Source organism: Schistocerca gregaria, chromosome 2 (assembly GCF_023897955.1).
Source record: "Schistocerca gregaria isolate iqSchGreg1 chromosome 2, iqSchGreg1.2, whole genome shotgun sequence".
In the NCBI taxonomy this organism is placed as follows: domain Eukaryota; kingdom Metazoa; phylum Arthropoda; class Insecta; order Orthoptera; family Acrididae; genus Schistocerca; species Schistocerca gregaria.
In genome coordinates this window covers 927,058,730-927,635,445 of record NC_064921.1, presented here as the reverse complement: position 1 = coordinate 927,635,445, position 576,716 = coordinate 927,058,730, and the positions used below count along the sequence as shown (strand labels likewise).

Sequence of the window (576,716 nt, the reverse complement as noted above, 5' to 3'; positions counted from 1 at the left end):
GAGAGTAGGAAAAGAGAGAGAAGGAAACATAGTAGGTGAATATGGATTGGGGGTAAGAAATGAAAGAGGAAGCCGTCTGGTAGAATTTTGTACAGAGCATAACTTAATCATAGCTAACACCTGGTTCAAGAATCATAAAAGAAGGTTGTACACATGGAAGAACCTGGAAATAATAGAAGGTATCAGATAGATTATATAATGGTAAGACAGAGATTTAGGAACCAGGTATTAAATTGTAAGACATTTGCAGGGGCAGATGTGGACTCTGACCACAATCTATTGCTTATGAACTGTACATTAAAACTGAAGAAACTGCAAAAAGGTGGGAATTTAAGGAGATGGGATCTGGACAAACTGATTAAACCAGAGGTTGTACAGAGTTTCAGGGAGAGCATAAGGGAACAATTGTCACAAATGGGGGGAAAGAAATACAGTAAGAGAAGAATGGGTAGCTCTGAGTGATGAAGTAGTGAAGGCAGCAGAGGATCAAGTAGGTAAAAAGATGAGGGCTAGTAGAAATGCTTGGGTAACACAAGAAATATTGAATTTAATTGATGAAAGGAGAAAATATAAAAATGCAGTAAATATAGCAGGCAAAAAGGCATACAAACGTTTCAAAAATCAGATCGACAGGAAGTGCAAAATGGCTAAGCAGGGATGACTAGAGGACAAATGTAAGGATTTAGAGGCTTATCTCATTAGGTGTAAGATAGATACTGCCTACAGGAAAGTTAAAGAGACCTTGGAGAAAAGAGAACCACTTGTATGAATATCAAGAGCTCAAATGGAAATCCAGCTCTAAGCAAAGAAGGGAAAGCAGAAAGGTGGAAGGAGTGTATAGAGGGTCTATACAAGGGCGACGTACTTGAGGACAATATTCTGGAAATGGAAGAGAATGTAGATGAAGACGAAATGGGAGATACAATACTGTGTGAAGAGTTTGACAGAGCACTGAAAGACCTAAGTTGGAACAATACCCCGGGAGTAGACAACATTGCATTAGAACTACTGACGACCTTGGGAGAACCAGTCCTGACAAAACTCTACCATCTGGTGAGCAAGATGCATGAGACAGGCGAAATATTCTCAGACTTCAAGAAGAATATAATAATTCCAATTCCAAAGAAAGCAGGTGTTAACAGATGTGAAAATTACCGAACTATCAGTTTAATTTATCACGGCTGGAAAATACTAACGCGAAGTCTTTACAGACGAATGGAAAAACTGGTAGAAGCCGACCTCGGGGAAGATCAGTTTGGATTCCGTAGAAATGTTGGAACACGTGAGGCAATACTGACCCTACGACTTATCTTAGAAGAAAGATTAAGAAAAGGCAAACCTACGTTTCTAGCATTTGTAGACTTAGAGAAAGCTTTTGACAATGTTGACTGGAATACTCTCTTTCAAATTATGAAGGTGGCAGGAGTAAAATACAGAGAGCGAAAGGCTATTTACAATTTGTACAGAAACCAGATGGCAGTTATAAGAGTCGAGGGGCATGAAAGGGAAGCAGTGGTTGGGAAGGGAGTGAGACAGGGCTGTAGCCTATCTGCTATGTTATTCAATCTGTATGTTGAGCAAGCAGTAAAGGAAACAAAAGAAAAATTCGGAGTAGGTATTAAAATCCATGGAGAAGAAATAAGAACTTTGAGGTTCGCCGATGACATAGTAATTCTGTCAGAGACAGCAAAGGACTTGGAAGAGCAGTTGAACGGAATGAACAGTGTCTTGAAAGTAGGATATAAGATGAACATCAACAAAAGCAAAACGAGGATAATGGAATGAAGTCAGGTGATGCTGAGGGACTTAGATAGGAAATGAGACGTTTAAAGTAGTAAAGGAGTTTTGCTATTTGGGGAGCAAAATAACTGATGATGGTCAAAGTAGCATGGCAAGGAAAGCATTTCTGAAGAAGATAAATTTGTTAACATTGAGTGTAGATTGAAGTGTCAGGAAGTCGTTTCTGAAAGTATTTGTGTGGAGTGTAGTCATGTATGGATGTGAAACATGAACGATAACTAGTTTGGACAAGAAGAGATTAGAAGCTTTCGAAATGTGGTGCTACAGAAGAATGCTGAAGATTAGATGGGTAGGTCACATAACTAATGAGGAGGTATTGAATAGGATTGGAGAGAAGAGAAGTTTGTGGCGCAACTTGACTAGAAGAAGGGATTGGTTGGTAGGAGATGTTCTGAGGCAGCAAAGGATCACAAATTTAGCATTGGAGGGCAGTGTGGAGGGTAAAAATCGTAGAGGGAAACCAAGAGATGAATACACTAAGCAGATTCAGAAGGGTGTAGGTTGCAGCAAGTACTGGGAGATAAAGAAGCTTGCACAGGGTATAGTAGCACGGAGAGCTGCATCAAACAAATCTCAGGACTGAAGACCACCACCACAACAACAACGACAACAACAACAACAGTACTCCACATTATCTTTTTTTTTTCTTTTGCCCAGTATTACTCCTTCTTTTCTCTCTGTTTTCATAGATTCCTGTCTTCGCATTCCCTCTAAACCTTGCCTTTATTTTCAATTAATATCTGATTCTGCATTGAGGCAATTGGTATTCCACAATTCAGTCAGCATCTTTTAAACAGGAGCATATTCACCTTTTTTGCTCTGACAGGAGTATTTTTCCACTGGTTCCCTTCTTTTCCCTGCTACAGCAGACCAGAATCAACTATTCAGTTCAGTTACAGTAATTAAATAGTTTAAATTGACCCCCAAAGACTCCTTTAATACAGTATCTAAATCCATTAATGCACATATGCACTAAGATATACTCACTGCTCAAGTATTGATGACAGTTTCTTTGTTTAGTCCTGAGAAGAGTTTTAACTCATAGTTTCAGTATCAGTACTACACCTCTTCTTCAGTGTCCATTGGTGTCCTCTCATTCGCCACTGCATGTGAGTCCTTCCTGTCATTTTAAACAGTGTTCCTGTTCACTTGCTGGCAGCAGTTTGATTATTGTCTTAACTATTTCCAGATGCAGTATACCCTGTAGAGTGTACATAAGCAGCAGTACTTATTCCAACAAATGATGTGCAATTTACTTTTATATTCTCTCAAATTGAACTCCATGCTGAGGAATTTCATTACATTGGGTTGTTTTCATAATTATGAAAATATTGGAAAATGTACCCAACATATTGAAAAAATTATGGTCAGTACCCTAGAGTATAAATCTGGCAATTTTTGCGGGTGGCAAAAATCTGTGTAATGTTATTTAAAAACATTACACAGTTCTTAATGTAAACAATTGATGTAACAACTTGATGTCCTGATATCAGGAGATGAAAACTATGAAACAATGACAGAAATATCTGTCTTGATGTTTGTTAGTGGCAATTCTGTTACTAATATGCGTACTTCACTTGACAGAGGTATTTGTGAATGGCTCAAAATAATAACCATGCAGCGACACAACCCAATGTTCCTTAGGCAGACACTGGTAGACCAGACCATCATGGTGTGTGTGGGAGGGAGGGGGGGGGGGGGACACTCACATACATGAACTTTTTTTTAATTAACAGCAAACTTCTTTTTCATGTTGGTACAGTGAATTTCTGATGGAAAATAATGTAGGCAGTATTTTTAGTCTTTCTGTATGTCAGTTCAAACTGTAAGTGTTTAGTCATCACTTCTAGTTAAGATACTGCACAAATAACAAATTGCAACAGAGTTAATAATTTGAAAAAGTTAATGAATTTCCACCATAAGTAAGAACAAATTTACTCTTTTATTGTAAATATGTAATTAGTTATTACAATTTTTTTCTTGTTCGTATGGCTTACCCTCTAAATAGGTGAGAAACAAGGAAGAGCTCTATATAAAATGTCCAAACCTGTAAAATTTGTTTCACTGATATATCCCCACCCCCCATTCAAAGATAGATTTATTACCCATTACTGATTTTGAAGGATCTTCACTGTGATTTTGTATTTTTTAAACAAGTACAGCTGTTGCCTATTCATGTTACCCATCTGACATCAGAAAAATGTTTTTATTGGTTCCTGGAATTGCTGCTAGAATATATCATTGTCTGTTCACATCCGTTTCTATAGAAGAAAATGGAAGGAAATATGACTGCATCAATATATGCTCTTACAGCTCATCTTCTACATTTAAGGGGTCTTATTGGACTTCCAAAATAAGTCTTTGATGTGCATGTTATGCGACAGTCAAGCAGCACAAGTAGGATCAGTAAGAAACCACAGAAACATACAGACACATAAGGAAAATTAAATGATGCATTTATACACCAGCTGGGTAAACTGTAACTTTAAGACTCCCCCTTCCCCCCTCACGACCACCACTTCCTCAACACCCCAGTCCCATCCCCTCCCCTCCTTCCTCCTCCTCCTCCACCACCACCACCACCACCACCACCACCACCACCACCACCACCACCACCACCAACAACAACAACAACAACAACAACACTGCTGAAGTCCACAAATAGCAAATTTACTTTATTGTAGCAATAGGTTGTAATATTCATGTGGAATGTCCAGAATGAAATGGTCTTTATGAAGTTAGGTCACTACGTACAAAATCGAAGAGGGCATTAAGTACATTGAAGCCGAGCTGGTAATCCTCCTTTTATACATGACAGCTGCTCAATGTTACTTCTATTCTATTTGCTGCGAAATATAAAATCTCTCCATTTGTGTGAATAAACTTGTTCCTCTTGTGACTATTCACAGTTGTGATGATGATTGTCGACATTAAGGGTATGATCTAGTCCTCCTCAAAGTGCATTTCAGAAAATATGTTACAGATATTTGAACCCTCTTTCATTATCTTTAGACATCTTCTGTCTGAGTGTATTCTGTTTACTGAAATAAATAAATTGGGATGGAAAGATAACAAATTAAAAATTTGCATTCTTTGTCAGCATAAGAAATGACTCTTCTCATTAAGCCATGTAAAACAAATTGTCATAATACATGTATATCTTTGTTTTCCAGGTTTCTGAAGGAAATGAATTATGCAGAAACGAATTATCATTGCTTTGTTGGATGAAGTACTGGATTCTCACAGGCATGTCACACTATCTGCAACCAAAAAATGTATGGTAAAACAAAGGTTTTGCACTCAGGTTGCCCGTAACAGCAAAGCAAGTGGGAACATTTGACAAGACAGTTTGAAGTGCACCGAATTTTTTTTTTTTTTTTTTTTTTTTTTTTTTTGCAGTGTAAACTAATATCTTAGTTTATTTATTCCCTATTTTTGCTATATGTGAAAGCTGTGTGAGAGAGACAGTGTTTTACAAATATGCAACTGAGTACATTTTTAATAATATGAAAACAAGTGAAATAATAAGTAAAATTTGATGGGATGAGATTTGGCTTGTACAAGAGATGTCGACTTTACTAAGCAAAGTAATGTGAAAATTTAGATTTTGAATGAGTTTCATTTACTGTGCATTTGATAATCTCAACAAAACAGTTGTGGAAAAGTACGAATTGAAGGGGCAAGTAGGCAAATCGTGACTCGACCACTGTTTAATGAATCTATCTGCATGAACAGCAAAATGGGAATATTTACAGTCAAAGAATATTATGTTATTAAGAAATATACATTGAAAAAACATTGTCTTCAGAAAGGAGAGTAAATTGATGATCAGGTGAATGTTAGACATAACAACCAAATTACAATAAGCAGTGGACATAAATTGTGAGAAGCATACCTGACAGTAGTTGTAATAAATTTATATTTGATGTGTTAAACTAATTGATTTGGGGAACAGCTGATGCAGCAGTAAATATACTATATTACTTGGTTATTCGTAGCTGTTTCAGTGGGTTTTTAAATGCAGAATCAGAAAGGGATTCAGTAAGTACTTCCATGTTTATAGGTGTACAAAAATCCTGTTATAATATTTGATAAGTTTCAGTGTATATGATTTGAAAAGTTTGTGTCTGGTTTCCTATCTCATATACTTCGTAACTTTACAATTAATTCTTCTTCCTGTTTACCTACTTACACTGTTTTGCATATGGTTTCCCTCATACATTCAAAGAGATTTTTAATTTTCTGTATTTCGTCCTTTCATTTATATTAGTCCTTCCACAGTGTGTGTATGTGTGTGTGTGTGTGTGTGTGTGTGTTTGCTAAATATGATTGATGACTGTTATATCTATTGAGAAGAAAAAGTTCTAGATGCTCCTATAGCACTTAAAAACACAGTATTCTTGGTAGTTATTACTAAGAAATAAGCAAATCTATATGTGCCTCTGAAAACTGCTACCTCCTACCCTTTATTTTAGAAATCACTCACTATCATGCTGGTTTACTGTATATTGAGTTTCATCCAATACTTCCATAATTTCTTGCATGGAAAAAAATTATAATATATTGATCAACATCAAATGTGAGATATTGAGTTACCCACTATGTTAGCACAAATAAGTCACACAGACTGAGCTCAAAAGTCACTTAATTTCATTTTTAAAGCATTTCATGCAGTTCAGGTAATTAAGCCACAGAAAATCTCATTTATCTGTCCCTAGTAAACATGTATACTTTACTATTCTTCACATGATATTTTATCGGTTCCTTTAGAAGTTTGTCTTACTTTGTTTCACATTACTGAGATGACTTTTGTTAGTACTTTAACAAAATTAATAGGCAAATTCAGTGGTTTTCCCTAATGATTGTTGAGGAGACAACATGTCCCAATATTGTTACAGCAATAATATGTTAGCATGGCTCTTTGAAAGATACTCAATTTTAGCAGTCGTACATATGGATATGTAAGTCTTCAACAAAGGTATAACCAGTGGTGGCCAATGATCATGTGCTAATGAGCTGCAGCACACTGTAAACATCACACTAAAAGTACACCATTTCTCTTCAAATGTGTACTGGTACGCGAACAAAATAGACAAAAACATGTTTTATAGCACTCCCTCAGTGGTAACTAGAAACCAATGTCAAGAGCTGAAATGATGGTCAGTCATGCTACTGTCAACTCACAGAAGGGATACAGCTGTCTATTTTTGACTGTGCATGCTCTGATGTGACATCATTCCTGCTGGCACTTTGGGTGCTATGTCGCTCACAGCAGTGGGTCAGTATTTGTCTTTGAAAGTATGGGTAGAATATTGTGCAAGCAACATGGTGAATCTCTAGATGATCAGCTGAAGAGGCACTTTTCCTGTATATCTTTTAAGGAGAAAGTGAGAGTTAAAGAATTGGTAGACCTGCTCCAAATTCAGATCTAATAAGGGGAGGGCATGGGACAGGGCTCAAACTATGAAATCAGCAGGCAGATAATCGTTTTAAGTTCCTAGAACATTTCACCCAAGTGAATCTTAAGAGAAGGTAAAACATACTGTGAATATTTACAAGTAGAGTATGAAGTATTTTTGAGTGACACATGCGTTATTGGCATGGCGCAATGGTCAAGTGCACCGACTCGCGATTCCTCAGCTCGGGTTTAGTTCTTACTGCTACTGCTATTTTTTTTTTCATTTTTTTTCATTCATCACAATCTTAAATTATTAATTATAAAATTTAAGTGTATGTAAACAATTTTATGTATGTAAAATTAACGTATTCAATGTAAGTCATGGTTACTACCTTTGTAAGTAAAAAGGCTATAGGTGGCAGCAGAAAAAGCAGGTTGGATCTGCAGGGGTGATGCTCGCATAATTTTTTTGCTTTCCACGTTTGTTATCTGGGAAAGTGATGTGCGGGGTTCAGGGGGAATAAAACATCCAGGACATGCATTAATAAAAAAACCATAGCAAAAGTCATAAACTTCTAAACAAAATAATTGATATTAGTACATTAGAGACAGTTAATACAATAACAGTATTAAGCTGCACATTTACTGTACTCTTGTAGTGTTGTAGCGTATCAGTAAAATTATGCATGAGCTGCCACTGGGTGAAACAGTACAAATTATCAGATGACATTACCACTTTATTTGCAGATGAAATAAACAGTTTATGGGTTCGAAAAGTGTCTGACTGTACTACATTTCCAATGTACAATGCTCTTCATATCCTGGTTTTCATAAAACATGTCTAGACACTGACTGTCCATCTTTATCATTTTAAAAAAATATACATATTAATGCATTGTTGCCACAGCCATTCTCAGAATCACATTTAAATCTCAGTTCACATATACACTTGTACCATGACTAGTCAGTTGATCAAGATGGACAATTATATTCACTAATAATAACAATCACAGACTCATAAACGACTGTTTTATAGACAAAATGTTTTATTATTATTATTATTATTATTTATTTTATCTCATGATGTGCAGCTATACTGCTGCTTCAATTTACTGTACTCTTTTGTGTATTTTTTTATCATTTCAATGATTATGAATTATGTTTATAAACATATTCCCCATTTTCGTTCAATCCAAAGATTTGCATAGACCATGACATGTGCGCAACTGTTGTATGTAATAACACTGCAGGGAACTGCATGTGGAATTAGCTTATGGCTTTCTTGTTTATTTTATTATTTAATTTTTCTACTATTTTACTGATATCATGGGAAGTTATCTAAAAAAGGAATTATTGTCTAAATTTGAAGATTTGTATTGAATGACCATGGCACAACATAGGCATGAATCGCACTGTTTTTCCTGTCAGCCAAAATATTTTGCTGTTACAACCTGATTAAAATTGTTTACAATAGTACTATAGTCACAACCATATAATGAATTATATTATAAATAATCTGCAGAGATATATAAAGTGCTGATATACCGTATCTTCTGTGTGCAGCATGCATATGACTTTCCTTATTGAGGAGGAACAAGAAGAGTTCACATAGTGCTTCTATGTAGCAGTTAAATCTTTGATTCAGTTGCACAAATTGTTACAGTTTATCCTGATGTACTTGACAAAAATAGTTAAATATTGAAAAATGGAACAAATAAAGAAAAACTAATTCCACTTTTAAGAGGATGTAATGGGAATCAATTCTAGATATTTGAATTTGAATGCCATGATTATTATGGCATATTTTCATTGTTTCCAAATGTAGCATATATGTTAGTCACAAGTAAATGAATATGACTCATTAATGGTAGTTTTAATCTCTGTCAGATCGCATTTGCATTAGTTTCTCTCATAGTGCTAGTTCCGCTAAGAATTGCAAGTAGATTGTCGAAGTAAGTGGAGTAGAGGGAACATTCATTAAAATGTTCATATGATTACACATTCTGTTATGTTAATGTCTTCATGAAGGAGATCTCTCAGGGATTTGAAATAGTGAACATAATACATTAACACTGCAGCCTGCATCTTACAAATAAGCAATTCCAACTGAAGTGCTAGTGTACTCACATTGCTCATTACGGGACCTACTTCTAAATTAATATTTTAATGCAAGTAGGGGTACTGTGTGTCCATTAGTAGAAAAGGAGCTACTTTGAGAAAGATCATTATCCTTTTATAGGAGACTACTACAGTACAATGCAGACTGCAGATCTCTTCCAGTCAAATATCTGGATTTGATTCCAATCAAGTATTATAAATTGAGCGCTTAACTTGCAGAGAGCAATTGTGTTAAACGTCTAATAGTGATTTTCTAATTAATAGTCCTTTTAAAGTAGCAAAACTTGTTCATTTAATGAGCCTGGAGTCCATGAAGAGTTCTCGTGTGAATACATGTTGTTAAAGCAGTCTCATCCATATTATGTTTCCAGATTTTCAGGTTGTGCTGTATTTAAAAAGAAGTGTTATGTATTGAATATTTATGTATGTATTTATTAAAGAGCAGGTGGCCTGTGTATGACAATCTGAATGAGATAACCATGTAACTTTTTAAATACATTATTTGTTATGGAGTGGAGCTGGAATGCAGTATGTGACTTTCAAGACACGATTTAAAAAAATGTGCATTTCTTTTTTGGCCTGTTCCAGCTGTGTATCAGTTGTAATTCCTAATGAAACCTTTTATAGAAAAGGCAGATAACTTTAATCTGCTTCATAATTTGTGATTCATTTATACTTCATTAGCCATGGACTATTTTTGTGATATAAAACTTTATTGACTGAAATATATGAATCACAAAATATTTTTTGGAATATTCTTTCTTGTAATGAAAAATACAAGAAATCTAGACAAACATTCTTCTCTTTCATTCCTGCCATTTAATATGTTATGTTAAACCATTTCTGTACCAGTGCATTTTACATATCATTGTGAAATCCTGCAAAATATATATATATATATATATATATATATATATATATATATATATATATATATATATATATATATATATAAGTATAAGGAAAAGGGGGGGGGGGGGCGCGCGCGAGAGGCTTCTTTCTTCTGCTGTTGAAAGTTCATTCAGAGTAGCTGCTGGCCTTTAGAATGGAAGGTACCAAAACATTTATCAAGTAACAATGTGTAACAGAGACTGAAATGTCAATCCATTTATTGTGAAATCTTGTAATACAGGACAACAAAACATTGCTTTGGTGGATTGGTATTTGCTGGGAGGACTGTTTTATACCAAAGAATCTGATTGCCCAGTCTTGGATTGTGCATTCTTGGCAATGTGGCTGTTGTTTTTCCATTCATGCCCTGAGAAACCAGGGATTAGAGATGATTACCAGCTTGCAGAAAGCTTGTCATTCATTGCAAAACAGCGTAAGGGAACTGTGGCTGCAATGCTCATATTGAGTCATACAACAGTGCACCCCCACACCCACCTCTTCGCCAACTCCCAGAAAATTTGCAGAACGTTCTTTACTGCAGATATATGTACACACAAACTGAGAAGTTGAAGGTCTTGGTAGTTGCCTGTTTGAAGATGTGCCATGTGTGACCCCTGTACGTTGTGGCTAGGTTTTGCATGTGGCAAGTGTGTGGATACAGTACCTGAGTAGTCTGTTGTAGACATGTGTAGTAAATATGGCAGTACATTGAGAGTGAACCTTTTTTGAATGTGGAGCGGTCTTGGTGCAAAATAAGAGTGTCACAGCATATCAAAGATTACAGAAGAATTTAGGCTTCCCCGCGTGAAAATGGCCACAAAGGATATCACATGTATTGCAGTAATGTCTGTGTCAACTCTGCAGTGCCTTAAGACCAGTTGACAGTATGCTGCAAGTCAAAGTGCCACCAATTTCAACGTGTAGAAACACAAACATTACTAATTGCACCATATGCATCACTTAGGCCTCAACAGCTGATGACTGAAGGTTACATCCATGACTTCCGTGATTTTTGGCAGTTTGATATACATTAGAAAAAATGAGGAAATGCATATAGTGTCTCTGTATGCACACTGTCATTGAGAATAAGGCATTGCTGTAAATATTGTAGAAGATTTTCATTTGAATTGTGGTCAAATGTACTGCCACAATATTTTGGTGATGAATTTCTGATTTATAGTTATCTAGGATAAAGTTAAAAATTCATTATAAGCACACTGTTTTGTGATACAATATTAGCAAGTATTACTTCTTGTGTGTTGTTGCATTCCACATCAACATGCATGCTCATACCATGCATATGCATTCTGGAATTTGTTATCTTATACCTCCATTGATGAGACAGTGGAAACTCCATGTAGATTGCTTCTTACCATAAAGACGACATGCTAGTTCCCAGCAGGCACAATTAAGACATGCATAAGCTTTAGGCGACAGGCTTTATTAGAAATAGAGAAACACGCACTATTCATTCACACAATCAAGCACACCTCATGCAAACATAACTGCCAATTCTAGCAGCCCAGGCCAGAACAATTATCATGTGGGACAGAAGGGAGAGAGGAGCATTGTCTGGTGGATGTGCAGGGAATTGAATGCCAGCATGCATCAGGAGGTTGTGGGCCGTGAAGTGGGGAAAACAGAACTAAAAAGCAGTGGAGTGGGGAAGGGAAGGTGATTGGCAGAGGGTGGCAAATGTAGAAAGTGGGAGAAGAGACTGGGGGAGGAGGTGGATGACAGGGGGGTGGAAACTGTGGGGTGGGGACAGAAAGTTAGCAGGTTGAGGCCAGGATAACAATGGGAGTGGAGACTGTGTTGTAAGGATAACTCCCATATTAGAAATTCAGAAAAGCTAGTGGTGGAGGGGAGGATCCAGATGACTCAAGCAGTGAAACAGCTGTTGAAATCAAGCATGTTATGTTCAGATGCATGTTGTGCCACAGGGTAGTCTGCTTTGCTCTTGGCCACAGTTTGGAGGTGGCTGTTCATCCCTGTGGACAGCTGGTTGGTAGTCATACCAATATAAAAAGCGGTGTAGTGATTGAAAAAATGGTACAAATGGCTCTGAGCACTATGGGACTTAACATCTGAGGCCATCAGTCCCCTAGAACTTAGAACTACTTAAACCTAACTAACCTAAGGACATCACACAAATCCATGCCCGAGGCAGGATTTGGACCTGTGACTGTAGCGGTCGCACGGCTCCAGACTGTAGTGCCTAGAACTGCTCGGCCACACTGGCCAGTGCAGTGATTGCAGCAGAGCTGGCTGCTTTCACAGGTGGCCCACACACTGCTGGGGTAGGATGAACCTGTGACAGGACTGGAATACGAAGTGCTGGAAGGGTGGATTGGGCAGATCTTGCAAGTGGATCTTCCACAGGAACATAAGCCTTGTGGCAAGTGGTTGGAATTGGCGCAGGGATGATCCAGGATGTTGTCAAGGTCCAGGGATGATCCAGGATGTTGTCAAGGTCGGATGGATAGGTAATCAAAGCCACAGTTGTTCCAGTCCAGGGTGGTACTGGGTAATGAAGGGGGCAATCCGTTGTGGCTGGTTCTTGAGAGTGGTGGTAGGATTGGTGGTGTGAGGGGGAATCACAGGGGAGATCTGTTTGCAGACTAAGTCAGGGGGATGGTGCATGTCTGTGAAGGCCTCAGTGAGACCCTCAGCTTACTGGGCAGGGGAGTCCTTGTTGCTGCAGGTGGCCAGGCTGTAGGCTGTATGGGAGGGATATTTTGGTCTGAAAGGGGTGACAGCTGTTGAAATGCAGGTGTTGTTGGTGGGTTTAATGTGGACAGAGGTGCAGATGGAGACATCAGAGATGAGGTGGTCAATGTCTAGGAAGGTGGCATGCCGGGTTGAGGAGGACCAGGGTAAGCGAATGGGACAGAAGGTGCTGAAGTTGTGAAGGAATGAAGATAGGGTGTCTAAGCCCAGAATCCAGGTCATGAAGATATCATCAGTGAATCTGAATCAGACTAGAGTTTGGCATTTTGGGAGTCTTGGAAGGTCTTCTCTAAATGGCCCATAAACATGTTGGCATAGGAGGGTGCCATGCGGGTACCTCCACCCAAGTCTAAAGAAAAATTCAATGTTTTACTAAATCTCATATGCAGTAACATATTATGTAATACACCAACAACAAAATAATAGCAATCCCTATTTTTCATTGCATACTTTTTCGAATTTCACAAAGTGTCACTCTTATGCTCAAATATCACATTAACTGTGACCATTAACTAAATGATGGACAATTCATGATGAAGCTGACATATAAAGCTATTAATAACACAGAAATGATTTTTTTTTACCAAATACTTTCTGTAAAATCAATTGAGGAAGGCTATAGGGTGTGTGCCTCAATTCTGTCTTAACAGCCACCTGAAAGTGAGCAGTGTTGGCCCACCCTTGCAAACAAATGAATGAATTTGCCCAGCACTTTGGATGAAAATTGGTCACTGCACATTGTCCGCCATATCCTGCGTGGACTCAAATACAGGGATTAAAAAAAAAATTGTTTGCACACCATGAAGGAGTTGTGCAACATAAATAAAAGTTGGTAGACATGTTTCTACATCTGAAAGATGATGTCTATTTAAATTTCATGCCTTTCACATAAGTGTGGTGCTAGTAGCACCCCTATGAGGATGCAAATCAGGTTTGCTTTAAATATGCACTGTAACAGTGGTGAGCATTATTTACTTGAAAGTGACAAAGACACCATTATAAACACCTCACACGAGAAGCTGAAAGTTCTTTCTGCGATACTGCAGAAGATTTGTCGAGAATGTGCGGCTGCAAAAGACCAGGCTTCAGACAGTCATGCAGCACTTCTGAAAAGGAAGACAATTGTGTCTGATGGACAGCACTGCCACATTGTACTGCATCTGCAGCAGCAATTTGAACAGCATTTGGCACCACAGTGACACAATAAACTGTTGCATATCAGTTACTTCAAGGACAGCTCTGAGTCGGATGCCTTGCAGTTCCACTGACCCAAAATCACCACCATTTGCAACTTAAGTGGTGTTGAATGAAAGTTCAGTGGAGGACAGTGTGGAGGTCTGTTCCATTTTCTGATGAAAGGTGGTTCTGCCTCAGTGCCAGCGATGGTTGTGTGTTGGGTAGTAGGAGGCCATTTGAAGGCTTGCAGCCAAACTGTCTGTGTGCTCTAGACGTACACCAGGAGTTATGGTCTGAAATGTGATTTTGCATGACAGCAGGAGCACTGTCATGGTTATCCCACACAGCCTGCATCAGCTTGACGATTCAATATTTTGTGCTGCCATTCATGAACAGCATTCCAGAGTGTGTTTTCCAACAGGATAACATTCACTCGCATACTACTGTTCATGTTGCCTTGGCCTGCTTGATCACCAGATTTGTCTCCAGTCGAGCTCATAGGTGACATCATCAGACAACAACGCCAGTGTCATCCACAAACGGCATTAACAACTCTGTATTGACCAACCAAGTGCAAAAGGCATGGAACTACATCACACGAACTGACATATGGCACCTGTACAACACAATGCAGGCACATTTGTATGCTTGCATTCAACATTCTGATAGTTAAACCCATTATTAATGTAGCAGCATTTCACATTTGCAGTGGCTTATATCACGCTTACATTAACGTATTTTCAAAATTTCATTCTTTATATTAATTGTTTATTTTTTATGTTGTGATTTTTTTTTCATCAGTGTAGTTGAAAACATTGAAACCAAGTGTGATTAAATGTAAAGGTGTAGGAATAGGGAGACGGCACATGGTAAACCAAATGTAATAATAGGCTTAAATTATGTTACAGTTAAAGGGAAATTTGTAACATAGCAATACCTGTGTTGTTTTTTTGTGGTCTTCTGTCTGAAGACTCGCTATATGCAGCTGTACATGCTACTATATCATGTACAAGCATCTGCTGCAACACACAACAATAGTATGAAAAGGAGAGATTACTAAATGTTGTAAAATGCTGATACAAGTTATTTACAGAAAAGCTGGTAGAAGCTGGCCTCAGGGATGACGACTTTGGTTTCTGGAGAAATAAAGGAATATGTGAGACAATACTGACCCTATGAATTACCATAGAAGATAGGTTAAAGAAAGGCAGACCTATGATTATAACACTTGTAGAGTCACAGAAGGCTTTTGACAATGTTGACTGGAATACTCTGTGAAATTGTGATGGTAGCAGGGATAAAATATGGGGAGCAAAAGGCTATTTATGTCTTGTAAAGAAGCCAGATGGCAGTTACAAGAATCAGGGGACATGAAAGGGAAACAATGATTGAGAAGAGAGTGAGACAGGGTTGCCCCATTTGTCAATGAAAATGCTTAATTCCAGTATCCAGTAAGGGCACAATCAGAGAGAGATTTGAAGGTGCATGGATTTCTCTAATCTGTCAACAACTAGGCTTCTGCTATATGGTTACACATATAGCAATTTTTTGTACCACTTTATATATTATTCTTTAAGAAAACATTTTTGCTTTACCTGCAAAATTTAAGAAAATGGAGTTAAAAGGTTTTTATTGGCTACCATCGATATAAGATGAATGTCAAGAAAGGAAAACAGGCTGATGGAGTGTAGCTGAATTAAATCGAGTGACACTGAGGGAACTAGATTAGGCAATATAGCACTAAAAGTAGTAGACAAGTTTTGCTATTTTGTCTGCAAAATAACTGATACTGGCAAATGCAGACTGACTATTGCAAGGAAAGCATTTCTGGAAAAGAAGAGTTTGATTGTAAGGTATCAGGCAAATCCAACACCTTCCATGAAAACCCTGACATGATAAGCAAATCCAGTAGTATGTCACATAGCTACAAATAAATTGGGACATTAAATTAACCAAAGTAATATGAGTAACAAGTGAGCAAATGGAATACCACAGACTAACACAAGAATTCCTAAATGCATGTTATACCTTCCCACCGTGAGACAAACACAGTTCCGAAGGGAGAAACGAGAACAGAAGCCAAGAGCAGGACCGTGTTAAGTTAGAAGGCCCTACGATAAGGGATGGACACTCACGTTTCCAGCTAACCGTTAGGACCACCCCCCAGCCCATGTTAAAAGCTAGAGCACTCCAGAAGAACAGTATAGATCTTACAATAACATTAAAAGGACCACACCAGCTGCAAGTTTTAGCGTGAGACTTTTTCGGGTCTCTGTTACGTTGCAAACTTTAAAAACATTGCCCCACCACAAAAAGTATAACGTTTCTCTTTGGATAGACAGAATTTTTGTAGGCGGAGCTTAAGGTTAACATTGAGACCCAGACTGGTTAGATAAAAACAAAGCCAGATAGTTTTTTTAAACCAACTTCGGTAAATTGTAGTAAGGAGAAGTTAGGAGAGAGTTGCTTCCGAGACGGCAAGGTGAGCGGAGCTGTGCTGCCCGCCATCCCCTGACGAACACCGACAAGGTAATGAACGCATGCGATGCCGCATAACACCACATAAAGCTTCACTCAGAACTGCAGAAATCACATCTGTTACACCCCCTTTTTGCGTAATACTAGTGTCGATCGTCAATTAAAGCTCATGGTGTTCACGTTTGCCACTTGAAGTAAAAAGCTGTTATTGAGAAGCCACATCAGCCACTGTAATTTACGACAAGTTAGATAAGTAATTAAAGATAATTGAGGGTCACTGTAAACCATTTTGATAGTTTGCGCTTTTGTGAAACTTAATTTAAACCTAGATTATATATGTGATATGGCATAGGTCATCCTTCGATCCATTGTAGAACTTGTAAACCCATTCAGGGAACATTCGTTCACATTTTTGTTGAACACAGTTGGATTTTACCATCCTGTATTAAAACATTTCCTTTTATAAACGATGTTTTGTGAGTAGAATAAAATTTCCAATGGTAAACTTGACTGCTTTTTCGACATTATTTTACCAGCTAACTAAAAATAGGAAAGCCTTGAACCCCTTCTACTAAATTTAGTTAGTATTAAGAATCTTTTACAGGGAGTGACGCTAAAATCATTATGTAGTTGGTTATATCATCACTAGTCTCACTGAACTCTTCTGAATTCTACATGTCATGTGTGATCTGGCGTCTCCTTACCAGCAACAGGTCCCAGGTTCAAACTAGTCAATTCCCTAAAAAACACACTCAGAGTGTCGTTGCGCGAAAGTGGTAGGGAGACACGATATAGAACAGACAGTCACCACGCAGAATGTTAGATGATAAATGTTAGGATATCTTTTCTAAAGGTATGTCTCGATTTTAGACTTGGAGGGATGGGAAATGGGGCTGATAAGGAATTCATACAAGGATTGAATGGAAGCTTTAAGCTTTTGAAATGTGATGCTGTAAAAGAATGCATAAGATTAGATAGGCAACTAATGAGGTGTTACAGTACTGAATTAGAGAGATCAGAAATTTATGGCAAAAGTTGATAAGATAAGAGATCACTTGACAGGTCACATTCTGAGGTATTAAGGAACTTACATGTGGTTATTTATATATTGCAGAAATGGAAAGTTCACAATGGAATAACAACAATATTATATAAAGGATAGATTACTACTTACCACATAGAGGAGATGCTGAGTCACACAGATACAATGAAAAGACTACTAAATATTTAAGTTTTTGGCCAAAAAGCATATCACATTTTACATATTAAAAGACACACTTTTTTCTTAAAAACATTGCCTCCAAAATTCATGTGTGTCTTATACTTGAAATTAATACAAAAATGTCCAGTGTTTAATATTCCCACCAGTCATAAAAATGGCCAAATATTCAATGCCGTGGGATACCTATCTCTATATGGCAACACTGGCAGCAGCAGTGCACTGATGAGACAAACATGAGTTGTGGGGATTCACAAGCTTTGCTAACACTGTCTCCCTCCCACCCCGCCATCAAAAACCCAGATCACTCTGTAGCCTATGATGGATCATTGCAGTCTACGATGCCAGTGAACTTGAACTGAAAGTGATTTGTATTGTCAGTAACAATACAATATATCCTCCCCGGGGGGCTCACAACTCTTTGGCAGGTTCGTGCCTGTCTACCACGGAGCTGCAGCCTTTGCACCCTCTTTTTCCTTCTGTGCAGCATGTCTGTCCCCTTGTTATTCTTTTTCCTCTCCCTTGGGGAACATGTCTGGGACTATTTTGGAAAAGTGTTTTGCATTTTCAATAGCCAAAATCAGAACAGTCTCTCCACTTTTTTCGTTCCTATCCTTTGTTCCCCTTCTCCTATCCTTCCTCTGCTTCAGTGCTTGGGGTCCCTCTATTTCTTCTTTCACACTGTGCGGTCCTGAAGACCAGCTCACACGTCTGATGCATAAGAGGTGACTGGGTAATATGCAGTTCTCAGCCCCGCATCGACAGTTAGAGTTCGCATGTACCCCTGGTATAGGCCAGGCCCAGGGAGGAGTGACTACTTGAGCTGATACCTTACCAAACTGGCACTTGTCAGATGTTCCAGAGGTGTGAACAACCACCTAAGGCAGGTGTGCCCCCTTCTGGAGGGGGAGGGGGAGGGGGGGGGGGCTGGCTCCAGTTGGGAGGAGCGCACCATTGGAGATGCTGGCAATCGTGGGGGATTTACTCGCAATGAGCCAGTCATCATCTTTACAGCCAACATCTACTAAATGTAAACGATTCAGAGACCCTCCTTGCTGTACCACAGTTACTTGTGATTTCACGTACCGATGACGCTCATTCCTTTACTAAGGTAAATCCATTTATTATTCAGAGAGGTGTTGATGCAATTGTTGGCCCTGTGGAATCCTGTTCTCATTTACACAGTGGCACTTTGCTTTTTGAGACTATTTCTGATTCTCAAGCACAACAACTGCTTGCAGCTTTGCTCCTCCATGGCTATACTGTTTGTGTCGAGGCCCATCGAACACTGGATTCTTCCTGTAGTGTTATTTACACTAGGCTGCTTGATGGTCTGATTGAGGCAGAAATCCATTGCAGTCCATCGGGTGAGGAAAAAAGGAGATGTATCCTTAGCGCCCACACTATTCCGTCGAAGATCAAAGCAGGGTATGAAGTTATCACATTCTGACATACATTCTGATCGTACATTCTGAACCCAATGTGCTGATACCAGTGTCATTGTTACAAACACACTAATGTCCTGTCGAAGCCCAGCCAAATGTGTAACTTGTGGTAGGAGTGCTCGCAAGGGCAATTGTCCACCTCCTACTCCCCACCGTATCAACTGCAATAGTGACCATGCCACCTTTTCCTGAGATTTTTCCATGTATCTCGATGAGTGGGATGTGCAGGAGATCCAGGTGAAGGGAAAAGTGCCTTACTCTGTTGCTTACAGGTTGCTGCGTAGTTGGAAACCCTGTATTCTACCATCCGGCACTTACAGTACTGTTCTTGCTACATCTTGCTCCAAGAAGAACATGGCCACGCAGCCATGAGACCTCAAATTTAGCACCGTGGTTGTGAAATCCTTAGTGTCATGGTAGCATCCCCGTCTCCTCCTCCAGCTGTGTATCAGGCCACCAAACTTTCGCTTCATGAGGCAAAGTCACTTGATATACAACCAGCAGGCCAGAAAGGACAGAAGGAATACTCCCATGAAGACTTCTATGTCCCTCCAGCCAACAAACACCTGAGTCTTCCTCTGCCAACCAGAAAGGCTCCAAAAAGTCAAACAATGTGAAATGATCTTCTCCTTCACCAAATGGGAGATCCTCTTTGACGGAGTTGCCATGTGATACCCTTGCCTGGCCAACCTCTGTGTTACCAGTGCAGACCAACAATCATTCTTCTGCCTTGAACTCCACAGACTGACAGAAGGAGAAGGAGCAGGATCATCCAGCCTCTGCACCCTGTAGCAGTGAGTTTTTGAAGGCTGGCACTCAGCAGCCACTGGGGTGACACCCATTCATTTTTTCCCACCTCCCCTTTTGTCATCGTGATTCTCCTCCAAAGGAACATTTGTGGACTTCGATCCAACAAAGAGGACGTAAGGCTGCTCTTGGAATCGCAGTGTCCACTTGCTCTCTGCCTCCAGGAAACAAAACTACATCCTTACGACTGCTTTGAGCTCTCACATTTCTTCCCAGTCCAATTTGACCTCCTCTGCTGAAGACGGCATTCCATTTCGTGGCCAAGTCATGCTGCTCATCTGGGATTATGTTCATAATCAACCCACCTCCGTGACTACCTAGTGTCAAGCTGTTGCTGTCTGCATTTTCATTCCTCACTGGACCATTTCCCTTTGTACTGTTTACATCCCTCTGTTATTTGATGTCATCAGGCAGACTTCCTCCAGCTTATTGAGCAGCTCGCTCACCCCTTTTTGCTGCTTGGTGACTTTAATGCACACCATCTCCTTTGGGGCTCTACCAGAACCTGTCAGAGGGGTGACCTCTTTGCTGACCTTTTCAGTCAACTAAACCTCATGTACCTTAATATAGGAGCACCCCTGTTCCTTTCAGACTCCACTCACACCTATTCCCATTTGGACCTCTCCTTCGGCACAGCCCAGCTTGCCCATTGTCTTGAGTGGTCCATTCTTTCTGACACATACTCGAGCGACCATTTCCCATGTGCTCTCCAATTGCTGACTCCTACCCCCCCTCTGTGCATACACAAATGGCAGCCTTCTAAGGCCAACTGGAGGCTTTCTCCTCCATGACGACCTTCAACAAACATCATTGCCCCAGCTGTGATGACTAGGTTGAATATCTTATATTCGTTAACCTTACTACCGCAGAACTTTCCTTTCCTTACGCTTTCTTCTTTAGCACACTGTGTCCCAGTCCCTTGGTGGACTGAGGCATGCCGTGATGCAATTCATGCACCGAGACGCACTGTCTGCATTTTTAACCATCATCCTACAATGGCAAACTGCATTCATTACAAACAGTTGCATGCACAGTGTTGTCACTTTCTTTGGGATAGCAGTAAAGCTAGGTGGATTTTCTTTACTATTTCACTTACCAGTTCAACTCCCTCTTCTGTCAAGTGAGCAAGCCTCCCATGGATTTCTGGGGCCAAGGTCCATTCCCCAGTTTGTGGCCTGACAAGTAAAGATGATGTTATAGTGGACCCTACTGCTATCTCAGACACCTTGGCCTGCTATTTTGCGGAGATTTCAAGCTCCACCCACTATCACCCAGCCTTCCTCTGTGGGAAACGAGTGGAAGTGGCTTGGGTAATACCTTTCTCTTCTCAGAATCATGAGTGCTACAATGCTGCCTTTACTATGAGGTAGCTAGATCATGCTCTCACTTCATCCTGATCATCCACCCAGATCCAGATGGTGTTCACATTGATGTTGCAGAACCTTTCTCTTTCTGGCAAACACTTTCTCCTTCATGTGTATAATTGCATCTGAGCAGAGGGTATGTTTTCCAGATACTGGTGCAAAGCCACTGCCAAATCCATACCCAAGCTTGGTGAGGACAAAGACCTTCCTTCTAGTTATCGCCCGTTTCTCTCACCAACTGTATTTGCAACTGTGTTTGATGGAATGCACGATTCATGCCCAGCTGGTATGGTGGCTCGAATCTTGCAACTCCCTAACCACTGCACAGTGTGGATTTCAAGTGTGCTGTTGACCATCTCGTCACTTTGCCAACTCACGTCATGAATGGCTTTTTGCGGAAATACCGGACTGTGGCTGTGTGTTTCGATTTGAGAAAGCCTACGACTTCTGCTGGAGGACTGCTATCCACCATACTCTCTACACATGGGAGTCCTGGTCATCTCCAGCTCACTTCTTGTTGACGATTGTGCAGTCTATTACAGTTCTCCATGGACATCTTCAGCGATGTCTTGACCGTCTGTGATCATGGAGCACTGACAGTGGCTATTGTTTTTCCACTGGCAAAAACCGTTTGTGTGAATTTGTGGCAGCACAATTAGTTTCTTCCACTGGCTTTATACATTGTGGACCTGTTGCTTTTCTGTTTATTGAAACTACAAAATTCCTGGCGCTCATGTTCGATAGGAAACTTTCTGGGTCCTCCCATGTCTTACTTGACTGCCTGCTACATGTGGTTCCTCAGTGTCCTATTTGTCCTCAGCAGTACTTCCCGGGGAGCAAATCGGACCACCTTCCTCAATCTGAATCAGTCCCTTGTCCGTTCGGAACTAGAGTGTGGGTGTTTCATTTATCCTTCTGCACATCTCTCTTTCTGACAGCATCTCAATACTATTCACCATCATTGTATCTGTCTGGCCACTGGCATGTTTACCGTTAGCCCAGTTGAGTGTCTGTATGCCAAAGCTGCCAAACTACTGCTGTCATACTGCCAAGACTTTCTCCTCAGCAGAAGCTTTTGGGAGATCTAAGTAGCTGATTATCCAGAGAAGAGGATCGGCTACACACATCATGTAAGTCAACTGATGAGAGTGAAATATGAATTGTGAATACAATCCAGTTTTGCACCGCTTCTCGTGTTATCAGAATGTTAGAACTCACTAGAGCACTCCTGAAACACATGACAACTTGTGCAGTTTCCATAATGCTCATACCGAGCTTCTGGGCCATCACACTCTGCCCTTAGTGAACTTCAAACAGATCATGTGCCTTCCCCATTATACATACAGGCAGCACACTGACTGATACTACATGCAATGTGCTTGTGTGTGACTAGCAGTCATTCCTCACTAGGTGATGGTGCTATCGCCTGGACAGATTTATATCGATTGTAGGTCAGTGGTCACAATGTTTGGGTGATTAGTGTTCATATCCATCAATAGACGAAATGACTCATAAAATTTAAATTAACAGTTTATTTGCCAATGACAGTTCATCCGCACGCTACTGCTGGGGTGGCTGCTTGCGCTATGTAAAGTCTGCAAAACGTTTTAATGGTTGAAAGTGGAGGTTAGTTTTGATATAGCTTGCTGTGTCCATTGGCCTGGTATTCATAATATGAAGAGCGCAACTGAATGTATTGTAATGCAATAAGTGGGATTAACTCATATTTGATGATAAATAGTAATATTATTAATACTGCCAGACTCCATGATGGGGAGATGATACCACTGCACTGTAGCTGTCACTAAAAGAAGAAATAGATACAGCAAATTTTTGCCACTTGAAGATCTTTAGCTGTAATGAAAAGCATGTAACTCTAAGTGTGTAACATATACGAGGGTGGTCTGATAAGTATGGTAAATTTCCATGAAAGAACAGAACATTTTTGTTGCACCTTCATGGTTGGTAAGCTTGATTATACCAAGAATTGTATAAAGAACCTCAACAATGGGCAGTGTACATTTCATTGTTGACAGCTATCTGAATTGGTCAGTGTGTTGGCTGGAGCTTAAAATGGAAAAAACTGAGTGTTGTACTGTTACTAAACATTTTCATTTGAAGGGAATCAAAATAGAACTGAATGAAGTTCACATGGGCTGTGCACAGTCATGGAAGACAAGCTACTCATGAATTAATGAATTTAAATGTGATCGGACATGCATAGAAGATAAAGCATACTTCAGCCGTACAGTGGAGGTCACCACAAAGGAAACTATTGATGAAATCCATGATTTGGTATCGGAAGATTGCCGGATAAAAATTCGTGAAATTGGCAAGACTGTAGGCATCCCAGCTGACCAGGTGCACAATATCCTTCATGAAAAATTGGCTGTGAAGAAGCTATGTTCAAGATGCATGCTGTGATTGCTCACAGTTGACTAAAAGTGCTAGCAGCAGAACATTTCAGCACAATGTCTGTGATGTTTAATCACAATCTGCAAGACTTTTTGTACCAATTTGTGACTGTTCGTAAAAGCTGGATCCATCAATATGCACCCAAGTCAAAACGGCAGTCAGAACAATGGACAAAGGCTAGTGAAAGTGCATTAAAGAAAGCAAAGGCCATTTTGCAGCTGGTAAGGTGATGAGTACTGCTTTTTGGGATCCCAAGGAATACTTATCAAAGTTCACTTGGAAAAAGGTAGAACCATAAATGCACCATATTATATTCATAAAATAGAAAGAAACATTCCACATGGGAAAAATATATTAAAAACAAAGATTCCATGACTTACCAAACGGGACGGCACTGGTAGATAGGCGCAATAAAAAAAAACACACAAACACACACACAAAATTTCAAGCTTTCGCAACCAACAGTTGCTTCGTCAGGAAAGAGGAAAGGAGAGGGATGGAGATATGGGTGTGTGTATGCGAGTGTGTACCTGTCCTTTTTTCCCCCTAGGGATTGGAATGACTCCTTACCTTCTCCCTTAAAATCCACATCCTTTCATCTTTCCCTCTCCTCCCCTCTTTCCTGACAAAGCAACGGTTGCTTGTGAAAGCTTGAAATTTTGTGTGTGTGTTTGTGTGTGTGTGTTTTTTCCCCCCCCTATCTACCAGCGCTTTTCCATTTGGTAAGTCTTGGAACCATTGAAACTTGTATTGGATGAATAAAGATTGGTTTGACATGCAAAAAAAAAGCACTCTTTATTCTGCTCATACTCAGATTAAATTATATTTTAAATATTCCTTAAAAATTTGCTAATATTTCAGTTTGTTGTTATTATGTTAATAAAAAATTGTTATTATTATTTCGGTGAAATTGCCTATGTGTGATGAAATATTGTTACAGTTGATAAAACAGTAAAAACAATCTAACAAGGCCATTCAAATTCTAAGCCACTTATGATCGATATCTCACAAACACATTAAAACACAACTAAATGCGTCTTGATAATTATTCATGAAAATAATATAGTTTTAGCCATCACTCCATTTTTCAGATTTCTGGATCAAAATATAGTGGTAATGAAAGTCATCGTCCTTTAGTCATAGTACAGTCAAGGTCCTAATTGCACACAATACCTTAAAATGACTGCCAAATTTGTCATTAAACTGCCTGGTCAAGGTCTTCAGCAATGCTAGAAGAAAAATTAGTAAATAATCTGCACAGGTAACACCTGGAAAACAATGATATAAATTTCAAATTTACTGCATAATGACAGCGGACTGCAGCTCCTCAGCAATACTGTCTCCTGTGTGCTGCAGAGGATGCTATAATTCTGAAAACTAGGATTATTTGACATAGGTTTAACACTTCTACAAATAAAACCCAACTCACACTTTAATTTATTATCTACTTAATAACAGCTCAGTAAATTACATTACAGCCCTCGTTAAGCAGCATACTTAACAACACTTTGGAAGAACGCCTGAGAGAGAGAGAGAGAGAGAGACAGAAAGTAAGTGAGCGAGCGAGCGGGAGTGTGAGCATGCCACATACATAAATCATTTGCAGACTGCAGATGAACACTTATTAATGATATCATTTATTTTTCAAGTCCATCATTATTGTCTTTTGTTTTTTAAACTATTATTTTCGTAATTGTTTGCATGAAAAACTGTTGGTATTCCATGAGTGTAACTTACTACAGTACACTTGTCATTATTCCACTTGTGGCCATAATTTTGGTTCAGTTTTCATGTTATCAATTTATATTCATGTCAATATTGGTTATGTTTGTTTAACATCTTACAAAAATTTGCATTATGGTTATTGCTGCTTGATGACACGTTCATTGCAGCTGGTAGTCATACTAACATAAATAGCTGAGTAGAATTTGCAAAAGAGGTAGTATATGACATAGCTGCTTTCACAGTTGGGCCGGCCTCTGATCAGGTGGGATAAGCCTATGACAGGACTGGAGTAGGAGGTTCTGGGTGGGTGAATGGGGCAGATCTTGCACCTTAGTCTGCCATGGGGATATGATCCCTGTGGCAACAGTTTCGGAGTGGGAGAGGTATAGGTATGGACTAGGATATTGTGTAGGTTGGTAGGGTGACTGAACACCGCTGTAGTAGGGGTGAGAAGGAGCTTGGGTGGTATGTCCCTTATGTCAGGGCAGGATGAGAGATAATCAAAGCCCTGGCAGGGGTTGAAGTTCATTGTTCCAGTCCAGTGTAATATTTGGTGAAAAAGGGGGGGGGGGCTCATTTCTCCTTTGTAGCTGATTCTCGGGGGTGGTGGGAGGGCCATGAGTGTGTGAGGAGATGGCATGGGAAATCTGTTTGAAGATTAGCTTAGGAGGATACTGCTTGTCTGTGAACACCTTTTGTCTCTTATGTATACAGCAAACCACTATGAGTCTGTTTATCATGCCTGCAAGACTCTGTGCAGGAAAAGTTCTTGGTATAGTGGTTCTGACTGCACTGTGTTGAGTCTGGCAAATGCTGTTCTAGTCTTATGGCAGCAAGAATGAATATAGGTGACATTAAGATTTTGTTTCTGTACATTTAGGGCCTGCGTGTTCACTTAGGAGATACTTCTCCATGATTTAAATGAATATTGCAGCAACATTAATCATATAAATGTTTCATGTTGATAATATCATCATCTATAAAAAGTCTGTAATTGTAAGAGTATTACCCCTAACCTTAGGATTTAACATACTTTAGGTTAAGAGCATGAGTTGGGTATTGTATGATAAATGTTCTTAGGATCCATTCTATGGTTTTCTGGAAGTAAGTCTTATGTTTCATTTAGACAATGACATTTGAGCTCTAAACACGTAAATTTGTCATGAGTGTAGTGTTGCATAAGAAAGTAGTTCTGTGAATGACTGATTCATTTGCAGTTCTGTGCAGTGTTTGATGGAAGTATCTTCAGGCATTTATGGCTTGCCCAGTCTTAGTCATTTCAGCTACTTTTCATCACTGATAACTGACCTGACCTATTCAGCAGTATGACAGTTGTGTAATGACAATATTTCTCAATTTTTGCTTGTGAAGAAACAGATGAAGATTTTGCTTTTATCTATTTCGTTGCCTGTCTCATCAAAAAGGGCGTATGCACTAAATTTCAGACCGCTGACAACTTTCGCCTGGTACTACAATCTCATAATACCACATTGGTTATGTTATTTCAGGCTTTATTGCTCCCCTTTTAGTAGCCATGCATATTTCAATTAATATGTTTCTAACTGTGAATTTAAGCTTTGCTTTGTACCAATGTTCAGCAAGTGTTGTTTCTTACAAAGCTTCTTTATATTGTTTTGTATACCATGGGGGGTCTCTAGCATGTTTAAGCATTCTGCTGGTGCAGTCCCTGTCTGAATTTCAGTTTATCAATATCAGCTTTCACGAGTTCATTTACTTAGGATGGAACAAGTGTTTATGAAAAAAATTTGTTACTACCATTGGCTTCCCTGTAATGTGTGACTTCATTTGACTGTGATACAAGCTGTCTTAAGCTGGAAAGTGAGCATTAAATTGATATCATGTTCTATGGAAGCTAAAAATACTGACAAATGAAGATGAGTTGGCATCTGATTGTGGAACTATGTGCACACATAAAAACTATAGCTGCCAATCTGAGTCTGTTGATACATCACTGGATTAGTGGAATCTGTATCCTCTTTAACTAGCCTGTAGGAGGTGTAACCTGCAAGCTCCCCAAGGTACTATTTTGGATGAGCAAACCAATTGTATGCTCACTGAGTTCGTAATAATAGCAATTTTCAGTGATTGGGCAAGCATACAACCTCCAGTAATTCTAGTTGGTTATGTGTAAGGGTTGGTTGAGTGCCTTTTGGCCAAAATAACATTCACAAAGATTTAGAATCAGATTGATAAATTTAAAAATAAAATGAGGCACTGAATCATGAAGGATTATGATGTAGCCAAATGCACACATTTAAATTCATCTTCTAAATTTATTACAAGTAAAAGAACAAGAAAAAAGTTCAAGAAGTTGCTCATATAATTCTAAATGGATTTACCACAATTGTGTAAATAAACTGATCAACAGAGCAAAACAAAAAGTAGAGCGATATGTGGAAGTTACAAACACTAACTTATCTCTCAGTTTGAGGAACATAAATCACAGTTCTAATTATTTACAGTGTTTACGAAACTTCCACAAAAAGCTCACTGAAGGATTGAGGTAATAGAGTCACTGCTATCTGTTCAACTTCTCACTTGCATAATACTATACTGTCCCATGCAGTCACATAGATACTGCACTAAATCTGTAATATGACTCTGCTGAATAACTTTCTACATCTACATGTACATGATTACTCTGCAATTCACATTTAAGTGCTTGGCAGAGGGTTCATCGAACCAAAATCATACTATCTCCCTACCATTCCACTCCCGAAGAGCGAGCGGGAAAAACGAACACCTAAGCCTTTCTGTTCGAGCTCTGATTTCTCTTATTTTATTTTGATGATCATTCCTACATATGTAGGTTGGGCTCAACAAAATATTTTCGCATTCGGAAGAGAAAGTTGGTGACTGAAATTTCGTAAATAGATCTCGCCGTGACGAAAAACGTCTTTGCTATAATAACTTCCATCCCAACTCGCGTATCATATCTGCCACACTCTCTCCCCTATTACGTGATAATACAAAACGAGCTGCCCTTTTTTGCACCCTCTCGATGTCCTCCGTCAATCCCACCTGGTAAGGATCCCACACCGCGCAGCAATATTCTAACAGAGGACGAACGAGTGTAGTGTAAGCTGTCTCTTTAGTGGACTTGTTGCATCTTCTAAGTGTCCTGCCAATGAAACGCAACCTTTGGCTCACCTTCCCCTCAATATTATCTATGTGGCCTTTCCAACTGAAGTTGTTCGTAATTTTTACACCCAGGTACTTAGTTGAATTGACAGCCTTGAGAATTGTACTATTTATCGAGTAATCGAATTCCAACGGATTTCTTTTGGAACTCATGTGGATCATCTCACACTTTTCGTTATTTAGCGTCAACTGCCACCTGCCACACCATACAGCAATCTTTTCTAAATCGCTTTTCAACTGATACTGGTCTTTGTAAGACCTTACTAGACGGAAAATTACAGCATCATCTGCGAAGAACCTAAGAGAACTACTCAGATTGTCACCCAGGTCATTTATATAGATCAGGAACAGCAGAGGTCCCAGGACGCTTCCCTGGGAAACACCTGATATCACTTCAGTTTTACTCTATGATTTGCCGTCTATTACTATGAACTGCGACCTTCCTGACAGGAAATCACGAATCCAGTCGCACAACTGAGGCGATACCCCATAGCCCCGCAGCTTGATTAGAAGTCACTCGCGAGGAACGGTGTCAAAAGCTTTCCAGAAATCTAGAAATACGGAATCAACTTGAGATCCCCTGTCGATAGCGACCATTACTTCGTGCAAATAAGGAGCTAGCTGCGTTGCACAAGAACGATGTTTTCTGAAACCATGCTGATTACGTATCAATAGATCGTTCCCTTCGAGGTGATTCATAATGTTTGAAAACAGTATATGCTCCAAAACCCTACTGCAGACCTACGTCAATGATATAGGTCTGTAGTTCTATGGATTACTTCTACTATCCTTCTTAAACACTGGTGTGACCTGCGCAATTTTTTAATCTGTAGGTACAGATCTATCCGTGAGCGAGCGGTTGTATATGTTTGCTACGTAGGGAGCTATTATATCAGCGTAATCTAATAGGAACCTAATCGGTATACAATCTGGACCTGAAAACTTGCCCGTATCAAGCAATTTGAGTTGCTTCGCAACGCCTAAGTTATCTACTTCTAAGAAACTCATGCTGGCAGCTGTTCGTGTTTCAAATTCTGGAATATTCCATTCGTCTTCCCTGGCGAAGGAATTTCGGAAACTGCGTTCAATAACTCAACTTTAGCGGCACAGTCGTCGGTAACAGTACCATTGGCACTGCGCAGCGAAGGTATTGACTGCGTCTTGCCTCTTGTGTACTTTACATACGACCAGCATTTCTTCGGATTTTCTACAAAATTTCGGGACAATGTTTCGTTGTGGAACCTATTAAAGACATATCGCATTGAAGTCCGTGCCAAATTTCGCGCATCTGTAAATTTTAGCCAATCTTCGGGATTTCGCGTTCTTCTGAACTTTGCATGCTTTTTCCTTGCCTCTGCAACAGCGTTGGGACCTGTTTTATGTACCATGGGGGATCAGTTCCATCTCTTACCAATTTATGAAGTATGAACCTCTCAATTGCTGTTGCTACTATATCTTCGAATTTGAGCCACATCTCGTCTACATTTGCATAGTCAGTTCGGAAGGAATGGAGATTGTCTCTTAGGAAGGCTTCTAGGGTCACTTTATCCGCTTTTTTAAATAAAATTATTTTGCGTTTGTTTCTTGTGGATTTGGAAGTAACGGTATTGAGCCTAGCTACGACGAAATTGTGATCACGTATCCCTGTATCAGTCATGATGGACTCCATTAGGTCTGTCACGTGGTGATGAGAACCACACCATCGAAGAGCAGCATTTCACATATGGAGATAGAAACCCTCAGTAACTTATGAGCGGATGTGGATATGGTAGTACTCAAAGCAGACAAAGGATCTCACCAAACGAGTGATGAGAAAATAGCAGAAGTATCTAGAATTTCTCTACTAAAGTAGCTCTTAAAGGTCCATAAAGGTGTGCCTCTACATCACGTTGCAAGTAACATTGGAGCCGCCTATGATTTGGCAAAGTACTTGGCATCGTTACTCAAAACCACTGTAAGCAAGAATCCACATAGTATGAGCAATCCTATTGATTCTACACTCCTGGAAATTGAAATAAGAACACCGTGAATTCATTGTCCCAGGAAGGGGAAACTTTATTGACACATTCCTGGGGTCAGATACATCACATGATCGCACTGACAGAACCACAGGCACATAGACACAGGCAACAGAGCATGCACAATGACGGCACTAGTACAGTGTATATCCACCTTTCGCAGCAATGCAGGCTGCCATTCTCCCATGGAGACGATCGTAGAGATGCTGGATGTAGTCCTGTGGAACGGCTTGCCATGCCATTTCCACCTGGCGCCTCAGTTGGACCAGCGTTCGTGCTGGACATGCAGACCGCGTGAGACGACGCTTCATCCAGTCCCAAACATGCTCAATGGGGGACAGATCCGGAGATCTTGCTGGCCAGGGTAGTTGACTTACACCTTCTAGAGCACGTTGGGTGGCACGGGATACATGCGGACGTGCATTGTCCTGTTGGAACAGCAAGTTCCCTTGCCGGTCTAGGAATGGTAGAATGATGGGTTCGATGGCGGTTTGGATGTACCGTGTACTATTCAGTGTCCCCTCGACGATCACCAGAGGTGTACGGCCAGTATAGGAGATCGCTCCCCACACCATGATGCCGGGTGTTGGCCCTGTGTGCCTTGGTCGTATGCAGTCCTGATTGTGGCGCTCACCTGCACGGCGCCAAACACGCATACGACCATAATTGGCACCAAGGCAGAAGCGACTGTCATCGCTGAAGACGACACGTCTCCATTCGTCCCTCCATTCACGCCTGTCACGACACCACTGGAGGCGGGCTGCACGATGTTGGGGCGTGAGCGGAAGACGGCCTAACGGTGTGCGGGACCGTAGCCCAGCTTCATGGAGACGGTTGCGAATGGTCCTCGCCGATACCCCAGGAGCAACAGTGTCCCTAATTTGCTGGGAAGTGGCGGTGTGGTCCCCTACGGCACTGCGTAGGATCCTACGGTCTTGGCGTGCATCCGTGCGTCGCTGCGGTCCGGTCCCAGGTCGACGGGCACGTGCACCTTCCGCCGACCACTGGCGACAACATCGATGTACTGTGGAGACCTCACGCCCCACGTGTTGAGCAATTCGGCGGTACGTCCACCCGGCCTCCCGCATGCCCACTATACGCCCTCGCTCAAAGTCCGTCAACTGCACATACGGTGCACGTCCACGCTGTCGCGGCATGCTACCAGTGTTAAAGACTGCGATGGAGCTCCGTATGGCACGGCAAACTGGCTGACACTGACGGCGGCGGTGCACAAATGCTGCGCAGCTAGCGCCATTCGACGGCCAACACCGCGGTTCCTGGTGTGTCCGCTGTGCCGTGCGTGTGATCATTGCTTGTACAGCCCTCTCGCAGTGTCCGGAGCAAGTATGGTGGGTCTGACACACCGGTGTCAATGTGTTCTTTTTTCCATTTCCAGGAGTGTATTTCATCTTTCCTAAACTGTGGATGGGAAAAAGTTTTTGATGAGATTCATGTTGCTTTGCTTATGAGAGTCGAGTTGATTTGAATTTATAAGAATGGTAGTATATTTTTACAATTTTATTACTAGGTCTCTGTTTGATTAGATACAAAAAATAGTTATGTACTTGTAGTTAATGGAAAGAGAATGTTGTGAACAAAGCAGTATACTGAATTATTTAAATAATTGGTTAGTCAATTTTTGATGAGGGCGATATAGTCAAATGTAAGCAGTGTTAAGGAAATGTGAGTGAGGCTCAAGCGCTAATGCCTGGTGGTACTTAATTTTCCGTTGCACATGAAACCACTAGTGGAAGCAAGACAGAAGGACATCATAGTAAATCAAGACCTGAAGGAACTTCTATCACTTGCAGAAATCTACAATATCACTCCCATTGTGACCTAATTTTAACACATTTTTATCTGTAAATCCATTATTGTGGATGTTAACTATGTTTTCTAAACCACTAGAGTGAAACTGCTACAAATTTGATTTTTCGTTTAAACAACGATATCTTAAAATTTGTAATACAGCTCTAGAAAGATTAGTTTGCATATAAACGACAAACTGCTAATAAAATGAAACTATGTCATTTCTTATTATTTTACCATGAGATTTTTAATATCAGAGAAATGTATTTTTATTGCAATTCTATCGATACTCAATGTTTCGTTATGACATGAAGTTAACATCGTTAAGAATATTTTCAGTATCTTGAATGACGTGAAAACTTTAGCATCAGCTATTACTCTCAAAAATCCTCAAAGGAATTGACACGCTTGATAAACACCTACTAAATGAAAGTTGAATTGTACGAGGGTCACTCTAAAAGAAATGCACAGTATTTTTGTAAAAATACAGTTTTCATTCTGCATGTGTGAAAGTTTTACAGTGTGTAGATACATCCTTCCCGCTTGTTTTCAAACTTAGTTCAACCTGTTCCCGTGAGTGGTGGCGTCACAGCATGTCTTCAAGATGGCTGCTATATTTCACGTTCGTTGGAAACAACGTGCTGTCATAGAATTCCTATGCTGTGAAAACGAGACAGTGGGAAACATCCACAGGAGGTTGAAAAAGGTGTATGGGGATACTGCTGTCGATCGCAGTACAGTTAGTCAGTGGGCAAGCAGGTTACGTGATGAAAGCGGGCACTGCAATATTGAGGATTGGCGCGCAGCGGCAGGCCTCGTACTGCACACACCCCAGACAGTGTGCAGAGAGTTAACTAATTGGTGACTGCTGACAGACGCATTACAGTGAATGGATTGTTACGCTACGTTGGGATTGGGGAAGGAAGTGTTTGCAGATTACTGAAAGTGTTGGCGTTAAAAATGGTTTGTGCCAGATGGGATTCCAGGATGTTGACAGTGGCTCACAAAGAAACAAGAAAAACGATATGCAGCTCACTTTTGGAACAGTACGAGAATGGTGGAGATGAATTTCTTGGAAGAATTGTGACAGGCGATGAAACTTGGCTTCATCATATTTTAACCGGAGACGAAGAGGCAATCAATGGAGTGGCATCACGCAAATTCACCCAAGGAAAAAAAAAATTCAAAACCACACCTTCTGCTGGAAAAGTTATTACTACGGTGTTTTTCGATTCCGAAGGATTCTGGTCATGCGGTAGCGTTCTCGCTTCCCCTCGCCCGGGTTCCCGTGTTTGACTCCCGGTGGGGTCAGGGATTTTCTCTGCCTCGTGATGACTGGGTGTTGTGTGATGGCCTTAGGTTAGTTAGGGTTACGTAGTTCTAAGTTCTAGGGGACTGATGACCATAGCTGTTAAGTCCCATAGTGCTCAGAGCCATTTGAGCCTAAGGATTCTTGCTTGTGGACATCATGTCAAGTGGAACAACCTTAAATTCTGATGTATATGTGACGACACTGAAGAAACTTCAAGCCCGACTGAGTCGGGTTCGACCACATCGGTAAAAGCAGCATTTTTTGCTGTTGCTGTTGCAAGACAATGCACGGCCACATGTCAGTCTAAAAACCATGGAAACTATCACAAAACTCGGGTGGACAACACTGAAACACCCGCCTTACAGTCCTGACCTGGCTCCATGTGACTATCATCTCTTTGGGAAACTGGAAGACTCCCTTCATGGAACAAGGTTTGAAGATGATGACTCCCTTGTGTATGCTGCCAAACAGTGGTTCCAACAGGTTGGTTCAGAATTTTACTGTGCGGGTATACAAGCACTGATTCCAAGATGGCGTAAGGCAGTTGAGAGAGATGGAAATTAGGTGCAGAAATGAAAATATTGTTCTTAATGGATGTATCTACACACTGTAAAACTTTCAAACATGTAGAATGAAAGATGGACTTTTAAAAAAATAGTGTGCATTTCTTTTGGAGTGACCCACATAATATGAAATCGGGACTACTAGAACGTTCTGGAAGCATTGCGAATAATTAACATGGTCTACAGTATCACTGCTTGGCGCCTTTTTTGAGTCAGAATTCGTCTTGTTGCTGAAGAGGTTATCATGTAAAGCTCCTCAGAGACCTAGATTCCGACAAAGGCAATGAAGCTGTTCTTGGGTCTTTATCCTCCTGAATCCTGGTATCCCCTATGGGAGGCATAACACACAGCATTATTTGAAATTCATCCTATTCTTGAAAGTGTGCGGAATCGTTGCAGATTGAACCCTAGGCCCAATAACGTTTCTGTTGATGAACAGCTGATTCCATTTTGGGGTCACAGTCCAGCAAGACAAGTCATAAAATCTAAACCTAGCCCTTGTGGACTAAAGAATTTTTTACTGGCTGTAAATGTTGGCCTTTCTTTAGATTCCTTCTTTTTCCAAGGGAAAGGCGATCTTATAGTGACTGACACTCAATCTGAAAATTTGGATGTAGGTGGAAAAGCCGTCATAAAACTGACAGCCACTCTTCCTCCTGGAGTGACCATATACACACCAGAGTCGCTTTTAGACAAATTGCACAGTGAATCTGAGTGTCAAGCTAATGAACATTATAGAACTCCAGAATTCCAAAAGCTTCCAAATTATCATTGGACAAGGATATGAAGAAAAATGGTAGGGGATCCATTGATCAGTCAGTGAGAAGTAATGGCCAAATTTGGGTAGCAAAGTGGTTCGACAATCGCCCTGTTATCTTCATGTCCAGTAGAGAAAGAGTAAATTCAGTTGATAAATGTCGCCGCTGGTGCAGGAAAGAAAAAAAAGTACATTCAAGTGGATCGTCCCGCAATTGCAAACACCTACAATTCAAATATTGGAGGTGTTGACTTCCTCGACAGACTGATCAGCTATTATAGAATGAGTACCAGGACTAAGAAGTGGACTGTAAGAGTGATTATGCACTTCATAGATTTCGTTATTTGTGCTTCATGGGTAGAATACAAATGTGATCAAGCTGTCTTGGATAGATTGAAGAATGATGTTCTAGACAGCCTCGACTTCAGAAGAAAGTATGAGGAATATCTATGGCATTTACGTGAACCTGAAGTGTTATATGGTGATGATTCGAAAATCTAGCACCAAAGCGTTTAAAATCTAAAGTTCATTATGCTCCTGATGCCCTTCGAACCAAAAATGTTCTACATCTACCAGAATTTCCTCAACAGGTTACCAAAAATCGCTGTCGATTTCCAGGGTATTCAGCAAATCAGGCACACATAAGACGTTCCATCTGCAATGCTTTCCTCTGCCTGCAAGATAACATGCAACTTCTTCAAGCTTTATCGTGAGCTGTAAGGACTAAATAAATTAAATTTGTCATCAGAAATAAATGATTATGGTAGACCTGCTGTACTCCGAATTTTTTTCTTATCTACTTTTCTTTCGTTCAGTAGATACACCTAGGTACTATTTTGTAACAATAAAATGAATTTTTGTAGTAATTTAAATTAATAATCCATCGATAGAACTAAAAATAATGTTATTAACCAAATATGGTTTGTGGGACTTCATTACACATTGAGATCTAACGTTCTCTCTCGGGGACATCCCTCTGTAGGACTAGGAGCAATGAATGATTTTTTAAACATTTTTCTCGTGTTTCTAGTACTGCTAATAAACAAATTATGGAAGAAAATATTAAAGTTTAAATAAAAATTTTCTCAGGACTGAGGAGGTTATGTTCATCTGATTTCGTGTTTTCTTGTAATATGAAACTATGAGCTAGTTGACATATAAACTTGTATTAATGTGATAGGTGTAGGTTTCGCGTCTATCTTGGCCACGATGATTTCTTCACTTTTCTGTTCATAGCGACTTACCTGCAATCTTATTTTCTGATTCATTATTAGGCCTGCTACTGCATGGCTCCTATTTGACTTCGATTTACCTCTGGAATATTTTACCCATAAGGATGCGATCATCATTAAGCCATGCAGCAGTGCTATATGCCCTCAGGAAAAAAACAATGGCTGTAGTTTCCCCTTGCTTTCAGTCACTCTCTGGATCAGCACCACATGGCCATGCTGGCTAATGTTACGATGCCAGATCAGTCAATCATTCAGACGCTTGTCCCCTGCAGTTACTGAAAAGGCTGTTGATGCTTTTCAGAAATGAGAGGTTTGACCAGTCCCCCCATGGATACATCTCCATTGTGGTTACATCTAAAGTACTGCTGTCTACACTGCCTGACAAAAAAATGTGAAGCACTCTGAAGGAAAGGAGGAAACGAAATGAAACTTCACAGTTTGACACGGTATGTGTGGTTCTTCAGTAATACAAAATCGAACCAAATTTACAAAGAACTGGATGCATGAGCCGACTTATTACAGAGTTGCACCCTCTGTGGCCTGTATGCATGTTCTGATTCAGTTGGAATGTAATGATAAAGCTGTTATATGCTCTTCTGAGTTAAAGTGGCCCATAATTGTTATAACCGGCCTTTGATATCCTGGATAGTGACAATGGAGTGGAGTTGACGTCCAAGACGGTCCTTCACTTGTTTTATCCAGGAAATAACTGGGGATCTTGCTGGCGGAAATACCTCATCACCACGCAGACAGTTCATAGACACTCATTAAATGCGTGCTCGAGTGTTATCCCGTTGAGTAATTGTGCCGCCATACTGTCAGCATTGATCTGAAGTCACACACACGTCATGACGCTAGGAGTAACACTGCTGTGACTTTCCAAAACGCTGGAAGAATGAGACTTCTCCTCAGGTCCCCGCGACACTCGCCTTCGTGGTCATCCAGGGTTGTGCAGAACCATGTTCCATTGCTGAACACAGTGCGACACCATTCATCAACAGCTAATGCTTCCCAATCATGGCGCAACTCCAAACTCAGCTGTTTTTGTTGTGGTATTAACGGCAGCCACACGTGGGTCAGTAATACCCTGGTCTCACTGTTGCTGTCCTCATACCAATGGTGTTAGATAATCTTGCAGAGAGGCCGTTACTTGTTCTTGGATTGCAGGTGCAGATTTGAAGTTTATGAAGTGGTTGGTGCACAATATGGCAGTGACCCCTGTGGCTGCAGATGTGGTCTACCAGAACCTGGTCGACGAGTACGCCTGTGCTCACGTTCCCATGCAGTCCAACATCGTGCCACGGTTACACCCGAATGGCCCCCAAGTTTGGATTTTGGACGATTCTACCAGCTGGCGAAATGGAGATCCACACAACGAGGGTCCTTTCAAATTCTGTTAGGTGCTGATAATCCCGTCTCTCAAGAATATTCATTATCTCTATGTACTTTACAGTGATCACTCAACTTAACACTGTTCACGCATCTTATATACACTACCAGGCCTGATAACAACACAAAACACGAACAACAATAATGCGCTAAGGTGGGTAGTTTACCTGCCACAGAGAACTCCAGTGGTTTACATGTCCACTGATTCTGTGTGTGGATACGAAGTTGGATTGACAACTGTCTGTTTCTTCTGGGTGCTGCACTTCTTTTTGCCAGGCAGTGTATATCATCGAGGCATGAAATATCTCGGATAGATCCATGGCTTATTGAGGGAGGAGGGAGATAAACCTACTTCTGAGATCTTAATTAAATATTGAGAAAGTTCTAAGTATGATATATCTTTGAAAATATTAACAACGAAAAATATTAATTATATTATATCACCTAGTCAACAAATTCCAACTCCGTATCCTAGATTAATTTACAGAGAGAAAGAGGGAGAAAAAAAAGAAATGTTGAGGTTTGCTGATGATATCGTTATTCTGTCAGATGCGAGACATGTCTCGTGAGACCAGCTGAACAGAATGGACAGTGGGTTGGAAGAGATTACACGAACAAGATTAACATTAACAAAAGTAATAGAACGATAATGGAGCACAGTACAGTTGAATCAGGTATAGCAGAGTGATTTACATTAGGAAAAAGACGCAATAAGTAGAAAAGGGAGTTTTGGTGTTTGGATGGCATTATTGCTGAGTATGGCTGAAGTGGGGATAATGTGGAGTGCAGACAGGTAATGGCAAGAAAAGGGTACGTGGAAAAAAGAAACATTTTAGCATCCTATACAAATTTAAGTATTTGGAATCACTCCAGAATGTACACTGCGCAACAGAATTAAATATCCAGGTTTTCGAAACCCTGTAATTGTCTCCCATTGCGACGTATAAGTCTCAAATTTGGCTTAAAGGTGCGTCCAACATAGGAAATCCTTTGATTCCGTTTGCCTGCCTGCACACGCCTAGGACTGCTTTACAGATTTCCTCTGTAGAGGTACATTTTTTTAAATATTCAATGTAGGTGAGTGGGTCCCACCGAGAGTGTTGTCGAACTGGATTATCTTAGAGGAATCCTTTGCCATTTTCTTTACTGACGTTTCAGTGTCGCAACCTCCGTTATGACGTCAGTGGAGTGAACTAAACAAGAGAGCTGAAAAGGCGTAAGCATCCTTTGCTGCTTAGGATCACGTTCAAATTTCTTGGAACGGTTTTCAACGGCCTCTAGTTGTTCCAACCTACAAACGAGAGCAAAAACTGCGCTTGCGCTGCACTCGGAAACCACAATGTCCATAGAGAGGGGTTGAAACTTCCGGGAGTGTCAGTAACGTCAAAGAATGTCGAGAACGTCGACCTGTTACTTATAGCACTGAAAACTATCGTTTTGGTGACACCTTCCGTTTCTGACCTCCATAGCACAGGTGTCAAAAGGAGGGGTGAAATGTGAGAAAGAGGAGCGAAAAGAGGAGAGGGGTGTGATGACCTTTACATCGTGTGTCACGTCCACGGTGGCGATAAGTGGGCGGTGATGAAATTTCGTGACAACTTTAAACTACCTTCCACGTCATATGCACCTCTGAGCCCTGATCTTTTGTTTTCGCATGTATCGACACCTCGCTGTTGAAAACATCGTCGAGACTGAGGGTGACGTCGCAGGGCGTCACACTTTTGCACTATTGCAAAGGAAGTTTGTAGCCACTTTCCAGACAAATTTTCAAACTTATACGTCGCAACGGGAGGCAATTACAGGGTTTCGAAAAAGCGGCCTTTTAATTCTGTTGCACAGTGTATTTGTTGAAGTGTAACCTTATAGTAAGTGAAACATTAGTAGCTAATAGAAGCCTTTGAATTGTAGTGCTAGAGAAGATTGTTGGAGATTGGATCTGTAGATAGGAAAAGTAATGAAGAGGTAGTGCATCGAATTGGGGAGAAAGGAAAATTACGAAATTTATGGCACTAATCGACCACGGTAAGCAGTATCACTGAATATAGGTTGCACTAGTAATGCAGAGATGAAGAGACTTGCACAAAACAGACTAGCTTCGAGGGCTGCATCAGACCTGTCTTGAGACTGAAGAACACAGTAGCAAGTACGATTTTCAGTATTTTCGAAATCATTGTTAACCACAAACTAATGAACCAAAATTATGAAATTATGGATCACAGATTTTTAAAATATTCACTTTCTAACTTCTTAGAAGTATATCAGTAAAGTTTTTTAAAAAAATATTTCTGTTATCGTACAAAAAATTCTGAACAATGACCGTTGAGCTGCGTGTTAAACGAATAATGCACTCGGCAGGCGCAGGAAAACTCCGTAGCAGTGTGTCTGAAGTTCGCAATTACTTCCCCGTAGTACCTGTGCTTTAGTGTTCTGCGTCTGAAAAGTGTCGGTCTTAAATATAAAGTTACTGAAAGAGGGAGATTTGTACGTAGTGCACTGCTTTTGTAAATATAATTGAACGTTATCACTTTATGGGAACCGCCTCCAGTTCTTGGAGTACCGAATTCTTTGACATGGTTTTGGCAGACAGAGCACCTAATTTAGTCAGAGCTGTAATGAAACGGGACATTGTCGGCAATTACTGTGACTAGGAGGAGATAACTCTAGAGAGATATCTGATAGAAGTAACAGCAAGATATCTGTATTATGGTGGTTTTCCGAATACTCTGACACTTTTTACTTACGTTCCGCAATGTTATTCACTCAAAAGTTTTATTGCTAGTTTGATATTGAATGCATAAATAATACGTTTTTCACAATTTCTTATTTGTACTCTACTGAAAAACTAAAATTTACATTAAAATTAAGTGACACGAATACTCCAATGAACTAATAATTGTCATTTATATGCCTAGGATTGATCAATATCTTGTATTTAAAGTTATATATTATTTGAAAATTTGCTTTACATGGAGTTTAGATAGAATGATTTGGAAAAATTAGAACATATCACATTATTTCCATCAGGTTTATTGATAATAGAATAATTACAACATGTTACTATTAGTAATACGATGTAATTGAAGTTCCACTATTTTTATAAACAACTTGGGAGAAACAAGACGCACTTGAATTAATGATATTAGCTGCCACTGTGCATTGATTTAAATCAATGAGGAAAGCAGAAAACTTGTGCCAGACTGTGATTCGAACTCAAGGTCTCCTGCGTTTTTTTTCTTCCCTCCTACACATAATGAAGCAGTGCTGTCTGCAGAACACAGCGCTCGATTTGCGGAAGTTGAGGGAGCTACCAGGCCTGAGCAGCACTACAAAGAACGAGGATGAGATCGTCTGCATAAGCAGTGCAGCTGAATACGTGGCCACTAAGAGATGTCCCAGACAGGCGTTGATGTAGAATGCAGAGCAATGGTTTCATGGTGAAAGCATACAACAGTTCAGAGGGTTCGAGTTGGCAGCCTCGACATATTTAATGACAAGGATACACATTACGACGTCGACGGTGGTATCAGGATATCCCATATTGCGGTGCATCCTTTTCAGGTAGTTGTGACCGACCCGATTCAGTGCCTGACTGAAGTGAAGAGCGACCAAACGTCCAGCAACAAGCGTGAGTGAGAGCGATTATATCCGTAAAGCGACAGAGAGAAGTGCGGATGTTATTGGCTCTTTCCAAAAAGGTTTATTCAAGGGAAGCCACGTACCGGGCTGTCCGTTTAAGCCATACAGCGAACATCTAGATAAAGATCTTTGTGTCGCTGTTGATCAAAGTGTAGAAGCAGTAATCGCATATCTGTGATGTATCCCAACGTTTGTGGATGGGAATGAAGAGACTATCATGGAAACCATCTGGTATCTGGAAGAGAGGCGATATAAGGTCCAAAGAAATTTCCACTCACACCGGCGCCTTTAGGGGATGATGTATCCGATAAAACTCTAGTGAGGGTCAGTCAGGGTTTGGCGACTTACTCGTAGAACCCGCCTGGAAGCATCATGGACTTCATCCCAGGACGTCTGCAAGCAGATCCATCATGTTACCCCCAGGAACCAAGCCAAAGGAGACTCGGGAGATCGCCATAATGCCGGCAGGTTTGGTGGCGTTGTGCGGAGTACAACATAACGTAATGTGCATGGTGGGCAGACCCTACACCGCTGGGTATCTAAGCGCCACCCATCGTCAGTCGTAAGGATGGTGGCGCCGTTCTGTTATCATGTGGTACAGAGACAGACACTCCTGCACTAACCCGTCATCTGTGCGTGCTCTGACCAGAGCTCCTTCGAGGCCATGTGGAGAGGTGGCAATGAGCTTTGCCTCGGCACGATTCACCACTTCCAGATGCTCTGGCGAATATTGCCTGACAGCACATTCCAAATCCTGGGTTCATTGCCACCATGCCAGAACCTCCCTTCTGTAATGAATCAAGGCCTTGTGGGGGGCCGGCTTTGAGTAGAGAACTCATCATGATAGGGGAGACTGATATGCATCACAGCGTCAATGACAAGCTGTTCACATAGTCTTGATGAGCTGCCGGCAGTCGAGTGAAGTAAGATGGATTGTGTTCAGTTTCCACGATCCCTGGCTGTGCCACACTTCTATGCGGCAGAGATTGATGGCACAGATATGTATGTCACGGTCATAGAACGGGGCAAACTTCAGCAGCCTGCACCCCACCAACTATATTGCGGGAGTCATAAACACGATCGCGACTGAAAGAAAGACTAGTGAAATGCATAAACCTCGGGCGGTCATCACGTACATGCTCCCAAGAGTCCACAAGGTTGAGGTGTTGGGCAAGTGCCACTACTGACATGCACGGAGAGTGACATGGCAGTTGATCTTTGGGAGTCTAACTGGAGTTTAAGTCACCTCCTGTGATTAAAGCATCATGCTTATCCAGAAAGAACGGCGTGAATGCCTCAGAGAAAAAAGTGGAACGCTCGCAGTGGCGACCCAAACCAGGTGGCACATTGACGTTGGATGATCCTGAAGCCACTAATCGTGAGAGTCATACCTCTGGCATCAGAGAGACAGAGAACTTTATCAGTGAGGATATCGTCACGTACGAGGATCGCCACCCCACTTCCGGTAACGGAAGCATCGAGACATCTACTGTAAAGCCATGGGGAGCACAAAAGGTTGCAACATGCACCTCCTGAAGGAGAGCGACGTCCACGTCCACAGCATACAGCATTTCATGGAGTAATGGCACTTTATGGCGTGACATTGGCTGTGGCTATGCGATAGGTTTGTTAAGTTGCCATCGGCAGGAGGATAGGCGATGCATACTAGGCAGGAGTGATGACCATGCAGCATCCGAACATTGTGGTCATCACACCTGCACCGACTACCCTATTACATTTCCTGTCAGGCTCAAATTCTCAGCGTATTCACACAGTACTGCAGGATCATAAACAGAGTCTGTCCTTTCAGAATTTCTAAAAGTACAAACACCATTTATATAACTTGGGAGGAAGTTGACATCAACACTACCCAAGTCAAAATTATTACCTACCTGTTTTTGTTATTTACATTAAAATTGTCTCAGTGTAACAAGAAAAATGATAACTTATGTGGATTGAATAAATCTTATATGTATGCACGAAAGGCAATTACGTACATAATTGAAATGTTGTAAAGCACCCAAATACTCAGGAACATTTATTGTGAACCCTCATCATATGTAATTTTTTCAGGGCAGTTCCTCTCTGGACTTCGTGAAGACAAGACTCTTAGATCATTATCGCGAACGACCATCGCGTCTTTTCACATGGAAATAAGCTAATCAGCCATAAAATCGGAACAAGATTTAGAGCAGTATCTACGAAATTTATAACTAGAAACTTAAAAAGTGCCAGAACTGTTTATAACCTCATTCTACAATGTCCAATATATAAAATATAATAGTGTAAACACAGAACGAAATTTTCACTCTGCAGCGGAGTGTGCGATGATCTGAAACTCCCTGGGAGATTAAAACTGTGAGCGGACCGAGACTCGAGGTCGGGGCCTTTGCCTTTCGCCGGCAAGTGCTCTACCATCTGAGTTACCCAAGTACGACTCACAACCCGTCTCCACAGCCTTAATTCTCCCAGTACCTCGTCTCCTACCTTTCAAACTTCACAGAAGCTGAAACTTCCTGGCAGTTTAAAACTGTGTGCCGGACCGAGACTCGAACTTGGGACCTTTGCCTTTCGCGGGCAAGTGCTCTACCGACTGAGCTAGCCAAGCACGTCTCACGTCCCGTCCTCACAGCTTTACTTCTGCCAGTACCTCGTCTCGTACCTTCAAAACTTTACAGAAGCTCTCCTGCGAACCTTGCAGAACTAGCACTCCTGAATGAAAGGATATTGAGGAGACACGGCTTAGCCACAGCCTGGGGGATGTTTCTAGGTTGAACGAGGTACTGGTAGAAGTAAAGCCGTGAGGACGGGACGTGAGTCGTGCTTGGGTAGCTCAGTCGGTAGAGCACTTGCCCGCGAAAGGCAAAGGTCCCGACTTCGAGTCTCGGTCCGGCACACAGTTTTAATCTTCCAGGAAGTTTCATATCAGCGCACACTCCGCTGTACAGTGAAAATTTCATTCTATTCACACTCCTGCAGACATTGCAGAACTAACAACCTAATGTGTCAGGAAATTTCATAGCAGCGCACACTCCGCTGCAGAGTGAAAATTTCATTCTGGAAACAGGAGTGATTGTTCTGCAAGATCTGCAGGAGAGCTTCTGTGAAGTTTGGAAGGTACGAGACGAGGTACTGGCGGAATTAAAGCTGTGATGATGGGCCGTGGGTCGTGCTTGGGTAGCTCAGATGGTATAACACTTGCCCGCGAAAGGCAAAGGTCCCGAGTTCGAGTCTCTGTCTGGCAAATAATTTTAATCTGCCACGAAGTTTCATTTTAAACACAGTACGTACATATTTCAAGCGACTGACTGTACCTTTCCAATAATAAATGGAAATGCGTATTTCACGAAAAATTCGTTTCATTCAGTTGCAATTAAACGGTTTTGAGGTGATAATAACTGACATGATATTCTATAAAGACTGTAATGGTAGTTGATCGCTCTGTTCATTATCTGACGAAAAATGTCACTCATTGAACAAAATGAGGGATTAACTGAAGCGTGGTAATGTGCAACGCTCAAAGTGCTTTTTTTTCTCAGTAATCGCGTCATCATTGCCGTTGTGTTCTCGATACTTCGGTGTATGACCCTTTCTTCAAGTGACAAATCATAGAAAAGCTTTTCAAACATTCATTACTCGATGGCACGAAGTTAAAGTGCTAAACAGTGCTTCCCTGTGGAGCTCTAAGTGCCATGCGTCAAGGTCTTCTCAGTTCGGTTGATGCAGAACAGTTTGTATGGAGAGCAAAATGCATGTAATAAATCATTGTTTGTATCGATAAAACGTCTTTGTAAATGAAGAAAGGTTTTCCAATTTAAAGAAACTTAGAACAGTAAGCAAGGCCTTTCTCCAGCAAGACTGATACAAGATTTATATGTGCGGTGTCTTTTTTTCCGAAATGTCTGATAGAACAGACTCCACATATATAAACACAAGCGCCTTGATGGTAATTAATGATCATTCAGTGCGGATGCACTCTTCATTCAACATCTTATGGGAATCAAAAGAGAAGCTGCGAGCAGTGAGGGTAATGGACAAGGGACGAAACGTACGCATTGTGCTACAATTTGGGAATTTGGGCTGGACGGGAGGCGTGTTCGGATAGGCGAAGTGGTTTAAGCGACCGCGCGCATAAAGCGAGAAATTCAGTTTCGAATCCTGGTCCAGCACAAATTTTCACTTGTCGACACTGAATTTATTTCACTGTCGGACTGCGGCTAATGTTAGAATATCAGTTTCGAGATTACACAAGACTGTCCAGTCAGCTAAAGCTATGAACCCATTCCATGTCATTCCAGTGCGTACTGCTGACTAATTTTAAAGATGCTGCTGAAACACTGTTGTCAATGCAAGCGTGTAAGGTCTCCATATGCAGTACTATCAAAGAGTCTCATTTTCATCCATCTCAAATAGCAATCAAAAGTTTTTGCTCTGAAACAGGGGAATGGAATATTGTCAATGTACTCAAAAGAGGAAAGGCCATAGTTGATGTGTGGGTTGTCGGTCTCCATCTGAAGGACCAGTCATGTTTATCAGTTTCAAAACAGGAAGACCTGTCGGCGATGTTGCCATTTCTTCCTCAACAGCACCGGGAACTCTACAATAAACTTCGCAACATTTGAGCCAAAGAATGGAATTGTGTAAGAAATAGATATCAATACTGAGAGATTTGTTTCGTTAATTTAATTTTTTGTTCTCTCGTAAAAAATTTAAAAGAATAGTTAAAAAATCGCTGCTGCATTTATGAACTTGTACTATCACAAATAAAACGTAGTGACTCAGTATTAATGGTACTTGAAAGAAAAAATTCTTGTGTGTAATTAGAGGCAGTAACTTCCCTGGTCTGACATCTAGAGCATTGTGAATCAGGTATTTACTTTCTAAAAATGGTTCAAATGGCTCTAAGCACTATGAGACTTAACATCTGAGGTCGTCAGTCCCCTAGACTTAGAACTACTTAAACCTAATAAACCTAAGGACATCACAAGACATCCATGCCCGAGATAGGATTCGAACCTGCGACCGTAGCAGCAGCGCGGTTCCGAAATGAAGCGCCTATAACCGCTCGGCCACAGCGGCCGGCTATTTACTTTCTAATTTGTCTCGATATTTTGTGCAGTGGTGAGGTGGTATCAGAACACCTTATCAATTTTTGGATACCAATAAGTTATGTGAAAAAGGAGATGCATTGTTTTTTTGCTTCTCCTGATAAATGTGGGATCTGACACTTAGAAAGTTTGATATTTCCAGTCTTAAACTGTTGTGATGTTTAAATAACACTGCTGACTCTAATTATTAGAATGATAATACTTGCGTTTTTATTGCCCAGCTGACATAACAAATATTCTCTGCTCTCAGTTTGTGATACGCATCCAATCACTCATCAACATTACAAGAGAAAGCAGATAATTAAAGACTGTGAGGTAGAATACATAGAAAGCAATACATTTTACGATAGGCATATTACCTTTTACGATCATTAACAAGCTGAGAAAAAAGAATGACTAGATAAAAGTCATCTTCTTCGAAATTACAATTTTCAGTATTAGAGCAGATAATGAAGGCTGTAACCACGATATCAAAAGTTCACAGGTGTATTATTTTTTATTCATAGGTGATATATTCGAATTTTTAGCGAGTTGGTGTACATCCTTTTAGCGAGTTGGTGTACATCCTTGCTGTGTAGCAACTGCACCTGGCAATAAAGAGCAGTTCAACTGGACTCTGCCACGTGCCACTCAGGAAAATACATCTATCTTTACAAAGTTGTGGTTGCATTAGCGCCCTTAATGCATTTGTCAGAATTTGAGGAATGGGAAATGCTAGCAATGTAATGAACACACACACACACACACACACACACACACATATATATATATATATATATATATATATATATATATATATATATATATATATATATAAAGCTGCTTTCACTTGACAGTGGAAATGAATATAATCAACACATTATCGTTAAATCTCTACATAACGTATGTTCGCACTATCTCTCACGGAGACTGGTTTAGTAAATCATGCATGAAGCGAAAGAAATGAATTTTTGTGAAATAGACAACGTTAAGATTATCTGAATTTTGTGATAAGGAATAGAATATGACGATAATTTAAAAACAAAGTCTGAAGAATTTCTCAGAATAAAATTCAATCGTCAATTGAAACATATTGTTATTACGCATTAGAGATCGAGACAAATTAATTCGTCATCTTCAGAAGCCTACAAAGTTAGTAATATTATAAATCTTTAGATCATTGCTATACATTAATGTGAATTATAAGAAGTATATTACAGAAACCTACTTAGTATTGGTTTAGCAGCTGGCAGTATCTTCTTCATAGAAACATAATGCCATGATATGTCCAGAAACTTACATATTATATCTGATTTTTATAAACATAGACTGACAATTTACAGTAACCGAATTTCGTCTATGTATGTGTCAGGCTGTTGTGCTAACAGCAATGATCATATATAAAAGCGTTATAATATATCCAAGTTATGTAAAGAAGTTTTATATAATAAATTAAAAAATAGCAAATAGTAGTAATAAGTAAACGAATATGTTAATTTTCAAATTTTATAAAAGATGATATGAAATTAAAATAGTTGGTTTTTTAATGTAAATTGATCATTAACAAATCTTCTAAATTTAGGTGGGAATGTTTATATCTGTCAAATTCTTCTAAAAGGTTTATTTTCCGACCGTTGTCAACTATATGAAAAAAGGTATTGGCACCCGCTAAATCAGTACTAAGTACACTTCAGACATTGCTATTCATAAATGTACAGCAATGGTCTAAGGATTTATAATATCCCAAACTTTGCAGGCTTCTCAATGTGACTAATGTTTGGCAACTGGTAAGGTGTAATTAAAATATATAAACAACTGATGACTGATTTTTGTTCTGAAAAATGTGTACTACAGTTGCTGAAAATTATAGCTTTGAATAAAATAATTACTCTACTATGTGAAGAATTTCATTTGTGGAAACAACTTATCACGTACAAACTTAGAATTTGTACGTGATAAGTTGCTACAGGTGAATGCTAATTGTTGTAACTGCCATTTATGTTCAAGGCATACTTCATTTGCATTCATGTACTATAGGATTATATGAAAAAGCAAACAAGTAAACAGGGAGAGGTAGGTTACTTTTTATTTTGAGTGCATTTGACACTTACCAAAGCGCTCTAAAACACGATGAGAACAGAACTGCCATAAACAATGAAACCTGAGAGTCTACACAGTAGTCAGAGTTCCTCGACGGCCTTTAATCCACTCTTAAAGCGCGCCTGCCCCTCCCGGGAAGACCCTCAAAGTTCGCGTGCATTGCCCCTGCTTGCTATAAACACACTGGCCAGCCCCAGAGGCTGCATATCGTGTCCGTGTCCAGCACTGTGTAGGGTGCGCAGCCGTTACTTTATACTTTACAGCTATTAGAATCAGAATTATTACAGTCTTCTTGAATCTGTATCTCGCCTTTCTTATATATCTTGGACACGGGGTGGAACAGTTTTGTCGTAGCTGGCTCTTTCAAGGATCTCAACAATCCTGTGGGAGTATTGTCTACTCGAGAGCACTTCTGTCCTCTGAAATCTTTCAGGGCTCCCTCAAATTCTTTTCGCAGTCTCCTATCTCATCATCATTTACTTTGTCTTCTCTTTCTGTAATATTGTATTATAGGTTTATTTCCCTCCTTCCATTTTCCACCTTATGGTTACCTTCTTTGTTTCGTATCTTCTTGCTATCTGAGATCTTTATATTTATACAGCTATTTCTCTTTTCTGCAAAAGTCACTTTAATTTTGACAAAACAGCATTTTTCCTCCCCCTAAGCATGCATACCTCTACAGCCTTACATTTCTCCTTTAGCCATGCCTGCACACATATTTTTCATACTCTTGTGCTCACATGTTTAAGCGATATAATTTTTTATGTTCGTTTTACTGTATTGAAAAAGCGCGAGGCTAATAAAATATGGGAAAAGAACATCTAAAAATTTGTAACATTCAGTTTGTAATGTATGTCTTGTGTATTTATGCAGATAGTCGAGTAGCTTGTACAGCGTGTTCGGGAGGTGGCGGCCAGGATCATTTGTCAGCCCAGACAGAACCGCAGAGCACTGGAGACAGAGACCATCGAGCACCAGCTGGCCGCAAGAAGAACGAACGAAGGCTATATGTTGCTCATTGATAATGGTGGCGCCGTACCTTTGTCATCGAAATTGTTCAGCTATGGTTTTATGCCTGGCGAAAGGCAGTCACTACCGAGGAGCAGTGAGAGACACTTAAGAGAAACTAATTTGTTTGTAGATGGTCGGAAGGACCGGATGTTTTGTTGCTGGTTGTTCGCTAAATTGAGCTGATTCGACTAGCTATCGATATTAATTAATCGGACAGTTGTATCGATTTATTGGGACTGTAGGAAAATTCGCAGTTTTAGAAGTATGCCTGAAAGTGCCTGTATTTCGGCGAGAGATTGCAGCATCAGGTATAGGGCTCCATATCAAAGACTGAAAATAATTTAATTTTATTACACGTTCGATTTATTTTGAAGAATTATCGCAGTGACCCATTCTTCAATTAGCTGAGTGTAGGTTTAGGTTTTGTACTTGTAACTCGGTTTCTTGAGGATTATCAATCGTGAATCGAAGAAGTATTATTTGATTTCAGCTTTCAGACCGAAGCAATTTGAATCGAGGTTCTGGTAATGAATGGTGTATTTGGATCACACCTATAAAGTAGGTGTTGTGATTAATTGCAAAAGTTGAAGAAGGCGTTCTCTGAGGCATAGAGTAACGACAGTGAACGTATTGGATGGATTTGGTATCTGAGGTGATACAAGAGTAGGATTTGATGGATACTGAATTATTTTATTGTCGAGCAGAGTTATCGATTTTTGTAGAGTTTTGAAGAATGTTACCGGATCACCCAGACAGGTGTTTTTCTTTTTTTAACATTAAGTTTACCCCACTCGCAGTTACGATTTTTTATTTCGTTTAAAAGTCAAAATCTAGTCCCGGCGTTCTCATTTAGCCCAAAGTTACTAAATAATTGATATTTGAAGTAAATCATTCGTTATGGCAGAAACTAGCGAGATCTTAGACTGTGGAATATTAATAAGAAAAAAATAGCTATCCAGTGAAAGAGTTTTCAGTGACAAATGAACGCAAGGTAGGAAATCCAAAGTACTTACAAGTTAATTTTTTTTTTATTCAAGATCATTTAATTCCTAAAATCATAATAAAATAATTAGGACTATTGTTTGTGTTTAAAAGTATGTAAGCGTGAGTTATCTATTTAAAAGTGCAGAAAATATGATGGATTAGTTTATTGTTGTTGTTGTCTTCAGTCCTGAGACTGGTTTGATGCAGCTCTCCATGCTACTCTATCCTGTGCAAGTTGCTTCATCTCCCAGTACCTACTGCAACCTACATCCTTCTGAATCTGCTTAGTGTACTCATCTCTCGGTCTCCCTCTACAATTTTTACCCTCCACGCTGCCCTCCAATGCTAAATTTGTGATCCCTTGATGCCTCAAAACATGTCCTACCAGCCGATCCCTTCTTCTAGTCAAGTTGTGCCACAAACTTCTCTTCTCCCCAATCCTATTCAATATCTCCTCATTAGTTACGTGCTCTATCCACCTTATCTTCAGTATTCTTCTGTAGCACCACATTTCGAAAGCTTCTATTCTCTTCTTGTCCAAACTAGTTATCGTCCATGTTTCACTTCCATTCATGGCTACACTCCAAACAAATACTTTCAGAAACGACTTCCTGATACATAAATCTATATTCGATGTTAACAAATTTCTCTTCTTCAGAAACGCTTTCCTTGCCATTGCCAGTCTACATTTTATATCCTCTCTACTTCGACCATCATCAGTTATTTTACTTCCTAAATAGCACAACTCCTTTACTACTTTAAGTGTCTCATTTCCTAGTCTAATTCCCTCAGCATCACCCGATTTAATTTGACTACATTCCATTATCCTCGTTTTGCTTTTGTTAATGTTCATCTTATATCCTCCTTTCAAGACACTGTCCATTCCGTTCAACTGCTCTTCCAAGTCCTTTGCCGTCTCTGACAGAATTACAATGTCATCGGCGAACCTCAAAGTTTTTACTTCGTCTCCATGAATTTTAATACCTACTCCAAATTTTTCTTTAGTTTCCTTTACTGCTTGCTCAATATACAGATTGAATAACATCGGGGAGAGGCTACAACCCTGTCTCACTCCTTTCCCAACCACTGCTTCCCTTTCATGCCCCTCGACTCTTATGACTGCCATCTGGTTTCTGTACAAATTATAAATAGCCTTTCGCTCCCTGTATTTTACCCCTGCCACCTTTAGAATTTGAAAAAGAGTATTCCAGTCAACATTGTCAAAAGCTTTCTCTAAGTCTACAAATGCTAGAAACGTAGGTTTGCCTTTTCTTAATCTTTCTTCTAAGATAAGTCGTAAGGTCAGTATTGCCTCACGTGTTCCAACATTTCGACAGAATCCAAACTGATCCTCCCCGAGGTCTGCATCTACCAGTTTTTCCATTCGTCTGTAAAGAATTCGCGTTAGTATTTTGCAGCCGTGCCTTATTAAACTGATGGTTCGGTAATTTTCACATCTGTCAGCACCTGCTTTCTTTGGGATTGGAATTATTATATTCTTCTTGAAGTCTGAGGGTATTTCGCCTGTCTGGTACATCTTGCTCACCAGCTGGTAGAGTTTTGTCATGACTGGCTCTCCCAAGGCCGTCAGTAGTTCTAATGGAATGTTGTCTACTCCGGGGGCCTTGTTTTGACGCAGGTCTTTCAGTGCTCTGTCAAACTCTTCACGCAGTATCGTATCTCCCATTTCGTCTTCATCTACATCCTCTTCCATTTCCATAATATTGTCCTCAAGTACATCGCCCTTGTATAAACCTTCTATATACTCCTTCCACCTTTCTGCCTTCCCTTCTTTGCTTAGAACTGGGTTGCCATCTGAGCTCTTGATATTCATACACGTGGTTCTCCTTTCTCCAAAGGTCTCTTTAATTTTCCTGTAGGCAGTATCTATCTTACCCCTTGTGAGATAAGCTTCTACATCCTTACATTTATCCTCTAGCCATCCCTATTTAGCCATTTTGCACTTCCTGTCGATCTCATTTTTAAGACGTTTGTATTCCTTTTTGCCTGCTTCATTTACTGCATTTTTATACTTTCTCCTTTCATCAATTAAATTCAATATTTCTTCTGTTACCCAAGGATTTCTAGCAGCTCTCGTCTTTGTACCTACTTTATCCTCTGCTGCCTTCACTACTACATCCCTCAGAGCTACCCATTCTTCTTCTACTGTATTTCTTTCCCCTATTCCTGTCAATTGTTCCCTTATGCTCTCCCTGAAACTCTGTACAACCTCTGGTTCTTTCAGTTTATCCAGGTCCCATCTCCTTAAGTTCCCACCTTTTTGCAGTTTCTTCAGTTTTAATCTACAGGTCATAACCAATAGATTGTGGTCAGAGTCCACATCTGCCCCTGGAAATGTCTTACAACTTAAAACCTGGTTCCTAAATCTCTGTCTTACCATTATATAATCTATCTGATACCTTTTAGTATCTCCAGGGTTCTTCCACGTATACAACCTTCTTTCATGATTCTTAAACCAAGTGTTAGCTATGATTAAGTTGTGCTCTGTGCAAAATTCTACTAGGCGGCTTCCTCTTTCATTTCTTAGTCCCAATCCATATTCACCTATTATGTTTCCTTCTCTCCCTTTTCCTACACTCGAATTCCAGTCACCCATTACTATTAAATTTTCGTCTCCCTTCACTATCTGAATAATTTCTTTTATTTCATCGTACATTTCTTCAATTTCTTCATCATCTGCAGAGCTAGTTGGCATATAAACTTGTACTACTGTAGTAGGTGTGGGCTTCGTATCTATCTTGGCCACAATAATGCGTTCACTATGCTGTTTGTAGTAGCTTACCCGCATTCCTATTTTCCTATTCATTATTAAACCTACTCCTGCATTACCCCTATTTGATTTTGTGTTTATAACCCTGTAGTCACCTGACCAGAAGTCTTGTTCCTCCTGCCACCGCACTTCACTAATTCCCACTATATCTAACTTTAACCTATCCATTTCCCTTTTTAAATTTTCTAACCTACCTGCCCGATTAAGGGATCTGACATTCCACGCTCCGATCAGTAGAACGCCAGTTTTCTTTCTCCTGATAACGACATCCTCCTGAGTAGTCCCCGCCCGGAGACCCGAATGGGGGACTATTTTACCTCCGGAATATTTTACCCAAGAGGATGTCATCATCATTTAATCATACAGTGAAGCTGCATGTCCTCGGGAAAAATGACGGCTGTAGTTTCCCCTTGCTTTCAGCCGTTCGCAGTACCAGCACAGCAAGGCCGTTTTGGTTAATGTTGCAAGGCCAGATCAGTCAATTATCCAGACTGTTGCCCCTGCAACTACTGAAAAGGCTGCTGCCCCTCTTCAGGAACCACACGTTTGTCTGGCCTCTCAACAGATACCCCTCTGTTGTGGTTGCACCTTACGGCCATCTGTATCGCTGAGGCACACAAGCCTCCCCACCAACGGCAAGGTCCATGGTTCATGGGGGGAGGGGATTAGTTTATATTTATTCTAAAGTTGAATGTTTACGATCTTAGTTTCGTAGCATAAAGACAGAGACGTTGTTTATATTATTGACGATCGTTGCCGTAGAAATACAATAGATCGATGACTGTATCTGTCAAAATTCACACATTCGAAAAATATTTTGAATTTTTGGTGATGGTAGTAACCGTAAGTAAGAAGGTAGCAAAATATATCAATCTTTACTTTGGTTTTACTAAAACCTAAATAGGGAAGTTAGTGCATTTAAGGTCTGTGACATCTTAAGGAGTGGTCTCACGTGTGCATTGGTAGTAGTGATTCTTGGCTACTCTAAAAGGCTACGAGAAAGTGAATTATATTATTTCTACTATAGGAACAGTTCTAGAGTGCTACCTGTTATATGTGTGCTTAGACAAAATAATTCCTGATTAATTTCGATCAGTTTATGGTATTTTATCTTTGGTATTACTGGACAGTATACGATACGCAATTGCATTTTTCCATTAGCGTGTTGACGTCGTTATAGGAGGAACTGCCTGGTAAAAGACCTATTGACTAGAACACAGTAGTAATAATAATGATAAAAATAATAATAATACATAATGGAAACGTATTTAAAAACTATATCGAAAGCAATCTACGTAGATAGCTGCCGTTTGTGTGCTCAATTGCAATTCCCCTGAACCCGAACTGTGTAGCGAGAGTTGCACCACAGCGTTCCTTGACATTAAAAATCATAATTCTTAAGACTATTTAATTTTTTTTCTCAATTTCGTCTCTTATTGGAGCCGGGTTGTGTGTGTCAGTAACAGAGGTAGTTACGTGAAGTTATAGGCGGCAATTCGTGCACAGTGCATCCTGCCAGTCTCATTTTTAGGCTATTATATTCCCTTTTGTCTGTTTCATTTGCTGTTTTTTTATATTTTCCCCTTTCATCAACTAAATTCGACATCTCGTGCGTTATACAAGGATTTCTACATGCCCTTGTCTTTTTACCTATTTGGGCCTCTGCTTTCTTAACTACTTCATCTCACAAAACTACCTATTCGCCTTCAGTTGTACTTATTTCCCCTGTTTCATTCAATCGTTTCCTAAAAATCCCTTTGAAGCCCTCAGTGAACTTTGGTTCTTTCAGCTTATTTATTCTGCAGTTTCCTCAGTTTTAATCTGCAGTTCATAACGAATTAACTGTGGTCGGAGTTGACATCGGCACTATTACTTACATAAAAACGATGGTCCTTAGCTCCAAGTTTTTAGTTGGGGGATAATACTCACGGCCGAGTTTTGTACAAACACATCGAACAGTTGTTATACGGTTTTGGTGCTATCGTATGTGATTATCGAACAAAACAACTTCAGTCTAAGCCCTGTCTGAAAATGCTTGTACTGTTCGCGTCCGGGTTCCTTGACTTTCGCTTTAGCTTCGTATGGCTTCTCCGTCTGGGGCCCCCGAAAGCTGCGGTCACAAAACGTCCACGTTACTAAACTTAATGTGGATCTGTGAGACGTCCATTTGCTTAGGGTGGAACTCACCTAATCTTACGTTGCTGAACTCTCTGTATTACTTTAGGTATACACATACAATAAAATTCCAGTAATCGAACATGGCAAGATCAGAGGAGACGGAAATTTTCTTTCTGTGTTTATTCATATAGTTTTAATTAATATTGATTATATTGTCTGAAGTATGGAAATTTTATACATGTTTGTCTGCCTAGTGAAATTAATATCAATGTATACACGGAGGAATAGCGTGATAGAGACACCTGAAAGTCAGTAGTAGATAGCGGAACGCCTGATGACGTTTGTTGGACTGTTTAATAATTCGATGGACGAGATAGGCACAAAAAGTTGCAGTAAAGGACACTAATAATTAATTATTGGTGTGTGATGTAGTTTGAGGTGGATGAAGAAAGCTGTACAGCGTTGCACGAGAGAAGGGTTATGACGTACATGAGATGTTTAATGAAATGTTGAGCGAGAGGTACATAAAAGCTAAAAATTAATCATTTGTTTGGAATCAAGACTGCTGTTAGAAGGATAACTTTTAAAAAGAACTGCTTATGCGAGTAGACAGGAGTTTGATGAAAATATGGAAACAATGAGAAAAATGCGTTCTTCAACGTACGATAAAAGCAGATTCTAGCCAAACGTGCTAGTGGCGCTGATGTATTTGACCACGAATGGCACCTGTGCAGTTGAAAGTGTCAGTCATGATCTGAACAGTGTTCTATGTAGTTGTGTGTGGATTATGTTGGGGCTAAGCGAATTCGGCCGTGGGCAAATAGTTGGTAGTCAAATGGATAGAGCTTCCATAACCAAAATAGTTGAAGTGTTTGGTATTTTAAGAGGTGCCGTATTAAAGATTTATACTTCGTACTGGGAAAGCGGAAAAACGTCGTCCACAAAGTCGCAACAGGGACTTAATTGTATGTTGAGTGATCGTGACAGTCAGTCATTGAAAGGGGTTGTGAAGAAAATATAAAACAGCCGGAGAAGACACAGCAGAACTGAATATCGCAGTCACGAACCCCGTCAGCACCTAATCAGCACGAAGGGAGATCCAGAAGCTGGGACTGCAGGTTGGGTCGAGCTGGAATTCCAAAAACACACGTCTGTGACGCAAATACCTGTAATAGAAAAACCTGGTGCCGAAGACATTATAAACCTGGAACATGCAGCAATGGAAGGAAGACATTTGGTCGGATAAGTTTCACATTGCTTACAACTTCTGGCCGATTTTACGTCTGGCGAACACCATCCCAAGCCTATGATGCAGATTGATCGCTGTCAATAAAAGTTTCTCAACAAGTCACATTATTGCTAAAGATTACGTCACCATTTTGCTGATCCGGTCCATCCTACGATATAATACTTATTTCACAATGGTTATAATAATAATGTGGTATGGCTAGGACCTCCCGTCGGGTAGACCGTTCACCGAGTCCAAGTCTTTCAATCTGACGCCACTTCGGCGACTTGCGTGTCGATGGGGATGAGATGATGATGATTAGGACAACACAACACCCAGTCCCTGAGCGGAGAAAATCTCCGACCCAGCCGGGAATCAAACCCGGGCACTTAGGATTTACATCCTGTCACGCCGACCACTCAGCTACCGGGGACGGACTTCTCAGTCGTAATGCTGTGTTTCAAGACGATAGGGCCCCCGTTCACAGAGCTCGAATCGTGCAGGGCTGGTTTTATGAGCACGAAGATGAACTGTCGCATCTCCCCTGTCCTGCACAGTCATCAGATATCAATGTTACTGGGCCTTTGTGATCTACTTTGGAGTGAATGCACCATCTCCCTTATCTTTATCTGGTGTTAGCACTATTTTGCAGGAAGATTCCTTTGAATATCACCCAGGTCTTATTTTTATCCATTCTGAGAGGACTGGAAGCTATTTTGAATGCCAGTGGTTTTCCTATTACGTATTTTGCACTGTAATGTGTTAAGTTATTGTTGTTTCCAAATTTTTGTCCACCCCTCGCACATTCGCTGTGTTAGTCTTAAACAAGGAAGAACATTGTTTAAAAGTCCATTTACATAAACAGTGTTGTGGAAGAAAAACATGTGTTAGAAATTAAAGTGTAAGGGCATAGAACGCAAATTTAGCGTGTTTCGTAATCAATAAACGATCACTCGTTTGTTCGAATAAAAACTAAGCGAATGTCCTACACAAACGAGACCAGTGTATGTTTGAGTTAAATATCTACCTAACTGAACACCCTACCATAAACTGTACAACGATGATTTAATTTCCAGAAACTCCCAAATTACAGCGACAGTCACTCCTTTATCTGCCATATATAATCTTGGTGATAATGACTGAGGACGAGTTGCCTTATTGGACACTACAGAGACAGCGCAACCAGAGACTGCAACATCAGTCACCATATTTACACGTCACGAAGTATGCACAGCTAACTTGCATCCCAGAAAATGAATCAAAAATAAACTGAGATACGTGCATATTCAGAGTGTATCAAGTTCGCATCCTCCGATTCCGACCAAGTTTTTCGGGAATTTTTCCTTAGTTGACAGTCAGTTAAAGTGGGAAGAACATCTTAAAATACTTAGTAACAGAATCGCTACAGCATGGTATGCTCTTAGAATTTTGAGTGCCGTGTGTGATACTACAAGTGTCAGATCTGTATATTTTTCTTATATCCACTCTGTTATTACATATGGAATAATATTTTGGGGAGTCAACAGTAAAAGTATTCAAATAGTTTTCAAATTACAGAAAAGAGCAATTCGTATAATAACCAAGAGTGGCAGTAGGGCTCACTGCCTTGAAAATTTCCAAAAGCTGGAAATCCTAACTGTCCCCTGTGAATACATACTTCTTGCACCTTTCTGTTTTCCCTGCTTTGCTTAGAACTGGTTTTCCATCTGAGCTCTTGATATTCATATAAGTGGTTCTCTTTTCTCCAAAGGTCTCTTTAATTTTCCTGTAGGCAGTATCTATCTTACCCCTAGTGATATGTGCCGCTACATCCTTATATTTGTTCTCTAGCCATCCCTGCTTAGCCATTCTGCACTTCCTGTCGATCTCATTTTTGAGACGTTTGTATTTTTTTGCCTGCTGCATTTACTGCATTTTTATATTTTCTCCTTTCATCAATCAAATTCAATATTTCTTCTGTTACCCAAGCATTTCTACTAGACCTTGTTTTTGTACCTACTTGATCCTCTGCTGCCTTCACTATTTCATCTCTCAAAGCTACCCATTCTTCTTCTACTGTATTTATTTCCCCCGTTCTTGTCAATTGTTTCCTAATGCTCTCCCTGAAACTCTGTACCACCTATGGTTCTTTCAGTTTGTACAGGTCCCATCTCCTCAATTTCCCACCTTTTTGCAATTTTTCAGTTTTAATCGACAGTTTATAACCAATAGATTGTGGTCAGAGTCCACATCTGCCCCTGGAAATGTCTTACAATTTAAAACCTGGTTCCTGGATCTCTGTCTTACAGTTATACACTCCTGGAAATTGAAATAAGAACACCATGAATTCATTGTCCCAGGAAGGGGAAACTTTATTGACACATTCCTGGGGTCAGACACATCACATGATCACACTGACAGAACCACAGGCACATAGACACAGGCAACAGAGCATGCACAATGTCGGCACTAGTACAGTGTATATCCACCTTTCGCAGCAATGCAGGCTGCTATTCTCCCATGGAGACGATCGTAGAGATGCTGGATGTAGTCCTGTGGAACGGCTTGCCATGCCATTTCCACCTGGCGCCTCAGTTGGACCAGCGTTCGTGCTGGACGTGCAGACCGCGTGAGACGACGCTTCATCCAGTCCCAAACATGCTCAATGGGGGACAGATCCGGAGATCTTGCTGGCCAGGGTAGTTGACTTACACCTTCTAGAGCACGTTGGGTGGCACGGGATACATGCGGACGTGCATTGTCCTGTTGGAACAGCAAGTTCCCTTGCCGGTCTAGGAATGGTAGAACGATGGGTTCGATGACGGTTTGGATGTACCGTGCACTATTCAGTGCCCCTTCGACGATCACCAGAGGTGTACGGCCAGTGTAGGAGATCGCTCCCCACACCATGATGGCGGGTGTTGGCCCTGTGTGCCTCGGTCGTATGCAGTCCTGATTGTGGCGCTCACCTGCACGGCGCCAAACACGCATACGACCATCATTGGCACCAAGGCAGAAGCGACTCTCATCGCTGAAGACGACACGTCTCCATTCGTCCCTCCATTCACGCCTGTCGCGACACCACTGAGGGCGGGCTGCACGATGTTGGGGCGTGAGAGGAAGTCGGCCTAACGGTGTGCGGGACCGTAGCCCAGCTTCATGGAGACGGTTGCGAATGGTCCTCGCCGATACCCCAGGAGCAACAGTGTCCCTAATTTGCTGGGAAGTGGCGGTGCGGTCCCCTACGGCACTGCGTAGGATCCTACGGTTTTGGCGTGCATCCGTGCGTCGCTGCGATCCGGTCCCAGGTCGACGGGCACGTGCACCTTCTGCCGACCACTGGCGACAACATCGATGTACTGTGGAGACCTCACGCCCCACGTGTTGAGCAATTCGGCGGTACGTCCACCCAGCCTCCCGCATGCCCACTATACGCCCTCGCTCAAAGTCCGTCAACTGCACATACGGTTCACGTCCACGCTGTCGCGGCATGCTACCAGTGTTAAAGACTGCGATGGAGCTCCGTATGCCACGACAAACTGGCTGACACTGACGGCGGCGGTGCACAAATGCTGCGCAGCTAGCGCCATTCGACGGCCAACACCGCGGTTCCTGGTGTGTCCGCTGTGCCGTGCGTGTGATCATTGCTTGTACAGCCCTCTCGCAGTGTCCGGAGCCAGTATGGAGGGTCTGACACACCGGTGTCAATGTGTTCTTTTTTCCATTTCCAGGAGTGTATTTTTCCAACGAATACCCGTTTATCATCAGCATTTCTTCTTGTTGTAGCAATTTTAATGGCCAGTAGTGTACATGTTCACCTAAATGGTACCTGTAACAGTAATTCTCGACACTGATGTGCAGTATACTGCCATGTCTGCCAGTCTGTTTAACTGAATCTGTGAGCAATGGAAAGGACTGACACTTCTTGTGAGCATATACAATATTGTGGGAACAGTTAGCCCCAGATACAACGCTGTGAAAATCCAGACTCTACTGCAGATTAAATTAGGAGAAATGATGTTTCCACACCTATTTCTCGTCATGGAAGCTACGCCAACGTGATGCATCACATGAATTGATTTTCTGAGCGAGAGAGATTCAGTGCTCAATTTCTCTGCTGGAAAATTACATGTTAAAGTCATCACGTCACTGTGTATTTGATTACTGCAGTGACGCATTGTGGTAAATTTTGCCAGGTAGTTGAGATACGTTGGAGAGATAGCAGATTCTAGCCAACAGATTTAGAACAAGTATTGAAACTCAACGATAACGATTTTGAGGAACGTCCTGGTATTATCTGTGAATATGAATGCAAACTCGATGAATATCCTCATGAAACTTACTGCCACGGTTTCTGCAGTATTCCCAGGGCCACGTCACCAGTTACAAACTTCCAGCTGCTGTATATACCCTATATACCAATGTATATAATAAACAGAGCTGTTTTTATGTCCATTACCTGGGGACCACATAGTAAGTATTTCACTTTACGTTACTTGTAAGGTGGTATATTCTATGCGATGTGTCAACTTCAGTGAGAGTATTGTAGTTACATTTTAACGAAGATAAATATTGTGCAATGTAATGCATAATACTGCACTCTTTGATTAATTCGACAATTTAGGATGAGTTGATAGTTGCTTTTTTTTTTTTTTTTTTTTTTTTTTTTTTTTTTTTTTTTTTTTTTGAGCACGTTAGTTGATTCGATGAAATGTGCATACACATTCTCTCTTATATTTCGAATATCACTTTATTGTACTTCGGTATGTTTGTATTCTAACAGATGCCACTGACCCTCTACAAAGATTGTAACATATTGATGGAAGGAAAATTACATGTTTTCTTGCTAATCCAGGTCACATGTGAGTTGTATGTCTATATCAGACGGCTGTAATGGGGCATTAGCAACTTATTGTGACTATATTGTATATTCGTACAAAGGTGCACATATACTGTTATAGTTTTATTGACTTCGGGATTGTTCCTTATTTCTTTACTCAGTTTCATATGTCATTACTGACAAGTAGGTGCTGCAGTTTCTCAGTTTCCGATATTTGGTGGAGAATCATGGACGGAACTGTGGCACGAAGTTAATCTGAGTCATTTAAAAGACGCCGTGTGCACGCCTTAATCACGTTTATGCATATAACTTGAGTGCTGTAACCTTTTTCTCTCGAGCACCGTATTGTGTCTGCAAATCCATGTCGTATAGTCTCGAAATTCAAACACTACGTTTGCATTTACACGTTACAATGTGCATAGCATTAGTTGCAAGAGACACTGCTTTTCTGTTTTTCCGATCGAATTTTACTCACTACCAATTTCGAAAGCTACATATGACAGCGCAAAGACGGAAAAATACAACGTATGTGGAAACCAACAGCGTTTTAAATACTTAAAAACAATACGATTCATAGAATCTTGAACTTTCTCTGGAAAGCTGTGCAAAAGCATTTATTAAATACACAGCACTGGGTCCACAATGCGTCTGCTTGCAGCACCAACTGTGAATAAATTTTTTCTCACATTAGGCTTATTTCTGACGTTGAATTTGCTACGGAAAACAATAGGCAAAATTCACTCCGTATGGAGTTTTCAGTCCTGTGGTAATGAATAAGGTTTTTATGCAAATTAAATTTGATGCGTAACAGGCAAGTACAATTAATTTATGGAAACGTTCCTCTATAAATTCAAACTACGTTAGACAATAACTACACACTGAATTTATTATTTGTGGGAATAGGATACGAAAAACCACTAGTAATAATGACGGGACTCAATGTAAAGACACTGAAACAATATCAGAAAAAATTCATGGTGTAACTACAAAGCTGTTAGAGAACTAATAAATGACTTGTTTACAATGAACACACAATAAAATTTCGATGTGAATAGTTATTTATTTCAACATACTGATAGCTCAAACTTGTTCCCACTATGTGTGAAACTAAATTCTGTAATCAAATTTCACAAAACCACATAGATTTCAATTGTAAGCTTAATTATGTACAATTTAAACAATATTCAGAAAATTGTTGAATTGCTGGATATTAAATAAGCACCAGCTGCGGGAGCTGTATTATCTTACGCGCCTTGAATCACTTTTGTCGGCAGTAAAACCATATAAGTTTTGTCTGTGGTGTGTTGCAACAAAAGTGTTTTAAGAGTAATTTTTGCATTTCGACTAGGTTTTTTGTTTGTGAAAGAGCTGGTTAAGTTTAAACCTCTAGATTTGAATGACGATTGAGGGATGTACTGATCATCAAACACTATGAAGAGAGACATAAATTGAGACGATTTCTTACGATAGATTCAGTTGTGACTGAGCAATGCACTTTTCTACTGTCTCTCAATTACGGTTGGACGAAAGAGTAGTCTTAAAAGTCGGATGTTGAAACCTCGACGAGATTTTCGGAGAAAAATGATGTTGCTGAAAAACAGGAAAGCTGAACCTGACTCTGAACTAGAAAATGTATTTAAACTCATTACTCGATTTCTGTAGAGACTGGAGTAGTTATTCCACGAGGAGAAGACATGCCAAGACGAAGTTAAGGAAACTAATGGATTCACGAAGGCAGAAGGAGGAGTTATTGCAGGAGAATAAGAATAAGAAGAAGAAGAAGAAGAAGAAGAGGAGGAGGAGGAGGAAGGTGGATACGATGTGGAAGATCGTGGTGGTGGTGGTGCTGCTGCTGCTGGTGATGGTGGTGTTAGCGGCGATGATGATTTTTGTATCACGTTGTGGGTGATGCATTCTACAACAAAAGAGATGTTCCCAGGCAACCAAGAACAATATAACTATATTACTGATCCAGAGAATACACAGTAACATAAGTTTCTGAGTAGCAGCTGAACAGCTTCTCAATGAATGCAACTCAAAGATCGTCCTGATCTGATGTGAAACTGGACAACTCGATAACAACGCTTGAATATATAGTTGAGTACACAATCTGTCACAGTAAGGAAACACAGCTGTAGACACAGTTCGTATCTGCCACACTATCAATGTTTTGTTCCGAGTGACATGCGCGGCACTCTGGCAAACAGAACTCGTTGGACGTCGACGACGAACACGCATTCTGGAACTGCAACTCGCACATTGACAGACTGACTGGCGAGTTGATGGGCGGCTTATTATAATGCTTTCCTACTTACTGGGAAGTCGTACTTATACCATGTGGCTCGTAGAGGCCAGCTAGTGCGAACGGATGCAGCACTAAACCCGGCAGATGAATTGCCACCAGATATCGTAGTGACTGCCGTAGGTGTGATATCTGTGATTCAGTTTAATGTGCCTTGGCAGGGCAGCAACCTGCGGCTCTCTGCTGTGTCGTTGGTGACTGAATCGTAAGCTTCCAACCATGGATACGACATTCCTTTATTCCTACAGCGGAGATTGCGAAACCATCTCACTGTGAAGTTTGCAGCTGTAACGTTGGCGACAGCCGAAGTTGCAGCACCTCTCTGCCCTACAGTGGAGATGGCAAAGCCATCACACTGGGTCCCACAGCTGTGACGTACGTGTCAGCTGCAGAGGTGAAGCCATTCTGGAGAAGAAAGTGACTTCTGGAGGAAGGGGAAATCCAGACTTGGGACAGAGGTGAGGGTGTGAGTGGTGTCCAGAAGGATGCTAGGACAAGGGCCTGGCAGGTCTGTGGCTTGGGGGTTGCAAGACGTGCCTTGAAGCATTGATGCAGGCTGGCCAAGAGGACAGTGGAAGGGCCCCAGCAGCTGACTGGAAACAGATGTTTGAACCAGTGGTGGTCACTCGATGTGAGGATTCTGATGGGGATGGTCAGTCAGTAATGGCTGGAAAGGACATGACAGCAGCTGGAGCCAGATGCAACAGTGTTAGCAAGATGTCCTGGGATGTCGTTGGACACCATGTTGGGGCTAGGAGGAGGCCATAGCACTGATTCACCCATAGTAGGAAGACTGGAGACAGCTCGGAGCTTGCAGGAGAATGTGTCTCAAGAAGTGATGGGTAAGGATCAATGAGAGCAGAAAAGAGATGAGCGATGTGACCATTGGCTGGAGAAAGGGAGTCAGCAGAGTAGTTGGGTGCCGATGGTACAGGAAGTACAGGGGAGCATCTGATGGATAGGGATAACGACTGGGATGGCTGCAGAGGGGCCAGCTGAGAAGGGCTGGGTGCAGAGGGGGCAGATGCACTAAAGCTGATGGCGCTGAAGTCAGTGGTGCTGGAGCTGGTGGCACTGGAGTTTGGTACTGGAGCTGTGATGCTGCAACTGGTGGCAAGAGCTGGCAGCTCAGGAGCAGGCAGCACCAGAGCAGGACGAGTAGGAGCAGGAGAAACAGGCGCAGAAGGCGCTGTAGTTAGAGGCACCAGAATAAGAAGTGCCAGAGAATGAGTGAGTGGGAGAACCCATGGTGCACAGACCTATGGGGCCTGTGGTGCAAGTAGTGGCGGGGCCCATAGCACAGGGCGCTGTGGCGCCCATGGCACAGGTGCCAGCAGGACCTGTGCAAGAGGAGCTGGCAGAGTCCATGGCAGAGGAGCTGTTAGTGCCCATGACACAGGAACATGTGGAGGCTGAGGTGCAGCTGCTGGCAGAGTGTAAGGTACAGGATTCAGTGGCTCTGGAGCAGAATACACCAGAGGAGTGACCAGCATAGGATGAGCTAGAGGCGCCACTGCAGGAGGTGCTGGGGCAGGAGCACCAGGTTAGGATCAGAGGAGCTATTAATGGAGGCGAGTGTGCTAGAGGCAGATGACAGGAGGTTGACAGGCTGGAGGTGGCGAGGAGAGAAATGTCAGGAAGAGCAGAAACATGAAGGGAGTGATCCAGAGCAGGAAGAAGGCGGACCATGAATCCAATGTGTTGTCGAACTCTAGAGTGAGTGAAAGCACAGGAGGCTCTGGAGCAGAATACACCAGAGGAGTGACCAGCATAGGATGAGCTAGAGGTGCCACTGCAGGAGGTGCTGGGGCAGGAGCACCAGGTTAGGATCAGAGGAGCTATTGATGGAGGCGAGTGTGCTAGAGGCAGATGACAGGAGGTTGACAGGCTGGAGGTGGCGAGGAGAGAAACGTCAGGAAGAGCAGAAACATGAAGGGAGTGATCCAGGGCAGGAAGAAGGCGGACCATGAATCCAATGTGTTGTCGAACTCTAGAGTGGGTGAAGGCAGAGTAGCTGATTCCTGGGCAAGCGTTGAGTTGAGTTGGGCAAGTCGCCATAAAAGTAGCTTGGTGGTTTGCAGTATGTGCTGAGCGTGATGCAGAAGCTGTGCTGTCCTGTCAGTTGCACGTTGGGGTAGATCGCCAAACAACCCAAGTCAATGGTGCAAAATCTGACCCCATAACCGGACAAGCTGAAAGAGCGATAATTCTGGTGAGGAAGTATGTGTGGCAAAGGGGTAAATGGGATCAATGAGCTGGGCCTGACAGGATCTCTGTTACCCAACGATGGGGCGGGAATGTCCAAAAACTGCAGCGTAAATGCGAAGTACAGAAAGTCGCAGTAACAAAAAAATGGTTCAAATGGCTCTGAGCACTATGGGGCTTAACATCTGTGGTCATCAGTCCCCTAGAACTTAGAACTACGTAAACCTAACTAACCTAAGGACATCACACACTTCCACGCCCGAGGCAGGATTCGAACCTGCGACCGTAGCAGTCTCGAGGTTCCGGACTGAGCGCCTGAACCGCTAGACTACAGCGGCCGGCTCGCAGTAACAGAGCACTAAAAGGCATAAAGGCACGAAACAAGGAAGGACCACCTATAATTTGGAAACAACATACAGAAAAACTGCATAATGAAAAGCAGTGGCACAAAAAAAGCAAATAAGCCAAAGTAAACAGCCAACAACGACTGGTAGAAGTCTGAATGCAGGGCAGAATCACGGAAACACCGTGTAGATGGCATACAGGCGAAAAGAGGCGGGTTATCTGTTTTTTTCTTTTTTTCTTTTGTGTTCTGATCTGCTGAGAAACTGGACTGCTCTACAACAGTTCTTGAACGTATAGTTGAGTACACTGTCAGTCACAGTACGGAGACACTGTCATAGGCATAGTTAGTTCCTGCTACACTTTAGGATTTTTTTGTTCCAACTGGCATGCACTGCACTCTGTTGAGCAGAACTCGTTGGGCGTCGATGTCGAACTCGCAAACTGGAAGCCGCGCACTTGTAGACTGATTGGCGAGCTGATGGTGGCATCTTATAAAGCCAGCCGGTATACTGCGACGTAATGATGTGTAACAGTAAGGTCTTTGAAGGTCAAGGAAGGTCAAAAAGGTAGCATGAACGTCCATTCACAGAAGGTGTTCGAAGTGATGACCATTGGTATCAATACAGTACTGCAATCTTCTTATCATGAATTGAGTAGTATTCCTTATCACTTCGCACTTGTCGAAGCACATGCTCTGACAGTTCTCTCTCGTATGTCGTGCAAATAGTAAATATTCGCCGAATACGTGGTATCCATCAAACGTGCCATTGACACGTAAATACCATTCGACGGTTTCGCGATAAAACACTAATAGGAACGGTAAGACTAGTACCCTCGAATCAAGCGAATGTGAACGATGTATTCCTTCGAAGAACAAGTCGATATGCTTCTCATTCACGGAGAACGCCAACGAAATTCAGTGAGAGCTAAACTTATACGCTGAAAGACATCCTCAACGTACTCACCCTACACGTCGCACATTCAAATATGTGTATGATAAATTGAGAACAACTGGATCTTTGACGCTTCGGAATCATATCCGGCAAAGGAAAGTTACTAACGTGGAAACGAAATTGGCGCTCTTGCCACTGTGTTTCGAGATCCTTTTGTTAGTTCGCGTCAAACCCCAACGGAATCTGGCATGAGCCAGAGTAGTGTTGTTCGTGTTCTGCATCGCCATAAATGTCATCCTTACCAAATCAGTCTCCACCAAAAATTAACTGGTACAGATTGTATGTCTCGCACTGAATTCTGCCGAAGGGCTCAACTTCAGATTCAGTGGGATGACACATTTATTAATTTTATTTTATTTACTGACGAGGCTGCATTCATGAACCATGTAAATATTAATATGCATAACATGCATTATTGGGCAACTGAAAATCCATGTTACTGCGGCAAGCAGACCTTTTGACCATCCTTGACCTTCTAAGACCTTACTGTTACACATCACTGGAGTTGTCTCGATAGCCGCTATTAGAAAATAAGTACCAAAGTATAGCACCCCATTTAGAAATGCAATGTTGACCTTCATATCGCTGTCGGGACCCCACCTAGCAACAAAAATCCAACGTCGTCCCATGCAGAATTTGTCCCACAAATTTTTCAGCTACTATCATACTTTCGGAGTTATTCCTAAGTGGCAATTGTTAGTGACTCACCCTGTATACAGTTACGTCTTCTTCAAACAATCCGCTCTGACCAAGTCTACTGAGCGTGAAATTATTGGTTTGCTTATTTATCTGCTTATCAATGAGATCAGTTTTCAGGCACACAGGATTCTTTTCAATTTCATGTAAGTTATGTGGCCTTGAGCTCAGCAGCACATTTAGGTTGTCATTTCACGTTCCCAAGTTTGTATTTAAGATAACAGACACTCAAGTAAAGGCTACTGACTTACACTGTGTCACTCCTGTACACATAATGCAAACAGAAAATTACGAACTTCTAGATGAGCACTGCATAGGGAAATAGAAGATCTGAAATATCATCTCCAGAAAAGACCATTGAACTTTTACGCAGAACCTTCAATGCAAAAACTGTCAAGAAATTTCGACGACGAGCTGCTACTCCTCTATATGTGCTGACAAAAGACCACAAACAGAGAATCTCCTCATATCCATTGTGAGCAACATAACGGGAGCTGCAACATAAGGGATGACCAAACACCTGACTGCTCTCCTGAATCCAATAGTGCGAAATGCCAACATCACATCCGGAAATCGATTTATTTTGTAGATCTACAACAATTTCGTCTCAGTGTTAGTGACCCGCAGGTAAGTTTTTATGTAGTGTCCCTCTTCACCAGTGTACACTACTGGACTCCAAGGAACTGATAAGAAAGAAATTCAAGACCACCCTCACGAGACTCTTCGAGACTTCCTGGCAGATTAAAACTGTGTGCCCGACCGAAAATCGAACTCGGGACCTTTGCCTTTGGCGGGCAAGTGCTCTACCAATTTTTTTTAAATATATTTTTTTTTGTCTGACCTCACTTTGTTCGTAATTGTTCGTTGTGTAACTTCGGGGCGGACGTCTCGTGACACCTGTTAAGCTTCGTCGTTGATCCGTTCACTCAGTTTTTTTATCACAGAGTGTAGCTAACCCTCTGACCGAACACGCTGAGCTACCGCGCCGGCTACTGAGCTACCCAAGCACAACTCACGACCCGTGCCCACAGCCTTACTTCCGTCAGTACTTCGTCTCCTACTTTCCAAACAATTGACAAGTTGTTCGAATAAAATATTGGTAACTTCTTAAAAGTAACTGAGCTGCTATTTAATTGAACAATGTAATTCGCGAGAATTTTATGCTCCGTATAATAGGCCTTTAGCCTTTGAGATTTCAATTGGGACATGTATACGACGCCTTGCTAAGCATGTATGAAAACCAAGAAACTGATAATTTAATGAGACGAGGCGTCGTTTTCATTAAATTTAATTAAAGATTTAAAGTTTTGTGTTCATGACTTATTTGGCATAAAATACTAAATTCCATTAATCCAATTAGCAAGCTGAAGCAAACAGGAGCTTTTGATCTAGCCTTTGCACTTGATTTTTTACACAACTGTAAAATATTGACTGCGAATCTTCTATCGGATTAGTTCTTCGATGAAACTATTACTGATCCAAAAGAACTTACTACCTAAATTGATGTGGAGGCTAATTTTGTATTAACAAAAACACGATACTGCGTTCGAAAATAGAAAGAAACTTCTCATACGGAGCATGAGATGCATCCATCAAAGATCCAAAAGAACAATATAAAATACATTTTTTATGTTACAATCCATCAAACACTAAATGCTCTGGATGCTAGATTTGAACAGCTTAGTAATAACAGTACCTGTTTTCAGTTGTTATGTATTATATACGATTTAAATACCACCTCCAAAGAAATGCTACTAAAACATTGTAAGAACGTAGACTGTATTTTCACTGTTGGTGATTCTATCGACATAAATGGGGTAGAATTAGCAGGGAAATACAGCAGTATCTGCGATTTTTTTGCGAGAAAGAAAGCTTATACAATGTACTGACCTTAATTCAACTTTAAATTTTGCAACAAATCTTACTATTGATTTAAGAATATGTAATACCGGTAACTGTGGCCAGGCGGCGAAATTAGTTTCTCGAAGTTAAAACTAATTAAGAGCGATTTACGTTCCTCTAATACACTAAATCGTTTTCATGGTGTGGGTATTTTGGCAGTTGAGCGTGAAACTGCTGTGAAATTTAAAAGATGTAATAAGGGATTTTGTAGACCTGAATATAAGAAAAAAAGTATTTTGCGATTTTAGCGCCAATTCTAATGTTGAGCGTGAAACTGCTGTGAGATTTAAAAGATGTTATAAGGGATTTTGTAGATCTGAATGTAAGAAAAAAAGTATTTTGCGATTTTAGCGTCAATTCTAATGGCCCGGGTTAGATTCCCGGCTGGGTCGGAGATTTTCTCCGCTCAGGGACTGGGTGTTGTGTTGTCCGAATCATCATCATTTCATCCTCATCGACGCGCAATTCACCGAAGTGGCGTCAAATCGAAAGACTTGCACCCGGCGAACGGTCTACCCGACGAGAGGCCCTAGTCACACGACATTTGCATTTACAGCGTACTCATCTTACCTTAATTTTCAAAATAACGGCAAAAAGTAAAAAAAAACTCTGATTAACAGTTTGTGGCTAGGCACAGTTATTTCTTAATTTCTGCTTTTTTTCACTGCTTGATTATCAATGTTATATGATTATTTCTAGATACAAGCGTTTATTAAAATTTAAATAAAATGAGTTGATTTTTACTGAAAATAAAAGATACGTACATTTATTTGAATATACTGGATGTCTCTCCAAAGAGCCGTCAGGCGCATTTTCTCTGGTTCAAAATAGCTCTGAGCACTATGGGACATCTGAGGTCATCAGCCCCTAGAACTTAGAACTACTTAAACCTAACTAATCTAAGGACATTACACACATCCATGCCCGATGCAGTATCCGAACCTGCGACCGCAGTGGTCACGCGGTTCCAAACTGAAGCGCCTGGAACCGCTCGGCCACTCCGGCATGTCTGGGTAAAACGAAACTGAAAAGGTGTCTTGCATAAGGCGGAATTCCTCATTCTAACTTTACTCATTGTCGAATGTCACCAGATTGCAGCTGCAATTGTAATATTTAACTGTAATTACAATGATAAATATGGGGCTATTTTGTTAGGATGACTCTGTCCGCCATCCTGATACACTGTTTAGGTAGCCAGTGACTGGAACCAGATTGACATTTCCTGTTTAAGGCTGTCGCAAGTGGGGGCTACAAAAAAGTTCCAGCTGGCCATCTAGTCGGTTCTTGCCAAATGCTGACAAGTCTCGGCGGTGGCGCCCTCTGGATAGCTGAATACTGATTTAATACTCTGTATGCATCGAGCTGCCTCTATGTTTGCGTGTCTTGAATGTATTCTCCAATTTTTACAAGGAAATTTGAAAAGATTCAATATCTGTCATTGACAAGTATTGCCGCTGGACGTATTAATAACATCCAAATTCCTACCACTCATTAGTAGCCTTAAGGGCGGTGAAAGGTTGTATGAGGAAATTATGTCTTGTCATAAGGAGGATGTAGACATTGATATTTCAACACGATATTCGTCCCAGAGCTACAGCTACCAGAAGGAGGTATTTTGGATACTTCGCTGATTGTCAAATGCCACCAAATTGGGGCTGCAGTAGTAATGTTTAATTGTAATTACAGCAATAAATATGGACTAGTTTGTTAGGATGACTCTGCACGCCATCTGGATACACAGTTTAGGTAGCTGGTGACCAGAACAAGTTGCCATTTTCAGCTTAAGGCTGTTGTGAGAAGGGGGGTACAAAAAAAGTTCCAGCTGGCCAGATAGTCGGTTCTTGCCCACAGCTGTGGGGCCAAGTCTCGGTGGTGGCACCCTCTGAACAGCTGAACTGTGAACTAATACTCTGTATGCGTCAGGCTGCCTCCGTGATTGTGTGTGTTGTATGTATTCTCCAATTTTCATGTGGATATTTGAGAAGATTCAATATCTATCACTGACAAGTACTGGCGCTGGAGGTCATTCTGGACACCCTCCATGACCAGGTAATTCTCTTCAGCAAGTCGAGTCCGGCTGCAGACCAGGTGCGATCACTGAGACATGCCTTCCATACTGCAAAAGTGGTCGCAGCGGCAGTTTTCTCCGGCCTTTGAGCACTGGTGCTGTCAGTGTACGAGGGGATGGGCATGCTGCGTGTAGATTTCTGGGAGGTGATTGGACTGTACGTACGAGCGATCTCAGGCATCTAGCCGTGACGAAACTACTAGGATAGAGGTTTAGTACTTCTCAGTACACTGCAGTGCACTCTGTAGTGCAGTGGTATTTGTTGTTGTTACTATCCTATCACGCGGTAGACCCTTTCCCCATCCTTCTTCATCGGCCGGCCGGTGTAGCCGAGCGGTTCTAGGCGATTCAGTCTGGAACCGCGCGACCGCTACCGTCGCAGGTTCGAATCCTGCTCAGGCATGGATGTGTGTGATGTCCTTAGGTTAGTTAGGTTTAAGTAGTTCCAAGTTATAGGGGATTGATGACCTCCGATGTTAAGTCCCATAGTGCTCAGAATCATTTGAACTTTCTTCATCTTGGTGTAGGTGAATTCTATAGTCCTTTATAAAAAACACCAGATCTGTAGTGGTCGAGAATTCCGCAACCGTAAGGGTTTAAATCCACACCGAAATATCAAACTACAACTATCATATTATACAGCACTTCTCCCAATCACAACACCAAATTACTGATTGGCCAATTTATTGCTTCCAATAGTGGTGCTGCGAGCATACACACCAATCCAACCCTTCAGAGATATTTTAAGTACATGGCATGCAATGAGCTGAAATTTGAAGTTCTCAGCAACATCCAACGTTGTGGACTTCCTGACAAACTATGTGTCCCAGTATCCAGGAATAGAAGGCAAGGGGAAAAGAAATCCAGATGGATTTGGAAATCGGGCAGTTGCGGGATCGAATTCCACCAAATATGCCAGTTCTAGTATCCATCATTAGGATGCAAGGAAAAACTGTCCACACACAAAGGGTATCGATTTAATTAATTAGTAAATCAATCCGACAGACTGAGAGAACATTTCCAAGATATCCACTTTTGGTGATTTACCAGGTATCCACTGCTTTGTTCAGAACAAAAGAGGGGTTAGTGTGCGTACGACAGATGTTCACTGGGAAGTATCCATTAGGGAGAGTGTGTTTGTGTATATGTGTGTGTGTGTGTGTGTGTGTGTGTGTGTGTGTGAGAGAGAGAGAGAGAGAGAGAGAGACAGAGAGAGAAGATAGAGAGAGTGAGCGTATGTGTGTCGACAGGAATTTCTCAGGTATCAATATCAAAGAGTTGCTGCCACCTGTTTCAAGGCTCGCAAGATCAAAGGAGGCTGACTTCGCGCCAATGGCCAGTGGTATTTAGTATCATGATCTGTGATTAGGACACTGGGTGGTTTTTGATCTCTGTGGTTGCGCCCAGACGGCAGACACACGCGCAGGAGACCCCAAACGGCAGCTACTACACCGCACGTAATTCCATTCCTCAGTGCTTACAGTTATCATGGGAAGTGGGGGTGGGGGTGTAGACGTGAGCTCTACTCAAGTGGGAGGAGCCATTTTCCTGCAGACTGATTAAATACAGATTCTTCATCAATATATTATTGACACTGATTTGAATTTCGCGTTGTGAGATCCTTTATCTCCAGCACAGAATGAGGTTTTTGTCCCACCAGTTTTTTCTGGTAGAGAGGGTGAGGAAGGGAGCGAGAGATAGGGTGAGTCGTCCTCTGCTAGTGGCATCGTGCACTAGCTTAATTGAACCCTGCATGCCAAGGTGAAGACTTACACGAAAATTTACGAATAAACAACTTCAAATTGCAGCAGTGTAATTGCGCAATTAGGACATGTAGTTGCTGGCTGTGAGCTTTTCCCACCAAATAAAGAGATTAAATACTTGAAAATGGAATTTTATAAAAGAACAGTATGTCCTGGGATACCAGTTCGATTTTATACAGAGTACGCGAAGGAACTTGACCCCCTTCTTGCAGTGGTGTACCGTAGGTCTCTAGAAGAGCGTAGCGTTCCAAAGGATTGGAAAAGGGCACAGGTCATCCCCGTTTTCAAGAAGGGACGTCGAACAGATGTGCAGAACTATAGACCTATATCTCTAACGTCGATCAGTTGTAGAATTTTGGAACACGTGTAATGTTCGAGCATAATGACTTTTCTGGAGAATAGAAATCTACTCTGTAGGAATCAGCATGGGTTTCGAAAAAGACGTTCGTACGAAGCCCAGCTTACGCTATTTGTCCACGAGACTCATAGACACGGGTTCCGAGGTAGATGCCGTGTTTCTTGACTCTCGCAAAGCGTTCGATACAGTTCCCCACAGTAGTTTAATGAACAAAGTAAGAGCATATGGACTATCAGACCAATTGTGTGATTGGATTGAAGAGTTCCTAGATAACAGAAGGCAGAATGTCATTCTCAATGGAGAGAAGTCTTCCGAAGTAAGAATGAGTGATTTTTTCAGGTGTGCCGCAGGGGAGTGTCGTAGGAGCGTTGCTATTCACAATATACATAAATGACCTTGTGGATGACATCGGAAGTTCACTTAGGCTTTTTGCGAATGATGCTGTGGTATATCGAAAAGTTGTAACAATGGATAATTGTACTGAAATGCAGGAGGATCTGCAGCGAATTGACGCATGGTGCAGGGAATGGCAATTGAATCTCAATGTAGACAAGTGTAATGTGCTGCGAATACATAGAAAGAAAGATCCTTTATCATTTAGCTACAATATAGCAGGTCAGCAACTGGAAGCAGTTAATACCATAAATTATCAGGAAGTAGGCACTAGGAGTGATTTAAAATGGAATGATCATATAAAGTTGATCGTCGGTAAAGCAGATGCCAGACTAAGATTCATTGAAAGAATCCTGAGGAAATGCAGTCCGAAAACAAAGAAAGTAAGTTACAGTACGCTTGTTCGCCCACTGCTTGAGTACTGCTCAGCAGTGTGGGATCCGTACCAGATAGGGTTGATAAAAGAGATAGAGAAGATCCAACGGAGAGCAGCGCGCTTCGTTGCAGGATCATTTAGTAATCGCGAAAGCGTTACGGAGATGATAGATAAACTCCAGTGGAAGACTCTGCAGGAGAGACGCTCAGTAGTTCGGTACGGGCTTTTGTTGAAGTTTCGAGAACATACCTTCACCGAGGAGTCAAGCCGTATATTGCTGCCTCCTACGTATATCTCGCGAAGAGACCATGAGGATAAAATCAGAGAGATTAGAGCCCACACAGAGGCATACCGACAATTCTTTCCACGAACAATACGAGACTAGAATAGAAGGGAGAACCGATAGAGGTACTCAAGGTACCCTCCGCCACACACCGTCTGGTGGCTTGCGGAGTTCAGATGTAGATGTAGATGTAATTGACACTGACTTCAATTTTGTATCATGAGATCCTTCGTATCCAGCGCAGACTGAGTCCTTTTCCTAGCAGTTGTTTTCTTGGTGGGGAGGGGGCTGTGGATTTACCAGAGGGGGTGGGCTTAATTAATTTATCGATTTAATTAATAAGTCAAGTGATTTGATTTCAAAAGTGTACTTGTATCAGCGAGGGGATTCCCAGTGAGGTGTGGGAGGAGGAGTGGGAGGGGTGTGGGGGATTTCTCAGAAGGATGGATTATCCCCAGGGAGTCATAAATCAATTAACGTAACAACAACTTAAGGGGGGGAGGGTGTCATACATTTAAAGTGAGTAATGACAGTAATATTAAACAGTTATTTTCTTCCGTGTTGAGCAGTATTTTATTTCATTACTGTTTCAAGTCAGATACTGTACTTCCTCTTACGTTACTTTCTTGATGTACTTCAGTATCGAATGTCAGTTAAATAGTTTTCACTGAGGACATCATTAGTTTCTTTTGACATTTTATTAGTTTCATATTCATTATTTTTAATTCAGCATTTCCTCAAGATACTGTTCACATACGCAACACGGGACCAACCAACAGCCAGTTTTTCTCAGCGGTTGAATGTGATATCTAAAGTACATGTTACACGAGTGGAAAGCTTTTGAAAAAAAGGAATATTCAGTATTTCACATACAGATAAATTACCTAGAAAGTTTACGATATAAATATTCCTTCAGAGTACCTGAGTATCTGTTTACATTAAATTATTCTACTACATAGATTGCATCATTAATTTTTAGATTACATCTAATTCTCGGTGTTGTACCTTAACGACTGTCGTCATACACGATTCATTGCTGCTGAATATTGATCTGCTCAGTTTGCCCTTGCATATAATTACGCATAGTAAAGCGTGAGGTACACCGTAAAAGAAATAAGAACCTGCTCTGCAAGCTTTCTAATCCTAATGGCTATCCATCACATCTGACACGTTACTTGCTTTTGCCAATCGAGAAAGCTCGCACGACGGAACCATGTGGCTCCAGAACACTTGACCCGTTGCAAATTGTTAGAATAAAATGACTGACTTCGATGTACACCTATATATGTACTATACTGAAGCATGTAGATGCGTACACCATTACTGTAAAAGTTTAATTGCATTTTGCTGAATTGTTCAGGAACACCTCCGCCGACATGTACTCTAACATACGCTTTGACTCTAGAGGTATCAACTTATTTGTTTAATGAAACGTTTGTGAATAGTAATACATTCTTTTGTCAGCGGAGCTGCTTACGCATCCTCTTAAATAACTATAGGTTATTGTTTGCGGGTAATGTGTTGTGCCTGCTTCAGAGCCGTTTTGAAGTCTCGCAAGACTAGCGCTCTAGCGAACTGAGGATCCCCTATTCAGCAATGTGTACTCCTACTTTTTTAAACTTATTATTTACTTGCAATGAAAATGTAAGGGTAATGTCTAATAAAATTTTACTTTACTGTTTTATATACAATGAAATTGAGCAAGTGATCTGATTGTTCCCGTTTTCAATTGATGAGAAGAGTAAGCAAACTACTGTTTCAAGTTCTTAACGTAACTCGAATTAACGGCAAATGGTGCTGAGAGATGCCCAGCCTAAATTCAAGCTCCGACCTTTGTAGACTCTCTTCATTGATTACAGATCACTCTAAAAAGTAAATACTTTGTGTTATAAATATCTCTGGGCAAAACAAAATTTCGCGACATATCATAAGACCGTGCTACACGTAGCGAAATATCGGTTCGCGTCTGACTCGGAACCCAACTGCTTCATTCCGCTGAGAAGAACGGGCACACTGGCGTATCGTAGTGAGTTCAACTTGAATGGGTATGCACGCAAACTTAAAAGAAATGCACTCAAAATGATAAATGCGCTGTAAAGGTACACTGGCTGAACTAATAGCTAGTGACAGAAACGTAAGCATACCAGTACATATAATTTAAATTTTGACAGAACAGAATCCCCTCATTTAATCTTCCTACATTTAATGACCTTGTTCATGCAAAAATGTAACAAGATTTAATTGAGCTTTTGAATGGAAGTGAAATCTGGCGAATAACTTTAAAGAAAGGAGGAAGGAACCCGGTTCCTCATTAATAAAAGGGGTACATATCTGTCGTACGCAAGTTTTGGACTAAATTAAAAAAAATATAAGATTTGACTGTTTCCACAATGTACCGAACAGTGCTCTCACTTTGTACTAGAAAAATCATTAACACTCATCAATAAAAGCACACAAGTTCCGGCAATGGCTCTGGAATACTGCACTATGACTATTTTTAGGTGTAAACAAACTTTATTCAGCACGAAACAACCGAATTTACAGTTTTCCCGCTGTGTACACGCTATATCAAGCTTTGGTTGAGTGTTGGACATTAATGGACGAATTATTTAAAAGCTTTTGTGACGAAGTTAGGTCAAGTGGTAACTAACAATGACAAACGGCAAATTAATTCAACAAATCGAGAGTTAACGACTGTACGAGTCGTAAGTGCAAATACTTATTCGTGAAAAGTAAACAGCTGTAAACACTTAAAATGTTACGAGAAAGACACTTACCTGTGAGAAACGGCGAGTTGTCCCATGTCGGCGGCACACATTCACAGTATTGCGGTCTAATATGTGCCAGCATAGTTTTTGTATTAAGCGGCGATCTGGTGAAGCTTCCATTAATGCTCTAGGGCTGAGCCTCCCCAAATCTGATCTGATCTGATCACGTATCCTCGTAAATGTTTTCAAATATTTAACGGTTGCACTTCGCATATCCACCCGCCAGTGTAATGTATTACTCCTCTAGCTTTGCAACCAATAGCAGCTCGGAATTCTGTGTTTGTCATGAGCATGCGCAATAAGATCGTTTCTTTCACATGGCGGACTGGGGTTCTACACTGTGGGCATACTTTTTTGTTTCTACTTCTCGCCAGCAGGTGGATACAGGCCTAAATGAAATGACAAGTCATTCAGCAGTTCCCTAAAAGATAGCGTTACTTCACATCGTCTAGCACGGGCAGAATGAGAAACCATTCACTCTTAATTTTAAATATTTATTTAAAACACAAACAAGAAGAGATTCATAATTCATAGAAAGTAAATGTGAAAGCATCATTGGATGTTCTTTCAAAATGATAGGGAGTAGCCTATGTATTTTCATTATTCCTCAGATTAAAATTTAGAAACCTGACTTATTTGAAACGTTGATAGTCCCATAGCGTGTCTGTTCGTTTTCATGTCAATAGCACTACATGTGATTATGAGGAAACCTGGAACATGAATTTTGTAGTTAAATGTAGTAACCGGTGGTAATGGTTAACTGATTAGTGAAGTATATTTCTGTGTACTCTGTCACGTGAGAGGTACCATTGTTAAATTGTCTTGTCATTGTGCTGTCGAACGGAAAACCGAATATTTAGATCATTATCTTGTAACGCATGGTATTGCTGATTACTTCAAACTATCATGGACATATTTATTTCGTCACAAGATCCACTGAATTTTTTAACTGAAAATCATGCGTTCTTCTTTTGTTTTTCCTTGGAACATAAACTCCTGGTGAAAGGACGAAAGCCGACGCCAGGTCTATGTGTTAAACATCGTATGGAAAATTTGTAAGACGTTTCCAAAAACAATGGTATAATTCAAAACCGTGGTTAAGTGGCAGAGTTCTAAGCAACAAACTTTTTTTTACCGTGAACTATTGGGTGCGGGTAATAACGGTTTTTAATTATTTAAATAGCGAGTAGGCGAAGGGAGTCTTGAAAATATCCTTTCGAAAGATAAAATGCATGAATGTTCTATTTCGCATGTCACAGCCGCTGTTAAATACAATCAGCTACAATTGACCGTGCTCTTTCAGAAGCATCGCGCCTGGAAGCTCTGAAATACACTCCTGGAAATTGAAATAAGAACACCGTGAATTCATTGTCCCAGGAAGGGGAAACTTTATTGACACATTCCTGGGGTCAGATACATCACTTGATCACACTGACAGAACTACAGGCACATAGACACAGGCAACAGAGCATGCACAATGTCGGCACTAGTACAGTGTATATCCACCTTTCGCAGCAATGCAGGCTGCTATTCTCCCATGGAGACGATCGTAGAGATGCTGGATGTAGTCCTGTGGAACGGCTTGCCATGCCATTTCCACCTGGCGCCTCAGTTGGACCAGCGTTCGTGCTGCACGTGCAGACCACGTGAGACGACGCTTCATCCAGTCCCAAACATGCTCAATGGGGGACAGATCCGGAGATCTTGCTGGCCAGGGTAGTTGACTTACACCTTCTAGAGCACGTTGGGTGGCACGGGATACATGCGGACGTGCATTGTCCTGTTGGAACAGCAAGTTCCCTTGCCGGTCTAGGAATGGTAGAACGATGGGTTCGATGACGGTTTGGATGTACCGTGCACTATTCAGTGTCCCCTCGACGATCACCAGAGGTGTATGGCCAGTATAGGAGATCGCTCCCCACACCATGATGCCGGGTGTTGGCCCTGTGTGCCTTGGTCGTATGCAGTCCTGATTGTGGCGCTCACCTGCACGGCGCCAAACTCGCATACGACCATCATTGGCACCAAGGCAGAAGCGACTGTCATCGCTGAAGACGACACGTCTCCATTCGTCCCTCCATTCACGCCTGTCGCGACACCACTGGAGGCTGGCTGCACGATGTTGGGGCGTGAGCGGAAGACGGCCTAACGGTGTGCGGGACCGTAGCCCAGCTTCATGGAGACGGTTGCGAATGGTCCTCGCCGATACCCCAGGAGCAACACTGTCCCTAATTTGCTGGGAAGTGGCGGTGCGGTCCCCTACGGCACTGCGTAGGATCCTACGGTCTTGGCGTGCATCCGTGCGTCGCTGCGGTCCGGTCCCAGGTCGACGGGCACGTGCACCTTCCGCCGACCACTGGCGACAACATCGATGTACTGTAGAGACCTCACGCCCCACGTGTTGAGCAATTCGGCGGTACGTCCACCCGGCCTCCCGCATGCCCACTATACGCCCTCGCTCAAAGTCCGTCAACTGCACATACGGTTCACGTCCACGCTGTCGCGGCATGCTACCAGTGTTAAAGACTGCGATGGAGCTCCGTATGCCACGGCGAACTGGCTGACACTGACGGCGGCGGTGCACAAATGCTGCGCAGCTAGCGCCATTCGACGGCCAACACCGCGGTTCCTGGTGTGTCCGCTGTGCCGTGCGTGTGATCATTGCTTGTACAGCCCTCTCGCAGTGTCCGGAGCAAGTATGGTGGGTCTGACACACCGGTGTCAATGTGTTCTTTTTTCCATTTCCAGGAGTGTATAACGAGTGGGTTGATCAACACAGAAGTATACTGAAGAGACTTATTTCGATCATCTGCTTTTTAGCACGGCAAGAGTTAGCTCTTCGAGGTCATAAGGAAACTGAGGTGTCAGTAAATAAAGGAAATTATTTAGAACTTTTGAATTTACACTCAAATGAAGAACCATACATGGAAGATCATTTAGTATCCGATGGAGTATTTAAAGACACTTCCTCTGACACACAGAATGAATTAATAGCTTGTATAACGGATGTTGTTAAAGAACAAATTTCAAGTGAAGATAAAAATAGTCATCTTACATCAGTAAAGCCGGTGAAACAACGGATGTCTCAACTCGACATCAAATGAGTATAAGTTTTCATTTTGCAAATAACGAATTAGGAGAAATGCAAGAGAGATTCGTAGGGTTTTATGAGGTATCCAGAGACAGGAGTGCACAAGGCATAGCCACTGTTTTGTTGAAAGCGTTAAGCACTCGGAATATTGATAAAAACAAATTAGTATCGCAAATATACGACTGCAGTGTAATGGCAAAGGTAAAAAAAAGTGGTGTGCATTTTACTGTGGAACAAGCGTATCTTCATGCTCTCTTTATCAGCTGCTACGCACGTCACTTGAACCTAGTTCTTCGCTATGCTAGTAAAAAACTACGCAAGTAAAAATTTTGGGGCAAATCTATCAGGATTTCATCCATTTTTAGCCGTTCCAGTAAAAGAAGTGAAATGGGATTCAAACTACGAATCCTTGTGAAACAAGGCGGAATTTTCATTCACGCGTTGTACAAACCATTATTCTTCTCTATACAGACCTGAGAACAGCATTTAATGATGTGATAAAGAAGGAAGGGTGGGTTGACAATTCTTTACATCAAGCAATTTGGCTAAATAGTATATTGTGTGAACAAACGTTTCTTTCTATACTGCAGCTGTACAATTCCATTTTTCGGCATACAAGTATCTTGCCTAGCATCTTCCAAAGTAAAACTACGGACATAACACGCTGTAAGCTCGAAACTGATAACTGCATTAAGGCTCTTGAAGGACTAAGATGTGAGGAAATTATTCTGAAATGAATAGTGGAAGCTAAAAGCCTTATAAATTTAGCAGGAGTATCTGAAATTAATATTAACCAAACAGAAGAAAGTATTCAGACATTGAGAAGCGTAGCGTTTCAAATAATTGACACAGTAGTAGTAAACATAGAAACTACATTCCAGGACTTTCATGAAAGAGATTTTACAGAGCATGTAAATGTAACAAGTTCTGAGGCTATAGTAGGCCAAATAACTTCCCGATACATGAATCTGAAAAACTACTTAGAACATATCTTTTCTTTGACAGTGAAAAACTGAAAGGAGAAGTTATATTTATTTACAGAGAGGATAAACGTCTACAACCTGAGGTCCTCCTCAAATCCATTATAAACAATGGGTTAAAAAACGTGTTCTCTGAATGTATGAAATTACTGTCGTTGGTTCTTGCAATTCCAGCAACTACCGCGTCTTGCGAAAGAATTATGATTATATTAAAACGCATTAAAACGTGCCTTCGCAGCAAATGACAGACTGTCAAACTTGGCGATTTTGGCTATAGAGAGGGGAACTGTGAAATCTTAAACGAAACGACGGGATTTTATGTCTCGCATTATCAGTGTTTACAGCCAGAAAAAGTGCAAGAGGATAGAAATAATTTATAAAAAGATGTATCGGTGAGTTACTATGTGCTGTACTTTTATTAATGTGTAGCTGTTTAACATTTTTATGGCGTTTATTTATAACAATTACTGTAGTAGTTTCAGTTTAGTAGATATATGTAACGAAGTAACTTTTGCAGTGATTGCATTTTACAAGCTTTTATTTTCATTTTTATTCGTAATTCTCAGCCTATGCTACAAGAAATGCCGCACTTCGCCAGTTGTAAGTGATCGCTATTATGAAGATGACGAAAAAATGTCTATAGTATTTGTGCTTGGAGTACAGTTGCCAGTATGTGCTCAATATTGATGTCAATTACCTCGAAAAACCTGTTTTTCTAGAGACATTGCTTTCATGTTACCCCACAGTATATTAATTCACCATAAGAGACACATTGCGTTGCGCACTACTCCAATGCTGCAGCTTTTATAATACTAAGCGGAAATTAAATGCAGAACTAGCAAGATTTCAACACACTTAACCCTTTATTTTTACAGCCCACAATGCACCTAAAAACAATCTGTATGTCTGCAGTTACAAGTTCACCATCCAGACCCGTTCATCAGCAAACAACCAGCCCTTAAGTGCCGTCTTCTCGGTGTTATCAAAGAAACTCGCTTCTTGTCGATACATATCTAAGCTCTTACTCTCACAGAAAATTACCACAATTTTGTTAAACGTTTTCAATTTATACGTATAGAAATGATCTTGAGATTACGTTATAAATAGTGCCATCATCACAAAACGATTTGTGACTGTCCGACTGTTATTTGCTTAACGCCCTATGTCATACGGCGCGAGGGTATATCAACAAATGATTTTTAGGCGAACTCTGTTAACAATTTAAAGCAAAAATTCTGTGTTAATGATAGTGTGTTAAAAGTTCGCAACATGTAAATAAAACTATTGTGCCAATTTGTAACCTGTAAAATGTGGCTTCGTAAAATATAATAGTGACCAATGTATTGTTCTAACGAATTTACAATTTACAATCAGTTTCATGTCAATGATCTTTTATTTCTTGTGTAGCACAACCACGTGCGGCTAATCTTACAGAGTATAGCTATTACGTTGGTGATAAGTTCATAGCGTTTCTGTTTTGCATGTTGGTTTGTCAGTTGCTATTAGTTTATTTATCTACATCTACATCTACACGAGTACTCTGCAATTCACGTTTAAGTGCGTGGTAGAGGGTTCACCGAACCACCTTCACTATTCACTATTATTCCAATCTCGTACAGCACGTGGAATAAACGAACACCTATATCTTACCGTGTGAGCCCTGTTTTCCCTATTTTATTTGATCGTTTCTCCCTATGTAGGTCGACGTCAAAAAAATATTTTCGCATTCGGAGGAGAAAGTTGGTGACTGAAATTTCGTGAGAAGATCCGGCCTCAACCAAAACGCCTTTGTTTTGATGATGTCCACCCCAAATCCTGTATCATTTCAGTGACACTCTCTCCCCTATTTCGCGATAATACAAAATGTGCTGCCCTTCTTTGAACTTTCTCAATGTACTCCGTCAATCCGATCTGGTAAGGATCCCACACTGCGCAGCAGTATCCTAAAAGGGGACGGAGAAGCGTAGTTTAGGCAGTCTCTTCAGTAGATCTGTTACATTTTCTAAGTGCTCTGCCAATAAGACGCAGTGTTTGGTTAGCCTTCCACACAACATTTTCTATTGTGTTCCTTCCACTTTAAGTTGTTCGTAATAGTAATTCCTAGGTATTTAGTTGAATTTACGGCCTTTAGATTTGACTGATTTATCGTGTAACCGAAGTTTAACGGACTCCTTTTAGCAGTTACGTCGATGACCTCACACTGTTCGTTATTTAGGGTCAATTGCCAATTTTCGCACCAGACAGATATCTTTTCTAAATCGTTTTGCAATTTGTTTTGATCTTCAGATGACTTTACTACTCCAAAAACAACAGCATCGTCTGCAAACAACCCAAGACGTCTCCCAGTTCGTTTATATGCAAAAGGGTCTATAACACTAGCTTGGGGAACGCCAAAAATAACTTACGTTTCACTCGATGACTTTCCGTCAGTTACTACGAACTGTGGCCTCTGACACAAATCACAAATCCAGTCACATAACTGGGACGATATTCCACAAGCAAGAAATTTCACTACAAGCCGCTTGTGTGGTACAGTGTTAAAAGCCTTTCGGAAATCCAGAAATACGGAATCGATCTGAAATATCTTGTCAATAGCACTCAACTCTTCATGTGAATAAAGAGCTAGTTGTGTTTCACAGGAACGATCTTCTCTAAACTCATTTTGACTGTGTTTCAATAGACCGTTTTCTTCGATGTAATTCATGATGTTCGAACACAATATACGTTCCAAAATACTGCTGCATATAGACGTTAATGATATGGGTTTGTAATTTAGTGGATTAGTCCTACTAGCTTTCTTGAATATTGGTGTGACCTGTGCAACATTCCGGTCTTTGGATACCGATCCTTCGTCGAGCGAACGGTTGTATATGATTGTTGAGTATGGAGCTATTGCATCAGCATACTCTTAAATGTACTTAACTGGTATACAATCTGGACGGGAATACTTGCTTTTGTTAAGTGATTTAAGTTGCTTCACTATTCCGAGGATATCTACTTCTACGTTACTCATGCTGGCAGCTCTTCTTGATACGAATTCTGGAATATTTACTTCGTCTTGTTTGGTGAAGGAATTTCAGAAGGCTGTGTTTAGTAATTCAACTTAGGCAGCACTGTTCCCCGATAGTAATTCCATCGCTATCGGGGAGATAAGTCATTGATTGTGTCTTGCCGCTAGCATGCTTCACATACGACCAGGAGCTCTTTGGATTTTCTGCCAGGTTTCGAGACAAAGTTTCGTTGTGGAAACTGTTATACGCATGTCCCATTGAAGTCCGAGCTAAATTTCTAGCTTCTGGAAAAGATCGCCAATCTTGAAGATTTTGCGTCCGTTTAAATTTTGCATGTTTTTTTCGTTGAATCTGCAACAGTGTTCTTACCCGTTCTGTGTGCCAAGGAGGATCAGCTCCGTCATTTGTTAATTTATTTGGTATAAATTTCTCAGTTGCTCCCGATATTATTTCTTTGAATTCAAGCTACATCTGGTCTACACTTAAAATGTTAATTTGGAAAAACTGGAGATTATCTCTCAGAATTTTTATCTGCTTTTTTGAATAGGTATGCTTTTCGTTTATTTTTGGAGGATTTGGGGGTTACAATATTCATTCTCGCTACGACAACCCCATGTTCACTAATCCCTGTACCCGTTCTGTACTCGTTAGTAGCTCAGGATTAGTTGTTGCTAAGAGATCAAGTATGTTTTCACAACCGTTTAGTATTCGCGTGAGCTCATGAACTAAACGCTCCAAACAATTTTCAGAGAAAGCGTTTAGCCCAATTTCGGATGATGTACCTCCGGATTTATACATGTATTTTCGCCAACATATCGAGGGTAAGTGAAAGTCACCACCAACTATAACTGTTCGAGTCGAGTATGTATCTGAAATCCAACTCGTTTTCTTTGAATTTTTCAGCAACTGTTTCATCTGGATTGGGAGGTCGGTAAAAGGATCCAATTATTATATTATTCCGGATGCCAAGAATGACCTCTGCTCATACTAACCAAAGGAACTATCTATTTCAATTGACTGACCTGGTAAACTACTTCTGACAGCAACAAACGCGGCACCGCCAACTATGTTTAGCCCGTCTTTTTGGAACACTGTTAGGTTCCCCTTAAAAATTTCGGCTGAACTTATCCCCTGGTTTACCAGCTTTCAGTGCGTATAACGATTTGAGCATCAGTGCTTTCTATTAGGGCTTGGAGCTCTGGTACTTTCCCAACAAAGCAACGACAATTGTAAATGTCATACCGATGGTTCCTGTATCTACGTTCTTCCTGTGTTCGGCGTGCACCCTTTCTGACTGAAGCCCTTTTTGTGTTTTCCCGACGCCCTCTGACCTAAAAAACCGCCCAGTCCACGCCACACAGCCCCTGTTAGCCGTGTAACCGCCTCCTGCATGTAGTGGACTCCTGACATATTCAGCGGAACCCGAAACACAAGTCGAGGAATCTGCAGCCTACACGCTCCCAGGACCGTCTGAGCCTCTGATTCAGATTCTCCACTCGGTACTGTAACAAAGGTCCGCAATCGCCCCTTTCGACTGTGCTGCAGATGGTCAGCTCTGCTTTCATGTCTCAAGCAAGACTGTCAGCCTTTACCACTTCTGTTCGCCGCTCGAAATCCGAGAGAATCTCTTCCAATCCAAAGTAACACATATCATTGGTACCAACGAGAGCCACCGCCTGCTGTTGGCTGCACCCTGTGCTCCTCATGGCAGCTGGAAGAACCCATTACAGCCCAGAATGACTACAACCGGTATGTACATGAAGTGAACATGGCCTTTTTCCCCTTCTTGGCAGCCATGTCCCTAAGAGGCCCCATAACACGCCTACCATTGGAGCTACCAACTACCAATAATTCCATCCGTTGTGATTGTCCAGATCTTGCAGGCTGAGAGATTTCCTCTGAAAAAGAACAGGGGACAGCGTCTGGCTGAGCGACTGTGTCAGTTACAGACAGCACCTGGAACATATTTGTCTAACTGGGGAGGCCTTATGTGTGCCCCCCCCCCCCCCCCTGGGAAGTCTTTCACCACCTGCCACACCCCGAGGCGACCTCCCACTCGACCATGGGTGACGGGTGTGGGACCAACCGCAGTGCGCGAATAACTGGGTTGGCCACCAGTGAGGACCAGTCAGAGCACTCGGACGTGCTGGAGGTCCGTTGCATCCCCCGGCTCGCCTACAACAGTGGTGCCCATCTGCACCAGCTTCAAGCTGTATAACAGAAACCATCACAGCCTGGAGCTAGAGCGAAGTGTCACCAACTCGGCTCCGATCCGCACACAACAATCACAGTTGCTATCCATTACTAAAGACCGTAGAAAGCTACACTACCCAGAAGAACGGACTATTGGCATGTGCTGCGGGACTGTACTGTAAACACTGACGAAAACGCAAGAACTGTGTCTAACAAAATACTGTAGATTAATACGCAGAAATTCCAAAACCGAATTACCGAAGCATTCAGGTGAGATTAAATAATTCGCCCATGATTAGGAACTTGTAATACATCACATGATTCGTTTACTTTCCGGCACAAACGGAAACACAAGAACTGTGTCTATTGGATATTAAATTAACACACATAAACTCAAGAAATCGAACTATCAAAGCATACAGATGAAATTATACAATTTGCTCCTGGTTAGTAACTCGTAGAAGTCACAAAATCAGCCGGCCATTATGCCGGAGCGGTTCTAGGCGCTTCAGTCCGGAGCCGCGCTGCTGCTACGGTCGCGGGCTCGAATCCTGCCTCGGGCATGGATTTGTGTGCTGTCCTTAGGTTAGTTAGGTTTAAGTAGTTGTAAGTCTAGGGGACTGATGATCTCAGATGTTAAGTTCCATAGTGCTCAAAGACATTTGAACCATTTTGAACCTTATGCACCTGATGTTTCCCCCTCAGACTTCCACTTTTTCCGCTATCGAACAACCACAAGGAACTTCCTTTCCGGATGAAAATGCACTCGAACATGGCTCGCCGTGTTCTTCGTCTCAAAACCTCGTTATTTCTGTAGTCGCGGACTCGAAAAGTTACCCCAGCGTTGGAAGACAGTTGTAAATAGTGAAAGAGAATATATTACTGCCTAAAGTATCTATTACGTGTATCGTTAGTGTTTATTGAACTACTAACTTGTGCACCAACCTAATATTATTGTTTCAAAACAGTTAAGTGTTACTTTTAACCAGAAATATTGGACAATATGGCTGCGGTGCGTCTGGTAGCGCGGGACCATAGCACACTCGCATGCTACGTGCTCTGTGGATAGACAGCCTGGACATGCATCTCAGTGACTGGTGCGAGCGAAACCTCAGCTCAGCTCAGTTCTGGACGATCGGCTTGGATCAGTAATCAGGCTAATGACTGACGCAATAAGATCTGTTTAATTAGTAGATACAGTTTGTGGGACATCCAGTTGTTATGTTCAGTGAAGATTCAGATCAACGAACGACCTGCTGTGGACTGATGAGTTGACCCCCACGCTGCGAATTGGCAGCGAGAGCAAAGGGTAGGCAGTGTCGGAGCTCGCGACTAAATAGATGCCTGTCACGGAGTTGCCGTTGCGACGTTGTAGCGTAAAACGTCCCCTTTGTATGTAAAGAATTACAGTGCCGGAAAACCTCTTACGTTATTTGATTTTCAAGGATCTGAGCAAAACTGCACGTACTCAAACATTTCTCTCTTTACTCAGTCTGATCATCACTAAACTGACACAGAATATTTTTTAGCGCAACGCAATCTGACTTTCAATAATCCCTATAAAAGAATGGCCCTGACTAACAATAACCTATACCTTTCATGAATCACTTACCTCACAAAAATCTTCGTTACTCGAACTACTGCAATACAGCGAGCGCCCATACTGTCAGCTAAATAAAAGCTTCTAACTACTGATGACACTAACTACTGATAGGCATAGCAAATGAAAGATTTTGATAGAGGACAAACAATGTATTTACCTTAAATTTTGTGACATCCAGTTAAACAAATTTTCTTTTTCTAACGGATACACGTCCAGATCGTCCGTTCAAAACTCTGGCATCTCTCTCCCCACATCCACCACTGCTGGCGGCTCACCTCCAGCTGCCCAACGCTACGCGCTGTTCACATCAAACTAAACTACACGAGCGAATATTCCAACAATGAGTCCAACCAGCCACAGACTGCACACAGGGCACTCAGCGATTTTCATACAGAGCATTACGTGGTTTTACCAACATAAAAACCTAAACAGCCTACTTACAAGCATACCTTCCCTAAATGAGAACTAAGACAGTAACTTATATTTTCCCTTGGAGACCACTACAGGCGCGTGTGAAGACAGTTAACTTACACAGGATTATTATAGAAAGGCGCCCTTCATTTTCATCTCAACTGGCAAGGTAACTATGGACAGCGCTTTCAATTTTTTCTGTGTACGGCCGCCCAGATAATTTTGCTTCAACGCTTCTTGAATTCAAAGGCCATGATGTTTTCGAGACATTTGCGGCAAAGTATAAGAATTTGCAAACATGATTTCTGACGGTTACGAACACGGTTTGAAAAAGTTTCAATCTTAATAAGTGTTTTAGTTACATCATTCTTTTGCTCCTTTCTTATAGGGAATGCAATAGGTGTAAGTCATTAAATGATAATATGAACGCCGGCCAGAGTGGCCGAGCGGTTCTAGGCGCTACAATCTGGAACCGCGCGACCGCTACGGTCGCAGATTCAAATCTTGCCTCGGGCATGGATGTGTGTGATGTCCTTAGGTTAGTTAGGTTTAAGTAGTTCTAAATCTAGGGGACTGATGACCTCAGATGTGCTCAGAGCCATTTGAACCATTTGATAATCTGAATGCCGATCAAAATTGTTAGACATGTCTCCTTTCAGTCGAATGAGTTTGGATGAGTTTCTCACCAAATGTCATGAAAGTTATAGCGTTACTAATTACTGGAAGAAATTCCACACTTAAGTGTGCCGAAATACGTTTACTGACATACTACTGGATTACTCTGTTGTGTGTTCATAAGGGTATAACAACAAAAATGGTTCAAATGGATCTGAGAACTATGGGACTTAACATCTAAGGTCATCAGTCCCCTAGAAATTTATAACTACTAAAGTTAACTTACCCAAGGACATCACACACATCCATGCCCGGGGGCAGGATTCGAACCTGCGACCATAGCAGTCCCGCGGTTACAGACTGAAGCGCCTAGAACCGCTTGGCCACTGCGGCCGGGATATAACAACACGTCGGGACCCATGGTTCCTGCATAGAGTATAGGTAACAAGGAACACTGAGTGAGGCACCGTTCATTATGATCATCATCATGGTCAACATCATAGTCAACAGCTATTTGGCCTACAATTATTATTGGAAGCCTCCTCTAGATTTTTTCTTGGATTGTGGTCATAAGGAAATAAACATTGATGTTAGCCTTGTAGGTTTAATTAAGTCATCTATCCTCGAAGATAATTATTCCTACGAAAGAACTTTTTTTAAATATTGAAGCTCTTCCGAGTAGTTTTGTTGTAGTGCTGAACAATCACTATTTTTGTCGCAGCATACACAGAAACCGATGCTCTGTGCACTGTGATGGAAAGAGCAATCAGAGACATAGTACCTGCAGGTTAGAGTCCGAATAACTGAACATAGGCCAACCAAAACCAAATACCGTATAAAATCGCAGAGACTGTCTGATAAGATCCGTCCTCAATTACTTCGCCGACCATTATCTGCGTCACTGCTGAACTGCCGGCAGTGTACAGACCGTTATCTCACACTACCCTTTCCGGGCTAGCTCGCTGCCCGCACTTAGCGCCCGGTGTAAATTTCGAGAGTGTTAACTTCGCAAATGTGGTTGAGAACTGTTATAAAATATATATGATTTGCGAAAAACTCATACTTTACCGCGACAGTAAGTGCATGTGGTGTTATATCGTTAAAAAGTAGTGGAAAACAACGCAGAAATAAGGAAACACGTTGACGAAACTGCACGCTCACCTTCTACGCCGTTTTACGATCAAGGGTGTGTAACTCAGGAATTGAATTCAAAACACTGCTACTGCACAAAGCCAGCGACTAAAGGCATTCGGTTACTTAAATACAAGGTGAAACTTCTTAATTAAATTATTTTACTTAAACTGCTGAGCAAAACTGAATGCAAGTGAACCTACTTTCTCTTTACTTTTTCTTATCATGTCAACACTGACCCACAATATTTTAGCGCAACGCAATTTGACTGCTGATAAAAAGAGAGAACCTGACTTCAAATAATTAATTCAAAAGAACGGCCCTGACTAAAAAGGAATCCTAACAATAACCTATATATTTCATTAAGAACTTGCCTCACAAAAATCTTCATTACGCGAACTACAGCAATACAGCGACCGTCAATACTGCCAGCTAAATAAAAGATTCTAACTACTAGAGCCACTAACTACTAATAGGCATGTGGTTAGGAATGGAAAGATTTTGTTGAAAACCAAATAATGTATTTTTAACTTAATAATGTGACATCCAGTTCAGACACGAATATCAGTCGTCATTGACATCTAGTACAAATAATGAATGATATTCAAGACCTCTACCCCACATCAATGCTAACTACTCACATTTAACATCCATTACTGCTGGCTGTTCACCTCCAGCTGTCCAGCAGCACTTCCATCACTGCTGGCGACAAAGTTTTAACTGTCCAACACTACTGGCGATTAACTTCCAACAGTGAGTCCAACCAGCCACAGTCTCTTACAAAGAAAGCGCAGTCAGAGATCCAATGCAAAGCGCTACACAGCTCTGAGAACACAGAAGCAGCCCGCTAAGGAATTTACCTTCTAGTATGTGCAAAGGCGAATCTTAAGCGAAAAATATGGCTATATCGTCATTGCTACAAATATGATTTAGACATAAACTCGGAAAATTCCGTAGCAAAAACATCGTCCTGTCCATACTTCTGGACGAGGTACAAGTTCTGAGACGTAAATATGACGCATTGTCGGAGAAAAACGGATATAATGAATTGGAAACACTACACAAGGGTAATTTACAAAGTGTTTACCAGTATTGTTCACGCAATTTGAAACTGGTCAAAAAGAAAAATAACAGTACGGGAACGAGAAGAATGAGCGTTTTTGCTAAATACACAGCTGATACAAGAGGACAAACAGTCAGATACTTCACAATCGCGCTTAAAAAGCAATAGGACTCTCAAGAATGGCGCGACTAGGACAAACGAGGTAATGAAGTCGAAGTCTACCGGCCTCTAGCCACGGAGGTGGCTGTGCATCAGTCGTTAATGAGATATTATCCTCGGACTACAAAGCATTAGCAATAGTTAAACCAAATGCACATTTTAAAGATGTAGTGAAGGAAGCAGCTGAACTCATTGGTGACTTAACAATGAATGACTAAGTGATAGTTGTTGCAGGTGCTAATGACATTAACCAACGTAGAAGAAACTTCAGTGCTGCTGTTGAGGAACAAATCTCAATGATGAGCCACACACAGCTGTTACTATGTACAACATCATATCGATGTGACAAGCCATATTTGAACAAATCCATATTTGATCTCAATAACACTCTAATGGATGTTATGCATGATAACGTCCATACCAGTAGATATCAACTATTTTCTACAAAGATATGATCACCCAAAACGTGGGTTACTTCTCAATGGGAGAAAAAACTTAATCTGTGCAGAAGCCTTGCTGTTTCAGTTAAATGCAACATAGAAGGGAACAGATGTAATAAAAGTCGTTTCCAGTTCAGAAAACGTTGAAATTAAATCTGAGGCACAGTACTCAGATGATGGAATGCAGTGAGACTATTACGCAGTCCTCTAGTCCATCACAGCATTTCCAACAGATAGGGCTGTCTGCAAAAGCCAACGCACCACCTGCAAATGTTAACTAAGATACATCTTCATTCTCTGCTGAGAAGATGCAAAAGCAAGCAGCTGGCCTGCGCCTTGCATCATACAAGCTCCAGTACAGGTGTCCTCCAGTGCAAGAAAACTACCAAATAGAAGGAATGATTTTTTATGGTTAACTCTAGGGAGTCGTCTTCGTCACCAGCGCCAGGATCCAGCATCATCAAGTAGTTGGCAGCATGTTTGAGTAAGCCAGCTCCAAGTAAACGAAAAATTTGCAAGGGGTGATCACAAACAGATATACACTTCCAGAACAGTTAAGTCCCATCGTCATGTAACAATGAATCTTTTATATTCGTGCATATAAATATGATGTCTTTAAGAAATAAAATTGATGATTTGAGTAGTCTTTCCGGAATGAATAGAAATATCATATTATGTGTCAATGAACATTGGTTAAGTGAAGGTCATTTTCATTTGTATGTAATACCTGGCTTTGATGCAGTCACAGGGTTCTGTGGAAAAACTCAAGAACATGGTGGATCTTCAATACATATTAGCAGTGACCTAGATATGCAACATAGGTCTTTAATGTTGGTGACTACTGTATTGAAAGTGTACTTGAAGCATCTGCAGTGATACTTCCAATACTAAAACTCATAATAGTATCAGTATACCATACTCCAGATAATCACAGTGGATTATTTACACAGTTCATAGAAAAAAATAATCTTACACTGAAATTAAGCAAATACAGAAAATTAATCATTGTAGATATAAACATTGATAGAAGGCTAATGGCGTCAAAGCACCTTTATCTGCTGAAGATGTTAAGATCACATGATCTATATTGCGTTAATAACAATCGGACAAGGCATCATCCTGTCTTGATAATATCACCATCAATGTTGTAAAAGGTCTGCTGCATGCAATCACCTAGAATGACATTCTTCTTTAAAGTGAAAACGTTGAGAATACATTTGCAGTTTTTATCAGTGTACTTGCAGACAGTTTTAAGACCTATTGCCAAGAGTTTTGAAAAGAAATACAGCAACAGTTTGAAAACATGACTCTACACCATTCCTGCAGAGGCTTAGAATATTAGTTATGATTTACTAAGATAGACACGAAGCCCACACCTACTACAGTAGTACAAGTTTATATGCCAACTAGCTCTGCAGATGATGAAGAAATTGATGAAATGTATGATGAGATAAAAAAAATCATTCAGGTAGTGAAGGGGGACGAAAATTTAATAGTCATGGGTGACTGGAATTCGATAGTAGGAAAAGGGAGAGAAGGAAACATAGTGGGTGAATATGGGTTGGGACAAAGAAATGAAAGAGGAAGCTGCCAGGTACAATTTTGCACAGAGCATAACTTAATCATAGCTAACACTTGTTTCAATAACCATGAAAGAAGGTTGTATATATGGACGAAGCATGGAGATACTAGAAGATACCAGATAGATTATATAATGGGAAGTCAGAGATTTAGGAACCAGGTTTTAAACTGTAAGACATTTCCAGGGGCAGATGTAGACTCTGACCACAATCTGTTGGTTATGAACTGTAGATTAAAACCGAAGACACTGCAAAAAGGTGGGAATTTATGGAGATGGACCTGGATAAACTGAAAGAACCAGAGGTTGTACAGAGTTTCAGGGAGAGCATAAGGGAACAATGGACAGAAATGGGGGAAAGAAATACAGTAGAAGAAGAATGGGTAGCTTTGGGGGATGAAATAGTGAAGGCAGCAGAGGATCAAGTGGGTAAAAAGCCGAGGGCTAGTAGAAATACTTGGGTAACAGAAGAAATATTAAATTTGATTGATGAAAGAAGAAAATATAAAAATGCAGTAAATGAAGCAGGCAAAAAGGAATCAGAAGTCTCAAAAATGAGATCGACAAGAAGAGCAAAATAGCTAAGCAGGGCGGGCTAGAGAACAAATATAAGGATGTAGAGGCATATATCACTAGGGGTAAGATAGATACTGCCTACAGGAAAGGTAAAGAGTCCTTTGGAGAAAAGAAAACCACTTGTACGAATATCAAGAGCTCAGATGGAAACCCAATTCTAAACAAAGCAGGGAAAGTAGAAAGGTGGAAGGAGTATATATAGGATCTATACAAGGGCGATGTACTGGCGGATAATAGTATGGAAATGGAAGAGGAAGTAGATGAAGATGGAATGGGAGATATGATACTGCGTGAAGAGTTTCACAGAGCACTGAAAGACCTAAGTCGAAACAAGGCCCTGGGAGTAGACAACATTCCATTAGAACCACCGATAGCCTTGGGAGAGCTAGGCCTGACAAAACACTACCATCTGATGAGCAAGATGGCGAAATACCCAAAGACTTCAAGAAGGATATAATAATTCCACTCCCAAAGACAGAAGATGTTGCCAGATGTGAAAATTACCGAACTATCAGTTTAATAAGTCGAGGCTGCAAAATACTAACACGAATTCTTTGCAGACGAATGGAAAAACTGGTAGAAGCCAACCTCGGGGAAGATCAGTTTGGATTCCGTAGAAATGCTGGAACACGTGAGGCAATACTGACCCTACGACTTATCTTAGAACAAAGATTAAAGAAAGGCAAACATACGTTTCTAGCATTTGTAGACTTAGAGAAAGCTTTTGACAATGTTGACTGGAATACTCCCTTTCAAATTCTGAAGGTGGCAGCGGTAAAATACAGGGAGCGAAAGGCTATTTACAATTTGTACAGAAATCAGATGGCAGTTATAAGAGTCGAGGGACATGAAAGGGGAGCAGTGGTTGGGAAGGGGGCGAGACAGAGTTGTAGCCACTCTCAGATGTTATTCAATCTGTATATTGAGCAAGCACTAAAGGAAACAAGAGAAAAGTTTGGAGTAGGTATTAACATCCATGGAGAAGAAATAAAAACTTTGCGGTTCGCCGATGACATTGTAATTCTGTCAGAGACAGCAAAGGACTTTGAAGAGCGTTGAACGAAATGAACAGTGTCTTGAAAGGAGGATATAAGATGAACATCAACAAAAGCAAGACGAGGATAAAGGAATGTAGTCGAGTTAAGTCTGGTGATGCTGAGGGAATTAGATTAGGAAATGAGACACTTAAAGTAGTAAAGGAGTTTTGCTATTTGGGGAGCAAAATAACTGATGATGGTCGAAGTAGAGAGGATATAAAATGTAGACTGGCAATGGCTAAGAAAGCGTTTCTGAAAAAGAGAAATTTGTTAAAATTGAGTATAGATTTAAGTGTCAGGAACTCGTTTCTGAAAGTGTTTGTATGGAGTGTAGCCATATGTGGGAGTGAAACATGGACGATAAGTAGTTTGGAGTAGAAGAGAATAGAAGGTTTAGAAATGTGGTGCTACAGAAGAATGCTGAAGATTAGATGGGTAGATCACATAACTAATGAGGAGGTATTGAACAGAACTGGGGAGAAGAGGAGTTTGTGGCACAACTTGACTAGAAGAAGGGTCGGCTGGTAAGACATGATCTGAGGCATCAAGGGATCACCAATTTAGTAATGGAGGGCAGCGTGGAGGGTAAAAATCGCCAAGAGACCAAGAGATGAATACACTAAGCACATTCCGAAGGATGTAGGTTGCGGTAAGTACTGGGAAAAGAAGAAGCTTGCACTGGATAGGATAGCATGAAGAGCTGCATCAAACCAGTCTCAGGACTGAAGATCACAACCACAACAAGATAAATATAAAAACTCTGAGCAGATAAAGCTACCTACATTAAGTTAAAGAGTAAATACAGATCATAAATCAGGTCAGCAACATCTAAGGCAAATGACAGTTACATTAATAAGCCCCACAATAAATGTAAAGCTGCTTGGAATGTTCTAAAGACTTATCTGAGAAGAAGAAATAGTTATAAAGGCGATAACTATAATGCTGATATCATACGATATGAATTCAGTGTCTAGTTTGTTAATGCTTGTGACATAAGTTTCTATATTGCAACTGAGTCATATAATAAATACGAGCAGGACCTAAGGGAAGCTATCCCTTTCCTACAATATTCTGAACACATTTGTTCTACGTGTGAATGGAGAGAGGTTCAGTTAGGTAATATCATGAAATCAATCGCAAAATTAAGCAACTCAAAAGCAGAAGACATTTATGGTTTTTCTGATTTTATAATTAAAAGTAGAAGACATAATAGTGTACCTACTCTGGTTATTTCCCATCATGTTTAAAAATGACGGTGGGCACACCACTACATAAAAAAGGAGTTAAGTCATGTCCAAGTAACTATCGAGCAGTGTCTCTATACCCATTCTACCGAAAGCAGTTGAGGATTACACGCAATCCAAATCAAGAAGAAATCTATCTGCCAACAACATTATTAGTAATTCTCAATATGGATTCAGACCTTGCTTATTAACTGTGATATCAGTGGAAAATTTTATTTGTTTCACTTTGTTCGCATTCGAATGCAGACTTTCTGTAAATTCCATACTTGTAGACCTGGTGTAAAGATTTCGTCTCTGTTACCCACTGAATTCTATTAAAAAGTTCTGTCTCTGATGACATCTTATCTGAATGAGAAAAAAACAAATTATGCATTTCAACAAAAACAAATCAGACACTCTGAGTGTAACATGAAGTGTCCCTCGAGGTTCCGATCTTTGACCCTTGCTTTTCATAATTTATATAACTGATTTATCCAATATGATGTTACGTAAGTGCATACTACATGCAGACGACAGTAACTTTGTTACAGTTATGCGGCCTTGGACACATTCGAGCAGAATAATGCAGAACAACTCAGAATATCTAATACATGGTTCAGAGCAAATAAATTACAAATTAACCACTCTCAAAAAGTGAATACTTTTTTTAGCCTATGTAACAACAACTGCAGTGCCGTGAAGCTTCTTGGCATTCATCTTGGTGCAAAATTAACTTGGCAAACTCACACTAATTATGTATGCAAAAAGTTAATCATTGTCCCGTCTGCTAACTAAACTTAGGACTTGTGTGACGGACGAGCTACTACTGAACTCTTGTTGTTCCTATTTTCACTGGCACACCACGTATGCAAAGCCGCTACAGAGCAGTTCCTCTGCAGCAAAAAGAATTTTTTCTTTTTTTTGGCAGAACAAGGCCATCAGGTGCACTGCTGGAGTAAGAAACCATGTATAGTGTAGATTATACTTTAAAGAGCTCAAAATACAGACAACTGCATCACTGTTTATTCTGAGCTGCTTGGTGCATATTAAGGAAAACCGAGACAGCCATAAACTGGGAGAGTCTATACGCAGCCATGACACGCGTCAAATGTGGGTGACGGACATCCCAGTTACTACACTTAAAAAAATAGTTTTTTTACTCATTCATAGGGATACAATTATTTAATATGTTACCACCTAAAAAGCACAGTGTGTCACTGAAAGTCTTCAGAAGTATTACAAAAAGATGCCTTAAAAAACAGCCTTTTATGCGATAGAAGAATTTAAAACATGTAACAAAACTGATCTGGTGTATTAAAACTGCTGTATGGCATCACTAATATATTACTTGAGCTTTTCCAAAAATTTTTAATATGTATCATGCTTGTCACAGTTATGCTTGTTACAATGTTTTTTTTTTCTCGGCATGTGTATTCTGTTACACATACTGTTTCTTCTTTTCTCATTCTGCATTACGCATCTATATTTAATGATCCTAAATGTATCCAGTGTAAACCATATATATGATTCAGCATATTAAAAACGTTACTATGTACTTGTATAACATATGTAAAATGACGACGTCAGTTGTGTGGAAAATACCTAAAGATGGATCAATGCACAAATCAAATCTTATACCATAGTGATACTACTTTTTACGCGTGTTTCTGATTGTCACAAGAAAGGATAGCTGAAAAGAAGAGGGACGAGCATTGTATCTGTGAATGACTGATGGAACCGCCCGGAGCATGGGAGAACACGATTTCCTGCTAAGTGGATGTCGTGCACTACCCTCGGAGTGCACATCATTGGTCCCTGCCCGAGGGTTGACACCGCCGCTCGCCCATCCCACCCTCCCACCCCCGTAATCACCTCTCCCCCCTCCCTCCCCCGCCACACGCATCCTGTTTCAAAAAGCGATGGAGGGTGGCAAACTCGTTGTAGCTGGTAGTTGCCACTCGTTTCGGAGGTTGATACACAACATTTTCAGCTCATGAATGTTCAGCTCGATGTGTCATGGATATTTTTTATTCAACTGCTGAATTGCTGTCGACTATTGAAGTGCAGCAACTTGTTCAACCTGCGTGTTTCACAAGGAAGTGATTCAGTTTACGGGCTGTCCCATTTAATATTGCTCCGAGCTCTAGTGCACGCAGCGCGGCATAGCGGTAAGCGGCGCCACTTCAAATTCGACGACCAGCAGTTATCTGTTATTTGGTATTTATCATTTTGGAATGTTCTTGAAATATCTTGTGTTTGTAGTATTCGAACATTCTGGAACATTCGATGGTTGTGTAAACAGCTGCACTCTCCAGGATGTCAGTTCTTTTCTCGCCGTACGTTGGCGTTCGTAATAAACATGATTTCGGTGCTAAGTGTTGTATTTCGGATTGGGACTTGGGTGAGGTTGTGACGTGATAATATAGCCTCCCCTTGTGGTGCTCCTCATCTGCACTGCCTGTAGCTCCTTCATTCTTCGGCGACTTGCCTTCAGCCACTCAGGTTCTGCGACTTCAGTCATCGAAGGAACTGGCATGCTCCCGTAACTAGTTCTTGCAGGTCATTTCTGTAGGTAGACGAGTGTCACTTCAGTCCCTCTACTTTACAGGCTATTTTAGGCCTTAGAGGAGGATTGAAGTCAGATAGGGCGTAACACCGGGCGTACTTCGACCTCAGTGGTTATGCGACATTAAATTTCGTGTCCAAGAATTACGATGAGCCACAGTTTTCTGGAATACTTGTGCAGCCACCCAAGGGAAAAATAACTGTAAGTAGGGGAAAAATAAGATACGTCAGGTCTTAGACCTTAATATGTATCTGGTTTCTTCCTCCCTTGCGTATTTCGTCATTTTATATCTGTTCTTTTATTAAGAAGGGATGACATAATAGGAGGGCAATGACTTTTACCCAACGATCAGGTGAAAGGTTTAGTGGCTGAATATTAGATTTCGGAATTATTGATGACATAAAATTTAGCTCAGATGGGTTGATCAGTTATAAAAAGCATCTTTCTTATGCGACGGCGTAAGTGCGTGGGTCTAGCTGGAAGACCATTAATCTTATTTAGAAAATATTGGCATTCGTGCCATTGCCTGTTTAACAAAGGGATGTCGTGACAGTGTTATTTAAAACTGAAATTATCACAGAACAATTTGAAGGAATCGGACTTTGAAATCCCCGAAGTAAACGATGAGGCAGACGAGTTTCTTAGATATTTTGGTCCTGCAATTTGCATTAACAGCATTGACAATTCCTGATGGCCAAATGTATCTCTTTGTTATCGGCGTGTGGCGACACTCCCACGGACAATCTGAAGCTGTGATAAGAAACATGTATAATTATTTAATGTACTGACGATTAATGTTAATTGAATTATGAAAATAACTGACTCAATTAAATATCATTGCAACATTCAACTAGCAATTGGATCTACTAACTCCGGGACGCTCTATATTTTCCCCACCACTGACACCTATGCCGACAACGTTCCTACGCGTTGTAGTCGAATGTTCAAATGACGTCGCTGTGGAGTACTCTAACAAGGAACCACTTGGGTGCGAAGTCACGGGTTCAAACATTACTGCTGCGCATTTGAAAGTGTTGTGTTGTGAATTATGACAGGAAAACTGTTAGCTGCTAAGGACTATCTATGTGCATCAGGAGAGTGATAGAAAGTGAGTGTCCGGCAGGCGCAGGGACCAGCCTTCCATGGGATGTATGTATTACACTTCCAAAATGGGCATAGTCGACATTCAAGAAATGTCCAGAACAAATCATTAACTTGCACCATGAACATCGAATGAAAAATGGCGAGCCACAATGATCACAAAGTTTCGCACCATCAAGATCGAAGGCGAACTCCTTGGGAGTTGCAAACCGTGCGGGACGTTCCGGTAGGTATCGACTCTTACGGAATGTATACAGAATCATATCGGTGTAACGGGGTGATGAGAACTGATGGATTGTAATGGCATGCAACCGAATGTGTGACAATCTGTCGTGGAGCTTAATGTGGAACTGGCTATTCCGCAAGGCATAGCTACAGATAGTACGATAATATATTTTATAGGCACTGAAAAGGTAAACATTCAGAGGCTGAATTTGTCCAATGATTCCAAGTGGTATGAACGGCAATGTCACACACTTTTCAGAAGGGATAGCAGGCCGAAAGCAGTGCTCAGCCATAGTTGTAGTTCTCTTACGCCCTTTTCACAGCCTTGTTTACTTTGACGTAAAATATAATGCACACGTAGGGGACACAACAAATAGCTTTCCGTCCAATTTACCATCCCGATTAACATTCGGGATAACTGTATACGAAAGCGTTAAGTCATTGATGTTAGTTACTCTTGATACAACTCTTTTTGGTATTTCTAATTTCCAAGATTCCTTTCATATCAACACTATGGGCCATTAAAATTGTTACACCACGAAGATGACGTGCTACAGACGCGAAATTTAACCGCCAGGGAGAAGATACTGCGATATGCAAATGATTAGCTTTTCAAAGCATTCACACAAGGTTGGCGCCGGTGGCGACACCTGCAACGTGCTGACATGAGGAAAGTTTGCAACCGATTTCTCATACACAAACAGCAGTTGACCGGCGTTGCCTGGTGAAACGTTGTTGTGATATCTCGTGTAAGGAGGAGAAATGTGTACCATCACGTTTCCGACTTTTATAAAGGTCGGATTGTAGCCAGTCGCGATTGCGGTTTGTCGTATCGCGACATTGTTGCTCGCAGTGGTCGAGATCCAATGACTGTTAGCAGAATATGGAATCGGTGGGTTCAGGAGGGTAATACGGAACGCCGTTCTGGATCCCTACGGCCTCGTATCACTAGCAGTCGAGATGACAGGCATCTTCTCCGCATGGCTGTAACGGATCGTGCAGCCACGTCTCGATCCCTGAGTCAACAGATGGGGACGTTTGGCCGGCCGGTGCGGCCGAGCGGTTCTAGGCGTTCCAGTCTGGAACCGCGCGACCGCTACGGTCGCAGGTTCGAATCCTGCCTCGGGCATGGATGTGTGTGATGTCCTTAGGTTGGTTAGGTTTACGTAGTTCTAAGTTCTATTGGACTGATGACCTTAGATGTTAAGTCCCATAGTACTCAGAGCCATTTGAACCAACCTTTTTGGGGACATTTGCAAGACAACGACCATCTGCGCGAACAGTTCGACGACGTTTGCAGCAGCATGGACTATCAGCTTGGAGTCCATGGCTGTGGTTACCATTGACGCTGCATCACAGACAGGAGCGCCTGCGATGGTGTACTCAACGACGAACATGGGTGCACGAATGGCAAAACGTCATTTTTTCGGATGAATCCAGGTTTTGTTTACAGCATCATGCCAGACATTACTCATGATGAACTGTGGTATCGTGTTGAAGTTCCATGGGCAGCTGTACCTGTACACACCATCCAAGCTCTGTTTGACTCAATGCCCAGGCCTATCAAGTCCGTTATTACCGCCAGAGGTGGTTGTTCTGGGTACTGATGTCTCAGGATCTATGCACTCAGATTGCGTGAAAATGTAATCACATGTCAGTTCTAGTATAATATATTTGTCCAATGAATACCCATTTATCATCTGCATTTCTTCTTGGTGTAGCAATTGTAATGGCCAGTAGCGTATTTCCACTTTAAATCCCGACTGGTCAGAGTTGAAAACGAATTCCTTATTGAATGACTGGATAAACTTGATTACCTCATCTATTAATTTTTGAGCCGTTTCCGTAGTTTTCTGTGCGTCGTCAAGTTGAGGATTTGCTTGAAAATTCATCATTTTACTTCTTCCACTTCTGTAGCATTGTTTGAAGTTATGAAGTCATACACTACTTCCATTGAAATCACTTTAACCTATGTCGTGCGTAATTTGTCGTACGGTACATAACGTAGTAAACTGTATCGAGCACTCTTGAAACGTGCAAACACCAGCTTTTGTAGCATGTACGCCTTGTCTCTTTTGAATATCCATAGTTTTTTTTATGCACTACACTGACATATTGCTGCTGACTTATCAGAATTCTATTCATAATTGTTTTTTTACTATGACCTTCCATTTACGTAATTACACTTAGTATTCGCTTCTTGGACAACGATCGTCCTTTACTACGTTTTGCTTGAGACGAGATTTGTGGCTCCCTGTCCGACAAGGATGAAGAACTATGTGGCTCGACGCCTGTTTCAGTAGTAATTTCGCTTGTTAAGCACGTATTGCCACCATTGTGCTTCTCTGGTAGATTTTGTGCACAGACGAGCGTATACAACACCCCCACGCATTCCACTGGCTCATCTTGCAGAAACACTAATATTCCATCGGTCTCTTCTTTGTCACTCTGCGGAACTCCTTAGGTTCCTTTCTAATGAAATGTCAACTCCGGGAACTGTTGTTGTAGATATAATATAATTTTTGCCTTGTTTATCGTTACCATTGTTATGTTTTGTATCAGCGCCGCTAGCACTGTAACACTGTTGTGGGTTACTCGCTGACTACGTAGTTCAACTGCACTCCGTAGCCTCATGCTGTGATCAACACGTGATACCTACACCCCGGCCCCTGTTATAAATTAGCAGCCAATGTTGCCGTTGCATGGTAGGCAATTTGTGAGGCGTCGAAAGCCGTAAATATCATTGACCTTTTGCGACCTCGCACTCAAGGGTTTTCTCGTATGTACGCGTGCCACTACCAAACGGTGGAAGGAAGATTGGTTTCAACGTCGGTCGACATCGAGATAATTAGAGACGGAGCACAAGCTCGAGCCGATCATAATATGCTCTGCTGTTTTAATGACCATATAACTTACCCACGAAGCTATTAGGGCTTCCACCGTGTACTTTCTCTTTACTGTAATGTCGCCGCGCGTTTCCGATAACGGTCTCAGGAGGTTAAGTGCCAGAAAATCGTGATATGGTAGTACACTGTGTATACGACGTTACTTTCAGCTCAGATAGACAGGGGATACATAGAACGTCGAGAAAGAGATTGCCAGTTAAAAAGATCTATACAGTTCAAGTTAAGTATGTGTTGCAAAACTTATTTTTTGTGGGACCTTACGTATAGCAATGATCAGAAACTCAACGCAAGAAACACGGAAGTGTAATATATACACTACAATCTGTGAAAATTTCGACACGAAGAAGGAGACATAATAAGCTTACAAAGAAATTCCACAGATTAGGGCTGGGTCAGCTATGGCATGCAGAATGCGTCTGCACAAAAAAATTCAGTCTAGCACTCTTTCATTACACATCATTAAAATGAATGGGAGTGACCGAAGAGACGGATGAGAGTTATCAGTAACTAATATGTAGTTGCATAATCGACAGGTACCGCAAATTTGCTATGGAAAGGGATTACAATACCATGCAACAAGAATTTAAAGATTTAGTTATCGGTGACAGAACAAAAAATTACGACTATCGACAGCCAATTTTACGGGTTTCTTTGTTCCGTACATCAAAAAGCACTTTGTGCTGAATTTGCAGGCTTAGAGCAAGTGATGGAATTGATGGTAGGAACAGTAAATTTTCTGAAGTTACTCGCATTATTACCCTATCAGCTGCAATTTTTTTCGATGGAATTGAACTATGAATGCAGAGTACATTGGTTACGACAAGGGGTATGCCTGGAACTATTTTTCGATTGACAAGCCTCTGTTGGTGAATTTATGAAGGAAAATGAAAGCAGGAACGAAAATTAGAACATCTGAAAGGATAGCAGACCTCGAATTTGAAGCTGACTTGACTGCACATTTCTCACAGAAAGACGCTGTGAGGTGAGAAACAATTTATTTCTGAATTTATGGGAATTATTTAAAAAGAAATGACGTTGTGGAAGGCAAATCTGGCGAAAAGCATCGTCAATTTTCATAAGCTCACTGCCGTAAAAAGAAAAGGTGAATTCTGAAGAATTCATTGTGGCGTTGGAAGAATTACAACGATAGTTTTCTAAACGTTTTGTGGACACTGCGAATCTTACATGTGTTTTTAATCTATTCTCGAGACCGTTTGCCATTTGAACTGAAAGCACCTTGTAACCTCCCCACAAAATAATAATATAATACAAATAATACTCTCATTTAGCGTAACTACCCAACAGTGAAAATATAATACAATGTGACAAACCTATAACCTTTCAATAATTGACAGTCAATTTACCATGGTAAATTTTGGACGTCAGCAATGCTGCGTCATGGCCCTGATACATCATTCTGAAAAAGCTGAAAAATCTTACATTAATTAGGTCGCCGGATAACGCGTATATATCTGCTCCTATAAGAAATTTTTCCTGGCGCAGCTAAGTGCAATGCTGGCCGATAGATTTGTCTTATATAAAAGGGAAGAACAGATTTTTCTTTTCAATAATCGGGATGGCCAAGGATTGGAGAAATTATTGAATTGTTTAAATTGAGATTAATGTCAAAAGTTACTTTTTATGAGAAAGATTATTATTAACAGATTTTTTTAAAACATTTACATGGGACTTGATGTAACAATACTACATATGCGCGAGGCTGTTTTTACCTTATCCTACAACGCTCAGGCTCCGCCATCGCTGCACACGACCGGCCAGCCAACACGATACACCAGACACGACTGCTCGCTACCAACAACTTACTCCTACAGCTACACAGTTCCTACTGCAGTCAATACTGCTCTTTGGTCTCAGATTCTCTTCTAGCTTACATATCGCAGGCAGTGCGTGAGCAATACATCGAAATTACATCAGTTCGAGTGCGCTAGCAACAAGTTCTCTGATTATGGACATCTTACATAACCCTCCACTGGGGGGCAAAAATTTGGCAGCGATGGTGAGTCAATTGGACTTGCCATGAGCAACAAATCTTTCTATAATCTATTTAGTTACTGTGATTACAGTCACAGAGTATATACATCATTGATAAGTGCAGAACATATTAAGAAATTAAACAGAGTGCACATGCACTGAGTACAAAACATATTCAGAAATGACAAAGTATATACGCAATGAGAGCAAAATATATTAACAAAATAGAGTGCACACGCACTGAGTACAAAACATATTCAGAAATGACTAAGTATATATACAATGAGTACAAAATATATTAACAAAATAGAATGCACAAGCACGATAAAAGTTTTTATCTTTTTACAAGAATTTAAATGCACTGTATAAGCCTTTACTATTTTACAGGAACTAGGAAAGGAATGGGAAGGATTGCATCATGGTTGTAACACAGTAGGTTGCACGTTGCTGCACTGAAAGTCCATATCTTTCTACAGAATCACAACAACAAGTGAGACAATCTGAAGTTCTCTTCCCTGAAGTATTTATCAGTGTAGCCAAGACACTGAAATGTTGTATTAATATTCAATGTTATCATTTTTGTAGTACAATATGTACACCAAACAGTGGGACCATAATAACATCTCCATCGTTCAAGGTTGTGGTTAGCTTGATATGTCAGCACCATATTCTTGTAGAATCCATACTCTTACAGCAACGTAGAATTAGTGCAAAAACCAATATAGTGCTCCATGATCATGAGGATGGACAGCATAAACGGATATTGCAGTAATTAGGTCAGAAGGTGAAGGACACATGAAGTCTTATGCTAGTCATCATAGAATTACACTAGTGTATCAACCGGTATGAACAATTGAGTATTACAAAACACTATTCATAACTCATCTGACTGAATCATTGGCATTCATTGGCCAGTTACAAAGTATTCATATAGTGTTACCAATCATTATTCAGTGTTATTCACAAGTCAATCAGTGGCACTCATTGGCCAGTTACAAAGTATTCATATAGTGTTACATAACATTATTCAGTGTTATTGACAAGTCATCATTTAAAACAGGAGTTATTGAGTGTAGCATCAAGTTACTGGTGTTTATATACTATATCATGTAAGTGACATAAGACGTATTTAAAATGTAAGACATTGCAACTATTACTCAAGGTCGGTAGTCCAATAATACATAGACATAATGGAATCAATACACAGAAAATTTGCATTATCTTTAGGACTAAAAATATATCTTAACCTGGTAGCATTATTTAGTTGTATACTGGTAATAGTTGGGACTCGTAATATATATATATTTTTTTAGCAATGCATTGCACTGGGATCGATAATTAATTGCTGGGGCATGAAAATATTTGCTTTTGACTTATTGCTGGAAATAAGGATTATTAACGTCATTCGTCATGAGTCAGCTGTAGCAAGGTTATGAAACAAGTACAATATATGTGATCACAGTCATAAATGATAGACACAACTGGGTAAAACAATGCAAGTACTAGAACAGGTTAATAAGTAACTACTTATAGCATATTATATCACAAAAAGCTTCTCCTGCAAAAAAATACAAAAAAGATCATTGAGGTGAAAGAAGAAATGCATGTTATGCTGAAAAGTAGTGAACTTCGAATTAACAGGTAATGAAACGTGTACTTAATATGTATGTACTCTAGCTGTCTTTTCCAAAACATTCAGTCATTATACTATGCGACATAAGACATACTATCAAAAGGAACTGCAAGAAATAATTAATTAACTACATAGCATTTCTTAACTAACAGTAAATATATAAACTTCATCATTATCATCATCTGCAAAGAAAAACTTCATTATTCATATCACCATATTCTTCATATAACTATTCATCATCATATATTATCATCTGCAAAAAATAGACACTTCATTATGCATATTCATATTACCATTTACTTCATACTACTATTCATTATCATTCATTACTTCATATAGTACAGAGTTTCTTACTTCTAGCATATTTCATCACTAAAATTAACATGTGTAGTTCTGTCTGACAGCCTTCAATAATCACCTCGTATTCTGAAAGAAAAATAATTAGTCAAGACTGCTATCATACGATGTGTATAGTATATTCTGGTTAATGCTTGTTAATTCTGATCCATTTACTCTTCATGACAATATATTGCATTTTCTTTCCTTCATTTTGATGGTAAAATTTCCATTTCACAGTAAACCACTGTGGTTGTTTAATTCATTTTTTTCACACGGTATTGCTTTCTGAAAAATGATGAATATGGATTAATATCTTGCATTTAATTCATATACCCATTAAATAAAAACTTGTTTCTAGTAATATAATTAAGCATACAGCATAGCATGACAGAAAACGTATTAGGTCAAAAACATAGACAATTTTCAAGTGCAAAAAATGTACACACAGTATCATAATGTAGTAGCAAAAAATGTAGAATAGTCAAGATGTTGAGATATCATAATGCAAAATGTCAATGTCAACTGGTGTTTGTTACATCTTAAACACTTCATAGTGCATACAGAAAAAATTCTACTTTCGATAGGAAAACAATCATACATACACAAAATCGAAAATGTGCACGGTCTGATATATAACGACAAGAAAAGCGACCTGCTAACCTTACCTTGCCGGGCACTTGCCAAGAAAAAATATAATCATCATCAGTAAGTAGTCACATGAATATAATTGCATAAGTTGTCATATAAATAACAGGAAATGGCATTACATTGTGATAAACCGTAAAGTATGTTCATTCAATAAAGGGTTTAATATTGGAGACATGGTGATTGCCTTTGCTTTTTCTGGTTCTCAAAGTTCCAACATGTACCACATTGGGATGAGGAATGATGCGAATTCTGTATGGACCTGCGAATAGAAGTTCAAATTTACTGCATCTACTCTTTCCTCTGTTGGATAAATAGTGTGTGGGTACTAATATCTTCTGTACAATGTGAAAGTCACGGCGTGTACAAACCTGTTTTGGCTGTCGTCTCCGGCGCTCTGCGGCACGTTTGATGTTGTTGAGCGCAATCTCAATTATTTCATGGTGGCGTAGTCGACGAGATGTAGGAAAGGACACTAATTCTTTAATTTTGTTAGGTGGTTAAACATTTTTCAATATAACAGTCGGAGATAGCATAGTAGATTCATTTGGTATGGAGTTAATTACATCCTGGAATGAGAGTATGTGTGTATCCCGATCGATATGTCTTTTAAGGCTATATATTCTACACAGTTTACCAATTTCTTTCATCAGTCGTTCACAGGGGTTCGAAGAAGCGAGATACTTGGATATATAGCACGTAACATACGTGTCCATATCGCAGATCGAAATTGTGGTCCATTGTCGGAAATTACTTTCAATACATGCCCTACATGAAATAAAAAATGTTTTACAAATGCATCGGAAATAGATTTAGCAGTAGATTTGCGCAATGAATATATGAAGTCGTGTCTGATTTAGCTTTCTGACAGATTTTACATGACGCTAAAACTCGTCGAATACGTTTCTCCATGTTGGCAAAATAACAGTTCTGTATCAGTATAAGAAAACATTTTCTGGCTCCATAATGTGTGTAACTTAAATGAGTATACCAAATTAATTTGTTAACAAGTTCGTCAGGAATGCATAATAACCAGTTGTTGCCGTCAGGGTGAGAGCGGCGAAACAGAATGTTATTGCGTACCGTGTAATGGTTTCAAATGGTAACGTTATTCTTATCTTGCCAAAGGTGTTTAATTTCTTTCAATACGTTGTCCTTACTCTGCTATTGTGCTATGTCTCGTAATGACGATGAAATGAAGTTTTCAAATGCGACTTGTTGAATATACATGACGCTAGAATTTGCTTGGCAGAAGTTGGTTGTGATGTCTTGCTGATTGTTGCAGAGAGGACGGGATAGTGCGTCTGCTACAATATTTTGTGTACCCGGAATGTGAACAATTGTAAAATTAAATTCCTGTAAATACAGTTTCCATCTGCTTAATCTGTCATGTGTAAATTTAGCGGAAAGTAAAAACTGGATAGCTCTATGGTCTGTGTAAACGGTAGTATGTCTTCCATAAAGAAAATGCCTAAATCGGGTAAATGCCCATACAACACATAATGTTTCAAGTTCTGTAACAGAATAATTGCGTTCAGCAGGTGACAGAATCCGACTTGCAAAAGCGATGTTTTTAATTACTGTATTACCGTCTTCTTCAATTTCCTGAAAAATGTCTACGCCTAAAGCTGTGTTAGAACTGTCGGTGGCAATGGAAAAATTTCTAGTGAGATCTGGGTGTGATAAAAGTGGTGCATTCAACAAAGCTTGTTTCAGATTGACAAATTCAGACTGCGCTTGACTATCCCAGGACCAGATAGTGTTTTTACCCGCCAGTTGGCATAATCTAGGGGTGTCTAAAGCAGAGTAATGAATAAATTTACGGAAAAAGTTAATTAATCCCAGAAAGCTGCGTAATTGTTTCTTTGTCGTTGGAACAGTAATGTCACGTAAAGCTTGAAGTTTTTCCGGGTCAGGCGCAATGCCTTCTGCTGAAATTACATGTCCAAGAAATTTTATAGAAGTTTTGCCAAAGTGTGATTTGCTAAGATTAACTGTGAGTCCTTGTGCACGAAAAGTTTGCAACAGTTGTTTCAGAATCAGATTATGTTCAGACCAGTTAGCTTCTGCAATTAGGATGTCATCTACATACGTTGTGATTCGGTCTTTAAGTTCTGTCGGAAGTATAGTATTCAAACCGCGAATAAACGCTGCTGAAGAAATTGTTAAACCGAACGGTAATTTGCAAAACTGATAACAGTCACCAAAACAGAGAAATGCTGTGTACTTTCTGCAGTTCGGTTGGAGCTGAATTTGCCAAAATCCCGATTTCAAATCTACTGTGGAATAAACAGCAGTACCATGAAATTTCTGTAGAAGTTCTTCTAGTGTTTGTGGGCGATCTGTTTCATTAATAATAATGTCGTTGACATGACGCGAATCTAGTACGAGGCGAAGTGAGCCATCCTTTTTCTTAACAATATGGAGCGGGTTTATGTACGGACTAACTGCTGGTTCAATAATACCTTGGTCAAGCATAGTTTGCAATTCTTTCTTAACTTGTTCTCTGTGAATATACGGAATGGGATAATGTTTGGCTTTAAGTGTGTCGTGCTGTTTAACTTGAAATTCATACATGAAACCGGACATAGTACCAGGGATGTTGTCAAAAACTGGAGCTTGCTGTAAAAGAATCTTGCGTAGTTGCGTACGTTCGTCGTCTGTATTTGCACTGCTCTGTTCAACCTTATCCGAAATCATTTGTATAACGTCATAGTCGGCTTCGTCTGGTGTATTGTAGTTGTGAACATACGTATCTGTGAACAATGTGGAATGACAGTTTATGTTACGTGATACAGAAATGACCTCTGTCCGATTAATCGTTTGTTCTTCTGCAAATAAAGAGTGCTGAAATTCTAATGCCAGTTGTATATTTTCATCCTTTAACATTAAATAGGATTTTTGAAAGTCAATAATTGCGTCGTGTTGTACCAAAAAATTCGTACCTAAAATAACGTCCGTTGTCAATAAGGGAACAATCCAAAAATTTGAGTGGAACGTATGACCTGCAATACAAAATGATAAGTGTGTCTGTAATTTTACATCTATTCCTTTACCAGATACTGCTCCTTTTACTTTAGTTTTGCCTAATGCTAATGTAGGATAAGTATTCTCTTTGTTACAAGCGTTGAAAGTTTCATCATTTATAACTGACATAGGTGATCCAGAGTCGATTACTGCTGAAAATGTGGATGATCCAATCTTTACTTCAATGACAGGGTGGGAAATGGTTTTTTGAATAACTGGTTTTTCATGCAAAAGGGTGTCTCGGATGTCGTCAAAAGTACTAACATTTTTGTGAACAAGAGTCTGTGTATCAAAAGTATTGCTTACATCGCTGGAAGGTTCAATCTGTGCAGTATCTAGTCAAATTCTATCTGACATGCTGTTATTTGTGGGAGGATGCTGTGGCATTTCCACTATTTGAACTGTTCTGTTATTTCTCCCTGACGTATTACGTTCGGGATGATATATACAGTCTGTTGCATTCATGGCAATCTGTTGTTGCCGATGATTCTGCTGCTGGTAAGACCGACTGTTACGCTGAAAACTGTGCTCATTACTTTTACGTCTGTCATAATAATCGTTGCTATACGGCGCATTGCGATTTGAGTTGAAATGGTGTGTTCTCTGAACGTAGTGATTTCCTTGTTGCTGTGCGTTACTATTTGGTGGAGCCGACGCTATACGTGTAGGCGGCGAAACATTAAAGCTTGGTTGACCTTGCAGACTGCATTGTTGGTTAGGTATGCTAACCGGCTGCTTTTGATGCTGTTGCTGTGAAAACCATCTGTTGTTGCCAAAATGTGTCTGTGATTGCCGAAAATTTTGTACATACTGATGATTAACATTTCTGTCTTTCATTAAAATTACGCTGGTAGTTCTGGAGTGTCTAATGAAAATTGTCACTTTCGGTAAAACTTGTCATATCAGGTTTTCTTTACTCTTTCTTAATCCTAGATAGATCGATAGTTGAAGAGCTGTTTTGATAGATATAAAGGATAGTAAAAGAGAAGGCAGCAGTGCAGAAAACTAAAGACGAAATAGCACTACTTCGGCTCGGGGCCCTGTGCACGCTACGGCACATATTCATCGAAGTGTAATGAATCCCCTGAGGTCACGAGCTGCAAATAAATTTTAGTTTCTGTATTACAGGCAATGTCGGTGAGAATTCAAATGCAAATTGTTGTATCCAGGTCAATTCTAGTTTCTGCATTACACGCCAAGCTGATGAAAATACAAAAGCAAATTGTGGTATCCAATCCAAAAGATGTATTTGTGTTCTGTTATTTTTAAATATCTTAGATTTTTTACGGATAAAAATTGCTTATAATCAACGTTGTCGTGTCTGAATGTGTGAACTGGTTCAGCATTGTATGATAATCCGTTTGTCTGTGACTGTTCGGAATCTAAGTCACGTACTCTCTGTAAATTACCTAAATTATTCTGGCTGTGTGAGTGTGGCAAATGTTCGGAATGTGGCGTATGCTGTGTCGTGTTAGAGGCTGAAACATTTTCCATTTCTGTCACTTTAAAACGTTCGTCAATTTGGCTGTTCTGTTTTTCAAATTTCTCATCGACTTTCGCATCCGGAGTGCGTGAAAGTTCTGCTGACATTAATTTAAACTCGTCGCGTAAATGTGTTGCGTTTTCGGAACATTGTTTGCTAACCACACTAATTTCATCTCTAAGTGATTCTGTTGTGGCTGCATGTGTATTACTTAATTCTTGTGCAACGGATCTAATTTCTTCACTACTGTTCCTAGCACAACCATTAATTTCCTCACGTAATTGTTCTTTAATATCATGACTCTGCACGGTGACGTCTGAAATCTGTTCACTAAGTTGTTTGGTCTGTTCATTAAGGTTGTCGTGCTTTTCATTCGACTGTTTGAAACTTTCATTAAATTGTTTGCACGATTAAGTAAGTTGTTTATAGTTGTTGTCTAGTTTTTCATTCCACTGTTTGAAATTGTTGTCTAGTTTTTCATTAAGTTGTTTGTTCGATTCATTAAGTCGTTTGAAACTGACGTTTTGTTTTTCATTCGACTGTTTGGAATTGTTGTCAAGTTTTTCATTAAGTTGTTTGTTCGATTCATTAATTTGTTGTTTGAGATTTTCATTAAGTTGTAGCAGTAATGCCATAACTCGATCCATGCCAAAATTAGCTGCTGTATTCTCTGTGCTGTGTGATGGTGTATCTGAATATGTCACTTTTTGTATAACCATTTGGTCATTGTCTGATTCCCAAAAAGGTTTGCTAATTGGACGTGCTGTGTTGGTCACTACAGCGGAATCAAATAAATCTGACGTGCTTTGTATATATTGGTCACCTTCGTTAGAAACAATTATCTGTTCACTACGTAAATTTTGCAAATCAGGTGTTTCAAACTGGACAGCGTTCGTTGTAACGGAACGTGCCGCGTCATCAATTGTCGTTAAATTAACAGAGGACACAATTGAATTTGTTTGCTCATCATTAGCAACAAAATCATTACTAGTGATCGGCAGACACTGATTATCTGTAATTAGAGGATTATCACTATTACACTGAGTGTCGCTAGTACAATCGGTCAAATTATTCGGGTCAACTTTTTCACTCCTTGCACATCGCGATGCACTGTTAGCAGTTTTGCGAGGCATTTTCAGAACTCAAAGTTAAGCACAAAATCAAACAAAGACAAAGCAAAAATGGAACAAATACAGTTACAACAAAGAGCAATAAATTGCCGATGATCTGTGAAAGAAAAAGTGACAAATTAGTAAATGCGTTGCGCCAGATGCAAACTACTTTTAATATTAAGTAAATAAGAGCAGATATATAGCTGACCACTTCTCAGAAATTCACAAAAATACGATCCTGGCCGGTTGTTGCCAAGTGTAACCTCCCCACAGAATAATAATATAATATAAATAATACTCTCATTTAGCGTAACTACCCAACAGTGAAAATATAATACAATGTGACAAACCTATAACCTTTCAATAATTGACATTCAATTTACAATGGTATATTTTGGACGTCAGCAATGCTGCGTCATGGCCCTGATACATCATTCTGAATAAGCTGAAAAATCTTACCTTAATTAGGTTGCCGGATAACGCGTATATATCTGCTCCTATAAGAAATTTTTCCTGGCGCAGCTAAGTGCAATGCTGGCCGATAGATTTGTCTTATATAAAAGGGAAGAACTGATTTTTCTTTTCAATAATCGGGATGTCCAAGGATTGGAGAAATTATTGAATTGTTTAAATTGAGATTAATATCAAAAGTTACTTTTTATGAGAAAGATTATTATTAACAGATTTTTTTAAACATTTACATGGGACTTGATTAACAATACTACATATGCGCGAGGCTGCTTTTACCTTATCCTACAACGCTCAGGCTCCGCCATCGCTGCACACGACCGGCCCAGCCAACACGATACACCAGACACGACTGCTCGCTACCAACAACTTACTCCTACAGCTACACAGTTCCTACTGCAGTCAATACTGCTCTTTGGTCTCTGATTCTCTTCTAGCTTACATATCGCAGGCAGCGCGTGAGCAATACATCGAAATTACATCAGCTCGAGTGCGCTAGCAACAAGTTCTCTGATTATGGACCTCTTACAACCTATGCGCATGTGCAGATGTAGCCGATCGAACTGCACTGTAATGCCCGTTGAAAATACAAATGCTTTTACTGCATAAAGTTTTTCATATTGAGAAATGAGAAGGGCTATCTATATGTACTTTAAAGGTTTCTTAAAAAATGAGACTGCGTTCAAAACTATTTTTATTGACCCGTTCCGACAGGTACAAATCACATCTTCAAATCTTCAAAACGTTTTTTGGTTGTACATCATGTTCTATTGTACTTTCATTACTAATGCCATGTTAAGATGGTATGAGTAACATGGCTTGAGTAATGAACGCAAAATGGAACATGACGTCAACCAAAAAAGTTTTTGAAGATCTGAAGTAACAGTTGACCCTGTCAAAAGCGGCCAATAAAAGTAATTTTGAACTCGATCTTGAATATAAAAAATATCGTTAAAATTCTTTTACGTTAAAACTCCTCTACATTGTTTTCTATGGGAAGAGTTTCCACGTCTCCATAATAAGGTTGCAAACGTGATAAATATTTCGATCAACATATGTGCAAGAAGGGATTGTACGATTATGAAGCTTAATGAATCACGATTACCTGGCAGCCTGAGTGACAGAAATCTGTTTGTATTCCGACAATATGTATCAAATAAAACAATTGTTCTATCTTCAATGCACCAAAAATAACTAAATAGTACTGAAATTTTGTTTTGTTGTGATCTGTGTTGTTGAGAAATAGTAAACCCGAAACCAATATGCATGCAAGCGTTCGCAATTCCCCCTGATTAGCACTCCTCCAACTCAGAAAGCGTGACGTGATAGCGGGGGAAGTTTGCAGCCACGTGACAGAGCTCTGCCTGCAAGAGAGAGCGCTGCATGCATGCAGAATTCTTGTCTGTCCCTGGATTAAGGACACGTCACATACAAAAACAATTAGAATCACAGAACGTTAGATGCAGTTTAACCGTTTGAATTCAATACAGAGTGAAGCTGCCATGTGCCAGAATCAAAGACTCTAGACGTCATGGCACGGAATTAAAGAGGTGCTGGATATGCTGGTGTTGAATGCTCTGCCACATGCTTTGTAGGTACTTTCAAAAAGCATTGACAGTAGTCGCTGGAGGAACAGAACGAATAAGTTTGCTAGCAGACCATGCTCCAGATAAGTTCGATGTGCGACATTTCAGGCAAACGTGCAGAGCAGTGAATAGGTGTAACCCATCGTTCTTTGACGAAGGGTTGCACATTCCTCACCACATGTGGTCGGACTTTGCCCTGTTGAAATATGGCATATGGAGTTGCCTGCGGGAGGGCAGTACTCGGTCTCTAAAACCTCCGTTATGTAGTGGTTGCTGTTCAGATTGCCCTCCATAGGCGAGATCTCATGTTACACCCAATGGTGCCCCACAGGTTCACCCTCGGCTTTTGTCCACCATGCTCCAGCCTGTCCAAAATCGCTCACCACTTATGCCTCAATCACTGCAGGATAAGTTGAAGTAGGAATCGTCCGAAAACACTACATTTAGCCACTCAGCACACCTTAACGAAGTTCACGTGCTCATTGCAGTATGAAGCATTGGTGAACTCTGCCCAGTGGAAACTGACGCTATAGTACTCATGCCACCAGTTAAAGTTTCAGCAGACGGCGTCGAACCGTCGACTCAAGCATGACCACACTCATTGCAGTGCTCCATCTTTTAGCCAACGCTGTTTACGTAAGTGATCTGTCGGTTACGGCCATGTGGACAATATGTCGGTCATCCGGTGCGGTGGCCACATTGTTAGATCCAGTACCCGCTCGTCGCTGCGTACGACCGTCTTCTGTCCACTTGCTGTAGACACGCACCACTGTCTTAGCACCGTGCCCTCTACGAGCGGCAATGTCACGGTACGACAAACCTGTTTCCCGGAGTCCAGTTATCTAGCCCCGTCCGAACTCACTCACATGCCGGTATTGCGTTTCTGATGTTGACGAGGCATACTGGTGACTGAGTGCGCATTTACAAGTCTGCACGCACCGACTAGGCGTGGTGTAAGACTGATCTCTCCTGTCACACGCCACCTCTCTACAATTTTAGCCAATTCTCTTCTACACATCCCGACTATTCCTTGTCGGTGTTGCAGTTTTCACAAACAGTAGTACACATTCATGTGAAGCACGAGTGACTGGAGAGATTCAATAAAATTACAGTTAGCTGAAACGTTTCTGCGCTAGGTTGAGGCGAAAAGAAGCTGAATGTTCTTAAAGGAGATAAACAGAGGGCTTGGTGTGAAGACGTTATTAGATTTATGCATAAATTCGTAATTTTGTTCGTTATTGCAACAATGATTTACCAGAGCACTGATTTTTTTTCAATTTTAATTAAATAGTTGAAGTGTTTCGACTGTAAATGCGTCTTCAGGTGAAGCATACGAAGTCTCAAACGGAAAAGAGTCTTATTACGTTGAATTCTTTGTTTTAAGGTCGTTGGCCAGTTAGGGCAGCAGAATCTCCTTGAAACATTTTTGCCGTGTGTCGGAAGAATGCCACGAAACAGCGCGACGAGAGAATGTTTATGTTAATTCAACGAGACTGTTTTTGACTTGAGAGATTAATACGCCTAGAAAGTCAGTCGATGTAGCAAGGAAGTCTTTCTAAAGAGTTTAATTGGTGATGAGAGATATCAATCAGTCCATAAAAATGCGCCTGATGTACTGGAGATTTAAGTATCGCACAACATTTGCAGTGCACAGATGATCATAGAAAAATATGTTGTACGTTAGTGCACAGTTTAAGTAAAAGCCACACAAATCATCAGTGGTCTTGTCTAAATCTTTGTTTTCTCGTCATTAATTACTAATGTACAAAACGGTTTCTTCTGTACAAGATTTTTTCTGGTGACAAAAGTAATGCCATTATGTCAGCATAAGTAACGATCTGGTTAACCCCTAAGGTTGCACGAATGATTGACCCCATCCGCTGCAGATCAGTCCGTTGTCGGGTAGTGTACATAGGATGCAGTGTTTTATGGATGGCTTTCAAAAATGGAAACATGCGTTCGGACATCAACTATGAGCACTGCGTATAGCGTGAGAAGCTGGGGATAAACATCATTTCATCAAGTGCTAATATAAAGCGGTAATACATGACTGGCCAGTGCCAATATGATGGAAGCTGTTATACTGGAGCTTGATGTAATTCCTCATCTTCCATATTCTTCTGACATTTCTTCTCGAGGCTTTCAAAATATTCGTCAAGGATGTAGATTTGTTTCAAAATTAGCTTCACGACTACAAATCACTTGTATTTTCCACTGATGTAATCTTGATGTTGCCCTAAAATTGAGAGTCATAGTTAATGGAATTGAAAAGATTTTGGAGTCAGATTTCTATATTGTATTAATCTCAGATTAAATGGTTACTAACTTTATTATCAGTTCACCAATTTACACTTGACTTCCATAAGAGAGTCGTGGCCACTGTGGGCAATGTGGCTTCAGTTTATAAAAGTTTATTTACTAATAAATGATACTCGAAAACACTGTAGACCAGGGGTCCCATCCGACCAACGACAAGATTAAACCCAGCCAGCACTTGAACAAAAGTTTTTTAAAGTAACCCGCTGCCCTTCCCCCTCGTTTAAATCCTGAGAGAGACCGCTGGAAGAATTGCCTTCACTTTTTCATAAATATCAGAAATGGCACCAGGAGGCTCTGCCTGCAACTGACTGTGATTTCCCAGGTTTGTTGCTATTTAAAGTTTTCTTTCTTTCGAATACGTGTGAAGCATGTTCTCTGGAACTACAAAGAGAGGAGCGGATAGCGAGGTCCACGAGAAAGACAAGTCGTCGCACGTACGTGGTCACACCACGTGACACTGCAGGTCTTACGAGTTCCAGCCAGACGTCTCTAGAGGGTAGCGAGTAACTCTTTCAGACGAGTTTCATAATTCGTAATTGTACGTTTGATAGAATGGAAGCTCTCGATAACAGAATAGAAAATTAAGATTTTTAGCGGCTACCTTTTCACCGACTTATTGATTTCCCACGGGCTCTGCACGGCAAGTATGGGAGACAAACCGACTAGTGTGACATCACAAGTTTGTTGCGGAGCCCGTATTTCTCGTGGGCCCCAGTGGATAGTGGGCGTCATATCTTCAATAGAACGAGGGTCGTGAGACATTTCGTTATAACGAAAGACAAACGAACAAAAGTGCGTTATTTGTAGCGCAGTTATTGCTGTTCTTAAATAATACAGTTTTAGTCGCCATTACGAAATAAAGCATGGTGCACAGTTTGACAAACTCAAGGTCATGTTACAATCGATACATTGAAACTTGGACTTAAATTGTAACAAAATGTTTTTGGGGGAGGTATTCAGGAAAGTGAAGCCATTACGAAGGTAAATCTACGAACTGCGAATGAAATCGTCAAACAAGAGAAGCCATTCGCTGACGGTCACATAGAGAGGTCGCATATTACAGATGAACTGTTTCCTAATAAAAACGAACAATATAAAGCAGTTACTTTTTCAGACAATGCTGTGGCGCTTGGAGCTGAAGATGTTGCTTGTAATTTATCGGATCAGTTACAAGAAAAAGCATCTGAATTTGATTGGCACTCAATAGCGGCTGACGAATCTACAGACATCCCGGATACTGATTAAGTCCTGTTGTTTTCTTTTAACAAAGCTATCGACGTAAGTGAAGAACCAGGAGGTCTGAGTTTCTTGCATGATATAGCAACAGTGAGGATATTTTTCAAGGCTATAGTTAACGTTAGCTGAAAAGTATGTAACCTCCCCCTCACTTATGGTTGTGATGGCAATAGGTACGGCAAAGTCGGCGTAGCTCGCACATATACCTCTTAGCGGGATTCCCAGCCGGACAATAAATTGATATATGGATCACTTTGACCCCATTACTCTCCATGCCTTCATTTCACAACTTAGAAGTAAATTGTGCCCCATGGTCTGATAGAATCGCCTTGGGCTTACCAATATGAACAAAATAATCGTTCACAAGCTTGCTATAGACCGCTTTGGCTGTAGCTTTCCTAATCGGGTATAGTTTGATGAACTTGGAAAAAGCTTCTAGCACTACTAAAATGTCGGCAAAGTTTCCTGATGACTTGGGCAATGGTCCGTACAAGTCCACGCACAGTAATTCAGAGGTGTCGTTAGGCCTTATACTTTTCATAGGATCACGACTCGTACAGTTGGTAACCTTCACCTTCTGACATAAATCGCAAGTTTTCACTCTGTCAGTAACGCGTTTTAAAATTTGTTAAAATGCACCACTTCACTCAGCTTTTCCGTACATTTCTTTGGTCCACAGTGACCATACGCCAAATGGTAGTAGTCTATTATTTCCGTGACGTATTTGGTGGACCAGCATACCCGCCAAATATTACTAGCTTCACGCTTATGTATGTACAAGATATGATCGTATATTTTGTAATACTTCCTTAATTTCTCTGGACTCCTTTCGTCATATCGGGTTTTCACCATATTTAAACAACCATCCTCGTTCTGATGACGACGTAGATTCTTACAGATGTATTAATTTACGTCCTTCAGCTTCTTTAAAATAGTATAATTTGACCACTCCATCTGACTCATCTTTCAATACATCTTGATTAGACACGGGCAACCGCGACAGCGCATCCGCTACGTAATTGTCGGTCCCTTTTACGTAACAGATGTCATAGTTAAATTGCTGTAAATACAGCGACCACCTAGTCAGTCTTTCGTGAAGTAGTTTGCAATCCTTCAGATAAGTGAGCGCCTTATGGTCCGCATGAATCATCACCTTACGGTCCCATAGGTAACACTTGAACTTCTTGAATCCCCACACGATAGCGAGACACTCTTTCTCAGAAATCGTGTAGTTTCGCCCACTTTTTGATAAAGTTCGACTCGCGAACGCTATCGTCCGGTGTTCCTTATCCTCTCCTTTACCAACTTCTTGGAACAGTTCTACCCCCACCCCGTAATTCGACGAATCCGTTCTCAGATGGAAGGATAACGATAAATCAGGATGAAATAGTGTGTTAGATCTTAACAACTCGACTTTTAATCTCTCGAAAGCGGCCCGACACCCGTCAGTCCACACAAACGGAACATTTTTGCGTAAGAGGTTATTCAGATTTTCATCATTAAACACTTGTCCTTTTACAAATTTACGGTAAAATCCTGTGAGCCCTAGAAAACTTTTTAACTATTTCCTAGACTTGAGTGGATGACAATTCCTTATTGCCTCTAGTTTCTCTGGGTTCTTCGTAATACCAGCAATGGTAATTACATGCCCTAAAAATTTCAGTTCCTGCTTCACAAATTCGCATTTCTTTAGCTTTAGAGTCATTCCGCCACGGCGCAATGCTCTGAAAACGTCATCTAACAGGTCACAATGACATGCCAAGTGGCATTGGCCAACAATAGGTCGTCAACATATTCAGTTAATCTTGAACTCAAAGCCGGTCCTACCACTTTATCTAAGGCCCTTATGAATACAGACACAGAATTATTAAGTCCAAACGGCAGTACTCTATACTGATAACACCTACTGGCAAACAAGAAGGCGGTGTATGGCCTAGATTCTTCTTCGAGTTCTACACTCCTGGAAATGGAAAAAAGAACACATTGACACCGGTGTGTCAGACCCACCATACTTACTCCGGACACTGCGAGATGGCTGTACAAGCAATGATCACACGCACGGCACAGTGGACACACCAGGAACCGCGGTGTTGGCCGTCGAATGGCGCTAGCTGCGCAGCATTTGTGCACCGCCGCCGTCAGTGTCAGCCAGTTTGCCGTGGCATACGGAGCTCCATCACAGTCTTTAACACTGGTAGCATGCCGCGACAGCGTGGACGTGAACCGTATGTGCAGTTGACGGACTTTGAGCGAGAACGTATAGTGGGCATGCGGGTGGCCGGGTGGACGTACCGCCGAATTGCTCAACACGTGGGGCGTGAGGTCTCCACAGTACATCGATGTTGTCGCCAGTGGTCGGCGGAAGATGCACGTGCCCGTCGACCTGAAACCGGACCGCAGCGACGCACGGATGCACGCCAAGACCGTAGGATCCTACACAGTGCCGTAGGGGACCGCACCGCCACTTCCCAGCAAATTAGGGACACTGTTGCTCCTGGGGTATCGGCGAGGACCATTCGCAACCGTCTCCATGAAGCTGGGCTACGGTCCCGCACACCGTTAGGCCGTCTTCCGCTCACGCCCCAACATCGTGCAGCCCGCCTCCAGTGGTGTCGCGACAGGCGTGAATGGAGGGACGAATGGAGACGTGTCGTCTTCAGCGATGAGAGTCGCTTCTACCTTGGTGCCACTGATGGTCGTATGCGTGTTTGGCGCCGTGCAGGTGAGCACCACAATCAGGACTGCATACGACCGAGGCACACAGGGCCAACACCCGGCATCATGGTGTGGGGAGCGATATCCTACACTGGCCGTACACCTCTGGTGATCGTCGAGGGGACACTGAATAGTGCACGGTACATCCAAGCCGTCATCGAACCCATCGTTCTACCATTCCTAGACCGGCAAGGGAACTTGCTGTTTCAACAGGACAATGCACGTCCGCATGTATCCCATGCCACCCAACGTGCTCTAGAAGGTGTAAGTCAACTACCCTGGCCAGCAAGATCTCCGGATCTGTCCCCCATTGAGCATGTTTGGGACTGGATGAAGCGTCGTCTCACGCGGTCTGCACGTCCAGCACGAACGTTGGTCCAACTGAGGCGCCAGGTGGAAATGGCATTGCAAGCCGTTCCACAGGACTACATCCAGCATCTCTACGATCGTCTCCATGGGAGAATAGCAGCCTGCATTGCTGCGAAAGGTGGATATACACTGTACTAGTGCCGACATTGTGCATGCTCTGTTGCCTGTGTCTATGTGCCTGTGGTTCTGTCAGTGTGATCATGTGTTGTATCTGACGCCAGGAATGTGTCAATAAAGTTTCCCCTTCCTGGGACAATGAATTCACGGTGTTCTTATTTCAATTTCCAGGAGTGTATTTGCCAGTAACTAGCCGTTAGATCGAGGCTAGTCATGAACTTAACGTCATGAAAACGTTGCAAAATCTCCTCCATAGTCTCTGGTCTGTCTGTTTCCCGGTGAACGACCCTATTCAACATGCGTGCGTCAATTACAATACGCACACTCCTATCTCGTTTTGCTACAATGACCAAACCGTTATTGTATGGAGACGTACTTCTTTCAGTCACTCCCCATTCCATCATCTTATCTATCTCCCGTTGCACTGCTTCCTTTTTGGACAGCGGTATAGCATACGGTCTCACGAAGAATGGTTCGTGCGGAATTACATGCAACTTGCATTTATATCCTTCCACAAATCCCGGTTTGTCTGAAAACACACTCTTATTCCTCATTATCACTTCATACAGGCCCCGTCTTTGTTCGTGTGTTAAGTCTGACACACCGTCTACAATACTTTCCAATTCACTTTCTACACTATTGTCAATCCGAGATTCCTCACATTACAGTAGTTCAAATTCATAGCTACGTCAATACCATCCGGCCAGTCAACAATGTGTATAGGCTGGTATTGCCTCTGCACACCGTCTACTGCCTCGTCACAACTCACTACTATTGTTTTATGTTGTGACGTACATGTCAAAGTTTTGCTTTCGCAATTAATCACTGCACGGTACTTTAATGGCCAATCTAATCCGATAATTACTTCCGTAGTTAAGTCTGGCACGACGACGAACTCTTGTTCAAATTGTGCCCCACATATCTCGAAGTTGACAAAAATCTGTTTTGTGACCGTTTTACTGGCCTTCCCAGTAGCACCGATAATTTTCACTCCTGTTACTGGCATAACTATGATGCCAGGTCTGTCTTTCAGTAACTCAAATATATTCCCAGACACAGCACACAGTTCTGCACCGGTGTCAATCAACACGTTTAGTTGTAGGTCGTGCATATTAACAGTCACTACTATCTGTCTTCACTTGTCCTCGACTGTTTCTTTATTTTCCCACAGTAAATCCTCGTCTATACCCAGGTCATTCCAGAAAAAACCATCCGGCTTTGATCCTAAATCCGGCTTATCTGGCGGCTTTTTCAGCCTCTGTTCACATACAGTTGTAAGAGGTCCATAATTAAAGAATTTGTTGCTAGCGCACTCGAGCTGATGAAATTTCGATGTATTGCCCACGCGCTGCCTGCGATATGTAAGCTAGAAGAGAATCTGAGACCAAAGAGCAGTATTGACTGCAGTAGGAACTGTGTAGCTGTAGGAGTAAGTTGTTGGTAGCGAGCAGTCGTGTCTGGTGTATCGTGTTGGCTGGGCCGGTCGTGTGCAGCGATGGCGGAGCCTGAGCGTTGTAGGATAAGGTAAAAGCAGCCTCGCGCATATGTAGTATTGTTAATCAAGTCCCATGTAAATGTTTAAAAAATCTGTTAATAATAATCTTTCTCATAAAAAGTAACTTTTGACATTAATCTCAATTTAAACAATTCAATAATTTCTCCAATCCTTGGCCATCCCGATTATTGAAAAGAAAAATCAGTTCTTTCCTTTTCAATAAGTAAATCTATCGGCCAGCACTGCACTTAGCTGCGCCATGAAAATTTCTAATGGGAGCAGATATATAGTCGCATTCTGTCACCTGCTGAACGCAATTATTCTGTTACAGAACTTGAAACATTATGTGTTGTATGGGCATTTACCCGATTTGGGCATTTTCTTTATGGAAGACATACTACCGTTTACACAGACCACAGAGCTTTCCAGTTTTTACTTTCCGCTAAATTTACATAGGACAGATTAAGCAAATGGCAACTTTATTTACAGGAATTTAATTTTACAATTGTTCACATTCCCGGTACACATATTATTGTAGCAGACGCACTATCCCGTTCTCTCTGCAACAATCAGCAAGACATCGCAACCAACTTCTGCCAAGCAAATTCTAGCGTCATGTATATTCAACATGTCGCATTTGAAAATTTCATTTCGGCGTCATTACGAGACATAGCACAAGAGCAGAGTAAAGACAACGTATTGAAAGAAATTAAACACCTTTCGCAAGATAAGAATAACGCTACCATTAGAAACCATTACACGGTACGCAATAACATTCAGTTTCGCCGCTCTCACCCTGACAACAACAACTGGTTATTAAGTATTCCTGACGAGCTTGTTAACAAATTAATTTGGTATACTCATTTAAGTTACGCACATTATGGAGCGAGAAAATGTTTTCTTATACTGAGACAGAACTGTTATTTTGCTAACATGGAGAAACGTATTCGACGAGTTTTAGAGTCATGTAAAATCTGCCAGAAAGCTAAATCAGACACGACTTCATATATTCCTCCGTTACATCCCATTGCACCTGTTAAATTGAGACACATGGGCGGTGTAGACATATTTGGACCGATTCCCAGAACTAATAGAGGTTTTTGCTACATCTTTGTCGCTGTTGAACTCACTTCGAAATTTGTTACCTTCACTCCGTTGCGCAAAGCTAGTGCTAAATCTATTTCGAATGCATTTGTAAAACATTTTTTATTTCATGTAGGGCATGTATTGAAAGTAATTTCCGACAATGGACCACATTTTCGATGTGCGATATGGACACGTATGTTACGAGCTAGAAACATTTCTCCGATATATATATCCAAGTATCACGCTTCTTCGAACCCTTGTGAACGACTGATGAAAGAAACTGGTAAACTGTGTAGAATATACTGCCATAAAAGACATATTGATTGGGATACACACATACTCTCATTCCAGGATGCAATTAACTCCATACCAAATGAATCCACTATGCTATCTCCGACTGTTACATTGAAATATGTTGAACCACCTAACAAAATTAAAGAATTAGTATCCTTTCCTACATCTCGTCGACTACGCCACCATGAAATAATTGAAAATGCGCTCAACAACATCAAACGTGCCACAGAGCGCCGGAGAAGATAGCCATAACAGGTTTGTACACGCCGTGACTTTCACATTGGACAGAAGATATTAGTACGTACACACTATTTATCCAACAGAGGAAACAGTAGATGCAGTAAATTTGAACTTCTATACGCAGGTCCATACAGAATTCGCATCATTCCTCATCCCAATGTGGTACATGTTGAAACTTTGAGAACCAGAAAAAGCAAAGGCAATCACCATGTCTTCAATATTAAACCCTTTATTGAATGAACATACTTTATGATTTATCACATTGTTATGCCTTTTCCGGTTATTGATATGAACACTTACTGATGATTATCATCTTTTTTCCTGGCAAGTGCCCGGCAAGGTAAGGTTAGCAGGTCGCTTTTCTTGTCGTTATATATCAGACCGTGCACATTTTCGATTTTGTGTATGTATGATTGTTTTCCTATCGAAAGTAGAATTTTTGTCTGTATGCACTATGAAATGTTTAAGATGTAACAAACACCAGTTGACATTGACATTTTGCATTATGATATCTCAACATCTTGACTATTCTACATTTTTTGCTACTACATTATGATACTGTGTGTACATTTTTTGCACTTGAAAATTGTCTATGTTTTTGACCTAATACATTTTCTGTCATGCTATGCTGTATGCTTAATTATATTACTAGAAACAAGTTTTTATTTAATGAGTATATGAATTAAATGCAAGATATTAATCCATATTCATCATTTTTCAGAAAGCAATACCATGTGAAAGAAATGAATTAAACAACCACAGTGGTTTACTGTGAAATGGAAATTTTACCATCAAAATGAAGGAAAGAAAATGCAATATATTGTCATGAAGAGTAAATGGATCAGAATTAACAAGCATTAACCAGAATATACTATACACATCGTATGATAGCCGTCTTGACCGATTATTTTTCTTTCAGAATACAAGGCGATTGATGCAGACTGTCAGACAGAACTACAGATGTTGATTTTAGAGATGAAATATGCTAGAAGTAAGAAACTCTATACTATATGAAGTAATGAATATAATGAATAGTTGTATGAAGTAAATGCTAATATGAATATGAATAATGAGGTGTCTATTTTTTGCAGATGATAATAAATGATGATGAATAGTTATATGAAGAATATGGTGATATGAATAATGAAGTTTTTCTTTGCAGATGATGATAATGATGAAGTTTATATATTTACTGTTAGTTAAGAAATGCTATGTAGTTAATTAATTATTTCTTGCAGTTCCTTTTGATAGTATGTCTTATGTCGCATAGTATAATGACTGAATGTTTTGGAAAAGACAGCTAGAGTACATACATATTAAGTACACGTTTCATTACCTGTTAATTCGAAGTTCACTACTTTTCAGCATAACATGCATTTCTTCTTTCACCTCAATGATCTTTTTTGTATTTTTTTGCAGGAGAAGCTTTTTGTGACATAATATGCTATAAGTAGTTACTTATTAACCTGTTCTAGTACTTGCATTGTTTTACCCAGTTGTGTCTATCATTTATGACTGTGATCACATATATTGTACTTGTTTCATAACCTTGCTACAGCTGACTCATAACGAATGACGTTAATAATCCTTATTTCCAGCAATAAGTCAAAAGCAAATATTTTCATGCCCCAGCAATTAATTATCGATCCCAGTGCAATGCATTGCTAAAAAAATATATATATATTACGAGTCCCAACTATTACCAGTATACAACTAAATAATGCTACCAGGTTAAGATATATTTTTAGTCCTAAAGATAATGCAAATTTTCTGTGTATTGATTCCATTATGTCTATGTATTATTGGACTACCGACCTTGAGTAATAGTTCCAATGTCTTACATTTTAAATATGTCTTATGTCACTTACATGATATAGTATATAAACACCAGCAACTTGATACTACACTCAATAACTCCTGTTATAAATGATGACTTGTGAATAACACTGAATAATGTTTTGTAACTAGCCAATGAATGTCAGTAACACAATAGCTCCTGTTTTAAATGACGACTTGTGTATAACACTGAATAATGTTTTGTAACACTATATGAATACTTTGTAAGTGGCCAATGAGCACCAATACACTATATGAATACTTTGTAACTAGCCAATGAATGTCAATAATTCAATAGCTCCTGCTTTAAATGATGACTTGTAAATAACACTGAATAATGTTTTGTAACACTATATGAATACTTTGTAACTGGCCAATGAATGCCACTGATTCAGTCAGATGAGTTATGAATAGAGTTTCGTAATACTCAATTGTTCATACCGGTTGATACACTAGTGTAATTCTATGATGATTAGCATAAGACTTAATGTGTCCTTCACCTTCTGACCTAATTACTGCAATATCCGTTTATCCTGTCCATCCTCATGATCATGGAGCACTATATTGGTTTTCCACTAATTCTACGTTGCTGTAAGAGTATGGATTCTACAAGAATATGGTGTTGACATATCAAGCTAACCACAACCTTGAATGATGGAGATGTTATTATGGTCCCACTGTTTGGTGTGCAACCTACTGTGCTACAACCATGATGCAATCCTTCCCATTCCTTTCCTAGTTCCTGTAAAATAGTAAAGGCTTATACAGTGCTTTTAAATTCTTGTAAAAAGATAAAAACTTTTATCGTGCTTGTGCACTCTATTGTGTTAATATATTTTGTACTCATTGTGTATATACTTTGTCATTTCTAAATATGTTTTGTACTCAGTGCGTGTGCACTCTATTTTGTTAATATATTTTGTTCTCATTGCGTATATACTTTGTCAGTTCTGAATATGTTTTGTACTCAGTGCATGTGCACTCTATTTAATTTCTTAATATGTTCTGCACTTATCAATGATGTATATACTCTGTGACTGTAAACACAGTAACTAAATAGATTATAGAAAAATTTGTTGCTCATGCCAAGTCCAATTGAATCACCATCGCTGCCAAATTTTTGCCCCCCAGTGGAGGGTTATGTAAGAGGTCCATAATCAGAGAACTTGTTGCTAGCGCACTCGAGCTGATGTAATTTCGATGTATTGCACACGCGCTGCCTGCGATATGTAAGCTAGAAGAGAATCTGAGACCAAAGAGCAGTATTGACTGCAGTAGGAACTGTGTAGCTATAGGAGTAAGTTGTTGGTAGCGAGCAGTCGTGTCTGGTGTATCGTGTTGGCTGGGCCGGTCGTGTGCAGCGTTGGCGGAGCCTGAGCGTTGTAGGATAAGGTAAAAGCAGCCTCGCGCATATGTAGAATTGTTAATCAAGTCCCATGTAAATGTTTAAAAAATCTGTTAATAATAATCTTTCTCATAAAAAGTAACTTTTGACATTAATCTCAATTAAAACAATTCAATAATTTCCCCAATCCTTGGCCATCCCGATTATTGAAAAGAAAAATCATTTCTTCCCTTTTATATAAGACAAATCTATCGGCCAGCATTGCACTTAGCTGCGCCAGGAAAAATTTCTTATAGGAGCAGATATATACGCGTTCTCCGGCGACCTAATTAAGGTAAGATTTTTCAGCTTATTCAGAATGATGTATCAGGCCCATGACGCAGCATTGCTGACGCCCAAAATTTACCATGGTAAATTGACTGTCAATTATTGAAAGGTTATAGGTTTGTCACATTGTATTATATTTTCACTGTTGGGTAGTTACGCTAAATGAGAGTATTATTTATATTATATTATTATTCTGTGGGGAGGTTACAAGGTGCTTTCAGTTCAAATGGCAAATGGTCTCGAGAATAGATTAAAAACACATGTAAGATTCGCAGTGTCCACAAAACGTTTAGAAAACTATCGTTGTAATTCTTCCAACGCCACAATGAATTCTTCAGAATTCACCTTTTCTTTAACGGCAGTGAGGTTATGAAACTTGACGATGCTCTTCGCCAGAATTTGCCATCCACAACGTCATTTCTTTTTAAATAATTCCCATAAATTCAGGAATAAATTGTTTCTCACATCAAAGCGTCTTTCTGTGAGAAGTGTGCAGTCAAGTCAGCTTCAAATTCGAGGTCTGCTATCCTTTCAGATGTTCTAATTTTCGTTCCTGCTTTTATTTTCCTTCATAAATTCACCAACAGAGGCTTGTCAATCGAAAAATAGTTCCAGACATACCCCTTGTCGTAACCAATGTACTCTGCATTCATAGTTCAATTCCATCGAAAAAAGTTGCAGCTGGTAGGGTAATAATGCGAGTAACCAGAAAATTTACTGTTCCTACCATCACTTGCTCCAAGCCTGCAAATTCAGCACAAAGTGCTTTTTGATGTACGGAACAAAGAAACCCGTAAAATTGGCTGTCGATCGTCGTAATTTTTTGTTCTTTCACCGGTAACTAAATCTTTAAATTCTTGTTGCATGGTATTGTAATCCCTCTCCATAGCAAATTTGCGGTACCTGTCCATTATGCACCTACATATTAGTTACTGATAACTCTCATCCGTCTCTTCGGTCACTCCCATTCATTTTAATGATGTGTAATGAAAGAGTGCTAGACTGAATTTTTTTGTGCAGACGCATTCTGCATGCCGTAGCTGACCCAGCCCTAATCTGTGGAATTTCTTTGTAAGCTTATTATGTCTCCTTCTTCGTGTCGAAATTTTCGCAGATTGTAGTGTATACATTTCCGTGTTTCTTGCGTTGAGTTTCTGATCATTGCTATACGTAAGGTCCCACAAAAAATAAGTTTTGCAACACATACTTAACTTGCACTGTATAGATCTTTTTAACTGGCAATCTCTTTCTCGGCGTTCTATGTAGCGCCTGTCTAGCTGAGCTGAAAGTAACGTCGTATACACAGTGTACTACCATATCACGATTTTCTGGCACTTAACCTCCTGGGACCGTTATCGGAAACGCGCGGCGACATTATAGCAAAGAGAAAGTACACGGTGGAAGCCCTAATAGCTTCGTGGGTAAGTTATATGGTCATTAAAACAGCAGAGCATATTATGATCGGCTCGAGCTTGTGCTCCGTCTCTAATTATCTCGATGTCGACCGACGTTGAAACCAATCTTCCTTCCACCGTTTGGAAGTGGCACGCGTACATACGAGAAAACCCTTGAGTGCGAGGTCGCAAAAGGTCAATGATATTTACGGCTTTCGACGCCTCACAAATTGCCTACCATGCAACGGCAACATTGGCTGCTAATTTATAACAGGGGCCGGGGTGTAGGTATCACGTGTTGATCACAGCATGAGGCTACGGAGTGCAGTTGAACTACGTAGTCAGCGAGTAACCCACAACAGTGTTACAGTGCTAGCGGCGCTGATACAAAACATAACAATGGTAACGATAAACAAGGCAAAAATTATATTATATCTACAACAACAGTTCCCGGAGTTGACATTTCATTAGAAAGGAACCTAAGGAGTTCCGCAGAGTGACAAAGAAGAGACCGATGGAATATTAGTGTTTCTGCAAGATGAGCCAGTGGAATGCGTGGGGGTGTTGTATACGCTCGTCTGTGCACAAAATCTACCAGAGAAGCACAATGGTGGCAATACGTGCTTAACAAGCGAAATTACTACTGAAACAGGCGTCGAGCCACATAGTTCTTCATCCTTGTCGGACAGGGAGCCACAAATCTCGTCTCAAGCAAAACGTAGTAAAGGACGATCGTTGTCCAAGAAGCGAATACTAAGTGTAATTACGTAAATGGAAGGTCATAGTAAAAAAACAATTATGAATAGAATTCTGATAAGTCAGCAGCAATATGTCAGTGTAGTGCATAAAAAAAACTATGGATATTCAAAGGAGACAAGGCGTACATGCTACAAAAGCTGGTGTTTGCACGTTTCAAGAGTGCTCGATACAGTTTACTACGTTATGTACCTACATCAAATTACGCACGACATAGGTTACAGTGATTTCAATGGAAGTAGTGTATGACTTCATAACTTCAAACAATGCTACAGAAGTGGAAGAAGTAAAATGATGAATTTTCAAGCAAATCCTCAACTTGACGACGCACAGAAAACTACGGAAACGGCTCAAAAATTAATAGATGAGGTAATCAAGTTTATCCAGTCATTGAATAAGGAATTCGTTTTCAACTCTGACCAGTCGAGATTTAAAGTGGAAATACGCTACTGGCCATTACAATTGCTACACCAAGAAGAAATGCAGATGATAAATGGGTATTCATTGGACAAATATATTATACTAGAACTGACATGTGATTACATTTTCACGCAATCTGAGTGCATAGATCCTGAGAAAATAGTACCCAGAACAACCACCTCTGGCGGTAATAACGGACTTGATAGGCCTGGGCATTGAGTCAAACAGAGCTTGGATGGTGTGTACAGGTACAGCTGCCCATGGAGCTTCAACACGATACCACAGTTCATCAGGAGTAATGTGTGGCATGATGCTGTAAACAAAACCTGGATTCATCCGAAAAAATGACGTTTTGCCATTCGTGCACCCATGTTCGTCGTTGAGTACACCATCGCAGGCGCTCCTGTCTGTGATGCAGCGTCAATGGTAACCACAGCCATGGACTCAAAGCTGATAGTCCATGCTGCTGCAAACGTCGTCGAACTGTTCGCGCAGATGGTAGTTGTCTTGCAAATGTCCCCAAAAAGGTTGGTTCAAATGGCTCTGAGTACTATGGGACTTAACATCTAAGGTCATCAGTCCAATAGAACTTAGAACTACGTAAACCTAATCAACCTAAGGACATCACTCACATCCATGCCCGAGGCAGGATTCGAACCTGCGACCGTAGCGGTCGCGCGGTTCCAGACTGGAACGCCTAGAACCGCTCGGCCGCACAGGCCGGCCAAACGTCCCCATCTGTTGACTCAGGTATTGAGGCGTGGCTGCACGATCCGTTACAGCCATGCGGATAAGATGCCTGTCATCTCGACTGCTAGTGATACGAGGCCGTAGGGATCCAGAACGGCGTTCCGTATTACTCTCCTGAACCCACCGATTTCATATTCTGCTAACAGTCATTGGATCTCGACCACTGCGAGCAACAATGTCGCGATACGACAAACCGCAATCGCGACAGGCTACAATCCGACCTTTATCAAAGTCGGAAACGTGATGGTACACATTTCTCCTTCTTACACGAGATATCACAACAACGTTTCACCAGGCAACGCCGGTCAACTGCTGTTTGTGTATGAGAAATCGGTTGCAAACTTTCCTCATGTCAGCACGTTGCAGGTGTCGCCACCGGCGCCAACCTTGTGTGAATGCTTTGAAAAGCTAATCATTTGCATATCGCAGTATCTTCTCCCAGTCGGTTAAATTTCGCGTCTGTAGCACGTCATCTTCGTGGTGTAACAATTTTAATGGCCCATAGTGTTGATATGAAAGGAATCTTGGAAATTAGAAATACCAAAAAGAGTTGTATCAAGAGTAACTAACATCAATGACTTAACGCTTTCGTATACAGTTATGCCGAATGTTAATTGGGATGGTAAATTGGACGGAAAGCTATTTGTTGTGTCCCCTACGTGTGCATTATATTTTATGTCAAAGTAAACAAGGCTGTGAAAAGGGCGTAAGAGAACTACAACTATGGCTGAACACTGCTTTTGCCCTGCTATCCCTTCAGAAAAGTGTGTGACTTTGCCGATCATACCTCTTGGAATCATTGGACAAATTCAGCCTCTGAATGTTTACCTTTTCAGTGCCTATAAAATATATTATCGTACTATCTGTAGCTATGCCTTGCGGAATAGCCAGTTCCACATTAAGCTCCACGACAGATTGTCACACATTCGGTTGCATGCCATTACAATCCATCAGTTCTCATCACCCCGTTACACCGATATGATTCTGTATACATTCCGTAAGAGTCGATACCTACCGGAACGTCCCGCACGGTTTGCAACTCCCAAGGAGTTCGCCTTCGATCTTGATGGTGCGAAACTTTGTGATCATTGTGGCTCGCCATTTTTCATTCGATGTTCATGGTGCAAGTTAATGATTTGTTCTGGACATTTCTTGAATGTCGACTATGCCCATTTTGGAAGTGTAATACATACATCCCATGGAAGGCTGGTCCCTGCGCCTGCCGGACACTCACTTTCTATCACTCTCCTGATGCACATAGATAGTCCTTAGCAGCTAACAGTTTTCCTGTCATAATTCACAACACAACACTTTCAAATGCGCAGCAGTAATGTTTGAACCCGTGACTTCGCACCCAAGTGGTTCCTTGTTAGAGTACTCCACAGCGACGTCATTTGAACATTCGACTACAACGCGTAGGAACGTTGTCGGCATAGGTGTCAGTGGTGGGGAAAATATAGAGCGTCCCGGAGTTAGTAGATCCAATTGCTAGTTGAATGTTGCAATGATATTTAATTGAGTCAGTTATTTTCATAATTCAATTAACATTAATCGTCAGTACATTAAATAATTATACATGTTTCTTATAACAGCTTCAGATTGTCCGTGGGAGTGTCGCCACACGCCGATAACAAAGAGATACATTTGGCCATCAGGAATTGTCAATGCTGTTAACGCAAATTGCAGTACCAAAATATCTAAGAAACTCGTCTTCTTCAACGTTTACTTCGGGGATTTCAAAGTCCGATTCCTTCAAATTGTTCTGTGATAATTTCAGTTTTAAATAACACTGTCACGACATCCCTTTGTTAAACAGGCAATGGCACGAATGCCAATATTTTCTAAATAAGATTAATGGTCTTCCAGCTAGACCCACGCACTTACGCCGTCGCATAAGAAAGATGCTTTTTATAACTGATCAACCCATCTGAGCTAAATTTTATGTCATCAATAATTCCGAAATCTAATATTCAGCCACTAAACCTTTCACCTGATCGTTGGGTAAAAGTCATTGCCCTCCTATTATGTCATCCCTTCTTAATAAAAGAACAGATATAAAATGACGAAATACGCAAGGGAGGAAGAAACCAGATACATATTAAGGTCTAAGACCTGACGTATCTTATTTTTCCCCTACTTACAGTTATTTTTCCCTTGGGTGGCTGCACAAGTATTCCAGAAAACTGTGGCTCATCGTAATTCTTGGACATGAAATTTAATGTCGCATAACCACTGAGGTCGAAGTACGCCCGGTGTTACGCCCTATCCGACTTCAATCCTCCTCTAAGGCCTAAAATAGCCTGTAAAGTAGAGGGACTGAAGTGACACTCGTCTACCTACAGAAAGGACCTGCAAGAATTAGTTACGGGAGCATGCCAGTTCCTTCGATGACTGAAGTCGCAGAACCTAAGTGGCTGAAGGCAAGTCGCCGAAGAATGAAGGAGCTACAGGCAGTGCAGATGAGGAGCACCACAAGGGGAGGCTATATTATCACGTCACAACCTCACCCAAGTCCCAATCCGAAATACAACACTTAGCACCAAAATCATGTTTATTACGAACGCCAACGTACGGCGAGAAAAGAACTGACATCCTGGAGGGTGCAGCTGTTTACACAACCATCGAATATTCCAGAATGTACGAATACTACAAACACAAGATATTTCAAGAACATTCCAAAATGATAAATACCAAATAACAGATAACTGCTGGTCGTCGAATTTGAAGTGGCGCCGCTTACCGCTATGCCGCGCTGCGTGCACTAGAGCTCGGAGCAATATTAAATGGGACAGCCTGTAAACTGAATCAGTTCCTTGTGAAACACGCAGCTTGAACAAGTTGCTGCACTTCAATAGTCGACAGCAATTCAGCAGTTGAATAAAAAATATCCCTGACACATCGAGCTGAACATTCATGAGCTGAAAATGTTGTGTATCAACCTCCGAAACGAGTGGCAACTACCAGCTCCAACGAGTTTGCCACCCTCCATCGCTTTTGGAAACAGGATGCGTGTGGCGGGGGAGGGAGGGGGGAGGGGTGATTACGGGGGAGGGAGGGTGGGATGGGCGAGCGGCGGTGTCAACCCTCGGGCAGGGACCAATGATGTGCACTCCGAGGGTAGTGCACGACATCTACTTAGCAGGAAATCGTGTTCTCCCATGCTCCGGGCGGTTCCATCAGTCATTCACAGATACAATGCCCGTCCCTCTTCTTTTCAGCTATCCTTTCTTGTGCCGATCGGAAACACACGTAAAAAGTAGTATCACTATGGTATAAGATTTGATTTGTGCATTGATCCATCTTTAGGTATTTTCCACACAACTGACGTCGTCATTTTACATATGTTAACAGCTACATAGTAAGTTGTACGTTTTTAACATGCTGAATCATATATATGGTTTACACTGGATACATTTAGGATCATTAAATATAGATGCGTAATACAGAATGAGAAAAGGAGAAACAGTATGTGTAACAGAATACACATGCCGAGAAAAAAAACATTATAACAAACATAACTGTGACAAGCATGATACATATTAATTATTAAGTATAAATGCCTCACGAAAATAAAGCACAACAGTATGATACAATAACATTTTTGGAAAAGCTCAAGTAATATGTTAGTGATGCCATACAGCAGTTTTAATACATCAGATCAGTTTTGTTACATGTTTTAAATTCTTCTATCGCATAAAAGGCTTTTTTTAAGCCATCTTTTTGTAATACTTCTGAAGACTTTCAGTGACACACTGTGCTTTTTAGGTGGTAACATATTAAATAATTGTATCCCTATGAATGAGTAAAAAAACTATTTTTTTTAAGTGTAGTAACTGGGATGTCCGTCACCCATATTTGACGTGTGTCATGGTTGCGTATAGACTTTCCCAGTTTATGGCTGTCTCGGTTTTCCTTAATATGCACCAAGCAGCTCAGAATAAACAGTGATGCAGTTGTCTGTATTTTGAGCTCTTTAAAGTATAATCTACACTATACATGGTTTCTTACTCCAGCAGTGCACCTGATGGCCTTGTTCTGCCAAAAAAAAAAAGAAAAAAATTCTTTTTGCTGCAGAGGAACTGCTCTGTAGCGGCATTGCATACGTGGTGTGCCAGTGAAAATAGGAACAACAAGAGTTCAGTAGTAGCTCGTCCGTCACACAAGTTCTACGTTTAGTTAGCAGACGGGACAATGATTAACTTTTTGCATACATAATTAGTGTGAGTTTGCCAAGTTAATTTTGTACCAAGATGAATGCCATGAAGCTTCACGGCACTGCAGTTGTTGTTACATAGGCTGAAAAAGGTATTCACATTTTGAGAGTGGTTAATTTGTAATTTATTTGCTCTGAACCATGTATTAGATATTCTGAGTTGTTCTGCATTATTCTGCTCGAATGTGTCCAAGGCCGCATAACTGTTATAAAGTTACTGTCGTCTGCATGTAGTATGCACTTACGTAACATCATATTGGATAAATCATTTACATAAATTGTGAAAAGCAAGGATCAAAGATCGGAACCTCGAGGGACACTTCATGTTACACTCAGAGTGTCTGATTTGTTTTTGTTGAAATGCATAATTTGTTTTTTCTCTTTCAGATAAGATGTCATCAGAGACAGAACTTTTTAATAGAATTCAGTGGCTAACAGAGACGAAATCTTTACACCAGGTCTACAAGTATGGTATTTACAGAAAGTCTGCATTCGAATGCGAACAAAGTGAAACAAATAAAATTTTCCACTAATATCACAGTTAATAAGCAAGGTCTGAATCCATATTGAGAATTACTAATAATGTTGTTGGCAGATAGATTTCTTCTGGATTTGGATTGCGTGTAATCCTCAACTGCTTTCGGTAGAATGGGTATAAAGACACTGCTCGATAGTGGTGTGACCACCAACATTTTTAAACATGATGAGAAATAACCAGAGTAGGTAGACTATTATTTCTTCTACTTTTAATTATAAAATTAGATAAACCATAAATGTCTTCTGCTTTTGAGCTGCTTAATTTTGCGAATGATTTCATGATATTACCTAACTGAACCTCTCTCCATTCACACGTAGAACAAATGTGTTCAGAATATTGTAGGAAAGGGATAGCTTCCCTTAGGTCCTGATCGTATTTATTATATGACTCAGTTGCATTATAGAAACTTATGTCACACGCATTAACAAACTAGACACTGAATTCATATCGTATGATATCAGCATTATAGTTATCACCTTTATAACTATTGCTTCTTCTCAGATAAGTCTTTAGAACATTCCAAGCAGCTTTACATTTATTGTGGGGCTTATTAATGTAACTGTCATTTGCCTTAGATGTTGCTGACCTGATTTATGATCTGTATTTACTCTTTAACGTAATGTAGGTAGCTTTATCTGCTCAGAGTTTTTATATTTATTTTGTTGTGGTTGTGATCTTCAGTCCTGAGACTGGTTTGATGCAGCTCTTCATGCTATCCTATCCAGTGCATGCTTCTTCATTTCCCAGTACCTACCGCAACCTACATCCTATGGAATGTGCTTAGTGTATGCCCTCCTTTCAAGACACTGTCCATTTCGTTCAACGCTCTTCAAAGTCCTTTGCTGTCTCTGACAGAATTACAATGTCATCGGCGAACCGCAAAGTTTTTATCTCTTCTCCATGGATTTTAATACCTACTCCGAACTTTTCTTTTGTTTCCTTTAGTGCTTGCTCAATATACAGATCGAATGACATCGGGGAGAGGCTACAACCTGTCTCACTCCCTTCCCAACCACTGCTTCCCTTTCACGTCCCTCGACTCTTATAACTGCCATCTGATTTCTATACAAATTGTAAATAGCCTTTCGCTCCCTGTATTTTACCCCTGCCACCTTCAGAATTTGAAAGAGAGTATTCCAGTCAACACTGTCAAAAGCTTTCTCTAAGCCTACAAATGCTAGAAACGTATGTTTGCCTTTCTTTAGTCTTTGTTCTAAGATAAGTCGTAGGGGCAGTATTGCCTCACATGTTACAGCATTTCTACGGAATCCAAACTGATCTTCCCCGAGGTCGGCTTCTACTAGTTTTTCCATTCGTCTGTAAAGAACTCGCGTTAGTATTTAGCAGCTGTGACTTATTAAACTGATAGTTCGGTAATTTTCACATCTGTCAACACCTGCTTTCTTTGGGATTGGAATTATTATATTCTTCTTGAAGTCTGAGGGTACTGCGCCTGTCTCATACATCTTGCTCACCAGATGGTAGAGTTTTGTCAGGACTGGCTCTCCCGAGGCCGTCAGTAGTTCCAATGGAATGTTGTCTACTCCAGGGGCCTTGTTTCGACTCAGGTCTTTCAGTGCTATGTCAAACTCTTCACGCAGTATCATATCTCCCATTCCATCTTCATCTACTTCCTCTTCCATTTCCATACTATTATCCGCCAGTACATCGCCCTTGTATAGATCCTATATATACTCCTTGCACCTTTCTACTTTCCCTGCTTTGCTTAGAATTGGGTTTTCATCTGAGCTCTTGATATTCGTATAAGTGGTTTTCTTTTCTCCAAAGGACTCTTTAACTTTCCTGTAGGCAGTATCTATCTTACCCCTACTGATATATGCCTCTACATCCTTATATTTGTTCTCTAGCCATCCCTGCTTAGCTATTTTGCTCTTCCTGTCGATCTCATTTTTGAGACTTTTGTATTCCTTTTTGCCTGCTTCATTTACTGCATTTTTATATTTTCTCCTTTCATCAATCAAATTTAATATTTCTTCTGTTACCCAAGTATTTCTACTAGCCCTCGGCTTTTTACCCACTTGATCCTCTGCTGCCTTCACTATTTCATCCCCCAAAGCTACCCATTCTTCTTCTACTGTATTTCTTTCCCCCATTTCTGTCCATTGTTCCCTTATGCTCTCCCTGAAACTCTGTACAACCTCTGGTTCTTTCAGTTTATCCAGGTCCATCTCCATAAATTCCCACCTTTTTGCAGTTTCTTCTGTTTTAATCTACAGTTCATAACCAACAGATTGTGGTCAGAGTCTACATCTGCCCCTGGAAATGTCTTACAGTTTAAAACCTGGTTCCTAAAGCTCTGTCTTACCATTATATAATCTATCTGGTATCTTCTAGTATCTCCATGCTTCTTCCATATACACAATCTTCTTTCATGGTTATTGAAGCAAGTGTTAGCTATGATTAAGTTATGCTCTGTGTAAAATTGTTCCTGGTAGCTTTCTCTTTCATTTCTTAGTCCAAACCCATATTCACCCACTATGTTTCCTTCTCTCCTTTTCCTACTATCGAATTCCAGTCACCCATGACTATAAAATTTTCGTCCCCCTTCACTACCTGAATGATTTTTTTATCTCATCATACATTTCATCAATTTCTTCATCATCTGCAGAGCTAGTTGGCATATAAACTTTTTGCATACATAATTAGTGTGAGTTTGCCAAGTTAATTTTGTACCAAGATGAATGCCATGAAGCTTCACGGCACTGCAGTTGTTGTTACATAGGCTGAAAAAGGTATTCACATTTTGAGAGTGGTTAATTTGTAATTTATTTGCTCTGAACCATGTATTAGATATTCTGAGTTGTTCTGCATTATTCTGCTCGAATGTGTCCAAGGCCGCATAACTGTTATAAAGTTACTGTCGTCTGCATGTAGTATGCACTTACGTAACATCATATTGGATAAATCATTTACATAAATTGTGAAAAGCAAGGATCAAAGATCGGAACCTCGAGGGACACTTCATGTTACACTCAGAGTGTCTGATTTGTTTTTGTTGAAATGCATAATTTGTTTTTTCTCTTTCAGATAAGATGTCATCAGAGACAGAACTTTTTAATAGAATTCAGTGGCTAACAGAGACGAAATCTTTACACCAGGTCTACAAGTATGGTATTTACAGAAAGTCTGCATTCGAATGCGAACAAAGTGAAACAAATAAAATTTTCCACTAATATCACAGTTAATAAGCAAGGTCTGAATCCATATTGAGAATTACTAATAATGTTGTTGGCAGATAGATTTCTTCTGGATTTGGATTGCGTGTAATCCTCAACTGCTTTCGGTAGAATGGGTATAAAGACACTGCTCGATAGTGGTGTGACCACCAACATTTTTAAACATGATGAGAAATAACCAGAGTAGGTAGACTATTATTTCTTCTACTTTTAATTATAAAATTAGATAAACCATAAATGTCTTCTGCTTTTGAGCTGCTTAATTTTGCGAATGATTTCATGATATTACCTAACTGAACCTCTCTCCATTCACACGTAGAACAAATGTGTTCAGAATATTGTAGGAAAGGGATAGCTTCCCTTAGGTCCTGATCGTATTTATTATATGACTCAGTTGCATTATAGAAACTTATGTCACACGCATTAACAAACTAGACACTGAATTCATATCGTATGATATCAGCATTATAGTTATCACCTTTATAACTATTGCTTCTTCTCAGATAAGTCTTTAGAACATTCCAAGCAGCTTTACATTTATTGTGGGGCTTATTAATGTAACTGTCATTTGCCTTAGATGTTGCTGACCTGATTTATGATCTGTATTTACTCTTTAACGTAATGTAGGTAGCTTTATCTGCTCAGAGTTTTTATATTTATTTTGTTGTGGTTGTGATCTTCAGTCCTGAGACTGGTTTGATGCAGCTCTTCATGCTATCCTATCCAGTGCATGCTTCTTCATTTCCCAGTACCTACCGCAACCTACATCCTATGGAATGTGCTTAGTGTATGCCCTCCTTTCAAGACACTGTCCATTTCGTTCAACGCTCTTCAAAGTCCTTTGCTGTCTCTGACAGAATTACAATGTCATCGGCGAACCGCAAAGTTTTTATCTCTTCTCCATGGATTTTAATACCTACTCCGAACTTTTCTTTTGTTTCCTTTAGTGCTTGCTCAATATACAGATCGAATGACATCGGGGAGAGGCTACAACCTGTCTCACTCCCTTCCCAACCACTGCTTCCCTTTCACGTCCCTCGACTCTTATAACTGCCATCTGATTTCTATACAAATTGTAAATAGCCTTTCGCTCCCTGTATTTTACCCCTGCCACCTTCAGAATTTGAAAGAGAGTATTCCAGTCAACACTGTCAAAAGCTTTCTCTAAGCCTACAAATGCTAGAAACGTATGTTTGCCTTTCTTTAGTCTTTGTTCTAAGATAAGTCGTAGGGGCAGTATTGCCTCACATGTTACAGCATTTCTACGGAATCCAAACTGATCTTCCCCGAGGTCAGCTTCTACTAGTTTTTCCATTCGTCTGTAAAGAACTCGCGTTAGTATTTAGCAGCTGTGACTTATTAAACTGATAGTTCGGTAATTTTCACATCTGTCAACACCTGCTTTCTTTGGGATTGGAATTATTATATTCTTCTTGAAGTCTGAGGGTACTGCGCCTGTCTCATACATCTTGCTCACCAGATGGTAGAGTTTTGTCAGGACTGGCTCTCCCGAGGCCGTCAGTAGTTCCAATGGAATGTTGTCTACTCCAGGGGCCTTGTTTCGACTCAGGTCTTTCAGTGCTATGTCAAACTCTTCACGCAGTATCATATCTCCCATTCCATCTTCATCTACTTCCTCTTCCATTTCCATACTATTATCCGCCAGTACATCGCCCTTGTATAGATCCTATATATACTCCTTGCACCTTTCTACTTTCCCTGCTTTGCTTAGAATTGGGTTTTCATCTGAGCTCTTGATATTCGTATAAGTGGTTTTCTTTTCTCCAAAGGACTCTTTAACTTTCCTGTAGGCAGTATCTATCTTACCCCTACTGATATATGCCTCTACATCCTTATATTTGTTCTCTAGCCATCCCTGCTTAGCTATTTTGCTCTTCCTGTCGATCTCATTTTTGAGACTTTTGTATTCCTTTTTGCCTGCTTCATTTACTGCATTTTTATATTTTCTCCTTTCATCAATCAAATTTAATATTTCTTCTGTTACCCAAGTATTTCTACTAGCCCTCGGCTTTTTACCCACTTGATCCTCTGCTGCCTTCACTATTTCATCCCCCAAAGCTACCCATTCTTCTTCTACTGTATTTCTTTCCCCCATTTCTGTCCATTGTTCCCTTATGCTCTCCCTGAAACTCTGTACAACCTCTGGTTCTTTCAGTTTATCCAGGTCCATCTCCATAAATTCCCACCTTTTTGCAGTTTCTTCTGTTTTAATCTACAGTTCATAACCAACAGATTGTGGTCAGAGTCTACATCTGCCCCTGGAAATGTCTTACAGTTTAAAACCTGGTTCCTAAAGCTCTGTCTTACCATTATATAATCTATCTGGTATCTTCTAGTATCTCCATGCTTCTTCCATACACACAATCTTCTTTCATGGTTATTGAAGCAAGTGTTAGCTATGATTAAGTTATGCTCTGTGTAAAATTGTTCCTGGTAGCTTTCTCTTTCATTTCTTAGTCCAAACCCATATTCACCCACTATGTTTCCTTCTCTCCTTTTCCTACTATCGAATTCCAGTCACCCATGACTATTAAATTTTCGTCCCCCTTCACTACCTGAATGATTTTTTTATCTCATCATACATTTCATCAATTTCTTCATCATCTGCAGAGCTAGTTGGCATATAAACTTGTGCTACTGTTGTAGGTGTGGGCTTCGTGTCTATCTTAGTAAATCATAACTAATATTCTAAGCCTCTGCTGGAATGATGTAGAGTCAAGTTTTCAAACTGTTGCTGTATTTCTTTTCAAAACTCTTGCGCAATAGGTCTTAAAATTGTCTGCAAGTACACTGATAAAAACTGCAAATGTATTCTCAACGTTTTCACTTTAAAGAAGAATGTCATTCTAGGTGATCGGATGCAGCAGACCTTTTACAACATTGATGGTGATATTATCAAGATGCCTTGTCCGATTGTTATTAACGCAAGATAGATCATGTGATCTTAACATCTTCAGTAGATAAAGGTGCTTTGACGCCTTTAGCCTTCTATCAATGTTTATATCTACAGTGATTAATTTTCTGTATTTGCTTAATTTCACTGTAAGATTATTTTTTTCTAAGAACTGTGTAAATAATCCGCTGTGATTATCTGGTGTATGGTATACTGATACTATTATGAGTTTTAGTATTGGAAGTATCACTGCAGATGCTTCAAGCACACTTTCAATACAGTAATCACCAACATTAAAGACCTATATTGCATATCTAGGTCACTGCTAATATGTATTGAAGATCCACCATGTTCTTGAGTTTTTCCACAGAACCCTGTGACTGCATCAAAGCCAGGTATTACATAGAAATGCAAATGACCTTCACTTAACCATTGTTCATTGACACATAATATGATATTTCTATTCATTCCTGAAATACTACTCAAATCATCAATTTTATTTCTTAAAGACGTCATATTTATATGCACAAATATAAAAGATTCATTGTTACATGACGATGGGACTTAACTGTTCTGAAAGTGTATATCTGTTTGTGATCACCCCTTGTAAATTTTTGTTTTACTTGGAGCTGGCTTACTCAAACCTGCTGCCAGCTACTTGATGATGCTGGATCCTGGCGCTGGTGACTAAGACGACTCCCTAGAGTTAACCATAAAAAATCATTCCTTCTATTTGGTAGTTTTCTTGCACTGGAGGACACCTGTACTGGAGCTTGTATGATGCAAGGCGCAGCCCAGCTGCTTGCTTTTGCATCTTCTCAGCAGAGAATAAAGATGTATCTTACTTAACATTTGCAGGTGGTGCGTTGGCTTTTGCAGACAGTCTTATCTGTTGGAAATGCTGTGATGGACTAGAGGACTGCGTAATAGTCTCACTGCATTCCATCATCGAGGTACTGTGCCTCAGATTTAATTTCAACGTTTTCTGAACTGGAAACGACTTTTATTACATCTGTTCCCTTCTATGTGCATTTAACTGAAACAGCAAGGCTTCTGCACAGATTAAGTTTTTTCTCCCATTGAGAAGGGTTCGATAGCAGTCTTGACCAATTATTTTTCTTTCAGAATACAAGACGATTGATGCAGACTGTCAGACAGAACTACAGATGTTGATTTTAGTGATGAAATATGCTAGAAGTAAGAAACTCTATACTATATGAAGTAATGAATGATAATGAATAGTTGTATGATGTAAATGCTAATATGAATATGCATAATAAAGTGTCTATTTTTTGCAGATGATAATAAATGATGATGAATAGTTATTTGAAGAATATGCTAATATGAATAATGAAGTTTTTCTTTGCAGATGATGATAATGATGAAGTTTATATATTTATTGTTAGTTAAGAAATGCTATGTAGTTATTTAAGTATTTGTTGCAATTCCTTTTGACAGTATGTCTTATGTCGCATAGTATAATGACTGAATGTTTTGGAAAAGACAGCTAGAGTACATACATATTAAGTACACGTTTCATTACCTGTTAATTCGAAGTTCACTATTTTTCAGCATAATATGCATTTCCTCTTTCAGGTCAATAATCCCTTTTGTATTTTTTTCCAGGAGAAGCTTTTTGTGACATAATTAGCTATAAGTAGTTAGTTATTAAACCTGTTCTAGTACTTGCATTTTTTTACCCAGTTATGTCTATCATTTATGAATGTGATCACATATACTGTACTTATTTCATAACCTTGCTACAGCTGACTAATGACGAATGACGTTAATAATCCTTATTTCCAGCAATAAATCAAAAGCAAATATTTTCATGCCCCAGCAATTAATTATCGATCCCAGTTCAATGCATTGCTAGAAAAAAATAATTACGAGTCCCAACTATTACCAGAATACAACAAAATAATGCTACCTAGTTTAAGATATATTTTTAGTCCTAAAGATAATGCAAATTTTCTGTGTATTGATTCCATTATGTCTATGTATTATTGGACTACCGACCTTGAGTAATAGTTCCGATGTCTCACATTTTAAATATGTTTTATGTCACTTACATGATATCATATATAAACACCAGTAACTTGATGCTACACTCAATAGCTCCTGTTTTAAATGATGACTTGTGAATAACACTGAATAATGTTTTGTAACACTATATGAATATTTTGTAACTAGCCAATGAATTTCAATAATTCAGTAGCTCCTGTTTTAAACGATGACTTGTGAATAACACTGAATAATGTTTTGTAACACTATATGAATACTTTGTAACTGGCCAATGAATGCCACTGATTCAATCACATGAGTTATGAATAGTGTTTTGTAATACTCAATACTTGCTACATGTTTAGTAACTGGCCAATGAATGCCACTGATTCAATCAGATGAGTTATGAATAGTGTTTTGTAATACTCAGTACTTACTACATCTTTAGTAACTAGCCAATGAGTGCTAATAATTGTTCATATCAGTTGATACACTAGTGTAATTCTATGATGATTAGCATAAGACGTAATGTGTCCTTCACCTTCTGACCTAATTACCAGCAATTACTGCAATATCCGTTTATCCTGTCCATCCTCATGATCATGGAGCACTATATTGGTTTTTGCACTAATTCTACGTTGCTGTAAGAGTATGGATTCTACAAGAATATGGTGCTGACATATCAAGCTGTCCACCACCTTGAACGATGGAGATGTTATTATGGTCCTACTGTTTGGTGTACCTAATGTACTACCAAAATGATAACATTGAATATTAATACAACATTTCAGTGTCTTGGCTACACTGATAAATACTTCAGGGAAGAGAACTTCAGATTATCTCACTTGGTGTTGTCCTTCTGCAGAAAGATATGGACTTTCAGTGAAGCTACGTGCAACCTACTGTGTTACAACCATGATGCAATTCTTTCCCATTCCTTTCCTAGTTTTTTTAAAATGGTGAAGACTTATACACTGCATTTAAATTTTTCTTAACGCAAGAGACTTACGCAGTGCGTGTGCACTTTATTCAATTTCTTAATGTTTTCAGTTCATGTAAAAAAATGGTAAAGACTTATGCAGTACATTTAAATTCTTGTAAAATGATAAAGACATATACAGTGCGTGGGCACTTTATTTCATTTGTTAATGTGATAAGTTCATGTAAAAATGCTAAACACATATACAGTGCGTGTGCACTTTATGTCATTTGTTAATATATTTTGTACTCATTGCGTATATACTTTGTCATTTCTGAATATGTTTTGTACTCAGTGCGTGTACACTTTATTTAATTTCTTAATATGTTCTGCACTTATAAATGATGTATATACTCTGCGATTGTAGCCTTAGTAAACTAAATAGATTATAGAAAAAATTGTTGCTCATGCCAAGTCCAATTGACTCACCATCGCTGCCAAATTTTTGCCCCCCAGTGGAGGGTTATGTAAGAGGTCCATAATTAAAGAATTTGTTGCTAGCGCACTCGAGCTGATGAAATTTCGATGTATTGCCCACGCGCTGCCTGCGATATGTAAGCTAGAAGAGAATCTGAGACCAAAGAGCAGTATTGACTGCAGTAAGAACTGTGTGTGAGTAGGAGTAAGAAGTTGCTAGCGAGCAGTCGTGTCTGGTGTATCGTGTTGGCTGGGCCGGTCGTGTGCTGCGATAGCAGAGCCTGAGCGTTGTAGGATAAGGTAAAAGCAGTCTCGCGCATATGTAGTATTGTTACATCAAGTCCCATGTAAATGCTTTAAAAAAATCTGTTAATAATAATCTTTCTCATAAGAAGTTACTTTTGACATTCATCTCAATTTAAAGAATTCACTAATTTCTCCAATCCTTGGCCATCCCGATTATTGAAAAAAAAATCAGTTCTTTCCTTTTATATAAGCAAATCTATCGGCCAGCATTGCACTTAGCTGTGCCAGGAAAATTTCTTATAGGAGCAGATATATACGCGTTATCCGGCGATCTAATTAAGGTGAGATTTTTCAGTTTATTCAGAATGATGAATCAGGGCCATGACGCAGCATTGCTGACGTCCAAAATTTACCAGGTTAAATTGACTATCAATTATTGAAAGGTTATAAGTGACCCACATTTTTTTTATTGAGAGATTAGTCACGTTTTTATTATTGATAGGTTACGCAATTTATTTTGTGGGGAGGTTACACTGAATGTGAACGACATAATTATATTTTTTTACTGTTGAGAGGTTTGGGAATTTTTCTGTTTTGAGGTTACACTAAACGAGAATATTATTCATGTTATTTTATTTTGTGGGTAGGTTACACAGCGTTAATTTCAACACGTTTGTCCTGAGTCTTAGTCTGTAGCTTCGCCTCCAATACCGAAACCTTTTCCTGTAACTCGTCAACCAGTGAGTGTTGCTTTGCTATCAATTCAGTAATTTTCACCTTCATTGATTCCTTTTTGGTCAGATTGATCTCATCTGCCAATCTACCTGGAGGAATGTGCCCAGTAGTATCTGCAATTACTTCCTCTGGATCTGCGCAACCCACACTGCTACCGTCTAACCGTTTTAAGTCAGCTCTAACCTCATACACGCTGTAATCTACGTGCTTTTCTACCAATCGTGTCCGGCTATCTTGCTCGTGCTTCCCATTAACATAAACTATTTCTGGTAAAGTCTGCCGGTTAGGGCCGGAACTTTCTATCATTTCACAAACACTATCTTCCTGCGGGACGGGACGCGGCAAATCTTGCCCGCGCTCCCCATTAACACTTCTCCAGTACAGGCCCCTATAATCTCTTAGTTCGTCATATAAGCGACCGAACTGCCTTAACCAAACCTCATCCCTCTCTGCATCCCCTCGCTCGATAACGGACGTGTTATCCGACATCTGATCTTCTCTCAACAATTGCGAATCATTCTTAAACTCAATCTCCAATTCCAATGTGGGTGTTACAGCTGCCACTTTATAATCGATTTCCGGAACTGAATGTATTTTCTACTGCCGTGTCTACAGCTGATCTACTACTTGTGGGCGCACTCCTTTCTCTTAACACTGACACACTCTCCAACCGTTGAATATTCCACGCGGAATTTTCGTAACGACGACACCTGGGTTTTCTCCTGTTATTGGGCCTCCAAAACTTCTCCACGCCCGGTCGGCCCCTCACCTGCGCGGCTAATGGTTTCCCTGTCTCGTCCCAGCAGATCCGCTCCCCGGATGCTGCTGAGGCGGCTGATCACATCCTCTGGCGTTATTACTATTCTGCGAAGCCCGTATCACGCTAGTACGATACTGGTTTCCGTCATTTCTGTTATTATTTGCGTTGTACCGATTGTCATTACGGCCCGAACCACTATTGTTATTGCTGCCAAGATTGCGGTATGCATTATTCCCATAGTTATCGTTGTTGTGGTTGCTGTGGTACCCGTTGTTGTTACCACGGCCTCTACTACTGTCGCGATTATTGCGCCAATTGTCCTCGTCCTCAACTCTTTCCAGGAAATCATTGATTGTCTTGTAATTGCTTCTTACATAGCGTTTTGTATCATTTGGAAGCTTCTTGTAGAGTTCCCAGACTATTTCGGATTCCGTGCGGCGATTACGCAAATATTCCAACTAGCGGATCTAGCCCTCACAAAACTCCTTTCGCATCGAAAGGCCTCGATACGGCATATTCGCGCCAGACACTTTGTTGTTTTTGCTCTGACCAGTATTCAGCCAGAAAAAATTTTTTAAACTCGTCAAAAGTCAGGTTCGTAATGTTGAGGTTTAAGCCCCAACGCTTAGCATCACCAGCCAAGACGTCAACAACCGCATTGATTTTTCTCTCATTAGTCCATGATCTGGGTAAAACTCTTTCACAATTTTTAATGAAATCCGTCGCGTGTATACTGCCTATTTTTCAAGGGGTTGAACCGCTCCTCGTTCGTCAACAATTCCGAACTATGTGCACAGATTGGCACATAGCTCTGTTTTTCGTCAAGTTTCTTTTCTAATTTCGACACTCTCCTAATTACTTGGCAAGTGGTTGTCGCAAGCGTTACTACTTCCCTTTTTTTCTCTTCGCAGGTATTAGCCTGCTTCCTCAGTTTAGTATCTACTTCGGACACTAAAGCCTTTAAAGTTCCCACCTTCTGTTGATCCTCTTTTTCACTAATTGAATTTGTTCCGTCACCTTATTCTCGATGATCGGAGCTCCGTCACCTTATTCTCGATGATCGGAGCAACTGCTTCTCCTACACTTTCTCGATTCTGCTAATTTCGGAATCAAAACGAGTATTTATGCTCGCAATTTCCGCCTGAACGCCAATCATTTCCTGTTTAAGATTACCGACTTCGGTATTAATCACAACAATATCTTCTTTGATTTTATCAACTTTTGTGTTAACAACTCCAACATTGCTGTTGACAACATTAATAACTTTGTTCTGATTGTCTAGCTTCCTTTCAATTTTTTCAGACTGAGCTTCTTGCTTGGCAGACTGAGGTTCTTGCTTGGCAGCCTGAGCTTTAATTTCTGCCGACTGACTCTTGATTTCATTAATCAAAACATTCAATAAATCAGTTTAATTCTCGGAAACTACCGGTTTTACTTCCGTAGCTGGTTCCTCTATATATGTTCCCCCGTATTCGTCATCAAGAGGTACAGATTTGATTTTCGCTTCCGATTCCGAAACATTTTCTAAAGTTTGGAATTCCATTTCAGCTCTTTGTTGCGTTTCGGCGGTCGCTTCTTTCATGATAGCCGCCTGCCCCTGAACAATGGATTCCGCGGTGCGCGTTTCCCACTGTTCGATCGATTGTTCCGTATCCAAGTCTACCAAATTTTGGTAAATGTTGCCTTGACTCATTGTAATAATTTTCAATATAAATGCCAAATCTCAAATATAATTAGGATTACTCCCACTACTTATTCTCGCTGACTGAGATTTGCATAATACAAAATTCGTGTCCAGAACAACCTCAAATCTGAAGATTGTCCTGTCACCAGGTCGCCACGCGTAACCTCCCCCTCACTTATCGATCTTAATGACAGTGAGAAATTAAACCGCGTGTACCTAATGGAAATTTGGGAAAAGCAGTCGTCACGGAAGTTAATCTGTCGGTAAAGAGGGAGGAAAGGGTAACATCTAAATGAAAGGAAAAATGCAAATGAAATTGGTGGAAATTAGTTTTGACAAAGGGTAAAATTAGTAAAGAAAGTAAATGTGCGTCCGTTACGTTAACAATTAACTAGCGGTAATTAGATATTTGAGATTAGGGGACAATTACGGTCGCCACTCCCATGGACAATTACTATAGTAACTGAAAAAGAAAGATTATTGCACATATCATTAGCACTAGAAGCGTGGCAACTGAAGGTTGACACGTGTAGTGTGAAAACTGAAAGTTTGCCAGAAGTAATAAATTTCGCTACACTCTGACTTAATTTATCAAAAGAATTAATAAAACCGGAAAACTGAAAGTTAATTTAGTGAGCTTTGTTTCTGAAGCACTACGAAATTCAATAAAATAAGGTTAGTCTTGGGCTACCTCAACAATCTTTTCAAAAGGTGCTTGAATCTACGCAATTTAGAAATAAGAGATTTAACTTTGAACTTGAATTTAATGATTCTGAACAACTAACAATAGTAAAATTTTGTACGTACCAAGATGAGCTGTAGTCACAGGTAAGCTAAAATATTGTAACAAAACTCGCACTCATAATTTGTGCTTGTGTAATCTAAATATTGTAACCAGCTATGAATACTTTAACTGAACTTTGAAATTAAAGCAGTGAAATGGAATAATACGTATTACTGCAATGCTGGCGTTTGAATTTCAACGACACTCGGGTTCATTCCGGAATAGGAAGGGACCCTGCTTCGTAATGCAATTGGGACAATGAGCAGCAAATGTTCATGCTAAGTTGCTGTAATTATAGTTACGAAAATGGAACAGTTTGAATAGCTGAGGTCTGCCATACAGTTCTAAAACTTTACGTGCTTCCAGTCTTCCATGTTGGTTGATTGAAGGTTTGAAGCCGTCGATCGAGGAGGTGCCGACAGTCACTCATTGTCGGCCGTTGCTGTTGCAGAAGCTGGATGTTGGCGCGCCTTCTTCTCGGCACGGTCACCAGGCGATACGAGCTCTTGATGTGTGCCAGCTAATGCTTCCCGTCCGCGACACCGTGTCACAAAACTATCATAGCAAGTTGAGCGCAGTTACATGCTGCCCAACCCCGAAAGCGCGGCAACTCGCGGGAGTGTCACACAACACACCTGCTCCACTGCCCTACCCCAGCCAGACTCTGCCCGCGCTCTATGCGGCCGAGTTCACACTACCAAAGATCCTAAACACTTCGGTTCTCCACACGATCTATCGATGTATTCGTTCGATAGCATAGTTTTCACTAGGCCAGATCCAGCGCATAAATACAAATAATATTCACAAAACATACCAATTATACATCGACATAAATGCATATATGTACAAATAGTGAAACAATTACAATATACAAAGACACAGAAATGTTATATCTTCAGGTAACAAAATAAGGAAAAAACATTTGCAGTGTAATAGATGGAAATAGAAGGATATGCATTTCCGGCGTTACAGGTGGCAAACTCGCTGGAGTTGCCACTCCTTTCGGACGTTGATACAGCAAGATTTTCAGCTCATAAACGTTTAGCTCGAAATTTTTTGTTCAACTGCTGAATTGCAGCCGGTCGCGTTGGCCGTGCGCTTCTAGGCGCTGCAGTCCGGAACCGTGGGACCACTACGGTCGCAGATTCTAATCCTGCCTCGGACATGGATATGTGCGTGATGTCCTTAGGTTAGTTAGGTTTAAGTAGTCCTACGTTCTAGGGGACTGATGACTTAAGAAGTCCCATAGTGCGCATAGCCATTTGAACCATTTGCTGAATTGCCATCGACTATTGAAGTGCATCAGCTTATTCAATCTGCGTGTTTCGCAAGGAACTGATTCAGTTTACAGGCTGTCCCACTTAATATTGTTCCGAGCTCTGGTACATGCATCGGGGCATAGTGGTTAGTGGCGCCGCTCAAATTCGACGACCAGCAGTTATCTGTTATTTGGAATTTATCATTCTGGAATGTTCTTGAAATATCTTGTGTTTGTAGTATTTGTACATTCTGGAATATTCGATGGTTGTGTAAATAGCTGCACTCTCCAGGATGTCACTTCTTTTCTCGCCGTTCGTTGGCGTTCGTAATAAACATGATTTCGGTGCTGAGTGTTGTATTTCGGATTTGGACTTGGGTGTGGTTATGACGTGATAATATAGCCTCCTCTTGTGGTGCTCCTCATCTGCACTGCCTGTAGCTCCTTCAATCTTCGGCGACTTGCCTTCAGCCACTCAGGTTCTGTGACTTCAGTCATCGAAGGAACTGGCATGCTCCCGTAACTAATTCTTGCAGGTCATTTCTGTAGGTAGACGAGTGTCACTTCAGTCCCTCTACTTTACAGGTTATTTTAGGCCTTAGAGGAGGATTGAAGTCAGATAGGGCGTAACACCGGGCCTACTTCGACCTCAGTGGTTGTGCGACATTAAATTTCGTGTCCAAGAATTACGATGAGCCACAGTTTTCTGGAATACTTGTGCAGCCACCCAAGGGAAAAATAACTTTAAGTAGGGGAAAAATAAGATACGTCAGGTCTTAGAGCTTAATCTGTATCTGGTTTCTTCCTCCCCTGCGCATTTCGTCCTTTTATATCTGTTCTTTTATTAAGAAGGGATCACATAATAGGAGGGCAATGACTTTTACCCGACGATCAGGTGAAAGGTTTAGTGGCTGAATATTAAATTTCGGAATTATTGATGACATAAAATTTAGCTCAGATGGGTTGACCAGTTATAAAAAGTATCTTTCTTATGCGACGGCGTAAGTGCGTGGGTCTAGAAGGAAGACCATTAATCTTATTTAGAAAATATTGGCATTCGTGCCATTGCCTGTTTAACAAAAAGATGCCATGACAGTGTTACTTAAAACTGAAATTATCACAGAACAATTTGAAGGAATCGGACTTCGAAATCCCCGAAGTACTTGTTGAATAAGACGAGTTTCTTAGATATTTTGGTCCTGCAGTTTGCATTAACATCATTGATAATTTCTGATGGTCAAATGCATCTCTTTGTTATCGGCGTGTGGCGGCAGTCCCACAGACAATCTAAAGCTGTAATAAGAAACATGAATAATTATTTAATTTACTGATGACTAATGTTAACTGAATTACTAGAATAACTGACTGAATTAAATATCACTGCAACATTCAACTACCAACTGGATTTACTAACTCAGAGACGCTCTATATTTCGCCCAGCCCTGCAACCTATGCCGACCTAACGTTCCTACGCGCTGTAGTCGAATGTTCAAATGACGTCGCTCTGGGGTACGCTAACAAGGAACCCCTTGTGTGCGACGTCACAGATTCAATCATTACTACGGCGCATTTGAAAGCATTGTGTTGTGAATTACGAAAGGAAAAATGTTAGCTGCTAATGATTCACTGTGTGCATCAGGAGGCTGACAGAAAGAGAGTGTCCGGCAGGCGCAGAGATGAAAAAAAAATGTTCATATGTGAGTGAAATCTTATGGGACTTAACTGCTAAGGTCATCAGCCCCTAAGCTTACACACTACTTAACCTAAATTATCCTAAGGACAAACACACAGACCCATGCCCGAGGAAAGACTCGAACCACCGCCGGGACCAGCCGCACAGTCCACGATTGCAGCGCCTCAGACCGTTCGGCGCGCAGATGTCAACCTTCCATGGGACGTATGTATTAAACTTCACAAACTGGGCATCGTCGACATTCAAGAAATGTTCAAAACAAACCATTAACTTGCACCATGAACATCGAATGAAAAATGACGCACCACAGTGATCACGAAGTTTCGCACCAGCAATATCGAAGACGATCTCCTTACAAACCGTACAGGATGTTCAGCTAGGTATCGACTCTTAAGGAATGTATACAGAATCATATTGGTGTGACGGGATGATGAGAACTGATGGATTGTAACGGCATGCAGCCAAATGTGAAATAGTGTGTCGTGGAGCTTATCGTGGAACTGGCTCTTCTGCAAGGCATAGCTACAGATAGTGCGATAATACACTTTTATAGGCACTGAAAAAGTAAAAATTCAGAGGCTGAATCTGTTCAGTGGTTCCAAGTTGTGTGAACGGCAATGTCACACACCCTTCAGAAGGGATAGCAGGCCAAAAGCAGTGCTCAGCCATAGTTGTAGTTCTCGTACGCCCTTTTCAAGTCTTACTTACTGTGACGTAAAATATCATGCACACATAGGGGACACAATACATGACTTTCTATCCAATTTACCATCCAGACTAACAGTCGGCATAATTGTATACGAAAGCGTTAAGTCACTGATGTTAGTTTATCTTGATATAACTGTTTTTGGTATTTCTAATTTCCAAGATTCCTTTCATATGTATTTTCCTTCAAATCCCGGCTGGTCAGAGTTGAAAACGAATTCCTTATTGATCGACTGGATAACCTTGACTACTTCATATATTAATTTTCGAGCCAATTCCGCAGTTTTCTGTACATCGTCAAGTTGAGGCTTTGCTTGAAATTTCGTTATCTTACTTCTTCCAGTTCTGTAGCATTGTTTGAAGTTATGCAGTCATACACTGCTTCCACCGAAATCACTGTAACCTATGACGTGCGTAATGTAATGTACATAACTTAGAAAATCACTATCATGCACATCCTGTAAATTGTATGGAGCACCCTTGAAACGTGCAAACACCAGTTTTTGTAACTAGTACGCCTTGTCCTCCGTGAATATCCATAGTTTTCCTTAATCACTACACCGTCATATTGCTGCTGACTTATCAGAATTCTATTTTTTTTACTGTGACATTCCATTTACGTAATTACGCTTACTATTCGCTCCTTGGAAACGATTGTCCTTCGCTACGTTTTGCTTGAGACGAGATTTGTGGCTCCCTGTCAGACAAGGATGAAGAACTATGTGGCTCGACGCCTGTTTCAGTACTAATTTCGCCTGTTAAGCACTTATTGCCATCGTTGTGCTTCTCCGGTAAATTGTTTGCACAGTCGAGTGTATACAACACCACACATTACACTGCCTCATATTCCAGAAACACTAATATTTCATCTGTCACTTCTTTGTCACTCTGCGAAACTCCTTAGGTTCCTTTATAATGAAAAGTCAATTTCGGGGAACTGTTGTTGTACACTACTGGCCATTAAAAGTGCAACACCAAGAAGAAATGCAGGTGGTGAACGGGCATTCATTGGACAAATATATTATACTACAACTGACATGTGATTACATTCTCACCAATTTGGGTGCATAGATTCTGAGAACTCAGTACCCAGAACAACCACCTCTGGCAGTAATAACGGCCTTGATACGCCTGAGCAGTGAGTCAAACAGAGCTTGGATGGCGTGTACAGTTACAGCTGCCCATGCAGCTTCAACACGATACCAGAGTTCATCAAGAGTAGTGGCTGCCGTTTTGTGACGAGCTAGTTGCTCGGCCACCATTGACCAGAGTCTTCAGTTGGTGGGACATCAGCAGAATCTGGTGGCCAGGGCAACAGTCGAACATTTTCTATATCCAGAAAGGCCCGTACAGGACCTGCAACATGCGGTCGTGCATTATCCTGCTGAAATGTAGGGTTTCGCAGGGATCAAATGAATGGTAGAACCACGGATTGTAACACATCTGAAATGTGACGTCCACTGTTAAAAGTGCCATCAATGCGAACAAGAGGTGACCGAGACGTGTAACCAATGGCACCCCATACCATCACGCCGGGTGATACGCCAGTATAGCGATGGCGAATACACGCTTCTAAATGGTTCAAATGACTCTGAGCACTATGGGACTTAACATCTGAGGTTGGCAGTCCCCTAGAACTTAGAACTACTTAAACCTAACTAACCTAAGGACATCACACACATCCATGCCCGAGTCAGGATTCGAAGCTGCGACCGTAGAGCTTGCGCGGTTTCAGACTGAAGCTCCTAGAACCGCTCGACCACACCAGCCGGCAATACACGCTTCCATTATGCGTTCACCGCGATGTAGCCAAACGCGGATGCGACCATCATTATGCTGTAAACAGAACCTGGATTCATCGGGAAAAAATGACGTTTTGCCGTTCGTGCACCCAGGTTCGTCGTTGAGTACACCATTGCAGGAGCTCCTGTCTGTGTTGCAGCATCAAGGGTAACTGCAGCCATGGTCTCCGAACGGATAGTCCATGCTTCTGCAAACGTCGTCGAACTGTTCGTGTAGATGTTTGTTGTCTTGCAAACGTCCCCATTTCTTGATTCAGGGATTGAGACGTGGCTGGACGATCCGTTACAGCCGTGCGAATAACATGTCTGTCTTCTCGACTGCTAGTTGTACGAGGCCGTTGGGATCCAGCACGGCGTCCCATATTACCCTCCTGAACCCACCGATTCCATATTCTGCTGACAGTCATTGGATCTCGACCAACGCGAGCAGCAACGTCGCGATACTGTAAACCGCAGTCCCGTTAGGCTACAATCCGACCTTTATCAAAGCCGGAACCGTGATGGTACGGATTTCTCCTCCTTACACGAGGCATCACAACAACGTTTCACCAGGCAACGCCGGTCAACTGCTGTTTCTACATGAGAAATCGGTTGGAAACTTTCCTCATGTCAGCACGTTGTAGGTGTCGCCACCGCCGCTAACCTTGTGTGAATGCTCTGAAAAGCTAATCATTTGCATATCGCAGTATCTTCTCCATGTCGGTTAAATTTCGGGTCTGTAGCACGTCATCTTCGTGGTGTAGCAATTTTAATTGCCAGTCATGTACGTATAATACAATTTTTGCTTTGTTTACAGTTCCCATTGATCTGCTTTGTATCGGCGCCACTAGCATTGGAACACTGTTGTGGGATACTCGTTGACTACCCAATTCAAATGCGCTCCGTAGCCTCATGCTGTGATCAACACTTGATACCTCCAGTCCCGCACCCTGTTATACATTAGCAGCCAATGTTGCGGCTGCATGGTAGGCAAATTGTGAGGCGTCGAATGCCGTAAATATCACTGCCCTTTTGCGACCTCGCGCGCAAGGGGGTTTCTCGTAAGTACGCGTGCGACTTCCAAAGGATGGAAGGAAGTCTGGGTTCAACGTCCCGTCGACATCGAGGTAATTAGAGACGGAGCACAAGCTCGAATTGTGTCAAGGACGGGGAAGGAAATCGGACATGCCCTTTCGAAGGAACCATCCCGACATTTGCTTGGGGCGATTTATGGAAATTATGGAAAACCTAAATCTGGATGGCCGAACGCGTCGTCCTCCCGAATGCGAATCCAGTGTGCTTATGACTGCGCCACATCGCTCAGTTCCTGACGTCCAGTGCTGACAATCCTTCTTTCCGTAAATTGACAAAGCGTGCGTGGTCTTAGCTTGAAGTGATGCTTCTAGACATGTTGACAGGCTGACCAATGTGCAACAATGTATGCAAGCCGCGTTGTCCTGTTTACGATTGGAAACATTGAGAGGTTTCATGCCCTCTTTTGCATGTCTATTCTCATTTTCATCTATTTTATTAATGTTCTATGTCATTGCACCGGTAGTAACAGACCGAATAAGGTTATTATAGTGAGAGTATCTGTACTGAGAACTCAAAAAAAATACTTTTCACTTGATTCCTATACATGTTGGATTACTTCCCTGGGTGGCTTGTACGAAGCTAGCATCTGAGGACGCGGTACACGACATTTCCGGCTGGGGGCTGCACTTACCTGAATTCTGAGGGGTTCGTACAATAGGCTTAAGCACCTGGCGGCGGTACGTCTAACGTCGGTAAAGTTTCGCCTGTTGTATGCAGGGCGAAACGACCTGCGAGACGTCTGAGTGTCGCCGCAGTTTCTGTGTTTACCGTTCCAGCGCGTCCGGAAGGAAGATTCCTGGCACCGACTGACTGCATTGTCCTCTTGATTCTGAGAATACCTGTGGATCGTACAACGCTGGGTGCGACTGTCTGGCGCCGGATGGCCAGTGGTCTAGGCAGATTGTTTCGTAGCCGGTCAAACGGCAAGTTCAGTGCTCTCAGCTGAATTGCAGAGGCATGACTGGTCAACTTAAACTGAGGCTAGTTTACGTCATAAAGCCCTGCTCGAAATTGGAGGGAACGGTCGCTATTGGCGCGAATGATGTTCTGAGACAGTGTGGGGGAGTTTTAGAATCAGTACTGAATGCTGATTCGCGGTTTTCGAGGAGAGTTGGGAGTTGAGCAATGCTCGCTTCGCTCTTGCATCGCATCACAGATGGGATTCGGGATCTGATCTTCGTAGGAGTCGGACGGTTTTGCGACTTGGTCGCTCTTTTTCGGAAAGACAGCCTTCGAGGCCAGGAGTTGACACAGAGTTGCTGCTTGGCAGAAGTCGGCGCCTACATCATCAGAACGCTGCCCACTGACGACGTGCTGCAGATTTCAGTTCTGGTACAGTATTTTGCGGTTCCGGCATTGTAGGATCTTATCAATTTTATACTGAGCCCCTCAGCAGCACGCGCTCTCGCTTTGGTTCAAGTCCACCTTGCTTGTTTCTCCATGTGATCCCATTTGACTCTCATTACTAACTGCAATACTGCTATGTAGTCGGGAGATTAATATTTGATTCATTAGGACCTCCAGTCATTATCGTCAATCTATTGCATCACAGAGGGTAGGAGCCCCTTGTTCTCGAGCCAACTCTTATTCCCATAATATTTCAGTATACCTTATCCTTTAATCTACTGTTTGTGTCGATAATCATGTCCATTTATGTTCTGATGTATAATAAATCTCGTTGTAATATTTAATCCGCATATCATTTCGTAGGTATGTACAGAATCCCATTTCCTGATGTATATTATGATTAAGTTCTCTTTTCTTCTGAGTAGATTACGATTTTTATTAAATTATTGTGAGTGTGCACTCCTTATTTCACCAACTAGTAGGGTCCATCATTATTTCCTTCCGTTACCATTGTGCGAATAATTAATTATCTGGTAGATAAGGAGGGGGTCGAGTGCATGTCTAGTTCTCATGCAAAATTCGTCTGAATTAAAGAGGTACAAACTCTTCTCCACCCCGGCTCCTCGCAACATATTTTGGTATCCGAACCATTAGTCGACCACAATACTATTCCACCCGGAAGTGGGGGCGCTCCGGTCGACTCGTGTGTTTACCTGTGCGCTTGAAGCCGATCAGAATGTGCTCTACTGTTTTAATGACCACACAACTTGCCCACGAGGCTATTAGGGCTTCCACCGTGTACTTTCATTTTACCGTAATGTCGCCGCGCATTTCCGATAACGGTGCCGGGAGGCCAAGTGCCAGAAAATTGTGATATGGTAGTATACTGAGTATACGACGCTACTTTCAGCTCAGCTACACAGGCGCTACATAAAACGTCGAGAAAGAGATTGCCAGTTAAAAAGAACCATACAGTGCAAGTTAAGTATGTGCTGCAAAACTTCTTTTTTGTGGGACCTTACGTATAGCAATGTTCAGAAACTCAATTCAAAAAACGCTGAAATTTAACATATAAACTACAATCTGTGAAAATTTCGACACGAAGAAGGAGACATAATATGCTTACATAGAAATTCCACAGATTAGGGCTGGGTCAGCCATGGCATGCAAAATGCGTCTGCACAAAAAAATCCAGTCTAGCACTCTTTCATTACAAATCATTAAAAATGAATGGGAGTGACAGAAAAGAAGGATGAGAGTTATGAGTAACTAATATGTAGTTCCATAATCGACGGGTACCGCAAATTTGCTATGGAAAGGGATTACAATACCATGCAGAAAGAATTTAAAGATTTAGTTATTGTTTAAAGAGCAAAAAATTACGACGAGCGACACAGGATTTTACTGGTTGCATTCTTCCGGGCATCAAAAAGTACTTTGTGCTAAATTTGCAAGAATGGAGCACGTAATGAAGTTGGTGGTAGGAGCAGTAAGTTTTCTTAAGTTACTCCCATTATTACACTTTCACCTACAACATTTTTCGATGGAATTGAACTACGACTGCAAAGAACGTTGGTTACGACAAGGGGTATGTCTGAAACTATTTTTCGATTGACAAGCCTCTGTTGGTGAATTTATGAAGGAAAATGAAAGTAGGAACGAAAATTAGAACATCTGAAAGGATAGCAGACCTCGAATTTGAAGCTGACTTGACTGTGCGCTACCCTCACTCAGTAACACGCTGGAAGGTGAGAAACAATTTATTCCTGAATTTATGGGGATTCTTTAAAAAGTAATCGCGTTGTGGAAGGCAAATTCTGTCGAAAAATATCGTCAATTTTGCTAACCTCACGGAGAGTTAAAGGTGAATTCTGAAGAATTCATTGTGGCTTTGGAAGAATTACAAGGATAATTTTCTAAACTTTTTGTGGCCACTGCGAATCTTACATGTGTTTTTAATTTCTTCTCGAGGCCGTTTGCCGTTTGAATTGAAGGCACCCCCGTGCATGTGCAGATATAACCGATCGAACTGCACTGTAATGCCCGTTTAAAAGACAAATTCTTTTACTGCATTCAAAACTATTTGCATTGACCCGTGTCGACAGGTACAACTGTCATCTTCAAAACTTCAAACGGGTTTTTGGTTGTACATAATGTATCATTGTGCTTTCATTACTAATGCCATGTTAGGATGGCATGAGTAACATGGCTTGAGTAAAGAACGCACAATGGAACATGACGTGCAACCAAAAAAGTTTTTGAAGATCTGAACAGTCGTCCCTGTCGAAAGCGGCCAATAAAAGTAATTTTGAAGTCGATCTTGAATATAAAAAATTTCTTTAAAATTCTTTTACGTTAAAACTGCTCTACATTATTTTCTATGGGAAGAGTTTCCACGTCTCCATAATGAGGTTGCAAACGTGATAAATATTTCGATCAACATATGTACATGAAGGAATAGTACGATTATGAAGCTTAATGAATCACGATTACCTGGCAGCCTGAGTGACAGAAATCTTTTTGTATTCCGACAATATGTATCAGATAAAAAATTTATTACATCTTCAGTGCACGAAAACTAATTAAATATTGCTGAAATTTTGTTTTTTGTGATCTGTATTGTTGAGGAATATTAAACGCGAAACCAATATACATCCAAGCTGTTCGCAGTTCTCCCTGCTTCGCCCACCTCCTACTCAGAATGCGTGACGTGATTGTGGGGTGCAGCCATGTGACAGAGCTCTGCCTGCATGTGAGAGCACTGCATGCATGCAGAATTCTTGTCTGTCCCTAGATTAGGGACATGGCAGCACACAAATTATTAGAATTACAGACGTTACATGCAGTTTAACCGTTAGATTTCAATACAGAGTGAAGCTGCCATGTGCCATACTCAAAGACTCTAGACGTCATGGCATGGAATCAAAGAGGTGCTGGATATGTTGTTGTTGAATGCTCTGCCACGTGCTTTGCAGGTACTTTCAAAAAGCATCGACAGTGGTTGCTGGAGGTACAGAACGAACAAGTTTGGCAACAGACCATGTTCCAGATAAGTTCGATGTGCGGCATATCAGACAAACGTGCAGACCAGTGAAGAAGAGTAACCCATCGTACTTTGAAGAAGGCTTGCACATTCCTCACCACATGTGGTCGGACTTTGTCCTGCTGAAATATGGCATATGGAGTTGCCTGGGGGAGGGCAGTACTCGGTCTCTAAAACCTCCGTTATGTAGTCGTTGCTGTTCAGATTGCCCTCCATAGGCGAGATCGCATGTTACACCCAACGGTGCCCCATAGGTTCACCCTCGGCTTTTGACCACTATGCTCCAGCCTGTCCAGTATCGTTCACCACGTACGCCTCGATCACTGAAGGATAAGTTGGAGTAGGAATCGTCCGAAAACAGTACATTTAGCCACTCAGCACATCTTAACGAAGTTCGCCTGCTCATTGCAATATGAAGCATTGCTGGCCTCTGCCCAGTGGAATCTGACGCAATAGTACTCATGCCACCAGTTAAAGTTTCAGCAGACGGTGTCGAACCGTCGACTCAAGCATGACCACACTCATTGCAGTGCTCCATCGTTTAGCCAACGCTGTTACCGAAGTGATCTGTCGGTTACAGCCAAGTGGACAATATGTCGCTCATCCGGTGCGGTGGCCACATTGTTAGATCCAGCACTAGCTCGTCGCTGTGTACGACCGTCTTCTGTCCACTTGTTGCAGACACGCGCCACTGTCTTAGCAGCGTGTTCTCTACAAGCCGCAACGTCACGGTACGGCAAACCTGTTTCCCGGAGACCAGTTATCTAGCCCCGTTCGAACTCTTTCACATGCCGGTATTCCGCTTCTGACGTTGACGAGGCATACTGGTAACTGATTGCGCATTTACAAGTATGCAAGCACAGACTGGGCGTGGTGTAAGGCTGACCTGTCCCGTCGCAGAAAAGAGGGCGCAGCAGGGCCTCCGTGCAAGCCACCTCTATACAATTCTAGTCAATTCTCTTCGACTATTCTTTATCGGTGTTGCAGTTTTCACAAACAGTAGTGCACATTCATGTGAAGCACGAGTGTCTGGAGAGATTCGATAAAATTAACGTTAGCTGATACGTTTCTGTGCTCGGTTGAGACTAAAAGAAGCCGAATGTTATTAAAAGAGAGGGCTTGGTGTGAATTCGTTATTAGGTATATGCAGAAATTCGTAATTTTGTTCGTTACTGCAAAAAGATTTACTAGAGCACTGATTTTTTTTCAATTTTCATTAAGTAGTTGAAGTGTTTCGACTGAAAATACATCTTCAGGTGAAGAACACGAAGTCTCAAACGGAAAAGAGTCTATTACGATGAATTCTTTCTTTTAAGGTTGTTGGCCAGTTAAGGCAGCAGAATCGCCTTGAAACATTTTTGCCGTATATCAGAAGAATGTCATGAAAAAAAAATACGGGACGAGAGAATGTTTATGTTAATTCAAGGAGGCAGTTTTTGACTTTAGAGATTAATACGCCTAGAAAGACCGTCGATGTAGCAAGGAAGTCTTTCTCAATAATTTAATTGGTGATGAGAGATATCAATCAGTCCATAAAAATGCGCCTGATGTACTGGATATTTAAGTACCGCACAACATTTGCAGTGCACAGGTCATTACAGAAATATATGTTGCACGTTAGAGCGCAGTTTAAGTAAAAGCCACAGAAATCATCAGTGGTCTTGTCTAACTCTTTGTTTTCTCGTCATTAATTACTAATGGACAAAAAAGTTATTTCTGTTCAAGATTTTTTCTGGTGACAAAAGTAATGCCGTTATGTCAGCGTAAGTAACGAGCTGATTAACCTCTAAGGCTGCACGAATGATTGACCCCATCCGTTGTAGATCAATCCGTCGTCGGGTAGGGACATAAGGTGCAGTGCTTTATGGATGGCTTTCAAAAATGGAAACATCCGTTCGGACAGCAACTATGAGCATCTCGTATAACGTGACGCAGAGGCTGAGGAAAAACATCATTTCATCAAGGGCTGATATAAAGCAGTAATACATGACTGGCCAGTGCCAACATGATGGAAGCTGTTATACTGGAGCTTGATGTAATTCCTCATCTTCCATATTCTTCTGATATTTCTTCCCGAGGCTTGCACAATATTCGTCAAGGGTGCAGATTCATTTGAAAATTAGTTTCACGACTCCAAATCACTCGCTTTTTCCGCTGATGGGGATATTGTCCTAAAATCGAGAGTCATAGTTAATGGAATTGAATACATTTCGGACTCTCATTTCTAAATTGTATTAATCTCAGATTAAATGGTTACTAACATTATCATCAGTTCACCAATTAACTCTGGACTTCAATAAGAGAGTCGTGGCCACTGTAAGCAATGTGGCTTCAGTTTATAAAAGTTTATTTATTAATACATGATACACGAAAATGCTGTATACCAGGGGTTTCATCCGACCTACGACAAGATTAAACCCAGCCTCCACTTGAACGAAAGTTTTTTAAAGTAGTCCGCTGCCCTTCCCCCTCGTTTAACTCCTGAGAGAGGCCGTTAGAAGCATTGCCTTCACTTTTTCATAAATATCAGAAATGCCACGAGGAGGCTCTGCCTGCAGCTGGCTGTGATTTCCCTGGCGTGTTGCTATTTCAAGTTTTCTTTCTTTCGAATAAGTGTGCAGCATGTTCTTTGGAACTACAAAGAGAGAAGTGGATAGCGAGGGCCAAGAGAAAGACAGGTCGCCACACGTACGTCGTCACTCTACGTGACACTGCGGGTCTTACGAGTTCCAGGGAGACGTCTCTAGAGGGTAGCGAGTACCTCTTTCAGACAAGTTTCATAATTCCTAATTGAAAGTTTGAAAGCACGGAAGCTCTCGATAGCAGACTACAAAGTAAGATTTTTAGCGTGTACCCTTTCACCGTCTTATTGATTTCCCACTGGCTCTGTATGGTTCCGAGCGTCGGCAAGTATGGGAGACAGACCGACTAGTGTGACATCACAAGTTCGTTGCGGGACCCGTATTTCTTTTGGGTCCCAGTTTATAGTGAGTGTTACATCAGCAATACAACCAGGGTCTTTGACATTTCGTTATGAAGAAAGACAAACGAACGAAAGTGCATTATTTGTAATGTAGTTATTGCTGTTCTTAAATAATACATTTTTCGCCGCCATTACGAAATAAAGCATGGCGCACACTTTGACAAACTCAAGGTCAAGTTACAATCGAAACATTAAAATGTGGACTTAATTTGTAACAAAACGTTTTTAGGGGAATTATTCAGGAGAGTGAAGCCATTACGAAGGTAAATCTACGAATTACGAATGAAATCGTCTTACAAGGCAAGCCATTCGGTGACTAATAGAAACGAACAATATAAAGCGGTTACTATTTCAGAAAAAGCTGTGGCGCTTGGAGCTGAAGATATTGATTGCAATTTATCGGATCAGTTCCAAGAAAAAGCATCTGAATTTGCTTGGCGCTTAGTAGTGTCTGACGAATCTACAGACATCCCTAATACTGATTAAGTCCTGCTGTTTTCTTTTCAAAAAGGCTTCGACGTAAGTGAAGGACCAGCAGGTCTGAGTTTCTTGCATGATATAGCAACTCTGAGGATATTTTTCAAAGGGTATAACGTTAGCTGAAAAGTATACCCTTGTTTCGTTGACGACTGCAATCGGAATGTGAAGCCAGTAGTGTTACTAAACCTTTGACAGTTGATTACTCCGATAGTTGGCCGCTGTGAACATCGCATCAAAAACTGTTAGATGTTCATTGAGAAAATGAAACAGATTAGAGTTGGCCCAAACGATATTTTAGTCAGCCAGGACATAGTTGCGCTATTTACAAAAATTACTGTGGAGGACACATTGAAACTGTTGGCAGAGCATTGTCCTCCAGAAACGATAAAGTTGTTCAGACTCGTTATGACGAGTTATGACGAGTCCACAATGGTAAATTTTATGAAGTGACGGACAGAATGGCTATAGGTGCTACATTGTCTCCAGCAACGGCCAACTTTATTATGAAACATTTGAGGAACGTGCATTAAATTCGGCTCCCCTTCGTCCGTCTTCATTTTATCGTTATGTTGACGACACGTTAATGGGCGGGGCATACGGCATAGAAGCTCTTGAGTACTTCCGGGGACATATGAGCAGCATGCACACAAACATCCAGTTCACTGTCGAGACATAGAAATTGGGAAGACTGCCGTTTTTAGATGTTCTGGTATAACGAATGTCGGATGGACGTCTCGGCCACTCGGGAAGCCCACGGCAACAGATTTACGTTTTTTTTTCCAGTTCAGGAGATACTACATTAAATATGCTGGTACACAGAGCAAAAAACGTTTATGATGAAGAAAACTTATATTCCGAAATTAATCATCTGTTCCGAAAGAACGGCTATGGATTACGTGATATCAAGTCGGCGTTCTCCAAGAAAAGCAAACGTGAAAATGTTAAACATTCACGTGATGAGCCACCGGTTGCGTTCTTTCTTTTCTGCGGCGCTACATTCTGGGAAGACTAGGTATCAAATCTATTTTCCGACTTCCTAAGAATATAAAGTAGATGCCACTCCCTGTTACGGACAGTCTCGACTTCAGGATTCTTGGGATTTACAACATCCTGTGTGAGTGCGGAAGAAATTACATCGGTCCGCATTTTTCCGATCGCTGTGCAGAACATTAACGGCATATTAAAAATCGAGAAGTGCAGAAATATGCTGTTGATGACCATAGCCTCACAAACGGACATAAAATACTGACTGACGAAACAAAAGTTTTATCCTAGGCTCCCACATACTCGGACTCTATAATTAAAGAGGGTGCATAAATGAGAAAGTGTGAGAAAGCCTTCAATAGTGACGGCGGTTGCAATTTTAGCGTTGCACGGAGGGAGCTCCCGGTTCAGAGAAGAGCCACAGATATTCGTCACAATGTGTACGCTACGGCGAGAGCTGTGGCGCCACCAGTGCTGGGGCACTATCTGCGACAGCTTGGCGTAACTAACGACCAATTAGAAGCCGTCTTTGCGCTATACAAGGTTACAACCCCAGCCATTTTGGAAGTCAGTTGCTCCTGACAAAGACGATGGTGGAAATCGCAAAAAGCTCGAGATTTCATCCTGAATTGACGCGACAAGAAATCCGAGAAAGTTTTATTCAGTATTACTTGTGACCTTTACGCACATGTTACGGTTTTGGGACAGAAACTGATACTTTTTGAACAAGTCAGATAGAAAATTTTCTCATACTTCGCCAATTGCGTCATTGAAGAGCGATGAACGTGGCACAAGTTTGTTCCTATCTTGCATACAGTGCAATTTCTTTATGTGTTCTCTTCCAGCGCCTCAGAGTTAGATGCTCGTTCCAGATGAAGATCCAAGTTTTCCAGAACCTCTTTTCTTGTGAAGCAGATGTTCAGGCAGAATAGCAACTAGAAATCACTGACGTTAAAAATTATGACACCATGAAGGACAAGTTTCAAAAAAGAGATATTGTTCGTTTTGCTTTGTGAATTAGCAATTCACGGCACAGTATTATTCCTTCCCTGGCTAGCAGATGGCGCCAGTAAGCTCTTGTATTCTTGCTGCCATTGGATGTGCACATATCAGCCATTTTTGCAGACACAGCGCCATGCCGAGGTGAGGCGATATATGGCTGCGTGTCAGCAGAGGGCATTCTGCATTCTGCTGACCGGAACTGTAGTGGCAACTACTTGGTGCCAGCGTCTGGGGACCGTGGGCAGCGGCAGACAAGCCACGCTTGGCACACCGGCCAAGTTTGTTTGTGTATCGCCGTGGTTCGCCCACTGGGTGGCTCTTTGTACACTACTGGCCCTTAAAATTGCTACACCAAGAAGAAATGCAGATGATAAACGGGTATTCATTCGACAAATATATTATACTAGAACTGACATGTGATTACATTTTCACGCAATTTGGGTGCATAGATCCTGAGAAATCAGTACCCAGAACAACCACCTCTGGGCGTAATAACGACCTTGATACGCCTGGGCATTGAGTCAAACAGAGGTTGGATGGCGTGTACCGGTACAGCTGCCCATGCAGCTTCAACACGATACCACAGTTCATCAAGACTAGTGACTGGCGTATTGTGACGAGCCAGTTGCTCGGCCACCATTGACCAGACGTTTTCAGTTGGTGAGAGATGTGAAGAACGTGCTGGCCAGGACAGCAGTCGAACATTTTCTGTATCCAGAAAGGCCTGTACAGGACCTGCAACATTCGGTTGTGTATTATCCTGCTGAAGTGTAGGGTTTCGCAGGGATCGAATTAAGGGTAGAGCCACGGGTCGTAACACATCTGAAATGTAACGTCCACTGCTCAAAGTACCGTCAATGCGAACAAGAGGTGACCGAGACGAGTAACCAATGGCACCCCATTCCATCACGACTACTAGTGGTACGAGGCCGTTGGGATCCAACACGGCGTTCCGTATTACCCTCCTGAACCCACCGATTCCATAGTCTGCTAACAGTTATTGGATCTCGACCAACGCCATCAGCAATGTTGCGATACGATAAACCGCAATCACATTAGGCTACAATCTGACCTTTATCAAAGTTGGAAACGTGATGGTACGCATTTCTCCTTCTTACACGAGGCATCACAACAACGTTTCACCAGGCAACGCCGGTCAACTGCTGTTTGTGTATGAGAAATCGGTTGGAAACTTTCCTCATGTCAGCACGTTGTCTGTATCGCCACCGGCGCCAACCTTGTGTGAATGCTCTGAAAAGCTAATCATTTGCATATCACAGCATCTTCTTCCTGTCGGTTAAATTTCGCGTCTGTAGCACGTCATATTCGTGGTGTAGCAATTTTAATGGCCAGTAGTGTAGTTGGTGGATGGTACAGCCGCTGTTGCCATCGAACGGAGAGCCTCAGTGGAATGGAGTTTGGATGGTCTGTGAAGGAGAACATTACTAACACTAGCCTGGAATATAAGGACAGCCAAAACAGGATGGATGGGGGCAGAGCATAGAGGCAGCGGGGTTGGCGGACGACAGAGGCTGGTGGTACGCTGGGTAGAGGACTGTGGTTGGCTGCATGGATCAAGGAAACACACTGCAGTCGCGAGTGAAGAGTTGGTTGCCGTGGCCTGTTTTCCATTACGACACAGCTGAATGTGTTTGGTGTGACTAGCTCTCGTAGTGCTTATGACTGGGTCTGGGCTGTCCTATGTAAGTCAGCCGCTAATTAAGTTTTTGGAACACAATGAGTCCACTGTTGGACTAGTGTATTAAGTACAAAAAGTTCTGTTTGGTCGAAGTGTGTCTAGTGAGAATTCATTTGCATTGCTGTTAGATTTAATTGCTTTACTCTTCTTATCTTCTATGCACAACAGAGCGTACTTCGGTACTGTTGATTTTGTCCCTCTTGCATTGCCTGTGTAGTACTGAGTAAAGTGTCGGCTTTGACTGGATGAATTTTAGGGTTTGGGTCTGGGGTAAGATCTTGTAGTGCGCATTCTCATAGTCTCCTGCTACTGTTAATGTTATTTGTGTCTATTAATTCATGCCCCTTTTTTGCAATGCTGAATGAATTCAGAGGGGACGATTTATTCATACTCTGTTCTGTTGCATTAAGTTTTAGTGTGTTTTTATTGGTATATAAATACGCACCATTAAAATGAGTAAGTCAGATTCGTTTCCCAAACCCTCATATCTAGAATACAGTGCTCACAGTCATGAATTCGCCACATGCATTATACTGCAATCTAAGAACCAACCTCTGGAGAAGCGATGAAACGATTTGTGCATTTTGTCATTTGTGTATGTCCTTTCCATTACCCATACATCCTATTAATGATTATCAAGGAATGAATGCTCATGTGAGTATATTTCTAACCTTTCTGCAGGCAACCAAGGTTGACGCAAGTACACTATGTAATCAGAAGTATCCGGACACCCACAAAAACAAACGTTTTTTCATACTAGGTGCATTGTGCTGCCACCTACTACCAGGTACTCCATATCAGCGACCACAGTAGTATTAGACATCATCAGAGAGCAGAATGGGGCGCTCCGCACAACTCACGGACTTTGAATGTGGTCAGGTGATTGGGTGTCACTTGCGTCATACGTCTGCACGCGAGGTTTCCACACTCAAACATCCCTTCGTCCACTGTATCCGATGTGATAGTGAAGTGGAAACGTGAAGGGACACGTACAGCACATAAGCGTACATGCCGACATCGTCTGTTGGCTGACAGGGACCACCGACAGTTGAAGAGAGTCGCAATGTGTAATAGGCAGACATCTATCCAGACCATCAGACAGGATTTCCAAAATGCATCAGGATCCACTGCAGTTACTATGACAGTTAGGTGGGAGGTGAGAAAACTTGGATTTCATGGTCGAGCGGCTGCTGACAAGCCACACATCACGCTGGTAAATGCCAAACGACGCTTCGCTTGGTGGAAGGAGCGTAAACATTGGACGACTGAATAGTGGAGTGACGAATCACGGTACACAATGTGGCGATCCGATTGCAGGGCGTGGGTATGGAGAATGCCCGGAGAACGTCATCTGCCAGCGTGTGTAGTGCCAACATTGAAATTAGGAGACGGTGGTTTTACGGTGTGGTCGTGTTTTTCATGGAGGGGGCCTTCACCCCTTGTTGTTTCGCGTGGCACTATCACAGCACAGGCCTGCATTAATGTTTTAACCACATTGTGGTTTCCCTCTGTTGCAGAGCAATTCAGGGATGGTGATTGCATCTTTCAACACGATCGGACTCCTTTTCATAATGCACAACCTGTGGCGGAGTGGTTACGCCACAATAACATCTCTGTAACGGATTGCCCTGCACAGAAAGCTGAACTGAATCCTATAGAACAGTTTCTGGATGTTTTGGAAAGCCTATTTCGTGTCAGGCCTCACCGACCGACATCGATACCTCCCCTCAGTTCAGCACTCCGTGAATAATAGGCTGTCATTCCCCAAGAAACGTCCCAGCACCTGATTGAACGTATGCCTGCGAGAGTGGAACTGTCATCAAGGCTAAGGGTGGGCTAACACCCATATTGAATTGCAGCATTACCGATGGAGATTTCAAATGGTTCAAATGGCTCTGAGCACTATGGGACTTAACTTCTGAGGTCATCGGTCCCCTAGAACTAACAACTTCTTAAACCTAACTAACCTAAGGACATCACTCACATCCATGTCCGAGGCAGGATTCGAACCTGCGACCGTAGCGGTCGCAGCGGCTCCAGACTGTAGCGCCTAGGACCGTTCGGCCACTCCGGCCGGTACTAATGGAGAGCGCCACGGAGTTGTACGTCATTTTCATCCAGGTGTCCTGATACTTTTGATCACTAAGTGTAGGTAATAAAACTTGTCAACTTAACCTGTTGGGGGTGGGTGGGGAGGGGGGTTTGGGGGGGGGGGGGGAGGTACAGCAGAGAATGAAGCGTAGTGTGCAGTGTCAAAGACAAGCGCTAGGTCTAGGTGTCACTGACGTGCAGTCACACATAACGGGGTTCTCTCCCCTTCACCTGTTCAAAAGTGGAACTGTTTCGGCCACGTTCATTTTTCGCCACTCTTGCGGAGTTTTCGGTAAGTTAACACCCGTGCTCTCGACAGCAGCCCTGTCTAGCTGAGGAAGCGGGTATTTGAATATGACGGTGTAATTTGTAGAAGTACTTAATCGACTTTATTTCAGATCAGTTATGTTAAGGAAACGCTTTAGGACAACTATTTAATTCATTTGTTTAACTTCATGTATTGATTTGAACTTGTTAATGTTTGCTTTGTTCCTCATAAACTGCCACCACGTGTAAACTTTATCTCAAACGCAGTGTGATCTCCCTTTCCGCTAATTTGAGTATGTACATGGTCCAGTGACATTAAAGTGACCACCGTCTACATACGACGCCATCGTGCAATAACCCCTCACAGACGGCTGGTGGCAAACCAACAGTGAACGGTATATAAAGCGTGCCAGGGTGACGGGGAAACAGTGCAGTCGTTGTACTGTGGAAATGGAGTGATTTATTCTGACGTGCAAAAGAGCATGATCAAAGCTTTCTGGCCAAGAGTGGAAGGATTTTCGAAATGTCTAAGTTTGTAAATAGTCCGCTTGCTGCCATGTTTTTTTCTTTTTTTTAAAAAAAATCTTTATTTCAATAACATCTATAATAGTTATACAAATTAACCCACCAGCTTAGTGATTAGTGGGTCCTAATGTTAATACAATATTATATGTTATCAGCAGCTATTATTGTTAAATTACAATGCTACAATATTTATTTATGAGCTACAAAATTCAAATGGCTCTGAGCACTATGGGCCTTAACATATGAGTTTATCAGTCCCCTAGAGCTTAGAACTACTTAAACCTAACTAACCAAAGGACTTCACACACATCCATGCCCGAGGCAGGATTCGAACCTGCGACCGTAGCGGTCACGCGGTTCCATGCAGTAGCGCCTAGAATCGCTCGGCTACATAGGTTGGCTTTATGAGCTACAGACATAGTACATGTTAAAAGGCAGATTACAATTGTTAATCTATACGCTACTACCTAGCTGTTAATTTTCCTACTTACTTGTTAATTCCTAACTGCCTGCAGCGTTACAGCTTAGATATAAACCTACTTCGAGGCCCTGCTCATCGAGCTAATCCGGATGAGCGTGCCCTTGACACCGGGCAGGCCAAAATTGCTTGTCGCTGCAGATTCCTAATTAGTATCTACTTCTAATGCTACGAACTACTGTACTAAGCAACGTCAAATCCGGTGCTGTACCGATGCTGTACCCCGGTCCTCCTAGTCCTGCACATGGCGGATTCCAACTGAAAGTCGACCTGTCCACGCACAGGCGGTACAGGATTAGGGTTCTAGGACACGTTCAGTGGTTGTTTCTAGCCGCGAAAGTCCCTCAGGTACGCAGTCAGAACTTTTAGTGATACCTCATTTGCCAAGTTGTTCACAGTTTCGAAAGTCTCTTCGTGTCTTAATAGGTCGTATGTGTTATTGTTTGGAAGTTGTTGTCTTAATGAAGCTGCTACATCATCGCCATGGTTTAAAGTAAACCGTGCATGGGAAAATGGCGCTATCCGGAACTGGTGCCGAGGCGACTGTGAGGCATCACGGGCCATAGATGACAGGCGCGAACGACGGCTGTGGAGACGTGTACGGCCGAACAGACATGCAACTGTTGAGCAAGTGACTGGCCAGATGAACCGAGGGGATACAAAAAGTGTCTCATCAAGGGCCGTTCAGCGAACGTTGCTGTGTATGGGCCTCCGCAGCAGGCACCTGCTTCACGCAGCCACGCCGACTGCTGTTCATCGCCTACTAAGGCTCCAACTTGCATGCTGATACGGCAACTGGACAGCCACTAACTGGCGACATGTGATCTTGGCACATGACAGATGGCTGTTGCCGTGTATTTCGTGAAAAGTCTGACAACAAACACCCGTCGGAAGGATCCAGGTTGGAGAAGGGAGCCTTATGGTCTGGGAAGCGTCTTCTTGGCATTCCCTGGGTGAGCTTGTCATTATGTAAGGCACAATGGATTAACAGAAATATGCATCTATCCTCTGGGATCATGTATTGAAAGTAGGCTGTTTAGGTTTCAATGTTGGTAACGCCACGTAGCGCTCTGTATGAAAATCACTGACTGTGCTGTGTGCAGTTTGTGGCTGGTTTGCATTGTTGTTTGCTATTGTAGTGTTGGGCAACTGGATGTGAACAGCGCGTAGCGTTGCGCAGGTGGAGGATGTGGGGAGAGAAATGGTGGAGTTTTGAGAGCGGATGATCTGAACGTGTGTGCATCAGAGACAGTAAATTTGTAAGACTGGATGTCATGAACTGCTATATATAATATGACTTTTGAACACTATTGTGGTAAATACATTGTTTGTTCTTTATCAAAATCTTTCATTTGCTAAGTATGCCTATCAGTAGTTAGTGACTTAAGTAGTTAGAATCTTTTATTTAGCTGGCAGTATTGGCGCTCTCTGTATTGCAGTAGTTTGAGTAACGAATATTTTTGTCAGTGATTCATGAAATGTATAGGTTATTGTTAGTCATGGCCATTCTTTTGTAGGGATTTTTGAAAGTCAGACTGCGTTGCGCTAAAAATATTGTGTGTCAGTTTAGTGTTGATCAGAATAAGTAAAGAGAGTAATGTCTGAGTACGTTCAGTTTTGCTCAGCTGTTTGAAAAGCAAACAATGTAAGAGGTTTATCAGCGCAGTCATTCATAAATTTTTCTAAGGGGACGTTTCAGTATATCCATACATGCAGTTTGTTTTTCCTCGGCATGATGTCATATGGCAGCAGGAAAATGCGACTTGTCACACAGCTGTCAGTGTACGTGCGTGATTCAAAGAGCACCGGTATGAGTTTACTGAACTCGGCCACCAAAGCCCCGAGTTTGGAAGTTATTGAGAATCTGTGAGACCTCCTCGATAGGACTGTTTGCGCTATGGACTTTCAACCGAGAAATCTATCGCAGCTGGTGTGGTATTGGACTCCGCGTGGCTACACATACAGACAGACCACGCTGCGAAATGTGGTTATTCGGGCTTTTGGTAGGTGGTCCCATTAAGGTGACTGAACAGTGTATGACATCACAAACCGTGTGGCTCAGACTGCGTTAATTGCACCGTTATTTTAACCGTTGAACCATTGTGTCCACTGCCATTGCCTTTGTCCATTACATACCCATGTGTTAGTGATCTCTAGTCTTCAGTGAAAGTCGCTATGAACTGTGTAGAACATGAAATAACAAGCGCCGGCCAGGGTGGCCGAGCCGTTCTAGGCGCTACAGTCTGGCACCGCGCGACCGCTACGGTCGCAGATTCGAATCCTGCCTCGGCCATGGATAGGTTTGATGTCCTTAGGTAAGTTAGGTTTACGTAGTTCTAAGTTCTAGGGGACTGATGACCTTAGAAGTTAAGTCCCATAGTGCTCAGAGCCATTTGAACCATTTGAAATAACAAGAATAGTTAGTACCCACATAAAAGGGAAATGTTCTCTCATTAACCATTTTTCGATTTTCGGCCATAATTGTGCGACCGCGCGTCCCAATACCATTCATGCCCTCTGTTCATTATTTGCTTGCGTTAATGGGAGAAAATTGTAGAATGAGACCTTATCCGCTTCTTCACTGCACGGGAATTAAATGAATTTCATCACGTGATTGGTTACAATGATGTCTCGAAAACGAGGCCGATCCTTTCACAACAGAACCGGTTTCCTTTGAAACCCACTTTGAAATTGTGTTAAGAAACTCTCTATTTATTAAATGATTTCGAAGTGAAATAAAGTACTATTTTTCTAGATAGTTTACTCCAGTTTGTGTTTTGAGTTGCCCGTATTTTAGATGTATTTTGAAATGTTTATACTGGCAATGCTGTAACTGATTCGCATATGGTACAGCGGGGCTATTCCGCTCATTTCAGCTGTAAGGCCAATATGATACGACATGAAGCTTTTTAAAAATCTTCCAGCGTGATCCAATTACGATATATGGATTGTGACTACACTCCACTATATAAAAGTTCCAAATTACTTAAAACAAAATAAGTATTAAATGAATATCTAAAGATGGCAGAAATCACGGTATGTAAAAATAGTGGGACTATTCCACCCAGTCAAGAGGCTATTCCGCCCATTGTATTTCAGTGTCAAAATCAGAACATTTATCACATGTAACCATTTTTAGACCTTTTCGCACAAACACACACAAACACACACATACACACACACACACACACACACACACACACACACACACACACACACACACACAAACATACTTGGCGAAACCAAGTAGCACACAAACACACACATACACACACACACACACACACACACACACACACACACACACACACACACACACATACACAAACATACTTGGCGAAACCAAGTAGCACACTGCTGGCACTTTATCCAGAGAAACTGCCTACAACACTCCTTACTGCTTATTTCGTATCTTCCTTGGACAGTAAAGAACTTGGACTTTCCGCCTTTGTGTGTACTTACTGTCTGAAAAGAAACTAAGAAAATGTGTTCTTTAGAATTTCACAGTAAAATGTCAAGTAAATTAATAATCTGACGGAACGAAAATAACCCCACGTGTACGGTGCGAAATAGCCCCATGTACAAGCACGGTGTAACCCGTGTTCTTATTAAAGTAACACGAAAAATTTATAATTTCACGTTATTGTGCGTGGTACACCTTAATTTGTTAGGTAGTATTCTTTAACTATGGCAATAATCCATCACTGTTGGCTTAGCTCCAGAGTTTGTTCTTCTGTCTTGTTAATAATGCAACTGGAAACACCGTTACTACAGTCACATGCGGTGACAAAGAGACAGTGGTACACACTGAAGGCAGAACGCCCTTGACTCTTTGAGGAATAAGCGCATTATTGCAACATTTATTACTTAAGCCGGATTAGCCTCTTCAGCGTAATAGCCCCATTGTACCCAAAATTTTCACAATTCATGATCAAAGATTCCTTTCTCCCTTTTTTTCCCAAATGATGTTCATACTGCGTATTCAGATTCCTTCCTCCCACACAGCCCCCAAAATATCAGTGTAAAGGAAACGCACAGGTATCGTGGAAAACATTAAGACTCAAATTAAGAGCCGTACCATTAAGTAAATTGTAGTGCAACATCCTTACGTCGCCTCCCCTTGCATGCCTGCTTAGATTCGAGTTAACCATTGCGCAAAATCGTTAGTTGTCTCGTTTACTGGGCCATGATTATGTATATAAAAATCGTGAAGTAGATGGAAACGCATATTGCTCGCCAGTCTGTGCACAAATTTAAATTAAACACTCCATTTTAAGTGGTTCACTGCTTGAGGTCATGCTCTGACACGGCCGCAGCGCCCGAGAATGATATGTCGGCCGCACAGAGATCAGCACATCGATCTCTACGTGAGAATCCTATTATTGTAATCTTACCGGCGGCTAAAGGCCACGCAACTAGTTATCCTCTTCAAACAGATGTTCTTAAACAAGTTGAACCAGTTACTGGACGGCTCTGCCTATCGCCTTCTAATCAAAGATCCCACGCCCAGAATACAACGGAGAACTGTAGAGCTTTCAAGAACCGCATGATACCTTATGTTGTGACTAAAAGACTTCGTACTCGCGCACCTGTTCCCCCCAGACTATACGGACTGCCTAAGATTCATAACGATCCCGTGCCTCTTCGACTAATAGTTAGCAATACTGTGCCGCCAACATACATTGTGGCTAAACGTCTAGCACCGCAATTAAGCCCTTTACACGTTAAATCCAGACCGGTTAGCCGTGCTGTCTAACGCACGGCTTTCCGGATTGGGTAGGAGCGCCTGGTCCTCGCCACGATTCTGCCCGATGTCGAGGTCCGGTGAGCCAGCCAGTCAGTGGATGGTTTTTAGGAGATTTTCCATCTGCTTCCGAGAATGCGGGCTGGTTCTCCTTATTCCGCCTCAGCTACACTATGTCGGCGATTGCATCGCAAACAAGTTCTCCACGTACGCCTACACCGCCATTACTGTATCACGCAAACATAGGGGTTACACTTATTTGGTGTGAGACGTTCCCTGGGGGGTCCACCGGGGGCCAAACCGCACAGGAACCCTGAAAGAGAGGTTCGGTGTGGGGCGGCGGAGGGGTGAAGTGGACTGCGGTAGTCGTCGTGGGGTTGTGGACCACTGCGGCTGTAGCGGGGACGGAGCCTCTCCGTCCTTTGTAGGCCCACGGTTAACACACAATACAATACAATATATACAAGTCCTTTAGAGGGAAAATATGAGCATTGCATTCGCAACTCAAAGGATTTCGTCCGTCGGCTAAAGAACTAAGGCTTGCACCATCAAATCTTCTCGTTAGTTTCTACTATCACTCGAATGCCATTGCAGGAACCACTGTCACACATTCGCGAGAAACTGGATGGGGAATTTGTTGATTATTTCAAGCACGTGCTCACCTCGACCTACTCTTTATTCAGTGACCAATACTTTGAGCAGACTGACAGTGTCATAATGGGTAAACCCTTGTCGCCCATTGTCAAAATCTGAAGCATTTACCACAAGCAAACGTTTTTCGCCCTTTTTGCACACACACACACACACACACACACAAACACACACACACACACACACACACACACACACTTGATGAAACCAAGTAGCAAATTGATGGCTCTTTATCCAGAGAAACTGTTTACGACACTTCTTTCTGCTTACTGCTTATTTCATATCCACCCTTGGCCAACCTTTTTGTGGAATATTTCACAGTCAATCAACGAAGTTGAAACCTATGTGCTTTTGGCCATATGGCGATGATACCTTCGTCATCTGGCCCCAAGGTGCTTTATTGCTGTATTCATTTTTGTAACACCTCAATTCTCTTCATTCGAACTTCAAATTTACACTGTAGTTAGATAAAAACGGCGAACTACCCTCACTAGACGCGTTGGCCCGGAGGAAAGAGAACAGCACCTTGGGCCACGCAGCCTACCGTAAACCTACACAACGGATTTAATACTTACAAGGCAACAGCTGTCACCATCTTACATAACGAGGAGGCGTACTTAGGAAGTTTGTCCACAGAGCGCGAGCCATATTGGACTCAGACAGCTTATCTGATGAGTTACGCCACCTCCATACAGTTGTTTTAGAGAATGGATATTGTGAATTGGAGATTCGCCATACCTTATGCCCGGCGCGTGCTAGACGAAATTAGTAGCTGGAAGAAAGTGAAGAATAAAGAACAATGGTCGTTTTGCCAAACGTCGGCAATGTTTCTTGGAAAATAGGGAGATTATTGGAGAAACATTAAGTTAAAGGCGTCTTTAGTCCGTGAACGAAACTCAGAGCCCTTTTAGGCCCAGTGAAAGATGGCCCCGTGTCTATATGATTCTCTGTAGCTGCGGGACGTCATTTGTTGTACAAACTTGTCGCACAGTAAAGGATAAACGTGTCGAACATCGTTGACACACACGTCTGGAACAGAGCTTTGTCTCAGTGCAGGACACGGTATGGAATAGAATTTCTGTCGCCGACGTCTTCGTACTGGCACAGCATCATTAAAGACGCAGTGGAAATGCACACCTCGACTAATGTGCCTAACAGGGACATGGACACCAACTCAGCACGGTGAGGCGTCCAGCACTGGCTATGCTAAAGTCACAGCCACCACAGAGGAGAACTGGTGATCGTACACGGCGTGATGCTTCGGTGGCGACGCAGATATTCGATTGACAACGGCGAGGACGGGCACACGCCTGCGCGGACACGTATTTCGGCACCGGGGTGCCGGGTTGAAATGGGTCAAATAGCTCTGAGCACCCTCCAAGCCCACCTTGGTCAGCTCACCACTTGGTGTAACCAGTGGTTCCTCCGTCTCAACCCCTCCAAAACCCAGACAATCATCATAGGCCGCACCACCGGCTCCTTTCGTCTCCATGGTTTCTACCTCACCATTTATGGTTGTCCCATCCAGCTCACCCCCACCCTGATTCACTTGGCCTCATCCTCGACCGTCACCTCACCTGGACTCCTCGACTCCTGACCATCCAGCAGAAAACCCATTCCCACATCCGCCTCCTGAAACTCCTGTCTGGCCAGACATGGGGATTGCATCTTTCGACCATCCTTCACACCTACAAATCCCTCATCCATCCTATCCTCTGTTATGCCAGCGTTGCCTGTATATCTGCACCCACCCACTTTGACAAGGTCCTCCAAATCCTAGAATGCCCTGCACTCCACCTTCCTTTTGTATCAGCATTCCTATATGACCTCATCCCCTTCCCCCACCTACTCCTTTTCCTCCAATATCTTCACATCCTTTACACAGCCACAGGCTTGATCCCCCCACCCCCTGATTTCCTCCTTCCTCTCCACCCTCCGCCCGTTGCCGCACCTCTATTGTTGTGTCACTCCCTCTCTCTACCTCCACACCCTCCATCTCCTTCATCAGGGCAATTTTCGGCATCCTCTCTCTCACGGATGTTGAACTTCACCGTGACATCTATCCTTCCTTCCAACTGTAACCTGGCCTTGTTCCCCCCCTCCCCAAGACCCATTTTTCCTCTCCTCTCGTTCTCCTAGTGTGGATTTTTCTCCTTCCCTCCCTGAGTCCCTGCACTTCCTCCTCGATTGCTTCCCTCCCATGTCCTTTCCTCCCGAGCCCTCTTTGGTACGTCCCCGCCCGTCTCCCCCCCTTCTCCTCCCCTCCCCCTTCTTTCCTCTTCCCCCCTCTCCACCCCTCCTTCTTCCCTCCTCCCTCGTCTGTATGCCCCTGGCAGATCCTCTCTGTTTGCTCATCGTCATCAGTGTACTATGTCAGCATTGTGTATGGTGCTGTTCTTCTGTGCGTCAAGAGCTGTGGTTTTAATTGTGTGCTGGACTTGTACATAGTTTTGTTGTCAGTGATTGTTCTGTGCTACGCCGTCTGTCGATACTTTTATGATCCAATGTGTGGTTTTGTTTTGTGTCCACTAATTTTTTACGGTTTTTATCTCCATTTTACAGTCGCTCCCTTTTTTTCTCTTCCATGTGTTCCCCCTTTTTTATATAGATGTACACTATATTCTCTCCTTTATGTTATTTTAAATGTCTTCTATTGTATGATTAATGTCTTTCGGCTGAAGATCAGCGCATTTGCTGCTGTCAGCCCGCCCCAGATGGGGCACTGAACTACAAGGAAAAAAAGAGAAACATAACCTCCATAGTGTGTTTGCCTCATCTGAAGATATCGGTCAGCTGCGCCGAAGAATTATTGTGGAAACTTCACACGACTCCCGACGTCTCGCTCGTGAACAATTTTTAGAACTAACCCGCCGGTAAAGCCTCAAGCAACACAATTTGAGTCACGTCTCAACTTAATCTGTAGGATAGTTTCATTTAATCATTACACAGCTAATTCACATTTTACACATCTGTAAAAGTTTATGAAGCTACTATTACTGTCGGCCTAACTTGCTTGACCGAGTGTTCGTTTCCAACTGGCTAATCAATACAAAGATGCTTTCATTAAACCGAAAGTGGCAAAGGACACTAAAGTGTTTGTAAAATGGACTTTTAAAAATATAATTTATTAGAAGCAAACGCTATATTACAATAGATGTTACGTCCGGCGCTACGGATATAATTAGCGAGACGGTTAGTTATAGAATATGGAGCTAGGCTTCCTTCAGCAGGGCTGCTTCACTTCTAACGGCTCCAGTGCTGTGAAGGCGCTCACGTGGGGCAGCCCTTGTAAGCTCTTTCACGATTTCGCGAGTTTCGCGCTCCAGCCAGCGGTGGTTCTCCTTGGGGAATGTGGTAGGCCAGGTGCAGTCCTGGCGCAGCAGCCTTTCTGGGACCGGTTATAAACGGCGTGCGTCATTGAAGATAATTCGAGAACGCGCCCTGCTAGAGAAACTATAATTAAGTATTTGCATAAGCTATTGCTGTACATACATTACCCCAATGCAGGGTAGTCACTGACACTGAATGCGGTTTTTGGCTAAACCAGATGAGAATATGTACCCTGGAAGATTCGCTAGTAGGTTTTCAATAGAACTGTTCATGGTGGGAGGGACGCCGTATAGAATAGAGCCACTGTAAAGAAATCTTTAAAGAAACACAGACTTCTGCATTATACGTATGAAACAAACCATGGTGCTATAAACAGAGAGACGCTGAATGAAACATTTTGGCTGCAGAGAGAGCAATCTGGAAAGCTATCAGTGACTACCGTAGTAGAATATTGTAGAAAGATCTTTCACAAAGCCTAACGAAAATCAAGTTATGTGTAAACGCTGCTAGTGGCACCAAAATTAGTGTCCATTCACTCACGGACGGGAGAGGAACTGAAATTGAGGATAGCAAAGCAAAAGCAGGAATGCTTAACTCTGCTTTCAAATGTTCTCTTACAAAGGAAACCCGACGAGTATTGCCCTGATTTGTCATTTCATTGGAAACATGGATAAAATAAATATTAGTGTCAACAGCTGAAATCGAAACTGAACAAAGTCCCAGAGCCCAATGAAATCCCTATAAGATCCTAGTCGAATTTGGGACTGAGTTAACTCCTCTTCTAACTACAGTTTGCCGCAGACCCCTCAGACAAACCATGCCCAGTAGTTGGAGAAATCATAGGTCAAACCTGTTGTAAGTAGGCTCTTTAGGTTTTTATGTTGGTAACGCCACGTAGCGCTCTGTATGAAAATCACTGACTGTGCTGTGTGCAGTCTGTGGTTGGTTGGCATTGTTGGAATATTCGCCGTTGTAGTGTTGGGCAGTTGGATGAGAACGCGCGTAGCGTAGCGCAGTTGGAGGTGAGCAGCCAGCAGTGGTGGATGTGGAGAGAGAGATACCACAGTTTTGAGAACGGACGATCTGGGCGTGTGTCCGCCGGAAAAAGGAAATTTCTAAAGATGGATGTCATTAATTGATAGATATATATATGATGACTTTTGAACATTATTAAGGTAAATGCATTGCTCGTTCTCTATCAAAATCTTTCATTTGCTAACTATGCCTATCAGTAGTTAGTGTCTTCAGTAGTTAGAATCTTTTATTTAGTTGGCAGTATGGGGGCTCGCTGTGTTGCAGTAGTTCGAGTGACGAAGACTTCTGTGAGGTAAGTGATTCATGAAAGGTATAGGTTATTGTTAGTCAGGGCCACTCTTTTGTAGGGATTATTGAAAGTCAGATTGCGTGTCGCTAAAAAATACTGTGTGTCAGTTTAGTGATGATCAGAATAAGTAAAGAGAGAAATGTCTGAGTACGTTCAGTTTTGCTAAGCTGTCTGAAAAACAAATAACGTAAGAGGTTTACTAGCACAGTCATCCATAATTTTTCTAAGGGGACGTTTCACTCTCCACAAAAAGGCTAGCAGAAGTGGTTGGCAAAACTGCCGTCCAATATCTATGTCATCGATTTGTTGTACAATCTGACAACACATTCTAAGCTCAAACATACTGAGATCCCTTGGACAGAGTGCTCTTCTCCATGCCACGCAGCTTGGATTCCAAAAGCAACTACCGTATGAAACAACACCCGCGTTTTTCTCACATGACGTACTGAAAGCCATGGATGAAGGCAGTCAGCTAGCTCCAGCATTTGACTCAGTACCACATCTACTCTTATTATGAAAAGTACGATAGTATGGGTCGTCAAGCAAAATTTGTGACTGGATTGAGGATTTATTGATAGGGAGGACGTAGCAAGTAGCATCAGTCGATGTAGAAATAACTTCGGGGATGCCACAGGGAAGTGTGGTGGGATCCTTGGTGTTCATGTTGTACATTAATGACCTTGCAGACAAATTACTAGAAACCTCAGAATTTTCGCAGATGATGCACTTACGTATAATGAAGTATTGTCTGAAAGAAGCTTTACATTATTCAGCCAGACCTTGATAAGATGTTCAGGAATGTAAAATTTGTTCCCTTTACTATCCGTAAAACGTAGTATCCTATGACTATAATATCAGTGAGTCACAGCTGGAATCGGTCAATTCTTATACCTGGGTATAAGAAGTGGAACGATCACATAGGCTCATTCTTCGATACAGTAGGTGGCGCACTTCGATGTAGTCGTAGAATACTAGGGAAATGCAATCAGGCTACAAAGGAGGTTACTTACATATCACCCCTGCAGTCGATCGTACAATATTGCTCACATGTGTGAGACTAGTACCAGATAGAACTAACAGAGGACACTGAACGTATACAGAGAAGGACAGAACGAATGGTTACACGTTTGTTCTATCCGTGGAAGAATGTCACAGATGCGCTAAAGAAACTGAACTGTCAGACTTTTGAAGAAAGACGTGAAGTATCCCGAAAAAACCTACTGACAGAATTTCAAAAACTAAGTGCAAATAAAGCCTCTAGGAGAATGCTAAAAAACCCCTACTTACCGCTGCCATCCAGTTCTCAGTGGTTTGCAAAGTGTGAATGTAGATGTGTATGTAACGTCATCAGTTTTAGCCTGCAATAAGTGTGACATTCCACTTTCGTCGACAACGTAGGGTGCGTATTTGTTCGTATATAACTAGGCTTTCCACTCGAATGTATTCACTTTTTGCACATAAAGGTCTTCTAATGGCTGACATAAATTTAAAGTATGTAGGGAGGGGCACCTGTTAAACTCGACCGTGGCACGTAGTCTACTCTTGAATACCGCCACGAAACCTGTTTAAATCAAGAGGTGGGAGTAACATCAGGGATGAAGAAAATTATCCTTAGTTTGCGCTGTGTCACCTTATCATTCGAGCACTGAAGGTTTGAATTTCCATTCTTGGAAAGAAAAAATAGGGCAATTTCAACCTTATGCAAAACGCTATTCATTTGTTTTTGTTTTACACATATATTTTCAGCATTTTATGATCTGTTTTCAGTGTTCAAATGGTTCAAATTGCTCTGAGCACTATGAGACTCAACATCTGAGGTCATTAATCCCCTAGAACTTAGAACTAGTTAAACCTAACTAACCTGAGGACATCACACACATCCATGCCCGAGGCAGGATTCGAACCTGCGACTGTAGCGGTCTCGCGGTTCCAGACTGCAGCGTCTAGAACCGCACGGCCACTTCGGGCGGCGTTTTCAGTGTTCATTTTATCAATCTGCTTCCAATTAGGCTATCAGTTATCTCGTGCTGGCAGTGTAATAAATAACATCTTTTATGCAATGTACCATGGTTTCTGGTGCAGGCATTTTGTTTACCGTTGCATTAGATGTGTTACGGCAGTTTTTGTGTACACTATCGCTGTTTTAACTCATACATGCACATATAATTGTTGTTTCATCACGGTTATGATGTCACCTCGTGTATTACCTTAGTTATATCTGAAACTACGACGGCTGTTATATACGGCGGTGACGAAAGCCATGGGATAATGATACCCACATATACATATGGCGGAAGTGTCGTATAAACAAGGTATTGAAGAGCAGTGCATTGGCGGAGCTGTCATTTGTACTCAGGTGATTCATGAGAATAGGTTTCCGACGCGATTAAGACCACTCGACGGGAGTTTATTGACTTTGAACGCGGAATGGCATTTGGCGTTAGAAGCACGGGACATTCCATTTCGGAAATCGTTAGGGAATTCAATATTCCGAGATCTGCAGTGTCAAGTGTTTGCGAAATACCAAATTTCAGACGTTACTTCTCACCACAGATCATGCAGTGGCCGACGGCCTTCACTGAACGACCGAGAGAAGCTATGTTCGAATAGAGTTGTCAGTGCCAACAGACAAGCAACACCACGTGAAATAACCGCAAAAATCAATGTGTGACGTACGACGAATGTATCTGTTAGGATGGTGCGGTGAAATGTGACGTTAATTAGCTATGGCATCAGACGACCGACGCGAGTGCTTTTGCTAAAGGCACGAAATCGCCTGCAGTGCCTCTTATTGGCTCATTACCATATAGATGGACCCTAGACGGCTGGAAAATCGTGGCCTGGTGAGATGAGTCCCAATTTCAGTTGGTAAGAGTTGATGATAAGGTTCGAGTGTGGTGCACACCCTACGAAGCCATGGGTCCAAGATGTCAACAAGGCGCCGTGCAAGCTGGTGATGGCTCCATAACGGTGTGGGTCGTGCTTGCATCGAATGAACTGGATCCTCTGGTCCAACTGAACAGATCGCGGACTGGAAATGGTTACTTTCGGCTATTTGGAGACTTTTTGCAGGCATTCATAGACTTCATATACACAAACAATGATGGAGTTTCCACTGATAATAAAGCACCATCCCACTGGGCCACAATTGTTCGCGATTGTTTTGAAGAACATTCTGAGCAATTCGAGCGAATGTTTTGGTCCCAGACCGCCCAACAGGAAAACCATCGAACATTTATGGAACATAATCGAGAGGTCAGTTCGTGCATAAAATCCTGCTTCGACAACACATTAGCAATCATGGACTGGTTTAGAGGCAGCATGGCTCAATATTTCTGCAGGGGACTGACAGCGACTTGTTGAGTCTAGACCAGGTCAAATTCCAGAGCGGCGCCGGGAAAAAGGAGGTCCGACAAAAAATTAGGAGGTACCCCGTGACTTTTGTCAACTCAGTGAATGTTGTATATGCCGCAACTAGCACAGAACAACTGCCATTCGCGAAAGCGCGTGGTAAGTACGATTGCCGGTAAACCTCCACATTAGCTCGATTTGCTCTAATTGATTCGTTGTGGTCGTTTTGTTTTACGAGACATATGTGGTAGGAAGCAATATGTTGCCCTACTCTTCTTCGAATGTAAGTAATCGAAATTTCAACCATAAACATCTGTGTGATAGATAATGCTTCTCTTGTAACATCTGATTCATGTGTTTGTTAAGCGTCTCCGTAAGATTCTCGCTCTTGCTATACGATCCCGTGACGAACGTACAGTCATCGTTAGATCTTCTCTGCCACTTCTGGTAATACAAACTAGTAAGGCTCATAGACCGATGGGTAATATTCGAGAATAGGTCTTACAGGTTTGTTGTAAGCCACTACTTTCGTGGATGAATTACATTTCCTTGAGATTCCCCAGTGAATCTCAGCGGAGCTTCTGATTTTGCTACAGTTAGTTTTCTGTGATCATTCCACTCTGAGATGTATTTAAATGACCTAGTAGATATCTGCGACGTTGCAGTGCCTGCGTTGTTCTGAAATACGATGCAATGTTCCTTCGAACAAGTAGCATGTCCGATGGACCAGGCACTGCGGCGACTACAGCCGTTATGAAATACATGAAATGTATTTACAGTTACTAATACAGACAACATTCAGCTATGTAATGGAACGATGACAATGATAATTTGTGCTGTAACGAGACTCGAACCCGGATTTTCCGCTTACCGTGATCGGCCATCTTACTAATAGGCTAAGCGAGCACCCTAACTTCCATATGTCGTCAACCATGTGTCTAGGACCTGTACTCGTACATATACAGGGCGTTTATAAATGAATATCGGGGTTTTAACGCTTTGTAATATTTATTATATTAAACTTACAGTTATAAATGATATGTCAAATGGAAGAGCAGCTCAAACAGTTTTACCAAGAACCTTATAAATGTTCAATGTGAGCACCATTTGTCACACGGCACACAGTGTGTCTTGAGTGATTGTAGCAACAGATGCTTCAATCCGGTTTCTTCATTCAGTGAGGTCTGCTGGTAGCGGAGGCACGTACACACGATCCTTGATGACGCCTCAAAGGAAAGAATCGCATGGCGTCAGGTCGGTGAACGTGGAGGCCATGCAAATCAAGCCCTGTCATTGGGCCCCTTGCGGCCTATCCAGCGCTTGGGTACAGTTCGACTAATCGCGTAATTCGCTGTGTCAGTGAAATGGCGCACCGTCTTGCTGGAAAATGAAGTTCTCTGGCGCATCTTCTTCCAACTGAGGGAAGAGCCATTGCTCTAGTGTGTCAAGGTAAGAAGCGCCAGTTACAGTAGGTTCATCAAAAGAGAAAGGCTCACAAACATTGCTCTGGGATACGGCACAAGAAACAGTCACTTTAGGAGAATCTAGTTGCATTTGTACCACCTCGTGAGGGTTTTCTGACCCCCAGATGTGCACACTGTGAGTGTTAACATGTCCACTGAGGTGAAAGGTCGATTCATCACTGAAGACAACATGATCCAGAAAATCTTCATCGTCATGAAACAACATTTCGTTTGCGAAGTTGGCGCATAATCCATGGTGTGCTGGTCTTAGCGCCTGTAATAACTATAAACAGTAAGGACGTAGTTGTATGCGTTTTCTTAAAACTTTCCAAACAGTCGACACGTGAACTTGTAATTCACTACTAGCCTCTCGGACTGATTTCTTTGGGCTACGAGTGAACATCTCTTTTACTCGCTCAACAGCCTCTTCACTAACTCTTGGTCGTCCTGTGCTCTTTCCTTTACAAAGGCAGCCGGTATCTTCAAACTGATGATACCATATACGAATGTTATTATCTCTTGGAGGATCACAACCGAACTTCAGCTGGAACGCACTTTGCACAGTAACTACAGATTCGGTCTTTGCAAACTGCAAAACACAAAACGCTTTCTGTTCACTAGTCGCCATCTTCGCTTCTAGCGCTATCTAGCGGATTGCGGCGGAAACATTGCGCGTTGTGTATGCGCACTCGTGCCAAACACAACTGTTTTAGTTGCTCTTTCATATGAAAAATCATTTATAACTGTACGTTTAATGTGATACACATTATAAAGCCTTAAAACCACGATATTCATTTATAAGCACCCTGTATTATGTATATTCCCGTAGAGGGCAAACATTTTGATTGAAAGTTGCTTGGCCGTTGTTGACAGATAAATACACTGAGGTGACTAGTCATGGGATGCATCCTAATATCGTGTCGGACATTCTACTGCCCCATGTAGTGCACCAACTCGACGTGGCATGGAATTATCAACTCGTTGTAAATCCCCTGCAGAAATATTGCGCCATGCTCCCTCTATAGCCACTCATAACTGAGAACGTGTTGCCTATGCAGGATTTTGGGCATGATATGATCTCTCGATTATGTCCCAATTCGCTTGAATTCTCCAGAATGTTCTTCAAACGAATTACGAACAACTGTGGCCTGATGACATGGGACACCGCCACCCATAAAAATTCCATCATTATTTGGGAAACGAAGTCCATGAGTGGCTGCAAAATGTCTCCAAGTAGCCGAAAATAACTAGTTCCGGTCAGTGATCCATTCAGTTGGAATACAGAACGCAGTTCAAATGGTTCAAATGGCTTTAAGCACTATGGGACTCAACACCATAGGTCATCAGTCCCCTAGACTTAGAACTACTTAAACCTAACTAACCTAAGGACATCACACACACCCATGCCCGAGACAGGATTCGAACCTGCGACCGTAGCAGCAGCGCGGTTCTGGACTGAAGAGCCTAGAATTTCTCAGCCACAGCGGCCGGCTAGAACCGAGTTCATTCAGTGCAAACACGTCCCACAAAGGTACTCCAGTCGGTCGTCTGCCATAGCCAATTAACGCCACATTTCACCGCACTAGCCTAACGGATACGTTCGCCGTACGCCCCACATTTATTTCTGCGGTTATTTCACGCATTGTTGCTTGTGTGTTAGCACTGACAGCTCTACGCAAGCGCCGCTGCTCTCGATTGTCAAGTGGAGCCCGTCGGCCACTGCGTTGTCTGTGATGATAGGTAATGCCTGAAATTTGAGATTCGCGGTACACTTTTGGCACCGCGAATTTCGGAATATTGAATTCCCTAACGATTTCTGAAATAGAATGTTCCATGCGTTTAGCGCCAACTACCATTCCGCGATCATAGTCTGTAAATTCCCGCCGTGTGGCTTTAATCACTTCGCAAACCTGTTTACGTGAATCACCTGAGTACAAATGATATCCGCCGCCCATGCACTGCTCTTTTATATCTTGTGTAAACAATACTACCACCACCTGTATGTGTGCATTACGCTATCTCATGACTTTTCTCATCTCAGAGTTGGATATTACAGTGCCTGTGTTGTACTGAAATGCGATGCAACTTGCCTTCGGACATCTGTGCTCGCGACCTGTGCTACATCCAGGATGTCGTGCGACATGCTTAAATGTGATTCATTACCGGTTTTCACTTTTTCATTATCTCCTAAAGCACCACTGTCTTCTCTAGCTATTTCCAGTTCCTCACAGAGAGATGAAGCGCCACTTCGTACTTCGTCATTCGGATTTGTGTTACCAGTTTGGAAGGAACTGAGCTATATAGCCACCGTCTCTTGTGGTTGGTAGAAAACGTATTACTGTAAGACACTCCACTTTACCAGTTGGCTTTCACATTTTGTTTCGCCTCCTTTAGCAGTTGTTACGGTATTACAGCGCAGGTATTTAGGTGTGTACTAGGACTGCAGACATGTACCGGCAAACAAACAAAAAATTAATTACCTAAATTAGTTTTTTCGTATTGATAGTTGATCTACATCTACATGATTACTCTGTAATTCGGTAAATGCCTGTGAGAGGGTTCACCGTTACTTGGGTGAGGGTTCATCGAACCACCTTTAAGCTGCTTCTCTACCGATCCACTCTTGTACAGCGCAGAAGAAAAACAAATACTTAATTCTCTCCGTCCGATCTCTGATTTCTCTTATTTTATTATGGTGGTCATTTCTCCGTATGTAGATCGGCGCCAAAAGAACGTTTTCAAACTCTTAGGACAAAGTCGGTGATATAAATTTTGTGGGAAGATCGTCCTGCAAAGAAAATCGCCTTTGTTTTAATTAGTGCCACCCCAATTCGTGTTCCACATCCGTGACACTCTCTCCCCTATTTTGTCATAATAAGAAACGAGCTGCCCTTCTTTGAATTTTTTCAATGTCCTCCATCAACCCTATCTAACGCGGATCCAACAACGCACAGCAGTACTCCAGAAGAGGGCACACAAGCGTAGTGTAACCAATTTCTTTAGCAGACCTGTTGTATTTTTAGAGTGTTCTGCCAATAAATCGCAGCTTTTGATTTGCTTTCCCCAGAACATTATATTGTGATCGTTCCAATTTAAGTTGTTCCTGATTGTAATCGCAAAGTATCTAGTTCAGTTTACAGCCTTTAGATTTGTGTGATTTATTATGTGACTGAAATTTAGCGGGTTCTTTTTAGTACTGATATGGATAACTTCACACTTTTCATAATTTAGAGGCAATTTCCACTTTTTACGCCATACAGATATAAATCATTTTGCAATTCATTTTTGTCATCCGATCACTTTACATGATCGTAAATAACAGCATCATCTGCAAATAATCTAAGAGGACTGCTCGGATTATCTTCTAAATCGTTTATGTAGATCAGGAACAACAGAGGGCCTACAACGCTTCCTTGGGGAACGCCAGATAATAATTCTATTTTAGTCGATGACTTGCCGTTAGTTATTACGAACTGTGACCTTTCTGACTGTGACGTTTCTTCTTGAGAATAAAGAGCTAATTGTGTTACACAAGGACGATATTTTCTGAATCCGTGTTGGCTGTCAATAAATAGTTTTCTCCGAGGTGGTTCATAAGATTAGAGCACAGTATATCATACTGCTAATCGACTTTAGTGATATAGATCTGCAATTGAGTGGATTACTCCTATTCCCTTCCTTGAGTATTGGTGTGACTTGTGAAACTTTCCAGTCTCTGGATCTTTGAACGAGCGAGCGGTTGAGTCGCTAATTATGAAGCTATTGTATCAGCATCCTCTTAAAGGAAACCGAACGGTTTACAAGCTGGACAGGAGTCATGCCTTTAGTAAGTGTTTTAAGCCGCTTCATGCTGGACGTTGTTCTTGATTCGAATTCTGGTGTATTTATTTCGTCTTGTTTTGTGAAGGGATTTCTGTAAACTGTGCTTATTAGCTCTGCTATAGTGGCGCTTGTGAAATAACGCTTCTCGTGACCCTGTCGGAACAATTAATTATTTATTTCAAAGGAAAGATATATTTTGCGTTAACTGTAGCGATCATGTGACTCTGATTTTCTGAGTGTTAATGATGCATCGCAATTACTGCGATATTATCATTTTGCACCATGATTTCCTTTGGCGATGAGGATTCTAATTTCTAAACAGGACTAAACTTTGTAAACGATAACAAATTTTCGCCGTAAGTTGGCAAATTCCATTATGGTTTTTTTTGCAGAATATGTCTGCCATGAAACTTGTGAATGTACGAAACAATTTTTCTATGTAATAATGTGAAATATTGTAAAATAAAAACGGGTTTGTTTTTCACAAAATTATTTATTAGTTAGATTTTCAGAGTCTCAGATATTCTACGAGGGCTGTCCAGAAAGTAAGTTACGATCGGTCGCGAAATGGAAACGACTATGAAAATCCGATAAAGCTTTGAAAATATGTGTTGGGCAGTACCTCTAGTATGACTCTAGGTAGAATTATGTCGTTCTTTTCATTCCTGAGATCTTAGTGAGCGCGTAAAGATGTTATAGAAAATAGTGTCTCCCGCCAAGTACGAAGGCCTGGTGAGATTTTCCCCTGAAGCTATGCAACCAACATTACATAACTGTCGTGCGGTTTCTGCTTCAAGACAATTCTCAGCCTCAATCTGCAGGGGCAATGAAAATGTTCCTGTATCGTTTCAATTGGAAATGTTTGGTTACCCACAATACAGCCCGTAATTGTCTCCCACTGAGTATCATCTCTGCTCAGACGAATCGCTGGCTATGAAGACAACATTTTGGCACAGACAACGAGCTTTAGGCCAGCGTAGAGAATTGGAGGAAAGCACTGGCAGCTGCCTTCTATGATGAGGGTATTGGAAAGTTGGTACAACGCTACGACGAATGGCTGATTCAGAACGGCGACCACGTAGAGAAGTAGCTGAAAGGTGTAGCTAACTGTTGCAAATGAAACATTTTTGATTTTCACTGTGATTTTCATTTCGCGATGAATCGTAACTCAGTTTCTGGACAGCCTTAGTATATTCTATCGTTAGTCGACGCCACTTCTGGACACTAATAAGAAAAAGTATTTTTCTTATCAAAGTTTTACCCTGCTCTTTAAAAGGTAGCCGGTATACCAGCCAAAAAGGAATGACTGAATGACTTCTTCCAGAACTTCGCTACAGAAACTACAAAAGGTAAATTTCATGTTACTAAGTTAACATATGAAAGTTACTATTTACTGTGAATATAAGATGTCTCAGTTATAAAATATTCTCTTTATTGAACAAGATTTAACATTCTTTCAAGTAAAATATAAATAGTAAGTTATATTTTACGCTGCCATCACCAATATCACCATTGTTATCGCTCAGTTAAGATACTGATTGCACTTTGCTACTGGTGTTCTTTACATACGACCAGAATCTCTTTGGGTTTTCTGCCAGATTTAGAGGCAGAGTTTCGCTGTGGAAACTACACGGCTACACCTCATACAGTGGCGTAATACCTGCACGGAGTAGTGAGAGAAGCCCGGAATTCCACGCCAGCGCAGATTAGCGCCCTCAAGGTCCTTCTGCAGACTGGTGACAGAGGCGGCGACGTCCATTGAGTGTTGTGCGGCTCGAGACGTGGAGGGGCGGCAGGCGGTGGTTGGCGGCTGCGGCGGCGGCGGCGGCGGCGGCGGCAGAAGGAAGCCGCGTAGTCGACATGGAGGACGCCAGCAGACCGGCCGTGCCTGCCGGGTGAGTACCTTGCCACCGGCTCTCTGCGTGTGTCCCGAACATCCACTTCCGCTGCCGTCGGCACCTTCTGTAGGCAACCGAAGTGTCCTTATTTATCTGCAGCATTCCTAACAGCCCTCCGTGGCGTCCTTACGGTATAGCGTAATGGTGCAAGACGTAAACAAATCACATCTCACGGCGAGCCGCAACACCGTGTTTAGATTATAAACTTTATTTTCATTTTATTTCAAACAAATATCACAGGAGCATATAGCACTTGCGTAACGTCCATGTACGGGAATTGATGTCTACTACGATGTGATAAAAAACTAATTTCAACTATTATGTGAATGGAATAGGGAAGGAAATCGTCAATATTGGTAAGATGTAAAATCTCCCATCGACTCTACAGGGTTCTGCGGAATATTTATGTAGATGTAGAATAACTAAAACGACCGACAATGCTGGCGCGAGGGATCCTGTAGCAAATGTGATACACTCAATAAAAAATATCCTCAGGATGGAAATTAGAGGATGCTACTATCGCTCTAAGCTATTGAACATTTGTCCATAGAGTGTCTACTGAAACAAGATCGTCATCACGAATGCTTGCGCTGAGAAGACTTCATACTAAGATTGCCAATATTCTCGCCAATCAGTTTATTCATACCGTTGACCTATTTATGAAGGATATTATCCGCTCTATCTTGATCTACGAGAGCATGAGTGCTTGTCTAGTAATTGAGTAAATTGTAGTTATGTAACTACGGCTTGCACACTTATTTCTCCGTTGTAATGAAATACCTTATTAATGATCCATAACAATGGTTAATGTCTTCTGTTTCGCAGGTATTTTTGCGTGTGTGTGTGTTCGAGTTCGTTTACGCACGCGCGCGCTGTGTGTGTGTGTGAGTGTGTGTGTTGCTACCACAATATCAATGATCGTAATATAGATTTCCTGTTTTTTATGGCACATAAAAGAGGAAGTGGAGAGCAGCGACGAGAAGAGAGAGTTCATCTTGGATTCCGATGTGATCTCGATTCTGTTAACTATTCGTAATACGCATAAATACAATGCTGCTGTCTTGACTGATATACCTAAACAGTGTATTGCTTAAGTAGCATACCGTAAGCAGACTTTACAAAATAGCCTGGTACTGCTATCGAGAAAAAGGAGGTAAAGGCTTGCAGGCGATAAACGAGTATTTTTACTACTATTTTATCATTGATTTCAGCTGTGCAGCTCGCACCAGGACTATTCTCTGACTGATTTTTAAGTGAAATACAGTGCTGATACTTGCCCTTTTGCAAGGAGTCGAATGATCTATAATGGTGCACTGTCATCACATTCATACTATGCTCCACCTGGAGCAGAAGTACTTTCAAAAGATTGTCAGTCAATGCTGCTCCATAGACTCTCCACTCGTTCTTTGCTGGAAGCGTGAAACTTCGGCCTAGTTAGCTCTTCTGCAGGAAATTAGTCCCGTCGAAGACGGGACTAATTATTCACGACAAGAAGGAATTAAAGACATTAGCTGCCAGTGAGAACCTATTTATACTATGGGAGAAATCGTAAATTGGTGACGGATTCGAAGCTGCATCTTCTACGTACTAGGTAGATGCGCTGACCGCTGCACGATGCAGACACGGTGGTCACCTCAACCGCACGGAATATCCTAGGACGCCTTCCGTTACACCCAAATTCTCAACTCATACCACGCGCTAATGGTGTAGTGACCCTACTCATTGGCCTCGTTACTCGCTGTTACTCGCGGCATACCACCGATTCAAATAAGAGTTCGAGCTTGGTATCCATCTGCACTGAAGAGGTCATTGGCCTTCAACGCCTTAATTGTATATATGGTGTCTATTCTTTCAGACGTATCAAAAAGATCAAACATCGCGTATATATTGAATTATTGTTGTCGATATTCTGCGCCCCTCGTACAGTGTGTTTCAACAATTATTATACGTCTTTATTTCAACAATTCGAGTTTGACTTACACTGCATTTCATACTTCTTATGTGTAACATGTTGGCTCGCAGCTTTCGCCACATTCAAATTCCATTCCAGAAGATCATGGTATCTCATTAAGTTGCTTTCAGATGGCGTCGTGTTCGAGTTTTTGTGCAAATGTCTGCAATCACACACTTGTGGTCTACAGTTTACGGTCGCTCTTAGAGAAAATGAGAGTTCTATGTGAAAGATATAAGCACAAGATGCGATATATGCATAATTAATGGAGGCACGTTTGCTGCTGACAGATGTGAAGAACGGCTCATTATTAAAACATAGGACGTTAGTTTAAGTGCGGGCTGTGGCTCTGGAACAGTTACTACCGTTGATTTCGTCAGTAAAAAGAAGGTTATTAGGAAAGAGAAAAACTCCAGTACAACATGATTTGCCAGAAAAATAAGACAGTCATAAAGTATTGGCAGCTACACGTTGCCACTTTAGAAATTTCTTGCAACTCTTATATAAGAAACTACTTACGTCGTGAGTCAACCATTGAGCGACCTTTGCCCCTTATTGGACTCACATAATGTGCTTCCGAAGGTCGCATGTCAGGCGTGAGGCATCGTGCTGGCGTTTGGAATCAGGATTTTCCATAGATACTGCCTTTTTAATGGGACAGTCACAGGTATAGCATTTCTCATTGAACTGTATGGATGCGAACGTAGACGTAAGTCATGCTACGTTTTGCGCGGTTTCTCTCCCCTTTCTAAAGAAGACTGACGATTGCAAAGATGAAAGAACTGTCCTCTGATTATTGCAACAAATCTATCGATATTTTTGTGGTGTCATGGTTACATATGTTCGTGCTAAAAGGATAACAAATATATATATCGACGTGATGCCAGCAACAGGATATTTGTACAGTTATTGTCACCACAGAAGAGCTATGCAAAATGTGACTTGAGTAGATCAAGCAGGCAATGCAGCAGAAGTCCTAAGGCTTCTTTCATAGGTAGACACCAAAATCACGAAATGAAAGCGAGACATTATCAGAGACAAAAAGTCTGGATTGTAGCCAAGACAAGAATTAATATGTTGATTACGATATTAAAGTGTTAATACTAATTATATTATAGTCAAAAACATTAGTTCGGGGGAAAATATTTTACAACGGAGTGGGAGATGTTCACGAAGAGAATGACACTTTTTCGCTCTTAGACGCCGCTATGTTTCTCACAAGACCTTCAGTAAGTTGAGGCAAGTGTTTGAGATGCAAACTTCACGTAAGTTGTTCTTACAGTTTGTCGCTCCAGGTCATAATTATTGTTTGGTGATATCTGGATTAGTTATAAGTAACTTGCTGAAATGGTTTTAGTAACCTCAGTTTTTCCGTCTCTGAGAAATGGTTGTAGGTAAGGAGGAAACTCCTGCTCATCGCATTACACCTAAGATTTCCGGTTTGCTCTCATTTCCTTAGTGAAAAGCCTTGCGTCTAACATCCCCAGTTTTTCCTCGCCCTTTGTCTATTTATAACGATTCCGCAATCGACGAATTGCTGTTCACCACGTTGCATAGCCATAGCTTCTAGATTGTTGCAGTGCACTCGGGGAGCCGCCTGTTACGTAACAGCCGGACCTCCAGTCTAACGTTTGTTACGTAACGCTTCTCTCTCAGTTCATTAACGGTAACCTAACGCTAGTTTCTTTGTTAACAATATCTGAAATAAAGAACTCACATTGCAAAATTGTTGAATTATACTCGTGTTGTGAGAACTTAGCCTGTAGCCAGTCCCATTCATCGTAATACGACCAAGCCGCAGATGTGCAATCGGTTTTTCCTTGAACTCTACAAGCTTTATGAAAAGCTTTTCGGCATGGCTATGTTCTTCATACGCAGCGGGTTGCTTATACTAATCTCTCATAAAATACGTTATTTTATATAACAGGTCATTTCATTAAATATGCTTAATTAGCTTGCATAATCCGATACCTTCCACTTTATTTACAATACTAGTTGGCGATAATGTAATGCTAGAAAAAGGATAGGTTAGTGAAGGCTTCTTTAACCAATTACCATGTCAGTGAAGGTGAAAAGTTAGAGGTGTAAGGCTAAGTCTAAAAATAAAGCTCGTTTTTTACCCTTATTTGATGTAGTACTAAGACAGAGACGAAGATACCAGTGCAGTATAGAGAAACGTGGAGAACTCAATCAGGCCAGTCCAAAGAATGGCGATTAGCCTTTGTGAAACAAGAACTGTGCCTGCTTCCGACAACCAGTGTTAGTTACAAGTCTAACGGATGGGTTTCGTACATCTGCAGAAAGTTTTCTGAAACCTCCGTCACTGTTTGGCTGTGTGTCCCGTTGCAGTCAAACTTACCCATTTAAGTTTTGCAAAAATCTCTGACACACTTGGGTACCCGCTACAACGACCTCTTCCTATCGTAACCGAGCGACTCTCAATTTTCTTCGATGCCTGCGATCATGCGCACTTGATAAACATTCCAAACGCTGTAGCAGTTCTGGAAAATCGGTCACACTTGTGTCTTGTATGCGATTGCGACAAATCCATTCACCTTCTCTAGTACAGTTTTTGCTTATCATCCCGTTACACACTGCAACTTGCCCTGTCTCTAAATACACGAAAAAATCAAGATATGACGGAAATCGGTAGATGTGATGTACGGACAAGCAAACGGTTACAAACTCAGAAAAACTGGATGATTTATTCAAAATTGAGCAAGTGACAATAATGCAAAGTTTTAAACATGGCTCTTTGATTCAGTGACCGTTTATAAATTTTAAGCTGAAACAGAATGGGGCCTCGGTCACAATTTTTAGTCTTATTAACCAGGTTTCAACACTTCTAAGAGTGCTTCATCAGAATTTAAACGCAAGTGGCCTATAACATAATTACAAATTTATGGGAAAAGAAATATTTTTATATAATAGTGTAAGCACTGACACATGTCACGTATAACATAAATAACAGGCCACAGGGGCTTTAATCACAATTTTTTAAAATTTTGTGTCTACCCTTCTGACCTGTTATTTATTTTATACGTGACATGTAAGTACTGTCTCTGTCATGTATTGTTAGTCAGTACTTACACTTTTATATAAAAAAATTTCTTTTCCCAAAAATTTGTAATTATGTTATAGGCCACTTTCAACATTAAAAATTTGATGAAGGCTCTCTTAGAAGTGTTGAAACCTGGTTATTAAGACTAAAAACTGTGACCGAGGGCTCATTTTGTTTCAACTTCACAGTAATGCGTTGGTCCACCTCTGACCCTTATGCAAGCAGTTCGTCGACTTGGCATTGATTATTAGTGTTGTTGGAAGTCCTCTCGAGGGATATCGTGCCAGATTCTGTGCAACTGGCGCATTAGCTCCAAAACATCCTCAGTTGGGAGAGAGATGGGTTGTCGTGAAGGGCAACAAAACAGGTCGGAGAATATCCTCGACGTAGCGTTGTGGGATACCAACCTTATTGTCGCCCACCATATGGGCTGACAACCATGAGTGATGATCTTGAGTCCTGGCAGGACCGCTTTGGTTTCCACCCTTGCAGGACAGCAGTACGTCGACTATATTTTACGACACTTCATTTTGCTGCCCCTCATCGCAAGCCATCGTGGACTTACATTTCAGCAAGATAATGCCCGTCCACACACGGCGACAATTTCTACTGTTTGCCTTCGTGCTTCCCAAACCATACTTTGGCCAGAAAGGTTGCGGGAGAACACTGGTATCTTCATGAGATGGGCCCTACAAACATCTGAGGATTATGACGAACTAACTTGCCAGTTGCTCAAAATTGGACGCAATATACTTCAAGAGGTCATCAAACATGTCTGTCAATGAATGCCAAGCCGAATAACGGTTTGCATAATGATCAGAGGCGGACCAACGCATTATTCATTTGCTCAATTTATGTAGTACTTTCTCGTGAATACATTGTTCAGTTTTTCTGAAACTGTAATCATTTGTTTGTGTGTGCTCATACATCACATCTACTGATTTCCGTCCCATTCGGATAATTCCTTTGTAGTGCGTCGTTTTTATTTTGTGTTTTAAGAGTGAATTTTACCTTGTTCCAGTTGGCGCCCTCCTGATGTCCCGAAATAGTACTTCTTCATTCAGATATCGAACAGAGACTCTTACTTAGAAATCGCTGCCGTCAGCGTGTGTCCCTTGTACAAAACATAGAAATGCCTCGCACAGCGTCAGGTTGCAAGGTCGCTACTTCAGGTTGGGCTTACATTAGCGCTGTCAGGCGTCTGTGATTCTACTCAGCTTTGTCCTTGGCCCAATAACACAGCAGCTTAGCTGACTCATAACACAGAACATAATCTCCCAAATCTGATGATGAGGAGATAGGATACATTACGTGACAAATCGGATACTGTTTGGAGGAACTGTGGCTCGTATCTGGTTAGCACTTATACGATTAGCGGGTACTTTTCCGCGATGATTTAAATATTTGCTGTGACCCTCGAATTTTGTAGCTACACCACAATGAAAGTTTCAGTGGTGATCCTCCACTTTTTCTCTCTTACTTATAAGTACTGTAAAAAATACAAATAATTCAACGAGTGTTTTAAAATATCCAGGGCACAACAAGTCTGACATTGTCCTTATACTCTTCTCTTCCATATATATTTCATTAGGCTCATTAAGCTACGGTCATCTACGAACTTCTCCGCTTGATATTCTACCATCAACCTCCATCGATAGCATAATTGTTTTAACAAACAGACTACAGGTCTCGCTGTTACTACTCGCAAACAGTTGATTTATTTCAAAATTAATTTCTTAATGGTGATTATGTAATACATGGAATGTGATTTATCTATATGTGGAGTTTCTTGTTTATGAACTTCTCTATTCTATTTTTTTGGTGCGTGTATCCTGAACGACAGCTTCATGATGAAGTCGTATTTTGTTCGGTACATGCCTTACAACGCTTCCTTTTTCTGCGGTATACTATAATTTTAGAAACTTTTGTTTGTTTTGAACCTTATGATTGACAGCAGTAACAGCTGCAGCGACGAGTAAACCAGGTGACAGCTACTGTTTGAAAGTTGTTTGAGTACAAGTTGTAACTGGTTACCGTAAAACATGGCATAAATTCTTCACCATTAGTTGCAACACGAATGCTGTGACATTCTTTCATCAGTTTTTCACTGTAATGTTCAAGGAAAGTCCCCCTTTCTTACTTCGGTCACGCGTTTAACCGAATCATGTAATCACTACGATGAGCCACTTCGGTCACGCTTTAACCGAATCATGTAATCAGTACGATGAGTCGTTGGGAAGTGTAGCGTTGTGTTTGTGTTAATATGGTTAAGATGGAAATGAAAGGAAGGAGAAAGGGGAATCCCAGTTCCACTAGACAGTCGATTGTCTGGAACAACGCCAAGGTAGTCGCCGTAACGTCAACTGCGAACGAACGGATAACCAAATCAATGTTGCGTTCCTCACCTGCCAATGACAACGCTCTGTATTTCTTTATGTACCTTATCATTGCTTCCTGATTCGTCCATATTATTGCAACAGCGAGTAAATAATGTCGGTGATAATGAATAAAAGCCTACGTTCCACTTTATCATTTTCATCTGACGAATGTACAATGATCAGTGCTATATTACTATGCCGCCTATTATGATATTTTCATTTAATGATTCCATTTTTGCCAATTCATGCTTACGATACTATAAAGCGTGATTTCGTGGATCACATTGCAGGGTTTGGGTTTTTGGTGGAAGTAAAAGTAGCAGATTAGCAATGAAGCTCCGGCTGACAATGTTCTCCAGCAGATCGACCACCTGAGGATCTTTTGTTCCAAGCGTCGAGCTTCGTATTGTCTGCAGGTGTTTCGTAGCTTAGTAGGAAACTGATTTTCAAAACGAATAATGGGGAAGCCACGAGCAATGAAAGTCGGGGTAATCTGGAGAAACATAAATTCAGAAGTGAACATACACTACTGGCCATTAAAATTGCTACTCCACGAAGATGACGTGCTACAGATTTAACCGACAGGAAGAAGATGCTGTGATATATAAATGATTAGCTTTTAAGAGCATTCACACAAGGTTGGCGCCGGTGACAACTAAAACGTGCTGATATGAGGAACGTTTTCAACCGATTTTTCATACACAAACAGCAGTTGACCGGCGTTGCCTGGTGAAACGTTGTTGTGATGCCTCGTGTAACGAGGAGAAATGCGTACCATCACGTTTCCGTCTGTGATAAAGGTCGGATTGTAGCCTATCGCGATTGCGGTTTATCGTATCGCGACATTGCTGCTCGCGTTGGTCGGAATTCAATGACTGTTAGCAAAATATGGAATCGGTGGGTTCACGAGGGTACTACGGAACGCCGTGCTGGATACCAAGGGCCTCGTATCACTAGCAGTCGAGATGACAGGTATCTTATTCGCATGGCTGTAACGGATCGTGCAGCCACGTCTCGATCCCTGAGTCAACAGATGGGGACGTTTGCAAGACAACAACCATCTGCACTAACAGTTCGACGAAGTTTGCAGCAGCATGGACTATCAGCTCGGAGGTCATGGCTGCGGTTATCCTTGACGCTGCATCACAGACAGGAGCGCCTGCGATGGTGTACTCAACGACGAACCTGGGTGCGCGAATGGCAAAACGTCATTTTTTCGAATGAATCCAGGTTCTGTTTACAGCGTCATGATGGTCGCATCCGTGTTTGGCGACATCGCAGTGAACGCACATTGGAAGCATGTATTCGTCATCACCATACTAGCGTATCACCCAACGTGATGGTATGGGGTGACATTGGTTACACGTCTCGGTCACTCATTGTTCGCACTGACGGCACTTTGAACAGTGGACGTTACATTTCAGATGTGTTACGACCCGTGGTTCTACCCTTCATTCGATCCCTGCTAAACCCTACATTTCAGCAGGATAATGCACGATCGCATGTGACAGGTCCTGTACGGGACTTTCTCAATACAGAAAATGTTCGACTGCTGCCCTGGCCATAACATTCTCCAGATCTCTCACCAATTGAAAACGTCTGGTCATTGGTGGCAGAGCAACTGGCTCGTCACAATACGCCAGTCACTACTTGATGAACTGTGGTATTGTGTTGAAGCTGCATGGGCAGCTGTACCGGTACACGCCATCCAATCTCTCTTTGACTCAATGCCCAGGCGTATCAAGGCCGTTATTATGGCCAGAGGTGGTTGTTCTGGGTACTGATTTCTCAGGATTCAAGCACCGAAATTGCGTGAAAATGTAATCACATGTCAGTTCTAGCATAATATATTTGTCCAATGAATACCCGTCCATCATCTACATTTCTTCATGGTGTAGCAGTTTTAATGGCCAGTAGTGGATAAATTCAGAGGTAGCCCTGTCGAAAGTATTCACAAACTGTTACACACGAAATGTGGCCGCTGGGCGAGCATGCTTGCTGTAGGACAAGATGAAAGTACTAGTCCGCGGAGAGAGCACAGAAATGAAATAGCGGGTATCTCTAGAACCAGAGAAAGTAACCTTGGGTCATGCTAACAGCAGTAGGGGTCGGCCACAACAGCTTCCTGCGCTACCTGCCGGTCTGCAGCGCCAGTATCTTGCGGTACGGACGCACCACTAACGCAGTCGCAACCATTGTAACTGCGGACTGCTTCAGAAATATCACGAGTCGTTCCCGGACGACTAAACCTATGCAGTTCCCAGGGTATTGGGAAGCACTAGCCATTATATGGCGGTAACTGCCGTACACTGCATTTCGCGATATTGACTCCTCTGGAAACCGCAACGGAATGGGGCTGGAGAGCTGCTCTCCAGGTTATTTAAAGGCTCACTCGATGAACTACAGTGCACCCCCGCGGTACGCCAAAATGTCCTCGAAGCCATCCTAGCAGCGGTGAGAGGTGGAACCGTTCCTGCTCTTCTAGCCTCGTGGAGGTGAAGTCCCGCCCCTCACGTTGGGTGCCCTAAACTGGCGAGAATTCTCAGAAGGCGGGATAACCGTGAGTGCCTCCGCCAACGCGTGGCTCCGAAAACATTTTGAAATAACGGCCAGAACAGCAAGCTATATTTCGCCATATTGGGCGTTTCTATATTTATTAAACGGGGATTGCTAAATTATCCAGCCTCCTCTAACCGACGGTCCTGTATGTAGGCAATAACTCGTAGTATCTATGGACTCGGGAAAATTAATTTAGTGGTATTAATTAATTGATCAAATTTGATGAATTATTAATTAGTTATTCGAGTGCTCAAAGTTAGGTATTTTATATGGCTCTGTGATCAGTATGGAGGGAATAATATTATCTCCCTCTTTCTTTGTGGTGAGGACTGGTGTGGACTGATGCTGTGGCCTCGCCATGTGCTTGACAAGGTCACTGCGTTACAACTTCATCAGAATGTCGGGAGATGTCTGCGATAAGGCAACAACCGGTTCTCTTTCAGTTCCTGTTGAACTCACCTCGGGCTTTGACTCTCATGATCTCGACATCGATGAGTAGAGAATAACCTTGAACAAGATGCACAAGGAAAATATCAAAAGCAGGACGGAATTAGCGTTTGTCAAGGTAATGGATTAGATGCTCATACACACATCAGGCATCCATATTTTTGTCCACAACACGTCCCAGAAGTAAAGGGAAAATAGCTCCAACCCTTGCTTCCAAAATAGGCTTTCCGTGGTAGCAAAGCGAATGCAGGAGCAAGAAATCTCCATTCCCACCCCCACCCCCCCCCCCCCACTCTCCTCCCCCGGCCAATACAAGGTTAGGTACCTAAGAAAGGACGCTCAAAATATATTTGGAACGAGTTAACATATAATAAATAAACAAACACCGCCTGGATCACAACTTATTTTTTAGCGATAACCAGTTTTAATCTGCGTTGCAGATCATCTTCAGATCTGGCGGCGCAAAGTTCAGTTTGTCAATAGTTGTCCTGACAGCGAAACAACGCAACTGTTGACAAATTGCACTTTGGAGCACTAGACCTCAAGATGATTTGCAGCGAATACTGAAAGCGGTTGTCAGTAAATGAAAAGTTGTGATACAGTCGTGTCGGCGTTTGTTTATTAATTACTAGCTGACAAACCCGGCATTGCCCGGGAATTCATTTCGCCGATTTTCTATTAGAAACGAAAACAAAGAAATGAACCGTGTTTGTAGCCAAGTAACGAAAAAATGTCATTTACATATATTCGTGAAAATGCCGTTGAAATTATGAAACAGTTGAACAAGGGAATATGCATAATGTACAAATGTGCAAGTACAGTATCCAAATTAAGAAACATGATCCCGGGCTATTTCTGAACACTGGGCGCATCTGCTTCGCCTGTATACAACGGCCGGCCGGCATGGCCGAGCGGTTCTAGGCGCTACAGTCTGGAACGGCGCGACGGCTACGGTCGCAGGTTAGAAACCTCGGGCATGGATGTGTGTGATGTCCTTAGGTTAGTTAGGTTTAAGTAGTTCTAAGCTATAGGGTACTGATGACCTCAGATGTTAAGTCCCATAGTGCTCAGAGCCGTTTGAACCATTTGTGTAGAACGTGCTTTTGTAAGCGTCTCTATGGCGACGCCTCTTCGTAGCTTTATAGACGGCTGTCGTTTTCGAATACAGCCGTTTGCGCTTCGCAGTTGAAAGCTGTCAAAAGTGCTGTCAGAATTCAGGGATTTCCTTAAGTTGGCTCGACTGTAGTAGTATCTTAGAACAATTGTATTAAAACTTCATGAATGCGGAAATTTTTCACTTATCTTAGTGATTATGACGTCATATCTCTTGAACTGTGTGTCGTTCAATGATATGTTTGTATAGGTACATTCAGCAGAACGTGTGGATACTCTCAGAAAAATATGTGACTAATAGTTTCAGTATGATAGTTAGGTGGTTCTTACCCGCCCCTCCCCCCCCCCCCCCCCCCCCCCCCCACAGCCACTGTCAACTCACTGTCAACTGTGATAGTAAGGGATAAAAGTGCGGTTTTCGCTAAGGTATAATAACTGACAACGTTACGAGCTTTCGGACGCTGTAGGTAACGTTTGACTATTTTTAAGTGCGGAATTATGAGTCAATAGGATCATGTGCTTTTTCTGTAGCGTTGGAAAGAGTCTTCGAAGATGACTTACACTACATAACGTGGCAGTCATAATAACAAAAACGCTGACTGGAAATAAGTCATGTATTTTCTTACAGTTGGTACGGTTGGGTAGACATATGTCGTATCTCTTCTGACGGTGAATTTATTTGATCAAGTCTAGCGCCTCGCTTTATATTTGATCAAAGAAAGCGATTGTATTCTGTTTACTGCAAGCGGCTGGATGTATACACACACACATACACACACACACACACACCATGAAACCATTGTGTGTTGTATATATGGAGTGGAGAAGCAAAATGGAGTTCCATTCTCTTTCTTCAAAACGAATTAGAATAGTCTGTACTGACAGATTTATATAAGATGCCAAAACCAGGAAAGATATAAGGCGAGTTCATTGTCATCACAGATGTTTCTTTGTTGGGCTAGCCCAAAGGGACTTTTATCAGAATAAGTAGCAGCTAATGTCCAAGAACACAAAAATCGTACCTAGTTTTGAATGTTTTAAAATGAGTCTGAAACCTGTAAAGAAATTGCCGAAAATAATTACAATCGGCGTAAAGCATCAGACAGTACTTGCCAAACACGATATATTCAGTCAGTTCCTTTTGAAATAAGCCACGTCACTACTCATTTCTCGTTTCAAAGGATTTATGATGTGACTCGGCTACTGTGACTGTAAGCATTACATTGCACTCATATTTTATTATTATTTGTTAACATGGACAGGAGGGATGTTACTTTAATTACACTTCGAATTCGTGTTTAAAAAATTACTGCCTCGTTTAATTGCTGGTAACTATGGAACTAGCAGCATTTAAAATAGCATATTCTCAGTTAGTAAATAGCGGTCCTTTTGTTGCCACATGTTAGCCATTCTGAAGGAAGTATGACGAAATATTTTTTGTATATGGATTGAAGCAGCGTGTGAAAATTTGCACCAAGGCCGGGCCTACTGCTTACTAGGCAGGTGCGTTAGTCGCTAAGCCCCCTTGACACAGCGGTTCACGCAACTGCACGGATTACCCTGGCACGCTTCCCTCCTCGATCCAAATTCTCACTGCCGCCCCAGTCCACTTTAAATTCTTCCGGACGCGCGAATTTAAATTAGTAATCCGCGCTGTTGCGTGAACCGCTATGCCAAGGTGGCTTAGTGGCTAAGGCACCTAACAAGTGAGCTGGAGACCTGGGTTCGATTCCCGACCTAGGTACAAATTATCACTCGCCGCTTGAGTCTGTATACATAAAATCATCTCTGTATGAGATCAGTAAAGTCTCTGAAATTGTGTCATTTCATTTGTAGGACGAAGTATTTCGTGACAATATAATACACCATTTTACTCCACGTCAAAGTTCTTTGTCAAAGATATGTGATGAATATTTGATCAGATTTCTTTACCAAAGAAATTTTCCAGTGTAGTAAAGGCCTTTGGAGTGGTGCTATGACCGGGAAGCACGGGATGCTGATGAATGGCTTCGCATTCTGTTGAGCAATGAATCGCGGTTCTGCACTACCACGGATGACCACTGTCGGCGAGTATGGCGGCCACCTGGGAAGAGGTTCCGTTCTTCCAGTACTTTGGAGCGGCACGGCGATCCTGTTCCTGGCGTCATGGCGTGGGGGACCTTTGGGTGTGATTTCAGGGAACCACTGTTATTGACTGATGGAACAACAGTACGTCGCGAACATGATGTGACCTCACGTGGTACCTGTCAGGCGACAACATCGTGCTGCAATTTGTCAATAGAACAACGCTCATCCACACGTGTCACGGGCCTCTAAGAACTGCCTGTGCGTTGTTGAGGAACTCCCGTGGCCAGCAAGACTCCCGTATTTGTCCTTAATAGAACATGTGTGGGACGAGCTCGGACGTTATCTCTGATCCAGTGCCAGCATACATGGTATCAGGGACTAGTTACTATAGTTCTGGGCAGTCTTGCCTCAGGAGAGGATACAGCGGCTTTATGACACCCTTTCCAACCGAATCAGTCCGTGCATACGGGCCAGTGTGAGTGGAACGTTTTACTGAGAAGTGGGCTCACACAGCCAAGTTCTTTGTAAATTTGATTCGTATTTGTAATAATTGAGTTAACCTCATTCACCCTCTAAAGCAGTGAAGTTTCACTTGGTTTCGTCCTCCCCTTCTAGGTGCTTCACTTTTTTTGTCAGGAAGAGTAGTTTCACTTTAAAAAATACAACTAAGTCTGTCTCATAATTCGGCTGCTATAAGCGTGAACAGATACTTGCGTATATTCTGTGTAGGCAGTGTTGAACAACTTTCAGAAAGGTTTTTATTTTGACTATCCATTTTAGTCACACTTACACGATCCCCAGCCATAAAAAGTGTTTTTAACTGTGCATTGCACAATTGCAGTTACTTATAATTCGTGAAACGCCCGCTTTTGCAATAAAACCTGATATCACAAACATGTACAGTATTTCTGTCTTGCAATGTACATCTACATCTACATCTACATGACTACTCTGCAATTCACATTTAAGTGCTTGGCAGAGGGTTCATCGAACCACAATCATACTATCTCTCTACTATTCCACTCCCGAACAGCGAGCGGGAAAAACTAACACCTAAACCTTTCTGTTCGAGCTCTGATTTCTCTTATTTTATTTTGATGATCATTCCTACCTATGTAGGTTGGGCTCAACAAAATATTTTCGCATTCGGAAGAGAAAGTTGGTGACTGAAATTTCGTAAAAAGGTCTCGCCGCGACGAAAAACGTCTATGCTTTAATGACTTCCATCCCAACTCGTGTATCATATCTGCCACACTCTCTCCCCTATAACGTGATAATACAAAACGAGCTGTAGACGTTAACGCATCTGCGATAACCCTAGTCTCTGTCTACAGCTGTTGCTACTAGTTGGGTATATCAGAAAATTCGCAACATTGTTGGCTATAAGTTAACGAAAACCGCCCTTCGATGCACTTATTTCTTCTAGAAGTATTTCCTGTGGCGTGCATTAGCCCATTTGAGAATGCCTCGCCCTAATCATCTTTCGCTGGAAAATGGAAATTTATGGTAAGGTCTTACGGGACCAAACTGCTGAGGTCATCGGTCCCTACGCTTACACACTACTTAATCTAACTTAAACTAACATAAGCTAAGGACGACACACACACCCGTGCCCGAGGAATGATTCGAACCTCAGAGGGGGGAAGCCGCGCGGACCATGACAAGACGCCCTAGACCGCTCGGCTACCCCGCGAGGCACCTTTCTCTGGGCGCTGGTTGACTGTTCTAAACTGCTCCGCTATTCTGACTCCTGTGTCATTCACCTGCGAGACTGTCCACTTGTCAGTGGTTTCTAATTGGGTCCCCAAGGAATGGTACAGACGTATAGAGGTGAAGTAGTGAAATACAAACATAACATACACTCCTGGAAATGGAAAAAAGAACACATTGACACCGGTGTGTCAGACCCACCATACTTGCTCCGGACACTGCGAGAGGGCTGTACAAGCAATGATCACACGCACGGCACAGCGGACACACCAGGAACCGCGGTGTTGGCTGTCGAATGGCGCTAGCTGCGCAGCATTTGTGCACCGCCCCCGTCAGTGTCAGCCAGTTTGCCGTGGCATACGGAGCTCCATCGCAGTCTTTAACACTGGTAGCATGCCGCGACAGCGTGGACGTGAACCGTATGTGCAGTTGACGGACTTTGAGCGAGGGCGTATAGTGGGCATGCGGGAGGCCGGGTGGACGTACCGCCGAATTGCTCAACACGTGGGGCGTCGAGGGAACACTGAATAGTGCACGGTACATCCAAACCGTCATCGAACCCATCGTTCTACCATTCCTAGACCGGCAAGGGAACTTGCTGTTCCAACAGGACAATGCACGTCCGCATGTATCCCGTGCCACCCAACGTGCTCTAGAAGGTGTAAGTCAACTACCCTGGCCAGCAAGATCTCCGGATCTGTCCCCCATTGAGCATGTTTGGGACTAGATGAAGCGTCGTCTCACGCGGTCTGCACGTCCAGCACGAACGCTGGTCCAACCGAGGCACCAGGTGGAAATGGCATGGCAAGCCGTCCCACAGGACTACATCCAGCATCTCTACGATCGTCTCCATGGGAGAATAGCAGCCTGCATTGCTGCGAAAGGTGGATATACACTGTACTAGTGAGTGCCGATATTGTGCATGCTCTGTTGCCTGTGTCTATGTGCCTGTGGTTCTGTCAGTGTGATCATGTGATGTATCTGACCCCAGGAATGTGTCAATAAAGTTTCCCCTTCCTGGGACAATGAATTCACGGTGTTCTTATTTCAATTTCCAGGAGTGTATTATCCGAATACACGGGGACATAGCACTAGCAGGCCGTCGAGGAATGTACCATGTGCGCGGCTTCATTCTTGCACTACTCACTATGCAAGCCCGAGTGCTCTTAAATAAACAGCTGTGGACAAATTTCTTGGCCTCCAAGCTGATCATTCTCAGCAACAAAATGAACTTCTGTCTTCGAGGTTATGTCGAGTTCACGATTTAAGCAGAACCCTTTCCTATGTGGTGTTGTTGGCGCATATGAAGGAGTAATGTATTCGAATATATTCTACACTCTTCCCTAACAAAGTTTATTTGAGTCAATGACGACAAATTGTTTAGCGGTTGTACCAATTTCGACAGTCCAGTCATTATCAATGGGCCACAGGCTTTGCTTGGTAGGCTGCTCCGTCAAAACGTGATAGGAGTTGCGGCTCCTAGCAACTTTTGACGCAGCCATCGGCCAAGCAATATTTATGGACCATTGCGGTGGCGAACTGATGCCTGTATTGAAACAAATTTGTGCGTGTGTGTCTGAGTGAGGGTGGGAAAGGGGTTGACGGAGGGGGGAGGAGGGGGAGGGAGAGAGAGAGAGAGAGAGAGACAGGGAGAGGGAGAGAGAGAGAGAGAGAGAGAGAGAGAGAGAGAGAGAGAGAGAGAGGGAGAGGTAGAGAGAGAGAGGGAGAGAGACAGAGAGAGAGAGAGAGAGAGAGAGAGAGAGGGAGAGAGAGAGAAACAGCGAGGTAAGTTTGTTGGTGATAGAGCTGTGGCATGTGAAGCACGTGTGAACAGTAATTAAACTTAGATTTTATGCGTGAAAATCTGATTCAAAGTAAACAATTATGGACTCGTGTTAAAGTATGCTTTTCTTAGTTCTTATTTAAGGAATCTCATCCCTAAGCATTACACAATATTTTCGATATGTCCTGTATAGTACCGCATAAAGGCACTTAAAATTCAGTGGTTACGTGAATGTCTGAGTATGAAAACTAGTATTTGAGGAAATAAATCTGTGTGAAACTGATTAGAAGAACCGATAGAGTGACGCAAAACTGGTATACATAACGTGACACGGGAGACCGCGGAAAATTAGAAAACGACAGGACTTGGAAAGGTTACAGTAAGTAGCTGATCAAAGATTATTGCGAGCCTGAAAAGTGGCTGAGAGTCTCAAACCAATCAGAGGACTTTTGGACAGATTAAAGCTATTGCAGCAACTGAGCTCACCATTTGTGCGTACGTTTATACATTGGTGTGCAAAATTTCAGTACAAAATTAAATTTCGTATGACGTGTCACTGCCAACTAATATAGCCCAATGAAACTTGGGCCATACATACAAATATAGTACAGTACTGAAGGTTGACTCAAAGAATAAGACAAACAGAAATGACACTTTTGTTGACAAAAATTTCATTGAAGCCACCGCTGTTAAGCCAGCCGATGTGGCCGAGCGGTTTTAGGCGCTACAGTCTGGAAGCGCGCGACCGCTACGGTCGCAAGTTCGAATCCTGCCTCGGGCATGGATGTGTGTGATGTCCTTAGGTTAGTTAGGTTTAAGTAGTTCCAAGTTCTAAGGGACTGATGACCTCAGAAGTTAAGTCCCATAGTGCTCAGAGCCATTTTTGAACCACCGCTGTTAATGATTGTCTACTGGACATTTCAAAAGCCGAGACACTGATCTTAATAGGCTGTATAATCACCACGGACGGCAATGTATGTTCTGAAATGTGCTGCCATACTGGCCACAAGGTTGGGAAGGATTTGTTTTGGTAGGACAAGGATTTACAGCAAACGTGCTTCGCGAGCAGACGATGATTGCAGGCTTGCGAGCAGCGACCTCTGGAAATCGATCCTGGAGGAAATGCTTGTAGAAATCTAGGCTGTCTTTATATTGCCTGTCACATTACAGATCAATTACTTCAAGCTGCGGAACATGGCGGACTTTTCGATTCATTTTCGCAAACATCCCAACGTGAATGGCGTTCTGTCTGTAGGCACAGAAACTAATGAATTCCACTACAAATCTACATTTTCTATACTTTCTTTAACCCTGCTAAGGATGTTTCAAGCAGCTGTGTGTTTGCCAATCTACACTTTCATAGAGCGCTAAAGAATATGCAACAAACCCTTTAAAAATGCCGGCCGGAGTGGCCGAGCGGTTTTAGGCTCTACAATCTGGAGCCGCGTGACCGCTACGGTCGCAGGTTCGAATCCTGCCTCTGGCATGGATGTGTGTGATGTCCTTAGGTTAGTTAGATTTAAGTAGTTCTACGTTCTGGGGGACTGATGATCTCAGCAGTTAAGTCCCATAGTGCTCAGAGCCATTTGAACCATTTTTTTTCTTTACAAAGATTTTGTAAGCTAGCCCTGAACATCGTCTGCAGTAACCTGTGCGGGGTGTATGATTGTCATGTTTGGTTACGGCATCATGCGTAACCATTCTACCTAAAGTAGGGAAAAATGTTGATCTCAACTAACAAGAATTCTTTTTCTAAATAACGACCTTTGTAAGGGCATAAGGTCATCCGAACGGGACGCTCTTTTTTTTCCTTCTTCTTCTTCCTCTTTATATGGTCTCCTACACGGTTTGCCTTTACGTATACTTTAACGTGGTAAGACATGTGATGCCTTGGTAAACTGAAGGTGCTGCAGAAAGTCTCGCCAACGCATCCTATACATGCTGTATGGGAATGAAGTAGGGGAAACTGATAGGCCAGTCCATTCGCCGAATATCCGCTTGTTCTAATAGCTCCTCCACCTGGGCAGTTCGATGGAGTCGCGTACTGTCTTTCATAAAAATTAAGTCAGGGGTGAATGCATCCCTGAGTACAGGTACATGGATAGGGAGTACAATGTCACAATGGGAGTGACCGGTTAGTATACTATCTTCAAAGATCTTGAAGTCGGTACGCCCTATGCTTTATGCCTCCCCGCATCAAAGAGCTAGACCACCGAAACGATCATGTTTTACAGTGCTGGACATACCCTCATACGGCGAGAGGTGCGAACACATAACGCACCCAGAAAAATTGTCTAACATTTTCGCTTCGCTGATTGAGGTGTTAAGGCGTGGGAAGGCATAATATTGCATGGGCGTACTCTCCTCCGAATATCTGAACGCAGTGGACTCACCAGCCAACGTTACTGCGACAATGTAGGCTTACTCCTTTTCCGTGCGCGTTTTTTCAGGGGTGCATTCGGCAATGACTTCATTTTTATGGATCACAATGCTCGACCATATCGAACTGCGCAGGTAGAGGAGCTCTTGGAACGGGAGGATATTCAGTAAATGGACTGTCCTGCCTGTTCTCATGACTTAAATCCCGTGGAGCACGTGTACTTGCACTGGGGAGAGATATTGCCACTCACCCACATGCACCAACGACCATCCAGCAGTTGTCGACTTCGCAGGTGGAGATATGGAATGCTGCACCATGAGAACTCCTTACCCACCATGTGGCCAGCGCGAGATCACGTTGCAGACCACGCACTGTCGTCGGTGATGGTAACATACACTATTAAGAACCATGTGCCGCCTTTTATAATGTCCAGGTCGGCATCATGAATCGCGGTGACTTAATAAAGTAGGGGAAAGGTAATATATACGTCTAAAAACGAGATTGACAGGAAGTGCAAAATGGTTAAGCAGAAATGGTTAGAAGGCACATTAAAGGTTTAAAAGGATATATCACTAGGGCGAAGATACAGGGTGTTTCAAAAATGACCAGTATATTTGAAACGGCAATACAAACTAAACGAGGAGAGATTGAAATACACCGTTTGTTGCAATATGCTTGGGAAAACAGTACATTTTCAGGCAGACAAACTTTCGAAATTACAGTAGTACAATTGTCAACAACAGATGGCGCTGCGGTCTGGGAAACTCTATAGTACGATATTTTCCACATATCCACCATGCGTAGCAATAATATGGCATAGTCTCTGAATGAAATTACCCGAAACCTTTGACAACGTGTCTGGCGGAATGGCTTCACATGCAGATGAGATGTACTGCTTCAGCTGTTCAATTGTTTCTGGATTCTGGCGGTACACCTGGTGTTTCAAGTGTCCCCACAGAAAGAAGTCACAGGGGTTCATGTCTGGCGAATAGGGAGGCCAATCCACGCCGCCTCCTGTATGTTTCGGATAGCCCAAAGCAATCACAGGATCATCGAAATATTCATTCAGGAAATTAAAGACGTCGGGAGTGCGATGTGGCCAGGCACCATCTTGCATAAACCACGAGGTGTTCGCAGTGTCGTCTAAGGCAGTTTGTACCGCCTCAAATTCACGAAGAATGTCCAGATAGCGTGATGCAGTAATCGTTTCGGATCTGAAAAATGGGCCAATGATTCCTTTGGAAGAAATGGCGGCCCAGACCAGTACTTTTTGAGGATGCAGGGACGATGGGACTGCAACATGGGGCTTTTCGGTTCCCCATATGCGCCAGTTCTGTTTATTGACGAAGCCGTCCAGGTAAAAATAAGCTTCGTCAGTAAACCAAATGCTGCCCACATGCATATCGCCGTCATCAATCCTGTGCACTATATCGTTAGCGAATGTCTCTCGTGCAGCAATGGTAGCGGCGCTGATTGGTTGCCGCGTTTGAATTTTGTATGGATAGAGGTGTAAACTCTGGCGCATGAGACGATACGTGGACGTTGGCGTCATTTGGACCGCAGCTGCAACACGGGAACGGAAACCCGAGGCCGCTGTTGGATCACCTGCTGCACTAGCTGCGCGTTGCCCTCTGTGGTTGCCGTACGCGGTCGCCCTAACTTTCCAGCACGTTCGTCCGTCACGTTCCCAGTCCGTTGAAATTTTTCAAACAGATCCTTTATTGTATCGCTTTTCGGTCCTTTGGTTACATTAAACCACCGTTGAAAACTTCGTCTTGTTGCAACAACACTGTGTTCTAGGCGGTGGAATTCCAACACCAGAAAAACCTCTGTTCTAAGGAATAAAACATGTTGTCCACAGCACACTTGCACTTTGTGAACAACACACGCTTACAGCAGAAAGACGACGTACAGAATGGCGCACCCACAGACTGCGTTGTCTTCTATATCTTTCACATCACTTGCAGCGCCATCTGTTGTTGAAAATTGTAACTACTGTAATTTCGAAAGTTTGTCCGCCTGAAAATGTACTGTTGTCCCAAGCATATTGCAACAAACGGTGTATTTATATCGCTGCTCGTTTGGTTTTTATTGCCGTTTCAAATATACTGGTCATTTTTGAAACACCCTGTAGATATCACGTATAGGAAATTTAAAGAGTCATTTGAAGAAAAGACAAGCAGCTGGACGAATATCAAGAGCTAAGATGGAAAACCATTACTAAGCATAGAATGGAAAGCTGAAAGATGAAAGGAGTATATAGAGGGTCTATAGCAGGAATACGTACTTAAGGACAATCTTACAGGAATGGAAACGGACGTAGATGAAGATGAACACTGAAACAAGACTCCGTGAGTAGACAACATTCCGTCAGAACTGCTGATAGCCTTGGGAGAGCAGCCTTGAGAAAACTTTTCCATCTGGTGCGCAAGATGTATGAGACAGGCGAAATACCCTCAGAGTTCAAGAGAGTATAATATTTCCAATTCCAAAGAAAACAGACGGTGACAGGTGTGAATATTATCGAACCATTAGTTTAATAAATCATGGCTGTTAAATATTAACACGAATTCTTTAAAGAAGAGTGGAATAACTGGTAGAAGCCGACCTCGCGTAAAACTGGTTTGGATTCCGGAGCAATGTAGGAACATTTGAGGTAACACTGACCTACAACTTCTCATAGAAGATAGGTAAAGGACAGGCGAACCTACGTTTATAGCATTTGTAGACTTAGAGAAAGCTTTTGATAATGTTGACTGGAATAATTTCTTTGAAGTTCTGAGTGTAGGAGAGATAGAATACAGGGAGCGAAAGCCTACTTACAAGTTATACGGAAACGAGACGGCAGTTATAACAGTCGAATGGCATTAAAGGGATGCAGTAGTTGAGAATGGAATGAGACAGAGTTGTAGCCTATCCTCTACGTTATTCAGTCTGTACAATGAGCAAGCAATAAAGAAAAAAAGAAAAATTTGGAGTAGGAATTAAAGTCCAGGGAGAAGAAATAAAAACTTTGAGGTTTGCTGATGACGTCGTAATTGTGTCAGAGACAGTAAAGGACTTCGAAGAGCTGTTGAACGGAATGGACAGTGTCTTCAAAGGAATATAGAAGACGACAATCAACAAAAGCAAAACAAGGATAATGGAATGTAGTCGAATTAAAACAGCTGATGCTGAGGGAATTAGATTAGGAAACGAGCGAGACACTTAAAATAGTAGATGAGTTTTGACATTTGGGCAACAAAATAAATGATGATGGCCGAAGTAGAGAAGATATAACATGTCGACCAGCAATAGCAAGAAAAGGTTTCTGAAGAAGAGAAATTTATTAACGTAGGAAGCTTTTCCTGGAAGTATTTGTATGGAATGTAGTCATGTATGGAAGTGAAACATGGGCGATAAACAGTTTAGACAAAAGCTGAATAGATGATTTTGAAATGCAGTGCTACAGGAGAATGCTAAAAATTAGATGAATAGATCGCATAACTAATGAGTTAGTCCTGAATAGATTTGGGGAGCGAAGAAATTTGTGGAACAAAGTGTCTAGAACAAGGCATCGGTTGGTATGGCACGTTCTGAGACATCAAGGGTTCACGAATTTAATACTGGTGTGAAGTGTGGGGAATAAAAATCGTAGAGGGAGACCAAGAGAGGAACACAGTAAGCAGATTCAGGAGGACGTAGGTTGCGGTAGTTATTCGGAGATAAGGAGGCTTGCACAGGTTAGAGTAGCGTAGAGAGCTGCATCAAACCAGATTCCGGACTGAAGACCACAACAACGGCAACATTCCAGCCTCTGTCCTCCTCTACTATTGTTATTTTCTACAGTTCCCTGTATTTCCACGGAAGTTGTTTTGTGACGACATAAAACATGTGCTATCATCCTCTCCGTTCTTCGTGTCCCAATTTTCTTGAATTTCCTCGCCGATTCTGCGGAGAGCCTCATATTTTATAAGTCTGTCTAATTTTTAACGGAGGTTAGAGTCCTCCCTCGGGCATTGGTGTGTGTGTTTGTCCTTAGAATAATTTAGGTTAAGTAGTGTGCAAGCTTAGGGACTGATAACCTTAGTAGTTAAGTCCCATAAGATATCACACACATTTGAACATTTTTTTTTAAATTTTCAACGTCATTCTGTAGCACGACATATCAAACCCTTCTTTTCCGGTTTTTTCACAGTCCATGACCCACTCTCTTACAAAGCTGTGCTTCAAACGTCATTCTCCGAAATTTCTTCTTCAAATTAATGCCGTCATTTGATACTAGAAAATTCGTTTTGCGAGGAATGCCATCTTTGTCTGTGTTAGTCTGTTTCTTATATCCTCCTACCCTAGTGCTACTTTGCTTCCAAGACACGAGAATTCCTTCGCGTCGTCTACTTTGGAGTCCCCAATTCTAATAATAGATTTATAGCTAATCTCATTTCTGCTACTCCTCTTTACTTTCATCCTCTCAATCCATAGTCTTTTCGTTCAATTCAACGGTTCACGTAATTGTTCTTCACTTCCGCTGGGAGTAGTAAAGTCATTTGCGAAACTTATCACTGATTTTATTTCATCCTGAATTTTAATCCCACTCATGAACCGTCCTTTTATTTCCGTCATTAGTTCATCTATGTTATTAACCGTAGGGTGAAATACTATATTTGTATCCCTTACCTTCTAATTCTAGTATTTCGTTCTTGATCTTCCGTTCTTATCGTTCCCTCTCAGTTCTTATACTGTTGTGTATTTCCCGCCTTTCTCCACAGATTACAGAATTTTTTCTGAGAATTTTCAACATCTTGCAATAGACATTTGAAGCAATCGTTTGGACGTAGATAGACTGCTTGCAATCGTAGACTGACAAAACAGATTGGAAAACGCAACAGATTTACACACATATGCACCAGATCAATCCGGTGTACTCTGTACACCTATCAAATGCAACGTTCGGCCAGGCAACATTTGACTATGAATAAAGCACACATACCACTGCAGGTATCATTTGTATATACCTAGATCGTCAAAATACACTACACATTGAGCACCAACGTGCTTTTAAGTCATCCGAAGTAAGAATGATTTCAGGGGTGCAGCAGGGGAGTGTCGTAGGACCGTTGCTATTCACAGTGTACATAAATGACCTTGCGCATAACATCAGAAGTTCATTGAGGCATTTTGCAGATGAAGCTGTAGTATATCGAGAGGTTGTAACAATGGAAAATTGTACTGAAATGCAGAAGGATCCGCATCGAATTGACGCATGGTGCACGGAATGGCAATTGAATCTCAATGTAGACAAGTGTAATGTGCTGCGAATACATAGAAGGAAAGATCCTTCATCATTTAGCTGCAATATAGCAGGCCAGTTCCCTGGAAGCAGTTAATTCCATAAATTATCTGGGAGTACGCATTAGGAGTGATTTAAAATGGAATGACCATATAAAATTAATCGTCGATAAAGCAGATGCCAGACTGAGATTCATTGGAAGAATCCTAAGGAAATGCAGTCCGAAAACAAAGGAAGTAGGTTACAGTACACTTGTTTGCCCTCTACTTGAATACTGCTCACCGGTGTGGGATCCGTACCAGATAGGGTTGATAGCAGAGATAGAGAAGATCCTACGGAGAGCAGCGCGCTTCGTTACAAGATCATTTAGTAATCGCGAAAGCGTTACGGAGATGATACATAGACTCCAGTGGAAGACACTGCAAGAGAGGCGCTCAGTAGCTCTGTACGGGCTTTTGTTGAAGTTTCGAGAACATACCTTCACCGAGGAGTCAAGCAGTATATTGCTCCCTCCTACGTTTATCTATCGAAGAGACCATGAGGATAAAATCAGAGAGATTAGAGCCCACACAGAGGTATACTGACAATCTTTCTTTCCACGAACAATACGAGACTGGAATAGAAGGGAGAACCGATATAGGTACTCAAGGTACCCTACGCCACTCACCATCAGGTGGCTTGCGGAGTATAGATGTAGATGTAGATGTAGGCTCTTTCGTACTCGAAATCTCATATTGCCGTATCAGTACCTTTCTGTAATAATGATAGGATTGTGGACTGTTCCACAAGCGTACCAGGTGACCAGTGGCCACAGTCACACTACAGTCTAAACCCCAACTCATCCGTGTATATAGCACTGCCCCCCTGCCCCCCTCCCCCCTCCCCCCCCCCCCACGCCATTGTTTCTGGAACCACATACTGTGTGGGAGGCATCACATTTTTTTGAGGAGAATGAACGATGTCCGAGCAACGTGTGACGTAGAAACTGTCGTGAAATCTCTCTCTAGCACAGGTGCTCCCAATACTAGCTAAAGTTTTCTGTTCGAGGTGTAAATGATATACTGCTCAATTTTATCAATTTCACTTCCCTATAGGCGCCACTGACAATAATTTCTGTAACACTCATCTTTTCAAAGGTACCTGCTACTTCCACGGAGTCAGAGTTACAAGCCAAACCTCGATTGTTTGAAGAACTGAACTGCAATGTGTAAATCAGCTACAAACGTCTGATTACTTTATGGATGAGTTAACGTGGTAAATATTTGACTTGAGAACTGTAGAAAGGTTTGAAATTCTGCCTAAAGTTTGCTGGAAGTCGCTAAGTGCTTTCGCTATGAAACACTGCATGAATATAGTGCGGATAACGGGCTCTCCATTTGCAGCAAAAGCTAGTTTTTTATGGCTCTCAGACATATCTCCTGAAGTATGTGTCATATGATGATACCTCCTAATACTGAGTCGGACTTCCTTTTGCGCGGCGTAATGCGCCACCTCGGCGTGGCATGGACTCAAAAAGTCGTTGGAAGTCCCCTGCAGAAACTGAGCCATGCTGCCTCTGTGGACCTCCATAATTGCGAACGTGTTGCCGGTGCAAGGCTCTGTGCACGATTTGACTTCTCGATTATTCCTATAAATGTTCGATGGGATTCACGTCTGGCGATGTGGGTGGCCAAATCATTCGCTCGAATGGTCCAAAATGTTTTCCAAACCAATCGTGAACAATTGTGGCCTGGTGACATGGCGCATATTCATCCATAAAAATTCCATCGTTATTTGGAAACGTCAAGTCCATGAATGGCTGAAAATGGTCTCCAAGTAGCCGTACATAGCCGAGGACCAAGTAAACACAGCCTACACCATTATGGAGCCACCACCTGCTTGTAAACTGCTGAGATGACAACCTGGTCCACGTCTTCGTGAGGTCAGCGCCACACTCGAACCCCACTGTCAGCTCTTACCATCTGAAATTGGGACTCATCTGAGCAGGCCACGGCTTTCCAGTCGTCTGGGTTCCAACGGATATAGTCACGGGCACAGGAGACTCGCTGCTGGCTATCGTTGTGTTAGCAAAGACACTTGCGTCTGCTGTCTACTACCACAGCCCAATAACGCCAAGTAACGTTGCGCTGTCCTAATGGATACGTACGTCGTACGTCCCCCATTGATTTGTGCGGTTATTTCATGCAGTGTTGCTTGTCTGTTAGCACTGACAAGTGTACGCAAACGCCGCTGCTCTCGGCCGTTAAGTGAAGGCCGTCGGTCACTGCGTTGTCCGTAGTGAGAGGTAGTGCCTGATATCTGGTATTCTCGACACACTCTAGGCACTGTGGATTTCGTAATATTGAATTCCCTAACGATTTTCTAAATGGAACGTAATGTGCGTCTAGCTCCAACTACCATTGCACGTTGAATGTGTGTTAATTCCCGTCGTGGTGCCATAATCTTGCCGGAAACCTGTACACGTGAATCAATTGAATAAAAATGGCAGATCCACTACTGCACTGTCCTTTTATGTCTTGTGTACGTGATAATACAGCCATCTGTATATCCGCATATAACTACGCCATGAATCTTGTCAACTGAGTGTAATTGAATATACTTGAGGCGTCTAAGCCACACCTGTGCGACTCGTGTTTCTTACTCCAGAGTTTATAGCTTCTAAGTGAAAACAGACTCATTACAGGTTGCACAGGCTCATAAAAAAGCTTATGCTGCGCACACTGCGCCCATGAATGGAATGTGTAGTAAGTTTAATGTTCCACTTAAGACTATTTTTCTTTTACTTGCTTCATATCTGTAACATCTATTGCAATATGATTTAGTACCTTTTCGAAGTAATTTCCCAGTTCACTGATGGAGATATATTTTCCTTTCTTTTAGGCACTGTAAATGTTGCTTATTTTCTTCTGGAGTACTACTTTAATCTGATAAAATACAAGTGTGACTGAAATCGTCTGTTTTTAAAATGAAGAATGATAAATTACCTTTTGTTTTTCGTGCGTGTTTGATTAAATCACGAACTAATGAGACAATTGGTACTGTTTCTTTCAAACGTTTTCTTTATAGCATAATGAAGCAACTCTCAGAGCATCGCGAGGACTACTTACGACTGCTCCTCAGAAAACACAGCTAACTGTCCACATCGCTCTGCACCACTTCTCTGCCTAGTTACACTTCTCTGCCTAGTTACAACTGCTACACACATACACACACACACACACACACACACCACACACACCGCCCCTCTGTTTACAATCAACCACTTATAGTTTGTAACTCACTTGATTGCTGGCTGCTCACTTCTGAACCGAATGAAATTGGACGACTTCAGGCTGCCATACTTTGTGTGTCCACTTTCGCTAATAACAACAATAACAATAATAATAGTAATAATTATTATTATTATACTAACTGCACTGAGATAGGGAGCAGGGGTTGAGTGGAAGGATGCTGGGCGGCAAGTTTATCAACATATTTACTACAAACACAAACCAATTTCTTAAAACACAGAAAATGATGCAAGGCAATCTGAACAGTTACCCTCGGAATTAATTAATTTCCAACAACACAACTCCTAGTAGATATTATATAACTTTCAGAAATGACTGAAGGAAATTAGAGAAAAAAATATTTTTGAGAACAACATTAAGATAAAAAAAATTAATAAATGTTTAGCACAGATGTAATTCAGATCACAGATGTATAAAATCTACCTGCATGTTCCACATAACAAGTTTCAAAAACATACTGACAATAGCTAATAGGTCATTAACATCAGCCATCCACTATTACGTGACTGTTTGCAAATAATTAAAAGGAAGACCATGGTTCCAAGCAAGAGGAATAGCTTGATAACATTAAATTCAAAGTATGGTACAGTGGGAGTTGCAGAGGCAAGCGATTTCTGTTTCTTCACTTAAGTGTGGATAGCGTTAGACACTCTCAGTAAAGCCATTTATTGTACCCAGGTCACCTTAGATGGAGGAGCAATATAAACAACAGATACATGGAGCTATCCTGTAACATATGAGACACTAATTAACAGTTTCCATTTACGACACAAACAGAAACTGTAAATAGGCTTCAAAAGGGCGAACGTTGCGCATGAAGTACCTGATTCGAAAATAAATTTTAATTACAGGTGCTGCCAAACTTAGTCAAACAGCTCGAGTACCATTAGTTTAGTCACACACATTCACAGAAACATAATTTGAGTGAGATTAATTAAAGTATTCGTGAATGAAGATGTTTACATGCCACGATGGATAACCATGATGGCGAGTTAGAATAGCGACTGCGCGACACAACACAATCATGCACACGCTCACTATAATTTCTAACAGATCGAAGCGTATTAAGTTGAGAATAGCTGCCATCAAGTAGGTATTACGACGAGTTTGCTATGAATCTGGGACCAACGGATGCTATTTTACCAGATACGCCTGCACCCCGTTCTTCAAACTGGCCGACAGGAACCCAACCCGGCATCAGAGTGGACAAAGACTCCTTTCATATTCAAATGCCGAGAACAAGTCGGATTGCGTGCATCACGCAGAGATAACTTTTTCAACGAGCAATCTTCACGGCCCCAGCCGACACTCAATTCCACCGAACCCGCAGCGACAAAAACGCAACCATTAGCAAAGGACCAAGAATACTGTCGGCCACTACATCGCGGTGTGTACTCCAGTTGCTGTCATACACACCGATTAACCGCCCGTCACCTCGAGAGCGCCTCCTGGCTACGACAGCACTTAAATACTGCCCTAGAAGCTGTTGTGATCAGAGAAGCTAATAACGAGCGGGAACTATCGATATCAAAATGTGCCCGCACGGCATAATAATAATAAGAATAATACGGCGAAGACCTTACATCGATGTAGTAGCCGTTACATAGATATTGTGGGTTATCCTGTCAATTAGTTAGTTTAACTATTTTTAAATGAATAATGAAGCAGTTTATGGTCCATTGCGGGAACTATTTACAACTAGGGAAAGCATTTTCATAAGATATTTAAGCATATGTGACATATGCGTATCGATTTTATAATCGAAGATGCATGATACAAGGTATTTGTGTATTACGTGCCCTATGTGAGTAAAGTGTTGCTCTCACATTCACTTCATAAGCTATAACCTGCAAGATTTTGAGAGTCGTCTGATTTTACACCTGACTGATCTGACAAATACAGTTATGGCGATAGATTACTCCTCAGGGGCCGGTCCGTACTAATCACATTACGCAACGGACTTTAATGAAACGCGATCTTTTATGGTGTCCTGAGAATGGTATCCTGAGTGGGTGTCACTGAACTTTCTATTAATCGGACTTGTGGACATGATTCATTGGTTATGGAAGGAACATCATTCAGTAAAATATAACTTATTCCACCGTCGATATATTAAATCATGAACAGATTAAACATTCGTTGCTAACGGTTTCAATTGTAGTAGTATGTAGATGGTTACATTAATGGCAATAACTATTTGTCGGCGCTGTTCTGATATTGACTGGGGTGACGGTTTGGTTGTGACGACAGACCATGGCTTTTCCCGAGGCGTATTTTCGCCGTCATGGGAAACAAAAAGGGGGAAAAATATCCTTCTCTCCCGGCGTCGGATTGGCCATCCGCAACCTATGCGATTAAATCACACATGGTGGTGTTCTTGGTACACTTTCTAAACATGTTATCTGTGGGCGGAGACTATGCTTTTGCACACCTAGAGTAGCATGCTTTTGCATACCGAGAGTAGCGTTTCTGTGAAATCCCTCACACCACCAGGCAAATCAATGAATGATTTCTATGTTCAGTAATATCGCCAGAAATGTTTTTTAAGCCTGCTGAATTCCTTCAGTATTTATAAAGTGTTTTTAATTTACCTGTTTATAATGAAGCTAAAGTCTGAATTTTCTCCCTATTCTGTTCGTCTGTAATAAAACACAGTTCTTGATTTTTCATGCGATTTTATCGGTTTTTTTTCACCGCGCTTCGGAAAAACGTTTTACATCCCCTGTGATGGTATTTTATTCCTCACTGTCAACTTATCTTCCTATCCTAATGTTCTCCAAACACTGCATTTTCCCCAATTAAAAAAATAATAACACGAGGGTTATTTGGAAAGTAAGAAACGATCGGTCGCAAAATGGAAAATACAGTGAAAAATCTGTTGAAGCTTTTCACAGGTGCATTGGCCACTGTGCCCAGTACGCCCATCGATAGTATCTTGTCGCTCTTTTCAGTTCTGAACTCACGGTGAGAACGTAAAGACGGCTATAAATTAGCGTCTCCTGCCAAGTATGAGGGCCTGGAGAAAGATTTCGCCTGTAGCTATGCGATCCACATAACGCAACAGTCATGTGGTTCGTTCTACACAATACTCGGTCGCACTCTGCAGGGGCAGTGAAGATGCTTCTGCAGCATTTTCGCTGGGAAGTGTTTGATCACCCACAATACAGCCCATAATCGGCTACCCCTATGGCTCATCTCTGCTCAAATGAACCGCTGGCTATGAAGACAATATGTTGACACAGACAACGAGCTGCAGTCCAGAGTAGAAAAATGTCGAAAAGCACTGGCGGCTGACTTCTATAACGAGGGAATTGAAAGGTTGGCACAACACTACGACAGATGTCTAAGTCTGAGAGGCGACTTTGTAGAGAAGTAGCTGGAAGGTGTAGCTAATCGTTGCAAATCGTATCATATCCGTGAGATTACCTCCCCTATTTCACGGTAATAAAAAGACAGCTACATACCTCTAAAATTTTTCGATGTTCTCCGTCAATCCTATATTGTGAGGATCCCTTATTGCGCTGCAATACATCAGAAGAAAACGGACAGTCGTAGTGAATGCAGCCTCTAGTGGTCTTCTCACGTTTATTAAGTGTTCTGCCTCTAAAACACAGTCTTTGGTTCGCCATCCCCATAAAGCTTTCTGTGTGATGGTTCTAGTTTAAAGTCGTAATTATAATCTATAGGTATTAAGTTGAGACGAAAACCTTTAAATGTGTGTGACTGGTCGTGTAATCGGACTTTAACGGATTGTTTTGATAATGATTTGGAGGATCAAAAACTGCCACTTCGCACAACGTTCAGAAATTCTGTCTATATCATTTTACAACTAGTTTTCATCGAGACGCCATAGTTTGCACAATTGTTATCATTCGTTCACTTCCGACAATTGGAAAGCAAATAAGGAAATTTTACGATATTGCAGTACCTGTTGTTCAGGACAGTGCAGTGTTCGTCTGGACATGCGTGCATGCCAGAAGAAACAGATTATGGTTGTCCATATTCGGAACTGTGAATACATTTCATGGAGGGAAATTTTACTTAGTGGAAAGTGTACATGACTAAATTTGTAGTGAGTTGGGGGTATAAAGAATGCGGAATTTAGCAGTCAGAGCTGCTACCTTTGGCAGCAACAATGCTTCTAACCCGATTGGGCATCGATTAGAACTGACATTGGATGACAGATACGGATATGTCATTCCATCTTGCTTCATATCTGTGCCAAAGTTTACCAATCGTAATGGCTCGCGAGTGGTGGAGAGTAAGCCTCCAGCAAGAGGTTTCGACTGGGTGAGACATCTGGAGACGTGGTGACTTGGCAACAGTCTAACACCCTCTTTATTGACGTAGGAGAGGAAAGCTCGGGCAGTACACGGTACTATGATATGTTGTTGAAAGCTAACGTCACAGAGTCCTCGAAGACTTGGCGCAACCACTGACATCGTGCTCTCAAAACCAGCCCTGAATGATGTCAGCTGTGTGATTAGGGGCCCTGTTGTCTTGGAACACAGCATCACCAGTGGGGAACAAACATTGTACCATGCGATGGACCTCATCTGTCAAAATGGTCATATAATCCTTGGCACTAATGTGACCCATGGAATACTATTATGTGGCTGCCCAAATAGTCTCCAAACCCCCGCTATGTTTCACTCTTGTGACGTAAACTTGGTCATAAGCTGGAAACAGTGTGACACAAGGTTCATCCGACTCATGACACTCTTCCCATACTCCAAAGGCCGGGTTTTATGGTGTCGGCGCCGCGTTTCCCTGTAACACGCATTTTCTTGACTGGTGAGTGGTTTTGGAATTCCAGCTCGCCTTTCAGCTCCCTGCTTAAGGAGCTCCCTCTGTGTTATTTTGGTGCTGATAAAGTTCGCGAGACTTTTGCAGCTGTTGTCACAACCTTCTTCAATGACCGTCCTTAACGATCACTCAACACACACTAGTGTCCGCTTTCTTCCATGAAACGACAAACGCTTGAGGTACCTTGGTTTTCCAAGCATTCACTATACGAACACGAACAATTTGCCTACGTTCGAACTTCCTTAGCTCTAACATAATGCACTCAAGGCCCCGGGAGTAGACAACATTCCATTAGAACTACTGACGGCCATGGGAGAGCCAGTCCTGACAAAACTCTACGATCTGGTGAGCAAGATGTATGAGACAGGCGAAATACCCTCAGACTTCAAGAAGAATATAATAATTCCAATCCCAAAGAAAGCAGGTGTTAACAGATGTGAAAATTACCGAACTATCAGTTTAATATATCACGGCTGCAAAATACTAACGCGAAGTCTTTACAGACGAATGGAAAAATTAGTAGAAGCCGACCTTGGGGAAGATCAGTTTGGGTTCCGTAGAAATGTTGGAACACGTGAGGCAATACTGACCTTACGACTTATGTTAGAAGAAAGATTAAGAAAAGGCAAACCTACATTTCTAGCATTTGTAGACTTGGAGAAAGCTTTTAACAATGTTGACTGGAATACTCTCTTTCAAATTCTGAAGGTGGCAGGGGTAAAATACAGGGAGTGAAAGGCTATTTACAATTTTTACAGTAAGCAGATGGCAGTCATAAGAGTCGAGAGGCATGAAAGGGAATCAGTGGTTGGGAAAGGAGTGAGAGAGGGTTGTAGCCTCTCCCCGATGTTATTCAATCTGTATATTGAGCAAGCAGTGAAGGAAACGAAAGAAAATTTCGGAGTAGGTATTAAAATCCATGGAGAAGAAATAAAAACTTTGAGGTTCGCCGATGACATTGTAATTCTGTCAGAGACACCAAAGGACTTGGAAGAGCAGTTGAACGGAATGGATAGTGTCTTGAAGGGATATAAGATGAACGTCAACAAAAGCAAAACCAGGATAAAGGAATGTAGTCGAATAAAGTGGTGCAGAGGAAATTAATTAGGAAATGAGACACTTGAAGTAGAAGATGAGTTTTGCCATTTGTGGAGCAAAATAACTGATGATGGTCGAAGTAGAGAGGATATAAAATGTAGACTGGCTATGGGAAGGAAAGCGTTTCTGAAGAAGAGAAATTTGTTAACATCGAGTATAGATTTAAATGTCAGGAAGTCGTTTCTGTAAGTGTTTATATGGATTGTAGCCATGTATGGAAGTGAAACGTGGACGGTAAATAGTTTAGACAAGAAGAGAATAGAAGCTTTCGAAATGTGGTGCTACAGAAGAATGCTGAAGATTAGATGGGTAGATCACATAACTAATGAGGAGGTGTTGAATAGGATTGGCGAGAAGAGAAGTTTGTGGCACAACTTGACCAGAAGAAGGCATCGGTTGGTAGGACATGTTCTGAGGCATCAAGGGATCACCAATTTAGTATTGGAGGGCAGCGTGGAGGGTAAAACTCGTAGAGGGAGACTAAGAGATGAATACACTAAGCACATTCCGAAGGATGTAGGTTGCAGTAGGTACTGGGAGATGAAGAAGCTTGCGCAGGATAGAGTAGCGTGGAGTGCTGCATCAAACCAGTCTTAGGACTGAAGACCACAACAAGAACAACAACAATACCAGAAGCGTGGGAAAGTGAAAATAATCTAGAGAGTAATACTGAAATTGTAATCAGATTCTTGGACAAATCCAATGACTCTCCCACGGACCAGACCAGACCAGATCTGAGCGATCACGGGAGTGTTTAGGAAGAAAGTGTTTGTGAAGTAAATGGAATTTCCCCTTTCCCTATTTCGATTTTAATTTTGGCTGTGTTTCGAATTTTTGGCTCAATGGTGTGTACTGCATTAGTACAATAAATCCTATTTCATTATTAAGGACTACTCCTCGGAGCAAGTACACTACTGGCCATTTAAATTGCTACAACACGAAGATGACGTGCTACAGACGCGAAATTTAACCGACAGGAAGAAAATATTGTGATTTGCAAATGATTAGCTTTTCAGAGCATTCGCACAAGGTTGGCGCCGGTGGCGACACCTACAACGTGCTGACATCAGGAAAGTTTCCAACCGATTTCTCATACACAAGCAGCTGTTGACTGGCGTTACCTGGTGAAACGTTGTTGTGATGCCTCGTGTAAGGAGGAGAAATGCGTACCATCTCGTTTCCGACTTTGATAAAGGTCGGATTGTAGCCTATCGCGATTGCGGTTTATCGTATCGCGACATTGCTGCTCCAGTTGGTCGAGATCCAATGACTGTTAGCAAAATATGGAATCGGTGGGTTCACGAGGGTAACGCGGAACGCCGTGCTGGATCCCAACGGCCTCGTGTCACTAGCAGTCGAGATGACAGGCATCTTATCCGCATGGCTGTAACGGATCGTACAGCCACATCTCGATCCTTGAGTTAACAGATAGGGGCGTTTGCGAGACAACAACCATCTGCACGAACAGTTCGACGACGTTTGCAGCAGCATAGACTATCAGCTCTGAGACCACGGCTGCGGTTACCCTTGACGCTGCATCACAGACAGGAGCGCCTGCGATGGTGTACTCAACGACGAACCTGGGTGCACGAATGGCAAATCGTCGTTTTTTCGGATGAATCCAGGTTCTGTTTACAGCATCATGATTGTGGCATCCGTGTTTGGCGACATCGCGGTAAACGGACATTGGAAGCTTGCATTCGTCATCGGCATACTGGCGTATCACCCTGCGTGATGGTATGGGGTGCCATTGGTTACACGTCCTGGTCACGTCTTGTTCGCATTGACGGCACTTTGAACAGTGAACGTTACATTTTATATGTGTTACGACCCGTGGCTCTACCCTTGATTCGACCCCTGTGAAACCCTACTTTTCAGCAGGATAAAGCACGACCGTATGTTGCAGGTTCTGTACGGGCCTTTCTGGATACAGAAAATGTTCGACTGCTGCCCTGGCCAGCACATTCTCCAGATCTCTCACGAATTGAAAACGTCTGGTCAATGGTGGGCTAACAACTGGCTCGTGACAATACGCCAGCTGTACCTGTGCACGTCATCCGAGCTCTGTTTGTCTCAATGCCCACGCGTATCAAGAGGTGGTTGTTTTGTGTACTGATTTCTCAGGATCTATGCAACCAAATTGTGTGAAAATGTAATCAAATGTCAGTTCTAGTATAATATATTTGTCCAATGAATACCTGTTTATCCTCTGCATTTCTTCTTGGTGTAGCAATTTTAATGGCCAGTAGAGTATAACGTTCTACTTGCACACTATAGCGATTGGGAAGTACTCAAGCAGATTATGTTATTTGAATGATATTAGTTGTTGTATTTATATGAACAATTCATACCCATTTTAACACCCTTCCGTATCAAATACCACTGAACGTGATTCACTCTGATAATTGTAAAAGACAGTGGGTTTCCTGTTGCTTTTGTTGAGATATGTATACAAACAACAGAAACATGGTATCATTTCCTATAGAGGAGTACGTTTTTTAGCGAGTCGGATATTATGATAATGTAAAACGAAGTCAAATCGCACTTCAAAAGGCGGCATGAGAAGCTAGTCGAGTAACGAACCGCACAGCTGTTGCTGCTACAGCCATACTGTGCCTACACGCACCACCGAACCAGCAACATCGACCCCATTCACGCTCAACTGTGCTTCGCTGTCAGTCACTTTATTATTCTAATCCGGGTCTACACAGATCACTTTTCTGCCGACAAGTGACACTTGTAACGCACTGAGGACATTGCGCAGGTCTCATTTGTGCCAAAACAGAACAGCACAGCTCGCATCTCGCACGTTGGCTAATATCTGCATTTATGAACACTCGTGCATCTCCCAGGGCTTTTCGGTGTTTGTGTCCACCGCTGTTCGTCCCGTATAACCCCAGCAGACGGAGTGCGAGGTCGCAGCACACGTACCGCTGGCGAGCTCTCGATAGACGGCCGAGCGAAGCTAGTTAAGTAACTTGACCGTAATTAAATTGTCGTCACGAAGGACTGGGAAGCAGTTGGGCCGGACGGCAGCGGGCAGCGGCGAGAGTTGTGACAGCAGGGACGAGGAGGAACTGTCGTGCAGAGGTAATCCTGTGGCCGGTGTCAGGTGTCTGGTAATCCCTGCGGCCCCACGCGTCCTCTCTCCGTTCTCCGCTCTCCGTCGCTGCTGCCTGTCCGCCACGTGCGCACGTGGCCCACGGCAGCGACCGCCCACGCCAGCTCCTTTGTTCTGGCCATCCGCGGCTCGGCGCGCACGTAACGGCCCTCTGTTCCACAGCGCCGAGGACTTTGGACCATACCGGACGCGAAGGCGCGGCGAGGAGCAAAGTCCTCGTTCATGCCTGCCGCATTCTACAGGAGCTACACACAGTAGCGTGATCACCTGACTTTCGGAGCTTGCTTTCTTCTGACTTATTTGTTTCTAAGCCCCCCCCCCCCCCGCAAGATGTATGAGACAGAGACAGGCGAAATACCCTCAGACTTCAAGAAGAATATAATAATTCCAATCCCAAAGAAAGCAGGTGTTGACAGATGTGAAAATTACCGAACTAACAGTTGAATAAGTCAAGCTGCAAAATACTAACGCGAATTCTTTACAGACGAATGGAAAAACTGGTAAAATCCGACCTCGGGGAAGATCAGTTTGGATTCCGTAGAAATGTTGGAATACGTGAGGCAATACTGACCCTACGACATATCTTAGAAAATAGATTAAGGAAAGCAAACCTACGTTTCTAGCATTTGTAGACTTAGAGAAAGCTTTTGACAATGTTGACTGGAATACTCTCTTTCAAATTCTAAAGGTGGCAGGGGTAAATTACAGGAAGCGAAAGGCTATTTACAAGTTGCACGAAAACCAGATGACAGTTATAAGAGTCCAGGTGTATGAAAGGGAAGCAGCGGTTGGGTATGGAGTGAGACAGGGTTGTAGCCTCTCCCCGATGCTATTCCTCCTGTATTTTGAGCAAGCAGTGAAGGAAACAAAAAAAAAAGTTCGGAATAGGTATTAAAATCCACGGAGAAGAAATAAAAACTTTGAGGTTCGCCGATGACATTGTAATTCTGTCAGAGACAGCAAAGGACTTGGAAGAGCAGTGTCTTGAAAGGAGGATATAAGATGAACATCAACAAAAGCAAAACGAGGATAATGGAATGTAGTAGAATAAAGTCGCGTGATTCTGAGGGAATTAGATAAGGAAATGAGGCACTTAAAGTAGCAAAGGAGTCTTGCTAATTGGGGAGCAAAATAACTGATGATGGTCGAAGTAGAGGTGATATAAAATGTAGACTTGCAATGGCAAGGACAGCGTTTTTGAAGAAGAGAAATTTGTTAACATCGAGTATAGATTTAAGTGTCAGGAAGTCGTTTCTGAAAGTATTTGTATGCATTGTAGCCCTACAGTGAAAGAGAAATATGGACGATAAATAGTTAGGACAAGAACAGAATAGAAGCATTCGAAATGTGGTGCTACAGAAATTGCTGAAGATTAGACGGATAGATCAGAAAACTAATGAGGAGGTATTGAATAGAATTGGGGAGAAGAGGAGTTTGTGACAAAACTTGACAAGAAGAAGGGACCGGTTGGTAAGACATGTTCTGTCAAGGGATCAAAAATTTAGCAATGGAGGGCAGTGTGGAGGGCAAAAATCGTAGAGGGAGACCAAGAAATGAATTCACTAAGCACATTCGGAAGGATGTAGGTTGCAGTAAGTACTGGGAGACCAAGAAGCTTGCACAGGATAGATTAGCATGGAGAGCTGCATCAAACCACTCTCACGACTGAAGACTACAATAACAACATCAAGCCCCCATACACCTTTCCGTTGTATTATAACCGAAAAGTTGAAAAACTAATAATTTTTACCACCTACATATCTGCCAATGTATTTTGGTGTTACAAGGAACCCCTTGAGAGCGAAGTCACAAAATACCAATGATATTTACGGCATTCGATTCCCCACATGTTGTCTACCACATACTTAAAATTTTTTATTTTTATTTTACAGGTCTGTCTTGATCACATAAACTTTTATATTTTACTGTTACCGGTTTCGGCTACTGCCATCTTCAGATCTGTTACAAAGAAAAACAATGTGTAACCAACTAAGTCCAGTTTACTGACGCTAAATCAATAAACGACCTGGTGCTACATAACAAAGATAAAAAGTGTTTACATGATTAACAGCCATGTATACCAGACATACATACCATAAAATATTCTGATGTACGAGGGTCACTCCACAAGAAAAGCACACTATTTTTTTTAAACCCATCTTTTATTCCAAATGTTTGAAAGTTTTACAGTGTGTAGATACATCCTTTAGGAACAATATTTTCATTTCTCTACGTAACTTCCACCCCTCTCAACTGCCTTACGCCATCTTGGAACCAGCGCCTGAATACCCGCACGGTAAAATTCTGGACCAACCTGTTGGAGCCACTGTTTGGTAGCGTGCACAAGGGAGTCATCATCTTCAATCCTCGTTCCACGAAGGGTGTCTTTCAGTTTCCCAACGAGATGATAGTCGCATGGAGCCAGGTCAGGACTGTAAGGCGGGTGTTTCAGTGTTGTCCGTCCGAGTTTTGTGATCGCTTCCATGGTTTTTTGACTGACATGTGGAAGTGCAATGTCGTGCAACAGCAAAACATCCAGCTTTTTGCCGATGTGGTCGCACACGACTCAGTTGAGCTTGAAGTTTCTTCTGTGTCGTCACATATGCATCAGAATTTATAGTGGTTCCACTTGACATGATGTCCACAAGCAAGAATCCTTCGGGATCGAAAAACACAGTAGTCATAACATTTCTAGCAGAAGGTGTGGTTTTGAATTTTTTTCTTGGGTGAATTTGCATGATGCCCCTTCGTCTCTGGTGAAAAATAACGGAGCCATGTTTCATCACCTGTCACAATTCTTCCAAGAAATTCATCTCCACCATTCTCGTACTGTTCTAAAAGTTCGCTGCATACCGTTTTTCTCGTTTCTTTGTGAGCCACTGTCATCATCCTGGGAACCCACCTGGCACAAACATTTTTTAACGCCAACACTTTCAGTATTCTGCAACTACTTCCTTCCCCTATCCCAACTTAGCGTGAGAATTCGTTCACTGTGATGCGTCTGTCAGCAGTCACCAATTCGTTAACTCTCTGCACGTTGTCTGGAGTGTGTGCAGTACGAGGCCTCTGCGAGGACAATCCTCAATATTGCCGTGCCCGCTTTCATCACGTAACCTGCTTGCCCACCGACTAACTGTACTGCGATCGACAGTAGCATCTCCATACACATTTTCCAACCTCTTGTGGATGTTTCCCACTGTCTCGTTTTCACAGCACAGGAATTCCATGACAGCACGTTGCTTCCGACGAACGTGAAATGTAGCAGCCATCTTAAAGACATGCTGTGACGGGAACGGGTTGAAATAAGTTTGAAAACAAGCGGGAGCGATGTATTTACACACTGTAAAACTTTCACACATGCGGAATGAAAACTGTATTTTTACAAAAATAGTGTGCATTTCTTTTGGAGTGACCCTCGTAGTATCAACGTCAAAGTTAACATGTATGTACATAGTAAGTTCTTGCGATGATTAGAATGTATCTAGTATTTATACAAAAGACTTTATGTCTTCAAACGTCTACCATGTGAGGCACAGTATTGGCAACAGGGGCGGGTCTGGAGGTATGCAACGGTGAGAACAGCATGAGGCTATGAAGCGTAGTCAAACTGATTAGTTGACGAGTAACTCATAACAGTGCCACAATGCTAGTGGTGCTGATACAAATCATAGCCACGTCAACGATGATGATGATGATGATTATGAGGTCCCATACTCCGAACAGCGTAGGGGATGATGCGGGAGACTCTTACCGCTGTACTAGGTTAAGGTCCTAGAGGAAGTGGTTTGCCATTGCCTTGCTCCGACCGTAATTGGGGTGAATGATGATGATGAAGACACCCAGTCATCTCTAGGCAGGACAAATCCCTGACACCGCCGGGAATCGAACCCGGGACCCCGTGCGCGGGAAGCGAGAACGCTACCGCAAGACCACGAGCTGATAAGCAAAGCAAACATTACATAATATCAGCGTCCACTGTTGCCGAAGCTGACGTTTGGTCATGAAGAAATTCAAGGAATTTTGCAGAGTGAGAAAGAATTGGCAGACGAAATATTAGCGTTTCTGCGAGATCAGTCAGTGGAATGTGTGGTGTCGTACACGCTTGACTGTGCAGACAATGTTCACGAGGATTGCAATGAAGACGATACGTGCTTATCAAGCGAAAGTGATATTGATCAGGTTTCGAGCCACGTAGTTCATCATCCTTGTCAGACAGGGAGCCACAAATCCAGTCTCCGGTGAAGCATAACAAAGGACAATCGTCGTCCAAGGCGCGAGTATTGAATATAATTACGTACATGGAAGATCATCCGAAGCATAATAAAAACAAGCTATATGACCTTGTAGTGTATAAGAAAAACTACGGATGTTCAAGGGAAGACAAGGCGCACTTAACACAAAAACTGATGTTTGTGGATTTCAAGGATGAGCAATACAATTTACAGGAAGCGCACGATAGTGACCTGTTACTTTATGCACATCAAATAGTGCGCGACATAGATTACAGTGATTTCAAGGGAAGCAGTGGTCGGTTGAATAACTTCAAACAGTGCTACAGAACTGGAAGACGTAAGATAACGAAATTTCAAACAAGTATCAATTTTACTATGCACAGAAAACTGCGGAATCGGGTCGAAAATTCGTAGATGACATAAATAAATTTATCCCATCGTTCAGTAAACGGTTTGTTTCCAATTCCGACCAATTGTGATTTGAAGAGGCAATGCTTACGAAGCGAACCTTGGAAATCGGAGGTACCAACAGAGTTATGTTAAGACCGACTAACATCAGTGCATAACACATTCGTATACAATTATGTCCACTGTTAATCTGAATTGAAAATTGGCTGGAAAGTTATTTGTTGTGCTGCGGGAAGTTGGATGTGTTCTGCCGCCTACAATTCTTTCTTGTATGTGTGATCTGGCAGGGGAAGGAGGGAATGTTTATGTCACAGCAAGGGGGAGTGGTAAAATAAGAAAATAGCTGGTGAAAGTAACTTTTTTTTGATTGATTCCTGATCTGCATATAAAACGATGCTCCTTTAGAGCGAACTATCGCTCCTGAAAAGTGTGTGACATTGCAGTTCATACCGCCTGGAACCATTGGATAATTTCATTCTCTGGATCTTTGTTTCTTGCCAAGTCTATAAAACATATCTGCAGCTACGCCCTACAGAATAGTCAGTTTTACGATAAACTCCACGACAGGCTGTTTCGTATTCTGTTTCATGTCATCTCATTCCATCAGTTCTCATTACTCAGTTACACCAATATTATTCTTTAAGAGTCGATATCTAGCTAAGCGCCCTGTACTTTTGTAACTCCCAAGGAGTTCGCCTTCGATCTTGATCGTGTGAACCTTTGTGATCACTGTGGCTCGCTATTTTTCAATCGGTGTTCATGATGCAAGTTAACGGTTTATTTGGAACATTTCTCAAATGTTGACGCTGAACGTTTTGTGAAGTGTACTACATACATGCCGTGAAAGATTGATCTGTGCACCTCTCGGACACTCATTTTCAGTCGCCTTTCTGATGAACATGGTGAGTCAGTAAGCAGCTAATATTTTTCCTGTCAGAACTGTTAACACTACACTTTCGATTAGCCTTACTCAAGATTGAACCTGCGACTTCGCACTCAAGGGGTTTCTTGCTAAACTTGAGGCGAACAGGGATTAAAGGAATATTAAAGGAATATTACCAGCTTGCCATGAGCTAGCTTAGGAGTCAGGAAAGTGAGCAAAGCCTGGATCGAATCTGGATTAACGACCGTTGGTGTGGTACAGTGGCCAGCCTGAGTGGCGTTTCCAGGCAATTTCCCTCGTTCGTTTAGGAAAATGCTGGGCTGGTCCTCCTCATAAAATCTCAAAATCAATTAAAATACTGCAACACAGGGAACAAAGTTTACACGATTCATAGACGCACATTTGTTCCCGTATGTTAACTGACGGCTGTGGCGACAGGAATGGGAATTAGAACTACAGAAGTCAACATTTTACAGAAGGTACAACATTTATTCAAGTTCACTTACGAAATAGCGAAATAGTACAACTGACAAATGACGACCATTCGTGCCTACAAAATACTCGAGGTGATCCATCCAGTTTTTGAACACATCTTTCGTAATTTCTGCGAATCTTACCGTGAATTCGATGTTTTAACTGCTGCAAACTTCTCGGCCGGTCGGAGTAGACTCTCGCCTTCAAATAACACCACAGGTCAGGCTCGGTTAAATCATGTGAGCGAGGCTGCCATTCGGTACCTGCACGTTTGGAAACTATGTGATTACCAGACGCTTCACGGAGAACTCTCAAGGTCTCGCTAGATGTGTAGCATGTCTCGCGGTCCTGTCGGAACTAAATTTTCGTAACGAACGACGGGGAATGACCTTCGAAGTTCTGGGGAGTTTGGTTTTCCGAGCGACGGTTTACTTTTGATTCGGTGCACTGGTAGTTGCACGCAAGTGTCTTACCAGTTCAGTATTGTTCCACTAGCAAGTATTGGATATCTCGGTTGAATCTTGAAATGCATATGCAGGGCACATAGCACGCACATGACAGATTCGCCGTAGCGGAAACAGCACTCCACGGCGAACGCACAATGTTGCTTCGACTAAAAAGACATGGTTACTGACCTGTATGTGGGGACAAAATTGACACTTCGCACTGCTAATACACGGTGCGACCGTCGCTGTATCTTGTTTTTAGTGTAAATTATTCAACTCTGAAATCACAAAACATTGTGAAACAACCTGAATAGCTTTACTACGAAATGAAGGGACAGTAGTAAACAAAATAAAAGGCAGTCATCACTCTTCACTGGCAGCCCACCTAAGGTCTTCCAGTCTGAGGGGAAGGTTCGTGCGACACGCAATGCGAGTTTCAACTGGTGGCATGAACGATCAGTCGGGTAAGTGTGAGCAGATAGTCTTCAGACTGCTCCGTTGATTTATGCCTATGGCATAAGGTATTCGCAATGCGGAAGCGCTTTGCACGTCGAAAGTCGATGTCATAGCCGAAATCTCGACTGTAGGGCTGGATAGTAGGTTGGAGGATCCCACCGCGACGCTACCCAGCCCTCAAGACGTCCTTGATAGCGATGAGAGGCACATGATGTGGATATGATGAAGGCCCAAACGTGACAGACAATCTTCCCTGCTCAACTCGTGAGAATCATGCCCGTGGCGAGCTTTGGTTTCTGGCCGTTTCCACTGTCTCCCATAACGAACATGAAACGTCAGACACATCCTGCACTCATCAACCCGGTGCCACCAATTCAGGTTCTAGTCCAGGTGTGCTCCTGCTCACCTTGTTTCACTCAAGGTTGACATGTCTGTAATGTTGTTCGTAATGGAAGCCCAGATCGTGAGGAGACAGTTGCACACTGTCTGGTTCGACATAGACCAAGTTACCTCCGATAAAGCACCGCGCCATAAATTGTACCTGGTGGCATTCAGCAGGTGGTGTAAACCTGACTTGATTCTTCCAGGAATGTCAGCAGACTGAACATTGTACACGAGCCGCATTGTTCCATTTACGAGTGGATACGAAGTGCTCTCTATGCAGGTTTACTTTCCCCTGTGGATGGTTGTAAGCACCGGTAGCAATTTATTATGGTTAAAAGGGTAGAGAGAGAAATTACCGCTAAGAAACAGTCCAAGTTAGGAGGAGGGTGGGCAAATATATATTTTTATTTTTTACTAGCGAACCCGACATTGCTTGGCCATTGCTAAATACGTATGAGAATTGGATAAATATCCTGATCTCCTTCTCCCCCTCTCTCTGTCCATCTCTTCCTCTTCTTCCTCCTCCTCCTTCTTCTTCTCCTCCCCTCTCTGCCCATCTTCTCACCCTCCACCATATTACTTCCCTTCACCTCCTCCCCCTCTCTGTGTCTATTTTCTGCTCCTCCCTCTTCTCCATCTTCTCCTCCCTCTCTCTGTATCCATATTCTCTTCCTTCCTCCTCTCTGTCATTTCGTCCCTCTCCCCCCCGCCCCCTCGCACTTCTCTTTCCGTCTACTCCTATCTCTCCTCTGATCTTGAGAGTTGTTTATTGTTATTGCAAAGTCAGACTCCGCAGCGGTATTCCAGTCATAAACTTATAAGGGTTTCTCTTATCTGTGAAAACAAAACAACACATTGTTATGTTTACAATTTTTGTTTAAAAATATACAGGGTGAGTCACTAACTATTGCCATCAAGAATAACTCCGAAAGTATGATAAGAGATGAAACGTTTTGTGGGACAAAGTTGGATGGGACAACGGCGGCCATAATATTACGTTGGTTTTTTGTTGATAGGTGCGCTCGCTTCAAAGATACGAAGGTCACCTTCGTTTTTCAAATGGTATGCTATAGTTTGGTACTTATTTTCTGATAGCTGCTAACGAGACGAATCCAATGATGTGTAACAGTAAGGTCTTTGAAGGTCAACGAAGGTCACAAAGGTGGCATGAACGTCCACGCGACGCATACAATCCGTACCAGTTAATTCTTGGTGGAGACTCTTATGGTAAGGATGATATTTATGGTGATGCAGAACACGAACAACACTACTCTGGCTCATGCCAGATTTCCTTGGGGATTATGACGCGAACTAACACAAGAATCTCGAGCCACAGTGGCAAAAGTACCAATTTCCGTTTTCTCGTTAGTAACTTTCGTTTGTCGGATATGTTTCCGATGCGTTAAAGATCCAGTTGTTCTCATTTTATCATATACATATTTAAATGTTCGACGTGTAGGGTGATTACGTTGAGGATGTCTTTCAGCGTATAAGTCTCTAGCTCTCACTGAATTTCGTTGGCTTCCCCCGTAAATGAGACGTATATCGACTTGGTTTTCGTAGGAATACATCATTCACATTCGCTTAATTCGACGATACTAGTTTTACCGTTCCCTTTAGTGTTATATTACGAAACCGTTGAATGGTGTTTACATGTCAATGGCACGTTAGATGGATACGCCGTATTCGGCGAATATTTACTATTTGCATGATATACGAGAGAGAATTGTCAGAGCACGTGTTTCGATAAGTGCCGAAGTGATAAGGAATACCACTCAATCTATGATAAGAAGATTTAGCACTGCATTGATACCAATGGTCATCTCGTCGAACACCTTCTGTGAATGGACGTTCATGCCACTTTTTGATCTTTGTTGACCTTCAAAGACCTTACACATCATTGGATTCGCCTCGGTAGCCGCTATCAGAAAATAAGTACCAAACTATAGCATCCCATTTAAAAAAACAGAGTTGACCGTCGTAACTCTGACCCGACCCCACCTAGCAACAAAAAACCATGTTATGGCCCTCGTTGCCCCATGCAAATTTTGTCCCACAAACGTTTCAGCTTCTTTCGGAGTTATTCTTGGTGGCAATAGATAGTGACTCACCCTGTATATAATGAGAAGGAATATGTATGGGAGAAACAGTTTTTCTAATATTTTGAATGACCTACTATCGTAGTTTGATTGTGAAAAAGAAAGCAAAACAGCACATATTAACTGAAGAGAAAAGACGTCATTTACTTTCTCGCAGTCGGTTTTGACAGAAAACCTACGCAGTGTCGTTTAAAAAAAAAATGTAGCCTTTGTCCATGTTACTGTGTGGTGGCTCTTTATATGTATTGGCATTTATATGCTATGAAAAGTTGTATTTAGAGTTATTCTGGCTGCTTCACAACTGCACAATTAGTTACGTCACTGACTCAGTTGTGGTACTTCTCGCAGTTAGTTAGCCCAACACAATGTTTTTATACTAAAAGACACCACCAATGCACATACTTCCAGATATGAAACTAGAAAAGGTACTTTAGTGACATGTGATTCAAAATTGAAAAAAAACTGATTAATTCTAGTGTTTCAAAGGAAGAACTGCTAATCAAGAGAAATCTGCTACATTTATATTCATTTTTATTTGTCAAAATTAGCGAATACTAAGATATTTATTACGACTCTGGGCCGTTGTCATTTATGACAACGGGGCTGACCTTTGCACCAATGTACTCCTATAAAAGTTGCATAAAGCGTTTAAGTCATTCTTTTCATGAATATAGGATCTATTGCAGTAAAACATTAGCGACACCTTTAAATAATATTCGATTATATTTAGGCTAAATATTACATGAAACTTACACGTTTTTATGCCTCGTCACCAAAATGGCTTCAAACACTGCGAAGAAACAAAAGGGAAGAGAGCGCGACCTCTTTGCAAAAGGAACAGAGATTGCAATTACATTCGCAGATCATATTAATTGCTAATAGTCTTTGTTATTTTTCTGCGATAATATTTATTTCTTTACGACGTCAGTTTTGTTATATTTGCGAAGTTATTCAATATCATTTTTATCACGTTATATGGCGTATCGCCACAACTGTTTATTGGAGTGCCCAAAAAATGTGAAGTAAACTGATCAAGAAAACTTCCGGAAATTTTTGGTAGAAACGTTTCCCTGTTCATTAGAGAATAATGTAAAAATATGAAGTAATCGGTAAAGAAATTTTAGAGATTATTGGTAAGCACGTTTCCCCCTTATGCATTATATATTGTGTTATACAGTATATAATTATATTCATATATTACAGACAGAGCTCCACTAGCTACTGAAACATGCGTGTATAAGAGTGCAATGTTGTGTAAAAATTTCAAAGCAATCGACGAATTTTCGGAGATTTAAGATTTCGAACAAATGAACATTTATACGTTTTAATTTATATAGATTTATTTACTTTTTTGGAGCCGTTATTGCGCTAGAGCTCTGAATCGTGAATTCGTCTGCGACCATTCTAGTTTGTGCTATCATGCTGGACCTTACAGAAGCCCAACTCATAAATGTCACGATTCGATACAGAACTGGAAAACTTCGACTGCTAAACATGTAAGTGTAAGAATTAAGTTACAATAGAAGTGCATTTTGCTGTTGACTGTATAGCCGGCCAGTGTGGCCTAGCGGTTCTAGGCGCTTCAGTCTGGAACCGCGCGACCGCTACGGTCGCAGGTTCTAATCCTGCCTCGGGCATGGATGTGTGTGATATTCTTAGGTTAGTTAGGTGTAAGTAGTTCTAAGTTCTAGGGGACTGATGACCTCAGATGTTGAGTCCCATAGTATTCAGAACCGTTTGAGCCATTTTTGTTGACTGTATAGTAAATATTATTTATGGTTTTTCTGTTACGTCTTGGTAGAACAGTTCCACATTTAAAGCTGAATAGCAAGTTCTACTGATTTTTCTTTATTTCTAACTAGTTTTCGGCTTATTAGGCAATCTTCAGGAAAGAACTGACTAGCGTCTGCACGGGACACTAGTTCTTAGATAACCAAATATTATAAGCAAAGATACAATCCACCTACACAAAATGTTGTCAAACTTGGTGCAAGACGCTTAGATCACAGCACGAAAATTTGGATTCCAGAGTCCACTTGTGTTTAGAATAGCTGTTCAATATTACAGAGGCAACCATCGCACAGAACGACCAGAAGTGGATCACGAACGAACGTCACGTCGGCTTCTCCTAGCCATAGCCATATCTCTGCCGTGGGTCAGAACCCCGATTTGAAAGTGCGGCGTCAGGAATCCACTTGTACGTGAGCCAGACACAAAATACTGCAGCGCGTAGGTTTCAGGCCACTCATTGCGATTTTATGATAGTATAAGGTGCTCAGAATATCCAAATCTGCAGTTAATTAGAGGTTCTGAAATATGACCTTTTTCATGGCTTAATGTTGAGTCGACAAGTTCATAACTGACGGAGCAAAAATCTGAAAAGGTAAATGTAGGAAACGGGCCTCAGCGTTTCGGAAGGGACCATCTTAGCATTTGCCTAAAGCGAGTTATGGAATCAACGGTATACCTAAAATTAACGTAGGTAGACTTGGATTTGAATTTCGCTGCTTCCGAATGGAGGTCAGTGTGTTAAACAGTACTTCATCTCGCTTGGTCGTTGTTATTGCGCTACGTCTTACATATAAGGGGTTCCAGTATGCAGTGGGCACTGAAGCATGACTAGAGGCCAACAGACGCATATGAAGTGGTGCAGATAGTCTACTTTCACGCTATCGTCTGCTAGGGAACGCGGTTACGTATGGAAAACGAGAGCAGAAACATATATCCAAAGGCGTCTTGACGAATGAGGTGGTGCAGAGAGTTGCGTGGTTTCCGATCTCTGTCCAGCCAAACAGATTTAGATTTTCTGTGATATCACCAAATCACTCGAGGCTAATGCAAGGAAGGCATCTTAAACAATATCGCGAAGAGTCTGTGGTCCATCATCGTTCTGCTCGATTTTGTGCTATGTCGCAAATGACATGGAAACCGACATGACGTGGAACTATAATCTTTCTTTCTTAAAATTTTGCCCGTCCACCAAATACGAAACATACTGGAAGCCTCGTGGCTTTCGGTGTTTCCTGCGATCACACTCGAAAGATGCAAAGGGGAAAGCTGCCCGCTCCCTTTGGCAAGCTCCTACACGCGTCAGTTCACATCGGTACCAAAGGTTGTATATCGATACAGTATCCAGCAAACCTCCGATATAGTTTGTGCTTTGTACTGTCATCCAGGAGAACCTGGGTAAACGGTAACAAGCAACACCTGACCTACGGAGCACTAGATCGTCTGTCGTGTAGAGCTCCGTTCGGGAAGTCTTGTCAAGGGTGCTGAGTTCGAGCCCTGGTCATGCCAATTTTTCTGCTGAATTTCGAATGAAACTGTCATGTCTACTTCCACTTCGTTTATTTGAAAGTACCATACTTATAGAATGCATTTGTAGTTTAACAGAATAAACATAAGCAATCGGAACAGAAGAATAAAGAAACAGGTGCATCACATACGCGGACGTATTAATAGTAATTCTCCTTCTTCTTCTTCTTATTATTATTATGTAACTATTAGTACTTCTAAAAAATTTTAGGACATTGTTCCAGGAAAGAAAAGCGATCTAATAATAGTACAACTTATTTAGGAACAATCTTGGTCGCATATAGACTGTTGCTTTTTATTTTTAGATGGATCATTTCAATATACTACAGATATCATCAGTTGGGTCAACAGTCTGCTGAATCGGGTCGTAAGAGATGTCGTCGCTCAGTAATCTGGCCATTAGTACGCTCTAAACGTCAGTTCGTCCTATCTATGTATTTCAGTCGGAATATGCTAGGAGGTAATACTTAAGGAATGAAATGAATATATAATAATTTGACCTTATCGCAGGGCTTTGTGTTTATTTGAACGAAACCTTCAGGAAGTATTTCTAACAGGAGTTCAGGACAATGTAGATGCATTAGAGTAAGGAGAGGAATGATCTCTGATTTGTGGAAATATCATTCTAGATTTTTCCCTAAGTGTTCCAGGAAATCAGGTGAAAAATAAAAAAATAAATAAATTCAGTATTGAATGTTGTTCGTTCCGGAAATTGAACATAGTTAAACGACTGAAGCTATCTTTACTCGCTTCAAAGAATAACGTGCATATCAGCATCAACTCTGGAAAAAGAACCGTGACCTAGTGTACTAACGTATTCAACTAAGTACAGGAGAGGGGAATCAGAGGGACAAAAAGGAAGAAAGATTAGGGTCGAAATTGAGGTCATTAGCGACGGAGCACAAGCTCGAATAGAAGAAGAACTGGTAAGAAAATAGGCCGTGCCTTTATTAAAGGAATCATCGCAGCATTTACATACGAATGATTTAGCAGTATATCGTCTCACCAATTCCCCACTCCTCTAGACTCTAGATTGAGAGAGATAGGTGGGGAAGGGAATTCAAATACCGTGGGGCCGGGAGGAGAGGAATGAAAGGCCGAGACGGAAAAACAAACAGAAAATTTAAATACTAAACAGATTTTTTTGTTGCATTATTTATTTATTTACTCGCAGTGTTGCAAGTTACACGACGAACTCGTTTAGGTGTTTTGCTATTATCAAGTGTACCTGTGAAGATGGTATAATAGGTATAATATTGTTCCTTACGTATATGTTAGTCTATGTCTACACAGGACACATTATGCTTACATCTTAGCTGGCATGACGTGGTCCATATGGCATCTTGAAACGTACATGTCGTTGTCTTTTTGTTATGATATGATCAGGTATTTGTATGTTTAGTTTTCATTTGCGTCATCTTGTAAAGCTATTTTTGACAACTTCGCCTCCAGCGATGCTAAATGAATACGATAGAATTTCTATTTGATGCGAAGTCAGTGACTTTTTTTTTTAATATTATCGATGAAATCATTAAGTTCTTGAATCACATAACACTAAATAATACCGATAGAGGTAGCGCATCTGTTGGAAATATTGGATTCGTTTTTGGGAAAGGAGCATACAAATCACCATTCGTTAATTCTGATTTTTCTTAATCACTTCAGGGACTGACCGTCTAGTTCTTTTAAAGGACCATGGCAGCGCAGGTCTCATAATATTGTCCATAATCTAACGCTCCTGTCTGAATGATCTCGTTGCCGGCGAGACATTAGCACTTAAGGTTAATTTTCCATGAGGTTTTACAGTTATTGTCCTCTTAGTGGTGAAAATTACGGGCTGGGAGTAAGGAGAAGAAATGGTTCTCGTTATATTGAAAAACTAGATCTTGTTTTTGTCCAAAGTAGTCTCAGTAAAACTAGAGGATAACAAAATATGGACCCAGACGGTTCAAATCATAATAGCAGTATTTTTCCACTGCCACAATTTAGTCTATCTTATATATTGTTTCAAATGGCTCTGAGCACTGTGGGACTTAACATCTGAGGTCATCAGTCCCCTAGAACTTAGAACTACTTAAACTTAACTAACCTAAGGACATCTCACACATCGATGCCCGAGGCAGGATTCGAACCTGCGACCGTAGCAGTCACGCGATTCCGGACTGAAGTGCCTAGAACCGCATGGTCACCGCGGCCGGCTCTTCTACATTAACCAACAGGAAAGAAACAATATAAAATGTAGGAAACACTTCGTATTATTTGCTACCATTTTCCGTCCGTTATTTGTTGAATGCTTTTCCTTGTCGATACGAATAATATTATTCACCTTTTGCAAATGAATTATGTTTTGTTTCTCAAACGATCACATTTCTTTTAGCTGCTTTAGGTGATTAAATTACTGGCGATGCCTTGAGGAACGTATGTGAAAAGTGTTTGATTATGAATTCAGTTAAAAAAGACGAGGGTAAGTTTTTCTTATCTAGAAGATAAACAACACCGTAAGAAACAATTCACTTCTGTTGACTGTTTTTACTTAAGGAAGACTTTAGGGTATCTGGAAGGATATTAAAGCACTGTTCTGTGTGATTGTAATATATTTCTATTTGATGGTGACGCTAGCTTGATAGTGAAGGAGATTGAGTGCAACATAAGCAGCGTGTCAAATAATGCACTTCAAGAAATAGTTCATGGCTTGTAGAAAACAAACTGATGCTAAATTGTAGTACTGATACTCAGTTTTTACAGTTTCTAACACACAATTCCACTATAACTGCCATTTTGATTACTCAGGAAGAGCAAATGATTAGTGAGCCTGAACAATTCAGATTCATTCGTGGTCGTATAGATAGGAAACTGTTAAGGAAACCCCTTGTTGAATGTTTTATTGAAAACTCGAATGCTGCTATATTTACCATTAGAACAGTATCCGTAATAAGTGATGGTCCAGCACGAAAATTAGCTTGCTTTACTTATCTTCATTCGCTTATGTCGTACAGCATTATGTTCTGGAGTAACTCTTGTCATTCACAAAGGATTTTTTTATTTAGCTCAGAAACGTGCAGTACGAGAAATATGTGGTGTAAATCCGAGATTTGGCACGCTAGCCAAAGATTAATCTCTACATTTCCTGTTGCAACAGGCAGTAAGATAACTCGACTAGACTGGTACAATTTCTCTGGGAATGGGTACCCACTACACCTCGTTCCACTTTATACGTCACCCATCATCAAATGCAATCACAGATAAACTGTAAAGTGAAACCTGAGGTTGCGCATTGTGGCTCCTAAAGCCATTATTATTATTAAGGGCAAGAAGAGTGTGTATAGCGTTTTCCTGGATGCGTCTAATTGCTACAAGAGTCTAACTTAGCTCACCAAAAGAAGACAAGTTTTGAGGAAACGTGTGTGTCCTGTCAGATGTCCTGTCACTTAAGTTCCCAGAATTTATAGCCTCAGGGGATATATGGGCATGATTATTGCCTGTAAACTGAGTGGCTAAATGTCACAGGAAGGGTCGTTCCGTTTGAAGATGTGCAGCGTATGGCGACCTACTGTTGCGGCGTATGGCGCGAATGTAGTCACGATACCTGAGCAGTCTCTTACTAAGAGATATACAGTGAACATGAAGCTGCGTTGCATATCAACTGACTTCGAAAGTGGTATAGTATTTCTACATCTGTATTTACATGATTACTCTGTAATTCACAGTTAAGTGCCCGGCAGAGAACCATCTTCAAGCTATTTCTTTACTGTAGCATTCTCGAATAGACCTAGGGAAAATGAACACTTCCATTTTTCTGTGCGATCTCTAAATTCTCTTATGTTATTATTACGATCATTTTTTCCTGCGTATATATGAGTCAAAAGAATATTTTCTTTCTCTGAGGAGAAAGTTGGTGAGTGAAATTTCCTGAGAAGATTCTTGCGCAACAAAAAATACCTTTGTTTTAATGATTGACACCCCAACTAACGTATCGTATGCGTGGCACCTACTCCCCAATTCACGATAGTACAAAACAAGCTGCCCTTCTTTGAACGTTTTCGTGTCTTCCGACGACCCTATCTGATGCGCATCCCATATCGCACAGCAGTACTCCAGAACACGGGCCGGGCCGGGGAATTTCTCCTACCGGAGACTGGGTGTTTGTGTTGTCCTCTTCATTTCATCATCATTGATGAAAGTGGCGACATTGGACTGTGTAAAGATCGGGAATTTCTACGGGAGCTGATAACCGTGCAGTTGAGCGCCCTGCAAACCATCATCCAGAAGAGGACATACGAGCGTACTGTAGGCAGCCTCTTTAATAGACCTGTTGCATTTTCTCAGTGTTCCACCAATAAGTCGCAGTCTTTGGTTTGCTTTAACCACAACACTATCTAATGATCGTTCGAGGTTAAGTTATTTGTGATTGTAATCCGTAATGGTAAAAGGTGCAAGACGCGTCGGCCATAGCACAGCGCAGATTACACAAGAACTCGGTTTTTCGAGGTGAAAAATCTCTAGGGTGGATCTTAAATATTGCACAGCCAATCGGCTCAAAAGACGACCACAAGTGTCTGATGAACCGACGTGACGTCGACAATGCAGGGCCATGCTGGTCACTCTACTGCCTCCTTTGAATAACGTCGTAGCCGATTTGAATGCGCTCATGAACACATTTCTACCGGGACTTTACGGAGACAAGTTCCCTGCATAGTTAACATCTGACGGAAAGCGATTCGCCCCTTTTTTTTGAGCAGGTCAACGAGTAGCATGGGCCACTGAACAAGGGTGGCGTGTAGCACGGTCCAATGAATAACGGTGTATGCTGTGGCGAGCTGACGGTCGGGTGAGAGTCTGGCGTGTCACCTATTAAGGCATGATTCCAGGGTGTCAACAAGGTGGTGTCGAGGCTTCACGTGTCTCAGTTATAGTCGCGGTCGCAATTAGGCGCCATTGTCCGGCTGTAGGGACCAATGGCAGGTGCACGTCATGTGGAAATTCTTGCAGGTTATGTACATCCCTTCTTTGACGGAGGAACCACCTCTCAACGCGCCAGTGTCGCATGCCAACGTTCTTGGGTTATATGCACTTAACATGATGAACACTACAGATAATCCAGTCTTAGCTGAGTCGAGCAAGTATGGAATACTGTCAGTACCTGTATACGCTCGATGGATCGAGCACCAACTTAAGTACGAAAGTGCAGTTGTGGTTAGCATTGCACCCTTTGTGGGACAGCATCTGTCCAGAGAGTTTCCAACACGTCGTATAGACCGATGGGTTACAAAAGTTTCGCGGGCTAGGTATTACCATCACATCTAGCGCCTTTCCATAATTTTTGGCCCCTCGCCGTAACTGTACATTGCATGAGAACGACAATCGTAATTCCAAAGTCTTTTTATGCGGGTTGAGGACAGGAATAGAAGTAGGAATCGTAACGGAATGGATTTCCATGCGCAACGTCAGCTAACGGAATAAAATTGTGTTACCTGTAAATCAAAAAATTATCACACCAAATAAAAAGAAAAATAAGAAAAATACTGAAATTGGACAAAAAATGACATAATGTTAAACTCAACCGAAACTGATACATGACTGAAATGTACAAAACGAGTATATCATATTTAGCACACGTTAGTAGCGAGAATGATTCCCAAGACCAGGATACAAGCACGGACGCCCATATATGATCATCTCTGGATCATAAATGTCATTTTTCGTGCAGGACTACCCTCACCGAGACAACTACTTGCCAAAAAAATTTTCCAGTACGTTCCTACGGCCTTGAGCACATTTTTTAGCACGTTTGGTGGATCTCATTTGTAGTCTACTACTGCGACATTTATGCCAATGATAAAGCGTTGTTTGTGTTTATCTCTTCTTCAGGTTGCTTATTTCCTTCGCACCGTATAATCTTATCCTGGCGTTACGTCCTATACTGTCTAACACTTCACAGTATCTGCAGAGTTCTGAGAGTGCAGACGTTACAACAACGTAGAACTTATTCCCCATCGTTGTGTTCCTATCGTGGTAGGGCTCTAGGGTATTTTAGCGACTTCTTTTCTTTTTTGGTGTAATATTAGATTTTGTAATCTCCACAAGTTCACCTTTGTATACCGAAATCCGAAACCCTCTCAGATGGAGCGCAGCAATATCACGAGCTATGGCATAGAATTTCGGTTAAGTTTATAGCACGTACAGAAATGAACTTTTTATAAAGTTTCGAGGAAAAATCTTTGATACCTTTTGTGTTACATTGAAAGTATGTTATACATTTATTTACGAAGGTATGTCTTACGTGTTACGTGTACTTGTTCCCTGATTGCTGTCACTGAGCTTGAACGAGAGTGTTTAATAGTAAAGATCCGGAATTCTGGTTCTTAGCGGCACTTCATCCAGAAGAGAAGGAAGAATTTGTCTGAGGAAGTTGGGATACGCTGTCCCGTTTAATCTACTATTGATGAAATAAGGGCCAATAATTGTAGAACAAAGCATCCTACACCAGACGTTAACTCTCCATTGACGCTGATGTTCCACCTGTCTAAGCGATCGTGGGTTGTCGCTGGACCAATAATGCATGTTTCTTCTGTTTACCTGTCCTTTGTTTGAGAAGGAACATTCATCGGTAAACAGAGCGTTTGGGAAGAAGTTCGGGTTGGTAGGATTTGCTGCTATGCCCACTGATAGAACTGTACACGATTCTGGAAATCATTCCCATGCAGTTATTGATGTAGGTGTACATGGTAAGGATGGTACCGATGACGTGTAAGAATACGATGTACACTGGTTTTAGGAATGCTAATCTCGTGTTCAAGCTGTCGTGTGCTCACATGTAGATTCATAGCAACGGAAGCGAGAACAGTAACATCGGCAGTTTCGTCTCTGAGAGTGCTACGACTATTGCGTTGTCGTGAGTTGAAACTTCCCGTTTCCTGAAGCGCCGCAACAAGACGAGAAAACATCCGTTGGGAAGGTGGGTTCTTGTCAGGATGTCGCTCTAGGTACAGTTTCGCTGCCTGCGTAGCATTTCGCCTAGCCGGCTGGGGTGGCCGTGCGGTTCTAGGCGCTTCAGTCTGGAACCGCGAGACCGCTACGGTCGCAGGTTCGAATCCTGCCTCGGACATGGATGTACGTGATGTCCTTAGGTTAGTTAGGTTTAAGTAGTTCTAAGTTCTAGGTGATTGATGACCTCAGCAGTTAACTCCCACAGTGCTCAGAGCCATTTGAACCATTTAATAGCATGAGTAAATTTCGTAAATAAACAGGTAACCGATAGCTAAATCACCGTCGTAAATATGCAGTGCTGAATCTGTAGATAACATGAGTGTACTTGAAGTATTATCAGCTAACCGGACAAAAAAATTAATCATCGTAGTGCGCATGCTCAGATAAGTTGTTAAGCCTTTAGAGATGGCACAGCAATCGAGTCACGTGCTCGACGGAATGCGCACTGTCTCTACGTGAGCGTAAGGCAGTAGTGATCAGCGAGACATTTATGTCTCTGGTGGATATTGCACGTAAACATGCGTAAATGTAAGGACGTGACAGATTGGCGAAAAAGAGCAATAATGTTTGGCCACGGCTGTAGCCGTGAACTTGCTGGATTTGTTGATGTTCAGCGTGTCTGTAGGCAGTGGTGTAACACATGTGGCCAGGAAACACGACGTCAGAATACAGATCGGGAAAAGATCCTGACCGAAAGCGACCGGAGACACCTTTCACGACTTATGAAACAAAATCACTTGTAGATCCAACAGGTACTGCCGCAGGCAATGAATGAAGGTCCATTACGACCGGTTTGAAAGAGAACATTTGACAGAAACTACTTGCAATGAACATTTGGAGTCGGTCATTTTGCAAGAGGGCATTGCTCACCCATGCACATAAAGACTACAAAAGCTGGAAAATATGCGACTTGTTTTATGAACATTCCTCCACCCCATTACATCTCGATTACTCTGACAAGACGGTGAATCCCAAAGAAATCTGTCGGATATATGGAACAGCAAGTAAAATGCCAAAATCACCATCCCCGCAAATTAGTGGAATTGCGCAATCCGACCCTTAGCGAGTGGCTTAACCTGGATGCGACATACTTTCAAACCTTTGTGGACTCACTTCCTAACCAAATTCAGGAGATTAGACAGCAGTAAATGACACTTGTAATGATTTCTCTAGGGGTGATTAATTTTTTGTCCGGTGAGTTTATGAATGACCCTATAAAGGCAGCCAAAGAAACTGGTATATGCATGCCTATATAAGACAACAAGTGTCTGGCACAGTTGTTAGACTGATTACTGCTGCCACAACGGCAGGCTATCAAGATTTAAGTGAATTTGAAAGTGCTGTTATGGGTAGCACAAGATCGATGGGACACAGCATCTCTGAAATAACTTTGGAGTGGTGATTTTTCCTTACAAGTGTACCGTGAATATCAGAAATCCGGTAACACTCAAATCCCCGAAATCGCTGCTGCCGAAAAAAGATCCTGCAAGAATGACGACTAAAGAGAATCATTATGCGTGACAGAAGTGCACCCCTTCCGCAAACTGCTGCAGATTTAAATGCTAGCCCATCAACAAGTGTCAGCGTGCGAGCCATTCAACGAAACATCGTCGACATGGGCTATCGGGAAGGCCCACCCGTGTACCCTTGATGATCGCACAACACATAGGTTTACGCCTCGCCTGGGCCCATCAACACCGACATTGGACTGCTGAAGACTGGAAACACGTTGCCCGGCCGGATGAGTCTCGTTCCAAATTGTATCGAGCAGATACGGGTATGGAGACAACCTCATGAATCCTTGGACCTTGTGTGTCAGCAGGGGACTGTTCGAGCTGGTGGAGACTCTGTAACGGTGTGGGGCGTGTGCGGTTGGAGTGGTACGGGACCACTGATAGTTCTACATACGACTCTGACGGGTGACACGTACGTAAGCAGTCTGTCTGAGTAAGCATCCAGTCTGTTCACCTGCATCCATTCATGTCCATTGTGCATTACGACGGACTTAGGCTATTCCAGTAGAACAATGTAACACACTACACATCCAGAATCGCTACAGAGTGGCTCCAGGAACATTCTTGCGAATTTAAACACTTCATCTGGCCACCAAACTCCCCAGACTTGAACATTATTGAGCATATCTTGGTTGCCTTGCAATGTGCTGTTCTCCATCCCCTAGTATTCTTACGGATTTATCGACAGCCTTGTAGGATTCAGGGGGTCAGTTCTCTCCAGCACTAGTTCAGACATTAGTGGAGTCCGTGCCACGTCGTGTTGCGGCGCTTCTGCTTGCTTGCGGGCGCCCTACACTACATTGGGCAGGTGTACCAATTTCTTTGGCTCTTCAGTGTAGATGACAGCAGGAATGGTACAACTCTTAAAGGCACTTAACTACGTAGAAACAGTATCAAAATATACTATCATTATCGATCACTTTTATCACTACAAAAAAGCAATTAAACCCTAAACACAATAACTCTTACCTATGGAATGTAATTGGAGGTGCACAGAGAGTGAAAGTTATTGGCAAGATGCTGGTATTCATTTGGTTGGATGTACATAGCACCAGTTAAGGCAAAAAGAAGGCAGACTACCTCGCTACACGATTACTCTATAAAGGTTTCACTATAACGTGTAGCTTAAAAGAAACTCAAAGAAAAGAGGCCAAAAAAAAGGTCAAAAATTAATATAGATGAAGCACACAGACCAGAGAACTAATTGCAGCGACGTTTCAAAATAAATTAATGTTCCAGGTAACTTTCAACAACTATTCCGAGACATTAATATAGACTCAGGTGATGTAATAAATATTTAATTTGAACAAATGTGGTGGATGTATCAAGCTGAACTTGCAGTAAAGAAGAGAAAATAAATCATCTACATCTACATCGGGCAGAGGGATCATCGAATCACTTTCACTTTCTCTACCGTTCCACTTTCGAACAGCTCTGGGGAGAAACGAACACTGAAATCATTTCGTGCGAGCAATGATTTCTCTTGTTTTATTCATTCTGAAGAGAAAGTTTGTGACTGAAATTTCGTAAAAAATTTCACCGCAACGAAAACATCTTTAGTTTAATAATTACCATCCCATTCGCGTATCATATTTCGTGACCCTCTCTCTCCTGTATTTCGCGGCCCAACAAAATGAGCCGCCCTTCTTTGGACTTTCTCGATGTCCACCATGAATCCTATGTTGTAAGGATGCCATACCGCACATCTGTACTCTAGCACAGGACGGACAAGCGTAGTGCAGGCAGGCTCTTCAGTGGATTTGAGGCATCTTGCAAGTGTTCTGCCAATAAAATGCATGTTTTGGTTCACCTTAACCGCAACACTCTATGTGATCGTTCCAATCTGAGTTAAATGACACTCTTTAGATTTGTGCGATTTGTCCTGTAATTGAAATTTAACGGCTTCCTATTAGTACTATACAGTATTTAGGTTCATTTGCCACTTTTCGCACGATGCAAGTATCTTGTCTAAATCATTTTCCAATTGGTTCTGACCTTCTGATGACTGTAATAGACGGTAAATGAGAGCATAATCAGCAATCCGTCTAAGAGGGCTGTTCAGATTTAATCATTTACATAGTTTAGGAACAGCAGAGGGCCTATAACACTTCCCTGCGACACGCCAGATATCACTTACGTTTTACTCGATGACTTTCCATCAGTTGCCATGAACTGTGACCTTTCTGATAGGAAATCACGAATGCAGACATACAACTGACCCGATACTCCATAGGCGCGCCGTTTAATTAGAAGTCGCTTGTGCAGACAGGTATCAAAAGCTTTCTGGATTTCCAGAAATAAGGAATCTCATTATTTCAAGAGAATAAAGAACTACAGAGCACTTGCCCACAAAAGGGAAAGGTTCGGAGTTCGAGTCTAGGTCTGGTACACAGTTTTAATCTGCTAGAAAGTTCCATATCAGCGTACACTCCACTGTAGAGTGAAAATTTCATTCTGGAAACATCTCCCAGGCTGTGGCTAAGCCATATCTCCGCAATATCCTTTTCTCCAAGACTGCTAGTTCTGAATGGTTCGCAAGAGAGCTTATTTAAAGTTTGAAGTATTGGCGGAATTAAAGGTGTGAGGACGGGTTATGAGTCGTGCTTGGACAGCTCAGATGGTAGAGCACTTTCCCGCGAAAGGCAAAGGTCCCGAGTTCGAGTATCAGTTTTAATCTGCCAGAAAGTTTCAATAAAGAACTAATTGCATACGACCGATATTTTCTGAACCAATGCTATGTGTCAATAGATACTTACCTTCGAGATGATTCATAATGTTTGGACACAAAATGAATTCCAAAATCCTACTGAAGGTCGACGTCAATGATTCTTCAATTCAGCGGATTAACCTATTTCCTTTCTTGAGTACTGGTGTGGCCTTTGCCAGTTTCCCGTGTTTATACGCGGATCTTTCGTCTATCGAGCGGTTGTATCTGACAGCTAAATATTGTGCTATTGTATAATTGTTATACCATCTGGCCCGGAAGACTTGTTTTGTCAAGTAATTTGAGTTACTCCACTGTACCGAGTTACTCATGTTGGCAGTGGTTTAGAGATTCGAATTCTGGGACATTTACTTCGTCTTCTGTGGTGAAGCAATGTCGGAAAACAGTATTTAGTAACTCCATTTTTCTTGCACTGCTGTTGCTAAAATAACCATCGCTACCGCGCAGTGATGGTATTGATTGTGTCTTTCTGCTGGTCTGCATTACATATGACAAGAATTTCTTTGGATTTTCTTCCAGACTTCGAGACAGAGTTTCGTTGTGGAAATTATGAAAAGGGCTTCTCGTAGAAGTCCTGACAAAATTTCGAGTTTGTGTAAAATTTCACCAGTTTTGAGAGGTTTGCCTTCTTTTAAATTTGACTAGCCGAGCGGTCTAAGGCGCTGGTCCCGGCGGAGGTTCGAGTCCTCCCTCGGGCATGGGTGTGTGTGTTTGTCCTTAGGATAATTTAGGTTACGTAGTGTGTAAGCTTAGGGACTGATGACCTTAGAAGTTAAATCCCATAAGATTTCACACACATTTGAACATTTTTTTAAAATTTGGCATACTTTTTCCGTTGCTCTGCAACAGTTTTATGACCTGCTTTGTGCACCATGTGAGATCAGGTCTGTCTCTTTTTATTTATTGGTATAAATGTCTCGATTACTGCCGTTATTATCAAGTCATGTCTGGGTGTAAAAAACTGTCATCTGAAGTCACTTTGCTGTCCATGTACGTTAAAGTTTGCAGAGCAATATAGAACCATTTAAACATTGGAGTTAACATATGATCGAGAAGGTTCTGGATAATTAAAAAGTAGTTACTTTACTTAATATGACAAACCTATGACATACTTAATATACAGCAAGACAGTGACAAGCATCAAGACAACAAGAAGCATGTGCGTGTGTATGTATGTGTGTGTGTGTGTGTGTGTGTGTGTGTGTGTGTGTGTGTGTGTTTGTGTGTGGTGTGCTTTTAAATCTACAAAAATAACGTAATCAATCGTTTTGTTGACGTTGGAAGGTCCTGTCGCCATTTTTCCGTTGTTGTGAATTAAATTTATATTTTGAAAATCCACCTTACATCAAACACAATGTTTTCCCTATTTTTTATTCTTTACTCAAACATATTTCAATACCTACGTTTCATATTCAGATGGACTCGTTTCATTGGTTAAATTGCATGAGTTTTGGAGATGGGGTTCTACAGGTTGGCTTTTTTAATGCTTTTTATAGTTTGATAGCATGTCGTGTTTTCCATCCTATTTTAGATACTTGGTGTGTTTAGTTTGTGGATTTTCATAATATAAACTGTTTCTCACACCTGTTGCACTTCACTCTTGCCTCGTATGGCAATATTTCCACACACAAAAAGACTGTTAGGAAAATTTATGTTGCCACATCGCAGCAGTGATGTGACACAGTGCATGAGGTAAATTTTCAGTACTGTGAGATCTTGGTACTAAGAACAATGCATATGAAAAACGAAAACACTCTCTTTCAGTTACTTTATGTATTACCATATCAGTTTGTGAAACTGTAGTAATGAGTATCATTATTGACAAGGTAATGTCAATAAGAAAACTTATACGAAATATTAAGAATTCTCTGCTTCCTGTGCAACTTTTACTTTCTTCCTGATTATCTGTACCAAACATGTGGTACAGTTGTAATACCGAGACTGTGTGAGGTGGTGGAGCTTATTCCTTGTAGATCACTCCTTTCCAGACGGAAATCTGTATACATTGTGGAGCATGCTTCTCCCCACTACGCATCTACGCCACAAAAATTAATAAGCTACCGGCAGCAGCCCGGCATATTGGACAGTGCACGTTAATGAATTGCAACCGTGCACACGGTCTTTTCGCGTGACGGCTGGCGTAAGCTACCTTAATTTTACTTATCCATACAGCGTTCTGATGACAGCTACATGGTGGAACTCATCATTCTCGCAGGGCATTCTCTTACGTGCCAAGTCCCTTGTGTTTTTGGTTCCTGCTTTTGTATGTTGAAATTGTTCCTTTGAGGACAAAAATTCCGTTAGCATTTGATAACAAAAAAGGCGAAGGAAAGAATAGTGCTGTCTGTTGCATGTTAGTTGCAAAACAAGTCATCCAAGATGTTAAAAAGAAAGACAGGGTAAGTGCCATTTCTAATACCTTGTGGTGTAAGAACGCACAGCAAACGGGCGCAGGTGAGGTTACTAAAAGGTGGCACACTTTAACTGCTTTCTTTGCTGCAGTCAGAAGGTGAAGCATACAAAATAAAATAAAAAAGCCAATTCAAAACGTTATAGCACTACCACGTTTCATTTTTTAAATATAAAATGGAAACAGTTTCGTTCAAAAGTATTTTATTATACTGTTACTCCTACCTAGACAGTTCATTACACGGCAAGCGAAAAATTTCAGAGCTGCCCCAGGGAGACAGTCAATGAAATAATTTCTCTTATGGGCTCCAGGAGATTTATGACAAGGTCAGGTGACATGTGTAATTGATTTCTCATTTTCTTTATTTTCCTTTGTTGGAGATACCTGCTTTCCTTACAAGAGGTAATCAATTTACGAGATGATGAAATAATTCTAGTGTGTGTTACTGAAGGTGACTTCAGAGACTGGCAGACTTTCGTGATCACCTGCAGGGGGGAGGGGCAGGGGGAATGGAATCGTTTCAACACCTTGCGGTCCGTAAACCTGTTCATGTATCACGTAACGATCAAGCCACCTCTCCTCGAAGTGATGTGAACACTTGTGACGGATTCTTGAGTGGTTGGATAACATTCGATAGACATCGTTATATAAGCTCTGCTACCACGCTCCTTGGTAAGGAACGCAGTGTGGGTATTGGTTGCCGTTACATGAATTATGATGAATCGCTGTGATATTTTATGTTTGCTGCACAGGTGGTGAAGGGATTTTTACAGCTGCCAAAGTGTTAACACAAATTTAGTCTATCTATTTTGCTGTATTTCGCCTTGGGCTACAATGCTCTAACCACGCGTATGAAATAAACTGAATTATGACCAGAAATTTTTGGCTCATTAGAATGTGTACGAATAAATCCGTACAATATTGAAGACATTATGATGAGTGGTGAGTTGTTGCAGAGAACTAAATCACCACAGACGATAACAGGTATCAATACAAGTTCTGAACCAAGGATAATTTCTGTGGGTCATAGAGACTGAAACCTGAAAGTCGTTACAAACAAGTTGTGATTTGGATAGTTCGCGGTATCCTGCATGATATCAACCACTAAGTTCTATACAGTTCCACGTTATTGCGTCTCTGCGTCATTAATAACGTCAATTTGTCGTCTATTAATGTCTCCTGTCTACATCTTGGATCACAGATACAAATTTAGCCTCACAAACTACTCAACACTTGTTACCAAAATCCCATCGCTGTTCGTTCCGAAGACGACAACCATTAACTGAAAGCGAGAAAGCCTTCCTTTTTCCACTAAAAAAACTTAATCGTTGGAAAAAGCGTCCCATTCAGTTCTGAAACTGTTTCCTAGAAAAGTATGGATTACAATATAACGTCAGTTCGACATCGTCTCTGCAACCAAGTCACTACAACATATGTTTAAGCATGAGGATGTTAGTCGACTGTGGTACATTAAAACGGACCATCCCGAGGTCAACAGTTATTGTTTACAGAATGAAATTTTCACTCTGCAGCGGAATGTGCGCTGGTAAGAAACTTCCTGGCAAATTAAAACTGTTTGCCGGACCGAGACTCGAACTCGGGACCTTGTACTTTCGCGGACAAGTGCTCTACCATCTTTTTGTTTAGTTTTTTGTTTATTCGTTATATTTGGTCGTAGCGGACGTCACATGACATCCGTTGAAGTTCGTTGTTGATCCTTTCACTCGGCTTTTTATGACAGAGGCCAGCCAGCGCTCTGACCGAACACATTGAGCTACAGTGCCGGCACCACCTGAGCTACCCAAGCCCGACTCGCGACCGCTCGTCACAGCTTTAATTCAGCCCATACCTCGTCTCCTACCTTCAAGATTTCACAGAAGTTCTCCTGTAGATCTTTCAGAACTAGCACTCCTGGCTGAAAGGATATTGCGGAGATATGATTTAGCCACAGCCTGGGGAAGATTTGTAAATCATGGATTTTGATGCGCTTCAAATATGTTGTAGAGGCACTCACCCTAAGTACGTGGCTATCTCGTTTTCTAGCGACAGACCTTGGTTTTTGGGAAAATCGATTTTGAAGTTCATTGCGTACTTTGTATACGCGTAACATTACATTTATTTCGAACAAGTAAGCGTAGCGCAGCGGTATAGGTTGACGGCCACCACGCTGGAGATACTGTGTTCGAATCCTGCTCGTGTACTTTTTTTTCAAAATCGACCGAATTTTTCAATTTTATTTCAAGGAATATTAACAAACAGGGCAAGGTGTGCGAAATTATAAAGTTATATTCAGTTATTAATTTTTTCAAATATTCATTCCGTTTGTGGTTCGCAGTTGGAGTTCCAAATGTTCGTACAACGGCCGCTTCCTGTATTGCCTGAAATAGATCTCCTTCCATTATCATCCCCTCTCCCGTGAATACCGTTAGCCGACCAAGGAGTATACGAGTTGCATTCCTTTACGTTCGCATCAGTTGCTGTCAAAGCGTCTCTAGTGCCGTGTGTTAGAAAAAATTGTGAAATGGAAGAACCAAGTGTTTCTGTAGTAGTGCAGCAAGAAGAAGATCCACAAGTAGAGGGGTTGAACGACAAACCAAAGGGCGAAATCATAAATGCCATTAAATGCGCCGAAAATCAACTCAGCGAACGGGATTCAAACACAGTACCTGCAGCGCGGTAACCGTGAACCTTTAACGGAGCCCTACCCTGACTTGCTCGGAATAAATGTGATGTTACGTGTATACAAAGTGCGCAATGAAATTCAAAATCGATTTTCTCAAAAACCAAGGCCCGTCGCTAAAAAACCGGATGGCCATGTACTCCGGGTAAGTGCGTCTACAACATATTTGAAGCGCATCAAAATACGTGATTTAGCGTATGGAGGGTCCGCTTGTTAGCCACAGCCTGGGGGATGTTTCCAGAACGAAATTTTCACTCTGCAGTGGAGTGTATGAAACTTCCTGGCAGATTAAAACTGTGTGCCGGACAGACACTCGAACTCGGGACCTTTGCCTTTTGCAGGCAAGTGCTCTTTAGTTCTTTATTAGCTTGAAGTAATGAGATCCCATATGTCTGATATCCAGAAGGCTTTTGATACCTGTCTTTACAAGCGACATCTATGGAGTATCGGCTCAGTGGTATGTCTGCATTCGTGATTTCCTATCAGAAAGGTCACAGTTCGTGGTAACTGATGGAAAGTCATCGAGCAAAACGTAAGTCGTATCTGGCATGTCGCAGAGAAGTGTTATAGGCCCTCTGCTGTTCCTAATCTATGTAAATGATTAAACCTGAGGAGCCCTCCTAGACTGCTTGGTGGTTATGCTCTCATGTACCGTCTATTAAAGTCTTCAGAAGGTCAGAACCTAAATAATGTATAGTGTGAGTTTAATCTGCCGGGAAGTTTCAGTTATTGTTTAGTATTTGGATGAACTGATCTACTACGGAAAATCTACTTTATCCGACAGATGATCGATAGATCATAGTTCTATCTAAATTATTGCAGAATCTCAGGCCAATCCAGCCACCCTCCCTGATTTTTGCCTAACCACGACCCAGTGGACCTTGCTTGCTTTTTGGACAACGACAGGACCATGCTGATGTAGAATAAGCTTGACCCCCAAACAGTTAGAGAACCTGGCATTAGTTAAAATGGTTACACAAGGATCAGTGTTCATTTATAGTTAACCACAACTAGCTGAGGCCATAACAAATAAACAGTCTTACAATAGAACATCATATTTCCGTGTCGCCTCTAAACCATTAGATAAAAAAGAGATACCAGACCCCCGATATTTCGAACAAGGGTTATAAAAATATAATGTCATGTAGTGTGACACGTTGCACAACGTTCATTCACAGAACAATGATGGGACTGTCTAAAAATATTCAGAAGGCAAGAAAATGGACAAAAATCAGATTATCATGAAGATTCACATAAATGTAAATCTATATGTAATGGTCCATGTTATAATCAAGAAAATGAATAATGATAAATAAATAAGAATCAAAGATGTCTGAGCCACTCTAAGTGACAGTGCTCCAGCGATTTTGTGATGAATGGGTTGTGGGTAGCAGCGCAACCAGGAAAGCAGAATCTTATCTCAACGTGTCATTCTTTCACTGACCTAGGGAACCGTGCTACTGTGAAACTCTTCTGTCGTAACTGACGTGTATTTCCGGTGAACGGATCGTACAGTGCGCTTCAGAGTTTGGCGGTCCACATTAGTTAATTTTGTGTGCGTACTACTGCAATGCTTCAGTGACATTCAACAACACAATAACATCGCTGGGAGTGAACTGGAGCCTGTGAACACTCTATGGAATATCCCTGGCCGAATGTAAGATCCTTACAACCTTTTCTCTTCGAGAACTCATTCTGCATCTCTGTTAATTTATCCTATTGTAACAAATTACAGTACTGGCCATTACAATTGCTACACCACGAAGATAACGTGCTACAGACGCGAAATATTACCGACTAGAAGAAGATACTGTGATATGCAAATGATTAGCTTTTCAGAGCAGGTTCGAAACCTGCCTCGGGCATGGATGTGTGTGATGTCCTTAGGTTAGTTAGGTTTAAGTAGTTCTAAGTTCTAGGGGACTGATGACCACAGCTGTTAAGTCCCATAGTGCTCAGAGCCATTTGAACAATTTTTTAGAGGTTGGCGCCGGTGGCGACTACTACAACGTGCTGACATGAGGAAAATTTCCAACGGATTTCTCATACACAAACAGCAGTTGACCGGCGTTGCCTGGTGAAATGTTGTTGTAATGCCTCGTGTAAGCAGGAGAAATGCGTACCATCACGTTTCCGGCTTTGATAAAGGTCGGATTGAAGCCTATAGCGATTGTGGTTTATCGTATCGCGACATTGCTGATTACGTTGGTCGAGATTCAATGAGTGTTATCAGAATATGAAATCGGGAGGGTAATACGGAACGCCGTGCTGGATCCCAACGGCCTCGTATCGCTAGCAGTCTTGGTGACAGGGATCTTATCCGCATGGCTGTAACGGATCCTGCAGCCACGTCTCCATCCTTGAGTCAACAGATGAGGACGTTTGCAAGACAACAACCATCTGCACCAACAGTTAGACGACGTTTGCAGTAGCATGTACTATCAGTTACCCTTGACGCTGCATCACAGACAGGGGCGCCTGGTCTGGTGGTGTCAACGACGAACCTGGGTGCACGAATGGCAAAACGTCACTTTTTCGGATGAATCCACTTTCTGTTTACAGCATCATGATGGTCGCATCCGTGTTTGGCGACATCGCGGTGAACCCACATTGGAAGCGTTTATTCATCATCGCCATACTGGCGTATTACCCGGTGTGATGATATGGGGTGCCATTGGTTACACGTCTCGGTCACCTCTTGTTCGCATTGACGGCACTTTGAACAGTGGACGTTACATTTCAGATGTGTTACGACCCGTGGCTTTACCGTTCATTCGATCCCTGCGAAACCCTACATTTCAGCAGGATAACTCACGACCGCATGTTGCAGGTCCTGAACGGGGCTTTCTGGATGCAGAAAATGTTCGACTGCTGCCCTGGCCAGCACATTCTCCAAATCTCTCACCAATAGAAAACGTCTGGTCAATGGTGGCCGAGCAAGCTGCATGGGCAGCTGTATCTGTACACGCCATCCAAGCTCTGTTTGACTCAATGCCAAGGCGTATCAAGGCCGTTATTACGGCCAGAGGTGGTTGTTCTGGGCACTGATTTCTCAGGATCTATGCACCCAAATTGAGTGAAAATGTAATCACATTTCAGTTCTGGTATAATATATTTGTCCAATTAATACCCGTTTATCATCTGCATTTCTTCTTGGTGTAGCAATTTTAATGGCCAGTAGTGTACTTATGTACCCACGAATGCATAACACGAAAAACAGCATATCTGTTGAAGTTTCTGGAAGAATGCTGAGCAGTATGCACGATACAATGTTGCTGTCACTTTAACTGGAATTATCTTGACAAAAAAACCAGGCGTTTAGAAAAATAGCAAATTGCCGGAGGGTGTTTCAAGCGCTACGGCTGTTAGAGCACTACAGCTCTCACTCCACTATAAACGATGCCGTATATAACAGAAGATAACATACAATGAAGAAAATACTATTGTGTGATTTTACCTTCAGATTGTAAGGGGGTAGAAACGTTTCATCTGTGGCCGAACCTGGAAGCAAACAGGTCGTCTGAATCTGAATGCAAGTCTTCAAAGTGAAACTTGGACTTACTGAAATTCTATAAGAATGGCTTTACTGTGGCCTAGCATCCTCTTGCAGCAGTGGGTCGATCTCACCATAGCAAACTGTAGACAAAAGCAGCTGCAGAATCCATCGTTGGCGATACACCAACGACGCTCGCCAGCGGATAAGTTCGAAGCAGCCCGAAATCCTCAGATCGCGCGCTCTGGCTGTGTCGCGGCTCACCGGCGGTGGAGGCTCCCAGCTAAGAAGTAATTCTGCGTCGAAGCTACGGATCTTTTGAGCGCCGAACTGTAAATCTATACCTTAGAAAACCTTTGACTAAATATTTCAAATGGCTCTGGGGACTTAACATCCGAGGTCGTCAGTCCCCTACAACTTAGAACTACTTGAACCTAAGGACATCACACACATCCACGCCCGAGGCAGGATTCGAACCTGCGACCGTAGCGGTCGCGAGATTCCAGACTGAAGCGCTACAGTCTGGAACCGCTCAACCGCTACGGACGCAGGTTCGAATCCTGCCTCGGGCATGGATGTGTGTGACGTCCTTAGGTTAGTTAGGTTTAAGTAGTTCTAAGTTCTAGGGGACTGATGACCTCAGATGTTAAGTCCCACAGTGCTCAGAGCCATTTGAACCATTTTTTTATTCCGTAGAAAATGTAGGTCCACTTCCCTGCGTTTTCTTAAGGCAGTTAACTCGTAATGCACGTCCTACCATTTAGTACTGAAAGAAGGCATCTTTCTCTTTCTTCGCTCTCTCGTTCTCTCTCTCTTTCTCTCTGTGCCCAGTGAGGTGGGTCCTAGTCAGCAGAGTTTTTCTCAACCTCTAGTTTATTTACCTTAGCCAATCCTGGCAATTCTTGCGTTACGTAAATATTTAGTTTTTGTGAAGTCAATTTTCAGTGGGATCTCATGCTTTTCGAAGACATTCCAAAAAAACACTTTAGTGTGTTCCAACGAAACACAGCCTCCTATGCCTTGTTGCACAGTAGTGCCATTCTGGATCTATCCGGAAACAGAGATCCTTCTCCTTCCACATTTAGGGCATAAACTGGACGCTGCTGGGAGCCTTACACCACAGGAGCCTGCTGTGTGTGCGGCGTCCATGTGCAGTACTACAGAAGATAGTTTAGCAGACCGCATAGCACTGATTTGCGCCCCTCCCTATGTGTCCTTCTGAGAACTACTCGGATGGTGGTTCCTCTGTTTGCTTCCTTGACTCTGCTACTCGCTCAAGCCTCATTCCATTCTACTCTGAACATCCTCTTACTTATATAAAGCAAGCAAATTCGAATAAAAATGTTAATTACGACAACTGAATACGGACAGTCACTAGTACCGTCATGCTATACATTCCTCTGTGTCGATTAATTCATCTGATGTGGTAGGTCTTTATATTCCTATTTTATATATATGACGGTTCAATTTTGGAAAAAATTGTCTTGTAACAATACACGGCTCTAGAGTTAACAGATCACAGCTCAAATGCTGTATCAGTTTATGTATGCACTACTTACATGGGAGAAAATGTTCTGCTTGTCATTGTTTTCAATCTATCACTTACGAATGGTGAAAATGCTGTATCAGTTTATGTGTGCACCACTTACTTGGGAGAAAATGTTCTGCTTGTCATTGTTTTCAATCTATCACTTACGAATGGTTAAAATGATGTATCAGTTTGTGTGTGCACTACTTACATGGGAGAAAATGTTCTGCTTGTCATTGTTTTCAATCTATCACTTACGAATCGTGAAATTCAGTTATCCACACTAATAAAGCAATCACAGAATTTGCAGCCAAACATCCAACTGCACTGAAATAATTTCAACCGATAACCTGGCATTCTGTCATCTGGAGCCAGTTCAAATGAGGATCCGATCGTCCTGTACCTGTTTTCTTCTCATCCACCTGCTCCATGCTTGTGACTGCCAGAATTGTGTATTTGCCTGCAGCTCTGCTGACTTCTTAGACCACCTGTATCGATGGCGTTTCAGAGATTTTATTTAACGTCGGTATACTATTTACTGTATTTCTAGTACCTGTGAGTGAAGGGAATTTACAACAGTATGTGGAAATTTTTGTGATATTCGAAATATGTGACAAGAAAATCCAGTTAGGTGAAGTTCATGGACGATAAACTTCTCCCCATTTTTCCTTTCTGTGGTGGTATGTATGAGCTTAGTTATTTACTTCAAATAATTAATTCAGTGAAGAAATCAAAAAAAGGGGGTTCAAAATGGAACATGCAGTCAACTCCAAATATGCTGTTATCTCCGGTGAAAAGTATCGATATTGATCAAAAATTGAGTTATATCGCCTTTAGCTTTTGAAATGTGCTGTTACAGGAGAACCCTGAAGATTAGATGGGTAGATCACGTGGCTAATAAGGAAGTATTAAACAGAACTGAAGAGAAGAGGAATTTCTGGCACAGCTTGACTACAAGAAGGGATCGGTTATTGAGGCACATTATGAGGCATCAAGGGATCATCTATTTAGTACTGGAGGGAAGCTTAGAGGAAGACCGAGAGATGAATGAGCTAAGGAGATTCAGAAGGATGTAGGTTGCAGTAGTTAATCGGAGACGAAGAGGCTTCTACAGGATAGAGTAGCATGGAGAGCTGCATCAAACCAGTCTTTGGATTGAAGACCACAACAAAACATCGCTTTTTACACATAAAATGAAAATGAATTTTCTGTAATTTTTTTATAAGTTATTGAAATAAGTCTTGTGACTGATTCAACTGATGTAACACAGTGGCGTAGAGAAACTATTGTAAATTTCAAAATCCTTGGATCTGTTCTGCAGAAACGTAGATTACTAACTTGCTTACAACTAATTAGCTGTGCGAGACGCTGTTCGTGTGAATTACTGTAGCTTTTGATAGCGGAGTGGTCCTCTGCCCGGCGTACAACAGCAGTGATGTGTATATATATCTCCTGGGTTTCGTGACCATTGCCGTTAAAGGTAAAATCTTCTAGATTGTTAGGGCGCATCATGTTCTTAGAATTTCTTCACACTTGATTTCTGCTGGGATATCTTCAATAAAAAGTCCGAGGTTACTATGAATGCTACGTTCCAGGTCATTAAAATAGAACATGAACACTGAGGGTTTCAACATGCTTCCGTGCAGCACGCTGAGGTCACTTCTGTTTCTGTTGATGACTCCCTATCCAAAATAACATGTTCTGTCCTCCCCATTGATAAATCTTCAACCCATTCACAACTTTTGATACCCGATCATCATCTCTGTGCGATACTGAAGCAATTTCATTGACAGTGAGACAACAGATTTATTTGGGGATAACATAACTAAACAGAAAACAGCTAAAGCAATAAAAAAGTAATGGAACAGTAAGTGAATTTCCACACGATGATGGAAGACCTATACCACCTTTAATTGTTAACCCCACAATATAAAACAGAATTAATGATGTATAGTATCGGAGAGAATGTTAAATAATACACTGAATGCAACGTAACAGATATATGATATCTGTAATGGCTTCGGAGTCAGCTAAGGTGAACTTCGTAGCCAATGTGCGTAGTATACGATACACGTTTTACTACCTGATTCTGTTTGTTACAACACCGACAGCGCCTGTTGTGAGGACGACTGTAAATAACAGCGATCGATGCTAAAGAGTGGATAAAAGGCGCTTCGGAGGCCTCCGAGACACTGGTTGCCCTCGAGAGCCCTCAGCCAGGAAGAGACGTGGGCATGTATGCTACATGGACGGACAACCCGTTTCACCTACGCCGTAACTCGTTTATAAGGCTCAATAGCGATAGGAAAAAAGCGATAATGAGGAACTGTGCCAAGTTAATGTAGATGGCCTTCGACAGTCGAAGACTAGGTATTCTAAGACGCGTAGGACGTCGTTAATTTTTAAAAATTATTATTATTTACTTATTTACGTTTCCGGGAGGAACCTTTAGTCTCCTTACCGTTTTGAAGGAGCTCAACACGAATTTCTTTCTTATGCCAACCTCTTTAACTCAGAGTAGCATTTCCACTCTGCGGTCTCAGTTATTTCTTGAATGTATTCGAATCTCTGCCTACCCCTGCGGTTTTTACCTTCTACATCTTTTTCCCTGATGCAATGGAGACATGAATTAAAATACGCATTCAGTCATAATTTTCGTATTTTATTAAGTACACGATGCATTTCGGACCCTGCGGGTTCATCATCAGGTGTATTTCGTCTTAATAAATACTTCATTTTTTTCTCTGGAATGAGGTGAAATGCGTATACCTGTCATGAACAGGTTTGATGTTACGTTATGAATTTCTAACATCAAACCTTTTCACGACACGGATATGCATTTCACCTCATTCAAGAGAAAAAATAAGGTCCAACTTCGGTGTTGACCGGTACAGACAAGGCGTTAAGTTTTGTGTCCTGCAGTCATCAAGGGTACACGAGTGGGTCTTCGGCTCCGAAAGCCCATATCGATAATATTTGGTTCAATGTTTCGCACACTGACACTTGTTGACGTCCCAGCGCTGAAATCTGCAGCAATTTGCGGAAGGGTTGCACTTATGTCACGTAGAATGATTCTCTTCGGTCGTCGTTGGTCACGGTCTTGCAGGATCTTTTTCCAGCTGCAGCTATGTCGGAGACTTGATGTTTTACCGGATTGGTAATGTTCACAGTACACTCATGAAATGGTCGTAAGTGAAAATCCCCACTTCATCGCTGTCTCGAAGATGCTATGTCCCATCGCTCGTGGGGCGACTGTAACACCACGCTAAAACTCAGTAGTAACCGATCTAACAACTGCGCCAGACACATGTCTTATTTAGACGTTGCCGACCACAGTGCCGTCTTCTGCCTATTTACGTATCTCTGTATTTGATTACGCATGCCTATATCAGTTTCTTTGGCGCTTCGGTATATATTCATTTTGGGTCACTGTAGGCCATGAAATGTTGGATTTAATTTGTCCTTTTCTCCTCTTCGGCATATTTCTGGCTTATTTACTTCGATATGAACTGTTTTCTATGCAACTACACCCTCTCTTGAGAAGTGCTGGCTGTTCTCAATTCGAACTGTCATCAGGTCACCTTTAATACATATTTTCTGTACTAATGGAAACCATGTCTGGAAGTCGAGATCTTTTGCACTTAGAACCTAAAGATGTCTATTACAGTGCAAAGCCAACTAAAGTAAGGCTTGGGAAGTCCAATTTCTGTACCCCGATTGTGTTCCAGGACATATATATAAGGCCCCAGGTTCCGGGACATATGTTGCAGGTTCGCTGAATTCATTCTCCGTGGCCAAAACAGTTCGTACTACATTTTCCATTTTGTGTTAATCTAAGCCGGCCGGAGTGGCCGAGCGGTTCTAGGCGCTACAGTCTGGAACCGCGCGACCGCTACGGTCACATGTTCGAATCCTGCCTCGAGCATGGATGTGTGGGATGTCCTTAGGTTAGTTAGGTTTAAGTAGTTCTAAGTTCTAGGGGACTGATGACCTCAGATGTTAAGTCCCGTAGTGCTCAGAGCCATTTGAACCATTTTTTTATGTTAATCTAAAACGTAAATGTGTGAAAGAAGAAGTTTCTTCTTCATGCCAATCTTTCTTCGCATTGCGTTACATACTACCAGAATGTGGTGTTAAATATACACCGAGCCTTATGTTTTTCCTACTTCAATCAATGTTTGCCCTAAATTTAGAAAGGCTGTATACTGCTAAAAACATCACGTTCTTTGCACAAGTTTCCACGCACTTGTCAGTCACTAAGTTTTTGTCCTCTTTCAAAATATTTATGAAGAGAGGAAACTGATGGTCAAATTCACGAAAATGTCGTATCACACTTGTGTTTTCGGAATGAGTTGCTAGTAACTTTTTACACCATTTACGTTGCGAGATAGCTACTGATTTATCTAACGGTGTCTGATAAATGCATGTAAACTTATGATCTGCTGGATTTGCGCTCCGTTTCCTGACTAGTATGTATTCCCCAATTCTTAACTTCTCCTCAACCTTGTCTAAGTTTGGTTTGTTAATATTGCTGCTCCCACTGCTACGATAAATGAGCTGCAGTGAAACTAGCTGCGCGAACATGTACCTGGCTAGTCAGGCTGGACTGATAGAGCAACCTGTTGTCAAGTGCAGTGCGCTGAGCGGATCCCGCAAAGCCTGCCAGGCTACCGGAAACACAAGCCGGCCTGGTTTAACCACTGCGCTTCAGTACGTGTGTCTCCGTTGCGGTAGTCTGAGCTGCTTTAATGGTTGCGGCGGAGATAGGGGCAGGCACGTTGGAAGGAGACTTTTCACACCTCTGTGTAGAACAACATCCCATAACTTTAATATCCAAGGATCACAACCAGAAGTGTTTTAGCGCATAATACAGGGTGACACCAGAGACTGTCACTGTACTATGTCTGGCTTAATAGCAGAATACATTTTGTGGATGCTCTCTCCGCCTAGCTGAGGCGTTGTTCTCACTCAGAAAAGAGCAATGGCCAGCAGAAAGCCATCAGATATATGTTTGTCTAAATATTGAGATCTTTAAGGTTTTTGGAAGTAACAGCAGAAAATTAAATGCTCCTGCTTAAAGTACAAGACATGAATTGAATGACTATGTTCATACAAGAAAATCCTTGTTTTATAAAAATAGCGCCTGTCATCAAGGAATTCAGGTATAAAACTTGCTAATATGAAGTATAGGGAATACTGCTCTGCTAGAACAATGACTTCCAAGTGCTTTCTGGAGGTAGTTTATGACTGTTATATAAATGTAAGCGTAGGATTTATGATATATAAGATTAAAAAATTACCTTGATTCGGAACTGTAAACAGAGATGTAATGAAGGTAACACCTTTATACTCCAGCGTCGTATTTCCGATTGTAACTACATCAAGTTACCAAAAATCTACGTCCATTTCATAAATCTTTGAAGCATGAGCGTATTTAAGCACGGCATTTTATCAGTAGCAAATCATTTTCTTTGTACCAATATTGTAATACGAAAACTGCAGAACAGTCGTTTTAGTTTTGGGACGATGGGATCCAGCACGACGTAAAACATAAACTGATTGTTGACAGCGCCCAGGTGATAAAACAACGCAATTCAAAGAAGTGGTGGAGCAAGAATCGTCTGAACAGCGCCAACATCGAGCACAGAATATATAGGTCATCGTAGCTGCGCATGCGCAGTAATGTCTGTTTTTTTGCGCTTGAGATAAGGTCTCTGACGGCTGCTTAAGCGATCCTACTGTAAAGTGCTGCTGCCTGCCGACATTTTCAGGAGTTTCTTCCCAAACAGTACTAGGAAAGCGGAAACAGTCGCCTTTGAAATCCGCCAGGTCGGGACAGGTCACCACCCTTTACGCGTAGGACATTTCAGACCAGGTGTGAGAAGCTGAGAACAATCCCCGCCCCTCGGAAGACGGGAAACAGACGTTGTCGCTCATAATAGCTACCCGCACTCGCCGATGTTGCTGACTGGCAATGACATGTTGCACACTTAATTTCGTTCTTATAGTAATAATACAAATTCTCGAATCCGTTTTCGTTGTCGTTGTTGTTGTTGTGATCTTCAGTCCACAGACTGGTTTGATGCAGCTCTCCATGGTATCCTGTCCTGTGCAAGTCCCTCCATCTCCGAGCAACTACTGCAACCTACATCCTTCTGAATCTGCTTAGTGTATTTATCTCTCGGTCTCCCTCTACGATTTTTACCCTCCATGCTTTCTTCCGATACTGAATTGGTGATCGCTTGGTGCTTCAGAATGTGTCCCACCAACCGATCCCTTCTTCTGCCCGCTCCCGGTATCTGAGTGCTCAGCGTGACAGAATGTCAATCCTAAGGGCCCAGGTTCGATTCCCGGCCTGGTCTGTGACTTTTCTCTTCTCAGGGACTGGGTGTTGTGTTGTCCTAATCATGATCATTTATCCCCATCAATGCGGAAGTCGCCGAAGTAGCTTCAAATCGAAAGACTATCACCCGGCGAACGATCTACCCGACAGGAGGCTCTAGTCACACGACATTCACATTTTATCCCTTCTTCTAGTCAAGTTGTGCCACAAATTCCTCTTCTCCCCAGTTCTATTCAGTACGTCCTAATTAGTTATGTGATCTACCTATAATCTTCAGCATTCTTCTGTAGCACCACATTTCGTAAGCTTCTATTCTCCTCTTGTCTTAACTAGTTATCGCCCATGTTTCACTTCCATACAAGGCTACACTCGATACAAAAACTTTCAGAAAAGACTTCCTGACACTTAAATATCTACACGATATTAACAAACTTCTCTTCTTCAGAAATTCTTTCCTTGCCATAGACCGTCTACAGTACATTTTATATCCTCTCTACTTCGACCATAATCAGTTATTTTGCTCCCCAAAATGGCAAAACTCATTTACTACTTTAAGTGTCTTATTTCCTAATCTAATTCCTGATTTAATTTGACTACATTCCACTATCCTCGTCTTGGTGTTATTTATGTTCATCTTATATCCTCGTTTCAAGACACTGTTTATTCCATCAACTGCTCTTCCAGGTCCTTTTCTGTCTCTGGCAGAATTACAATGCCGTCGGCAAACCTCAAAGTTTTTATTACTTCTCCATGGATATCCATTTTTATACATTATAAATAATTGCCGATACTAGCAAATCACATGTAACCTATCTCGGCAGATGACAGCAGACTAAATGTCCAATACAGCTAACAGTGTGCAATAACTTTTCAGCCATATTTACCAACATAACAACGAAAAAATTGTACAAATTGACCTAATACAACACGCGAAATCACGAAAGTACCATTTAGTTTTGAACACAACCCGAGCAGCGATTCGAAGTGACCAGTGTGCTCTTTCGAGGGAGTAAATAGTATTTCACACAATGAGCTTATAAAGGTATTGCTACATGGTATGAATTGATAACAAGCATATTTTATTCAACTGTCTGAAGGAAAGTGTAATATCTATTGTCCTTTGGGTACATAACACGTAATCACACATTTTAGAAAGTATACATACCTTCAGTTATTAAGAAGGCTAAATGAACTTTGGTGAAAAACTACAGATTAGATTAGTCGTATTCTTGATCTATGGAACAAGTATTAATACTTGTTCCATAGATCATGAATACGACACTTCGTAATGATGTGGAACGTGTCAGGTTAATGAAAGATGTCTGTACAAGATATTACATTACACAAAATATTGCATGACACTAATGCTTAAGTTAGTTTTTTTCCCTCCCTTAATTTATATCTAAAAATTCAGCCAATGAGTAGAAGGAGTTGTCATCCAGAAATTCTTTTAATTTATTTTTAAATGTTGGTTGACTATCTGCCAGGCTTTTGATGCTGTTTGGTAGGTAACCAAAGACTTTTGTGGCAGCATAATTTACCCCCTTCTGTGCCAAAGTCAGATTTAACCCTGCATAGTGAAGATCATCCTTTCTCCTGGTGTTATAGCTATGCACACTGCTATTACTTTTGAACTGGGCTGGATTATTAACAACAAATTTCATAAGTGAATATATATACTGTGAGGTTAGTGTGAGGATCCCTAGATCCTTAAATAGATGTCTGCAAGATGACCGTGGGTGGGCTCCAGCAATTATTCTGATTACACGTTTTTGAGCAATGAATACTTTTCTACTCAACGATGAATTACCCCAGAATATGATACCATATGAAAGCAGTGAATGAAAGTAGGCATAGTAAGGTAATTTACTGAGATTCTTATCACCAAAATTTGTAATAACCCTAATAGCATACGTAGCCGAACTCAGATTTTCAGCAGACTATCAATGTGTTGCTTCCAGTTTAACCTCTCATCAATGGACACACCTAAAAATTTTGAAAATTCTACCTTCAAAGTCTATATTTATTACTGGAGTTGTGCCATTTACTGTACGGAACTGTATATACTGTGTTTTATCAAAATTTAAAGAGAGTCCGTTTGCTGAGAACCACTTAATAATTTTGTGAAAAACATCATTTACAATTACATCGTTCTTGGTTTCTGGATGTTATTACTATACTTGTATCATCAGCAAAAAGAACTAACTTTGCATCTTCATCAATTTGGAATGGTAAGTCATTAATGTATATCAAGAACAGTAAAGGACCTAAGACCGAACCCTGTGGGACCCCGTGCTTGATAGCCCCCCCCCCCCCAGTTTGAGGAATCAGCTGTTGTATTAACATTACATGAACCACTTATTTCAACTTTCTGCATTCTTCCAGTTAAGTATGAATTAAACCATTTGTGCACTGCCCTCCTCAAACCATAATGATTTAGCTTATCTAAAAGAATTTCATGATTTACACATTCAAAGGCCTTTGAGAGATCACAAAAATACCAATGGGTGATGTCCGGTTATCCAGAGCATTTAATATTTGGTGAGTGAAAGCGTATGTAGCATTTTCTGTTGAAAAGCCGTTCTGAAAACCAAACTGACATTTTGTGAGTACTTTATTTTTACATATATGGGAGGCTACTCTTGAATACATTACTTTCTCAAAAATTTTTGATAGAGCTGTCAGAAGAGAGATTGGGCGATAGTTGTTGGCATCCGACGTATCCCCCTTTTTATGCAATGGTTTTACAATGGCATATTTCAGTCTATCGCGGAAAACACCGTGCTCCAAAGAGGTATTACATACGTGGCGGAGAATCCTACTTATCTGTGGGGAACAAGCTTTAAGTACCTTGCTGGAAATGCCATCAATTCCGTAAGAGCTTTTACTTTTCAGTGAGTTTATTATTTTACTGATTTCAGAGGGAGAGGTTCGTGGAAATACAGTTGTGTCAAATTGCACAGGTATGGCCTCTTCTATTAGAAGCCTTGTCTCTTCTAGTGAAGATCTAGATCCTAATTTCTCCACAACATTTAAAAAATGATTATTGAAAATATTTCCAATTTCAGATTGTTGGTTAGTACACTTGTCATTCAGTTTTATGGCACTAAAGTCTTCCTGTGCTCTTGGTTGCCCTGTTTACCTTTCAATAATATTCCAAATTGCTTTAATTTTATTATCAGAGTTACTGATCTCAGACATGATACACATGCTTCTGGACTTTTTAATAACTTTTCTTAGTACCGCACAATAGTTTTTATAATATTGAACAATTTCGGGGTCAGTACTCCCTCTTGCTGTTAGATACAGTTATCTTTTACAGTTGCAAGATATTCTTATTCCTTTAGTTAGCCAAGGTTTTTTATATGTTTTCTTGGAATTATGTTTCACTGTTTTCTTGGGAAAACAATTTTCAAATACCCTTAAAATGTATCGTGAAATAAGTTATATTTCAAGTTTGCATCGGGTTCCATATACACTTCATCCCAGTTTAGCTCATTTAGTCTTTCCCTAAAGTTTGCAGTATTTATATTGTTAATTGAACGCACTGCTTTGAAATTCTGATTTGATATACTGCATGGAGCTATGCCATGTACTGTAACCAGCTGTGCACCATGATCTGAAAGACCATTCTCAGCAGGATAAGCATTTATGTCCTTAAACTTATCTTGGTCTATAAAAAAGTTATCTATCAATGTCCTGCTGTTCTTTGTTATCTGAGTAGGAAAATCAATGACGGAACTCAAATTGAAAGAAATGAGTAATACTACAAGGTCATTCTTCCTATTACACTCTTTCAGGGAATCAACATTGAAATACCCACAAATGATAACTTGCTTCCCCCTGTCTGACAGATAGCACAACAAAGCATCCAAGTTTTCTAGAAATAGCTGGAAATTCCCTGAGGGGGACCTATACACTGTTACAATTATGAAAGTGCCATCATTTAGTTTTAGTTCAGTGGCACATGCTTCCATATGTTGCTCTACACAAAAATTTTTAGTTTCTAAATGTTTTGCGCTGTGGAAGCTTTTGATATATATGGCAACTCCTCCTCTCATCATATTATCTCTACTTACATGTGCAGCTAATTTGTACACATTGATGCTAACCTTTTGCATATCAGTGACAATGTGATGCTCAGACAGGCATAGTACATCTATTACATTATCAGTTTCTATATCTTCTAAACAAAGCATAAGCTCATCAATTTTATTCTTCAATCTCCTAATATTTTGATGAAATATACTAAAATTCTTCATTTTACTTTTGTGAGTATCTTGAACTTTTTTAACATCTTTACTACTTGCCTGGCTGAGTTTTCCACTGGACACTGATCTTACACTAAAAAAGAGTTTCCACCATGAGATGTAGTTCCTCCCCCCTTTAAATTTCCTGCTATCAGCCCAGCCAGTTTACACTTCCCTTTCCTGTTGAGGTGTAGGCCATGTCTAGTATAGTCCCACCTACAGAGTGAATCAACAGGAACCACACCAATGTGTGACCCCGCATCAGATCCAAGTAGCCGTTCCAACTCCAAATTAACTCTCCTGACAGAAGAGGTCAAATGAGGTCGGTCGTGGCGCTCCAGAACCGACACAAACCCAACACTGGTATGACTCGATGCCGATGCAATCTTTGCCAGGTCACACTTTATGCTGTACCCCGGATCTCTGTCAATACTGTTGCCCGGCCCACCCACAATAACCACGGTGTCTTCCTTAGTAAAGCCTCTACGTAGTGAACCTAAATCCTCTGTAACCTGCCCCAGTCCAGCACTAGGTTTGAAAAAACATGTGACCTGGTATTCTGACCCTAGTTCATCCTGCAGAAGTTGGCCCACACCCCTTGCATGCGAACTACCTACCAACAAGACTTTCTTTCTCTTTGCACACTTCCCTACCTTCTTATTCAATTTGCTGCTGAAAGCTTGTTGAGCCCTGTCTACATCTACTTCTGTGAGAGGCTCATCAGTTTCCGACTGAGGCAACAGATCAAACCTATTTTGTACATTAATAGCAAAGCTGTCAGAAGAATTTCTTGGCCTGTTCCTTATGCCTGTTGCCACTTCCCACCCCTGTTTACCCTTCTCCCCCCTTAACTTGCACAGTTCTCGTCTAGCCTCATCTAACTCAGCCTGAAGGGCAGCAATTTTCCCCTCTTTCTATCTTTACTGCATAGCCTACAGCACCACTGATGAGTCTCGCTCCTTTTCCCAATTCCCACGCCACTACAATCTCCCCAAAGAAAAAAGTTACTACATCCATCACACCAGACCCCGGAGCTAACGATTCTACGGCACGTCAGGCACTTTACACTCATGGTACAAATCGATTTTAGTGACAGAAAGACAATTAAGTTACCGGAAAACAATGAAAATACGTGTACGAAAAATTAGGCCTACTCGCGACAATGTAAACAATGGTTCAGAAGTTTCTTATTCTAAATTACTTAAGAGATGACGGTACTCTACAGATATAAAGGGGCAGCAAACGTGTTTGGCACACTAAACTATCAGTAAATGCACTTAAAATTGCGGTATGAAGTTTAATCTGAAAGCTCAAAAGTTCGGCCTGGCCGCGATATGTAAACAAAACGAACTTTGCTTGATTACTGTGAAAATACGCGAGTAAGACAAAAACTTTTAATGGTACGCTTGAAGAGCACTATAATTAACGTAATAAATTAGTTTAAAGTGTTAGAAACAGTTTATTACTACTAAAATTACTTATCTTGTACGGGAGCTGTGACTCAAACGTCCGTATGGCAGGCGCAGGGCTACCCAGAGTTCATCGTTTCTTTACTCTCAGAATGTGGCAGTTTAAATGCTGCATACGTGCAGCGTGTGATGTATTGGCAAACGTTTGCTGGGAATATATTATTTATTTTATGACTATCTTTCTTTTGTCGTTTCCTAATTTCTTATAAAAATTTTAAGCTTTGGTGTCCCAATTTACAGTGCTATTAACGTTTCTTTCCCGCAATAATCTTTGCAGAATTTATTTTTATGCACTTGATAACACCGTATAATAAAGAACGCTGACGCGTTAACTGATAATTAATCTTAAGGCACAGTGGCTGTTCCTTAGACTTCAAAGTCTGAGATTTTACAGGACGATCACTCGTATCCTAGTGAATTTCCGGTACATAACTGTTGTGTTTTACCACATCCTGCATTGTGCCATGATACTGAAATTACATCGGTTGATCCACCATTGTGTTAACTTACCTGATTTGCGAAAAACTATTAAAAAGTCTGGAAATTTGTGATGGTAGTTTTGAGGACGAAATGCCGGAATATCGCGTTCGTCTACAGCAAATTTATTAACTAACTATTGCTGTTTGTCCTTTCGTTACCGATAGTTCATTTACACTCTGATAATTCCAGTATTTGACTTTCACGATATAGAATTGTGTGATTTATATGAAGGAAAGGGTACAAAATTTTACAAAATAGCCAATTATGGGTTTTAAAAAGTTGTCAATCTTTATTTGAGTTGATAGCAACGTACTGAAATAGTCAACTTTTGCTCTTCCCTGTTGACAGGAACGACGCCGGCTGGTTACTATAATAACTGTTACCCACTTCTGCCTTTTTTTGTCATAGACCCCGTAGATAATTTCCACAAAGTTTTTTTTTTTTTAAACGCAGGATGATAGCACAGTGGTATGATACTAATTCCTATCCAGGAGGACGACAGTTCAAATCCCTTTGTGGCCATCCATATTTCGGAATCCCGTAATTTCCGTTAATCCCTAAGGCCGAGTGCCACAATGGTTGCTCTGAAAGGACACAGCTGATGTCCTTCCCCATTCTTCCTAATACAGACCAGTACTCTATCTCAAATGGCCACATCATTGACGGAAAGTTAAAAGCGTAGTTATATTTCATATGATTTTCCAACTATTAAATAACACGAGAACCAAATTTCCTTATTTGAAAAGAAATATTAACTTGATTTCAAATTTCGAGAGCTATGAGATGGTTTGTAAACTTTTTCAGAGGAAGCGGAAGAATTTCTTTGCTTTCAAAGGAGAATCCGTGGCCTCGAGTGCAGGTGATAAATTTTCCAAGACAACTGGTTATCCACCCACGAGTTAACGTGTTGCCTCGTGTCGGTATCGTTACGGGAGCGTAATTTACTTTGTATCGGTGGAATGCTTCCAACACATTTCTGCGCAGCGAATGCTGTTATGGAGATTGTCTCACAAAATACCGGAATTAACACGTAAGACCCACCTCATTCTGTGGATCTGGGGCTAATCATGCCAAAACTGAAATAGAAATTTGACTTTCTTATTTTTTAGATTAATCCCTCAAGAATGACACCTTCAGTGTGAAGTTTTCCATTTTTGCAATTTTTATATGCTATGTATCGGATTATACGACAAGGTGTTCGGAGTGCCCAGTGTTTATCACAACAGACGTGATTATCATCTTTATCTAGATGTTAAATATGGTACTTCTCAAAGAGAGAAGAGATTAGTTTTGAAATATACTGTCTGACAAAAAACGTAAAGCACATAAAAGGGGAAGAGTAAACGAAATGAAACTTCACAGGTTGGGACGGTACATAATGGTATTATAGTGATTAAAAATGCCGACGTTTTGACGGATTTCGCAGGATTCCAAAATGACCGCTGTAACATCGGTCAAAACGTCGGTATTCTACGTCGTAGTTGTTGTAGTGTTTTATAATGACACGGCCTAATACAAAAAACGATTTGATTCAGATTGACAGACATTTCTGAAGCCTTCTAACTTACAATACGAGTCGATTTAACAAGGAACAGTTATCAGTATGAAGTTCCACCTCTCTGGCCTGGATGCATGGACTGATTGGGTCGGGAAAAGTGCCATAAAGTCATTGTATCCTATTCTGGGGCAAGTTGGGCCCACAAGTGACGTAACTGGTCCTTGATATCCTGGGTACAGAGTTGACGTCCGAGATGGCCCGATACATATTCTATCAGTGACAGATCTGAGGATTTTGCTTACTACTGGAGTACTCGAACATCGCACAGGAAGTTCACAGACACACGAGCATTGTTCTGTTGAAAAATGGTATCACAACATTGTCAAATGCGAGATTACACACGAGGACGCAGGATGTCCGTAACGTACCATTGTGCAGTCACATTTCCTCAATAACCACCAACCGTGACATGAAGTCATACACTATGACACCAGGAGCAAATCTGCCGTGCCTCTCCAAAACATTGGAAGAACGGAACCACTCCCTTGATCGCCGCCATACTCACCGATGTTGGCATCCGAAGTAGTGTAGAACCGCGTTCCATCGCTGAACGTAAGGCGACGCCATTCATGAGCAGTCCATGCTTTCCGGTCGCCACACCACTTCATACACAGTCGTTTATTTTTTGGTGTTAACGGGGAGCCTACACATGACACAATAATTCACTAGACCGGCTGTTGATAGTTACCGACCAATGTTGCGGGATGACAGAGATTGTGGCAGGGAGCCCTTTACTTATTCTCGGAAGGCAGGCGTAGATCTAAGAGAACTGGAACTTTAATTCATCTACATTTCCGCCTAAGTCTTCACTTTTTTGTCAGGATGTGTCATACGCCTATTGAAAGTGATAAATGTTTAGTATTAATCTCACAGATTTTCTTTACTAACTTAAGCCCGCTTTACGTGATGACTTTATGCAGCAGTGTTTCTCGATTTTGCCAGTTAATCGTTGTCTTTTGGTCGGAAACTAACGTTTGTCTTCAACACAAATAATAAATTTTACGCATTACTCCCCTCATCTGTTTTCGCAGTAAAGGAAGAAAAGATCACACGACTAATTGCAGGATCTATCTTAAGTAGCGAAATTTTTGGAGGCAATCCACTCAATTTTCATTGTGTTCCGTCTTTTTGGCAATACATATCACGAAGCTTCTTGTTTATCTGAAGCCAACTTGGTTATTCTTGTGTGGAAGCAAGTACCGTTCGCGGTTACTGAATTTTCGGCATTGTTTTTCGTAATGCCAACCGTTCCGTCACCCGTAGAAAATTTGGGAAACTTGTGGTAAGGTCTTATGGGACGAAACTGCTGAGGTCATCGGACTCTAAGCCTACACACTACTTAATTTAACTTACGCTATAGGTAACACACACATCCATGCCAGTACACCCGTAGATCTCAGGGGCTCATAAAATATGATGAGAATATTCTGAACTATAACACAGAAACCGGCTGGTTGCAGAATGCAGTAACGTGCTAGTAATGTATATCTTCGTAGAGAAATGGTATGTCGTCAGATCTGATATGACGTACAAGAAAACTAATTGCCTGACGGCACGAAGGGCAACTATCTGTACATTTAAAAAAATCTCTCTTGTGTCTACTTACATTAGTAGGCGCTCAGTCCGGAACCGCGCGACTGCTACGGTCGCAGGTTCGAATCCTGCCTCGGGCATGGATGTGTGTGATGTCCTTAGGTTAGTTAGGTTTAAGTAATTCTAAGTTCTAGGGGACTGATGACCACAGATGTTAAGTCCCATAGTGCTCAGAGCCATTTGATGTCTACTTACATTACCAGCGAGAAATTTTGTTAGTGACGTCGTTAAGCCAGTTAATATAATTACTCTATAGCAATTTGTAGGGATATGAAATGGCATAACTACACAGGCTCATTTGTAGATGGCAGATTTAGGTTCTTTGGCACGATGCCAGGAAAACGCAATCAGTCTACAGAGTCTGCTTACAGAGGACTTGTACGGCCCATCTTAAAGTATTTCTCAGATGTATGGGACTCACACCATATAGTAGTATTAGGGAATATTGAACGTATTGAAAGAATGGCAGCACGAATGGTCACAGTTTTTTTAATCCATGGGACAGTGTTACGGTGACGCAGAGAAATCTGAAATGTCAGACACGTGGCAATAGACGATGGCAATTATACTGTGAAAGTCTCCGCAAAAAATTTGAAGTACCAGCACCTAGGGAGGAATCTTTATAGAATATGGCACAATACCACACGTATGATTCCTGGACTTCTTAAATAATAGAACCCAGTACGTTGTCCTCGATGGTGAGTGTTCATCGGAGGTGAGGGTATCATCTGGAGTGCCCCAAGGAAGTATGGTAGGTCCGCTGTTGTTTTCTATCTACATAAATGATCTTTCGGATAGGGTGGATAGCAATGTGCGGCAGTTTGCTGATGATGCTGTGGTGTACTTGAAGGTGTCGTCGTTGAATAACTTGAGTGACTTGGACAAGATTTGTGATTGGTGTAAATAATGACAGCTAACTCTAAATATAGATAAATGTAAATTAATGCAGATGAATAGGAATAATAATCCTGTAATGTCTAAATACTCCATTAGTAATGTAGCGCTTCACACAGTCACGTCGATTAAATATTTGGGCGTAACATTGCTGATCGACATGAAGTGTGACAAGCATGTAATGGCAGTTGTGGGGAAGGCGGATAGTCGTCTTCGGTTCATTGGTAGAATTTTGGGAAGGTGTGGGTCATCTGTAAAGGAAACCGCTTATAAAACACTATTGAGTACTGCTCCAGCGTTTGGGATCCCTATCAGGTCGGATTGAGGGAGGACATAGATGCAGTTCAGAGGCGGGCTGCTAGATTTGTTACTTGTAGGTCTGATCATCACGCGAGAGTTACGGAAATGCTTCAGGAACTCGGGTGTGAGTCTCTAGAGGAAAGGAGGCGTTCTTTTTCTGAATCGCTACTGCGGAAATTTAGAGAACCAGCATTTGAAGCTGACTGCAGTACAATTTAACTGCCGCCAACTTAAATTTCGCAGAAAGACCACAAAGGTAAGATAAGAGAGATTAGTGCTCGTACAGAGGCATATAGGCAGTCATTTTTCCCTCGTTCTGTTTGGGAGTGGAGCAGGGAGAGAAGATGCTTGTTGTGGTACGAGGTACCCTCCGCCACGCACCGTGTGGTGGATTGCGGAGTATGTATGTAGATGTAGACGCACCGTGAGGACAAGGCTATACTGGCCATGGCGCCACAGAGGCGTCTAAGCAAACTTTCATAACGCACTAAGAAAGAGAATCGAACGGTGTAAGGGTGCAATAAGAGGTACATACAATAGGAAGTACACTCTGTCATACAACTGACAGTGGTTTGGAGAGTATAGATGTTGATGTAGAAGTAGATGTTCAAGAAATTGCCGTTTAAGGCAATTTATGAGGAAAGAACTGCTGTGTAGTCCAAACAAGACACAGCCAAGGCAAAAGCACCACAGGCGTAAAGATGCGAGTTGGTGCCAGTGACATAGACTCGCCACGTGCGCGAGTTCCACCAACGCCACGGGTGAAAAAAAAAAAAAAAAAAAAAAAAAAAAAAAAAAAAAAAAAAAACCAGAGCAGAATTCTACTCGGAGAACAGAAGAGCAGCTCTCTCTCACTTGGTTGTAGATTGTCGTCCAGGGCTCACTTAGTGAACGACGTTTAGCGAACTCTTAGAAGTGAATAGAGAGTTGTTGTAAATTGCTTTTGCTATGTACTGTAATGTTTACCATCGATTATTTGCACTCAGCTATTGGAGGCCTTTTTTGTGTTATATTACAAGCGCTGCAGACATCAATATTCAACTAGTCACAAAGATGAGTAAACCTTCCAACTTATTTGTGTGACTTCGTTGCTAGTTTGTTGGAGTCTTGTAGAACCTTCATTCTCCTATCCTGTTACCTGATCCTGGGGCGTAGCTGTGTAACAGTGGTAGGGATAAATAGTCTTAGCGGTGTACTGCACCAGAAGCCGTTTCACGAACTTATAAACTCTGCCCACCTTAGCAACAGCGGCAACTCGGCGTCCACAGCAGTAGCGACGAGGCCTTTACAAAACTGGCGACGAGGGTTTACAAAGAGAACGTTTTTAATTTCATAGTGGTGAAGGTATATCTCTGTCTGTTATTCAGTGGGATAATGAAATTTTCTACAGTAATAGAAGATATTTGGCGTTACTCTGTCCCCTATCCATAAAGTCGGAGCAAAAATGTCTTGACGTTGCGTGGAAAAGCAGTACGATGCGTAACAGGTTCAATTTGTAGCGTAGGATTTAGATTGAGATGTGTTTTGGTTCTGCAGCTTTTAGTATTTTTATTACTACTTTATTCACCACGTAAAGACCAGTGTAACTATACAGAAAACTCTCTTCTAAACAAAGATTCGTTGTGGCCCGAATAAACTTGTACAAGCTTTGAACAACACAAAAATCTAATTGAATTAGGAGGGCGTGCTAAAAAGTAACGCTTCCGAAATTTTTATTTGAAAACTCTTCATCCTTTTTAAACAAAACAAAGGTTATTAACATTCTACATTCTTCATGTCTACTTATTTGTTCCTTTACTTAGTTACTCTGGAGACGAGCACATTTCTTCCTGAGAGAGACCAGTTTGCTGATACCGTCACTGACAATGTATGACTTCGTTGACGGTGCCACAACCTGATCTCTGCTTGAACCGTTTCATCACGCTCAAAGTGAAATCCTTAAATTTTGGAAACATGAAAATGGGGTGGGGCCATGCCGCGAAAATATGGAGGATGATCGATAACAGTGAACCCAAGGCGTCGGACTGTTAGAGATGTCGCAGCGCTCATTTTTGGTCTGGCCTTCTCATGCTGAAGGAGAGGTTGCTCCATGTGCTTCGCATTCGAAAATCGATTACAGCACGCTGTTTCTCGAGCACTGACACAGGTACGTTACATCGGAGCTCTTTAGCGACAGAAGACTGCACATATGTAGATACAAGGGTAAAGAGATTGACTGTTGATTACGTTTGATTATTTAAAAAGGTTTAAGAGTTTTCATATAAAAAATTCGGAGGCATTACTTTTCAGCACGTCTGCGTGGTAACAATAATTAATACGTAACAATTCACTCTGACTCCACATGAGTAACCTAATAATGACATAATACTTGACAATATACGGCGTTCGGCCTTCGCTAGTTATGACAACAGTAACTTATTACAACACAAACTATTCACTTATCTCTAGTGGAAAACTGAGCAAAATCGCTAGTAGCTACTTCTTGTTTGGCTTCTACTAGCTATCTCTAATCACCAGGACCCCAACTACACTACTGGGCATTAAAATTGCTACACCACGAAGATGACGTGCTACAGAAGCGAAATTTAACCGACAGAAAGAACACAAGGTTGGCACAGGGGGCGACATCTACAACGTGCTGACATGAGGAAAGTTTGCAATCGATTTCTCATACACAAACAGCAGTTGACCAGCGTTGCCTGGTGAAACATTGTTGTGATGCAAAAACAGACATAATGTCTTATGGGATAACAGCAATCAGTGATTTCATAATGTTACTTAAAAACCGTCTTGATTGCAATTTTTTTTATTCATATTGAATTTAAAAAATTTGCAATCAAAACGGTTTTTAAGTAACATTGTTGTGATACCTCGTGTAAGGAGGAGAAATGCGTACCATCACGTTTCCGACTTTGATAAAGGTCGGATTGTAGCCTATCGCGATAGCGGTTTATCGTATCTCGACATTGCTACGCGCGTTGGTCGAGATCCAATGACTGTTAGCAGAATATGGAATCGTTGGGTTCAGGAGGGTAATACGGAACGTCGTTCTGGATCCCAACGGCCTTGTATCACTAGCCGTCCAGATAACAGGCATCTTATCCGCATGGCTGTAACGGATCGTGCAGCCATGTCTCGATCCTTGAGTCAACAGATGGGGACGTTTTCAAGACAAAAACCGTCTGCACGAACAGTTCAATGACGTTTGCAGCAGCACGGACTATCAGCTCGGAGACCATGGCTGCGGTTACCCTTGACGCTGCATCACAGACAGGAGCACCTGCGAAAGTGTACTCAACGACGAATCTTGGTGCACGAATGGCAAAACGTCATTTTTTCGGATGAATCCAGGTTCTGTTTACAGCATCAGAAGGTCGCATCCGTGTTTGACGACATCGCGGTGATCGCACATTGGAAGCGTGTATTCGTCATCGCCATACTGCCGTATCACCCGGCGTGAAGGTATGGGGTGCCATTGGTTACGTGTCTCAGTCACCTCTTGTTCGCACTGACGGCACTTTGAACAGTGGACGTTACAATTCAGATGTGTTACGACCCGTGGCTCTACCCTTCATTCGATCCCTGCGAAACACTACGTTTCAACAGGACAATGCACGACCGCGTGTTTCAGGTCCTGTATTGGCCTTCCTGGATACAGAAAATCTTCGACTGTTGCCTTGGCCAGCACATTCTCTACATCTCTCACCAACTGAAAACATCTGGTCAATGGTGGCCGAGCAACTGGCTCGTCACAATAAGCCAATCACTACCATTGATGAACTGTGGTATCGTGTTGAAGCTGCAAGGGAGCTGTACCTGTACACGCCATCCAAGCTCTGTTTGACTCAATGCCCAGGCGTATCAAGGCCGTTATTACGGCCAGAGGTGGTTGTTCTGGGTACTGATTTCTCCGGATCTATGCACCCAAATTGCGTGAAAATGTAATCACATGTCCGTTCTATTATAATATATTTGTTCAATGAATACCCGTTTATCATCTGCATTTCTTCTTGGTGTAGCACTTTTAATGGCCAGTAGTGTACCAATGTACTGCTCAACTACTCATAGCAATCACATCTACGAGGGCTACTCGGAAGGTAAGGTCTAATGAGTAGCGTAATGGAAACGACCTGAAAATCCGATGAAGCTTTGAAATGTGTTGGACAGAGTATCTAGTACGCCTGTCGATCGCGACACGTCGCTCGTTTCAGTTTTTAGCACACAGTAAACACGTAAAGATGTCGAGAACATAATGTCTTTGGGCAAGTATGAATGTCTGAGAGAGATTTCATGCAGCCCACACAACGTAAATGTCATGCATTACCTTCTTCATGGCAGTTCTCGGCTGCACAGTGCAGGGGCAATGAGATGACCGGTGAAGCGTTTTCTGTGGGAAGTGTTTGATCACCCACCACACAGCCCGGACTTCGCTTCCTCTGATGTTCATCTCTGCTCGCATGGGCCGCTGGCTATGCATACAACATTTTGGCACAGACAAAGAACTGCAGACCAGTGTAGAGAAATGGCGGAAAGCACAGTCGGCTTCCTTCTATGACTAGGATATTGGAAAGTTGGTGCAATACTACGAAGCAGGATACCTTGTCACGATCGGCGCGGCTCCCTCCGTCGGAAGTTCGAGTCCTCCCTCGGGCATAGCTGTGTGTGTTGTCCTTATCGTAAGTTAGTTTAAGTTAGATTAAGTAGCGCGTAAGCTTAGGGACCGATGAACTCAGAAGTTTGGTCCCGTAACTTACTACAAATTTCCAAAAAATTTCCAACGGTACGACAGATATGCAAGTCGGAGCGGTGGTTATGTAAAGAAATACCTGGAAGGTGTAGCAAACTGTTGGAAACAAAACATTTTTGATTTTCATTGCGGTTTCCATTTCGTGACCAATCGGATCTTACTTTCCGAATAGCACGCATATAAAGAATACATTGATACAGCAGTTCACAATACATATGAATGAACCAGAGGGTCTGTAAGAAGATCTGTACTGAATCGACGTAGAGCACAGAGTACTGAACTGTGTGACTATTATGAATCGCCTTGCTTTATGACGCAATATTCACGTTAGCACACACCGCGTGCAATACACAGTATTCATTTAACACTGCTCCGCATACAGCAGCCACAAGCCAAACTCAATGCTCACAACCTCTGGACGAAGAGAGGTACAATTCAATTCACTTAATACACCTTTCGCCGACTGTTGTGGCCGAGCGGTTCTAGGCGCTTCAGTCTGGAACCGCGCGAGCGCTACGGCAGCAGGTACGAATCCTACCTCGGGGATGGGTTTGCGTGATGTCCCTAGGTTAGTTAGGTTTAAGTAGCTCTGAGTTCTAGGGGACTGATGACCTCAGATGTTAAGTCCCATAGTGCTCAGAGCCATTTTGGAACCAATACACCTTTCCGTAAACACTGTGATTTAGCTTGACCTCAAGAGCACCAGGATACCAACAGTAACTCGAAAGCAGTCTGATCGTGCTCGATGCAATCTACTGAAACCGTTCCTCGCCTTCCTGCAATGTTGTATGTGCGACCCGGAGCAAATAACACCCACTCTAGATTAGATTAGATTAGATTAGATTAATACTTGTTCCATAGATCATGAATACGACACTTCGTAATGATGTGGAACGTGTCAGGTTAATGAAAGATGTCTGTACAAGATATTACATTACACAAAATATTGCATGACACTAATGCTTAAATTAGTTTTTTTCCCTCCCTTAATTTATATCTAAAAATTCAGCCAATGAGTAGAAGGAGTTGTCATCTAGAAATTCTTTTAATTTATTTTTAAATGTTGGTTGACTATCTGTCAGGCTTTTGATGCTGTTTGGTAGGTGACCAAAGACTTTTGTGGCAGCATAATTTACCCCCTTCTGTGCCAAAGTCAGATTTAACCCTGCATAGTGAAGATCATCCATTCTCCTGGTGCTATAGCTATGCACACTGCTATTACTTTTGAACTGGGTAGGATTATTAATAATAAATTTCATAAGTGAATATATATACTGTGAGGTCACTGTGAGGATCCCTAGATCCTTAAATAGATGAGGATGACCGTGGGTGGGCTCCAGCAATTATTCTGATTACACGTTTTTGAGCAATGAACACTTTTCTACTCAACGATGAATTACCCCAGAATATGATACCATACGAAAGCAGTGAATGAAAGTAGGCATAGTAAGGTAATTTACTGAGATTCTTATCACCAAAATTTGCAATAACCCTAATAGCATACGTAGCCGAACTCAGACGTTTCAGCAGACCATCAATGTGTTGCTTCCAGTTTAACCTCTCATCAATGGACACACCTAAAAATTTTGAAAATTGTACCTTAGCTACAGACTTCTGTTCAAAGTCTATATTTATTACTGGAGTTGTGCCATTTACTGTACGGAACTGTATATACTGTGTTTTATCAAAATTTAAAGAGAGTCCGTTTGATGAGAACCACTTAATAATTTTGTGAAAAACATCATTTACCATTACATCTAGAAGGTTATTCCCACACGCCCGTGTAGACTGTGTGCGTTAGGTGTCGATGCGCACGCCAACTCAGTTAGGGTCTTAGACTTGGCTTCTTACGGAACTGCTTTCCAAATTCCGCCACAGATTATACAAGCGCAGGCCGAACTTCCTGCCTCGGCCGCCACCACAGCCCGCTGCACCCCGCGCTGTCGGCAGTGCACATCTCCGACCACAGACGCGGCGCTTCCTTCCTGGAGGTACATTTGTTTTATTTGATTCCAGCGGACTGCCCGCCGCTGAACGTACCTCTCCGTAGCATGGCCACGGCAGTGCCCTGCGGGCACATGTCTTGCAGTGGCTGCGCTCTGGCGGCCTGACCACCACAAAGCCAAGGACAAGGTTGCTGGCGGCCGGAAAATAACGTGCCTTTCGACATGGCACTACTTGATAACCGTAATAGTTTAACAATCTTTTACAAAGGGCTGTACGAGAATTTACCCTACTCTGCGTATACAGTTTTATAGAGATATAGCCATGAAACTAAAGATAGTAAGTCGAATACAAAAATGTCTAAGTCGTCTTTTCTCCCGCAAAAAAATCTGGGGAAGTTTGAATAAGGACCTCTGAAATATCCACTTAGAAAAATTAAGAAAGACTGTGCTGGTAAACCTCTTACGTTATTTGTTTTTCAAACAGTTGAGCAAAACTAAATGTACTCATACATTTCTCTCTTTACTTATGCTGATCAACAGTATACTGACATACAATATATTTTTTTAGGGCAACGCAATATGACTTTCAATAATCCCCACAAAAATGACCCTGGCTAACAATAACCTATACCGTTCATGAATCACTTACCTCACAAAAATCTTCGTCACTCAAACTACTGCAATACAAAATGGCTGTTAGGTCATCAGTCTCCTAGAACTTAGAACTACTTAAACTCAACTAACCTAAGGACATCAAAACACATACATGCCCGTGGCAGGATTCGAACCTGCGACCGTAGCAGTCTCGCGGTTCCGGACTGAAGCGCCTAGAACCGCTGGCCACCGCAGCCGGCTGCTGCAATACAGCGTGTGCCAATACTGCCAGCTAAATAAAAGATTCTAACTGCTGAAGGCACTAACTACTGATAGGCGTAGTTAGCAAATGAAAGATTTTGATGGAGAACAAACAATGTATTTACCTTAATAATGTTCAAAAGTGATCATATATATATATATCAGTTCATGATATCCAGTATTACACTTTTACTCTTTCTGATGGACACACGTCCAGATCGTCCGCTATCAAAATTCTGCCATCTCCCTCCCCACATCCACCACTGCTGGCGCCTCACCTCCAACTGCGCAGCGCTAGGCGCTGTTCACATCCAACTTCCCAACACTACAATAGCAAATATTCCAACAAACCATCCACAGACTGCACACAGCACAGTCAGTGATTTTCATACAGAGCGCAAGTGGCGTTATCAACATAAAAACCTAAACAGCCTACTTATAACTCTTCAGTAACATTTTTTTCCTTTTTTTTTATTGAAGTACACGATGCGTTTCGGATGTTGTGTGCCATCTTCAGGTGCAAATTGTTATATACATAATTTACATTCTCTCTTGAGTGTAGTGAAATGCGATTTTCAAACAAACATCGTTTTAGATTAGCTTACGTTGGTTTTATTCATACTCTTGTCGCAAATGTGCAAATGAGTGACAGTAGGAGTAAACCAACATATGCTGACCTGAAACGATTAAAAATGGTAATCCTTGTTTGTTTGGAAAATGCAATTCACCTCACTCAAGAACAATTGAAAATTATGTATTACACGATTTGCACCGGAAGATGGACCCACAGGGAACGAAATGCATCGTGTACTTTAAGTGAAAAATGAAAAAAGTTGTGACTCAAGGTGTTTTTGTTCAAACTTCCTGTATATTGAACAAGGTCACGTTCATTAAAAGACTGTGGGGAACTGTATCCATGTGTTTTTTAATATGCTGATATTTTAATATACAGATATGAGATAGTAATTGCAAGCCACCACCTCTTACACGTTACGATAGTGCGAGGGGTGTATATCAAGTAATTTAACACATTTTTTTCTGAATGTGGGTTGGTTTTAATCAGTATTCCAATACACCATATTGTTCCCGCCACAGCAACCTATTTTTCAGCGTAATCTTCGTCCAGTGCGATGGTCTTGCGCCACCTTACTTGGAGGGCTAGTATGTCTGTATGCGCGTTGTAGCAGTAGTGTGCTTATTAGACAGTTTTATCTGTGGAAACTTGTCTTTTGACAGATCGCTCGGCTGTACTGAAGCATAATGTCTTCCTTTTGACTGTTATGAGGCGTAGCACATCTGTGTCCATTCCTGCAAATCTTGCTTCTTTTAAGCCGGCAACGAAATTTTTACGCGTTATAGAAATGTAGTAAGTCTCGCCATCAACCACACTAAGTTTCGCCAGGTGGTCAGCAACTCGTTAAATGAGGTGCCAGAGTGCCTCTCGATTCATAATAACTGGATACATATGTGTTGGCCTTTGTTGACAACTTATACGGCACATAGATGTGGCACGCTTTCAGTGTACCCAGCAAGGAAACAGCTAACGTTCTCTTCTTTGTTGGCCTATTCCGTACCAGTTTCTGCGAGAGCTGTAAAAAAGCACCACCGTGAAATAGTACCGTTACCTGATGAGTAGAACCGGTTGGTCAGAGTGAAGACACATCGTGGTAACAGGACATGCTACGAAACGGATGCTTAAGCATCAGCTGACATTAGCTTTGAACTATACATAAGGCCGTAGCTGGTGCAAAGCGGTCAAGGGAGGATTCTGTTCTCCAGCGCATGCCCTGGAGTGGAGCCCTGGAGTGCGGCCGCCTCCATGCCCTTGGCCTTGCCTTTACGTAACGGGTCGCGCCTGAGCGCGCGAACGTGAGCTGGCCGCAGACATCGTGGCTTACGTAACGCACGCTCCCCACAACCGCCCCTGGGATCGCCCGCCTTTCTTTAGGGTCGATGAACCTTCCAGCCTTCACCTGTAAGCACAAGTCGGTATTAAAAAGGCTCTCGTTGGTTATTTTCATGTTCCATTGATCATTTTGCACGGTAAATCGTATTCATATGGAACGTGTCATTTTACAAGGGCCGGCAGGAGTGGCCGAGCGGTTCTAGGCACTATAGTCTGGAGCCTCACGACCGCTACGGTCGCAGGTTCCAATCCTGCCTCGGGCATGGATATGTGATATGTCCTTAGGTTAGTTAGGTTTAAGTAGTTCTAAGTTCTAGGGGACCTCTGCTGTTAAGTCTCATAGTGCTCTGCGCCATTTTTTTGAATTTTACATGGACATAGCAAATTAATTTGTAAATATGGCTACCAACCGAGTGATGTGGCGGAGTGATTAGAGACTGCCCTCGTATTCGGGAGGACTATGGTTCGAACTCGAGCCGGGTCATCCTGATTTAGATTTTCCTTGAATTCCCTAAAACGCTTCAGGCAAATACCGGGACGGTTCCTTTAGAAGGGTACTGCCGATTTCCGCCCCCATCCTTCCCTAATCTGAGCTTGTGCTCCTTCTCTAATGACCTCGTTGTCGACGGAACGTTAAAAACTAATCTCCAATACTAATCTCTTCCAATTGGGCTACATGCTGACATTTTTTGAATATTTAATATTTAATAATTAAATATTTAATATTAAGTTTACATCTACATCCATACTCCGCAAGCCACCTGACGGTGTGTGGCGGAGGGTACTTAGAGTACCTCTATCGGTTCTCCCTTCTATTCCAGTCTCGTATTGTTCGTGTGGGCTCTAATCTCTCTGATTTTATCCTCATGGTCTCTTCGCGAGATATACGTAGGAGGGAGCAATATACTGCTTGACTCCTCGGTGAAGGATGGTCTCGAAACTTCAACAAATGCCCGTACCGAGCTGATGAGCGTCTCTATTGCAGAGTCTTCCACTGGAGTTTATCTATCATCTCCGTAACGCTTTCTCGGTTACTAAAAGATCCTGTGACGAAGCGCGCTGCTCTGCGCTGGATCTTCTCTATCTCTGCTATCAACTCTATCTGGTACGGATCCGTCACTGGTGAGCAATATTCAAGCAGTGGGCGAACAATTGTACTATAACTTACTTCGTTTGTTTTCGGATTGTATTTCCTTAGGATTCTTCCAATGAGTCTCAGTCTGGCATCTGCTTCTCCGACGATCAACTTTATATGATCATTCCATTTTAAATCACTCCTAATGCCTACTCCAGATAATTTATGGAATTAACTGCTTCCAGTTGCTGACCTGCTATATTGTAGCTAAATGATAAAGGATCTTTCTTTCTGTGTATTCGCAGCACATTACACTTGTCTTCATTGAGATTCAATTGCCATTCCGTGCACTATGTGTCAATTCGCTGCAGATCCTTCTGCATTTCAGTACAATTTTCCATTGTTACAACCTCTCTGTATACTACAGCTTCATCCGCAAAAAGCCTCAGTGAACTTCCGATGTTATCCACAAGGTCATTGATGTATATTGTGAATAGAAACGGTCATACGACACTCCCCTGCGGCATACTTGAAATCACACATACATCGGAAGACTTCTCTCCATGAGAATGACACACTGCGTTCTGTTATCTAGGAACTCTTCAATCCAATCACACAATTGGTCTGATAGCCCCCATGCTCCTAATTTGTTCATTAAACGACTGTGGAGAACTGTATCGATGTGTTTTTTAATATTCAGATATTTTAATATACAGATGTGAGTTATTAATTGCAATCCACAACCTCTTACGCGTTACGACAGTACGAGGGGCGTATAACAAGTAATTGAACACTTTTTTTCTCAAAGTGGGTTGGTTTTTATCAGGATTCCAATACACCATATTGTTCCCCACTCATTTGGCCACAACAACCTATTTTTCAGCATAATCTTCGTTCTGTGCGATGCCCTTGCGCCACCTTTCTTGGAGGGCTAGTATGTTCTTATGGTACCACTCAACTGGTCGACGTCGGAACCAACGTCTTGCTGCATCAGTAACTTCTCCACCCTTCATTGGCCACACGTATGGAAGACGGAAGAAGCGAGATTCGGGCTGCAGAGTATGAGAGGAAGAATAGTCGAAGGAAGTTTTGTGAGCTCTCCTAGGGTGCGCAGACTTTTGTGAAGCCTTGCGCTGTCATGGAGAAGACATTCGTTTGAATTTTGGGCCGTCGAACACGATGAAGTTACTTCTTCAGTTTACTGAGGGTAATGCAATACACCTCAGAGTCGATATTCGCACCATGAGAGAAGACATCGGACTAAATATATCCTTCACAGTCCCGGAAGATCGTAGCCCTGGCACTAACTGCTGAAGGTGCGGCTTTGAACATTTTCTTCGGAGAAGAGGTGATCTAGCGTGACTCCATGGATTGCCGTTTTGTATCATTATCTGTGACGATGTTTGACAAAAAATTGTCACGATCAGTCCCGTGACGGGCAAGCGATTCTGCGTGTTCACCTCACCCGGTAGAGAAAAATGAGCTTCGTCTGTCCATAGGATGGTTCAAAGGCAGCCCTCGTCAATTTAAATCCTTGCGAGAAAGTGGAGAGCGAAGTCAACACGTCGTTGTGCGTCAAGCGATTCAAGCTGCTGTACGATATGGATCTTGTACGAATATCATCTGAGAATGGTTCGAAGCACCTTCCGTACAGTGGACGACGGGATGTTCAACTGCCGCATACACAGCACGCGCACTGCCTGACAATCGGGAATTTCGTGCATCGTTGTCTGCCATAGCAACAGCGATTTCACCAGCCACCTGTGGTGCAACCCGTCGTCGGCCTCTTCCCGGAACGACGGCCAGTTCTCCAGTTGATTCGAACTTCTTCATCATGCTCCGCGCAGCAGGTGGAGAAAGAGGACCCTTTCCTAATCCTTTCAGCCGGCGATATTCTCGAAGTGTAGCTGCAGCATTACAGTTGTTTTGCTAATCAAGCGTCACCTATAATGCCCAGCTCCTTTTGTGCAAGCTCATGTTGACACGTCAACAAATGCACTGCGACGGGTTAGATGTGTGAGACTATGAATTACGATGACTGATGACAGCACCTGGTGGCCACAGTTGGAACTAGACGGTTGCGCTGTGACGCACCCCATACTCTGGGCATTAATGCTGCAAAGTTTGGTACTCGTACGGTAAATAGTTTCTGTGTTATAACACGTTAAATAGGAAAGTTTAATTATAACCATCCGGTACAATAAGATGACAAAAGTCATGGGATACTTTCTAATATCGTGTCGGAACTCCTTTTGCACGACGTAATACAGCATCTCGACGTGGCATGGACTCAACAAGTTGTTGGAAGTCCCCTCCAGAAATACTGAGCCATGCTGCCGCTATAGCCGTCCATAACTGCGAGGGTGTTGCTGATGCGAGATTTTGTGTACAAAATGACTTCTCGATTATGTCCCATAAAGGTTCGATGGGATTCATACTCAGCGATCTGGGTGTCCAAATCTTTCGCTCGAATCGTCCATAAGTTCTTCAAACCAATTACAATCAGTTGAGGCCCGGTGACATGGCGCATTGTCGTAGATAAAAATTCATTCGTTGATTAGGAAAATCATGAATGGCAGAAAAGATCTCTGAGTAACCGAACATAACCATATCCACTCAATGATCGGCTCATTTGGATCGGAGGAGCCAGTCTATTGCATGTAAACAGAGCCCACTCCATTACGAGGTCACCAACAGCTTGCTCTGTGCTTTGTTGACACCATGGCTTCGTGGAGTCCTCGCCACAGTTACACCGTAGCATCAGCTCTTACCAAATGAAATCGGGCTCATCTGGCCAGCCACGGTTTTTGAGTCGTCTAGCGTCCAACCGACATGGTCACTAGCCCAGGAGAGGCACTGCAGGCGATGTCATGCTGTTAGCATATGAATTCGCGTCGGCCGTCGGCTCCCATAGCAGATTAACGCCAAATTTCACCGCACTGTCCTAACGGATACGCGATACTCCCGCCACCCGTATATGTGCCTATTGCTATCCCATGACTTCACTCTGTACTGTTTCCGAGTATGCCGCTGCTGTTGGCAACGCCTTTATAAGACAACAAGTGTCTGGCGCAGTTGTTAGATCGGTTACTGCTGCCTCAATGGTGGGTTATCAGGATTTAAGTGACTTTGAACATGGAGCTGGAGTGATGGGACAGAGCATCTCTAAGGTACCAAATGATGGGTGGATTTTCCCTTACGACCATTTCACGGGTGTACGGTGAATATGAGGAATCCGGTAAAATATAAAATCAACGATATCGTTGCTATCAGAAAAAGATCTTGCAAGAACGGGACCAACGAGACTGAAGAGAATCGATCAATGTGACAGAAGTGCAACCCTTCCGTAAATTGCTGCAAATTTCAGTGATGAGCAATCAACAAGTGTTAGAGATATGGGCGATATGGACGATACGGGCTTTCGGAGCCGAAGGACCACTCATATACCCTTGATGATTGCACGACACAAAGCTTTACGCCTCGCCTGGGCCCGTCAACATCGATACTGGACGCCTCATGACTAGAAAATGATGTCTGGTCGGACGAGTCTCATTTCAAAATGCATCTAACGAATGGACGTGTACAGGTATGGAGACAACCTCACGAATCCACGGACACTGCATGTCAGCAGGTTGCTGCTGAAGCTGGTGAAGGCTCTGTAATGGTGTGGGGCATGGGAGTTGGAGTGATATGGGACCCCTGATACGTCTAGATACGGTTCTGACAGCTGACACGTACGTAAGCATCCTGTCTGATCACCTGCATCCATTGATGTCTATTGCGCATTCCGACTGACATGGGCAATTCCAACAGGACAATGCGACACCCCACACGTCCGGAATTGCTACAGAGTGGCTCCAGGAACACTCTTCTGAGTTTATACACTTCCGCTGGCCACCAAATTCCTCAGACATGAACATTAAAGAGCGTATGTGGGATGCCTTGCAACGTGCTGTTCAGAAGAGATCTCCACCTCCTCGTACTCTTACGGATTTATGGACGACCCTGGAGGATACATTATGTTAGTTCACTCTAGCGCTGCATCAGACATTATTCAAGTCCATGCCACGTCGTGCTGCGGCAGTTCTGCGTCCTCGCGAGCGTCCTACACGTTATTAGGCAGGTGTACCAGTTTCTTTAGCTTTTCTGTATATGTACATCGAAAGTGAAAAAAAATAGTTGAGTACGTGGGCTGGCTTTGAAATTGTACTTTTAGCTTGGTGGCTGTGAACTTTAACCGTAGTGCTACGCTCACTTAGGTGGAACACGACTGAAGTTACAGGTATATGAGATGCATATAAAACTTCAGCATTAATTTTCACGGAATCTGGGCGTCACCGCAAGAAAATCCTCTAGTTAGGTACTCAGGACGGGCCCCTCTACAACCTACTTGACACTTATCAAAATCTGCGATTGACAGGTCTGTGGTCCCCTCATGACACCGTTTGGTACTTAGTAACTTGTTATGTTGAACGGAAGACGGTCGTCATGTATAGTCTTTCCCATATGTATAGACCTTTTGTCGAATAAATGTGCACTAATGGAATTCGTCTTGATATCATTCCTGTAGTTGGTTAATCCCATGTCAGACTAATTAAGACCACCAGCCGTACCTATATGCGAGGAACATTGTTTCTTATTACAATTCCGTGGTGAAAATCTTCTTTTAAATAACAGAAAGCTTCCAGTCAGCCCATAGATCGCGGGATGTATTCCTTTTTTTGTTATTAATCGTTCACGCTCATTCATCTGGCGATGCTTGTGTTGAATAATTAGTACAGACATGCAAAACCTTACATTACCCCTCCAGAACAGACAAGTTTAACAATCAAGTCACAATCTTTTAAAAATGTCTACCATTCGCACTACAAAGGTGGCGCAAACGATGAAATAAGCTAAGTGTCTCAGAGAAAATGGGTTCACCGCTTGCCACACCGATTAATATTCAGCTCGTACAGTTCCATTAGATAATGTCTTTCATTCTACCCCCGAAAAAGTAATTGCAAACAGTCAGATCGGGCGAATATGCATGCCAGTTCACGGCTGCGCCAGTAAATTTGGGATAGTACAATGCAGTGACTCTATTCCCGAAATATTCTACATGAAAGCGAAATGCCTGTTCGGTGCGACGTGGTCGGGCCCCATCTTGCATGAACGACTCTGTGGCTGGTCGATCTTCAACGCTTACTATATGGCTTCCAAAATTATAACGTGACTGTTACTACTTATACATTATCGCATGCAAAAGGGCTTACAATGCCTCTACTGCTTACCGCAGCTTAAGTAGTAACGCTGGGAGAATGCACTGATTTCGCTTAATGCAAATGGATATTAGGAACACCAGAATGGCCAGTTTTTTCACAACCCCATGTAGGTGCAGATTTTCTTCTTCAGCGAATAGGATGCAAACAGCATCAAATTATCGTCGCTAAAATCTAGTTCACAAAGTCAATCCTTTGTCGCACAGTGGGCATGGGTATGACCTGTGACTAAAGATTTTGACTGATGGATTTCCTCGGATCTTGCTGAACAGGCTAAATCCAGAAAGTGTAGCGACGTTCCAGCTTGTTGCCTGGGGCCAACATTCCCCTCTAGGTAATCAGCCGCGCTGCCTGTCCTTCTGAATTTAGTGATGAGCTATCAAATGGTTTTCACATCAAGGTACGCTAACCTCTTTTCATGATTCAATGGTGGAACTGATCGCTCTGGACTTCGGAGTTCTATTTATAGATAGCGCCATCTGTTAGCGGCTTTTGTGACTACTACTGTGAAACGTCTCTCTAAAATTGTTTTAGAATGGTTAAGTCAATCGATAGTATCAAAATTATTGTAATGAATAACAGGTTTTGGTTGTCACGGCGTGCATTTTCAGATATATTACTGCCATGTTAAGCTACATACACCGTAAATTGCTGTGATATTGATTTTCAACTGTAACTACAGAAAATGTAATGGCGCTGTCTATTTCCCACGGCGTGTATTACGTGTCTGCCAAGTGCGACAACCAAACGTCCTTTTGAAATGATGTCAACAGAGTCCAATGGAAATAAGATACGTCAAGTAGCGTTATGTAAGACGCATCAATCTCCTAATAAAGGAGGGAGGGTGTGAGACATAGTGCTGACAGACAGACGATGTGGAACACTGAAATGATGTAAAGGTGACCGGAGGACGAACGCCGAGGTCGATGAATTTGTTTCTTGCTGCATCTGGCAGCGAACAGTATCGACATTCCGAGAAGATCCCTTGCTCAGACAGCGTGGCGTGGTGAGTTTCCTCAATAGCTGACGCCGTAAAAGACCAACATAATTTACGGCATTTGGACAGCCGCACGAAGGCCTTCATTAAGCCACAAAAAGATGGCTACCTATACTGTCATCAATCCAGACGCTTCAAGTGAGGAAAATTACGGCGCTGGACTACAGGGATCTTGTGCCACCAGATTACGTACCATAGTATGAATACTCGTATTATCGGAAATAATCTTCAGACGCCTTCAATAACGAAGTAGTCGTTGTTGTGGTCTTCAGTCCTGAGACTGGTTAGATGCAGCTCTCCATGCTACTCTATCCTGTGCAAGCTTCTTCATCTCCCAGTACCTACTGCAACCTACATCCTTCTGAATCTGTGTAGTGTATTCATCTCTTGGTTTCCCTTTACGATTTTCACCCTCCACGCTGCCCTCCAACACTAAACTGATGATCCCTTGATGCCTCAGAATATGTCCTACCAACCGATCCCTTCTTCTAGTCAAATTGTGCCACAAATTTCTCTCCTCCCCAATTCTGTTCAATACCTCCTCATTAGTTATGTGATCTACCCATCTAATCTTCAGCATTCTTCGGTAGCACCACATTTCGAAATCTTCTATTCTCTTCTTGTCTAAACTATTTACCGTCCACGTTTTACTTCCATACATGGCTACACTCCATACAAATACTTTCAGAAACGACTTCCTGACACTTAAATCTGTACTCGATGTTAACAAATTTCTCTTCTTCAGAAACGCTTTCCTTGCCATTGTCAGTCTACATTTTATATCCTCTCTACTTCGACCATCGTGAGTTATTTTGCTCCCCAAATAGCAAAACTCATTTACTACTTTGAGCGTCTCATTTCCTAATCTAATTCCCGCAGCATTACCCGATTTTATTCGACTACATTCCATTATTGTCGTTTTGCTTTTGTTGGTGTTCATCTTATATCCTCCTTTCAAGACACTGTCCATTCCATTCAGCTGCTCTTCCAGGTCTTTTGTGTCTCTGACAGAATTACAGCAAAGTTTTTATTTCTTCTCCATGGATTTTAATTCCTACTCTGAATTTTTCTTTTGTTTCCTTCACTGCTTGCTCAATACACAGGTTGAATAGCATAGGGGATAGGCTACAACCGTGTCTTACTCCCTTCCCAACCACTGCTTCCCTTTCATGTCCCACGACTTTTATAACTGCTGTCTGGTTTCTGTGCAAATTGTAAATAGCCTTTCGCTCCCTGTATTTTACCCCTGCCACCTTCAGAATATGAAAGAGAGTATTCCAAGCAACATTGTCAAAAGCTTTCTCTAAGTCTACCAATGCTAGAAACGCAGACTTTCCTTTCCTTAATCAATTCTCTAAGGTAAGTCGTAGGGTCAGTATTGCCTCACGTCTTCCAAGATTTCTACGGACCAGTTTTTCCATTCGTCTGTAAAGAATTCGTGTTAGTATTTTGAAGCCGTGGCTTATTAAACTGAGCGAGGTATGATGGGGAAATTATTGGGTGCAAAATATCTGAGCATCACACAAAGAATTATGTGGAATGTAATCGTATAAACTGTTTTAGTTGGCTTCGTTCAGGATTTAAAAATTGTCTGCTAAACCGTTTCGGCGCTCGAAATAAGTGGTTAGTTCACCAGCATGTGAAATACAGCTGCTCTGGCCTTAATATGCTCGTGATTTAACTTCGTCCATAGCATGGCATCTGCGTATGTTACTTCGCTACCACCAGACAGTGTTCGACAAAAATGTGTTTCTATTGCCACCACTTTAGAGGTCTTCATTTTTGCCATTTTCCAATATCGTATTCCAGGTATTATCGGATACATCATACTGCCCACGTTTCATTAATAGACTTAATGATTTCGTTACGACAATGGAGCAACGCAGCACTGAGGCAACAAAATTGAGTGATTATTTCCGTAAATGAAGACTTCATCCTAACCCAAATAAAACTGGGATTACTGGGTTCCATAGAAATAACAAAGAAGCTCAAAGGAATCTACATGTGACTTTTGACGGAATAGAAGTGCCGCGTAATTACAACACAACATATCGAGGAATCACACCTCATCGGTCCTTGACATTCAAACAACAGTGAATCAAGTTAACTAAGAAACTTGACTCAAGAGTGAACCTATTTCGCAAGACTGCCGAAGCAGTTGGGGTGCGGGCCCCTATACTCTACGATCCGCTGCACTCTCTCCTGTGTATTCTGCTGGAGAAAATCTCGTTCCTCTGTGGTAAAACAGTGCCCACAACAAAGATTGATGTGCAGCTTAATGAAGCCATGAGAGCTATCACTGGGACTTTCAGAGCTATCCCCACTCAGCGACTGTCTGTCCTAGCTAATGCTGCTCAACATGATTTAAGGAGGGAAGCAGCTAAGATAAACTTGCTCAAGCAAATCGCATGCCATAAGAACCCTCCCTTATACGACATACTCACAGACACACATTTCATCCGAAATCGCGTAAGAAACCTTGAGTTGCTTCAGAAGTTATCAGTTCTTACGACGTGATATCCAAGTGGCGACAACACTGGAATGAACAGCCACCGAGCAACGCTACCTGGTCAAGGTTCAGCAAAGAAGATTGAGGTACCCGAATTACTGCGGCAAACCTGGTTCATGTGCAGAAAAAAAAATAACATTGTAAAGGAGTGCCCACTGTGAGAATCTGACTGTCATCTGAAGACTGCTTTAAGTGACTCCGAATGCTCTGGACGGGTTGTCACATTTGGATACTAAATGATGACAATTACCAGTAATTTAAATTGGAACGATCACATAGATAATGTAATGTTGAGGGAAAAGCAAACCAAAGACTGTGATTTATTTACAGAACACACAGAAAATGCAGCAGGTCTATTAGAGTGACTAACACTACGCTTGTCTTCCATCTTCTGGAGAAGTGCTGTGCGGTGTGCGATCCGTATCAGACAGGATTGATGGAGGACATCGAAGAAGTTCCAAGAAGGGCAGCTGGTTTTACGTTATCCCAAAATGGGGGAGAGAGTATCACGGATATGATATGCGCATTGGGGTGGAAATCATTAAAACAAAGATGCTTTTCGTTGCGCAGGATCTTCTCATAAAATTTCAATCACCAACTTTCTCCTCAGAATGTGCAAATATCTTGTAGGCGCCCACCTACGTAGGGACGAATGATCATCATAATAAAAGAAGAGAAATCAGAGCTCGCGCGGAAAGATTTAAATGTTCGTTAGAGAGTGCGACGGTAGAGAAATAGTTTGAAGGTGGTTCGATGAACCCTCTGTCACGCACTTAACTTTGAATTGCTGAATAATCATGACTTTTGTGTGCTTGAAAAAACATACGACAAACAACGTAACAAACACTGTTTTGAGACATTTTAATCAGAACTTATGTATTTTAATGGCTCATACCGTAGATACACAGGCATTCAGTAGTGTGGCATATTGAAAGGTGCTTGGTATTGAAATGTATTGTTTAATATTAACGTGGTGTTATACAGGCAGTTAAAAATAGCGGTTGTTGGAAAAGCTTTTCATGTTGCATACGCAGTAGCATATCATTAAGAACTGACTGGAAAGTATTTTTAACTCTCTATCTTAAGAAACACCACTGGCGTAGAATCGAGGATAACGTCATTGTGGCGATTCGGTGGGTGGGTAGTAGACCATCGATAGTCTTACTGTCGATGATTCGATACGAAAATCATACCCATATTTATCCCCCACGAATATACACAATTTCATTTTCAGTCTCTGTTCTCGTATGCGATTCACTCAATGTTTCTGGCAGATTTACTTGCCCTAACTTGAAGAGACAAGAATAATCATTTGATGTCCAGGATTTAACGAGTCTTTCTGCACTGTTCAGAGGAGAAATATTCAGCGTCGTGACTACGGAACTTGTTTACACTATAAACAATAGTCTTATACTGAGCAAGAAATTAAAATACATACAGTACATTCTCCTGAATTAAAGACTGAAAGGAAAATACAAAGATGTTGCAGCACACTTTTAAGTCCAAAATTTTCTTGTTTACTCAGGTAAGTTCTTATCAGTAACGGTACTCATGAACACTGAGTACATGTTGGCAATTTTAATAGTATGAGAAGACGTAAAAAGCATTACGATTCAGCCGGCCGCGGTGGTCTCGCGGTTCTAGGCGCGCAGTCCGGAATCGTGCGACTGCTACGATCGCGTGCGACTGCTACGATCGCAGGTTCGAATCCTGCCTCGGGCATGGATGTGTGTGATGTCCTTATGTTAGTTAGGTTTAAGTAGTTCTAAGTTCTAGTGGACTAATGACCACAGCAGTTGAGTCCCATAGTGCTCAGAGCCATTTTGAACCATTACGATTTAGTTGAAATCTCAGAATAATGTAATGAATAATATGATGGGTAAAGTGTAATTCTAAAATGCGTAGGAAGTTACAAGAACATGAGTCTCACGGTTACGCAGACTGAATCCTCCAGTTTCATTATAATCTCTAAGCGGGTGACATAATAGGTAGACTTCATTTTATACTCGCAGGGGTCATTAATAAACGAGAGCGGAAGTTCATAAAGTGTAAGAAGAGTGACACTGTTTGTTACTTTCGTCCAAAACTTATTTTTCAGCCATTTTCTCTTGTATGCATTAAATATTCTTAGAACCAAGAACCTTGAACCTTGCGTAGAACTCTTACGCTCTGATGCATGTGTTTGCTGCACTTACACTAACATCGATTAAAAGCATTACAGAAAGTCCTCGATGAGCGCAGAGTATGAAGGTAATCTTGTTCACGCAAGTAACAGAAAAACTGCTAATATTAATGACGACAAACTCTGGCTATACAACGGGGTGAGAAATACAAGCTAAAGCAGGCTATGAATAACGTCTTACTGCTTTCCTGATGGAGACAAAGTGAGTGTCGTTCGTATTAGCTCCCTAACCTGAAGCCGTAAAATCGAATGCAATCTCTTTGTGCTAAATGCTAAGTTGCCTGTCTACCATTTGGGGAATTCTGCCACTCTACTTCCCGCCACAGCCATACATGGTGAGAGAAAGGCACTAATAAGTTCCTATTCGACACCAATTAAAGACAATATGGGAAAGTATTATTTCGAGATAACATTTCTGCACGAAGTTGTATTGGTTTTTTTGCGATGTTCGTTTTAAATGAAATTTCGAGGTATCTATCTCTTCATCTTTCTCATAAATATCTAACTGGCAAAACTTAGTGCTCTCCAGGTATTTTTACTGTTACGTTTCTGGTATTTTATATGAAACAGACGACAGAAGCAAGTCATCATCAAGAAATGTAATGGTCAGAGATGTTACATATGCAAGATGAGATTATGTCTGCGATCGAGAAATACTAGTAGGATCACAGATTTCACTGCAAAGTAAATGGTTCAAATGGCTCTGAGGACTATGAGACTCAACAGCTGATGTTATCAGTCCCCTAGAACTTAGAACTACTTAAACCTAACTAACCTAAGGATATCACACGCATCCATGCCCAAGGCAGGATTGGAACCTGCGACCGTAGCAGTCGCGCGGTTCCATACTGAAGCGCCTAGAACCGCTCGGCCACTCCGGCCGGGTGCAAAGTAAACAACTCAATATAATCCTATGTAGTTACTCTACATAGAGCACACATTTCTGTACACTAAAGATATAGTACTGTCACGGCTAAAATTGTTCCATAATGTGACCTCAGTAGTTCGACGGCAGATTAGCAGTGATACGATGACTTGTCCAAGATTCATGTTTCGTCAAACATAAATGTATGCTTGTTTCTGAGGAATGATCGATAACATCTGATTTGTCCAAATCTTTTGATATTTAAAGTGGCATCGGCGTTCTGTAGAACTTTCCGACATTCTATACGTAGCATGTCCAATGTAACAGCGGCCACAGTCACAACGAATGTTATGAATCCCAGGAGCATTCAGACACAAAGAAGGTAGAGATACTGACAGAAACTAAATTTAGGCTCATTTCGCGAAATTCTTCATAAAGTCTTAAATTCGATTCCTCTATGTAGGGATACGACGGACTGCTTACTTTCCGAGGGGATCAGTGGCCACTTCTGCATCGCGGGCATATACATAATTTCTCGCTGTTTCTAGCAGGACTCGCAAAAAGGAACAGCTGATATCTATGACCTAATGATAAAATACTTTAACAAATCTAAATTATACATTTAGTGCTTATTGATAAGGAATACCGTAAAAAAGCTACTAAATAATGCAAAACCAATGAATATGGATACTTTATAAAAATGAGGAAATGGAGCTTGGTGGTTGTTCTACTTCTATCTTACATTATTACAACAATAAGTAGGCGCTGATGGTATTCTTGTCGGGTCTGCTGCTGAATCTTGCAGCCATCTAGGCACAATGTTTCGTCCGTACGTCTGGATTTCCGTCTTCAGGTGACAGCGCTGTTCGCCAATCTCACCAGAACTGACTCAAAGCGTGAACGGCAGCCGTGTTAGCTACGCACTGGAACATCGCGCGCACGAGAAGTCGTTGCTACTCCCCACAACATCAGTGATGTTGCAGCACCCCCGTGATGAAAGCTGGCAGTACCGGCAAGATTACTAAACACGTTCTCTCCCGTATATGGTGGCCCCGGATGTAGCGCTGAAATTTTGGGTCTAGATGATTGTGTGATCCAACTGCAGATCCTACAAGAATTTCATTAGTTAAAACACCAGGGAAGTCTACGTGATGACAATAAGTAAAAGCTACTGGGCAAGGAATTCCCAATGTATGTATTCCCGTGTCTAGTCCCGTTGAAGAAATAACATCAAAGCATTAGCTAAACTGTACTAGCATTTACACTTCATCCTGTAACAAATTTAATAAATTTTAACTTCACAATTCCTGATGTTAAATCAACCTTTAGAAATATACATAAGATAAATACCTGAATTATCAATTTTAATTTTTTAACAAAAGCCACAAATGTGAGCTGCAGCCTTAATACACTACTGGCTATTAAAATTGCTACACCACGAAGATGACGTGCTACAGACGCGGAATTTAACCGACAGGAAGAACATGCTGTGATATGCAAATGATTAGCTTAACAGAGCATTCACACAAGGTTGGCGCCGATGGCGACACCTACAACGAGCTGACATGTGGAAAGTTTCCAACCGATTTCTCATACACAAACAGCAGTTGACTAGCGTTGCCTGGCGAAACGTTGTTATTATGCCTCGTGTAAGGAGGTGAAATGCCTACCATCACTTTGATAAAGGTCAGATTGTAGCCTATCGCGATTGCGGTTTATCGTATCGCGACATTGCTGCTCGCGTTACTCGAGATCCAATGACTGTTAGCAGAATATGGAATCGGTGGGTTCAGGAGTGTAATACGGAACGCCGTGCTGGATCCCAACGGCCTCGTATCACTAGCAATCGAGATCACAGGCATCTTATCCGCATGGCTGCAACGGATCGTGCACCCACGTCTCGATCCTTGAGTCAACAGATGGGGACGTTTTCAAGACAAAAACCGTCTGCACGAACAGTTCGATGACGTTTGCAGCAGCACGGACTATCAGCTCGGAGACCATGGCTGCGGTTACCCTTGACGGTGCATCACAGACAGGAGCGCCTGCGATGGTGTACTCAGCTACGAACCTCAGTGCACGAATGGCAAAACGTCATTTTTTCCGATGAATCCAGGTTCTGTTTACAGCATCGTGATGGTTGCATCCGTGTTTGACGACATCGCGGTGAACGCACATTGGAAGCGTATATTCGTCATCGCCATACTGGCGTATCACCCGGCGTGATGGTATGGGGCGCCATTGGTTACACGTCTCGGTCACCTCTTGTTCGCACTGATGGCACTTTGAACGGTGGACGTTACATTTCAGATGTGTTGCGACCCCTGGCTCTACCCTTCATTCGATCCCTGCGAAGCCCTACATTTCAGCAGGATAATGCACGACCGTCTGTTGCAGGTCCTGTACGGGCCTTTCTAGATACAGAAAATGTTCGACTGCTACCCTGTCCAGCACATTCTCCAGATCTCTCACCAACTGAAAATGTCTGTCAATGGTGGCCGAGCAACTGCCTTGTCACAATACGCCAGTCACTACTCTTGATGAACTGTGGTATCGTGTTGAAGCTGCCTGGTCCTGTACCTGTACACGCCATTCAAGCTCAGTTTGACTCAATGCCCAGGCGTATGACGGCCGTTATTACGGCCAGAGGTGGTTGTTCTTGGTACTGATTTCTTAGGATCTATGGACCCAAATCGGGTGAAAATGTAATCACTTGTCAATTCTAGTACAATATATTTGTCCAATGCATACCCTTTTATCATCTGCATTTCTTCTTGGTGAAGCAATTTTAATGGCCAGTAGTGTATAATTTATTAAATTTAACAGCTCCTGAGATAAGAAAAAAATTTAAAGCCATGAAAGTAAAATAAATCGCTGAAGTTATAAGGCTTCTTGGTCAAGCAGAATTTGCTTGTAAGACATGACGTACTCCGCGAAATCTACAGATGTAACTAAGGCCTAGTAAAAGCTGGTTTTTTTACCTTATTTTGTGGGGGAACAAGCAATCCAGGCAATAACCAATGACCAGAAAAAAAAATCTTTGAACATGTGGGACCACAACATCATTAAGAGACTGCTTAACCAACAAGAATTAGAAGAACATGGAATGAAGATTTAGAAGAACAAAACGGAATGCATGTTAAGTGGAGGAAAGGGGAGAAAATGGCGTTTGAAAATAGGGGGAGAGGAAACAGAGCAAGTGAATAACTTCATTTACTTGGGAAGTGAAATAATGGATGATATGTATTGCTCAACAGAAATTTTGTAAAGAATTGCAATGGCAAAAGAAGGATTCAAGGGGAAACAGAAATTACGTCGTGGACTATAAATCAAAGATCAGAGGAAAAGGCTTGCCAAATGTTACGTCTGGAGCGTTGCACTATATGGAGCGGAGACCTGGACATTGAGGAAGAAAGGTGAAAGAAGATTGGAGGCACTAGAGATGTGGATATGCAGAAGAATGGAAAAAGTGATATGGGAAGACCGAGTAAGGAATGAAGAAGTATTAAGAAGAGTTGGAGAAGAAATAAACACGCTGAAAGTCACCAGAATGAGAAAACGGAACTGGATTGGACATTGTATGAGGAGGAGCTGTTTATTGAAGAAAGGAATAGAAGAAATGGTGGAGGGAAAAAGGGGAAGAGGAAAAAGAAGATATCAAATGCTGGACAATCTCAAAGGAGACAAATATTCAGAAATGAAAAGACTGGCTATGGACAGACAAAAGTGGAAGAGGCTTAACCCATGACAAGACCTGCCGTAACGCAGATTACCATCTACTGCTACTGCTACTAACCAACAACGTCCTTAAGAAGAAAGGAACAAACAAACTTCATCATGCCAAAAAGAAAAAAACCATTGATGTGGTACCGTTAATTTCAAACAACCATCAAATAACATCTGTTGGCAACTCGACAGCTGGCGTCGACCGCCTTGATGTGCAGCCTTCTGATATGCGCAATCTATTGGGGTTGTTCGTGCATTTGCAGAAGCAGGCGTTAGCGTTGCAACGCAGCTTAGAACCGGTTACACTGCCGGCTCGGCCGTGCACAACACACTACGCAGCTCCTACTTCAGCGCCTGTGCACAAGCGAGGACGGCCGCGCACTCATAAACCATCCTATGGAAACTGCCACATAACCATCAGCTCGCTGACTCCCAGCAACCAGCGAACACCGGCCACACTATATAAATGCAGCGCATCGTGCGTCGTCTTATATAGCGAATAACTGCCCGCACAGCAGTGCTCTCCAACGTTTCTGAGACGTTATCCTTGAACAAGATCAAATTTCATCCAGTACCTAAATAAAGTTTCGTACCTAATTCAGCACTAGACTGAAAAAAAAGTTCACTCTTATGTTTAAAGAGGAAAACTTTTTAATCTACACTGACGGAAAAAATCGTAACCCCAAAAAATAATTTATATAGAATAGTGAAATTTCGGGTATACATTTGGCTACGTAACGTATTTAAGCAATTAACATTGCAAGATCACAAGTTAATGTCAGTGCGAGGTAAGCCATTGCATATGTGAAATGCTGACACGTTAATAACCGGCGTAACCACCAGAATGTTGAATGCAAGCGTGCATTAATTGAGTTCTACATCTACATCTACATGGATACTCTGCAAATCCCATTTAAGTGCCTGGCAGAGGGTTCATCGAACCACCTTCACAATTCTCTATTATTCCAATCTCGTATAGCGCGCGGAAAGAATGAATACCTATATCTTTCCGTACGAGCTCTGATTTCTCTTATTTTATCAAAAAAATTGTTCAAATGGCTCTGAGCACTATGGGACTTAACATCTGTGGTCATCAGTCCCCTAGAACTTAGAACTACTTAAACCTAACTAACCTAAGGACATCACACACATCCATGCCCGAGGCAGGATTCGAACCTGCGACCGTAGCAGTCGCGCGGTTCCGGACTGAGCGCCTTAACCGCTTGACCACCGCGGCCGGCTCTTATTTTATCGTGGTGATCGTTCCTCCCTATGTAGGTTGTTGTCAACAAAATATTTTAACATTCGGAGGAGAAAGTTGGTGATTGGAATTTCCTGAGAAGATTCCGCAGCAACGAAAAACTCCTTTCTTTTAGTAATTTCCAGCCCAAATCCTGTGTCATTTTTGTGACACTCTCTCCAATATTTTGTGATAATTTCTTTGAACGTTTTTGAAATACTCCGTCAGTCTGTAAGGGATCCGTGATCCCACGAACGTAGATGCTAGTATCCGACGCCCAGGTCGATAGTAGACAGGAGTCGATTGTCAAGCTCTGCAGGAGGCAGTGAGACTAGTGTTGAGTGCGCAGAGTAGTACTGGAGTGTGTCGAGAGAGCTGAAGTGCGCGAGAGACGGGCAAGAATGGTGGTCGAGTGAGTTGTAAACGGTAAAATTCACCGGAGCAGGACGAGTGAGCACGTCGCCCTGGTCGTCGTGGTGTTGACCCTCACTAATACCGATTCGCGAGTGGTATGAAACAGAAAGCGACAAGTGCCGGATTACGTGTTTCGCGTCAACCGCGTCGGCCAGCAACAACCATGGATTGCAGTGCGGATTGTTGTGAATGTTAAACATCAGTATTGCCTGTGACGAAGTACCTAAAGCCTGGAACCAATAAAAAAATATAACAGTGATTAGACGTGTAAGGCGAAGGTAGCAACTGTCTCAGAATTGTGTGTTCGTAGAAAATACAATACAGTTTGTACATCGCAACCTTTGTGGTCCTTGATAATAGACAACTTTCAATCAATAACTATTCAGTCTCAGAACAGCCGCACTCGGTTGAAATACCCCCGAAGCCACAGCAGAAAAACCGATAGCCTTTCATCCATTAAGCACATGGTCATATAATCATAATAATTAACTGTTTGGCGGCTTCGGTAAATTACACAAAATCCAGTAAAGGAGTTAAACTGGGGTGTTTCAAGTCCTACCTAGTAAGGATCCCACACTGCGCAGCAGTATTCTAAAAGAGAACGGACAAGCGTAGTGTAGGCAGTCTCCTTAGTAGGTCTGTTACATTTTCTAAGTGTCCTGCCAATAAAACGTAGTCCTTGGTTACCCTTCACCACAACATTTTCAATATGTTCCTTCCAATTTAAGTTGTTCGTAACTCTAATACCGAGGTATTTAGTTGAATTTATGACTTTTAGATTAGACTGATTTATCGTGTAACCAAAGTTTAGTGAGTTCCTTTTAGCACTCATGTGAATGGCCTCTAACTTTTCGTTGTGTTGTACTGGCGCCGGATGTCAGTTTGTTGAATAGAGTTCCATGCGCATTCCTCTTGGTCGATCAATACAGGTACGGGTAACGCTGTTTGTGGATGACGCCGGAGTTGTCGTCCGGTGGTGTTCCGTACGTGCACGACTGGAGACAGATCTGGTGATCGAACAAGCCAAGGCAACACGTCGACACTCTGTAGAGCATGTTTGGTTACAACAGCTGCATGTGGGCGAGCGTATCCTGTGGAAAACATCCCTTAGAACGCTGTTCATGAATGGCACCACAACAGGTCGAATGACTAGAATGACGTACAAATGTGCACTCAGTGTTCCTGAGATGCCACGAGAGTGCTGCTGCTGTTATACGTAATCGCAACCCAGACCGTAAGTCCAGGTGTATTTCCTGTGAGTCTAGCACGCAGACAGGTCTGTTGCAACCCATCAACTGGCCTACTCTTAATCAAAGCACGTCCATCACCGACAGCGAGGCAGAACCAGCTTTCATTAGAAAACACAACAGACCTCCACCGTGCCCTCCAATGATCTTGCGGTTAACACTACAGAAGTCACAAATGGTGGTGGTTTGGGGCCAACTGCTGCCAAATTGCTGTTGTAGATGCAGTACGATGCACCAGAGCCATCCATCGAACACGGTGGTCTTGCCTCTCGCCACATGCGACCGTACCTTCCCGTGACCACCACTGCCAGTAATCATGAACAGTGGCTACATTCCTGCCACGTCTTTCTGCAGTATCGCAGAAGGAACATTCAGATTTTCATAGCCCTATTAAACGACCTCGTTGGTGAGGTGTAGATAATGGCGTCTTTGTCGCCTTAAATACATTCTTGACTAACATCACCTCAGCGTCTCAAATCTCAAAGGTAACTAACGCTAGCGACCGTTACAGCGTTTATCTAAAGAAAACCTGATTTGTATCCTCATAGCGGCGCTACAAGCCCCACTCTTTCGCATATGGCGAGAAATGTGAACAGACATCGTCGTCTTTCAGATGTAGGAACACGCCTATCTACTTCCGTTTATGTCGCACAACTCCTTCTTCGTGCTGTGAATGTTTCCTGGCTGTGTAGTTAGTAATCAGACAACTAAAACTCAAGCGTTTTCTACGTTCTTCAATGAATCTAAAATTAATAAGTCACGGAGTGTTCGCTTCCACGTATTCCTAATAATGATTTTTTATATCTGGCTTGACGTATTTGGCTGCACATCATGATTCATGCCCCAAGCTCATTCAGTTGTTCACTTTTGTTTTCATTCCTCATCCCCACCGGTAAGTCGTGGCGAATCGGAGATGCATTCTTAAGACTTCTTCCAATAATAATAGATAATAACGACGGACTAATCGCTAAAACAGTGCCAGTTCTGCTGTATGAAAACCTGTTTATAGTGTGTTACCTTCTACCCCAAAATACTCCTTCCTCCACTAAGGCCAGGTTTTGGAACCTAAGAAAAAAGTATTAGGATTAATTACCACTAGATGGGTAGCAAAAGCAATAAATATAAGTGTAAAACTGACCTTGGAGTCTATTGATAAAGTAAATAAATTTTGAAAAATGAAATTTTAATGTGTATGAAATTGACCTTTAACAAACAGATCGTATTATCAGATTTGATTCATAGTAGTGGGACTGTTCAAAATTTGAGGGTGGCTCACCGACTAATAAAGAGATGTACCTTCCAAATGACTGCAGAGACAGGAAAGCAAATAAATGAATTGTGGAACAGATTGGAATGGGAGGCCACTGTGATGAAGACAAAATGGAAGTGGACAGCAGCTGGGCAGATGGATCTCAGATGACCAACGGAGGTTCTTCTCTGGATTCCAGTTAATAATAAAAGACCCCGAAGACAAACTTGTGGAAGAACAGTAATTGGCATTAGAAGATATGCAGGAGCAACGTTGTTCCATATCGCTGAAATCACAGTACATGGAAATGTCTGGAGGAGGCTTTTATCCAATGTGAATATCAAATGGCTGTTGTTGCCGCTGCTGATGATATGTTAAAGTACATCGACATTTTGATAATGGAGATTATTTTTAACAAATTAAATTAGAGTGGCCATTAAATCTCCATTGAACACGTGTTTTTACCCCTCCGAAATTTACATTTTACTCCTTCCGGGGTGATTGGGACGACTGCCACAGAGGCTACTGATAGAGAAGAGCGACTGAAGCTCCGCCCTGCGGCCCCCTATGATTAGACACGTTGACTCACAACGGTCCAAAAACATTAGTGAGAAAAGCGCGAATTTCGTAAGATCAGTGTTTTCCAAATATGTGCTGATTAGCATGGTGGAAGTCATTCTGTCATACTCTGTGTATTAACGTTGCTATAACATTATTCTCTTACTATCGTAATACTTGAATTTAAATATTTATTGCTATCAAACCACATAATCAGTACCTTAATAAAACTTTTTATTGGCAGCGTTATGCAAATCTGAAGATGATTGTGAGGTTAGACACCGAATATCAGCAAGGAATCAGTCAAACAGCAGACATAATCTCTACATGATCATCTACAGGGTGTCAGGAGGAAAGGTACATGCTTCGAGGGTAGATAGTATTGGTGATTCTGAACAAAAAGTTTCGTATGGACGTATACCCCATTCCGAACGGTTTCCGCGATAGAACACGTTTACTGTCAGTTTTATACGCTTTTCTTGAACAACTCGAAAACCTCAACATCTAGTGAAAACGTCTCACATTACAAAATTAAACTACACTTAATTTCCTACAAAAAAGGTCCTATTCGTTTTTCGTCAGTCTGCGCGAAGAGAGCGAGAGAATATTGAAAATCTCTCGCGATGCTCATACGCTGCAACGTAGATAGTTTATAAAGACCAATCCGAGGTCATTTCCTGATTTGATGGACTACATGTGTTCTGTATAAGATTTTTCGTTTTGAATTGTTTTAAACAATGACGATTTATTGAAGCATACAGAACATAAATAACAATGTCCATTCAGTGTTTTTTTATCTCGGAAACCATTCGGAGCAAGGCATATGTCCACATGAAGTTTTTTATCCAGGATCACCAATGCTGTTACCACTCAAAACGTGTACCTTTTCTCCTGACTTACACTGCAGAGCGGTATGGAAGAGGGTACTTCCCATTGTACCACATAGAAGGGCTATTTCCTGTTTCGTTTGCTTATGGAGCGCCTGAGGAATGCCTCTGTGCTCGTTGTAATTGTGGTCTTCGTAGTTCCTACAGGATCTTTCATAAGACATTGTAGTATATTCTTAGATTTCTCATTTAATGCTAATTCTCGAATCTTTATAACAAGTCTTTATAGAGATATTTTATGTATTCTTTGAAGCGTTTTTCATTGTTTCCGCGACGCTGTCTTATGAGTCAAACAAACCTATTACCATAAGCACTGCTCTTCTGCGTGTACGTTCGAAGTCGTCTGTTACTCGGCTGCACAAATGTTTTGTAAACAATCTCCGTTGTACAGTGACTGCATTTTCCCAATATCCCTACAGTAAAGCGTAGCCTGACACGCAATTTACTTAGGACTGGGCCTGTGTGATCATCCCTAAAAATTGTTACCCGAAGAGATACTGCGTTTCTACGCTTTGTGAACTGCACAATTTCAGATCTCTGAACTTTTAAAGCAGTGCAGCCTGTTTCAGGCAGCACTTCATTACAGATACTTGCATTATCTGCAGTAAGCCTGTGGCTACTATTAATATTGTCTGCCATCCCATTGACATACCATATGATCACAAACAGCTGCAGCGACTTCCCCTGGGCACGCCTCAACTTATCTCTACTAAAGATAATATTCTGCGTCTCCTTACCAAGAAATTATCTGTCCAGTCACAAATATATTTTTATACCGCTTATCAGTAAAGTTTCGTCAGTAGGTTTTGGGATGAAACCGATTCAAATGCCTTTCAGACGTCAAAATACCGCAAACACCAAACTTCACTGATCCATGGCTTTCTAAGGGTCATTTGAGAAAAGAGCAAATTTCTGATGAGCAATGTTTTTCGGATTCTGTACTGGGTGGCATGGAGGAAGTAATTTTGTTCGAAATATGTCTCAGTTTAGAATAGGTATTATATGGTAACATATGTAGCTCCTTTGGTCTTTGAATATAGTAATCAAGACGTAATCCAGGCGCCGACATATTTGAAGCCAGATGGAAACAGTCGCCAAGTTTTCTACGTCATGCTGTGTTATACTAATCGTCTACTAGTATGGAATCGTATAGTTTCGTTTGTTTTACAATAACGTTCTCTGCTGCCCGGCACAATTATTCTTCTTCATTTTCTGCCTGAACAAGTGCGACGTTCGCAATATGCGAGCTGTTGCATTATTCTGGTGACTTTACTGTAATGAAAACACTCCCATTTGTGTAATTATCTGTATATATCACCCTACGGATATAAGACAATTTCTTTATTACTTTTAGCTATAGATATTACATCTTTTACTTGAAAGACGTTTCGCGTGTTTCACGCTGGTGAGTTCCATCCTAATAATTTATCAATGAAATCTATATATATAGGTCGTTGGTACTTATAGAGAGAGCGTAGACTTAAATAAACTTTTCAGTACCTGTATGGAAGACTTCATTATGGCTGCAATCAATGAGAATTCTAATTATGTGGGCCAGAGTCTTTTGTCTAGTGACATGTTGCCAGTTGTTTGGATCAGAGTCTTTTGTTCTAGTGTCATGTTGTTTCTTGTGTGGCTTTCAGCAGTTCTAATGAAAGATAGCACTTTCATGCTTCGTGTCGTACTGCGTTAGAAGTTTTATAGGTCACCACTTGTTGCCGCTATATGTAGCCTACTTAGCGGTGTGTTAACGCTTTGTTTTTAAAAGGAATTCTGTACAAAACAATAAAGACTGACTTAATTAGAGTTTATATGCATGTTGTAGTTAGTTCTAATTTTACTCTGGGGAAACAGATGTACTGTCGGTACGTTGGGACACACTATATGCAGTAAAGAGGTGTGCTTCAAAAAAATCGTCTGTCTGAGTTGCAGATGACTCTGAAGATCCGGGAAATACGATGTAGAAATTTTACATATAAGACACTTACATACAAGAAATGTTAGAAGTGAAAAGATGCTGATACTTACCTAAGTACGACATTCCAACTGTTTCAGTACTGTGATTAATACTATACTTATCATGCACTCGATGTAATTTATGATAGACAAAAACACTTTTATATTTAAATCACAAAAACATATGATTTTCCAGTGTCTGTCGTGTCCGTCCAACTTAAATATTCTGTGTGCCTGGCATTACAAAACATGGGGGTGAGCGTTGTTAGTTGTCACCCAGAGCGCTGTAACGTACAAATGGTTCAAACGGCTCTGAGCACTATGGGACTTAACATCTGAGGTCATCAGTCCCCTAGAACTTAGAACTACTTAAACTTAACTAACCTAAGGACATCACACACATCCATGCCCCAGGCAGGATTCGAACCTGCGACCGCAGCGGTCGCGCGGTTCACGACTGTACCGCCTAGAACCGCTCGGCCACTCCGACCAAGGAGCTGAAACGTACAGATACCATATCTAACTTGATGATATACCTCTTTAGTTAAACTGCTCTTAGAGGCAGAGGGAAATTTTCCCGCTAGTGAAAATGTGCACAGAACAGTTAAATGTGCGTGTCTGTTAGGTACGACGAACATACGGCGCACGTTTTTGTTCCTTGTAAGATGTGTTAGAAATAGCTCCCGCATTCTGAATAAAAGTATAGATGCAATGAAACAAAGACAACAAAAAAGTTTCATTCGCAGTAAATACTCTATTCATGTATTGTGACACTTCACAATGTGATGCTAATTTATGTAAATTATGTGCATTAGATATGAAGTAATCTGCACTTGAATGAGACATTTATAATCTTTAAAAAATTAAAAAAAGTAAAATATTTATGTGAATCAGTTCTAGTAATGAAAATATATTGTGTTTAAATTGTGTTGTTTACAAGTTGTACGCCTCCCTTGAATCGTAGCTAGAACGATTTTAGTTTCCTTTTACGAAACTAATATTGACGCAATAATTTTCAATCATCTATTAAAAACGTAGAATAGTATGACCAAGAATGTAATAAAAATATCATGGCCATTTCTGATGCGCTTTAGTTTTGAGACAAATGTAACACTGTGTGCTTGAGGCTATCCCAACGGACTAGCATACGTGTATCGGCAATCGACTCTCTACAAAGGTCGCAGCGGCGGTCGATGGCAGCATCTGCAGTCTCTCTCACTACGGACGGGATTTCTGCGCTATTGGTCACCGAATTTGGTGTGTTCACGCCCGAGCAGTTTCTTCTCAGACTGGCATAAACAGGAGGTTTCAGTAACAACCTGAGCAGTGTGTTTGCTGTACCTGAAGATGACGGTCAGTTGCGCCGACGAAATATTGTGGAAATTTCACAATGATATCCGTCGTCTCGCCAGAGAAACCTATTTCCAAACGTGACATTGTTAGCCGAACTTTTAGGAGTGCTGCTATGCATTTCACTCAGAAGGCGGTGCGAGGTGTCAGTTCTGCGCATTCACTAGAGAGGGCACCAGTTAATCAATTATTCAAAATGACAGTCACAATCGCATTATTTATTTTGTGGCCAACTAGTTTCAACCCGCGATGGGGTCATCTTCAGGGCAACTTACACCATTTGGTCGCTCGCTGGAGTCGTCACCCTACCTGTGCACGGTTGGGTGAGCGACCAAATGGGGTAAATTGCCCTGAAGATGACCCCGTTGAGGGTTGAAACCAGTTGGCGGCTAAATAAATAATGCGACTGTGACTGTCATTTTGAATAATTGCTTATAAGTAAATTAATCGCTGTTATCTCCACACAACTATGTTGTCTAAGCGTTTAGGGCACCAGTTGCCTATGGCTGCGGTCTAGGGCTGCGCCGAGCTTCTATCGTCAGCAACAGTTACTCCCATTGACTGACACTCCAGTCAGAAGCGAAGTCTTGAGAGAACTCTGAATTACCTTTCACCTGGCTACCGACAAAGTTTCTCTCATCATCATCATCATTTAAGACTGATTATGCTATTCAGCGTTCAGTCATGAGCATATCCCCCCTTATAAAATTCCTCCAAGATCCCCTATTCAGTGCTAACATTCGTGCCTCTTCTGATGTTAAACCTATTACTTCAAAATCATTCTTAACCGAATCCAGATACCTTCTCCTTGGTCTGCCCCGATTCCTCCTACCCTCTACTGCTGAACCCACGAGTCTCTTGGGTAACCTTGCTTCTCCCATGCGTGTAACATGACCCCACCATCTAAGCCTGTTCGCCCTGACTGCTACATCTATAGAGTTCATTCCCAGTTTTTCTTTGATTTCCTCATTGTGGACACCATCCTGCCATTGTTCCCATCTACTAGTACCTGCAATCATCCTAGCTACTTTCATATCCGTAACCTCAACCTTGTTGATAAGGTAACCTAAATCCACCCAGCTTTCGCTCCCATACAACAAAGTTGGTCGAAAGATTGAACGGTGCACAGATAACTTAGTCTTGGTACTGACTTCCTTCTTGCAGAAGAGAGTAGATCGTAGCTGAACGCTCACTGCATTAGCTTTACTACACCTCGCTTCCAGTTCTTTCACTATGTTGCCACCGTGTGAGAATATGCATCCTAAGTACTTGAAACTATCCACCTGTTCTAACTTTGGCACTCAATCCGTTTATATTTCTTTCCCACTGACATTACTTTTCGTTTTGTAGATGCTAATCTTCATACCATAGTCCTTACATTTCTGATCTAGCTCTGAAATATTACTTTGGAAACTTCTAATCGAATCTGCCATCACAACTAAGTCATCCGCATATGCAAGACTGCTTATTTTGTGTTCACATATCTTGATCTCACCCAGCCAGTCTATTGTTTTCAACATATGATCCATAAATAATATGAACAACAGTGGAGACAGATTGCAGCCTTGTCTTACCCCTGAAACTACTCTGAACCATGAACTCAATTTACCGTCAACTCTAACTGCTGCCTGACTATCCATGTAAAGACCTTTAAAAAGTTTGCCTCCTATTCCGTAATCCCGTAGAACAGACAATAACTTCCTCCTAGGAACCCGGTCATATGCCTTTTCTAGATCTATAAAGCATAGATACAGTTTCCTGTTCCACTCATAACACTTCTCCATTATTTGCCGTAAACTAAAGATCTGGTCCTGACAACCTCTAAGAGGCCTAAACCCACACTGATTTTCATCCAATTGGTCCTCAACTAATACTCGCACTTTCCTTTCAACAATAACTGAGACGATTTTACCCACAACGCTGATTAAAGAGATACCTCTGTAGTTGTTACAATCTTTTCTGTTTCCATGTTTAAAGATTGGTGTGATTAGTGCTTTTGTCCAGTCTCATGGAACCTGTCCCGACTCCCAGGCCATTTCAATTATCCTGTGTAGCCATTTAAGACCTGACATTCCAATGTATTTGATGAGTTCCGACTTAATTTCATCCACCCCAGCTGCTTTATTGCACTGCAATCTATTGACCATTTTCTCCACTTCCTCAAATGTGATCCTATTTCCATCATCATTCCTATCCCATTCTACCTCGAAATCTGAAACATTGCTGATCGTATTTTCACCTACATTGAGCAACTCTTCAAAATATTCCCTCCATCTGCCCAAGGCATCCACAGGATTCACCAGCAGTTTTCCTGCCCTGTCCAAAATACTTGTCATTTCCTTCTTACCTTCCTTTCGAAGACTGCTAATTACACTCCAGAATGGTTTTCCAGCAGCTTGACCCATAGTCTCCAATCTGTTTCCAAAGTCTTCCGAAGATTTCTTCTTGGATGCTGCAATTATCTGTTTGGCTTTGTTTCTTTCTTCAACATAACTTTCTCTGTCTACCTGAGTTCTAGTATGTAGCAATTTTTGATACGCCTTCTTTTTCCTTTTACAGGCTGCCTTCACTGTGTCATTCCACCAAGCTGTTTGCTTCATTCTACTTTTACACACTACTGTTCCAAGACATTCTTTAGCCACTTCTAGTACTGTGACCCTGTACCTTGTCCATTCCATTTCCAATGACTGTAATTGACTACATTCAACTAACTGGTACCTTTCTGAGATCGCTGTTATGTACTTGTGCCTGATTTCCTTATCCTGAAGTTTCTCCACTCTTATCCTCCTACATATGGACCTGACCTCCTGCACTTTCGGCCTCACAATCCCAAATTCACTGCAGATTAAATAATGATCAGTGTCACCAAAGAATCCCCTGAATACACGTGTGTCCCTCACAGCCTTCCTGAATTCCTGATCTGATATTTTGTAGTCAATGACAGATCTGGTTCCCCTGCCTTCCCAGGTATACCGGTGAATGTTCTTATGTTTAAAAATGGAGTTTGTGATTACTAAGCCCATACTGGCACAGAAATCCAAGAGTTGTTTCCCGTTCCTGTTGGCCTCCATATCCCCTCCAAATTTACCCATAACCTGTTCGTACCTTTCTGTACGATTTCCAATCCTGGCATTAAAATCACCCATGAGCAGAACACTATCCTTGTCCTTTACTCTAACAACTACATCACTGAGTGCCTCATAAGAACTATCTATCTTATCTTGATCTGTCCCTTCACAATGCGAATATACTGACACAATCCTAATTTTCTTGCTAGAGACTGTCAAATCTATCCACATCAGTAGTTCGTTTACATACCTTACTGCAACTACGCTGGGTTCCATTTCTTTCCTGATGTAAAGCCCTACACCCCATTGTGCTATTCCTGCTTTGACTCCTGACAGGTAGACCTTGTATTCTCCCACTTCCTCTTCTTTCTCACCCCTTATCCGAATGTCACTAAGAGCTAAAACGTCCAGCCCCATCCTACTTGCAGCCTCTACCAGCTCTACCTTCTTCCCAGGGTAGCCCCAATTGATATTAATAGCTCCCCATCTCATTTCTATTAGTTTGCCAAGTCTTATCTTAGGAGTCCCTGGTTTGTCAGTTAGAGGTGGGACTCCGTCACCTCTCATGAAGCCTAAAATCGAGATGTCTCTCGCGAAGCAAAGTGGCTTTCTTGATGCCTAGCAGTAATGTAGACTGAGGCGACAAAAATTATGGGATGGCGATAAGCACATATTCAGATGGCAATAGTTTCGTATACACAAGGTGTAAAAGCCCTTTTCCATAGTGCATTGTCGGAGCCGTCATTTGCACTCAGGCGAATCACGTGAAAATGTTTACGACATCATTGTGGTCTCGCGACGGGGATCAACAGTATTTTAACGCCGAATGGTATTTGGAGCTAGACGCGTGGGATATTGTTAGGAAATTCGATATTCAGAGATCTACAGTATCAAGAGTGTGCCGAGAATACCAAATTTCAGGCATTGCCTCTGGCAACGGGGAAGTCAGTGGCCGATGGCCTTCACTTAACGGTCGAGACAGTGGCGTTTGTGTAGAGTTGTCAGTGCTAAAAGACGAACAGCACTGCGTGAAATAACTGCAAGAATACGGTGAACGTATCCGTTGGGACAGTGCGACGAAATCTGACGTCAGTTGGCTATGGCAGCAGATGACCGACGCGAGTGCCTACGACATGGCCTGCAACATGTCTTCTCGGCTCGTGTCCATATTGGTTGGATCCTAGACGACTGCTAAACCGTGACCTGGTCAGATAAGTGCCGATTTCAACTGTTAAGAGATGATGATATGGTTCGATTGAGGCGCAGCCCCACATAGCCATGAATCCAACAAGACAATGTGCAAGGAGGTGGTGGCTCCAAAAAAGAGTGGACTGTGTCTACATGGAATGGAATAGGTCCTCTGGTCCAACGGAACAGTTCGTTGACTGGAAATGGTTATGTTTGCCTACCTGCAGACCATTTGCAGCCATTTATGGACTTCATGTTCCCAAATAAGAATGGAATTTTTATGGTTGACAGTGCGCCATGTTACCGGTTTGGAGAACATTGTGGACTGTTCGAGCTAATGATTTGGCAGCCCAGATCGCCCTCCATGAATCCCAAATGGCTCAAACGGCTCTGAGCACTATGGGACTTAACATCTGAGGTCATCAGTCCCCTAGAACTTAGAACTACTTAAACCTAACTAATCTAAGGACATCACACACATCAATTCCCGAGACAGGATTCGAACCTGCGGCCGTAGCAGCAGTGCGATTCCGGACTGAGGCACCTAGAACCGCTCGGCCACCGCGGCCGGCCCACGAATCCCAGAGAGCATTTATGGGATAGAACCGAGAGGTCAGTTCGTGCACAAAATCCTGCGCAACACTCTCGCAAATATGGACGGTGATATAGGCAGCATGTCTATATTTCTGCAGTGGACTTCCAATGAGCTATTGAATCCATGCCCATTACGCTGGGCAAAAGGAGGTGCGACACGATGTTAGGAGGTATCCCATGACTTTCTCAACCCGGGGTATTTGTGCTACTAGAATCTCCTCCAAGCACACTGCAAAATTTTCTGTGGCGTTTCCATGTGACATGTGGGGCAGCTCAGATTATTTGTCTCGTCATTCGATTTATTTCTTAAAAACTTGGGATTTCCCAAAAAGCGTTCTCAAAAAGCGTTTCTGCGTTATATTGAGTTATGGTCCGTCTGGACTATAATGGCATTTGGCTACTTTCTGTGCATCTCACTGTGGCTTCAGGCAGCTGGAAGCCAACACTTATTTCCCGTTGTCAAAATATTGCTCGACAAACGTATTCTTGGTCGAGTGTCTACGTATAGCTACGTCCATTTCAAAGCGGTGAGCATGTCACCTCATAGTGCAAGCAATGAAAGCGATCATGGAAAATGCCTCCACGGCCAGCCGCGATGGCTTACACTTAACGTCATTAAATACATTGACCAGGAGAACGTGAAAGGAGTGCGGATGGAAAAGGTGACGGAACGTGCATGCAGTAAACGCCTTTAAGTCGATGATTTGCATATAACGGCAGGAGGAACAAAGTGGCGAACGAAATCAGATTTACGTATTTACTTCAGAGAAGAAGAAGAAGAAGAAGAAGCGAAGTACACACAACTAATATCCCACTAACAATCTGAATAAATTTGTTATTGAACAGCGAGTTCTGTGATATTACGAACAACACATAGAAATACAAATTTTATGAAAGCTTCTCCCACAGAACTGAACTTCTACGGTAAAACGAAAAGATAGAGAAAAAAATTGTTCCATGTATGGTATTTCGTTTTAAAAGGCACCAGGACAAACGATTGATAATTTGTGAACGATATGATGTAGTTTCAGAACAGGGCCACATCATTTAAAAGACACCCACTGTTTATTGACTAACCAAAACCTTTAAATATTGGTAACTGGTTCTATGGTGCGATACTCTTTCGCCATGTAACATGGCTCTTCGTGGCCGCTAGCTTTCTGTTTAACAAAGCACTGCTTAACGCCCTCTAACTTCTCCTGAATGCCTACTTGTCTGAAGTCCCAGAAATATTAAGTGAATTTAGCTCGGGGTTCTATCGGAAAGGAAAGAAAACACGCAACAGAAATCTAACTACTGGACTTTAGATCGATAAAACAGGGAATAAACTTTACTAAATGGTTCTCAGTAACTTTGCCTCGTGGGTTCATGAAGTTAGTTATCACAAAATGAGGGAAGGCCTGCTCGTATGCACATTGGGGAAAAGCTTAACGAACTAAACTGATGCTTAAAGGATGTTTATTTACGAACTGGAACAAACCCCTGATCTTCATTAAACATGGAAAACGTACAGAATCCTAACACTATGCTTCCGTAAGGGTAATCTGTATTAATCATTATTATTGAGCGAGGAATGGGCCTGTTCAGGGATTTAACATGGACAATCATGCACTCATTCGGAAAGACAAATATTCACAGAATAACTGAAGATAATTTCTCCATTTTCTAGCGAAAGCTTAGTCGTGCAAACTGACTCGTGACTCGCAGCAGAAAGAAACAAGAACCTCAGTCGGGATCACGAAGCATGAAGTGAATCGTGAATAGCTGAGGAACAAGTTAGGTCCCAACTGACTAGTTAAATGCTAGCAAATTTATCACTTGTGAGATCCCCATAATGCTTCTAATAGGTGACTTTTAAAATCCCAGAGAGCTCCAGACTCGAGAAATCTGTACCCACTCCCATACAAAATCGCAGCTAACTCCGCACGGAAACAGCTCATCGTACTCATCACACAGAACTTCAGCGACTCTTCTGTTACGGTCCTGCGGCTGGCTAATTATCTACAAAACTCAGTCTGCCAAGGCCTCCGCGCACAGAGACCGAAAAAACATGGACGGGGCGTACCGACCGTTCAACAAGACGAACTTTTCAGTGGTACAAGGCATCTGCTCCGATCAGAAGACAGGAGACACATCGCCTGTTTCCTCTTGCTCAAAATTTTCCGTCGGTTATGTTGTGTTGGCCGAAGAACCAACACCGTGTTACTTGTGGAGGCCGAAATGCACGCGTTTTAACTCACGCAGGCTGGCGTGAGGAGGGAAGAACTATGCTGACGTGAGGTCTGGAACATGACAAGGACTTAGAATTAAGAAAGCGGACGTAATTAGTTTGATACTTAACCGTAATCTATTAATGATGAACGTCGCTCTTGACGGTACAAGATACACAGAGTAATTATAGTAACTGAATATGGCGCCTTGCTAGGTCGTAGCAAATGAAGTAGCTGAAGGCTATGCTAAACTGTCGTCTCTGTAAATGAGGGCGTATGTAGGCAGTGAACCATCGCTAGCAAAGTCGGCTGTACAACTGGGGCGAGTGCTAGGAAGTCTCTCTAGACTAAACCTGCCGTGTGGCGGCGATCGGTCTGCAATTACTGATAGTGGCGACACGCGGGTCCGACGTATACTAACGGACCGCGGGCGATTTAAAGGCTACCACCTAGCAAGTGTGGTGTCTGGGGGTGACACCACAGGTTAAACGTCTAAAATTGGAACAAATACTCTTTACACCTGGGTCTGAACCTGACGCAACTAACTGCAAGGTCGCTGCACTCAGATGACGTCGCACCTGAGTGGTACCTCGAGCCGGTTTTGAAAGTTAGCTGCCGTCCTCAGGCCTCTGCTGCAGCTGACTCAAGGGAGTCAACGTGAATTCACCAAGTTGCATATGTTTGCAATTACGCCCACATTAATTCAGTATAGTGATCATCCCTGTTTAGGAAATACGGTTTCATCTATATGGTGTGACCAATAACAAATGTAATTAGTAAAACATGCCCAGTTTCGGTTCCCAGAGTGATCTCCCCTGGTATGGTTAGAATACCAGAAAACACAGCGAACAGTGAATTGACTGTCGCCTTTCACATTGTATTTTAATGAAAAAAATGAAGCATCAGTACTAAAGGGGTCAGTGTTTTATATAGACGAAGCCTGGATTCATTCACATGAATACATGGCACAGTGATAGTATGCGAGGACTGTTGCCAAACAAACGTATCTGTCAGTGTTTAATTGCAGGCGTTGTCTTTAAATCATGTAAACATGTTGCTTCACCTGTTAGAACGCTGGAGTGCACGCTGCATTGCTGTTACTTCCACTTGCTGTTTCTAGACGCTGGTGCCCTGCCAGATATTCAATGCGCTTCGCTGGGCATTACACAGCCGTCACTGACGTCAGTTGGAGCGTTGCCCATGTATTTGTGAGGGATGGCGTGTAGAATTGTCGTGTCTTGTTGTATTGCTTTCTGCAAGTGTCCAGTAGTTACACGGCCATTGGAATACAATTAATTTCCATGAGCTCACATCACTACGTAGGCCAACGAATGTCACCACAAAATGAGGAACGTTTGTATTTGAGTGATGTCAGTTCTGTCGAACATGTCTGGCACAACAGACATGGAAAGCGGTGACTCCTTGACGTCTCTTTCAGTGCGGAGGCGCTAATATCGTCTGACCCCGTACCGGACTCAATAACTTGAGAGTAGGGTGTTATGGGGTTAATGGGGGACGCTACATTGCACCGTACGGTAAGTTGGAAATTTGAGTACGTCAGGCACCATGCCCAGATGGCCGAAGCGGTTAAGGGAACCGTTTCGGAGAAACGGTAAATCTGAGTTCGAATCCTGACCCGACGCCTAATTTCTCTTCTGTTATTGCGTTACCACAATGCCCCAGGTGCGGCTGGAATTCTCCAATTCCCACCCATCCTTTTCAATCTCCATGCTCAATTTCAAATAAAAAACGAACATTTCTGTATAAGATCAGAATAAATGACGGGAAATGTAGGCTTTGGAAATGTTCTGGTAAGACCATACAAAATCTGAATCTCAGACAGATCTGCAGCAATTTACGTAATACCGATTCTACTCCACAGTTACGGTTAAAAATTTTCCTCGAACACTTACTGACCACAAACGTCAAAATCGCCTGTATTGCACCGGACCGCTACACAGGATCGGTGCAATGGGCAATTATTAAGTACACGATGGTTGTCTGTTGCTCAGAATCGAAAGCGACCTTCGTTTATACGCATTGTCACTGCAATAAATGATGTGCGGAAAGACTGTGATGGCCTTAAAACGTTTTTTACTCGTCTTTTTCTCTACGACCATTCAATAGATAAGTATTTATGATTGTCAGCTATGTTATTCTCACATTTCGACTGGAAATCCAGGCAACAACGGCGGTTATCCCTCACAGAATAAGTTGGTCGTTGTTCGATTGCTGACGTCAATGTGTAAACTTTTCAGATACTGTAATGCTCAAAAGGCGAGATGGTGATTTTAGTTTCGATTTCGAATCAGGAGTTCCGTTACTCGGAAATCAGTTCGCTTTTCAATCAGAATCATATTAACTAATATTGAAGCGCATATCACGTAGGCTGCCCGCATCTCGTGGTCGTGCGGTAGCGTTCTCGCCTCCCACTCCCGGGTTCCCGGGTTCGATTCCCGGCGGGGTCAGGGATTTTCTCTGCCTCGTGATGGCGTTGTGTGATGTCCTTAGGTTAGTTAGGTTTAAGTAGTTCTAAGTTCTAGGGGACTGGTGACCTAAGATGTTAAGTCCCATAGTGCTCAGAGCCGTTTGAACCATATCGCGTAGGCTTTTCATGGCACAGGTTTTTCATTCTTGAGAAACTTGTCCGGGCAAGAAGCGACATCCTTCAGCCGATGAATACATGACATGAAGATGGCATCACAGCTAACCAATAGTAGTAGTATCCTAAGCACATCTGGAGGCATTCTGTAATCTGTGGACCTTCAGAGTGTTGATGAAACACAGAAATTGCATCGGGAGTGAATATAACAGGCACCATTCCGACTTTTCTCCATGAGAGTAATGTCTCAAACTGTCTACGCGTTGATCGATTCCTGGGAGACCAGTAGTAGTATCCGAAGCACATCTGGATTCATTCTTTAATCTGTGGACCTGAAGAGTGTTGATGAAACACAGAAATTGCATCGGGATTGAATACAACAGGCACCATGCTGACTTTTCTCCATGGGAGTAATGTCTCAAACTGTCTACGCTTTGATCGATTCCTGGGAGACCAGTAGTAGTATCCGAAGCACATCTTTAGGCATTCTGTAATCTGTGGACATTCATAGTGTTGATGAAACACAGAAATTGCATCGGGATTGAATACAATGGGCACCATGCCGACTTTTCTCCATTGGAGTAGGTCGTGCGGTAGCGTTCTCGCCTCCCACTCCCGTGTTCCCGTGTTCGATTCCCGGCGGGTTCAGGGATTTTCTCTGCCTCGTGATGGCTGGGTGTTGTGTGATGTCCTTAGGTTAGTTAGGTTTAAGTAGTTCTAAGTTCTAGGGGACTGGTGACCTAAGATGTTAAGTCCCATAGTGCTCAGAGCCATTTGAACCATATCACGTAGGCTTTTCATGGCACAGGTTTTTCATTCTTGATAAACGTGTCCGGGCAAGAAGCGACATCCTTCAGCTGATGAATACATGACATGAAGATGGCATCACAGCTAACCAATGAGACCTCGCTCGTCTCACTATCCTCTATTACGAGTAGTGAATCCTCCCAGAGAGTATTGTTCTTGACCAATGTTCAGAGTGTTTCATTGTTCCTATTACAGGCTTCTAGGGCTTGTCGAGGGAACTTCATAGGTAAGCCCGCATCTCTTAGTCGCGCGCTTGCGTTCTCGCTTCCCACGCCCGGGTTCCCGGGTTCGATTCCCGGCGGGGTCAGGGATTTTCTCTGCCGAGTGATGGCTAGGTGTTGTGTGATGTCCTTAGGTTAGTTAGGTTTAAGTAGTTCTAAGTTCTAGGGGACTGATGACCAAAGATGTTAAGTCCCATAGTGCTCAGAGCCTCATAGGTAATGTTTTCAAGAAACCCGTTTTGGGAAATGTACCTTTGGGATATCAAATACTTTTGAAGATGGGATCACTCCACGTTTCACGGTACGGCACAGAAACTGAGCAGAGGGTACCGCCGTCAGTGTTGTAATTAAGATACCACATATCATTTTCGTCCGATTACAACAACGGCCATGAGAAACAGGTGCGTTCGCAGCTATGAATGTTGAGTGTGGTACTCCATGGACACGCCGCTGAGGGGGACGTCCTTCGTCGTGTAGAATCCTACGACGAGTACTCCAAACATTGAAACTTCGCGGCAGAATAGAACTATGTTCCGGACTGAGAATCGAACTTTTTTGCCTTCTTTCCTTCCAGCAGTACTTGTCCTGCAAGTTTGTCGGAAGAACTGACGGAATTAAAGGTGTGAGGACGGGTCGTGAGTCGTGCCTGGGTAGCTGAGTCGGTGGAATACTTGCTCGCGATAAGCAAAGGTCTCAAGTTATATTCGTAGTCTCGGTCCGGCAGACTATTTTAATCTGCCAGGACGTTTCATATCAGCGTACACTCCGCTGAAGAGTGAAAATTCGTTCTGGACTTGAAACACTGTCCATGCTTTGGGCTCCTGTAGAGCACACAGATCAAAGCTCATGGCTTACGCTGTGCGCGCACCGCGAAGAGAGAGATTTGAAAGTGATCCGATATTCAAACTTTTTCTTCATCCAAGGTTATACTTAAACATTACAGTTTAAGCAAGAAGACCCCGCTCCAAAGCCTAAGCCTTGTGCTGTCACACGGCCGACGTAGGATCAGATATATTTAACCATGAAGAGATGAAGAAATGAAACCACGACGTTCTCGACCAGCATACCATACTCCAACATCATGGTGTAGACATCAGACTTGTCACAGTGTTGAAAGGAGTAGAGCACATGAGCTGTTGATTTACTTGATTTCTGGTCTTTTTACGTACAGACTAATGGCACTAGCTTTTCTCTTCCCTTCTTTTCTGAAAATGTTTAGAGCAGCAGTTTCCAGTACCACTGCATACATCACTGCATCACAATGATGAATGGACGAATATCGTTTCATAGTTGTTATCCTATATTGTAGTTCCATGTTACCTTCGATACTTCTTCCATACGTAACGACGAGACAGTTACCTCGCGACAAATGATTGCAAGAAGGCAGGAATTCTGAGGGCTATTTCATTATATAACAGAAGGTCGCTGCAAATGTCAGTACTGTTGCATCCAGTTTCTATTCAGTGCTCACGTACTTTCAGGTAGCTGATACACTAATTTTTAAAGGCAAAACATGGACTTATAGGATATAAAAATGTAAAAAGGACAAAAAGAGAGAATCTATAATGGAAAATCAGAATCAGACCAGGTTCTCAACATAATGGACCGGAGCCAGTTTCCTAAGAACAGTTTTACGTTCCGGATTTTATATCAACTGACCAGATACGACTTTCGTCGTTACATTAACTAGACACTATAAAAACAGTTACGAAAACTGTGACATCTTAAGCTGTAGTAGAGCTAAACCAGTTTTCGGAATTATTGGTTAACGTGAGCCCGGAGGCGGTACCCGGAAAGACTCGGCGGACATGGCCTCCAACGTTTCTTCGTCTTTTACTTCCAGCTTTCGTACGTCGCTAGAAGCCTCTTCCGCGGCAACTCCCGGAAATCACGCGCTCTCGGCATGCGGGTCAAATTACGCGACATTCTGCTCACAAGAATTACTAGAACACGTTTACTGGCGGACAAGGATCATCTCTTCACCGCCACATTACCAAAAGCTACTAAAACGGTCTGGCAACTTCACTTTGACCTTCGAAACATGATGAAAACACGCACACACACACACACACACACACACACACACACACACACACACAACACACACAACAAACGAAAGAACATTAAACTGTATACAGACACCACAAAACAAACAAAAGACGAACGGAAGACACAGAGCTACAGTTGGCAACACTGCATACAGTGAACACAGTAAACCAAAACAAAATGAATAGAAAAAAAGCTTGTTAAGTCGACATGTGCTCGATAAACACTGAAGATCGGAGACTCTGGGTACTCGTATCAACTAAGTACATATCCAAGGCGGTAGGTATGCACTAACAAAATCACAAATCGTAAGTAGAAACAAACAGTAATATAACTCACGAAATTTGTGCTACAAAAAGTTGTTTCCCACCTAACAACAAAAGAATTACAAAAAACTGTAATTATTACATAACGCAGTTATTCTGTACAAAAACAAACTTTTATGACAGGCCACTACAAAGGCTTCTCAAATAAAAAGGAACGCAGCGCTTGCGGTACAGTACCAACAGTCTTTCAGTTGGTTTAGACGAACCACTTCGCAAAGAATTTAGGAGCAACTAAGGAACGACGGCAAACATACAAAATGAGCATAAAACTTGTCACAACTCCAAAAACAGTAACTTAAACTCTGTCTCTGCATTCAAAAGATTTTCGAGATAGGAATTACGTGGAACTACGTACTGGAAAACGAACATCACGAACAGTCAATACATCACTTCCATCTGGGCCAAATAACTTCTGCCATTAATATAAATAGGACAATAGCTCAAAGTCGATAGGTCAAAAACAACACATTTCCGCGGAGCAAATATAATTTATTCGCCATAATTGCACCTCAGTAAGGTCGTAATGTTTATTAAACACTGTATCCAGCTGTCTAACGGCTAACGTTTCCACCTCAGGGAGCACATGGTCTAACTTTCTGCGTGGTGTCTGTCTGTTCTATATCGTGTCTCCCTATCACTTTCGCGCAACGACGCTCTGAGCGTGTTTTTTAGGGAATTGGCTAGTTTGAACCTGGGACCTGTTGCTGGTAAGGAGACGCCAGACCACACATGACATGTAGGATTCAGAAGAGTTCAGTGAGACTAGCGATGATATAACCAAATACTTAATGATTTCAGCGTCAGTTCCACTGCACTCCCTGTAAAAGAATTTTAATACTAGTTAAATTTAGTGGAAGGGGTTCAAGGCTTTCCTATTTTTAGTTAGCTGGTAAAATAACGTCGAAAAAGCAGTTAAGTTTACCGGTGCAAATTTTAATCTACTCACAAAACATAGTTTATAAATTGCACTATTGATAAAAGGAAATGTTTTATTACAGGATGGTAAAAACCAACTGCGTTCAACAGAAATATGAACGAATATTCCCTGAGTGGGTTTCCAAGTTCTACACTCGATCGATGGATGACCTATGCCATATCATATCTATAATCTAGGCTGAAATTAAGTTTCACAAGAGAGAAAACTATCAAAATGGTCTACGGTGACCCTCAATTATCTTTAATTACTTATCTAACTTGTCGTAAATTGCAGTGGCTGATGTGGCTTCTCAATAACTATATAACAGAAAAATCATCGCGTTTCAGATTTTTACTTCAAGTGGCAAATGTGAACGCCATGAGCTTTAATTGACGATCGTCACTAGTATTATACAAAAAGGGGTGTAACAGATGAGACTTCTGCGGTTCTGAGTTAAGCTTTATGCGCTGTTATGCGGCATTGCGTGCGTTCATTATCTTCTCGGTGTTCTTCAGGGGGCGGCGAGCAGCACAGCTCCGCTCACCTCGCTGTCTCGGAAGCAACTCCCTTCCTAACTTTTCCTTACTACAATTTACCGAAGTTGGTTTAAAAAACTATCTGGCTGTGTTTTCGTCTGACCAGTCAGGGTCTCAATATTAACCTTAAGCTCCGCCTACAAATATTCTGTGTATCCAATGAGAAACGTTATACTTTTCGTGGTGGGGCAATGTTTTTAAAATTTGCAACGTAACGGAGACGCGAAAAATTCTCACGCTAAAACTCGCAGCTGATGTGGTCCTTTTAGCGTTATCGTAAGTTCTATACTGTTCTTCTGGAGCGCTCTATCTTTTAACATGGGCTGGGGGTGGTCCTAACGTAACAGAGACGCGAAAAAGTCTCACGCTAAAACTTGCGGGTGGTGTGGCCCTACTTGTGTTATCGTAAGATCTATGCTGTTCTTCTGGAGGGCACTAGCTTTTAACATGAACTGGGGGTGGTCCTAACGGTTAGCTGGCGACGTGGCTGTCTGTCCCTTATCGTAGGGCCTTCTAACTTAACACTGTTCTGCTCTCGGCTTCTGTTCTGGTTTCTCCCCTAGGAACTGCGTCTGTCTCATGGTGGGAAGGTATGACATGCATTTAAGCATTCTTGTGTTAGTTTGTGGTATTCAATTTGCTCACTCGTTAGTCGCATTACTTTGGTTAATTTAATGTCACGATTTATTCAGAGCTACTGGATTTGCTTATCACGTTAGGGTTTTCATGGAAGGTGTTGGATTTGCCTGACATCTTACAATAGCAAGCACCATACAGACACGAGGGCTGTCAGATGTCTACGCAGTGTTGTGAGATACAAGCAGCTCTACAAAATTCTTTTAACGTTCCGATCTTGCAGACAGTCAACCTCACGAACATACATTTTCATCGACTCCGGTTACAGCATTCCTCTGGAAAGTACTGCTTCCTGTCAGACTCTGGAAAATTCCTTCCTCCAAGGGAAATTCATTAGCTCTTAATCTAGTCTAAAAGGCTCTCACCACAAACCGCTTAGACTCATTATGGACAAACAGACCCATCACCCATCGATTGTACAAAAGAACCCTCTGCCACTTGACGCCGGAAACGGGCACTAGTATTCACAATACCCAAGCAGGGGCCTCCACAGCAATGTCAAGAAACATACGTCAAAAATCCTCGTTGTTCACTTCGTCAGGCAGAAACATTTCCCAAATTTTACGCCCCGTTGCACAGTATTCACATGAGTGGCATATACAACTTTGCAAAACTTGTAAAAGATTAAGCGGAGAATCATTTCCGCAAATCGAGATCTTTATGAAATTGGAAACCAGTTCTGTGGAACAGAGCAGTACTGACATTCTTAGCATGTTTACAGTTTGATGTTTCTGAAGTGATATAATTAGAACCCTATGTCTACCCCTTGTAAAATACTCATTTAGCCGCAGACATCACTAGCACAGTTGTCAGTGGTGGTGGCGAGAAATAATAATCATTATCAAAATGTGGCCTGAAAGGTTGTTCTGGCAGCGAGACTAGCAATGTTTTTGCGTCTGAAGATGAGCTGCAGGACCGAAACTCGTTGAAAACTAAAGCCAGTAATTGTCGGAGTGTATATCTATGGGTTTCATACAGACGGACCGTCATTATGCAGGATGAGTTTACAAATACATATTTGTTTGGTAACTGTTTTTGCTTCATCTACAGGAAGCTGCAACTACAGTTAGGAAAACGAAGTATTCATATGCAATGGAAATTTGACATTAGTTTCATTATTATTTATTTGCTGTTTTCTTTTCGTCTGTTATCTAGATACAACAACATATATTTTGCACATGAGCTAGTATATATGAATATAACACATAATATTTTTAAAAATTTCAAACGAGTTAGTATAAGTAAGCATTATGGTGTTCAAGATAAAAATTCGTTAATTAACTATTTAAAAAAAGAATAATACAAATAATTTGCAAACTGTAGATACTGCCTTTGGCTATCTGGCGCACAGACACATGTTCGTCCTGAATCCAGAAGGCACATGCTACTGGTCTACTGTACTGTGCTGTACTGCTACAGACAAATTTTGTCAAATTTTGTAGTTTAAAATTCTAGATTAAAAAAACTATACCATACAAAACTACACAGTACTACATTCAACTTCTGTACTTGCTATCAGAACGAAACTGTATGTTCTCATTTGTCTAAATGGTTAGCCATGGTGCGTTGAGGCACAACTCGTGGTTCACAGGGGTTGTACAGTCCTGCTAACTAAGGTTGAAGAGATTGGGAGATGGCTGTCGGGGTCTCAGCACACACTTCTTGGTCCTTCCCAAGGCTCATCTCCTGGTTTCTTCCGGAGGTTGCTGAAGGTGAATGCTCTGCTGCGGTGCATCTCGTTGTTGCAATGGGTGCCCTCTTCTTGGTTGTCTCTCGCTATGCAGCCTTGCAGCTCGTAAGCTGATATTCTGTCAGCAAGTCCAGCTTGTCCCAAGGCTCCCCTTTCTTACCTATGCTCTGCACGGTGTATTGAAAAGACATTCATATCCTTTTCTGTAACCTTGTAAAGGTTGGGGCAAATAAATGTGGCCCGGACAAGTGGATACGATTGAACGTGAATGTGTGCATAAAACCATACACTGTGTGGCTCTATATAACAGGGTGGAGCAACTGCCCATACAGCCGGCTGAGCCTTGGAGAAAATTTACATGATCCTCGAGCCTGATAGAGTTGTTAGCAGAGGTCAGTCTGTTCGCGGCCCTTGCTGGCCACCCAATTCACCTAATCTGTCAAAAAATGGTTCAAATGGCTCTGAGCACTATGGGGCTTAACATCTGAGGTTATCAGTCCCCTAGAACCTATAACTACTTAAGTCTAACTAACCTAAGGACATGTCCGACGCAGGATTCGAACCTGCGACCGTAGCAGCAGCACGGTTCCGGACTGAATCTCCTAGAACTTCTTGGCCACAGCGGCTGGCCCTGATCTGTCACTGTGCGATTATCTTGTGTGGGGAGCCCTCAAGTCTAAGGTGTATAGCAACAAGCCTCATGGTCTTCAAGAACTGCAGCAGAACATTTCGGATGAGGCTGGAGCAATTCCAGCAAAAAATGGTTCAAATGGCTCTGAACACTATGGGACTTAACTCCTGAGGTCATCAGTCCCCTAGACTTAGAACTACTTAAGCCTAACTAACCAAAGGATATCACACACATCCATGCCCGAGTCAGGAATAGAACCTGCGACCGTAGCGGTCGCGCGGTTTCAGACTGTAGCGCTTAGAACCGATAGGCCGCTCCGGCCGGCGCAATTCCCGCAGTCCAGCTTTGATCTACCTTCCGCAACGTACTGCCCAGCGCCCAAAAGTGCCAAGAGAGGAATGGTGGTCTCTTTCGACACCTGCTATAGTCAAGTTAGTTGAAACATGGGACTTACGGAAGGCAGGATTTGGTGTGGACGGGGCCTTACTCAGTTACCGTTGGTTGCTCGGTTTTTTTCTTTAAATCACGTACAATTTATTTGAAACCAATTGTAAATGAGGCTGACAATAACGAACAATTATCAAATTCAACTAGTAAGACATAATGTCTAGTAAAAAAATTCTTAAACAAGTTGCACTCACGGCTGAAGGATTTATTGACCAGTAATTCAAATTATTTGGTGGTTGAAGGCCTGGATAAAAAATTCTTAAGAACAGTTAAACTTCTCCAAGAGATACTAAAATAATTTTTTAAAAAGAAAAACACACTCATAAAAATTTCAATATTAAGAGACAATGTCTAATTTAAAAAAATTCTGTAGACAAATTGCATTCACGGCCGAAGGCCTTATTGACCAGAAATTCAAATTATTTGCCTGCTGACGACCCCAATAGTAATAACTCGAAAACAATTTAATGGCTGAAGGCCTGGATAACAATTCTTAAGAACAGCTAAACTTCTCCAAGAGACACTAAAATATTTTTAAGGAAAAGGCAATCTTCACAATGTGATTAAACCAAGACAGAAGTGGGCCTCCAAGGATCGATCTGGGAAAAGTCACTCAACTTCGTAACCGACGGGACAGGCAGCCAAGAGCTGTATTCACGTAAGGGGGGTAGGACGTCAAACCGGCCGACTTGGAGTAGGAGAGTCACCACAGGACATTTTAATTTCTACTGTCTATACTTATACAATTAAATTTATAAAACTTTGTCAACATGACCAGGAAGGATTGAGGACTATCACTTGTCGCAGTTGAAGTTCAAAAACGTAGAAAAATACCTTTTATTTTACATGTGAAAATTTATCATTTTTTCATTTATTACTGGGTGCATTTGTTGCTATAGCTACACTTTTCTTCCTAAGTAAGAGAGATTCTTCGATGAATTTTTCATACCATCCAAACAGTAGTTACAGGTGTATGAAACTCTAGAATTTTCCAAAAATATTAAAAAACTTTGGAAAAATTGAGATAATTAACTATAAAACTTGAGTTTTTTTCTAAACACGAAGTTTAAAATGTAACAGTTCATTCATTTTTTCATAAATTAATTACCTTCTAGAGTTACATACACCTGTGACTATGGTTTGTATGCTGTGCAAAAGTTATCGAAGAATCTCTCTTACTTAGGAAGAAAAGTGTACCTATAGCAACAAATGCAGCCAGTAGTAAGTGTAAAAAATGATGAAATTTCACATGTAAAAAATTTTCTTTTTTTGTTTTGTTTTTGAGCTTCCACTGCTATGAGTATGAATCCTGAATCCTTCTTGGTCATGCTGTTAAAGTTTTATGAATTTATTTGCAGAAGTATAGACAGTGGAAATTAAAATGTCCTGTGGTGCCTCTCCTGCTCCAGGTCGGCCCGTTTGACGTCCTACCCTCCTTAACGGGATGACAACTCCAACTAGAGACAGTTTAAACGCAGACCAACACTCTTGTAAAATCTACCTAACGTATGGTAACCAACACAATGATGGAATAACCCAGGCAAGGCGAAACCGGCGGACAGAACTGCGTTTTCAGAATCCAGTGTTTAGAACATCCACAAGCAGAACGAACCACTGCGACCAAGGTAGTTCAAAAGAACGAAATATCCACACCACAATGAAGGAGGCTGTCGAAATACACTCCTTACCGGACGGCAGCGTCAAGGTGAGGAAACAGTGCCGCGAAAATACGCTAACCTCCATGGCAGGTAACTGGGGCATTAGCGGCCACTGGCCAGAAAAATACTGCTGGTTGAACTTCAAGAATAAACACGAGGAATTCAATGATCAATAATAAGAAGTGGGTGACAGCTAATTAATTTCGCCAACTCCAAACACTCCACTCATTGCTCTTCGTCTTAGTGACCCTGCAGCAGCAACTCATAAACAAATGGCGTGATCTCAAAATAGTGGAGGTTTCACTACTGGGTGTATGTTCACTGAGCTCAAACATCCTGGGTCCGGTGGACAATGAGGTTGTGGCCCTCGCAACTACAGCCCCTAGATCTGGCAATGCCTTCGTGCCGCTAGCGGTCCCGGCATGACTCCGCGCTGCTGGACCTCCCTCCAGCTCTTTCCCAACCGAACTACCGACACACCCGACACGATAACGCTGCTGCTGCCACTCACGCACAGACAACGTTAGAAGACGTAGTGGCTCCAGTAAAGACAAGAAGAAAACGAAACGCCACTATCCTTATTACACGATGCCAACCTATCAACGGCACCAACGCGAGCAGCACGTCGCTCATTAGTTGTGTATTTCCTTTCCTCTGCTCTGTTCCTTTGCACCCTGGATCTCTGATCTCTGGGCCACTTTTATTTGCCCTACGCTGTATAATGCCACACTTCCAGACTATGTGTCCAAGGTGCTGATTGCTCCAAATTTACAGCTATCTCTGGAGTGTTGTCGTGTTTCAGTTTTTTTTATATTAGGAAGAGACTGTTAGGTTCTCCTCCCTGCTTCTGCCCTATCCCGGATTTATTATCATTCTCTATCAAAACACGCTGTAATTTCGTGATTTGATGTAGCTCTTGTGCCTTCTCGTATTCGAGCTTCTTCAGCCAAGATTGTACACCACTCTTCCTTACTGCTAGTTATGGCTGTAGTAAACCTAGCATCACCAGCAGCGCCTCAGTCGGGGTTGTTCTGTGGGCGTCTATGTGTCGCACCCTTTACCGTCGTTAACCATCTGTTACTTTAAGCTGTCTTTTTTAGTTACATACATGAAATAAAAGATGTAAAATGTTTAAGGTATCGGCAAAGTGCCGAAGATAACATTATAATTTATCAAAGAAGAACGATATGCCGAAGAAACTATTATGTAATATTCTTAGTCGTGCCTAGATTATTTTTAATGTAATGGATATAAGACGATGATTCACAATTCTGCATCCTATTCTGATTCGTTAGTAATATACGAAGTCCAATTTTTATAAAGGCTATGCAGCGGAAAGTTTATTTACGTATTTCAACACGATCTTAATACAATCATATAGAGCTGATGCTATTTCATTTACGTTGGCTTGAACCTAATTCAAAAGAATATCAGAGGCTAATGCATATAAAACTCTAATTCTCATAATTTACTTCACAAAATCAAGCGTTATTTAAATTACAGAGAGTTATTTTCACTTCCATTATTCAGCGATGTGAAGATCACACAGAATGTAAATATCAGTATATTTCGAAGTTAGAGAATATAACTTTTTATCCTAAATGCCCAAAGCATTTATAACTGATGTATGTAGACTATGTGGGTTACGCTATACTTGTCAGGCCGAAGAGTCGGTGCTGTCTTTACCATTCTGGCTCTACGAGTTGATACAATACGTGACAGCATTAGTTTGCTTTAGTTTCCCGTACTTCCAGCTATCTTAGGCTCGGTTAACGAGATTTCTGCTCCTCATCACGATGAGGTGGGCCACTACGTCCTCGAAATCACTGGCAGACTTACTGTTGTTAGTAGACTGTTTAGGTTTTTGTGTTTGTAACGCCACGTAGCGCTCTATATGAAAATAACTGACTGTGCTGTGTGCAGTCGGTGGCTGGTTTGCATTGTTGGAATATTTGCTATTGTAGTTTGGGCAGTTGGATGTGAACAGCGCGTAGCGTTGCGCAGTTGGAAGTGAGCCGCCAGCAGTGATGTGGGAAGAGAGATGGCAGAATTTTGAGAGCGGACGATTTGGACGTGTTTCCATCAAAAAGAGTAAATCTGTAATACTGTATATCATGAAATGTTATATAAATGATGACTTTTGAATATTATTAAGGTAAATACATTGTTTGTTCTCTATCAAAATCTTTCCTTTGCTGACTATGCCTATCTGTTGTTAGTGCCTTCAGTAGTTAGAATCTTTTATTTAGCTGGCAGTATTGGCGCTCGCTGAATTGTAGTAGTTCGAGTAACGAAGATTTTTCTGAGGTAAGTGATTCATGAAAGGTATAGGTTATTGTTAGTCACGGCCATTCTTTTGTAGGGATTATTGAAAGTCAGACTGCGTTGCGCTAAAAATATTGTGTGTCAGTTTAGTGTTCATCAGCTGTTTGAAAATCAAATGACGTAAGAGGTTTATCAGCACTGTAATTTAAAATTTTTTCTAAGAGGTCGTTTCACTGTATACTAAGGAGCCTGGCGACTATGGGCAAATCTGTGGGACAGTCCACGGCAGGAGGTATTTGAATTTTTAGAGTGTGAATTTAATTAGATAATCAGGAGTAGTCATGCTACTTACTGCATCTGAAGAGTAATTTTCTTGTTAGGATTTAGCATCAATCTTCAATTTTTAGTAAGGACTACGTTGTTTGTGAGTGAGTAGGGTAGTAAAAAATTAATGTTACGTTCCCAGACCGGCAGTGTAATGGAATCGTTCTCAATGAGTGGGATAAAGTCGATAAGTGTAATTATGAGAGGCGCAACGTTGAACTTTAGTCTGTTCGTGAATTTTCGGGAAAAAATGGTGTTATAATGTTTCGATAATTTCTAACTGCAAATGAATACCATCTGTTGAATCTGGACCACAGCAAGTTGTACAATAATAAACCAAAATATTGTGAGCACTGTTCACCCCTTGACTGAAACCCATGTGGTGGCGTTGTGGGCACCTGACGCGGTAAGGAAAGTGCTCGTACATGAGCGGAGCAGAGTCGAATGGGGAATTATTTTAGCGACGATATGGCCACAAACGGAGAAATTCACTGAGGCAAACGACTTTGACTAGGGGCAGGTTGTCATGGCCCAATGCCCGGAACATCCAGAAAAGCATGAACCTGGTTGGCTGTTTGGGAGCTACCGTCGTGAGCATCTAAGGAAAATGGTTGGAGGACGGTGAAACCGTGTCTAGGCGACACAGAACCTGTAAAGCAGGACAGGCGTGGCTCTGTGGCATGTTTGACGACAGAGTACAATGCTGGTGTTCCGGAGCACACCGTTCAGCACACGTGGATGAACAAGGGGCACTGCAGCGAACGACCCTTGTGTGTTCCCATGCGACCCCATGAGATCGACAATTACGGTAACAATGGGCAATGCTGCATCGAGATTGGACCGTGGATCAGTAGAAGCGTGTGTCCTGATGGAATGAATCACGTTTCTTGTTACACAAGATCGATAATACTAGGGTCCCTACTGTGGCGTCCGAATATAACCTCGCACGATGCGACCTTCAGTAAGGAAGCTTACAAGATTCTCGTTTGATCGATTCCCTATTACAGCTCCTCCGTGTGCAATCTTAGCTGCGTGTTGTTTATAGAGCAAATTGAGAAGATTCAAAGACGAATTGCTCTTTTCGTCTCGGGCTCGTTAAGTCAATTCACGAGCATCAAGGAGATTCTCAAGAGATTTGCGTATGGATAGCTCAGTGTTAGTCCAGTGGCTGCATAGGCGGTAAGTAGCTTACAGCCTCTGTCTCTGAAAGAATGTAAGGATATATGGAAAGAATAACGAGTGATCTAAAAGTTCATTTATTGAGATCAGCACGTATCAGTTCTGACGTAATGGCCTTAAGTTCCTGATCACCTACTGTGCGCCAATGTCCACAGTGAGAGCTATATCAGCGGCTGTGATGTGTGCTGCTGCAGAATAACATAGGGTCTGGCTTGGCGGCAACCCTAAGGCAATCATTCTGCTTGTGAACTGAATGGATGACCTTGACGGACCCCTCTCTGGCCACTTGATCCGGATTTATCTGGTTGCTACGCCTTAGCGTGGAGGTATGCAGCTGTGGAGGCAACTGACCGTTTGGTCGATTACGTGAGCACTTTTTTCGTGGAGGGCTGGTGCCCCGAGAGGTGAACAGCAGCAAAGCGTACAGAAAGACGGAGAATGTTCTGCTTATTTTCTAAGATTCTCAGTTAAACTTATATGGATTCGGCGAACTGTTGATAGGAATTGCCCTTTTCTGTGAATTTATTGAAATAGGAAACTATTTTTCGAATATGAAGTTTTCCTCTTGATCGGTTGTAATGATGATGAGTAAAAGAATCGGAAGAAAGATTAACACCAGAGCTGTCACTAGAAGCCGATGAGAATACCAGCTGAAGGAGGATGAACCAGGGTTTCGCCTTCGATCGTCTTCGAGATACGTTCGTGGTGTTGGATTTGCTTTTCTGGTAAGACCTAATAACAAGATGATCAAATGGTGATTTGTGCTCTTCTCCTCCTGAACATGAACCAATTGCCTGAATGAAAGTGTCAAATTATTCGTTAGAATACTGGACCTCAACATTTGTGTCTTTCACCGGGGCAACTAAATGTACAGAGGATGCGGTTCGTTTACAGGCGAATCAACATTAGCGACTCCTGCGTCAATGAGTGAAGCTAAACTAAGAAAGCGTTAGGACATTGCGTTATAAGTACATTAAGTCAGTTCGTCTTTGTTGTGTCAGATTATAATCTATTGTCACATTTCAGTCCCGAAATTTTAATGGAGAAACTGAAAGATGTACACACTTCCGTTCAATGCCCTTATTAAAGGAAATGAATAGCATTTATCTTGTTTTTGAGAAAATGACTAGTTATTCAATGTAAGTAGTGAACGGCTGTGGTAGGTATTTCTGGAGAGTGTACCATTACTGGAGACTGTCGGTGGTTAGCGGAAAGCGCCAATTTTACTTTCCGCAGAAGAGAAATAGGTTTCGAAGATTCAGCCCTTTACCATGTGTAAATCTACTGCGTGCATCTAATACGATAGCACAGAGTGACGGCGTTCTAGTTGAATGATGACAGCGTAATTCTTGGTTTCTGGTATTTTAATATCTGTGTTACTCATCGTTCATCTCACTCACTCACGCCGCTTATTCAATCTCTGTATCTAAAATAATTAATTTTTCCCGCCGGAGAGTCAAATGTTGGACTTTTGCTACACAACCTCACGTGTTTTTGGATCACATAGTGTGTATAGATATAATGGGATTAGAGGATCACGAGTGACATAGTATTGTACAATCTAAGACCGTCTACCAGTTTCTTCTTAAGCGTATTGCCACTATTTCGCTATTCAGGATTCGCCTCTTATCAGGTATCACTGTTAGGGTGGCGCTTCTATGTGATATTCTCATGGAATAGTTGTTACCCATATTATAGTTACGTACAACATGCATCTTTCGTCCGCTGATTTGATCCGTGTTGTTCACTGAAAGTAAAATGCTTGCTCTAATTGAAGTGATGGAGTTAATGTTAATTAAAGTTAATGGAGCTTTGAACACTGCGGAAATTTTTTTCTGGATTGTCTGCTTACTGTTCCGTAGGAGGACAATATTGCAGAATAAATCCCGTTTGCCACAAACCAAAAGCAATAATGAAGGTTTAAAAGTTGTTTTATTAGATCGTTGATAGTAAACAGTAAATGCTGCACCACGAAACAGAGATGTTGGAAGTAGATAAGACTATCACCATACGTCAGATTGTTTTTGAACACCAGTGCTTTACTAACCACAGTCCCAATCAGTGTTGAATGCTATTACCTTTCCTTTTCTTTCCCCTTCAGTGTCAGAAAGCTGTACCAAAGTGGAAAGACACCGACAAACAATTTCTTTCAGTACTTTTGGACGTTATTTTCTTGTACATGGATTCACAACCGCAACAAATTTCGGGCGTGCAGCCTCATAAACACTACTCCTTCTCTTTATATTTCGGCCGTGTGACTGTCAGCCGCCTACAATATATTCGGACTTGTACAGACTAGTGGGTAGATAATATTTTGGAGCCCCTATCCGGAAACTTACTGTTTACGTGCTACAGCTATTTTAAAACATGTTGACAACACGACCACTTTTTCGAGTAACTGATAAGTTGTAACACAGCACATCACATGTTTTACATTCCCGCTCATTAACAGCCAAAGAAATTGCTCGTGTACTCGTTGACAGGTTCTCTTCAACGCGATGCAGTACGGCGTCTTCCGAGCCGGGTGTGCGGAGTCTCCTTGTTGCATCACAATCAATCCTGCTGACGGTGAAGTTACCTTCTCTTGAAGCCTTCGCATAATTGTGGCAATGGAGTCGGACTTGTGGACAACGAACTTGATAAAGGCGATGCGTAGCTCTTCCATTACGGTGAGCTTAGTCATTCAGAAGGATAATGTGGATGTACTCTGCAAACGTGTACTCAGCCATGTTGCTCAGGCACTCACAGACACGTGAATGGGGCTCAAACCAGGTGAGAGGTAGGACAGATGTAAAATGATATCAGCCAGTTCGAAGTAACCACCCTGCATCATGCCTACCCTGTTGCATACCTACCTAGCAAACATGTTTCAAATGGCTCTGAGCACTATGGGACATCTATGGTCATCAGTACCCTAGAACTTAGAACTACTTAAACCTAACTAACGTAAGGACATCACACAACACCCAGCCATCACGAGGCAGAGAAAATCCCTGACCCCGCTGGGAATCGAAGCCGAGAACCCCGGGCGTGGGAAGCGAGAACGCTACCGCACGACCACGAGATGCGGGCTAAACATGTTTCCAAACAGCTGTAGCACTTTTCCGGACAATGGTTCCTATTCAAAATATTATGTCATTCCCTGTTGTCTTAACAGATGCTCTACCATCTTGTCACTGTCCGCCCCCGGTAGCTGAGTGGTGCCGGCACGGTAAGTCAGCGTGTTCGGTCCGAGGGCTGCGTGCGCTCTGTAATAAAAAACCTGAGTCAAAGAGTCAGCGATCAACTTGAACGGATGCCTTGTGACGTTCACCCAGACCAAACGCAACGAGCTATTTCGAACAAAATGAAAAAAAGGGAAAAAAAGTGGTCAGGGCGACAGAATGTTAATGCTATGGGCTCGGTTTCGATTCCTGGCTGGGTCGTAGATTTTTCTCCGCTCAAGGACTGGGTATTGTGTTGTCCTAATCATCATCATTTCATCCCCATCGACGCCCAAGTCGCCGAAGTGGCGTCAAATCGAAAGACTTGCACCGGGCGAACGGTCTACCCGAAGGGAGGCCCTAGTCACACGGCATTTATTTATTTTATCTTGTCACTTCTTCTTGCCAATATTGTCCATATATTCCTATCCCCACCTATTCTGCGGAAAACCTCCGCATTCCTTATCTTATCAGTCCACAGAATTATTAACATTCTTCTGTAGCACCACATCTCAAATGCTTGTATTTTCTTCTGTTCCGTTTTCTCACAGTCCATTTGTCACTGCCGTACAATTCTTATGTAGCATCACATCTCAAATGCTTCTATGGTCTACTGATCCGTTTTCCCACAGTCCATATTTCACTCCCATACAATGCTGTGCTCCAGCGGTAATTCTCAGAAATTTCTTCCTCAATTTAAGGTCTATGTACGATACTAGTAGACATCTCATGGCCAGGAATGCCCTTTTTGCCTGCTTTTTATGTCCTTGCTCTGTCCCCCATGCGTTATTTCGTAGCCTAGGAAACAGAATTCCTTAACATCATCTATTTCGAGATCACCCATTATGATGTTAAGTTTCTCGCCATTCGCATTTCTGCTACTTATCACTTTCGTCTTTCTTCGATTTACTCTCCGTCCACATTTTGTATTCGTTAAACTGTTCAAGCCATTCAACAGATCCTATAATTAGATCACTGTGGATAGCAACGTCTTCACGGAATCTTATCATTGATATCCTAGGATTTTAATCCCACTAGTGAACATTTCTTTTATTTCCGTCATTGTTTCTTCGACGTACAGATAGAACTACAAGTGGTAAAGACTACAGACGTGCCCTACACAATTTTTAGCCCGTGCATTTCGTTTTTGATCTGCCACTGTTATAGGTCACTCTTAGTTCCTGTACATTTTGTAGATTGCCCGTGTTTTCCTGTAGCTTGCCCACATTTTTCGCAGGATTTCGAACATCTTGCATCATTTTAAGGTTTTTCTAAGTCGAAAAATCCTATGAACGTGTCTAGATTTTCCTTCTCTTTGTGTATCCCGCCTGGAAGGCGGCGCGTTGGTCTGCTCCTGTAAATTGAAGGGTAGGCCGAATATAGGAAGCGAATAGAAGCAGGGAAAGGTGAAGTCCTTCGGAACTGCTGGTAGATTTTAAAAGTTTACTATAGTCAGAATTAGGATTCCGTTAGGCTTACTTAACTTTGGCTGAGATGAACACGTAGGTGCGAAGCCGTACAGGTATCAACGCTAACAGTTACTAGAAGTTACAAAGGCAAATCTGTAGTGGCTCCTCCACTATGAAATAGAAACATTGTTGGTTGGTCGTCTGCTCGGCATCAAAAGGGCTGAATCTGGAGCGGCGCTCGTAGTGCTGCACAGCGCCGGCTAGAGGGCTCTGTCGTCCGTGTCGGTGTCGTAGTGCCAACCTAAGAACCTGCACCTACGCCGTGACATCGTAGCTATCGATACCACATCAATCTTACTTCCATTATCAACCAGAACGTCAGAGCTGCCTCTCTGGGGCCTTTACCTTCCATAAAGCCAAACTGATCGTCATCTAACAGGTCCTCAGTTTTCTTTTCCATTCTTCCGCAACTTGAATGCATAAGCTGTTAAGCTGATTGTGCGATTATTCTAGCACTTGGCTCCTGCGATCTTCGGAATTGTGCAGACGTGCTTTTCCGAAAGTCAGATGGTATACCACCAGACTCGTTCATTCTAACCACCAATGTGAATACCCGTTTGTTGCCATTTCCTCCAATGATTTTAGAAACTCTGATGGAATGTTATCTGCCCCATCTGCCTTATTCGATTTTAAGTTTTCCGAAGCTCTTTTAAATTCTGGATCCCCTATCTGTTCCCTATCGACTCCTGTTCCTTCTCCTGTACTATCAGACACGTCCTACCCCTCATAGAGGCCCTTAACGTGCTATTCGATCTCTCCTCTGAATTTAACAGTGGAATTCCCATTGCTTTCTTAATATTACTGCCCTTGCCTTACATACGAAGGATTTAAAGTTCCGCTCACCTTCATCGCATTTCTGTCTTGAAAATGACAGGGTTAGAAGCTGTTGAAACATCGGCGGTTGTAGAAGACGTTGTCGGGCTAAATTCTCGTATGTTATTTCAAACTCAAGTTTCATAAATGTGGTTCATACTTCATTTTTTAGAGGTGTCCTTATGACAAATTCCACAAGTGTTTGTAGTGTTATGTGAGCAGGAAGGAACACATTATTCCGAATCGATTCAATGTGGAGGAGAAACGGACATTGAGCAGTTGTCTCCGCTGAAGGTAAAGTGACGTGCGTGGCTGGACTTAGATGGCTACCAGGCACCAGGCAGGCTGGCCGGCGCTTTGCTCTTCAGCGGTGACTCGTGCAATCGCCGGCAGAGCCTGGGGTGGCGTGCTGGTCTCGGAGAACGCAACCTGTCGCTTATGTAAGGCCGGTGCACGGACGGACATTCCCCGACGGCGTGCAGCCCACGCCTCCCAGCCGGCGTCTGCCATCGAAGAATGTCAGCAATTCACCTCCATCCTCCCCCCTCCCCCGTCTCCTCTCTTCCGGCCTAGAACTCGCTTATCCTCTGCCCGGATCCTAGCACATGTTGTCCGCGATGCGGTCCTCTAACCCACATCGCCAACCGGTTAGCCAAGTTGGTGTAGGCGCAGGTTTCACGGAATCGTGACGCTGGATTACCTGCTCAACGAAAGTCAAGTGGGGTACCATGGAAAAAAACCAGAGCCACTGTAATCTCAATGTAACGTTTTCGCTTCAGGGGGAACTATAGCAGCGTAAATCATTAACTCAAATAATATGAGCTTACAGGCAGTGGCTTATGATATTTAATGCCATAGATTTTATTTCTTTAACGTGCAGGCCAATAAAACCGCAAGACCATTAAGAGTGCATAAAATACACATGAAACTAGTAATAAGTGTACTGCATGCCCGAATATACAAATGACTGGTATTTCAGCGCAGTCGCACAAGGTACACATACATGCTCCACAAACCACCATATGGTGCGTAACGGAGGGTATCCTATATCACTACTAGTCATTTCCTTTTCCACGCCGGCCGGTATGGCCGAGCGGTTCTAGGCGCTACAGTCTGAAACCGCGCGACCGCTACGTCGCAGGTTCGAATCCTGCCTCGGGTATGGCTGTGTGTGATGTCCTTAGGTTAGTTAGGTTTAAGTAGTTCTAAGTTCTAGGGCACTGATGACCTCAGAAGTTAAGTCCCATAGTGCTCAGAGCCATTTGGACCATTTTTTTCCTGTTCCATTCGCAAACAGAGAGAAGGAAAAACGACAGTCTATATGCCTCCGTACGAGCACTAATCTCTATAATCTTCATCTTCATGTTCCTCATGCGAAATGTATGTTGCTGGAGTATAATCGTTCTGTAGTGAGCCTCAAATGCCGCTTCTCTATATTTTGTCAACTGTGCTCCTCGAAAAGATGTCTCCTTCCCTGCAGTGATTCCGCTTTGAGCTCCCGAAGCATCTCCGTAATATCTACCGGTAACAAATGTAGCAACCTGCCTCTGAACTGCTTCTATTTCTTCCTTTAATCCGACCTGTTGCGGACCACAAACACTGGAGTAATACTCAATAATGGGTCGCACTACGTCCGATATGCGATCTCCTTGCCGGTGATCCACACTATCCTAAAATTCTCCCACTAAACCAAAGTCTAATATTTGGCTTCCCTACTAAAACCTCTACGCGTTCATTCCATTTCATATTGCTTTGCAACGTTACGTGTCTGTGTCCAGCAGTACATTGCTAATGCTGTACTGGCACATTGTGACTTTTTTTCCCTACTCATCTGCATTTAACTTACACTTTTCTGCATTCACAGCTAGCTGCATTCGTAACACCAACTAGAAATTTTGTCAAACTCATCATGTATCCTCCTCCAGTCACTCAACGCTGCCACCTCCCCACACACCACAGCGTCGTCAGCAAAAGGCTGCAGACTGTTGCATACCCTGTCCACCAAATCATTTACGTATACAGAAAACAACAGTGGTCCTATCACACTTCCTGCAGCACTTCTAATGATAATACTGTCTCAAACACTCCCCATCGAGGACAGCGTACTGTGTTCTGTAGGTAGGAGTAACGTCATCTATATTCTGTATATCAGGAAAGATTACACAGAGAAGTTTCCATAGAGAATTCTCATTTTTATGTTGATAGAAAGATGGAGAAATGTCCAGCAGCTTCTTCTTATGCGGATTATCTTCGACTGGCGCTGCTCCTCCACCCCCAGTTGCCACTTTATTCTATCTTGGCTTTCAACAACGTTCGTGTTCCTAGCTTCCCTTGCCTCCCCCACATCATCTTAGAAGTTGCGTCGTGGACGACACCTTTTCTTTCGCTGGGATGATATCCATCGTAGTATCCTATTTTGTATACTGTCTTCATACATCCTATTCAGATGGCGAAAGTACATCAGCTGTTTTTGTCCTCACAGACGTCCCTATCCATTTTCATCCTTTGTCGGGTTACGCCATTTTTTTATCCTATCCATCCTAATACAGCTCCAGCTTCGTCTTCATTGATTCATATCATTGGCAAGGAGTTTATTTTTAGTTTATTTGCTAACGTCCCAGGCCTCTCCTTTGTACAAGATTTCGTTCTGGACTGTAACCTTATACATTGTATTCTTCGTTGTTCTTATTTTTTTGTAACACAGAACGGAGTTCATTGCCCTTGTTACACCTCGTCCTTTATTAAACGTGCTTGTCAGTTCATCATTAATTGTGCTATGTTTATTAAATAGCTAGCTGACAAATCCGGCGTATCCCGGGCATCCGTTGTACCAATTTTCAGTTAGAAACGAAAGCTTATATGTTCTCTTGATTCCGGAGAGTTTCTGTGTGCTGGGCGCAGTTGCTTCGCGTGTCTATAACGCGATTTTGTAAACATCTCTATGACGGCGCTTCTTTATAGCTTTAGAGAAGGCTATAGTTTTCGCCTACGGCCATTTGCGCTTCGAAGGTGAAAGGTGTCAAGGATTTCCTTAAGCTCTCTCTCGGCTGTAGGAGTGTCTTATTAGTAAAGAATAAATGTATCAAAATTTGATGCATGATGTGTAACTTTTTTCACGCATCTCATTGTTTGTGACGTCATATCTCTTGTCTCTTACAATGACATATTTGTGCAGGTACATAAGCGACATACGTGGATATGCCTGAGAAACATGTTGCTAATATAGCAGCAAAGAAGTAATAAATTTAAAGTGGCAGTTTTTCACGCACCTCAATGTTTATCACTTCATACCTTCTCACTGTGTAGGGTACTGTGATATAATTTTATAGGCGCATTTTGTGGCGTGTGTGAATGCTGAGAGCGAAATTTATTGCAACTAGAGTTAGTTGCACAGAAGTAAATTTAAACGCCATGCACAATGCGGCAGTTTTTCACGCATCTCGTTGTTTATGACGCAATATCTCTTGAACTACGGCAGGCAGGTGGTTATTACTCCGCAACGATTGCTGCCTGACGGTAGGGGATCTGTGTAGCTTGTGTGGTTGAAATAGGTGCAGTGCTATAGAAGGAGATGTGGAACGTACATGCATGCAAACACACATAAATTGATCAGCCAGAACATTATGATCACTTACGTAATAGCCGGTATGTCCACCTTCGGCACGGACAACAGCGGCGAAGCGAGGTGGCATGGAAGCAGTTGAGACCATTGTAGGGCGCTGGAGGGAGTGACACCACATGTGCACCGGGGAGGGAGGTGATGAGCTCTGACTCCACATTCAGTCACACCCCAAATGTGGTCGATAGGGTTCAGATCTGGCAAGTTGGAGGGCCAGCACATCAACACTCGCCACTGCGTTCCTCGAATTACTCCGTCACACTCCTGACCTTTTGACGTGGTGCATTATCTTGTTGAAAAATGCCTCTGCCGTCAGGAAACATGGTTGTCATGCAGGGGTTACGTGGTCTGCAATCAGTGTACAATGCTTCTTGGCTGTCATGATATCTTGCACGAGGTCCAGTGGACCCATGGATGGACGTTCCCCAGTGTATAAAGCAGCCGCCGCCAGGTCCTCTCCGTCCAGCAATACAGGTGTTAAGCAGCTGTTCCCCTAGAAGATGTCGGATTTGCGCCCTGCCATCGGCATGATGAAGAAGGAATCGGGATCTGTGAGACCATTGTTATATGATCGGCAGCAAAGGCCTATTTCTTGGTGTGTTTGGTGCATCCTGAGTGCAGACACACATGTACTCTACCCAGAATTTCAGTCTGATTTTATTTCTGCCACAGTTCGCCGCAAGTCCTGTTTTACCAGTCTGCCGAGCCTACGACGACCGACATCTGTAATGTAGAATGGTCGCCCAACCCCAAGACGTCTGGACGTGGTTTCACCTTGGTTTTGCCACGTGTTAAAGATACTCACCACGGCACTCCTCGAACACCACACAAGCCGTGAAGTTCCTGAAATGCTCGTGCCAAGCCTCCGAGCCATCACAATCTGTCTTCGGTAAAACTCAGATAGAGCGCGCCTTCCGCATTATACGTACACACGGATAACACTCTCACTGATACTCGCTCGGCTCCAGGCTGTAGCGCCTAGAACCGCACGGCCACTCCAGCCGGCATACTACATGCACAACTCGTGTGTCTGACTAGATGTTTTTCCTCATCAGGTGAAGCTGCTATCGCCTGGGCGTGTTTACATCGATAGTAGGTCGGTTGTCATAATGTTCTGACTAATCAGTTTACATCAATCCATTTTATAATATGTATACGCCAAGGTACTTGCCTTTTTCTCACCTACTACTACTTCTCGATTTACCTCCAAATTATTTACTTCTCCCGCCCCCCCCCCCCCTCCCCAAAGGCCAGGTATTCAACCTTCTTCGCGTTTATCTTCAGGCCAGACTTACTGTAGCCCTCTTCAAATTTTGTCATCACATAGCTCATATCATGATCTTCTACTAGTACTATCTAGTCATCAGCAAAATACAGGCTAACTATCTTGCTACTCTCTACCGTCACTTGCATAACGTGGCATTTTCTATGCCAAGTCCGGAGGATGGCTCCAAGGTATAGATGATAGAGGGTCGGTGGCAGGCCACATACCTTTCATAGAACCTTATTTATCTCAAATTTCTGTGTCAAACTGTTCCCAATACTTTAGTCGTTGGCACACAGGGCGAGTTAGCTGACGTTGACGCGGTGGTCTACAAGTTTTGTGATTCAGTTCCTGCTATTTCATGTTGAGGAGCCATTTCGAGAAGTGAAATACAAAGTAAGTTCCGCCATATTTCGGCAACGTGCCACGTGAAGAAGATCCAATAGGAAGCAAGAACATTCCCTACGTGACAAGCCAAAACCACTGGGCCCATGAGAATTATGTGCCCCCGCAACGAACTTGTGACATCACACTAGTCGAATTGTCCGCCACACTTCGTGAATGCTACACTCCTTGCAGGACTCAAGAGAATCAGTATGTTCTCAGTATGTACCCAAAGGTTGGAAATTTGCAGATGTCATACCAAGAAATGTAGTAGGAGTAATCTGCTAAATTATAGGCACATATCATTAACTTGAATATCCAGCAGGATTTTGGAACTTGTATTTTGTTCGATTATTATGATTTACCTCGAACAGAACGGACTATTGACACACAGTGAAAACGGACTTAGAAAACATCGTTCTTGTTAAACATAACTAGCTCTTCACTCACACGAAGTGTTGAGTGCTGTTGACAAGGGATTTCAAATTGATTCCACATTCCTAGATTTCCGGAAGGCCTCTTTGATACTGTACCACACAAGCGGTTTGTAGTGAAATTGTGTGCTTATGGAATATCGACTCAGTTATGTGACTGGATTCGTGATTTCCTGTCAGAGGGGTCAAGGATCCTAATAACTGACGGAAAGTCTTCGAGTAAACCAGAAGTAATTTATGGTGTTTCACATGATAATGTTATAGATCCTCTGCTGATCCTTATCTGTATAAACAATTTAGGGGACAATCTGAGCAGCCGTCTTGTTTGCAGATGGTACTGTCGTTCAGCGTCTGGTAAAGTCATCAGGAGATCAAATTGCAAAACGATTTAGGAAAGATATCTAAATGGTGCAGAAATTGGCAACTGAACCTAAAAAATGAAAAGTGTGAGGTCATCTACAATAGTGCTAAAAGGAATCCGTTAAACTTCGGTTCCACGATAAATCAGTCAAATCTAACAGCCCTAAATTCAACTACATACGTAGGAATTAAAATTTCTTACAACGTAAATTGGAAGGAACACATAGAAAATGTTTTGGGGAAGGCAAACCAAACACTGCATTTTATTGGCAAAACGCTTAGAAGATGCAACTGATCTACTAAAGAGACTGCCTGCACTACACTTGGCCTTCTTCTTTTGGAATACTGCTGCGCAGTGTGGGATCCTTAGTAGATAGGATTAACGGAGTACATAGAGAAAGTTCAAAGAAGAACAGGACGTTTTGTACTATCCCGAAACAGGGGAGAGAGTGTCACGGACATGACACAGGATTTGGGGTGGACATAATTTTCGTATTTAGTTATTTTCACATTATAACTCACGTATTATGATAGTAAGTCATTTTAAGGCAACGATCCAGAAGATTCGTGAAAACGTGTCGTACTTGATAGGATTTGTTAAATATCAGTTAGTAACATTTCGCTATTAAAGCGAAGAATGTAACATGAAATTCGACGTGACTGAGGGCATACTTTGAGTAAAGCGTAGTTGGTTGAGGCTCCATGTAGCAGAATGCGATGGTGCATGGGTTGAAGGTTCGTTTCCTATTATTCACAATTTTTTTACCTTTTTGTTTTCTAAAGGTTTTTGGAACTTTCCTATGAAATCAATAGAGATAATATCTGTTCAAAATGGATCAAATGTGTCTGAGGACTATGGGACTTAACATCTGAGGTCATCAGTCCCCTGTAACATAGAACTACTTAAACCTAACTAACCTAATGATATCACACACATCCATGCCCGAGGCAGGATTCGAACCTGTGACCATAGCGGTCGCGCGGTTCCAGACTGAAGCGCCTAGGACCGCTCGTCCACACCGGCCGGCGATAATTTCTGTAATATTTGATATGTAAATATAAATGCTCTTTATCAGGAGTGAATTTGTTCGATTTGGTGAACTTTGTAAGCTGATGCCTTACTATATTTCGTATTTGTCTTATTACACGTTCAAAGATATCAAAGTTCTTATTTATGTATACCACAGACAGAACAACATGACTAGCATATGGTGACGAGAGGAAATGTGCGTTTTAATAGAGCTAACGTAGGAATTCCACTCGCGTCCAATTTTCGTGAACAGGCCGTATGTTTCGGAGCCAAATAAAGCTGACAACTGCCGCTGGAGAGCACTGAGAGGCTAATATTACATTAACAAGCTCGTGGCGTGTACCGACAGCTCTGTTTCTCGTGAGGTTGGATATTCTGTCTGCGTGCACGTCAACGTTAGCTGCCTCGTCCAGTGTGCCGACAGCTTCACTCTCACTGTGTTATTTTTACGTAATTTCATAACAGCCCTTAGCAATCCTTGACCGAGCTCTATGTCTTTCAGCTTTTCCCGCTGTTTGTTGATGGATACATTATCATACGCTTTTTCTAGGTCTAACAGCGAGCAACGGAATAAGAGAGCTGCAGGAATGTAGCCTATAGAAAGTGCTATTCATCGTTGCACTCTATCATTGCTTTTGTCTTCGGGATGCCACGACTGTCTTGGGTATATGGAATTTATGAATTCAGGAGGAACATGCTCAACGCGATGCATACTTGCGACCAAGGACAGTCACTGTTTGTTCAGTTATGGTGGTTCCTAAGGCCATGTTAGGTACCTCGAGCTAGAAAAGGGGTTCGTTTGCAACAAGCCAAGCATTCAAAAGGACAGTGTGATGCTATCTAAGCCGGCCGTTGTGGCCTAGCGGTTCTAGGCGCTTCCGTCCGGAACCACGCTGCTGCTACGGACGCAGGCTCGAATTCTGCCTCGGGCATAGATGTGTGTGATGTCCTTAGGTTAGTTAGGTTTAAGTAGTTCTAAGTCTAGGGGACTGATGACCTCAGATGTTAAGTCCCATAATGCTCAGAGCCATTTGAACCATTTGATGCTATCTAAAGCACCACAGAGCGTCAGCATGGCAGTCACTATTACGGTTTCCCTTGTCGATGCAGAGAGAAGCCTACTGGTAGTGGTGCCCCAAAGACGAACTACTTAAACCTATCTAACCTAAGGACATCACACACATCCATGCCCGAGGCAGGATTCGAATCTGCGACCGTAGCGGTCGCGCGGCTCCAGACTGTAGCTCATACAACCACTCGGCCACTCCGGCCGGCCATTTCCGTAGGTATAGAGTGGACAACAAGTGTTATGTGTCCCTGAATGTAATTATTATCAGTAGATTTCGTAGCATACACTCTTACTCTTTCACCAATCCCCCTAGACAGAAATCAGATGGATTTGAATCCCGTGCCACAGGTGGCCACGCCAAAGGTGCACCTCTTCCAATTCAGCGTCTATCAAATGCTTCATCCAGGTAACGCCGAACCTTTAAGGAATAATGTAGTGGTGCATCATCTTGCGGGAAGTAACCTGATTTTGCGATATGGAGGGAGGATTAGCAGCAACAAAATTCTCCAACATACCTAGGCACGTATCTCGCATTACAGTCTGATCATTGAAAAAATATGGACTGAGTATTTTAAACTTCGAAATAGCGCGCCATACGTTAACTTTCTGAGAGGATCAAGTGTGATACCTTAGCTCATGGGGACTGCTTGTACTGCAAATTAAGCAGTTGTGCTTATTCATGTTGCCGCTTAAATGAAATGTGGCTTCATCCTACACAGTGGTCAGTATGTCTGACCGCTGTGTGGACGACCCGATTCGGTTCTCGGTAATGCCAGGGATTTTTCGGTGGTGGGAGAAATGGAACGGGATGCACTCTCGTGACGTCAATCGAGGAAATGCTTGAGTGCGAAACAACGGCTCGAAGGCCAAGAAACCGACGACGCTCGAAGGAGTGGTGAGCCCCTCCATGTGGCATCCAATGACACCACTGTCAGCCACTGTTGCTTGGTCCCTATCAACCCTTCAGGTTCAGAACGCTGCGCTTTGCTTACTCTGCTTTTGAGCAACTACTAAAAGTGCGTATTTGCATATTTATATCAGGATACACGTTTCGGTTCCGTTCTTCTTTTTCACGGCTTCCATACTTATCTTCGCGGGATCGGCATGTTAATCTGGAGCTTACAATATCAGCTGTGGTATAGAGTGGCCGAATGCCCTTCTTGACGCCACTCTTCCATCCCTCTCTTTCCCCTCCCCGCCACCCCTCCCAACTCCATACGGAAGTCTAATGAATTCCACATGAAAGTATGAGAGCGCTTTCGAGAAATGTGTGCTAACTGTGTAAATAAGGCGGAACATGGCAAGCAGCTCGGTATGCAGCAACCAGGATGTGGAAAACCGCCTAAAAACCACGTACTGGCTGGCCCTCATCGTTAATCAGCAGGACGAATTGATATCGGGGTTCGATGCGTCTCCCTGAATCCCGGAAATGGAAGGCTAACACGCCGGGCTATCTAGGTGGGATACGCGTTTCGTTTTATTGACTTAAAACATCGTTTGTAGGCTGAAATAAAAAATACTATATTTACCATTTTAATTTATTTTCAAGATCCAGAAATAGGTCATTATATAAGATATTGTGGTGTTATTTCTATTTACACTTACAGCTGTAAAAGAAAAGCGGACAAACAATGTCGTACGTAAAAATCACACCTCAATACTCCTTGTAATAATTTATTTAGATATAGAAAGCAAACCACAATTGTGTTTGTCGTTTCAGATCTCGAAGTGGTTTTTAAATCAAGAAAACTGAATGCGTATGGTGATAAAAATACGCATTTTACTGAAACTTCCTGGCAGATTAAAACTGAGTGCCGGACCGACACTCGAACTCGGACCTTTGCCTTTCGCGGGAAAGTGCTCTACCATCTGAGCTACCCAAGCACAGCTCACGCAGCGTCCTCAGAGCTTTACTTCTACCAGTACCTCGCCTCGTACCTTCCAAACTTTACAAAAGCTCTCCTGCGAACCTTGCAGAACTAGCACTCCTGAAAGAAAGGAGTTCTTCAAGGTTTGCAGGAGAGCTTCTGTAAAGTTTGGAAGGTAGGAGACGAGGTACTGGCAGAAGTAAAGCTGTGAGGACGGGGCGTGATTGGGTAGCTCAGATGGTAGAGCACTTGCCCGCGAAAGGCAAAGGTTCCGAGTTCGAGTCTCGTTGCGGCACGCAGTTTTAATCTGCCAGGAAGTTTCATATCAGCGCACACTCCGCTGCAGTGTGAAAATCTCATTCTGGAGGCATTTTACTCTTTGCACAAAAGGGTTCTAAGTATCTTTAATAATTTAATTACTTTCAATTAAGGTCAGATGGAGACAGTAGAAGAGGAAGCGACAGTCCTACAAATTCAGTTTTCTTATCTCAAACAACTGGTCTCTACTTCCCCAGTGACTTAATACTTCGTAACTAGTGCAGAATTATGTACTCGTTTCGACACCCAGCTCACAACGATCAGCTTCCCAGACCGAAGCGATGCATGACAGCGAACTCGTCTTTTCGTGGAAGCGCACACGCGTTAAAGCGACTGCCGCTGAAAACACGGGGCTCCGTCCGGCTGCCGCTTCTACAGCAAGGGGCTGACAGCTCTGCTGGTACATACGCCCATCGTGACTCGCGGACGACTGCCGTTAGCAACAATATTCCACTGCCACACTGTACCTCGATAATCAGCCACACCTGGAGGCGGTGAAACTACTGCACTCGATGTGGCCAAGGCCATAAGAAGAAAAGATCCGTAAGTACGTCGTGCGATGAAAAACTTCAAGTCAGCATAATTATCCTTTCGAAAAATTTCCGTCATCCACTTTGATGAAATATTACAGGGGGAATTAAATCCGGTGATTTCCCATCAACTGAATCAATACAAAGAGATGGCAGGACTTATTGTAGGGACCCTTATTTCAACGCCGGCAGCATCACTTCATTGAGAATGAGGTCCTAGCGTCCTGCTAAGGCGGCAACTGTTATGTAAAAGGTGTTGTCCTCCATGACCACAGCAGGGGCGTTATATAAACGCCGCTCACCCATGCGAGTAGCAACTCTGCAACGTGCGATGAAAACTCAAGGTGCTGTGTAGCCGACAGCTGCAGCTTGTCATTTCAGATGTCCATTCACACGGCGCCGCTCGTGCGAATGCAGTTGATTCAAACATTTTTCTGCATATCACGTTTCGTGATTAAGGGTTAACAACTTCTTGTGTAGTATCACTGTTTGAGTTGTATGTTCTGAAGAAATAATACAAATGTTGATGTGAATTCAGCGTAGTACTTTTATGTCTCTGTTTGCCTCCACAACAATGTTTTTTGCTGTAACCTTCACTTCAGATAAAAATTTCTCCGAAGATGGCACTTGCGATTTGCACCGCCAACACGGACGTTCTATTTTGTATCATTCTATTTTATACATTATTTTATTACAAGTCGTTTTTGAATACGGTCAGTGGGCGAAAAGCGTCAGGAAATTAATAAAATATTTGTCGTCCAGGCAAACACAGAATTACTTACTCACTTCGACTGTCGGCTCCAAACGACCTGTAACTAAGTCTGTATGATCTTTGTGGTCAGTTAGCAATGTGAATTTCTTCATTAGAACTTCAAGCATGCTGAAGTAATTGCACGTCAGCAGATTTTGTTAATCAACACAATTGGAAAAAAATCAAAGTTGCAAAATTTTATTGTTATTTACTTAACGACTAGTTTAGGGTTGGGACCCTATTTCAAATCATCCGGATAGTAACAATGTTATTTCCAAAAATATAAGATCCATGTCAAGATAACGAGCATATAACAAAATGCAAATGAGCTGTTACAGAGCTATCTGCATGCTCTGTATCTGCTCATTTGCACTTTGTTATTTTCGAATCAACCAGACAGTCAAAATGGTATAAGAACCATATGAAGATAACAAACATATACACAGATAGCGGGACAAACGGTCTGCCGTGAATTTGGTTATCATCTCTTGGTCTTGCCGCCTATACGGGGCGTAATGCTTCTGTAGTAATGCATTAGTTCAAAGTGTGGACTCAGTAGTGCAGGCCAATTACTAGCTGCTTGATATGTGTTGTGCAAAAATATTTTCTTTGCCACTATGAGAAAAAGTGAAGGTCCAGCAAGCGCTTTAAGTTTTGTGTGTGGGTCCGTTGTTCTGTGCATTACCCAGAACACCTTCACGCACACAGTACAAACTTTTTTATTTGAGTGAAGTCCATATTAGAAGAGGGGTGTGAAAAGTTACTAACGGGCGTCCATTTTATGCTGAAGCCAAAGAAAAGATATATTTACTCGTTCGCTATTTATGCACGTAAATACAAAGAATATTGATGTTCATTGTAGGCTCTTAAGAAAGAAAGGGGAACGTTTTCATTACGATTCCGATAGGAAAGTGCAGATAGAATCATCTTCATATTGATTCGTATCAATAATGCACACCTCACTCTTATTAACTAAATTATAGTCTAATGATTATAAAGAATCCGCCTTGATTGCAAATAGTAACCGGATGCTGACCTAGGTTTCGGCGCGGATAGCCACGCCTTCTTCGGAACACACTGAAACTACAAACTGCCTAAAGAGGCATCGTCCAACTTTAATACAGGACGCCCAATAGAGCAAAAGACTCGCATAAAATGTAAAATAAACTGTACGTGTGTACCATGTCAATATCTGTACCGTTTATTTTACATTTTATGCGAGTCTTTTGCCCTTTTGGGCGTCTTGTATTAATGACGGACCATGCCTCTTTAGGCAGATTGTAGTTTCAGTGTGTTCCGAAGAAGACGTGGTTGTCCGCGCCGAAACCTAGGTCAACATCCGGTTACTATTTGCAATCAAGGCGGATTCTTTATAATCATTAAATGATTCACGATTGCTGACGCGCTGCAGTGTTAAAAGTTCTTAAATTATAGTCACTCTTATTAACTAAATTATAGTTTTGAAGCAATGCATTCACTGAACACAAGCAAACATCACACTTCACACAATAACTCAAGCAAATCGCCCTTATATGTGGCATTAGGAAACGGATTTGAAAGGATCGATGCCTGCCCAATCGTCTAACGTACACTCTCCGACAAACAAAAAGCGACGCATCGCGAAGGAGTGATCAGGACGAGATGGAAGTTGGTAGATGTAATGTACATGCACAGACAAATAAATGACTACAGTTTCAGAAAAACTGAATCATTTATTCAAGACAAAGAGCTTCACAAATTGAGTAACTACCAAAGAAGATATACTAAGTACCCTACACAGAGGTATCATTAATTTCATCATCATCGTCACCTTCATTTCACAGCAGAACCCCTCCGGTTGTCATCTGCGGCAACCTTAAAGCACAGCGGTACGTCGAGGAATATTTAAGCCTCGTTTTGTTGCCGTTCATAGCAAGCCATCCTGGACTTACATTTCAGCAAGACAGTACGAGCTCGCACACGACGAGAGTTTTCACTTCTTGTCTTCGTGCTTGCCGAGCCCTTCCTTGGCCAGCAGGGCCGCCGGATCTCTCCTCTGGCCTTTACGAGGTGCATTCAAGTTCTAAGGCCTCCGATTTTTTTTCTCCGGACTGGAAAGAGATAGAAACATGCGCATTGTTTTAAAATGATGCCGCGTTCATTGTCAATACGTCCCAGAGATGGCAGCACCGTACGGCAGATGGAATTTTACTGCCAGCGGCGAGAATGAGAACTGTTGTAAATACTTAAAATGGCGAGGTTTTCCTTACTTGAACAGCGTGCAGTCATTCGTTTTCTGGATTTGCGTGGTGTGAAACCAATTGAAATTCATCGACAGTTGAAGGAGACATGTGGTGATGGATTTATGGATGTGTCGAAAGTACGTTCGTGGGTGCGACAGTTTAATGAAGGCAGAACATCGTGTGACAACAAACCGACACAACCTCGGGCTCGCACAAGCCCGTCTGACGACATGATCGAGAAAGTGGAGAGAATTGTTCTGGGGGATCGCCGAATAGCTATTGAACAGATCGCCTCCAGAGTTGGCATTTCTGTGGGTTCTGTGCTCACAATCCTGCATGACGACCTGAAAATGCGAAAAGTGTCATCCAGGTGGGTGCCACGAATGCTGACGGACGACCACACGGCTGCCCGTGTGGCATGTTGCCAAGCAATCTTGACGCGCAACGACAGCACGAATGGGACGTTCTTTTCGTCGGTTGTGACAATGGATGAGACGTGGATGCCATTTTTCAATCCAGGAACAAAGCGCCAGTCAGCTCAATGGAAGCACACAGATTCACCGCCACCAAAAAAATTTCGGGTAACCGCCAGTGCTGAAAAAATTATGGTGTCTATGTTCTGGGACAGCGAGGGCGTAATCCTTACCCATTGCGTTCCAAAGGGAACTACGGTAACAGGTGCATCCTACGAAAATGTTTTGAAGAACAAATTCCTTCCTGCACTGCAACAAAAACGTCCGGGAAGGGCTGCGCGTGTGCTGTTTCACCGAGACAACGCACCCGCACATCGAGCTAACGTTACGCAACAGTTTTTTCGTGATAACATCTTTGAAGTGATTCCTCATGCTCCCTATTCACCTGACCTGGCTTCTAGTGACTTTTGGCTTTTTCCAACAATGAAAGACACTCTCCGTGGCCGTACATTCACCAGCCGTGCTGCTATTGCCTTAGCGATTTTCCAGTGGTCAAAACAGACTCCTGCAGAAGCCTTCGCCGCTGCCATGGAATCATGGCGTCAGCGTTGTGAAAAATGTGTACGTCTGCACTGCGGTTACGTCGAGAAGTAACGCCAGTTTCATCGATTTCGGGTGAGTAGTTAATTAGAAAAAAATCGGAGGCCTTAGAACTTGAATGCAACTTATATGTAAGCAGTTATTTGGCGGGGCATTGTGTGATAGAGCTGTTAAATATCCTCCTGAGAGATATCATGTCAACTTCTGTCCAATTGGCGCCTTAGATCGTCAAAATACCAATCTGTTTGGGGGGGGGGGGGGTCTCGCCCACAATACTCAATTGGGGAGAGATCTGCTGACCTTGCTGACCAAGGAAGGGCTCGGCAAGCACGAAGACAAGAAGTGGAAACTCTCGTCGTGTACGAGCTGGTACTGTCTTGCTGAAATGTAATTCCAGGGCGTAGAATATTACTCAACGTGTTGTAAGGTTGCAAAAGATGACAGCCAAAGGGGTTCTGCTGACGATGATGATGATGAAATTAATGATATCTGTGTGTAGAGTACTTAGTATGTCTTCTTTGGTAGCCATCGATGTCCCATATTTTTAGTTAGTATACTGCAATAATCAAGACTGCCGTTACAGAACCCTAAAGCAAATATCCATCGGGATCCCTGCCACGTTTGTTACGATTCTCTTTAAAAGTGTTAGTTACTCAGGTTCATGCTATTAGCCGAAGTGATGTGCTGGTGCAACAGACCTGCTAGGGCTTGTAATACTCGTCTTTGGTCACACATTTACTTTGTACTTTCCGTCGTGTACTATAAAGCACGTTTTGACTTGACAGACACCTAGATGACCTCGTAACAGAAAGCCAACCTGTCGCTGAAGCGACCGGTTATCACTCATGTAGTGCGTTGCGTTACAAAAGACAGATTTGCTGTCGAACTGTTAAAAAAAATCAAAGCGACAAATACATGTTAGAACCGTGGCAATGACGCCACCCACTTTTAAAAAGATTAGATAAAACTAAGTCTATTTTAAGATACAGTTGGCTCGTCTACTGAAGCACTATTTTCTAAACACTTTAAGCTTACATTTCCATTTCACAGACTTGTGTTCATGATTGTGCAAGATGGCGCGTTTCAGTGTCTGCAGCAAATATGTGCACCCAATGACAAATTTTTAGCCTGTGGACACTATAAATTTTTAAATGTTGGCTTAGAAGAGAACTATGATTATCACTCATTTTTAAGGGTTGGGACGAATGTTCATTTCTTCAGTCTTTTGTCTGTGGGGCCGGCCGGTGTATCCAACGGGTCCTAGGCGTTTCAGTCTGGAACCGCGCGACCGCTACGGTCGCAGGTTCGAATGCTGCCTCGGGCATGGATGTGTGTGATGTCCTTAGGTTAGTTAGGTTTAAGTAGTTCTAAGTTCTAGGGGACTGATGACCACAGATGTTAAGTCTCATAGAGCTCAGAGCCATTTGAACCACTTTTTTCTTTTGTCTGTGCTATTTCTCCGTTTCAGAAGAAACTTGATTAGGCGCTACGAGATTCACACTTTAGCGTTCACTGGACTCGCTAATTGTACCATGTGAACATAAGCAATACGTAAACAAATCATTAACTGTCAAGAGTTTCGAGACACTACTATGCAATGAGGAACTGACGATTAGAAGTGACGAGAGGCGGGCCAGCTAGTATAAAAGGAAAGGAGGGTTACTGTGCTGTGAGTAGGGAACCAATTACAACATAGCTGGGTCGGAGAGGAGACCTCAGGAACTTCGAACGGGGGCTAACTGTTAGATGTCACCTGAGTAACAAATCTAGTTGTTGTTGTTATTGTTGTGGTCTTCAGTCCTGAGACTGGTTTGATGCAGCTCTCCATGCTACTCTATCCTGTGCAAGCTTCTTCATCTCCCAATACCTACTGCAACCTGCGTCCTTCTGAATCTGCTTAGTGTAGTCATCTCTTGGTCTCCCTCTACGATTTTTTACCCTCCACACTGCCCTCCGCCGGCCGGTGTGGCCGTGCGGTTAAAGGCGCTTCAGTCTGGAATCGCGTGACCGCTACGGTCGCAGGTTCGAATCCTGCCTCGGGCATGGATGTGTGTGATGTCATTAGGTTAGTTAGGTTTCAGTAGTTCTAAGTTCTAGGGGACTGATGACCACAGATGTTAAGTCGCATAGTGTTGAGAGCCATTTGAACCCTTTTGAACTGCCCTCCAGTACTAAATTGGAGATCCCTTGATGTCTCAGAACATGTCTTACCAACCGATCCCTTCTTCTAGTCAAGTTGTGCCACAAACTCTTCTTCTCCCCACTTCTATTCAATACCTCCTCGCTAGTTATGTGATCTACCGATCTAATCTTCAGCATTCTTCTGTAACACCACATTTCGAAAGATTCTATTCTCTTCTTGTCCAAACTATTTAGTAGCCATGTATGGAAGTAAAACATGAGTTTTACTTCCATACATGGCTACACTCCATACAAATACTTTCTGAAACGACTTCGCGACACTTAAATCTATACTCGCTGTTAACAAATTTCTCTTTTTCAGAAACACTTTCGTTGCCATCTGTCCTCGGAAAAAAATACAGCTGTACTTTCCCCTTGCTTTCCGCCGTTCGCACAGCACAGCAAGGCCGATTTGGTTAGTGTTACAAGGCCAGAACAGTCGATCATCCAGACTGTTGCCCCTGCAACTACTGAAAAGGCTGCTGCCCTCTTCGGGAACCACACGTTTGTCTGGCCTCCCAACAGATACCCCTCCGTTGTGGTTGCACCTACGGTCGGGCTATCTGAATCGCTGAGGCACTCAAGCCTCCCCACCAACGGCAAGGCCCATGGTTCATCAGGGACAGTTCAATCCTTCGGAAGCTGCCGAGTGGTGAAGTGGAAATGTAAAGGAACAACCACAGATAAACCAAGACCATCGTAGCCAGTCTGTGTTTTGTGACACCGGATATTGAGCGTCAGTGACAGAGGGGAGGAAAGGTCATTATTTTGTCAGGGATGGCGGGAGGGAAAGCGACACTTTGTGGGCGGTGGTATGGGTTCTTTCCTTGGCTGAGTGGGTGAGATGTGAGTGGAACATTGTTTCTTTAACTATCCGTCATTTGTTGGCACATAAGACCCTTTAAACAAACAGAGTAATACATTGTGTTTCAACTCGCTCAGTTCCTCGCGACAGCGGTGAGGCGCGCATTCGTAGCGTGCAGATTCCAGTGACCGCTGATGCGGCGACGGCTCGTGTTGCAGCGGAGCGCCAGGTTGTTCCATTCAGTACTTACCGTGACCCACTGACGCGGCTTCTCGGTCTTCGCCTTGTGCATTTACTCTTTGCGTTATTAACAAGCGGATATGGAGTGGCGCGTAGTGCTCCCTCCCCGAATCGAACTAGTGACCCTCAGGTTTGGCGTCTTCTGGCGGAGTTCATCAACCTCTAGGTTCACAGCTGTCCCATTTGCTGAGGCCGGAGTCCCTTCGTTATCACCAGCAACCTAGGTAAGTACCACACGAACTTCTTCCTGGTAACATCTGGGATAGTATCTGCGTTGACCTACTGGCGCGATAGCGAAATCTTCTGTCGAGCAGCTTAGCAGCTAAGTCATTGCAGCGAAGTATGATGTCCGCTGACTAACCATCGGTCTGTCTGTCCAGGCGACGTTTCTTCGTCTCTTCTTTCTCCCCTCAAATGACCACCTCATGCCCGTTTGTCGGAGGTATTTATTCGATGTTTTCGCCAATGTCGCGAAATTTCTAGAGCGGCGACTCACTCTTCGGTCGTTGATCTACGATTCTCACACTGGGCAAAAATGTGACCAGTTTCGATACACGTGCCAACTTTCCTTGTTTGACCTTGGTCGGCATTCCTCTGCATCGCCAAATGCGTCATGCATATGAGTTCAGTATGCTGACTGTTCCTGGAGCATTGACGTCTGATATGCTACTGCGCTGGTCGTTGTTTTCCTTGGAAGCATTGCCCATCTGCCCAGTCGCTGATTTGACCAAGTGCTGACTGCTGCTGCACAAACTCATCGACCTCCTTATGCGAGTGCTGCCACTTCCAAATGTTGTGGCTCAACCTGTCAAAGTCTCTAAAATGTTTACTTAACCTGTAATAAGTCTTTATGTGTTTTTCTGCTGGATCTCTGCTTTGAACAACCATAAATAACACACAATTATCATACACAACCATAAATAACACATAATTATTATACACTCATGCTCATAAATTAATGATAATGCTGATACATGGTGAAACAACGCTCTGGTGGGCGGTTTGCGGGTTTAAATCACCTCGGGGTATGACCATACGGTGGCGCTGGCAGCAGTCCACATTCGCATAGGTGTGTTGGTGCATGTCAGAGTACGTTGCAGCGAATAAGTGTGCAGAAGTTTTCAGGTGTGCTAATGGTGACTGTGTGTTGAAAATGCCTCAAAGAACACATATTTATGACGTTATGAGTGGTAGAATACTAGGGCGACTGGAGGCTGTTCAAACACAGCAGGTCGTACTATGGGCCCTCCGTGTGCCACAAAGAATGATTTCAAGATTATGGCAACGATTCCAGCAGGCAGGAAACGTGTCCAGTCGCTACAGTGCGGACATCCACGGTGTACAACACCACAACGGGACAGATATCTCACCATCAGTACCCGCAGACGGCCACAGTTCTGCAGGTAGCGTTGCTCGGAAACTTACTGCAGCCACTGGAACAGTTGTCTCCAGACACACAGTCTACAGTCAACTGAACAGACGTGGTTTATTCGCCCGGAGGCCTGTAAGGTGCATTCTACTGACCCCTGGTCACAGGAGAGCCCGTAAAGTCTGGTGTCAAGAACACAGTACATGGCCATTCGACCAGTGGTCCCAGGTTATGTTCACAGGCGAGTCCAGGTATAGTCTGAACAGTGATTATCGCCGGCTTTTCATCTGGCGTGAACCAGGAGCCAGATACCAACCCCTTAATGTCCTTGAAAGGGACCTGTATTGAGGTAGTGGTTTGATGGTGTGGGGTGCGACTACGATTGGTGCACGTACACCCCTGCGTGTCTTTGACAGAGGAACTGTAACAGGTCAGGTATATCGGACGTCATTTTGCACCAGTATGTCCGCCTTTTCAGGGGTGCAGTGGGTCCCACCTTCCTCCTTATGGAAGATAACGCACGGCCCCACCGAGCTGCCATCGTGGAGGAGTACCTTGAAACAGAAGATATCAGGCGAATGGAGTGGCCTGCCTGTTCTCCAGACCTAAACCCCATCGAGCGCGCCTGGGATGCTCTCGGTCGACGTATCGCTGCACGTCTTCAAACTCCTAGGACACTTCATGAGCTCCGACAGACACTGGTGCACGAATGGGAGGCTATACCCCAGCAACTGCTAGACCACCTGATCCAGAGTATGCCAACCCGTTGTGCGGCCTGTGTACGTGTGCATGGTGATCATATCCCATATTGAAGTCGGGGTACATGCGCAAGAAACAGTGACGTTTTGTAGCACATGTGTTTCGGAACGGTTTTCTCAACTTTTCACCAATACAGATCTGTGTCGTGTGTGTTCCCTACGTGCCTATGCTATTAGTGCCAGTTTTGTGCAGTGCCACGTTGTGTGGCACCACATTCTGCAATTATGCTTAAGTTATGAGCATGAGTGTACATAATTATTATGCCCCCTACACCAGGAAGATCTCATGTACTGATGGACAGGAAACGTCGAGCATTGCAAGGCACTTTGTAAAATTTTGTAGAAAATCAGCAGATGGAATCACCCATAAGTTCCAAAGTACTGGCATCTACCCAGTAAGCGCAGTGGCGTACAGTGGTCCTTCAGCGCCCCCTTAGACACGTATTTCTGTAGTCATTGCTAAAGCGACGCTTAAGATGGCGACGCCGCTGCACATTGGATGACTGGAAACGAGTGATTTGGAGTTATGAATCACACTACACCATACGGAAATCCAATGGAAGAGTCTGGGTTTGTCGAATGCCTAGAGAACATTACTTTTCATAATATGTCGTGCCAACAGCGAAGTTCAGAGGTGGTGGTGTTACGGTGTGGGGGTGTTTGTCGTGGTTAATGTATGGTTTCCTTACTGAGCTCAAGAAAACGCTAAATGTGGAAGGATATGAAAACATTTTACAGCAGCACGATAGTGCACCTTGTCTTAAAGCAGCAGCTGTGCGGTAGTGGTTTTGTGGACAGTACCATTCCTGAAATGGTCTGATCCGTCAACGATCTCGACATAGACCCAATAGAATACCTTCTGGATGAGTTAGAAAGTTCATGATTACCGTCTCTGCTGCTGCCGTTCCTCCACAGACATTAAGAAACCTCACTGGAAGTGTCTCCAGTAGAGTTCAACCCGCCGTAAAGGCGAACGGTGGACCCCCCACACCCCCGGTATTAATGTTGTAACGTCCCCATAGAAAACTTATGAATGACTGTGCTGGTAAACGTCTACGTTATTTGATTTTCAAACAGCTGAGCAAAACTCAACGTATTCAAACAGTTTTCTCTTTACTAATTCTGATCATCGCTAAAAACTGACACACAATATTTTTAGCGCAACTCAGTCTGACTTTCAATAATCTCAACAAAAGAATGGCCATGACCAACAATAACCTATATGTTTCATGAATCACTTACCTCGCAAAAATCTTCGTTCCTCGAACTACTGCAATACAGTGAGTGCCAATACTGCCAGCTAAATAAAAGATTCTAACTACTGAAGGAACTAACTACTGATAAGCATAGTTAGCAAATGAACGACTTTGATAGAGAACAAGCTATGTATTTACCTTAATAATGTTCAAAAGTCATCATATATATGTATCAATTCATGACAACGATCTTTACAAATTTCATTTTTCTGGTGGGCACACGCCTAGATCGTCCGCTTATAGCAACATCTCAAAACTCCGCCATCTCTCTCTCCACAGCCACCACTGCTGGCGGCTCACCTCCAACTGCAAAACGCTACGCGCTGTTCACATCCAACTGTCCAACACTACACAAGCGAATAATCCAACAATGAGTTCAACCAGCCACAGAATGCACACAGCGCAGTCAGTGAATTTCATAGGTGGCGTTACCAACACAAAAACCTAAACAGGCTACTTATAATGTCTAGCACTGGTTTCTGGATATTTTGAGAAGACAGTGTAGGTGCAGGTATACAGGTAAATTCCGCCTTTCTAGATATCCTAAAGGCTTTCGACAAGGCACCGCATCGTCGACTACTAAAAGGAATGTTTTCGCAGATATTTCATTGGTTCGACAGAAATCTAACTCATAGAAACTAATAAGTTATATTGTACGACGAAGGAAGATCCCTATAGATTAGTGGTGAACATCTTGAGCGCGTTACATCGTATAAGTATGTGGAGGTGATACTAAGGAGCGATATGAAATGGGACGATCACACAATATCAGTATTAAGGAAAGCGAATGGAAAGTTTATACTAAAGTGCAGTGCATCTGTAAGGGAAATCGCGTACAAGACGCTAGTGCGTCCAGTTCCAGAGTATTGTTCCACCGTTTGGGCTTCTTACAACGTAGACATGACAACAGATTGCGAAGGAATTCGGAGATGTGCTGTTTGGATTGTAATGTGACGGTAGAACTGGTGCGAAAGAAATGCTCCAAGATATTAAATGGGGTTCTCGGAAGCAGATGTAATTCTCGCGAGAGCCTGCTGTTTAAAGTTATAGAATTTGCATTCGAAGAGGACTGTGCGAGCAACACGCTGCCATTACCGTATTTCTCGCGTAGGGCTAATGGGAACACAGGGCGGTGTAGAGGTACTGATTTTCCCTCACTAGGAACGCGAACGGAGAAATCGATACTACTTGTACGAAATACTCTCTGCCATGCAGTGTACAGCTTGAATGATTATGTATTTAGATATACATGCTAATGTGCCTTGTTTTGCGAGTTCTTCGACGTAGATGTTTTTTATCTTCTGCCTTGTCTCTGAAAAATGCTGTTTCCATGATTTGCACAAGGTGCAGCACCTCGGGAGCTCAGCGTAATTTCTACATCCAGTATTTGCTGCATGAAGTAACTGTGCTTATGGGGATGTTCTGAACACGTTCCGACGCAAGGATATTTCCGTTATACGTGAACACTATCTGTCGAACTTCATGAAAATGATGAAACAGAATTTATATTATTTTGAATTTTAAATTGTAAATATTTACATCGTTAAGGAAAGTCACAAATGACAAACAGTTCACTTTACTTCAAGTCTGCTTGCTAGACCTCTTTGATCAGATGTCAAATTTGGTCAAAATGTTTATTGATATTTCTTCTGGAATTTTTTCGACCGGAAATGTCGAAGAGCAAAGGCGTAAGTGCCATCTGAACGAAACAAAATTTCGATGTAGACCTCCCCGCGCGGTATGTCACAGGGATGATATGTTACCAATTAATTGGGACAAAATACTACGATCTATTGCTAGTAAGAAGTACTCAGAATATGATACTATTGCGTAGAATGTGATACCACTAGAGTTTTAAACCTACCTTAGGCTACTGTAGACTATTAGAAGTCAATGGAGACTATGGTACAGTGGTTAGCATACTTGACTCGCAACCAGGAGAACGATGGTTCAAATCCCCATCCAGCCATCCACGTTCTCCGTTATTTCCCAAATCGCTCCAGGAAAATTCCAGGATCGTTCTTTTGAAAGGGCACGGCCAATTTTCCGATTTTGTTCCCCATCCTCCACAAAATCTGAGCTTCTGCTCCATCTTTAATGACCTCAATGTCGACGGGACGTTAAATCCAATAATTCTTCCTTCCTTGCGCAGACTATGGTACTTTTCTTACTATCTTTGGACAGAAAAGATCCTAACTGCGTTACCTGTACATTAAGTGTGTTGCATACCTACCGGGCGTTACCTCATTTCGATCGCTTCGCTCTTACTAGATTACCCCAAAAACTGGAAGCAGTGAACTGCGTAGAAACCGAGTGAGGATATATAAAGGGCAGCGTAACCTACAGAGCATATTTGTTCCACATACTCATCTTGTTTTTTATTAAAAGTAAGAAGTATGTATAGAAAATTTGAAACTGTCAATCTTTAACTCAAGTTCTATTCTAAAACTGTTGATTTGTGAAATGAAAGAGAGGGCTACTGTAGTAAAAATAAGGAAAAATAATAAGATTTATTATAAAGCTCTATAAAACGTAATTTCCTTAAAAGAAAGGTAAAGTGGAAAAAAGAAAAGCGCAATACAAATGTGTGTCAAACATCGCTTCAATAATTCATCGAGCTTATATGAATCAAGTTTCTGTTATTCGTAAACAATTTTCCCACTTATCAATAATAACAGGAAACTCTTGTCTTTGATCATGATGAAGAACGTTCTATTGAGTAAAAAATAACAACAGTAATTATTATACAGATTTTTTGTGCATGTAAACTGTACTTGCACCGAAAGTAATTTCTTTGGTTACGTAAAAGCGCAGATGTTAAGAGATAAACAGATTTTTGTCACTTATGAAACGCAATTTATATTTTTTAAGGATATAAAATATTCACTGAGCTAACACTGAACGATTCTAATTCTGTGTAAAACTATCAATCAAACAAACAGACAAACAATAAACAACGAGTAGTCGTCGGCTTCCAGTTCCTGCCTCACAAATTAATTTATGTTTCTTTCCCTACCAATGCTACCCAATACTACTGGTAATCCTGCCATTTACTAATTCATTTACGTACTGTTATCAAAACCGTACTTTTGGTAGAGCGTAACTCTAGATACCATTGCTACTACTGCTTTGTCGCCATAATATGCCTGCGTGTACCACACTATGAACTTGGCAGCTCTCCTTATGACCGAATAAAACGGAATATTTTGGCAGCCGAAGCCACGAAGACTCTGCGTAGCCAATCAACAAGCCGACCTCCATTTAACGGCGCCCGTACCTCGTCGAGCTGCCCAGAGCAAAGTTGTTCTTCCAGTCTCAGCATATGTTTACAACACTGGAGCGCAGAGTGGATGTCGCTTCGATTACCGCCGCAAATTCTGCACTACCGGTGGACCTATTGAATAACTTCTTGTACATAGTGTAATGCCCAACTTATTTTGATTATAACATACATACATTGCAAAAAAATATCATTAATAGAGTAAAAAATTTGTTCGTTACTCGTCATCGCTTTTTGTTCTTTTCTTTTCTTGATACCTATAGTTTTGTTCTTCTAATGTTCAACACGTACATATGAAATAAAATAAAGAAAAGGTTCATAAGTGAGATTAAAATTCAGGAAAAAATAATATCATTATAAGATTCGTTGATGAAAATTGCTATCAGTGAAATTTTAGAACGATTGATGGACCTGTAGAATACAATGAACAATCTAATGGGCACCAAATATGTGTAGAACCCTGAGGATATTTTAAGACATCAGGATGTAACAACCATTTTTTTTTTCAGTTATCAATATCCTGACTGGTTCTATGAGGCCCGCCACGCACTCCTCTGTTGTGCCAACCTCTCCATCTCAGAGTAACACTTCTAATCTACTTCCTCAATTATTTGTTGGATGTACAAAATCTCTGTGTTCCCTTACAGTGTTTAATCTCTGTAGCATCCTATAATAACACGGAGATTATTCCATGACGTCTTAACACTTTTCCTATCACGATTTCGTGCAGAACCTCTGTATTCCTTTTCAGCCCACTTATATTTCAACATCCTTCTATGCCACCACATCTCAGACGATTCAATTCTCGTCTTTTCCTGTGTTCCCACAGTCAACGAATTGCTGCCATAGAATGCTGTGCTCCAAATGGAAATTCTCTGAAATTTATTCCTCCAATTAAGGCCGATGTTTGCTATTGACTGCTTTTGGCCAAGAATGCTTTCTTTGCCTGCGCTAGCCTGCGTCACATATATCACGATATATCGTTTTCAACAGTATTCACCACCGGAGGCGCTGTAACTCTTTGCGCCAGGGGCAGCAGGAATGACTGAGTGCGTGTGCACTGCATCTAGCAGATGCGCTGTTGTACGTCCAATGCATTTAAAGGTGCAGTCATTTGCGAGTGGAATCAGTTATCGGCGAGAGCAGCGTAGCTTTTCTCACCTGATGATGGGCTCCAGTTAGACCGCTGAAATATTGTGCTCAGATGACAGTTTGATCTGGCTGGAAACCCGACAAGAATTTGATATACTAATACGCCGGGAAAATCTACATAGTCACAGTAATTGAGTTCGTTGGGTGTAGGTAATAGTCAGAGATGAGGTTGGCACAGAAAAAGAAGTGGTAGCAGCCTATATCGAACCAGTCAGAAGGCAGATGACACAAAAAAACCATGCCTAATCATGCTTGTTACATAACACAGTCTTTTATTTATCATGTACTACATCCAGAACTTTAAAGTTTAACTCGCTTTTAAATGTTCCAGTATTTAAAATTTCTATTTATGACTGGGAACATTAGATAAATTTGACAATTTGCCTGAAGCTTGTTAACACAAAATTTCCTGCTACAGTTAATTACGTTTGTAATCCTTGTTTGTTCTTAATCGGAATATTTTGTTAGTGAACCGTGCATTCAGTTTAAAAGTTTTCCTCGATGAAAAAAACAGGTTATAAAAACTGTCGAAGGGCATTACTGGGTGGAAGATGAGAAAGGGACTTTTCGTCACGTAATCGAAAAGGATCTCTTCGCGATTTCGAAGTACTGCATTTCAAGTGTCTCTCTTTAGTGTAGGCGTTAGTGCCCCTGTTGTAATCACTTTGCTGTCAATGAACCGCTAAGTCAAATATCAATCTTACTGACACACGCCGAAGGACTGTATCTCTCGGCGCTATAAAAGTTTAAGCCATTGAACGGTTTGTATGGAGTGTTCGACAAGTTTCACGAACTTTTTGTCACACTTTACATCCCTGCATTCTCACAGAAGAAGTGAAGCACCCAGAAGCGGCGGTTGGTTGTCAATGTAACTTCGTACAGATGCATCGGTGGGTATGTAAATTATTAGAATTCCTATTCTCTGTGATAGGTGGAACGGCAGCTAGAGTGGATTAGTGTTGTTACAGAGCTTGGTAGGGTACACAGGTTGTTTAAAAAAAGTAAACAGGTTTCAAAACTCCATATTTACTGGTAAAAAATACTACTAACGTGGAATAAGTAGCAAAATACTCACAAAATCTTAGTTTTAGCCATGTGATAAAAATGCTCTATGTGCCCACCAGCAGCAGCTGAACAATATCCGGACGCTAGTTAAATTCGTCATAAACTTTACACAATGTATCTAATTTTACAGAAATTACGGCGGCTTTTATTTTATTCTTCACTTCTGTCACGATGTAAGGCTAACATACGTTGTTGTGGTTATGTGGTGGACCTACATGCTGTTGGGAAATGAAGTAATCGGAAGCCTCCTGAAGTTGTGGGACAAGCCAGTTCTCCAGCATTTGAAGATAGATTATTACAGTCACTGTGTTTTCCTCAAAAAAGATGGGACCGTACACATTTTCACGAGAAATGGCATAGAAAACGTTCACTTTAGGTGAGTCTCTTTCGTGCTCAATAACGTCATGAGGCTTCTGAGGTCCCCACATGCGCACGTTAGCGCTAACATGAAATGTTGCTCTTTTACTAAAACCTAACCGTGGTAAAATTGTAAAAATATGTTGTTCACGCTGCCGCTAGTTGACACATAGAGCATTTGTAATACCATAGCTTGTACCAAGTTTGTACTATGTTTTTATCAAGAAATCTGGAGTTCTGGAATCAGGTTATTCTTTTTGAAATACACTGTATAATCAGCGTGAACAGCGTCAGATGTTGACTGGTTACTGTGAAGTACTCGGAGATGCTATGTAATCATGTGAGATAGCGTTATCAGCACCTGGCAGTATGAAAGCGGTCAAATTGTGTGTCTCTATTTAGCTGGCTGGTCAAATCGTTCAGTATCCATATTTGTGGAGCATTGACACTTGACGGTGGCACGATGTTGGACTGCATGGGAACATGAAGGCAGGCATTCTCCCCTGACAACCACAAAAGAGTCGCCTTATTGTGCGCTGATAACAACTAATGGACTTCCCACAACATTCTGTGTCACACTGCGCCATTGCTGGGAGCCTAGTAGCAGCCAGACAACGGATTCACCGACTCATCCGTACGCTACTGTTTACAACACAATACAAAGGCTGCGTTTGGAGTGGCGCCATGACTGGCAACATGAACTGCTGGTGAATAGCGTCACACTGGGTTCAGCGATGAATCGCGGTTTTCCGCTATCCTGGGCGACTGTTGTCAGCTGTAGCGGCGACGTTGGGAGAGGACCACCTTTTCCAGTATTTTGGAGAGTCACAGCACTGTTACTCCCAGTATCACAGTATGGGACGTCGTTTCTTGCCTCTCACGCATCAGTATCGTAGTGCCATTCTCCAGTAGCACTATGCTCGTCCATACATGGCACGTGTCTTTGTGGCCTATATATTGGCGCTGACATACTTCCGTAGCCAGCAACAGGCCTAGATTATTCTCCTAAAGAGCACTTGTGAGGCCAGGTTGACCTCAGATCCGTCTCATTGCCAGTATCCAGAATATTAACTAGCAGCTACAACAGTTGTACGCCAGCTTGCGTCACGAGAAGATAGATCGGCTTTATGACACCCCTCCCAACCAGATCTGTGCATGCAAAGGTGGTTCAAAGTCACACTGATAACTGGAATCATACTGACAAGTTTTCTGTAAATTTGACTCGATTTTGTAATCGTTGAAATAGCTTCACATACGTTCTCAACGCGTGAACTTTCCTTACCTCCTGCACTTAGGATGCTTCACTTTTATTGTAAGGTGGTGTAATATCTGGCATATACACCGAAGAGCCAAAGAAACTGGTACACCAGCCTAATATCGGTAGAACCCCCGCGATCAGCAGAAGTGCCGCAACACAATGAGGCATGGACTTGACTAAAGCCTGAAGTAGTGCTGGAGAGAATTGACACCAAAAGTCCTGAATAGTAAGAGGGGGGTGGAGGTCTCTTCTCAACAGCACGTTGCAAAGCATCCCAGATATGCTCAATAAAGTTCATGTCTGGGGAGCTTGGTGGCCGGAGGAAGTGTTTAAACTGAGAAGAGTGTTCCTGGAGCCACTCTGTAGCAATTATGGACGTGTGGGATGTCGCATTGTCCTGCTGGAAATACCCAAGTCCGTTGGAATGCACAATGGGCATGAATGGATGTAGATGATCAGACAGGTTGGTTACGTACGTCTCACCTGTCAGAGTCGTATCTAGACGTATCAGGAGTCCCATATCACTCCAACTGCACACGCCCCGCACCATTACAAAGCTTTCAGCAGCTCGAACAGTCCCCTGCTGACAGGCAGGATCCATGGATTCATGAGGTTGTCTCCATACCCGTACACGCCCATCCGCTCGTTAATTTTTTAGACGAGACTTGTCCGACCACGCAATATGTTTCCACCCATAAACAGTTTAATGTCGGAGTAGACGGGCCCAAGCGAGGGTAAAAGCTTTTTGTCGTGCAGTCATCAAGGGTACACCAGTGGGCCTTCGGCTCCGAAAGCCCCTAACGATGATGTTTCGTTGAATGGTTCACACGTTGTCACTTGTTGACGGCTCAGCATTCAAATCTGCAGCAATTTACGGAAGGGTTGCACTTCATTCGTCGTTGGTCCCGTTCTTGCGGGATCTTTTTCCGGCCGCAGCGATATCGGAGACTTGATGTTTTACCGGATTCCTGATACTCACGGTACACTCGTGAAATGGTCGTACAGGAAAATCCCCACTTCATTCCTACCTCGGAGATGCTGTGTCTCATCACTCGTGCACCGACTATAACGCTACGTTCAAACTCACTTAACTCTTGATGACCTGCCATTGTAGTAGCAGTAAGCGATCTAACAACTTCGCCAGACACTTGTCTTATGTAGTCGTTGCCGACCGCAGAGCAGTATTCTGCCTGTTGACATATCTCTGTGTTTGAATACGCATGCCTATACCAGTTCCTTTGGCGCTTCAGTGAATAATTGCGGTCCAAGAAGGAATTTAATCTTTTCCGGACATAAGCCTATCCCCTATGTTTTTCAGTCTGTGCAGTGAGCAAGCTGTGGAGGAAATAACCAAGTACTAAGTGATGTAATTGTAAATGATGTTTTTCACAAAATTATTAAGTGGTTCGCAGTAAACGGACTCTCTTTAAATTTTGATAAAACACAGTATATACAGTTCCGTACAGTGAATGGCATAACTCCAGAAATAAATATGGACTTTGAACAGAAGTCTGTAGCTAAGGTAGAATTTTCAAAATTTTTAGGTGTGGCCATTGATGAGAGGTTAAACTGGAAGCAACACATTGAGGGTCTGCTGACACGTCTGAGTTCAGCTACGTATGCTATTAGGGTTATTTGCAAATTTTGGTGACAAGAATCTCAGTAAATTAGCTTACTATGCCTACTTTTATTCACTGCTTTCGTATGGCATCATATTGTGGAGTAATTCATCGTTGAGTAGAAAAGTATTCATTGCTCAAAAACGTGTAATCAGAATAACTGCTGGAGCTCACCCAAGGTCATCCTGCAGACATCTATTTAAGGATCTAGGGATCCTCACAGTAACCTCACAGAATATATATTCACTTATGAAATTTATTATTAATAATCCTACCCAGTTCAAAAGTCATAGCAGTGTGCATAGCTATAACACCAGGAGAAAGGATGATCTTCACTATGCAGGGTTAAATCTGACTTTGGCACATAAAGGGGTAAATTATGTTGCCACAAAAGTCTTTGGTCACCTACCAAACAGCATCAAAAGCCTGACAGATAGTCAACCAACATTTAAAAATAAATTAAAAGAATTTCTAGATGACAACTCCTTCTACTCACTGGCTGAATTTTTAGATATTAATTAAGGTAGGGGAAAAAAACTAGCTTAAACATTAGTGTCATCCAATATTTTGTGTAATGCAATGTCTTGTACAGACATCTTTTATTAACCTGACACGTTCCACATCATTAGGAAGTGTCGTATTCATGATCTATGGAACAAGTATTAATCTAATCTAATCTAATCAAATAAAAAATTGGAAAGATAATTAAATTTCAGGAAGAAGAAAATGATACTGGGAGATTCGCTGATGACGTTGTAATCCCGTGAGAGACGGCAAAGGATTTGGAAGAGCAGTTGAATAGAATGGGTACTGTCTTGTAAAAATAGTATAAAAGGAACATTCACAGAAGCAAAATGAGGGAAATGTAATGTAGTGGAATTCAATGAGGCGATGCTAAGAGAATCAGATAAGGAAACTAGACATTGAAAATAGTGGATGAGTTTTCCTATATAAGCAGAAAAATCATTGATGGTGACCGAAGCAGAGAGATAGGAACATGCAGACCGGCAATTGCAAGAAGAAAATTTCCGAAAAAGACGAATTGTTAACATCGCATAGAAATTTAAGACTTAGGAAGTGAGACTTGGACGACAAGAGGAGATTAGAAGTATTTTGAAAGTGATGTTATGGAAGATTGCTGAAGATTATATGGGCAGGTTGAATAACAGATGGTGATGCGTTTAATCGAATTGGGGAAAGAAATTTATGGCCCAGCTTGAATAAAATAAGGAATCAGCTGACAGGTCACATCTTGAGACATCAAGGAATAGGGTTTATGTGATTATGTATTTATACAAATATTCAATTTTATAATGGAGATAAGTGCGGGGATGGAAGTGGAAAAGATTCGAAGAGAGAGACCTACGCAAGAATACAGTAAGCAGGTAAGATATAGGTTGCAACATTTAGGCAGACATGAAGAGGCTTGCAGAGGATAGACTAGCGTGGGGAACTGCATTATACCCGTCTTCGGACTGAAGACAACAACACAAACAACGGACAAAAGGTCATGGCTCCTTTGCGTCCAATACATCTATGTAGTGGTGGTTTGAGATCTATTTCATGTCGGATGCGAAAGAGCTTGCGTTTATTCCTTAGGTCCAATATCTTCACAACGAATAAACACGGATACAACAGCCTGAGTTCGTAGCTAATTTTTGATCGCTGCGTTTATGTACTGATCTCCTGTTACATCTTGGTTATGAAAGAGCTGAGGTTTATTCACTTGTTTCCCACACTCGATCTTTAGGTGCAAGTCTCTTAGAACAGCTTAAAGGCTACAAGGACGATGAGAGAATTCCACAGAAGATGACAGTGAAAGCCTACGCAGAACAGAACAGATAATAAATGAACCAGAGTTTCGTCAAGGACAGCAACGCTGTATTTGGCGTCCTCCTGTTGTTGCAACACCAGGTCCTTGGGATGACATCGTTACCTTGCCAAGAAGTAAATGATGTCTATGGTGAATTTGTTAATTTAAATACCTTACCAATTCTCATGATACTTCCGCGCTGACTGCGTTACACAATCAGGAAAGTTTGCGACTGTTTTAGTTACGTTTAAAAACTTCTCTTCTGTAACTCTTCGAGTTGGAAAGCATGCATAAACACTGTACTCAAGCCGATTATGTCCCTGTTCCGTACAGCATGACGTAAGCATAGATATACTATAGAAGATTTATTTATTTATTTATTTAATCGTATGGCTATGGCCCCCTGTCGGCAGACCGTTCGCCGGGTGCCGGTCTTTCAATCTGACGACAATTCCGGTACCTGCAGTCGATGAGAATGATAGCATGATGATAAGGACAATACAACACCCAGTCCCTGTGTGGAGAAAATTCCTCGACCTAGCCGGCAATCGAACCCGGGCCCAGAGGATTGACAATCCGTCACGGTGACCATTCAGTTAGCGGGAGCGGACACTATAGAAGATGCTGCTCTCTGAAAAAAAAAAAATGATTTCGAACACTTTGGGAACATTGTTTCTTGAATTCGTGATTTTATCAGACTTTCAACGTTTTTGTATTATCATAACTTTGCCTGAACGAAGTATATTGTCCGTAGCGATGTCCTCTAGTTTACATCACATAAACAACACACACACACACACACACACACACACACACATACACACACAGACATACATACACACTTATGCACATACAAAATTGCAATCATCATATTTTTATATTTTTTTACACCCCTGTAACAGGAAATACGCAGTTACTCGAAATTTATCGAATGCCAAGAAATGTATGATATTTCTAATTATCCTTACTCATTACTTGTACTTTGGACATTGCGTGTAAAGACATTTATTCGTTATTCCCTTGCGAATCCCGTAGTGTTTACTAGAGAAATGACGGTTTCGTGAAAGTAGAACATTGTAAATGACTTCTGGGCTTGTTGTTACGTTCTTCAGGCAATGCGTTTATACATATAATTGATGCTGGAAGAGCTGTTTCACCGTGATGCCGATGTATGAAAGGTATATCACCTCCTTTGTTATTTGCAGTACGAGAATTTACAGATTCAAAAGAGATCATCTTTGCAGGTCCATGTAATTGATAGCGTGATCGTCCCCTTGGCCGTTACTTACCGTATTTCATCACTAATCAACTGGGCTTTCATGAATAGGATGAGAGGAAACGATGCCAGCGATGTTACAGTCCAGATGAGAAGCAAAATTGAAGCAAGCATTTTTTTAAAATAATCAACAAGAGTTAACTTCCCTGCCCGTTAATTAATAAAATGAACGTAAACTACTGAGCAGTTGTAATATTTTTAATATTCTTCACCCAACTTTCTAAGCAAGAATATAGAGTTTCGCGGAGCCTCTGTTAGTTTCAGTAAACAGTATTCTTATGTGATATGGGTTTCTGTGTAGTAACATACTTACGACACTCGAAACATTTCTCATTAATGATTTTGGCTGCAAAGATTTGAGTAATATTCTCGGGTGATTAATGTGTGAATAGAATTACTGAACAGTATCGCTACTGCCTTTGAAAGACTTACCTCTCAAGGTCTCAACTGGAAACTTTCACTGCTCATGAAGTGCTCGCAGGCCATTTCCAATCCCTCAGCAATTAATTAAGACGATTTTTACATAACTTACACTAGTGAAATTATTCTGGTGAACATGAGGCCGATTGCAGATGTGCTGGTTGATTCCAAATCAACGATTCGTATTCGTCGCTTTAAATACCTGACTGAACACACACAACTGAAATACACACACACAGAGACACACACAAAGAATGAAAGAGAGAGATTAGTATCACTGTCCTACAATGCTTATAATTTGCATGAGCTATTTAAATACAGAAAAACTGACTGGATGAATATCCCCCCTCCCTAAAAGAACCTACTGGTAGAGGACATCGTAAGGTATCAACGGAATAAGACGGTCGACATGGAGACGTTACAGAAAGGCAGAAAATACTGTCGTGCTTGAACGAGGCTATGGCCACACCTTGAATGGGGCTGTCTGATTATTTGGCGTTTGACGTAGATTCTGAGAAAAATGGGAGTAAGCTACAGAGAGCAACGGGTAATATACGAGTACAATACGTACAAGAGCCCAGAGGGAATAATAAGAGCGGACGACCAAGAACGAAGTGCTCGGATTAAGAAAAGGTGTAAGACAGTGATGAAATCTTTCGCCCTTACTGCTCAGTCTGTACATCGAAGAAGCAATGACGGAAATGAAAGAAAGGTTCAGGAAGGGGATTAAAATGCAAGGTGAAAGGATATCAATGATACGATTTGCTGATGACATTGCTATTCTCAGAGAAAATGGAGAAGAATTACATGATCTGCTGAATGGAATGATGTCTAGTGGGTACAAAGTACATCGAAGAAGCAATGACGGAAATAAAAGAAAGGTTCAGGAATGGGATTAAAATGCAAGGTGAAAGGATATCAATGATACGATTTGCTGATGACATTGCTATTCTCAGAGAAAATGGAGAAGAATTACATGATCTGCTGAATGGAATGATGTCTAGTGGGTACAAAGTATGGACTGAGAAGAAAAATGAAAGTAATTAGAAGCAGCAGAAATGAGGACAACGAGAAACTTAACATCAGAATTGATGGTGACGAAGTAGGTGAAATTAAGGAATTCTGCTACCTAGGCAGTAAAATAACTGATGGCGGGCAGAGCAAAGAGGACATCAAAAGCAGACTAGCAATGGCAAAAAGAACATTCCTGGCCAAGAGAAGTCTACTAGGCCTTGAATAAATTTCCTGAAAATGCGCGTGTGGAGCGCAATATTGTATGGTTGTGAATTGTGGGCTGTGGGAAAACTGGAACAGAAGAGAATCTAAGCTTATGAGATGTGGTGCCACAGACGAATGTTGAAAATTAGGTGGACTGTAAGGTAAGGAATGAGGAGGTTCTGCGCAGAATCGGAGAGGACAAGAATATGTGGAAAACACTAACAAGGAAGGATGATAGGACGTCTTTTAGGACATCAGTGAATGACTTTCATGGTACTAGAGGGAGCTGTAGAGGGGAAAACTGTAGAGGAAGACAGAGACATGTAACGTGGCTTATTTGAATCTGAATACCTTAATTTCTGTAGGTAAGGCAATAATTATTGTTGCTGATGTGAAGTACGCTCGTGTGTCAACATCCATTCCCACTGTAAATACATGATGTGCTCATACGATAAATCCTATTAATCCAGTTGACAGTATGGCATAAATTATACCTAGCGTTCCGAAAGTTTCAATTTTACATCTTTCTTGGTATACAGTGTGCGAAATAATACCAGATCCTGATAAAATTAAAATGTAAATCTCTGGGTGTCCAAAGACTCAAAATAAATGTTGATATAGAATTGGGTCCTCCCCTCCTGCAGGGTCGAAGAATGATGTGTTTTGGTTTCGGTCTGTTAATAATATGGTAATAGCCCCTGCTAAAAGGGGAAGTGAAAGAAGAAGGAGAGGAACTGTAATGGCAACAGATCAAACAAATAGAGGTGTTTGGTCTAAAGTGATTCTTTCTGATCGTATATTAATTGCTATTGTAATAAAGTTTACTGCACCAAAAATTGATGTGACCCCTGCTAAGAGTAATGACAAAATATCTAGATCTACCGATGCACCCCCATGTGCGATAGCTCCTGCTAGTGGAGGATAAACTGTCCACCCTGTACCAGCATCGTTATCAACCATAGAAGATATAGGAAGGAGGGTTAATGAAGGAGGTGGTAATTAAAAACTTTTATTATTTATTCGGGGAATGCTGTACCTGGTGCTTCAGTTATTAGTGGTACAAGTCAGTTACCAAATCCACCAATTATAATGGGTATTACTATGAAGAAAATGTGTGAGCTGTACTAATAACATTATAAATTTGGTCATCCCCGATTAGTGATCCTGGTTGATCTAGTTCAGCACGAATAAATTCCTGCTCATGCTCTAAATAGAAAATATAAAGTACCAATGTCCTTATGGTTTGTTGAGAATAATCATTTTTACTGTAAGATGGCTGAAGTTTTAGGTGGTAGCCTGTAAATCTACTTATGAGAGATTTTCCCTCTTACCATTAATTTGTCTTATATTCAAGTATGATTCTAGACTGCAATATACAGGTGTAAAGGTTTACTAAGGCCTAAAAGAATATTCTTTTAATTATAACTTTGAAGGTTATTAGTTTGATTAACTTAAGCAAATAATTGAGCACGTAAGTTGCAAGTGCTACTCTGAGATTAAGAGGTTGGCACAGGAGAGGAATTCGTGGCGGGACGCATCAAACCAGTCAGAAGACTGACGCCTCAAGGGAAAAAAAAACACCATAGAAACGAAGAATGCGTCTACAAGTATTGGAGTACCACTAGGACCATGTACGACAGCTTAATAACATTAGTCGTAGAAGGATTCTAACCGATACGGACCGTAGACGAGTGTCACACCTTATCAATGGCAATAGATTTAAAATCAGATAGGAGTTACTGCCGTCAGCGATTATAGGTCCAGGAGCGAACATCGAAAAGAGAACAGCATGCAAAGGACATTTGGAGCCGGGTACATAGGGAACGGTGATTTCTCACAGCGGCACGGAAGGCAACGCGTCTTCAATGGGCCAAACATCTGCAGCCGACTGGAGGTGTGCAAGGTGGTCCAGAGAGTCCTACTTTTGTATCCTGCCTGGCTAGGCGGTGCGTGTGTATGCTCCTGTGAATTGCTTATGTAATATAGGCCGAGAGTGAAGGAAGCGAGTAGGAGCAGGAGAGGTGAAGCACTTCGGTACTGCATGTAACTTTAACACTTTTAATAGAGTCAAAAACACAAGTAAATATCAAATGCATTCATAACCTTGGCTAGGATGAGCACTTAGGTGTGAAGCCGTAGTCCAAGTCTAATCCTGTGAAGTTAGGATGACTGTTCTGTATAATCTCAAAACTAACAAATAATCGTTGCTGTCCAAACTTTAACTGAACGTAACTAATACAAACTCTCAATAGCAAGCTAGCCCACTCGGCAGTAGAAGCGATATTTCCAGGCCGTCTGCTCTTGATGAAATGGCTGACATCAAGACTGCACTCCCTGAGCTCCACAGTGTCGGCCAGAGGGGGCTGTGGTCGGCGTGGTTAGTCTTCTCTCGGAGTACCAATTTACGAGAGCGTGTACCTGCGTTGTTGCATCGTAACTATCGACGCCACAGAGATGTTGCCTCTTTTCATATGATGGAAGACGTCGGGTTGGCCAGGGTCCAATGAGGCCTTAACCCGCAGTGTATGCAGTGTGTAGTTCTAAAGGAAATGATTCTGCGATGTTCTGGGAGCGTTTTTGTGCCATAACGTGCCCCAAATCATTGTGGCGAGCTTTAACAAGGATGTTTCTTTCAATATTACCGGCGGCCACGTGTTGACCTTTCTTCCATATCTCCATGCTGAGTATGCCGTGAACACTTCTGTCTTCCAGTCGCGTTCACATGACTGCACGTATTCGTTCTTAGTTTGGCGAACACTCAGGCCTGCTAAATCACCCGAACTTAATCACATAGAAAAAGACAGAGTATATGTCATACCGGATGAATCCTAGCATTAAACGTACCCTCCATTTGGTATCTCTACGTGGTATAACCTTGAATGGGTTGCTTTAGCTGGATATGGCTAACTTGAGGTACCTGTTTTATTTGTTTCCCTCACTGAATTGAGTTCGTTATCAACGCTAGAGACAGTTTTACTGTATCATGTGCTGTTATTTTACAATTTTTTCAATGTTTACGAATGGTACGTTTTTATGCTGAAATTTAGTGTATTAGGTGCGCAAAAGAGCGAGCGCGCCGGACAGATAAAAGTGCAATGCGTGTCAAACGCTCAGAGGTGATACGACGAGATAGACGGCTCATCAGCGCAATGAATTCTCTGACAGGATAATTATTCTTTTGAATTAAATGTAATATGTGTACTCAGTGATTAAATTTTAAACACGATGGTATGAAGTTTTGTAATAGAAGGACGTGAACAGAATTTAAAGAAATTTAAGTGCATTGTTGGGCGCCATTAGAAAAGAACCATTAATTTTGTAGAATTGGTAAGACTTGGTCAACTTGAAGTGTATGCTGTTTATGGACCATTAAATGGAGACGACTTACATTCAGTCAAACAAAGGTGCGTGGAAATAGTAATTTTATCCGCTTCGCCTGCCTATTTTACGGCAGAAACAGGGGTGTGTATGTTTTGGCTAGGCAGAGGAGCTTGCAAATAATCACGTGGTCTAAAGTTAATAGTTCAGTTCGAAAGTTTGTAAAAGTTTCCGTTTACTCGAGTCCGCCGCAGCCGAATGCCTACATAGCTGTTCGCCATTGCACTAAGAAGATAACCGCAGTTTCGTATGAATAATTATTGTAAAAGAAAAGAAACAATAGAACTTTACAGGAAACACCGAAGTTTCAGAAACTAGAAGTAAGCTGACTGATCTACCACAAGCAAGTGATTGTCGGCTTGTGTGTATGATGTAGCGATGATCAGATTACTTGTTCAGACTGATGATTTTCTCAATTATCAAACCTTGGAAGTGAATGCGTAATTATTGACGTGTAGCGAGTGATTAGATCTATGCGGTTTACGCCAATCACCAGAAGGTTACTTACTTCGCTGATGTATACTTATTGCTTTAATGGGTACGACAGCAATTAACACCGACATTCTGAAATTTGTTTTGTGGAGAAATTTATACATTTAGATCAAGTGTGTTGTAATGTGGAGTGTGTGGGTAGGACATGCAAATGTATACACCACTTATAACATAATTATTCAAGATAATTTTGTACTAGAGAGCCTATCCGCCATTACGCGGGGACATAGTAATTGCACAGAGGTACACACCAACACACAGGCGCACAAGAAACAACTTCATACTAATAAGAGTGAGGCCATTACACAGACGATAGTAACGTCAGGGCCTTCGGCGGTGGCTTACACGCAAAATAACTAACACAAGTCGGATACCTTTACAGTGTTGCCACGTTTTCTACTGGAACATGTGGCGCAGCATTGCATGTAGGGCAGCGAGAGCCTGAAGACTTGCTCAGGTCAAGCTATGCCCGCCCCACCGCACCACTGGTACCGTGGGGGCGAGTCGGGCATTTGGCGCTGGCTCGCTGCCACAAGTCGCCTCTCCCCTCACCTGTCCGCTCCTCTGTCATCTGACCCGTCATGCAAAAGCTTCTCTCTCATAGCCATTCTTCTAGGTATTTAAACTCCCTCGTCGCTAGGATTTCTCCTTTTTCTCCAAAATGGTTCAAATGGCTCTGAGCACTATGAGACTTAACTTCTTAGGTAATCAGTACCCTAGAACTTAGAGAACTACTTAGACCTAACTAACCTAATGGCGTCACACACATCCGTGCCCGAGGCAGGATTCCAACCTGCGACCATAGCGGTCGCGCGGCCCCAGACTGTAGCGTCTAGAACAGCACGGCCACTTACCAAGGCCCTTTATCTCCATCTTCTAGCTCTACTACTATGGGCGGCAACTTGACCTTTGTCATAAATTGAATTTTCCCGAAGGTGATCAGGACTTCTGCCTTCTTCTTCAGTTCTTGGATATGTTCTGGAGTTAATGTAGAGAAATAAAAAAAAGTAGTGATACAGAGAGAGAGAGAGAGAGAGAGAGAGAGAGAGAGAGAGAGAGAGAGAGAGAGACAGTCAACTATCAAATTAATGTTTCCGTAGCCATGCCATTCGTTTTTAGAACCTTTGTTGTTCATTCCTTTTCACCACTTATCCATTTTTTTTGCTCAAGTAAACAATTAGAAAGCTGAAAAGAGAATCCATCTGAAACAACCTGAGAATGTCTGCGAATTGTGATCCCCCCCCCCCCCCCCCCTCCCTCGCTCTCTCCTTCCTTCTTCCATCCATTGTCCACATTAAACAATGCCCAGTCCAAGAACACTACTGTCCATTAAAATTGCTACACCAAGAAGAAATGCTGATGATAAACGGATATTCATTGGGCAAATACATTATAGTGGAACTGACATGTGATTACATTGTCACCCAATTTGGGTGCCTTGATCCTGAGAAATCAGTACCCACAACAACCATCTCTGGCCGTAATAATGGCTTTGATGCGCCTGGGTATAGAGTCAAACAGAGCTTGGATGGCGTGTACAGGTACAGCCGCCCATGCAACTTCAACACAATACCACAGTTCATCAAGAGTAGTGACTGGCTTTTGTGACGAGCCAGCTGCTCGGCCACCATTGACCAGACGTTTTCAGTTGTTGAGAGATCTGGAGAAAGTGCTGGCCAGGGCAGCAGTCGAACAATTTCTGTACCCGGAAAGGCCCGTACAGGACCTGCAACATGCGGTCGTGCATTACCCTGCTGAAATGTAGCGTTTCGCAGTGATCGAATAAAGAGTAGAGCCACGGGTCGTAACACATCTGATATGTAACGTGTACTGTTCAAAGTGCCGCAATGCAAACAAGAGGTGACCGAGACGTGTTACCAATGGCACCCCATACCATCACGCCAGGTGATACGCCAGTATGGCGATGACGAATACACGCTTCCAAAGTGCGTTCACCGCGATGTCGCCAAACACGGATGCTACCATCATGATGCTGTAAACAGAACCTGGACTAATCCGAAAAAGGACGTTTTGCCATTCGTGCACCCAGGTTTGTCTTTGAGTACACCATCTCAGGCGCTCTTGTCTGTGATGCAGCGTCAAGGGTAACAGCAGTCATGGTCTCCGAACTGACAGTCCATTCTGCTGCAAACGTCGTCGAACTGTTAGTGCAGATGGTTGTTGTCTTGCAAACGTCCCAATATGTTGACAAAGGGATCGAGACGTGGCTGCACGATCCGTTACAACCATGCGGATAAGATGCCTGTCGTCTCGACTGCTAGTGATACGAGACCGTTGGGAACCAGCACGGTGTTCCGTATTACCCTCCTGAATCCACCGATTCCATATTCTGGTAACAGTCATTGGATCTCGATCAACGCGAGCAGCAATGTCGCGATACGATAAACCACAATCGCGATAGGCTACAATCCGACCTGTATCAAAGTCGGAAACGTGATGGTACGCCTTTCTCCTCCTTACACGAGGCATCACAACAACGTTTCACGAGGCAACGCCGGTCAACTGCTGTTTGTGTATGAGAAATCGGTTGGAAACTTTCCTCATGTCAGCACGTCGTACGTGTCGCCACCGGCGCCAACCTTGTGTGAATGCTCTGAAAAGCTAATCATTTGCATAGCACAGTATCTTCTTCCAGTCGGTAATATTTTGCGTCTGTAGCACGTCATCTTCGTGGTGTAGCAATTTTAATGGCCAGTAGTGTAATTAATAAGCAAAGTCTTTAACGAAGATTTGTGAGGAGCGATAATCGTTCAAGTTTACTTAGTTTTTCATGTTGGGATGGCTCCAGTTCTTCTTGTCTAGGGGTCTGATTCTTGAAGATGAAAATCTAACATCAGATCCTCACGATTGGTTTGAACAAAATAAATTGGAAGACCGTTGTTGCAGAATTTTTTACGTAAATATATTTTCCAATTATTTTCTCACATTTCAGTATATCATAGAGTAACTTGATTTTTCACATTAACAAAGCCGAAATTACATTGGTCGCATCCATTACACAAAAATACGTCCGATCACATCAGAGGCAAGCTTGCGACCCTCACACTCAACGGAAATAACAATATTCCAAATGGTTTAAAATTTTTCTTAACAAATGAATTCCTACTAGTTTTAGTTAAATTATCAATTTGAATTATTATTTCATATATGACTCCAGAGATAAACATAGTAAACAGTACAGGATTGCGTAATTAATACTAGAAATTTTAAGTCTGCAAGTAATTCGTAATTTCAAATGTTTCTAAAAAAAAATTCAACTGTACATTCAGAACTAGTACTTATCGATTATAACATCGAAACTTAAATAATTCACAAAGTTATTCCTTTTCGTAAATTTTAGCTTGAAATATAACATACTGTGTATAATATTAGCAAATTACGTAATACTAACCAGTCCAAAATTCGAAAAATAACACTGGTACCGACAATTACTGTTCAGAAAAAGTAATCCTAGAGGAGAATTTTCCGTTGAAGCAGTTGTTCGTAGTGAAGCAGGCCTCCTACTACCTTAAAAATACACCGAAAAAAGGTTCAAATGGCTCCGAGCACAATGGGACTGCTAAACCGTGACCTGGTCAGATAAGTGCCGATTTCAGCTGGTAAGAGATGATGATATGGTTCGATTGAGGCGCAGCCCCACATAGCCATGAATCCAACAAGGCACTGTGCAAGGAGGTGGTGGCTCCAAAAAAGAGTGGACTGTGTCTACATGGAATGGAATAGGTCCTCTGGTCCAACGGAACAGGTCGTTGACTGGAAATGGTTATGTTCGCCTACCTGCAGACCATTTGCAGCCATTTATGGACTTCATGTTCCCAAATAAGAATGGAATTTTTATGGTTGATAGTGCGCCATGTTACCGGTTTGAAGAACATTGTGGACTGTTCGAGCTAATGATTTGGCAACCCAGATCGCCCTCCAAGAATCCCAAATGGCTCAAACGGCTCTGAGCACTATGGGACTTAACATCTGAGGTCATCAGTCCCCTTGAACTTAGAACTACTTAAACCTAACTAACCTAAGGACATCACATACATCCATGACTGGGGCAGGATCGAACATGCAACCGTAGCGGTCGCGCGGTTCCAAACTGTAGAGCCTAGAACCGCTCTGCCACCCGGCCGGCCAAAAATACTCAACAATTGTTAGATTTTAATAGTAATAAATGCCTTTACGCAACGTTCCGTACCACGCAAGAGGCACACAAAAAATACCGTAGAGGCCGCCACCATACAGATAAAACTCAAGAACCAGGAACTCATCCTTCTTTCGCTGCCCTTTCTTCAAGGTGTAATATACAGGGTGTCCATAATTAAAGTTTCAAAATGCTGTAGCAAGAGAATCACTGTTCAGAATAACGTCAAATTTGAACAGCTTGTTATTGACGCACGGGGGAAACGTCATGATAGAAAAAAAACGAAAATCTTAGCTATAGATGGCGCTGTAAACGTCTGAGTATGTGTGCACACCAGCAGTTGCGCAGCTCACGACTGTTTCTCAGTTTGATCCGAGACGCCCAGCAGGATTGTCTCCATGAAGGATTGCACACAGCTGGTGAAACTCTTTTACGAGAACGGTGACTGTTCGCCAGCTGCCCTTCGGAAGGTCCGGACATTCACGGGAACTAAAAGAACGCATTGGTCCGATGTCTGCCAAGGGTGTGGAGAAAATGTTTTAAAAATTCTAAAAGACGCGTATTTTTGAAGTGCAATGTGGCAGAGGCAGGAAAGCATTTGATCCGTCGTCTGTTGAAGGTGCAGCCACAGCATTGCAGGAAGGATCGAACAGTGGTGTGCACTCGTGCAATGCACGGGTAATTGCCCGAACGTTGGACGTGCCTCTCAGCATGGTGCAAGAAGTCCTACAGAACATCCTGTATTGCTATCCATTCAGAGTCACTCATGTTCAGTAGTTCTTTCCTGCTGAACTGCCATCAAACAAACGTTCGCTCTGGAATTTCTAGCTCACACCGAAGTGGACAGACGAAGCTCATTTCCATCTCCAAGGACATGGCAATATGCAGAATGGCAGAATATGGCAACGGAAAACCCTCCTGGACATCAACCGGTACCACTCAATTCTGCAAAGGTGACTGTGTTGTGCGGGTTAACGTCTTCGTTCAGCGTAGGGCCATATTTTTTCGAGGAAAAGAGTCCTGCGGGTCCTGTTATCTCTATCGTCACTGGTAAACGCTACGAGAGAGGCGAACAGCATATTGAACATGTCTTGCGGCAGTTTCACGACAATTTGAAACCGAGGTCATTTAGCTTTTTATGCAGTTTTAGGCAAAAACGTATTTTTCTTCCGACGCTGTGCGACCTTGCCGTGGTGGATGCGCTTACCTAAGTAAAATTGCAATAACTGTTGATTGCCGAACTTGTACAGTCACCCACTTTGATCAGTACGGATGGTGTAATGTGCAACTCAAATCATAGACGTACTGCGATGGAACTGTCATTTGTAGCCGATCTTACACCGCCAACTGTTAGTAAAATTTTCGATAGCTTTTGGTTCAATAATAGGCTGTTCAAACTTGAAGTCATTCTGACGTCTTTCTACAGCGTTGTTAAACTTGAATTATGGACACACTTCATGTAGACTGCCAGTGTGGACAGCCGGCCTAGGGTGCGCTGTCAACCGTGGAATACTCCATTTCCGGATTGTGGTGACAGGCATGCAGATCCTTCGTCGAAACTCACCAAACCCCACGTGCTGCAGACTTAGTTACGAACCAGCCGTTAGACAGTTCAAGTTAGCGCAAGCAGCTCTCTCAGTACAGTTCTGTGAAGACTGCCTTCCGACTTAGCAGTCGCTATTTATGAAGAACGTAAAGCAACTAAAAGTGTCTGCAGTATTATATTCAGTTATAGTGACAGGATGAAGAAATGCCAGGACGTAACAAAATTGTTTTAGATATCACTGTATTAGGTGTAGGACATCAAGAGCCAAGCATAAAATACTATTACAGTCAAGTACCGTTTTGTAACATACTCTCAATGTATGTTATTTTTTGTTTCTTAATGTGTCGCCACATTTTTGTTGTAGTACTGCACTGTCAGATAAGTGTTTATTTGCATGTGTGCAAATCAACCACCTTTAAGAGACCGTAGTAGGGAAACGTTTTTGCTACTGTGGATGCTTGGGCTTAATTAATAGTGGCACTCAGGATTACATTTACAACATCCACCTTCTTTCATCTCTTTACTGCGGATGTATCACAGGACCTAAACGGCGATGTTTAGCAGGCATCTGTAGTTAGTTCCTTCCACGCTGAGGCGACCGGTGTTCCGGCCCACAACACGTGCTGCCATCTGTGCAGCGTTGCTGTCGGCAGAGCCCCGCGCGTTCCGAATTCTCAGTGCTCCAGATAAAATCAATATGTTAGGCCGGAAAACGACTGAAATATTACTAAATTTATTCGCGGCCGTAACGGGCCAAGGCGACAGGAAAGGGCTGCCTCGCACATAGGAGCGACGGCGGTAGAACTACGCTCGCTCGCACATACTGGCCGCGCTCCAGACGCGTTTTTACTGTCGCTGGAGATGGTGCTGTAATTTCTGACCGGAGCTGGAGCTGCCGTCCTAGAACTGGGGACATTTGAAGTAATTCCTCGCTTGAAGAGATGTATATGCGTGGGGATGCTGGGCGAAGTGCGGGAAACGAAGCTCGCTATAATCCAAGTCCACGCTGAACTTCGTATTTAGTGTTGCAGACTGGTAGAGGAAAATCGTCGGCGATCTATGGTGCTGTTAACGAGCGATCGACCACTATCTGGCCACCCCTTCAAATTCACCATGCCAAATCCGTAATTAACCCTGCCGACCCTGCGCTCAATGTGGGATAAAGGCAGTAGCAAAAGAAATAAAGGAAGAATGTTTGTGACTATGACAGTGCCATCTATCACAAACTGAAAATAGTGGTCCACCTAAAACATTTATATCTCTTTACGTACTACACGCATATGTATAAAAAAATGGGGGTTCGTATTTTAAAAAACGCAGTTGATATCCGTTTGACGTATGGCAGCGCCATCTAGCGGGCCAACCATAGCGCCATACGGTTTCCCCCTTCAAGCTAGACAAACTTCGTTCTTTGTAGTTGTTTCCTTTGACGCTTATTTCGTGAGATATTTGGCCCGGTCACGGTCAATAGACCACCCTGTATTTAACTTATAAATGGGTTTTGGTAATACTTCTACTTAATCTGATTTCTCTTATTGAATATAGGTATGTAGTAAAGTAATAGTGTAAAAGTTAGAATATTAAATACGGAACTGAAAAGATTCTCTGTACTGCAAAATTTTAAAATTTCAATAGAATATTTGTTCCTAGCTACATGACCAAGTAGTACCTTCGAACAAGTTTTCTCATTTGGAAAAAACCTTAATTTCGCAGAGTAAATTTTGTAATTTCAGAAAAAGAATGCAGCACACAGAAAGTGATTGACATCGTTTACAAATTAAATAAGAAACCATATTAAACTTGTGTTACACGGGTGAGTAGGGCCAAAAGTCTGCTAAGTGCACAACGCTCTCCCCTACTTATATTCTGAGACGGTACGTTCCAGTGTGAAGCAAGAAATGTGATACTTATTCCGACATTCTCCGTGCCTGGTATTCATGAGAATTCATACCCAGAACTATCGTAGGTCCCACATGTAATTTAGAAATGGGATAGGAAAGCAGGGGGTAAAATACTTCTACATCATGCACCATTTGCCTCACACCGAATATTTCTGGCGGCGTAGAGAACAGATACAATTTCAGCATGAGACTGAACAGTATCTTGCGTACTGGATAAATAGACGTAGCTGTAGATGCATAACACAAAAAATCAGGAGATAAATTTGGTAGTGTAACCTTTTGTATTTGTTGAGTCTCGAGTCAACAGAACGGACAAAGATCAAATACTTCGTTGTTTCTGATACGCCTGCACTATCAGTTTCATCGTTGTAGACATTTTAGTATTTTATGTTCTCTACGTAGCATTTTTACTTTCACTGGATTTTCCCTGATAAATGTAAGGTCATGAGGCCCTCAGTTACAGATAACTAGGAGTCCTTCACATATCCTTCTGAAATTAGTGTTTGTGGGACGATCGGACTGAATTACATTCATGACGGTATTTATAATGTTGTTAAAAACACAATAATAATAGTAATAAAACTAATATCATCCCGTCATCATTGGCGCTCTGGAATCAATATCAGATAACGCGAAGAGCGCTCTGTCTGCAATCCCAGGATGTAGTAAAGACAATGAAATACATAATACAGTACTGTTCAGTGTCTTGCGTAAAGTATTATAAAAACTGTTAAGTCACCCAGCTACCTTCTCGGAAGCTGGAAGGAACAAAGAATAGGTGTGACTGTATTTCACAATATAATTTCGATTGGGAAATATAAAGATGGTAAAATAATAATAATACAATAACTTCCCAATAAGAAGTCTTTATGTTGTGTCCAAACTGTTTACAGGATTTCAAAAAATAAAATCTACACTCAGTGAAAGTAATAACAATTCTAATAAAAAAGAAAATGAAAAATAAAAAAGATAAAGCTTAAGATGAACAGATGGGTTCCACAAGGGGTTTTGTGTTGTTAACCTAAACTAATTACCGAACAGGTACAGATTAAGATATGAAAATTGCGTATCTGTTACGTTGACTACGGCAAGGCTTTTGATTCAATTGGCCTTTATTGGTTACTTCAGGCTTTAGATGTTCACAGAATGTGTCGGAATTCCATCTACTGTTTGGAAACAATGATCAACACACGCGTGGCTAGTCTGCGCCTCAAAGATGAGATTAACGCAATTGCTTTCATTAACAGGGTAATAGGAAGACTTAATATTCACTTCTGTGGTCAGTTTGGTCTTGAATCGTTTGTGCTGTTGAATGAACTCTAATAACGACAACCGCATCACGCTCTTATAGTACGAGAATTAGGTAAGACTGTATGAAAATCAGAAACAGTTGGAGAACTGACGAAGTACGAGGAGTTAGCTATTCAAATGGACAATATCTGGTAACTGAAAGGTCCTGAGATATGTGATACGGTTATTTCAAGAATAGACCTCAAGTGCTTGCAGAAAATGCGAAGGAGCGTAGAACAACCTTAGAAGGTCTCTAACCAATCTGATTTGTTTCAGACACATGAACTCATAAGTTTTGGAGAAAGAAAAGGATGACTCTGGGACAGGTTGGATTTCTTCTTCAGTTGAAAGTTACCAAATGGTTCAAATGGCTATGAGCACTATGGAACTTAACATCTGAGGTCATCAGTCCCCTAGAACTCAGAACTACTTAAACCTAAGTAACCTAAGGACATCACACACAACCATGCCCGAGGCAGGACTCGAACCTCCGCCGGGATCAGCCGCACAGTCCATGACAGCAGTGGTTTAGACCTCTCGGCTAATTACGCGCGGCAGGAAGAGGGCACATGAACTGCATGTCATATTTAACTGTAAACATGAAATATAATTCATATGAAATATACTAAATTTGAAGTACCTTTTATGTGTCGTCACCGACGGCATAGGATACTTGATGATGGTCTGAGTACTAAAACCAGTTGTAATAAGTATTTATTAGCAGCTCTTGGCAGATAGCTATGACGTTTTCTAATTATTTATGAGAATTGTTGTTTGCCAATTATTTTACGGAGACGAATGCTTTGCACGTATAGTTAATAACCACTATAGATGTATTACGTGACCACTGAGGCTATTCCAAACTGGAAAATGCCAATAATGATTGCCGAATTCAAGAAATGATCTTCGTTCAGATAATTTTGTTTCCGTTTACTGCAACCCGAACAAAGTGACAAAATACCTAACTTCCAACGGTAAGTTTATGATAAACCATCTGATACCAATAACTTCGCATTTGAGACCGCTGGCATTTTACGAGAGTTCCTACAATTGACAGCCAATTGGAATCCCAGATGGTAGAAATATTAGCAGACTTTTAGTAAATGCTTGTTAACTGTATCAAAATTTCATAGAAATGGTGACTACGTGGAAAAATTCGGTGCGTCGGGGTCACTGGAATCCGTAACACATATGTAATTTTCTTGGTACTTAGTCGCTTGTCTTACTGTTTAAATGTATCTATTACATTAACTTTCGAATCAAGTCGTATTTATTAAACTGATCTATAAGGATACTTAAGATTTATTGAAAATTGATTGCACGATAGATATAGTAAGTGTGAAATTAATGAAGAAAGGAAAATTTAATCTGTAATTTCAATTGTTTCAGCACGTACGATGTGGAGTGCAACGGGAAGGTATCGGACACGCAGAAAGGTAAGCAGCTACGCTTTCTTCCTGACAGTAATGACTGTGCCAAGGAAGGAGAAAAAAGCTTGAAAGTCACCGCTGACTTCCACTTCATTAGAGACAATGCCACTAGGATGAGTTCACTGCAACACTCATAGCCCGTCTGCAGGCTTTGGTAAGCCTGTTCAACGAAAAGTATGCTGTTTACCCAGTTTGCAGGTGGATCTGCAGACATGAAGTCGCTGAGGTGGTTAGTAAACATGAATCGAGAAATTGTGTCTAAACTTTTGGATCACCCATTTGTATTTATCATGTGCAGTATGTAGGACTCTTTAATGTACGCTGCTGTCCGTTAAAACTGTAACACAAAGGTGCAAAAGTCCAAATGGCTCGGGCTGGCTACACAAATCATTAGCATTTCAGCGCAGCCACATAAAGTAGCTTACCCGATGAAGAGAAACTCCTGATCCAACCTCCACGCCGTAGTGAGTGGGCAACGTCACTTCATGTGATGTCTAACGTAGACAGGGACCGAGGGGTGACCGGGATAAGTCATCACCCCAGCATTTGCTGGGCAGGGCACCCTTTTGCCTTGGAAATGAGAAATCATTTCCAAAGGCTGAAGAACCAGCTGATGGTCAACCGCATATGAGGTGGAAGGCAACGGGAAGCCACCACATTAAAGAACTACGTTTATCCCAAGCATCAGCAAAAAACCATGCCAGTTGTTGTTGTGGTCTTCAGTCCTGAGACTGGTTTGATGCAGCTCTCCAGGCTACTCTATCCTGTGCAAGCTTCTTCATCTCCCAGTACTTACTACAACCTACATCCTCCTGAACTGTATTCATCTCTTCGTCCCCCTCTACGATTTTTACCCTCCACACTGCCCTCCAATGCTAAATTTGTGATCCCTTGATGCCTCAGAACATGTCCTACCAACCGGTCCCTTCATCTTGTCAAGTTGTGCCACAAACTCCTCTTCTCCCCAATTCTATTCTATATCTACTCATTAGTTATGTGATCTACCCATCGAATCTTCAGCATTCTTCTGTAGCACCACATTTCGAAAGCTTCTATTCTCTTCTTGTCCAAACTATTTATCGTTCATGTTTCACTTCCAAATACTTTCAGAAACGATTTCCTGACACTTAAATCTATACTCGATGTTAACAAATTTCTCTTCTTCAGAATCGCTTTTTTTTGCCATTGCCAGTCTACATTTTATATCCTCTCTACTTCGACCATCATCAGTTAGTTTACTCCCTAAACAGCAAACTCCTTTACTACTTTAAGTGTCTCATTTCCTAATCTAATTCCCTCAGCATCACCCGATTTAATTTGACTGCATTCCATTATCCTTGTTTTTCCTTTGTTGATGTTCATCTTATATCCACCTTTCAAGACACTGTCCATTCCGTTCAACTGCTCTTCCAAGTCCTTTGCTGTATCTGACAGAATTACAATGTCATCGGCGAACCCCAAAGTTTTTATTTCTTCTCCATGAATTTTAATACCTACTCCGAAATTTTCTTTTGTTTCCTTTACTGCTTCCTCAATATACAGATTGAATAATATCGGGGAGAGTCTACAACCCTGTCTCACTCCCTTCCCAACCACTGCTTCCCTTTCATGCCACTCGACTCTTATAACTGCCATCTGGTTTCTGTACAAATTGTAAATAGCCTTTCGCTCCCAGTATTTTACCCCTGCCACCTTCAGAATTTGAAAGAGAGTATTCCAGTTAACATTGTCAAAAGCTTTCTCTAAGTCTATAAATGCTAGAAACGTAGGTTTGCCTTTTCTTAATCTTTCTTGTAAGATAAGTCGTAAGGTTAGTATTCACTCAATTGTTCCAACATTTCTACGGAATCTAAACTGATCCTCCCAGAGGTCCGCTTCTACCAGTTTTTCCATTCGTCTGGAAAGAATTCGTGTTAGTATTTTGCAGCTGTGACTTATTAGACTGATAGTTCTGTAATTTTCACATCTGTCAACACCTGCTTTCTTTGGGATTGGAATTATTATATTCTTCTTGAAGTCTGAGGGTATTTCGGCTCTCTCATACATCTTGCTCACCAGATGGTAGAGTTTTGTCATGACTGGCTCTCCCAAGGCTGTCAGTAGTTCTGGAATGTTGTCTACTCCCGGGGCCTTGTTTCGACTCAGGCTTTTCAGTGTTCTGTCAAACTCTTCACGCAGTATCTTCTGTAAAATTTTCCGGAGATAAAATAGTCCCCGAATCGGATATCTGTGTGGGGACTACAAAAGATACAGAAAAGGTGAAGGAAAAGAATCCCAATTTTAACATAGCAAGTTGAAATGTGAGAACACTGCTTCCGTGTAGTAAACTAGAACATCTAAAACTTGAAATGTAACGTCTGGAAATCGATATCCTACGCATATGTGAGATGAGACGGCCCCAGTCAGGTGATTTCTGGTCTGGAGAATACAGAGTCATTCACACTGGAACTGACCACGATAGACCAGGAACGGGTGGAGTTGTAATAATTTTGAGGAAAAACTATGGCTCACGAGTCAAGGGATATGTGCAATACAACTCTAGAATAATACTAGTTAAACTTGAAACTAAACCAAAGGACACTGTGATAATACAAATATACATGCCATTATCCAAAGAAGAAGATGCAGTAGTTGACGAAATATACGAAGAAATAAGTAATGCTATGAGAAACGTTGAGGGAAATGAAAACCTAATTGTCATGGGAGACTGGAATGCGATTGTAGGTGAAGAGGCGGAGGAAGGAATTGCTGGCAAGTATGGACTTGGAAGATGAAATGGAAGAGGAGATCGACTAATCGAGTTCTGCTCGAGGCACCAATTAGTTGTCGCGAACACACTTTTCCAACATCACAAACGAAGAAGATACACATGGAAGGCCCCTGGAGACCTGAGGAGAGAACTAATTACATTCTAGTGAAAGCACGTTTTAGGAACCGGTAAAAGAAAGCAGGAGCTATCCATCTGCAGACATAGACAGGACCATAACCTGGTCCTGATGAAAAGTTCATTCACTTTCAAATGTTTGAAGAAGAATCCAGTAAAACTTAAATGTGAACTAGAACAACTGGGAACTGAGGAACTGGTAATGCGCTATGCTCACGAAATACACAACTCAGCTAAAAATTTTCTAAGTGGTGGAGTAAATGGAGACTGGGATCAAATTAAATCTGGAATATAAAAATGAGCAGAAAAGATAGTTGGAAAAACTAAAATAAAAAACAAGAGGAAATGGATTGCAGAAGATATTATTGTACTTCTGGGAAACAGGAGATTATACAGAAATGCAAATTATGAACAAGGGAAAGCTGAATACAGAAGACTAAGGAATTCAGTCAATAGGAAAGCTAGGAAAGCAAAAGAAAATTTTTTTGAGGAAATGTGCAGCGAAGTGGAAGAAAATATGCAAAAAGGAAGAACTGATTTAGCCTACAGGAGAGCAAATAAATTTTTTAACAAAGGTAAAACAACACTCGCAGGCACAATAGAAAATAAAGAGGTTAAAGGATGTTGGCTGAAGACATGGTGAAGAGATGGAAAGAATACTTGGAGGAGTTGTATGCCTGCGGAGAAGTAATGGGAAGAGAAGAGCAAGTAGACAAAGATGACATTCTGCAAGAAGAATTTGACTAAGCTCTAAAGAATCTACGGGACAAGAAAGCACTACGTATTGATGATATCCCTGCAGAAGTAATAAAGAATGCTGGTGACAGCATGAACACAATGCTGCTTAAACTTACGAGGTCCGTCTGTAACACAGGAGAGATAACGACTGACTTCCGGAAATGAATCATTGTTCCTATACCAAAGAAGGCAGCAGATACAAAATGTGAACAGTACCGAACTTGAAGCCTAATATCACATACATCAAAAAGTCTCATAAAAATAATTCTGAAGAGCATAGAAGAGAAGGTACAGGATATGCTGAGTGAAGATCGGTTTGGTTTCAGAATGGAATTGGGAACAAGAGATGCGATTCTGGAATTTAGATTCCTTATCCAAAAGTAATTACAGAAAAATAAACCAATTTATATTGCCTTTGAAGGCCTGGAAATGGCTCTTGATAACGTTATCTGGCAAGAGATGTTCAGAGTGTTGAGGAAAAGTGGAATGAAGGACAAAGACATCCGTGTGATACTCAGTTTATATAAGAATGAGGTGTCAGTGATTAGGAACTGTCACCAGGAACAGGAAGCAAATATTAGAAAAGGGATAAGACAAGGATGTGCTCTCTCTCCTCTCAATTCAATGCTTACATCCAGGAAGCTATAGACCAAGTTCGAGAAATTGCTGAGGTGGGGATCAAAATTAATGGGCAGAAGATAGACATGCTACGTTATGCAGATGATATTGCTATAGTCACGGAGACAAGAGAAGATGTAGAGGAAGTGCTGAGAACAATGGAAAGGATTCTATGCAATCAGTATGGAATGAGAATAAACAAAAAAAAGACTAAAGTGATGGAGTGCAGTACAGGAGCAGAATATGAACCTCTGAAAATGACAATTGGAAAAGAGAAGCTGGAAGTGATAGACAAATTTACTTACCTGGGAAGCAAAATCATAAGGGATGACAGAAGTCTGAAAGAAATTGGGAGCAGAATACAAAAGGCCAAAATTGCATTTAATTGGAGGAGGAACTTACTCGCCAAAAAGGACATCAGTCTTAAAATAATGGAACGAACGTGTCATGGAAGCTTTCGTTTGGAGTGTGGCTCTATATGGATGTGAAACTTTGACAGTGGGGAGAGAAAAGAGAAGACGGCTAAAGGCGCTGGAGAAGGATGACGAAGATCAGCTGGAGAGACAAAGTAACTAATGAAGAGGTGCTTAGAAGAGTTCGATTTCCGGCGGGGTCAGGGATTTTCTCTGCCTCGTGATGGCTGGGTGTTGTGTGATGTCCTTAGGTTAGTTAGGTTTAAGTAGTTCTAAGTTCTAGGGGACTGATGACCACAGATGTTAAGTCCCATAGTGCTCAGAGCCATTTGAACCTTTTTTTTGAGCTTAGAAGAGTACAGGAAACCAGATGTCTGTGGAGGCTCATCCAAACAAGAAGTGACACACTTATAGGGTACATCATACGACACAACAACATCATTGGAACAATAGTAGAAGGAGCTATTGAGGGAAGGAATCGGCCGGGGGCGACCATGAAATTGATCATGAATGACGTCTGGTGTAACACATGTGTGGAAATAAAAAGGAAGTCAGACAGAAGACAGGAATGGCGCTCTGCTGCAAATTAACCTGAACTGAACACCAAAAGAAGAAACAAGAAGAAGAAGATATAAATTAGGTAGTTGGTTGGTGGATATGGAAGATGGGTCTGAACAACGAAGTCATCGGTCCCATTGTATTAGGGAAGGATGGTGAAAGAAGTCGGCAATGCCCTTTCAAAGGAACCATCCTGGCATTTTCCTGAAGCTATTTAGGGAACTCACAGAAAATTAAATCAGAATGACCAGAGCGGGTTTGAACCGTAGTCCCCCTCAATGCGACTCCATTGTGCTAACCACTGCGCCGCCTCGATCGGTGAAGTAGGCAGTATTAACGCTATTTAGATTGTGATAATAAGGAAAGATTACGCAGCAGGTTGCGCGTTCACAAATAGCACCTAACATTGGTTAACTTCTCATGGTCGAGGATCACACACATATAGAATTTTTTAAAGAACATTACATTCGCCATTGACAGTAGGACTTACAGCGATCATCCAGAACATTAGGACCACCTACCTGCTATCGGCATAAACAGGTCCAAGCGATAGCTGAGTCGCTTGTCGAGGAATTACTGCTAGTCAAACACACGCAAGGTGCATAGTATCGGTGGACGTGATGTCTGTGAGTAGAATGAGGAAGGCATGCGATCTACCTGAATTTGACCGTGGGCAGATTGTGTTGACCCTACATCTAGGCGTCGTGGGGTTGAGCGGCTGCCACTTATTACAGATATCGGACATCGTACGCTCGGCGGACTGATAAAACAGGACAGGCAGCGAGCTGTTGTGGAACTAATATCAGACTTTAATGCTGAGCAGAATTCTAGTTGTCTGAACACACAGTGCACCGAACACTCCTAACAATGGTCCTCAGCAGCCGACGACCCGTGCATGTGCCAATTTTAACACCACGACATCAGCACCCACGGCTGAACTGGGCAAGTAGCCATCGGCATTGGAGGTTGGTGCAGTGGCAGAGTGTTGCATGGCCTGATGAATACCGATACCTCCTTCATAATGCCGATAGTAGGGAGCGAATCCGTTCTCTTCCATGGATACAGCACCTCGGCACCTGTACTGCGAGACGGAGACTAGCTGGCGGCGGCTGCATTGTGCTTTCACGTGGGCGTCCATGGGTCCAGAGGAGCTCGTGCTAGGCATCAAGACAGCCAAGGAGTATCGTGCAGTTTGTTGGCAACATACACCCCTTCGTGGCGATCTTGTTTCCCGACGGCAATGGCATTTCTCAACAAGACAATGCACCGTATCACAAGCCAAGGAATATGATTCAATTCGAGGAACACGGTGACGAGTTTTTGATTGTAGTTCTGGACTCTACTTCGCCAGATCTGAACCCGGTCGAATACATCTGAGATGTGAGTGAACGTGGCGTCAGAGCTCATCGCCCCCTCCCAGGAATTCAAGGGAATTATGTGACTTGTGTTCGCAAATGTGGTACCAACTCCCTCCTGCGACCTACGAAGGTCTTATTGCATCCATGATACGACGACAGGTCGCTGCTGTTATCCGTGACAAAGGTGGACATTTCGGCTATTAAGTAGGTGGTCATGACGTTGCGGTTGAACACTGAGTTTATTTCACAATTGCAGCTTCAGACTTTGTGCTATTTTCAAATGATACTGCAAAAGATTTTGATTCAGCACATGTCAAACTTAAAAATCCTCCGAGATGTGTACATGTTATCGCCGAGAATATGCCTTTGCACCGTAGAAATACAGTAACATCAGATGACTTGTACACATGTGGGGGTGGGGGGGGGGATTTTAATGTCAGACATGTGCTGAAGCAAAATCTTTCGCACTACTACTGAAAATGGCCCAAAGGCTGAAACTGCAGACGTCAAATAATTAACTCGTATAGCCAACGGCGAATACGATGTTCTTTAAAAAAACATGGGTTGATTTTTAAGGCATTGTACTATGCCTCATCTAAGAAGGAGTAATTATTTATTTCAAGTTTCTGCTACCAGTCACTTTTTATTTTATTTTATGCTTAATCTGACATAATGCAACGCGTTTCGAACTTGTTCCGTTCATTTGAAAACGTTAATACATACATACATCGAGAAATGTTACTTAAAAATAAACAGTCTTAAACTACGTTAGTCTAGAACACTTTGTCCATTGTTTTTCAATTTTTTAATGTAGCAGCTGGTGTGGCATTTGGAGAGAAGGAAGGGGGGCAGTGTATATCTAGAAATCGAAACCAGTGATGTCTTCTGCTGGTTTTCTTCTTTGTTGTTGACTATGTATATTACAGCCTGTATCGGACGTAGATAGATTTGCTTCAGTTATGTGTTACGAAAATACTGTGAAAGGTTTTCATATGACAGTTGATCACTTACAATTTCTTCATCTTGCTTCTTGACATTGTAATGTCACTCAACAGCTCCACCATTAGACCAGTGATGCAAGTGAAGCAGCAAGATGATGAAATTGTAAATAATCAACTGTCATATAAAAACATTTCACTGTATTTTCGGCTTGCGGGTAGATATGCAGTACTAATGAGTGACAGATTTGGATAACTAACTGTATTACGACATCTTGTAGGAGAAAACGGGGGATAATTCATCATAGGAGACAACGGCCTTGTCGCAATGGTAACACTGGTTCCAATCAGATCACCGAAGTTAAACGCTGTTGGGATTGGCTAACAATTGGATGTTTGACTGTCTGGTCTACCGAACGCTGGGGTGCACTCCGACCTTGTGCGTCCAATTGAGGAGCTACTTGATGCGGCGGTAGTGGCTCCGGTCACGAAAACTGACAACGGCTGGGAGGGCGGTGTGCTGACCACATGTCCCTTCATATCCGCATCCAGTGACGCATGTGGGCTGAGAACAACCCAGCGGTCGTACGGTACCGTTGAGCCTCCAAGGCCTGTACGGACGGAATTTAGTTTAGTGTCATAACAGGAAGGACATTTAGACCCTCGTAACATAATTTCACTAAAAAAATGATACAAAGTGCTGAGGAACATCATCAAAGAGGCTAAAACGATGCTTTACACTGAGACAATGGGAAGCTCTCAGACCAAAATTAAAACTAAATGGTCAAATGTGAAAGAGGTAACACGGCAGAATATTCATGCTGAGCAAATTAAATCTCTTTTATGTGAGAATGACCCTGTTAGAGATGCACCAGAGTTGTGCAAAATATTTAACAACAATTTCTTATCAATGGTCAGCAAATCCAAACAAAATTTTATTGATACTGTTTGAAATCTGATGTTTTGAGCTACAGGAAACAAGCAAAGAGGAAGCTGATTCAGTTATTACATCAGTAAAGAGACATAACTTCCAGAGGTACGCTAGAGTTTGAAGTGAGATTACGAAGTGAAATTTAAAACTTATAAAATGCCGGAAAGATGTTAGTATACACTTTTAGAGGTTTCTACTTCACTCAAGATTTATTGGTGTAACGGTGCATATGGAGTACATGAAATGATTACATTGACACATCAACAGCACAAGTGGTTCTGAGGCACCAGGTACTGACTCAATTTGCTGGGAAGTGGCGGTGCGGTCCCTTACGGCACTGCGTAGGATCCTACGGTCTTGGCGTGCATCCGTGCGTTGCTGCGGTCCGGTCCCAGGTCGACGGGCACGTGCACCTTCCGCCGACCACTGGCGACAACATCGATGTACTGTGGAGACCTCACGCCCCACGTGTTGAGCAATTCGGCGGTACGTCCACCCGGCCTCCCGCATGCCCACTATATGCCCTCGCTCAAAGTCCGTCAACTGCACATACGGTTCACATCAACGCTGTCGCGGCATGCTACCAGTGTTAAAGACTGTGATGGAGCTCCGTATGCCACGGCAAACTGGCTGACACTGACGGCGGCGGTGCACAAATGCTCCACAGCTAGCGCCATTCGACGGCCAACACCGCGGTTCCTGGTGTGTCCGCTGTGCCGTGCGTGTGATCATTGCTTGTACAGCCCTCTCGCAGTGTCCGGAGCAAGTATGGTGGGTCTTACACACCAGTGTCAATGTGTTCTTTTTTCCATTTCCAGGAGTGTATTTATTTGAAAAGTCTAATATTGCAATTTCGACCATGTCAGCCTTGATAAAAGTGAGTGGAAATAATTACACCTTAGCAAACGAAGCTGCATATACAGATATAATCAACAACAATACCGTTGAAAACGTTTTTAAATTTCACCACTTTTATGCTCGACGCCACCGTAGACGTTTGTCGTCGCGGGGAGGTCGTTACCCTCCATCCTACGCGTGTTCAACCCCTTGTTTTGAGTCTCTGCAATGAACGGCAAAGCCGCGACGCCCAGTAGTGAAATCACGCGGATTTCTTTAAGGTGGTCGAGGAAAACATTTTAGACATACCACAACCCCGAATCAAGATGAAATGGCCTTAGGGATGGCATAAATGTCGTCAGTGAAACCAGTCCTTCTCTTGGGGCGTTGAGTACCACATATTTCGCGGTCGAAAACGACTGTTCACAGTGTGATAAGCAGCAGAATGACGTTCTTGATAACTTTAGACGCTGCTGACAACCCTCAGACCATTTGACCCTGTGCAGGATATTGTGGAGGATCAATACCACTGAACGTGATCACACTCAGTTGGAGTGCAGTGCAAGAGTAATTTTCGCTCTGGTGTACAGGGTGGAAACGTTAGGCACCGTTGAAAACCATTCGATAAAATTTGATCCAAAGCAGCATTGGGTGCTTATGCATTTTCAGCCCTCTTGTCTCGCACGTTCCTGTGGCATGATCACAGAGGTTTGTGACGTCCATATAAGTGTGAATAAAAGCGCAAACGATACTTCTAAGCCACTACAGTTCAGCAACAACCTTGGTGACACCCATTCGCCTCTGTTGAGCACTTTAAAATGTACCCAACAGAGACAACCACTGACAAGGTGTAGGCACTTGCAGAAAGGCACACCCTTCGACAACCTTCCAATTAGGCAGAGAGGCAGTAGCGTAGCTTGCCTGCAGGTGCCTAGAACTCTCGTCATGGGTTCTGTCTGTACAATTAACATTTTTAAGATGGTCAACAAAGGTCAGCAGGAGGCACCAAGGATGATTCTCGACTGGATGATCCTAGAGTGATCCTTTACCGTTTCATTCACGCATATGTCAATATTGCACCCATCTGTGATCAGGTCAGGTGGGGCGAAACAGGAGACCTGAAAAAGGCGGCCGCGGTGGTCCCGCGGTTCTAGGCGCGCAGTCCGGAACCGTGCGACTGCTACGGTCGCAGGTTCGAATCCTGCCTCGGGCATGGATGTGTGTGATGTCCTTAGGTTAGTTAGGTTTAAGTAGTTCTAAGTTCTAGGGTACTAATGACCACAGCAGTTGAGTCCCATAGTGCTGAGAGCCATTTGAACCATTTAGACCTGAAAAAGCATATGCACCCATTTCTGCTTCGGATCACTTTCAGATTTCGTCAAATGGTTTTGAACGGTGCTTAGTGGTTCCATCCTGTACACCAGAGCAAAACGTACTGTCGCACTGCACTTCAAAGGCGTGCGATCACTTTCAATGATGCTCCTGGCGCACATTGTCCTCAGAGTAGGGTTGAATAATCTGAGGGTTTCAGCAGTGTCAAGGGTTGCCGAGAACGTCGTCCTATTACTCTTCGCACTTCAAATTGTTGTCACTTTCGACCTCGAAATGTGTGATAATCACCGCCACAAGGGAGGAGGTTGTTTCATTGAGACTCCTATGCCACCCACTAAGGCCTTTTCGTGTTGGATCTGAGCGGCAGTGTGTCTGCAATGTTTTCCCCGGCCACCCCTAAAAGATCGCGTGAATTGAACTCTCGGCGTTAGAGTTTTGACCTCTTGAGCAGTGGTGTCAAAAGAAGGGTTTAAATGTGTGTAAGTCGTGACACGTCCAAGTTGAAGTTGGGCAGAACTGTGGCGGAATTTGGTGCCAATGTGACATTATTAACCCACCTTACACTCCGTATGAATGTCTGAGCTCGCAGGGCGCCATACTTTTGTACCAATATTAGAGGAATGTTGTACTCACTTTTGAGACAAATTTCAAACTTATGCTTCGCGGGGTTTTAAAAAGTGACCGTTTAATTATGTTGTGCAGTTTACGAGTGGCTCAAATATTTCGACAACTTGGTTAGACGAGATTCATGCGACGAAAGAGTTTGGCGAGACTATCTTCGAGTGCTCAGTGTGGTGTATATATATTTCAGGTCACTGTATTTTCCACTTAATGGATGAGTACACCGGAGGTAGTATAGAGGAAAGGAGTCTGGTGATTAACCTCACGTCTGGGAGACGTACAGCTGTACCAAGGAGTAAAGGAGACCTGGACGAAATGTGTTCACGCAGTATGCTAAATCACAGACTAAGAATTACCAGATTAAACATGCTCACGCTGAAGTATACTTTGTAAGACACTCATTACTACATTAATTATTATGCCCCATGACCCTTACAACAATAAAAGAAAGCATTTTTAACACAAACGAAACCAGAACAAAAATCACTAGTCATGTTCGCCAAACTTTGGAGGAAACGAAATTAAAGCCAATGTTTCTACCGGAATTGACAGAAGAAACAACCTCAGTCATATTTATTGGTGAACAAAAGTTAGTGTTCTCATTTCAAGACGAGAGAGGTAGTGAACATCTGCTGCGCTAAGAGCTAAAACATCTCTTTCACATAGTATTACACGGATATATATGCAAGCGGTTTGACAGTCATTGCTAGACAACAGTTTTACCTTCGAGTAATGTAAAAAATGAAGATTTAGTTAAAACAGTTACACAGTCATCCAGGTATAAATAGACTAGTTTCGATGGCTTTTGAGCAGAATAACGTACGACATGAGCGTAATTCCACGGATATCATGACAAATTCTCTATACGAATCAAAAGACATCATAACCCTTTTTGAAAATACCCAAATCGAGTCAGTTATTTTACATTTTAGAGCTTTAAAAGAATGGTTTATTGTTTCTAACGAATTCTTCTACTTCATTCGATAAATGTTTTAAACTTTTCAGTTAAAGTTAACCTAAAAATTTAATTCTCTTTGGCAGATGTCACATTCCCCAATGAACGTCAAATTCAATGGCGTCCGGTTTAGGACTTTAATGAAACGTCAGTATATCTTTTTTAATGTTTTTACATTTTTTCTTCATTGGACATAAAGTACCTCCCCCAACCCCATCGGTTTTAGGACTTTAATGAAACATCAATATATCTTTAAAAAGTATAAGTGAGTAAAGCCAAGAAAACTCAACGAAATTTGCTCTGTCTGACCTTTTTTTGGGTGAGCATAAAGTAAGCCCACTCACCCCTCCCTTGGTAGGACACATTACTGAAAACGTGTTGACGTTACTAACAGGGTGCTGAATGATATTTTCATGTCCTGCACCCTAATAACACATCAGCACCCCCTTAAAAAGTATATTGTTAATTTAATCAACATCAAATAACAAATTTAATTTTTTTACATTTTTTCTTCATTGGACATAAAGTATCTCCCCCAACCCCATTCTTCCCCAGATAATGGGCCTTATTACAGATGCGTTGGTATTGTGAAGGTTAAGCTTTGCATTGCACTGTAGTCCTTTGGAGGTGGTGTCGAGTAGCCCTGCTGGAGAGTGTGTGTGCTGTCGGCAGCTGCTGCAGGGCTGCCGTGGCGGCGGGCTCTGGGGACGGCGAGGCGGGCTCGGGAGGCGGTGCCGGCGCGAGCCGTGCTCTGCGTGGTGGGCTTCTTCGGCTTCTTCACCAACTACATGCTGCGCGTCGCCATCAACATCGCCATCGTGGCCATGGTGCAGCCCCGCGACCTCAACGAGACGCTGCAGCAGGCCGGCGGCGGAGACAACGCCAGCGCGCCCCTCGGCGAATGCTACGCGGAGGCGGAAGATGACAGCGCGGCTGCCAACCTCACTGCCGCGGGCGACTTCGATGCCTTCAACAGAACCCCCTTGTGGGACGAGGTGCGCGCAACCCTTCCTATATCTGTGTTCATAAGTTTTGAATCCCTTCTTTTAGCTTATGAATGACACCACTAAACCCTCGATTCCTTAAATAACAGAAATCCCGCGTAAAGAATGTGGCAGAAATACGGGTCGATGTTGATATGGTGAAAGAGGGTGTAATGGTACTTGAATTACGTAACCATTACGGCGCCTCTCCTCAACTTCTCGATACCAGCAATATTCTACTGTGTTTCTGTAAAGTAGTTAATATATTTCTGAGACAACATTCAGATTTGATTTCATTAATGTAGAGGTACTTTGATACATCGATATGTTTATATTGTACTGATATTATTCTTATGGGAATTCTTTCTTTTGTCACTATGATCTTTGACGTACTTGTAACTCTTATTTTTGGGTGCGTAAGCGATTATTGAGGAGTCAAGTCTTGGTCGTCATGTTGAAAAGACGCAAATTGTAGTCAGTTTATGAAATGTGAACTTTAACAGTGAGGAAGATATTTTCAAGTATGTTTTATATTGTGAAGTGATGTATTGTGAGTTACGTGATATCGCAACAAAAGTAGTAAAAAAGAAGTGTAACTTAAATTCGGAGTGCTGGTTACTATTTTACATTACCATCGTCTTAACTTGCAAAAGTTTAATCGTCTAGAATGGTTTATGAAACACATCTATGAAACTTTTGAATATCGCAGAATAACACCTAGGCCTCTTTGCATCCGAGCTTGGAATCATCACTACCTAGATTTTCGACGATTGAGCCATGATTTCACAACGAGACCAGCGTGGGAAACATGAAAAGATGAGTACCTAGTTTATTCATTATTTCATGAAATGACTTTATTAACTGTGCTCTAATGACACTTGCCACATAATATAACTTTGTTGTTGCCCGAAAATGCAGTATTTAGGAGCGGGAGCAACACCACAATCATAATTAATTTTTGACATTTGTTTTGGTACGGTTGTTAGAAGGGCGAGGATTATATTGTAAGACATTTTCAGTCATAACAACGGATCCCTTCCATACTACCATTTCAAACACGTTCTTGTTTCTTATTTTGACACTCAGACACTCACGTTATGTTTAAGAATTTGTGTAGGAATGTTCCTAATTTCTGAACGATTCGTGCCTTTCAGTTCCGCAGTTGTGTGTAAACATCTAGCATACACTTGTGTTTCAGGAATCCTCAGAGGAAGCATTCACAGACCGATACGTCGGGATATCTGGGAGGCCACAAAATGTCCAACGTTAGTTAGTTAGCTAGTCAGTTGCATGTTCCATGGATTGTTTCGCACGATACATCGTAATGATGTGGAACGAGTCATTTTACATTCATATCGAGAAAAATGTCTACATTTCTAAGTTTTTTCATATTTAAAAAAAGGAAAGTAACACTACATATACAGATGTGAGTTAGTAATTCCTACCCACCACCTTCTACACAATACATTAATACAGTAACAGAATTTCTTCCACGGAATAGAAGGACTTGTCAAAGAGAAACTTTCTCAGTTCGTTATCAAATTTTGCTTCGCTGGCTGTCAGACAGTTTATATTACTTATCACTGGGCGTCGAGTAAAACAGAAGTGATTTCAAGCGTTCGCAAAGGTAGTGTAATAGACCCTTTGCTGATCCTTATCTATATAAACGATTTTGGAGACAATGTGAGTAGTCGTCTTCGGTTGTTTGCAGATAACGCTGACGTTTATCGACTAATAAAGTCATCAGAAGATCAAAACAAACTGCAAAAAGATATAGAAAAAATATCTGAATGGTGCTAAAAGTGGCAGTTGACCCTAAATAACGAAAATTGTGAGGTCATCAACATGAGTGCTACAAGGAACTCGTTAAACTTCGGTTACACGATAAATCAGTCTAATCTAAATGCCGTAAATTCAACTAACTACCTAGGTATTACAATTAGCAACAACTTAAATTGGAAAGAACACAGAGAATGTTGTGGGGAAGCCTAACCAAAGGCTGCTTTTTATTGGCAGGACACTTAGAAAATGTAAAAGACCTACTAAGGAAGCTGCCTACTCCACACTTGTCCTCCTCTTTTAGAATATTGCTGCGCGGTGTGGGATCCTTACCAGGTAGGACTGACGGAGTACATCGAAAAAGTTCAAAGAAAGGCAGCACGTTCTGTATTATCACGAAATATGGGAGAGAGTGTCAAAGAAATGATACAGGAGTTGGGGTGGAAATCATTAAGAGAAAGGCTTTTTTCGTTGCGACGGAATCTTCTCGCGAAATTCCAGTCACCAACTTTCTCCTCCGAATGCGAAAATATTTTTTTGCCACCGACCTACATAGGGCGGAACGATCACCACGATAAAATAAGGGAAATCAGAGCTCGTACGGAAAGATATAGGTGTTCATTCTTCCCACGCGCTATGCGAGATTGGAATAATAGAGAATTGTGAAGGTGGTTCGGTGAACCATTTGCTAGGCACTTAAATGTGATTTGCAGAGTATGCATGTAGATGTAGACGTAGATGAAGTGATCAAAAACTGTTGTTGGAGCGTTTGTGCTTGAGACAACCTTAATGTGGGTTAATGAATGTCATTTTTCCTTCTGTACCTCATTGTTCCTTTTGAACAGCTCAGTAAGCAATAAGCAGAAGGGGAATGGACACCTCTAACAACAACTTTGAAAGAAAAGTGTAGAAACAAGGAGCCTAATTGCGAGGAACCCATGTCTAACAGAAGATCGATTAAAGAAGAAGTACAAATAACGTTCAGGGAAATTCAGGAATACAGATATCTAAGTTACTTAGAAATGAAATAAATAGGAAGTGCAGGGAAGTTAAGGAAAAATGGCTGCATGGAAAATGTAATGGAATCGAAAAAGAAATGAAGGACTGACACAGTGTATAAAAAAATCAAAACAACCTTTTGTGAAATTAAAAGCGAGGGCGGTAAAATTAAAAGTGCAGTGGGAATTCCACTATTAAATGTAGGGGAGAGATCATAAAGGTGGGAAGAGTACATTGAATGCCTCTATGAGAGAGAGGACTTGTCTGTACGTGGTAGTTGCTGAAGAAGAAACAGGAGCCGAGTGGGAAGGTTTTGTGGATCCAGTATTACAATCAGAATTGTAAAAATCTTTGGACGACCTATGATCAAATAAGACAGAAGGAATAAGTAACATTCAAATGGAATTTCTGAAATCATTGGGGAAAACGGCAAGAAAACGACAATTCACCTGTTCGTGTAGAATGTTTGAGAATGGCGATATAACGTCAGAATTTCGGAAAAACTCATGCATGCAATTTCAAAGACTGCAACAGCCAACAAGTGCGAATATTATCGCACAGTCAGATTAACAGTTCATGCATCAAAGTTGCTGACAAGTATATAGCAGAATGAAAAATAAAATTGAGGATTTCTGAGATGAAGAGCAGTTTAGCTTTTAGAGAGGCAGTTCTGACGTTGCGTTTCATAATGGAAGCAAGACTGAAAAAAAAAAACAAGACTCATTCATAGAATCTGTGCACCCGGCAAAACTGTTCGACAATGTAAAATGTTGCAAGATATTCGAAATTCTAAGAAAAAGGGAGGTAAGCTGTAGGGAAAGACGGGTAAATGTACAAGAACTAAAAGGGAACAGTAGAAATAGAAGACCAAGAAGGAAGTGCTGCCATTAGAAAGGGTGTAAGACAGGGATATAGTTTTTCATAACTACAGTACAACATATACATCAAAGAAACAATGACGGAAATAAGAGAAATGTTCAAGAGCGGGATTAAAATTCAAGCTGGAAGGATATCAGTGATAAGATTCACTGATGACTGGTATTCTCACTGAAAGTGAAGAAGAATTGCCGGCTGCGGTGGTCTCGCGGTTCTAGGCGCGCAGTCCGGAACCGTGCGACTGCTACGGTCGCAGGTTCGAATCCTAACTCGGGCATAGATGTGTGTGATGCCCTTAGGTTAGTTATTTTTAAGTAGTTCTAAGTTCTAGGGAACTGATGACCACAGCAGTTGAGTCCCATAGTGCTCAGAGCCATTTGAACCATTTTTTTTTTTGAAGAAGAATTACAGGATTTGCTGAATGGAATGAACATTCTAATAAGTGCAGAACATAGACTGAGACCAAATTTAACAAAGAGGAAAGTCGTGAAAAGTAGAAGAAATGAGAACAGGGAGAAACTTAACATCAGAAATGGGAACTGAGAAACTGAAGAGAGACCTTGTAGATGTTACAAACAGCTTCTTTATTAGTTTACAAAATACCGGCAGTTACAATAGGGATAACAAGAAATTAACTCCGCCTCTTCAACGATTCTAAATAAATACAAATCTGAGGTATAGACTCCATGTAACTTACGCGAGTCGGAACTAAAGCCAGAAAAACTAACACTCAAAGAACTGTTGTCTACAACAAAGCCTAGCTTCTCGGCGCGACTCAGTCTTCTGCGATGGCACAAGAACTTGGCTGATGGACTGCAAGCAGTCGGCGCATAACTCGGTCAACTCTCGGCTATGGTCGCAGGGTTGGCTTAAACTGCCACTCTGCAGGAAGAGACATGCTGCCCTCCAGTCACTTGTGACCGGATGGAGAACTGGTTTTGTGCCGCGGCCAGCGAGCCTGACGAGGTATCCGATGGACCATAGCTTTCGGAGAGCCACCTGTCGGTCTGAGTTTATACTTGATGTTGCGACGTGGCTACTATGGAGCGCACTGGCGTCGCCTACTTTGACACAGGCATCGTAACTGTCGTGAGGGTTGCGGCTCACTCCCCTGGTCACAGGAGCGGTCATCTCCCTAACCGGTTCGTCGAGACGACGACAGGTTCCAGAGGCCTTGGCGATTTCAGAGTCTTCGCTGTCTTGGTGGAAAGGGGGTGGGATCAAGTCCAATCGACGTGGGATGAGAGTTGCGCCGACCCGCGTCAGTCCGCTGTAGGTCTTGGGCTGATGCAATGGCAGGTGGTGGGAAAAGCGTCTCACCCCGGGTATCTGGAACGAAACGATGTGTTAGTGTGCCCCCGGGGGGTTCACGCCCATGTCTTGCCCGGACTTGATGACACGTCGATGGCAACCACCTCCTCATAGCAGCTGGACTTCGACCATTTTCAGCCAGATCAAGTGGTTGATGAAGGTGGGCTTCCACTGCTGATGACGTCGTTCAAACGTCGGGATCCTGTGGAGAAAAATAACGCAACCATCTATTAGTCTTTGATAGAGAGTGATTGTTCTGGGGGTGCACCAGGGATAATTGTAATCTGTGCTGGCTGTCATCCCAGCACAGATTAGGGTCCTTCATGAGGAGATGCACGGTAGGACAGAAAAAGTTAAGTGAATTAATTTTTCCATTTGGGTCTTGAAGGTGCATACCAAACATTCAGCCAGCACACCCTCGATGCCACTGAACAATCCTGCTATTTGACACTAATTGAGGAGAGCCTCCGTAGATTTTAAAGCTTGTTTATTGGCTTGCAGAAACTGATTGTTACAATGGGAGTAACAAGAAATTAGCTCCACCTCCTCAGCGGTGCTACCTAAATACAGTTCTGAGGTTCAGACTCCAACTAACTACCAGGAGCCGGAACTAAAACCGTAAAGATTAGCACTCGCAAAACTGTTGCAAGCTACAAAGCCTAACTGCTCGGCGTGATGCAGTCTTCTCCGCTGGCACATCAACGAGAGGTTGAGTGATGAACTATAAGCAGTCGGTGCATGACTCGGGTAGTTCTTGCCAACGGGAGCTGTCCGCAGTGGTCCCTGGGTTGGCTTAAGTAATCATTCTATGGGAAGAGACGTGCCGCCCCTGGTCACTTGTGACTGGATGAAGCCGCGATTTTGTACAGCGACCAGCAGCCTCTCGCTGATACTTGACGAGGTACCGGGTCGTCTACATCTCTCGGTGTGCATTCTAGCAGCCTGGCTTGATGTTCCCGCGTGGCTGCTACGGAGAGCGCAAGCGTCGCCTACTGTGACCAGCGCATGGTAACTGTCGTGAGGTTGACGAAGGTAGTTGAAGGAATTCTGCTACCTAGGCAGAAAAATAAACTATAATGGTCGGAGCAAAGAGGACATAAAAAGGAGGCTAGTACTAGCAAAAAGGACATTCCTGGCCAAGAGATGTCTACTAGTATCAAACATAGCCCTTAATTTAGGGAAGAAACTTCTCAGAATGTACGCTGGAACATAGGATTGTACGGCAGTGAAACATGGACTGTGACAAAACCAGAGTAGAAGAGAATATAAGCATCTGAGATGTGATGCTAGAGCAGAATGGGGGTAATTAGGTTGGATAGCGTAAGAAAGGGGGAGGTTCTCCATAGAATCGGAGAAAAAAGGAATATGTGGAAAACACTGAAAATAAGAAGAGGCAGAGTGATACAACATCTGTTAAGACTTTAGGGAATAGCTTCCATGGTACTAGAGAGGATAAAAATTGCAGTGGAAAACAGAGATTGGAACTGGAATACATCCAGCAAATAACTGAGGATTTGTGTTGAAATTGCCACTATTGAGATGTATAGATTGGCTCAGGAGAGAAATTTGTGGCGGGCCGCATCAGACTAGTCAAACCACTGACAGCAAATAAATCTGGCTTCTCTTTCACGTAACTCTGGAAACAATACATCTTCGGACGTCAAAACATGTTATGCATTGTTTTACTGGTGAGTTGCCGGGAAACTCACGTCTGGAGCATTTGTTTTCACAGTTTTCTTCCAACGAATCATATTTGTAATGTTATTTCTATTTTCACGACCACACAAGTCGACTTTATAATACAATGAGTTGGAGTCGACCATTCACCTTCCCTTAATTTTACCGCCTTGCAGCACTACGCCTACATGTTTAATCGACTTGAGTGTGTCAAGTAATACACCTCTAATACTGTTTTCGTACGTTAGAGGACAGTTTTTTCTACTCGTTTGCAATGACTCTCATTTGTTTTACATTTAGAGTAATCTGCTATTCATCACACCAAATAGAAATTCCACCTTAGTCATCCTGTAGTCAAATTCAGGCGGTCAGCGACGACAGTTTCCCGCAGTTACCTGAAAACAGTCACAGTTCGCTGCTCACCCTATTCGTCGGATCGTAAATGTACACTCATTAGCCTGCAAAACTTAGGGGCGAAAGTAACTTTCGTATGATGAGTCACAGCCGAGTAACATAACTCAATGAAACTCGCTCTGATCTCACATAGGAAGAACTACTGTATCATAGTGCAGAAGGTAACTGACAGAATTACGCAGTGAGACGAACAAAAATGACACTTTTACTCAATGACAATAATTACACCGAAGCCACTGCGACTCATGATGGTCGAAATGGTTCAGATGGCTCTGAGCACTATGGGACTTAAGGTTTGAGGTCATCAGTCCCCTAGACTTAGAACTACTTAAACCTAACTAACCTACGAACATCACATACATCCATGTCGGAGGCAGGATTCGAACCTGCGACCGAGCAGCAGCGCTGATCCAGACTGAAGCGCCTAGAACCGCTCGGCCACTTCGGCCGGCCATGATGGTCCCCTGGAAATTCCAGAAGACAGCACCTTGTTTATAATAGGGACTGTCATCAAGACGGACAGCAATGCATGGTTTGTAACGTGCACACATTCTGGCCACGTGGATGGTAGAGAGCCGTTGGGCTAGGTCGTTCTATTCCTCCACCAGCGCGGTTCGTGACTTCTGGATGGTGGCTGCTGCCCGTGGACGTGCTGCAATACGCCTCCCCAACGCTTTCCAGACGTGCTACATGTGTTTTAAGTTGGGGAAACGGGCAGGCAAGTCAACTGGGTGAACATTCTTTCGTTCCAAGACTTCTTTCGCCTTCGTTGTTCGGTGCGGTCGCGGCACTGTCATCCATAAAAATGATGTCAGAGTCGAATGCACCTCTGAAAAGACGAAAATGGAGAAAGATTACAATGTCATAATAGCGTTGAAAGTTGAAGGTCAATACGTCCATACAACATGGTGCCTTGTCGCACCTAGATTACCAAACCGAACATGACTGACAGTATTCATAGATGCATTATGTGTTTCCATATCTCACCATATGAAGGTACGTCCAGCGTTGTCGAACGAGACTATTTTGATGTTCCAGGTGATTTGGTGGGGGAAGGTGGGGGAGGCATAATGTTGCATGGGCGCTCTGTCCTCCAAACGATCGGTCCTCGCTTGTCAACGTTATTGTGATACTGTACTACCGCTCCACGTGCGTCGTTTTAGGTGTGTATTCGGCCCTGACTTCATTTTATGGATACCAAAGCGCGACGTATCGAACAGCGTAGATGGAGGAGTTCTTGAAACAAGAGGGCATTCTGCAAATGCCCGCATCTCGTGGTCGTGCGGTAGCGTTCTCGCTTCCAACGCCCGGGTTCCCTGGTTCGATTCCCGGCGGGGTGGGGGATTTTCTCTGCCTCCTGATGGCTGGGTGTTGTGTGATGTCCTTAGGTTAGTTAGGTTTAAGTAGTTCTAAGTTCTAGGGCACTGATGACCTAAGATGTTAAGTCCCATAGTGCTCAGAGCCATTTGTACCATTCTGCGAATGTATATTCAGCGAATGGACCGCCCCGATGTAACCCCATCGAGCATGTTTGGGATGGATTGGGGAGACGTACTCCAGCACTTCCGCATACACCAGCGACCATGTTGCATTTGTCAATTGCGCTGGTGCCGGAACTGAACGCCCCACCACAGGAAGTACTTACCAGTGTTTTGGCCAGCGTGGGAGCGTCCTGCTAAGTACTGCTGTCTCTTGCAATCACACACCTTATTAAAAACCGTGTCCTGCCGTTTGTAATGTCTACAGGATCATAATGATCTGTACAAAAATGATTCAAATGGCTCTAAGCTCTATGGGACTTAACATATGAGTTCATCAGTTCCCTAGACTTAGAACTACTTAAACCTAACTAACCTAAGGACATGACACACGTCCATGCCCGAGGCAGGATTCGATCCTGCGACAGTGGTAGCAGCGTGGTTCCGGAATGAAGCACCTAGAACCGCTCGGCCACAGTGGTCGACATCATGATATGTAATTACCTTTGAAGAAAAGTGCATCAAGAAAGACAGTAACATCTGATTTACAGCGATGTCTACCAACACCTCTTGTACAGAATTCAGTAACTTTTAGCAAGCGACAACTGTAGACTCATAATCTCTTTGAAACTTCCTAGCAGATTGAAACTTTGTGCTGGAATGATAATCGAACCTGAACCTAGTCTTTGGGGCAATGCTCTCTTTGACTAACCCGCCCAGGTCCGATCTCACGGTTCCATTTAGGGCCTGCCGATGTAGACGAGTGGTTCTAGGCGCTTTAGTCTGGATCCCCGCGACCGCTACGGCCGCAGGTTCGAATCCTGTCTCGGGCATGGATGTTTGTGATGCCCTTGGGTTAGTTAGGTTTAAGTAGTTCTAAGTTCTAGGGGACTGATGACCTCAGATGTTAAGTCCCATAGTGCTCAGAGCCATTTTTTGAGTTCCACTTCCGCACATAGTTCTAATCTTCCACAATGTTTCAAAGCAGCCCTCGCTGCTCTGCAGATTGAAAGATTAATTTCCATGTAATCTCATGTTCTGTGACTGTAATGACTAACATACAACACAATGTTTCCAAGCAGCTCTCGCTGCTCTGCAGATTGAAAGATTAATTTGCATGTAATCTCATGTTCTGTGACTGTAATGACTAACATACAACGCGCCCAGAGTATTAATGACGTGCCACTGACGACAGGAACGCTTCCCGTGGACGATGGAGCAGCAGTCGCTGGCGCTGGGTGCCTTCTACTGGAGCTACGTGGTGGCGCTGGTGCCCGGCGGCCTGCTGGCGCAACGTTTCGGCGCCAAGCGCGTCTTCGGGGGCGCCAACCTGCTGTGCGCATTCGCCTCGCTGCTCATACCTGTGGCGGCGCGCACACACCTCTTCCTGCTGGTCGCCGTGCGCCTGGTGCAGGGCGCCGCCTCGGCAAGTACCCGCACCGCTCACACCTGCAGCTGTTTCTGCAGTATTGCCAAAATAAAACTGGCCGAGAAAATATTTCGTGCACCTCGAGATAGACAACCTGCAACCCAGTTGTAATTGGTGTAGGTCGAGTTGGATATGTTAAGACACAATAAATGTTTTATGGGTCACTTTTATTTTTCCCGTACTGTTTAAAACATAATGCAAATGTCGATACGGTCAACAGAAATAATCTGCACTGTTCACAAAGCGAGCAACAGTTTCTGAAAAGCATGATGTGAATGTTGGTGACGTCAACGGACATTTTTTTCCTATTCTCACTGATATTGGTCACTCTCCACACAGCCATAAATGGTATAACTACACCAGTGGCCTAAAAAATTGCTACACCAAGAAGAAATACAGATGATAAACGGGTATTCATTGGGCAAATATAGTATACAAGAACTGACATGTGATTACATTTTCACGCGATTTGGGTGCATAGATCCTGAGAAATCTGTACCTCTGGCCATAATAACGGCCTTGATACGTCTGGGCATTTAGTCAAACAGAGATTGGAGGGCGTGTACAGGTACAGCTGCCCATGCAGCTTCAACACGATACCACAGTTCATCAAGAGTAGTGACTGACGTGATGTGACAAGGCAGTTGCTCGGCCTCCATTGACCGGACGTTTTCAGTTGGTGAGACGTCTGGAGAATGTGCTGGCCAGGGCAGCAGTCGAACATTTTCTGTATCCAGAAAGGCCCGAACAGGATCTGCAACATGCGGTCATTTATTATCCTGCTGAAATGTAGGGTTTCGCAGGGATCGAATGAAGGGTAGAGCCACAGGTCGTAACACATCTGAAAAGTAACGTCCACTGTTCAAAGTGCCGTCAATGCGAACACGAGGTGACCGAGACGTGTAACCAATGGTACCTCATAGCATCAGGATGGGTGATACGCCAGTATGGTGATGATGAATACACGCTTTCAATTTACGTTCACCGCGATGTCACCAAACACGGATGTGACCATCATGATGCTGTAAACAGAATCTGGATTCACCCGAAAAAAATGACGTTTTGCAATTCGTGCATCCAGGTTCGTTGTTGAGTACACCATCGCAGGTCCTCCTGTCTATGATGCAGCGTCAAGGGTAACCGCAGCCATGGTCTCCGAGTTGATAGTCCATGCTGCTGCAAACGTCGTCGAACTGTTCGTGCAGATGGTGGTTGTCTTGCAAACGTCCCCATCTGTTGACTCAGGGATCGAGACGTGGATGCACTATCCGTTACAGCCATGTGGATGAGATGCTTGTCATCTCGACAGCTAGTGATATGGGGCCATTGGGATCCAGCACGGCGTTCCGTATTACCCTCGCGAAGCGACCGATTCCATATTCTGCTAACAGTTATTGGATCTCGACCAACGGGAGCAGCAGTGTCGCGATACGATAAACCGCAATCGCGATAGGCTACAATCCGACCTTTATCAAAGTCGGTAACGTGATGGTACGCATTTCTCCTCCTTACAAGAGGCATCACAACAACGTTTCACAAGGCAACGCTGGTCAACTGCTGTTTGTGTATGAGAAATCCGTTGGAAACTTTCCTCATCTCAGCAAGTTGTAGGAGTGGCCAACCTTGTGTGAATGCTCTGAAAAGCTAATCATTTGCATATCCTGCCTGTTAAATTTCACGTCTGTAGCACGTCATCTTAGTGGTGTAGCAATTTTAATGGCCAGTAGTGTATACAGGTTGCTCCAGGATGAATGATCAAGGAGGAATGGTCAATATTCAGGGATATGACAGGAACGTTCATTAGAAGCAGAAAGCTTCATATGCCCCATTACGAATGGTTTCCGAGAAAAAATGCGTTTAATGTACATCTATTGTACGGATTGTGATGCGTGCGCGTATGTCTCACATAGCCAATCTCTTTGTCGTTTCATTCTAGCCCAGTCATGTATTTTTGCCGTTCAACAAGCCCATAATCTGTTGTGGGTAAAATAGTGCGAGGGACTGTCAGCGTATCAGATAGAAGCAGCAGATAATTGCATTTGTGCTCGGGTTGGGAAAAATGTCATACACGAACCCTAATGAAGAATATGAAGATACGGTGCACGTTTACTCGTCTGCGATGGTAGTGCACCAGCTGCTGTCGAAGAATATCGTCGGTGCTTTCCGACACGTCGAATTCCTGGTCGTACAGTGTTTAGCAGGGTTGCAGAGCATTGCCTGAAACATGTATTCTTCCAAGTTCCAATATTTCTTCTGAACGTGTAGATACAAAACATGTGTCGGAACAGCAGCACACTGTTTAAATAGTGCAGCATAGCCTTACAACCAGAGCGCGGCGACTTTGTGCATGAATCAGTACCCCACGAGCATGTGTATGGCTAACATTACATGCAGAATGCTTGTATCCATTTTACATACATCGTGTCCACAATCTTCTCATTGGCTAAAATGCCACACGACTTGAATTCTGTCACTGGTTAAAAGACAATCGTCATAAATAACATATTAAATGTAGTACGTGTCGCAAATCATTGGGAGTAAGGCATATGTTCACCGAAGTTTTATGCTTCAAACGCTCTTTCCGGTCATATCCCTGAATACCGACCATTCCTTTTGCAATACCCTGTGTGTCTGATACATTACACCATTTAAACTACTCATGAAGCATTTATAACGTAATAATGCAAAGAAGAAAGCTTAGGACCATACAAAATATCCATACATAAGAACACAGTGTATCTAGACACTTAGATCGTATTTCATTGACTGAACACCAGGTACAACACATTTAAAAATAGTTCAAATCACTCTTTTGAGTTGAAAGAAACACCGCAGCCAATATCTAAAACATTTTCGATTTTCTTGCCGCTTCAATTCGAGAATGTTTTACATATCAGTGCCGTCGCGAAAGACTTCTTTTCACTGCAGCCAGTGTTGGAAGAGGAACTTTTGCATTAGAAAATGCTTTGAAAAAAGATTTTTGTTGTATTTTGTATCTGGTGCACGAGAACAGTTGATGGTTCATGTCTCCGTTTTCATTGCATAAATCATAAAATGGAGAACCCTTCACGCCGTTTGGAACAGAAGGGATGGACATTTGCCATGATCTAAGTGCACGCGCCTAATCGTAATCGTCTTCTTCTATTACAATCGACAAATGAAGGAGATAATGCCATTTAGCTTGCAGTGGGGCATAATGCACTCTATTTGAAATTTTGGTCGAATATCATTATCTCTGCCAGATACTTCCCGCTTTTTCACTGATTAAACTGAAATCTTCTTAGTAAGTAAGTCTATCATTTAGGACTTCGCCTTTAATTGTTCACTCCGCTTCTACTATTTCTTTATGAAAGATTTCAATGTGCCTTGGAATACAGAAAGGAATTTGTTACCGCTCTGGTTGCTTATTTGTAGCGGTTTCTTTAATGTACTTATAGTTATAGGTGACACTCTTTTAGTCCGTTTTGGTTTCTTAAAGCTCTTTAGAATTCTTAGGGAATCGGTTAATGTCATCGCACTGCTTCGTGAGCGAAATCTTCCATATTTTACTGCTTCTCTATTTGCGGTGACTTCTGCATAGATAGTTGCCTCCGTGCGTACGGAATATAGGGCTTAATAATTTCCTGAGGGGTTGTATATTGCACATCCTGTTTTGTCGCTGTTGACGGTCTTGGACCCATTCGTAGAAATATTCGTATAATTGAGGATGATGGTATTGAGCAAATCGCAAACTTGGAGTTCGGAGGCTCTTTATAAGGTACGATATTATTGAAGATTATTTTATTTTATTCTCGGTAGCTGAACGCGGCTAGGAATTCTGGTAAGAGTTTGTATTTCAGTAGTTATTTTCGTACGAAGTCCACCATTCAAGATATTTGATAAATATTAGATTTCATCTATTTCCGGTGAAAGTTACATTTTTCAGTGCCTGGACAATACTTCATTAATCTGTTGAAAAAGGGTGTCTTATCTGTGAAATGCGCTTCTCAAGTTTTTCCTCTGGTGGCTCCCCTTCCTCACCAAGGACAGTGTACGTATGTGTGGATGACGTGGTTCCAGTGCATATTCGAATATAGCTACAATGAAGCCTGTCCAAGTTCGATAGCGAATTTCTTGACCCATCGTGATAAAATATGTATCTATAATCCAAGACTGATCTCAAGAAAGCTGAGGAGAGTTTTCGGGCGAACTCCCCACCATGTTCTGGCCACACATCTTAGTGCATTCATCTGTAAACAACATGTATGAATGAAAAGTTTCCAGTCGCAATATTTTCGTGGTTTATTGAATTACACGACGCACTTTGCACCCAGTAGGTCCAACGTCAGGTGCAAATCGTCTTAATACATAACTTACTTCTGCTCTTGAGAGAGATGAAATGTGCCTTCCTGTTACGAGATGGTTAGATGTTAGATGGTTAGATGTCAGTGAGAAACGTACCGAACCATCAAAGAAGCACATTTTTAACCTTTTAACGCCAGCAGACGTTGGTTTGTCCTTTCTGTCATCGGACATAAAGTCACTTAAGGCGCACATTTGTTTATACATTTTAAACACTTCATAGGTTTGCGATATGAGGGACGTGAAGTGCGGTGACAGAAAGGATAAACTAACTCCTGACGGCGTTAAGAGATAGAAAATGTTCTTCGTTGATTGTTCGGTAAATTTTTCATTGTTTGTTTTTTCGACTGTTTCTCATCATATTTTCCGATGTTTGTTTACGAAATACAAAATCTAACATCTAAGATTCTGATAACAGTAATGTGCATTTCACTTCACTCAAAAGCATAAGTAAATTATGTATTAAGACGATGAACCCACAAGTAATTCAATAAAACACGAAAAATTGTGACTGAAGGCGTTTTCATTCATACTTGCTGTGTATTGTCTACAGTCAGGTTCACAGCTGGAAAAGATGGATGAAATTAAATTACCTTCATCTTTGTTTCTATCTTACGTGAAATATCATTTACACTAGGTGTGCCCATGACAACATTGTATAGGGTATAGTTTAGCTGTTGCATCATTGTTATACAGCGTAAGAAAAGTAGTCGTATAACGATCTTAACCGATACTAACCAGAGACGAGTGCCACGCCATATCAATGACAGTCGGTTTCATACCCGATAGTGATTTCTTGCTGCCAGTGTTGCAGGTCCATCTGAAGCAGTTTCCGAGCGAATATTGCGAAGGGAACGCCTTGAAATAGGCATTTGGAGTCGGGTATCACGCAAAAGGCCGTTGCTCATCGCTGCACATCTTCAATGGGCCAAACAACACAGAATCTGGACAGTAGCTGACTGGACGCATGTAGCGTGGTTGCGTCTTTCCAAAACTGCGATGCGTCGAGTTTGACGACGGGCCAATGAATCTTTTGACCTGTACAGTGTGGAAGATGTGGATGAGTCAGAGATAGTTCTGTGCTATTTTGGGGGTGTTTCTCGTACCATAATTTGGACTTTCTGTTTCAGGTTACCGCGAACGTGAAGCGGATGTTTATTTCAACATTGTTGGTGAACAGTTCTTGCCCTTTCTTTTACATTTTCTTGATTATCTTGTTGACACAGTGGTCATCATACAGAGCCGCGTTCACAGGACGGTACCCTTTCATTCCTGTTTGACGAACACTCAGGCACCCTACGGTATCTCAGCTGGTCCCGTAAATCAATCCCACGGGTGGAACTATTGGGAAAAGTGGGCGAGAAGCAGCGATCATCAACCCCACAGTTTTGGTAGCGCTACGAGTGAACGGCTTCAGCTGGATATCCCCTACTTGAACAAAACTTCTAAACTGAGGCCACCTTCAGTGCTAGGAGCGGTTTTACTGGCGCTGACAAACATATTGTTCCCTCTGCTCATGTGGAAAAAATAAACCGGTATCATTTTCACTTTTACTACCCGTTAGAGGACCTTTTTGTTAGTATTTGCAATGTGTGCATATGCCAAAAACTGATAATTAGCCAATGAAGCAGCATGTTTGATCACTTGACTTATATCTCATGATCACGTTTGGTGTGGTCTCAGCCCTCTTATACAAATTACTGGAGCACTGACAGCAACTTTGATGGAGAATGGCCTTCTCTCCTTGTTTCGTTCATGGACACCATCAATGACAGCATCACACAGAACTTATGTGCACCATTACTCTTTGCAGTACTCACAATATACAGGGTGTTACAAAAAGGTACGGCCAAACTTTCAGGAAACATTCATCACACACAAAGAAAGAAAATATGTTATGTGGACATGTGTCCGGAAACGCTTACTTTTCATGTTAGAGCTCATTTTATTACTTCTCTTCAAATTACATTAATCATGGAATGGAAACACACAGCAACAGAACGTACCAGCGTGACTTCAAACACTTTGTTACAGGAAATGTTCAAAATGTCCTCCGTTAGCGAGGATACATGCATCCATCCTCCGTCGCATGGAATCCCTGATGCGCTGATGCAGCCCTGGAGAATGGCGTATTGTATCACAGCCGTCCACAATACGAGCCCGAAGAGTCTCTACATTTGGTACCGGGGTTGCGTGGACAAGAAGTTTCAAATGCCCCCTTAAATGAAAGTCAAGAGGGTTGAGGTCAGGAGAGCGTGGAGGCCATGGAATTCGTCCGCCTGTACCAATCCATCGGTCACCGTATCTGTTGTTGAGAAGCGTACGAACACTTCGACTGAAATGTGCAGGAGCTCCATTGTGCATGAACCACATGTTGTGTCGTACTTGTAAAGACACATGTTCTAGTAGCACAGGTAGAGTATCCCGTACGAAATCATGATAACGTGCTACATTGAGCGTAGGTGGAAGAACATGGGTCCCAATCAAGACATCACCAACAATGCCTGCCCAAACGTTGTTGTGTTGATGACGTGATTGCACAATTGCGTGCGGATTCTCGTCAGCCCACACGTGTTGATTGTGAAAATTTACAGTTCGATCACGTTGGAATGAAGCCTCATCCGTAAAGAGAACATTTGCACTGAAATGAGGATTGACACATTGTTGGATGAACTATTCGCAGAAGTGTACCCGCGGAGGCCAATCAGCTGCTGATAGTGCGTGCACACGCTGTACACGGTACTGAAACAACTGGTTCTCCCGTAGCACTCTCCATACAGTGACGTAGTCAACGTTACCTTGTACAGCAGCAACTTCTCTGACGCTGACATTAGGGTTATCGTCAACTGCACGAAGAATTGCCTCGTCCAGTGCAGGTGTCCCCGTCGTTCTAGGTCTTCCCCAGTCGCGAGTCATAGGCTAGAATGTTCCGTGCTCCCTAAGACGCCTATCAATTGCTTCGAACGTCTTCCTGTCGGGACACCTTCGTTCTGGAAATCTGTCTCGATACAAACGTACCGCGCCACGGCTATTGCCCCGTGCTAATCCATATATCAAATGGGCATCTGCCAACTCCGCATTTGTAAACATTGCACTGACTGCAAAACCACGTTCGAGATGACCACTAACCTGTTGATGCTACGTACTGATGTGCTTGATGCTAGTACTGTAGAGCAATGTCAACACAAGCACCGAAGTCAACTTTACCTTCCTTCAATTGGGCCAGAGGCGGTGAATCGAGGAAGTACAGTACATACTGACGAAACTAAAATGAGGTCTAACATGGAAATTAAGCGTTTCCGGACGCATGTCCACGTAACATCTTTTCTTTATTTGTGTGTGAGGAGTGATACCTGAAAGTTTGGCCGTACCTTTTTGTAACACCCTGTATAGAAAATCCTTGTGCCCTACCAAGTTATGGTATCCATTTTGTACACGAATTCCTTGCTTAAACTGTGTTTATATGTTCAGTTAAACTATGTCACATGTTCTACTCTTAAGCTAATTTAATAACATTTAATATTTTGAATTATCACCACTTTTGTAGTTTTTTCTCCATCAATGCAATCCATACTGCGCTTATCTTGGGTGCCATCACCCTGTGAACAGCTGTTATAACAATTCGCTTTGCACAGGGCACAACTTGGCCAGCAATGAACGTGATGGGCAGCCGCTGGATTCCGCCCACCGAGCGAAGCAAGTTCATCGCCACCTATCTCGGTAAGCACACGCACCGCTCTACCTTGAGTCTTGCAGAAAAACTGCAACACGCGTATCGCGTATTTCCTAATGAGCGTACTTTCTTGTTCCTTCAAAATGTTATTTTATTGTACTAAAGGATTTTTAGCTACGAGGTCTGTTCGGAAGGTGAGGTCTCATCGGGCGCGAAATGGAAACCACACTGAAAATCCAATGAAGCTTTGCACAGATGTGTTGGGCAGTGCCTCTAGTGTGCTCGTCGATCGCGTCACGTCGCTATTTTCAGTTTCCAGAGCACAGTGATCACGTAAAGATACTTAAAAAAAGTGTCTCCCTCCAGCTATGAGTGCCTGTGGAAGCTTGCACCTGATTTCATGCAGCCCATACATTGTAACTGTCATGCAGTTCATTCTTCATGAAAATTCTCGGCAGCACACTGCAGGGAAGCTAAAACGCTCCTGCAACGTTTCCGATGGGAAGGCTTTGATAGCCCACCTTAAAGGCCAGACGAGGCCCACTCTGATTTTCACGTCTGCACGTAGGAACCGCTCGGTATGAAGACAACACTTTGACACAGACGATGAGTTACGGACCAGCGTAGGCAATTGGCAGAAAGCACAGGCGACTCCTTTCTGTGAAGAGGGTATTGAAAAATTGGTACAACGCTACGAAAAGTGTCTAAGTCAGAGCGATGACTACGTAGAGAAGTATCTGAAAGGTGCAGCAAATTGTTGCAAATAAAACATTCTTCATTTTCGCGGTGTTTTCCATTTCGCAACCGATCGGACCGTAGTTTCTGAATAGTCCTCATACCACAACCTCATAAATTCTGTTGTTTTCATAACCCGCCTTTCACAGCGACAGAATGTTGGTATCAGATGCTTCTGTAGCCTTTGAACCTATACAGGGCGAGACTATTTGATATTGTTAATTACTTATCCACACTACTGTAATACATTATTTGCTCTGCCAATCCCTGTTACAAGAAAATTGCTGACAGTTTTGTTTGAAGAAAGAATGTGAGGATACGTTCTAATGGTCACTCGCGTCAGAACTTTGTATTTCCGTTTTCTGTTGCCACTGCTAGAAGTTTCGCAATTATCAAGTATCACTAGACACGGAGCACAAGCTCTGAACATATGTTAAGAGTGCGGAAGGTAACTGGCCATGTCCTTGTAAAGGAACCATCCCGGTATTCGCCTGATTTTCTGGGAACCACTTAATAATTCTTTGAAAGACTTCCTCAACAATATCTTCAGCTGGTTTTTCTGGAATGGGATTTACTATAACACTAGTGTAATCTGCAAAAGGTACTAGTTTCACTTGCTGAACGTTAAGTGGGAGGTCATTCACATGAATCAGGAACAACAGAGGACCTAAAATCGAACCCCATGGGACTTCCTTTGTGGTAACTCCCCATTCACTGGAATTTACCACCCTCCCAAGATTATTTGTGTTATTCAGTACAACTTTTTGCTTTCTGTTCATTAAGTATGATTCAAACCATCTGTGTGTATAGCCTACAATTCTATAAAACCTGACATGATCCACACAGTAAAATGCCTTGGAGAGATCACAAAAAATACCAACTGGCGATAATTTGTTATTTACGGCTTTTACTATTTGATGGGTAAATGTGTAGATAGCATTCTCATTCGAGTAACCCTTCCAGAATCCGAGCTGTGACATGCTGAGTAAATTATTTTCACTTAAATGTGAGACTACTCTTGAATACATAAATTTTTTGAATATTTTGGAAAATGAAGTCAGCAATGAGATTGGTCTATAATTATTTAAGGCACTCTTGTCACCTTTCTTGTGGAGACGTTTGACAATTGCGTATTTCAATCTGTCTGGAAAATTTCCCTGTGCTAGCAAAGCATTACACATATCGTAATGGACTCCACTTATTAAATTAGAACAACACTTAAAATTCTGTTGCAGACTCCATCAACACCACATGAGCTCTTGTTTTTCAGTATATTTATAATTCCCTTAATTTCCATGGAGGATGTTGGTGCTATTTCTAAAGACCTAAAGTCCTGAGGAATGACAGCAAAAGGAAACTGACGACATAGATTTCTTGTGTAAAATATCATTCTCTTAAGAATATCGTACAGACATATCATCGTTTAACTGTAGCACAGACACCCGAGTGGAGGAAATAAAAAGAACGTTGTTGCTTGTTGGTTGATTAGGTGAGGTACCAAACAAAGAGGTCATCTGTCCCATCGGATTAGGGAAGATGGGGAAGAAAGTCGGCTATGCCCTTTCAAAGGAACCATCCCTGCCTTTACCTGAAGCGATTTAGGGAAATCGCGGAAAACCTGGATCTGGGTGGTCGCACTCGGATTTGAACCCCTTTCCCTCGAATGCGAGTCCAGTGTGCTAACCACAACGTCACTAGTTCGGTGCCAACATAATTTGCATTTCACAGAGTCCCTTGTATCACCGCTAGTCGTTCACCTTCCTATTCCACTTGGAAATGCAACAAGCGAATGTCTGCATGCTTCCGTAAAAACCCTGATTTATTTCAGTAAAGGATGTATATCTCCAAGCGGTTGCATAAAGTTTATTGTAATAACACTTTACCAGGTTTCAGCACCAATAAGGATATCTTCTTCAGAGGAATTAAAGCCATTCATCTTACAGTGAGTTAAAATTATAAGCAAACATTATGAACTAAAACGCTCAAGTCAAACAGACGAAACTATGGATGAAGACCTTTGGGGAAAAAATATTACTCAGGTACATCCGTGAGCTGTTTTCCATAGAGGACTTTATCCATGATTTCTGATGTCTGAGTTGAACGTTTTAGCCCATGTTGTATGCTTATAATTTTAAGGTAATATAGGGTACATGACTTTACACCTTATGAAGAAGATACCCTTACTGGTATTGAAACCTGGCCAAGGCTTATTATAAAAAACTTTATACCACCAATTGGCTGTATACGTCATTTACTGAAAGTTTATTTACGGCTGTTGCTGTCAGCCATGTTTAAATTTGTGCTCTGATTTCTCTTACTTTGTCACCGCTACTATTATGCAGCATGTGTGTTGGTGGCAATAGAATCGTTCTGCAGTCTGCTGCAAAGGCCGATTCTCTAAACATCCTCAATACTGCTACAGGAGAAAAAGGACCGTCTTCCCTCCAGATATTACCATTTGTGTACACGGAACATTTCCGAAATACTTTAGTGCTAGAACGAAATTTTCACTCTGCAGCGGAGTGTGCGCTGATATGAAACTTCCTGGCAGATTAAAAACTGTATGCCGGACCAAGACTCGAACTCGGAACCTTTGCCATTCGCGGGCAAGCGCTCTACCGATTGAGCTATCCAAGCACAACTCACGCTCCCTCCTCACAGCTTTACTTCTGCCAGTACTGGTCGAACATACCCGTGACACATCTAGCTGCACTCCTCTGAACTGCTTCGAAGCCTTTCTTTAACTCAAGAAAGGTTCGCACAAGTGTTCTATGCACTGACTCCTTTATAGATCAGCTACGCTTTCCAAAAAGGCTCCCAATAACCTCGAGTCGAACATCCGCCTTCCGTATGTAGACTTTACATGTTCGTTACATTTACTTACGTCTAAATAGTTAATCATCGCGTTTGTCTGAAGCAGCACACCACCAACACTTTATTCGAACATTCCAGGATTATTTCTGCTTATTGGCTTATATTTTTATGCATTAAAAGTATGCTGTCAATCATGACACAAATCAGAAATTCAGTCGAAATAATACCGCATCCTCGTAAAGTTACTCAGCGACGATACTTCCCATACACTGCAGCGTCAACAGCAAACAGTCCCACAGTGGTTCTCACCCGGTTTGTCAGCTTGTTGACGTATATAGAGGACACTTTCAGGCGGCAGTCCTGTCGATAACTTAGTTGTCGATGAACACTCGCCATCTAGTACAACTTACTAGGTTGTATTACTTCTGTAGGAACCAATTCTCTAAGAACCAGTTCTTCCACAGTCTGCAGTGTGGCACTATGTCGAATCTTTTGCGGAAATCTAGGAATATGAAATCTACCTGTTGCCCTTCATCCGCGGTTTGCAGGATGTCGTGCGGGAAGACGGAAAGCTGAGTTTCACAGGGTGGTGCTTTCTAAATCCTTGTTGATTTTTTGATAACAGTATGTTTTTCTCAAAGATATTGATTGTATTGACATTAAAAACATTCGTCTATAACCAAAAATTTGAAAAACATTTTCTTGGTCTATAGAAAAGAGCATTTGGCTCTGAGCACTATGGGACTTAACATCTGTGGTCATCAGTCCCCTAGAACTTAGAACTAATTAAATTTAACTAACCTACGGACATCACACACATCCATGCCCGAGCCAGGATTCGAACCTGCGACCGTAGCAGTCGCGCGGTTCCGGACTGAGCGCCTGAACCGCTGGACCTCCGCGGCCGGCTAAAGAGCATTTCATGCTGATTTCAAAAATCTATAGTTTACGGCCATTATCATTTTCTGTTCGTTCTAAAATAGAGACTGAATGTAATGTTGCACAGGGGCCACACCCATCTGCCAGTTTGAAATGCGTCAGAATACGTGATGCATTATTTTGTTCTTCCGTTTTTTCAATCGTTAGTTACGGATCCTCAACACAGGTGTATTCTAGAAGGCACTGACTCCCGGAACCAACGTACAGACATGTCTAGAAGTTTATAGTTCGAATGTAAAGAAGGATATGAGAATTTATGATTTCGGAATTTTACACAAATGTGGTTTTGTACTTATTGTTTGTTGCTTTGTTTATGTGTCTGTGTTTTCTGTGCTACCAAGTCCGAGAGTAAAGAAATTTAGCCCCAAATGAAAGTATTGCGGTAACCAGTTCCAAACACAACTCGAACAAGCCTAGCAGTATTGTGAGCAGCACTAAAGACGGAAATGTTATTGTGAACCTAAATACGATGTCAAGACTTTTGAAGAGTGCTGTGAATTGTAAATACTGCAGTTGTGAATATAGTACTGACGTCTCTGAGGACATTTCAGCAAGGAAAGGTCTTTCAGGTCGGTTAGTGATTGCCTGTAACTCGTGTAAGATGCACAGTGATACTATGACATCGCCAGTAACTTACAGTCGACATCACAGTGTAAATATACAGCTTGCTTATGCAATGTGATGTACTGGAAGGGGAAAGAGAGCTTCCCAGACTTTTTCTGCAGTCATGGATTAGCCTCCACCACCACTGAGGTTTGAAAGATACAATACATTAATACATTATGATTTATGTGGTGTAAGTGAACATTCAATGAACAGAGCAGCAGAAAAAGCAGTAGCCTTGTCTGAGAATACAGACACTGTAGCAGGTTTTGATGGATCGTGGCAGAAGAGAGGTCATACTTCTCTGAATGTGGTTGTAACTGCCCTATTTATTGAAGCTGGTAAGATACTAATGCCAGGGTTGTTCAAGTAAATTTATTGGCACCCATGTTTGTGTGAAGAACTTGGATGGCTTAAGTGGAAACATGGAAACGAAAGGAGTTCTAAACATTTTTAGAAGATCAGAGGTCAGTCGTGGTGTGAGGTATGTAGGTTACCTTGGGGATGGAGACTGTAAAGGACACACTACTGTCGTTAATGACTGACCGACCACATGGGGAGACTCTGATAGAAAAACTTGAATGCATTGGGCATGTAGAAAAAAGAATGGGAGCTCGGCAGATAAAATTACGTAAAAACTTAAGTGGAAAAAAACTGTCAGACGGAAAACACGTAGGTGATTCAGGTCGTCTTACAAAAAGTGAGCCGGCCGGAGTGGCAGAGCGGTTCTATGCGCTGCAGTCTGGAGCAGCGCGACCGCTACGGTCGCTGGTTCGAATCCTGCCTCGGGCATGGATGTGTGTGCTGTCCTTAGGTTAGTTAGGTTTAAGTAGTTCTAAGTTCTAGGGGACTGATGACCTCAGAAGTTAAGTCCCATAGTGCTCAGACCCATTGGAACCATTTTGAACATAAAGTGAAATTGATTCTTTGACTCAATATTATGGACTAGCAATATGGAGAAATGAAGGAGATTTGAAGAACATAGGACGAGCTGTTTGGCCAATATGGTTTCACAGAGTGTCAACAGGTGAAACCCCACAGCATGGTTTGTGCCCAGAAGGGGAAGATTCGTGGTGCAAGTACTGGTTGAGCAATGCTACAGGCGTACAATATACACACAAACATTCCTTACCACTTGCTGTAATGGAGGCAATTAGGCTTATATATAATGATCTTGGAAATAAAAATCTACTTACGAAATGTACGCATGGTCTTTCTAAGATGCAAATGAAAGCTTCAACAGCTGTATATGGGAGAGAATATCCAAAACTGTGTTTTTTGGGTTGACAGTGCTGAAGATTGGTGTAATGGATGCAATAATAACATTCGGTGATGGTGCAATATCAAGGATCAATGTTTTGAAGAAATTGAACATCTAGACGGGAAGGAATATGGTTTCAGCTCCGACCAAAGCAGAGACAGCTGCAGAAGCTGCTACCAAGGCGGAAATGATAAAGAAAAGAATGAAGAGAAAGAGTATGGATGATAAGGAAACAGGAGGACAACTGGTGTATACAGCTGGAATGTTCTAAGCGAGCATAGTGATACGTTAATAAATCTGTAAATCTTCTTTTGCGATTTACTGAAAATTTGAATTTTCATCATTCAGGTACACTTTTCTCCTAAATAACTGAAGTGAAACTAGTAAAAATTGGTACAGATACTTAGAACGACATCCTCTACCTTCCTTGCCTACTAATTCCTAAAAAAATTATAACATGATAACGATGTCTTTGATATTTGGGCTACATTTCTGAATATTTTTGTTGTAGTAAAATAAATTAATTGTCTTTCTCACAGGTCAGCATCAGGAAAGGAAACTAGAGGCATAAAACACTAACGTGAATGTTACCTGCACTCTGGATCATTTTTCAAGCTGTGCAGCCAGTGGTTCCAAAGAAAATGGTGCCGCAGTGACATAGTGTTCCGTTTTTTATACTATTATAAATATCGTTGTCAGCAGCAAAATATAATAAATATCTCAATGATTTTTTTTGGGGAAATGCTTTGACTAATGACCCTAATTGTGTGTGAGAATTTTGAGCTATCTATCATTTATATATCATTTGCACTATGAGGTTGAATATAATGCTAAAAAAGCAGCTCATTCAGGGGCGTGTCCCCTTAATCTTATAACTGCATCCTACACCTTCGATGCGCAAGTTGGACTTCCTCCTCACGCTGGACGCTATTTCCCTAAAGAGTTGCATAACGTGTTTAACACTGGAGCTTTCGATAACTAACAAAGCCAATCCCCGTGTGGCTATTCGGACCCCGCTGAAGGAGTGTCCACCTGTCCACTCATAGGACGAGTGGGATGGTACAGACGGCCAGCCTCCGCTTTCACCCTTCACCTCGAACGACTTGAACGTGATGCAGTCCGCAACTCACACTGAGGTGATCGCAGTTCCCCTTTGTCGAAAATACTTCGACGTGTTCCGGAAGCACTGCCAGTGAGCAACACAAACATGTCAGATTGCTCCATGTGACACTCCATTTCCTCTGCCACCGCTACACCAAGAGACAGCAGCCTGCAGAAGGCGGGGAATGGCATGGCATCTTCTACCGTTTGCAAACTGTGGCCAGCCTCTCCTGCATCTGCACTCAAAAGGAAGACTCCTGATCCATCGTAATACTAAAATTCTAAAGAGAATATTCAATACAGACAAGCCATGTTGCCTTTCAGACACGAATTGTCATTAGTAAACTTCTTAAGGTCACATCATGAGACTGTGACAGACAGTAATCCATGCACACTGGTGGACAAGGAAATGCAAGTACAGCCGGTTACGTTACTATACTCTACAGTGTGTTTTTTTTTCCACCAGCCGGCCGGTGTGGCCGTGCGGTTCTAGGTGCTTCAGCCTGGAACCGCGAGACCGCTACGGTCTCAGGTTCGAATCCTGCCTCGGGCATGGATGTGTGTGATGTCCTTAGGTTAGTTAGGTTTAAGTAGTTCTAAGTTCTAGGGGACTGATGACCACAGATGTTAAGTCCCATAGTGCTCAGAGCCATTTGAACCATTTTTTTCCACCGTGTACAAATTCTAGGGGTTGATCGACGAGAGGATACGGAATTTCTGTCCGGAAATGCATTTATTCAGTCACACTTTGTTACAGAGAGTGCGGTCTAATACGCGCTGTATCATGCCGTAGCAGTTACAGTAAGCATGATTTCCTCCCGGAGAGCGGTACTGTTCCTCGTACGTCATGCTCTAGCGCTCTCTCCTGCCATAGTAGTAAGTAGTGTTGTGTCCGACTCACTTGTCTTGCTGACTCACATTATAGTAAATGTGATACAGCGTTGTACGCAGTGATTCCGTATTCGAATCGAGAGCTTGCCTATATGGCGTTCTCTTACTGAAAGGCGAATGGCAACAGTCGGTGGGCACCAAGGTCGTATCAGGAGACCTATCCCCGTAAAAACAACCACAGCATTCAGTGTTTTCAACAGTGTTCCGCCGTTTGAGACAGGGTCGTTTCAGGTAGGAGGAAATCGCGAAGGACATTTCTGAAATGTTCGGACACCAGACAAGGAGGAAAATGTGATTAACACTATGCAAGGCGACCGCTGTGTCAGCACCAGGAAGTTGGTCCGTCAGTACAGAGTAAGCCAGACGACCGTGTGGAACATTCTCGATTACAGCGTGTGCAGGGCTTACTAGCTACAGACTTTCGACATCGGCAGCAGTTTTGTCTCTGGTTTCTTCACCAGGCAACCACGATTCCGGGATTTGTGTCACCTATCCTATTCACAGATGAAGCCATCTTTACGCGTAGTGGTATCTTCGACTTTCACAACAATCATCTCTGGGGTAGTGTGCAGAACCCCCATGGTATGGTGACAGCGAATCGTCAGCATCGGTGCTGCCGGAATGTGTGGTCCAGAATAATTGGCGACCGTGTTTTGGGGCCAGTCTTCTTTCCACGTCGCCCAACAGGCCCGAACTATTGGACTTCCTTGCGGATGGCTTTGCCTCCCCTTCTGGAAGGAGTGCTATTGATGATTCGAAGAGCTATGTGGCTGCTACATGATGGTGTTCCAGTGCGCTTCACCGTTAACGTCCGGACGCATCTCAATCGTGCCTTCCGTGGTTGAACCGCGCGGGATTAGCCGAGCGGTCTTGGACGCTGCAGTCATTGACTCAGCGGCTGGTCCCGGCGGAGGTTCAAGTCCTCCCTCGGGCATGGGTGTGTGTGTTTGTCCTTAGGATAATTTAGGTAAAGTAGTGTGCAAGCTTAGGGACTGATAACGTTAGCAGTCAAGTCCCATAAGATTTCACGCACATTTAAACTTTTTTTTCCGTGGTCGATGGATCGGGCCAGGGAGTCCAGTTGCATGGCCTGCTCTTTCACCGGCTCTCAACCTCTTGCGATTTCTAGTTGTGGGGCCATCTCAAAAACATGCAGAGCCCATTCCGGATGTGGAGACACCGGAGCAGCGTATTAAAGCAGCCTTTGACACTGTTCGGATGCAGCCTGGCCGCTGTGAACGTGTCGGACAGAACATGCTAAGGTGCGTTTATGCAAGCGTTGAGGCACATGAAAACTATTATCAACATAGAATGTGACTGCATGGTACAGCACTTATTAGACGGCAGTCTTTGTAACAGTGTATGATTGAATAAATGGTCTCTAGCTTGTAAACCATGAATTTCCGGACATAAGTTCATTAGACCTTTTTTGTTCCGTATCATCTCATCGATCATTCCCAAAAGATTGTACACGGTGGAAAACATTACCCATTATATTCAAAACTAAAAGGGTGTGGGGCTGCAGGCGGGCCTAGGCATCACTACGAAACTATGAACTAAATAAGAATGAAAACAATTAGTGAAAAGGAGCTGTGTTGTTTTTTAGATACAGGGTTTCTCTCCCAAATTTCTTACAATCACAGATGCAAGCTCCTAGGAAATACTGAACCTGGCATAGGTTCACTGCAGGCTATCATACAAGGAAATTTAATTAGCGATACAATATTTGTACTTGGGAGAGCCGTATTTCTAATCTAATCGGCCACTCTCATTCAGATCTTGCGATATTTTTCAATAATTTCGCCTAACCACAACGTTGTAATAATGGATTATTACACCATCTAGTAGGTGCAAGATCTAGTCCGCTGACGAAACGGAAAAGAGATACTTTCAATTAATGGTTTTCTTTGGTTAGTTTATGTAAACTTTAGTGGATGTGGCGTGAAAACTGGAGACATTTTTAGAAATTAACCTTGCTGAAACGGGAACACCATAAATACAGTCTCGCATAAAAATAGCTTGAAATATGTAAGCAGCGCTGATGTCGATGTCACAGCATCTACTGAATGGGTTGTTCACTACGTGAGCTTCTCTTTCTAATTTGTAATTGCAAAACTCTTACATTACATTGAAAGTATCTAACCAGAATTGTATCCTTTTATTCTGTGAAAGTGTCAGTGATAAGAGTGTTCTAAATTAATTATTCAGCAAACCTGCATTGCGTCTGTGAACTTGTTTCTTGCACTCCTCCGTTTTGCCAGAAATGCAACATGTATTTGACTCAGCAATAAATTTAAGAGAATAATGCCGTTTGTGCAATGGCATTAAGATGGTACTGGAAAATTGACTTTTGACCCTGATGTTTACTTGGTTCTTTCATTGGTGGGTAACTTTACTCTACTACTCATTTTCATATTCAATTTCAGCAAAGGATTTGGATTATGATTCAGGCTGTTAGAAACACAATGTTGATCTCAAAATATATATTGTTAAAATTTTAAGTCATACACAAAACATACCGTAGCACGAAACATTCATACAAAAATTTTACCAAACGCTTACTGTGTCAAACCTTGGGCATACAAATCCTAACTCTAAATATTATCTAACAAAACCAATTTGAAATCATTATATATCTTCTCTCACTTACGTGCTAGGGTTTGGTCTGGGGCACCGAGCGTGACCTACCTTACAGCTGTCACCACACGTCTGATTCCTCCGGGCACCTAGCTGCGACTCCTCAGTTTTTTTACTGCGCGTGCCTGGCTCTCTAAACCATTAAAGAACCTCCTACTCGAAGATATTATACTCGTTCAACCTTGCAGTTGGCAACTAGAGACTGTTTTCTGGAGCTACCCTGATCAGACCTTAGCACATACCTTGCAACATCTCTATCTCTGGCAAACTACATTCTATCATGCATTTTATCGTGAACGTAAAGCACGATGCTACGAATGTCATTACTGCATCAAAGTATCGGAATTCACCGGCTTCACAGCACGGTCTTGATGCCCGTAGTGTTGGTAACTATGCTGCAGCGGGGAAACGTCACGTTGCATCAGTTCGTCACGCAGGCGGCACATTCACAGCAATCTGGTTCTGCAGGGTGGTGTGAAAGCGTGTGTCTAGCAACAAGCTTTGGGTTCACAGGAATTGAAGGACCACTTTTTTGAAACCCTGTGATTTTCTCACACTTCAACACAAAAGTAGAAATTTCATTCGACGTGCCTACAACCTTACTCTATAATGGTGCAGAATTGTGGTCACTTACAACGTCACCCTCGGGCTCAGCGACGCTTCATAGAGCAAGGTGTAAAAAAAAAAAAAAAAAAAAAAAGTCATTCAGGTGAGGCTTAAGGTGTGTTCATGATGTCACATTGACACCAGACTGTACCACAATGTGGCCAATACTACTGTGAACGCGTCACACCCCTTCTCTTGATGCCTTTCTGACAGGAGTGAGAAATGCGACGTTCAGCGTTAAAACTACTAAGTTTTCTTAGCATCCGCAGGGGAAAAAAATTCAGACACACCGCTGCTCAGAATTGACACGAAAAAGCCGCAGCAGATATAAAGTCAGTGAATGGAACCACGCCTTCCATTAGGTCGTTCATTTTCACACATTTCGTGGTCGAAAACGACCATCTGCACTGCAGTGTGCTACAAGACGACGCTACAAGATAACCGCTGATACTGCAGGCACTCACAGAACGATTCAACCCTTCTCTATAGACTTCTCGGAGCTGCATCTCTACTGAGCGTGACCTCTCCGCATTGGAGTGTAGTGTATTTCAGCTTTTGCTCTGGTGTATTAGGGACCGTTGAAAACCATTCGACGAAATCTGAACGTGATCCTAAGTAGAAAAGTGTGTTTATCCTTTCTCATATCTCCTCTTTCGCTCCAGACTGTGGCGCAATGGGAAGCTACTGCCTCTGATCATCCAGCATGACCTCAGACTGTTTACGACGGTGCACAATACAACAACAATGCCGTAGACTAAGATCACACAAGCGGAACCGTAGGAAAGAGCAAGAAGATCTCATGACAAACTATTCAGAGCAACCGGTGGTTAGCATGGACAGAACGTGCCCTCGCTGCAGTATTAAATTTGGTTCCCGGTTTTGTTTCTTCAGACACACGCGTTCTCGTAAAGGATAACATAAAGGATAATGATTCCCGCGCAAGACAAAGAAAACTACATGTTAGCGAGTCCATGCTTACGATGATTATGAATATTGAATGAAATATGTTTTTCTTACTCCTAGTTAATTCCTGGATAGCTGCTCCATGTGTCACTGAAAAAGAAGTGCTTTAGCATTTCAGCCGTAATCTTAAGCCGAATACTTGAACCTTCGTAGACATTGCAATTTTAAATTTTAATTCATTTCTGGAACATCAGTGGCGCTTGTGTTACGTAAGATATTCTAAATAAATAAATACATTTATACGCATCCACAAGTTCTTAGAATTAATGGAGTCATATTGTTTACGTATCTGGCGAACGCTGTGTAACATGTGCAAGGAATATCAGGCACTCCCCCTGCAGTTTTGAAATCGAATACGAAGGGAAGCAAAAAATGAATTTACTCTTTCGTACATAGGTAGCGTGTCCACTTTACAGTGGTCGGTGAACTGGAGATGTTAGAGAAAGCAGTATGTGTGCAGCACGATTCAGTACTACAGGCCAAATCGTTTGTCATCAAGCGGGCCTCACTGTTGATTACAATTTATTGCATCTCTTGGAAAACATTTTTGTGAATTTTCCGTCTGCTCCAAGAAAGGACGAGGACCTTGGCTTCCCCTGCCATGAAGGCAGAAATGAAATATACTTATCTAGGGATAGATAAAATGGATAGATAAAATGGTTGAATTTGCAGTGGCATGAAATGGTAACAGTGCAAACCATTCAGACGTACTTAATCTTCAGTACAACTAATATGTTAAAACAACCGGAAAATTGTGCAGAATGAAGTGTAGGACCCGTGTGAAATGATTTATTGAGTGCATTTAATTCAATTTAAACAATTCCCTTGTCACAGATTAAACCTCGGTCTTCCACCGACTCCCTACCCCCGTGGTGCTCGTACATATCCCGTAGGGGAACCTCTGGATATAGTGTTTGGAAATCGTAGAACGTAAACCTCCATGACAGTGAGAGCTTGAACCAGGCTGGAGACATGGTCACATGGCCAGCTCGTCGATTTCTCACGAAAAAAAAATGGAATTTCTGGGTTCGAATCCCGGTTTGGCACAAATTTTCAACTGTCACGACATATTCATGACGTAGTAGGTTTAACATGTCTGGTACCCTTTGATATAATTTCACGCTATTTCATCTTCACTGATGGCGGCAGTATGGCTGCATTATGTAATTTCAGTGTATTTAATTCATTACAAGTTGGTGTGCCTATTTGTTAGTGCAGGAATGTATTGCAGACTGCATAGGGTGTCACGTACACAGAACTAAAAATCTCTTTTTTTTTTTTTACTATTTATCGTTTCATTCCTTCCCACATGATAAGGATTGGGCGGGAGGTATGGGGGGCGGCAGGGTGCGGGAGGCAGTATTTAACATGTTGCTGCTCTTCAGCCAAATTGCGTTACAATATACGTACACTTTTTTATACTGTTAAAATATTAACACAACAGGACTGAAATCCAATAAAACTATTCATTATCATAATCAGTTGTGGCCGTGCTGGTTTAAGTTTAGTAATCGCATCTGTGTGGAATTCACAGCTTGGCTGGTATATCACACGAATAAAATACCATTACTAATTCAAAATCATCTGCATCCTGCGCAGGATGAGGTATCAATCACAACAACGAGGCACAGGAGAAGGCAGCACTGATTTCTGGCCATCCACTGCATGCCCCCTCCCACCAAATACCCTAATAGCAATTACAGCAGCAGAATAGCGAACAAGACAATTCTTCGTTTTTTTTAAAAACTAAGACAGTTTATGTTTAAGTAACGTCTTTAAGCATAAACGCCTGATGATTAGTAAATCAGGTATGAAACGCGATGAAAAATATTAAGTTAAACATAAACTAAATAAATGTGACTTAGCAAGAAAATGCAGATAATTATTCATTATCATGATTTTCTACAAAACACCAGTGGCAGTGGTGTGACTGGTGCTAAGACTATGATGTAACGCCTTCGGCTAGTGGATGCTGTGTGGATAAGAGCGAAGGATGGAGAGATGGGTAAGGGACAATAGATCAATGAAGATAAGTGGATCTCTGTGTCTGAGAGTGGGACGATGATGTGGGGTTGGCAAGTCTCGAGATATAAGTGGAGACTGGAACAGGAAGAAGCGAGCCTGTGTCAGGAAAGTGGCAGAGATTTTGGAGGTTTGGTACAACTATAGGACGTGAGAAGTAGCGTTATAGCTGTAAGGTGACGGACGTATGGGTCAGGAAGAGGGAGCCTGTTAAAGCTGCCTTTGGGACAGTGTGTGGATGTGGGGATGGAGAGTGGGTAGGAAATTTTTATATACGAGTGTGATTAAAAAGTAACGGGAACTATTTTATTTTAGGGGCGTTATACATCTAATATAAATTGTTTTTATTTTGTTGGTACCCATCTTCCTGATGTATGTTTGTATTTACAGCTGTTTTTAGTACTGAGAATGTTAAGATACAAAGGAATTACAGACCTTGGCTGCGAGCGACCATTGACAGATCAATGGGGAAAGTTGAAAAGCTGTGCTGGACTGGGATTCGAACCCGTGTCTCCTGCTTACTAGGCATGTGCTTTGACCACCGACCTATCCGGACACAGTGGTCATTGAAGCTGTACGGACTACCCTAGTATATAGTTGACAGTCGGAAACGTTTTACCTGTTTTCGAGTGCATGGCGAATTTTTATTTTTGAAGAAGCTGGACCAATTAATTTGCCTCAAATTTTTCTTGCAAAATGGAATTAAGTGCAGCTCCACATTCAAAATGATGACTGTTGGTTTTGTGGAATCTACTACGAGTAAGACACTAGTTTACGTGTGGTATAAACGTTTCAAAGAGGGTCGAGAGGATGTTGAAGACGATGATCACCCTGGAGGTCCTAGTACATCAATTATTGACAAAAATGTGGGAGAGGTAAAGAGAATGACTCTGGGTAATCGCCCAACTACCAACAGAGAGGTTGATGATGACAATGTCTACAGTTTCTATGAATCATTTTTTTCGAATATTTTGCACATGAAACGTGAAGCAGAAAGTCTGTTCCGGAATGTTGAATTTCGCTCAAACACGACTTCGCGTAAACATAGCTTAGGCATTGCCGAATGAAGTCGACAAAGACTCAGAACTTCTAATGAAGGTTATAACAGGTGATGGAACATGGGTATATGGGTTTGACGTCGAAACCAAGACCCAATCGTCCCAATGGAAACATGCCTGAAGACAAAAGATGGAAAAAATTCTAAAAGATCGATCACATAGCCGGCTGGAGTGGCCGAGCGGTTCTAGGCGCTACAGTGTGGAACCGCGCGACCGCTACGTTCGCAGCTTCGAATCCTGCCTCGGGCATGGATGTGTGTGATGTCCTTAGGTTAGTTAGGTTTAAGTAGTTCTAAGTTCTAGGGGACTGGTGACCACAGATGTTAAGTCCCATTGTGCTCAGAGCCATTTGAGTTAAGTACCATAGTGCTCAGAGCCATTTTGACATCGATCACAAAAGAAGGTTGTTCTGAGTGTTTTCTTTGATTACAGTGGGATAGTGCATTATGAGTTCCTGCCTTATGCTCGTATGGTCAATAAGGAATACTAACTGGAAGTTATGAGCCGTTGCGTGAGTCAGTCAGAATGAAATGATCAGAACTGTGACAAAACTACTCGCGAAAGTTGCATCACTGTATTGCTCCGGCTCACACCTCTATGCATTTTCGTGATTTTTTTGGGTAGAAACAAAACCGTTGTGTTGCCTCAGCCACCGTATTTGCCGAACGTGGTCCCTTGTGACTTCTTTTTCGGAGGCTGAAGGGTAACATGAAAGGACGTCGTTGTTGCACGATCGATGAGCTAAAAACAGAATCACCGAAGGAGCTAAATAACATAACGAAAAGTGAGTTCCAGAAGTGCTTCGAAGATTGGAAAAATCTCTGGCACAGTTGTGTTGCATCTGAAGGGGGTTATTTTGAAGGGGACAAAGTTCTCGTAGGCGAGTAAACACAGATTCTTTAAGAAAAACAAAAGAAATCCCGTTACTTTTTGATCACATTTCTTAGCTTGTCAGCCTCTCAGGAATGGAGACTGTTGTGTACATAGTTCCGCGTAGTCAGTGCGTACACAACTTTCCCAATAGACCGCGTCCCGCTAAGCACAACAGCGCAGGCGCAGCGCTCGTCCGTCTCCGCACTACGAGATGGCGCTGTCTTAGAGACGGACCAAATTCTGCTTCCGCAGATCCGCGTATTAAAATGTAACGCAGCCAATGAGATTGCTGCTAACGTAGAACCTTTTCTCCTCGCGGATCACACTCGCGCAGTGATACCTGAACGCGCGAGGTATTATAACGAGTGTACAGACCTCCAATTAGTCAGTCTGCATTTGTCTGCACTATAGTCAAGTTTCAGTCTGCGCCTAATAAGATTATCATATTCCTGTTCATAGCTATGAAGAGAAATGTATAGACACTTTGTCAAGTATCAGAGATATGTGAGAATAAGATTAACGAACCAAGACCAAAGGAACTTCAGTTTGTCAATCCTAAATAGCATCCAGAACCAAGTTAAGCTATTTTTATGCTTGTTATTATTTTAATAAATGTGTGTGAATATTAATCAAGTTCTGTTTAAAGTAGGTCACCGTCAATCTGCTACTCTAAGCGTGCAAGAGGCATTTCTATCGTCTGACCTAACGGCAGAAGTTAAACACGCCGCGATAAGACCACGAGACACATTGCTGACACTCGCCTACTTCGCTAGAGCGACCAGTCAAATAATCTGATGGTGTGTGAGCGAAGGTCTTACAGTACGCACACCACAGACACGATTATGATCTTCGAGTGTGCGGCAGTATAGTTTTCTTTTTTTAAAGTTTGAGAAATTAGAGGAGATGGGAATCTGTAAACAGGAAAGATAAGCATTGCCGGCCGCTGTGGCCGAGCGGTTCTAGGCGCTTCGATCTGGCACCGCGCATCCGCTACGGTCGCAGGTTCGAAACCTGCCTCGGGCATGGATGTGTGTGATGTCCTTAGGTTAGTTAGGTTTAAGTAGTTCTGTGTTCTAGGGGACTGATGACCTCAGATGTTAATTCCTATAGTGCTCAGAGCCATTTGAACCATTTTTTCCCTCATCTTACGGGTCAAGCCAGTGGTCCTGCCCCGGCTTTGTTTTGGTACATGTTAAGTCCCATAGGGCTCACCGAGCGAGGTGGCGCAGTGGTTAGACACTGGACTCGCATTCGGGAGGACGACGGTGCAATCACGCGTCCGGTAATCCTGATTTAGGTTTTCCGTGATTTCCCTAAATCACCCCAGTCAAATGCCGGGATGGTTCCTCTGAAAGGGCACGGCCGAATTCCTTCCCCATCCTTCCCTAATCCGATGACACCGATGACCTCGCTGTCTGGTCTCCTTTCCCAAACAACCCAACCAACCCATAAGGCTCAGAGCCATTTTTTTTTTTAAGGATAAGCATTGAATACGGCCAGTGAGCTGATAGAGAGAGCAGGAATGAGAGACGTGGTGTGGTGTGGCCGCAGGCAACTCGGTGGGCACGGCGGCGACGTACCCGCTGTGCGGCGTGCTGATCGCGCGCCTCGGCTGGTCGGCGGCGTTCTACGTGCCGGCCGGCTTCACGCTGGTGTGGTGCGGCCTCTGGTGGCTGCTCGTGTTCGACTCGCCCGCGCAGCACCCGCGCATCTCCAAGGCGGAGCGCCTCTACATCGAGGAGGCCGTCGCGCCCACCATCGCCGCCACGCGGGTGCGTAGCGCGCCACCAGCAGCGCTCACGTTTCTGTCCTCACACTCACCTACCTATATAATATGTCGCTTAACGTTTCTTGCATCGTGTTACATTTGCAACTAATGGCAAATTGTGTATCAGCAACGACTCAATAGACCGAGAATCCCTCAAAAGCCGGCAGTAAAACCGCAAACCTTATCAGAGAAACCCTTACCAATACATCTACATCTACATGACTACTCTACAATTCACATTTAAGTGCTTGGCAGAGGGTTCATCTAACCACAATCATACTATTTCTCTACAATTCCACTCCCGAACAGCGCACGGGAAAAACGAACAACTAAACCTTTCTGTTCGAGCTCTGATTATTCTTATTTTATTTTGATGATCAGTCCTACCTATGTAGGTTGGACTCAACAAAATATTTTCGCATTCGGAAGAGAAAGTTGGTGACTGAAATTTTGTAAAAAGGTCTCGCCGCGACGAAAAACGTCTTTGCTGTAATGACTTCCATCCCAACTCGCGTATCATATCTGCCACACTCTCTCCCCTATTACGTGATAATACAAAACGAGCTGCGCTTTTTTGCACCCTTTCGATGTCCTCCGTCAATCCCACCTGGTAAGGGTCCCACACCGCGCAGCAATATTCTAACAGAGGACGAACGAGTGTAGTGTAAGCTGTCATCATCTGCGAACAACCTATGAGAACTGCTCAGATTGTCACCCAGGTCATTTATATAGATCAGGAACAGCAGAGGTCCCAGGACGCTTCCCTGGGGAACACCTGATATCACTTCAGTTTTACTCGATGATTTGCCGTCTATTACTACGAACTGTGACCTTCCTGACAGGAAATCACGAATCCAGTACCACAACTGAGACGATACCCCATAGGCCCGCAGCTTGATTAGAAGTCGCTTGTGAGGAACGGTGTCAAAAACTTTCCGGAAATCTAGAAATACGGAATCAACTTGAGATCCCCTGTCGATAGCGGACATTACTTCGTGCGAATAAAGAGCTAGCTGCGTTGCACAAGAGCGATGTTTTCTGAAGCCATGCTGATTAAGTGTCAATAGATCGTTCCCTTCGAGGTGATTCATAATGTTTGAATACAGTATATGCTCCAAAACCCTACTGCAAACCGACATATACCATAGTAAAACTCACGGGAGAACTCTCCGACCCTTTTGAGATAAAAACTGGTGTACAGGAAAGATGTGGATTAACGACTGATGGGTCATGTAACCAGCTGCTTTTGCTTAAGTTTTTATTACTCTTAGTGCAACGTGGAGTTTGCGTGCAAACCGGTGACAAGTGAAATAATACCAAGTACAGAGGACTTGCAAGAACAACTAATTTATTACTGATCAACAATTTAAACCAAAGTGCTCAGTACTTACCAAAAACTTTCTGCAAGTGTCTCTTATTCACAATTCGGAAAAATACATTACACAATACCTTTCTAATTGATTTAGGTGCAAACAAGAACTTCTTATAACTTCTATACTAACTGTAAGCACTTCAATAATAGGCCGGTCGTGGTGGCCGATTGGTTCTAGGCGTTACAGTCGCGAAGCGCGCGACCGCTACTGTCGCAGGTTCGAATCCTGCCTCGGGCATGGGTGTATGTGGTGTCCTTAGGTTAGTTAGGTTTAAGTAATTCTAAGTTCTGGGGGACTGATGACCTCAGAAGTGAAGTCCCATAGTGCTCAGGGCCATTTGAACCACTTCAATAATAAATGGTAAAATCAGTTTCATTTAAGAAAGGGCACTTGAATAATAAAGGTGAAATAACTTTCTTTTAAATAGGTCACCTGCGGAAGCGCAATAGGACAATTCACATAATTTCCAATTTCCGCTACCTATCAAGTATTCCTCTTCAACATGTACGCCTTGGCGTCCCAACGCAGGGGAAACTTAATGCAAGATCCCCGCTCACTGCAACCCGAAGAACTCAGTGGCCGCCGTATCGGTTGCCATTTTCCCCGCAGCCAAAAGAACCTGCCGCTCCCTCTGGTAGTGGTCGGCCAAGGCGTTGTACTCCGGAAATTGATTTAGTCATGGACTAGGTGCCCGCCGCAGTGCTGCAACAGGAAAGCACAAACACACAGCCACAGCCAAAAGAAACAATGTTAACAAGCGCAGAATATAGTAAGATAAAATTCTGCAAATATAGATCACATCAAGGCAAAGGCAAATTAAAAATGGTTAAAAGAATTAACTGTAGACCTCAAATTTCAAAATATGCAAAATTGCTCCATCACAAACAGATTAGTTTTAAAAGGGCAACGATAAGACAAAGCATAATATTATTACACTAGTAGGTCGCAATTCCAATACAATATTGGCACTCATAAGAAAAGGTAGAAGTTCGTGATAACACGGGTAGGCCCGAGTGAAAAAATAGAAAGCTTGAATGTATACTTCTTCAATAGACAGCTACGTGGTGTATAGTTGAACTCCACTAGCCAAAATGTATAATACATTACTCAGCGTCCTGTGTAGAAGACCATGGCCCAGTCACGCCTTTAGAACTTGCAACAACAGGCCCGCTTCCGCACTCCGAGCCACATACACCGGTCAAGTCCAGCTAACTACACGCAAACACAAGTTTCACTCTCTGAGCACGACACGTACCGGCCATTTCGAAGCCAAAACCCAGTCTGCCCGCCAGCCCACCAGCACCACTATCGGCCAGCGAGGCAAAGATAAGCAACGCCAGAGGGAAACAATTGATCGGGGTGAATCGAACGGAGAAAGTGACTGGGGTCAGCGCCTCCCCACGTATCACTTACTTAATGCTGTCTGCGTAGCCGTGAAAGATAGAATCATACCCTTTTCCTCCATTTTTATCTAATTAATTGGTTTCTTGTTTTTGTAGAGAATCTGGTGATGTCCGAAAAGGGTGAACCGCATTATTGACATTAAATAATTTCGCAAACTGGACTGTTCTTGTTCTATAACACCTTTAAACCGGTTGCTGTAACAGCGTGCTACGATAGAATTCGAAAATTCTCCCCACAGGTATTTAAATGCACCCTAGAAAAAGTACTCAGAGAGAGCAACTGGAAGATCGATAGTGGAATTTCACTAAGAACAAAAAACAAAGGCGTCAATATCAATTGTCTGTCCTTAGCAGATGATACAGAACTGCTAGCCGAGAACTGGGAAGAAGCCAAAGAAAAGAAACTAGAACTACAAAAGCAAGCAAAAAAATAAGTGTAAAATCGCCTTCGAAAAGTCCAAGACAATCATACGAAACCCATTAAAATATTTTAAGGTTTGAGAACAAAGAACAGATGTCGTCAAAGATCTCAAATATTTTGGAGAATGGATCATCTGCAGTGCCCTAGAGAAAAAGTCGGTGAAATCTAGAAGACGTAAAGTTGGACTGGCCTTCCGACTCACTAAAACACATAAGAATAAGTACAACAAAAACTTCCTCTTTTCAGATGAAAAAATGAGACATTAAAACTTAGGAATCAAGTCTAGAAGAAGTAAAGTTGGACTGGCCTTCCAACTAACTAAAACACGTAACAACACATACGGCAAGAACTTCCTATCTTGAGTAAAGTAAGTAACAATATAGGAATCTAACCCGAAGCCATGTATGCAGCCAAAACAGTATCAGTCACCAACCATGGCCTAGCTGAAAGACTGGAGCTCAAAGAAAGTATGATAAGAAAAATCCTAAAGCATCAAACTAATCATCAGAAATGAAACCCTTTACCTTGTTATTGAAAAATTCTCAGGCACGATGAGGAATAGGAGACTTAATTTTTATGGACACATTCTCAGAACGGACCTAAATAGATTAACATAAAAAAATTAACAACTTCCGTACAAAAAGAACCTAATCAAATTGGTTTAATGAAACGGAAAAGGACTTAAGAGAACTCCTCATTACAGATAATATGTTCATAGATAAAACTGAAAAGACAGAGAGAGAGACAGAGAGAGAGAAAAAGAAAGAAAGAAAGAAAGAGAGAGAGAGAAAGAGAGAGAGAGAGAGAGAGAGAGAGAGAGGATGCAAGTCAAAATGAGAATCAAATGCACGATTCAGTCTCCAGAGAGACTTGTCCATAGAGCACAGGGACAGAAGTGCAAAATGGCGTCTTTTTTCTCCAATTTTTCTTAGAGTGTATATGCGACCTACACAAGTATGCAGAGTGTGTTGTCAAAGTGGGGATGAAAATTTCGTCATAGCTTCTGCAAACTAATAAAGGACTGAAACAGGAATGCTGTTTGCCTCCTACATTGTTCAAAAATACGTTCGGAAAGCCTTGGACGTATGGAGTAAGGAATGTTAAAGGATCGACAATCACATAACAAAGGTTCAGTGTATGCACACTTTCTTATTTGCTGATGATACACTAGTAGTGGCTAGTCAACAGGTTGACATCTTCTTTCTGCTGAAAAAATTATTGGGATAATATGACAAGTAGGGATGGAAAGAACATTTTGAAAAGAAAGTACCTATGCAGCGGACAAAATAAAGGAGGGATATAGTACACTCCTGGAAATGGAAAAAAGAACACATTGACACCGGTATCAAACGCACCATACTTGCTCCGGACACTGCGAGAGGGCTGTACAAGCAATGATCACACGCACGGCACAGCGGACACACCAGGAACCGCGGTGTTGGCCGTCGAATGGCGCTAGCTGCGCAGCATTTGTGCACCGCCGCCGTCAGTGTCAGCCAATTTGCCGTGCCATACGGAGCTCCATCGCAGTCTTTAACACTGGTAGCATGCCGCGACAGCGTGGACGTGAACCGTATGTGCAGTTGACGGACTTTGAGCGAGGGCGTATAGTGGGCATGCGGGAGGCCGGGTGGACGTACCGCCGAATTGCTCAACACGTGGGGCGTGAGGTCTCCACAGTACATCGATGTTGTCGCCAGTGGTCGGCGGAAGGTGCACGTGCCCGTCGACCTGGGACCGGATCGCAGCGACGCACGGATGCACGCCAAGACCGTAGGATCCTACGCAGTGCCGTAGGGGACCGCACCGCCACTTCCCAGCAAATTAGGGACACTGTTGCTCCTGGGGTATCGGCGAGGACCATTCGCAAGCGTCTCCATGAAGCTGGGCTACGGTCCCGCACACCGTTAGGCCGTCTTCCGCTCACGCCCCAACATAGTGCAGCCCGCCTCCAGTGGTGTCGCGACAGGCTTGAATGGAGGGACGAATGGAGACGTGTCGTCTTCAGCGATGAGAGTCGCTTCTGCCTTGGTGCCAATGATGGTCGTATGCGTGTTTGGCGCCGTGCAGGTGAGCGCCACAATCAGGACTGCATACGACCGAGGCACACAGGGCCAACACCCGGCATCATGGTGTGGGGAGCGATCTCCTACACTGGCCGTACACCTCTGGTGATCGTCGAGGGGACACTGAATAGTGCACGGTACATCCAAACCGTCATCGAACCCATCGTTCTACCATTCGTAGACCGGCAAGGGAACTTGCTGTTCCAACAGGACAATGCACCTCCGCTTGTATCCCGTGCCACCCAACGTGCTCTAGAAGGTGTAAGTCAACTACCCTGGCCAGCAAGGTCTCCGGATCTGTTCCCCATTGAGCATGTTTGGGACTGGATAAAGCGTCGTCTCACGTGGTCTGCACGTCCAGCACGAACGCTGGTCCAACTGAGGCGCCAGGTGGAAATGGCATGGCAAGCCGTTCCACAGGACTACATCCAGCATCTCTACGATCGTCTCCATGGGAGAATATCAGCCTGCAGTGCTGCGAAAGGTGGATATACACTGTACTAGTTCCGACATTGTGCATGCTCTGTTGCCTGTGTCTATGTGCCTGTGGTTCTGTCAGTGTGATCATGTGATGTATCTGACCCCAGGAATGTGTCAATAAAGTTTCCCCTTCCTGGGACAATGAATTCACGGTGTTCTTATTTCAATATCCAGGAGTGTATTTAAACCTAACTAACCTAAGGACATCACACACATCCTTGCCCGAGGCAGGATTCGAACCTGCGACCGTAGTGGTCGCGCGGTTCCAGACTGAAGCGTCTAGAACCGCTTGGCCACCACGGCCTTCCCTCTGGCCCTTACGCAAGTTGGATGTCCCCTATGGGACAACGCTTTATTGACTTAATCTGTGAAGCTCTTTCTCTTCAATAAATCATCCAAATTTTCTGAAATTGCAATCATTTGTCTGCCCACAATTGTACCTCACGTCTACCGATTTCTGTCCCATTCGGATAAATCCACCGTGGTGCGTCGCTTTCATTTTCCATAGGGAGTAAAATATCATCAATATACGCCAAGGTTTTTTACTTCTTCTCCCTTAACTTGAATTTCCTTATTAAATTTCTCCTTGGTCTTCTTTACTGATTGCTCATATGTCAGATTGTACAAACAGAGAATAGGTTGCAACCCCATCTCACTTCCGTTCTCAACTGATGCTTTCTTACATGTCCTATGGGTTGCACATAATCGAATACCAGATATACGAGGTAAAATGTTGTAAAGAGCGCTTAGTAGAAAATATTTTCATATGCCATAATTATAGCGTCTCACAATGGCAGCTACAAATTTTTTTAGAGAACTGAAACAGCCGAGTTATGATTTTAACTGGCAAAATACAGAACGCAGGGATAATTTTTTTAAACTCTTCATTTACGTTCGTGGAGTAACGACCTGGCAAGCACCTGTGCCCTGTGTGAGCGTGCATACTCGCGCCTTTGTGTGTGCGTGCGTGCGCGTCGTAGCCTGCAGCAGACAGATTGCCGCCCCTTGTTAGCAGTCATTGTGTGTGGAGCTGCAGAGCTGACAGCGCTCATCAAACAGTATTTTACAGAACGGGAACTAATTTGAAGGCCTGCCGCCGCTCTCCAGACGGTCGCCCGATTTGCAAGTTAGTGACTCGCTAATGACTGCGTTCGGAATGAGGCGGCGATCCGGCGTCCAAATTTGTTTGTTTATCTGGCGCCACCGCTCGTCAGCGCGATGAGAGCTGCTCCATTGGCGTTTGGCGCAGCGAAATCAGCGCGAGAACGGCACGTGGAAAAGACTGCTGTGATTAAGCCATTGTTCGAAGTCCATATTGTGGCTATTGTAGTAGTACAAATGAGTCGATTGTTTTATTGCATCTGGTGAAAATTGGTATGAAGTCATGCTATCGGTTAGAAGAAGAGTGCTTAAACCTCTGCACAAAGGCTGACCTTATTTGCACATTATAACACAATTATGCAGGCGGAACGAAGAGATTAAAATAGCACTTCTGTAAATACAATCGTAAATAATTTTTCAAGTTGTAATTATCCTTACAGTTCCAGAACGGAGTTTACGCTTATATGAAACTTCCTGGCAGATTAAAACTGTGTGCCGGACCGAGACTCGAGACCTTTGCCTTTCGCGGGCAAGTGCTCTACCCTAGGCTGTGGCTAAGCCATGTCTCCGCAATATCCTTTCTTTCAGGAGTGCTAGTCTTGTATGGTTCGCAGAAGAGCTTCTGTAAAGTTTGGAAGATAGGAGACGAGGTACTGGCGGAAGTAAAGCTTTGAGGACGGGGCGTGAGTCGTGTTGCTAGAGCACTTGCCCGCGAAAGGCAAAGGGCCCGAGTTCGAGTCTCGGTCCGGCACACAGTTTTAAGCTGCCAGGAAGTTTCGTCCTTACAGTTGTTCCAGAGCCTCAGACTTCGAATGTTACGAACTGTATTCTTTCTTTTCTCCTATTGTTTTGAACACAAACTCTGATCAATAACTGTGCCCTATGATTTGTAGTACAGTACATCAAAATTTGCATTCGTATATAATTACTTTTGTTTAACAAGGACTAAGTGTCTAGAGAATTATTGTTATATCGTGATTTTTTTTCTTACAGACGGTTTGCGGAAGCAACTCTCGCAACTGATTTCTTTCACCTCAAAATCGCTCCAGACGAGCTATTTTCGAAATTCCACGTTAATGTTATATCAGAGCATGTTCGTCATTTTGTATGGCCCTGTTCCTAACACAAGTTTTGAGGACTTTCTGATCAGATCAACAACATTCTGGCGTTTAAGGCAGTGTCCCTGGCTTATTTTTGTGTCTCTTTATAGGCTAAGGCTTTGCGACAATCTTCTGTGATTTTTCTGAAATGTGGAAGTCTTTGTCTTCCTGTTTTCTGTACAAATATTATCAGATTTCTCTTTTTTATTGCTTCCATTTTCTTTCGTCTCGACATGAGACTAATTTTTCTTTGTATTGGATTTAATAATCCTTCCAGAACTTTCTTCTTAGTTGGAAAAAGAACATTTCAATGTTGTCCTTCGCATTTCAGTCTGTTTTTACACTTCCTTAACAGGATTCTCTCAACGACAACAGTATAACCTAGATGGAGACCCATAGGAAGAAGAAGAAGTAAGTTCACACACACCACGGGGAAGTGTCTTGGGAACTCTTTTGTTGCTTATAAATAGTTTGTTGTATATTAACAGAAATCTCAGAATTTTTGCAAGTGATGCAGTTACCTATCGTATGGTGCTATCTGAAAAAAAGTTATGTTGATGAAGTTTCAAAAAGATGCAAAGATTAGCAACCTATTTTAAATTTTCAGAAATTTAAAGCTCTGCCTTTCATAAACCACAAAAGTGTAGTATCGTGTGACTAGAGGATCAATGAGTCACAAATGGAATCAGTCAACTTAAACAAATACCTGACTGTAACAAATTATGGTAAGAAGGAACGAAATGATCAGACAGGCTCAGTCGTACGTATATGTGGCAGAACTCTTTTCATCCGTAGGATACTGAGAAAACGCAGTCAGTCTATAATGGAGGCGGGTTAGAAAACGTTTTTGAGTCCCGATTTTAGAATATTTGTGCCAGCCGTTGTGGCCGAGCAGTTCTAGGCGCTTCAGTCTGGAACCGGACGACCGCTACGGTCGCAGGTTCGAATCCTGCCTCGGGCATGGATGTGTGTGATGTCCTTAGGTTAGTTAGCTTTAAGTAGTTCTAAGTTCTAGGGGACTGATGACCTCCGATGTTAAGTCATATAGTGCTCAGATCCATTTGAACCATTTAGAATATTTCTAAAGCCTAAATACCCAAGTGCCTGCAAAGCTCCAAGTACGAGTATTAAGTGAAGGATATGGAAATATACTCCAACCTTATACGTTTCGCTCCCGTAGATACTAGATTAGACTAATTATAACGCGCAGACAGTAATTTGAGCAAAAATTCTTCCCGCATTCCGTACGTGAAGGGAACAGGAACTAAATGACATTTGGTGCAACGCTTTGCACAATACGCCACGTAATTCACAGTGATTTGCAGAGCATGTTTATGGATGTAGTGTATCTGTGATAAACTGTATTGTGCTAGTTTCAGCAGTTGACATCATCAATTAGCAGAGAGTCTACCATTCAGATGGCCCATTTGCTTCATCAGCATTAACTAGATATGCAAACTTATTTCCATTAAAGGGCGTGTGGTATACACCTTTTTCAACGTTAAAATCTGCTAAATGACATATATTGTCGTAACTAGCTAAGTGTAATAGTGTTGTAGCAGTTTTTTCATAGAATGTATAAAATATTTTATGAACGCATGAAGTGTTGAATGTTAATGATAAGAGATTTCAAATCGATTCCGTATTCCTGGATTTCTGGAAGGCTTTTGACTCTTTATAACACAAGCGGCTTTTATTGAAATTGCGTGCTTATGGAATATCGTCTCAGTTACGTGATTGGATTTGTGGTTTCCTGTCAGGGAGGTCACCGTTCGTAGTGACTGACGGAAAGTCATCGAGTAAAACAGAAGTGATTTCTGGCGTTCCTCAACATAGTGTTGTAGGCCCTTTGCTGTTCCATATCTATGTAAACGATTTGGGAGACAATCTGAGCAGCCGTCTTACGTTGTTTGCTGGTGATGCTGTCGTTTATCGACAAATAAAGTCATCAGAAGATTAAAACAAATTGCAAAAAATTTAGAAAAGATATCTCAATGGTGCGAAAATTGACAGTTGACCCTAAATAATGAAAAGTGTGAGGTCATCCACATGAGTGACTAAGGAATCCGTTAAGCTTCGGCTATACGATAAATCAGTCTAATCTAAAGGCCGTAAATTCAACTAAATACCTAGGTATTACAATTACGAACAACTTGAATCAGAAAGAACACATAGAAAATGTTGTGGGGAAGGCTAACCAAAGACTGCGTTTTATTGGCAGGACACTTAGAAAATGTAACAGACCTACTAAGGAGACTGCCTACACGACACTAATCTGTCCTCTTTTAGAATACTGCTGCGCGGTGTAGGATCCTTACCAGATAGTGCTGACGGAGTTAATCGAAAAAGTTCAATGAAGGGCAGCACGTTTTGTATAATAGCTGACACATGGGAGAGAGTGTCACAGAAGTGATACAGGATTTGGGCTGGACGACATTAAAAGAAAGGCGTTTTTCGTTGCGACGGAATCTTCTCACGAAATTCCAATGACGAATTTTCTCCTCCGAATGCGAAAATATTTGTTGACATCGACCTACATAGGAAGGAACGATCAACAAGATAAAATAAGGGAAATCAGAGCTCGTACGGAAAGATACAGGTATTCATTCTTTCCGCGCGCTATACGAGATTGGACTAATGGAGAACTGTGAAGGTGATTCGATGAACCCTCTGCCAGGCACTTAAATGTAATTTGCAGAGTATCCATGTAGATGCAGATGTAGAACCGTTGGATCACAACCTAAAACGGAACATAACATGGCGTAGTGGATAACGTTGAAAGAGCCAAGCGGCTTTTCGCAGATGATGCTCTTGTATTCAGAGAAGTCCCAAAGCCATATAAGCGTAGGTAAATGGAGGAAGACGTACAGAGGTCCGACATTTGCTGCAGGGGTTGGCAGTTGATCTTCAACATAAACAAGTGTAGCGTATTGCGCATTATTGGCAAAGAGGCCTATTATTGTATACTTACAACGAGTATACGATTCCAAAACAACCAAATGGAAGCAGTCACTTCCATAAAATATCCAGAAGTATGTGTACGGAGCGATTTAAACTATAAAGACTACATAAGACTAATCGCAACTAAGACAGACGACAGATGCAATTCCCTGAAACAATTCTCAGGTAGTGTAGTCTATACATAAAGCAGGTAGGGTGCACAACCCTCGTTCGACCGGTACCTGAGTATTGCCCTTTACGCTGGGAGTCGTACAGTATAGAATTGAGAAATAGAGAAGATCTAAATAAGAATAGCGCGTCTCGTTGCAGGTTCATCTAGCAGGAGCGAAAGCGTCACGGAGCTGCTCAGGCATCTCCATGGACAGACGCTGCAATAGCGGCGCTCTGCACCACGGCCTGGCCTACTGTTAAAGTTCCAGCAGCGTACGTTCCTCCAAGAGTCAAGTAGTCTACTGATTCTTTCTGCGTATATCCCGCAAAATACCACTGAAGGTAATAATAGCGAATCGAGCTCACTTGAAGGCTTAACAGCACTCGGTCTTTACGCGGACCATTCCCAAGTGCCACCCATCATACGTTCGATTGCGGATTGTAAATGCATATGTAGATCTAGACACCGTTGCGATGAGCGCCAGAATAGAGTTTTTCGTTTCCCAGTTAATTTAAATTACGCCGCGGAAGGTCGCGCGCTGAATCATGGTTTGCGGGTCTTTGTGCTCGGTTATTCTTTGAGCTAGGAACATCGAGTACAAAGTTTTTGGTTTATCCGGGACCAGTGGCCATTTATAGTCATTCGAACATCTGTCTTACTTATGCCATGTCACAGTATATTAAGCAATGTTTGAACAACAGACCGGAGTTGGCGCCCAAGCAAATTTGTTAATCCAATAACTCCTTTTTTCAAAAGATTTTAGTTGTGCAGAAAGTAATGATCAGCTAATCGTACCATTTGTACGTGCACCGTTTGGATTTTATGTGCAAAAAGATGCAAAAAAAGGACGTTTATCTGTGAGTATTTTGATGCACGCCTCGTGTAAACTTTAAACTTTAACGAATCGATTCAAACTTTCCACGAAGGTAGATAAATGGATAAAGTCAAAACCACCTTATTTTGTCCAATAATTTTCATCCGTTGTCGAGATACGCCGATTTAACGTTGAGCTCAAAGTAGAACGTAAAGTTCATCCTTACGGGGAGTGAATGGACAGAAACAGTTTAAAACGAATAAAGTACATAATAATGCATCGTTACGATAAAGTTGAAAACTCACTTTCAAAAATCTAGTTTCATTCGAATTTTACTTGATAAAGCAGGTTCTTTTCGAGATTCTTTACGCACGCCACTTCTGTTCTTCAGACTTAAGCAAATCGGTTCAAATTTTGTAAGAAGATAGACAAATACATGTCATTCATCTTCGTCCTGTTGTTTTGTGAAAGATTTAGCCGTTACCGAGACATAAGAAACATGGTTATATGGACAATAAAAAAACATGTACATGACCAGTCTTCGCCAGAGCCAACAATAATCTACATCAGTTGTCAAGCTATGGCAGTCTAGTGTCAAAGTTATAGTAGAGTAAAAGCTGAGAACCAGAATGATTGGTGCTCCTATCATAGCACAAAAAAGCGAAAAGTCTTAGGCAGAGTTAGCGATAGAAAAGAAGGGAAATAGCTTGTCGACTTATCTGCCGGCTCTAAAGACATTTAAATCAAAATATCTCGGCGAACTCTCGTTTTAGGAGTTAACCCTACTTCCCCATTGCAATGAGCTCTCTTAGCTGCAAGGTTTTGGCGCAGTTATATCTTGCAAGTTAAACGCTAAACTTCCTGACCCAGTCCCCAAAACCCAGAAGATTCACCAGCTATCATAAACAATTCAAACTGATGTATAAACTTCTTATAGCTTTCACAATAAACATACCGTTTACTGCTTTCCTCTATTGATCTTTGTTTTCGAGATATTTAATTTTGAAATCAGGGAGTCCATTTCTGGACACCCTGTATGTGGGTTAATAGAATACGTGTAATAGCTAAAAAAGTTTATGTGGGAGGGGAGAGGGGGGATAAAATTTGTGGGGGAGAATTCTTACATAGCGGGAGGGGAGCACAAAAACAAGTTTTTGATTTCTGGGTGGTAGGGAGTGTGGGGCTTTTCTCAGGGGGGGGGGGGGGGGGTTCCCATGTTACATGTATGGCGAGGGTGCAAGAACAAATAGAAACGAATGTATGTCCTTCTAGGAACTGAGATGCATGAAGTATCCTACAGTGACGGTTCATCTACAATAGGTAGTATCCAAGAGTGCTCATGCATGCATCCTACACTTTAATGACATGTTATCTAATATCGGACGACAAGATAAATGCCAACATGATGATGTGTTATGTTATACGACATGATATCATGTTTCATGTTGCTTTACTTGACAAGGTTCATTGTGTTACATGTCACAGATACTAATACCAACAAATAAAAAACGTGAATATGTTAACAAGTTTTCACTTAAATGACTTTGAAGCTTTTCGTTAAGTCGAAAAGCTAGTGCCCATTTTCACATCCCTAACCCTCCCCAGGACATATTTGCCTTTTTTGTGCTAGGGTAGGTGCGTTTAGTGCCAGGCTCATAGATCTCTACTGGACGTTGGTGGCGGAATCTACAACTCACTCCAAACGTTCACTATCATCTTCAGATTTCCTTCAATTTCACAATTCCTGACATTCTTACACCTTCCGTTTTAGTTAATTAATTTATCACTTCAAATTTTTACTGTTGAAAACAGTTTATTACCGTAACAATTAACAATAATAATAATAATAATAATAATAATAATAATAATAATAATGGTAATAGATAAAAGAAACTTATATGCAAGTAAGCATACGTTTTTTTACGATAGTAAACATAAAATTTAAAAATACGGTACACTCCTGAGCCCTCACACCCGATACTGCAAGGTGTTCGGAGTTATAACTTCTATCCACAGACTTCCCCGTCATCTTTTATTTCCTTCGTGAAATCAAGAATATTGTTATTTTCCTTTTCCCAAATTTACTATGATTTTAATATATATCTATTTGTATAGTAGCGGAAGGCAGATAGCTAACCTCTGGACATTCGTGCCGGGAATCTATAACTCATTCCTAATCATTTGTGTCATCTTTAAACTTCCTTTCATTTCAACAAGTTACTGACACTGTTACTTAATAGCTTCCGTTTCCATCAATTAATTTAATTTTTCTTTGTAACTCATTATTCTCACTTCAAATTTTTTATGACGGAAAACAATATTTGAGTAGCCTAATATCAAAGACGGCCATGTCGATTTTAGATTTTTTTGCAGGAGAGGCAGAAAACCTGAAAGTATATTAGCGTAATACCCAATTTTGTGAATTGCTTGTCTGCGCTCTTTTACAGTAAACAAATGACTCTCTGTAACATAAACGTGGTAAAAATGAAAAGGTATGTCGTAAAAATGGCTTAAAAGGTGGACTTTACCGGATTTGATAGGAACTTTTGGGGTTTTCCGCTATTGATACTAAACCAAAGTGTATCCATGTACGTCTTAGATTACTTTTTACTATAATTTTCTTCAAAAATAGTTAACAATCGCTGTTTTATGCATTTTTGTTTTATGAATGGCCTTGTTGACATTTGGTATAAAATTAACTTACAGCACAGAACGGGTTGGAAGAGTTTGAACAACAACAATCGCTGAACGATAAAATCGGAACGTTTACTTCCTTGTGCTGTAGAAAGGTAGTTGAAAAATCTGAACGTCATTCATTGTTAGAAGTCGCTGAAATTTTGTACGTCCACTGTAGCTTACACTGCACTCGTTCGTCCTCTGTTAGAATATTGCTGCGCAGTGTGGGATCCTTACCAGGTGGGATTGACGGAGGACATCGAAAGGGTGCAAAAAAGGGCACCTCGTTTTGTATTATCACGTTATAGGGGAGAGAGTGTGGCAGATATGATACACGAGTTGGGATGGAAGTCATTACAGCATAGACGTTTTTCGTCGCGGCGAGACCTTTTTACGAAATTTCAGTCACCAACTTTCTCTTCCGAATGCGAAAATATTTTGTTGAGCCCAACCTACATAGGTAGGAATGAGCATCAAAATAAAATAAGAGAAATCAGAGCTCGAACAGAAAGGTTTAGGTGTTCGTTTTTCCCGCTCGCTGTTCGGGAGTGGAATAGTAGAGAGATAGTATGATTGTGGTTCGATGAACCCTCTGCCAAGCACTTAAATGTGAATTGCAGAGTAGTCATGTAGATGTAGTTGCAAGCGGGTAAGGTAAGCAAAGATTTTGGGGAGCATCTGGAATAAACAGAAGCCCAGATCGTTAATATTTAATTACTAGTGAGATATTACCATACCTTAACATTTCCATTCAGCTCTGTTTATCTTTCTCTTGCGTTCCTCGTCTGGAGAACCTTCTGACACATTCGTTTACATATTCACAAGAAAAAACCAGTTCAAAATTTAACAAAAACGTAATAAAAAAACAACGCTAACACACACACACACACACACACACACACACACACACACACACACATACAGCACCCAACTACAAAGTACAAGATTGAGTGCTGTGTACCAAGTCTTGTGTTATGATTACGCTAAAACACACACACACACACACACACACACACACACACACACACACACGTACAAGCGCAGCACCTAACTACAGAGAACAAGATTAATTGCCGCATACCATGTCGTGTGTTATGATTGGCTTCTGATGGATTTGATAACTTTCGAAATAACACCTGCTTGCACTTGACCGTTTTTGAAGCTAAGTCACACTTTTATCGGCTTTTTATACTATTTTCGTCCGTTTTGACACTCAGTGAGGCTACCATCCGATTCAGAGAGGAAAATACTATAAGAAAACATCTGTTGTGTACATAGTTCCGCGTACTCAGCGCGTACACAACTTGCCCACTAGAGCGCGCCCCGCTAAGCACAACAGCGCAGAGACGGACCAAATTCTGCTTCCGCCGATCCGCGTATTAATATGTAACGTAGCCAATGGGATTGCTGCTAACGCAGAACCTTTTCTCCTCGCGGATCACACTCGCGCCGTGATACCTGAACGCGAGAGGTATTATAATGAATGTACAGACCTCCGATTAGTCAGTCTGCATTAGTCTGTAGTCAAGTTTCAGTCTGCGGCTAATAAGATTATCATATTCCTGTACATAGCCATGAAGAGAAATGTGTAGATACTTTGTCAAGTATCAGATATATGTGAGAATAAGATTAACGTACCAAGACCAAAGAAACTTCAGATTGTCAATTGTAAACAGCATCCAGAGTCAAGTTAAGTAAAGTTTATGATTATTATTATTTTAATAAATGTGTGTGAAAATTAATAAAGTTCTTTTTAAAGTTGGTCGCCGTCAATCTGCTACTCTAAGCGTGCAAGTGGCATTTCTATCGTCTGACCTAACGGCAGAAGATAAACACGCCGCGATAAGACCACTAGACATATTGCTGACACTCGCCTACTTCGTTAGAGTGACGAGTCAAATAATCTGATGGTGTGTGTTCTGAAGGTCTTACAGTACGCACGCCACAACATTGATATCAGAAAATCGGAAAAAAAAGAACTTGGCCGTGTCTTTGTCACAAGGCTTCTCATTTGCTTATAATATTAAACAATTTATGTTACCACGTGAGAAATGAATATACATAAGCTGTTTTTAAAATAGGTGACGGGTTTCTAAATATGCAATAAAATGAAATGGCATTTGGTATAGGGTGTCCATTTTAACTAAAGATATTGAAATATCTCAAAAATTACTCATAGGATGAAAAGAAAGTTGTTATGATCTCAATTTTTTCGTCTCAGAGGGGGGCCTCCAACGATACCACACTCCAACCGCCATGTAGCTCTGTTCGTCACTAGAGAGGGACAACTTTGAAATCGTCAGTGCGAACTCTCGTTTTTTATTGCAGATTACGATTCTATGGTGAAATCTACATCCGGTTGGCCTGAAGCATTTTCTTCGTTTCGCCAAAGATGGCGCTGTAATCGGAGGGATAGAAATGGGTACACAATCGTAATATACGACATGCTACCCTGTGGCCCTTGAATTTCCAATGGCTTGTCGGACCCCTTCGCGATGCTGCGAGGGTGGGACAGGCCACTATTTCATAACTTCTTATTGGAAACCCCGTTCGCAACGTTGTATTCCTCCGACATATCGAACAGGGGCTATTCGACGCTTCACTGTGGTCTTGTAGTGAACTACGACGTATCACAACAGGCAGCACAATGTGATAGGAGCTTACGTATCGTGTAGACGTTGAACAGATGGCTGTTCTAAACATTGCAGTACTTTCGCAGTGTTTATTGCCTGCACGTCGACCTACCATGTGAGGAACAGACAAGCTAAGTGGACTATCAATGATGCAACCACAGAAGAAGAATTGAAACAATCATGATTTACATTGAATGTAAGAGAAATGTTGAGACAGCTGTTGCCTTGTACGACGAACGTTTTTCAGAGGTAGCTCGCTTCGTTCGTTCTTTTACAAGGCTGGGAACGCCTTTATGACTGACGGCAGCGTACGTCAGGCAAAAGGAAACGCAGACTTTTTTTACAGAGAAGCTAATGAAGCGGCAGAGAAGCACAGCCCACGGATAAGCGCCCGGTAACTACTCCGTGATTACGGTATGTCAATAGGTAGTATTGTCACAATACTGCATCATCGTGGCATCCACACGGTGTCACTGCATCAACAACTTCATGACGTCGATTTCCACAACCGGATAGTGTTTTGTGAATGAGCACGCCAAGAAATGTTACGGATGAGCCTACATTCACAAACCGTGGTAGCGTTAACCGGAATGATATGCATTACTGGAGCGTAGACAATCCCCAATCCGGCCAGCTGACCATCAGCGTCCTTGATCGGTCAACGTATGGTGTGGCATTGTGGAGAACAAATCCGTTGGTCTGTATTTTATCGACGGCACGTTGAATGGACACAAATATCGAACGTTTCTGGAGCAGGGACTAGTGATACTACCGCAGGATGACCTGGATGTTCATCTACCTATGTGGTTTGAGCATGACAGTTGGCCGGCCTGTGTGGCCGTGCGGTGCTAGGCGCTTCAGTCTGGAACCGCGTGACCGCTACGGTCACAGGTTCGAATCCTGCCGCGGGCATGGATATGTGTGATGTACTTAGATTAGTTAAGTTTAAGTAGTTATAAGTGCTAGGGGACTGATGACCACAGATGTTAAGTCCCATAGTGCTCAGAGCCATTTGAACCATGATGGTTGCCCAGCGCACTTACACAACTGAAGAACAGGAGGTATTAGATCGTGTTAGTGGATCGGCAGAGGTGGCCCTATTAATTCGTCCGCTAGGTCGCCGGATTACATCTCGCCGCATTTTTTTTCTGTGGAGATGTTTAAAAGATAAGGTGTACCAACACGTGCCAACAGGCCGTGAAAACGTGGTAGACCGCATCAGAAACACCTGTGCTGACAGTTCTGCAGATATGCTTCTGTTCTGTGTACGGTCGTTTGGAAAGCGAATCACTAAGTCTATTGAAGTTGGCGGTACTACTTTTGAATACTTACTCTATTAGGAGAAGCAGAGCAGCGTTCACCTCGAGCAACGACCACAATTGCGCGTCGTGTAGTCCCCTATTCGGTAAGTAATACAACGTTGCGAATTTGATTTCCAATAAGAAATTGTGAAATATTGACCTACCGTATCCTCGCAGCATGGAGGTGGGGTCCGACAAGCCACTGGAAATTCAAGGGCCATTGAGTAACATGTCGTAAATTTCGATTGTGTACCCGTTTCTATTCCTCCGATTTCAGTGCCATCTTTGGTGAAACGAAGAAAATGCTGCAGGCAACGTGAATGTAGATTTCGTCATAGAGTCGTAATCTTCAATAGAAAAACGGAGGTTCCCATTGAAGATTTAAAAATTGCCTGCCGACACCCACGCACGGGGTAGGGTGGGCGTTCGAGTTTGGTATCGCTGGATGTCCCCTTCCGTGACAAACAAACTGGAATTGTAAATTTTTTTGATCCGATGTTTAATTTTCGAGGTATTTCAATGTGTTCAGTTAAAATGAACACCCTGTATATAAAAGGAATGCCATCATTGACTGACTCATCATCGCTCAGTGCAAACCATGAAGGATAGAAACTTCATAATTGCAGAGGGTGTTCATCTTATACTGTAAGAAAGGATTTTTCGAAATTACACACTGAAGGATGTGAAATAGGGGATGAAAGGCTTTTTGAAAATATGTTGCTACTAATGCAATTTGAAGCTAGAGATTCGAAAAATGGTATTTAGTTTCACGGTCAGAAAAAAAGAAATACATGTTCCAGCATTTCTGGAAATTTAACCCCTATGGGGGTGAAATTGGCGATGAAATTTTTTTTTGAAGCAAATCATTATTAAAGAACTAATAAAGCATTTTTAAAACTACAACTATGAAAATTTGTATTTGACTACTCGGTTAAAAATAAAGAATACGTGTTTCAGTGTTTTTGGAAATTCAGCCGATAAGGAGATGAAATAGGCGATGAAAGTTTTTATGGAAGTATTTCATTATGAAAGCATTTTCGAAGATAAATCTATGAAAATTCGTATTTGGCTTCTCAGTTGGAAATAAGATATAACATGTTTCAGTGTTTTTTTTTGGAAATTCAGCCCCTAAGGGGATAAAATAGGGACTGACTGGTCATTGGGTGGGCCAGATCACTAAGGATAGAAACTTGAAATTTGGAGAGGTTGTTCATCTTATATTTTAGGTATTTTTAGTAAGGTACTGTACCCCAAAAGAGGTAAAGTATAGGATGAAAGGTTATTTTGGAAAATATGTCTCTATTAAGGCAATTTTGATGTTAGAAGTACAAAAATTGGTATTTGAATCCTCTGTCAAAAATTAAAGTATGTGCTTTAACCTTTATGGAAATTTAAGCACTAAGAGGAACGACATTGTGTCACAGTTTTTTAGGGAAATAAAGCATTTTTAAAGCTACTTCTATGAAAATTGAAATTTGACTTATCATTCGGAAATAAAAAAAATGAAATGTTTCAGTGTTTTTGGAAATTCAGCCACTAAGTGGGTGAAATAGGGGATGGAAATTTTTATGAAAATATTTTGTCATATTAAAACACTTTTAAAGCTAAATCTATGAAAATCTGTATTTGACTTCTAAATAAATATGTGTTTGGGGATGAAAGCTTCTACGGGAATATCACCAGAAGAGCTTAAAAGCACAATTAACGAAGATGTCCGACTCTAGCTACCGGAATCGCGTTTTGATCAGAAGTGAAGCGGGAAAAGACCACACTTCTATGGCCTTAATTAATGTGCAAAGTTTAGAAGATGTTGCAATTTGTGAACAACTTAAATATTCGATTAAAGTAAAACAGAAAACCTATGCAGACCGTACAGTCAACGGGAGCGAGGCAGAAGATGCGAAGGTAGTAGCATTATAAACATCGAAATGCTTCTTGTGTTTAGAATATAATGGATGTAACAGTGTTACATGCTACAAATAAGCTCAACCGACCATTGTTGGACTATTAAGGTTTAACTTCCAATTTAAAAAAAAAAAAGAATGTGAGCCGAGCATTTGTGTTTCCTGCTTGCAGTATTAGGAGAGAGTCGTCATGTGGCGAAGACATGCGGAGTGATATATCAGCTCGTTATACTTTTTTATCATTTCCGTGCGAGCGGCCGCAGCAGTTAGGCGGGCAACTTTACCTGAAAGGCGGCGAGTTTCTGGGCCGTTAGTCGCCGGGCGGCCGACCAAAGGGGATGAAATATGGGGGTGGCGGGGCGGCGGCTGGGACCGGCGACCGATAAGGCTGCCGGCGCTGGCGAGGTACGTGGCGTGGCGCAGCCGCGGCGGCCACAAAGGCGATTCATAAATCCGCCAGATTAGGCCAGCCGCAGCGCGGCGGAGCACGCGAGGTCGTCTGTGCGGGGCGCAGCAGGCAGCACGCAGCAGCCGGCTCCCGCGGGAAATAGGGCGCCGGCGCCGATTCCGCCTCCACAACAGGTATCGCCTCCTGCGGGAGCCGCCTGCTATCTCAGCCAGGGCGCGTAGACCCGCCCGCGGGGACGCGTCCGCTGCCACACATCCAGGCGTGCGTCTCCGTCCAATACACGGCGTGCTGCTGGTGCGTCGACTCCATTCAGTATGAGTTTGGACTAGAAAAGGACTAGAAGAGGTCGCAAAAGTCATGTAATGCCGATGTATACATACAGGGTGTAAACTGTATAAGGCGCCAAAATTATACAGGTGGTACATCTCGGTGTGCTTGACAAAAACGCCTAACGACATTTTCTTGTATCATGTACTTTATTTTTGTATTATTAAAACCTAATGTTCGCAGGATAGATAGTACCTGGGTGTAAAAATAACGAACAACTTCAGTTGCAAAAACTACTTAGATAATATTGTGGGGAAGGTGAGCCAAAGGTTGCGTTTCATTGGCAGGACATTTAGAAGATACAAGTCTACTAAAGAGACAGCTTACACTACACTCGTTCGTACTCTGTTAGAATATTGCTGCGCGGTGTGGGATCTTTACCCGGTGGGAGGACATCGGAAGGGTGCAAAAAAGGGCAGCTCGTTTTATATTATCACGTAGTAGGGGAGAGAGTGTGGCAGATATGATACACGAGTTGGGATGGAAGTCATTACAGCATAGACGTTTTTCGTCGCGGCGAGACCTTTTTACGAAATTTCAGTCACCAACTTTCTCTTCCGAATGCGAAAATATTTTGTTGAGCCCAACCTACGTAGGTAGGAATGATCATCAAAATAAAATAAGAGAAATCACAGCTCGAACAGAAAGGTTTAGGTGTTCGTTTTTCCCGCTCGCTGTTCGGGAGTGGAATGGTAGGGAGATAGTATGATTGTGGTTCGATGAACCCTCTGCCAAGCACTTAAATGTGAATTGCAGAGTAATCATGTAGATGTAGATAGTATACCAATTTCTGTTTACGTATCAACCGACAGTACACGGCGTACCGTGCTTATTGTCTACAATCACGGTTCGGCCAGAGAAAGGCAACGAGCCGACCACAGGATTCAAATCATTAGACGTGTACAACGACGTGATGTGATAATCAGCTGGTACCGAAAAAAGGAATGTAAACGGTTTTTGGGTTGTCAACAATATGTAATTCGCTTTGCGTGAATTGAATATAACCAGTCTGTTTCTCAAAAAGTCGATAATGAAGGTCGTAGTAGTAATGACAAGCTAATATCAAACACAATGTATTTCCATTAGTACACATTCAATCAATCACGAAAAAGATAGTTGTGCATTAATTTCAATCGACTGTTTCACCTTTTCACGGCAATGCCATAACGAATACTACATTCACATTATTTTCCTTCTGTACAACAACATCGTAACGAAAAGAAAACCCATTACTTCGTTTCCTCTTACACCAATACTACAATAAATGTTCGAAATGACCACAATTCGCTTCTACACATGCTTCATTACGGCGAACCCAGTTTCGTCGCACTCGTTCACACACATGCACATTGGCCTTTATGGTATTGGCAGCATGTAAAATCTTCTGCGTCAATTCGTCCACATTATTTGCTGGCTCAGCATAAACAAGTTTCATCATATGGCACCAAAAGTAAAAATCCAGTGGACTTAAATCAGGTCTGCGTGCTGACCATCGGCGTAGACCAGAACGACCGATCCATCGTCCTGGAAATCGACTATCCAAAAATCTGCGTACTCTGTGACCAATGGGAGGTGGAGCACCATAGCGGAAGAACCACGTGTTATGACGTATGCCTAACGGAATGTCTTCTATCAACGTTGGTAACAATGTTTCCTCTAGGAACGTTCAGTAATAGTTACCAGTCAAACGTGCAGGTAAAACATAGGGGCGAATCGAGCATACCCGTCCACACATCTACGGAAAATCGTCGCTGAAAATGTGTTGCCACTACGTGGGGAGTATTGTGTACACTCTACGTGTGCATGTTATGGAAATTAGTTATTCCGTCGCGAGTGAAACACGCTTCATCTGTGACGAGTATTTTGTTGACAAAATCATTCTGCGTACTCTGTCAAAAAAAAAAAAAAAAAAAAAAAAAAAAAAAATATGTTGCTAGACTTTTTTGTCAAGCATTGCGAAATGTGCCATCTGTATAATTTTGGCGCCTTATACTTATACCGTTTACACCTTGTATACAGGTGGTGGCAGTATCGCATACACAAGGTATGAAAGGGCAGTGTATTGGAGCAGCTGTCAATTGTACTCAGGCGATTCATGTGAAAAAGTACTACAGCTTGATTCCATATTTTTAGATTTCCAGAAGGCTTTCGACACCGTTCCTCACAAGCGTCTTCTAACCAAACTGCGTGCCTACGGAGTATCGCCTCAGTTGTGCGACTGGATTCGTGATTTCCTGTCAGAAAGGTCACAGTTCGTAGTAATAGACGGAAAGTCGTAGAGTAAAACAGAAGTAATATCCGGCGTTCCCCGAGGAAGTGTTATAGGCTCTCTATTCTTCCTGGTCTATATTAACGACATAGGAGACAAACTGAGTAGCCGGCTTAGATTGTTTGCTGATGATGCTGTTATTTACTGTCTTGTAAAGTCATCAGATGATCAAAACGACTTGCAAAATGATTTAGATAAGATATCTGTATGGTGCGAAAAGTGACAATTGACCCTGAATAAAAAAAGTGTGAAGTTATTCACATGAGTACTAAAAGAAATCAGCTAAATTTCGATTACGCGATAAGTCACACAAATCTGAGGGCTGTAAATTCAACTAAATACTTAGGGATAACAACTACAAATAACCGGAATTGGAACGATCACATAGATAATATTGAGGGTAGAGCAAACCAAAGACTGCGGTTCATTGGCAGAAGACTTGGAAGGCGCAACAGGTCTACCAAAGAGACTGCATACACTACGCTTGTCCGCCCTATTCTGGAGTATTGCTGTGCGGTGTGGGATCCGCATCAGGTCGGACTGATGGATGACATCGAAAAAGTACAAAGAAGGGCAGCTCGTTTTGTATTATCGTGAAATAGGGGAGATAATGCCACAGACATGATACGTGAATTTTAGTGGCAATCATTAAAACAAAGGCGTTTTTCGTTGCGACGGGATCTTCTCATGAAATTTCAATCACCAGTTTTCTCCTCCGTTTGCGAAAACATTGTGTTGGCATCCACCTACGTAGGGAGAAATGATCATCACGAGAAAATAAGAGAAATCAGGGCTCGCACGGCGCGTGCCGTTCGAGAGTGGAACGGTAGAGAGACAGCTTGAAGGTGGTCACATTGAACACTCTGCCAGGCACTTTATTGTGAATAGCAGTGTAATCACGTAGATGTAGATCTAGATGTACTGGCGATGTTCGCAAAAGCGATTTGCAACCCTTCCGACATCTCGGGCACACATGCATTCTATATAGCTCCTGCATGCCTCAGCTTCCCAACGTGCCCTGTCGTAGTAACCGACGGACACCTGGAGGAGGTACCAGCGCTAGCAAAGGCTGCCGCTTACAAGAGGCCTATTCACACACATGACAAGAAAGTCGTCCTCCAGCATTCCGCTTCCGGCCGCTATAAAGGTCGGCGCCAAAGCTGCTGAGGTCATTTCTTCTGGCTTCTACAGCCCCTCCTAGCCCCAGACGGGTGCAACACACCCCATCGTCTTAGGAACATCTCAGAATCCATCATAGGGACCGATGTCACTATACTGAGCATGCATCGTTGTTTCCCTTGCTAGATTCGGACATTATCCATCACAGACTTTTCTGTTCCTATGCTGCTGTTGTCCAGGACAGCTTCATCAGACGTTTCTACTCATGTGTATTTGTGTATGAAGACCCTTAATGTGTTAATTTGTCGCCATACTGTCATCATACCTGTGAAATACTGTAATCATGATTTTGTTATTATCGTCAAAACAGACGTTTTCTTTTCTTGGTCTATAAACTTTTGTAAAGTTTGATCACCGTTTTCACTGTGTCGGTGTGAGAGACACATTCTAAAAGGTTTCTGACATGATTATGGCCGCACGAGGGAAATTAACAGGCTTTGAACGCGGAATGGTAGTTGGAGCTAGATGTATTGGACACTCCATTTAGGAAATTGTTAGGGTGTTCAACATTTAGATATCTACAGCCAAGAGCGTGCCTAGAATACCAAATTTCAGGCATTACCTCTCACAGCAGACAATGCAGTGGCTGACGACCTTCACGTAACGACCGAGAGCAGCGGCGTTCGCACTGAGTTGTCAGTGCTAACAGACGAGTAACTCTGCGTGAAATAACCGCACAAGGACGTGTGAAGAACATATCCATAAGGACAGTGCTGCAAAGTTTAGCGTTAATGTGTGCTGGCAGTAGACGACCCATGCGAATGTCTTGGCTAACAGCACAACTTCACATGCTGGGCCTCTTCTGGGCTCGTGACCAGTCAGAGGAAAAATAAATCCTTCAATCTCAGCCAGAAGTAGCCTTTTTCCAGGATCGGGCTTTCGACCAGCACTGTCATTGGCCGAATGTACAGCTAAGATGCTCCGTCATCATCGATCAGCACCACCAACTAAGCGACGTCGCTGATCTACAAGCCATCAACTGGACCTGATGGTTCTGGGCTGTCAACTGATTCTACTGGGTCTGAATTAACTCTCGAAACAGTCGCTGGGGTCCAGGGTTCGACGTGGGACCAGCCCACTTCGGCCGAGCGGTTCTAGGCGCTTCAGTCCGGAACCGTGCTACTGCTGCGGTCGCAGGTTCGAATCCTGCCTCGGGCATGGATCTGCGTGATGTCCTTAGGTTAGTTATGTTTAAGTAGTTCCAAGTTCTAGGGGACTGAAGACCTCAGATGTTAAGTCCCATAGTGCTCAGAGCCATTTTGCCCACTTCTCGCTAGAGTAACAGTGCGTAGCAAGTCCTTTCCGCTGCCTGGACTGGCCTTATGTCACCAAGATAACAAGGCATCTTGCATCTGTAAGGTCGCTGCCCGCCACCACCGGCTGCGGCCTCGTCTTGCTGTGGAGGACATCACTTGCACTTCCCATGACCGGCACCTGATACGCTACTGTCGTACTGTATGGAAGGCATCTTGTAATAAAGTATGTTCCTGTTGAGTAAGCATTCTTGACTCCAGGCTCCTCGTGATATTGAGGAAGCCCTCCCGCAGCTTCCCACTAACGTGCATCTGCAGTCAGAACCAGCCAAGAAAGGAAAGAGTTAGATCTTCCATCGACATCGCTACATCTATGTCTACATCTGCATCTACATTCCCCAAGATACCTTACGGTTTGTGGACGGTACTTTGTGCATCACTGTGACTTCCTCCATTTTATTTTCAAATTGCGTAAGGTATGCGAGAAGGACTAACGATTGTTCCTTAACCTACGTGTAAGCTTGAATCTCCCTAATTATGATCACTGTCTTTTCGTGGGAGGAAGCAATATTAATTTACTATTTTATAAACATAAGCTCTCGAAATTTTAACTGTAAAACACTCGCTCTATGTTGCACACTGCCTCTCTTGTTGCTTCTAGCACCAGAGATGGATGCAAATCTCCGTGCCGATCACAAACCTACTGAGCGGAGGGCTCTTCTAGCCATATTTTCTATTTCATCTACCAGTTTTGCAAGTATGTTTCATCTGCGTTCTGTTTACATCTATAATCTACCAAACCAACATGAACTGCATTGTGGAGGGTACTTTCCATTGTAGCAGTTATTAGGGCGTTTCCCCGTTCTATTCACGTTTGGGAGGGGGGGGGGGGGGGTGGGAGGGCTGGAAAAAGGTTTGCTTAAATGCCTCTGTGTGCACTATAATTAATCTAATTTTGTCTTCAGTATCATTATAAGAGCGATACTAGAGCGTTGTAGTATATTCGTAAATTCGTCACATAGCGCTTGGATCTGAAACTTACAAAGTCGGCTTTCACGGCATAGTTTGTGTCTATCTTCAAGCGTTTAGTCCTATCTGATACAGGCCCCACAATCTTGAACAATATTCTGAAATGTGTTGCACGTGAGTTTTGTAAGCAGTCTCCTTTGTACACTGCTTGCATTTCCCTAATATTCTACCATCGAACCGAAGTCTGCTGTATGCTTTTCAAACGATTGAGCCTTTGTTATCGTCCTCATGCCTCTACAGGTTGTTACACCCAGGTGTTTGTATGAGTGGCACAATACAACTGTGTATCGGTGAGATTGCAGTCATACTGTAGTATGTTTCTTTTCGTTTTGTGAAGGGTAAAAATTTGCATTTCTGAACATGTAAAGGAAACTGCCAACTTTTCGCCACTTTGGAATCTTATCAAGATACGGCTGAATGTTTTTGCAGCTTTTTTCCCTCACTACTGCATTATACCGATTGGTTATAATTAAACTGACATTATTTCGACTGCTGCAGTGCGGATTGCATGCATCGTAATATCTTCATTAATCGGTGCGCTCGCTGAGTATGCTGAAAAATTTACAGTTCCACTTTCTGCCACCAGGTGGAAATGAGGCGCTGTGAGCAGTCAGAATGTGGTTTGGATGCGGGAGGAAACACACGATAGTGGTGGAATGCCACGTCTTTTTTTTTAGGATATGGTCACAAGTTACAACTTGTGTTCAGTGTGGTCTCCCGATTCAGCAACATGCTGCATCCGTGACGTGGCATGGTCTACACTTTCTCACAGCATATCCGGTGTTATCAGAGCGATATGTCATCGTATGCTATCCTTCAGACCGGGAAGAGTCCGAGTACATCCCTGAGAGATACGATCACCTCAGTGGGAAGCCACACAGATTTAAATCGGAGAATCTGGAAGGCTACACGTCTCTAAATCGCCTACAGATGAAGCAGTCGTTACTCAAAGTTTCTCAAAGCTAATCTCTCATCCAGCAAGCAACATGTGGTGTCGCTCCGTTTTGCATGAAAATAATGGTGTGGATACAGTTGTATTCTTGCAAAGATGGAATCACGTGTTGCGTAAGGAGGTCCCTACAACATGGAGATATCACTGTACACCTAACAGGGCCGCGAAGTGTCGTCTGACTGAAGAAAAAATGACCGGGAATTAAGGAGCCAGGGAAACCACACCAGGGAAACCACACTATATAATCACATAAGCTGAGTGCCGTAGATGTTCTTGCACAGTATGTGGCGGGGTAAAACCCATATGCAGCAATTCCTTTCATTGACGGCACCGCACAGAGTGAAATGCGCGTCATCCGTTCAAAGAACATTCCCTGGCCACATGTCATGTACTTCCATGCGTGCCTTAAAACGAAGGGCAAAGTCATAGTGGTGTACCCTATCTTGGGTCTTCATTTGCTGCATCTTATGAAACTTGTGGCGTTGCCAGTGTAAAATGCGCGGCAAAATCTTTTGAACTGTGGACTCCATCACCTAAATCATCTGTTTCTTCAGATTGTTTCTTTGTCATGTTCCTTAGCCTATTTACTGAGATGAGGCCTCTTCGCAGGTATTACCACAATGCTGCTCTGCTGCTACTGTCATTCTGTTGCAACAACTTTACCAGCATTGCACCGACTTTCTTCTTAACAGCCATTGCGTTTCGTAGGGAATCTCCAACTGTCTTAAGCCTGTTCATCAACTCTCTTATTACAAAAGATATCAGCACGCGTCACCAAGCGGTAAATAACATATTGACGTCAAAACAGGAAACATTTTAAAGCGGCATATATTCATCTGATGGGAGAAAGTTGAACTGTTATTATGTTTTCAGCAAACGAGCACACCAATGGAGGGGCTGAGAGTGAAAGTGGTAACAGTGTTTGCTGATACGAACAGAATAAGTGACGGCCAAAAGTTAAATAGCTATTTATAAATTGCGTGAGTTACTATCGAACTATTAGAATTTTTTCTAATGGTCGGTTAGTCCGTGTGTATCTGTAGGTATAGATCGAGTTTGTAGTGCTTCTGCATTGCTTTTTACAATATATTAAAGTATTTATACTCCTTGTATCTTAAAAGTTTTTCGTGTTAAACAGGTATAAGTGAAAAACATTTTCTTTGGTGTGCTTTATTCTGAAGACGTTTTTGATACAATAGACAGGACTCTCAGGGTACAATACATGCTCATTACAGAATAGGAACATGTTAGTAATTAATACAAAATTAATATAACCATCTGAAGAAAGTAAAATGAGGATAAAGTGAAAATACTAAAACGCAAATGTATTCTTATGGTTTGAACGTGTACGAGATATTATTCAATGTCACTTTCTATAGCCCTACAACAATCAGTGCTTAAAATAGAATCACAAACGTTTCTTGCTGTGGTATTTCTTGAAGAATGTCTTTCCTGTGGTCATACACGCCGTACTGTAGAACGGTCTTTCTCTTCCCCTTGTTTGACCACGTCCTTTTCTTTCTTTTCTCATTCTTCTTACATGCATGGTAACTGCTATCTGGAAATCTAAAATGCAGTACAGGCACTGTATTATACCCTAAATGTAATCATCACAGAGTGCAGAACTGCCCAGGAAATCACGTGTAGTTTTTTCACTCTGAATTTAAAAATGCATACCTGAACCTTCATTAAAGACAGCAACAATACTCCTCAAGATTTTTCCAGTTCCATAAAATTGTGCCTCCTAAAATCCGCTTCAATAAACTCAAGATTTTTGGTGAGTCTGAGCCTACTAATATTCCTCCACTATATTTAGTTTCCTTGAGTGTCTTCAATGAGTTTGACCTTTGCTATGCATCCATGGCTTTAATTATTTTCATTACCACTTCGGGAGACTTAAGACCGACCTTCTTCACTGCTTCCATCCTGTCTTGCGGACAAATACATATTCCCAACTGTTTGTTTACTTTATCACATTCCATGCACGTGTGATTAGATTCAAGGAACTTATGATCTATAATGCCAACATTCTCATTTTGCCGCAAGATGTGCAACCATTATTTCAGAACGGAACTTATTTAAACATGCATTAAATACTGCTATAAGTAATCTTAAGAGCATACATATAGGCTGTTGCACTAGTTTAAAAAATGCATACCTGAACCTTCATTAAAGATAGCAACAATTCTCCTTTCGTCAGCCATTCCAATTGTACTAGTTGTATTCTATATGAAGTCCAGGCACTGTATTATACCCTAAACGTAATCATCACAGAGTGCAGAACTGTCCAGAAAATCGCGTGTAGTTATTTCACCCTGAAGACTTCCACACATTAGCTTACCAAACGGTCACATAACTCATTTTCTTGTTAAATGTCTCTTGTATCACTTGTTCTCGCAGCTCCTCAATTAATGAACATATCTATGATGTTTCAGCATCCTGCGATTTATACAGCCCGCGCTGCAGCTCTCGGAACATCGTCAGTTTATTTGTAACCGCCTGGTAGATTACCTCGTCATCTCTGAACAGTGTGAGATTATTGCTAGTGTTGTCTGTCAGGTGGTTTCAACCTTTTCAAATGCTCGGCTTAAGTCATTTTCTTGTTAAATGTCACGTGCACCACATGTTCTCTCAGCCGCTCAATTGATGAACATACCTACGTTGTTTCAGCATCCTGCGATGTATACAGTCCGCACTGCAGCACTCGCAACATCGTCAGTTTAATTGCAACCGCCTGGTAGATGACCACATCATGTGTGAAAAGTGTGAGATTACTGCTAGTATCGTGTGCGAGGTGATTTCAGCGTAATGGATGAGCGGACATCTGTTGGTTTTTGTCACGTGTTCACCTTGTGGATGTTGTTTTCAGTTTGTTTTTTAGAGTAGCTGCTTACAGAGCTAACTCGTTGTGCAGCCTGCGGTGCCGTGGCGGCGCATGGCGACGTCGCTGCCCATGTGGGCGCTGGCCATCTCTAACGTCGGCTCCGTCTGGGTCTTCATGACGCTGCTCACCTACGGCCCTACGTACCTCAAGCACGCGCACGGACTCGGCATAGAGCAGGTCAGCGCCTCCTGTCACTTTCCACGAATATTCCGTCTTAGTGTTGTGCTTAATACCGGGCCATTCTAAAAGTATAGAACATTTTCATCCGGCGACCCTGGCAATTCCCCCCCTCCCCCCCCCCCCCCCAACCACCAATGTCCATCCCACCTCACCTTCATAGATCTTCCTAATCGTTGTCGCCTGTATGAAGCTAACAGTGAGACGGAACGGTCATTTACTGCTTATTTGTGAGATTTTAAAACGTGTTGAAAAAATTAAAATGTATTTCGTTTGTGGAAGGCAACGGCCTTACCGCAGTGGTTCCACCGGTTCCCGTGAGATCACCGAAGTTAAGCGCTGTCGGGCGTGGTAGGCACTTGGATGGGTGACCATCCAGGCCGCCATGCGCTGTTTCCATTTTTAGGGGTGTACTCAGCCTCGTGATGCCAATTGAGGAGCTACTCGACCAATTAACAGCGGCTTCGGTCAAGAATGCCATCATAACGACCGGGAGAACGGTGTGCTGACCCCACACCCCTCCTATCAGCATCCTTCACGGAGGATGACACGGCGGTCGGATGGTCCCGGTAGGCCACTCGTGGCCTGACGACGGAGTGCTTCATTTGGTTTGTGGTGTAATACGGTTGCTGGTTGCAAACAAATCCACCGAACTGAAATTTACAGACAGATATCGAAGTTTATGGAAATTTGACGATGTAGCTTCAGTTCGAAAATGGTGGAATGGCGAAGAATGATCAGGCCGACTTTCATTTGTGACTGACGATTTCACGTCAAGGATTGAGGAACAAATCAACACGATAGCCGTTTCACTATTAGCGGACTGAGTTTAAGCTTTCCTGAAATTACACGATCAGATTATTATTGGTGGTTTGGGGAGAAAACGCTGTGGAAATGATAATTAACTAAAAGACGAATTAGTGGCTTTTTCAACAACTTGGTGACAACTGACTGTGAAAAAGGCTTAGGAAAGCGCATGGAGTGCTAGGACAAATATTTAAATTTCAACGGCGATTACGTATAAAATAAAAAAGATATCAAAATATGTTCCAAAACAAACTTTCAGCTTGGACAAAAATGTCTCCGGAGACAAACGTTCTTACTTTTAGAATGACCCTCGTAATGTACATTTCTAAACGATGTACCTAAATGAAAGAGAAAGGAAATATTTTTAGAATGTGCTCTTCTAATTGTTAGTGCTTTCAGAGAAAAACTGCAGTGAAATTTCGCCTCCAGCAAGAACCTTTCGTTTATTTTTGCTTTGCCCAAACATGTTTCAACACTTTCTGCGCCATTTTCAGTGAATTTTTTTTATTCTTTAACCACCAGAATATTATCTAATGTATATGCTCAGAGAACTAGTTTCGCTCAGAGGTGACCACCTCCAATTCACGGATTCCCTGACGTCACCTTAAAATAAATAAATAAATAAACAAAGGTGAAGCATCCAGAAGGGAAGGATTAAACGAAATGAAACTTCACGGGTTGAGGGACTATGTTATACTACTGCTATACCAGAAATAAAAAACTAGAGTTAAGTTTACAAAGAACTTGACAGTATGTGTCCATTTATCAATATGAAGTATGAAGTTCCACTCGCTCTGGCCTGGATGCACGCAATGAAAGCTGCCATAAGCACGTTGTATCCTCTGCTGTGGCTAGCTGGTGCAGCAACTGATAATGGAAGGCATTGACGTCCCAGTTGATCCTAGACATGTTCTATCAGGATCAGATCTGCGGATCTGGCTGGGCGAGGGAGTGTCTTAACATCGCAAACAGCTAAGAGACATATGCCGTATATGGAGGCCCTGTTGAAAAATGGCACCACGACAGTGTCGCATCATAGGTAACACCTGAGAACACAAGTAACATATATTCAGGTCACCGCCATGGCCGGCCGGTGTAGCCGTCTGTCTGGAACCGCGTGACCACTACGGTCGCAGGTCCGAATCAAGGCTCGGGCATGGTGTGTAAGTGTAAGAAGTTACATTAACATCTGACGATGTCTTCTGGATGCTTCACGTATTTGTCAGGCAGTGTACATAATAAATAGATGCTTGTGTGTGTGACAAATTGTGTGGCTAAAGACAATTAGATATGTGCTATGATGTACTGTTAATCTGTGACTTCAGGTTGGTTGCTTGATCGATACTAATCTTGATGTCTCTGCATAAATACAAATCCTATGAATCTGATACAATGAAATTTTCCTTGAGACATTTGGGCCTCCTTTTTTTTATCTACGATAAATAAAGGAATCAATTTGTACAGTGGACGGGACTTGAATCCAGCTGCTTACTGGGCAGGTGTGCTAGCCATTACACCCCAGAGAGTTGTATTGACTACCCTAGTCAAGTGCCCTCCCCGATAGAAATAAACGGAAGATGTGAAGTTTGTGTTAGGGAAGCCACTGGACTAGGTTAGTCCCTACAACTCTGTTAGCTACAGTGCTATGGTGGTGTAATTGCTAACACACCTGCCTCGCAAGCAACGAGGCCTGGTTGCAAGTCCTAGCTATAACACAAATTTTTATCTGTTCCTTCACCTTCCATCATTATCGTAAATACAAATACACTCCTGGAAATTGAAATAAGAACACCGTGAATTCATTGTCCCAGGAAGGGGAAACTTTATTGACACATTCCTGGGGTCAGATACATCACATGATCACACTGACAGAACCACAGGCAACAGAGCATGCACAATGTCGGCACTAGTACAGTGAATATCCACCTTTCGCAGCAATGCAGGCTGCTATTCTCCCATGGAGACGATCGTAGAGATGCTGGATGTAGTCCTGTGGAACGGCTTGCCATGCCATTTCCACCTGGCGCCTCAGTTGGACCAGCGTTCGTGCTGGACGTGCAGACCGCGTGAGACGACGCTTCATCCAGTCCCAAACATGCTCAATGGGGAACAGATCCGGAGATCTTGCTGGCCAGGGTAGTTGACTTACACCTTCTAGAGCACGTTGGGTGGCACGGGATACATGCGGACGTGCATTGGCCTGTTGGAACAGCAAGTTCCCTTGCCGGTCTAGGAATGGTAGAACGATGGGTTCGATGACGGTTTGGATGTACCGTGCACTATTCAGTGTCCCCTCGACGATCACCAGAGGTGTACGGCCAGTGTAGGAGATCGCTCCCCACACCATGATGCCGGGTGTTGGCCCTGTGTGCCTCGGTCGTATGCAGTCCTGATAGTGGCGCTCACCTGCACGGCGCCAAACACGCATACGACCATCATTGGCACCAAGGCAGAAGCGACTCTCATCGCTGAAGACGACACGTCTCCATTCGTCCCTCCATTCACGCCTGTCGCGACACCACTGGAGGCGGGCTGCACGATGTTGGGGCGTGAGCGGAAGACGGCCTAACGGTGTGCGGGACCGTAGCCCAGCTCCACAGTTGTCCCCTCCTCCCTTTCTGTCTAGTAAGACAGCATAGAGTGATAGGGGGGGAAAGTGCAGCCAGGTGATAGAACTCATCATGCGAGCGAAGGCACTCAATACTTGCAGAATTTTTGGCCGTCCCGAGTTTAAGTGAGCAGTTTTTGTGGGAACAGGTATAAAATAAAATGTCGTGTGACTAGGGCCTCCCGTCGGGTAGACCGTTCGCCGTGTGCAAGTATTTCGATTTGGCGCCACTTAGGCGATTTGCGCGTCGATGGGGATGAAATGATGATGATTGGGACAACACAACACCCAATTCCTGAGCGGAGAAAATCTCCAACCTATTCTGGAATCCTTTAGGATTGACAATCTGTCGCGCGAACCACTCCGCTACCGGGGGCGGACATAGGAATACGTAAACAGTCGAAAGGCTTGATACAACGACGGAGTCTGACGTAAAAGCGCCGCTTAGTGCTGTTTACACCGTGATAACCGATTTCGGCCACCTTGTCTTTCTATTTTAGCTCAGCTCTCGTAATTTTTAGAGAAAACTTTCCGCTTAAAAAAAATCCATAACCGCTTCACAATATCAGGTGCTAAAAATCATTACCACTGACGTATTCGTCGTGAGAGATTCTGCAACCATTTTGATACTTGAAATAAACGATAAATTGTAAATATAGATACAAGAGTTAAGAGGAAAAAATATGGAACATAATTAGGTATGTATCCTCTGTGCCTTATCCTACGCCGAAAACCTCATTTCCATACATCGAACGGCTCACGAAATAAAAAGGTAGTAAAGCTTTACGCGATTCTCCCAGTATAGATTATTTATATAATAGCGATTATTTAACACTATATATATATATATATATATATATATATATATATATATATATATATATATATATATATATATACACATTGGTCAATGATACCACACAGCAAGGAGTGCTTCAGTTCTTCTGCCGTGCTTGCTGTGATTCTGCCCGCCTCCTCCTGAAGACGCTGCGCCCTCTTGCAGGTTAAGCCCTCCTCTGTGCTTCCCTCGGCTGCTACAAGCGGCAAGCGGGCGTCTTTGTTTAAGCAGAGCAACAGGTAGATTACGACCACTTGCGCTCCCTTTGTGCGGGGCCCGCGCCCGGCCATCTGCATTTCTGTTGACTGTGCGCGAATTGCTGAGTCTCGGCTGCTTGTACACGTCTCCATAACGTTCCTTAGATGTCTCTTTCTGAGGCTGCACAATCAACTTAATTAGCTAAAAGGTAAAACGTAGCGTGCTTCGTTTACGTCTCGTTAAATATCTTTTAATGTCACTGAGCTAAAGTAAATTTTACGTAGTTTTCTGTCTTTGAATGTCATGAAAGAGCAAGATAGCCACAAACATTCTGAGCAAGACATTTTTCTGCTGTTCGTACTCTAAGACGGAATTACACGAATGTGACGGAAATCGGTGGATGTGATCTACACAAACAAACGATTACGATTTCTGAAAAATTTGATAATTTATTAAAGAAAAACAGCTTCACAAATTGAGCAAGTCAATAAAGCATTGATGCATCTCTCACCTTAATGCACTCAGATAGCATTTATGGCAAGCCATCCTCGACATAACTTTCAGGAAGATAATTCCCACCCGGTTACGGCGAGAGTTTCTACTGATTGTCCTTCGCTTGCCAAACTCTACCTTGGCCAGCACGTTCGCTGGATCTCTTCCCATTTGAGAACATTAGTGACATTATGCGCAGGGCTCTGGGGATTTTGACAACCTAACGCGTCAATTGGACAGAATTTTGCACTATATCCATCATGTGGACATCCATAGTTGTTGGATGTCCTCCTGATGGATATAGTGCAAAATTCTGTCCAATTGACGCGTTAGGTTGTTAAAATCCCGAGAGCTCTGCGCATAATGTCACTAATGTTCTCAAATGGGAAGAGATCCGGCGAACTTGCTGGCCAAGGTAGAGTTTGGCAAGCCAAGGACAATCAGTAGAAACTCTCGCCGTAAGCGGGCGGGAATTATCTTGCTGAAATTTAAGCAGAGGATGGCTTGCCATAAACGCCAAATTAACGGGGCTTAGAATATCGTCGACTTTCCGTTGTGTTGTATGAGTGCCGCAGATGGCAATCAAAGGGGTCCTGGTGTGAAACGAAATGGCATCCTAGACAATCACTCAAGGTTGTCGGGGCTGTATGGTGGGCGACAGTAAGGCTGATATCCGACTGGTGTCGGCGGTGTCTCCAGACACGTCTACGCTGGTCAGCAATGCTCAATGCGAAGCGGGACTCATCACTGAAGACAGTTCTACTCCTTTCAATGGGAGTCCACCGGATCCTACCTGTCCTATCCCCATCCGAGATTTATGGAGAATTATGGGGTAGGAACTTCAACCATCTCGGGATTTCGATGACCTAACGTGCAAGTTGGACTGAATTTAGAACGACATCCCTCTGGAGGTCATACAACAAGTCTATCATTTAGTGCTAAGTTGAATAACTGCTTGCATAAGAACCAGATGTTGATCAATGCGTTACTGACTTGCTCAGTCTGTGAAGCTGTTTCTCCTGAATAGGTCGTGTGACTAGGGCTTTCCATTGGGTGCACGTCTTTCGATATGACGCCACTTCGGCGGCTTGCGCGTCGATGGGGATGAAATGATGACACAACACCCATTCCTTGAGCGGAAAAAGTCTCCGACCCAGCCGGGCATCGAACGCGGGCCCTTAGGAGCGACATTCTGTCACACTGACCACTCAGCTACAGGGGGCGGACTCTTCAATAGGTAATTCAGTTTTTCTGAAATTTTAAACTTTCGGACATGTCCTAAAGAACAAACACCACACATTCTGAAGAAATTATAATCATTTGTTTGTCTGTACCTGTTCATCACATCTACCAACCCTGTCCCATATATGTCCAATTCGAATAAGTTCTTTTTGGTGGGTCTATGTGTAAAGCTTTCGAAATGTGGTGCTACAGAAGAATGCAGAGGATGAGATGGGTAGATCACATAACTAATGAGGAGGTACTGACTAGAGTTGGGGAAAAGAGAAAGTTGTGGCACAAGTTGACTGGAAGAAGGGATCGGTTGGTAGGACATGTTTTGAGGCATCAAGGGATCATCTATTTAGTATTGCAGGGCGACGTGGAGGGTAAAAATCGTAGAGGGAGACCAAGAGATGAATACACTTTGCAGATTCAGAAGGATGTAGGTTGTAGCAGATGAAGAGATGAAGAAGCTTGCACAAGATAGAGTAGCATGGAGAGCTGCATCAAAGCAGTCTCACGACTGAAGCCCACAACAACATCATGTCTAAAGAGTTTGCTTTTATACCAAATTTTGAAATAAAGTGGATTTGCAACGACGGAAAAAATCGTAACAAAAAATTAATGAACAGCAATGAAATTTCAGGAATACATTTGTCTAGGTAAATATATTTAAGTGCTCAGTATTGCAAGATCACAGGATAATGTAAACGCCAGATAAGCGATTGCCTATGTGAAATGCTGGTACATTAATAACCGGTGTAATCGCTAGAATGTTGTATGCAAGAATGCAAACGTGCATGCATTGTATTGTCATGCCAATTGCATTTGGTCGGTCAATACAGGGACATTAGTGCTGTTTGTGGATGACGCTGGAGTTGTCCGATCGTGTCCTATGTGTGCTCGGTTGGAGACAGACCTGGTGATCGAGCAGGCCAAGGCAACGTGTTAAGAGTGTGTAGCGTATGTTGGCTTACAACAGCAGTATATGGGTGAGCGTTATCCTGTTGGAAAACACCCCTTGGAATGCTGTTCATGAATGGCAGCGCAGCCGCGCGGTATTAGCCGAGCGGTCTTAGGCGCTGCAGTCATGGACTGTGAGGCTGGTCCCGGCGGAGGTTCGAGTCCTCCCTCGGGCTTGGGTGTGTGTGTTTGTCCTTAGGATAATTTAGGTTAAGTAGCGTGTAATCTCAGGGACTGATTACCTTAGCAGTTCAGACACATTTGAACATTTTGAATGGCAGCACAGAAGGTCAAGTCACCTGCTTGACCTAGAATTTTAAAGTCAGGTTGAATGGGATAACCGTGAGCGTTCTCCTGCTTTCATACGGAATCGTACCCCAACTGCTGATGTCGTTCTAGTGTATGTAGCTCGCAGACAGGTTGGTTGCAGGCCCTCAACTGGCATCCGTCTAACCAATACACGTTCATTGCTGGCAATGAGGCAGGACCAGCTTTCATCCGAAAACACAACAGACCTCCACTGCTCTTCAGTTATCTCTCACTTGGCACCAGTGAAGTCGCAAATGGTTGTGGTTTGGGGTCAGTGGAACGCACGCTACGGGTCTTTTGGCTCGGCAATGTCCTTGAAGTAACAGAATTGTAACAGGTCGTTGTGTCACTGTGGGTCCAGTTGCTGCTCAGATTGCAGCTGCGGTACGATGCACCAGAGCCATACGGCAAGCGTGAAGGTCTTCACCCTGGGTAGTGTCACGTGGATGTCCGGAGCACGGCCGTCTTGCGACCGTACATTCACGTGGCAACAGCTGCCAACAATCATGTACTGTGACAACATTCCTGCCAAGTCTTTCTGAAGTATCGCAGAAGGAACACCCAGCTCCTCATAGACCTATTACGCTATCTGAGTGTGTCGTTGACAGTGAAGTCTTTTTCACCTTAAAGACATTGTTGACTAACATCAACTCATCGTCTCCTATCCCAAAGGTAACTAACGCTCACGATCATTACAGCGTGTATTTAAGGCAAACCTGATTGGCATACTCAAAATGGCGCTACTAGCGCCACTCTTGTGCGACTGGCAATAAACTGAAATAGATTTCATCTTTCAGGTGTAGAAACACGCCTTCCAACTTTTGTTTATGAAGCACAACTCCTTCTTGGTGATGCTTTTCATTTCTTCAGTGTATACGTTTGTTTACATACCTCAGATGACAATATTTGTGTATGGTGGTAGCTTCAAATCTATATATACAATCTTCAGACGATCATTTGCAAACAGCAAAGGGATTTTTATTTTTATGTTTGTTGTTCATTTGCGACTGGGAATTGCTGTATTGTATCTCAGGTTATTTACAGTCTTCCATGTTGTGGTGTCGTTTTGCTTGCTTGTATCATGTTAACACGATTATTGCTTTTGCTATTGTCATTACACAAACACTATGTACAATTTGTCAACCAAGAACAGAGCTTTTGCAGCCATTTGATATATATATATATATATATATATATATATATATATATATATATATATGTGTGTGTGTGTGTGTGTGTGTGTGTGTGTGTGTGTGTGTGTGTGTGTGCAAGAGAGAGGGAGAAAGTATGTGTGAGGCAGGTAGAGGGAGTGGTGTGGAGTATAGGGAAGAGAGATTTGTAGAGGTTTCCATTCGAGTACATGCTTTCTGTGGGCTGTTAATTTTTGGATGTGACAATTATCTTCTGTTGCTAATATTTGGTATGACGAGTTACTAATTTTATGAATTTTTCAATTATTTTCTGTGTTCATTGGTTGGTGACTCATGCTATTACAGGATCATCAATTCGTGAATAAGAGCTTGGCGATGTTCTGTATATCGAGTTCTGAAGTGCTTGTATGTTTGGCCCACATGTACAGATTGACAACAATTGTACATTAATGGATATATACCAGACTGGCTATATTTCTCAGCGTTAGTGGTATGTTTTTGTTGTGTGTTCTGTATATTGTTCTGAATGCTGTGTTGAGTCCTTGTCTCTTTAGTATGTTGATTAAGCTGTGATTAATCTATTAGGAAAATTATGTCATCTACGTATCTGTATCAATGTTTTATTTTATGGGGCTTCAGTTTCACAGTTTTGTCAAATATTTGATTCTGTATGTGATTCATGAACATGTCGGCTAGGAGGATGCTCAGAGTAAAACTTATTGTAGACCGTGAAGTAGTTTTGTTCTGTGGAGAGCTTTTTTACAGTCATATTCTCGTATATGTGTTGCAGAATTCCTTCTGTGATGTTGATAGTTTCTTCCGTGGGAATGTGTTCATGGATACTGTGTCAAATGAAATTAATGTTGCTATATTTGGTATATTTTTATTTCTTATTTTTTCTATTAGGTCCCTTCAGTTGTTTAGGCTGATGTTTTCTGTGTGTTATTGTATCCAGAATGAAATTTTTGCTCTGCAGTGGAGTGTTCATTGATATGAAACTTCCTGACTGATTGACACTGTGTGCCGGGCAGACTCGAACTGTGGACATTTGCCTTACAGCCGCAAGTGTCCTAGTGACTGAGCTACCGAAGCATATTTAGTATATAAATTTGTATATGGTCTGTAGCAATATGTGTGCCTGTTTGGCTAAATAGTAAGCTGGTGCACTGGTAAACTTTATCACTGGTCGTCTTGGAATATTCGGTTTTTGAACTTTAGGCAATGGTTTCAGAGTGGGGGCGTTGGGATTTTTCTGTATCATTCTTTTAATCTGTATGTCTGTGAAAATCGTGCCTATGTTTTCCAGAATTTTCGTTAAAGTTTCTTTGGTGTCGGTTTGTTATACTCTTGGTAGTTTTGTGGTGGTGGTGTTACTTTGCACGAACTCGAATGTTTTGTCAATGTTTTCTTTCTCTTTTATAACAACAACTGAATTGCCCTTGTCAAATTTTGTGATAAATGCATTTTAATCCTTTATTTCTTACTGTAGCTTTCTGTAAAGTTTTTCTTCAGTTGTCTTTTGTTTTCTTTTATGATGATTTCGTTTTGTTTGATTATATGTTTTATTTTATTGGGACTAGTTATACTCTTAGACTTGCAGTGAATTGAGGAATATTCAGTCTTTGTTATTGCTTTCTGATGTGTTCAGTTTCTGTTTAGATTTTGTCTTCTGTTCTGTTGAACACCACTTTTTTTATATTATGTTTGGGACCCATTTCAAGCAAGTTGCTTTTTTGTTCAGATGAATTTGTGTCTGTTAGATTAATTACTATTTTTTGAAAGGTGTGTTATATTGCTGTTACGATTAATGGGCCTCTGCGTAATTTGTCATTGTGGTGAGTTTAGCGTTGTTTTCCATTACATTCGTAGATGATGGCTGGAAGAAGTCCAGACCTTGGCCCCGAACGACACAGAGGTAGTATCCCTGACAACTACCGATCTTCTCCAAAAGTCAGTGGTTGGCCTATTTATAAGAAGCCGTTGGACACTGCAACACACTTCTGGAGGGTTCCGTGCTGATTGTGTCAACTGCGATCGCCATGCGTTTGCCGCACTCCTCCGCTGTACTTTTCCATCATATACTTGTCGGCTCTGGTTCCTGTACCGTTCAAGGGTCAAGTTCCTCAGCTCGCTACAGGCCACGTGACGCTCCAGTGTCCGCTTCTTGTTAGCAGATCAAACACTGGACAGCGCCAGCCACTCGTCATACAAATATTTCACTTTCTCTCGCCAAGACAGGATTTCCCCACTTTTTTACTAACTTAAGTTAAATACTTTACTATTGTATATTTACCCTTCACGATAGCGGAGGAACAGGAACAAGCAAGTATGAGACAGGCCTGAAAATAAGTTACACTAAAAGTTAATGTACAATTAGTATATTCCAGAATGAGATTTTAATTCTGCAGCGGAGTGTGCGCTGATATGAAACTTCCTCTACCAACTGAGCTACTCAAGCACGACTCACACCCCGTCCTCACAGGTTTACTTCTGTTCGAGTCTCAATCTGCCAGGAAGTTTCACATCAGCGCGCACTCCGCTGGAAAGTGAAAATCTCATTCTGGAAACATCCCCAAGGCTGTGCCTAAGCCATGTTCGCAGGAGGGATTCTGTAAAGGTTGGAAGGTAGGAGACGAGGTACTTGCAGAAGTAAACCTGTGAGGACGGGGCTCATTTGGTAGAGCACTTGCCCGCGAAAGGCAAAGGTCCCAAGTTCGAGTCTCGGTCCGGCACACAGTTTTAATCTGCCAGGAAGTTTCAATCAGTATATTGACAAAAATGTAGTAAACATTAATTATGGAGTTATAAAGATCGTTCTCCTTTTCGAGGAGGAAAATCCACAATGAACGGCTGTACAATAAATTTTATTATCCGCTTACATCGACTAAATATGTTTCTAATGCTAGAAACTCAAAATGTTTCTTATATTTCCCTTCAATTTTTGCATGTATTTCTAACATACCATTATGGTGATAACTTATACACGTCAGAAATGTACGCTGTCTACCCGGACAATAAATTTTTTTGTTAAATGAGGAGTCTATAACAAATGTATTGGGTTGGTGCATAAGTTCGTACCGTTTTTCGACAAGTTTAATAAAAACAACAGGTACATATAACAGAGAATTTAGTCATCAATAATATATTCTCCTTCACTATTAACAATAGTCTTTCAAAGCTGGGGTAACTCTCCGATTCCCCAGCTGTAGAAATCACGAGTTTGAGGCGAAGAACTCGTCGAGCCATATTCGGAGATTTTCATCCGGAAAGAAAATTTCTTGGTTATTCGATAGACAGCTGGAAAGGTGAAAATCTGAGGGCGCACGATCAGGTGAATAAAGGGGGTTGAGGACTGACTTCCCAACCCAGGTCCTGTATAGTGTTTTATGTCAGCCTAGCAGAATGCGGACGGGATTCATCTTGGAGTAGCATCACTTCACGCAGTCTTCCTCGTCATTGTTCTTGCAATTGCGTCTTCAAGACGTCTCAGTTGTTGACAGCAAATGTCAGCAGTGATGGTTCCACAACTGAGAAGGAATTCGTAGCACACTACACCCTAACACCTTTTGTGGATGCAAGCATATACACTCCTGGAAATTGAAATAAGAACACCGTGAATTCATTGTCCCAGGAAGGGGAAACTTTATTGACACATTCCTGGGGCAGATACATCACATGATCACACTGATAGAACCACAGGCACATAGACACAGGCAACAGAGCATGCACAATGTCGGCACTAGTACAGTGTATATCCACCTTTCGCAGCAATGCAGGCTGCTATTCTCCCATGGAGACGATCGTAGAGATGCTGGATGTAGTCCTGTGGAACGGCTTGCCATGCCATTTCCACCTGGCGCCTCAGTTGGACCAGCGTTCGTGCTGGACGTGCAGACCGCGTGAGACGACGCTTCATCCAGTCCCAAACATGCTCAATGGGGGACAGATCCGGAGATCTTGCTGGCCAGGGTAGTTGACTTACACCTTCTAGAGCACGTTGGGTGGCACGGGATACATGCGGACGTGCATTGTCCTGTTGGAACAGCAAGTTCCCTTGCCGGTCTAGGAATGGTAGAACGATGGGTCCGATGACGGTTTGGATGTACCGTGCACTATTCAGTGTCCCCTCGACGATCACCAGAGGTGTACGGCCAGTGTAGGAGATCGCTCCCCACACCATGATGCCGGGTGTTGGCCCTGTGTGCCTCGGTCGTATGCAGTCCTAATTGTGGCGCTCACCTGCACGGCGCCAAATACGCATACGACCATCATTGGCACCAAGGCAGAAGCGACTCTCATCGCTGAAGACGACACGTCTCCATTCGTCCCTCCATTCACGCCTGTCGCGACACCACTGGAGGCGGGCTGCACGATGTTGGGGCGTGAGCGGAAGACGGCCTAACGGTGTGCGGGACCGTAGCCCAGCTTCATGGAGACGGTTGCGAATGGTCCTCGCCGATACCCCAGGAGCAACAGTGTCCCTAATTTGCTAGGAAGTGGCGGTGCGGTCCCCTACGGCACTGCGTAGGATCCTACGGTCTTGGCGTGCATCCGTGCGTCGCTGCGGTCCGGTCCCAGGTCGACGGGCACGTGCACCTTCCGCCGACCACTGGCGCCACCATCGATGTACTGTGGAGACCTCACGCCCAACGTGTTGAGCAATTCGGCGGTACGTCCACCCGGCCTCCCGCATGCCCACTATACGCCCTCGCTCAAAGTCTGTCAACTGCACATACGGTTCACGTCCACGCTGTCGCGGCATGCTACCAGTGTTAAAGACTGCGATGGAGCTCCGTATGCCACGGCAAACTGGCTAACACTGACGGCGGGGGTGCACAAATGCTGCGCAGCTAGCTCCATTCGACGGCCAACACCGCGGTTCCTGGTGTGTCCGCTGTGCCGTGCGTGTGATCATTGCTTGTACAGCCCTCTCGCAGTGTCCGGAGCAAGTATGGTGGGTCTGACACATCGGTGACAATGTGTTCTTTTTTCCATTTCCAGGAGTGTATTTGTACGGGTACTTGCTGCTTTGTTTGGGCTCAATCATTCCATCTTTTTCCTTACGTTAACATAGGGACTCCATTTATCGCCCCCCGTAACGACACAGGATATGAATGGTCGATGGTGTTCAAAAGGCAGTTGATGACGAACAACCAGAGATGCATATATGACCACGAGATGATTTTTGTGAGTTTGGCGTACAGCGTGCCGTACTCAACCACTCGATTTTTCAACCTTTCCCATTGCATGCAAATGTCGCTCGATGGTGGAATAATCACAGTTCATCACATTTCCCAGTTCTCGGTTACAATGACGTGGATCATTGTGGTTTAATACGTTTAAACGACCTACATCAGACCTCGAAAATCTTCCTGCACGTGGCGAGATACTAATGACAAAGCGATCCTCCTAAAAACGAGAAAAACGTTTTCTTGTTATGCTCTGTCCAATGACATTATCCCCTTGCAAGGCGCAAATGTTTCTGGTTGACTTCGCTGCTGTCATCCCCATACTGAACTCAAACGGAAGGATACGTCGAAAATGTTCCGATTTTCCACTTCGCATTCCATTTTCAAGCGTCCACAACTCAAGCAATCATCTTCAAATGACAAAATGTAAACTAAAATAGCAACAGCGATCTACATATAAAAAATAACAATCGATAAATTAATCCATAGCAACCGGAATAGCAACATGCAAAACTAAAACCTCACGAACTTAAGCACCAACAAAATATTTTGTCAGTACTAAGTTACGGAAGTGAATCGTGGATGCTAAGATAAAAAAAAATGTTCAAAAATTGACGGATACGCCACGAGCTATGGAAACATTCACACTGGGTATAACAAGAAGGCAAAATAAATAAATAAATAAAAAACTGTTGAAGATTTGTTAGAGACATTTACGAAACTGAAGTTGAGACGGGTTGCGTGGCATGTTGTTGTTGTGGTCTTCGGTCCTGAGACTGGTTTGATGCAGCTCTCCATGCTATTGTATCCTGTGCAAGGTTCTTCATCTCCCAGTACCTACTGCAACCTACATCCTTCTGAATGTGCTTAGTGTATTCATCTATTGGTCTCCCTCTACGATTTTTACCCTCCACGCTGCTCTCCAATACTAAATTGGTGATCCCTTGATATCTCAGAACATGTCCTACCAACCGATCCCTTCTTCTGGTCTAGTTGTTCCACAAACTTGTCTTCTCCCCAATCCTTCCTCAATAGATATGTGATCTACCCATCTAATCTTCAGCATTCTTCTGCAGCACCACATTTCGAAAGCTCCTCTTCTCTTCTTGTTCAAACTATTTATCGTCCATGTTTCACTTCCATACATGGCTACACTCCATACAAATACTTTCAGAAAAGACATCTATACTCGATGTTAACTAATTTCTCTTCTTCAGAAACGCTTTCCTTGCCATTGCCAGTCTACATTTTATATCTTCTCTACTTCGACCATCATCAGTTATTTTGCTCCCCAAATAGCAAAACTCCTTTACTACTAGTGTCTCATTTCCTAATCTAATTCCCTCAGCATCACCCGACTTAGTTCTACTACATTCCATTATCCTCGTTTTGCTTTCGTTGATGTTCATCTTATATCCTCCTTTCAAGACACTGTCCATTCCATTCAACTGCTAATCCAAGTACTTTGCTGTATCTGACAGAATTACAATGTCATCGGCGAAACTCAAAGTTTTTATTTCTTCTCCATGGATTTCAATACCTACTTTTGTTTTGTTTCCTTTGCTGCTTGCTCAATATACAGATTGAATAATATCAGGGAGAGTCTACACGCCTGTCTTACTCCCTTCCCAACCACTGCTTTCATGTCCCTCGACTCTTTTATCTGCCATCAGGTTTCTGTACAAATTGTAAATAGCCTTTCGCTCCCTGTATTTTACCCCTGCCACTTTTAGAATTTGAAAGAGAGTATTCCAGTCAACATTGTCAAAAGCTTTCTCTAAGTCTACAAATGCTAGAAACGTAGGTTTGCCTTTCCTTAATCTTTCTTCTAAGATAAGTCGTAGGGTCAGTATTGCCTCACGTGTTCCAGTATTTCTATGAAATCCAAACTGATCTTCCCCGAGGTCGGCTTCTGCTAGTTTTTTCATTCGTCTGTAAAGAATTCGTGTTAGTATTTTGCAGCTGCGGCTTATTAAACTGATTGATCGGTAATTTTCACATCTGTCAACATCTGCTTTCTTTGGGATTGGAATTATTATATTCTTCTTGAAGTCTGAGGGTATTTCGCCTGTTTCATACACCTTGCTCACCAGATGGTAGAGTTTTGTCAGGACTGGCTCTCCCAAGGCCGTCAGTAGTTCCAATGGACTGTTGTCTACTCCGGGAGCCTTGTTTCGACTCAGGTCTTACAGTGCTCTGTCTAACTCTTCACGCAGTATCGTATCTCCCATTTCATCTTCATCTACATCCTCTTCTATTTCCATAATATTGTCCTCAAGTACATCGCCCTTGTATAGACCCTCTATATACTCCTTCCACCTTTCTGCTTTCCCTTCTTTGCTTAGAACTTGGTTTCCATCGGAGCTCTTGATGTTCATAGAAGTGGTTCTCCTATCTCCAAAGGTCTCTATAATTTTCCTGTAGGCAGTATCTATCTTACCCCTCGTGAGATAAGCGTCTACATCCTTACATTTGTCCTCTAGCCATCCCTGCTTAGCCATTCTGCACTTCCTGTTGATCTCATTTTTGAGACGTTTGTATTCTTTTTTCCCTGCTTCATTTACTGCGTTTTTATATTTTCTCCTTTCATCAATGAAATTCCATATTTCTTCTGTCACCCACCGATTTCTACTAGCCCTCGTTTTTTTACCTACTTGATCCTCTGCTGCCTTCACTACTTCATCCCTCAAGTGACCCATTCTTCTTCTATTGTATTTCTTTCCCCCATTCCTGTCAATTGTTCCCTTATGCTCTCCCTGAAACTCTGTACAACCTCTGGTTCTTTCAGTTTATCCAGGTCCCATCTCCTTAAATTCCCACCTTTTTGCTGTTTCTTCAGTTTTAATCTACATGTCATAATCAATAGATTGTGGTCAGAGTCCACATCTGCCCCTGGAAATATCTTACAATTTAAAACCTGGTTCCTAAATCTCTGTCTTACCATTATATAATCTATCTGATACCTTTTAGTATCTCCAGGGTTGCGTGGCATAATGTGATGAAATGGTGGGCGACGGAATAAGGAGATTCTGTGGTGAATTTCTGGTGAGAAGCAAAGACTTGGAGGGCAATCTAAAGGAAAATGAGCTGGACAAGGGTCGGTGCGAAAAGCTGAAGAAAGTGTGGTATGAAGAAGTCTAGGAGGCCTATGTCCAACAGCGTATGATAATGGGAGATAGTGAAGTTGATGATAATGAGTAGTACCTCTTGGTTATGCTGAACTCTTACAGACCTACAGTACATCGCATTTTAGTTTACTAAACATTATGCTGCATTGAACGGACGTAGTTCTGTTTCTTCGGTTACCTTAGCTGTACAATCATCATAAATGTTCGCATTCCCAGATTCAAACCACAGGCTGGTAGATGTGGAAAGGCAACACGAGTCGTTCCTTGTATAAAGTCATAGGTGTCCTCTTCTTCCCTCGTTGCATCGCTAGTAAATGACTCGAAGCGTTCGAAATTACTAGAATTTTAGACCCTTATCTAAGGCGTGTTAAACTGAGCACATTTTGCCACTGGTACAGTATTCAATACGAATGGGCACACTGAGTCAGTGTATCAGGGTATAGACACCACGGGCTGCTGGTTGCTGCGCGCCGTAGCATACAGATGTAGTTATATAACCCCAGCCTTCGAGTAAATCTCATACATTATTCTCTACGGCAGACGGCTGATCCTTGAGTGCAATAAAATTCTAAACTGCTGCATCTAAATTCTTGGCATAAGGCCGCAACAGCTGTGCCTGGTCGTGACGGGCTTTATAGTCAACGGCCATGCTAATTATCGTAATTACACGCCAGTTTCACAATAAAAGACCTGTCAACATCGCACATTATTTTACGACATTGGCTGTAAATTAAACGTTTAGGCAGACTGTCAGACCAGACAAAAGAACAAAGAAATAATAAGTACAGAAAACAACGTCAAATTTTATACTGAACCGTACCATGTATGAGTGCTCTCATAATTTGACATGTGTACATATTACTGCACGGTACAAAATTTGACGATGTTTTCGGTACCGATAATTTCTTTCTTCTTGAATTGCCGATAACCTAGCTAGAAACAGCTAATTTAAAACTGATGTGTACAAACAATGTGCGACGTACACAGTCTGTCTTTGTATAAATGCACCAAGGTCAGTGACTTCTTTCAACACTTTCTATTATAATAAAAGGTTGTTGCATAAGTTCATAGCGCTTTTGTTTTGCATGTTGGTATGCCGGTTTGCTATACGCTCATTAATCGATTGTCACTTTTTATTTGTAGTTCACTGTTTCTGTTTGAGTTTACATACTGTAACTTTATCATTTGCAGATAATGAGTTGAGTTGTGGACGCTAGAAAACGGAGTGGCAAGTGGAAAAATTCGAACATTTCCGACATATCCTTCTGTTTGAGTTCAATAGAGGGGTGACAGCAGCGAAGGCAACGAAAGTATGAGGATAACACCATTCGACAGAGCACGGCAAGAAAAAGGTTTTCTCGTTTTAAGGTGGATCGCTTTGACGTTAGTGACTCTCCACGTTTAGGAAGACATGCTAGATTTGATAAAGATGCATTAATACACAGTGATCCATGTCAGTGTACATGGGAACTGGCAAATATTATAAACTGTGGTCGTTCCACCATCGTGGGACATTTGCATGCGGTGGGAAAGGTTAAAAAAATCGAGTGTATGGGTACTGTATGTTCTAAGTCAAAATCACAAAAATCAGCATATCTGGTTGCTCGCCATCAATCGAAAATGCGCTCCTAACATGGCTCGTCGACTTCTTCTCCTCAAGACCATGTGATTTCTATGCTACCCCAGTTTTAAAAGACTGTTTAAATAGTGAAGGAAGATATATTATTGATGACTAAATTCTCTGTTATGTGTATCCGTTGTATATAGTAAACTTACGGAAAAACGCCACGAACATATGTGCCAACCCAATACATCAGCTTCTTGTAATGAATTTTTGCAATTAAAACTTTATACGTTTTGTAGTTACCATCTTTAATAATTGATACAATATTCATTCGTCTTCCCACGAATGAAGACATAAAAGGTGGATTTTTAACTTAGGCCGGGGACTATAAAACTGTTATTTTGCGAAGAATCACCACATTTTACATGGATAAATGCTTTACAATGTATGCACCTATAAACTTGGACAACTTCTTACTGTTACGTTTAGGATCAAAGTTTTCACAAATGTTAAACTTACTGTTTACAAGATGTACGACAAACATTTAATGATAATCAAGTTCGTTGCACTGTTAGCGAGAATGTCTTCAGCTGTTGCACTCATCCATTTTGCAGCGCGGCATCCAACAGCTGGAACAGCAGACATGTAGACGGAATCGGAATCTTTCACAAAGCCCAACAAATTAATATTACGAACCGTGAGATCAGGTGGCTACTCAGGCCAACGGCGCAGTGAAAGATCCGTGGGATTGTTACCCTGTAGGATATGCAGAGCCTGACTCTGGACGAAACTCAGTCCGTCCGACTGCAGCTGAATTTCACTTGCTAAAATACTAAGTTTACTAATTTTTTGTTACTACGTGAAAGCTTCGTAAACATACGTACTTTTGGGTGGTTAAGCCACTATTAGAGACAAAACTATGATAATAAATTAGGTTCTCCACTAGCCCTAGCCCTTCGTTAGGTATTAAGAATGAGTGAACTGGAATATCAGTTGAATAATTAATTCAATGTGAAATATTAATTTCATTTAGATTAACTGGAATAATTGATGAACGTAACTGATATGCCATGGGCTTGAAATAGTACTCATTCCTCTTCAGCTGAACATATTGGTCTCATAAATTTATCTGGTTACAGCCCTTCTCAGGTAACATATAAGAAGAGCATGAAATTAAATTTTTAAAATGGGAAAGACTCTTAAGCAATTATAAATGAGCGAAGAGGACACAGGAAGTTAACTTCCACGAATCAGGTTGATTCATTGAAAGAACACATTAAAATTTAGAGGAGGGGGGGATATTCGGTTAAGATTCTCGCCTGGTGCCTGAACAGTAAAGCATTAATACAATAAGATAAAGCACTTCTTGCTGTAACTTGGGTGAGGGAGTAGAGGATAAAGTGGGGAAATATTCACTCATACACTCACACAGTAGAACATACAAAGACACAACTTACCATAGCTAAATGCATGCACGAACCAACAGAGAGGTCTAACCCGTTTAGAACAGTTTTCAAAAGTAATATCGAAGCATAATAAATCGCGACCGACAACCGAGAACCGACCTCTTCACGTGGCAGCTCAAAATACATATTTCAACGAATTGAAACGTTTCCAAGAAAACAGATACACCAATAATAGTGGAAAGTTGATTAAAATTACTAGAAGATTAAGTTATCATGAGCCACACGTGAGAAAATTAACCTTACAAAAATGAACGCTAAGGAGATTTCTACCTGCACTATTGAAATTTAAACCTAATCAAGAAACACGATTACAAACTACGAGTAGCACACACGGCTCTGGCTCGTCGCCTAACGTTCAAACCCGAGTATGGACTAGACACAGAAGTCATACAGAAAATACGGAAAATCAGAAAAATAAAAGCACACATGCACATACATTCAATCACACCACATTCACGCGATTTTTTTATTACCATTTCACGATAAACGCCCCTAATCGTGATTATTACACCCCAATGTTCCGAAGGAACAAGGGAAATTTCACTGATGAACTCCGAAAGAAAAATATTTCACTTCAAAATCCAAAAATAAATACGTCGCTTCAGGAACTTAAATATTTTCAACTATTTCTTTAGTAACTACAAGGTGCGCGTAACATCATAACCTAATTCAGCAAAAGACTTACCCTCCTGGAAATGGAAAAAAGAACACATTGACACCGGTGTGTCAGACCCACCATACTTGCTCCGGACACTGCGAGAGGGCTGTACAAGCAATGATCACACGCACGGCACAGCGGACACACCAGGAACCGCGGTATTGGCCGTCGAATGGAGCTAGCTGCGCAGCATTTGTGCACCGCCGCCGTCAGTGTCAGCCAGTTTGCCGTGGCATACCGAGCTCCATCGCAGTCTTTAACACTGGTAGCATGCCGCGACAGCGTGGACGTGAACCATATGTGCAGCTGACGGACTTTGAGCGAGGGAGTATAGTGGGCATGCGGCAGGCCGGGTGGACGTACCGCCGAATAGCTCAACAAGTGGGGCGTGAAGTCTCCACAGTACATCGATGTTGTCGCCAGTGGTCGGCGGAAGGTGCACGTGCCCGTCGACCTGGGACCGGACCGCAGCGACCCACGGATGCACCCCAGGACCATAGGATCCTACGCAGTGCCGTAGGGGACCGCACCGCCACTTCCCAGCAAATTAGGGACACTGTTGCTCCTGGGGTATCGGCGAGGACCATTCGCAACCGTCTCCATGAAGCTGGGCTACGGTCCCGCACACCGTTAGGCCGTCTTCCGCTCACGCCCCAACATCGTGCAGCCCGCCTCCAGTGGTGTCGCGACAGGCGTGAATGGAGGGACGAATGGAGACGTGTCGTCTTCAGCGATGAGAGTCGCTTCTGCCTTGGTGCCAATGATGGTCGTATGCGTGTTTGGCGCCGTGCAGGTGAGCGCCACAATTAGGACTGCATACGACCGAGGCACACAGGGCCAACACCCGGCATCATGGTGTGGGGAGCGATCTCCGACACTGGCCGTACACCTCTGGTGATCGTCGAGGGAACACTGAATAGTGCACGGTACATCCAAACCGTCATCTAACCCATCGTTCTACCATTCCTAGACCGGCAAGGGAACTTGCTGTTCCAACAGGACAATGCACGTCCGCATGTATCCCGTGCCACCCAACGTGCTCTAAAAGGTGTAAGTCAACTACCCTGGCCAGCAAGATCTCCGGATCTGTCCCCCATTGAGCATGTTTGGGACTGGATGAAGCGTCGTCTTACGCGGTCTGCACGTCCAGCACGAACGCTGGTCCAACTGAGGCGCCAGGTGGAAATGGCATGGCAAGCCGTTCCACAGGACTACATCCAGCATCTCTACGATCGTCTCCATGGGAGAATAGCAGCCAGCATTGCTGCGAAAGGTGGATATACACTGTACTAGTGCCGACGTTGTGCATGCTCTGTTGCCTGTGTCTATGTGCCTGTGGTTCTGTCAGTGTGATCATGTGATGTATCTGACCCCAGGAATGTGTCAATAAAGTTTCCCCTTCCTGGGACAATGAATTCACGGTGTTCGTATTTCAATTTCCAGGAGTGTATTTAGTTCTATAGTCGTACTCACCGGAGACCAGACTAAGATTGCCGTTCTCAACAAAGCCCCCAGCAACCCCAGATTATTTAGACAGAACTGACCAGAGGGGCGTTTCCGCCACCAACCAAACAATAAGTAAACCCTGTACATAAACGATAGAAGTCTGTTAGGTAAGAGGGACTCTAGGTTAGTCATCCTGTACGCAAAGCAGAGGACAACAACTTGTCTTCTGCTCCAAGCAGACGACACTCCGCGTGGCTGCTACTACCCAACAAATCCCGAAATATACATAAAAATACACATTTGTTCATATTCATACATGCATACAGTAAAATAACGAAAGTAAATTATAGGCTGTTGTTCGGATTCAGGTATGAACATAAAATGTAGAGCATAATCAGTTGGATTGCTGATGCAAACAAACCCGTTGCTTGTATTAATGTCATGAAGGCATAAAATTTGTTTGATATATGCTTCTCAGTCCTCATAGGGTCGTTGAAGAACTAAATCACAAACCTGTGGTGTGCAAAAGATGGTGACACAAGGTCACAGGAGGCAATAGCCTTATGGAACGACTCTACTGAGACGTTTCCAAATCGAAGAATGCAAAAGACGTCTTGTTACTGTCTTCTTCCTTCATTGTAGTATCATTCCCCACACTCCACGTGTTTGTATGTATGTGTGTGTGTGTGTGTGTGTGTTGTGTGCCCGTGTGTGTTTGTATGTCTGTGGGGAGGCGGGGGGGGGGGGGGGGTGGATATCAGCAATAACATCAACCCGATCTTCATCCAAAGTGTTTAGACATACGGAAAGACGAAAACAATAAATTAAAAAAGTGAAATATTAACAATAATTTTAAAATTTGTGAAAGGACGAATTTAATGAAGGGTCTTATATAAAACAAACTTATCTCCGTGGTTTTTTAACAATTGAAATAGTAGGAAACTAAAAGTTAAAAAGAAAAGGTACCTTTAAAAGACTTTGCAGAATCAGTGATCTTGTAAAAAGAGCATTGGAGTTCGACTAAAAGTTGAAGGATCGGCACTGAGAAAATGTTTTTGGATGATAAAAGGTGTTTAGTAGAATGTACGTGTATGTCTTATTATTCTCTACACTACAATATATTCAAAGCCGATCGAAATCGAAGTGTATCACTTTGACAGGTTTACTTGTTATTGTATGGGAATGTCTTTTCTACGAGATTACTTCCATGGTTTCAATGGCCATACGGCATTGTGCCATACATAGGGGCTTTATATTTCACGTATCCGATGTTTCCAGAATGAGATTTTCACTCTGCAGCGGGAGTGTGCGCTGATATGAAACTTCTTGGCAACTCCAACTCTACCAACTCTACCAACTGAACTACCCAAGCACGACTCACGCCCCGTCCTCACAGCTTTACTCCTGCCAGTACCTCGTCTCCTACCTTCCAAATTTCACAGAAGCTCTCCTGTGAACCTTGCAGGAGACAGGCGTGAGTCGTGCTTGGGTAGCTCAGTTGGTAGAGCGCTTGCCCGAGAAAGGCAAATGTCCCGAGTTCGAGTCTCGGTCCGGCACACAATTTTAATCTGCCAGGAAGTTTCACGTATCCGATGATGTGAAGGTGGCAATGTAACTTTGCTCAAATTACTAATTAAGATATTTATCAGCTGCAATCTGGACAGTAAAATTTCTATTTTGGAAGCTTTTTTTTTACGTAGATTTAGAGATAACTACTGTTTTACTTTGGTTATGCCACGCCGAGTCGACAATGGACTACAGCTAGTGGACTGGTACACGTGGTGTAACTGTGCTGCGTGGTGTGCCGGCAGAACGGGCTGGTGTCCGGGCTGCCCAACGTGAGCCGCTTCCTGGCCGCGCTCGTCTTCTCCTGGATGGCCGATCGGATGCTCGCCTCCGGCTCCTTCTCCCTCACCGCCGTGCGCAAGATCTCCACCACCCTCGGTAAGTCGCCCACCCCGCTGCTCAACAGGTACCGTACCAGCGGGTCATACAGCCTACTTGTCACCCGTCTTGCCCATCTTTCATACAACTACAGCAGGGATAGCGGGGCAAGTTGACTAGGTTACCGGTGAACCTTTTTTTTTCCAAATGAAACTATTTGGTTCCAGAGACTTTTCCAAGCCGCAAACATCTATGAGGTATATATTCAGACTGAAGTGCACAATGGGTTTTGGGTTGAGGAGGGAGGTAAACTAGCACTGTCTGTGCAGTCGTCCGAAACGACTGTGTCAGGGCGGCGTAGTGGCTGACGAGTGGGCCCAGTGAGAAGGAGACCCAGCCTTGGTTCAAATATTTATTCTTCACTTGTTGAATTGCAGTTACATACACTAATTTTTGTTTTAATTTATTTGGAATTCTTTTGCCAATTCTTATATCAAATACAGAAATGTCAGCTTGCTCCAATACTTGACTGCAGGACAATATGAAAACTAATTGCGCCGGCGCGGCTCTTTCCGTCCCTTTACGACGAATCTGCACCTGCCTGTGAACACTGTCTCAGCAGATCATCAGTAGGGAAGCCGAATAAAACCTACTGTACTTCGACGTGAATCAGGCTACAATTAAAGTCACTAATCTACGTTTCGGGAGAAAGTTTCCACACGAAATGAAAGGTTGGAAATTTTGTGCATAATTAATATATTCTGAAACGTAGGTGAACAAGTATCACTGCAAAGCCCGTGCTAGTCTTAACACAGTCACTCACAAACCCTTTCACTCACGTTAGCAAGTTTATGGTGTTGCATTTCCAGAAAACGTAAAAGCTACAAAAATATTGATTGTTTTTGATTGAGAATGCTCGCCAAATATTAAGTCTGTCGGTACCAAATGCAGTCACAGTTTTTAGCCACCAACCTGCTCAATACGCCACGCGGAATATATGTCTTTTCTTCACTTAAAATTTCCGAAATTTCTACACGCAGTCTGGAACCGCGTGACCGGTACGGTCGGAGGTTCGAATCCTGCCTCGGGCATGGATTTGTGTGATGTCCTTAGGTTAGTTAGGTTTAAGTAGTTCTAAGTTCTAGGGGACTGGTGACCACAGATGTTAAGTCCCATAGTGCTCAGAGCCATTTGAACCTTTTTTCTACACGCCCATCGGAATAATTATGCCGTCACTTTACCACACTTTTGATGTATGAAGCACTGCTAGATCCGGCAACTTATCATTTCCATCGGAACTACTACTACAAACGTCCGAACTGTTTCATGGCTAGGCTCCTACTCTTCTCTAGAATACTCTATCAGCAGAGAAAGGCGCGTGAAGAATATTGCTCTACCACTGGTCAGTTTACTCAACAGCCAATAGTCAGTCTATCGTCTTCCTATTAGTATTTATTTAAAACTACTGTCTTAATTTTAACAGTTGCCTTGTCGAAGTCGTTCTTGGTTTAATATGATAACTCTCTCTACTCTTAATACGTCATTACTTTATTTCTGGCTTCGTGTTTATTTTAACTCTATATATTTGTGAGTCATGATCACAAAAAAGCGTTAAAGCTATGTTTGACTGTCATATCCTATATTTCACTAATGTTTCATTCAATAGTCAGCCCTATTTATAGTCCCATTCCCTCCTTATCAGATCTCCTTCTACTCCTTTTTTTCTTCATTAAGATGTTAAGAATAAACATGTCGTTTCGATTGCCCTACAGGAACCGACAGATTCCTAAACTGGGGAAAAGAGGACACAATACGAATTGATGGAGTATGTCTTAATGGAATCCGAATTCCTAATGACGTTCTAGTATTTGACTCTAACGGCGATAAACTACATCAATGAATGGAAAAGTTCCACAGAGCAAGTTTGAAAATATGACAGAAACTCAGTGATGGCTACCAGAAGTGTGCGAAACATAAGGACGAAAGTAACTTTGGATGACCTGTCACTGAAAAGTAACGTATCTCTATAGAAATTGGATCATACATTGAAAAAGCTGTTACAGTATAGTGCAGAAGGAAAATGAAAGAAATGCGCAAAGAGACGAACAGAAATGATACTTCTATTGAAACACAATGATTACGCTGAAGTCACTGCTGTTCGTGGTTGTTCCTGGACGTTACAAAGGGCGAGACGTGGTTCTTAATAGGGGTTGTGATCACCACGGATGGCAATGCATGCTCTAACAAACTGCCTGTAGGCTTCTGTCTTCGGTTCTTCGGCCGACGTTCGTCTGATGATTGTTCTGACGTTTCACCAGTACGAGTGGCAGGTATTGTCAAAGTTTCACCCTCCATTCCGACTAGAGGTGGACTGAAGCTGAGTTCGCGGCCGCATACTATATGAACCTCGGACGTTTTGGTTAGTTAACTCAGGACTCAGTACTACGTTGCGTTTGTGTTATGGAATAACTTTAGAGGAAGTTTGCCAAGTTGTGACTTTTACGTAGCGCTAGAGGAAGCAAGTATATCATGTAGTTCCTCGGTTAGTCACGCGAGGGTGGATCCCATTCTAAGTCACTGGACAATGAAAAATCCCTACGGATAATACAGGAATATTCGTGCAGCAGACAGACATTCTGAAAAGTCTATTAAAAAGTCGAGCTAGATATGAAGCATTGTATACTGCATTCATACAGCTTCCGAAAACTATTTCCTCTCTTCCCTTCCCCAACCTTTTTTTGTTTTTTCTTACCTTGACTCTTCATTTACTACTTCCTTTTTCGAAATTTTTGAATATTTTGAAATTTAAAAATTTCTAAATACGAATTTCATATTCACATACTAATGAAGATTCATGAAACGCTATAATTTTTATCTTAGCAAATGGTTTTCACTCTGAAGCTCTGGAATGGAAATGAGGAAATAGATAAAAATGACATTTTTGTGACGAAGCTTTCAGATAAGCATTAGAACAATTATCAAATCTCTGAGATCCTGACGCGTTAAACAGTAGTTCATATGAAATGTCGTCTTTCTTTTTTCAGGTGTAATTTAAATGATGGTCCAAAATAAACTACAACTATAGTTAGCCGCTCTCCTGAGTTGTCATACAGAGAATGAGCAGATACAAGCTACAGACGTTATTGTTCCTGTGGAGGAGAGGGATGCTCGATTGGAAGTAAATGTGTGTCGCAGCGACATAAGAGAAGGTCCAGGGATTTGCCGGCTTACAAACATGACTCCTGCAAATACCGCTGTAGCGTAATGAGTTAATGCTCCTCTAGAGTAATAGGTTTCCAGGGAATTTACAAGCAGAAATACAAATGCTTCTGGATCGTTTGGAGGGGATTGGGGACGAACATTCGTTATACTGAGGCCGTCTCGCGTAAGCGATTAAAATTAATTTAAACCTTCATAAGTTTTACTCTGTGACAAAGATGCTTATACAAAATGGGTTGGTTCTGGAATCGCTGTGAGTTGTATTCCTCTATTAAACATTATTAATTGAACGGATATGGAGTTACTCCTACGACATCCAGAATTCTTATTGACGTGACTGCGAAACTGGACTCGTATAAATCGATATTTGTATTATTCAACAGATATTAAATAGCTTTCTGACTTCTATTTCGTTGCTCCCAAAATGTACACATAGATGTTGCAATCGGATCTTCCTTGTCGTCGACAGCGAATATTACAACGCTTCTCGGTATTACCCAAACAAATTATGGCGGAACTTTGAATGTACAAAGCATTTGTTCCTGTTCATTCATGTCATTTCCTTTATTGTCCTACTGCCTCATATTCATTGAACATTTGTAGTACTCCCGCAAGTGCGTGTGCGTTTCATACTCCATGTTTCGCCATTCCATGCATTGCTTTTTGTTGATGTAGTCTTCAATCGAAAGACTGATTTTATGCAGCTCTGAATGCGAAATTGTCCTGTTGAAGCCCCTTCATTTCTGCATAACTACTGAAACCTGCTTACTATAGCCTCTACAGGTTTTATGCTCCACACTTTCTCGATAATATGAGCATGCGTCTTATCAACCCGTCCCTTCTTTTATTCAATTTTTACCATGACCCTCTTTCTTACGCACTACTATTCATCAGCTATCCGTTGTACCTCCCTAATCCTCAGCATTATTCCGCTCCATCACATTTCTAAAGCTTCTCTTCTCTTCTTGTCTGAACTGCTTATTGCTCTGAACTTATTGTACACGTTTCACTTCGTGATAGGCTACAACCCAGTCACTCATTTTCAAAAAAGACTTCTTAACACTGCAATCTGTCAGATATTAAAATATTTGCATTATTAAGAAACTGTTTTCTTATTTTTGCAAGTCTACATGTTTTTCTTTCTCTACTTTGCTTACCTATTTAAGCCGCTCTGTAGCCAGAACCGTTACTTCTGCTGTATGTTTGTTACACGTAGCCACATGATGAGTAATTGTGACATGGAGGAAGACAGATTGTCTGTACTATTGTTACTGAGTCTCTCATGGGTACGACGAATGCTGTTAGTGAAGCTTTGTAGTATTTCGGCTGAGCAATTACCCGTCATTTCACCAATAGGATCTCCCTATGTTTAGAAACAAGTGGTCCGTCGAAGGTGTAAGAAATTTCAGCAACCTCATCCGACGAAGTCCCCTGTAGCCTCAGCAATTCAGGGTGTTTTAAAAAGATTCACCAGATTCGACGAGACTGAATATAAGAACTCTGGATGGATTTTAACTTACGCAAAGGACTGCAAATTTTTTCTTTTCAAAACAGTTATCGGATTTTACAAGGGAATGTCTTTTATTTGTATGCACACACAGACTTGGAGGACACATTGCAATCAGGTTTATGGTCAAAGTTTTCATTTGCCTTTCACAAATGTTAAACGTCCCCACCATCCTAGGGGCGACAAATATCCAGACGATAATAGTGTGGTACTGGTGTTTTGCCGATCTGTTGTTTCCACTTTTTGCACAATATTTCGACGACTCAACCAGCAGTCTTCTTCAAGAGCTGGGAATTCGCTACTTATACTCAAAACAGACTGTGAAGTATTTTTGGTCTCATGCAGCGATTTATAGACGAGCTCGATTCCCGAGGTCCACTACCCGCGTTCATCGTTTAACAGAGCTCTCAGCGATTTACAGCTTTAATGGTCTGATGGCTGACGATATTTTAATAAATAATGTTTGGGATCCCAAGCGTTATTTACATCGTTACCGCCGTCCATGTTTACCAACTTTTCTGACATCTTTATTTCGATAGACTCCTCAATTATGCTGTCCCAGATACTTAGCGTTTGCACCACTATACTGATCTTAGTATATTTCACTTCATGATTATATTTGCGGCAGTATCCCCAACGTGAGATGGAAAAATGCGGCTTGAGACCAACAATTGTTCACAGTATGTTTGGAGTGCTGGCGGAGTGTGCACACATAAGCAAAACTCACAGACAGCTGGGTCGATCGTCGAAATATTGCACTGAAAATTGAAACAACTACTCGGCAGAACACCGTCAAGCTCACTACTAATCAATCGCACGGAGAGACATGAGAGATAACATCCAGCGAGATTCGTCCAATACTACAGCAAACACGTGTGCGCTGATACTGCACTGACTCCCGCTGCTTTTGGACGTCGCAGTTCAATCAAAGTTCTCAATATGTAGTTAAGTGTACAACCAGCTGGTTACATAAGTTTGCTGTAAAAGCCTTAACCAGGTTTCATTACCACTAAAAGTATCTTTTTCAGAAGGAAAGTGACATAAATTGCAAGGCACTAAAATTGGAAACAATCGTTCTGAAAAAGATACTATTACTGGTACTGAAACTTGATCAAGGTGTTTGAGATACTTTTACGCAACCGGTTAGCGGTATACTTTATGTATTGAAAATTTATTTCCGGTTGGTGCTGTCAGTCATGTTTAAAGTGTCTTAGTGTCTTTCAGAGTTGTTAGGGAGGTTCGGTCCTGTACTATCGACGAAAATCACTCAGGATTGCATCTGTTCAAACGGAGAACGCAAAATCCCCTTTGACGATACAGTCCGACTATCGGTTGTAGAATCTTTACCCTGTACCGTTTTGAGACTGTCCTCAACAACTACGAGAGGTGTATGGTGGTCCCAAACAACAACACCCCAGAATATCACTCTACCACCACCTTGCTGCGCTTGTGGGACGCAGTGTTGTAGCGTTCTATTTTCCCGCGTTGTCTACTATTATCAGGGTAAAAACTGTCTGTAAGCAGCACCCGACCCCTTTCCTGGAGCGCCCCTTCTGATGATTATTTGCTCATCTGTAACGCAGTCCATAGTGTTGTGGTGGACAACATGTGTTTCGCCATAATCGTGGGGAACGAATATTCGCATCATGCAATCGTCTTCTAACAGTGTGATGGGATACATGACGACCTGTATCCTCTTCTAGCGCCGAGCCCAATTTTGGAACTCTGTGCCCACTGTTCCTTTCACTCAGAAGTCGTAGGTATACATCATCGTGTGTGCTAGTCAGACTTGGACGACCTGAGTGGTGTAAGTCCACAGCAATACCTGTCAACTGGAATAGATTCCATATCCATAGCCGGACGGAGTGGCCGTGCGGTTCTAGGCGCTATATTCTGGAACCGCGAGACCGCTACGGTCGCAGGTTCGAATCCTGCCTCGGGTAAGGATGTGTGTGATGTCCTTAGGTTAGTTAGGTTTAAGTAGTTCTACGTTCTAGGGGACTGATGACCTCAAAAGTTGAGTCTCATAGTGTTCAGAGTCTTTTGAACCATATCCACAACACACCACTTTGACTCCGGTGCACACGGCGAGCATCTGTCCTGGTTGACTTGCCTTCTCCGCGTAACGTGATGATGAGGACACGATCGTTGGTCCAGATTGTCCTTCGTGGCGCGAAGGGACTTCTCTCTCTTGTTCCGCAGACATTTAGGATACAGTCTTACTGCTGCAGTACTTCCATTCCAGCGCCGCGTTCTGGCTGTAGGCAGCGCTTGTGGTAACTGTGGGTATGTCTGCAAACAACGCACATGTACGATATGTCGCGGTAATGTAACACTTTCGCTGATATTTGTAAGCGAAACGCCAACAGTAACCAGAGTAAACTTTTAGCTTAAATGCGTATGTTGATTTTCAGCTGAAGCTGTTATCTTATGTTGAAGATCTTGTCTAGTTCACACGATTTCGTAGCCTTAACCAGCAAACTTACCGCTGCTACACTAACGGCGCTCACCGCGACTGCGCAGGGGAGCTGGTTCCCGGAGTGCTGTGCCTGGTGCTGACCCACGTGGGCTGCAGCGCCTCCGCAGAGGTGGCCATCATGACGCTGGTGTCCGCCTTCAACGGGGCGGCCGCCGCTGGACCGCTCGCCAACAGCGTCGACCTGGCGCCCAACTTTGCAGGTACAGTATTGTCTGTGCAAGCGAGGTCTCAGAGACCGAGGGCGGTGTTATTTGTTACCTCGTTCTGTTAGCAACAGGGAAGGCGACTTCCTGCAAGTGTCGTCTCAGAGCTCTGTTCGCGCATTTAATTACCATTTTCATTATTATCGTATTTTAGTTATCTGCATATACTTCGATTACATTATACAGAACCCGCCGCTCTATTCTTAAATCCCAGATCAACTGCGACCGATCGCTCTATTAATAATCGATTGCTTCAAATAAAAACGCTTTGAGAACTGTAATCTACACTACTGGCCATTAAAATTGCTACACCACGAAGATGACGTGCTACAGCCGCGAAATTGAACCGACAGGAAGAAGATGCTGTGATATGAAAATGATTATCTTTTCAGAGCTTTCACACAAGGTTGGCGCCGGTGGCGACACCTACAACGTGATGACATGAGGGAAGTTTCCAACCGATTTCTCATACACAAACAGCAATTGACCAGCGTTGCCTGGTGAAACGTTGTTGTGATGCCTCGTGTATGGAGGAGAAATGCGTACCATCACGTCTCCGACTTTGATATAGGTCGGAATGTAGCCTATCGCGATTGCGATTTATCGCATGGCGACATTGCTGCTCGCGTTGGTCGAGATCCAGTGACTGTTAGCAGAATATGGAATCGGTGGGTTCAGGAGGGTGATACGGAACGCCGTGCTGGATCCCAACAGCCTAGTATCACTAGCAGTTGAGATGACAGGCATCTTATCCGCATGGCTGTAACGGATCGTGCAGCCACGTCTCGATCCCTGAGTCAAGAGATGGGAACGTTTACAAAACAACAACCACCTGCACGTACAGTACAACGACGTTTTGCAGCAGCATGGACTATCAGCTCGGAGATCATGGCCGCGGTTACCCTTGACACTGCATCACAGACAGGGGCGCCTGCGATGGTGTACTCAACGACGAACCTGGGTGCAGGAATGGCAAAACGTCATTTTTTCGGGTGAATCCAGGTTCTGTTTACAACATCATGATGGTCGCATTCTTGTTTGGCGAAATCGTGGTGAACGCACATTGTAAGCGTGTATTCTTCATCGCCATACTGGCGTATCACCTGGCGTGATGGTATGGGGTGCCATTGGTTACAGGTCTCGGTCACCTCTTGTTCGCATTGACGGCACTTTGAACAAAGGACGTTACATTTGAGATGTGTTACGACCCGTGGCTCTCCCCTTGATTCGATCCCTGCGAAACCCTACATTTCAGCAGGATAATGCACGACCGCATGTTACAGGTCCTGTAAGGGCCTTTCTGGATACAGAAAATGTTCGACTGCTTCCCTGGCCAGCACATTCTCCAGATCTCTCACCAACTGAAAACGTCTGGTCAATGGTGGCCGAGCGACTGGCTCGTCACAATACGCCAGTCACTACTCTTGACGAACTGTGGTATTGTGTTGAAGCTGCATGGGCAGCTGTACCTGTACACGCCATCCAAGCTCTGTTTGACTCAAGGCCCAGGCGTATCAAGGCCGTTATTACGTCCAGAGGTAGTTGTTCTGGGTACTGATTTCTCAGGATCTATGCACCCAAATTGCGTGAAAATGTAATCACATGTCAGTTCTAGTATAATATATGTGTCCAATTAATACCCGTTTATCATCTGCATTTCTTCTTGGTGTAGCAATTTTAATGGCCAGTAGTGTATAATCCCGTATAATAAAAGTTGTTTCTTTATAACATAACACACCTTCAGCCACTGCATGTCAATATTATTACTTGGGTTAACTTCATTAGCTTTCTTTGTATGACTCAAGTTTTCCTATTTGGTTTGTCTTTCATAGATTATCTGCAGCTTAACTAACACGTCTTGTAAGTTAGAATCACCTCTTATGCGGAATGACATAATAGATTTTATGAGGAATAGCTTCCTTCCTCCAAAGCCTGATATGAGAGCATTTCAATTTTCTCATTTTCTTTAGAAAAGCCCTTAGAGGCAATTAAAGTTTTTCAATCGAGCCAAAAGGTTAAAATGCCCCGATTACCTTACATGTTATACGATGTTTTTATTATCATTAATTAATTAAAATAAATAACCGTCGTTAAGTCTCGTAATACGAGGACTATTCGGAAAGTAAGGTCCAATCAGTCGTCAAATGGAAAATGCTGTGAAAATCAAAAATGTTTTATTTGCAACACTTAGCTACAACTTTCAGCTATTTCTCTACATAATGGCCGCTCCGACTTACACATTTGTGGCAGCGTTGTACCAACTTTCCAATAGCCTTGTCATAGAAGGCAGCCGTCTTTACTTCTCGCCAGTTCTCTACACTGGCCTACAGTTCGTTGACAGAATACAGTCTTCATTGCCAGCGGTTTGTATGAGCGGAGATGAAACTCAGTGGGAGAAAATTGCGGGATACGTTGTGGGTGAACACTTCCCATCGAAAACGCTGCAGGAGCATCTTTATTTCCCTCAGCAGAGTGCAGCCGAGAATTATGAAGAAGGAAACGCAAGGCTGTTATGTTATGACATCTCTCAGCAGGTCCTCATATTGGTGGGAGACGCTATTTTCTAGGCACCTTTAGGTTTCAGATGTGAGAAGAGCGACGTGGCGCGATCGACGGTCGTACTAGAGGCACTGCCCAACACATCTGTGCAAAGCTTCATCAGATTTTCTCTGTGGTTTCCCTTTTGCGCCCGACCGGACTTTCCTTTCTGAATAGCCCTCGCACTTTCAGAAGACGAAATCGAGTTTCTGTTCAGATATTCTCTGATCAAATGGAATTGTTTAACATGAACTGCAATAAAATTCTGTTCGATTTTTATTTTGCTGAATGTGTAATATAGGCATTGTTACCTGTTCCATACTTAATTGGTGCTTAGAGTGTCTTCTTGCGACAATGATACGAGCTATGAGCTGCAGAAGGGGCGGCAACTGGTGGGAATAGCAGTAAACTAAACAACTGCCGCAACTGTTGACAACAGCGAAACTTGATCAGAATCTACCACTATGTATCATAAACTAAAGTCCTACGCAGGGTTTTTCTGTCAGTATGTAAGGCTAATCTCAGAAACAACTGTAGGGGTTTTGATATGGTTGTTACAAACATCACGAAGGTTTCTGTAAATAATTTATAAATGAAAATTTGCCGAACTGTGAGGATATTTATTCATTAAATCGTCCTTCTGAGAACTTTACTGGCGTGCGCTGCTTAAATCGCTTAAGTTGCAGTATTTGGAGCTAGTATCCAATAACTTAACGGTGATATCCGAATTTTGATCATAACTCTACGCAGTGGCCCAGTAAACAAAGTTACCGCTGCAGTTCAACTTTTAGAGCTACCCATGCGAACATGGGGCTGGTCGCTAATAATACATAAAAGCTCCTAGGCTATGCATGCAAAACATTAAAAACATTGTAATTCGAACAGAATCACTTGGAATTTTGCCCTGAAGATGAGAATATAAACATTTTTGTACTACGCTACCACGCAGCAACCAACTGCCAACAGAGTATGCATGTAGACAGATACCAGGCTAACATAGCAGTTCACTCCTCGGCAGGTACACGGCTGCATGGGCCAGGTCATGGAAAACTAGTCTCTCTTGTACGAACGTGGACACTGGCTGTGTTCACAGGAAATGGTAATGCTGGAGTGGTATAATAGAACAGCGATCTTACAGTAGCGTGGAATTGCTTAAATTGGTCGACGTATGTATATTGATCCTTACAATTGATCCAAGCAAACTGAATTTATTATAAAAAAAGAAAACTGCATTAGTAGTACTGAAATTACAAGAAATCACTGTATTCACAATTTTCGCTTTGAAGAAAGCTAACGTGCTTTTGAACTGACAGAATTATTTGTAACCAATCTGTCTTTATAATTTAAAGAAAACCAATTGATTTCACCAGAATTAAACAGCAACCCAATAGCTGAAGCCTAATTAATATGTTACATAAAAGCTTAAAAATTAAATACTGAATATCATGTCATTTCAGTACAGTAAAGAGTTCAATCGAAGAACCCACTTGTCAACAGTCCGAGCAGCTCAGGTAAAAATTGGTAGAACGTGCACAGCTTGACTTTTGGATTACCAAAGCGTCGCCTACAGCATCGTTGAAATAATCCGGTGCTTTGTCGTATAAGTAACAGCAGCTCATCGACCAACAGCTTATACAATGTGATTCCGTAATGATGCTACAAACTTTCAGGGAAGACAGAGAAGAATGCATGTTTCAATTTGAGATAACGGACCCTAATCCGGAAGCTATCAAGACAAAAGGCATGAACGAAAGTCTACTTAGATTCCGCTCTTGCCTCTCACACTATCCAAACTAAGGGATTTAACTTCAGAACCCTTATCATAACGTATAGAATTTCCGCTGAATACTCCATAACACATTCAGAAAATCCTCCCTGTTGCTGGACTAGTAATGGAGCACGTAATTCGATGTAAGAGTGACCGAAAATCTTAAGTCCACAGTAGGGCAATAATGATTATAAGTACTTGCACATGTTCCCCGAGCTGATACAACTGTTGTTAAAAATGGTATTCTCCAGCAGCAATGGGGGCATGGCATCGTTACACAAAGTTCTGTCGTGCCTGTTCTAATATCATTGTCGTTTGAACAGTGTCACATGCAGTGAGAATTCTTCTCAGGAGTTCTTCTTCAGTCCCGTCAGGCGTCTCGTACGCAAGACCTTTCACATTGCCCGCAAGAAGAAATCAAATGAGATGAGATCAAATGAACGTGCTGGCCACGAAGTAGGTCCTCCTGTGCCTAGCTAGTTTTCAGGGAATGTCTGACCCAGGACCCACAGTTCAAAGTGATGTGGGACTCCGTCATGCTGGAACGACATCCGTTGACAAATAACTGGTGGGATATGTTCCATGATTCTGGTTAGTACAACATTAACAGGAGTACCAGTACATGCATTGCGCTATCAGAGGTATCAGAACGACGTTTCGCTTGCAACATTCGACTGTTGTTTCAGGACTAGGGTCCATTGTTTCAGATTGATACATTTGTTCTTTTCCAACATCATTGAAAGTTTGTGTTGTCGTCACGGAATCACCCCTGCATATTCCACACAGAAGACATAGCGGGCCACCGATTTCTTGCTCGCGCCTGATGTAACACCAGCAGGCTAACAGCACTGCTTGGCGGGTAGCCGCCTCGATGGGTAGCGGTACAACGTTCACACATGTTGTGATACGACAAACGACTGGTTTTAACAACCGACTGTACACACTTTTTCAGTTCAGTTGTTTTTTTTTCTATCCAATAAAACAACAGAATGAAACTTATCTTGCTACAACGTCTACTAAATGAATGTTTTTCACTCACTCTTCGGGTTTGCGTGGTTTCACTTATACACTTTTTCAGCCTTTTCGGTTATACATGAACCACGGCTAGGGTGCCAGCCTTTTTCAAAGACAAATAAAGTATCTTATTTCAAGCAGAGGTGAATAAATAGTATATTTACAACAATGTGTTTCAAAATTTATGTACTTATTTCCTTGAATACAAAATTTTTCTGCAATTAAATGTCCGTGTTTGGGTTGATTTAAAATGTTTGAAATGTTTATAACTGGTGCTACACTATATAGTTATGTTTAAATAAATGAATAGTTACTGACTTATTTAAATTTATTGAAGATGGTCTCTCTCTCTCTCTCTTTCTCAGCAGAAAGCATATAAGATACAAATTTTCAATTGTTTGGCGACTTAATTATTTGCTTTTGGCTACTGGTAAATATGACCGAAAAGAGTTATAGGTCCTCGGTAACAAGCTACATCGGAAAGAGAATAACAGTGACGACAGGCGATAACAGAGGGCAGCCAACAGTATTAATTTAACAACGCCAAAACGATCGAATGTTTCCGCTCAGAACAGAATGCGCCGAGCATCAGGCGACTCCAGAGAAGTATGAACGTGGTTACAGAATGTATATAGTACGGCTAGAGAACGAAGTAAGTGGAAAATCGACATCTTTCTTTCTTTCTCGGGGCCTTTGCCCCGCTCCAACGCGGGATCGACTTTGTACTACGGATTTGGCAGTGTTAATTGCAGAGGGTGGCCGAATGCCCTTCGTGACGCCACACCCAAGCCCCCGGGATGGAAGTAGTGTACCCCAGCTGTCTGCGTCTAGTGTAAGTCATGAAATAATGCGAACGTTTTCAAATGTCTGTGAGTCGTGTAACTGAGGCGGAACTGGGCGACCAGCCCGATATTCACCTAGCGGGATGTGGAAAATCGCCTGAAAACCACATCCAGGCCGGGCTGATTCGCTCCTATGCCGGCGCGCCATCAGAGTTCAGGAAGTAGCGCATTAGCGCTCTCGGCTACCCTGGTGTGTTAACTGGAAAATCAAGATAGCAATGTGTAAATATAAGTAGTATTTTTTCATGCCCGTGAAATATTATATTTGCTATTTATTTTAAGGGATGTAAAATGTAAACAGGTTTGTGTGTATCCGTATGATTTGTTCGTACATAACTGATGAAGTAATTTTCTACACAATAATTTACCTTTCACGCAAATAAATGGCTGAATAAGTGTTTAAATGTTAGATTGAAATGATTTTTAATTAATGAACATCGTTACATCTTTTTAATGAAGTGAAATGCTATCAATCGCTAAAATGTGGCAATTTTTCTTCCGTCTTCATATGCCCCTCAGGGGACTTTTATGCTCAACTTTGTATCTCCAACTAAACATAAGCTTAATTAGTTACATTTTAATTGCGCTTGGACGAACTTAATACACTGCAATATATTGTTCAGTTTTAAATGATGACAAGACTGGTTTCACTTGGAGGAAACAGAGCATAACTCGGTCATCTAAAAAGCTAAAAGAGTGGTTTCAGTCGAAAGAGCGAATACACGTTTCAATCGAAAGAAAGTCATTCGGTGAACGTGCAATACTATAACGTACTGAATCTACTGTTCCACGGAAAAAGAGAGAGAATAATTCAATCTATACGGCAAACTAGAAACTACCGAATCGATTGTTTCCATTCGGTTGTTCTCATACACTGATTTAAATCAACAGAATGAATGAATAATTCTACTGATACGTAAAAATAGAACCGAATAAGTCGACTGCTTTCCTGCAACCGACTGAATAGATTATTATCCTTTGGTTGTTCCCATCGTTTTGCACACGACTCCCATCTCGCAAAGGCCGTGGTGACAACAGCGCCCAGGTGGCGCTAACTGTCGGAACGTCCAATGGCGTCTCACCATGTGTCTCGTTCTCGGGGCGTTAACCCTTTCAGACATCCGGCTACAATTGTATACATTAACTTTTACTGGGTCTTAGCTGCAACAGAAATATTTTTCCCCATTGGATACTTGGGGTACAAATTTGTGAATGTTCAACCATTTCATGATGCGCAAGTAATGCCAACTGTTGGGCATCACTGTGAAAATATCAGCAAGTCAATGTAGCAGTACGCAATAGCTCGTGACCACCAGAATTCACGGTTGTTGTTGTTCCACTATATTTCAATTTCACTGTATAATTGAATATTGATATTGTTATTTTGTAATAGAGAATACTTGGTCATTAGTTATTTTAGTCCATAAAATGAAGCCAAGTGTACAAACTATATTTTGAAAACCGGTACATTTTATCGTATAAATTTTGCATCCAAAAATCATTAGAAAATCACCTGAGAACATTAGCACATAAAGAAAAAGAAATCAGGTCTGAAAAAGTTAAGGCTGTCCTGCACTCGTCCATGACGCCGGATCGTAAGTTTTCGGCAGACGAAGACTGTGCCGCACTATTCGCAGCAAGATGTTACCCCACTAGAGAACCCCAGCAAAGGTGAGTTCTTTTCCACAGCAGAAGACAGCCTAAGACGTTATTCATAGATTCCGCCAGTGATACCACCACTAATGAATTGGTTTTAAAGACAAAGATGTTAGCGAACGCTAACGGCGTTACGTTAAAGAGACGGTTAAAGATGTTACTAGAGACAATATTAGATAAAAGGCGAAAGATTTTGGCTGATATAAACATCTGCATCTACATCAGCACTTCTAAAGCTATCTGACGATGCATGGCGGAGGGTACTTCTGGTACCGCTAAATGATTCCCCCTTCTCTATTCCGTTTGCGAATGGCGAGTGGGAAGAATGATTGTCGGTAAGCCTCTAATTTCTCGTTGTGGTCGTTTCGAGAGACGTTCAATATGCTGTCCGACTTTTCTCGGAAATTTCAAAAGTAAACTTCTCCGCGTTGCACAACACCTCCCTTGTAGCGTCTTTCCAACGCTCTAGCGCAGACTAAACAACCCTGTAACGAAGCGCCCCGCTCTTCGTTTGATCTTCTCTATTTCTTCTATCACTCCTACCTGGAAAGGGTCTATCGAGCGACCGACTTGCGAGCCTTTTCGGTGGGAGAGTCACATTTTCTTAATATTCTTTCTGTGAATCCCAGAAGGGAAACTCCCCATGACACCCCCTCAGATATAGTGTTAAGATGGCCCAGCGGGTAACCCGTCAGAAGCTGAACACAGATCAAGAACGAAAACAGGAAGAAAGGGTATTGAACTATGAAAAAAAGAGCAAAGTAGAACCAATGAACTGTCCACGTTTAATGACTGCAATATCGAGAGAATCTTAACAGTCGCGGCGTGGTGGTTAACTGATCTCGCTATTGGGCCGTAAATTTATTTTAATTTTTTTTCACAACATTTTGAGCTGTCCGTCCGGTCTTTGAAATGTTTTTTCTCTTTCTGCAGCCTTGGCCGTTGTCATTCTATATATTGGTTATAGAATATGAATCATGTGGTCAGAATACGTTCCCTTCGCAAGTACATTTGATGAATAGTGAATGAAGGCGAGATACCACAGAGACGTCTCACAGAAATGAAAATAACAAATAAACGGGTGTGAACTATGTTACAACAAAGGAATTCAAGAGTCAAAACTTCCAAATCGTAATGCAACTTCAAAAACGTTAAAAACATACTTTTTGACAGAGCACAGAGAAACTTAGTGTTTGTGAAACTGTTGCATTCATTTATTGCAGATTATGTGGCAAACTATTAAGTTTTCATCATTTCCTTGGGAGTGATCACATTCACGTTTATACGAACACCTATATCGGGTAAGGAGGCATATCTCATTCACTTACTAGGCATAGAAATTAGGTACGTCGATAAGAGATTCGCATCATACGACACACGTAGTGTCACTAATGCCGCATATTACACACCGAACGTGTTTTCCGGTGCAGGATTCGGTTGACTTGTCGCCTTATCATCAAATAACCTTTCTTGTGTCTTGATCACACTTTTATTTTTTCAGCAACCTTGCGCGTTTCGGCTTTCCGTCATTTTCAAACGATGTATTTTGTAGCCTTTGAAAACGACGGAAAGTCGAAACGCGTAAGGTTGTTGGAAAAATAAAAGTGTGGTCAAGACGTAAGTAAAGTTAATAAAAGTACATTCAAATGGCAGCGTCCTCTCACAGCATATTCAAGCAAATTTCAGCTTCACATGAAACGCTTGCTGCTCCCATTCTAAAACCACTTCCTGTCGGCTGCTAATAGAGCAGTTGTGAAGAATCAACTGTCATTATACCTCGATGTTGCAAACGGACGTTACACCACGATACAGACACAAATTATAATACAGTGAACTGCGAAAAAATGGGTAAACACGGCTTTCCCGGGTGGCAGTCCAACACCGTGACCACTTAACAACGACGCCATTGCTGTCTTAGGCTGCTCTATATTGCAGTCTCTCTTAGGCTGCTCTATATTGCAGTTCACGCCCTTGGAACGTTCACTGTTTTATTTCGCTTTTTTTCGCAGTTCAGTACACCCTCTTTCTGTTTTCAGGCTTGATCTGTGTTCAGTTTTCGACGGGCTGTCCACTGGACCCTCTTACCACAAAATATGGAGGGGGTGCAATGGGGAGTTTCCCTTGTCAGTCTGGCATTTGCTTTCTCATTATTTGTTTTATGTGCTCACTTCACTTAAGGTCGATCTGGATAGTTTCTTTTAGATATTTTACGTTGGATTCTGTTACCAGCAATTTGTCAAAATAGTGTAGTTGTACAAGAATGGATATCTTTTCTTATGTGTTCGAATATGTTAGATTTATTTACATTCAAGGTCAAACTCCTACCAACCCACTTCTCATCAATTCTTTGCAAAACGTTACTCTCTTGTGGCATTCACTCCGTCTTCAGGCCACAAGTGGCCAATCGGGACCATCCGACCGCCGTGTCATCCTCATCTGAGGATACAGATAGGAGGGGCATATGGTAAGCACACCACTCTCCTGGTCGTTGTGATGGTTTTCTTTGACCGGAGCAGCTACTATTCGGTCGAGTAGCTCCTCTATTGGCATCACGCGGCTAAGTGCACCCCAAAAAATGGCAACAGCGCATGGCGGCCCAGATGGTCACCCACCCAAGTGCCGGCCACGCCCAACAGCGCTTAACTTCGGCTCTTCTGGCATTACTATCTTCTCATTTACAACCGCATCAGCTAAAAAACAACCTTAAAGAGCTTCTGCCGCATTTTAATACATCATTTACATAAAATGCAAACTGGAATAGCCCTATCACACTTCCTTTGTGTGCCCCAGTAATTACGTTTACATATGTCGATTTCTTTCCGTTAAGAGTGTCGTTCTGTGTTCTCTCTGTAAGGAAGTCTTCAATCCGTTAGCACACTAGACTCACATTCGAGAGGACCAAGGTTTAAACCCGCTTCCGGCCGTCCAGGTTTAGGTTTTCCATGATTTCCCTAAATCGCTCCAGGCAAGTACGGGGATGCTTCCTTTCAGAGGGCACGGCCGATTTCCTTCCTCACTCTTGCCACAGTCCATCTCTAATGACATCGATGTTGACGGGACGTTAAGCCAAATCTTCCTGCCCCCATGGAAATGATGCTTTCTCACAACAGAGGGATTGTAGCTGTTTTTCTATTGCGCTATCAGTTATCTTAATATCTGCCATTTAGATGTTCGTACAAATACTGAAATGAGGGAGCATGTTACAATCTTCCGCGCTGAGACAGTTTCGGAAAACCGAATTCAGTATTTCGGCTTTCTCTCTGTCATTTTTCGTTTGTGTGAGGGACTGAATACATGACTTCGGACCGTGTTGTCGTGTGTTCACACGTGAGCTCTGTCCCATAAAAATTTATTTTTACTGTATGCATGAACAGTGTGGCGTAATATACACACACGTTTGGACTTGAATCTTTTATCTGTTTCGTCTTGAATCTTTATGGCACACGTTTTCTCAGTTATCTTCTTACACCACAGGATTAAATTCATGGCGAGTCAGAATCTTAAAATAAAAGCAGTAGAAAAGCGATTCATTATGGTGTGACCTCAAGTTCTCTGCTCTGAGTGTCGTTGGTAGTCAATGCGTGTACTTGAGGATCTAAGTAAACCGTTACACGATTCCTCTGCTAGAGAGCTTCTTGCTCCGACAAAAAAAAAAAAAAAAAAAAAAAAAAAAAAAAAAAAAAAAAAAAAAAACGCTAACTAGATTCAAGTACTGGTAGTTCGCTTATCGAATTGCGTTACGTGTAACGACAAGATTCAATTTGTGGCCCTCGGGCGCGCGAATGAAAACGAAATGAAATTAGTGTACAGTGTCTCGCGCAGAAGATGGAGACCGTACGCAGCGGGCTGATACACGGCACCTAGGCGCTGCGCAGGGTGTGTACTGACTGAGCTGGTGCGCCTAATCAGCGAGTCATGAGCGGCGTACCCCTCCCCTCCCCTCCCCCTCCCCCCAGGGAGGCGGCTGCCTGCTGGCGCCCAATTACCGCCCCCAGGGACCGGAGTGCAGCCGGGCAGCGCCTGCCTGGTTATTTCATAAGGCGAGGCGAGGCGCGCCGGGATTTCCCCAGGCTACCTGCAGCTGCAATCAACCACGGTCCTCGGCCGCCTCTTCTTACTCTTCTTCTCGTAATCACATTAGCTCTTCTGCTTCCTCTGCACGGCTGCCCAGCCCAGCTAGGCTGCGCCAGCTGTGCGCTGCAGCGGCACGCTTCCGTGATCCTGCTTCTGCCGGATGCTGTTCACTGAAGATAGAGCTCACATTCACTGCGCAGATAGTGTACGAACGAGAGATGTGGTTTTAAAAATTAATAGAAGCTTCAGTCCTTGCGATAGCTTGCTTATGCGCAACTGTCAGCTCATTTCTCTGGCCTGTTACGGGACCAGTCTCTAAAATGCTGATTGGCGCTCATTCTGCAGACATCGTGAGGTTCTCTAGAAATCTAACCAACCTTAGCACAGTAAAATATAGAAACAAATACAAATCTTCAGTTGTAACTTCCGGGCTGTGAGGCCGTGGTCAATGTATAAAATTTCCACCTGACGTTTCGTCTCCATCTGCGGGAGACATCTTCTGAGGTCGTCCGGCTACTGCCACTGAGGTTCCAGGTACTCTCGCATTTTGTTGTGTACATAGCTCTGCGTAGTCAGCGCGTACACAACTTTCCCAATAGAGCGCGTCCCGCTAAGCACAACAGCGCAGGCGCAACGCTCGTCCGTCTCCATACTACGAGATGGCGCTGTCTTGGAGACGGACCAAATTCTGCTTCCGCCGATCCAATGAGATTGCTGCTAACGTAGAACCTTTTCTCCTCGCGGATCACACTCGCGCAGTGATACCTGAACGTGCGAGGTATTATAACGAGTGCACAGAACTCCGAGTAGTCAGTCTTCATCAATTTGCATTAGTCTGTAACAGTCTGCAATAGTTTGCATTTGTCTGTACCAGTCTATAGTCAAGTTTCAGTACATAGCCATGAAGAGAAATGTATAGACACTTTGTCAAGTATCATAGATATGTCAGAATGAGATTAACGAACCAAGACCAAAGGAACTTCAGGTTGTCAATTGTAAATAGCATCCAGAACCAAGTTAAATTATTTTTATGCTTCTTATTATTTTAATAAATGTGTGTGAAAATTAATCAAGTTCTGTTTAAAGTTGGTCACCGTCAATCTGCTACTCTAAGCGTGCAAATGGCATTTCTATTGTCTGACCTACCGGCAGAAGATAAACACGCCACGATAAGACCACGAGACATATTGCTGACACTCGCCTACTTTGTTAGAGCGACAAGTCAAATAATCTGATAGTGTGTGTACCGAAGGTCTTACAGTACGCACACCACACATTTCTAGAGCGCATAGAGGGCACCACCATTCGTCACGTGATGCCAACGGTATGCCTATCTTTGGAAGGCGTCATCATTCTCGATTAAGAGTAATCGATTGTCATTCTGCTGGCGCAACGTTGACATAAATATTTTGTCCAACTTTAAAACTTCCTCTTTTCTTAAAAGTTGGACAAAATATGGATGTCGACGTTGCGCCAGCAGAATGACAATCGATTACTCTTGATCGAGAATGATGACGCATTCCAAAGATAGGCATACCGTCGGCATCAGGTGACGAATGGTGGTGCCCTCTATGCGCTCTATAAATGCGAGAGTACCTGAAGTCTCAATGGCAGTAGCCGGACGACCTCAGAAGATGTCTCCCGCAGATGGAGACGAAACGCCAGGTGGAAATCTTATACATCGACCACGCCCTGTTTGCCCGGATGTTTCAACTCAAGACAACGCCGGCCGTGAAAGCCTACATTGTATGACAAATAGAAATGGTAAGAACAGGAGAAAAGTGTAAAACGGTGAAGGGCAAACACAGGAAGGTAGACCTAGCAAGAATCACTGTTGTAATTTTAAACTGTCGTAGCGCTGAAGATCAAATCGTTATAGCTACGGAAAGCAGCCTAAGGTAGGAAATAAGAAAGATCGAAATTTTTTTCAAAGGCTTTACCGTGTTCAGAAAGGATATATTAAAAAGAGGTGGTGGCGTAGTGTTTATTGCTATCAGAAGTGGTTTACCTTGTAGGGAAATTAAAACAGATAGTTCGTGTGACAATCGAAATAAGTTAATAATCGATTCCTTTTACCGATCCCCCGACTGAGATGATACAGAACAGTTAGAAATATTTTTTAAAAAACCTGAATCTCATTTCAAATAGGTATCCCGCTCATAGATTTATATGAGGGTCACTCCAAAGAAACGCACACTATATTTGTAAAAATACAGTTTTCGTTCTGCGTGTGTGAAAGTTTTGCAGTGGGTTGATACATCCTTCCCGCTTGTTTTCAAACTTAGTTCAATCTGTCCCTGTCAGTAGCGCCATGACAGCAGTTCTTCAAGATGGCTGCTACGCTTGACGTTCGTCAGAAGCAACGTGCTGGCATAGAAATCCTGTGCTGTGGAAACGAGACATTGGGAAACATCCACAAGAGGATGAAAAAGAAACTTCAAGCTCAACTGAGTCGTATTCGACCACAACGGAAAAAGCAGGATGTTTTGCTGTTGCACGACAATGCACGGCCACATGTCAGTCAAAAAACCATGGAAGCGATCACAAAACTCGGATGGACAACAGTGAAACTGACCTGACTCCATGTAACTATCATCTATTTGGGAAACTGAAAGACTCTCTTCGTGAACAAGGTTTGAAGATGACGACTCCATTGTGCACGCTTCCAAACAGTGGCTCCAACTTGTTGGTCCAGAATTTTACCGTGCGGGTATACAGGCTCTGGTTCCAAGATGGCGTAAGGCTGTTGAGACGGATGGAAATTATGTGTAGAAATTAAAATATTGTTCCTAAAGGATGTATCTACATACTGTAAAACTTTCAGACATGTAGAATAAAAGATCGTTAAAAAAAATAGTATGCATTTCTTTTGGAGTGGCCCCGTAGTTGGTGGCGACCTCAATCTTCCCTGGATATGTTGGAGGACATGAAGGTTGAAAGGCGTTGGTAGGCGTGAAACGTCATCTGAAATCATACTGAATGCGTCCTCAGAAAATTATTTTTAACAATATGTTCAGGAGCCCACCCAGGGTTTAAGTGGCTGCGAATACATGCTTGATCTCTTAGCAACAAATAATACTCAAGAAGTAGGGAGCAACGTGATGGATGTAGGGATTAGTGACCACAAGGATGTTATAGCGAGGCTGAATACCGTAACATCCAGACAAGAGAAAAAAATTATCACAAAAAAGGAGATAAAAATGCACTTGACGCCTTCCAATCTCATTATTTAAGCGAACACCAGATGCGATTTAAATTCAAAGAAATAGCATCGACAGCAGTTGGGATATATATATATATATATATATATATATATATATATATATATATATATATATATATATATATATATATATATACCAAGTAACAACAGATGGTTCTGATCTCCCATGGTACACAACAGGTCACAACTCTGTTGCAGAATCAAGGAAAAAAGCATCTCAGATTTAAAACAACGCAAAATCTCCAAGATTGGCGCAGTTTTGGAGAAGCTCTTAATTTAGTGCTAACTTCAATGCGAAATGCTTTTAATAGTTTCCACAACGAAACTGCCTCAAAATCTGTCAGAAAGCTCAAAGAGATTCTGGCCGTATGTACAGTACACCAGCGGCAAGACGCATGTCAGTAAGGAATAACAATGGCAATATCACAGTGCTACTAAAGCAGAGTTACTAAACAGTTTTCGGAAGTCCAGTCACCAAACAAGACGAAGTATATATTCCAGAATTGGAACCAGAACAACTGCCAACATGAGTAACTTTGAAGTAGATATCCTCGTTGTAGCGAAGCAGCTTCAATCTCTTAATAAAGGAGCGGCGTCCGGTCCAGACAGCATACGAATAAGGCTCCTTTCAGAGTATGCTGACTCAATAGTCACATACTTTTGCAATTATATAAAAAGGCTTGCTCGTCGAAAGATCCGTACCTAAAGACTGGAAAGTCGCAGAAGTCACACCTATACCCTCGAGAAGAAATAGGAGTAATCCGCTGAATTACAGACCCACATTGCTAACGTCGTCTTGCGGTACGATTCTGGAACACATACTGTGCTCAAACGTTATGAATTATCTCGCAGAAAACAATTTATTAACAAATAGTCAGCTCAGATTTAGAAAATATCTTTCTTGCGAAGCGCAACTAGCTCTTTATAGTCACGAAGTAATGAATCCTGTCGGCGGACTGTGTCAAATTGATTATATATTTTTATATTTCGGGAAGGCTTTTGACATCTTTCTTCACAAGCGACTTTTAATCAAATTACGTGCCTAAGGATTATAGTCTTCGCTCTTCTACTTGTTTCTTGATTTCTTGTTAGAAAGGTCACAGTTATAGTAATTGACGGTAGTCATCGAGTGAAACAGAAGTAATAGGTCCTATGATGTTACTGATCTAAATAAACGGCTCAGATGACAATCTAAGCAGCCGTCTTAGATTGTTTGCAGATGATGCTGTCATTTGCCGTTTGTAAAGTCATCACATGATCAAAAATAACTGCAAAACGATATAGGCAATATATCTGTATGGGACGAAAAATGGCATTTGACTCTAAATAAGTGTCAAGTCGTCAACCTGACTAGTAAAAGAAATCCGTTAAATTTCGGTTACACCATAAATCACACAAATCTAAAGGCTGTAAATTAAAAAAAAACGGCTACAGATTACAGTTATGAATAAAATTGCTTAGGGATTACAGTTATGAATAAAACTTGAACCATCACATAGATAACGTTGTGGTGAAAGCAAATTAAAGACCGCGATATATTGGCAAAACACTTAAAAAACGCAGCAGGTCTGCTAATGAGATTGCTTACACTATGCTTGTCCACCTCTTCTGGATTATTGCTCTGCAGTGTTGGATCCGCATCAGATAGTGTTGAAGGAGGACATCGAAAAAGTCCCAAGAAGGGCAGCTCATTTTGTATTAACAGGAAATAGGGGAGAGAATGCTACGGATATTATACTCGAATTGGGGTGGAAATCATTAGAACGAAGGCATTTTTCGTATGCTACGTGGTCTTGTCATGAGGTTTCAGTCAGAAACGTTCTCCTCAGAGTGTGAACATATTTTGTTGGCGCCCACCTGCAGAAGGAGAGGTGATGATCGTCATAAAATAAGAGAAATCAGAGCTCGCACGGAAAGATTTAAGTGATAAATTTTCACGTGCTCTGTTCGAGAATGGAATGGTAGGGAAATAGCTTGAAGATGGTTCGATGAGTCCGCTACCAGACACTAATTGTAGATGTGTCATAGTTATTGGTATCCAACGACTTATTTATCGTTTTTGAGACGCGAAGTATCGCATATTTCATCTATGGATGTGATTTTGCCTTTCTAATTCAGTTTCGTCAAATTTTAATACTCAGCTGTGGATGTATAAATAGGTAGATTTGTGCGAAAAACATTTATTAGTATGTTTCTAACAAAAGTGTGCCATCATATGATGATATGCGTAGAAAATAATTTCAGTTACAAGTTTCCACACTTTTATGTAAACATTCTTAAATTATACCGTCTTGGATGGTCATGTTGTTATCAATGATCAAATTATGTACCTGAAAATTTAGTAGAACCATTATGGAATTCTAATTTCGACATTCAAAATGACGAAAAAACTTTTAAAAAAATTAAATCAGTTGATATTTTGCAGTACTTTTCTTTCTTTTTGTCCTACAATGGCCAGTGGCGTAGCTGTACAACATAGTTGTTCAGGTGGAGTTTTTAGTGAGACAACGTAGTGTAATGTTTGAGCTGATGAACAGATAATAGCCTGAAATAATTGTTTGAGAACAAGAAACTGTAAGACTTATCTTAAAACAATAATAATGGTCGTCTTATTGAAGAATTTATTACATGACAGATGCATGCAATTTGAACTTTTATCTTCTAGGTCAGATTGTGAACCTAACAGCTTAGATTTGACTGTACCTCTGTATGGTGACTGAAGACTAGTCACCTTCATCGTGCCAACGGTCTCATAAAAGAGGGCCGTGAAGGAGTGGGGGGGGGGGGGGGGGGGGAGGTAAAAGGGGTGGCATGAGGTTCCCTCGTCTGTGCTTGGACTACACATTCTTCTAGTTTGGAAGCAAAATAACTCATGAGAGACGAAGCAAGAAGGATATAAGGCAGTGAGGCGAAGAGGGCATTTTCTTATGGTTGTCTCAAATGTGAACGAAGCTGGATCGTGCAGCTGCTGGGCTTCTGGAATTATTGTATATGGGAGAAGTGGCCTCTTAATCGCACTGTCCCTAAACAACATCGAGCGAATGTCGAGAGGTTTCCCTGTACAATATTGCAGTTGATTTCGTTCTCGATTCAAGACCAAATCAACTTTAGTACCGCTTCTGATACGTCTTTCTTTCGCTTGCGAGATAGTGCGTAGATAAGAAAATGCGCATTGTGTCTCTAGTTTTATTTTGTCGAAACAATGTTACAGTGAAATAAACCACACAAAAACCTCTTTGGAGACAGTATGACTGCATGAAGTATTTAAAAATCGCACTACTTCCACTATCATTCTTGATGCGTCGATAGCCATCCTTATCGCCGGGAGCAAATTACTGTTTGCCACGTTTTGTGTTGTTCTCTAACAGTCTAGTCGAGAAACATGTAGAACTTTCATTAATGCTTCAGCTCTTTAGTATCTGAAAGGCGCAATGGGGATCAAGGAAGAATATCGTATCATTTTGTGTTAGCGCTCGTTTAAATAAACCCTAGCGTGTTTGCTCTTTTTGTGAAATAGTGTGAGTTTTATCTCAACACGTATCAGTCGCTATGAAAACTCTTTCCGTTTACAATGTTCCTGTGCCAACCAGCCACAACTGGAAAAGAGTGGAGTGACTTAAAGTGTACCAATCACATAGAATTAATCGTAGGAAAGGCTCATATCAGAGTGAGATTCATTGTGAAACCGAGCAGAGTGAGAAAGATGGACGGATTGTGTGAAATATACATTGCAATAACTAAAATCTGATTTATTAAATATTTAACATTTGCAAAAAGTAGTTAAAATATTTATGCGAGCTGACCTTACATGCTCAAAACTGAGACAGCAGTGGTTAAACAAATCGAAATATGTAACCTTTAGAAAGTCATAAACTTCATTTAAGAATAATAAACTTTATGGTACAAAAAATAATTTCGAAAATCAAACTTAACTTTGCAAGATGTAAAATACGAAATACAGAATTCGTAATTAGCTCATTGCCTTAAAGATGAGAACTTGCCTTTCATTACTGGAAAATAACCTTATCTATAAGAACAGATTTATTACACACGTTAAAAAATATATTATCAAGGCCGTAAGTACGATTCAACAACGGAATATTCAGGCAAGGAAAGGTATATCTGTTGACACAACGGAATTAAGTAGAGTTACATCCAACAGCAATCGACCCGAACACACTGGCGGAAAAAAGAATTAGTACACCTTGAAATACTATGTAGATTTTGATCCGATGCCACATGGGGAACAGCAGGTGCACTGATAGTGGTTTCACCGTCGTCCGCCAACAGATATCGCAGTGACATAGCTACCAGAGAGCCATCTGTGTCTACCCTTTAACAGGGACTACTCACAGCAGAAGGCTCAGTGTGGTGTAAAACGTGTGAAACAAGGAGGCAACCATGCAACCATGCAATTGCCACCTGAGCGAGTTTGAAATGTTTCAAATTGTGGCCTTCCGAGTTCTGGGACAGTGCTTTTGGAGAATCAGTGATCGCGTGAACATTCTCACATTCGCAGACGAGTATCTGGACGTCCGTGTAGCATATACGGCCTCCAGGATCATCGTGTTGCAAGGGCAGCAATGGCAGATCTTACAGCTACCGGAGCACAGATAAGAGGAATTGTGAGCCCCGACGTGTCAACACGAATGTTGCGAACCGGTTAATAGTAACTGGACTATGGGCAAGGACACTCCTAACCTGTCTTCCACTCACACCACAGCACTGACGTGCACGCTTAGACAGATGCCGTCAGGCGATCGCTTGCAGGATGGAATGGCGCTCCGTGATCTTGAGCAATGAAGGCAGATTCTGCGTGCACGCAATTGATGGTCATTTCAGCGTACGACGACCTGGTGAGCGCTGTTTCGTAGAGTGCATTTGTTCACCCACACTGTCTCCACCCTATGCGTTATGGTGTGGGATGCGGTAAGCTACTAGTTCACCTTGAGTGTTTATGGACAGGACGCTAATCAGCGCTCGGTACATGCGGAATGTTGTTACACCGGTTCTGTTGTCGTTCTTGCAAGAGGAAGATCATGTGTTGTGCAACAGGAAAATGCTATACACACTGTCCATGGAACTCAATGTGCTCTGCAAGAAGTGCAGCAACTTATATGGCCAGCACGATCTCCGGACTTGTGGGACATGATGGGACGAGAAGTGACTCGTCAACCAACAACTCTTACTGAACTACTTGAACAGATCGAACAAGCTTACCATAGCATACACCAGGACAGTATTTTCCATCTGTACGATCGGCTGGATGCCAGAGTCATTGCCTGCATTGCCGCCAGTGGAGGTAACATACTAATATGGGTGTTTCAGCATGGGTCGATACGTGGTACCTCAGAACGGCTTGTGCTATTGATCTTGTAAGGAGACAGGAAAATCCAACACCTTCCATGAAAACCCTAACACGATAAGCAAATCCAGTAGTATGTCACATAGCTCCGAATAAATCATGACATTAGATTAACGAAAGTAATACGAGTAACGAGTGAGCAAATGGAATACCACAGACTAACACAAGAATGCCTAAATGCATGTCATACCTTCCCACCAGACACAGTTCCGAGGGGAGAAACGAGAACAGAAGCCGAGAGCGGAACCGTGTTAAGCTAGAAGGCCCTACGATAAGGGACGGACACCCACCAAGAAAAATAACCGCCACGACCAACCCCCGGCCCATGTTAAAAGATAGAGCCCTCCAGAAGAACTGTATAGATCTTACGAGAACACTAAAAGCGTCACACCAGCTGCAAGTTTTAGCGTGAGACTTTTTCAAGTCTCTGTTACGTTGCAAACTTTAAAAACATTGCCCCACCACGAAAAGTATAACGTTTCTCATTGGATAGACAGCATTTTTGTAGGCGGAGCTTAAGGTTAACATTGAGACCCTGATTGGTCAGATGAAAACACAGCCAGATAGTTTTTTTTTAAACCAACTTCGGGAAGTTGTAGTAAGAAGAAGTTAGGAGAGAGTTGCTTCCGAGACGGCGAGCTGTATGGAGCTGCGCCAGCCGCCACCCCTGACGAACACCGACAAGGTAATGAACGCACGCGATGCCGCATTTTTGAGCGCATACGGCTTCACTCAGAACTGCAGAAGTCTCATCTGTTACACCCCCTTTTTACGTAATACTAGTGTCGATCGTCAATTGAAGCTCATGGTATTCATATTTGCTACAGAAGTTTAAATCTGAAACGCGATGATTTTTCTGTTATATAATTATTGAGAAGACACATCAGCCACTGTAATTTACGACAAGTTAGATAAGTAATTAAAGATAATTGAGGGTCACTGTGGACCATTTTGATAGTTTTCTCTTTTGTGAAACTTAATTTAAACCTAGATTATAGATGTGATATGGCATAGGTCATCCTTCGATCCATTGTAGAACATGGAAACCCATTCAGGAAATATTGGTTCACATTTTTGTTGAACGCAGTTGGTTTTTATCATCGTGTATTAAAATATTTCGTTTTATCAATAGTGCAATTTATAAACAATGTTTTGTGAGTAGCATAAAATTTCCAATGGTAAACTTAACTGCTTTTTCGACGTTATGTTACCAGCTAACTAAAAATAGGAAAGCCTTGAACCCCTTCCACTAAATTTAGTTAGTATTAACATTCTTTTACAGGGAGTGCAGTGGAGCTGACGCTGAAATCATTAAGGATTTGATTATATCATCGCTATTCTCACTGAACTCTTCTGAACTCTATATGTCATGTGTGGTGTGGGGTCTCCTTACCAGCAACAGGTTCCAGGTTCAAACTAGTCAATTCCCTAAAAAACATGCTCAGAGCGTCATTGCGCGAAAGTGGTAGGGAGACACGACATAGAACAACAGACACCACGCAGAATGTTAAAATCTATAAATGTAAACATTTCATGTACTCCATGTGCCCTGTTGCAGAAATAAATCTTGAGTGAACTGAAACCTCTAAAAGGGTGCTGTAATTTTTTATCGGTAGTGTGTATGTAACTGCCATGGGAAGAACCCAGCAACATTCTACGGCCGCATCGGCATCACGTATAAGTTCGAAGTGTGAAATAATCCAGTGCCCCTCGCACCAACGCAGTCATGGCTGTGCTGGTTGCCGTGCAGTCGAACTCCAGCGGATGAAGGCTCTTCGGGCTGTGCGGGTTCGCCCACCCAGCCAGAGAGAGGACAACACCGCTGTCTATAACGACTGCCTCACTCGCCATCCCTCCCGGGAAGTTCTAACTGAACTATAAAAGCCCAATTTGGAAGTATCCTTTTGAAGAGCAATCCATCAACGAAGCAACCACGTTACAAATCTGAGTTCGATTCATTATTGTTCTACAGTGTGGGGTCATTATTAGATAGGATAGATGCAGAGTATAGACAGGATCCGAAGAAAAGAGACATTTGTCGTCACAGGTTAGTGTAATAAGCTCGAAAGCGTCACTGAGATGCTTATCCAACTCTAGTGGCAGACGCTAAAAGAAAAGCGTTGAACATTACGAAGTGGCATACTCTTAAAAGTCTGAGAGTGTGCGTTCCTAGAAGATTCAAACATATATTTGCGTCCTCAAGTAAGGATCACAAAAATATAAAATTAGAGAGGTATTCGAGTTCAGAACGAGTCTTACTAACAATCATTCTTCATTCTTTCCATGCACGATTCGTGAGCTGGCCGGTGTGATCGAGAAGTTCTAGGCGCTTCAGTCTGGAACCGCGCGACAGCTACGGTCGCAGGTTCAAATCCTTCCTCGGGCATGGATGTGTGTGATGTCCTTAGGTTAGTTAGGTTTAAGTAGTTATAAGTTCTAGAGGACTGATGGCCTCATAAGTTGAGTCCCATAGTGCTCAGAGCCATTTGAACCATTTTGAACTATTCGTGAATGGAAAGGGAAAGCGCAGGGAGGGGGGGGGGGGGGGGGGGGGAGAGGGCTGAATGGCAGTGGCACCTTGGTAGTCCCGTCACACACCTTAAGTTGTCTTGCAGAGCAGAGGTGAAATGTACGAGTAGAACTAAGGTAGTCCTTTGTTGCTGACTTGCGAAGACACTTCAAGCAACGTGTCGTCAAACGTAACGCGTGGGAAAGTAGAGCGCAAAGTCGATTCTTAAGACTTACATCCCATTTTTAACATTTTTGATTGGTGTATTATAGATTGGTAATAAGAAATCTGAAAACTTTGCGTGCCTATCATGAGTAGTGTGTACTGTATATCCTCATAGTGCACCGACCTACATAGATGTATTTACATGCTATCAGTGATTTTTTGACACGAAGTCTCACATGCCACCTGCATTTGTTCCAGGGACTGTGATGGCCATCATCAGCCTGCTGTCCATGTGCTCCGGCTTCCTTGTGCCCACCGTCGTCAGCTGCTTCGTCTCCGACCAGGTGCGTGCCATTTGCTGACGACCATCTGCTGTGATTCTCTATATGTGGTGCCTGTTCCTTTGAACATGTCCAAAAGAGCAGACACCATTTCTGATCCTGCAGCCATTATGAATCAAGACTAAGAAGAATTAAAGACAACAGCTGCCAGTGGGCATTGATTGAAATCAATGGGGAATTTCTGAAAATTTGTGCCAGACCGAGATTCGAACCTGGGCCTCGTGCTTAATACGAAAATGCTCTGACGTCTACGCCATCTGGACACAGAGGTCATTGTAACTGAACGAACTACCCTACCATGCCTCCCATTAGACCTAAATTACCATTTATGTAGTATCACTTGCTCATTATCTTCATTACTTGCGACATTTCGTCGATTCCTGTAAGAATTCGAGCTTGCTCTGCATCTGCCCTGTAGGCATTCTCTTATAGGAATCGGCGAATTGCCGCGAGTAATGAGGATAACGGGCAAGAGGCAGTACATCAGTAGTGTGTGGATAAGTTTAGAATTTGGGTCTAACGGAATGCGTGCTAGGTCACTCCGTGCAGTTGCGATGACCACTTTGCCCGGATGGCGTAGTGATCAGAGTATCTGGTTTGTGAGCCGGAGGTCCTTGCTCGAATCCTGGTCCAGCACAAATTTTCAACTTTCCCCATTGATTTAAATCAATGTCAGATAGCAGCTAATGTCTAATTCCTCTGTGCCTTGACATGTGTTTCTTTTTATTACCGCATTTCACAGTAAGCTAAAAATTTACTCTTCCGCCCATGTGAAGATCATTCGACACACTCGCGCGGCTCCCCCCGTCGGAGGTCCGAGTCCTCCTTGGCCATTGGTGTGTGTGTTGTCCTTAGCGTAAGTTAGTTTAAGTTAGTTAATTTAGTGTGTAAGCCTTTGGACCGATAGCCTCAGGAGTTTAGTCCCATAGAACCCTACCACAAATTTCCAAAATTTCCGTTCGACACTGATCACTACTTAAATTAGAAGAAGATGGGAGAATGAGCTCTTACTTTGTGGAGGGAACGATCCCGTTAGTCGCTTGATTTTAAGGAAATCACAACTACTTTGAAATAAAGTACGTTGTGGTGAACTGCACTTTTCTTGCTGAAGTTACCAGCATCGGTCGCAGGTTCGAATCCTCCCACGGGCATGGATGTGTGTGATGTCCTTAGGTTAGTTAATTATAAGTAGTTCTAAGTCTAGGGGACTGATGACCTCAGATGTTAAGTCCCATAGTGTTTAGAGCTATTTGAACCATCTGCAGTTGAAAAACAAAGATAAATGGGAATAAGAAATCAAACGAAACGCTAATACTCTGTAACGAACCACGGAAACCCAATGTCCCTTACAGGAAAATATTCAGAAAATATTCCCGAGCATCCTCCGAGCCAATGGTGACGGCGTATTTATCTGCAGTAAATAACGCTTTTGGTCATTGCAGATTTTGAAGCTGAAATAACGTGGGTGAAGGTAACATTGAAATGTTGTACAGGAGGTCACCGGCGCTCTAGTGGCAGAACACTTGTGGGAAGCGTAGCGGAATAAAGCTGATAAACTTTCTTATTTTGCTGTATCATAGCAGTGGGAGTTTCAGTTTGCCAGCTGTAGGCTGGTAGAGGGGCATACCATTTTATTTTCCAAAAAGGGTCATCACGTTGTAGAATTATATAGAACCGTATTATCTCAGTGAGCTGTAACAATTTTAGGGACTGTAACTTTGTGACCCTGTGCTTGATAATGGGTTGTGACGCCAAAACGAGTACAGAAAATAAAATAAAGTGAATCTGTGTGTGTTCCATTTTAAAAACAATTACTGCCAGTTGACTCTCAGAATAATTAAACGTATCGTATCCCGCATAAATAAGATTATTGTTAGATTATACTGTTAATTATTACTGGAAATATCTAGGAGCGTTTATTGGAGTGACCTAAGGTAAAACGACCATAAAAACCTATAAGATGGCGAGGCTGAGAATCTTGAAGAATTTGTAAGTCAACGAACTCATTCACCAAATCCATTGTCAACAAAAATTTCTTTGTACCAGTTCTCGAACACTGTTTGTCCTTCTGAGACGGTTACCAGGAAGAATTAATAGAATAGACCGAGAAGATTCAAACAATAGCGGCACATTTTGTCTTTAGTCCAGGTCGGAAGCGCGAGAGTGTTGCAGAGATGCTTATCAAACTCTAAGCGCAGGTGCTACAAGAGAGGCGTTGTGCATCGCGAGCAGGTTTATTGTTAAAGGATCGAGAGGGTAGGGTGCACCACGTGTAAAAGGATCGAGAGGGTAGGGTGCACCACGTGTAAAGACCACGACGTGAAAATGAGAGAAACACGAGTTCGTGTGAAGGCTTAGCGACTGCACCATTGGCGACAGGAAATAAACCATGGGAAGCGGCAGTGGAGATGATACTGGAGGCACCTCTGGCCGCGTACCGTGATGTGAACCCCAGAGTGTGGATGCAGGTGTGGACTGAATACTCTACAGAGTTCTGCAACACTTAAAAGATTTCTGTACGAAATCATTAGTACATCTTATATTTTTGGGCATGGATTTGCGTAAGAAGCTTGTGAAAGTATGGATTTCGAGGGGGTATTTTATGAAACGCTGACCATAAGAACGTCCGAGAACAACAAAACGGTAGCACTACAAATTTCGTGTTACAGAAGGCTGCCAAAACATAAGTGGATATTAAAATTAATTTAGTGAGAGGCGAGAAGGTACTAGAGAGAAGAGGAAAGTAGTGAAGACATTGTATATGTTTATGGGACGTATCTTAGGGCATTCTGAAATAGTTTTCATACTGGACACTGTAATGGAGAGTTAAAAATTGCTGAATCAAAGAACGAGTACATTTTCTAAAACACATATTGGAGAACTGTGGGTAGAGAAAGTCTGCAGGGATGGGAAGGTCGAAAGTAGAATGACATAATACGTTTTAGAGTAGCATATGTGCTCGTAGCGTTTCATTTTGATACAAGAAGTGCCGAGAATATTCTTTTTCCGTTAAATCACTTAAATAAATTTCGACGTTTAGCATTTTCTTTCTTTTACATTTCGGAGTTCCTGGAATCCTTTGCAGATATAGGGCTAGGTATATATTCAAAAATTTATGAAACACCAAACGCACCAAAGTATTTCCCGAGGGAATGTTCATCGTTCCACCGAAAAAGATATTTGTTTGCTAAACGTAAAAACTGTAGGACAGACTGACTGGCTACGCTTGTAAACTACTGGCTATAACAACACCAAAAGGAAATAAAGTAATTTTGAGCAGCTATTGTATGACGATTGGTTGCAGCAAACATATAGGTGCCAGAGAAGCAATTCCAGAGCTGCTCCTAGTAACAGTAAGCAAAACTCTGGAATCTTTCATAGTAATTGTAGACTTTGACACTTTATGGTGCAGCAGAAAATCGTATATCTTTAGAGGAATTGGGATAAAATACAGACGGGTTTGGGTTATTAAACAGGTAGAATAAAGAGGAAAAATTAGGAAAGGAGTAGGTATTTATTTAACGTAAGATCGCCGAATATAGAGTTGTGAAGCGAAGGACTTTTCCTAGGAGTATACTACGTATCGTGACAGAAGATTGCAGAAAGTAGCCCGGTGTAGGTAAGGAAAGCCTTCTTCAATTAAAGAATCTTGCTGGTATCACATATTGACACGAATCGAGGGAAGAAGTTACGATAGCGCAGGTGCGGAGGGCAGTGCTCTATATGGAAGTAAAATCTTCTAAATAGGAAAATAAGCCCGTCAGAAGTACAGTGCTGTAGAGGAATATTAAACACTGGGTCAGGGGGAGGGAAGGGGGGAGGAGAGTGGAATTAGGCGCAAAATCAAAAATCAAAAGGTGCGTCTAGTGGTTTAGGGAAAACCATTGGCAAAAGAAGAGAAAAATTATTGGCACATGTGCTATAGCGTCCAGGACAGCAACAGAATAGGCGGACAAAAAGGGACAATCATGGAGCTTAATGGGTATGATACATGAGTTGAATGGAAAATATTCACAGAACATAGGAAGATACGGAGCGTGTAATCAAATTGAAAGACTGATAAGAAAAACGTCACGAATTTGATGCGTACAAATACATTACGAACATTTATTCGAACAGCTTCTACACTTTGTTCCAACAGCTCTCGTCGGTTTGACAGCTGTTCCGTGCGCTGGTGAAGGAACTTGCGCGCCCTCGGTTAATCTGCGCCTCCGTAGGTCCCGGGGGATGCTAATTACAAAGCTCCGGAGTTAAGCACCACAGGTATTAACGGCATGTTAGCTGGTATTAAGCGGCGATTAGTTAATTAGCAGCAATTAACGCCCAGGCCGTTAGTGCACCCCGCAGCTGACTTGCGGTTCGATGACTAGGCAATTATGATAGCAAGACTTCACTCGTTAATATCGAATATCTAATGTAAAATGTTTTTCCACGATAATAACACAAATGTGCATGCTCAGTGCACCATTAAAGCCTGGCACATAGCGTATGAATAATGTTGTACTCCAGTCAGAGGTGATTTCGACTGAAATAAAAAAAAATCTGTGAAAATGCTATGTTTGGTTTAAGTAAGGCAACATGTTACTTCAAATATATACACTACACTGTCATTTGGTACGAGTTTTAGAAAAGCTAGGAAATACGAAAATTAAGTTTAACCTCACTAGAAATAAGTACCGAGGCAAGCTGCTACAGCCATGAAAGTGCTTGTTATTGCACGGTCCAGTCACATTAACGTGACCACCGCCTATGTTCGACTCAACGCGCAGGTGGCAACACTAACACTGGGGGGGGTAAGTGAAGAGTGTCGGGCGACGCGGACAATGGCGCAGTCGTTGTCGTAATGCCGAAACGGACACATTCATCCGACGTCCAAAAGGGCGTGATCATCGGGCCATTTCCAAAATTGCTATAGTTTAATACTTTTATCTTGGCCGTTCGCGCATGTCCTCCCAGACGCGGGAGATCGCTGCGTTGCCAATTGTACGCGCCAAGAGAAGCAGCGCCATAGTATAGTTCGCAAACTTACGTTTATGGGGGAGCGAGCAGTTTATGAAGTAAAGCCACCATGGCCGCATTAACCCTTTCGCTGCTACAGAGATGTGCTCCCCGCATCCCGCGATGGACGCGATTTTGTCATCATTGCACTGCTCGCCTGTGCAGACACATGGTGTTTCGACTGCTTTGACACACTTTACAATTCGATTTCACAAAAACTATTTGGCCCAAAAATTAGATTTTTACACATCTTCTTGACTGATACCTTCCCCCCATAAATGACATAATTTTGTTTCGATGTTCAACGCAGTTATTGTGCAGCATTAGATGTAGTAAACCATTCCACGAAATGTTGAAGAGTTTGCAGAGGTAAAAAAGTCCATAGCATATACTTTCCGTATGGTCGATTTTAGTTGCCACTAGAAATTTCAAAAAACTGCATTCAAACGAATAAAATTCAAGAAGTAAGACACTTCGATATTGTTTTTAAATAAAAATATTAAGCACCGATCAAGGTTTGAACTCTAGAACCTTTTGCTTAGCACCCATACACTTTGACCTTTACGCTAAAGCAGCAAATCGCTCAATGCATCTCCAGGAACATCACGCAAAATACCGACAAACACTGTTTGTATGGTTATGAATTACTTACGTTTCGTCGAAGTACCATAGGAAATAAGCAATTACCACTGTTCTTCATTGCGAAAAAACGGTTGGTGAGAATGATAAAAAAAACCTTTCCTTGCTATCGCCTCAATTAGGAGGCTTATTGCTTGTATGGTTTAATAAATTAATATAATATGAAGCAATTGGTATAAAGAATGCTTTTTACAAACTTTCTATGAAAGAAAGTCTGCTATCAAGACATTGCTTTTGTTCAATTACTTTATTTATGACTGAACGTTTGTAAAACTGAAGACACTCGTCCGTGCTCTGCACTGCAGTCGAGCTCTGGCAACGTCGTTCTCTGTTCATTGGCTGACTGTCTTTTGTGACATCAGATGCGCAGAACGTACCTAAACTCGGCAGCCGTCATAAACGACACGCACTTCAAGTTTGTAAACTGCGTGCGCGCCGTTGTAGTTACACTAGACCATGCGCGGTGTGGCGCAGCGTGCTGGTGTGGTCGACGCCGTGGAGCTGTTACTGCTACAGCTCGGCCGGCGAGGTCGAGACGCGATGCGCGATGACGGATGTCTAGGTCGGTTAACGAGTGACAAGATCTCAAAAAGCTCTTAAGAAATCGTTCCTCACGTAATGATTAAAGTTTGGCTGCGAGTCCGCACAGTTTCCTTATTAACACGAACCGCGCACTCTGATTGTCCCTTATGGTTTGAAGTTGAATTATTATGTGCCCGGTTAACACTTTAGTGCAATAATTGATGAATCTTACTTCGTGCACATCATCCACATCATCAAAAGCGAGGGAAAAGTTCAATTGCAGATCGTATTGGTCGTTGTTTCTTCGTTGCTAAGTAAAATTGTTCGCTCTGTATGACACGAGATCCACAGATACTCTTTAACAATGTCTTAATTATCTTGCGTCGTAATATTATGTAGGTCCAAACCTTCCTTGTCACAACTAACAGTCCACGAATTTACTTCCAAGTTAAAACTGTTCAGTAACTTTTGATGAGCAGTTACCAAATATTCATAGAATGATGGAGGCGACACGTTGAATTTCCACTTTTGATGAACAATTTTATTGTTCCTTTTCGCTAAATACTTTATAAACGTCACGCCGCACGTACACACGGTTAATTAGCGGTGGCAGTTCTGTTAGTTTCAATTATCATGACAGTTACGACAGCTTTAACCCTCGGCGTAATTGTATCTTCTTCATGTATTCGTGTCAATGTCTTCTACTCGAGACTAAACGTGTATTATAGACTTTTGAAACTTTGGGCATTCCTTTATATAAGTTCACTTATATGCATGTTGAGTCCAATATTGCCTACTTCCGTTACTAAAGTCCAGCAACTCGGTATACACACTTAGCATACCATCTCGGTTCAAGTCTCTATTCTGAATATCAGTTCACAAAATCCGTGCGTCTACCTCACGCAACAACGACTCTTGAAAGTAAAACAATCTCGTCGCGCTCCCTTCGCTCAACTATGGCAAGAGCTGCTCTCGTATGACTTGATAGCACGATAGCTAGCAAGCGACATACTTTTTCCGTGAATGAGTGTTGTTGTTGTGTTGTTGTTGTTGTTGTTGTTGTTGTGGTCTTCAGTCCTGAGACTGGTTTGATGCAGCTCTTCATGCTACTCTATCCTGTGGAAGCTTCTTCATCTCCCAGTACCTACTGGAGTCTACATCCTTCTGAATCAGCTTAGTGTATTCATCTCTTGGTCTCCCTATACGATTTTTATCCTCCACGCTACCCTCCAATGCTAAATTTGTGATCCCTTGATGCCTCAGAACATGTCCTACCAACCGGTCTGTTCTTCTTGTCAAGTTGTGCCATAAACTCCTCTTCTCCCCAATTCTGTTCAATACCTCCCCATTAGTTATGTGATCTACCCATCTAATCTTCAGCATTCTTCTATAGCACCACATTTCGAAAGCTTCTATTCTCTTCTTGTCCAAACTACTTATCGTCCATTTTTCACTTCCATACATGGCTACACTCCATACAAATACTTTCAGAAACGACTTCCTGTCACTTAAATCTATACTCGATTTTAACAAATTTATCTTCTTCAGAAGAGAGTATGAGTATTGTAGACGCATTGAATTTCTTCGTTGCGTTTACAACTCTCTTCCACATTAAAGTTATCTCTGACCGACATTTCCTTGGACTTAACTTTGATGGTATTAATTTGCAATTATTACTTAGATGTTTGGCCAATAACTAAAGATAACCTTTCTTCCTTCTTCCTTTCTACCAAAACACACTCTGCAATGCTTAATGTTGGTGTTTATCAAGACTTTCGGGTGTTATATCATTGGCAAAGTTGTCGTACCTGTCAGGATAACTATTCCCTGCTTTACATCATGATGGTCTTTCCTAATTGAGTTTTTGGGGTTCATTAGGGTGTTACAATGGGAAAATGGCGCTATCTAAAACCAGTGCCAAGGCAATTATGGTGAACCACGGGCCCTAGATGACAGGGGCGAGAAATGGCTGCAGAGATCTGCACGGGCGAATACACGTGCAACTGTTGAGCAACCTTCCGTCCAGACGACCCACGGGCTACCCACAGTGCCCCCCCTTCAACTGTTAAGCGAACGTTGCTGCATATGGGCCTCCGCAGAAGGTTCCTGGTTCATGCACCCATGCTGACTGCTGAAGGCTGGAATCCGCACGTCAGTAACATAACTTGGCGTCCACTGAGAGGCGACAGGTAGCCTTTTCAGATGAATCATGTTTTATGTTATTGCAGGCAGATGGCCGTTGGCATGTACGGTTCTGCAATAATCGTCGGGAAGGTCGAAACCGGAGGAGAGAGCGTTTGCGTGGCATTCCCTCGGTGATCTCGTGGTCGGGAGGGCCCAATGGATCATCACAAACATGAATCTGTCGTTAGGAGCCATGTCCACCCCTATACACAGGGTGGCCATTGACCGTGACCCGGCCAAATATCTCACGAAATAAGCGTCAAACGAAAAAACTACGAAAAGCGAAACTTGGCTAGCCTGAAGGGGAAAACAAGATGGCGCTATGGTTGGCCCTCTAGATGGAGCTGCCATAGGTCAAACGGTTACCATCTGCGTTTTGTAAATAGGAACCCCATTTTTTTATTACATATTCGTCTAGTACGTAAAGAAATATGAATATTTTAGTTGGACCACTTTTTCGCTTTGTGATAGATGGCGCTGTAATAGTCACAAACATGTAGCTCACAATTTTAGACGAACAGTCGGTAACAGGTAGGTTTTTTAAATTAAAATACAGAACGTAGGTACGTTAGAACATGTTATTTCGGTTGTTCCAATGTGATACATGTACCTTTGTGAACTTACCATTTCTGAGAACGCATGCTGTTACAGCGTGATTACCTGTAAATACCACATTAATGCAATAAATGCTTAAAACGATGTCCTTCAACCTCAATGCATTTGGCAATACGTGTAACGACATTCCTGTCAACAACAACGAGTAGTTCGCCTTCCGTAATTTTCGCACATCCATTGAGAATACGCTGACGCATGTTGTCAGGCGTTGCCGGTGGATCAAGATAGCAAATATCCTTCAACTTTCCCCACAGAAAGAAATCCGGGGACCTCAGATCCGGTGAATATGCGGGCCATGATATGATGCTTCGACGACCAATCCACCTGTCATGAAATATGGTATTCAGTACCGGTTCAAGCGCACGCGAGCTATGTGCCGGACATCCATCATGTTGGAAGTACATCGCCATTCTGTCATGCAGTGAAACATCTTGTAGTAACATCGGTAGGACATTACGTAGGAAATCAGCATACATTGCACCATTTAGATTGCCATCGATAAAATGGGGGCCAATTATCCTTGCTCCCATAATGTCGCACCAAACATTAACCCGCCAAGGTCGCTTATGTTCCACTTGTCTCAACCATAGTGGATTTTCCGTTGCCCAATAGCGCATGTTATGCCGGATTACGTTACCGCTGTTGGTGAATGACGCTTCGCCGCTAAATATAACGCGTGCAAAAAATCTGTCATCGTCCCGTAATTTCTCTTGTGCCCAGTGGCAGAACTGTACACGACATTCAAAGTCGTCGCCATACAATTCCTGGTGCATAGAAATATGGTACGGGTGCAATCGATGTTGATGTAGCATTCTCAACACCGACGTTTTTGAGATTCTCGATTCTCGCGCAATTTGTCAGCTACTGATGTGTGGATTAGCCGCGACAGCAGCTAAAACACCTACTTGGACATCATCATTTGTTGCAGGTCGTGGTTGACGTTCCACACGTGGCTGAACACTTCCTGTTTCCTTAAATAACATAACTCTGCGGCGAACGGTTCGGACACTTGGATGATGTCGTCCAGTATACCGAGCAGCATACATAGCACACGACGTTGGACATTTTGATTACAATAGCCATACATCAACATGATATTGACCTTTTCCGCTATTGGTAAACGGTTCATTTTAACAAATGCATTGAGGCAAATAGCGACCGCGCTGTCGAAATGTTACGTGATAGCACGTGCTTATACGTTTCTGACTATTATAGCGCCATCTAACAGAAAGCGATAAAAGTGGTTCAAATAAAACATTAATATGTCTTTACGTACTACACGAATATGTAATAAAAATGGGGGTTCCTAATTTTTAAAAAACCGCAATTGATATCCGTTTTAGCTATCGCTTCGACATCTAGCGGGCCAGCCATAGCGCCATCTGGTTATCCCTTTCAAGCTAGACGAGTTTCGTTCTTTTTAGTTTTCTCGTTTGATGGTTATTTTGTGAGATATTTAACCATGTCACTATCAGTGGACCACACTGTATAGTTTTTCTTGTACCCGGCACGATGGCATCTACGAGGAGGTCAAACCAACATGTCACACAGATGGCAGTGTACGTGAGTGGCTCGTAGAACACCTCAATAAGTTTACCGTACTCTCCTGGCTACCAAACTCCCCGTACTTAAATCGTGGGACCACCTCGAGCCGGCTGCTCACGCCATGGATCGTCAACCGGGAAACTCATATCAGCTGGTCACGGCCACTGGAGCCGTCATGGGCCCACATCCCTGTCGATGCCATCCAGAACCTCAATGACTTTCTTCCTGTTTTTCCGTGTTGCAAAAGGTGGTAATTCATTTTCACAGGTGGTCACATTAATGTGACCGGACCGTGTATACATAAAATGAGACGTGTAAAATGTTTACCATTGCCCAACGTCCAAGTCTCTTTGTGCAGCGCGGCTAGTGAAGCAATTTGCTTTGAAACGCGTCCTACCGCGGCGGTAGGTGGAGTTTGTCAACAAAATACTTCAGTGTATCTGACCTCACTGTCACAGCACCCTCAGGAGGGCTATCTACAAGAGCGGTCGAAACGTTAGAAAATTTTACATATTGACAATGTGGTCACATACAATGAAGAATTTTATTGCCAGTACCGACAAAGGCTGTGGAAACTTACGCTTGCAGAATAAACTACTGGCCATTAAAATTGCTAACCAAGAAGAAATGCAGATGATAAACGGGTATTCATTGGATAAATGTATTATACTAGAACTGACATGTGATTACATTTTCACGCAATTTGGGTGCATAACTCCTCAGAAATCTGTACCCAGAACAACCACCTCTGGCCGTAATAACGGCCTCGATGCGCCTGGGCATTGAGTCAAACAGTGCTTGGATGGCGTTTACAGGTGCAGTTGCCCATGCAGCTTCAACACGATACCACAGTTCATCAAGAGTAGTGACTGGCGTATTGTGACGAGCCAGTCGCTCGGCCACCATTACCCAGACGTTTTCAGTTGGTGAGAGATCTGGAGAATGTGCTGGCCAGGGCAGCAGTCGAACATTTTCTGTATCCAGAAAGGTCCGTATAGGACCTGCAACATGCGGTCGTGCATTATCCTGCTGAAATGTAGGATTTCGCAGGAATAGAAGGGTAGAGCCACGGGTCGTAACACATCTGAAATATAACGCCCACTGTTCAAAGTGCCGTCAATGCGAACAAGAGGTGACCGAGACAAGTCAACAATGGCACCCCATACCATCACGCCGGGTGATACTTCAGTATGGCGATGACGAATACACGCTTTCAATGTGCATTCACCGCGATGTGGCCAAACACGGATGCGACCATCAAGATGCTGTAAACAGAACCTGGATTCATACGAAAAAATTACGTTTTACCATTCGTGCACCTAGGTTCGTCGTTGAGAACACCATCGCAGGCGCTCCTGTCTGTGACGCAGCGTCAAGGGTAACCGCAGCCATGGTCTCCGAGCTGATAGTCCATGCTGCTGCAAACGTCGTCGAAGTGTTGGTGCAGATGGTTGTTGTCTTGCAAACATCCCCATATGTTGGCTCAGGGATCGAGCGTGGTTCCACGATTCGTTACAGCCATGCGGATAAGATGCCTGTCACTTCGACTGCTAGTGATACGAGGCCGTTGGGATCCATCAAGGCGTTCCGTATTACCCTCCTGAACCCACCGGTTCCATATTCTGCTAACAGTCATTGGATCTCGACCAACGCGAGCAGCAATGTCGCCATACGATAAATCGCAATCGCGATAGGCTACAATCCGACCTTTATCTAGGTCGGAAACGTTATGGTACGCATTTCTCCTCCTTACACGAGGTATCACAACAATTTTTCACCAGGCAACGCCGGTCAACTGCTGTTTGTGTATGAGAAATCGGTTGGAGCCTTTCCTCATGTCAGCTCGTTGTAGGTGTCGCCACCGGCGCCAACCTTGTGTGAATGCTCTGAAAAGCTAATCATTTACATATCACAGCATCTTCCTCCTGTCGGTTAAATTTCGCATCTAAAGCACGTCATCTTCGTGGTGTACCAGTTTTAATTGCCAGTAGAGTAGAATTTGCTTGCGACTACAGTGAATGTCAAACAAAGGGTTGCAGAGGGTGGGAGGGTGAGAGTAAGATGGCATGCCTTTGGCCAGGCAGTCACGAGAGAATGCAATCTGCGACGGAAGCGCCAGTGTCCAGGAATGTAATTAGAGCGCAGTCGGCAGGCGTCTCTTGATTAGGTGCGCTAATTACGGTCCAGTGGCGGTTGGCTGTCCCCGCGGGAGGGCGGGCGACAGCTTAGATGCCACGCGACCACTTGCCGATACCCACGTCTGCTCTGGAATTGTCTCCGTCGTCTCAAAGCAAATACCTCGCCGGGATAGCCAACAGGCGCGAGCGCGAACTACTTGCAGACACGATGAGCTCGCCAGGGGCTTTCGAGGGCTAATGGAGAGTGCTATGAAACCACTCCACCAACAGATCTTCGCAATAGCTTTCCGCGGACAATATCTTGTGGGCGTTTCGCAGCAAGCAGGATCGCATTGCAGTTACGGAGTTGTCATAATTCCTACGAGTGTGGACTCGAGCTTCCTCTTGTAGAGGTGCGTTTTGTTCTAATACGTATTACCGAAATTACGGTGATATGGGGTACCAGATGAAATTTCTGCCTGGACTTGTGATTGCCTGGCTTGTAAGATGCAGCTTGTTATCCTGACCGGAAAGTTGTCGAGAGCTGTAGATGTAATTTAATGCGTGCCTCGGGGCAGTGTGTTGACCCCGTGCTGTTGGTGTTGAATATTATGACCTGCCAGAGATTGATAATAGAAACTGCAGATGTCTTGGTGACGTTATCTATAATATTGTCTGAAAAAAGATTAATTAGATTTTATGGTGGTGCTAACAACGGTAGATTTCTTTAAATGTTTAGAAATGTCAAATTTTGTACTCCACAGAAATCATAAACGTAAGGTTTTAAATCTGGAATGTGAATGAGTCACAATGAGTGTTGAACCCTGCCTTGACGAAAAATATGGGGGTCTGGGGAGCCTGCCTTCTCGGATCGGTAGTCAACATTCAAACAAATCGTATTAATGAGTTTTATTACGAAATCAACAATGACACTACTTAAATTTGACAATAACACAGAAATGTCGCAAGCAAAGCGCGACATGCAAATAAGAAATTTCTTCAGTATATACAATTCTTAAGTCATTTGTCTTGGAAATAACTCATCTTGACTCTGATGTAGAAGTGGGCCGCGATCAGTCGTAGCGGCGCTTATGTCCTCTCATAGAGGTTGCTGTGGTCACGTTGTCGTCCTGGAGAGGGGTCGGTCAGTGTGCAATTGGGTGACGTCATTATCACAGCCCTCTCTGCTCTAACGTTCCCGACTGGCGTGCTGGTGCTTGACATTACGTCATAACAATGGGAATCAGTTAACTCACACAAATACCTCGGTGTAAAACTTTGTAGGGATATGAAACTGATGAATCACACAGGTTCAGTCGTATGTACTGCAGGTGACAGAGTACTGTTGTACGTAATATTACAAATCGATTGTGACATAATTAATTGTGCTCCTTACTCATCGCTGGTTGTGCATAACATTCGGAGCTGTGAGCTCCTTTTCCGGCAGATGTCATTGTCTTAGTGCTCTGTTCAACAATGCCCAAGCACACCGTTATACGAGGGCAATCGTTTTTTAGGTTTCGTGCGGAACAGGAACAGTTGAATGCAGTCGAATAGCGCAAAAACTGGAAATGAGTTTGTAAGTTAGTGATTAACTGGTTTATTGTCGGAGGGTGCACGCAGTTAGACACGAAACGAGTGGTCAAATAAGTACCCAAAATCTAGGTGAGAAGTGCCTGTTGGGCGGGCTGTATTAGTACTTGAACAATTATTAAGGCTACCGTGGACTGTTATAGCCTCATGGTTTAATTTGGAATAGCAGTAAAGCAAAGGTGAACTTCAGTGGGAATTAAATTTAATTATAAATATGAGACTAGTCAACATTAGGAAGTGCGTTGGTTACGAAACCAATGAACCATGTCAATTCTCCTAAATTGTCGAATTGGTGACTTTATGAATATTAAAGCAACACGGTCACATTTCGAACGATGCACGTTTTCTGTTTCATCGTCCTTTAGTAACTTCCGATCGCTGCAAAGCAACTGTTTCAGTTAAGAAACAGCAAGAATATAGGGGTACAGACGTTACGCTGGTAGACTTCTCCGCCCGCAGGCCTTGATGGGTCCATCAGTGCCGACCGACCGCCGTGTCATCCTCTGCGAATGGCGTCATTGGATGTGGTGTGGACGGACGTGGGTTCAGAACGCCGCTCTGCCGGCCATTGTCTGTTTTCATGATCAGGAGTCGCTACTGCTCTATCAAGCAGCTCCTCAGTTGGCATGAGGAGTCTGGCAAGGGAATGGTCCAGCTCTGAAGTCTTTTATTCAGGAAGAATACAACGAAAGAAATTCACTGTTAAAATTTTAGCAGCCAAAACACTGCAAGTATTTTTTAAAAATTGTTGAGGTCACTAGTTTTGGTCTCACGAAGATGCACTTGTCACAGCGATTTGTGCAGCGCTTCCTATGTAGTGCATGACCGGCTGTGACAAGAGACTGCAGACGCTGTAGTGCTTATATACGGAGCGACACAAGCGAATTTGTAGCACCTGAACCATACAAAAATGTCACATATATCATTAATGTTTCGAGTAAGAGACAGTTCGTATCGACAGCTGAACTGTTGCATATGTATTTCTTACAAGGGTGGCTAGCAGAGGAAAATAAATCAAGGCAGTGTTTAATGTTACATTATTGACTTCTATCAATCGTGACTTTAATTTATTGAATTGAAATACTTCTTATGTTACATCATTTTACAAATTTTTATAGTACAGTTCTTATGATAATTTTAGAAAATGTATAGTTTAGTAACAATGAAACAGTTCCTTGTGTATTCCCCATACTCGTCACAATAAAGCGAAGTGTCATTTGAACGACGAAAACAAACATTTTCCTTACAACAGGCACATATGACTAAATGAAAAATTAATGCTTAGAGGCACTTCACGGTACTAACTAATTTTATTTAGACAGAATTGCGGTGGAATAAAAATTGGTCCTGGCAGTTGCTCTGCTTATTATGTAGTATAAGGAGCTTACTTAAGGCACTTCGTAAAATATGCCGATGCAAAATGATAATGCATAAAAGACTGAAATTTAAGAATAATGCTGTCTTGATAAATCTCAAATGGCATAGAGCTATGGGAAATCATACTGTCTGGCATTTACCTTAAAATATTTTTCTACAATCCAAAAACTTCTTTATCGAGAGTCACTTGGTCGTTCTGCGTGGAATCTGAATTTTACTAACAGTCTTTCTCTCGTCCTCCTGAAGACAGAGGTATCGATATGTCAAGGTCATGAGTCCAACAAAAGAAATGAATTAATTTCTGCAACTGGTTCGAAACAGTTTCGAATGAAATGTTAAAACTTATTCTTCCATATTTTTCCAGATTTTGATCGGTCTATTATAAGATTTAGGCACCAAACAGTCCTTTTTCTTATTTTTGTTTCGTATGCCTTGAGGCCTCTGAAGAAAGATATAAAACTTCATAAACAGTAATACGCTCATAATTCGCATTGTCATTGTTGTATATCGATGTGCCGTAGTATTATTCAATTGCGCAACAGACTCTCTCTTCTTTTCTCCTCGATAAAGTGCGGTTCGCTCGCGGTTCTTTCGCGAAACATGACTGATCCGCGTTAGAAGCAGCAGACATGGGGATAACAGCAAGCTTTGTCTTCATGTCAGGTATGAATTAATGGCATCTCCTCTACACCTTTACTTGAAGTAAACTTCGTTGTTTTGAAATTTCCTATACTGTTTGATTCCTTTAATCTGCTTAACCAGGACGAAGAAGACGTGAAAGAGCAATGTTCATCTCAGCTCCAATTCGAAGGTCGTCCATTGATAACGGTGCATTGCTTCTTACAAACAGCTCTACATGGTTCATATCTCAAGAAAACTTCTCTAAAGAATTGTGTATTATTTATTCAAGTTTAGGACTTTATGTTGGTTAGTTATGAGGGATGACAAGACTTTGTGGCCGCACTGTACAGTAAATCTTTCGGATAATTTCTCTTTCACATTTTCGTGAGTTTCATTTTGGCGAGTATTTATTACTTCGTGGAAGTCTTTCTTCCATTTATTCAGTTCACGGTCTGATTTTACGAAACAAAATCCTGTTTGCTCACTGCTTAAAATTAAGTGTTAAAAATATTGAAAAAGGTTACGTAAGCTTAGGTATTGATTCAGTTTGATCTCCATTGTTAACACTTTTTAAAGCTGCCGCAAAAGCAAGTGGTAAATGTTGTGGATATTGAAAGAGTTGCAAATTTGAGTGAACAGTAATTATGGACAATTGTTTTAGACGAACTATGAACGAAATCTGAAAATCGCTTTTCATATTACGATCGCGCCGACTTGTGTTACCTGTTTACCGATGTGCCGTCAACTAAGGATATGCAGCCGTCATGTTGCGCATGCGCAGTCCGCTACAGCTCTAGTAGGGTTTCACAATTCTGCAGCCGCTTAGCGACCTACGAATTTTGGCAATTTTCAACGTTTTTTTCTTAAAAAATACTTATGGTGTGTCTTAGTAACTGAAATGTTAACAGGGTCTTTCTTTCGTTGTATTCTTCCTGAATAAAAATTTTCAGACCATGTTTTGACATGTGGGATTGGACCATTCCCTTGTGTGTGCACGCCATTCATGTTCTCCGACTAAGGAAAACTCCATGGAAGTACTGTAAATCGAAAGTGGGTCTTCCCCATGACACTCAACCGCGGTGACCACTCAGCTACAAGGGCAGACTGTGCTGTGGTAGGATACTCGGTGAAACGAGCTTGCATGCTAAACTCTCGTGTGACCAGTCCGAGAATATTATTCAAATGTCTGGGCCCATAGCAAATAGGGCAAACAGGGAATATTGAACTTATACAAAGAAGGGCAACACGAATGGTCACAGGTTAGTATGGGTTACGAGAGAATGTCACCGATATGCTGAAAAGTTGCCTTAGTAGCTTGATGGTAGACGGGAATTATCCTGCGAAGCCCACTTACAGTGTTTCGAGAACCACTACTGAATAACGCTCCAGAAGGAAACTGAAAATGATGATATCTAAGCACGTGATGCAGAAACACTGTACTTGTGTGGAGCATTCGCAGATGGCAGAAAATGCAAGCGTCTTGCAGTGTGCGGAGTAGGAATGAAGCATAGCGGCAAAACACGTCGGGCCCTACCGAACTATATTGGACTCGCCGATAAATTGATTTCTTGATTTTAAGTGTCATGCTGGGATAGCAAAAAAATTAGATGTGTCTGGTCAGCATTAAGGAGAACAATTCTTGCAATTAACTCGCTTTCATTACGATCGTGCGGTGGACGTGGTAAGCTTAGTAAAACCGTCTCGTTTTTCCGGCCGCGTCATTTCGACTGAAATCTCGATATCTCGACAGATTTTTCCTCCATCGGTATAAATAGTAAAACTACTGGCAGCCATGGAGGTGGGGTGTTCCGCATACTTAGCTTTCATCACCTCGAAAAAGTGTTTATGTAAGTTCTTTTTTTATTTTATTTTTAACGTTAAGTGTCCACAGTCCTGATTCATACTGAAACCTCCGTACCACAGTAGCCCAACACGATTTCTTAAGCTATCCAGATTTACGTGACACGACTTACCGAAAATGAATTACGGCACGATACTTTATCGGTCGACTGCGCCATTTTGATTTTTCTCCTTCAGTGTCGTTCTACGGTACTGTGGTGTAGGGTCTGTAATGTGTACCAGGTTTGGGACGCAACCCCCAACACTAAAACCTTACAATTATCTACAGACGTCAACGTTACAGGCTCCCTTAGTTAGGTCTGATAGCAATCGAATTGGTCGAGAAAGTGGCGCTCTTGTCACAGATTCCTAGCACTCCTGAAAAGATGAGGAATGTTAGCTTTGAAAAACGTATCTGCAACTTAAGCATTTACTTAGTAAATATTGATAAAAACAAATTTAAAGGTGGGACGAACCGAAGCATAAACAGTGCAATGACATCTGTTTAGCAAAACTGAGACGGAGTGCGACAACAGCACCCAGACATGAAATGTTTTACGACTTTGCGCATAAATACCTTCTGTCCTGAATATTATGACAACTTTGTGAAAACAATCTATTACTTGAAGCTAGTTTAATAAAGAACACCACCTCACAAGTGGAAAAACACAGTGCATCCAGGAACATGGTCAGTCATGCTGGTCCAGCTTTATGATGCGGTGAGAGATAAAAATGGATAGCCGTACTGGCCTTCACATCTTTGAACACTTTACACTCCCCGGTCAATGTTATTGCGACACTTTACTCATTCCCCGCGAGCTTCTTTTCAGGGTGCATTCAGTCCTGACTTCATTATTATGGATGACAATGCTCAGTAGCAACGAAGAATGGCGGTGGACGAAATCTTGAAAGAAGAGGATGTTCGGTGAAGGACTGGCCTGGACGTTCCCCTGGCCTGTGGTATGTTTTGGAGGGACAAATTGCAGGACGTCCATATGCACCAGTGATCAACCAGTAGTCGTGAAACGTGCTGGTGGAGGAATAGAGGGCCCTGCTGCAGTTTCGTAGCTAGCGTGGGAGGACATGGCGAGCATGCACTGGCGTCCGTAATAATCACACACCCTAGTAAGATCCATTTCTCGCCGTTTGCGACTTACAGGGAAACATCATGATTCGCGATGACTTTAGTGTAACTACTGCCTTTGAATAAAATTGTTATTTCTAGTCTCCTTGCGTATCTCTTTCAGTTACTTTGTACTGTATCTAGCAGTTGTTTTTGTGTACGGTCCAAGTTTCATCGACCTATGTTACTTAGCAGTGACACGTCATGTTAGTTACTTTGTCAAATGGTTCAAATGACTCTAAGCATTTTGGGACTTAACATCTGAGGTCATGAATCCCCTAGACTTAGAACTACGTGAACCTAACTAACCTAAGGACATCACACACATCAATGCCCAAGGCAGGATTCGAACCTGCGACCGTATCAGCAGCGCGGTTTCGGACTGAAGCGCCTAGAACCGCTCGGTCACAGCGGCCGGGTTACTTTTGTCCTTAAGTTTTGCACACCATTGAAATTTCCTGGCTTGATAGATCAAAAAAGCTGCATGTCAAATTTTTCGTCTCTACTTCCTTTGCACCACTGTGTTACGTGTTAACATTTATCCTTTACACATTGCAGTCATACGGCAGTCTGCGGACATGTACACGAAAATAAAAAAAAAGACTCATGTCATTCTTACAAGGAGACTCAGTTTTTCCAGTGATAATTAAAACATCGATTGACCTCGTGCTCGTTTATGCAGAATTATAGCTTGCACACTAGTGGTGTCGGGAGAAGGCCGTGCTAGGAGGGACGTTCAATAAGTAATGCAACACATTTTTTTCTCGGCCGGTTTCGGTTGAAGAAGCGCGGAATTTGTTGTGTGACATCATGAAATACTCCCGCTTCATCCACTACAGTGTCATGAAGTTCCGGTAGGTGGCGGAGCTGTACGTAGGCCTCAACATGAAGTCTGTAACGGGGCAGAGTTCCAAGCAGAGCTGTCATTTTTCTTTTGGCGGAAAACCAAAGCATCGCGGATATTCATAGATGCTGGCAAGAGGTCTGCGGAGACCTGGCAGTGAACAAAAGCACGGTGAATCGTTGGGCTAGACGTCTGTTATTGCTACTAGGTGGTGCAAACGCGTCCGGTCGGCTGCGTAGAGGTGTGTCTGCTGCAGTGCCGGAACGTGCGGACACCCTCATTCGTGGTGATCGACGTATCACAATCGAACAGCTCACTGCTGAAAAAAGATGGTTCAAATGGCTCTGAGCAGTATGGGACTTAACTTCTAAGGTCATCAGTCCCCTAGAACTTACAAGTACTTAAACCTAATTAACCTAAGGACATCACACACATCCATGTCCGAGATAGGAATCGAACCTGCGACCGTAGCGATCGCGAGGTTCCAGACTGAAGCGCCTAGAACCGCTCGGCCACACTGGCCGGCCCTCACTGATGAACGTGACGTCTATGTTGGTTGCTGACATACTCTTCTACCAGTTGCGGTGGTCCATAAAGAACAACGAAACTGCTTGCCCATTACAAAGCTGATAAAGAGAATTTTTTGTCGAAAATCGTTACGGGCGATGAAAGATAGGTTCGTCACTTCGAACAGGATACAAAACGGCAGTCCATCTAGTGGCAGCACACCACCTCTTCTCCGAAGAAAAATTTCAGTGCCGCATCCTCAGGCGATAAAACCACGGGAACGGTTTTAATATTTTTTTGTGGGATCTAAAATTTAAAAACCTCTCTCACACCGGCCTGATTTAGCTTCACTGATCAGGATAGTAAAAAACATGCGGATATTAAGGGAGTTTTCATTCACAAAGCAGGCTTATCACATTCACACAGTTTAATACTGTTCTATCCTAATTAAATTGAGTTTAACTTAAATTCCATAAGGCAGCGAAGCAATTTCGAAGTCTCGGTGCGACGAAAATTGTCAGTCGATCTCCTGAAAACATTTGTAATAATTATTAATTTTCGGTGATCACATGGGGAAGACCGGAGATCTGCTGGTAAGACTGTGTTAGCCTATTTATTGAAAGTAATAAGCTGGATATCTTGAGCATACAAAATGGCAAGTTCGTCCAGTGTAAATCAGACGTTCCCCGCTGATCCCGTGCAACACAGCGTAGTAAGCAGACACTGTCAATAATAATCAGTTAAATAATACGCGAACACACTTACTTTAGTTTAGTTCATGTATTAAATTCTTTCTCATACAGAATCTCATCAAGATGGCGACTAGCTCAACAATACATACATATAAATCTTCGTTCTTTCACGGCTAATCGACAAGATCTCAATGATTCTTTTCGTAAGAGAAAACATAGACAGCAGAGAAGCTATTCCATGGAGTAAATGGACGCTCCAAGGAATAATAAGTTCAAAATGGCTCTGAGCACTATGTGACTTAACTTCTAAGGTCATCAGTCCCCTAGAACTTAGAAGTATTTAAACCTAAGTAACCTAAGGACATCACACAACACCCAGCCATCACGAGGCAGAGAAAATCCCTGACCCCGCCAGGAATAATAGGGCTTGAAACTATCGTGTATTAAAGTTTAGGAATCGGTAAGATAAGAAGAGATATTTCGAGATATGTACTGAGATATATAATTTATAAAATTTCTGAAAATATCGCGGAGAGACCGCTGCTAGAGACATTACACGGTCTTCTGGTACTCTGAAGGGGTTATTGTTTGATGTCCTCTCTAATGGTGCAGCGATCAACTATGAAGTGTACTGTGATACCCTCAGACAACTGAAGAAACGACTCCAGTTTGTTCGTCGCCACAGCAGTGTAAACGAATTTCTCCTTTTCAATGACAACGAGAGGCTTCAGACAACTCTGTGCACCTGATAGGAGCTCATAAAACTTCACTGGACTTTTCTTTCTCAACCACCCTCTATATATCTGATGTCACATCTTCCAACTTCCATGTGTTTGGCTCAGTGAAGGTGTTGAAATCGATATGTGGATGATTGGCTTAGATACTGACCACTAGCGTGGTACTATGCGAGCATACAGCCCCCCAATAGTTGACTTAAGACCATCGCATTGAAGGGAAATTCTGTTGAAAATGTAGATTTTGTAGCCGCATGAGTGAGGAATAATATGGTGTTCTGGAATCCCGAATAGAGCCAACCTGCTTTCAGAGAAAAAAAGAAAATGTGTTGCACTACTTATTGTACACCTCTCGTAGTTTCATGCTCCGTGAGAATTGACTGTCTGCCTGTCTGCCGCAGCCGCGGACGCTGTCGGAGTGGCGCCCTGTGTTCGGGGTGACGTCTGCCGTGTCTCTGACGAGCTGCGTGGTGTACCTGGCTGCGGGCAGCGGCGACGTGCAGCCCTGGAACCACGCACCGGGCCCCGCCGGGCGAAACGACCAACGCGACCAGGAGCTGCGGCTGCGCCCCGACCACGACCACGATCACGACCAGAACCACGACCACGACCGCGAGGACGAGGCCGCCTGAGCAGCCGCGCCGCCTGCTGCCTGCTACTTCACTGCCACCAGCCGCGACCCCGTTGCTGGGCTCACCGCAATCACTGCCGGCTGTCGCCGACGTTTGCAGAATAGCTGACCATTGAGTACAAGTGCCTTACTCTACTACAGATCCCTATGTAAAGCACGCCAACACGGATAAATGCTGAATGTGTGGACTACTAACTTTGTGTTTTTCGAACTAAAATAGATTAAAATTTCTCACGCTGGGAAATCAGAAGGAGCGTTCTTTTATTTGGCAAAACCTTTCTAAATCCAATATCGCATAAATATTTCACTTACAACCAGTTTCGAAAGACTTTCCTGTCATGTTCGAGTCTCGAAAATTTTTTGTTGTTAAACTTCTTCATTTTGAGTTGAAGTTTCACACTCAAAAGTTGTTATTTTAATAGACAGAAGTGCAACACATTATACAAAGGTTAGTCAAGAATAAAACATTTAAAATCAAGAAACACATGGCAATGTGCGCATATGTAGCACACACAGATTATTTTTACTTCGTAAAACTAGCAGTACACAGTAAAATGCGTAGGAGGTAACAATCCTCCGTGAGCGCTACATATGCACATGTGCCATGTGCACAAAATGTTTCTTTCTTTTATATGAATATTTTTTATTTCCAACGAACTTTTGTGTAATGTGCGACATATTATCCTCTAACACGACAGCTTGGCGTGAGGTTCCAGCTCAAAATGAACTCGTTTTATCAAAAAGATTGGTCAGAGCAATGTCTGTCGAAACCAATTGTTGCAAATAAATAAATATTTATGCTAGCTTGGTTTTAAAAAGTTTTTACCAAATAAAATAGGCATGGACGTCACCACACTGAAGTTGTCAGGCTTTATTTTTAAATTCACGACGGGATACGCCTCAACAGATGCCCGTCATCAGGTGAAGTTAGTCGTGTGCTGACACCCCGAGTGCCGCGAGACCGGGTGATGTCAGCGCGAAATAAGTCTACTAATCGGATGGTATGGAACTGCTGTATTTCTTTACGTTGAAACCATTATAAAACGTAATCATTAGCACTAACACTGGTAACAACAGCGAGAAATGCTGGTTCAAGTCTGTACATTCCAGCAGCATGTGTGTGGTGTAATGAATGAAAAGTGTTAGCAATGTGATAAACTTAGGACAATGCTAGAACTTAGGTAGTTTAAGTATTTTCAAAATGGACTATGCGAGTAATAATTTTACCATTAAGTAAACCCAGAAGCTAGTTTAGTTTCTAGTTTTCTAGTATTTGTTATGGGTTTCTATGTTCTCTTTGAATCTGACAAGTTGACTGGACTCCTTACTTCAATCGTTGTATTGAATGAACATCAAGTTTTCATATTTTAGTATAAATATTGATTGAACTTGAGTTATTATAGTAATTTATAAATTTATATGAATCTATTAAAGAATGTTTACTACGTTCTTTCTTGATGAGAGAGTAGAGATGCCGTGCAATTGTGAAATCCAGATGTGCCAATGTTATAAATGGTGTTAATTCAAATTTTAAACATTTTCGGCTTATCATACTGTTTAGTTGTTCCTGCTTGGTATCTCATTTGTTTTTTATTTTATGAACTGATAATAAATAAAAATTTATATGAAGCAGTGTTTCAGTTTCAAAAAATACTGTAATGGAGAAAGGAACCAGGATAAGTATATGAGTGTTACAATGCAGTAATACAACTATAGGTGCGTAGCTGTTCAGTTCGTATAGACATAAATCGAAAGATAGACTGACGAAATAAAAATAAAAATAAAAAAATACTTCATCTACCCATATATTTGGAATGAAGAGCCATGTGCGAAATCATTCTAGACAAATAAGTTTAGAAAAGATTTCCAACACTTAAATCTATATTCGATGTTAACAAATTTCTCTCCTTCAGAAAAACTTTTTGCCATTACCAATCTACAGTTTACACCCACTCTACTTCAGCCAGTATCAGTTATTTTACTATCCAAATGGTACAACTCACCTACTACTTTAAGCGTATCGTTTCCTGGTTTAGTCCCTTCATCATCGCCTGATGTAATTCATCTACATTCGATTACACTTGTTTTGCTGTTGTTAATGTTCATCTTATATCCTTCTTTGAAGCCACTGTCCATTCCATTAAATTTCGCTTCCAAGTCTCTGACAAAATTACACATTATTTGTAAAAACCACAAAGTTTTATTTCTTCTCACTGAACTTTAATTTCTTCACCAAATTTTTCTTTGGTATCGTTTACTGCTTTCTCGATGTATGGATGGAATAGCATCAAGGTTGGGCTACAATCATGTCTCACTACCTTCTCAACTAACGCCCCTCGACTCTTATTACTGCTGTCTGCTTTCCCTCCAAGTTGTAAGTAGTTTTCCGCTTCCTGTATTTTACCCCTTCTACCTTCATAATTTAAAAGAGTGTACTCCAGTCAACATTGCAAAAGCATTCTCTAAGTCCACACATGCTATAAACGTAGGTTTTCCTTTCCTTAACCTATTTTCTAACGCAAGTCGGAGGGTCAGTAGTGCTTCGCTTGTTTCAACGATTCTACGGAACCTAAAATGATCTTCCCAGACGTCTGCTTCTACCAGTTTCTCCATTCCCTGTAAATAACTCGTGTAATATTCGGCAAGCATGTCTTATGAAACTGACATATCGGGAATATTTCCGCTTTCTGTGGAGCTGGGATTATTACATTCTTCTCGAAGGCTGACGGTGTTCCATCTATCTCATACATATTTCACACCAGGTGGAATAATTTTATGATCACTTGTCTCCCAAGGATATTACTTCAGGGATCATGTTTCGACTTAGTTCTTTCAGTACTCTGTCAAACTGTTCTCGGAATATCATATCTCCTATGTCCCCTTCATCTACGTCCTCTTCTTTTTCTATAGTTTGCCTTCTAGTTCACTTACTCTGTGTAGCCCCTCTTTATACTCCTTCCACCTCTCACCTTTACCTTCTGTGCTTAGTACTGCTTTTTTCCATCCGATTCCCAATATTCATACAGTTGCCTCACTTTTCTTCAAGGGGTATCTTTTTTTTCCCTAGTTCTATGTGCTTTTATATCTTTACACTTGTCCTGTAGCCATTTTTGCTTAGCCATTTTACATTTACTGTCAGTTTCATTTTCTAGATCTTTATATTCCCTTTCGCTTGTTTATTTTGTTGCATTTTTATATTTTCTTATTTCATCAGTTAAATTCAGTATCTCCCGTGATATTCAAGGCTGTCTGTTAGCCCTTGTTTTGTTACCTATGTGATCCTCTGCTGCCTTCACTAGTTCTGAAAGCAGCCCAGGCGACTTCCATTGTATTCTTTTCCACTCTTTCAGTGAAACGTTGCGTAGTGTTCCCTCTGAAACTCTCAACAATTTCTGGTTCTTTCAAGTTATCTATTTCCCATCTCCTTAATTTATTTTTTGCATTTTAATCTACAGTTCATACCCTGTAATTTGTGGTCCTAGTTCACATCAGTACCCGGGAAATGTCTTACAATTTAAAATCTGGTTCCTAAATCTCTGTCTGACCATTAATAATCTATACGAAACCTCCCTGTGTCTCTAGGTCTCTTCAACGTATACAACATTGTTTTATGATTCTTAAACCAAGTGTTGATTATGATAAAATTACTCTCTGTGTAAAATTCTGAATAATTTCTTTTATCTTATGATGCATTTTTGTAACTCTTCACTATCTGCGTAGCTAGTTGGCGTAGAAATTTGTACTACCGTGACGGGTGTTGGTTTTGTGTCTGTCTTGGCTATTGTAACGCGTTCACTATGCTGTTCATAGTAGCTCACCTACATTCATATTTTCTTATTCAGTATTAGAGCTACTCCTGCGTTACCGCTCAGCAATTTCCCCTTGCTTTCAGCCGTTCGCAGTACCAACATAGCAAGGCCATTTCGGTTGATTTTACAAGGATAGACCAGTCAAACATTCAGGCTGTTGCTCTTCCAACAACTGAAACCGCTGCTCCCCCTTTTCAGGAACCACATGTTTGTCTGGCCTCTCCACAGATACGTTGTGGTTGATCTTACAGCACGGATATCTGCAGCGTTGACGCATGGAGGTCAGCCCACCATGGCAAGATCCATTGTTCATTGAGCTGGATATAAGACTGTATGCATAAGGAGCGCTCATAAAGAAACGAGCAGGAGTTTGGAATGCGCAAACCGGTGACGGGAGGGTAATATCGTGGCGTGTGTAACGAGGTGTGCCTCCGACCACAGCATGGCAGCCCGTCGCTAGAGGGCACGCATGCACGTCCTATGACTACACACAGCTAGAAGCATCTATAGATCTACAACGCTGCCAGTCGCATTGCAAACAGGCGTCAACAGAAGAGGAAAGATGTGTTGTTTGTTTACTGACAGTGGAAGGAGTAATGGGAACGGACATTCATCGACGAATGTCTCAAGTGTACGGCGTACACTGCATGTCCATTGCAAGGGTCAAGGCGTGGCACAGGCGCTTCAGGGAAGGATGGGTGTGATTAGCCAATGATGCAGGGTCTGGAGCAGCACACTCATTACCGATGACATCGTCCAGCTGGTGGATACGCTCATTACCCAGGACCGCCGAGTGACAGTGAAAGCCATCGGATTGAGCGACGGAAGTGTTCACACAATCGTGAAGGACCGACTGCACATGTGCAAAGTATGTGCCCAATGGGTGCCCCACAGTCTTCAACCAGACCAGGAAGCATGTCCAATGGTCCATTGTCTTGCTCATCTGCAGCGCTATCCTCGGGAAGGGAATGCTTCCCTGGCACGAGTGGTGACTGGAGATGAGTCATGGTGTCATCACTTCGAACCAGAATCAAAACGACAAAGTCTCCACTGGAAGGATCCAGAGTCACCACCAACAAAAAACCAAGGCCATGCACACAAGTGCAGGAAAGGTTATGAAGACGTTCTTCTTTGACATAGATGGCCCCCTCCTGATTAACTTTCTGCAGCACGGGACAACAGTGAATGCCTAGCATTACTCGCAAACCTTGACCACCGTTCGCCAAGGGATCAAATCAAAACGACCAAGCAGTCTCACCCTCGGGGTCATTCTGCTCCACGACAATGCAATGCCTCATATGGCCAACACAGTCGCGGCACTCCTGCAGAAATCAAAATGGGAGGTTCTCTGCCACCCTTCACACAGTCCGGACCTCTCTCCCTGTGATAACGCCCATTTTTGGTCCCCTTAAAAAGGCTCTGAGGGGCGAACGGTTCACCTCGGACTACGACGTCCAGTTGTACGCGCGGAAATGGTTTTCATCGCAGCCCCAGGAATTTTATAAGACAGCCATTCACCGCCTAGCGTCACAGTGGAACAACTGTCTCAACAGCCAACGTTAATACTTCTAACATACAGGAACGCTTCTGTAATTATGCCTCCGGCTCGTTTCTTTTTGAAAGCCCCTCATAAATTCTCTCGTCTGAGGAACAATAATGCGTTCACAGATCCAAACCATAAGAATGCTGCATAACGTTTCTCATCCTAAATACATCCACTGCTAACAGGGGATACTTACCATTGCACCCCCCTCAGATGTAGTGATAAGACGGCCCGATGGACAGTGCGTCAAAAGCTATCTATCTATCTACAGAAAATGCATTAAAATAGGAAGAAGGTGTACTGAACTGTGAAAAAGGAGCAAAATCGAAATAGCGAACAGTCCAAGCTCCAGATATGCAACACTGAGCGCTTTTGATCAGCGTCGGTGTCATGGTTATGTGGTCATGGTGTTGCACTGCGAAGGGGGACACCCGTATTCAAATCTGCCTCGTGTCTCAATTTCTTTCCACAAAACTATGAACTGTCCGACCGATCATTGACGTGTCTCTTAGCTGTATTCATATTTGTTTCTGTGTCTTGGTGGTAACGTCCATTTGCAACGGGGAGGTATAAGGAAGGGTCTTACAGACGTATGTACTTCTATTTTGTTCTACACAAGTACCACTTGTTATGACGCCTCATTTCCGTTTTTGAAGCTTTGAATTCCTTTTTTTGCAACATAGTTCACACCCGTTTGATTGTTGTATTCGTTTATGTGAGAGATCTATGTGGCATCCTGCGTGTTCTCACTGTTAATCACATTTATATGCGACGGTAGTAATTTACCACATCACTCATATTCTGTGAGGAATCTATAGTATGACAATTGCCAAGAACACAGAAGAACAGACACGTCAATGAGCGGACGGAAAGTTGATAATTTTGTGAAAAAAGAAATAATAGGGCACGATGGAGATTTGAACACGGATCTCCCGCTTTGCAGACCAAACCGCATAACCATGACGACGTGGTTCTTGTAACTCGCTCTATTTTGCACAGCTTGAGCTTGGACCGTTTGCTGTCTCTATTTTGCTTCTTTCTCACAGCCCAGTACATCTTATCCCTGTTTTCAGGCTTGATGTGTGTTCAGTTTTTGACAGGATATCCACTGGGCCATTTTGTCACTAAATCTGAGAGGAGTGCGGTGGGGACTTACCCTTGTAAGTAGGCTGGCTCAGGTTGATTCTGCAGTTCTCTCTGAATGCTAGAAATTATTTCATCGTTCAAAGGCCAAAGTACTGTTGCAAGTGGTTACTTATTTACGTATTCTATTTTATCCAATTTTTCAAAAAGATTCCGTTCATAACTTGGACTTTCATTTTTGAAAATATTTAGGAACAGTAGAATAGTTCGATGGAGATAATAGGATATGCGACACCTCAGCGCTCCTATATTTCGGTATTCAGTAAGAAATTTGTCAATATTAAGTCACATATTGATTCTATAAGTTACCCACCTTCACATTCACTCAAAATAAATTACAGGAGAACTTGATTTACAGTAGCCAGTAAATGCATTATTACATGACAATAAAACACATTGCTGTATAAGAAACTAGAGAGTGAATATATAGTAATTACCACTTACGTATTGCAATGGATAAAAAAACTACTTGTCTTCGAAAACTATACATTCGCCCACGAAAAGTGTATATGCGTAACTCGTGACCTAAATGGGGATTTGAGAATGTTTCTTACAGGTGCTAAATTGGTGTATGCCTCGTGCCCTTGTAAAAATATGAGAGTTTTTTCGACCCTTTTTGCATAAACTGCCACTCAGTCTCAAGGGTCCAACGTGAAGCAGGACTGAAACGAAAAATGAAGCCTTCTCGGTTGCTAAAAGCGTAATTTAGACCACCACTGTGCCTTTTAAAAGTAAGACAGCTCGTGTTGATACTGTGAGGAATCAGAAGAGCCCATGTAAAAGTGTAGGAAGGAGAGACCGTATCGTCAAAGTCTGAATTTCTAGAAAACAGAAAGCATTAATAAAAGCTATTTTTTACACTTATGAATGGACCTACCATATGTGTCGTCGGTACCTCAAGTGGTACAGGTAAAAAGGTAAAATCGAGAAAGAACTAAGTTTATTTTAATGCTGGCATAGACCCTGAATGAAGTCTCGATAAAAATGTCTGCAATCCATAAGAGGATGTCACATTGTGCAGTGCCCTAAGGTGACTCATGGTGTGAAATTATCTCTTACTAACTAAATTACTTCAGACGTAGGGAATTTTAGAGTCTATCACTCGCAAGTGTTCGAGAAAAGGAAATGCGTTTGGAAGTAGTCATATTCTTAAAATATTTAATTTACAAAATATACATTTTATTGTAGTCACAGGAAGCCATGGGCCGTATATAAAAGAGCATAGTATGGGACCTTAAGGGTGTCCACAAGAGACAGGAAGAAATACAGAGCTGCTAAATCATTGTGGTGTAGCAGGAGAGAAGATGTCTCCTGGTTCCTCAGTCTATTGTAACCAGCATATATGTAAGCGCAGACTTTCGAAGAACGGAATTCACACTGTCAGCTCGAGAATCGGCTTAAATGTATGCTATTAGCCAGTAAACGTGTCGATAATACTTTAACTTTTGTGAGGCACTCACGAAACTTGTGCGTTTGCGCGTGGTTACAGCTGTAGGTAGTCACACGCAGCATGTGAGAGACTTCTACTACTTAGACTCAGGTCGTTCATAAGTTTGAAGCTTTTCATGGCCGGTGTCATTTTGTAAAAAATAATTTTGGCTATTGTAACTGCTGAAACAGCTAAACTGCAGTGAACTGCCCTGAAAAGGACCACAATAAACTATTCGAAATGTCGGCATAGAACTTCCGTGTGACTGTAGTTTCCCGTAGTTTGCGTCGCCTGGCATGCTGAAGGCAGGTAAACTGCTACCGTTTAGTTTGCGCATGATTAAAGATTAATTATTTCTGATTACGAATCTCGTACTATTTACCGTAGCGGCGTCTAAATAAAGACATGTCAGATCGGCATTCATTGACAGACCATTGAACAACCGAAATAAATCCTTCTTTCACATAATCTAGGAATTATGCAATTTTTGTTGTGGTTTAGTTACTGCAAACGATAACAGGGAACGTAGTGACCAAGAAATATTGCATAATGTTTATATCTCTACCGCGTACATTCTGCGAGATACTGCGAGATTATTCCCGACATCGGTTACATTTCACCTCGTAAATGTACGTGGTTCCAGAAAAATCAACTTGCTATTGAACGGAACATGTTGCATATGCAGTGCATTCCTCTGTTGCATGTAAATGCTGACAGGTGATGTGTCATTTCATGTATCAGATATGTAAAAATATATTTCGGAGAAATAAGTTCCCTTACACAATTTAATATTAATTAATGCTTAATCAGCACTTGGTTAGCTCATTCGTAGTTTTTATCAGCAGTAGGGACACGTCTAGGTAAGCAATATCAACTTTGTTCAAGAGGCATCTGCTTTTGTTATTTTATTTTATTTTTTATTATTGATTTATATAATCTCACATGATTAGGGTAATGTAGGCCCTCTCTTTCTTCGGATCAGAGTTTTACTCATACAATAGCCGTGTACCCGCCTTTCACCTGAAAGGATCAGCGACCCCATAAACACTGAAGGATCATGGGGTTGCATACGTTCAAGGCGCTGCCTCCCCGGGCAGCATGGATCACAACACGGACGACAGACGACAGACTGCAGCGCAAGCGCCACCAGAGGTTCCGCACATCAATGACCTATTTCCTGCATCGTGTCCTGTGTGCAGAACTGGATCGGCACAAATACCTCCGCACCCCGGCTATGTAGGGCGGCGCAAGCCAACACGTCGGGGGTTCGTTCCATCGAAGGTCTGGGCCAATTCTTGCCCCGGTTAGCAGCGCTTCAGTCAGAGCCCGTCGGAAGCCACCGCAGCGGGATCTACGACTTTCCAGCGATATCCCGAGACGAATCCAGCTACGCCGAATGCTCAACCTCGGTCATTAGAGATTATCGGTAGCTTAGTCTTCACGACCAACTATCTTTATTCACTGTGTGTTCCAGTCGTATGTCTGTTAGCGTCTGAGAAGTTGTACAATTTTTTAATGAGAAGAGTCTCTACTGTGGTCGTAATAAACCTTTGTTCTTGTTTAGCTGTGTCTCTTTATTTCTTATCAAGACTCTCTCATAGGAGATATAGCAGTGACGACAAGAATATTTCTACTCGCAGGTCCACGTTGCTGCAGCGTGGCACAAAATTTTCAGCTGCCATAAGGAACAAGGTCAGTCCTACTGAGAATGGATCTCGATGCTCCAAGGTCTTTCTCAGAAATGGCAATTTCGGTCTTTCAATGAAGCCTTTAAACAGTCTAATACCACGTCACTCGTTCGGGACATGCTCCTGCCACAAGCACCAAATGAGGGGCTTCGGACTGACTTACTGAAACTGAAAGATACCAGATCTTTCGAGAATTCGAGCAGTCCATTCATCTGCCAGCTGCGGCCCACCCTACCCGCCGCCCGCTACCCCAGCAGCTTCCATTCCCTATGGACTCTCCATCTATTAGTAAACAGGCATTCCCGGCCCGCCTCCCCTACAGTTGCCATCATACGTTAGCCGTTTAATTACGTATCCTTGGCACCAGTGCCAGTTTCTCCATCCCAAATGTGCCTCCTGTGATAAGACAAGCTATAAAGCGGAGTTTTGCTGGGCCTCCACCAAAGTGCAAGTCTGTATCACTCAAGTGGGCACTTTCCCGATGGAGGAATCGGAGGTGTTTCACGTCTGCGTCATTCTTCCTGTCTGGGATCGACAAACGTCCCTCCAGGTGTTTGCCAACGATCATCTCGTCAAATTCCAGATGGATACCGGATGTACCACCTCGATCATCGTATGAAACATCTATCGGCTGTTAGGCTCTCATTCACTGCAACCGTTCTCCCAGCACCTCAGTTACGGCAGTGACATAGTGGCGTCCAAAGAACGGTTCACAGTCCTCTTCCAACGTGGGCACACAGCCTGTAAAGGCCACCTTCTTGTTGTCAATACCCGAGGGGCGACGAAACATATTAGACCTTCTCCTCTTCACCGCTTTTGGACTACAAGTGCACAACTCGACCAGTAGCATCCAACCAGGAGAAATATCCTTCAGGAGCTGAGTGTTCTACTACAGGCGTCATGGGACTTGAAGCATGTATTCTTCGCCTCCCTAGGCCACGCCCCGCTTTTTGAAGGCTCTGAACGACCCATTTGGCCTGAAGGATAAGTTATGGGTGGAGTTGCAACGTTTCCAAGACGTCAGTATCTTGACAGCTGTTTCCAGCAGTCCGTGGGCAACACTCATCGTGCTGGTCGACAAACCGGACGGCTTCCTATGCACGTATGGTGATCTCAAGAACACGACTAACACAAGTCGATGCTTACCCTATGGCATAGATGGACGAGATTCTTACTCGACTGACTGATTGAAGATCTTCGCGAAAATTGACCTCATGGATACATATCTACAGCTTCCGCTGGATCAGGCATCGCTAGATTTCCTGGTAATCAACACACCTTTCGGTCTCTTCAGCTACAGCTGCCTTCCTTGTGGGATTGCGGACGCCCCAGCGATATTTCAGCGATATTTGGATCACCTTACGTGGTAGGTGCCGGCCACATCTAACTACCTAGATGTCATCATTGTTGTGCGATGGTCCGCACAAGACTTGGCTCATAACGTAGACGCTCTTTTCTGCGTCCTCTATGCTGCAAACCTTCATTGTAATTTGGAGAAGTGCCAGTTTTCCGTTAATCAACTGGAATATCTGATACACATCCTCAGCGCCTCAGGAATCCGGCTGGCGCCGCAATATGTCCAGGCTATGTCAGATTTACTGCCACGGACGAATGTCAAGCGACTTCAGTCTGTGTTAGGCCACCTGAATTACTGTCATAAGTTAGTTCTCCACGCAGGTACTAGATGGAGGCGCGAAGACTGCCAGCTACAGCCCAAGCAGGCTCTAGGTCAGGGATGTGGGAAGGGTAGGAGGATAAAAGGAGAGAAGCAAGGAAGGGAAAAGAAAGACGGGTGTGTCGGCAGAGAGCGGCACACGATAAAGGTGAGGGGTCGTAAATAGGTAGCATGGAATAGAAGCGCGGATGAAAAATGTTGGGTGAAGGCTGTGGGGACAGTATGTTTGTTACCTACTGTCCCCACACCCTCCACCCAACAATTTCCACCCCCTTTGCTGCTCCACTGCACCATCTCTTAAGCAAGAACGTGGCGTGGAATTGAGACACTAGTTGCGAGAGCACTTACCAGACCGTTAAGTGAGCATTGCTTCAGCCAACCTTTCTAATGCCTCAGTATCCGTAACTTCCAAAGGTCATCGCGGTGGACCAATCTGATCATGGACTGGAGCCCTCCTCTATCATATAGTCAATGTGGTGGATCGACAGATTTCTGTCATTTCAAAGAGATTGACATCGGCTCAATACAACTATGGACAGAAAAAGAAGCCTTGACCATTGTCTTTGCATTAAAAAAGTCCATGACTTTGTTTATGGTCGTTACTTTACCCTACTGACCGACCACAAACTATTGCGGCAACTATTTCTCGCCCTTCATGTCTTCAATTATGGGCTCCGTTTTTCGCCAGTTATTCCTATAAGTTTTAGTAGCATTCTACGACCTCCAGCCAAGCCTAATTACTTTCGTGGTTGCTGGTGGGTGATGACCTCCTCCTTTGATTGTGAACCGGAAGTCTGTGACCCCTTACATACTGGAGATGAAGCAGCTATCGTCTTGCTTCCTATCGATGGTAAGGTCGTGGTCTGGTGCTCCGCAAGAAACTCAGTTCTTCGTGAAGTTCTTCTTCTGGTCCAGCGGGGATAGACATTGCACCACTGGCTGATAATCACCACAGACTTTCTATGTTATTGACATCGCGTGATTGAATTCTCTGTCCTCAATGGTGTATTGGTGCTTATGTGCGAAAATGTCAGACTCGATTGGTCATCTCGTCTTCTCTTCAAAGCCAATCTCTACAGCTGCTTTACCAAGGACACTGAGGCGTCGTGCTGACATAATGCCTAGCATGGTAACAAGTATATAGGAAAAGGATTGATAGCGACGTTGATGCCATGGTGGCCACCTGCCAAAGTGAACAGGCAGCCCCACTGATTCGCTACTTTTTCTGCCCAGAGACGTACACACCATGGTCATGACCACTTGCACTTCACAGCCCCCTTTTTCGGCAATTCATGGTTCATTGTGGTCGATACCAGATCTGGTTTTCCATATATCTCCTGGATGTCTCCTGTGTCATCTCAACATGTGATTCAAGTCTTGACCCACATCTTCGCGACTGAAGATCTGCTAGAAATATAGTCACGGACTGTGGGCCACAGTTTACGTCTGCCGAGTTCACATCTTTCTGCACATCCAATGGAATTGCTCTTGTCCATACAGTGGCTTTTCACCTGGTGTCCAAAGCTCTGGTGGAGCGGTTAGTTCACACATTTAAAGATCAGCTATTGAAGCTTCCCATCAACAGACTCTGGACGATCCAGGTCCAGGTAAACGATTCCAGGAACGGCTGTAGTAATCACTTCTATAGACACCATCGAGGGGTTTCACCGCTTTTCCATCTGTGGTGATGTTTGGGTCCCCACGTTCTCCCAATAAGGTTGCCGCAGAACTCCAGCAGTACTAATGCTGCTGTTGATATGAGAAATAGTCGAATTACAGCTACCAGATCGTTCGTGCTATCGTAGACATCTGAACTAAGTCCACCCCAGGAAACTTCCGTAGGAAACTGCCGCAGGATACTGCCGTAGGATACTGACACAGGACATTTCCTTATTCCAGCGGGACGGCATTGCTCAGGCACCACCTCCAGCGGCCCTTCATCTTCCCCTGTGGAGGGTAGTCTTCCGGCACCCACACCCAAGCCAACAACAATGGACTTCAACCGGGGTGCTTGGGACCCACATCCGCTTGGGATCTGATGACGCCACGGATATCGACCCTGACGGCAAAATCAACTACTATCCCTGTCATCCTCTTGCGGGGGAGCAATTCCATTTACCCACCGATTGTCCAAAGGGATCGGCAACCCTTTAGACACTACAGCAATATGAGGTTGCATATGAACCAGAGGTCCTCAGTACATTCGTCATGTGTCGTGTGTGGAACTAGGCAGGCAGAAAATTCCTCCACACGCCGTCTATAAAGGGCGGTGCAAGCCAACACGTCCGGAAATCGCTCCACTGAAGCTCTAGGCCAATTCATCTATGGCTCTTAGCAGACCATCAGTCAGAGCCCGGTCGGAAGCCACCGCAGCGGGACCTGCGACTTTCCAGCGATATCTCAAGATGTACCTGTCAGCCAACTATTCCAGGGTTTCAGGATGACCTTTACCCATCGATTTTCCTGTATGTGAACATGTCAAGTGTAATTTTACACCTATTTAACGTACTTAACACGTGTTTTTACACACATTTCACCTGTATGTCTAGCAAATTTGGCCTGCAGTTTCATTTTCAAACACTGAGTGTTTATGACGCCATATCTCTTGAATTATGTGTCGTACAGTGATATAATTGTACAGGTACAGCCAGCATCAAACGTGTTTACTGTCTGCGAAATGTTTGACAAATAGAGTTAGTAGTAAATAACTAATAAATTAAATGGTTATGGACCATTTGTCAGTTTTTCATGGCTCCCTGTATTTGATTTCATAGCTCTTGAACTATGTGTCGTGCAGTAATATATGTTGGTAGGTACATTCAGCGATACATTCAGCGATATATATGAATATTGTCTACGAAAATTTTTCTGAATGGAATTAGTAGCACTGGAGTAATAAATTTAAAAGCCTTGCGGAATGCGGTAGTTTTTCACGCATCACACTGTTTATGACACAGTATCTTCTGAACCAAGTGTCGTAGAATGATGTAATTTTCCTGGTACATTCAGTGGTACGCGTGAATGTTATCTGGACATTGAATGAAGAGTACAGTCAATAACAAAGAAGTAATAAGTTAGAACGCCGAGGTTTATGTAGCAGTTTTACGGTATGAACGGCGAAAATGTAGTAAGTGATAAAATTTGTATGGGGGTGTCAACGAGAAAAAGTTCCATAAAGATTTTAAATTACGTGTAAAGTTTGTTGAATGTCTCTAAGTGGTCTCATTCTCACATACTGGATAACTGAAGTATATGTATTTTCTCGTCATGGGCAACACTGCTTTCTCACCCCCACCCCTTTGATTGTTGGATGTTTCTTACAACCACAGTGATTCTTCCCAGACAGTACAAGATATGTGTCTATATTGCCTTGACAATACAACATACGAGTAAAGCATAAGTGAAATAAGGCAGAATGAATTTTCTGGTCGGCTTGTCTATATCGGTTCACAATAGATTTTGAAACGATGCAGCGAAAATTTCTTCGTTTTTTGCCCTTGTTTTGAAGTAGACTATTTTGTTGTCCACAAAACTGGAACGTCCGGCGTAATAGGCTCAACTGTCCGCAGAATCGGAAATTATTTTCTTTTGTGTTCTAGTGAGACTTTTGGGCCGTTATGATATTATTAGCCAAGAAGAACTCTAGAATTTATTTAATGAATCAAAAAATGAATGAGCTGTTGCATTTTGAACTTCATTTTTAGAAAAAACACAAATTTTATAGTTGACTATCTCAATTTTCACCACAGTTTTAACAGATCTGGAAAATTCATATACTAGTAAGTATGGTTTGTATGCTGTGCGAAGTTCATCCAAGAATCTCTCTTACTTATGAAGAAAAGTGTACCTATAGCAACAGATACAGCCTATAGTAAGTGAAAAAATGATGAAATTTCACATGTAAAAAAATTATTTTATCATTTTTTGAACTTCCACTGCTATCAGTGTGAATCCTGAATCCTTTCTAGTCACGCTCACAAAGTTCTATGAATTTATTTGTAGACGTTTAGACATTGGAAATTAAAATGTCCTGTGGTGCCTTTCCTGTTCCTATAGACATTCTGTCCCTCCTTAATATCACTTAATTCCAATTCAGGGATATTTCATTTGTAAATGAAACTGGGAGCTTCCACACAGTTTCTAACGGCTTAGTCATAAACTTTCTGTCTATCAATAACACTCTCAGCGTTGATATTCAAAGAAAATAATCTCAAGCCCTAAAACTTGTTTGTTTGTAGACCAAAAAATGCCACTGAACTTACGCATACAACGTGCCGAAACCTTACTCACAAGTAGCCGGTGTTTATAATTAAAGTACAGCTACTTACGGAGGTCCACAGTGGGCTGCAATTATTAATGTATGGCAGCGGAAATTCTTAGATATACTGATGCATTACTACAAAACCGGTTTACGCTGGAAAAATATTGGTTTCAATTTTGTCCACCAGGCGTACATCTGGCGCTGTGAATGTACGAAGAATGTATAGAAATGTTTTCACAATCTACATCTACATCCATACTCCGCAAGCCACCTGAAGGTGCGTGGCAGAGGGTTCCTTGAGTACCTCTATCGGTTTTCCCATCTATTCCAGTCTCGTATTATTCGTGGAAAGAAAGATTGTCTGTATGCTTCTGTGTGGGCTTTAATCTTTTTTATCCTCATGGTCTCTTCGCTAGATATACGTAGGAGGGAGCAATATACTGCTTGACTCCTCGGTGGCGGTATGTTCTCGAAACTTCAGCAAAAGCCCGTACCAAGCTACTGAGCGTCTCTCTTGCAGAGTTTTTCACTGGAGTTTATCTATCATCTCCGTTCATTACTAAATGGTCCTGTAAAGAAGCGAGCTGCTCACCGTTGGATCTTCTCTATCTCTTCTATCAACCCTATCTGGTACGAATCCCACACCGGAGAGAAATATTCAAGCAGTGGGCGAACTAATGTACTGTAACATACTACCTTTGTTTTCGGACTGCATTTCCTTAGGATTCTTCCAATGAATCTCAGTCTGGCATCTGCTTTATCGACGATTAATTTTACATGTTCATTCCATTTTAAATCAATTCTAATGCCTACTCCCAGATAATTTATGGAATTGACTGCTTCCAATTGATGACCTGCTATATTGTAGCTAAATGGTAAAGCATGTTTCTTTCTATGTATTCGCAGCACATTAGACTTGTCTACATTGAGATTCAGTTGCCATTCCCTGCACCATGCGTCAATTCGCTGCAGGTCCTCCTTCATTTCAGTACAATTTTCCATTGTTACAACCTCTCGATATAACACAGCATCATCCGCAAAAAGTCTCAGTGAACTTCCGATGTTACCCACAAAGTCATTTGCATATACTGTGATTAGGAACGGGCCTACGACACTCCCCTGCGGCACACCTGAAATCACTCTTACTTCGGAAGACTTCTCTCCATTGAGAATGACATGCTGCTTCTGTTATCTAGGAACTCCTCAATCCAATCACTCAGCTGGTCAGAGTGTTCATATGCTCTTACTTTGTTCATTAGACGACTGTGGGGAACTGTATCCAACGCCTTGTGGAAGTCAAGAAACACGGCATCTACTTGGGAACCCGTTCAAATGGTTCTGAGCACTATGGGACTTAACATCTGCGGTCATCAGTCCCATAGAACTTAGAACTACTTACACCTAACTAAGCTAAGGACATCAAACACATCCATGCCCGAGGCAGGATTAGAACCTGCGACCGTAGCGGTCCCGCGGTTCCAAAGTGAAGAGCCTAGAACCGCTCGGCCACATAGGCCGGCTTGGGATCCCGTCTCTACGGCCCTCTGAGTCTCGAGGACGAATAGCGCAAGCTGGGTTTCACACGATCATCTTTTTCGAAACCCATGCTGATTCCTACAGAGTAGATTTCTAGTCTCCAGAAAAGTCATTATACCCGAACATTATAAGTGTTCCAAAATTCTACAACTGAACGACGTTAGAGATGTAGGTTCATAGTTTTGCACATCTGTTCGACTTCCCTTCTTGAAAATGGGGATGACCTGTGCCCTATTCCAATCTTTAGGAACGCTATGCTCTTAAAGAGACCTACGGTACACCGCCCCAGGAAGTGGGGCAAGTTCCTTCGCGTACTCTGTGTAAAATCTAACTGGTATCTCATCAGATCCGGCGGCCTTTCCTCTTTTGAGCGATTTTAATTGTTTTTGTTTCCCTCTGTTGTAAGGTACCCGTGGTCTAGGGGCAGTCGAATAATGCGCCGGCACGGTAGCTCAGCGTGTTCGGTCAGAGGGGTAGCTGCCCTCTGTAATAAAAAAACTGAGTTAATTGATCAACAACGAACTTAAAAAGGGTGTCTTACGACGTCCGCTCCGAGCAGTTGCGACGAACAAAAGCGAACAAAATGAGATTAAAAAAAAAAAGGGGGGGTAGCGTCTTTGATTCATAATCAAAACGTCATCGGTCCTGTGTTCGATCCCCGCCACTGCCTAAGTTTTGATAAATAATCAGCATTGATAGCCGAAGACTTTCGGCATAAGAAGTCAGCCTCATTCTGCCAACGGCCTTGTCAAAGAGGGCGGAGGAGCGGATAGAGATTCAGGGCACTCTAGGGGTGGGAAATTGCCCCTAAAAGGCGGAAGAATCAGCCATGATCAACGACATGAGGATGCAGAAGGCAATGGAAACCACTGCATTACAGACACATAACGTGTATCCACAGGACATATGGCCTGTATTTGAAGAAGTGTCATGATGATCTCTCCGTTGGCAAAAGATTCCGGAATAGTCCCCCATTCGGATCTCCGGGAGGGGACTGCCAAGGGGGAGGTTACCATGAGAAAAAGATTGAATAATCAACGAAAGGGTAATGTTCTACGAGTCGGGGCGTGGAATGTCAGAAGTTTGAACGTGGTAGGGAAACAAGAAAATCTGAAAAGGGAAATGCAAAGGCTCAATCTAGATATGGTAGGGGTCAGTGAAGTGAAGTGGAAGGAAGACAAGGATTTCTGGTCATATGAATATCGGGTAATATCAACAGCAGCAGAAAATGGTATAACAGGTGTAGGATTCGTTATGAATAGGAAGGTAGGGCAGAGGGTGTGTTACTGTGAACAGTTCAGTGACTGGGTTGTTCTAATCAGAATCGACAGCAGACCAACACCGACAACGATAGTTCAGGTATACATGCCGACTTCGCAAGCTGAAGATGAACAGATAGAGAAAGTGTATGAGGATATTGAGAGGGTAATGCAGTATGTAAAGGGAGACGAAAATCTAATAGTCATGGGCGACTGGAATGCAGCTGTAGGGGAAGGAGTAGAACGAAAGGTTACAGGAGAGTATGGGCTTGGGACAAGGAATGAAAGAGGAGAAAGACTAATCGAGTTCTGTAACAAGTTTCAGCTACTGACAGCGAATACCCTGTTCAAGAATCACAAGAGGAGGAGGTATACTTGGAAAAGGCCGGGAAGATTTCAATTAGATTACATCATGGTCAGACAGAGATTCCGAAATCAGATACTGGATTGTAAGGCGTACCCAGGAGCAGATATAGACTCAGATCACAATAAAGTAGTGATGAAGAGTAGGCTGAAGATCAAGACATTAGTCAGGAAGAATCGAGACGCTAAGAAGTGGGATACAGAAGTTCTAAGGAATGACGAGATACGTTTGAAGTTCTCTAACGCTATAGATACAGCAATAAGGAATATCGCAGTAGGCAACATAGTTGGAGAGGACTGGACGTCTCTAAAATGGGCCATCACAGAAGTTGGGAAGGAAAACATGGGTACAAAGAAGGTAGCTGCGAAGAAACCTTGGGTAACAGAAGAAATACTTCAGCTGATTGATGAAAGGAGGAAGTACAAACATGTTCCGGGAAAATCAGGAATACAGAAATACAAGTCGCTGAGGAATGAAATAAATAGGAAGTCCAGGGAAGCTAATACGAAATGGCTGCAGGAAAAATGTGAAGACATCGAAAAAGATATGATTGTTGGAAGGACAGACTCAGCATACAGGAAAGTCAAAACAACCTTTGGTGACATTAAAAGCAACGGTGGTAACATTAAGAGTGCAACGGGAATTCCACTGTTAAATGCAGAGGAGAGAGCAGATAGGTGTAAAGAAGAAGAAACAGGTGTCGATTTAGAAGAGATAGGGTATCCAGTATTAGAAGCGGAATTTAAAATAGCTTTGGAGGACTTACAGTCAAATAAGGCAGAAGGGAGAGATAACATTCCATCAGAATTTCTAAAATCATTAGGGGAAGTAGCAACAAAACGACTATTCACGTTGGTGTGTAGAATATATGAGTCTGGTGACATACCATCTGACTTTCGGAAAAGCATCATCCACACAATTCCGAAGACGGCAAGAGCTGACAAGTGCGAGAATTAACGCACAATCAGCTGAACAGCTCATGCATCGAAGCTGCTTACAAGAATAATATAAGAAGAATGGAAAAGAAAATTGAGAATGCGCTAGGTGACGATCAGTTTGGCTTTAGGAAAAGTAAAGGCACGAGAGAGGCAATTCTGACGTTACGGCTAATAATGGAAGCAAGGCTAAAGAAAAGTCAAGACACGTTCATAGGATTTGTCGACCTGGAAAAAGCGTTCGACAATATAAAATGGTACAAGCTGTTCAAGATTCTGAAAAAAGTAGGGGTAAGCTATAGGGAGAGACGGGTCATATACAATATGTACAACAACCAAGAGGGAATAATAAGAGTGGACGATCAAGAACGAAGTGCTCGTATTAAGAAGGGAGTAAGACAAGTCTGTAGCCTTTCGCCCCTACTCTTCAATCTGTACATCGAGGAAGCAATGATGGAATTAAAAGAAAGGTTCAGTAGTGGAATTAAAATACAAGGTGAAAGGATATCAATGATACGATTCGCTGATGACATTGCTATCCTGAGTGAAAGTGAAGAAGAATTAAATGATCTGCTGAACGGAATGAACAGTCTAATGAGTACACAGTATGGTTTGAGAGTAAATCGGAGAAAGACGAAGGTAATGAAAAGTAGTAGAAATGAGAACAGCGAGAAACTTAACATCAGGATTGATGGTCACGAAGTCAATGAAGTTAAGGAATTCTGCTACCTAGGCAGTAAAATAACCAATGACGGACGGAGCAAGGAAGACGAATGTTGAATATTAGGTGGACTGATAAGGTAAGGAATAAGTAGGTTCTACGCAGAATCGGAGAGGAAAGGAATATGTGGAAAACACTGATAAGGAGAAGGGCAGGATGATAGGACATCTGCTAAGACATGAGGGAATGACTTCCATGGTACTAGAGGGAGCTGTAGAGAGCATAAACTGTAGAGGAAGACAGAGATTGGAATACGTCAAGCAAATAATTGAGGACGTAGGTTGCAAATGCTACTCTGAGATGAAGAGGTTAGCACAGGAAAGGAATTCGTGGCGTTCCGCATCATGCGACAATCGAGAGAATGAATTACAGTAGTCTTCTTCTGTGAAGTAGCTTTGGTAAAAGACGTTTAGTATTTCGGCCTTTAGTCTGTCATCCTCCTCTCCAGTACCATTTTGGTCACAGAGTGTCTGGACATTTTATTTTGACCCACCTTCCGCTTTGACATAAGACCAAAATTTCTTAGGATTTTCTGTCAAGTCAGTACATAGAACTTTACTTTCGAATTCGTTGAAAGCCTCTCGAATAGTCCTCCTCACACTACATTTGGCTTCGTGTAATTTTTGTTTGTCTGCAAGGCTTCGGCTATGTTTATGTTTGCTGTGAAGTTCCCTTTGCTTCCGTAGCAGTTTTCTAACTCGGTTGTTGTACCACCGATGCTGTAACCGCTTTATGATCGCTGATTCTCTGTTCTGCGTTAACTGTTTAAAACAGTTTGGGTTTGTTTGTCACCAGTGGGTCTAATATGTTACCGACATGAATCGGTTCCCTGTTTAACTGCTCAAGGTAGTTTTCATATAATGCACTTGAAAAAATTTCACTGGATTCTTTGTCCCTGCCACCCGTTATAAACGTTTGAGTCTTCCAGTCCATATCTGGTAAATTAAAGTCTCCACCCAAAACTATAACATGGTCGGGAAATCTACTCGAAATATTTTCCAAATTTTTTCTTCAGGTGTCCTGCCACAACAGCTGCTGAGCCAGGGGGTCTATAGAAAACATCCAACTGCCTTGTTTGAGCCTGCTTTAACCGTGACCTTCACCCAAATTATTTCACATTTCGGATCTCAGTCAATTTCCTTCGATACTATTGTACTTTTTATTGCTAATCACGCCTCCCCCTTTCATGTCCAGCCTGTCTCCGGGGTGTACATTCCAATCTGAGTTTAGAATTTCATTGCTGTTAACATTTGGTTTCAGCCAATTTTCCGTCCCTAGTACTATTTGGGAATTGTGACCGTTTATTAATGAGAGCAGTTCTGAGACCTTTCTACAGATGCTCCTGCAGTTTACTATTACCACATTAATATTGTCATTGCCTGTTGCGTTTTGCCTACCCCAATCTTGTCTCGCCTCAGGAGGCGTCTTGTCGGGCCTAGGGAGGGAATTCTCTAACTTAAAAAACCCACATGTGCACTCCACACCTACTCCGTTACCCTTGTAGCCGCTTGCTGCGTGTAGTGCACGCCTGACCTATTCATGGGGACCCTACACTTCTCCACCAGATAGTGGAGGTTGAGAAATTTGCACCCCAAATCTCCGCAGAATCGTCTGAGCATCTGGTTTAAGCCTTCCACTTGGCTCCAAACCAGAGGACCGCTATCGGTTCCGGGAACGATACTGCAAATAGTTAGCTCAGATTCCACCCCGCGAGCGACGCTTTCATCCTTCACCAATTCCGCCAACCGCCTGTACGAACTGAGGATGACCTCTGAACCCAGACGGCAGGAGTCATTGGTGCTGACATGAGCAACAATTTGCAGTCGGGTGCACCCAGTGCTCTCTATCTAGGGACTGATGACCTTAGCAATTAAGTCCCATAAGATTTCACACATATTTTTTTTGCTCTCTATCGCCGCCGCCACGACCTCCTCCACATATCGGATGAGACCCCCCGGCAAGCAGACTGGCCTTCTTCCCCGACCTTTCCGCTATTCCTCTAAGGGGCTCCATCACCCGCCTAACGTTGGAACTCCCAATCACTAATAAACCCCTCCCCCCGTTTGCCTGCTCGGACCTTGCTGAAGGAGTGGCCACATGTCCACTCACAGGAAGAGTGGGCTGTGCCACGTGGCCTGCCTCCACATTGACCCCCCGCCTCGTGCGACGCGAACCTGGTTAAACCCGCCACTCCCCTTGGGGAGAGGGAGACCCAACCGCGCCCGGTCCCGTGAAGATGTCTCGACAGCAGGGACCGTGGGTGAAGCATGCAACACCTGGGGTGTACCATGCGACGCACCAGACTCCCCACTGCCACTACACTCTGAGGCAACAGCCTGAAGACTGCTGACCGCGGTTATCAGCACGCTCACCTGTTCGCGAACAGTGGCCAGCTCCTCCTGCCTCCGTACACAGCAGTCACACATCCTATCCATGCTAAGAAATCAACAATTTACTGTAGAGAGTTAAGTAATCAACTTTTAACTAGATTGCTAATTCACTAATGGCGGTTGGTAGCTGAGTAAACTGTGGTTACTAGACAATTCTTGTTGAAAACAACGAGCCGGCCGGGATGGCCGAGCGGTTCTAGGCGCTACACTCCGGAACCGCGCGACCGCTACGGTCGCAGGTTCGAATCCTGCCTTGGGGATTGATGTGTGTGATGTCCTTACGTTAGTTAGGTTTAAGTAGTTCTAAGTTCTAGGGGACTGATGACCTCAGAAGTTAAGTCCCATAGTGCTCAGAGCCATTTTTAAAACAATGAAAATAAGCACTAACTGTCTCTGGACTGTATTCAAAACAAACACGAAATCTATGGAACAGTATTACTAATACTCGAAAGTTAAAGCTTCCTAAAATCAAGAACACACAAATAACTAATCATTTAGGAACGGCACATGGGCAGAAAAGGTCAAACAAATGAGAAAGCATAAAGCTGAATTTATTATTAACCGCCCGTTACACAGGATTCACCTGTAAAACGATGTGATCAGCAGCTGCTCACAGCAGTTCCAGTGGAATCTGATCAACCCCTTACTGCATACTGGCCTTCGGATCGAACGTGTTCCTGGCAAACGTGTTATTTCAGATGTGCCCAGAACCAAAAGCCATTTGGATTTAGATCATGTGATATTGCAAGCGATGCATCTCGGAAAAGTCTGGAGATAGGAAGTTCCTGGAAGGTTCCACTTCTTTCGCTGGGCGACCGAAATGAGACTGGGATCTGGCATAAAAACAGTGGGTTCCACACGTCTGAACACTTCTAAAGCAGAGGTCACATGCTTTACTAGAAGGTCTTGGTAACTTGCAGACGTCAAGGCACACCTGACAGACCCTCTGGATGTATTCTCTTCAAGGAAGAATGGACCGAGAATAAAGGTGCTTATGAATTCAAAGCACACAGTGACATACGTGCAATAGCTCTTCATGCGCGACATGCAGTTTTTTTTTTACAGTACCCCAAATTCTGTGCATTCACTGCACCCTGCAGTGTAAAATCTGCGACGACGCTCCACCGAATATTTCCCAGCCACACTACCTTGGATCACAGCCAGAAACCAAGGACAAATTCAGAACGTTGCTGCGAATGATGAGGTTTCAGTTGCTGCACCGTCTGGATCTCGTACGCGTACCAGTGTAAAATAGACCGCAAAACTTTCAGTAGTGTTGACAATGGGATGTACAATTTTCGTGACACTCCACGAGCATTAGCACTACCCACGGTACGTGCTGCATGGTCAGTTACAGAAACTTTACCGCTAACTTTCACCGGGATAGGACGTCTTCCTCTTCCTGGTGCCACACCAAGTTCACCCTTGTTTTCATTAGCATTTTCTTTAAACCATTTCATGACATCGGGCCATTCTTCAGACCTTTCAGTCGGCGAAAATCTCTCAATGCAGCAATTGCTGCCGTTCACATAAAACAGGTTCACAAACAGCGCACGGTCTTTCTTCTCGATAACCCTATTGTTCACCCACGACTTGTTCGAGAGTTTCGCAAAATTGGTAAACAAAATCTCAAAGTAGGCTCAGTGAGCCTACCTTGCCAGAGTTTAACGAGCACACGATTCTGGTAATGAGGGTGGGCACTGTTACCAATAGTGGCCAACCTGGGCAGGTAAGAGCGAATCAGCCCTGGGATGAGGCGACCATTGGTAGGACCACCTGGCGATAGGTCGCTACACTTCTGCTGACATGGATTAGAAGAGAGGCTGGATTGTGGCGCTGGTTGGCCTCCCATTGCTGGAGGCAGTGATCGGGAGGTCAGGAGTGGTACTGGTGGAGGTTGCCTCTTGGTAATCCGTTTGCGTGTGCGCGCTCATCTGCTGCGCAAAAGTGTAAATATGTAAATATACTGTTTGTTTAAGTTTTTGACTGCTAGTAGATTGTAATGGCAGTTAGTTCAGTATGGCGGTGGAGG

The 576,716-nt window shown here is 42.3% G+C and overlaps 1 protein-coding gene and 1 pseudogene across 1 annotated transcript; both read left to right on the top strand.

The window, feature by feature from the left end:
- The first annotated feature begins 124,394 nt into the window (after positions 1-124,394).
- Positions 124,395-553,556, top strand: LOC126335355 (sialin-like). Its single transcript, XM_049998542.1, has 12 exons — positions 124,395-124,469; positions 193,074-193,370; positions 394,208-394,254; positions 407,104-407,426; positions 417,144-417,374; positions 425,354-425,438; positions 443,446-443,666; positions 474,379-474,525; positions 498,375-498,507; positions 505,697-505,852; positions 529,268-529,353; positions 551,702-553,556. The coding sequence occupies exons 2-12, from the start codon at positions 193,336-193,338 to the stop codon at positions 551,930-551,932; spliced, it is 1,695 nt and encodes a 564-aa protein (XP_049854499.1). The 5' UTR covers positions 124,395-124,469; positions 193,074-193,335; the 3' UTR covers positions 551,933-553,556.
- On the top strand, positions 474,807-474,924 carry LOC126337192 (5S ribosomal RNA; annotated as a pseudogene).
- Positions 553,557-576,716: the final 23,160 nt, after the last annotated feature.

Excerpts from the sequence above, each read along its gene's own strand:
- LOC126335355 (XM_049998542.1), top strand. The coding sequence starts at position 193,336 with ATGGAGGACGCCAGCAGACCGGCCGTGCCTGCCGG. Across the intron at positions 394,255-407,103 it reads GGTATCGGACACGCAGAAAG|CTGCTGCAGGGCTGCCGTGG; the intron begins GTAAGCAGCTAC and ends TGCTGTCGGCAG. Across the intron at positions 505,853-529,267 it reads CCTGGCGCCCAACTTTGCAG|GGACTGTGATGGCCATCATC; the intron begins GTACAGTATTGT and ends CATTTGTTCCAG.